We start from the raw sequence: 576,716 nt of genomic DNA on the forward strand, positions 1-576,716 counted from the left end.
TGCAAGCTTCACAAAGCTTAATAATCTAATACATTCCCTCTTCCTAAAGCCAAACAGTTATTTTTTGTGACTGTGTAGAAAATAGGTGCCTACAACCTGCTGGGCTCTGCCATCCATTGCATCATCCTATTGCAATTAATGACTGTCACGAAGAACCTTCTATTAATTTCTCACTTGAATTCCAGCATCAAGACAAAATCATAAGTGAGCGAAAACTTTTCTTAAGCTGTTATCAGCAGGCGAAAACTTATTTATATAAATCCTCTATGTCTCTTGTAACAGTCTTTATTTAAAAATCTGTTTTGTCTGATATAAAAGCCATTCGTTCACTCCAGCTTTCTTTTGATTTCCATTTGCTTGGAATACCTTTTATCATCTCCTCACTTTCAGTCTGTATGTGTCCCTAGATCTGAAGCAGGTCTCTTATAGATAGCATGTCCATGGGTCTCGCTTTTGTTTCTATTCATCCAGTCTGTATCTTTTGGTTGGAGCATTTAATCCATTGACATTTAGGATAATTATTGATATGTCTGTTCGTATTGGCACATTTTGTTAATTGTTTTGGATTTGTTTTTGTAGGTGTTTTTTCTCTCCCTCATCTTTTGTTCTCTTGTGATTTGGATCCTGTTTTCTTTTGTCTGTCATAGATATTTGTTTTTTTGCTACCATGAGGTTTTGACATGGCAGTCTATATATAAACAAGATTGTTTTAAATTGCTGACCTTTTCATTTCAAATGCATTTCCAATATCCTGCATTTGTGCTCTCCTCGTCTCACAATTGCTAGTTTTGGTATCATATTTGTGTGCAGATCATTTCCTGCCCCTGCTGTATGCTTGCATTTTTCTGGTGAACTTTTTCATTCATAATTTTCTTGTTTCTAGTCCTGGCCTTTTCTTTTGCAGCTAGAGAATTTCCTTTACTATTTATTGTAAAGCTGGTCTAGTGGTGCTGAATTCTCTTGGCTTTTGTTTGTCTATAAAAGTTTTGATTTTTCCATCGAATCTGAATGAGAGCCTTGCTGGGTAGAGCATCCTTGGTTGTAGGTTATTCCCTTTCATCACTTTAAATATATTGTGCCACTCCCTTCTGGCCTGCAGAGTTTCTGCTGAGAAATCAGCTAATACATAATGGAGGTTGCCTTGTATATTATTTGTTGCACTTTCTTTGTTGCTTTTAATATTTTTTTCTTCCTCTTTAATTTTTGTCAACGTGATTACTATGTGCCTTGGCACGTTCCTCCTTGAGTTTATCCTGCCTGGGACTCTCTGTGCTTCCTGGACTTGGGTGACTGTTTCCTTTCCTGTGTTAGGGAAGTTTTCAGCTGTTGTCTCCTCACATATTTTCTCAGGTCCATTCTCTCCTCTCCTTCTGGGACCCCTCCATCTGGCTACTTAACGTGTTAAAACCAACTTTGATACATCTCCCTACCTCGGGGCCTCCTGCAGTCTTTCCCAGCTCTCCATTCTCTAAATGATGCCTCAGGGTGACCTTGGAATCACCTTCAACCTTTCTCCATCTCATGTTTCAGTTCCATCTTCAAATATATCAAGACCCCATCTCACCTCACCACCTCTGATACCCTCCTGGTCCAATAACTATCATCTCTATTGCAGTAGTCTCATCCCTGTCCCCTGCTCCTACCATTTCCCACCTGTATTTTAACCTCAAGGGTAACTCAGATGGTGTAACTCCAACTCCCCAGTAGTGACACTCCAGTCCGGAGTGTCAGCCTGATCGGAGAACAGGCTGATCCTTACTCTGGCTGTCAAGGCCCCGCACTGTCAGGCTGTGTGACCTCCCTGTCTCACCTCCTACTCCCCATCTACACTGTCACTCTCTTCCAGCCACACCAACCTCCCTTCTGCACGCTCCCACCCCAGTGCTTTTGCATGTGCCGTTCCCTCTGCTGGAACACCCTTCCATGGGGTCTCCAGATGGCTTAGTTCTTTGTCTCCTTCAGGTTGTTGCTTTCAAGCTCTCCATGATCACCCTCATTGAAAAATTTCTGCCTGCCCAACACTCCCAGGTAGCGCTTAGTGGTAAAGAATCCACCTGCCAATGCAGAAGACATAAGAGATGTGGGTTTGATCCCTGGGCCAGGAAGATCCCCTGGAGGAGGACATGGCAACCCACTCCAGTATTCTTGCCTGGAGAATCCCATGGACAGATGAGCCTGGCGGGTTACAGTCCGTGAGGTCACAGAGTTGGACACAACTGAAGTGACTTAGTACGCAACACTCCCCAAACCCTTTCCCCTGTTGTGATATTTTCACGTCTCTTATCTCCACATGCTGTACTACTTTTCTTATTTGTTTATTGTCTGTCTGCCCCAATTAGAACGTCAGCTGGACAAGGGCAGAGAGGTTTGTTCTCTCACTGCTGTTTCCCCAGCACCTGGAAGAGTGCCTAGCACATCATAAGCATTCAGTTGATACCAGTTGAATGAGTGAATGAATCTAAAAGATGGGTGACTGAGATAGGCTTCATTTATGAGAAAAATAAAAGAAGTATGATCTACTATGCAGCAAAATGTTATGGAGAAGTTCACACCAACACACAGAAAAAAAACATTAGGCTCCATTGACACTAGAGCACTATAGTGATTTTCTCTGAATGAGGGGCTGCAAATAAGTCTCTTTCTCTCTTTCCTGCTGTTGTTTTTAATAATCTACAATTATTGTTTGTGTAATGAAGTAAAAATAGAAGAATAGTTTTTTGAAAAGTGGTGCTTGCTATAAATTATAAGATGCTCAGAGGCAAGGATTGTGTGCAGGCATATGGGCATTTCTGTGTTCTTCAAATAGAGACTTTCTGTAGGCTGAGATGCTCTACCTCTGGCAGGATGGCTAGTTCTCTAATGATCAGGTGCTCTTTATACACAACAACTGCTGCCCCAGAGTGTTTGGACTAGTGCGTCAGGCAGGCTGACGTTACCAAGAAAGGAAGATGCACGATGACTCCGACAACCAGTGGCTGCCTTGCTTGGGTCCCTGGCTAGCGTGGCCCCATGAGTAACCAATCATAAGTTTCACTGGGCTCTGGGGTTGACAAAGCATTTTCACACTCTTCATGTTACTTGATCTTTTTTTTTTTTTGAATTAATTATTTTAGCTGCACTGGGTCTTTGTTGCTCTGTGTGAGCTTTCTCCATTTGCGGCATGCGTGCTCAGTCACTTCAGTCGTGTCCGACTCTTTGCTTCCACATGGACTGTGGCCCGCCAGGCTCCTGTGTCCATGGGATTCTCCAGGCAAGAATACTGGGGTGGGTTGCCATGCCCTCCTCCAGGGGATCGTCCTGACCCAGGAATCGAACTCAGGTCTCCAGCATCTCTTGCATCAGAGGTGGATTCTTTACCGCTGAGCCACCAGGGAAGCAGGGGCTAGTCTCTAGTTGTGGTGTGCACGCTTCTCACTGTGGTGGCTTCTCTTGCGGAGAAGGGGCATAGGTTCAATAGTTACAGATTATAGGCTCTAGGGTGCACGGGCTTCAGTAGTGATGCACAAACTTAGCTGCCTTGCGGCATGTGGAATCTTCTTGGACCAGGGATAGAACCCTTGTCCCCTGCATTGCAAGGCAGATTCTTAACCACTGGACCATGAGGGAAGTCCATTACTTGATCTTTGTAACAGCTTTGTATGTTATCTGTCATTTCCTTCCCCCAGGCAGCTTAGAGAGTTTAAGCATTTGTCCAAGATCTCATAGGTGGCTTCTCCCACAAACAGCCTGGAAGTTACAGACAGGAGTTGGTTGGCAGACTTTTCTAAAAGGCGTAGCGCTGGGGATGAGCTGATTACAGCCAAACCCTGGATGTGCTTAGAGGAAGCGGAAGTGGAGAAGTACAGTAGGATCCGTTTTGGAAAGGAGATACAATGACTCTGTTGTCCTAGCAGCATGGGTGTGTTTCTTGGGTGTGGGGACTACCTTTGTCTGGAAAAAAAAGACCTTAATACATGCTTGGGGTAAACTGTGAGGTCTTGATATTGAAACCACTCTCCTGTGCAAAAAAAAAAAAAAACAACCCAAAATGTGGGAGGCATTTTTTAACCACTAGGAGAGTGTGGGAGAGTATAAAGGAGAGAGGAAGAAGCAGCAGGGGAAAAGGCAAGCTGGAGAGAGGCGGGAGGGAGCGGGGAAGTGTCCATGTCCGGGGCCAGAGGCTGCATGAAGATCAGAGATGCTCTTCTGTTGGATTTTGAAGTTGTGCTGCTGCGATAGAAATCTGTTCTCCCCTTCTAGCCCTTCACTCCTGTAATAGTTGACAAATTCTGCTCAGCTCACAGATATTCTGTGTGAGAGAGAACCTTGATATCCTTGATGAGAGTTGCGGCATGACAGAGTAATGGCCTCACACATAGGAGCAAAAGGCAGGGCAGGGCAAGGCAGGGCATGGGCAGACAGAAGGAGCCACGAGCACGCCAGCCCCTGAGGATGTGCAGAGCTCATGGGGGAGGCCCTCGGTTTCTGAAGGTCATGAATCTGATGACTCAAGCCGGCTTTACCCAGATCTCCACCACGTGGGGAGAGGTAGCTAATAATCATAGTTACATCCAAAAAGAAAATACTAGGGTTGACATTTAGTAAAAATTTATTTTCCCCTCTAATTAAGTTCCTTTGCTTGAGTCAAAAAGCAAGAATTAACACGTGCAAAGAACAGCAGACTTTTTCCCCACCCCATTTCCTGCCTTTCTTGGGAATAAGGCTTAATGGACAGTTTTCTTTAATAGACAGTGTCACGTCATTGGTCATACAGAAGGTCTGTTTGCCAGGGCAGATTTTAAGATTCCAAAGAACCTGAAGAATGCAGCATAATAGCGTTCGGGTTTATCCATCAGTCCCCTGTGAGTTTGTTCAACATGGGTCAGTTTCCCTTTTTGTTCCCACAGATTGGTAACTGCTGGCACTGGACATAAGCTGGGATTTTCTATTGTAAACCTTTTGCTCCGCCTAGGGCTGGGCTCAGGCGCAAGGTTACGCATAGCTCTGACCATATCAGAAGCAACACAAGGGCCATCCTTTTAGATGAAGCATTCCCATGAGGCAAGCTCAGAGACATTCTCCCCTATCCTTTCTCATTTCACCCTGTCCTCATCATCATTCGTCTCCAAGGAGTCTGCAAGAAGGGTCTGTGCCCAGGTCAGTCAGGATATGTTTTCCAAGAGGTACCCTGGGACCACAGTGGGGACACGCAGTCACAGTCGTCATCTGACGGCACCCTACAATGACCGTGATAAGAAGCCACTGTCTCCAAGTCTCGTTCCCCATCTTGTAGGGCAGGAGCCTGAGGCATCTCAGCGTAGGGCTGCTTTGGAGAGGAAGACACCAGGCAAGCTGACCTGCCACCTTGGCCAGTGACACCTGCTTTGCTTCCACCATAATCAGTGCATCAGAAGAGCAGCCTCAGGCAGGTGCCCAGAATTGGGGGGGGAATTTCCCTCAAAGAGGAGCGCCCTCTGACCAGCCAATACCATATCTCCCTCCACTCATCTTCAAAGCTGCCTTTCTCAGCACAAATCCATGAGCTGGCCGGTGAGTTTGACCATCTGTCACTAGGGATTTTGATTCCCTTCCATCAGTCCCCCAAAGCCTTATTCAGTGATTTCAATCTTAAAAGGCATTTGAATGTCCATCCATGCATTAATTCATTGGGCACTGAATTGCCTGATATTATGAGGCACATTGTGAAGCTGGTGGGCTGGACAGAGGAGAAGGCTGTGCTGCCCACCAGAGGCTTTGGGGCTGCTAGAGGGCAGAGGACATTGAAGAAGCCCAAGTGAGGAGACAGGAGGCGCTCTGACGGTTGTAGCCGAGTGTCTATGTGTCTGAGGACAGGATGTCCTCTACTCCATGTGCCCCTCCTCCCTCTGTCCCTTTCCATTTCTCTCTGTCCCCATCTCCCTTCTTATTTCCTTTTCCCTTCCCCTCTGTCACCCAGGGACAACCTGTCCCCTTGCTCCAATCTTCCCTCCATTCACATGCAAAATTTTGTCCCTCCTCCAATTCTCTTTTCTTACCCCACCCCTATCTTTCCCACACATGAGCCAGTCTCTCCAAACCAATGGAAATTCTCCCCAATCAGGGGCAAGGAGGAAGCACATCCATCCCCCAAAACACAAGGAACAGAACCAGCGTGGAGAATCGGAATCGTGTTAGACATCTCCCAGGGGAGAGAAAAAAGGCCACAGATGATAACAAAAATGTTGCTCGCTGCCATGACAACCACAGCCATTCAGCCACAGTACCAAGGGTGTGGAGGCAACAAAATCAATTGCATGTTTATTTCCCCAGCACAACCAGACTCTCTAAAGCAGGAGGAAGCCAAGAAGGAGATGCCTTCGGTCCTCTGCCCATCACCTGCCAGAGAACCAGGATGCTCGGTGGCAGTTGGCTTACCTTTTCCCAAACAGCCATCTGTTGTCACATCACTGTCAGCTGAGCCTGACTCTTCACTTGTGTCAGCCAGCTTCCAGAGTGTGCCGTGTGCCCAGGTGAGGAGGCTCAACCCAGGCTGGCGTGAGTGGCCCCCATCTTGGGCCACAGGCAGAACCATGGCCAGCATCGAAGGGTGGCTGCAGGACCCAGAGGCTCAGTGCAAACAAGATTATGTCTGTGGACTGGAAGGTGGGAGGTGGAGCCCCACCTAACAAAACAGGAAGCAGCATCGTTATGAAGAATAAAACCTAACAGTGAGAAACAGAGTAATCAATAGGGGCCCTATCCCTGGCCTCAGCCCACATCACACAGATGAAGATTTAAAGGGCCAGTTAAGAAAAGGCCGTGAGGGGATCACTTAGCGTTTCTGTCCCAGTGAAAGTGTTAGTCGCTCAGTTGTGTCTGACTTGTCGCGACCCTATGGACTGTAGCCCCCCAGGCTCCTCTGCCCATGGGATCCTCCAGGCAAGAACACCGGAGTGGGTTGCCATTCCCTTCTCCAGGGGATCTTCCTGACCCAGGGATGGAACCTGGGTCTCCCGCATTGTGGGCAGATTCTTTACTGTCTGAGCCACCAGGGAAGCCCCTTTCTGTCCCAAGTCTTTAATAAATATGGACACGAACGTCCTTAAGCTGTATGGTGAGCTGGGCCGGCCACAGAGTCAAAGGCAGACTGCTTCTCCGGGGTGGTGACTGCCCTTTCCAGAGAAGATGCCACCTGCTCTGAGGGCATTGGCAGGTGCCAGCAGCACCCAAGGGCCCTGGGCGTCTGATCTCCAGTTGCTTCTGCACTGTTAGGAGGACAGAGGAGGCTGAAGCTACCTGGGCACTCTCCCCATACTCTATTCCTCTCCATCACCCTAGGGATCATGTGGCTTTCAAGAGTCTCTGCACTGAAATAATATTGCCAAGTGCCAGGCATCTCAAATTGTGTGAGATATTAACAAAAGTATAACAATATTGCCTGCCGTCAGGAAACTCCTTTAAGAGAATCCATGTGTGCTGGACATTTGGGAAGGTGGAACGAGGTGGTGGAGATGGGTCGCACTGCCGCTGCCCACCCTATTAAATATGTCATGGGTTCAGAGCCACATGGGCGTTTGTGAATCCCGTTCCTCTACTGGCTAAATGGAGCTCGATTTGTGTGTGGATCAAAAGAAAGTTACTTACCCCTACTGGATATCTCCTTCTAATTCACCAGCATTGTTCAGTAGGGAAAGGTGAAACGAAGGCTGAATTCATTCACAGACAGGAGCTTCAGAGCCCAAACATCAAGGAGATAGCTTGAAACTTCAAAAAACAGCTCTGACCTAAGTGTTCCAACATTTTATATTTTCAAAAATCATGGGAAAAGGATGAACTATCCAAAAAGAACAAATTTCACTTTAATTTTTGTTTAAATGCCTCAAAGCCAAAAAAAAAAAAAAAAAAAATCCAGAGTCTGTCTCTTTTCCCACTGCTGTCAGCTAGGCTGGGAGCCCCTTGTATTCTCATCTTTTCCCACCTTGTGGTGAAGGTCTACCTTCCAAACAGGTGAGGGCTGAGACTAACCAATATGACAGCTGCTCAGTGCTTCAGCAAAAGAGAAGTTGAACGTTTATATCCAAACATCTTAAATTTACCACACCACCACATGGTCCAAAAACAAACAAAACAAAAATTGGCTTTAAAACAAATGCCATTAGAAAACAGTTTCTTTAAAATTTATACATATACCTACCATATGTTCTATCCCTAGGTACTTATCCAAGAAAAAAGAAAACACATGTCCATATAAAGACTCTTACATAAATGTTCATAACAGCTTTATGTGTGATAGCCGCAATCGAAACAATCCAAATGCCCATCAATAATGAATAAATGAACGTGGTATAAATGAATAGCCAAACAGACTGTGGTATATCCATACATTGGAATATTACTTGGCAACGAACAAGGAGAAACTAGTGATACAAACAAGATGCATGAGTCAAAATAATTATGCTGACTGAATGAAGCCAGACAAAAAGGGATTTATACAAAACTTTGGAAAATGAAAACTAATCTTTTGTAAGTAAAAGCAGATCAGTGGTTGCCTGGGAGGAAAGGTCCAGGGAACCAGAAGGACAGATCATAAAACAGGTGATGGATTTGTTTGTTGTCTTCAATGTGGTGATGGTTTCATGTGCAAAACTTGCCCATTTTACACTTCCAGATCAGATCAGATAAGTCGTTCAGTCGTGTCCGACTCTTTGCGACCCCATGAATCGCAGCACGCCAGGCCTCCCTGTCCATCATCAACTCCCGGAGTTCACCCAGACTCACGTCCATCGAGTCAGTGATGCCATCCAGCCATCTCATCCTCTGTCGTCCCCTTCTCCTCCTGCCCCCAATCCCTCCCAGCATCAGGGTCTTTCCAATGAGTCAACTCTGCAATTTACTGTACCAATTATGCTTCAGTAAAGCCATTTAAAAAGTTAAAGAAAACATATGCCGTATCAGTCACAGGGATTAGATATATACCCTTGCCTTAAGTAACTAGAAAACCAGAAAAAGTATATGAAACAACCACGTACAACACTGGACGACAGTCAAGGCAAGACCATGAAGGGAAGCTAGCAAGGTGCCTCCTGCGATGGCTCCAGCTCATTGTCGAGAGAGAACTCAAATGAAGCTGATGAGCTTGTGGACTTGACAGAGTTCACAGTTGCTGGAGACCAAGGACATTAACATTTTCAGGGCAGAGTGCCAGAGAGAAGGGAGTTCTACACACAGAGAAAAACTCCATTGCCTGGTTAGAAACCTCAAGTCTTTGATCTCTGATCATTGACTGCCTGTGAAAAAATTCCTTGAGGCAAGAAAAAGAACCATCTAAAAGGAGCAGATGGGTCAATTTCTGGAGTTTTTACAGGGCTGCAAATCGTTGGCATTCTCCCCAGCCCAAGTGCAGACCCTCTATCAGATGGGTTGTGTCCTCAGAAGGGTATTCCCTAATCACAGTGCTAAATTAGTCCTCGACTAAATGTTGTTCTGGACAAAGTTGAAACGCAAGCCCTGAAAAGATTAAACTGTTTCCAAGTAACTGTGAGCCAGAGCAAAGTCCAATACTCTCTCCAGGAATCAAGCAAAATCTGATACCTAATAGTGTAAAATGTCCATTACCTAGCATCCAATAGAAAATCACCAGGCGTGCCAAACAGCAGGAAAATATGACTTGTAACTGGGAGGGAAAAAATAGAAATATGCCCAGAAATGGCAGAGATGATGAAACTGGCAGGCAAAGATGTTAAAATCACTATGATAAATCTTATAAATATATTCTAGGATGTTAAAGGAAACCATGAACTCAATTATGAGAGAAATAGAAGATACAAAAGAAAACTCAAGTGGAACATCTGGAGGTGGAAAACACAATAGCTGAAAAACAAATTGTGAACAAAAATCATCGTCTCATTGTTAGTGGAACTCACTTTGAGCCTGTCAAGTGATCATTGAATCATCTCTTCCTTGGAGACGCTTCCTTGGCTGGGACAAACTTAGTATTCTGTGTTCTCACAGCGCTTCAGCCTCTTCTTCCAAGTACTTGCCGTGGTTGTAGTATTTCCGCTATCCATGAGACTACGCGTTGCATGTCTATAAGGTCCATGAGAGCAGGAGCGTGTTTTTGCTTACCTCTATGCCAGTGCCTCAAGAAAAGCACTCAATAAATATATTTTGAATGAATGAATGAAGGAGCTGCTGTCATCAGCTTTGCAGTGGATTCATCCAGCAGCTCTTATCTAAAAGCATCACCTCTGACTGTTCATCAGCATAGTGACCCTGATTGACCACGAGCTACGATTCTCACGTGTCTCCGAGAAACGTGCTGCCTGCAGGCAGTTTAGTATGAACAGATGATTCACTGAGTGACCTCAAGTGAGTTGCTTCATGTCTCTGACCTTTGGCTTCCTCAGCTATTGAATGAGGTTGTTGAAACAGATGGTCTCTGAGAACCCCCAGCTCTGATGTTCCAGCATGCAGTTATGATCCAGTCTCCAAAAACGCTCCTCCTCCCTGCAGGGTCCTCAACCTCCTTGTCCCTATGCCCTTGAATGTGCTCTCTCTGCCTTGAATCATGGCTTCTGTGTAACCACCATGCAGAGAATAGTGTGTGATTTCTGAAGCCAAGTCATAAAGGGCATTGTGGCCTCTGCTTTGGCCTCTTGGATCTCCAGCCACCACGTCAGAAGAACACTCAATCAGCCCTTGGGGAGAGGTCCTCATGGCGAGGGGCTAAGGTCTTCTGCCAACAGCCAGGTGAACAAAGCATCCTGGGACCAGACCCTCCAGCTCCAATCAGACGTTCACTTGACTGCAGCCCAGGCCACATCTGACCTTCACTTAATGGGAGATCAGAGCTGTAGCCACCCAGCCAGACTACTCTTGAATTCCTGACCCACAGGACCTGTTAGTCAGTTCAGTTCAGTCGCTCAGTCATGTCCAGCTCTTTGCGACCCCATGGACTGCAGCATGCCAGGCTTCCCTGCCCATCACCAACTCCCGGAGCTTACTCAAACTCATGTCCATTGTTGGTGAGAGGTACTAATTGTTGATGCTGGGTGTTTATTTTGAGGGGATAAATATTTGCCATTTATTTATCTGACTGAAGACTTATCTTGGATATGTAATTCGTGGCCATAAAATGATAAAGATACCAACAATCCACCAGGGAAAATGGGCAAAAGATTTGACCAAGAACTTCCCAAAAAAAAGATAACCACCCTGCAGCAGCAAATGGCAACCCACTCCAGTATTCTTGCCTGGACTACAGTCCATGGAGTCACAGTCGGACACAACTTAGGGACTAAACAACAGCAACACGGACTTGTCAGTTTCTGTTATGTAAGTACTGTAAGAAGCTAAATAATTAAAAGCACTATTTGTGATTAATAAAAAAGATAACCAAATGGGAATAAGTATATGAAATGGTGCCCCAACGTCACCACCCGGGAGAAAAAGGCAAGGCAAAACCACAGTGGCTAAAATCAAACCCCTGACAAAGTGTGCTGTTTTAAACCACTAAGTGTTGGGGTGATTTATCATGTGGCAGTAGGGAGCTAGTATACTGGTAGTGGAAGCTGTCTCTCCTTCACTCTTTCATTACTCCTGCTGTGGAGAAAAATGCTAACTCAGTCTCCAAAACAGACATCTTTCCCAATTTGGAGACCAAGTTGGGGGCTCGGAATCTTGATCAAAAATCTCCAGGAATACACAAGCCCCTCTTTCCTTCGTTGCCCCCAGCAGGTCTGACGCCACCCCGTCTCTACTGCATTCTCCCCACTCTTCTCCTTCTTTTTTTCACCAGCAATTTTTCACTCTGTTTCAACTGTTTCACTCCCATTCTGCTTCTGATTTTCTAGGTGACCTTGGGATACAGGTCCTGCTCTCCTGAATGACTTTTCCAACTTCCATAATCCTTTGAATATCCTCAGAGTCCCTGTGGGCACACGGCAGGTGTTGAACAAGTATTATGTACTGCCTTGGTCTAGGTCCTCTGGAAAGCTGACCCTGAGCAAGGATTAAGGTTCTAATGATCTGGCGAGAAGGTCTAAGTCTAGGGGGATGGAGGTGAGGGAACAAAGAAACGGGACAAAAAGCAGTGCAATGCCATGTCACACGTTACTGTGGTGGTTTTGCTTCCCTGTGAGTTCCCCTGAGCTTCTAGGGGACACTGGGTTTACTCATCCCAGAGCTTGTCCAGAAAGGCTGCAAGAAGGAATCATGCTCCAGGGTCATTTATGGGAGAGTGGAAGGTGGAGGAATGTATCTGCCCTGCTTCTGCTTCTACCGCCCAGGTTAACATTCACCCCCAAGGGGAGTTAGCACCCTAGCATTCTCCAGCTCCTGATGACTGCCCAGGAAGCCAGACTCCATGCCTTGTGGTGAGGAATTTAATCTGGGTATCCAGGGGCAAGTGGGACATCAGGTGAGAGAGGGAACAGTCACCGAGGAACCTGTGAGGATGGTGTCGCATACAGTTACCTTCTTGGCCCCGTTTCTGGTTCCTTAGATACGAGCTTGTCGGCACAGCTGTGGGAAGGCCTGGCTTCTTGTTCTGACTGCATCGGTTCCTCCAGTGTGTGATGTGGGTGGAGATAGAGTGAGGCTGCGTGTTAATGGGAGCTGACCCTTGCAGGCTTCAAGACAGATGGACACACTCAAATCCTGCTGCTCTAAAATGCAGGACTTTGTGCAGCCAGCTGGAGGGAAGATCTTGTCCCTCAGCTGAGTGGGGTCTCTAAAACAGTAACACCCACTGGTTTAGAAAATGCAGTTTAATGGAGCAGAACTGGAGTTTTTAAGCAGTCACTGGGCTGTTTTAGACAAAATTCAAAGGCCCTAAGGCACTTTTTTTTGCTAGAAAGACAGGTGTTTCCTCCCAAGAGTTCTTCAGACTTCTTAGAAGCAACCCCAGGAAATGGGTTGCGAGCAGGAGGTGGCGGCCTCCAGGATCCCTCAGAATCCCAGTGTGCTAAGCGGGCAGTCCAGCTCATTAACAGATGAGGATGGATGGTTGGGTGGGTGATGGATGAATGGATGGATGGGTGGGTGGGGGGCGGGTAGATGAACTGATGAGGTTACTGTTCAGTTTTGTACAAACCCAAGAGGTGTTGTCCAGGCATCTAACACCCTTAAATGCCCATTTCCTAGAGGCAATCAAGGAAGTCATAGCTGTGGGTTTTTACCTTCTGAGTCTCTCCAACACGCATTTTTCCTGTCCCTGACACAGCCACCCTCTCCGAGCCCCCAGCCTTCTGGCTTGTTATCAGCTCCATGCTGTCTCTTTGCATTAGAGTGACAAGAAGCAGCACAGAGCCGCCGACAGGAGTCTGGAGCTGTAATTTGCACTGACATTCACTGGTGTTATCCACTTAGTGCCTGGTAAGCCAAATAGGAGATTTGTCTGATTTTGATCCCAGGAAGAGAAATGACAGCCCTGCCCCGCTCCTGCCTCTCAAAGCCCAGTGCCGGGCCAGTCCTCAGCCTGAGTCCTGGCTGACAACACCCACGTTCATGATGTGGTATCGTTTTCCTTTCCTCCGGCTGCAACTGCCTTTCAGACCTGACATCTGGCAAAAACCCTGGATGGGGAGCTGTGGCTGGGGGGTGGGAGAGGGCTATGCCATCCTCTCAGCTGCTGACAGTACTGACTACAGGTGGCCGCGGGGCCTCAGAGGACCCTCTGGGGGATCTCATTGCCTCCGGGAAGTCAGGCCCCAGCTGAAAACACCCCAACAGCCCTTCTTCTGCCTCCCCCTCCACCCTTAAACTCTCCTGGCTGTAAGAGAAAAGAGGCTGAATGAGACGTTTGTGAGAAGAGCACCAAGGAGTCAACCTGTGGTGCAGCCCTTTACATAATTTACAAAATGAAGATGTGGGGCCCCTCGTCCAAAAAAGCAGGAAAAGTGTCGTTGGAGGTCCTAAAACACAAAGCCTTTTACCTTACTTTGGTGGTCTCTCTCTGATCTGTCATCGTGATTTTATTTGTGATGTAATGCTGTCCCAAGTATACATACATGCATATTGTTTATTAATATTAGCATGATCTTTACCGTTCCATCTTTAGATTACACCGAGACGGTTCTAAATGCACACAGAACTTTTAACTCCGATGCGGCACCACCAAGGTGACGTAGTTAGTATTTCATAAATGCACATGCATCTCTAGTTCATCTCTTCCAGAACAATGGAAACGCTGCATCAGACTCTTATTTTCTTATTTCACTTTTCCATACACAGACGTTTTACCAATGCTCTCTGCCCTCATCTTGCTGAAGGGAAAAGAAACTAGTTGCCCTTTCTCTCTCTGTCCTCATTTTCAGTGTCAACAGTCAATACAGGGAAGTAGCATGAGAATGTGGCTGAGTTCCTCGGCCTTTCTTAGGACACAGTCATCTTCGTTTTGCATTTAAGGCAAGTTGAAGTGCTTACAGCGGTGAGGTGCGGTCCAAAGCCTCTGTGTGCTTGAACTCACTGGATCCTCTTGACAACCCCACATGACAGGTGAGGTACCTATACTTTTCAGAAAAGAACTGGAGGCACTGGGAGGTTAAATGACTTGCCCAGGGCCTCAGAACCTGCACTGGCAGAGCTGGGATGCTGGCCTAAGCAGTCTGACCCTGGAGTCCTATCCTGCCCACTAGGCTCACCTGCTTCTCAGGACAAATCATGAGAAGACCTGGGGGAGTTGTACCCCTCTCCTTCCCCCTGTGTGTTTATTTGGGTCTAAATATCAGGACTGGGGTGGGCAGAGCATCTGTCTATTCCAGTGGGAATCTGTAACATCACTTCCTTCAAAAGTTACCTTTGCTTGAGCCCAGATCAAGGGGCTTAGCTGACATTTTAAAGATGATAAGGCGGGTGAAGTTCAGCCTTAGAGTCTGCTGGGGCCAAATGAGTTGGGGGAGGGCAGCTGGGGTTCTGAAGAAGCCCCTCCCTCTCAGCTGTTGTTGGGCTTGGGGGTGGGAGAGTTTGCACGGGAATCAGGCGGTGAAGCCCCAGCTTGGTTTTCCTTGTCCCTTAATGAAAGGTACGCATGTGCACACATGCATGTGCACACACGTACACGACCCAGCTCTGCCTCCAGGGCATGTTCTTAGACACCACGTCTCCTTTTCCCCAGTGTGACTCAGAAGTGGTTCCCACCCGCCGCCTGGAAAGGCGTTGCCTGCAGGTTCACTGGGTCAAAGGAAAAGCTGGGCTGCAGACGTCAGGGGGAGCACAGATGCCTGGGAGGAAGGAAGTGACAACTCCCTGTGGGGCTTGTGTCAGTAGGGGAGGGCGGGGAGGGTGGGGAGAGTAGGGGTTCGTGGAGCAGAATGAAAGGTCAGGGATCTCACACAGGAGGGATGAGCAGGATCCGATGGGCACTTGACCCCAGGTCCCTGGAAGCTGGAGGGAGCCCTGTGACGCCCAGTGGTTTTACAGCGGCCCCAAACGGTTCATCAGCACCCAGCCATCTAATCCTGTTCAGTCATCTTTATGACATCGTTATAGCAAAGCTAGTTACCTTTGCCCCAAGTAGCGTGTGCCCTCAGGTTAGCCATCCAAACAGGGTCATGTCAGATGAGACCTGAGCCTCCCCGCTGTTAGCATGCAGGTTATGGGACAGAAAGCCCCAGTCCCTCCTACCATGAAGACATCTGTATCTGGTGCATTGATACAGTTTGAGAGTCCTGCAGACACAAACGTCAACGTCCCATCGTTTAGGAACTAAAGACAAAAGGTGCAGCCATCCCTCAGGATCCGTGGGCAGTTGGTTCCAGGGCCCCCTGGGACATCACACTCTGTGGATGCTCAGGTTCCTTCTATACAGTGACATGGAACGAAGGTCCTCCGCACCTGAGGCTTTTGCAGCCCCTCAATCCGGGGCGGTGGAACCTGCTGTCCAGAGGACGAATGGTACAGCGTAACTGGGTACCGACTCCTGCAGATTGGAGCCTGGACTCGGAGAAAGGACATCAGTGCAGGGAAGCTCTGGCTTAAAGTGATGTTTTCACGATTCTCACAGCAGTTTCCACTGTGGGTTTTTTTCCCCAGAAGGCATTCTCTGCTTTTCTCCATCTGCTGTGGTCCGATGCCTTGAGGGGAATCTTCCTGACCAGCGACAGAGCAGGGCAGAGAGAGCTCTCTTTCCTCTCCTGTGTCCTTTCTCAAGTTCTAACACTCTATTCCTCTCTGGACGTATTGTTTGGAGACCATCAGGCCCATTATCTGATGCCTGACGCAAATGTCAGACAACGTTGTTAATGTCACAGGACTGGCAAAAGATGAGGAGGAGGAGGAGGGCCCCGCAGATGGACGGGTTTTACGTTTCCTCCCCACGCAGGCCATTTTTAACAGCCCAGAGCACAGAGCAGCCGCTCTGTCGGTGTCTCAAACAAGAATTCCCCCAAGGGCTATTGTAGGGTCCTTACTCACTTCTCAGGAAATTTGTTTTTTCTTGATTCTTTCACCCTCCTCAAAAAATGCTTATAGACTCAGAACTGAGGGACAATAATTGTTGCTCCCTTTCAACAGAAAGGTCAAGGTCCTTTGTTACAAAGCCCAGACAGGTTTTATGGCCCAGATAAGGCTGATCTCCTCTGAAGAGCAGTGGAAAGTTAATTTACCCCCCCACCCCCTGCCAGCTGTCATGTTTGGCCAGTTTGAGTGAGAAAAGGGGGCTCGTGGGTTTGAGCCTATGAAAACACACAATAATGGGCTCTCACTTTTCTTTTTATAGACAGACAAAAGAGACCCCAAAATGTCAGTGCTGGACCTTAAAGAGAAGTTCTGTTAAAAAAAAAAAAAAGCTATTTTCTCCTTTTGTTATTATCTTCTGTCAACTGTTTCTTCATAGTTATCAGTTATTATTGTCTCCAGCAGATTCTGACACTATGATGATACAGTTATGTTTATAAAAGATAGGGGAGGGACTTCCCTAGTGGTTTGGTGGTTAAGAATCCACCTCCCAATGCAGGGGATGTGGCTTTGATGCCTGGTCAGGGAGCTGGGATCCCACAGGCTGTGGAGCAACTAAGCCTGTGTGCCACAGCTAGCGAGCCTGGATGCTGCGACTACTGAAGCCTGCACATATTCTGGAGCCTGTGCTCCACAGTGAGGACCCAGAGCAGCGCCTCGACCCCCCCAGCCCAACAAAAATGGGGGACCTGCTCTCACTGGCTTGCAGATTTCCAGGTTTCTTCTGGCTTTAACACAGGAGAGCTGAGTGTGGAATGCCCGGCAGTTGGAGGTGGAGCCCTGGCTGGCTGAACCCCACCCCTGAATTCATCCCCACCAGCCACCAATGAGGACGAAAGCATCACTTGGCCGTATGGCCACCATGGACCGTCCCTTTCAGGTTGTTGTGGGTCGTCATGGAAACAAAGATGTCTTAATGTTAAGAATAATTTGCTCCTTAATGGAAACAGTCTCTCTCTAAAGGAAGGTTAACTTGGGAGCCATCAGAGCCATCCCCGGCCGCTGGCCCCGCCACGCCCCTGTCCTACTTTGGTCTGCTTGCCTGGAGATCTTAATTTTGATGATGTATGAGGTGTCAGCCAGAAGGTCTTGTGCTCCACTGCGAAGCACTATAAAAAGGCAGATGTATGACTGTGTCATCCACAAATACCCTAGAAAGTTAAGTGTTAAATCAATGTTAATAATAAATGTTTCCCTCTGAAGTAGGTTACGGCAGCATCGCCGGAGCTGTTTAAAATGTAACAAACCAACAAACTCTCAGGGAGCTGAAGGATGCCTACCCCTGCCATGGTCCCTGCCATGCAGCCAGGAAAGTTGTTAAATGCCAGCCCATCTGGTCTGCTTGGAACCCTTGGATGGAAAGAGGACTCACCCCTCCAAACATCTGAACTTGATCTCTACAAACGAGAAGTCTTGGGACCAGAAAGCCCCCAGGGTATGCAGAAATGACTCTCTCAATGTCTTTTTGAGGAAACAGGGCCCTGACCCATCACACTGACTCAGCCTGCCCACCCCCACCATTTTGCTCGTGGGCTCTCTTGATGTAAATGGAAGATGAAAAACACTCTCTTTTTGAGGTCCTCCTGGAGGAGGGCATGGCAACCCACTCCAGTATTCTCGCCTGGAGAATCCCCAAGGACAGAGGAGCCTGGCAGGCTGCAGTCCATAGGGTCGCAAAGAGTTGGACATGACTGAAGCGACTTAGCACACACACACGCTCTAGGTCCTGCCTGACCGCCCATCTTGCACTGATCATTTAGCAAGCACTGGTCTTGACTTCCTCCTCCTGCAGGGGTTTGCCTGAAGAGAGCCCCCAGGTGGGGAGCCTATAAGAAGAACCGCATGCTTATGTGAGCACTTGGAAGCTCACTTGGCCAGGTCCCATAGTTGTGCTGTCTTTGCTCAAGAAAATTCCAAGCTGAAATTCTATATTCCAGCCCCTGTGGAGGTAAAGTCCTAACCTGGTCCTCATCTTCTCTTGCTCCTCATCCATTAGTAAGATCGGTGGTTGTCATGGCTCTTGCTGTTTTCTCCTAGAAGGTTCTTCCTGGTCCAAGGAAAAAAGTCAGCACCATTGACAAGATGAGAGCCAAAATGCTCCAGTGGCAAGCTGGGTTCCCCGGAAGCAGACCCCGAGGGGAGATTCTAGTGAAAGTGGAGAAACAAGCCTGGGAAGGGGAGGAGGACAGACAAGGGCATGAATGTCAGGCCACATCCCTGGAAGGGTAATGCTGGCACAGCCCCTCAAGGGCACTGTAGGTGACACCCAAGTGTCCCCATCAGGGATGAGGGAATTGGAGAGTTTATAGCCCTCTGTCATCGGTCAAAGGGCTGCAGGGGCAGGACATGCAGGGAACAAGGCCAAGGCTGTTCCCGTTGCCCGGGGTCCATCCTCTGACACAGATGCAGGTGCTGCTGGGAGCAGAAGCCCCAGGAGAGACCTTGTGCGCAGACATGCTAAACAGGGACTTCCCGGGTGGTCCAGTGGCTAGGACTCTGCGCTCCCAATGCATGGTGTCCAGTTCGATCCCTGGTCAAGGAAGGAGATCCCACATGCCACAACAAAGACAGAAGATCCTGTGGGCCACAGCTAAGACCTGGCTCAGCCAAATAAAATAAATAAATAAATATTTTTCAAAAGAAATCAGGTTGTTTAAAGGGGGGAAAAGTTACATTAAAAAAAGAAAGAAAGAAATGCTAAACCATCTGAGATGTTGACATAGGACCGACAGCTGCTGCCACATGCCCTACACACAGAAAAATAAAGCAAATAAAGGAACTCAAGGTTTACCTCTAGGTTCACGGACTTGTTCGTCACTCATCCAGACGCTCAGCAAGCATTTATTGAGCACCTGCTATGTTTGTCATTGTGCCAATGGCAGGGGACTTTTGAAAAAGAAGGTAGCACCAATTTTGTGCTTGAAGGGCTAGGAGTATAACCGTGTGGGTTGGGGAGTATGTAGCTAACGTCCACCACCCAGCTCAGGTTCAGATCCCACTAGTCCTAACTTCTGTTCTGGTCTGTTCCACCTGGAAGCGGCTCTCTGTCGAATGATGTAATCCAGGGGCTTCAGGGCTGTGCTGCTTAATGTGAACACAGCACCTGGCCATCCCTGGATGAAAAGCACAACAGGAGTGTGAGGTATTATTAGTGTTAAAAGTGGCATTTAGCAACACTAAAATAAATAAGCTGACACCAGAGTTTCGCTCTGCATTTAGGGAAATGTTCTGGGTCTCTAAGTCCCTTTATCTAAGAATCAAAGGCTCCCACTAGTTATAAAACATGCCTGCCCTGGTTTGTTTTAGGACCTGAGCATTTTCCTGGCATCCTCACACTGGTAAGTGCCCTGCTGATTCCAAGCAGCGTGGCTGCATGGGCAGCATTTCAGCTACAGCTCAGGCGGGGTGACTTGAGGTCATGTCCATCTATTGCCCATGACCCACCAGTCATGGTCAGGAGGGAGGGACAAGGGAGGAGCAAGTGGAGACTAAGAGCAAAACCTTTTTCATTTGTAGGGTGAAAGAGGAAAAGTGAGAGCCATCGCGTCCCTCCATTCCTAGGACCCAAGACTCAGCGATCAACACAGACCCTGCCAGGTAAAATATAGAGCACACGGATAAATGATGAATACTTAAAACTGCCTTTCATGTGAGATCTTAGTTCCCCACCCATGCTCCTTATGGTGGAAGCTCGAAGTCTTAACCACTGGACCACCAGGGAAGTCCCTGATGAATACTGTTTAAAGTATAAGAATGTCCTGAATATCTCCTGGGATACATTTATATTAAAATATTGTTTGTTACTTACGTAAGACGCAGATGAAACTGGGCATCCTGTATTTTCCTTCTCCAGTGTTCGCCAGAAGGAATTTACTCCTTTAATTCCTTATCCAGGTGAGAAATGGAAGACCAGAGATGTCTGGAGTCCGCTTCAGGCCTGCGGGAGGTTCAGATCTCTCCAGCTGAGCCGTTTATCTAAAGTCATCTCAAATTGATTTTTAAGATCCTCCCTCAACTGTCCCTAGGGCTGGGAATGTGGACTCAAAATTGTTCTTTAACTCAGACCTTCCGTTACCTAATGCCAAGCAGAAAGGCCCACCTGGAGAGCATAACAGACAAATGCATTTGTGAGCAGGAAATCTGAAGCAGAGAAATGACCAGGAGAAGGAAATGGCAACCCCACTCCAGTAGTTTCGCTTGGAAAATCCCATGGGCAGAGGAGCCTGGCGGGCTACAGTCCACAAGGTCACAAAGAGTCGGACACGACTTAGTGACTGAACAACAAGGACCTCTTAGCAGGGCTTCCAATTCCAGAATTCATGTGGAATTCCTTAGATATTTAAAGTCTGTGATAGGGTTACCTTAAGCTTATGAAGAAATTAAAACAATGCTTTTTTTTTTTTTGACTACAAGAATGAAAAGCTCATCTAAAATTAAATGCCACATGCGGGGACCTCCCTGGCAGTGTGGTGGTTAAGACTCCATGCTTCCAGTACAGGCGATGCAGGTCCCATCCCTGGTAAGATCCTGCATGCCATGTGGCCTGGCCAAAAATAAACACATTAAAAATGGTTTCCTCAGGGTGTATGCCCAGTAGTGGGATTGTTGGGTCATATGGTAGTTTTATTCCTAGTTTGTTGAGGCACCTCCATACTGTTCTCCACAGTGACTGTATCACTTTATATTCCCACCAACAGTGCAAGAGAGTTCCCTTTTCTCCACGCCCTCTCCAGCATTTATTGTTTGTAGATTTTTTGATGAGGGCCACTCCTACCGGTGTGAAGTGATACCTCATTGTAGTTTTGATTTGCATCTCTCTAATAACGAGCAGTGTTGAGCATCTTTTCACGTGCTTATTAGCCATCTGTGTGTCTTCTTTGGAGATTGTCTATTTAGGTCTTCTGCCCACTTTTTCATTGGGTTGTTTTTCTGGTATTGAGCTGCATGAACTGCTTGTATATTCTGGAGACTAACCCTTTGTCAGTTGTTTTCATTAGCTAGTATTTTCTCCCAATCTAAGGGTTGTCTTTGCATCTTGTTTATAGTTTCCTTCACTGTGCAAAAGCTTTTAAGTTAGGTCCCAGTTGTTTATTTTTGTTTCTATTTCCATTATTCTAGGAGGTGGGTCCTAGAGGATCTTTCTGGGGAAAGAGTGTTGAAGAGTGTCCTGCCTGTTTTCCTCTAAGTGCTTTATAGTTTTTGGTCTTACCTTTGGGTCTTTAATCCATTTTGAGTTTATTTTTGTGTATGAAAAAAAAAAAGCCACATTCAGCTTTAAAGCCGTGGAGAAGCTTCACCATCCCCAAGCCTCGCGTTTGTCAGCACCTTCTTGCTGGCACAGCCCTTTCCCAGTCGTTACCTCATCTGAGCCTTGACGCCCTCATGAGGGCAGACAGCACAGCTGTTATCCCACCCTTTGGCAGGTCAGGACAATCCAGCCGGAAGGGCCTGTCCAGAGCAATGGGGATGGTGACAGAAACCTCACCTATAGCCTCAGTTCTTCCCACCTGAACCAGCTGTTAGGCAGTGGGCCTGGAGCCAGATTCTGGCTTTGAGAGCGCAGGTCTGGAATGCCAGTCCTTGCCTTCCACAGTCTACCTGGTGGAGACCAAAGATTCATCCCTTGCATTCTTATTGAACAAGAATGATGTGCTGGGATGTACCTGGTGACACAGCTGGGAAAGGTAGACAAGGTTTGGGTCTCCCTCCAGGGGGCTTCCCTTCTGGAGGTGGCATCAGATGGCAACAAGTGCTCGAGGCCAAAGGACCAAGTGGGAGGCAGGGCTGCTTTAGGGACGGTGAACAGGAAGCTCATTCTGGAAAGGGGGTGACTGACCAGCCCACCTTCTGTCCCCCGTGGGCCCCCAGCTTTGCAGACAGAGCAACCGCTGAGCTCCAGGATGGGAATGAGCTTGCCGTCCAAGGGCCAGCAGGTCAGAGTGTACCAACAAGGTGGAGAGAAGGGAGACGCAGTCCAAGCACCCGGCAGGCTCAGTCTGTGGTCAGGAGCTTGGATTTTATTTGAATGATGACAGGGAAGCTGCTGGAAAGCCAGTCTTAGCCCAGGTTCTCACCTTCTCCTGTAAAGGTCATCAGACAGAGAGGACAGGGGCTGAGGCAGAGTGGAGAGTACACAGAGACTCACAGGTGACAGCCAGGGGTCCCCTTCTGGAAGAGGGTGTGTGAGGCGCCTGGCTGCTGCTGTCTGCTGTCCAAAGGTTGGCTCCTGAAGTCTGGGGTTTTCCCACGATGTATGTTTCCTTTTCCTGAAGCTCACGTGCTTCTCCAGAAAGCCAGGAGGGGGCCTGATGAGGTCTCAGGTCCTGTAGCAGTCATTTTTAGGTCCTGATGACCTTTTAACACAGGCCAGGATTGTCCCGTGTGCCTATGCAGAAGGCCAAGAAAAGACAGATCAAACTCTCCTGGGAATGAACAGACCCGAGCCGTGGCCCAGGGACTGACTTGGTAGAAAGTCAGTCGGGCACCTTGACCAGGGGCTGGATGAAAACATTTTGACCAGTGGTTCTCAGAGTGTGGCCTGCACATCAGCATCAAGTGGGAACTTGTTAGAAACGCTAAAGCAGAGACTCAGCTTTCTATATTTGAACATGTACTCTAGATGATTCTCATACTCAGTAAAGCTTGAAAACCACTCTGTTAGAAGAAAGCTGGGCAGATGGTTTAAAAAAAACCTTGCTTTGGCTGAGACTTGGTTCAAATTAGAGCAAAAACAGAAAACTTCATGGTAGGGGGATGTGGGATGTAGTCTGTGCCCCAAACTCAACCAAACACAGAGACTAATACCCGAGTTATAACTTCTCAACCCAACAAAACCACGTCATGAAACTTTACTAATAAAGAGTAATCTCGGGCTACTTCTCCCAACCAGGTTCCAAGGCCCAAGTTTATTCTTGGTGCACTCTGGAGACTCCTGGACCCTGCATGCATTCCTTCATTCATTCCCACAGTCTTAGCTGCTGAAGATACAAAGATAAAAACAAAACAAAACAAAACACAAAAACCCTTCCTCCACCCTCAGTCTGTTTCAAGGAGAGGCGTATGATTTGTGAATGAAAAATTATGGGGCAGGGTAATCAGTATTGCTACTACCAGGGCGCTCTGGGTCGAAGTGGGACTCCCCACCTAGGGCAGGGAGGAGGAGGTCTCAGCCAGGCCCAGAGGAACAGAAACACTGGGGTGGGGCAGGGGTTAATCCAGTTCAGCCAGTCTAGTGTCTGAGTCATATCATGACGCAGTTGGATGGGAAAGCTGGAGTTCACAGTCGTAACTGCCCCCTGAGAACAGAATTATCTGCAGAGCCCAGATACACCCTGTGACCACAAGTGTGTGCTGGAGGGGGCAGGGTGTTGACTGGAGGAACCACAGCACCACTGGCAGCTCCAGCCCCCAAATTACTGACCAGCGGCTACATTCCCAGCTCTTTTTTCTGATGAGTGTTCCTGTGAGCATTGGCCTGTCCCCAAACCTGGCAACCTGTTCTCAATCCTATCTCCCCAATGGACACCTGCACACCTCACTTCTATCCCAGCATTTTGTCCCTTTGGAAGTACTTTCAATTGACTGTACTGATCTAGAAAGGACCAGGAATAAACCCCTATCCACGTAATCAACGGCTTCAATCTTTAGCATGGTCTTAGCAGTCCTACTCAGATGCACATGTGGTGGTTCCCCTTTTGGTTATTTGTTCATTCAAAACTATTGTGCCAGGCTCTGATCCAGAGGGCTCCTGTTACTGTTAATGATTATGGGGTAACTTTTTAAAGATTTTCTTTGATGTGGACCATTTTTAAAGTCCTTATTGAATTTATTACAATATTGCTTCTGCTTTATGTTTTGAATTTTTGGCCAAGAGGCATGTGTGACCTTAGCTCCCTGACCAGGGATCAAACCCACACTGCCTGTGTTGGAAGGTGAGGTCTTAACCACTGGACAGCCATGGAAATTCCTGCTGTAACTTAGTCTCACTAGCAATGAAAAATGTGATGATGAACTACTATTTCTCATCAATCAAATTAATACTTTGTTTTAAAGAAAACGCTTGGTACTAGTGAGGAGGCTGTGCGAAGGGGCACCTCCAACATTATCATTAGTAATGGCTATCACCTGGTGTAGTCAGATCACCAGGGAAGTCCCCAGGCTGTCTTTCAGATCCAGGTCTGTTCTATAAGCCTGTCCCATTTGGGACATCCTATCTGAAAAGCAGCTTGACAATATGTATCAAAAACTATTTAGATGTTAAAACCTATTAAACCAGAAGTTCATCTGGAAGTTTATTCTAAGGAGATTATCAGGAATGTAGACAGAGATTTATACCAGCTACCATTCATTAAGCACATACCATGCATTCACCAATAAAGATTTCACCAAATTTTTGTAGTACCAACAAAGATTTCACCAAAACATTGTTTTCCACGGCAAAAAAAAAAAAAAAACAATTAGAAACAGGCTACATTTACAATAATAGAGAATGTTTAAACAAATGAGAATAAGTCATAGAACATAAACTGTTCATTAAAAACTCTTTAAAGAATTTTAAATGCCATAGGAAATAGTCTTATATATGCAGTATGCTTCTAACTTACAAAAATATATAGTTAATATAAATTCATTTAAAATAACAAATAAAATACTACTGGATAGAATGGAAACTTTTTTTTTTTTTTTGGCTGAGCTGTGTGGCCTGTGGACTCATAGCTCCTCAACCAGAGATCGAACCCGTGCCCCCTGCACTGGAAGCACAGAGTCCTAACCACTGTACTGCTAAGAATTCTCCAAACTTTAATTTTCTTAACGCTTTCAGCGTTTCTGTATTGTTTCCCTACCATTGGCGTGTATCCCTTTAATAACGAAAAGGTGAGAAAGCAGACATGCGCGGGTACAAAGGCGCGTGCGCGTGTGCGTGTGCGCACACTCACGTGACTTCCATTCCCGGGTGAGGAGTACCGTATAATGTTCCTTCTTAAGACGGCTGCCTCCCAGTCCGGTCCTGGTGAGTCACCCAACTCGTCTGGGTTTTTAATTTTCTCTTTGCAAAATGACTGTGATAATCCCGGCCTCTCCACCAAACAAGATAGTTGTATGTTGCTACTGCCTCCTGCCTGTAAAACCCCAGGTGAATGCTAATTATTGTTATTACTAACACACCAATGCATTTTGGGAGAGGTGAGTTCCAGGGACGGTGGCATCTCCACACACACACACAAAAAAAAGACTCAACTAAGCTAGGAATGGTCTCCTGGGACATGAAGCCTTCATTTCACAAAACATCTCTCCTTGCTGGAAACCTTCCTCCTGTGTATCCCTATGCGGGTACTATTGCTGGTGCCAGGGAGCGTTTGTTTGTCATACATGTCAGCTGGGGTTTGGCTGATCTTGACTGGGATCAGCTGAGTTGGGTTAAGGTTGCCTTTTTTTTTAATTTTTAAAATGATTTATTTGGCTGTGCTAGGTGTTGTGGCCTGTAGGATTTTTCTTTTTTAAAGTTGTAGCTTGCGGGATCTTCAGCTGCAGCATACGAATTCTTAGTTGTGGCATGTGGGATGTAGTTGGACCACCAGGGAAGTCCCCAGGCTGTCTTTCAGATCCAGGTCTGTTCTATGAGCCTGTCATCTTCCAGGGACCAGCAACCTAGCTGGGGCATGTTCTTTTCCTGGTGATGGGAGAGGCGTTAGAGGACACGCCCAGTCACACAAGCACATTTCAAACCACTGTATGGTCACCTCTGCTCCTTCACCCTGGCCAAGCCTAAAATCATGGGGCAGGGAAGCTCCCTCCCCCACCCCCTGGAGAATATGGGGCATCTGCAGAGTTACAGGGCAAAGAGTGTGGATGCCGCACAGGGTGAGGAGTTGAGACTAATTCAACCTAGCACAAGGAGGGTGGGGAAGGTAAAACGAACCACGAAGCTGTCAGCTCTGTTCAGACTGAAGGCAAGGAGGGAAAGAGATGGGAAGTCCTGGCTGTGACCTGTTGGAGGCAGCCCGGAAATGCCTACCCTGCGTCCCTTGTTGATACAGCCAGCTTTCATTGGGAGTTTGCCTTGGAACATGGTGAAGCTCTGAGCTGGGACAAGATGTAGGTGACAATGAAGGCAGGACTCTGGTCCCTCTATTATTTTCCTAAAAACTTTTCTTTCCACACCTGCAACCCATCGCTGGGTTTTAAATGTACTTCCATTTGCAGCTTTCCCGTCTTGTGTTGCTGTGGTTTTAAAAGGTGGCATGTACCTAAAGAAATTTTTTTTATTGAAGTATAGTTGATTTACAATATTGTGTTAATTACTGCTATACAGAAAAGTGACTCAATTATACATATATACACATTGTTTTTCATATTCTTTTCTGTTAATGGTTTATCACAGGATATTGAATATAGTTTGCTATATACAGTAAGCTTGCTGCTTACTGTAAGACTTGTTGTTTATCCATTCTATGTATTATCATTTGCATCTGCTAACACCACACTCCAAGGCCATCCCTCTTCCCACCTTGGTAACCACTGTTCTACTCTTTATGTCCATGATTCTGTCTGTTTCATCGGATCAGATCAGATCAGATCAGTCACTCAGTCGTGTCCGACTCTTTGTGACCCCATGAATCGCAGCATGCCAGGCCTCCCTGTCCATCACCAACTCCCGGAGTTCACTCAGACTCATGTCCATCGAGTCAGTGATGCCATCCATCCATCTCATCCTCTGTTGTCCCCTTCTCCTCCTGCCCCCAATCCCTCCCAGCATCAGAGTCTTTTCCAATGAATCAACTCTTCGCGTGAGGTAGCCAAAGTACTGGAGTTTCAGCTTTAGCATCATTCCTTCCAAAGAAATCCCAGGGCTGATCTCCTTCAGAATGGACTGGTTGGATCTCCTTGCAGTCCAAGGGACTCTCAAGAGTCTTCTCCAACACCACAGTTCAAAAGCATCAATTCTTCGGCACTCATCCTTCTTCACAGTCCAACTCTCACATGCATACATGACCACAGGAAAAACCATAGCCTTGACTAGACGAACCTTTGTTGGCAAAGTAATGTCTCTGCTTTTGAATATGCTATCTAGGTTGGTCATAACTTTCCTTCCAAGGAGTAAGCGTCTTAATTTCATGGCTGCAGTCACCATCTGTAGTGATTTTGGAGCCCAGAAAAATAAAGTCTGACACTGTTTCCACTGTTTCCCCATCTATTTCCCATGAAGTGATGGGACCGGATGCCATGATCTTTGTTTTCTGAATGTTGAGCTTTAAGCCAACTTTTTCACTCTCCACTTTCACTTTCATCAAGAGGCTTTTTAGTTCCTCTTCACTTTCTGCCATAAGGGTGGTGTCATCTGCATATCTGAGGTTATTGATATTTCTCCCGGCAATCTTGATTCCAGCTTGTTTCTTCCAGTCCAGCGTTTCTCATGATGTACTCTGCATATAAGTTAAATAAACAGGGTGACAATATACAGCCTTGACGTACTCCTTTTCCTATTTGGAACCAGTCTGTTGTTCCATGTCCAGTTCTAACTGTTGCTTCTGGACCTGCATACAAATTTCTCAAGAGGCAGATCAGGTGGTCTGGTATTCCCATATCTTTCAGAATTTTCCACAGTTTATTGTGATCCACACAGTCAAAGGCTTTGGCATAGTCAATAAAGCAGAAATAGATGTTTCTCTGAAACTGTCTTGCTTTTTCGATGATCCAGCAGATGTTGGCAGTTTGATCTCTTGTTCCTCTGCCTTTTCTAAAACCAACTTGAACATCAGGAAGTTCACGATTCACATATTGCTAAAGCCTGGCTTGGAGAATTTTAAGCATTACTTTACTAGCATGTGAGATGAGTGCAACTGTGTGGTAGTTTGAGCATTCTTTGGCATTGCCTTTCTTTGGGATTGGAATGAAAACTGACCTTTTCCAGTCCTGTGGCCACTGCTGAGTTTTCCAAATTTGCAGACATATTGAGTGCAGCACTTTCACAGCATCATCTTTCAGGATTTGGAATAGCTCAACTGGAATTCTATCACCTTCTCTAGCTTTGTTCGTAGTGATGCTTTCTAAGGCCCACTTGACTTCACATTCCAGGATGTCTGGCTCTAGGTCAGTGATCACACCATCAGGATTATCTGGGTCATGAAAATCTTTTTTGTACAGTTCTTCTGTGTATTCTTGCCATCTCTTCTTAATATCTTTTGCTTCTGTTAGGTCCATACCATTTCTGTCCTTTATCGAGCTCATCTTTGCATGAAATGTTCCTTTGGTATCTCTGATTTTCTTGAAGAGATCTCTAGTCTTTCCCATTCTGTTGTTTTCCTCTATTTCTTTGCATTGATCACTGAAGAAGGCTTTCTTATCTCTTCTTGCTATTCTTTGGAACTCTGCATTCAGATGTTTTTATCTTTCCTTTTCTCCTTTGCTTTTTGCTTCTGTTCTTTTCACAGCTATTTGTAAGGCCTCCCCAGACAGCCATTTTGCTTTTTTGCATTTCTTTTCCATGGGGATGGTCTTGATCCCTGTCTCCTGTACAGTGTCATGAACCTCATTCCATAGCTCATCAGGCACTCTATCTATCAGATCTAGGCCCTTAAATCTATTTCCCACTTCCACTGTATAATCATAAGGGATTTGATTTAGGTCATACCTGAATGGTCTAGTGGTTTTCCCTACTTTCTTCAATTTAAGTCTGAATTTGGCAATAAGGAGTTCATGGTCTGAGCCACACTCAGCTCCTGGTCTTGTTTTTGCTGACTGTATAGTGCTTCTCCATCTTTGGCTGCAAAGAATATAATCAATCTGATTTCAGTGTTGACTATCTGGTGATGTCCACGTATAGAGTTTTCTCTTGTGTTGTTGGAAGAGGGTGTTTGTTATGACCAGTGCATAGATAGGTTCATTTGCGTCGATTTTAGATTTTACACATGAGTAATATCATGTGGTGTGTGTCTTTCTGACTTAACTTTGCCTAGTATGATAATCTCTAGTTGCGTTCATGTTGCTGCAAATGGCATTATTCCATTCCTTTTTATGGTTGAGTAATATTCCACTGTATGTACGTACCACATCTTCTTTATCCGTTCGTGTGCCAGTGGACATTTAGGTCGCTTCCTTGTCTTGGCTATTGTGTAGCGTGAACATACGGGGGCATGTATCTTTTTGAATTATAGTTTCGTCTGGACATATGCCCAGGAGTGGGATTGCTGGATCATATGGTCATGCTATTTTTAGTTTTATGAGAAGGTGGCATGTATTTTTATCATCTCAGGACTGTATCTCAAGCACTTCCCTCATGTGTAAACATGTTTCTGATCAGAATTCTCCCTGGCAAAATCAAATGGCTGTGTTCCCAGTCTGGACTGTCAGGATCCATCTGATGGTGTGGTCTATCATTTAGGAAGGAGGGCCACCTGCCAAGACAACACCTGAGGAAGGTGGGGAGTGGCAGAGCTTCTACATATGTGCCCGAGCTGAGGAGGGGCCTCAGAAGAGACAGCGGGAGTGGAGAGGTTAGAGAGAGAGCCAAGCCTTGGCAGCTGGGAGGCAGCTGGCCCCGCTTGGGGTGTGGGGGTGGCTCTGGGCTCATGGGAATCTTGAGGAAGTAGTTGGCTGAAAGGAAGCAAATAGAACCCTCCAGAGTCCTACAGGACCAAGTCCCCAATTGCTCCCTTTGTGCTTCTCTGTGCCAGGATCTGAGTCTTAACACGGATGAGCAGGGCCTGGCTGGAGGGACCACATGCACGCTGTGACCCTGGAAGATGGAAACTAGCATAGACCAAGGCCCTTACCCCAGCGAGGGAGTCTCGGGGAAGCGATTCTCTTTACTTGGAACCAGATGATTCGGCAAACTACCAAACAGAGTCCTACTTTTCCTTCTGAATAGAAACAGATACATAAGAGAAAAAGTACCTAGTGTGGATTTCTGCCAAACGGGGCACAGGTCCCCTTTAGGTTGGCACCTGCCTGGCAGGAGCTCACTGGAACTGTTAAAAGTTGAGGCTTGGGCCCAAGTCTAATGATGACAGAACCCGTCAGACACATCCCCAGACACCTGATGAGCACTGCTCAAAACCATCAAGGTCGTTGAAAACAAGGACTGTCGGAGAGACTGACTGCCACAGCCAAGAGGAGGCTAAGGAGACCTGAGGACTGCAGGAACCTGGGTGGGGTCCTGCACCAGAACAAGACCTTAGGAAAAAGTTCAGGAAATCCAGATAAACTGTGGACTTCCTTTGAGAATAACGATCAGTTCTGGTTCATTAATTGTAACAAGTAGACCATCTGAATGTAAGATGTCTGTAACAGGAGAAACTGGATAAGGAATGTTTTGGAACCCTCTGTGCTCTCTTAATTTTTCTGTAAATCTTAAACTGTATGTTAAAAAAAAAGCTATTAAAAAATAAGTGGAGAGGTTGAAAGCAGACGTGGAAGCCAGCCTGCCGGGATCCAGTCCCAGCTCCTACTCGCCTTGGGCAAGTCACTAGACCCTTTCTGCCGCACCTCCTTTTCCTCCTCAGGAAATGGGACTCCTCCCAGGACCCCGGATTGTCCTGGGGACTGAATGAGTTAAAACTTGTCAAACTCTGGAAGAATGTGCCTGGCGCTGAACAAGTGCCACACGTGCTTATTTAGTACGTAAATAAAACTATAGGTGTGGGTTTACCTCAAATGTCCTGTAAAACAGAAGTGTACGGTAGCTTGAGTTTTAATTTTCTTTAAAAAAAAAAAAAAAAAAGCATGCTCAGGGCTCAGTTTGGGCTCCTCTGTCCCAGAAATTCCGTGATCCTGCCCCCTCCCTCTGGCTTGGCCTGAATTTGGTTCTTCCTGTTCTTTGTCCCAAGGGATTCCCATTCTCTGCCAGGTTCAGACAGGATGACTCAGCCTGGAAACCTCCCTTCAAAAGGCACAGGAGCACAGGCAGATCCCCTGCCCGCTTGCCTGTCCTGGCTCTTCTTCCTTGGGAGGGTGCTCTGGCATCTAGGTTCCAGCGCTGGCCCCGAGGCACCTCTAGCCTCACCCTCTTCCCCCAGACACACAGCCACAAGCCCTCTAGCCGACTTTCCTGCCTACGCTGATGCCCTTCCAGCTCAGAGAGCTAAAGAGAAGACATCCCCGCCCAACAGGATGCTTGGGAAATGCGTGTGTTCCTTACGGCTCAGGAAGAGGTCTTTCTCTAAAGAACAATCCTGAACTTTGTCCAAAGCATCGCGAGCTTGCTGCGAGTCATCTTCCTGTGAGCATCTGGAAAAAAGCCTTGTGTCCAAGCAGAATTGGAAGCACACATCTACTGTTTCCTTTAGTCAAGACCTTGAATTCCTGGAGCTGTTTCCTGCCCCCGCTGATGGCCACGGTCCCTCTCTGGGGCTGCCAGGTACAACCAAAGTTAAGCTCTGCAGTGTGGCAAAAAACAAAAACCTGAAGCTTTGGAATGAGGCTGAAATCTCCCAGTTGCTTTCCCTGGTGGGTTCCCCTACTTTTTTTTTTCCTAAAGAGGCTTATTTCTTGTTCAGAGACACTGGTGAAGGGGGTCATTGACATGCCCCTCTGTTTACAGGTGAGGAAGCCAAGTCCTTCTGGAGACCAAAAAGATGTCAGACACATTTCCCGTTTAGAGAAGGGGTTGCAATTCCTCATCCACGATCTAGCTGGAGTTAACTTGTTTTCTTTGGTTTTCTTTGCCAGCACTTGGCAGTGACCTACATAGACCACATGCCTAATAATAACTTGAGCTTTATTAGCACCCAGCATTCAAGGGCCTCTGGGAATTTGGCAAAAGGCAGTATTTAGTAAATCATCTGCTTGTTGCAAACAGACTTTGCACTTCTGGAGCAGCCTTTGAAGAGGAGAGGCTGCTGGCTGGGAGTTATCAGTACAGCGGTCGCTTGTCTGACTGTTTTCCTCTTCATCTTTTTATTGGGAAATCTCCAAGACCATGGCTCACTTGTAAAGGGTTGATATTTGAGACAGGTAACCACTAGTCTGTCTCAGGTATCAACCTATCAGAATGGCTTTTGGCCAAGAGTACCCACCCAAAATTCTACCTCCCACTCCTGCCTCTGATTGGCCAGGCATTGCCCCTGAAGCTGCAGGTTTAGGGGAAGGTCCAGGGAGTTCCAGGGAAGGGTTCTAGGTGGTGAGACAGTGACTGTTCCAAGTGACAGGAAAATAATTCAGTGTTTAACCAGCTGACTGTCAACCCTATATGCTCACATATTCTCAGTTCCTAGGAGTACAGATCCATGCCATGTGGCTTAATATAGACTTGTTCCTAAGTGTACATGATGGCAGATGAAGGAGTAGAAGTGTTTGGATTCAAGAGCCTTGAGGGATTCGTCTGACTGTGTCTTAGCTCCTCTTTGGTCCACTGGAGTGATGGCCAGGTGTAAGAAGAAGAGTGGGTGCAGGTCATAAGTGATAACACAAGATAATCAAAGCGAGGGAAGGCCAAGAGTGTCCCTAAGTCCAAAGGATGGTGTAAAATTAGACATGAGAGACAGCGCAGGACAGGACAGATGCTGGAAAGATCCTAGGACCAGAGGGTCGGGAGGATCAGAGTGTCCTGAAGCAAGAGGGTCTAAAACACTTGCCTCAAAGGTATCATCACTTGCTGCCAGGGAAGCTTAGCCATGGTTAAAAATGTCAGGAGGGTGGAGCTACTCAATTCTCAGCAGTTCTTAGAACTGCCTTGTTGAAAAGATTTTCGCCAAGTGTTTCCCCTGCAACACACCCAGCAAGCTGTTTCTAGACAAGTTGTCCCAGGTGCCAAAGCTGGTACTTAAGAAGGACCATTGTTTGAAGGGCTGCTTCCCACTGGCAAAAAGTGTAATTGGATGGGGGAGGGGGTCATTTCCATCACAGAGTCCAAATTCCCTAGGACTTTGGCCATCTCAGAGCAGGATAGCTTTATAAATTTGTACCAATACCATAATTCTAACACAGCCATTTTCAAAGTAGTCTTAAAGCCACTGGAGTTGCAAGAAGTCTCCTGATGGATGCAGATTGCTTTCCAAACATGAGCCCTTTCTTCTACTCTTCTCAGTCAATGCCACACAATCCTCCAATCATCATTTAGGGAGAACTAATCCCTTCTTACCGGTAACTTATTAAGTGAGTCATTAAGGATGACTGAATTTGTGAACCAAAATTTGCATGTGCCCAGAATACTTTTATTCAGCATTCTACCCCAAATCCTGTCATGCATGCAATATGTGGCAACTTGCAAAGCTCCTGCCCGGCCTGCAGAACTGTGGACAACCAAATGGCCACACTTAGGAGGAAGCAGTTTGTTTTCTCTCCTATCTCTTTGCTGCTACTGTGTTTCTGTGTGGTTGGTTTTTAGATGGCCTGATCTTTATGATGTTTAGGATTCTGTATTCACCACCTCAGTATCTTGGCCCTGTAATTTTCTGGTTAACTAGATTGGAAGATACATTGTGGCTCAGATGTTTACATAATGCTATAGCCTCCCCCAAAAGCAAGCTGCTTGTACATTGACACTTTGTTATCTTAAACACTGTTATTATATATATATATATATATATATATAGTGAAAGAAAATGAAGTTGCTCAGTCATGTAGGACTCTTTGTGACCCCATGGACTGTAGCCTACCAGGCTCCTCGGTCCATGGGATTTTTCAGGTAAGAATACTGGAGTGGGTTGCCATTTCCTTCTCCAGGGGATCTTCCCGACCCAGGGATCGGACCCGGGTCTCCCACATTGTAGGCAGACGCTTTACCATCTGAGCTACCAGGGAAGCTATTGCTGTTCTCAAGGAAGATCTTTCAAATGTAATTTTATTTTTTAAATAGGTTATAGGTTCCTACCATTCAAAAGTCAAAATAATATCCAAAAGTATACTGGAGAAGTTCTGCTCTCTCTGCTACAGGCTGCTTGGATCCTCCACCCCGGAAGTCACCACTTCACTTGCTCCTTGCATTATCTTTCTAGTGTTTCTTTGGGCAAATAGACAGTTTTCATATTTCCCTTTGAAGGGAAGGTTTTAAATACTTCACTAGGGCACAAAGCTCCCTTGACCCCACACGAGGAGGTAAAGTTAGATGCGGTAGATAAATTCAGAAGTGACTCTAGAAGACAGAGATTGCCTCTGAAGCCCATCTTCCTAGGGCCATGAGCAGCACTGTTATCTTTTTACACACCTTGTTCTTGGAAAATGATGGGATAGAATTTTCTCGAGTCCCTGGTGCTGTTTTCCCATCTGCATCCCCCGTTTGAACAACCCCACAAAAGTCTCTGACAGAGGTGCACATTGTGTTCTCTTCCCCACCTCCGCCTCCCTCAAACACACCTGTCTAGGGCCCCATCTCCACAGTGCCTGTGGGGATAGGCAGATGGATTTTACCGTATATACGGAATGTCAGGAAGAAGTGACCAGCTCCTTCCAGTCAGGGTTTCTTCGGGCTGGAAGCAGTCCTTCAATACGAGTCTAATGGGAAAAGCTGACACTGGAGGATGTCCCAGATGTACATATTCAGCTTATTGATGGAGTGTTTACCGTGTGCCAGGCCCTGTGGCAGGTGCCAGCTTGAAGGGTGAGCAGGACACGGTGCCTGCCCTCATGGGCCTCAGGAGGAGGGTTACAGTACATTGTGGGAAGAGCTGTGAGAATGCAGAGCGCAGAGAAGGCATCGCGGGGGGAGGCCTCACGAAAGCTGAGATAAGGGGGGCAAGTAGACTCAGCCAGGCAGTGAGTGGGGGTCCGAGGCAGCATCGTGTGCAGAGAGTTCCTTTCTCCTTTCCCACAGCGTCCTTTTCTAGTGGGACCTCATGGAGATAATTCTAGCAGCGAAAGGAGTGACTTGAGTGGAGATGTAGGGGCCAGAGGAGCTGGAGGTGCTCCGGTGTGGATAGAGGCAGGGAACCCTTCCCGTCGGAACATGTGGACACAGCCCTGGTGGTGCTCCGCGCAAGGGCAGGCGGGGGGCGGTGCTACCAGGAAAGAGGAAATCCAAAGCCTTCCTGCCTGGGGATGCCCAAGTTTATTCCAGGCTTTGTACCTGGCTGTGGAAGCCTCAGGAAATATGGTGGCAGTGGGAGCATCAAGGGAAAGGTCTTGAAATACCAGTGAGTCAGAATGTGAGGCAGTCCAGTTCCCAACAGCAAGTAGATGGCCCATTCAAAACAGGGTAACCTGGGGAGGAATTATTTACAAAGGTGTGGGCGGCTGCACCCCGGAGGCCAAAAGAAGGAAGGAGATTAGGGATGGTTACCACTCTGGCAGGACCGAGTGTCTTGCTAGTCTCCTGGGTCTTGAAAGGAGCAGTGACCTTGGGCAGAGGTGAGCCTGCAGGGAGGGGACCAGGGGAAGAAGTTCCCCCCAATAACACTGTCCTTCCCTCTGCCAGGCCCCTCAGGTAGTGGGACCCTGCCCTAGGAGAGCATGCGGGGTCTGTAGATGAGGCTCCAGGCAGAGAGGCCCCTGGGAACAGGAAGGGGGCAACAGGAAGCAGGAAGGGAACCCACCAAGCCTGCGTTCAATGTGGCTGGCAGTGGCAGGAGACTAGACAAGATGGCTTTTCTTTATGCTTTTCTCCATTTCCTAACGGTCTCAAAATGAACATACATGACTCTGGATTGGAGAAACTGTGGTTTTTAATTTTAAAAGGCGAAACCACAAACCACATCAATAGTAATAACAGCAGCAAGGAATGTGTCCCCAAGGAGACCCCCACCCCTCAACTCCGGGCAGTACCAGTGCTTTTGTTAATGAGAACGGGAGAGGGACGCCTTGCCAACACTTCTGGCCCACTCCGCACCCTTTCCCATGGGACGCTGACCACAGACAGAGCACACACAGTCATCACTCCCAACCAGAGAGTCCCTGGGTCCTGAAGAAGGTGGTGCCAAGCCCTCTTGTTACTCTGAAGCAAACTTCGTATGTGTGCATGGTGGGGGGTGGGGGGTGGTGAGGCAGGGGCTGGGGTGGTCATAGGGGAAGATGCTCTGATTTCCAAGGATATGGATTCAGGTCCTGTCCCAGCTGCTTCACCATGGGGGAGCCTTGAGCATTTACACGCTCTGAGTCTTGTATCCAAGTGACCGATGAGGGTGATGATGATCCTTTCCTCTAAGAGTCATTGTGAGGGTTCATGACCTTGTAAAGTTAGAATCTCTACAAATATTCCTTTTACATGAAGGAGAGCAGTGCACAGAGGTCATCACCACCTCACAAGGCGAGAACAAATACATCCTCAGCCTCTAGGAGGCCCGAGGCCTGTGGCACAGCTCATGCGTGGACAGAAAGAACACGGCCTGTGGTGAATTGAAGAGAAACACACCCAGTGCCAGAGCCTGCTGGGAGCGCTTTCTCTAGTTCCAATCAGACAGCCCTCCTCCCTCTAGTCTTTTCCTGTTTCTCTGCCTCCTCCACCCCTCAGCTCCCTGGGATCCCTGTGCCTAGGTTGGGGGGGCTAGGAGCCTCTCATGGGGGTCTCTTCCTGCCTGCAGGGTGGATGTAGACCCTCAGGTTTAGGACTTTCAGAGGCTTTAGAGGACAGCACCTATGACAGCCGCCTTTCTCTTGCCACCTTGCCACCTCTGGCATGTAATTTCAGCATATGATTGTTCCCAAAGGCCCCTACCCCACAAGGGATGGACAAGACAGGTAAGGCCAGTAAAAACCCCGTCTCACCAGGAGAGAAAAATCTCTGCAGAAGAGGGCATGAAAAGAAGGCAAAATGAGGAAATGGGAGATTTGTGGTCAAGACTGAGTGTGGTCACACTGTTTCACATTGTTCTTGTTCAGTCTCTCAGTCGTGTCTGACTCTTTGGGACTCCATGGAGTGCAGCACCCCAGGCTTCTCGTCCTTCACCATCTCCTGAGGTTTACTCATGTCCGTTGAGTCTGTGATGCTATTCAACCATCTCATCTTCTGTCCTCCCCTTCTCCTCCTGCCTTCCATTTTCCCTAGCAACAGGGTTTTCTCTGATGAGTCGGCTCTTTGCATCAGGTGGCCAAAATGTTGGAGCTTCAGCTTCAGCATCAGTCCTTCCAAGGAATATTCAGGACTGATTTCCTTTAGGATGGACTGGTTTGATCACCTTGCAGTCCAAGAGACTCTCAAGAGTCTTCCTCCAACACCAAAGTTCAAAAGCATCAATTCTATGCTCAGCTTTCTTTATGGTCCAACTCTCATATCCATATATGACTACTGGAAAAACCATAGCTTTGACAAGAGGGACTTTTGTTGGCAAAGTAATGTCTCTGCTTTTTAATATGCTCTCTAGGTTTGTCATAACTTTTTTTCCAAAGAGCAAGCATTTTTTAATTTCATGGCTGCAGTCACCATCTGCAGTGATTTTGGAGCCCCCCAAAATAAAGTCTGTCACTGTTTCCAGTGTTTCCCCATCTATTTGCCATGAAGTGATGGGACTGGATGCCATGATCTTTGTTTTCTGAATGTTGAGTTTTAAGCCAGCTTTTTCACTCTCCTCTTTCACTTTCAAGAGGCTCTTTAATTCTTCTTTGCTTTCTGCCATAAGGGTGGTGTCATCTGCGTATCTGAGATTATTGATATTTATCCCGGCAATCTTGATTCCAGCTTGTGCTTCATCCAGCCCAGCATTTCTCATGATGTACTCTGCATAGAAGTTAAATAAGCAGGGTGACAATATACAGCCTTGATGTACTCCTTTTCCAATTTGGAACCAGCCCGTTGTTCCATATCTGGTTCTAACTGTTGCTTCTTGATCTGTATACTGGTTTCTGAGGAGGCAAGTAAAGTGGTCTGGCATTCCCATCTCTTTAAGAATTTTCCACAGTTTGTTGTGATCCACACAGTCAAAGGCTTTAGGGTAGTCAGTGAAGCAGAAGTAGATGTTTTTCTGGAACTCTCTTGCTTTTTCTGTGATCCATTGGATGTTGGCAATTTGATCTCTGGTTCCTCTTCTTTTTCTAAATCCAGCTTCAACATCCAGAAGTTCTGGGTTCACATACTATTGAAGCCTAGCTTGGGGAATTTTGAGTATTACTTTGCTAGCATGTGAAATGAATGCGGTTGTGCTGTAGTTTGAACATTCTTTGCCATTGCCTTTCTTTGGGATTGAAATGAAAACTGACCTTTTCCATCCTGTGGCCACTGCTGAGTTTTCTAAATTTGCTGGCATATTGAGTGCAGCACTTTAACAGCATCATCTATTAGGATTTGAAAGAGCTCAACTGGAATTCCATCACCTCCACTAGCTTTGTTTGTAGTGGTGCTTTCAAAGGCCCACTTGACCTCGTACTCCAAGATGCTGGCTCTAGGTGAGTGATCACAGCATCGTGGTTACAGGGGTCATTAAGATCTTTTTTGTATTATTCTTCTGTGTATTCTTGCCACCTCTTCTTAATATCTTCTGCTTCTGTTAGGTCCATACCTTTATTGTGCCCATTTTTGCATGAAATATTCCCTTGGTAGCTTTCCTTTTCTTGAAGAGATCTCTAGTCTTTCCCATTCTATTGTTTTCCGCTATTTCTTTGCATTGGTCATTCAGGAAGGCTTTCTTATCTCTCTTTGCTGTTCTTCGGAACTCTGCATTCAAATGGGTGTATCTTTCCTTTTCTCCTTTGCCTTTCGCTTCTCTTCTCTTTTTAGCTATTTGTAAGACTCTTCCATCGTCATTCCCAACCCCTTTGACGTTTGGCACCATGGGTGTGAGGCACTTGCACCCAGACCTGGAAGGGTTTAGGGCTGGAGAGAAATGCAGTGATGACCCCCTCCCCAGCTCTGCCACCTCTGACCGTGACCCAGAGGACAGAGGGAGCACCCAAGCCACACCTCGACCTCCTGGTGCTTAAAAGCACTGACCTCGTCTTCCTCTCCACTTGAAACCATGAGATCTGACCTACAACTAGTGGGTTGACCTTTGTCCTCAGTATTGGGGAAGGACAGGTGGGCACAGGGAGTCCAGAAAGAGACAAAGGGTTATCAAGGCAGAGCACTTGTTTATCCTGCAACATGTGGAGAGGGGGTTGCTGTGGTGGCTAAAAGTGCAGAGTCTGGAATTGGAATGAGATGCTCTCTGCTTGTTAAGGTGATCCACTTACTTGACTGCCTGAGCCTCCGATCTATCACAAGTGGGATGACCCGATCAGATGTGCTCCTTAAGAAGTGCGTGTGTGCAGGCTAAGCCGCTTCAGTCGTGTCCGACTCTCTGCAACTCCAAGGACTGTAACCCGCCAGGCTCCTCTGTCCATGGTGTTCTCCAGGCAAGAATACTGGAGTGGGTTGCCAGGCCCTCAAGGAGTTGCCATATCAAATAATACGGCATCAACTTGGACACATTTTTGCCTTAAAAAAAAAAAGGAATTGATCCTGAAATTATTCTAGCCCCTGGATGTCTTACTGGTTTACAGGGAATAAAGGGGACTGAAAAACAAATTAAGGGGCACTACAAAGCAGCAAGCGTCCCAGTCCAAAATGTGGGACATCCTGCAAGATAAATGATCCGGTTATCTTCAACAAACCAAATGCAAGGAGATGAAACTTTTAAAAGGAGCGGCAACTGTTACAGAACAGAAGGGACCATCAAAAGAACGGCGTGAGAATTGTTAAATCCCAATTTGAAAAAAAACAGACACCCTAAAAAGACATCTTTAAGAGAACTAACCTGATGTGAAGGAATGACTGTTCATTTTGTGGAGAGTGGCCTGGCAGGTATATTTCTAAAATGTGCTCACCTCCTGCAGGCACACACTGCAGGATTTATGGAGATGTGAAAGGGCGGCTGGGATTCCGAGGGCCGATGGTTTGGAGTAGCCGGGTTAAAATTGTTGGAGCTGAGTGATGAGTGTCTGAGTTTTCATTTTACTCTTCTGTCTGTGTTGTATATTTTTGAAAATTTTCATCAAAAAACATTTAAAAAATGTTTGTCAGGTCTGAGTTGTGGCATGTGGGATCTTGTTCTTCCACCAGGGATTGAACCCAGGCCCCCTGCTTCGGGAGGGCGGAGTCTTGGGCACTGGACCACCAGGGAAGTCCCTCATCACAAAGCATTTTGATAGAGGCACAGATGTGTGACTACCGCGGCGTTAGGTTGGACCAGACACCTTTGACGGGGCCTTGTCATCCATTGGGCTTACCTGTGCTTATTCCTGGAAGGGTGTGGGTTGTAGCGGGTTGGGGGTTCTATCCAGCTTTGACTTGCTTCACTTCCAGACTGAGCCATGTGTCTTTCTGACCTGTGGCCTGAGATCCCAGCCAGAGCCCACTCAGGACACCCCACATTGGACCATGAGAAGCCCGAAAGTGTAGGGGAGTCAGTACCCCATAGGCAGTAAGGCTGGTTGCCTTGTTTCAAAGGTACATAAACTGTGGTTGAGCGAAGTGAAGGGAGCCCTTCGTGACAGGGGGTGGGGGGCAGAGATAGATGAGCAATTCTGTCCTGAGGCCTTCCATGGTACCCAGTGGAGGGGTCTGCCCACAGGAGGCCCTCGATAAGGATTTTTATTCGTGAGTAAATAAATGCCAGCGTCAGAAGAGTAGAGACCATAACATCACACCGTGAATAATAGAGTTTCTGAAAATAGATTTGTTTGGCTTTATATGACTGATTTTAATGTTTTAAAGTTGAAGTATAGTTGATTTACAATATGGTGTTAGTTTCAGGTATATAGCAGAGTAATCCAGTTTTATATGTATATGTGTATGAATATATATGTATATATGCATTCTTTTTCAGCTTCTTTTCCATTATAGGTTGTTACAAGACATTGTCTATAATTCCCTGTACTATACAATAGGTCCTTATTTGTCTGTTTTATATACAGTAGTGTTACCTGTTAATCCCATACCCCTAATTTATCCCCTCCCCTTTCCCCTTTGGTAACCATAAGTGTGTTTTCTGTATAGCTATGTTATTTTCTGTGACTGATTTTAAAATCCCCAAATGCCATTTGAGAAAATAAGTAACTGTGAAGGAAGACAGTCCTTCACCCCACAGCACTACACTTCTGCAAAAGTGGTCAGACACCAAGCTTACTGTCCCTTAGCTCTGCCTTCAACATAGTGAACCCCGGTGTCTGTGCACAGAGATGCTTGTGGGGTCAAGTGCGTGTGCTCCTTGTTTTTCAGATAAAAATAGCTCATGAGCTTGGAAGAACAATCTGCTTTAATTCTGGGAATTTGAAAAAAACACATGTAACCAAGAATAGATTCTCAGTTTTGAAGAAAATTGGCATTTCCCCCCAACCACAAATATTTTAAATATTAACATAAGTGAGATAACATGCAGAAGCCACGCCTCAGGTCCCTGTCCTGTGATCTTGGGAATCCTTTTTCTCTCTTCTCCCTCTTTCCACTGTCTCCTGGGACTTCCCGGGAGCCATGATTGAATCTGTAGGGTTGCCAAGTTTTAAAAAATAAGCTACTTGGTTGTCAGATTAAGCTATACAAAAGGTATCTGTATCGTGTGTGTTTGTGTGTGTGTAAAAAATACTTTTTTATAAGAAGCCTGGCAAGAAGAAAGCTAGTTGAGAGATGAAGGTTCCTGTTGCGTGGGTAACCTGTTTAGCCAGGACCAGATGGTTTGGAGGGCGGGTAATGAGATCCGAAGTCCTCTATCTAGGTCAGCGTTGAGTCCAGCCCCGCTCACAAACCACAGAGATTTGTGTGGCCAGATGTGTGTTCAGGCACTGATGGAAAAGAGAGGATGTTTTGAGACAGACACATCTGAATGTGGGTCGGATTTGGCTCCTTTGGGGGCAGGCTTTAGTCCAGAGTTCTCACATGGAGCTGTCATGGAAGGAGAGCTTTCTATACAGGATGGATATGCATCTGTGGTATTTTCCCAAAAGATCGCACTATGTCACTGACTTCCCACGACTTTAAAGAACAACATAGTGTCTAGTGTAAACTAGAACACAGGGGCTCCTTTGAGTGTAAATTATTCAAGCTTTTCTACAGATAAATTTGACCATGTACATCAAAAAACTCTAATAGTTTGTAAAGCATTTGCCCAGCATTTCACTTCTAGGAATTTATTCTAAGGAAATCATCAAGGTCAAGTCCTAAGATCTTGATAATAATAATAGTAACAGTGATTATTTTTCCCCCAAAATAGAGCAGTGACCTAATCTTACTGCCCAACAATAGGGGATTTTTAGAAAACTGGTGCAATGGAATGTTTTCAGCTACTAAGAACACTGTTGTAGATATATATTTACTGATATGGAAAGGTGTCTTTGGCATATTGCTAAGAGGTAAATATATGGTTATAAAATAGTCTAACCCAACATTTGCTTTTCAAAAGCTTTTTCCACACATACGCATGTACACACAAACATACATGTATAGGTGCTTGGAAAAATATGTAAGAAGTTAGTTATCTCTGGGTAAGAGAGTAACAGGCAACTTTTCTTTCCTTCTTTTTAAGTTCCTCTCTTTTATAAATTGATTTATGATAAACAAGTGTTTGCTTTTATGTCTTTTATTGAAAAGGATTTTAAAACAGAAATTAAGAGCTTTTCAGAAGGATTCTGTGTAGGAGTGAGAAGGACAGTATGTAGTGGAGGGCTGTGATCCGGGGAGGAAGCGGTCCACCGAGGGAACGGGTAACCAGACTGTCCTCTTCATGGGAGACGTGCTTCTGGGAGAGTCAGCCTCAAGCTTGCATGGAATGACCTTGCATGAAGTTGAGAAGTCTCTGTGATCCTCAGCAATGCGTGGACTCCTGAGTACTTTAGAACACCCAGGCTGCATACACGGGCCAGTTTGTAGACAGAACAAAACCCAGGCCACCATCCCTTTCTGAAAAGTTATTCTTCTTGGCTCATCCCTCATCTTCAGTGATTTAAACGTTAAATTTCCCAGTCCCTTAAGAGAGTTCTCTGAAAACATGAGAGGAACCCAAATAACCATCAGAAGAAGACAGAAGCAGCCAAAGGTGGTTTCTTTCCTTTTTTTTTTTAAATTTTTAATTTTTTTTGGCTGTGTAGCATTTGGGGTCTTAGTTCCCCAACCAGGGATCCAGCCCCTGCCTCCTGCAGTGGGAGCACAGAGGCCTAACCATCCTTTTAGTTTTGGGGTGTTCCTTCCTTATCACAGAATCTTGGCTGTAGGGGGTCCCAACTCCGGGTTGACGGTCCTTTTCCCCTCTGGCCCTCTGGGGTCTGCAGTCAGTGCCCTCCCACCCTTCCCCCACATGTGTGTCCTCAACAAAAGCAAGTGCAGCTGTAAACTGGGGGTGAGTGAGTCAGCCTCAGAGTGCTAACATCAGCTTGAAAAGCAAGCAACCTGGAAGCCCATCCTAGAGTTTCCAGCCTCCAGGATAAGAGCAGGGCTGGGGTGATGTGCCCCGTTTGCCGCGTGGTGGGCTCCTGGAGTCCTGCATGGCAGGGCTGGGAGTTAGAAGACATAAATGTTTGGAGGTGACCATGCCTGGAGCTGAGAGACCCAGAGAGACCCACACAACCATTCCCAGACCCTCTGCCTCCCCTGTTGGTGCTATGGACAAAGGGCTGATTCTGAAAGATTTAGAGACCGATGGCATAGTTTATGGAGCTGCTTTGGATAAATGATGCAAACTCTTGGAATCCTGCCTTTGTTTGTAAAGTGGAAATAACACAAACCCAGGGAGTTGTATTGATTAAATTGACTGACCAGAGGGCCTAGAAGAGTCTCATGTAGAAGGTTTGCGGTCCTTGTGCTAAGAAAGCAGTCCTGAGTTCTACTTTCAGAGGTAATTTCCTGGGGGCAGTGACTGCTCATCATTGACCCCAATGTCAGCCCTCCCTTTCCTGCCTGGATTGAAGATCCATTTCCCGGCTTCTCTTGTAGCAAGGCGTGGTCATGAGAATGTGTTCTGACCGGTGGGATATATACATGGAGGGATTACATGCAGTTCATGTTACTAGAAGGAGGGGACCTCTTCTACGCCTTCAACTATCTCCTGGCTAGAATCGAGACCTGATTAAGGCTGATGCTTAGTTAAATGTTCACATTGACCCATGAGCTGAGGATGGCAGTAAGGCAGAAGGAGCATGGGTCCCTGACAACCTCACAGAACCATCACACCAGCCCCAGACTCCCTGCTTCTGAATTTGTTTACAAGGAGGAAAGGAAACTTCTGAGCTATTTAAGCCACTATTGTTTTGTGTTTTCACTCATTTGCAGACTGGCCTAATTCTAACTTAAATATCACTCCTGCGTTTTTAAGATTGTTGGGTGGTTATTTTTTTCTTTTCTTGTCTCACCTGTGAAAACGTTGCTTAGCAGCCTGCCACCCTGACAACAGCCATTCGCATTTGTGACATGTCCTCACAGATGCCTCCCAGCTCTCAGAGCGTCTTCAGCCACACTGTCCCGCACCAACCTGATCTGCTCCCTGTTGTCTGTGGCAAGTCACTGCCCATCCTCAAGAGTTTCCCAGCTGATTTAAGGACCAGGGCTCTCCTGTGGGCGCCCACCATAAGGAGACCCCAGAGTCACCCAATCTCTTTGTATGGCAAAGGAAATTATGTTTATAAGAGAGGAAGTGAATGCATATCCGGGGAGTGGGTGGAGGCTATAGTGTTTGAAAAGCTTTAAACTGCAACATTTCAGAGACATTTTTAAAGATCCAGAGAGATCTGCTTGTGAACTTTTAGGAATGATTTTTTTTTTTTTTTGAAACAAGATTTATTTTAGTCTCCCATTTCCTGTTTCTCTCTCATTTTTTGTTAAGGGACCCTGATATGATGAAAGAAGCTTGTTCTGAACTAATTTTCTAAAGATTTTTATCTCTGACAGTGTTTTGTACAAAAAAAAAGTTGTTGACTATGAAATTTCTTTGACGTGGCTTATTTCCTTGCAGGAAAGAATTGCATAGGCTTTTTGCTTTTTTTTTTGGTCATTGCTGGTTTGTTGAGTTTGTGTGTGTGTGGTAAAATATACATAACATTTACCATCTTAACCATATCGAAGTGTACAGTGTACTGGCATTGAGTATATTCATGCTGTTGTACAGTCAGCGCCACCATCCATCTTCCAAATCTTTTCATTTTCCAAAACTGAAACTCTGTACCCATGAAATAATAGCTTCCCACGACTCCTCCCTCCCCTCAACTCCTGTTCGACTTTTCTGTTCCCGTAGATTTGACTACTTTAGGATCCTCAACTAAACGGAATCATATGGTATTTGTCCTTTTGTGTCTGGCTTATTTCACTTGGCATAATGTCTTCAGGGTTCATCCATGATGCAGCATGTGTCAGAATTTCATTCCTTTTTAAGGCTGAATAATACTTTATGTATGTACCACGTTATCCATGCATCTGCCGTCAACAGTTGGGTTGCTTCCAGCTTTTGGTTCGCAGTGCTGCTGTGAACACGGGTGTGCGGATATCTGTTCGAGACTGTGTTTTCAGTTCTTTTGGTTACATACCCAGGAGTGGAAATGATGAGTCTTATGGTAATTCTATGTTTAGGCTTTTTTGAGGAGCCTTTTCTCCAGTCAGGGGTTGCTTCAGAGTTAAAGTCGGAAGGAGTAGTTTTTTTCCTGTAGTGGATAAAACAGTGATTCTAAACTGGACTATGCATCAGAATTATCTGGGAACTCTTAAATACAAAGTCACAAGTTCCCCACCCTCCAGGACTATTAAGGGAGGTTATGTAAGGGAAGGGCCTGAAATCTTGAATTTAAAAGGTTTTCCATGACTCTCATCTGTGGAGCGGCCTTAGGGGCCAGTAGTAGCAGTGGTGTTAGTAGCTCAGTTGTGTCTGACTCTCTGCGATCCCATGGACTGTAGCCCGCCAGGCTTCTCTGTTCATGGGCTTCTCCAGGCCAGAATACAGGAGTGGGTTGTCATTCCCTTCTCCAGAGGATCTTCCCAACCCAGGGATCAAACCCAGGTCTCCCACATTGCAGACAGATTCTTTACCGTCTGAGCTACAGGGATGTCTTGGGGACAGTAAGACAGGAGAAAGGTTCAGCTGCTCAGATACCATCCGCTACACACCCTCAAAGGGAGCTGAGCTTTGTGAAGACACCAGGGCCCTCTCTGCCTACATCTCCATGTGTGGTAGGAGTTTCTTGTTCGAAAGTGAAGGGGTCAGGAGAGCCATTCATGTGGCCGCCCAAGGAACCAGACTCCCAGCTCTCGTGGCTGGGTATTGCCAGCTGCTTACGGGCCTGATTGTCCTTGTTAATCTCGGGCAGGGGGAGGGTGTGTGTGCAGAGGAGCTTCCTCAGAGACTGTTTTCATGCGCATTTCCGGAGACAGGATCTGATCAGCCTATTTTTCACTATCCAGTGTCACAGGCTCCTATTTGACAGTGCCTGGAGTCAAGCCTCCTCATAGGTGGCTGGGCTTCCTTCCGCCCAGCCTGCCTGGAGCCTTTAATAGGGATTCCTGGTTCAGTGGTGTGGCCAGGGTGGCAGGGTCACTTGGCACATAGCCTGGCAACTCTGCGCAGGAGGGAACATCTGTTTGGCCTCTCTCCCAGCAGCCTGTGCTTACAGGAAGGCTCCTAAAGGTCTGTGGATCCTCCCAGGACAGGCATCAGAATATATATATTTTTTTTAATTAGGATTTTCTTTTTAGTTTTGTTGTTTGAAATAAAGTCATTCATAGGGAGCTTAGAAAGTTTAGAAACTATAGGAAGATGACATGAAGGAGGAAAGAAAAATCCACTCCTGATCACTCCCCAGAGTCTACCATTTTTAGTGAATTTCCTTCTTGTCTTTTTTTTTCCTTACATGGTTTCTTTATTTGCTCACTTTCCCCATGTTGTTATAAACTCATAAACACATTTTACTGGGTGCATGGATCTACCATGGTTTACTTAATTCCTTCCCTCCTGTTTCATATTTTTTGTTGTTTTTCAATTTTTTCTTTGTATTGACAATAGTACTCCAACAAACATCTTTAGACATATAGCCTCTTGCAGATAGTTTCCTTGGGGCAGAGGTCCAAGAAGTGGGATTAAGTTAAAATCATAGATGCATTAAGGCCTTTGTTATGTATCACATTTGTGAAAGGATTGCTACCACATTGCACAACCATTAGCAGAGTTCAAAAATGGGTCCCATGAGCTAGGCTCTGGCCTGGTGGTTTACACCTATGGGTGATTGGGCGCCCAAGGACATCTGTCAGTGTCTGGGGGCATGTTCAGCGCTCACAGTGGGACAGACACTCCTGGTGTCTGTTGGGTAAAGGCCAGGGGTGTGGCTCAGTACCCTAAAACGTACGTTACGGCCACACACAGCGAAGAATCAGCTCTTCCTCAATGTCACGGGCACCGAGGTTGAGGAACTCTACTGTAACTGTCAACTGGATCACAGCCCTTTTCAGACAGAAAAATACAGACTCTTCTCAGTCCAGGTTCAGGCGCAGCTGTCAGCTGCTGTGGCTCCTGTCAGTGTTGGGTGATGTTGATGTTGAAACTGATGTGACACGATGTGTGTCACACATCAGTGTGAAACTGATGTGTCATTTTCAAGGACTTGGCAACCTGCTCCAGAATCAGATTTCACCTTGACGTGCCGAGGGTACCACTTGAAGTACCCCTTCCTCCAGGGCCCTGAGAATCCTTACTGGGCACTTGCCAGTGGTTCAGTCCAGACCACTGCCACCCATCGGAGATGTTCTAATACAATTATACTTCAAGAGGGGGCTGTATACTCTGTTTTTGCTAAGTATTTTGGGATTCTCTGCAAATTTACTTACATGTCAGTTCAGTTCAGTTCAGTTGCTCAGTCATGTCTGACTCTTTGTGACACCCTGGACTGCAGCATGCCAGGCTTCCCTGTCCATCACCACATCCTGGAGCTTGCTCAAACTCACGTCCATTGAGTCAGTGATGCTATCCAACCATCTCATCCTCTGTTGTTCCTTCTCCTCCTTCCTTCAGTCTTTCCCAGCATCAGGGTCTTTTCCAGTAGGTCAGTTCTTTGCATCAGATGGCCAAGGTGTTGGAGCTTCAGCTTCAGCATCAGTCCTTCCAATGAATATTCAGGACTGATTTCCTTTAGGATGGACTGCTTTGGTCTCCTTGCAGTCCAAGGGACTCTCAAGAGTGTTCTCCAACACCATAGTTCAAAAGCATCAATTCTTCTATGCTCAGCTTTCTTTATGGTCCAACTCTCACATTCATACATGACTACTGGAAAAACCATAGCTTTGACTAGACAGACCTTTGTTAGTCAAGTAATGTCTCTGCTTTTTAATTTGCTGTCTAGGTTGATCATAACTTTTCTTCCAAGGAGTAAGTGTCTTTTAATTTCGTGGCTGCAGTCACTATCTGCAGTGATTTTGGAGCCCAGAAAAATAAAGTCTCTCACTGCTTCTATTGTTTGCCCATTTGTTTGCCATGAAGTGATGGGACCAGATGCCATAATCTTTGTTCTTTGAATGTTGAGTTTTAAGCCAGCTTTTTCACTCCCTTCTTTCACCTTCATCAAGAGGCTCTTTAGTTCCTCTTCGCTTTCTGCCATCAGGGTGGTGTCATCTGCATATCTGAGGTTATTGATATTTCTTCCAGCAGTCTTGATTCCAGCTTGTGCTTCATCCAGCCCAGCATTTTGCATGATGTACTCTGCATAGAAGTTAAATAAGCAGGGTGATAATACACGTCGACTTACATGTCACCTCATTCCAAATCCACAGTAGGCTCTGTGCAATATGCCAAAACCCTCAGACTCTGAGGACAGAATCTCAAAGTCACCTGTGTAGCGTGTGGTAGGGCCAGCTAGCTCTTCCCAGTATCTGTCCTCCCTTTCCTCCGCTGGTAATAGAATCCCCAACTTTCAGTCGGTCAGTGGCTTCTCAGAATCGATACCTTATTTTCTAGACTTTCACAGCCACCCACTGGCTTATGACTGGAAATGCTGAATGTGACTTCTGGTGGTACCGTTTCACAGAGGCAGTGTGCCCCTCTTCACTGACAGAAGAAATGTGGATGTGCTGGTTTGACCTAGAGTAGCCACCTTAGACCAGGAGGTGGAAGTCGAGTTTGGAGGATGGCAGAGCAATAATACAGAAGGAGTCTGGGTCTTTGATGATTGCGGTGGTACTCTTAACCACCAGGCTTCACTTCTCAGAGAGTAACCTTATGTTTAATTTAAACCACTGTTTGGTGTCTGGTACAGCTGAGGGGTCTGTTAGTCCTCATTGACATAATTGATGTGAGCCTGTCTCATTTCAAAGATATAAATGGAAGCCTGAATGGATTACATCAGGCTCAGTTCATGGTGAATTTAGCTGTCTGGGAGTTTGCTAAATAAGATTTTTAAAATATGTGAATTATTTAAGAGAAATGGTATGTTTGGGGATACCTTATGAGGTTGATAACACAAAAAAAGACTAAAGAATTGGGAGGAAAGCAAAGGTTTTAGCATAAGAGATGAGAGTCAGAGCATACTCAGGAAAGGGAAAAAACAAAATATCCTTTATTTTTCAGGGTTAGATCCTCTGAAGCTGGGAGTAGCTACTCTAACGACACCCTTGGTGAGATAGTGATCCCGTTTTCGCAGTTAGCATGTCTGAATGCAAAGACTGTTTATAGAGCAGCGTAATTAGTAGATACTTCATGGAAGTGATTGCTGCCGGTTCAATTATTCTTTAATAGATTGGCTAGATCAAGGCGCTGCTTGGTAAGGAGAATCAATCTTTCTTTTCTCCTTATCATGGTAAGTGAGCGTTCATCATTTATTATGCGTATCCCCTTGGTTTCATTTCACTCACAAAGGAAATGTATGTCTTTTCTTAAAATATACAGATTTCTTTCCCCTGGGGTCTAGCAAGTAAAGGAAAAGATAATCTGCATCCCATTGAGTTAGAAGAAAGCTGTGTCTGCACATCACCTAAGCAACCAGTTACTCAGGGCAATTCCGCCAAAACACCCATCGATTCTGTGAAAAATCCATCAGCCTGGTTGCAAGGCATCCCACAGCCTTCTGTTTGCCCTTCCTGGGTTGAGTAACTGAATTTCTCATTTTCTGCTGCCTGTATTGGCTTCCTAAAGACCCTGCTGCAGATAAAGCTTTGATTTCATGGAGGAAGTCATCTATCTTTAAAACTCCCATATTTAAAATTCACTAGGACCTCACTCACCATTATCAGAACATTCTCTGCAATGAAGTTCAATTGCCCAGTTCAGCATAGAGGGTCAGATGACACCCAGTCCCTTGGACGAGAAGAAACAATTTAAAAGATGATCGTTACTTGGCTTTTTCCATTTTCTTCTTCCCAGTGCCCAGAAGATAGTTTTTCTTGGCTCTGGGACTAAATGGAGTGGACACCTGGTCCAGATTTACTTGGATCTTTCTTCTCTAGGCAACTGATTCATGCTGGAAAATATGCATATACCACATAGGCTCATACCAAAGACAAGCGAAAGCTTCCATTTATGCTGTCTCTTTGATTTAATTTCTGCCTTCTGAAGGTGAAGTCAGCCCAGGCAAGCCTCATCCGCTGCTTCAACGGCACAGAAAAGAGGTTGGCCTGGCTGACTGCATGATTACCACAGCGTAACAGAACCTTGGCAGCAGCCTTTCAAGCAGGGAGCTGTGTTTCTGAAGACTGTTTGCATCACAAAAGAGACATTCTGAGATGTACCAAGATTCAACATACAAAATGCATGGGTGACCAGCCCTGCGGACACCCTCTTTTCTGTGCCAAGTTACTCTTCTAATCTGCGTGTGACTGGCCTACTTTCATTCAGCCTCCTCCTTTCACACCCCTTGGTCTAGCCGGTTACATAAGCTGCCACGCCTGGATTCTATCTGTTGTTTTCAACTGTCACTTCAACCTATGGTGTGCTGGAGTTGGCTCCCGATGGCTCATGAAAGTGTGCATTGCTCTTCCCATGTCATGTTCAGTAACATGACATTGGTAGCTTGAAATCAGGCATGGAAAGGTAATTGTATGTAGAAACCAGCAAATCCAACAAATAGGGCTCCCCACTGCCCCCAGGAACCAGCTGTTAAACATTCTCTACCATCCAACTGGATTTAGTCCTTTTAAGTCCTTTAAAATAAGGATCGATTTTATTTTGACAAATGTTTAGTTCTATCCTCAGTCCTAGAATAACAGAAAAAGAGTATCAATCCTGGACAAAATGGTTATATGTACCCTATGTATGTCCGATTAGAACTGGACATGGAACAATAGATTGGTTCCAAATCGGGAAAGGAGTATGTCAAGGCTGTATGTGGTCACCCTGCTTATTTAACTTACATGCAGAGTACATTATGAGAAATACTGGACTAGTTGAAGCACAAGCTGGAATCAAGATTTTTGGGAGAAATATCAATAACCTCAGATATGCAAATGACACCACCCTTATGGCAGAAAGCAAAGAAGAACTAAAGAGCCTCTTGATGAAAGTGAAAGAGGAGAGTGAAAAAGTTGTCTTAAAACTCAGCATTCAGAAAACTAAGATCATGGCTAAGGGACTAAGATCATGGTCCCATCACTTCATGGCAAATAGATGGGGAAACAGTGACAGACTTTATTTTCTTGGGCTCCAAAATCACTGCAAATGGTGACTGCAGCCATGAAATTAAAAGATGCTTGCTCCTTGGAAGAAAAGTTATGACCAACCTGCTGCTGCTGCTGCTAAGTCACTTCAGTCGTGTCCGACTCTGTGCGACCCCATAGACGGCAGCCCATCAGACTCCCATGTCCCTGGGACTCTCCAGGCAAGAACACTGGAGTGGGTTGCCATTTCCTTCTCCATATGACCAACCTAGACAGCAAATTAAAAAGCAGAGACATTACTTTGCCAACGAAGGTCTGTCTAGTCAAGGCTATGGTTTTTCCAGTAAGTCATGTATGGATGTAAGAGTTGGACCATAAAGTTGAGCGCTGAAGACAATGTTTTTGAACTGTAGTGTTGAAGAAGACTCCTGAGAGTCCCTTGGACTGCAAGGAGATCCAGCCAGTCAATCCTAAAGGAAATCAGTCCTGAATATTCATTGGAAGGACTGATGCTGACGCTGAAACTCCAATACTTCGGCCTCCTGATGAGAAGTACTAACTCATTGGAAAAGACTCTGATGCTGGGAAAGGTGAAGGTGGGAGAAGAAGGGAGTGACAGAGGATGAGATGGTTGGATGGCATCACTGACTCAATGGACATGAGTTTGAGTCAACTCTGGGAGTTGGTGATGGACGGAGGCCTGGTGTGCTGCAGTCCATGGGGTCGCAAAGAGTCGGACATGATTGAGCGACTGAACTGAACTGATGTATGCCTGCAGAGTTTTCTTCAGAACAAGCTCCTCCAAATTGGTCCCCCTCCCTTCCTTCATGACTCTGATCTACCTCTAAGCCAGCCTCAGCAAGGCTGGACTACCTGGAACTTCCCTGACCATTCTCCTCTGTCAGAACTTTTTCTAAAAAAAAAAAAAATTATTGGAGTGTAGTTGATTTACAATGTTGTATTAGTTTCAGGGGTACAGCACAGTGAGTCAGTTATACATATATGTATATTCACTCTCTTTTAGGTTAATTTCCCATGTAGGTCATGGGAAATACCCCATGAGTATTAAGTGGAGTTCCCTGTGCTACACAGTAGGTCCTTGTTGGCTGTCTTGTCTTATATATAGTAGTGTGTGTATGTTTATCCCAAGCTCCTGATTTATTCCTTCTTCCTAGTATTTCCCCTTTGGTAACTGTAAGTTTATTTTTGAGATCTGTAGTAAGTTTATTTTTGATATCTCTTAAGTCTGTAAGTTCATTTGTATCATTTTAAAAAATTAGGTTCCACCTGTAAGTGATGTCCTATGATGTTTGTCTTTGTCTGACTTAGTTCACTTAGTATGATCATCTCTAGGTCCGTCCATGATGCCACAGATGGCATTATTTCATTCTTTTTATGGCTGAGTAATATTCCATCATATATATATATGTACCACATCTTTATTCATCTGTTGATGGACTAGGTTGCTTCCATGTCTTGGCTGTTATAAATAGTTAAAACTCTTAACTTTAAAAAAAATCCACATTTCTATATTCACAGATAAAAACAACTATGGACTTTTATAGTACTATAGTACTTAGTTATTAAAAAAAAATCCACATGTAAATGGATTCATGCAGTTCATACCATGTTGTTCAAGGTCAACTAAGGTATAAACCTTAAAAATATATACAAGATCTCTATATGAGGAAACCTACAAAATTCTGATGAAAGAAATCAAAGAACTAAACAAATGGAGAGAGATTACATATCCATGGATATGAAGACTCAGTGTTGCCAAGATGTCAGTTTTTCCCACCTTGGTCTGTACATTCACAGCAATCCCAATCAAAATTTCATTCGGCTAGTTATTTTGTGGATATCAACAAACTAATTCTAAAATTCATACAGAGAGGCAAAAGATCCAGAATAACTAACACAATATTGAAGAACAGCAAAATCAGAGGACTGTCAATACCTGACTCTAAGCCTTACCGTAAAGCTACAGTAGTCAAGATAGTGTAGTATTCACAGAAGAATAGACAAATAGACCAATAGAGTAAAGAGCCCGGAAATAGACCCCCATAAATACAGTCAAGTGATCTTTGACCAAGGAGTAAAGGTAATAGAATGGAGGAATGATAGTCCTTTTAACAAACAGAACTGGAGCAACTGGACATCCACATGCAAAAAAATAAACCTAGACACAGAGCTTACACCCTTCACAAAAATTAACTTAAAATGGTTCACAGTCCTAAATATAAAAGGCAAAACTATAAAGCTCTTAGAAAATAACATAGAAAATCTAAAATGACTGAGGGTATGGCAGTGGCTTTTTAGATAAAGCACCAAAGACATGATCTAGGAAATAAATAATTAATAAGCTGGATTTCATTAAAATTGCAACACTATGCTCTGCAAAAGACAGTGTCAAGAGAATGAGAACAAACCATGGGATAGGAGACGATAATCTGCCAAAAATGTGTCTGATGAAGGACCTCTATCCAAAAGAAACAATTCTTAAGCTCAGCAATAAGAAAGCAAACATTTAAAAAATGATTTTCAAAATAAGCAAATGACCTGAATGAACATTGCATCAAAGAAGATGGCAAGTAAGCATATGAAAAGATGCTCAGCATCATATGTCATTCAGTTCAGTTCAATCGCTCAGTCGTGTCTGACTCTTTGCGACCCCATGAATCGCAGCATGCCAGGCCTCCCTGTCCATCACCAACTCCCAGAGTTCACTCAAACTCATGTCCATCAAGTCGGTGATGCCATCCAGCCATCTCATCCTCTATTGTCCCCTTCTCCTCCTATCCCCAATCCCTCCCAGCATCAGAGTCTTTTCCAATGAATCAGCTCTTTGCATGAGGTGGCCAAAGTACTGGAGTTTCAGCTTTAGCATCATTCCTTCCAAAGAACACCCAGGACTTATCTCCTTTAGGATGGACTGGTTGGATCTCCTTGCAGTCCAAGGGACTCTCAAGAGTCTTCTCCAACACCACAGTTCAAAAGCATCAATTCTTCGGCGCTCAGCTTTCTTCACAGTCCAACTCTCACATCCATACATGACCACAGGAAAAACCATAGCCTTGACTAGACGGACCTTTGTTGGCAAAGTAATGTCTCTGCTTTTGAATATGCTATCTAGGTTGGTCATAACTTTCCTTCCAAGGAGTAAGTCATTATGTCATTAGGTAATTGCAAATTAAACCAACAGTGAGATACCACTGCATACTATTAGAATGGTCCAAACTCAGAACACTGACAATACCAAATGTTGTCAAGGATGTGGAGCCACAGGAACTCTCCAGTTATTGTGGAGTTGCAAAGTGATAACAGCCACTTTGGATGATAGCTCAGCGGTTTCTTTCCAAACTAAACATATTCTTAGCGTACAATCCAGCAGTCATGCTCAGCAGTCGTTTACTCAAGTCGGTTGAAAACTCGTGTCCACACAGAAACCTGCACATGCATGTTTATAGTAGCTTTATTCATGATTGCCCAAATTTGGAAGTAACCAAATGGCTGCTAGGAAAATGAGTAAATAAACTGGCACGTCCAAATAATGGAATATGATTCAAAGCTAAGAAGAATGAGCTATCAAGCCATGAAAAGACAGAGAAGAAGCTTAAATGCTTATCACTAAATGATTGAAGTCCATCTAAAAAGATCGTATACCCATACGATTGCAACTATATGACATTCTGGAAGAGGTAAAACTATGGAGACAGTAAAAAGGTCAGTGGTTTCCAAGAGTTAGCGGGTTAGATGAAGAGGTTCCCCGGTAGATCTGATGGTAAAGAATCTGCCTGCAATGCAGGAGACCGGGTTCAAGCCCTGGGTTGGGAAGATCCCCGGTAGAAAGGAATGGCAACCCACTCCAGTATTCTTACCTAGAGAATTCCATGGAGAGACCATGGGGTTGCAAAGGGTTGGACACGACTGAATGACGTATGTACATGAAGGGGTGCAGCACAGAGGATTTTTAGGGCAGTGGGACGATACTATCATGATGGGTACATGCCATTATACATTTGTCAAAACCTGTAGGATGTACAACACCAAGAGCAAACTCCAGTGTAAACTATGGACTTGAGGTGATGATGGGGTGTCACTGTAGGTTCATCGCCTGTCACACAGGTACTACCCTAGTGGGGGACGTTGGTCATGAGGCCATGCGTGTGTGGGGGCAGGCGGTCTATGGGAAATCTTTGTATCTTCCTCTCAATTTTTCTGTGAATCTCAAGCTGCTCTACAAAATAGTCTTTAAAAAAAATTGGATTATGGTTATATAGGAAATTGTTTCTGTAGTTTAAAGAAGTATTTAGAGATGAAATGTCATAACGTCTGTAATTTTTCTTTAAAAATACTTCAGAAGAAAATGAAACAAATGTGGGAAAATGTTAACAACTGTTAAAGCTGAAGGATGGCTATGTGGAGGCTATGATTTTCTGCTCCTATTATATGTTTGAAAATTTTCATCACAGTCATTTCAAAAGCACTTCTAGTCATGGAATCTATAAATTTGGTCAATCTCAAGTAGAACCACTCATCAGTCCCCTGAAATCTGGGCCTGTATGACTCAGGGTTGTCAACCAGTCAGATTGTTTCAATCACAGTAAAAGCCTGCAACAGAGCATACTGTAGAGTTGGCCCTGGGTTGAAAAAGATTCCCTGGAGGGGGAAATGGCAACCCACTCCAGTATTCTTGCCTGGAGAATCCCCATGGACAAAGGAGCCTGGTGGGCTACAGTCCGTGTCCATGGGGTTGCAGAGAGTCGGACGTGGCTGAGAGACTGAGCCCTGAGTGTCTGTGTTCCCACGGGCTTAGCTCAGGCTCTTGCGTCTGCAGTGGGCAGGATGAGGAGTGACTGACCAGCAGGCTTTTCCCAGTTCAGCTGGAGGGAGTTCAGTGCAGTACACATTTCATTATCTTTGTTGCTTTTTGTGATTGTACAGACTGACTGAAAATAGCTGTTTTTCACTAACCCTCCTAAGTATTACCCCGCTCATGTGATCAGAATAATATTTAAAAATGCACAAAAATATATTTTCTTGTAGTGACACCTCTTTGATGTAACAGGGAATCCTTTGCTTTTAGAGATCTTTCCTTTCATTCTATCCGGTTATATGGAGATCTTCTTTGTTCTTTCAGGAGGTTCTTAACCTAGCGTCTTTTTTTCCGGCTTCAGGAATCTCCACAGAACATGCCCGTGGGCTCCTTGCCCTCTCAACCCTCCCTGCCCAACCTTGTTCTGTACTTGCCCCTCAGACTATGAGACTCCAGCAACCCTGGATTGCACCGGGTGTTTCTCGCCCTTGGTGTGGGACCTCAAAGGAACCGAAATCCCAACTCTTACCCTCATCCCCTTGGCCAGATCTCTTGATTCTGGGCTTCCAAGTTCCCTCCTGCTGAGGCTTGAGGACTTGAAGAGAACCAAAAAGCTGAGACAGGACAGTCTGTGGTCTTGGACAGCCCATGGAGTCTTGGTTTCATCTCATAATGAGAGTAATAAAAGCCATTTTTTATCTGCCTTGCAGGGCTGTTATGAGGATCAAAAGAAGGAAAGTCTACCCAAGTCTAAGCTTTGTGTTAAAGCCCAGTACAGATGTTTCCTGTTACCTATTTCTATATAATTTGGTTTTTAATGTTACATAGTATCTTTAGTGACTCTCCCCATAGCCAATGTTGTTACTAATATCTGTTTACTCATCTGGAAGTTTAATGCAGTATTTTTTACCTGGAAAAGTTGTGAATAAGGAAAAAGGGGGTCAGTGTCTTCAGCAACAGCCTGTGAAATGCCCTGTAAAGAGAATGCCTGGGCCTACCCAGGTGTGCATCTCTAAAACAGGTTCCTGCTCTGGTCACTGGCTACAGATCTGGCTCCTGTTCATTTGGGAACCGCTGACGTTGAATTTTCACCAGCTTTGATTTTCCATCAACCTTCATTTCTTCCTTCCTCCCTCCCTGGCTTCCCAAGCTTCCGTGCTGTTCAGACCTTCGGCACACAGGACTGCTGGCATGCCTTTTGTACAGCAAGTTGTTGTGTTCTACTTTTAGAAGGAAACAGAATCAAATGTTACTTTTTTTAATACATTTTTTTAAAATTTATTTTTCATATTCTTTCCCATGGTGGTTTATCCCAGGATATTGAATAGTCCTGTGCTATACAGGACTTTGTTGTTTATCCATTCTGGGTATAATTGCATCTGCTAACCCCAGATCTCCATCCATCCCTCCCTTCCCCTCACTCTCCCTCGACAACCACAAGTCTGCTCTCTGTGTCTGTGACTTTCTGTTTCATAGAGAGGTTCATTTGCGTCATATTTTAGTTTCCACATGTAAGTGATATCATATGGCATTTGTCCTTCTCTTTGATTTGTTTCACTTAACGTGATAGTCTCTCGGTCCATCCAGTTGCTGCAAATGGCATTCTTTCATTCTTTATGATGGCCAAGTAGTATTCCATTGTATCACATTGTACCACATCTTTATCCCTTCATCTGCTGGGTGGGCATTTAGCTCGTTTCCATATCGTGGCTGTTGTAAATAGTTCTGCTGTGAGCATAGGAGTTCACGTTTCTCTTTTTAAATATTTATGTATTTGGCTGTGCTGGATCTTAGTTTCGGCGTGTGGGATCTTTAGTTGCAGCATGCAAATTCTTAGTTGTGGCATGGGGGATCTAGTTCCTTGATCAGGGGTTGAATCCAGGGCCCCTGGATTGGGAGCATGGAGTCTTAGCCACTGGACCACCAGCGAAGTCCTTGTATCTTATTTATTTATGGTTTTCTTTGGATATGTGCCCAGGAATGATATTGCTGGATCATATAGCAACGCTATTTTTAGTCTTTTGAGGAACCTCTGTACTGTTTTCCGTAGTGGTTGCACCAGTTTACATTTCTACCAGCGATTGTAAGAGGGTTCTCATTTTTCCACACACTCCAGCATTCGTTATTTGTATAGTCCTGTTTTAGAGTTGAGCAGAGTGAGGTCTGGAGAGTTTGAAGGGGTTCCCCCAAGGTCCTACCATTGGTAAATGACAGAATTCTTTCTCAGCCCACATGTATCCACATCTTATGCAGTTTCTGTACATCCAGCAGGTTCTTAACCCAGCACCTTTTTTTTTTTTTGTGCTTAATTAAAAAAAATGTCTTTTTCAAAGTTTATTTTCAATTGGAGGAAAACTGCTTTACAATGTTGTGTTGGTTTCTGCCATACAACATCACAAATCAGCCATAATTATGCATATATCACCTCTCTCATGAGCCCCCTCACCTCCCCAGTCCCACCCCTCTAGGTCCTCACAGAGCGCTGGGCTGGGCTCCCTGTGTTATATAGTGACTTCTTACAAGTTATCTATTTTACACATGGTAGTATACACATGTTGATGCTACTTTCTTCATTCATCCCACTCTCTCCTTCCCCACATTGTCCACTGTGTTTCTCTATATCTGAGTCTCCATTCCTCCCTACAAAGAAGTTATCAATACATACCAGTTTTCTAATTCCATTCTGATCTGATCTGATGTGTTAATATATGAAAATTTGTTTTTCTCTTTCTCACCTACTTCACTCTGTGTAACAGGCTCTAGGTTCATCCACCTCACTAGAACAGACTCAAACTTGTTCTTTTTATGGCTGAGTAATATTCCATTGTGTGTATGTATGACATCTTTCTTCATTCATCTGCTGATGGATATCTAGGTTGCTTCTGTGTCCTGGCTATGGTAAATAGTGCTTCTGTGAACATTGTCTTTTTCAGTTATGGCTTTCTCAGGATATATGCCCAGTAGTGATATTGCTGGGCTATATGGTAGTTTTATTCCTAGTTTTTTTCCTCCATACTGTTCTCCATAGTGGCTGTTATTAATTTGCATTCTCACCATCAGTGCAAGAGGGTTCCCTTTTCTCCACACCCTCTCCAGCATTTATTGTTTGTAGATTTTTTGATAATGGCCTTCCTGACTGGTGTGATATAATCACTGGTGTGATTGTTATAGTTTTGATTTGCATTTCTCGAACAAGTAGTGACGCTAAGCATCTTTTCACGTGTTTATTGGCCATCTGAACTTAGCGTCTTTTGTCTGACTTCAGGAGATCACCTACAAAAACTTACATGTGTGTACATTTTTCTAGATAGAGAGTCCACATTTTCCAAGGGGTCTTCAAGAGATGCAAGACTTAAAAATAAATAACACGCTGCCCATTTTGCCTGGCATAGAGCCAGTGTTCAACATTTGTGTGCTGGATTGAACTGAGGCCAAGTAGGGGGTGGGGAGGCGGGTCTCAGAGGGATACCACTCTGTTTATCCTGAAGAGCACCCTGTGGGGAATGACCCCCCTGTTGTAACAGCTGCGGTCTTGGCTATGGTGACTCAGAGAACACACATAGAGGTTGGGGAGGAGGCCAGGAAAATTTCATGATGACTAGATAGCCTGTGAACATTTCATACCATGAACGGTATGAAAAGGCAAAACGATATGACACTGAAAGATGAACTCGCCAGGTCAGTAGGTGTCCAATATGCTACTAGAGAAGAGTAGAGAAATAGCTCAGGAAAGAATGAAGAGGCTGAGCCAAAGCAAAAACAACACCCAGTTGTAGATATGACTGATGATGGAAGTAAAGTCCGATGCTGTAAAGAACAATATTGCATAGGAACCTGGAATGTTAGGTCCATGAATCAAGGTAAATTGGAAGTGGTCAAACAGGATATGGCAAGAGTGAACATCAACATTTTAGGAATTAGTGAACTAAAATGGACTGGAATGGGTGAATTTAATTTAGATGACCATTATATCTACTGTTGTGGGCAAGAATCCCTTAGAAGAAATGGAGTAGTCAAGTCAACAAAAAAGTTTGAAATGCAGTAGTATTTGGGTAAAATCTCAAAAATGACAGAATGATTTCTGTTTGTTTCCAAGGCAAACCTTTCAGTATCAGTAATCCAAGTCTGTGCCCCAGCCACTAATGCTGAAGAAGCTGAAGTTGAATGGTTCTATGAAGACCTACAAGGCCTTCTAGAACTAACACCAAAAAAAGATGTCCTTTTCATCATAGGGGACTGGGATGCAAAAGTAGCAAGTCAAAAGATACCTAGAGTAACAGGCAAGTTTGGCCTTGGAGTGCAAAATGAAGCAGGGCAAAGGCCAACAGAGTTTTACCAAGAGAACACTCTGGTCAGAGCAAGCACTCTCTTCCAACAACACAAGACAACTCTACACGTGGACATCACCAGATCGTCAATACCAAAACCAGGTTGATTGCATTCTTTGCAGGCGAAGATGGAGAAGCTCTCTATAATCAGAAGAAACAAGACCAGGAGTTGACTGTGGCTCAGATCATGAACTCCTTATTGCCAAATTCAGACTTACTGAAGAAAATAGGGAAAACCACCAGACCATTCAGGTATGACTAAGTCAAATTCCTTAAGATTATACAGTGGAAATGACAAATAGATTAAAGGGATTAGATCCGATAGATAGAGTGTCTGAAGAACTATGGACAGAAGTCCGTAACATTGTACAGGAGGTTGTGATCAAAACCATCCCCAAGTAAAAGAAATGCCAAAAGGCAAAATGGTTGTCCAAGGAGGCCTTTCAAATAGCTGAGAAAAGAAGAGAAGCAAAAGGCAAAGGAGAAAAGGAAAGATACATCCATCTGAATGCAGAGTTCCAAAGAATAGCAAGGAGAGATAAGAAAGCCTTCCTCAGTGATCAATGCAAAGAAATAGAGGAAAACAGTAGACTGGGAAAAACTAGAGATCTCTTCAATAAAATTAGAGATACCAGGGGAGCATTTCATGCAAAGATGGGCACAATAAAAGACAGAAATGGTATGGACCTAACAGAAGCAGAAGATATTAAGAAGAGGTGGCAAGAATACACAGAAGAACTATACAAAAAAGATCTTTAAGACCCAGATAACCATGATGGTGTGATCACTCACCTAGAGCCAGCATCTTGGAGTATGAGGTCAAGTGGGCCTTTGGAAGCATCACTGCAAACAAACCTAGTGGAGGTGATGGAATTCTAGCTGAGCTATTTCAAATCCTAAAAGATGATGCTGTGAAGTTGCTGCACTCAATTAACCAGCAATTTCAGAAAACTCAGCAGTGGCCACAGGATGGAAAAGGTCAGTTTTCATTCCAATCCCAAAGAAGAGCAGTGCTAAAGATGATTCAAATTACTCCACAATTGCACTCATCTCACACACTAGCAAATTCTAATGCTAAATTCTCCAAGCCAGGCTTCAACAGTACATTAACTGAGAACTTTCATATGTTCAAGATGGATTTATAAAAGGCAGAGGAAGCAGAGATCAAATTGCCAACATCCACTGGATCATAGAAAAAGCAAGAGAGTTCCAGAAAAACATCTACTTCTGCTTCATTGACTATGCCAAAGCCTTTGAATGTGTAGATCACTACAAACTGTGGAAAATTCTTAAAAGAGATAGCAACACCAGACCACCTTACCTGCCTCCTGAGAAATCTGTGTACAGGTCAAGAAGCAACAATTAGAACCAGACATGGAACAACAGACTGGTTCCAAATTGGGAAAGGAGTATGTCAAGGCTGTATATTGTCACCTTGCTTATTTAACTTTTATGCAGAGTACATCATGTGAAATGCCAGGCTGGCTGAAGCACAAGCTGGAATCAAGATTTCTGGGAGAAATATCAATAATCTCAGATATGCAGATGACACCACCCTTATGGCAGAAAGCAAAGAAGAACTAAAGAGACTCTTGAAAGTGAAAGAGGAGAGTGAAAAAGCTGGCTTAAAACTCAGCATTCAAAAAACTAATACCATAGCATCTGGTCCCATCACTTTATGGCAAATAGATGGGGAAACAGTGACAGACTTTATTTTTTTGGGCTCCAAAATCACTGCAGATGGTAACTGCGGCCTTGAAATTGAAAGACGCTTACTCCTTGGAAGAAAAGTTATGACCAACCTAGACAGCATATTAAAAAGCAGAGACATTGCTTTGCCAACAAAAGTCCGTCTAGTCAAAGCTTTGGTTTTTCCAGTAGTCATGTATGGATGTGAGAGTTGGACCATAAAGAAAGCTGAGCATAAAAGAATTGATGCTTTTGAACTGTGTTGGAGAAGACTCTTGAGAGTCCCTTGTACTGCAAGGAGATCAAACCAGTCAATTCTAAAGGAAATCAGTCCTGAATATTCATTGGAAGGACTGATGTTGAAGCTGAAACTCCAATACTGTGGCCACCTGATGCGAAGAACTGACTCCTTAGAAAAGACCCAGATGCTAGGAAAAATTGAAGGCAGGAGGAGAAGGGGATGACAGAGGATGGGGTGGCTGGATGGGATCACCAACTTGATGGACATGAGTTTGAGCAAGCTCTGGGATTTGGTGATGGACAGGGAAGCCTGGCGTGCTTCAGTCCATGGGGTTGTAAAGAGTCAGACACGACTCAGCAACTGAAATGAACTGAACTGAACTGAGATAGCCTGTAACCCAGGACCAACTCAGCTCACCTGAAGAAGGCTGATCCGTGATGAAGTCTATGGAGAGAGAAGTGTTGAAAGAGAAATGTCCTTCCCCTCTCCTAGACTTGTAGTGTGGTGGCCAGCTGAGGGGTTCCCGCATTTTCTCTGGGTGAACGGACCCTCTAGGACTTTCCTAGAAGCAAAGAAATGAAACCTTCTTGAGGAGACTGCCTTCGTCAGCCAGCCCAAGGCTCATTACAGAGTGAGACAAAGTGGAGAGTTGAGCTTCCCAACCTTAAGCAGAGAAGAAAAATGAATAGGAGGCTCTGGCAAAGGAACTGCAACACATGTGGAGATCAAGGAGCATCACTGTCCAGCCAGTTGTCATCCTGGCAACTGGACCAGCCTCCAGCTCTCTCATTTGGCATCTTAAAGAACTAGACATGGATCACGGTTTGGCATCCATTCAGAGACATGAAGTAAAATCAGGACATTTTTATTTTAACAACGGAATATTACAGAACACATGCTATTAGAATGCATAAAATCTGACTAACATGGGCAGTAGAAACAAGCATGAACGCCCCCCCGCTGCCCCCGCCCAAGTCAGGCCTCCATTATGGGATGTTTTTGGTCTTTTGTGTTTCACAGGATGTGTTTAGAGGAGAGATTTCCGTGGCCACTGAAACACAAGAGAAACTCGGTGCCCAAAAAAAGAATGAGGGGAAATAAGAGCCTGCGTGTGTGTCCCATGGTAAACAATGAGGCCGGAAGCATCCATCTGGAATGCAGTCAAAAAACACAACTGCCTGCTGAAATGCTGGGGGACCAGCGCTCTGAAAACGGATCAAGCCCTTACCCAGACTTTGCTGGAGAGCATGTAAAAGAGTCGGGGTGCGGGAGTGCGTTGAATGAGGAGAAGTTGGGAGCAAGAATCCTTAGCAGCCAAAGTGTGTGTGTGTGTGTGCATCAGGCAGAGACAGAGCGGGGAGAGAAGCTCAAGTCCCGTTGTTGGAAATGCCTCTGAGTTTAAAATTCCACCCACAACCCATCTCGGTTCCTTTCAGTGGAGGCCTGGCTCTAGATTCGGGTTATGGCAGCTTCTTGAAGGGACCCTGAATATAAAAGCATGAGAAGAAATACAGGATATGTTTCAAGAGCTTTTAATGCTTCTTAACCAGGTTACGGTGAAGAGGAGAGGTTCATGCAGCAAGCTGGTGTTATTTTAATTCACCTAGTGGAAGATTATTGAAGCATTTATCATACAATTAGGGTCAAGAATGAATCTGGCATCATTTAAGGCGAATGCCCCAAACACAAAGCTGATTCAGTTGGCGTGATTCCTGGTCTTGAGAACAGCAAGTCTGGCAGCGATTAACCAGGCAAGAGGAAACAGCAGAGAGCCCACTGTGTGGCCATCCGAGGCACAGGCCAGGACAAGGAATTGTGGGAAGCCAGCAATGAGCAGCATGACCGGCCCACTGGAACCCAGTACACTGTTGCGGGTAATGGCTGGTGCCTGGAACGTCTCAGGAAGTTTTATGAAGGTTAATGTGACTCTGTGATGGAGAGTAAGTGGTGCCTGTTCTGTAAACACGAGGTATGCCGGGAGCTGGGCCTCCTAGAGGAGGCTCACCCAGTGTCCTGGGGTGAGTTGACTCTAGATTCTAATGCTGCAGAATGAAAAAAGAGAGAAAAAAGCAAAGGAAAGAAAAGAAGTACACTGACAATATTGTTAACACAGATGATGAACAGAAATGAGATTTGAAAGAAAACCTTGATGCTTCTTACAGATGCTTCCATTCAGAACCAAAAATCTGTTCAGAGCCTTAAAGCTGTCAAGCTGTGGCAAGAAAGGGTGGCCATGAAGCCCCCTAGCCCCCAAACATCAGGGCATTCTTCGACCGCGAGCCTCCAGTGAGCCTATCTCCCATTGTGTGGGAGTCTGGGGTTCGAGCATGGTAACATCTTGGCCTGCTGGTGGCTGCTGTGAAGCCTGAGCCAAAAGATACATATGTAGGCATGGCATTCTTTTATTTATTTATTTTTTTAAATGTCTATTTGTTTGGCTGCTCTGGGACTTAGTTGCAGCTCTCAGGATCTTGATCTTTGTTTCATCACGCAGGATCTTGAGTTGTGGCTTGTGAACTCCTAGTTGCAGCATGTGGGGTCTAGTTCCCTAACCAGGGATAGAACTCAGGCCCCCTGCATTGGGAGCATGGAGTCTTAGCCACTGGACCACCAGGGAAGTGCCCACATGTGGCATCCTTGTGATTGCTTTGCTTCCCCCTTAGGCTCCTCCCTGTAGATGCCTTGGGGTTACGACTGGCAGGCTTGTCTCCAGGCACATACCAAGGGGAGTGTGAGGAAGCAAAGTACCAAAATCTGTTCTGGACAGCAGAGCACAAAGTGGGTGGATGGAAAAATGGAAACCTCACAGGCAAGAGGCGACATAACGTAAGAGGGACCCAAATAACGCTGGTTTAAACAAGAGGGAATTACTTCTCTCTCCTGTAACAAGCTGGCCATAAGCTGGAGGAAAGACCCATAAGCTGGAAAGGCCCAGTTTCTTTCCATCTTGTTCTGTATTCTCCCTAGGGTGCTGGTCTCATCTAAATGGCCCCAAATGCCTCATTATCTCCATGTGCACATTCCAGCAGCAAAGAAGAAGGGGAGGGTACTCCTCTACCCAGCAAGGGATCGTTCTGGATGCTCTGCACATCTCATTGGTCAGGAGGAAGTCATGTGACCACACCTAGCTGCAGGGGAGACTGGGAAATTTTTTTCTTCCCTGGGTAGCCGTGCACCCAGCTAAGCACTGTATTTCTATGGCAGCAGGAGAGAGGCAGTCTGTAGGAGTTGGATGTGATCGTTCAGTCTTAGAAGCCTCCCAACTCCACCCTCCTTCTCAGGTCACTCTTCTATTCCTCTCTCTGACCCCTCACACCTCCTCTCTCTGTCCCACACAGCACTTCCAGACTTTGTCACAGCTTCTTTCCCCAGATTCCATGGCCCCACTCAGAATTCTCTGCTTGTTCTCCTCTTTTCACAGTCTCTTCTGCCATCAGATCAGAGAAACTTTAACACAAGGAAAGGAAAACTGCATTTTGGCTGTATCTCCTTGTATTATGTTGATCACGTTCCACCATCATCTCCCTAATATAATGGGGGCTTCCTGTAAATAAGAAGTGCCTCTAACAAGTATGGTGCTATAGGCGCTCAAAAACACTAAGAAATTATCTCAAACACACTATCAAGATTCACTCTGTTCTGGAGGGTGGTGACCTGCATGTATACACTTGTAGGAGGATAGATATGCCAATGGACAATGATTGGATCATGACAGCAGGACTTTGACCCCTGTTAGAAGCCCCAGATTGGAGAAGGCAGTGGCCACCCATTCCAGTACTCTTGCCTGGAAAATCCCATGGACGGAGGAGCCTGGTGGGCTATAGTCCATGGGGTTGCTAAGAGTCGGACACGACTGAGCGACTTCACTTTCACTTTTCACTTTCATGCATTGGAGAAGGAAATGGCAACCCACTCCAGTGTTCTTGCCTGGAGAATCCCAGGGATGGCGGAGCCTGGTGGGCTGCCATCAATGGGGTCCCACAGAGTTGGACATGACTGAAGTGACTTAGCAGCAGCAGCAGCAGCAGCCCCAGGTACCAGCCCACAACCTCCAAAGCAAATGGCCCAGAACACAGTAGGACTTGGTCAATATATGCTTGCTTCCATATTTTTTGCCATTCCCCCTTCCCATTGCCCCGACACTTGCTTCCAATTCATTCCCAGCCAGGGAAAGCCAAATATTGTATATGCTTCCCTGGGACTTCCCTGGGGGTCCAGTGGTTAAGACTCAGTGCTTCTAATGCAGAAGGCGTGGGTTTGATCCCTGGTTAAGGGAGCCAAGATCTTATGTGCTGTGCAGCACAGCCAAAAAGTAACTAATAATAATAATTTTTTTAAAATAAATACTTTAAAAATACATACTCTCCTAACCAATAATGTAGGATGATCCACTTCTAGTTTCTCACGTCCAGCACCCCCGTGCTAGTACACTCTAATCAGAGCATACCCGAAGCCTTCCCTTTTCTCACTATGAAGGTTTTCTCATTATAAATGCAAATTAAACCCAGACAATTAGAGAAAGAAGAACTCCTCCCTGCCCCCCCCCCCACCATAAACCAATTTTGTGGGGAGGAAGAATTTCATTCAGTGTAGTTCTAGGAACAGAATGGAACTTCCCCCACTCAGCATTTTGGCTGAGTTTCTGACTTAAGTTTTAAGGCACTAAATATTCAAAGAAATCAAATATTAAAAATTAAACAGGTTTATATTTAGGATTAGAGTTGAGGTACTGCTCAAAGTCGAAGGATCCACAGTGCTATTTGTGACAGTAAGACCAGGCTGCCCTTTCAGGTTCCGAAGTTGAATTTCAAACGTAAAGACTAAGCCCTTCAGTTTATACTCTGGTAGGAGTGAAGTCTGGCAGATTATAACATGTGTCAGAGACCTGATACCAAGCAGGGCATCCCTGGGGCTCCAAGCACCAAAAGTTCACAGGCATCACCAGGGTCATAAAGAGATAAAGGATTCAGGGGAAGATGGCTCCTCACAGGCAGTGGGCACCAGAGTCATTTCAATGAAGTTAATCAGTTGCAAAGTAGAAGACAGGGCACTAAATATGAATGCCGGGAACACACTAAGTGTACACAAGTCCTGGGTGCAGCATGGGCTGCTCACCTGCCAGGCAGAACATTACCTGCCAGGCGTCAGTGAGCCCTTCCAGGCTTCCTTAATTCATCCATGGCAGCTCTGGGTCTGTAAACTCTTCCTGTTTACAGCCTCAGCCTTATTGTGGCACCAAATGTGGTATCAGTGTCACCCCAGCCATCCCCTCCTGATGGACAGATCTTGGTCAGCTCCCCACACCTCCCTGACTCTGGACACCGTTAGACTCTTATCATAGAGGCCCTTTCCCTTCCTCTCCATCAGCCACAAATGCTCACATTTCCTTTCCCATTTCTCTCAATCCTCTACTAGTCAGGCATTTGTGTGGCTCAGCTGGACTCTCACCCTAGTCCCTGCAGGCGGCTCTGTGCCCTGGCCTTCTCCTCTCCTGTTTTTTTTTTTTTTAATTTATTTATTTGGCTGCACCAGTTCTCAGTTGCAGCATGTGGGATCTTCAGTCTTCGCGACAGCATGTGACATGGAGTTCCCTGACCAGGGATGGAACCCGGGCCCCCTGCAATGGGAGCTCCGAGTCTTAGCCACTGGGCCACCAGGGAAGTCCCCTGAATAAATTATTAGATAATAAATACCTAGATAATCACCAGCCAGTTCAACAGATAGGTCACAATGCTGACTCCCCTCCTAGGAAGAATAACTGCTGGTACTAAATCTGAGTCTCACAGTTCAGTTTGCCTTTTTAAAACTTTATGAAACGCAGTCCTGCAGTAGATCATCCCCAGCAACCTGGCCCTCTCATCGTTGGGTGCACAAGATTCTACCAGATGGCCTGTTGCCACAATTTAGGCTTACACATCTTTCCTCCTGACTCCTCCCACCTAGAATATCTGTCCCCCACTGATCCAACCATCCTCTGTATCCACTCACCAAATTATCATCCTTTCTTAGAATTTAATACAAAAGCCCCTTCCTCCTCCAAGAAATGCCCCTCCATAACCCCATAAACAGCTGTCGTTCCTGCCTGAAACTCCTCCGACAGTTTGACCTCCTCTTCCAGCTCTTGCACCTACATTGCCTCACACCATGGTTTCTCGTGCTGCTGTTTCAACCTGCTGTAGAGTATGGCCCCCAAAACCAAATAGCTGGATCATTTTACTTTTGGGGTGACCCCATAGAATGCTTAGCATTCAGCCAGAAACGTGGTAGGTGTCCAGTGAATCCAATCACCGGATGGATCTACTAACCATACTCTGCATGCATGAAACAGAAGTATCATGGACTCATCGTTGGGCCGCAGCCTGGCAGTGCCTGGAAGCTGTCCTTATCGTGTGATTGTTTTGCCTGGTGCTGTAGATAAACGAGCTTCAGGAACTCAGCGTGAGACTGCGGTTTGTTCTGGGAGCTGCTTTGAGGACTAGATCCACCCTTAAACTGTTTCCACTGTGTCTGCCTCTAGAGAAGTGACGTGAGAATATCATCTGGCTCTTTGAGCTTCCTTTTTATTTGGATTCGGAGTAAACAGTAGTTTCCGTTCTGGCTCTCCAGGATTAAACAAGTTGGTATATTCCTTCAGTTTGAAGGAAAACAGCAACATCTCTGACATTGCATTTGAGACATGGAAATGGGAGATGATCTTGGTGCAGCTTTGATGATCCATGGCAGAGAAAGGAGTGGGTGGGAAGCTTTAGAAAATCTATCTGTTTGCTCTGAAAATGGGTGTGAAGTGGACCCAGGGGAGACGTAGAAGCTGAACAGGCGCCCAAACCCCCATTTGGTCCCATGACAGTGGCCGTGAGGACCGGGTCTCTCTCCTGAGGCTGGAGCAAAACCCTCCAGGGGCCCTGTTGCCTAGTAGGGATGCTCTGCTTGGGTCTTGGGTATTATTATTTGCCCTCCATGGAGTCTGGAAGCCGGAAAAACACCTTTAAGCTAGTGGGAGGAGAAGGAACAACTTAACTCCCTCAAAAAGCCGCGCAATTGGCAGCAACATGGATGAACCTAGAGATGATCATACTAAGTGAAGCGACTCAGAGACAAATACAAATACCACAAAGAGAAATATCACGTGACACAGTCTAAAACAGTAATGCAAATGAACGGATTTACAAAACAGAAATAGACTCACAGACAGACAAACTAATGGTTGCCAAAGGGAACAGGAGGAGGGAGGCATCAGTTAGGAGTTTGGGATTAAAATATACACACTACTGTATATAAAATGATCAACACGGACCTACCATATAGCACAGGAAACGATACTCAATATCTGGTTTGTCTTTAAAATATTTCTTTGGCTGTTCCGGGCCTTAGTTGTGGCTGCAGGATTTTTAGCTGTGACCTGGGAACCCTTAGTTTCAGCCTGTGGGATCTTGGTTCCCTGAGCAGGGATCGAACCCCATCCCCCTGCATTGGAGGTGCACAGTCTTAGCCACTGGACCACCAGGGAAGTCCCTGTACTCAATATCTTATAATAACCTATAATGGAAAAGAATCTAAAATACATACGTATTTAATGGAATCACTGCTGTACACCTGAAACTAACACAACATTGGAAAACAGCTATTTCAATAAAAAAATTTAAAAGCCAAGAGAAAGAAACAAACAAAAAACCCAGTTATTATAACCAAACTACTAACAGCAGTTACTGGTGGGAGATAGGCTTATGGTGGGGAATGGAAGAGGGTGAGTTTCTGTATTGCATCTTTCTGAATTGCTTCAGTTACTTTATAGCAATGAAAATATTTGAAAAAGGAAACCCAGGAACACTGTGCAGGTATAACATTTGTTGCCTAGCAAGCATGAGGACACCCCCAGGCTCTCCCTCAGTCCTGTTCAGTGTCATATGCCCATCACAGGCAAGCACCCACCGCCTTCACCCCACCAATGGCCTGCCCCCTTGCTGCATGTTCCCACCCACCCCTACCCTCTTTGCAAGAAACCCTTGGCTTGCCAGGCCTGAGAGACAGTGCTCTTCTCCTACCGAAACCCACCCACAGCATATTCTACTTCATCAGCTGAGGGACCAGCCTCAGTGAACTGTCCCATTTGATAGATGACTTCACGAAAAAGTATTAGGTTGGTGCAAACATAATTTCAGTTTCAGACTGTGAATTTTAAATCATTATAACTAGGCTCACACACACCTTTATTAATCAAAATAGGAACTATTACAATTTTTGCCAATGAGAAATAAGTTTATTCCTGTAATGTAAAAATCTGTGCTTTGGGATTCGATGAACTTTTGGAAAGCATTTTCTGCATCCTACAGGTTAGGGAAGCTTTTTTCCTGCGGAAAGGTGTTGAGATGTTTGAAGAAGTGGTAGTTGGTTGGCAAGAGGTCAGGTGAATATAGTGGATGAAGCAAAACTTTGTAGCCCAGTTGTTTGAACTTTTGAAGTGTTGGTGTGTACACGCAGCCAGCCATGGTCATGGAGAAGAATTGGGCCCTTTCTGTTGACCAATGCCGGCTGCAGGCATTGCAGTTTTTGGTATATCTGATTAATTTTTTGAGCATACGTCTCAAATATAATGGTTTCACTGGGGTTCAGAATGCTGTAGTGGATCAGACTGGCAGCGGACCACCAAACAGTGACCTTGACCTTTTTTTGGTGCAACTTTGGCTTTGGGAAGTGCTTTGGAGTGTCATCTTGGTCCAGCCACTGAGCTGGCAGTTGCCAGTTGTTGTATACAATCCACTTTTCATCAGACTTCATAATCCCATCAAGAAATGTTTCATTGTTGCGCAGAATAAGAGAAGATGATACTTCAGAACATGATTTTTTTGATTTGTGGTCAGCTCACAAGTACCCACTTATTGAACTTTTTCACCTTTCCAGTTTGCTTCAAATTCCAAATGATGGTAAAACGGTCAATATTGAGTCATTTGGCGACTTCTCACGTTATAAGAGGATCAGCTTCGATGATGCTCTCAGTTGGTTGTCAATTTCAGATGGCCGGCCACTGCGCTCCTCATCTTCAAGGCTCTCATCTCCTTTGCAAAACTTCTTGAACCACCACTGCACTGTATGTTCATCAGCAGTTCCTGGGCCAAATGTGTTGTTGATGTTGCGAGTTCTTTCTGCTGCTTTACAACCCATTTTGACCTAAAATAAGAAGGTTGTTCAAATTTGCTTTTTGTCTAACATCAGTTCCACAGTCTAAAATAAATACAAAATAAACAGCAGGTTTATCAGGGCTTCCCTGATAGCTCAGTTGGTAAAGAATCTGCCTGCAATACAGGAGACCCTGGTTCAATTCCTGGATGGGGAAGATCCACTGGAGAAGGAGTAGGCTATCCACTCCAGTATTCTGGCCTGGAGAATTCCATGGACTGTATAGTCCGTGGGGTGGCAAAGAGTCAGACACGACTGAGTGTCTTTCACACACACATAACATAACCACATTTATTTAGAATGTATTCTGATATCAAACAGCAAAGTTTGATATCAGCTTTTGCACCAGCCTAATAGTAATGACTGGGCTAATCCCCACATTTCTTGTACCATGGGACAGGTTTTAAGGGTTAATGCCTGCTCCACCATTTTTTCTAATGGTCCCACTTCTCAGAATATGTTCCAAACAGAGTGGAGTAGATACTGCTGGTTCCTCACCCAGGTCCCTCCACAATGCCAGAGCCCTGTCCTCACACCTGGAAGAGTTTCTGACCTCTGACCTCTTCCCCAGAGCTGACTTGCTGGATAAGTAATGCACCCTTCTCCACCCAGGACAGCCCTGCAGCCTGTGACTAACTGGAGATCCTATGCCTCGACGGGGATCAGGGGTTGGACTCTGATGCAGCGCATGCTCCAGAGCGCCCCGTGGGATCAGGCGGACCCAAGTCTGGCAGAGACCTTGTCTTTGCTCAGCCTCTTCCCTGCCCCATCCTGTGCCCCTTGCTCCTGTTCTCAGGTCTGCCGTCTGGGAATCATGGTCACCAGAATCCCACCTCAGGCTCTGCTTTGGGGAAACCTGATCTGAGACACAGGGAAAAGTTTTGTGCATGGAAAAGATTTATTACAGAGTCATAAACATGATAGAGAAAAGCAGATGCTAATTAGAGAGATGGTCTTAAGCAGGTGGCAATGGTTTGGAGGCTGTTTCTTTTCACCAGGAGCTGTTTTATTCTCTTATTCATTATTCATTATCATGTGTTTGCATCACCGTGATTAAACTATTTTAAATTTAAAACAAAAAAATAAACATCCATCCCCACCTCCAAAGGAAGCTATGGTCCTGCATTTGACGATCATCTGGATCTCATTTTGGAAGGTTGGGTCAGAAAATTCAAAAGTGTGGTTAGTCCTAGAATGAAATCCATATGCCAGGTGAATTTCTTTCTGTAGGTAGATAAAATTTTGTGTCATTTTCTACTGCGATTTGACTGTTTTATAAAATAAATCCCAAATCAGAATAGAGTGAAAAAAAAAGGGATCCAACTGTTTGTTACTAAACTATGGGACACTGAGTGATTGCAGAACCAACCAATGAGGATGGCACCCTACGTGCTTTTTTAAATTAACTGACAGGGAAGGAGAATTTGAGAAATAGGAGTCAGCCAAGCAGAAAGGCACTGGCCCTATGGGGACAGATCTAAAAGGAAGGCAGCTCCTGCCTGTGGATGGAGTGAAGCGTTGTTTGGGAGGAAGGCAAGGTCCTCACTGTGCAGTGGGCGGGGATGGGGAGGTTGGGGACCCAGGCGCTGCTGTATGACCAAGTTGGCCTTCCTGCACTATGGAGTAGGGATGCCGGCCGATGGAGACCTGGAGAAAGGGGTGTGGGCCACAGGAACCGGCTCAGGAAGCCATCCAGGCAGTAGCTCTTTGGTGCCTACTCCATGCATCAGTCAAGCATGTTTGATGACCCGCAACAGAAACAGATTTTGTCTCACAGCAGCAAAGGTGAATTTACAGAAAGGAGCGAGAGCCACAGAATCATAAGAAGATTATAGAATTAATCTTGGAAATTGGAAGGAGAAAAGGGCAGCTCAAGCTGGAGGGGCTAAGAAGAAAGGAACTATAGGAAGGATCGCAGAGCAGAAGGATGTGGTCAGTGCTGTTAGGATAAAAAAAAAACAAACCTCTAGCACATCTTCCATCTGGTGTGTTCCCGAAGAAGGCATGGCAGTGGCCAAGCACGGGTCACACATCTGTGCCTGGCCAGGTGGGAGTGAGCAGAGGAGGGATGAGCCCCTATCATCTGTGGGAGGTGGGGCTCCACTGGAGTTACTCTTCTTTTTTTATGTATTTATTTTTATTTATTTGACTGCACTGGGTCTTAGTTGCGGCATGCAGAATCTAGTTCTCCTACCAGGATGGAAACCCGGCTCCCTGCATTGCAGGGCCGTCCGATGTGGAGTCTTAGCCACTGAGCCACCAGGGGAGTCCCGGAGTTTTACTCTTCTGACAAGGCCACATACTGTGGTGGATTGGCCACATACTGTGGTGGATTTCCCACAAGGAAACTTGTGCTCCTCAGAGAAGAAGGTGAGATCTAAGCTGCTATGTGAAGGGTCAGTCCAAGTCAGCCCAGGGAGTGGGCAGTGGAGAAATGCCGTGGTAAGGGAACACTGCCCAAGGCTGGGTGCTATACAGCCCGGAGCAGTTTTGGAAATGCTGAGAACTGTAGCTCCCTACATTCTGTGGTTCCTTATTCTTAAAGGGGTAATTCAGTTGAGGTGCAGCCTCAGGGTAATAATGCCGTGGAATAGGGGAAATCACCATGTTCCTGGGCTGGATGCAGAGGGTGAGGAAGGGTGCTCTGTGCTAACAGCTCTGGGCAGTGAAGGATGTCTTCCTTCAGCAAGTAGGAAGGATCGTAGACCTAGAAGCAGGATGCGAGCCAGAAAGATGCTGCTATGATCCAGGAGAGGCAAGACTGGGACTAAAGACATGGGAAAATGCATAGGCAAGAAAGGCTTTGCCATGAAGCCAAAGGCATCCCCAAGGGCAGTCTCTGCACATACGCTACGTGGTGAACCATCTGGGTCGCTCGTTGACATTTTTGCCCCAATTGAGACACCCAGAGTTGGTGAGGTCACTTGTATGGAGTGGATTTTAAGGACAGAAGGAGCTAGGTTTAAGACATCCCACTCTACCACTTTCTTGCTGTGTGGTCCTGCAGGCCTCCCTTCATTGCTCCAGGTTTCACTAAGGCAGATTTCTTCTCCTGTCTGTGCTGGACATCCATCTGTGGCTTGAATACTCAGCATACGTTCCCCTTGGTTTAGTAAGACCTCTGATCTTTGTTTGAGGATCTGTCCTATCTTCATTCTCCAGGAGTGGAGCCCGTTCTCAGTTCCCCACCTGACAATAATGATTGGTTAAAGGACAGGCACACATCCTAAGCCAGTCGAATCAGAGTGAATCTTGGGAACTTTTGTAGAAGCCACTGGAAGAGTGTTAACTCTTTTCCACTGAATGAAACTCTGAAGTTAGTCATTCTTAGCCACAACACAGAGCTCAAGAATGGAGCCGCAAACGGATGGCAGAGCTGCGAGACCAATAGAAAACAAAACATAATGACCTTCTTTTAGCACCTGGATCAAGCTTGACCTAAAGCCAGAGATACTCTTGGATTTTTATTACATGTAAATTGCTAGTCATGTTGCTTGTTTCACCCCACAGGAAAACAGAAACAGATAAGATCTGCAGGTGTTCTCAGATCACTACCTTGACTCTAGGGCTGGAGTTTGGTTGGTGATGTCTTTCAGGTGGATGTGGTCCTCTGTAGCAGTTGCCCCCTGGGCATGTTCAGCCTGTCTCAGACACACCCATGCTGGCCCACCATAAGGAAACAGGCAGGTCTAGTTGGGCTGCAGGGGGAGCTGCGTGGGAGGGTGCTGGGCCCATAGGCGTGCGTTGCCATCTCCACACCAGCATCCCCCCATGCTGTGACTGCTTCTCAGAGAGGCGTTTCCCCCCAGGACGCACTGTGGACACTTGCGGAGCCACCTGGGAGGGAATGGGAGGGGCCAGGGTGGGAGTCTCATTGCCAAGGCGTCCAGGTAGGGGGTGTAGCTAGATTTCCTTGTGTGGGTTAGTAATAAAGGCTGTGGACTTGAGGTGGGCTTGGGGTGCTTGTGCCCACCCCTCCCCAAAGGAGCTCATGGCCCCCACAGGATCACCATCATCATGGCAGTTATAGCTCTAAGCACCTGGCACTTCATTTGGTGGTGGCAGGTTCTTTAGGACTTTGGTTCACCGCAAGTTCTCAGTAGCGCCCAGCTCACAGGCACTGGGGGCTGGGCAGAATACGAGTAGGTATGTGAGCTTGGCCAATCGGCTTAATTTCCGTGCCTTGATTTCCCAATCCGCCAGGTACGGATAATAACAGCACTGGCTTTGTGAGTTGTGATGATTAAATGAATTAATACCTCTGGGGCTTTAGGCAGGACCTGGCTTGTAGTGTGGGCTTGTGGGTCATGTGGGAGAAGCATTTTTAATGAGCCTGTTTTTGAACGGACTGGCAAGGCCAGGCCCTGGACCAGGTCTTCTGATTCCAGATCTGCCTGTGACTCAGCCAGGAACATAAGAGTGATATTCACACACTCGAGTGACGTTCAAGCGGGTGCATCCACGCCCTCAGAACATAGAAGCCTCCAGCCGAGTCTTGGTCAGGTGCCCTGTCTGAGTCAGTGGTACATGGTGGGCGCATGGTCATTAATTACCCTCACAGCAAGGCTGTGTCCGCATTCACATACCCACCTTGGCAGCTGCAAACAGCCAGGGACACCGAACAGAGCTCCCTGTGTGTGTCTATCAGGTTCATAGACTTCTACCTTCTTAACGTACCAGCTTCTGGCTGCTTTGATGTGAAAGGGATTTGGTTAACAGCTGACCTGGCTTTCATGGTAACAAAACTGTGGAGTCTCCCCCATCTGGTTGGTGTGAGTGAGTGAGGGTCTTGGGCATGCAACTCCTAGATTGAGGGTCCTTGAGTCTTGTGGATACACCCTAGGTTTACGTAACAGCCCTGCGACCTACTGGACACTAAATGAGATCCATTTGCGCTGGGTCCGCTGCCCCAGTTGGCTAGTTGAGGGACTCTTGCCTCTGAAGTTGGGGTGGGAGGGCTGAGGTAAAACATTAGTCACCCTGAATATCTCAGCTCTGGATAAGAACGCGTTCCGGGCAGAAGGGCCACTTCCTCTGGTGTGAAGGCAGCCTTGTGACTAGACTGTTGTGATGGTCTTCTAACTGATCTCACACATTCTGTTATGCTCCCATTTTTTCTTTTTTGGTCAGCTCCCTGCCTGGCATGCGACATCTTAGTTCCCCAAGCAGGAATCGAACCGTTGCCTCCTGCAGTGGCAGCTTGGAGTCCTCACCCCTGGCCTGCCAGGCAAGTCTCACGTTGTGCTCCCTTCTGAGCCATCCCCAGGTGGCCACAGGGAGGGCTCCGTGAAATACGACAGTGGCACTGACTTGCTTAAAATTCCCGTGTGCTTCCCACGGCCCGGGGCAGCACTGTTCAACAGAACGTTCTGTGACGGTGGCTGTGTTTTTTGTCTGCACTGTCCAGTGTGGTAACCCCTAACCACACTTGGCGATTGAGCACTTGAAATGTGGGGAGTGTAATAAATTCTTAATTGCATTTTATTTCAACCAACTGAAACTGAAATTGCCACACATGGTTAGTGGCTACATATTAGACGGCGTCAGCCTGGAGAATGAAATCCAAAGCCTCAGGCGTGTCCCAGCGCTGTCTGAACAGCCTTCATTTTTGCGCCAAAATTCATTCAAAGTGGGGATTCCAGCAATAGTGAATGACTTACAGCTCCCTAAACCTTGTGCCCACTTCACACCTCCTAGCCTTGGCATCTGCTGTTCTCCCTGCCTGGAATGTTCTCATCTCCTGCCCAAACATGCCTTTAAACTGCCTGCCAGTTGCACAACCCTCCTTCAAGATATCGCTCCCATGTGACTCCTACCATCAAGCTTTATCAGCCACCCCTGCCTTCCCCACGCAGAACTAAGCACCCCTTCCTTTATGCATCTGGCAAAGACATGCTCTGAGGCCCTTCCAGCACGTACACTGCTGTCTTTCCTGATCGTGAGTAGACAGTCCTGTTCACCTCCGGGTGCAGAGTTTGGCTCAGATCAAGCAGTCATTAGATGGTGGCTGAGGAAATAAAATTATTGTAGTAGACATAGGTCACAGTTCAGGCCATCTTGCGTCCAACTTTCTGTTCTAATTTACCCCAGTCACTTCTGGGGACTTCTCTTGAGAGTTGGAAATCAAAGCAGAAGATTGTTTTTTCAATTGAAATATGGATGATTTACAATATTGCGTTAGTTTCAGGTATACAGCAAAGTGATTCGGTTAGTTATATATATATATATATATATAACGTTTTTCAGATTATTTTCCATTATAGATTATTATAAGATATTGAACATTGTTCTCTGTATTATACAGTGAATCCTTGTTGCTTGTCTATTTCCTAGTAGTGGTATGGATCTGTTAATCCCAAACTCCTAATTTATCGCCTTCTCACTGCCTTTCCCCTTTGGTAACCATAAATTTGTTTTCTATGTCTGTGAGTCTACTTTGTTTTGTAAATGGGTTCATTTGAATTATTTTTTAGATTCCACATGTAAGAAGTGATATCATATATTTGACTTTCTCTGACTTATTTTATTTAGTATGATCATCTCTAGGTCGGTCCCTGTTGCTGCGAGTGGCAAAATTTTGTTCTTTTTATGGCTAATATTCCATTGTGTATACGAACCACATCTTCTTTACCCATTCATCTGTCTTTGGACACAGATTGCTTCCATAACTTGGCTATCGTACATAGTGCGACAATGAACATTGAGGTATATGTGTCTCTTTGAATTAGGGTTTTTGTCTTTTCTGAATATAGGCCCAGGAGTGGATTGTTGTGTCATACGGAAAGTCTAGTTTTTCAAGAAACCTCCACATTGTTTTCCATAGCGGCTGCACCAATTTACATTTCAAAGGAGAATATCTTTTCACTGCCCAGGTCAGTCTTTCTAGAGACTAAGGAGAGCATGAGAAATACAGTGAGGCCAGGGCAGGTAGAGGTCACACTCATTATAGCAGCAGCACACGGGTCACATCCTTTCTGTTGTCCAGCCTGCCGGAGCTCCAAGATTGATTCTCCAGCCTCCTGCCAAACGTGTGAGCCCCTGATGGCCTCCCGAAAGTTTGCTGGGAGAATTGGCTGGCTCTTGGTCACTGGCTACCAAGAGACCCTCAGAAAAGGTCTCATGTAAAGAGACCCTTTACATGACTGCTGCAGTCATGTAAAGAAGCTTCCAGGTCTGCAGAGCCCTGCAGGAAGAGAGGGCGTGTCCTTCTGTGATAGACTCAATGGGTGACTGGACTGAGCTGTCAAAATGCACGTAGCCGAGGCTGGAGCCAGAGCAGATCACCCCACCCCAGTGCAGCTGAGGAGGACCTGCCCAGCAGTAGACGGAGTGTAATTGACCGTGCTAGGAGCTTGGCTCATGCCAGTGGGGCAGAGCACTGTCCACGCCAACCAGAGGGACTGGGATGTCTGGGCAGTGATAGGCTGGGTCACCTCATGGAGGGAGGGAGAAGAGACTCCAAGTGATGCTGAACAGTTCTGTTGATGGGGATTGGGAAAGTGAGGGCCACCAGGGATTTTTGGAGTGTTACTGGCAAGCCTTGTTAGTGGGAATTCTTTTCTCTTTAAGTAAATATCCCTTCAGTTACACTGTGAACTGAGAATTTCACTCATCCATTCCATAAAGTTTATGAAGGACCTCTTCCTCTCCACAGCGGACCATGCGAGCACCTTTTCCTACCTCAGGGCCTTTGCTCAGGCTGTGTCTTCTGCCTGGATTTGTCTTTCTGCCTTCTCCGAACAGCTGCCCATCATTCATACCTATTTTAAATGTTACTTCCCTGTGGAAATCCTCCATGATGCCAGTTGATGACACCACTGATCAGATTGACCATTGTGTAGTTATTGGTGGGGCCATTTGAAGAACAGCCTTTCTTCTCGCTCAGCGGCAGACTCCTGGAGGGAAGAAGGCCATGTCCTGTTCACAGATGCGGCCTGAGCACTGCATGGTGCTGTGTCCAGCATGCAAGGAATATTTGTTGAATGAGAAGGGAGGTGAAGAGGAAGGAAGGAGGAGAGGGAGGAAAGGAAGAAAGGCCCTCTGGGTGCCCACAATATGATATGTGTCCCTCATTTGTGCCCTTAAAAAGGAAATAATAAGTAGCCTCTCCAGACCATGCACTTGGGGCCGAGCAGGGTAAAGACTGTGTCTTCCATATAACCTCATACCTCATCCGTTGTAGGGTGAACTCCCCAGGGTTCTGGACAAAAACAGCTCAGACTCCCTGCTGCTGTGTCCAAACGCTCATGTCCCCTCAGAATTCCAATGTTGAACTCATAATGCCCCATGTGATGATATTTGCAGGTGGCACCTTAGTGAGGTGATTAGGCAATGAGGGTGGAGCCCTCTTGAGAGGGATCAGTGCCCTTAATCAGAGAGGATCAGGGAGCTCTCTAGCCCCTTCCTCTGTGTGATGATACAGTGACAAGTCTGCCACCCGGAAGACAGCCCTCACCTGACCTCGCTGGCACCCTGATCTTGCTTATGGAGAGATGTCAAAATAGCCGCAGCCCCGTGATCCATCACACCTTCACGTTTAGTCTGTTTGTGTCAAGGATGATTTCACACACAGTCTGGAACTGAACACTTATGTGTTGGCATCAGAACTGCTGCGCCAGAGGTGTTAAAGCTCACTTCCTAGTGCAAGTGCAGCTAACATTGGCCATACCTTCTAAGCATTCTTCATGAGTTCACTCATTTGATCCTCACATCATCCACCCATTATTCCAGAATACCAGTGCCAACCTGAGGCCTGGACCGTACTTGGATGGCAAGAAGGCAGCCCATCCAAGACCCAGAGTCAGTGCGTGTTGCCTCCCCTTTTGGCTGTTCAGGGGTGAGCAAGGGACACGCAGACAGGATCTGAAGTCACTTAACCAGACTGTGGTGGTGGTAGTTGAGTTGCTGAGTTGTGTCTGCGACATCCTACTGTATAGCACAGGGCTCTGTATTCAATATCTTATAATAAGTGTATGGCACAGGGAACTATACTCAGTATCTTATAACTGAAAAGAATCTGCATCACTTTGCTGTACACTGGAAAATAACAACGTTGTATATCAACTACTATTAAAAAAAAGAAGAAAGAAAAAGGAAAAAGCACAGAAACTTTTTGGTTTTGGCCTCATGGGTGAGAATGATGTGCCCAGGCCTCAGCATTTCAGCCTGCATCCTGCAAAACTTCTCTGATACAACTCAGAGACATTGACCTCAGCGCCTTCTCTGAGTGGAGCTCTCCCATGGTCCTCTAGGGTTATTATAATATATATTGAATTTTAAAACAGTCCCAATCTTCAGCCCTTCAGGAACGAAACTGCAGTCTCCCCCACCCCCCCCACCCCCGTCTTTTGACACTTTTTACAGAGAGAAAATGTGTGACTTTTCTTGATGAGCAGATAGCCAAAGGTGTTTAGGAAAGGTCTGTCATTTTTTTTCTGGTGGCAAGACACCCTCAACTAAATTCATTAGCAGCTCTTCTGTTTGGGGTTTTAAAATATTCTCTGACCTATATAAATTTCTTGTTATGTCCTCTACTAATACAAGAACATTAAGTGGTGTTTGCTATGGCTTTCAGAGCAAAGAAGAAGCAAAGTGTAATCAAAAAAGGACTTGGAGGCTATTTCACTGTCAAAGACATCAAAGTCCACACTCTACCCATGCTTCTACTCCTAAGAAAGTTTGTTTTGTTTTTTGTCTGTGGCGGGTTTTAATTGTGCCATGAGGATCTAGTTCCCCAAGCAGGGATTGAACCTGTCCCCCCTGCACTGGGAGTGTGGAGTCTTTACCACTGGCCCGCCAGGAAAGTCCTGAGAAAGGTTTTTCATGTTTATAATTTTGTGAATAATAGATACTGCTTTTTAGACACGAGTCAGGTTTTTAGTTCTACACGTGTATGTTGCTTAATGGTGTTCCTGTATTTTCCAAACTTCTAGAAACTGTTAGAGGAACACCAGGACAGGTGTATGTCTGTGTCTTATGAGCAGCTAAATGTAACGAGTCATATAGATAAACACTGAGCTGATGACCACCAGCTCCCAGAAATCAGTTCCCTTCTCAGTTTTCTTTTCCCAAATACATGTGACGCAGTATCCCCATTGGTTCATTTATGTGGCAGATATTTACTGAACTCTTTTTCTGAGCTGGATACCAGTGCAAGATTCCAGAGCTGCAGTGGTGAACAAAATACATGACTTGCCCTCATGGAGTTGAAATACTGCTGGATGTGAGAGCACTGCAGAAGCAGAAAGCAATATACATCTCTACCTACGGACACGTTCTTTCTTCCTCTGTCTCTAAAAGCAGTGCTCTTGCAGACTGTACTGTGTATTGGCATTTACCCTCTGACACCTTGGCAGCAAAGGAACAGTAACCTCCTTGAAGGCAAGACGCGGAGTATAGTTTCCACGCTCACAGTGCTTAGGATGATAGGGTTGTTGGCTCTGAGCCCCACACGTGGTCGTAGGCCCAGGAGTCCCCGGTTTCTTTCCTTTTCTAAACAGCCTTTCAGCTGGAGCAGGTTATTGTGGGCACTGAATATTCAATGACAGTGATCATGAGATTGATTTTTCCTACCAGAACTAACAGTGAGTGAATCTGTTGAAAGATTCCTTTGTAAAAATAAGTTATTTGAGTATTCAGTCCTGAGCGTGTAGACATTTGGGCATAGGACAGTCCATGTTCAGTAAACCTCAGTTGGTTTAGTGTAGTGAGTTTTTCTACCTGGTTTATGACCACCATTGGTCCTGAAATCTGAAATAGGCCCTTTCGGTTGATTTCATGTGAAGTTAGATATTATTCACCGAATGGTAAACGAAACAAGGCTGTTTTCACTTTGTGTGCATCTGGGTACTTTCTGGTCTTTTTTGGGCTCTGAGTTCATATCAGTGCTCCATTACCTTGAGTGACTGAGAGATTACCATTTAGGAAGTATGGGGAGTGTCATGAATAACCCATATTGCGGATTATCGCAGATTGAGATCTACTAAGTAACCAGGTCCAGGCACAGGGACGGGCCGTGAGTACTGATCAGGGCTCAAGCGTTAGTCATCTTCCTGGTGAGTCAGGTCCCCGTGTGCTGTAAGGGGGAGCGGAAGCAGCGGAAAGAAGGGCTCAGCTTTGCCAGCGGTTTTTTCCCTTTTACCACTATCCCACACCTCCATGTCGTCTCTATGCAAAGAGGGCAGAACAAACGACTGGAAGACGAGGAAGAGTGAAGCCTCCACTGGTCACTTCAGAGGTGGTGGCTCGAGAGAAAGAGAAGCGAAAGAGGAACGTGGTGGGTACCTGCAAAACCCATCCACTTCTGTCCAGTTTTTCCATCACTTTGTGAGAGCTAGGTAATTCCTTCCTTTTCAGCATTAAGTTTCAGTTAAACCTTGAGGACAGAAGGTGTTTCTTGAACGCCTTAACAACTCAAATGTTTTAAAATCTCAATAGCTGAACATTGGACTTTTGAAAGCCTTTCGTTGGATTCTGCGTATATTCATGATGCAAGTGTTTGTGGAGGGCTTACCATGCGCAAGGTGCTGGGGAAACAAAGGTGAACAAGAGTCTCTACCTTGGCAGAGCTTGTTAGCTACAGTGACGGTGAGCAGAAACTATAAAAGTGTGTTGGCAGAACCATGGCAGGTGAGCTGTGACTTGCTGTGGGAACACAAAGAAGGCCACCCACATGTACACACTGCTGCATTCAAAACGGATGACCAGCCAGGACCTATTGTATAGTGCATGGAACTCTACTCAGTGTTACCTGCCAGCCTGGGTGGGGGGCAGTTTGGGGGAAGAATGGATACACGCATATGTATGGCTGATTCCCTTCTCTGTTCACCTGAAACTACCATAGCATTGTTAATCAGCTATACCCCAGTACAAAATAAAAAGTTTACAATTTGAAAAGAAATCCCAGGTAGCTACAAAAAAATAAAGTCAATAAATATATATATATCAATATATAAAATATATTTATATTAATATCAGATCAGATCAGTTGCTCAGTCATGTCCGACTCTTTGCGACCCCATGAATCACAGCACGCCAGGCCTCCCTGTCCATCACCAACTCCCGGAGTTCACTCAGACTCACGTCCATCGAGTCAGTGATGCCATCCATCCATCTCATCCTCTGTCTTCCCCTTCTCCTCCTGCCCCCAATCCCTCCCATCATCAGGGTCTTTTCCAATGAGTCAGCTCTTCGCATGAGGTGGCCAAAGTACTGGAGTTTCAGCTTTAGCATCATTCCTTCCAAAGAAATCCCAGGGCTGATCTCCTTCAGAATGGACTGGTTGGATCTCCTTGCAGTCCAAGGGACTCTCAAGAGTCTTCTCCAACACCACAGTTCAAAAGCATCAATTCTTCGGCACTCAGCCTTCTTCACAGTCCAACTCTCACATCCATTCATGACCACAGGAAAAACCATAGCCTTGACTAGACGAACCTTTGTTGGCAAAGTAGTGTCTCTGCTTTTGAATATGCTATCTAGGTTGGTCATAACTTTCCTTCCAAGGAGTAAGCGTCTTTTAATTTCATGGCTGCAGTCACCATCTACAGTGATTTTGGAGCCCAGAAAAATAAAGTCTGACACTGTTTCCACTGTTTCCCCATCTATTTCCCATGAAGTGGTGGGACCAGATGCCATGATCTTAGTTTTCTGAATGTTGAGCTTTCAGCCAACTTTTTCACTCTCCACTTTCACTTTCATCAAGAGGCTTTTGAGTTCCTCTTCACTTTCTGCCATAAGGGTGGTGTCATCTGCATATCTGAGGTTATTGATATTTCTCCTGGCAATCTTGATTCCAGCTTGTATTTCTTCCAGTCCAGCGTTTCTCATGATGTACTCTGCATATAAGTTAAATAAACAGGGTGACAATATATAGCCTTGACGAACTCCTTTTCCTATTTGGAACCAGTCTGATGTTCCATGTCCAGTTCTAACTGTTGCTTCCTGACCTGCATACAAATTTCTCAAGAGGCAGATCAGGTGGTCTGGTATTCCCATCTCTTTCAGAATTTTCCACAGTTTTATTGTGATCCACACAGTCAAAGGCTTTGGCATAGTCAATAAAGCAGAAATAGATGTTTTTCTGGAACTCTCTTGCTTTTTCTAAGATCAGTGGATGTTGGCAATTTGATCTCTGGTTCCTCTGCTTTTTCTAAAACCAGCTTGAACATCAGGAAGTTCATGGTTGACATATTGCTGAAGTCTGGCTTGGAGAATTTTGAGCATTACTTTACTAGCATGTGAGATGAGTGCAATTGTGTGGTAGTTTGAGCATTCTTTGGCATTGCCTTTCTTTGGGATTGGAATGCAAACTGACCTTTTCCAGTCCTGTGGCCACTGCTGAGTTTTCCAAATTTGCTGGCATATTGAGTGCAGCACTTTCACAGCATCATCTTTCAGGATTTGGAATAATATATTAATATATTAATGTGTATTTATAATATATTATAAATATTAGTGTATTATATAAATTATAGGTTTATATTATAAATTATAATGTTAATATTTAATACATTAATATATTGTAAGTGTTAATAATATTAATATATTATATATATATAAAAAACTCTGCCCAATCTAGTTAGGGGTTAGGGGTGGGGTCAGAGGTTGTGACATTGAAGTAAGCAACAAGGCTGAGAAACAGATGTCTGGGTGGCTTTCCATCACTGTGGTTTGTACTCTGGGGAGTATCAGAGAAACAAAAGGACTTTCCTGAAGATGGGCCAGGTGGACTCCCTGAGTGTGAACCTCTTGCCGAAGACTTAGCTCAGAGTGGTGAGCAAGGCTCAGAGAAAACTGGTCATTTCCAGTTAGGAGTGGATTGCCATGTGTGCCACAGTATATCCCCATGACGCTGGGGCCCAAACTCAAGAAACAAAGAGTTCCTAGCTCTGAAAGCATGAGTGCTGAGGATTTCATGAATGGCGGTGGTGGTGGTGGTGGTGATGAGAAACAGCACCTTGTTGTCTGTTATAAAATTACTTATAATCCTTTCTGCCTACAACAGATTTGGGTAATGTCTTCTGGAAAGATACAGAAGTGTCACAGCAGAGCACATGATGAATTTGTGGTGAGAATTGGGGTTTGGGGAACATTGGAAATGGCTCATTGGACGGGTAGAGGGAGGCTCCGCTCATAATGAGGAAGACTTCTAGAATCAACCCTGACATTCAGAAGTAGCCTTGGGTTAGGAGTGAGAAGGTGTAAGTTCTCAGGAACAGTTCTGATTCTGAAATGTAGTCCTAGCCTAGAAACTTCAACCCTTGGTACGTCAGACTCCACAGGTATAAAACACAGCAGATTGGATTGTGTTCATACAGTCCCCAAATATTTATTGAGCACCTACTCGCACGCATGCACTATGTGTTAATATCAGCCTAGTATATAGAGAGTAATGGGAATTGATTCTTGGTCCTTGACTGAGAGTGGGAGGGAGAGAGGACGGCTCACAGACTGATGGAAAAGAATGAAGGAGTTATTAGACATCAGTGACAAAAGCTAAGTTGGGAACACATGCGGAGAGAGGGGAAACAGCCTTGGGAAACCACAGGTGGATGAGAACACAGGTGTTGGGTAGGACTGCTGCTGCTGCTGCTAAGTCGCTTTAGTCGTGTCCGACTCTGTGTGACCCCATAGACGGCAGCCCACCAGGCTTTCCCATCCCTGGGATCCTCCAGGCAAGAACACTGGAGTGGGTTGCCATTTCCTTCTCCAATGCATGAAAGTGAAAAGTGAAAGTGAAGTCGTTCAGTCATGTCTGACTCTTAGCGACCCCATGGACTGCAGCCTACCAGGCTCCTCTGTCCATGGATTTTCCAGGCAAGAGTACTGGAGTGGGGTGCCACTGCCTTCTCCGTGGGTAGGACTTGCATCTCTTAAGTACCCTCAGAAACACTGTGCTTTCAAGTACAGACACATGACATTGCTTTATATTCCATTTTGGGATGGTAGCATTTGTTTTAGCTTGTATGAAAATAACATCATGAAGGAAAGAACGAGAATTCAGGGACTTTGACAGGATTTTCTTTTTTTAAATTGCTTTCTCATTTCTGTTGCTATTGGCATCTAGAATTCAGGAAAATCCAATTAAAGTAATCAGTTCAAAAAAACACTTTATACAAAATGTTCAACCATATCTAAGTGGAGGAGAAATTACAATGCATCCCTTTGGGGAATCACCTGATTCTGTTTCTTCTCTACTCTCCGCTCAGCTCCACCACACACAATATTTGTTTGGCTGTTGCTGGAATATTTTTAAAGCAAACTCCAGGCATTATTACATTTCATCCATAAATATTTCAGTAGGTATTCTATCAGAGAATAACTTTTTTAAAATATATAACCACAATGCCATTATCATGGGAAGTAATACTCATAATGTACCATATTTTCCTAAGTAACTCGTATTTTTACAGTTGTTTCACTCAGCTGTAAAAATCCCCATTTTCTTCTAGGGCCATTCCCTTGAGGAGGGGGAGAAATGAGTCATTTGTCTACTGGAATAGCCTACATTCTGGACTTGGTCAGTGGTTTCCTCCTGGTGTCATTTAACTTGTGCTTCTGTTTCCTATAAACTGGATTAGAGTTGGTATTTTTGTTGTTGTTTTTTCTAGAAAACTTCACAGAAGATGCTATGTACTTTCTGGTGTATTACATCACAAGCCTGATTGTCCCATTTTTGGAGATGTGAAAATTGATGAATTTGGGCTCAGGTATTATCAGCATGGTCCATCCAAAATTCCCTGTCACCCTTTGATCTGATCTTACTCATTCGTTCACTCATTCATTCGGCTGCTCCAGGTCTTAGTTGCAGCATGTGGCATCTTTTGGTTGTGGCATGAGCTGTGGCATGTGGGAAAGAGTTCCCTGACCAGGGATCAAACCCAGGCCCCCTGCACTGGGAGCGAAAAGTCTTAGCCACCAGGGGAAGTCCCTACTTAAGTTATTGATGGTTGTTGCCTAGATTCTTTATTTCAACACGTATTCCAAAGCAGTGGTTTTCTAATTCTGACCTTCTTTCTGTCTCTGTCAGCTGGAATTCTTCTCCTTGTCATCTCTTCAGGCCTCCCAGATGGTGCTAGTGGTGAAGATCCTGCCTGCCAGTGCAGGAGACCTAAGAGACATGGGTTTGATCCCTGGGACAGGAAGATCCCCTAGAGGAGGAAATGGCAACCCACTCCAGTGTTCTTGCCTGGGAAATACCATGGACAGAGGAGCCTGGCAGGCTATAGTCCATAGGGTTGCAAAGAGTCAGACATGACTGAGTATCTGAGCAGCAACTGAGCAACAGCACGTCTTTGGTTTCTCTGAAATTCAGTTCAAACAAGGAAGGCAGGATACATGCTTGGTTATTTCCCTTTCTTCATTTTTAATGTATTTTAATCCACTGTAATCACTGTTTTTTGCTGCTCATATTATCCCCTCCTTGGCCAGCCCTTTCCAGTTGGCTTCTATGTGTTTTGACTTGACCCTAGTGGGAATGGATACCTATTTGCTTTGAGAGCAAGCATCCAAAGCTACTTTCCCCCGTAGTAACTTGGGACATCTTCTCTGGCCTATTTATGACAAGTAATGATTTATAAGAGTTGTGTCAGTTAGAAATGCTTTCCCTGCTATAAGTAAGCATAAAGAACACAGTTTTCAATTTTTTTCACAGTACAAAAAGTCTGGAGCAGGCAGCTGTTAGCATTTGTTCAGCAGCTCATGAGGTCCAGAGCCAGCGTCGCTGATTCTCTTGGCCTCCCCTTCATGGTTGCAAGATGGCAGCTCCTGTTCCGGGCATCACGCCCACTGTCAGGACAGGAAGAAAGGGGAAGGCCAGAGCCAGCTGCAGCTGTCCTTTTGTATCAGAAAAGCAATAGCTTTCCCCATACCACCCCCACCTCCAGCTGAATTCCACCCAGGTCTTACTGGCCAGACTGGATCATATGGCCATCTCTTGCGAGGGCAAGGGAGGCTGGGAAGTGAGCGAGTCACTTTGCTGGTCTCTGCAGTCAAGCCTGTCAAGGGACTGGGGTTTGGAAGTGAATCTAGGGCTTCTATTTCTGGAAGAATGGTTTTAAGTCCTGAAGCAACTTTCCCTATTCTGCTTTTACTTTTTTTATTTTTATATGAAATCTAACTCTCCTTGATTTGGAAGTGGGGTGGGACAGCTAAAAAGAATTGTGAGCTGGAAATGAGGAAAGCTTTATCTGCAAGACCACCTTAAGGAAATAAGTGTTAGCCGTTTTGACATCCATGATGGTTCAGCTTGGCTCCGTTCAATTACCAGATGCCAACTCCAGGGCTGGGGTCCCTGCTGCCAAGTATTGTGTCTGCTCCCATGTGTGAGGAGACAGATCAGTTTCACCTTCATAAAGAGATACTGCATTTGAACTGTAGTGATTCCATATGATGCCCAGGATATTTTGTGGCCATAGTTTCACCAGAAGCCACCCAACCTTCACACTCTTTTGGCAAAAGAGACATCACTTTGCCAACAAAGGTCCATATAGTCAAAGGTATGGTTTTTCCAATAGTTACGTACGGATGTGAGAGTTGGACCATAAAGAAGGCTGAGCGCTGAAGAACTGATACTTTCAAATTGTTGTGCTGGAGAAGACTCTTGAGAGTTCCTTGGACAGGAAGATCAAACCAGTCAATCCTAAAGGAAATCAACCCTGACTATTCACTGGAAGGGCTGATGCTGAAGCTCTGATTCTTTGCCACCTGATGTGAAGAGCACTCATTGGAAAGGAGCCTGATGCTGGGAAAGATTGAGGGCAAAGGAGAAGCGGGCAGCAGAAGATGAGATGTTGAAGAGCATCACTGACTCAATGGAGATGAATTTGAGAAAACTCGAGGAAGTAGTGGAGGACGGAGGACCCTGGCATGCTGCAGTCCGTGGGGTCACAAAGAGTCGGACACCACTTAGCAATTGAACAACAAAGTGCTAACCTTCAGCTAGCACTCTGTGGTGAGGTGGGGACACTGAGCTTACTCTCACTGACTGATACAGATCTGGTTCCTGGAGCCTCGGAGTCCTGCTGCCTTGGTCATCCTGCCTCCTCTCTGAGCAGCTCACCTGCCCTGCCGAAGGCCTCCTTACACTGGAGAGTGGGGCCTGAAGACCCTTCTCTGGCCAACACTATTGCCGTCCATTCTGTGTCCAGACATTTAGTGGTCACGTGGGTCTGATTTTTTAAATATTTTTCATTTCTCCCCAGTAAAGACTACTTGGTATACTCACTGGTCATTTTCCCTGACTGTTCATTGTTGAAGGGCAGATGAGTAATTAATGAGAACCAACTCAAGGAGGAGCGGTGGATTAATTCCCTCACCGATAGTCTTGGTTTCCTCAAGGCTAATTAATAAGTCTCTTGTTAGATTTCATTATTTATTTCGGCCATGCCACATGGCTTGTGGGAACTTAGTTCCCTGACCAGGGATGGATCCTGGGCCTTTGGCAGGAAAGGTGTGGAGTCTTAACCACTGGGCCACCCAGGAATTCCTTGTCTGAATCTATTTAGATGAAGCTGAAAAGGAGGAAACACTATGTTTCAAGAGTGGATATTCTTTGGGAAAACACTGACAGGGAAGGGGCACAAGAGGGCTTCAGAGGTGCTGGTCTTGTTCTTTTCTATGATCTGGGTGTTGAAACTGCTGGTCACTTAACCAGTATTCCTCCTTTTCTCTTACTGGAGCCCTGACATCCTTGTTGGGGCTGTGGTGACATGGGACAAGATGAAAACATTTCCTGACCTGCTTTGGAACTAGGACTGTTTATATGATATACTTTTGGCAAATGCAGTATAAGTGAAGGTTGATGGGATTTCCAGGAAATCTCTTTCAGGTGGACAGGCTCTGTGGGTCCACGAGTTTGACCCCTCCAGAGTGCACTGAGGTTATGGCACCCTCGGCCTTATGTCCATTCAGTGGTGCCAGATATCCATTCATGTGCTCTTCTGTCAGATTCCCCTGCATGTTGCCTGTTTTGGGGTTTGATTCACTCCTTCAACAGATAATTACTGAACACATACTACAGGCTGGGCATGTGCTGATCAGGGTGGCTACTGATTCAGATGTCCCAGGGCCAGGCATGCAGTTGGAGATGTAGGCCTAGGGTGAAGGGTGAGGGCTGACAGACTGGAGGACCCAGACCCGGGCCAGCAAGGAGTATGGGGAGAGTCACTGCTCTGCTCTTGCCGATTGTTTGACATGTGAGAAATTCAAATCTCAAATTGCAGTCTTCCCATTTTGTCAAGAGAAACCAGAAATCTTCATTTATTTTGATTTTTTTTTTCAAAATTAACTCTGCCATGAGGCAGGTCTTCTATAGCAGAGGAAAACTGGATGAAGTTGGTGTATTAGTTTTCTATTGCTGCTGCTGCCGCTGCTGCTAAGTTGCTTCAGTCGTGTCCAACTCTGTGCGACCCCATAGATGGCAGCCCACCAGGCCCTGCCGTCCCTGGGATTCTCCAGGCAAGAACACTGGAGTGGGTTGCCATTTCCTTCTCCAGTGCATGAAAGGGAAAAGTGAAAGTGAAGTCACTCAGCCGTGTCCGACTCTTAGCGACCCCGTGGACTGCAGTTTTCTATTGGTATGAAACAGATTACCAGAAACTTCGCAGCTTAGAACTCAAGACTTGTGTCAGTCAGAAGTCCAGGTAGACTCGACTGGGTTCTTGCCTTAGTGTCTCACAGGCTTAAATGAAGGTGTCAGCTGGACACGGCTCTTATCTACAGGCTCTGGGAATGTATTTACTTCCAAGTTCACTGAGGCCAAATGTACAACGTGAGCGTAAACACAGAAATCAAATCCAGTAACAAAAAATGACCCAGTGAGATTTATCTTGGGAACTTGTTCAGTCGCTCAGTTGTGTCTGACTCTTTGCGATCCCGTGGACTGCAGCACACCAGGCTTCCCTGACCATTACCATCTGTCAGAGCCTGCTCAAATTCATGTTCATTGAGTCGGTGATGCCATCCCACCATCTCATCTTCTATTGTCCGCTTCTCCTCCTGCCTTCAATCTTTCCCAGCATCAGGGTCTTCTCTAATGAGTCAGCTCTTTACATCAGGTGGCCAAAGTATTGGAGTTTCAGCTGCAGCAGAAGTCCTTCCAATGAATATTCAGGACTGATTTCCTTTAGGATTGACTGGTTTGAACTTCTTGCAGTCCAAGGGACTCTCAAAAATCTTCTGAAACATCACAGTTCAAAAGCATCAATTCTTTGACGCTCAGCTTTCTTTATGATCCAACTCTCACATCCATACATGACCACTGGAAAAACCATAACTATGACTAGATGGACCTTTGCCAGCAAAGTAATGTCTCTGCTTTTTAATATGCTGTCTAGGTTGGTCATAGCTTTTCTTCCAAGGAGCAAACGTCTTTTAACCAGGTAGAGTTAGCATCTGGAAAATTAAGGCAATATGTCATATTAATATAATAAAGGGAAGAACATACTTGGTCATGTTAATATATGTAGAAAAAGCAGTTGTCAGAATTCAACACTTATTCATGATAAAACTCTCAAACTCCAAATATAAGGGAATTTCTTCAGGCAGGTAAAAAAGAGTCTAAGAAAAAACCTACAGCAAACATCAGACTTACTAGTGATAAATCTAAAGGTGTCTTCCATAGGTTTAAGAAGAAAGCAAGGATGTCCATTCTCAATACTTCTGTTTAATAGCATACTGGATGTTCTAGCCCAGATAAGGAAAATAGAGGAAATGTATTCAGGTTGAAGATGAAGAAATATTACATAAAACTGTGTTTGTTTGCATATGATTTGATCCTGTATCTGGAAAATCCTAGTGAATCTTAAAAACCAATTAAAACTAATAAATGAGAATGTCAGAGGATACAAAAACCAGTATTTCTACATACTGATAATGGACAATCTAAGAATGAAATGAAGAAGAACAATGCCATTTACAATATAGCACACTTAAAGGAATAAAATACTTAACAGAAATATAACAAAAAATGTATGAGAGTTAAAGATTGTAAAACACAGCTCACTAAACTTTAAAAGATCTAAATGGGATATATACCATTTTCATGAATTGAAAGAGTCACTACTGTTAAAATGGCAGCTCTCCCCAAACTGAATTATATATACAATTCAGATCAAAGTCCAAAACCAGTTTTTTGGTGGTCTAAATTGACAAGTTGACCATAAGATTTATATGGAAATGCCATACACCAGAATAGCAAAACAATTTTGAAAATGAACAACACAGTTGGGGTACTGTTTCAGTCATTTTCAAAACTTATTATAAAATAATAGTTGTCAAGACTATGTTACAATGGTGTAATGATAGATGTATATCAGTGGAAATCAATAGAAAGTCTAGAAAATCCTTATGTTTGTGGTAAATTGATTTTGAACAAAAGTGCCGAGGGAATTCAACTAGGAAAAGATACTCTTTTTAACAAATGGTTTGGGGACAATTGGCTATCCATATGCAAAAGATAAATAAATTAGAAAATTTATATCATGTGTAAAAACTAATTCAAAATCAATTACAGATTAAATGTTAAATTGAAAACTATAAAACCTGAAAAAAAACCCATAGGAAAAAATCTTTGTGACTTTGATTCAGGCAAAATTTTCTTAGATATGATACCAAAAACACAATTCATAAAAGAAAAATTTTCTAAATTGTAATTCATTGAAATAAAAAATCTTGGCACTTCCAAAGATATCATTTAAAAGAAGAAAATACACACCGCAGCCTGGGAGAAAATATTTGCAAATCATATATCTTATTAAGGACCTGTATCTGAAATAGATAAAAAATTCTTATAACTCAATAAGGCAAGTGACCCAGTTAAAAATTGGCAACAGTTTTGAATAGATACTTCAACAAAGAAGATATTTGTGTGGCTAAAAATAATATTAAAAGATGATCAACATCACTAGTCATTAGGGAAATGCAAATCAATATCACAGGAGATACCACTATACATTTATTAGAATAAAGATCATCTGAAAGTCTAATGATGCCAAGTGTTGGTACAGATGAGGAGAAATAAGAACCCTCATACATTGCTGCTGGGAATGTAAAATGTGGAACAGTCACTTCAGAAAACAATTTGTTAGTTCCTTATAATGTTAAACGTAACTCCAGTACTCTTGCCTGGAAAATCCCATGGATGGAGGAGCCTGGTGGGCTGAGCGACTTCACTTTCACTTTTCACTTTCATGCATTGGAGAAGGAAATGGCAACCCACTCTAGTGTTCTTGCTTGGAGAATCCCAAGGATGGGGGAGCCTGGTGGGCTGCTGTCTATGGGGTCGCACAGAGTCGGACACGACTGAAGCCACTTAGCAGCAGCAGCAGCAGAAAAATGACAGCATATCCCCATTAAGAGCTTAGGTAAATATTCACAACAACATTATCCATAATAGCAAAAATCTGAAAATAAGTGAAATGTTCATCACCTGGTAAATGGATAAAGAAGGTCTAGTGTATATAATTGGAGAAGGCAATGGCACCCCACTCCAGTACTCTTGCCTGGAGAATCCCATGGATGGAGGAGCCTGGTAGGCTGCAGTCCATGGAGTCACAAAGAGTCGGACATGACTGAGCAACTTCGCTTTCACTTTTCATTTTCATGCATTGGAGAAGGAAATGGCAACCCACTCCAGTGTTCTTGCCTGGAGAATCCCAGGGACAGCGGAGCCTGATGGGCTGCCGTCTATGGGATTGCACAGAGTTGGACACGCCTGAAGTGACTTAGCAGCAGCAGCAGCAGTGTATATAATAGAATACTATTCAGCAGCAAAAAAAAGAACTGTTTATATAGCTGCATCATAGATAAACATGCTCAGTGAAAGAAGCCAGACACAAAAGACTGAGATTTCATTTAAGTGACTTTGTAGAAAGGGCTTCCTTGGTGGCTCAGAGGTTAAAGCGTCTGCCTACAATGCGGGAGACCTCAGTTTGATCCCTGGGTCAGGAAGATCCCCCAGAGAAGGAAATGACAACCCACTCCAGTATTCTTGCCTGGAGAATCCCATGGATGGAGGAGCCTGGTGGGCTACACAGTCCATGGGGTCGCAAAGAGTCGGACACCACTGAGATGGAAAACAAATCATTGGTGGCCAAGAGATGGAAATTGTATTGTGACTGACTGTTCATGGACAGAGGGAAACTTTTGGGGAGTGATGGAAATATTGGGGTGAGAGAGTCTATTCCTAGGTAGGTTGATAAGAAGTCCAGGGTCCCCAAGGAGGAGAAAGGGGTCTGGAGCCCTAGAGAAAGAGAAAGGGGTCTGGGGCATCAAGGGGAAAAGGACGAACATTTTTTTTTTTTTCTACATTGCTTTGTCTTAGTCAATATAACAGTGTATCTTGCTTGAAGACATGTTTCTCCTTAACAAGAACCTTCTGACTAATCTTGTTATCTTGAGGTACACTGCGGGAGTGCGTCTGGTAAGACCTTTCTATTGTTAGGTGTATGTTGTGGGAGTGGGTCTGGTAAAAGTATATAGGGCCTCGCTAAGACTAGTGAGTGGGGGCACTCTGTCCCCCTTCTGATGTCTATGTCAGAAGCTTTCTTTGTCCCCTTTTATACTTTAATAAAACTCTGCTACATAAAAGCTCTTGAGTGATCAAGTCTGGTCCCTGGTCCGGAAGCTACATCTTCTTCGGAGATCACAAATCTGACATCGTTCACCATAAGCTATCAGGGGCAGATCAGGTGACAGTTTCATAACTTTTTAAATTTACTAAAAACCACTGAATTACCTGGAGGAGGAAATGGCAACCCACTCCGGTATTCTTGCCTGGAGAACACCATGGACAAAGGAGCGTGCTGGGCTATCATCTATGGGATTGCAAAGACTTGGATACTACTGAGAAACTGTCATGCTCAAAATTCTCCAAGTCAGGTTTCAATAGTATGTGAACCGTGAACTTCCAGGTGTTTGTTCAAGCTGGATTTAGAAAAGGCAGAGGAACCAGAGATCAAATATCCAACATCCATTGGATCATCGAAAAAGCAAGAGAATTCCAGAAAAAACATCTACTTCTGCTTTATTGAGTATTCCAGAGCCTTTGACTGTGTGGATCACAGCAAACTGTGGAAAATTCTTCAAGAGATGGGAATACCAGACCACCTGACCTGCCTCCTGAGAAATCTGTATGCAGATCAAGAAGCAACAGTTAGAACTGGACATGGAACAACAGACTGGTTCCAAATCGGGAAAGGAGTACGTCAAGGCTGTATATTGTCACCCTGCTTATTTAACTTCTATGCAGAGTACATCATGAGAAATGCTGGGCTGGCTGAAGCACAAGCTGGAATCAAGATTTCTGGGAGAAATATCAATAATCTCAGATATGCAGGTGACACCATCCTTATGGCAGAAAGCAAAGAATAACTAATGAGCCTTTTGATGAAAATGAAAGAGGAGAATGAAAAAGTTGGCTTAAACCTTAACATTCAGAAAATGAAGATCATGGCATCCGGTCCCATCACTTCATGGCAAATAGATGGGGAAATAATGGAAACAGTGACATTTTATTTCCTTGGGCTCCAAAATCACTGCAGATGGTAATTGCAGCCATGAAGTTTAAAGATGCTTGCTCCTTGGAAGAAAAGTTATGACGAACCTAGACAGCATATTAAAAAGCAGAAACTTTACTTTGCCAACAAAGATCTGTCTAGTCAAAGCTTTGGTTTTTCCAGTAGTCATGTATGGATGTGAGAGTTGGACCATAAAGTTGAGCACTGAAGAACTGATGCTTTTGAACTGTGGTGTTGGAAAAGACTCCTGAGAGTCCCTTGTACTGGCAGGAGATCCAACCAGTCCATCCTAAAGGAAATCAGTCCTGAATATTCATTGGAAGGACTGATGCTGAAGCTGAAACTCCAATACTTTGGCCATGTGATGTGAAGAACTGTCTCATTGGAAAAGACCCTGATGCTGGGAAAGATTGAGGGCAGGAGGAGAAGGGGATGACAGAGGATGAGGTGGTTGGATGGCATCACCGACCAATAGACATGAGATCGAGGAGGCTCCAGGAGTTGGCGATGGACAGGGAAGCCTGGTGTGCTGCAGTCCATGGGGTCACAAAGAGCTGGACACAACTGAGCAACTGAACTGAACTGAGCAACTGAGCATGCACACACACACACACACACATTGAATAACCATGTATTAATGGTGAGGTTTATGGTATGCAGATCATACTTCAGTAAAACTATTTAAAAAATTAAATCTTCCAATTTTAAAATGTTTTTGGGAATTCCTTGGTGGTCCAGTAATTAAGACTCTGCGGTTTCACTGCTAATGCTGCTACTGCTGCTAAGTCACTTCAGTCGTGTCCGACTCTGTGCCACCCCATAGACGGCAGCCCACCAGGCTACCCCATCCCTGGGATTCTCCAGCAAGAACACTGGAGTGGGTTGCCATTTCCTTCTCCAGTGCATGAAAGTGAAAAGTGAAAGGGAAGTCGCTCGGTTGTGTCTGACTCTTAGCGACCCCATGGACTGCAGCCTACCAGGTGCCTCCGTCCATGGGATTTTCCAGGCAAGAGTACTGAAGTGGGGTGCCATTGCCTTCTCCGTCACTGCTAATGGCCTGGGTTCAATTCCTGGTTGGGGAACTAATATTCCACAAGCCACAAGATACAGCCCCCCACACAAAAAAACCAAAAACAATGTTCTGAAAAAAAAAAATGCCCGAAGTTTAAGCACTTGGGCTGCCTACTTGCTACATTATTGCTAAGCTGCATGAATAGAAATTTGAATAAAATGAAATCCTTGTCCTCCAGGAGTTTAAGAGCCAAAGGGAGAAAATGGAACAGTTAACAGTTATGAAACCTATAATAAATATTTATGTGCAAGGAGGTATGGGTTCAGAGAAGGCCTGGCTCTGACTGGGCAGGATTGGGGGTGCCACAGATGAGCCTGGACACTTGAGGTTTTGAAGGTAAGTAGGAAGATTCAGGAAATTGCCAGGTATAGGGAGTGGAGAAAAGGGGTGGCTGACATTTCCAGGTAGAGGGAACAGAATGGGCAAAGGCTTGGAGGTATGAGAAAGAAATTCCCTTTTGAAAACTGGGAAGGTTGCAGATACAGTTTACTTGGAGATAAAGAGCAGGAAAGGAAGGCAGGGGCCAGATCATGAAGTGTTTGGCAGGCAGTGTTAAAAGTCTTTGGACAAAAGATTAAGCATTAAGAATTTATTCGTTGGAGGAATATGGGCATCCTTCCTGTGGCCTGAATTAAACTGTATCTTGGCAACATCATATTGCACTAATTAAAAAAAAATCCACTAATATACTACTTACCATGTGCCAGCACTATTTTAATACTTCCCTGGTGGCTCAGACAGTAAAAGAATCTGCCTGCAATGCAGGAGACCTGGGTTTGATCCCTGGGTTGGGAAGATCCTCCAGTATTCTTGCCTGGAGAATTCCACGGAGAGAGGAGCCTGGCGGGCTACAGTCCATGGTATCTCAAAGAGTTGGACATGACTGGACAACTAACATAAACCCCCTTAATCCCATCTATAGTGGTTCTCAGACTCTCACCTGTGTCAGATTCACTTGGAAGTCTTCTTAAAACAGAGAAACCACCAAGTTTCTAATTTAGGAGGTCTGGAGTAGAGCTGGAGAATTTGCATTTCAGTCTAGTTACCAGGAGAAGCTGCTGCTGCTGGTCCAGGAGGCACACTTGGAGAACAGCTGCCTTACACATACCTTATAAGAAAGGTATCATTATCATCACCATCTTTCCCATTTTACAGAGGAAACAGATGGAAAGTTAAGCGGTCTGCCCACAAGGGCATATAACTCTTAGTGGTGGGGCAGGTGGTCAATGCTAGGCAGTGTCTGCCGTGTTTCCCGGTTCACAGGTTGCAAAGAAGCAGAATTAAGGGCTGGCATTTTCTGTCCTTCCTTGCAACTGTCAAGAATATATTACACACGCACACACACACACACACACGCATGCACACATATGCACAGGCCTTAACAAACATCTGAGCTAAAAGAATTAGGGATGCTAACGGATGCCAAGTGGGTAGTGAGGGAAACTCTTTGAGAAACTCTTCAGGCCATTCCAGTGAAGTATTATTTTGGTCCTACTGGAATGAAGCCAGGATTCAGACATGCCCAAGTATCAATGTACAAAATGACTAATTAAATACGCAAAAGGAAATCATAAAATTAAATGTCACAACTCAAAACTGAACCATACGTGAATCCTCAGTCTCTGTTTTCAATATATTTGAAATGCTTTTATATTATGAAAATTAACAATATCTAGAGATGATATAACCTTGTTATACATGCTGCTTTGGGGGGTAGTCCCAAGATGAAATTGGCAGTTCTTTTCATGAATCGGCTTGCTTTTCACATCTTAACCTAATTTGTAGCATCTCCCTGGTTGCCTTCCAATAAACAGCAACTTCCCTAAATCAGTGGCATTATGTTATTTCGGAGATCTGAATCACAGAGAGTGTAATCCAAGCCCGCGTGCTCCATCTTGTCATTTGTGTGGAGTGCTGTGTATCTAATTAAAGCTTCTTACAGGTCCATAAAAAGACCTAACATTAAAAAAGCAGTCTGGGTTAGAGAAAGCCCCAGGGCAGACTGAAGAAGGGGGTTCTCGTTAACAATGAACACATTTGCTTAAATTCAAAGTTAAGTACTCATATATTAATTTATACTTGAATATTTAAAAATATTGCCTAAGAATAATCAGATCATGTTTCCACATTGATGGTGTGGCACTGAAAATGGGTCATGTTCTTGCCAGCAGCACTCCAGCTTCCCAAGAAACACTGGAGATGAATAAATGATTCACCACGTGGCCAGGACTGCAGCCCTTTCTCTGGAAGAGAATTCAAGCCCACTTTATTTAAACCAAGGTATTATTTTGTTCCTTTTTTATTTATTGTTTTTCTATTCTTGTGTCTCATTTTCTGTATAGAATTTATTCAAAACCTGAGTTACATATTTTCCAAGGGCTTATCTATTAAGACATTGTTTTGTGACGACTGTTCTATTTCAGGGGCTACAGACCTGGTGGTGGAGGTCTTCAACCACTGGAATTCCCTTGGGAGACCATTAGAATGGTATTTTTTTACCCTTTACTTGGCTATGGGGTTCCCTGAATAGTGATACCTCCCTAAGGAGAAAAGTGCAAGGCCTCGCCACTGTTTTCCAGCAACAAAGGAATGAATTCCATAAGCTCCTGCTGAACATACTGCTAGAGTTAGAATGTGTGTCAAAGTGAGATGATTCTTTGAAGGTCTTTGTAAGCCAGTAAGCCAGTGTTATCCCAGAGTTGGGGCCTCGACTCAGGCCTGAGGGGCAGAGGCCCATAGCCCAAGGCTTTCCCAGCCAGTGACATCACCCCATGCCACAGTGTTAGGGTAACTTGGAGTCCTCCTTTAACCCCCGTCCCCCACTTGGATGGAATCACCAACTCAATGGACATGAGTTTAAGCAAACTCCAGGAGATAGTGAAGGACAGGGAAGCCTGGTGTGTGGCAATCCATGGGGTCACAAAGGATCGGACACAACTTAGCGACTGAACAACAGCATGCACCTTAACTACTTGAGCCAGTATCCCGTTTTTCTCAATCCTGAATCCCCTCAGGGTGCACCACTGGGTGGGGGTTCGGGGTGGCAAGAAAAAAAAAAAAAAAAAGCCTTTATTAGATACTTTTTATATAGCAAGACTGTTCTAATTATTTTATTTTTGCTTTTTTTAAAAAAATTGGGAGTATAATTGCTTTACAGTGTTTTCTGCTAAAAAGCAAAGTGAATCAGCTATATTTATACATATATTCCCTCTTTTTGGATTTCCTTCACGTTTATGTCATCACAGAGCAGAGTCCATTCCCCTCTGTGCAACCCCATGGACTGTAGCCCTCTGTCCATGGGATTCTCCAGGCAAGGGTACTGGAGCGGGTGGCCATTCCCTTCTCCCTTCCTGACCCAGGGATCGAACCTGCGTCTCTTCCTGGACTGCGTCTCCTGCATTGGCAGGCGGGTTCTTTAGCACTAGTGCCACCTGGGAAGCCCCGCTTAACTTCCGTTATTACCCTGAGTGTTTGTACCTCCCAACAATCCACTCTTGCTTTCCAGTCATCTTCAGACATGCAAAGTAGATGCCCAGGAGACAGTCTGAAAAAACTGGCTTCTGACGTTTGCAGGTCAGCAAAGACAATTGCTCAAGCCATCTAGATTTCTTTTTTCCCTCCAGTCGATCTAATCACATTTGGAACATCTAAGTAGCGCACCCCCTCCCCCGCCCTCCACGCAGTAGTTTGTGCCCTTTTTTGCCTGGGGTCCTCTCTTGGGGGAGGGGTGCAGGGCTGGGAGAATCCGAAATGGAAAAGCAGGTTGGAGGATCTGACATCTGGCGTGTCACTTATTTCCAGAAAGCAAGGGAAGCTGATCTCCATGGCGCGCCAGGCTTCCAAGGATGGGAGATGGGAGCGCCTGCCCCTCTCTCTCACCCTCCCAAACTCTCCACTCTGGCCATCGCTAAGCTCCATTTGGGAGCCTCCTGCCTAGTGACCATGGCGCTGAACCATCCGGGGCATAGTTAATGCCTGACATGTTCTGAGTCCCTGACTTCACATGTCTTAATACTTCTCACGACCTTTCGCCTTTTCACGCTTTTCCTGTGGAGGCAGCCTGGCCTGGCAAGGGTCTCCTGCTGACCTTTAAAGCCAGCGTTGTGTTCAGATGCTGGGCTTTTCTCTTTTTTAAAAATAGCACAAAATCAACACAATTCCTTCTAATTGGGTTCCCAGAGAGAAGAAACTGTAGAGAAAAAAAATATGTACTTATATTCGTGAACGTGTATTTTTTTCCCGCTGTTTGTTTAAACCTGGGCCGGGGATGGGGGTGAACCTTTAGAAGGGTGAAGTGCCTGGTGCCGTCAGACCCCCGCCCCAAGACGCAGAGTCCCGTGAGGACCCGGTCCCTTCCCTCCGATTTCCGCCACGGCTCGGCTACTTTTCTGGGCCATTGTCCCGTGTCCCTAGTGCTTCCTCTTTCATCAGCTTGCTCTTGCTTGGGCGCCTCGCCCGCTTCCTACCGCCAGCCGCAGCCCAGACTCGCTGGGGTCGAGGCGCTGCCAGGTTGCCCTGCAGCAGCTCGCGCGCCGAAGCCCGCAGGTGCGCCCCGCCCCGCCCTCGCCGCGGCCCCGCCCCGGCGCCTGCGTCACAGTGACGCGCGTCCCGCGCAGGCGCATCTCGGTCCCCCACCCCCTCCCTGCGGCCGGCTGCCCGCTTGGTATTATGATTAGTGCTGGGTGCGGGGATTCGGCGGCCGGGAGGGAGTTGTCCGCGCCGCGGCCGCTGCGGACGGAAGCCCGCCTGCTTGCTGAGGTAGGCGCGAGCACGCAGTGCACCCGGGAGCGGCGGCCGTGGGCGGGGGACGGGCTGGCCTCCGCCGCCGAGTGACCCCAGCGGTTGCCGGGCTGGGCGCCGGGGCCGGGGCGCCCGCCGCAGGCGGAAAGTAAGTTGCGCGCTCCGCGCTCCCCGCGTCGCGGGCCGGGGAGGACGCGGGCCCCGGGCTGCGGCGGCCCGGACTCCGCGCGGCGGCGGTGCGGCCTGATGGCCTGGAGGCAGGCAGCGGGCAGCGGCGGGGCCCGCGCGGGAGCGGGCATTGCGGCGGCCGGCCACGGGCTCCCCGAGGCCCTGCCCTTGCGGCCGCGGCGGGATTGCGGCACCTCGGGAGGTGCCCGCATCCCCGTGCCCCGCCCCGGAGCTGGCCGAGTGCGGCGCCCGCGGATCCCCGCGCCCAGGTTCTCTCGTACGGTGTTTTCTTCACTAAAGGTGTTTTCCTTTTTCAAAGGAATCTGGAGATCTGGCGCAGCAAGGGGATTTCTTGCTAAAACTGCAGCCGTACAATAGAATGGGGATATTGTTGTCTGTAGAGAAAGGGCATCGGGGTAAGGAAGGAGGAGCAGTGCCGTTCCCGAGGGACAGCTAGAATTTTTCAGATTGGAAAACCTCCGTTCTTTTCCATAGTCATCGCCTGTTGATTCCTTTCTGGACCGTTTTACAAAACCCTTCCTTCCGTTTGCTTGGACTTGGGATCCAGGAAAGTGACAGCCTTTTATCCTGAGTAGGGTTTCTGGAGCTGTGCTGTTCTTAACACTTGGGTCAGGTAAAATTCGGTAGCTGTATAGTGAGTTCGGTTCAAGTCCAGTATTTGGAGGGGTGAGGGGGGATTTAGCAGTAGGGTTCTTCAGCTTCTGGACGTCTAAGGGTATAGGATTTTTCACACTATCTAGTTACTTTCCCCCGTTCCATTTAATTGAGTACATTTTCACAATCTTAGGAGCAGGTGGTAAAGCTGACTTAATGCGTTTCACGTTTTATGGTGAAAGGTGAAGCGTGGCTAGCAGGTAATAGAACTGCAAATGTTCCGCGTCTTGATCAGATTCCACCTGATTCCTATCAAACACCAGCTGCCTCAGTTTGGGTTCCTTGTATGGGGTTGAGGCGCTAGTCCCAAATCAGTCTAATTTATCAGAATGTGTATCAGTGTACTTTAAAGCCTGAGGTTGTCAAGGCTTATGTAATCAGTTTGTTAATTTATAATCTTGTTACATTGCTCTCCAGATTTATAAAATCATTCCCTTAAGGAAATCTGTCCTCAACGTCTGCTTAAATATTTTTCTTGGAATTGGATTCCTGAAGAGGAATGTACTGTACTAGTGGTGATTAAAGCAAACTAATTAGACAAGTTTCTTTAAAAAAAAAAAAAAATCACGTTCTTTTATTCGACCAATTGTCTCTAGTAGGAAAACAGATGACATTCCCATTCTACAGAACTAAAAATGAGAGAAATGACATTCCCAAGGTCACTTATTGAGTCAAGTCACTTACTGAAGCAGTATGGTAATTGAAAGTCAGGTGCATTGAGTTAACTTTTCTGATTTCTCCATCTTTAAGGTTTTCCTGGCAGGGAACTTTGCCACCTTTCTATTTTTTTTTTAATTTGCAGTTTTGTTTTTTTTTTTAAATCGTTTTCTTTAGTATAGAAAAGTTACTTTCACTGTATTTTTTTTTTTCCTCTGCTCTTCTGAGTAAGTTTTTCTGTATTATTGCAGTAAGATCCGTTGTAGAAAACATACAAGGACTGAGAAGTTACATAATTTTTATTTTTCTAGAACAGAAGTATACATTGGGCTGTTAAGGTTCAAATGTAATCCCATAATCCTAAAATTAGGGCTTTTGAATGTCCGTATTAGAATCGAAGGGCTTTCAGATATTTCTACTGGTTGCAGGAAATATTGTGTGTCTAAACTTTACTATGGGTGTTTCATACAGAAAGTGAAACTAAATAGAAGGAAAAAAAAACTATTTGGGGAGCTATTGAGCAGCCCAGGTTCTAAGCATTGGTATAAATAAGGCTTGGTTGCTTCTCTGAAGCAGGTTTTCTGAGCTTAAGAATTCATTACACTGCCCAGGAAAAAGGTACACTTTCCACATGGTCAGAATTTTAGGAATTAAAAACATAGATGAGGAACTCTAAAGAATTGATTTTACTGCATGCCAGCTGTTGGCTTAACCACCAAAATTTAGAGTTTATAGCCAAGATGCTGTTATAAGAAAACTAATTATTCAGAATATAGATACTTCCCTCTGTGTGTGTGTGTGTGTGTGTGTGTGTATGCAAGACTATTCTTAGAGCAATTTAGGTGGAAGAATCGAGTGGTTTGTAGCAGTTTTGAAGGTAAACTAAACTTCTGATCATTTATTCATGGAGCCTTTGTCTACTTTGGGGGCCCTGGGTTAGAGGGTGGCAACAGAAAAGTGAATAAAAATGAGATCCTGTCTTTCAGGCTCTTGTGAATTACATTTACATGGAGGTAAACAAAGACAGTAGGGTCAAATGCTGTGATGAGGCAGAGGCAAAACCCCTGGGCAGGGAGTCACCCCTGGGCAATTGGACTGGGGAATGCCTCACAGAGAAGGCGATGGTTGAACCAGTCTTGGACAGGTAGAGTTCCTAGGCAGAGCAAAGGGGAAAGGGCTCCAAGGGTTTAGGGAGGTTGAAAAGACAAGGTCAGATGGTGGAGGAAGGATTTAGATCCAAGTGGGTGAAAGGAAGCCTAGGGGGTAGAGACAGTGCAGCTGTTTTTGTTTTTTTTTAAGGCTGTAGAAAGGAAGGGGGCAAAGAAGGGCAGTAGGTTTGGGTTTGAAGGGGAGGATATGTTTGGGTATTTTGTTTTAGTTTGGGAAGGGCCAGTATAAAACCTCTCATTTAATGACCTCATGAGTGAGCGCTGAAAATGTGTTGTCTGGTCCGGATAATCTGGAGCTGCATTATTCTCACTGCAGACCATTTCCTCATCTTGTTCTCCTGTATATCTGCTTTGGGTTGAGGCCTTCCATCCCGTGGGAAACCATTTCTTGCTGGTGGAAGGGGAGGAACCTGACTAAAGAGGATTCCTGCTCTACCTTCCCTGAATGTTTATTTCTCTGCTGTTACTTCCAGAGCCTTCTGAGATTCTCCTTTGGCACTTCCAGCGTTTGGCCTCCGCTCAGGTAGGCTCTTTCCTGACCACGCAGGCCTCTCTCCCTCTCCTTACTGGTTGTATCCTCTTACCCACACTGCTGCCCCATGACTACAGCAGTTGCTTCAGAGTTGGAGGGCGCTGGCTGCCCATGTACCATGTTGCTTTCTGTTCTGGAGTGTCTCCAGGCTCAAAGCAAGATTAGTGGGAAGGGTGTCTGTCTGGATGTCCAAACACGCAACCCCTTAACTACACGTGGGCCTGAAATGTGATGGAAGTTACGAAATCACAGAAATGTAGGTTACAGGACATGTAACTGGTCAAACATAGCATAACTGGCCTCAGTTTCTCAGTTGTTGTCACGCGGTTACCTGTCTCAAACCTAGAAGACTGTCAGCTCCTTGGAGGCAGAGATGCCTCCTCTTTGATTGCTGTATCCCCAGACCAGTGTTAGGCCTCATACGTAGTCAGTATGCCCAAGAAATGTCCTGGTGAAGAAATGTGAAAAACCTGAACTGTAGTTTGCTGCCCATTAATGGATACCATACCCATTGTATCCAAATGGGTTGGATAGAAATTGCTTCCCATTCATAGAATCCCAGAGCTAGAGGCAGATCTTCCACTCTAGAATAGAAAGCGGTAGATGCTCAGGGAATGTTTGTTGCCGTCCTGTATTCCCGGTGTGAGTCAATGCCCCACCTGCTAGCACTCTCCACTAGAGTCATTCCAGATTCCCGTCTTTGCTTTGCCCCCTGTGCATTGAGTTTCTGGATTCTGCCTCCTAAGCGCGTCTCCGCCATTCCATCCTCCTCACCACTGCCCAGATTCAGGCTGCCCTCACTTTTAAGTCTTTAATCATTTTTCTGGAGGCATTTTTCACTAGTCTCCTCACCTGTGTTCAGGCTCTAGTCTTGCCCTTCCAATCTGATCTTCACTTTGCTACCAGAGTGGTTTGTTCAGCTGTCATCTCTGATTGCCATTCCCGTGCTCAGGATTCTTCTTTGGCTTCTTAGTGCCAGCTTTCATTTGTTCACTTAATAAAGTGTATCTATATATTTCAGGCAGATGCTATACTCGGCGGGCCCAGGGATGCAGAGCTGAATAAAGCAGACGTGTCTTACACAGGCTGAATTTATCGTGTAGTCTAGTGGGGGTTACAGATTATTAATCACATAATCACAGAAATAATTCTGTAACCACAACTGTGACACAGGCCATGATGGAAGAGGGCATAGTGCTGTGAGAGGGCACAGGAGCTGGTGTGCAGGAGTATAGCAGGGCAGGGAGAGGCAGTGGTCTGGATGGTGGCCTGTGTGCTGGCCCTGAAGCATGGCTGGCCAGGTGTGAGCAGCATCCGCTCATATGCATGGGACACAAGGACCTTCGGGAGTCCGGTCCTTCCCTGCCTCTCTCTCCCCTTGTCTCATACCCTGTGCTCTGCGTGTTACTGTCCCAGTCACACTAAGGCCACTTTTCCACCTCAGCCAATTTCAGTTCTTATCTTAAACAAAATAATTTCTTTGAGATGCCTCCTGTGAGCTCCCAAAGGCAGATTTAGGGGAAAGAACCCCTCTTCCAGCCTTCCTGTCCCTGTGAGAGGTGTAAGCAGTGCAGGGCAGTGGCCTTCCTGTTGTATCCAGTACAGGCCTCAGTACAGGCTACAGTACAGGGGTGGTGTTCTGGGCCAGAGAAGGGTGAGGATAAGGGTGTCGGAGTAAGATGGGGAACTAAGTATACAACTCCTCTCAGATGTCAAACTCTCTGAAAGGGAAGCCAGTTGTGAAAAGCTGGGGGGGCGGAAATCTGGGGTGATTATAATCCCACTGACACATTGCTGATGTGTATTATCGCCTTTTGCCTTCATAATTGTCCCAGGTGGTGCTTATCTTTGTGTTATAGACAAAGACATGCCTGTTGACAGAAGCGGAGTATCTCCTTGGGCTCCAGATCCTATGGTACTCGTTTATGCTATGATGCTGCTCCTCATATTTGCTGAGTAAATGAATTTTGATAATTTTTAATGTGCACCTCTGTGGTTTAGACAACGAGAAAATTTGGCTCTGTGTCACTTTGAAATGTGACGCTTAGGTTGCTGTCCCAGCTCTTCTCTGATGTTCCCTCCCCTTCTATGTACAGACTTATCTCTTAGGTCATTATATTATTTTCATATTGCATAGGTAGGGAAATGTTTAAATAGTATATCTAAGTGGGTTTAATATTTAGACACATTGGTTCTTTTGTATTAAGGAGAGTACACTTTAGGTAATGTAGGTTTCACTCAGTATAATGTATGTAGGTAAAGTTCATTTTAGGTCTAGGACACTATACTAACAAATATTCATTGGATAAATTATGAAGCTTAGAGTGTGCCATATTTATGGGTCTCTTAAATAGTCCAAAATTATGAAGCTTAGAGTGTGCCATATTTATGGGTCTCTTAAATAGTCCAAATATTGCACAATAATTTTTTTTAATAGTGGACGAAAGTTAAGCGATTGAATTTAAGAGTTCTGCTTTGTGTTCTATCTCATTTTCTGCAGGTTAAACAATTCTCTTTATTGGTATAAAGTATTACGAGTACTACTGAAGACATGTAGAATGACAATACTCAATCTAGTGTTTCAAGGCATGATCTGATCCTTTGTTCTCCTCTTTTATGAGTATTTGCTAATCCTCTTGTGAAGGAAAATGCTTTGTTAGAAACAAATGGAGAGAATGTAATTTGCAAAGTACATTAAAATTGCAGTTTGGGTAAGGATAAATTTTTTAAAGCAGAAGATAGAGCCTTCTTAAATTGTACTTAAATGATTTGCTTGGTGTTGACTGTTCTGTGCCATCGGGGAGAAATCTTGCCATAACAAAATAGTATACAAACTGTAAAGATGGAAGTTTTTCCCAAGGTGCCATTGCATTTTTAGATGACCAGTAATTCTCAGTCTGTCTTTTGAATGGTTATTTGCCTGTTGTTTCCTTTCTCAAAGTGTAGTTTCTAAACATTTCAAAAAGTTTTTAGTGGAACTGTTTGTTAATAATGTTTATTAGGTGAGTCCTTGGTGTCGCTCTTGTTAGTTGATGGCTGGATCAGGTAACTCGGCATGGCGCGTCAGAATTGGAGGAAAAGCAGAATTGTCAGAATAGATTTATTTTAGTGCTGCTGTTTTCCTGGGAATTAGAAAGGCCCGGATCAAAGTGGGGAGGCATTGTATTATTGCAGGAAAAAATACAGGGCTCAGGAGTCAGCTCAGGCAGCCCTTACCTGGACGTAGGACTGTGGCATAGAAGACTTGATCCTGTTTGGCCTTCCTTTCTGTTCCATAGATGGGGTGTGATACTTCCATCACATTCCTGATGGTAAGGAATAAACTACAGAACAGATGTAAAGAATTCAGTGCATACATAGATTCCCAGTAGTTAAATTGTTTATTCTTTTTTTTTAATTGTTTACTTTTTGAAACCTGCATTAAAACAAAAGTAAACTTCTCAGATGGGCAGTTGTGGCAGTGAAAGATATTGTTAAAACTTGAAATGAGACAATGAAAAGAAATGTCAACTGTGGTTTTGCTATAAGACTCATTTCTATATAAACCTGTAAACCTGTTTAGTTATAAGTTAGTAGGTTTTTAGGAAAGTAGTATGGGTAATGAGAGAATCCAGTAAGTCAAAACAAAAATCGATATTTTATGGAATCTTAAGGTGAACAGTGAACTTTTATAATTGGTCTAAATTTTCTAATGACCTTATTCTTCTGTTGCTTTCATGTTAAAAACCTAGAATTTTCCTTCCTTTTGAGGCCTCACATCAGCTCTGTGATGTGAAGCTCCTTCTGTGCATTTTTAATTCTTTGATGACACTTGAATTAATCTAAAGTACAGTTGGAAGGGACTGTGGTGAATTTAGTCTAGCAAGTTTTCCATTGATGTTGAGAGACTGAGAGTTCATCACAGTTCCCTAAATGGTGAAGCGCTAGGTAGCTTTCAGGATCAGCCTTCCTAACCCTGTTATATTTATAATCTCACTTCTGCCCGCTGGCCTGACTTCACCCACCCCACCACGTGTACTCTGCTGTCCATTTCTCCTGTTTCCAGAAAGGGTGTCCCACTGCTCCTTGTGAGGGCTAAGGCCTGATCTTTGGGCTGCCCCATCCTTGGGTGTCCTGCCTTTAGTATCCTTTGCTCTTCCTTTGACATAACTTGCCCAAGTTTTCTAAGTCACTAAGTCATGTCCAACTCTTTGCAACCCCATGGACTGCAGCACGCCAGGCTTCCCTGGCCATCACTGCCTCCCTCAGTTTGCTCAGACTCATGTCTATTGAGATAGTGATGCCATCCAACCATCTCGTATAATTATCTTTTTATGTGTAGATAACTTATTTGTAAGATTCTCAAGGATTAGGGGACTGTATTGTCCCCCGCAATTTATCCCCGACAATTAGGGCTGAAATATTTGCTAATAAAAAATTAGACTCAGTGTTCCTTCCTTAGCCTGAAGGAATTGCATACTTTGTCCCTCAAAGGAGGCAGAATATTTCATTGAGTATGTCTGTTTATTAAGATTATATAAATATATATATTTCAGGGAAGTTGGTTTATTTCATTGGTGTCAGTTGAAAAGTAAATTGAATGAATAATTATGTACAGAAATTCAAAATTTTAGTAACCTCTGCCTTTCCTAGGTTATAAAGGCAGCACATATTCACTGCTAAAAATTTGAAAAGAACAGAAAAGTATAAAGAGAAAAAAAAGCTGTAATTTTAACATTTTTTTAAAAGTATATATGCAGACAGATTATATGTTTTAAAAAAATCTGGGATCCCGTGCCATGAAATTGAGTGTGTGAATTTTACTTAACATTTTATTGTGACAATTTCCCATGAGATTGAATAGATTCAAAATATACCAGCAGAGTGTTGTGTTAGGTGTACCATTTTCTTACTGTAGACCTTTTGGTTATTTCTGATCTTTTTTTTTTTTTTTCAAATATAAATGTCCCTGAACGTTGTGACTAGGTATTTGTCTGTTTCTTTAAGACATAAATCTATTAGTAAGATTATTAAATCAAGGATATTAATTATTTTAAGGCTTTTAATACAGGTATTGCCAAATTGCTTTTCAGAAAAGTAATCTGTGGTGCCAGCAGTATGAGAAAATTCCCAAATGCTTCTGCCTTTTAAGTCAAAATCAGTGAAATATTAGGTGCCGATATTTTTGTTCATGGATTAGTTTTTTTTTTTCTTTTCTGACATTCTTTTTTGAGCACTTTTTCATGACCGTCTTTGTCACATCAGCAGCAGGGGGTATAAAAAAGATGATATGGAGTTAAAATGAATTTTGAAAGTATTAATAAAAGCTCTGGAAGAGAGATTTAGATTAAATTTTTTAAATGCTCCATAGATTCCACCTTACATTCTGTTTTCCTGGCAAAGGAGCAATTGTGGGTTAGCTTTATTTATTTTGGAATAATTTCTGGATGCTAACTTGTGCTTAAATCATTATTTATTATGTGGGCACTTTATACCAGAGCTGTCACCATACTAATTTTTAAAGACTCATTTACCCTCAGGTAGAAATGGTGACATGCCTAGCATTTTTCATCACTTTAACGAGAGGCAGTTCTGTTGAAGAATTTGAACTTATTAGCTGTGCTGCTGGTCAAGGTTTTGTGGCTTGGATGTTAACCCCTTTCTCTCTACAAACGCTAAGTGCTACTTTCCATCAGTTAATAGATTGTCTGACTCCTCCTTTCATTCAAATCCCTGGAATATAGCTTGCTCTATTTAGGGAAAATAAAGATTTCTTAAACCAGCACTTTAAGGGATAGATCTGCGTTGGCAACCCAGTCGCTGACTTGAGAGACTAGAGCAGACTTTTCAGCCTGGCGTTCCTGGTTACCTCCAGTGGCCCTGAGTCCATTAAAATTGACTGCCAGGAAGAAAACTTTGAGGACATACTTTAGTAAACAGTTACTTTACCTTCCCTTGGCAAATGCTTTATTAGACATTTGGAGGTACGTTTTTGCCAATTGGGCCATTTCTCATAATAAATGATTGAAAGCTTCTAATTTGCAGTTTCTGTCTTGATTCCATCCAGTGGCTACAGGCTGATTGTGATACCCACATAGTAATAGTCACCCAGTCCAGTGAAGAACTCTAGATTCTTCCATAACTTGGGACCTGTTGACTTGTTTGTGATGGTTGCTTCTTCTTTTTTCTTTTTTTGGCCATGCTGTGAGACATGTGGGTTCTTAGTTCCCAGAGCAGAGATTGAACCCAGGCCCCCTGCATCGGAAGTGCCAGATCCTAACCGCTGGATGACCCTGGTTGCTTCATCCTTGCCTTATAGCCTATGTTAATTATGCCCAGGAAGAGTACCAGTCCAAAATTGCGGAGTACTGTCTACTTTGGATGAAAAGAACAGCAGCGGTGACTGCCACTGGGATTGCGTTTCTGTTTGACTTGGAGGTGACTGATATTCCTGGAGGACTGAGTCTACTGCCTCCTTTTCGACCTATACTGTTTCTGTTCTAGGTATCTTTGAAATGTTAGCAGTGAGATCAGGGCAGCAATTTTCGTGAAACGTGCGTTAGTTCCTCTACTTGAGTTGACTTTTCTCTAAACGTAGGTTTAGTCTGACATTTCTCATGAGTAAGAGTTACAGTTTTCATATTTTTGCTGTTTGTGAAAGATACCAGATAATTTCCATGTATAAGAAGCTTAAATACAGTTTTAGCATGGTTGTATAAAAACTCATCTCTTAGATGTCTATATTGGAGGGCGAGCACTGGCACAGATCATTTTTTGAGGCATGTAAATTGTTTGGAAGGTTTTTCTGTGTTTGAATACTAGTGGTCTGGTTTAACAGGGGAAATTTATAATATCCCAAAGTGTAGAGAGGCTATGGAGTACCCTAATTTTTGCATATGGCCTTTTTTGTGTGACCTGCTTTCTCATGCGATGGCTTGCTTGGTAATGATGACCCACACGGAACCACCTTTGTTGAGCGTGCTGTGTGAGTTGGAGACACACTCCAGTGGTAAAGATGTCAGTGAAAAGCTAGAAGTGAGTTTTGACAAGAATAACAGGGTGCATTCCAAATTGACAGTAGGTTTAACAGAGGCTGGTTGTACAACTGTTTTCAGCAGCTTGCAAAATGTGTGTAGGGCCACCCACACTTCCTTCCTCTTCTCCAGCCACACCCGCACACTTCAGTTGCTTCTGCTCTCTTCAGTAAACTGGGAGAGCATCAGTGTATTCTTGCAACACATACCAGTACTTGTTTCTCAAACACGAATTTCCATGTTATAAACACCCTCGACTGGATGGTCTGTTTCATTTAGGTCCAGCCGCGTCATATCCATGTATGAGCAAATGCTATCATAAGTGAGAAGACCACTTTAGAATGGCCTGATTTAGGGCTCTTGCTGTTTTAAAAGATGTCATAATAGTTAATGTAGTCATTAAAAATGGTGATTTAGAAGAACAGAGTGCATGGAAAAAGTTCATCCTGTAGTAGAGGAAAAAGTAGTCCTGTGACCTCATATACAATAAGCTTTGTATAGAAGCCCAGGTGTAAAGAATGTAAACTTAAGCCTGAAGAGAGGCTATCCTTGATGTTATAGATGTTTTTTGTTTGTTTTTCATCTATGGTGCTTTTCTGTATTTTCCAGATTTTCTAAAGTGAACTTGTTTTGTGGAAATACTTAGAAAATGGTTGCAACTTCCCCTCATCCCCAGTGTGTATATGTGTGTGTGTGAGTGTTACCCCATTTTGTGTCTGGCATGTATTATACATAGAAAATAATTTGGAAGGCTGTGTCCAAAATGTTAACAGAGATTATCACAGAGGATAGAATAATGGATGATTTTTAAAAAAAATGTCCCCCCCTTTTTTTGGCCAGTATATATGTTCTGATTGTATTGTTTCTTGCACTGCATAGATGTTTCTTTCATAATTGAAACAAAAATACTGAAAGGAAAGTAATTGGTCAGTTGAAAAAAGAAGAATATAAAGAAGAATATAAAGAAGATATAAAGTTATGTATAGAATGATCACACCTAGGGTTTGGGGGAGGACGGATACATGTATGAGTATGGCTGAGTCCCTTCACTGGTCACCTGAAACTGTCATAATATTGTTAATTGTCTGTATTCCCAATACAGAAGAAGAAGTTTAAAGAAAAAAGCAAATAGTTAGATTTTGTGGGGTGCTTTATTGAAAAATCATCAGACTTTGATACCCAACTAGAGATTAATTTCTTTACCAATCTATAGTATCCATTTGCAGTTTAACACACTTTAGGAAACCAAGCAGTCCACGACTCTGTGCGACCCCACGGACTGCAGCCTGCCAGGCTCCTCTGTTCATGGGATTCTCCAGGCAAGAATACTGGAGTGAGTGGGTTACCATTTCCTTCTCCGGGGGATCTTCCCAACCCAGGGATGGAACCTGGGTCTCCTGCACTGCAGGCAGATTCTTTACCTTCTGAGTCATAGGGAATTTTGTGAAAATAGAAGAGAGACGATAGCTCAGTAAATTCAGTCTCTTGAGGTAGAGGGGAAGACTGAAGGAATTTCTACCTGGGTGGAGGAGATTACTATCATCATGACCGTGGTAGTGGTGGTAGCTAGTATTTACTGACTGCTCCCTCTGTGCCAGGCTTTATTTTAAACACTACCTTTATTAACTGATTTAATTCACCGCGACCTATGCCATGCTCCTGCTACTGATGTTTTCTAATGAGGAGACTGACCATACAGAGACGTCAGGTTTTTCTCAGGTCCAAGTGGCTAGTGGCTGGTAAGCTGGCATTCAGATCCAGTCATTAGCCTTAACAGAACCAGTCCTCAACCAAGCTGGACCATCACACTGCCTTGCCAGACTGTGGATGAAACTGTTGGAGAGAGAAGCAGGTGTGGGTAATGGGAGGAGCTATTGTATCTTACTTGGAGCTGAAGGAGCAGGTTGGCATCCCAGAGTTCACCTTTCTCTAGATGTGGGCCTGTGCCGTTGACTTTGCTTGGCCCTGTCTGTGTGAGCAACTGTCTGCATTGCTCTTCATCCCCTCATTCCCAGCAGTAAACTTGTTTTCACAGCCATCTTTCCTTCTTCCTCCTTTCATCTTTCCTACTTCCCCCAACCTCTTCACGTGCTCTTTTCCCAGAGCTCATACGAGCTTGAGCTTAATGATTACCTGGACTCATCTGTAGTATGTTGTATAAAGTGCCTTGGCCTAGTTTGAATGTTTAGAACTAGAAATTGTTAATACGATGTTCCAGTGTTGAGGAAAGGCCTGCAAGGCTGCCTTAGTTCCCTCCCTGTGTCCCGAGCTTAGGTATCAGTGATCCCCTCACATGCTCTTTGTTCCTGGAGTTTCTGTTTTACTGTCAGGTGGAAAGCCTCTAGTGTGGAGCTGTTGTGTGTGTCCCCCAGCGCTACTGTTGACTTTTGCTGGCCTTCTGGAGGACGGAGGGCTGGAGAGGTTGCCCTCCTCGGCTATTGGAGTGGGTATTTCATGAGCCAGAGAGGCTCCTGCAGGCATGTTGGGCTTTGAAGCCTGGCTGAGCAGCTTGGAGTCGCAGGCTGCTGCTTGTGGGGCAGGCGGAGCCTCCTGGTGCCTACCTTGCAGGTTCCTGGTGAGGATTCATCGCGTTGCGGATTCGTGCTCATTTCCCAGGAGGCATTTCAAAAACAGTGACTTTACTCTTCATTATTATAATTCCCTCCTCCTTCAAGTGGAATAATCCTTTTACTCTGTCTGCCTGAACCAATCTCCGTGTATCTGTTCACTGTGAAATCAGTTCAGTTCAGTAGCTCAGTTGTGTCTGATTCTTTGCGATCCCATGGACTGCAGCACGCCAGGTCTCCCTGTATTGACCAGCTGTCAGAGTTTATTCAGACTCATGTCCATTGAGTCGGTGATGCCATCCAACCACCTCATCCTCTGTTGTCCCCTCTCCTCCCACCTTCAGTCTTTCCCAGCATCAGGGTCTTTTCACTGTGAAATACCTGTTGCCTAAAGATTCCTTGAACGGGCTGTAGTTGACAGAGGGGAGAAAAATAATGGAAGACTGGGTCACTGAAGACAAATTCTCCATTTTTATTTGTCTCTCAAGTTAAAACAAATAGAACTAAACTAGTATCTTTCTGTTTTCTTTTAGGAAAAAGAAGCGACTAACAAAACACAGTGATAACAAGGATTACTCCACATGCAATTTGCAGGGTATGTCTTGGAGTTGGTACACAGTCGCCTTTACTTTACATAAGCCACATCTTAACATTCTACATTGGTGTTCAGAATGATTTTCAGGCATTGCAAGATCCTCAGATATCAAAAATGATTTAATTATTTCCTGTGTTAAGTTGCTCAGTTGTGTCTGACTCTTTGGGACCACATGGACTGTAGCCCGCCAGGCTCCACTGTCCATGGGGATTCTCCAGGCAAGAATACTGGAGTTGGTTGCCATTTGCTCCTCCAGGGGATCTTCCCGACCCAGGGATTGAACCTGGGTCTCCTGTGTTGCAGATAGTTTCTTTACCGTCTGAGCCACCGGGGAAGCCTAATGGTTTCCTATACTAACTCAAAATACACTTGATAATATGATTAAACTATTTTAAAAAGTGTTGAATAACAAGGATATTTTTCCTTTCACATTTCAGTTATTTGTAACTTCCTGTTTTTTTGGTTTATAATTGTAGTTTGATAGACACTGAAAGTTACTCAGTCGTGTCCGACTCTGTGTGACCCCATGGATAGTCCATGGAATTCTCCAGGCCAGAATACTAGAGTGGGTAGCCTTTCCCTTCTCCAGGGGATCTTCCTAACCCTGCAGGAGACCTGGGTTCGATCCCTGGGTTGGGAAGATCCCTTGGAGAAGGGATAGGCTATGCACTCCAGTATTCTGGCCTAGAGAATTCCACGGACTGTATAGTTCCTGGGGTCGCAAAGAGTCTGACATGACTGAGCCACTTTCATTTCACTTCACTTTCAGACAATGAAAAAGGGATATGTGTATCCAGAAAAGTACCCAAAAAGTGAATTCTTTGATAGTGAAAGCAATTAGTCATTTTACTATCGGTAGCTTGTCATTAAGAAGATACCCTATGAGATTTTTCCCCATGAACTTACTAGTAGATTAAAAATTATTTCACTGTGCCCTTTTGCTAACCCACTTTTGGAAAGAGAAATGACAATGTGAATGGTGATTATCTGTGGGTGTCTGAGACCCTAAAAAAAAATCCTGCCCATATCTGTATATTCCTTTGTAATACATAAATCTTTAAAAAATAATTAAAATGTAAACCAACTGAAATGTGTTTATAAAGCCTTGATTTCTGTGCCACTTTCCAGGAATATATCTAAAGTGATAAATGAAAAAGTAAATATTATATAACTTGGGGGCAGCCTGAAGAAGTTTTTTTTGAAAGCTAAAGTTGCATATGTAAGCTTGTGCAATGGAAACATAAACTCAGGTAGAATTTTAAGAGTTATTACTGCCCTTATAATTAATCAAAGCTAAAGATTTAAATATAGTTTTCTGCCCCCTGGAGTTAGCTTAGAATTTTTGTTTTTGAAAATTAAATATGCTTAAATTAACTTTATTTTGGGGAACTACTATCCAAATAAAGAAAGATCTTTCCTCTTGGATTTTCCTGTTATCAATAAAATGAGCAGCTCAGATGACAAGGATAATACACAGTACAGAAGAAATTTGCTTTTTCTCTAAAGAGAAAGCCACATAAGCCGTATCTTAACAGTGCAGGTTTCTCATTTTTAAAAGTCTCAATAGAAATAGGATTTTGTTTCTGAAATTAATTTGCAGAAACAGTGTAGAACAGTGGTTAAAAGCACAGACTTTGGTGACTCTCAGCTCTTTAACACACTGGCCTTAGAGCCTAGGCCAAGTTACTCACTGGTTTTCTGCCTCAAAATGAGACTAATAATCCTATCTCTGGGGGCAGTTTTCAATTAAACAAAGCACTCAGAATTACTCTGAGGGTAATTTACAATTACAGAGAAGTTTGAGGTGGCCCCAGATATGTGATTCAGATCATTTTAGCCTGCATGGGAGAATGACTGTGAGAATATTTTTTTAACTTTCATGATATTATTACCCTAAATATAATATTGTTTAGAATGGTCATATGTTTATAAGAGGTCTGTGCTTTGAAATAAGAATTCAATTTGAACCTTCAGCACTTACCTGAAACACAATGCTTTCTTGGCTATAAAATGGGAATAATACTGACCTCTTAGGGTTGTTCAGATCCAATGACACAATCTAATCTGATTCAGTTTTTGCAGACATATGTAGTGGGTTTTCAGTAAATGTTAACTGTTAGCTTTTCTTCTGTTGTTTTAAGCAAAAATGAGATTTAAAGGCATTTAATGCTAGTGCTTAAAAAAAAAACAACTTTTATGTACATACAATTTAGATTTTTGGGATATTATCACCTAAGTAGGGTAACTGCTCTAAGTACTGTTAATAAAAAGTTACTGAAAATGTGAAACTGCATATGGGAGCATCAGAAAAGGCTTCACTGCATGGATTAATGTGCACTAATAGGAAAGATCTAGTCTTAGGAGACGGCTGTATTTTTCATGGGATTTGGTTATTCTATTTAATTTTGGTAAAAAAAAAAATAATAGTGTGAGTTTAGTCTCTGAGATTTAAAATGATGTCTTAATTTGTATAATAAACATTTAAAAATTTTTCTAAGTCAGGGTCATTTATAAGAACCTATTTCTGTATTTTAAGGTTTATACTATAAAGGTTAAGAATTTTAAACTCGCATATAAAATGAGGTTTTTAAAGCCAAATAATCTTTAACATGCACATAGTTTAAATGCATGCTTGTGTGTTCTTGAAATGTATGCACATCGTGGTAGGTTTTGTTTGGGAGTTGGAAAACCATAATAGAAACAAGCATAACGGATAAGCACAAAGAATAAGTACCCATCAGTTAGCAAATATTGAAACACCTAATGTGTACCAGATACTGTTCTAGGTACTAGTGAGGCAAGAGCAAACAATTTACTTGTAAATATTTTGAAAAAAGTTGCATTTCAAAATTTGAAACAATTTGATTACTTGTTCTATATAAAACACTGTTCTTGGCGTTAGCAGAGGGTAGAAATAAAACATGGAACCATAGAGTCCTCAAGAACCTTGAGGTCTCAGGATGAAGATGGTGTGTACTGTAGCCTATAAGATTAAGACTACCTGGGGTGGAGGTGTCTCAGGTGCTTTGGAGATACAGGGGAGGGAGGTAGATGAAAATACCCCAGAAAACCAAACTATACTCTTCTGGGAGAGTCAGAAGTCTTTACTGAAGGGATTTTATATTAAATAGTGCTGATTTTGGAATAGCAGGAAGAAGTTGTTGGTTTCTGTCCAAGTGTATATTTGTTGTGTTTTCCCTTTCTAGTCAGTCCCAGACTTCTTTTTTAAGATGCTAATTGAAATTACTTTTGGAAAATATTCTTCTTTAAGTGCTTTTTTAAAGCATATCAAACTTGCCAGTTTTCTTATGACATCACTGAAAAATTGTTTAAACTGATTAACTTTGTAACAGTTTGCAAAATAAAACGGCATTTAAATGATCAAGCTTTATAATGTAAACCCTAAATCTGTAAATAGGTAATTATAAATGCTCCTGACTGATTTTATGTCAAAATATATTTATTTCAAATTGAAGCTATAAAAGGATAAGTCACAGAAAACTTAATTTTATTTCTCTTACTTTGTAGATGTCCATGACGATATTGAAAATGAATTCCTTATTTTCACCAGATATATGAGAAGATCCATTTTAAACAGTCTAAATATTTTTTCTCACGTCGGACCACCATGGCAGGATTCAAGCGAGGGTATGATGGGAAGATTGCTGGATTATATGATCTGGATAAAACCTTGGGTCGAGGTCATTTTGCAGTGGTTAAACTTGCCAGGCATGTCTTTACAGGTGAAAAAGTGGCAGTAAAAGTTATTGACAAGACAAAATTGGACACACTAGCCACTGGTCATCTTTTCCAAGAGGTGAGATGCATGAAGCTCGTGCAGCACCCCAACATCGTGCGCCTTTACGAAGTGATCGACACCCAGACCAAACTTTATCTTATCCTGGAACTCGGGGATGGAGGAGACATGTTCGATTACATAATGAAGCATGAGGAGGGACTCAATGAAGACTTGGCCAAGAAGTACTTTGCTCAGATAGTTCACGCCATATCTTATTGCCATAAACTCCATGTGGTTCACAGAGACTTAAAACCTGAGAATGTGGTCTTCTTTGAAAAGCAAGGTCTTGTAAAGCTGACAGACTTTGGTTTCAGCAACAAATTTCAACCAGGGAAGAAGCTCACTACGAGCTGTGGCTCTCTCGCATATTCTGCCCCAGAAATTCTGCTTGGTGACGAGTACGATGCACCCGCAGTAGGTAGGTACCTTTCAGTATTTGCTGTCTTGAATTCTACTGGCTGAAGTGTAGTTGGTCAAATCAGTTGTTGTTTATGTGAAAATAATTTCTAAGAGAATTTCTGTTAAATGGATCTTAGTAAACAGATTGGGTTTCATGACTTCTGTGTTTCACTAAAGCTGTCTGAGTTTATTTTACCTTATAGCTAGCTAATGTCTAAAGTATATTTGTTAGCACAAAAGAAAAAGAGTGAGTTACCTTTTAATGTAACCTCTCATCAGCCTGTTTTGTTTTCTTTTTAGGGTCTAGGTGCTTTTCCTATCTTTTTAGATATTTCTAGTTATTTCCTTCCTGTGAATACATTTAAACAGTCATGAGACCCGTATTAGAAAGGTACTGGGAATATGACAGTGTATAGCGTGAAGAATTCTGACATTGGGATCATTTATTGTGACCTTGAGCAGTGAACTTGACCTCTCTGCTTCATTCATCATCCAAAGAATAGATCAGATATGGGTATTGAGTGTTATCTTGTTTACTTTTCACAGTGACCCCTGTGGTGGTTACTGTCTATCTTCCTGTATAGGATAGAAAGTTGATAACAGAGTGCCTGCTGTGTGGTGAATTCCAAAAGAGTGGCAGCTCTTGGCATTCCACCCGCCTGCTCCCTTCACTCCAACACTTCCTCACGCTCTTACTCGTCATGAGTTACTCCGTTGTGACAGAGTGTTTATTGCTTTTCAGCTTGTGTCAATTTTGTCCCCTTGGAATCAGATTTGTTGTGAAGGTCATTTAGGAATTTATTTTCAGTTTTTAAGGATTTGTTAATCTGAAGGTGTGGTCAGCTTTTAAAATTTTAGGTTTAATTTTAGAAAAATAATCCTAATATTACATGCATATGATATCAAACTTCATAGATAATGAGCCTTTCATTTGCATTCTGGTTATTTAAAATGCAGGTTATAGAAGATTAAAGGTACACATTGAAGAGTGCTGATCTTACGCTGAATACCCTGTGCACCAAGGCACTGTTTTTCATGTTAGACTATGTGTTCTGGAAAAGAAAGGGTTAATAAGTGGTTTCTACCCACTACAGATAACCAGGCTTCACTGAAGGCTTTCATTAGAATATTTGAGGCAGACAGTTTTTGATTAGTGGAGACTAATATGCAGATGAGGAAACATCAATGTGTCAACGTGAAAAGGATATTCAGCCTCACTAATAATCAGGGAAAGGCAAATTAAAACTATAGTAAGACACTGTTTCTTACTTTTCGTATTGAGCAAAGCTAAAGGCAGACAAAACCAAATGTGGGTAAGACTATAGAACATGAAGAACTCTTGTACTTCGTAGATGACAGTTTGTCGGTAACTAGTAGAGTTAAGTAGACATCCTGAGACCCAGTGGTTCTGCTTCCTGTGTATGCACCGTAGAGAAGCTCTCATATATGCTGGAGATTTTCAAAGAGTGTTTTTAGCAGTATTGACTGTTCATCAGCAGGAGAATAAATTGTTCATTATTCATATGGTGAAACTACAGCTTAGTGAAAATTAATGAATTATGTCAGCATGGCTGGAGTTTCACAAACTTGTTTAAGTGAGAAAATGAGTAAAGAGTACATACAGTATTAGAACATTTATACAAAAGTTTAAAACATACAAAGCAGTATGAAACATTGTTTAGGGCTGCAGTACATGCAGTGAAGTATGATGAACGTGAGAGATCAAGGTAGTTAACTTCTGAGGTGCAGGCCTGTCTACAGGATTTCAACTGTATTGGTGATGCTTATTTCTGAAGTTGGGCAGTGAATGCGCAGGTGTTCATTGTAATGTTCTTTTTTCCCTCCTCTTAAACATTGCATCATAGAACTTTAAATAAGCTTTTAAAAACGAAAAGAAAATTGTCTGAAAGGATAATCACCAGTCTGATAAATGGTTAACTTATGTTGGTAAAGTGGAATTGGGTAGAGTTCATTTTCATTATCTGTATTTATTTCCATACATTTTGTGTAATTGTGTGATTGAAATTACCATAGAATTGCTTTGGAAAACAAATGGAAAGTTGCATTTCTGTTAATGTAGTATTAGTTTATTATGCCAAAATCAATCACTGATTTTTCACAGATACTTAGCAAAATTAGTTGAGGATAAAGATTAGAATCTGTCACGTAATTATCAGATATTGTTAAGTAAAACAACTTTGGTTCAATTTTATAAGTTTTTTAAGAGTACACTGATCCTCAACATAGAAAATTAGTTCAGAAATTGTATTTTATTATATTCAAAGATTCAAATTTGATTTTATTTAACTGCACTTTTCTTTCTGTATCATTACTTTTTCTTTCACTTTTTATTCTTTCTAGGACCTTTGAGTTTCCCTTCTGATTTCCTTTTTAGTGTCTTGAAAGTTTTTTTCCTTTATTGTCCTGATTGCTAATGAATAAGTCTGACTGTGTGTTGTCTTCTCCCACAGTGTCTGGTAACATCTCAGGAATTTCACTCTGCAGTCATTGTTCATCGCTAAACTTTACTGCTTTGTTTCTTGTTGAGATTTTTTTGTTTTTTAAAAATTCAAAATGGATACATTTATTTTTCTTTTTAGCTATTTGGTTTTAACTTCTAATATTAGTATGTTACAGTCAAATATGCCTGATTGGTTTCTGCTTTGGAGAATATTTTTAGATTTTCCGTGTGGTTTAGTACATGGTAATTTTTGGTTACACTTCCCTGTGTGATAGAAATATTTGTATTTTTGGTACATATAAAGTTTTTATACATAATTGAGATTGTTAATTATGTATTTTGTTCCTTTGTGCCATGTTTTTATTCTTACCTGTTATTTTTTGAGAGGATTATGCTAGTCCCTTACTCAAGTCTGTCAGTTTTGTATTTAATCAGTTTTTGCTTGTACCTGTTATTTTCATGCTGTGTTAGGTACATAAAAGTCTGTATAATTTATTTTACATGATATGAAACTGTGCTTATTTGCTTATTGCTTTAAATCCCATTTGTCATTTTGTTTCAGGTTTATCTTAAACAGTATATGGCTTTATTAGGTGTGCATAATCCGTAAGACTTTTAATAGGTGAATTTAGTGCATTCACATTTGTTTTTACTGGACTATTTGGACTTATTTGTGCTGTTCTGTATTTTTCACTTGCCTTTTTATTTCATTATGCCTTTTGCCGTACTTCGTTGGCCCTATTCAAGTTTTCTTTGCTCTTCCTTTAGTGGTTTGCAAGACGTGCAGTCTGTTTCTCTGTATTCGTGTCTACTCTTAATGTCTAGAGTTAATATTTGTTTCATTCCCTCTACCATGCAAAAAACTATAGTTTGCTTTCACTTTCCTTTATTTGCTTTTATTTTATAAAAAAATTTTACTTTTGAACTTAATTTTACTAATTTTTTGGTTTACCACTGATTTGCCTCCCTTCTGTCTTAGATTACTTTTGTTTTGTTTTTAATTCTTTAGAGAAGATTTGTGAAAAGTTTCCCAAGTCTTTGTCTGAAAGTATCATTGCATTTGAATGGTACTTTGGCTGGGTATAGAAGTACATATTGAGAATCGTTTTCTTTCCAACTTTAAAGATACTTTCCAGTCATCTTTTGCTTCAGATGCTATGGGGGCAAAGTCTCACGTGAGATTAATTTTATTTTCATTGTTGGGCTGTACTTTTCGTGTAATCTGTGGTGCATAGTTTCACTTCTAGAAATGCCGTTTTCAGTGGTTTTTCTTGGGTGTTCTGTTTGATGCACTTGGTTCATGTCTCATGCTGCGCTCACGTTTGCTTGGTGCTTGGGGATTGTTAGTTGTGTGCTTAACTTTTTAATTTCTTTTTGGAGATTCTCTTAAACGTGTCATTACTCAGTCGTGTCCGACTCTTTGTGACCCCATGGACTATAGCCTACGAGGCTCCTCCGTCCATGGGATTTTCCAGACAAGAGTACTGGAGAGGTTGCCGTTTCCTTCTCCAGGGGATCTTCCCGACCCAGGGATCAAACCCAGGTCTCCTGCATTGCAGGCAGATGCTTTACCCTCTGTGCCAAAGGGCAAATACACATACCAATGAGATTCTCTAGTAGTCTGCAAATGCAGTGTCTGAGTAACCTCCAGTTGATGTGGGGGAGGAGCAGAGGGTGGCCTGGTATCTGGTCTTAGTATTTGACAGACTGTCAGACCACCTCTGCCCCTGTGCCCACAGTCACCACCCTGACCTGGAACAAATACCTGCTTGTTCATGCTCAGTGAGTTGCAGAGTGAGAGAACTGGGTTCATTCTTTTTTAAAATTTTTTTGGTGGATTCATTCTTGTAGTGATTGTCTTCAGTGCAAGTCTTTCCTATTTTCAGACTGTCTTCTGGAAAGGGCCGACACAGATGCTTCTATCAGCTGGTTCCTCTTTTAGTCTGATCCTGTGTGCCATCTACCTTTGCTGTCATATCTAGAGATTTGTGGGGAGAAAGAGAGCTGGATCATACTCAGTGAGCTGTTGATTCCGGTGCCTCTGTTGACTTTCAGGAATGTGAACTAAGTTGACTTCACCGAGTTAGAAGGGAAAAGGAAAAAAATGGGATTATTCAGGCAAGAATACTGGAGTGGGTTGACATTTCCTCCTCCAGGGGATCTTCCCGACCCACGGATTGAATCTGCTTCTCCTGCATTGGCAGGGGGGTTCTTTACCACTGAGCCACCAGGAGAAGACTTTACTCTGCTTTAAAAAGCAAAACTATACTATAGGTTTCTTCAAATATAGAAACTCTAAAATGAAAAAAACTGTTTCTCAGATCATGCACAGAACTTTTCAGTTGTAAAACCCTGACATTGTTTATATCTTTCTACTTCACTACATTTTTTAAGTTTAGTTTCAAGTTGAAATGAACTAGATTTGATACCGAAAACTTTATCATCTCACTTGAGATTCAGAGGCTTCCAGGGAAGTTAGTTTTGGAATTGAAAACCTCTATATTAGGTGCTTCCTAGTTTATAGACAAACAGTTTCAAGGATGAAATATTAGATCTCTTCATTAGTTTACTATTTGCTAAATTAATATGCAGGAGAAGTCATTGAAAGCTAAATTACGTAAGACGTGGGACCGTATTAGTACGGTGCACAGGTTTGGACTTAGAAGTCAGTGCAGATGAGCTTTGGGGATGTAAACAGAAGGTCTGTATACACTGTCCACAATTTGCAGTATTCAATAGAGATTATTCATGTGTGCAGTTACAAGAAGGTATGCAGAAAACTAGAGTTCTTTTTATAAATCTGTGTTTTGTCCCACATTAAAATCTTACTCTCAGTAAACTAGGAATAGAGGGGAACATTCTCAACCTCATAAAAAACATCTTCAAAAATCTACAGCTAACGTACTTAATGATGAATGACTGAATGCTTTCATCTTTATGCTTTCCAAGTTTAGAAACAAGACAAGGATGTTCACTCACCACACTTATGGGGCATAGTACTAAAAGGCACACAGAGTGGAAAGGAAGAAATAAAACCACCTCAATCTGCAGAGGACATGATTTTCTGCATTGAAAATCTCGAGATGTGTATTTACAGAAAAATTCCTAGGAATGATAAGTGAATTCAGCAGGATCACATGATACAAGATCAACACACAAAAACCAGTTACATTTCTCTATATTAACAAACATCTGGAGCCTGAAATTAAAAATGGTATATTTACAGTCCTGTGAAAGAAAATGTATGTATCTAAGAAAACACATATAACAAAATAATTCATGCTGAAAAATGCAAAATGCTAATGAAGGAAATTTAAAAAGTCTTAAATGAATGGAGAGACGAATCATATTCATGGATTGGAAAACCAGGTAGTACAGATGTCACTCTTGCTAATTGATCCATGGGTTTAATCCAGTTCCTGCCAAAAGCCCTGCAGAGTTTTTCAGGACATAGACAGCATTATTCTAAAACTTGGGTGGAAAGGCCATGGACCCAAAATAGCTAAAACAATATGAGAAAGAAGAGCTGGAGAGGAGTCGCTATTATACCACTCTGGAAAATAGTTTGGCGGTTTCTTATAAAACTAAATATATACTTCCCATACAGCTCTGCAGTTGCACTCCTGGGAGTTTATTTTCACATGAAAATCTGTATGTGGTTGTTCGTAGGAACTTTATTTGTAATAGCCCCAAACTGGAAACAGGTCACATGTCCTTCAGTGGGTGAAGTTGTGGTGCATCCTTGCCCTGAAATGCTATGCAGCAATAAAAAGGAACAAACGATTCATTTAACAGCCTGAATGGATCTTAAGAAAATTATGCTGAGTGAAAAAATGCCAATCTCAAAAACTCACATACCGCACAATTCCCATTTATATAACTCTTGAACTAAAATTAAAGAGATGGAGAACAGACTGGCAGTTGCCACAGGCTAGAGATGATAGTGAGTGATGTAGTTACACAGGGATAGCATGAAGGAGCCTTGGGTGGTGGAGCACTTCTGTAGCTGGTGTCATTCAATGAGTCTATACCTGGGATGAAGCTGCATGGACGCTGCACACGCTGAGTGCATGTAAAGCAGGGAAACCCGAATAAGCTCTGTGGAGTAAACCAGTCAGCTTCCTAGTTGTGGTGGTGTGCTATAGTTACGTAAGCTGTTGCCACGGAGAAAATTGGGTGAAGAGTACATGGGACCTCTCTGTGCTTTTTTTGTGTGTGTGGCGGGGGGAGCAACTCTTGTGAATCTATAATTATTTCAAAATAAAAAGTTAAAAAATACTTACTATTCTTTGCCTAAGGTGAAAGTGAAGTTGCTCAGTCGTGTCCAACTCTTTGCAACCCCATGGACTGTAGCCTACCAGGCTCCTCCATCCCTGGGATTTTCTAGGCAAGAGTACTGGAGTGGGGTGCCATTGCCTTCTCTAGGGGATCTTCCCAACCCAGGGATCGAACCCAGGTCTCCTGCATTGTAGGCAGATGGTTTACCACCTGAGCCATCAGGGAAGGTAAGTATTTCAATGTAGATGTTCCTGAGCTGTTGTGTAGGGGTTGTTTTTACTTTATTTTTTAACAATAATGCCTCATTATGGTCTGAGAGTGAAGGTCGCCATGGCAGAAACACACTGCATTTTTTCATTGCTAACAAATTATTTTTATATTGTATTTTAAAAAATAAAACGAATTGTAAAACCAGATAATCAGCCAAAAATTATCCTGTATCCACTGAGGCCAGAGCATTGAACCTTCACCGTGTTGAAAATATGTACTTGCATTTATTTTGGAGAAGTGGTTCTTAGGTCTTTCTGACTCAGTAATGCCTTAACATCCGAGGAAGTCTATGGACACATCTTAGAATTGTGTTCTTTTTAATTATTCTTTTCTTTGTCCTGACTTACTGCATGTGAAGAACATCTCAAAATCCAGTGTGAATTTAAAAATGACTGTCTGATCTCCCTGAAAAGAATTACCTTGTGTTGTCAAAAAGTAGATCAGTAAAACATAAATTCAGACATTCTTGACTGTTAATTTATATGCTAATTATATTTTGTATAATATTTGGGAAATCTTGGTGTATTTAAGCCCAGAGCTATAGTTAAGCTGGAGGCCACATATAATGTGCTTACAGCAGTCATTCCTCAGTCTCTTCTAGTCCTGTGAGAAAGTATCTCTACACGCTCTTAACCATGGAAGAGTCTGTCAGAGGGCTTAGGAAATGGGAGCCACCAAAAGACCTGTGATTCTAGCATTATATGTATAAAACATTTAAATATTCTCTGACATTTTTTAAAGGATTCCTCCTTCCTATACAGATAGTGCAACCTAACCTAAACTTTGTGACGGAACTTTGAAGTAATCCAAAAAGGTGTGCACAGATGAGAGGTTTCTCCCATAGGTTTCCATCAGTCTGCCATTATAGCGTATACCGTGAATGCCTTGCTTTTATTTCATACTTGTTACAGAAAAGCCGTTATGTACTCTCTGAACGCCCTTGCCAGGCTGCACCAAATCTGTACAGTTTCAGTTTTCTCAGTTGTCACTCATTAGAGACAGATGTCTTGTAATGTTTCAGTATTTTCCGACTTGAACCTTTTCTTCCCGGTCAGAATCTGGCTAAATTTTATATTATTTATTCTTATCCTGTTTGTCATTTGGACATAGGGTCTCGATGAGTGTAGGTTGGAAGACCTTAGGCATACGTCAGAGTTTTAGGCCCCAAACTCCGGAATTTGGGATTACCTATTTTTAAGGGGTGATTTATGCCTCTTCTGTGTGTAGCTAAGGAAGTTTGGTCCTTTTTAAAGTAGCACCTTGTTTTACTCTAAAAAGGAGTCATAGAACCTACTTGTGTAAGTGTGCCCACCATGAGCTGCACTGGACCCTGGGGCTCAGGCCTAGTCACACGGGTAGCATCTGTTTGCTGAGAAGTGAAAATACACATCCGTAGAAATGTGGCACACGGCTTCCACAACCCAACTGTGAAACACAGGGTCACATGCTCTGAAAGGTACCTTTTTCAAAGTATAGTGCCATCACTTGTCATATAAAACCAAAAGAAAAAATGAAAATCCTTCCCTAAACTTTCTGAAGTTTCACATGCCTAGGAGAAATGAAAATTATTTCAGAAATCACAATTAAAAATTGATCTGGCATGAGCCCTTTGTAAGTAAAAGCACTTGATTTGGTATTAGTTCTGTCTTCACAGTGTGTTGGCTTTAAATGTGAATGTTGTTTAATTTGAGAAGGAGGTAGCAATGCCTTGAGTAAAATCTTTTGGGTTTTATAAATAAACTGTTATTTGAATTTAATGTCTATAAGGAAGATTCTTGAGCAGAAAGTGTCAGGTGTGGTATAGTCTTATAGGTACCCTGTAGATGGGGTTTTTTAGGCTAACTCAACTGTTGATTTCTTAATGAAAGGTTTGAGAAACATGATAAAAATGATTTGCGTGTTTTTGATGTTTTCCTTATTGCCTTTTTAGCCATGGTGTATATTGTTCTTACTGTGTAATAAGGTCAGATCAAATGAAACAGATGACTGTTTTGAAAAGTATAACTTACTGTCGAGTGGTATGGTGAGATTTAAACTGGTGGTTCTTAACTCGTCACTCACCAGTTTCACTGGGGGAGATTTAAAAAAGAAAAAAACAAAACAACAAACCTTACCTGGGCAACCCTGCTAGAGATTCTGATTCTGATAGTCCTTGAGTGAGGCCCCCCCACCAGAAGCTTTCATGAGATTCCGATAAGCATCCAGCCTTGCCTACCACTGATTGGAATCCATAGAATCAAATGTTTTCAGCCACTAGTGAAAAAATAGATTCCCAGTATTCTAATGTTCTTTTAGAGAATCAGTAAGAAAAAATTATTTTTAACCTTTAGGTTCAAATGTGGATTCATTTTGATGTTGATAATGGAGCTTAGTTTCTCCCCTCCACCTCCCACCCCCCATTTTTAGGCACACTGTGCTCATTCAGTGAAAACCAAATTTCAGGTCCCTTTGAAAAGTTTTCTGATGCTTCTCCGCTTCCTGGAGCTTGAAGCTAAACACTCATTAGGGTCCCCTTGTCCTGAGGAACCCAGAGACTGTCCTGCCTGCTTCCCTTCCACAGCGGTCAGAAAGGTGCTTCACTGCATCGCTCAGAATCCATTTCTTCGTCCAGAAGACGTGCAGTACCTTTGCGATTTTCTCAGGGCTCTGCCGACTGTTAACTAGACAGGGGTTTTGTTTTGTTTTAGGTGAATCTGAGTGCACCTCTTACTCCCTGTAAAATCCGTAGAAAGACAAAGGTGTGCAGAGCTGGTAATTGCAGGCCCTGTTCGAATAAAAGCCAGAAGTTTGCTCACCTACACTTGGTGTGTGTCTGTTGTCTGAGGAGGGCAGATTCGGGGCAGATTCGGGCTGGGGTGCGTCTCGCTCTCTGAGGAAGCGGGTGAGAGAATGCATTCCAGCAGCAGCTCTCCTTTTCCCTGTGCTGCTGCCCTTCTCAGACCCTGACAGTTCCGGGAGAGGCGGCCTCTGGGGCTGGGGCGAGGGCCCAAGAGCCGGGGTTGTCCGCAGCTCTAGGGAGAGCTGTAGGGAGGGGGCTTTCTTGGGTCTGCAGCCTGAGGCCGCTGTCTCGGGCACCCAGTGCCCAGGAGGAACACAGTGCTTCTCAGTGCCTTTGAGAACAGGACTCTGTTACATCACTCTTCTCCTTGGAACATCTTAAAAGGCTTGCCATTTCACTCAGTCAAAACTGGCATCCTCACAGTGGCTGGCCTGGCCTTCGAGGTTGGTTCCCCCGTTTCTTTCCTGACTTTCCTTCGCAGTTTTTCCTGTCATTGCTCAGCCGCTGGGCCTGCCGGTCACCCTCCTCCTGCTCCAGCCCTGCCCTCAGGCCTCATCTTCCTACCGCTTCCGCTCACTTACCCACTTCCCCTTCCGCTCACTTACCCGTCCCTCTGTGTTCTGGGGGTCGGAGTAGTTCCTGCCTTAGGGTTGTTGTAGGGATTAGGTGAATGGAGACCCTGGGGAGTCAGCCTTCAGCCATCAGCTCTAAGTGTCTGCACAGCCACCTCTGGAAGAGAAACAGGACACCTTGCATTTCTGCGGCGCTGCAGTGGCCTCCTTTTCCTACCTGGGGTGCTCTCTCCTCCTCTGGGCATGTGTCCTGGCGGAATTTCTGAAATGTTGGCTGCCTGGCGAAACTGGGAGGAAGGGCATGAGTGCATGTGCTTTCTCGCTCGTGTTTGTAGCTGTGAGTAACTTTCCGAATGTTAGGTTTGTGTTGAGGGCGTAGATTGGCTTCTGAGGAAGGGTGGGTGGGTGGGTGTGTGTGTGTGTGGGGGGGGGGTGTGTGTGTGTTAAGGTTAGGTTTTTTTTTAAAAAAAACACTGAAGGTCCTGGTATTTACTTGATAACTGCTTAGTTTCTTGCAACTTCAGAAGAGTTGTTCAAAATATACAAAACAGTAACTATTTTAATACAGAAATACATATGAAAGGAGAAGGCAATGGCAACCCACTCCAGTACTCTTGCCTGGAAAATCCCATAGATGAAGGAGCCTGGTGGGCTGCAGTCCATGGGGTCGCTTCACTCTCACTTTTCAGTTTCCTGCATTGGAGAAGGAAATGGCAACCCACTCCAGTGTTCTTGCCTGGAGAATCCCAGGGATGGGGGAGCCTCGTGGGCTGCCGTCTATGGGGTCGCACAGAGTCGGACACAACTGAAGTGATTTAGCAGCAGCAGCAGCACATATGAAAACTGAAGCCACTTGTCTTCACCACTTATCTTCACTTCAGGTGTGACACAGGAACCTTTGGGGTGTTGGAAATGTCAGATTTGGTTGTTTTTTATGCCATTTATTTGTGGAGAGAAATATACACCTGTTAAAGACTAGTTTGCAGAACAAAGAATCAGAATAATGTCAGTGATGCAGGAAGTTTGGAATCCTTTCAGTCAGAATGCACATTGTTGGACAGACTCGGAGCTCCAGATGCCTCCACAGAGTGACTGTCGTGTGTTTAAGAACTGTGAAGGATGTGTATCTGCTTCCATCAGGGCTCTGGGCTTCATCCCTCTCCTGTGTGTCTCCTGAGGTGGGCCTGGTGGGACTCGTCAGCAACAGGCCCCCACTTTCTGGGGAAACCCTGCCCAACGGGTCCTGGAGCTGTCGTTACTCCCAGAGTGGTTGGGACATGCTTTCACAGTCACCTTAACACACAGCTGGCTTCTTCCAAGGGCTGTGACTTCTTTCAGTCCGATCCTCATGGTAGCGTTGACTTTGGTAGAGAAAGGTGGTTCAGTCGTGGGACAGGGCATCTGGAGCTAGGCCAGGTCATCAGTAGAGACTCCTGTGGAGCTGATGCTTTGATACAGCCATGATGCCAAGTCGTGTCCTTCACCGATTTTCATTTCTTAGTCCCATCATTCTGAGTAACCCATTTTCTATATAATCTGCTCTGTCTCTGGAAGACATTGGTGTGTCTTAAGTATTTTTATTGATTTATTAGCCTGACGGTGATTTAGTTAAAATTATACCCAGTATAAGGCACTGCCTAATTTAATATTTTAGAACTGTTTATGTATTTGGCTGCATCATGTCTTATTGCGGCATATGGGATCTTAGTTCCCCAACCAGGGATCACACCTGCCCCTGCCGCATTGGAAAGCAGATTCTCAGCCTCTGGGCCACCAGGGAAGTCCCCTGATTCAGAATTATTTTAAACCGTGAACCTAAGGAAAAACTGGGGGTCCCCAGCATTCGTGGCAACATCTGATGAGTAGGAAAATAAGACTGTGAAGTTAGATCCTCCTCACAAATGCACCCCAGTCCCCCTGGTGCTTGGGGTGCAGCCGGGCACAGAGTAGGCACTCTGGTTTGTTGGATAAAAACAAAGGCTTTTAAATGGCTTAAAAAAAAAAGTGATGAGATGCAGAGGACATGCATCCTGTTGGCCTTTTCCCTTCGGAATTGGGTGGCATGATGCCAAGCATAATCGCTCCAGATGGCGAGCTTGTCCCGCGTGCTCAGTAGTGAGGTCGTGGAGAGAGGGAACTTGCGTCTGTTTCCATCTTGTCTGTCTATGTTCCATCCTCATCTCCTGGTAAACATGACGAGCTCTTCCTGTTTGTTGAATAAACATTGCAGAGATAAGGAATGAAAATTTACCGTCTTCTAAACTTCTTTACAAAGTTTAGTTGTGGTTGCCCTCCCTGACTCCTCCTGATCTCTTTGGTCACATCATACCTCCTTTTTCTCACCTTCTGTTTGGTTATTTAATGAGTCCTAGACTCACCACGAGTCTGATGAGAGCTGTGGGGCTTCTTTGGGAGAAATGCGGAGGTGCAGTTTCTGAGGTGTTTTATGAATCATCATGAAGCCCTTTTTAAAATCTGACCTTGGAGCCGCATAAAAAGCGGGCCCACAACTTTTTGAGAGAAAGGATGAGCACAAGCACGACTGCAGTAAACCTCGGGGCATAAAACACAGGTGCAGAGTCGGGGCCTTGTTTTTTGTGCGTAACTCTTAAGAGTTCTCATTTTCCTTATAGAGTTTTCAGTTTCCTAGCTATGACTTGGGAAGATGGTAATGGAAAATTGGAGGTAAAGTTTTAAAAGGGCTACTTCCAAAAGGAATGTCATGTCATTTGAGGGAGCACTGTTCTGTTTTTAAAAGCTAAAATAGATTTAATTTGTTGGTTATTGGGTATGTTTGATATGATTTTTTTTTAAAGATTTTTTTGATGTGGACCATTTTCAAAGTATTTATTGGATTTGTTACAATAGTGCTTCTGTTTTATGATTTGGTTTTTTGGCCCTGAGTCATGTGGGATCTTAGCTCGCTGGCAGGGATTAAACCTGCACCCCCTGCATTGGAAGGCGAACTCTTAACCACTGGACTGCCAGGGAAGTCCCATGATTTTTAGAATAAGTAAAAAAAAACCCCAAATACTCATTTTTGTGTTGTAACAGTTTTTGTGTATTAACTCTTCACCAACATTTGGAGGTTCTTGTTACAGTGTAAGAGAACGTGGATCGGGAGCTCCAGTAGATGCAGGGAAGCCCCTCAGATGGTGTGACCCTCTGTTCCAGGGTGTGGAGCCCAGTTTTGTACTCATTTCTAGAAGGCAGAAACTGATTTAACAAATCCTTAATAGGCTAATGTACACACATACCAGTAGATTGATAGATCAGACATTAAATATCAGTTCACTGTAAGCTTACATTCTCGCATCAGAGTAGTTTTATTTTCTTAACCTTACCTGTTTTTCAGAGTTTTAAAAAGGATGTTATACCTAAGGTACTCTTATAGTGTATTAAAAGTTGATTGGGCTTAACCTTTTCAGGAACTTTTGTGATCCATTGAAACTTTGGAGGTCATAGGATTCTTGTTTGAGTCGCTGCCTCAGCTCTAGAAGGAGCTCTTTCCAATCTGGAATTTTAGTTCACCTATTCCTCTTATTTCCAAGGCTTCAAAAGCATGATTCTGCAAGTTACCATTTTGTTTCTAGTTGTTAGAGCAGGGCCATCCGTCTGCTGTAGCCCATTCTGCTCTGCCTGGAAGCAGAAGATTCCCGGAGGTTTTAGATTAGTCCGAATTTTTTCTTCAATCATGAGAGTTTGTGGGTGGGGCACAGTGCCATCTGTCCCGAGGACAGTTGTATTATCAAGTTGTCAGTAAACAGCTTGATGAATTCTTGGATTTGCCATCTAGCTTCAGTAGTGAAATCATCAGTCAGCAGAGGCAAGAATAGAAAAGAGCTTGTGTTCTGTGACTTCCTAACCTTTGGCTCTTTGAGCTGCTCTCTGGAGTAAAGGGAGCAGCTTTTCATATGGTGAGGAGGCTTTCTCAAGTTGTTCTTGTGTTGTTTTAGGTAGGATAAGTGAACTTCAGAATCCTTAGCCATCTGTGTTTTGTACCAGTTAGGGAACTACTTACTGATCACTTTCTTTAGATGAATTCTTGAGTTGTCCCAAACACAAGCGAGCACCAGAAAGCAAGCAGATAAAGGCTGGTGGGATGTTGACATGGGCTGTCCTCGGCCATGTGTAAAGCTCATGTATTTTGTTTACAGTTGTCATTTTCAGAGTCTCACTCATATCCTTATTTATTAGTCAATTTTACATAACATTCTAGGCAAGATCAATAAATTTGTTTTTCTAACCTTCAGCTCATAGGTAACACAGGGACTTCCTAGAGGCCAGCACACTGATAGCAACAAGAGTTGAGGGAAGAATCATGAAATTGTAATCAACAACTCTTAATTTTGTCCCTTTGTTTGTTGTCTAGAGTCCAGGCTTTTATCTGGGCTTGTGGGTACTTTGGAGGTAGAGTGAGATACGTGGAAGCATTCTAGAATGGGAATCCTAGATGGAGGGTAAGGTGGAGCCATCTTTTATAAGCCAGATGTTTATTATTTTCTCTGTAAATGAATGAACAGAGATGAACTGTGGCAAGACCCAGGACACACAGGGCAGCAGAGCCTTGTCTCCGGGAAATTCATGACCAACCTATAAGGTCTTGTGCATTTCACCACCCAGCACAGCGCCGGGCGTGTACTGAACACACACATCGGTTTCTGCTGGCGGCCCTGTAGAGTAAGGACTGATGCTGCTGATTAAGTGATGCAGAAAAAAAGAAGAGGCACTACTGATTTAAAATTCTTCCATTATCAGAAGGCATCATAGGAAGAATTATTTAGTAAGTCGTACGGGAGTAATTAAATATTTCGAGAAGAAGGGATGATAGATCCCTACCTGTGTCATATGTCACAGTAAATTCCAGGTGAATTCAGGATTTGTATATGAAGAATTAAGCTCCCCTAGAGTTGAATATTCATAAGATCTTGGCATTTCTAAACAGGAATCATAAGAAATTGGTGATAGATTTGATTACTTTATGGGTATGGTGCATATATGTTTAAAATAAAGTTATAATGGGAACAAACAGGGGAAATAATTTGTAATATAGATAACTATTCTTACTATAGAATGACCTCTTAAGAAATCATTGAGAAAACTCTCAAGACAAATGCAAAGATTTGCTTTACAAGTCATAAGAATAGCCAATGAAGAAGGAAAAGGTTAACCTTTAAGTAATTAGAATATTCGGTACTTAGTGTAAAGGGACAGCAATGAAGACTATGTGGGGGACTCCCCTGGTGTCCAGTGGTTAAGACTGTACCTTCCAGTGAAGGGGGATGTGGGTTTGATCCCTGGTCAAGGAGCGAAGAGCCCACATGCCTCACGGCCAAAATCCCAAAACAGAAACAGTATTGTAACAAATTTAATAAAGACTTAAAGACGATATGGTATAAAAAAAAGGATTATGTGAGTCAGTGGAATTGAATAAAGAATCTGTAAATGAACACACACGTATTGTTTGATAGTTTCTGATAAAACGAACGTACAGCCCAGCAAGCCCACTCCTAGGTGCTTACCCAAGGCAAATGAAAATTTAAGTCTGCACCAGTGCCTGTACACACGTGTTTTTAGTGACTCTATTCATAACTATCTCAAGCTTAAATAAGCTGTGGAACACCTGTGCAAAGGGATACCACTCAGCAGGAAGAAATGATGGATTATTGGCACGCGCAGCAACATGGACAGATCTCAGATGCATCGGTGAAGGAAGCCAGACTGCAGACAGCACACACTGCATGAGTCCATTTATAGGCAGGACTTTTGGGACAGAACACAGACCTGCTGTTGCCAGGGGCTGGGCGGGGAGGAGGAGTTGTCTGCAGGGTGGCACGGGGAACTCTCGAGAGTGCTGCTCTGGATCTCTGTGTGTCTGCTGTGATGGTGGCTCCGTGACCGCGTATGGTAGAGCTTGCAGAGGTGCACACTAACAGTGGTGAACTCTAGTTGTGTCAGTTTTACGTTGGAGAAATTGGGGGGAAATAACCGGGACAGGGCAAATTAAAACAAATCTGTTACATCTTTAGCCTATCTATTAATAATAGGCTAATATGAAAGATTGTGGTATTGGGAAGTGGAGGCTTGCCTCAGGCTGCCAATAAAATCTTACTGTCATTAAACACATATCTCAAAATCTGAAGAAAGTAAATGTTAACTTTTAAAAACAGGAAATATGTGGTTATATTTGGGAGAGCTTCTTAGGTAAAGTTTTAACGTGAAGGAATCTAACAGTTATAATTCTGTGTAGGACCAACCAGATTGTACGTTTATTGTAATCCCTAGAAAGATATATTGATTTTTTTTTAATGTAGGAAAGTATCCTGTGTATGTTTTTAAACAACGTGGCTCCTGGTGGTTTTGTCACTGAGTTGTGTCCGACTCTCTGCGACCCCATGGACTGTAACCCACCAGGGTCCTCTGTCATGGGATTTCCCAGGCAAGAATACTGGAGCGGGTTGCCATTCCCTTCTCCAGGGGATTTTTCTGACCCAGGGATTGAACCCGCGTCTTCTGCACTGCAGGCAGATTCTTTACCGGCCAGGCCACCAGGGAATTAATTCCATGCATTTTAAAACCACATGGCTAGTTTAGGCTTTATGCATAGAGAACTAACTAAAACGCACATTTCAAGAACTCATATTTTGAATTTTTGAACCTTTTTTTATATAGAGCAAGTACGCTATGTTAAAGTTTATTTCTCTTTATCCTCAAATGAGGATGTTAAAATCTCTTGACATGTTTAACATTTTAGGGAGTCTAGAGAAATGCTGTGTTCCGTTAAAGGACATGCCTCATTTGACTTTGTGCCTCTGCACCCAAAAAGCTGACTTTGCTGCATTTTCAAAGAGAATTACAAAAGTCAGCATATGCAGGTGATTTTTATTAACTGGTATTTTAATGGCTTATATATTTGTCTCATGTTAGAACACCTCAGTCTTACACAAAAGGCTCAGTGTTTTTAAAATCAGTTTAAGAAAACATGAAAATGTTCCACTAGCTATTAAACTAAAGCATCAAGTTAGTGGAGACTTCACATTTATTCTTTCGTCTGCATAACTGGTATTGTTTGAGATGACATTTTTAGGTTTGGTACTGAACTTGGGACACTTTTTACTTTCTAGATCAGAGTCAAATTGTGACATCACTTCGCGTTTGTCATAATCCTGTAAAATCACTTCTTAAAATGAAATCAGAGTCCCCGAAGTATCCGTGATGTGGCAGTGATCCCCATACCCTCTCCTTGAAGAGCACCCATGTTGACATTTGGAGAAGGATGTCCTCTTAGGCATGTTGCCATCCTCTTGAGCTTTGTTAGTAGACGCAGAAAATATTTATCATATGAACCTTTTAAACGTTGTGGCTAGTATTGAAATTGGACAAAAGTTAGAGATTTTTCTCATAAACTTATAAAAGGAAGTTTTTAGGTTTCACAGGCTTTTTGTTCTGAGATCTGATTTTGGAAAGGTATGAGTTTGTAACTGATTGTTGCTTCTCCAAAGTATATAGAAACCAGTGCTTCGAGGGAGGAGATTTCTAGGACCCTGGAGTATCCACACTGACTCCGGGAGTGTCCGTAAGCTGGATGACGGGGGGTCTGGCTTCAGGTCACCTTCCCCTTGAGAACTCTCAGGTTTGTCCGGAAGCAGGGAAATGGAGCCGGAGGGTGACCCAGCCTGCAGCACTGCTCTGACCCCTCCCAGGCTTCACGAGACCCCAACCCGCTTCCTAGACACCGGAGCACCAAGATACCACCAGGAAGACAGTTACCCAGAGCGTCTCTGGACCACAGCTTCGCCCTGGTTCTTTTCATCACATTCTGTAAGACTCTCAGGGGTGTTTGTGAAACTTCAGTGAGTTTAATATTTGAGTTTTCCTAATCCTTGAAGGAAATTATTTGTGCTGAAAATTAAAAGCAATGTAATTCCCATTATTGCTATTCATGCAGTGGGGAGGTTGGTCTATGAAGCCCTTAAGGGAGCCCTGCAGAACCGAATGTCCCCGCACCACAGGTTCACTGTGAGCCGGTGGCTCAGTGAATAGGGAATGCGTCCTAGACGTTTTTCAAATTACCTTCTACATTCCTATAAAGAGGTTTCTGCTTGTTCATTTAAAATATGTACGCAGCAGAATAGTCTGTTAAACATAGCTAATTTAGATTTACTTTTTAAAACAAGTAATAAATGAATGGTCTTCTAAGGTAATTCAGATAATACAGAAGTATATTTAAGAAAAAGTGTAAAATCCCTTTTGCTTTCTCCTGCCGGTTCCACTGGGGCCTCCCAGTTTGCTCAGTAGTAAAGAATCCTCCTGCCGATGCAGGAGATGCTGGAGATGTGGGTCTGCTGGATTGGGAAGAGCCTTTGGAGGAAGAGATGGTAACCCACTCCAGTGTTCTTGCTGGGAAATCCCGTGGACAGAGGAGCCTGGAGGGCTACACTCTTGGGGTTTGCAGTGAGTCAGACACGACTGGGAGACTGAGCCACACACTAGCCCCACTGCTGTGTCTAGAGGCAACCATTCATGATCCTTGCAGACTCTTCAGTGATACATGTAGCACTGTTTGCCCAGACATCCTCTCAGAAAGTACCAGATAGGTAGTGGTGTCTGCATTTTGAAGAAGAGAAAACGAAGATGTAAGGAAGCTGGGTCACTTGGCTAAGAATACATAACTAATTCGACGGCCAGGGTAGAATTTGGACCTGGATCTCTGATGCTGTAGCCCAGGCATGCTCTTTTCCTTGGGCTACCCTGAAAGGAATCACACAACTATTATGTTCTGGCCTGGCTTATCTTTCCTTCCTCATCTGTGAAGTCACTTCCCAACTGGTATCAAAATGAGACTTGTAAAGTGACTTAGGAAAGAATGCTGAGTTGGAAGAGTATCTGCTGCTTGTCTGGTTTGGATCTGGATGAACGTGTGTAGTCGTATAGCATGTGTTTCAAAACCTTTGGCTCCTTGAACTTTTCCCTGTTTTCTCTTGACTTGAAAAAACAAGTTTGCATAAGGCCTTAAACAGCTGACACTGCATCTTGTCCTCACTGGCGCCCCACCTCCTGGCCCCACTCTCTCAGAGCCTTCCTTAGTCTCCTTGCCCTCTCGCTAGCCACTGACTGCCCCTGTACCTCAAACTTCTGCTTCGGCTGCCTTCTGGGGGCCCAACCAAACAGTGTTTGTAGAAGTCCTGCTGTGTCTTTAGTTTCTCGTTGACTCCATTCAGCAGACTTCATTGAGCAGACACCGCTTGGGTGCAGGAGACGAACTCTACACTAAGGAACGTAAGCAGTGGAAGAAGGCAGCCTGGGTAGTTACAGCTCACTGTGGTGGTGCTGACACCGTCAGGCGGCCCGTGTTGCTGGGTTGGAGGGCAGTGAGTGTCAGCGGTAGGAGCCTTTGCTTCTAAGTACATGCTGGAACTGGCAGTATCTGCCTCACGTGGAGGTCTTCCCTGGTGGCTCACACGGTTAAGAAACCACCTGCAATGCAGGAAACCTGCATTCAGTTCCTGGGTTGGGAAGATTTCCTGGAGAAGGGAACGGCTCCCCACTTGAGTATGCTTGCCTGGAGAATTCCATGGACAGAGGAGCCTGGCGGGCCACAATCCATGGAGTTGCAAAGAGTCGGACAGGACTGGGCGACTCACACGGAAGTCAGAGGACCCACAGAGTGTAGGGTCTAGGATGTCTCCAGAGTTTTGATTGGGTAGACGGAGCTGCTGTTGTCCAGGTTAGAATACAAGTGAGCACGAATAGGTTTGGGTGAAAGGTGATAAGCTTGGTTTGGGCAGCATTGCTTTTTGAAGTCCCCAGGGGACGTTTAGGTGGATTCAGGTCTGGGAAAGAAGTTTTTTCAAGTAGATGTGAGATGATAAGATTTATTCTCACTCTTTCAAGAAAAGAAATGATTCTTTGTTAAATTACGAAATTTGGCAGGACTTCCCTAGTGGTCCTGTGGCTGAGACTCTGCACTCCCAGTGCAGGGGCCTGGGTTCGAATCTCAGTCGAGGAGCTAGATCCCACGTGTCACGACTAAGACCTGCTGCAGCCGAGTAACTATCTAAAAATCGTACTAAAACTTGGCTTCCAACTGGAGTGTTGATAAAATCAGGAGTAGCGGAGCTATCATAAAGCATAGACGTATCCACGTTCTGCTTTCCTCTCCTGCCTCACTCCTCAAGGTGTTAGTTCAAATTACCCGACAGTTTTCTACTTTTAGAATGGCCTTTAGTTATGTCCCTTAGATCCAGCCACTGATCTTGTTCAGAACAAGAAAAAATCCTTAAAAAGTAGAGCTCTAGGTGATTTTGAATGCAGATGAGTAGCTCTTACTGTGTAGATAGGAATTCACATCAGTGGACTATAGGGATTAGGCTTCTGCATCTCATTCAAGAACAGAGGCCCTCGATTGTGTTACAGAACTCCTGGGAGCTGCACACTTGTGTAACAGTACTTGCTGTTCTGAGAAAGCATTCCCTTTAACATCACTACTGGGTCATGTGTCAGTTCCTAGTGACCGTAGTGGGAACTGCAAAGTGATTGCCTAAGTCCTGCCGGTGGTAAGTGGTGCTATGAAAGGTGCGGGTCCCTCCCTCACCTGTAGCGGTTTTAGAACATTCTATTCTTGTCGCTTGTTTCGTGAGTCATGACTCATGGCTACTGATAAAAGAAAGCCAGAGGGAAAACATAGAGGGTTCTACCTAAAGCCTGCCTTCTGGTCGTCCCATTTTTGTTACTGTCTAATCCCTGTCCGTTTTTCTGCTGTCTAGATGATTCACTTCAAAAATGATTTTTCAGAAACCTTTCAGTAGTTGTGACATCTTCGCTTCTGCACCCTTTGGCGGGTACTTTTCTCAGTGTAGCCATACTTTGATTGTTTTGTGTTCATTTTGTTCTTTGGTTAGCCTGCCTGAGCGAACTTGGTAACACAGACTCCACTTCCAGCCCTAGAAACAGCGTGATTCCGTTGTATTAGGATGGACTGACCTACTGAGTGCTGGCAGATGAGACTTGAGTGCTCATTTTTGTCATCTTGTTTCCAGCTACCTTGGGAGCCAGTAAGGGCCCCAGTAGTCTCCCCCCTTTATACTGTCTTTAAAGTTTTTTTGTCTATGTGTTTCTCTGCACTGGGTCTTGGTTGCACCCCGCGAGATCTGTGACCTTCACTGTGACACGCGAACTCTCAGCTGGCGGCGTGTGGTCCACTTCCTTGACCTAGGGATCAAACCCAAGCCCCTGCTGTTGGGAGTGCAGAGTCTTAGCCACTGGACCACCAGGGAAGTCCCTCCATACTTTATACTAAAAAGACTTCGTTATCTTTCCATCCCTTCGCCTTCCATGAGCTGAAAGGTTTTTTTTTTTTTTTAAACCACAGGAACTGTATTTGTGAAGTGATACTTTCTTTTTCTATTATTAACCAAGGGTCTATAGTTGGGTATGAAATAAAAACATGTTTCGGATAGTAGTATCAAAATTAAGTTTGATTTTTGAGAGAATTGTTATTTGTGTCCCTGTGGACCTTTAATATGAATAGACAGTTCTGTTAACCTTTTTTCTTTTTTAATGAAAATAAAGTCTGTGTTCTATACTCTCTTACTTTCCCCACTTATCTCACTCCCTCAGTTGCAGACTTGGTGAATTCCTTTTGGTCCTGGGATCTCAAGCTGTGACTGTGATCTATACCTTGGGAGTTTGTAGTTATATTAGCAATTTTTTTTTTTAACGGAAAAGGTAATTTAAAATACCCACTAAAATGAATTTTTATTAAGCCAAGTACCATTTCCCTCCTCCATTTTGGGTTTAACAATCATTCTTGATTCCGTTTTAAATCCTCTTTCACCAGATGTCTACTCCTGGGGCCCTAACCCCTGAGTTATCACCCTTTTTTTAAACCTGAGTTGCTAAAAGACCGTCCCTGTCCTCGGCCCCTCCCACCTCTGGTAGTTGCTCTTTCGCGTGTGGGCTTCGTGCCTTCTTAAACTTGAATCTGCCTTCTTTTTCTGTTACCTGCTGTCTGTTTCTCAGTGAATTAGGAGCCCTGGAAGAGTAAGGGTGTCTCATTGATTTCTGGCCTCACTGTGACCTGACAGCCGGCACAGGTGAACCAGAATGGGGTGGCGGCAGCCTCTTTGGGAATGCTGTCTGTGTGCTGGGTCGGTCCTGAATACTTAGCGTGGATTCGATTCTAATCTTTTTAATGCCCACCACAGCTTTAAGAGGAAGTAACGATTCCCATTTTAAAGATGGGTGACACATTTTTCAGTAACTTGGTTTAAGTCCTCCTTTCATTTAGTGACTGTTTTTCTCTCTTTGCTTTGGCTATTAGGATGGAAAAGTTAATGATTCAGAGACAAAAAGGAAGAAGAAGAGAAATAAAGATTCAGGGGAAAAAAAGTAAATGGAATAAGTGGTCCCTTGAATGATGTCTCCATAAGAAGTCATTTGCCCTTTCCAAAACTTGACCCCCTCAGTCACTCTGCTGTTCTCCTCCAGCTTCAATGCTTCAGACGTCATGGAGCTTTGTAAACTACTTGCCCTAGAATTGTATTGCTGAGTTTCTCAAGTTGTAAGCATTTCCATGTTCAGCAATTATTTGAGCCTGAACTAGAAACAGAACAGTGTATATATTTACATTATTTTTCTCCTTTGCTCTTCTAGACATGCCTCGCTTCATAACAAGCTGAGTGTGTTAGCTTGCTTGGGCAAATGATCCTGAAGAGAACATTTCCAAATAGTTATTGCTGTTGAGGTTACTATTTAACAGAAAAATAAGGTTTTTTAAGCAAATTAAAATTTGGGGGTAATTATTAGTTGATATTTATATTATTTCTTATATTTTTAAATCCTTGGTTCTGTATAATTGTACTGTCAGATGTCATCTCCAGTTTAGCATAGAGAGAAAGTAAAAAGCCAAACTAGTTTAACCAGAGTATGAGCTGACCAGAGAAATAGTACAGCCAAACTTACTTTATAAAAATGTTTGTTCTTTTTTTTTAACAATTTATGTGGAAAAATATGAATTTGTTATATCTCATTTACATATGTGTTAATGGTTAGGTTTGGTTACGGTAGTAGCATTAAACATTGTCAGTATTTTAAAGACAGAAGAAAGTTTTTAACTATCCTGATATTTATGTTTATGCATTTTATTGGAGTGTAAATTTCTGCCGTTCAGCGAAGCGGATCATCTTGTGTACACACATGTCCCCTCCCTCGTGAGCCCCCTCCCACCCGCCTCCCACCCAGCCCTCCAGGTGTCGCAGGGCGCAGGCTGAGCTCTCTGTGCTTTGCGCAGGCCCCCGCCGCTGGCTGTTTGACGCATGGCAGTGGTCTCCTGTCCCCGTCTCCCAGTCTCCCGCCCTCCTCTTCCCCCTGTGTCCGCATGCCATTCTCTGGGTCTGGGATTCTGTTGCTGCCCTGGAACTAGGTTCATCAGTGCTGTTTTTCTAGATTACACAGACGTGTTAATACGCGATGTGTGGTTTTCTCTTTTTAACTTACTTCATTCTGTACGACAGGCTCTGGGTCCATCCACATCTGTAAACATGACCCAGTTTTGTTCCTTTTTATGGTTGAGTAGTATTCCATTGCACATATGTACCACATTTTCTTTATCCATTCATTTGTCGATGGACATCTGGGTTGTTTCCATGTCTTGCTGTAGTAAATGGTGCTGCAGTTATGGTTTTATGCCCAGAAGTGGGATTGCTTGGTCATATGGGAGTTTTATTTTTAGTTTTTTGTGAAACGTCCATACTGTTCTCCAGAGCCCTTGTATCAATTAGTGCAAGACTGTTGGCATACCCTCTCCAGCATTGTTTGTAGATTTAAAAAAATACTTCTGTGTCTGCATCGCTGTGGGAGGGCTTTCTCGAGTTAGAGGAAGCAGGAATTTACTCTGCTGCGGTGCCGGGCTGCTTGTGGTGGCTTCTCTCGTTGCAGAGCACGGGCTCAGTAGCTGTGCTGCACAAGTGTAGTCGCTCTGTGGCATATGGGATCCTCCCGGACCAGGGATCGCATCTGTGCCCCTGCATTTGCAGGCAGATTCTTGATCACTGGACCACCAGGGAGTCCCTGTGTGTAGTTTTGGATGGTGGCCATTCTGACTAGTGTGAGGTGATACTTCACTGTAGTTTTTATTGCATTTCTATAATAATTAGTGATGTTGGGCATTGTTTTATGTTCCTCTTGGCCATCTGTGTGTCGTCTTTGGAGGAAAGTCTGTTTACCACTTCTGCCCATTTTTGATTGGGTTGTTTATTGTTTTCAAAAATTTTGTTTTTTTGCTATTGAGCTGCATGAACTGTTTGTATATTTTGGAGATAAATTGTCTGTTGCTTCATTTGCAAATATTTTCTCCAATTCTGAGGGTTGTCTTTTCATCTAGTTTATGGTTTGCTTTGCTGTGCCGAAGAGTTTAATTAGGTCCCATTTGTTAATTTTTGTTTTTATTTTCATTATTCTAGGTGGTGGGTCAAAGAGGATCTTGCTGTGATTTATATCAGAAACTATTCTGCCTATATTTTCCTCTAAGAGTTTTATAGTGTCTGGTTTTCCATTTATGTCTTTTACCCGCTTTGAGTTTGTTTTTGTGTATAGTGTTTGGGAGTGTTCTGATTGCATTTTCTTTACATGTGGCTGTCCAGTTTTCCCAGCACTGCTTACTGAAGAGACTGTCTTTTCTCCATTGTGTGTTTTTGCCTCCTTTGTCTTAGGTTAATTGACCATAGGTTTATTTCTGGGCTTTCTGTCCTGTACCACTGATCTATATTTCTGTTTTTCTGTCAATACCATACTGTCTTGATTACTATAGCTTTTATAGTACAGTCTGAAGTTGGGGAGCCTGATTCCTCTAGCTCTTTTTTCTTTCTCAAGATTCCTTTGGCTATTTGGGGTCATTTGTGTTTCCATATAAATTGTAGAATTTTTTATTTTAATTCTTTGCAAAGGTGCCATTGGTAATTTGATAGGGATTGCATGGAATCTGTAAATTATTTTGGGTAGTATAGTCATTTTCACAATATTGATTCTTTGAGTCCAAGAACATGGTATATATCTCCATCTGTTTGTGTCATCTTTGATTTCTTTCATGAGTCTTTTATAGTTTTTTGAGTATAGGTCTTTTGCCTCCTTAGGTAGGTTTATTCTTAGGTATTTTATTCTTTTTGTTGTGGTGGTAAATGGGATTGTCTCCTTAACTTCTCTTTCTGATCTTTCATTGTTAGTGTCTAGGAGTGCAAGAGATTTCTGTGCGTTAATTTTGTATCCTGCAACTTCACCAGATTCGCCGATTAGCTCTAGTAGTTTTCTGGCATTATCTTTAGAATTTTCTGTGTGTAGTGTCATTTCATCTGCAGTGACAGTTTTACCTTTTCTTATTTGGATTCCTTTTATTGCTTTTTCTTTTCTGATAGCTGTGGCTAGGACTTCAAAGCTGTGTTGAGTAATAGTGGTGAGAGTGGAGATCCTTGTCTTGTTCCTGATTTTAGAGGAAATACTTTCAGTTTTTCACCACTGAGAATATTTACTCTGGATTTGTTGTCTATGGCCTTTATTATGTTGAGGTAGATTCCCTCTCTGCCTTTTTTCTGGAGAGGTTTTTTTTTTTTTTTAAATCATAAATGGGTATTGAATTTTGTCAAAAGTTTTTTCTGCATCTATTGAGATCATCTCATTTTTATTGTTTAATCTGTTAATATGGTGTATCACATTGATTGATTTGCGTATATTGAAGAATCTTTGCATCCCTGAGACAAATCCCACTTCATTGTGCTGTATGACTCTTTCATTGTATCATTAGATTTTTTTGAGGATTTTTTTGTCCATGTTCATCAAGAATATTGGTCTGTAGTTTTCTTTCTTTGTGATATCTGTGTCTGTTTTGATATTATGGGATGGTGGCTTTGTAGAATGAGTTTGGAAGTATTACTCCCTCTGCAGTTTTTGCGAAGAGTTTGAGAAAGATGGGTGTTAGCTCTTCTCTAAATGTTTGATAGAATTCACCTGTGAAACCATTTGGTCCTGGACTTTTGTATGTTGGAAGTTTTGGTAATAGTTTCAAATTCATTGCTTGTGATTGATCTGTTTATGCTTTCTAGTTCTTCCCAGTTCAGTATTGGAAAGTTGTACCTTTCTGAGAATTTGTCCATTTCTTTAAGGTTGTCCATTTTATTGGCATATAGTTGCTTGTAGTAGTCTCATGACTGTATTTCTGCCATGTCAGTTCTGATTTCTCCTTGTTCATTTCTAATTTTATTGATTTGAGTCCCCCCCCTTTTTTTTTTGATGATTCTGGCTAAAGGTTTATCCGTTTTATTTATGATCTCGAAGAACCAACTTTTAGTTTTACTGATATTTGCTATTGTTTTCTTTATTTCTGTTTCATTTTTTCTACTCTGATCTTTATGATTTCTTTCCTTTAGTAACTTTGGGTTTTGTTTTTCTTTCTCTAGTTGCTTTAGGTGTAAGATTAGATTGTTTATTTGAGGTTTTTCTTGTTTCTTGAATTGCTGTAAACTTCCTCTTAGAACTGCTTTTGCTGTGTCACACAGGTTTTGGTTCATCATTTGGGTCATGTTTTCATTGTCATTTACTTGTATTTTTAATTTTTTTTATTCCTTCAGTGATCTCTTGGTTATTCAGCAGTGCACTGCTTAGCCTTCATATGTTTGTATTTTTTACAGTTTTTTTTTTTTTTCCTGTGATGATTTCTAATCTCATAGCATTGTGGTAAAAAAAAAAAAATGCTTGATACGATTTCAGTTGTCTTAAATTTTTCAAGGCTTGATTTGTGATTCAAGGTGTGATCTGTTCTGGAGGATGTTCTGTGTGCACTTGAGCAGGAAGTGTATTCTGCCCTTTCAAGTGGAATGTCCTATAAATACCAATTAAATCTGTCTGGTCTGTCTTGTCATTTAAGGTTGTGTTTCCTTATTTTCTGTCTGGATTATCTGTCCATTGGTGTAAGTGGGGTGTTGAAATCCCCCTCCACTATTATTGTAAAGTCTATTTTATCTAAGGTTATTATGACTCCAGCTTTGTTTTGATTCCCATTTGCATGAAACGTCTTTTTCCATCCCCTCATTTTCAGTTTGTATATGTCTCTGGTTCTGAAGTAAGTCTCTTGTAGATGTACATATATATGATATTGTTTTGTATCCATTCAGCCAGTCTGTGTTTTTTGATTGGAGCATTTAATCCATTTACAGTCAAGGTAATTATCAGTATGTATGTGCCTGTTACCGTTTTAAAAATAGTTTTGGTCTGTTTTTATGGGTTTTTTCCTTCTCTTATCTTTCTGCCTAGAGCAGTTCCTTTAGCATTTGTTGTAAAGCTGGTTTGTGGTGCTAAAGTCTCTTAGCTTTTGCTTGTCTGTGAAGCTTTTGATTTCTCTCTGCCACTCTCTGGCCTGCATAATTTCTGCTGAAAATCAGCTGATAACCTTATGGGGATTTCCTTGTATGTCATTTGTTGCTTTTCCTTTGCTGTTTAATACTTTTTCTTTGAATTTAATTGTTGTTAGTTTGACTATTGGACATCTTGGTGTGTGTCTCCTTGGGTTTATCCTGCATGGCAGAAGTCGCTAACCCTGGTGCTGGTCTGCGGCCTCGTAGTGACCCAGATGCGCATGCAGAGCTTCCCCTGCGGCTCCATTGCTCACGTGACTGCCTGGACCACCTCCTCCCCCACAGTCCATGGAAAAGTCCACCTAAGCTTACCTGCAGTGAAGCTGGGCCTGGTGCCAGGAAGGGCTGGAGGCCCCTGCTATGTGGGACTCTGTGCTTCCTGAGCTTGGGTGCTGTCTCTTTGCTCATGTTAGGGAAGTTTGTATCTGTGACCTCTTCAGATATTTTCTCAGACTCTTTCTCTTACTTGGGGGCCCCTGCCATTTGAATGGTGGTTCGTTTAGTGTTGTCCCAGAGGTCTCTGAGACTGTCTTCAAGTCTTGTCTTTTTTATAAATTCTGCTCCTCAGCAGTTATTTCGACATTCTGTCTTCCAGCTCACTTGTTTGTTCTTCTGCCTCAGTTATTCTGCTGTTGATTTCTTTTGATGTGTTTTTCATTTTAGTTATTGTGTTGTTTATCACTGTTTATTTATTCTGTTGTTATTGTAGGTCCATGTTACACATTTCTTATATTTTCTCCATCTGTGTCTCCATTCTGTTTCTGAAATTTTGGATCATCTTTGCTGTCATTTCTGTTAATTCTTTTTCAGGTAGCTTGCCTGTTTCCTCTTCCTTTATTTGGTCTTGTAGGTGTTTACCTTGTTCTCTCATCAGTGACCTGTGTTTTTGTCATCTCACTCTTTTGATGGGTGGAGCTGTGTTCCTGTCTTGGTGTTGTTTGGGTTGAGGCATTCAGCGCTGGAGTTTGCAGGCGGTTGGGTAGAGCCACGTTTGGCTGTGGAGGCAGGGTCTTGCTGAGGCTGGGGCCTAGGCTCAGGGCCCCTGTGCAGGGGAATAGGTCCTTGTGGGGGAGGTGCAGGGGGCGGAGCTTAGGTTCTGTGTAGCTGGAAGGGAGGAGCTTGGCCTGGGACCCCAGCAGGCTTGCCAAGACCCAAGCAGGTGTGGAAAGTGCTGGCTGGCTCCCCTCTAATTCCCCTACCCCCTGAAGGTCTCCCCCATCCTTGCTGATCATCTTACAGTGAGTGGGCGCCCTGAACGTGGGAAGCCCGCCCCTGCCCCCGCTGCCCCTTAGGGGCTCCCGCCCATCTCACCTCTACTTTCCCTCCCCCTCTCCCTGCCTCCCCTTATCCCCCAGGATGCACAAGACTGGAGAGGGCCTCGGAGGACCCAGCAGGCCCCCTGGGGCCTGAGTGGGCAGCAGAAGCACTGGCCCCATTTCCTTCTGGTCCTTCAGCCCCCTGAGATCCCCCCTTTTTCCTGATATCCTCACCATGAGTGAACCCCTTCAAGCCTGGGAACCTCTCCCCTGCCTCAGCCGTCCCTCAGGCTTGCTGGTCCCACCGTTTCTGTTTCCCTCCCCTCCCAACCCCCTGAATTCCACCTGGTCATGAAGGGGGTTCCTCCTGTCCACTTAGGTGTCCAGGTTCCTGCATCAGTGCCTTGTAGTGCCCTGGTTGTGAGGAGACACAAACTCTGCATCCTCCTACCTGCCGTCTTGACTCCGCCTCAGTGCTTATGCATTTTTATTGTAAGCAGTTTAAAATCGCCTCCTCCTTGGGGAGGAGACAGCCAAGTATACATTATAAACAAAAATGTGAATTTCCATCCTTGTGTAATGAAGATCAGTGGAAGGCTTACTTTACAGTTACTTTCTAGATTATGACCATTGTGTGCCGTGAAGGACACGTGCATTGAAGGGAGAATCATTGTAATCGCCACTTGTCCACAGTGGCCTGAAGGTTGGAGCAGAGACCAGAAAAGCAGGTTCACGTTGTGCAAATCTGGTTTCAGGTAAACATCAGCTGTATGATTTTCTTTAAAAATCGTAATAAGGTATTCCTAGAGCTGAGGTTAGAAATTCTTCTCACTGAATATTTTAGAAACAGGTGCAAGTAGCCACCATTTCTGATCGTTGACTTTGAGTGAAGATGGCCCTTTGGGTTCCAGAATCAAGATAAAGGAATGCGGTTCAGTGAGTGGAGTGGAATCCTAAGCTGCCTGGTGTCCTGGGGCAGTAAAATAATTCATGCATCCAGCGGATAATGCCAGGTGACCTCCTGGCGACACTGCAGAGCCAGAGGTTTGAACTGAGGGGTCCTCAGGTCCCTTTCATTCTCATTTTTATAAACGTTTTAATTTTAGTAGATTCCCCCATCTCCTTCAATAATTTCTACTGGGAAAATTAATAAAATTTATTGTACATATAGAAAAATCACAGCGTGTGTAACTTTTGGGTTTCTGCATTTATTGCCCTTTTTGTTTAGTTTGGACCAAGGAAAAGATTTTATTAACAAGTTTTAATTCCCATGGAACCTACATAATTTTGAGTGTTTAACCTTAAGTAAAAGCAGCAGTTGAGTGTTAACAGATGCGGTGACCAAGGCCATGTGCCCTGCCACTTGCTCTCTCCTAAGCTTTTCGTGGTCTAGAAAGCTTCTTGAATTGATGCTGTGTTACTTGGACGTTGATATTATCATGTCTACACTTTTAGTTTTTGGATGAAATGAATGACTTATGGTGTCCTTCCTAAATGGAGTCATTCTTTTTCCATCTCAGTGATGGCTTCATTTTTTATTTAGTGGCAAGAAGTAGCGGGTTATTTGTTATTATAGGAGTTAGTGTAATGCGGGGGTTTTGAAAGTCCTCAGATTATCAGCTGGTCCAGCTTTAAAACTAGTACAGGCGCCTGTGCAGGAGATTAGCCAGATGATTACTCAGCCTTTCCTGAAATACTTAGAGTGGTAAGAAACTTACTGACTTTTCCAGTGTTCTCATGGCAGCATCTGTATTGAAGTCAGGTGAGCCCTCCCGGTTGCTTATACCTTCAATCCCAGTTCTTTCCTCTGAAGTCATACATAACCAGTCTTTCTCCTCATTGACATCCCAGCCCAGGAAAATTTTTCTCCTCATGAGCTTTAATTTTCTTGTCTGTCACATGATTTGGTTACCTAACCAGGATTGAGGTTTAAGAACAACCCAGACAATTGTGACCTTAGGCAAAACCCTTTTCATGTTTCAGAGTATTAGTATCTTAGTTTTATCTCTGGTGTATAATGTAATGGGAAAAATGGCAGTGTGTGTCCATAGATTTGGGAACCCTGATAGGTACTTTAAGTTTCTATTCTTCATTGAACATTTATTGACTGTTCGCTATGTGCCTGACACTTGGATCTTAAGTGAATATAAAAACAGAGTAAGACAGATACCTTCTCTGCCTGATTGGGGCGTAACTTCTCTTCCCTAGATCTTTTTACTTTGAGTTATAAATGGTTTTTTAAAACTTCTGTTTTCTTTGAATTTTTTGATAGTCATTGGAGTAAAGTTGATTGACCATGTTGTGCTAGTGATTTAGTTATACATATCAACTCTTTTCAGATTCCTTTCCTATATAGGTTATTACAGAGTACTGAATAGAATTCCTTGTGCTGTATAGTAGATCCTTAGTGATTATCTATCGTGTGTGTGTGTGTGTGTGTGTGTGTGTGTGTGTGTGTATTTTTGTGTGTATATGTTAAACCCAGCCTCCTATTTTTCCCTCCCCTCCATCTTTCCCCTTTGGTAACCTTAAGTTTGTTTTCTGAAACTGTGAATCTCTCTCTGTTTTGTAAGTTCACTTGTATTATTTTTTGGATTCCACATAAAAGTGATATTGCACGATGCTTATCTTTGTCTGACTTATTTACTGTGATGATGTCCAGGTCTGTTCAAGTCACTGCAAGTGGCATTCTTGTTTGTTTATGACTAAGTAACAGTCCGTTGTAATATATATGCACCACATCTTCTTCATTAATCTAGCGGTGGGTATTTAGGTTGTTTCTGTCTCTTGGCTATTGTAAATAGTTTGCAAAAAAAACATGGGATTGCATGTATCTTTTAAAAGTACGGTTTTCTCCAGATTTATGCCCAGGATTGCTGGAACATTCGGTATTTCTGTTGTTAGTTTTTCAAAGAACCTCAGTACTATTCTCCATAACGACTATTATCAATTTACATTCCCACCAACAATGTAGAAAGGTTACCTTTTCTTCACACCCTCTCCAGCATTTATTGTTTGTAGACTTTCTGATGATGGCCATTCTGACTGATGTGAGGTGATACTTTAATTAGTTTTGATTTACATTTTTCTAATAATTAGTGATGTTGAGCATCTTTTCATGTGTTTTGGACATCTGTATGTCTTCTTGGGAGAAATCTATTTAGATCTTCTGTCCATTTTTTATTGTTTTTTTTTTAATATATTGAATTGCATGAGCTGTTTGTATATTTTGGAAGTTAATCTCTTGTTGGTCAGATCATTTGCAAATGTTTTCTCCCATTCTGTGGATTGTCTTTTTTTTTTTTTTTTTAATGATTTCCTTTAAGTTTAATTAGATCCCCCCCGCCTGTTTTTCATTACTCTAGGAGGTGGATCCAAAAAGATTTTCCTGCAATTTATGCCAAAGAGTGTTCTCATATTTCCTTCTAAGACTTTTATAGTATTCAGCCTTACATTTAGATCTTTTATCCATTTTGAGTATATTTTTGTGTATGGTGTTAGAGAGTGTTCTGATGTCATTCTTTAGGCGTAGCTGTCCAGTTTTCCCAGCACCGATAACTGGAGAGACTGTCTTTCCCCCATTGTGTGTTCTTGCCTTCTTTGCCATGCATTCATTGACCATAGGTACATGGATTTATTTCTGGACTTTCAGTCCTGCTGATCTATAAGCCTGTCTTTGTGCCAGATACCATATGGTTTTGATTATTGTGTCTTTATAGTATTGTCTGAAGTGAGAAAGCTTGATCCTGCCAGCTCTGTTTTTCTTTCTCATGACTGCTTTGGTTTTTTGGGATCTTTTGTGTTTCCACATACATTTTAAGATTTTTTGTTCTAGATCTGAAAAAATGGTATAGGTAATTCAGTAAGGATTGCATTCAGTCATTGGATAGTATAGTCATTTTGATAATATTGTTCTTCCAATCCAAGAACATGGCATATCTTTCCATCTGTGTCATCTTTGATTTCTTTCATCATTGTTTTATAGTTTTCAGATTATAGATCTTCTGTTTCCTTATGTAGGTTTATTCTTAGGTGTTACTCTTTTTGATGCAATGATAAGTGAGATTGTTGCCTTAATTTCTCTTTCTGATCTTGTGTTGTTAGTGTATAGAAATGCAGGAGGTTTCTGTGTATTAGTTTTGTATCCTGCAACTTTACTGAATTCATTGATGAGCTCTAGTAGTATTCTCGGGCATATTTAGGATTCTCTGTGTGTGATACCATCTCAGCTACAAGCAGGGACAGTTTTACTTTGTTTCCAACTTGTATCCCCTTTTTCTTCTCTGATTCTTATGGCTGGGTCTTCCAAAACTGTTGAATAAAAGTGGCAAGAGTAGACATCCTTGTCTTGGTCTTGATCTTAGAGGAAATGCTTTCAGCTTTTCACTGTTGAGAATGATGTTATCTGTGTGTTTGTCATAAATGGCCTTTATTATGTTGAGGTAGGTTCCCTCTGTGCCCACTTTCTGGAGAGTTTTTATCATAAATGAGTGTTGGATTTTGTCAGGAGCTTTCCCTTGCATCTATTGAGATGATCATCTGGTTTTCTTCAGTTTGTTAGTGTGGTATATTACACAGATTGATTTGTGAATATTGAAAAATCTTTGCATCCCTGGGATAAATCCTACTTGATCATTGTTGAATTCAGTTTGCTAGTATTTTGTTGAGAATTTCTGGATCTGTGTTTATCAGTGATACTGGCCGTGATTTTCTTTCCTGTGATATCTTTTCCTGGTTTTGGTATCAAGGTGATCTGGCCTCTTAGAATGAGTTTGGGAGTTTTCCTTTCTCAGGAATATTTTGAAATATTTTCTGAAGGACAGATGTTAACTCTTCTCTAAATGCTTTCTGTAATTCACCTGTGAAGCCATCTGTTCCTGGACCTGTGTTTGGGAGCTTTTGGTTTTTTTAATCACGGTTTCAGTTTCATTATTTGTTATTGGTCTGTACATATTTTCTGTTTCTTCCTGGCTCAGTCTTGGAAGATGGTGCCTTTCTAAGGCTTTGTCCAGTTCTTTTAGGTTATGCCTTTTATTGGCAGACACCTGCTTACAGTAGTCTCTTGTGATCCTTTGTATTTTATGGTGTCTGTTATAACTTTTCCTTTTTCATTTCTAATTTTATTGATTTGAGCCTTTTTCATTTTTTCCTTTTCTGGTTAAAGGTCCATCAATTTTCTTTATCTTTTCAAAGAACCAGGCTTTAGTTTTATTGATCTTTGCAATTATTTTCTTCATCCCTGTTTCATTTATTTCTGACCTGATCTTTATGATTTCTTTCCTTCTACTTTTTTGGTTTGTTTTCTGAAGTAAGATTGTCTTGCTTTGAACTTCCTTCTTGAAACTGCTATTGCTGCTTCATGTCGGTTCTGGATCGTCGTTTTCATTTTCACTTGTTTCTAGGTTTTTTGCCTGTTCAAAATAAAATAAACTTGTAGTCTACTTTTATTCCTCTGAATGTTTTTAGTTTTCTTATTGATTTAGTATTTAACAGTATGTCTTTGATTTGCAGATATATGGAGTCTGGGAGTGATCCTTTTCATGCTGGTGTGTGGGCAGCCACCCTTCCAAGAGGCCAATGACAGTGAAACGTTGACCATGATCATGGACTGCAAGTACACAGTGCCATCCCACGTGTCCAAAGAGTGTAAGGAGTAAGTGAAAATAATGAAAGTACATGTGCATCTTCGTTCATTTTAACTTTTGAACCCTTTTAACTTTCTACTCTTGGTAAGGGTGTTCTGGGAGTTAACCCCAGAATATGATTTGAAATTTAACGTTGGAGAACATAATGTGTTAGTCTGTGTTTCAAATAAGCTAGTTTTCAAGAAACGCATTATATGCCTCCTCGGCCTCCAGGACTGGTGGGTTACTTTCACTTGAAGAATTGCAGTAAGAACTACTTTCTGTTTTTGCTCCTGGAATTATTTAAAGCTCCAGAGAAGAGTTAGGGGATTTGCTTTCCTGAAATAGACTATCAACACAGCATTTTTGGGTTTACAGAGCGTGCCTCATTTTATTCATGTACTCTTCCCTGCGGTTGACTAAGAGCTCTGTTTGGTTCGTGTGACTATAGGAAGAGTACATGCAAGCTGATTATTTGGGATTTAAAGTACTATATATAGCACTGTGATGTATATAGTGATAAATTCATAATGAAATGAAAGAACTGTTGGAAGTTCAGTATTTCGTTACTTTAAAGTTTTTAGTTTCTCCCATCATTATTTTTATATGAAGGAAAGTCTGATAGTTTGAGGAATCTTCTCTGCAAGTGGATCCCTATCTTAGGCCATGGTTAAGAACTTAGGAATTCAAACTCTCGAGATTCAAATACTAGTTTCTCCGTTTACTACTGATGTGAGAATGGTGGAACCTGCCTTACAGGGTTATTGTGGAAATGAAATGAATTAATATATATAAAGCTGTAGCTGAGTCTTAGCACATAAGTAGCACTCAGGATGAGTGTTGGTGGTGAGTACCACCGTCGCCATCCTTATGCCCTGACTGCCACTGTTCTCTGTCCCAGGAAGCAGGCTGCTGTCTGTGGCTGTATGTTGTGTGTGTGTGTTAGATGTTTGTCTTTCAGGAGTGTCTTCATAGCCCCTTCTGAGAAAAAACAGAGTAAGATATTTTTATGATGACATATATCATTCAGAAGAACGGATAAAATGTATATGTGATAAAGTGAGCACCTTTGTACCCAGTAGCCAGCTCAAGAAAAGAAACAGTTCTAATATTTTAGAAGCCTCTTCTTGGCATCTCCTTCTCAGAGGGATTATCTTTAAATAATCATAGGACCAGTTTCTCCTTTTTCCTGTGTCAGTTTTGCTAAGTTTTGTTTTTTAAGGAACTTACCATTTTATCTAAATTATCACATTTCTTGGCCTCAAGTATTCATAACATTCTCTACTTATATTTTTAAAGCCCATAGACTAGTGGGTTTGCTGTCCTTTTTTCATTCTAGTATTGACTTTTTTGCCTTCTTCTATTTTTGCTTTCTCTGTTTTTGTCTTGATCAGGCCTGCCTGATGTTTGTTCATTTTAATGTTGCTAAGAGCTGTCTTTTGTTTTTCTTGATTTACTGTTGTATTTTTTTGCTTGTTTGTTTTATGCTACTGATATTCTTTTGTCTGTGTTATTTCCTGCTACCTACTTAATGGGCTAGTTCTTTTTTCCATTTTCTTACGTTGACTATTCCATAAATTTTTCTTTTCTAATGTAGTAGTTCAGCACCGTTTTACCTGCATCCCGCTAGTTTTGATTTATAGTCCTTTTGTTATTCAGTTCTGATTGTTGTCTAGTTTCCATGTGTTTATCTAACCCATTACTTTTAGAAGGATATTTTAAATTTCCAAACGTGTAAGAGTTTTACTAATCAGCTTTTTGTTATTCATTTCTAACTTAATTGCATTGTGATCCAAGGCTAGAGTCTATATGGTACTAGTTTTTATTAAATTGGTAAGGCTTGCTTTTAGATTAGCATGGAGTCAGTTTTTGTAAATAATCCTTTTATTCTGGAAAAGAGTGTACACTTTCTAATTGTTGGGGTCAGACTTCTTTATAAATCCTTAAGACTAAGCTTGTTAATTATACTGTTCAGAATTATTTAAATCCTTTCCTAGTTATTTCACTGCTTAATCTACCACTTGGTGAGATATTCTTCCACTGTGTAAAAAGGTATCATAAGCAAATAAAAATATTTATTACCCCCATTAATACAACACACTCAGCTTATTATTTTGTACTTGGAAGTCTGTCAGTTTTTGCTTTTGGTGTTTTGGGGGGAATAGTATTACATCCAGACAAGTTGAAAACTGTTGGGTCTTCCTGGTGAGTTGAACCTTTGCATCACTGTCTCTCTAACAATGCTTTGGGCCTTACAGTCTGTGTCATCTAGTTGTAGCTGATCACACCAGTCTTCTTTTGGTTAGCAGTCATGTGCTATATAGTTTTCCGTTCTTTAAATCTTTTATTGTCTGGTTTTTAGGTACATATTTTGTTTCAGCAACTAGGAGCTAGAATTTTGATTGATACCATCTAACCATGTGAGCATTTTGTCTTTTAATTGGAGAGTCATTCGATTTATTATTGTACTCACTGATAGATGGAGATGTATTTGAAGTCTGCATTCTTAATTTGCCATCCTGTCTTTAAGTTCTCGCAGTGGAACTTTGTTTCCATTGCATTTTTTTTTTTTGATTGGGAGGTCAGGTTTCTTGTAAGTTATAGTCCCCACACAAAGAATTTGTATTCGCTTTCCTCCTGGTTACCCAGGGGCATTTCCACCCTGAAACCTCTTAAAAGTAACCTTTTCACTGTGTGTACCACACAGATTTAGTGTCATTAATTTGGACCACAAACCTGTGTGAGGACCAGCTTGTACCTAGAAGTTCGTAGAAGAAACTCCCCTGTCCCCCTCCACAGCAGTGTTGAGGCAGGCAGGTTTCCATCTTGACGTCTTAGCAGGAGACGTGTTTCTCACCTCTCATTCCTCCTCACGCTGAAGCTGGGTCCCAGCTCTTTGCTATGTTCTGGTTGTACTTCTCACCTTCGGGAGGCTCTGCACAATCATTATATTCTGCGTATATTCTGCTTTGAGTTACTCAGTGCAGAAGCAGGAAAAATCTGAACAAGGCCAGCTTTGTCATTTGCTCCCAAGAGTCTTACTTTTACTCTATTTTTACTTGCTGAGTAGTTCGTCCATCTCTCCGTCCTTCTATCTTTTCTTCCCTTCCTTCATCCTTCCTTCCTTCTTGCCAACACAATGCCCTTAAACAGAATATATGTCTAAAGGTAGATGACACTTCGGTCGCTTTGATCAGGATGGTCATTCATTCTTCTGGAAACAAGTTAGCTCAGCGCCCTGCTCTGTGTTGCTGGCTGTTGTATCGGGTTCTGGCGCCACTGCCCAGTTAACTCAGGGGCAGATGTTGATGTCTCGTGTTAATCCTAGATGATAGGAAACTGCATTTGTGTGTTTGGCTTCATTCTATCTGGTGGTTACGATTTTTTATTCTGTGAATCTGATGGCACCAAATTTGCTTCATTCCCATCAGCCCCACCATCAGCACTGGCGAACCTAATGAAATTGATGGTATAAGTTTAGGAAACAGTTTTGAAAAATACAGTAGCTCACCATTACTCATCCCTGCCAGGACTTTGCTTTAACAATGGACTTACCTTCCTTTCCAGCCTGATCACACGAATGCTGCAGAGAGATCCCAAGAGGAGGGCCTCTTTAGAAGAGATTGAAAACCATCCTTGGCTTCAAGGAGTGGACCCTTCCCCAGCCACGAAGTATAACATCCCGCTCGTGTCGTATAAAAACCTGTCAGAAGAGGAGCACAACAGCATCATCCAGCGCATGGTGCTCGGGGACATAGCGGACCGCGACGCCATCGTCGAGTATGTCGGCGCTCGCCAGCACAGGGCCGAGGGGCTAGGGTTCTTGGGCTGGGCCCTTTATTTTATAAAATAAGATTGTCTTAAAGTTTTGTTAATTTATTTATTTTTGGCTGTGCTGGGGCTTCGTTGCTGCGTGGGCTTTTCTCTGGTTGCAGAAAGCAGGGGCTGCTCTCTCGTTGAGGTGCATGGGCTTCTCAGATGGTGGCTTCTCTTGTTGAGAGCGCAGGCTCCAGGACTCTTGGGCCCAGGCTCAGGAGCTGTGGTGCATGCCTTGCTCCGAGGCATGTGGGGCCTCTGGATCAGGGAAGGAACCCGGGTCTCATGCATCAGCAGGCAGATTCTTTACCTCTGAGCCGCCAGGGAAGTCCTGGGCTCGCTCTCACTGTGTCCGGGCCTGTGGCGTGGTGTAACGGCTGGAGTTCCCAGTGGGCAGGGCTTACGTCACTTATCTCTGGAGCTCCCGGCCCCGGGCCTGGCTCATGGTTTTGTTGTCTTTTGCTTTTATTTTTTGTGCTAGTGAACGAGCAAACCGTCGCTAGTGGTGTCAGTGGGTCCTGTGGCTGCTCTCCCTTCTCACAGAGGTGAATTGGAGCAGACTGTTTTGTGTCCTGGTAGCTGCGCTGTCCATTGCTGGGTCCTTCTAACTCCTGGGTCTCCCTCTGGTCCCCACAGGGAAGCAGGGGCAGCACCCCAAGTTCTTGAAATCAGGAGTTGGCCTGTCTGTCGTCGCACATTTTCATAAGTAAGGGTGTAGGGGCCCACAGCCAAGCCCGTCTGTGTGCACGTTACCAGAGTCATCGTGAGAAGGACCATACGACGTAACGAGACTTAGAAGATTTTACTGTCTGGCTTTTTAGAGCCTTTGCTATAGTAACCTGGAGCCCATGAGATGCACACATTAGTTATATTTTTTAAAAACCAAAGCCAGTTTTTTATAAACTATGAAGTTTGAAATCAAGGATAATATAAAGATACAGTTGCTTTAACAATGATTCATTTCTCTAAGAGGTCCTGTCTAAAAATATGAAGTGTTTTGCCAAGTCAAAAGTAATTTAATTCGTTGGGTGAAACAGTTGAGGATGATGGAACAAGGATATACTCTGGGGGGCTGCCCTCAAGGGGGCCACTCTGGCCTGGCTGAGTGCTCCGACCCAGGTGTCTGACTGCCGGGAAGAGGCGGATGCAGGCTGGATGTACCACTGCAGCGGGCGGGCTGTCAGGCTCAGCTCCCGGGTCTGGTCCATGAGAAGGGTGGTGTCTTTATAAAGGACGTGCATCTTTAGGGTATACTGGAAAGAAGAATTTATAAGAATAAACTCAGGCTCATGGTTTTGGTTTAAGTACAAATATCTGCAGGTTTCTGAGTGTGTTTTGAGTTTTCACAGATTGACCCGCAGCTACTGAAATGACCTAAACAAATGGAGAAGAGCAGGACACTTGCTCTTTTTGCCAAGGATACTCACTGTAGGAATGTGTAGAGAATGACTTTTCACTTTTGAGTGGATAAAAGGCTGTTTGCATCTCCTTGAATTGGCTTGAGTCTTAAATAAATACATGCAGTGGAGTCCTGTAGAACTGTTTAATTTAGGTAAATTCAATTATAAATCCAAAAGGAGGGACAATTTGAAGCCTCAGGTCTTCCCAGCTGTTCTCAGGCTAGTCTTGCCTGCTGCCCACATTATGAGCAGCTCCTCATTGTAGGATGCTTGCTGAATTCAAAGACACATTTGTCCATCCCCTTAAGACAAGCCCACAGCTTTATCTGGTGCTCAGTTGAGGAAACCCTCCGAGAAGCCATTCTGGTCCCAGATTTCCCCTCGATGTCTGGCTTCAGCATCTCTCCGCGTGGCCCTGGCTGCCCTCCTGAGCTGCGGCCCCACCGTCTGTTTTATGAGGAGCAGCCCCTGTATTGCCTTCCCGAGTGCTCCTTGTGTAAGTTCACTAATACACAGGGGCCTGAACAGCAGCATCGTGTGTTTCCGGGCCTTGTGGATCCTCGGTCGTACACCCCTCCAGTGTCTATCCACGGCGGGCGGGGGGCGGGGGCGCTGGCTGCCCAGTGGGCATGTGCCCAGCAGTGCCAGCCACATTGAGGACTCAGCACTACTTTTGAGGTGGACGTACCAATTTTATTTTATTCATAAATTTTATTCAAAGAAGGGGCTAATAACATGCTTTCAATAGATTAGTCATGCGTTAGGGTCTGAAAATGCCAGGAAATACCTAGTGTAAAAGGAAGAGCTTTTTCTAATTTTCTCATTGATACTCGTGTTTGAGTGCACATTCATATAACTCAGTTCATAATTCTGTTGGAAGCAAGTAAGCCACTTTAGTAAACTTGACGGACATTAAATTTTTAGATAATGTATACATTCTTAGAAAGTTCATTATCTTTTCTTAAGCATCTAAAACTGACACCAGCTCAGTTGCCATCAGCATTTTGGGTTTTTCCTACTAACCGAGCATTTTTATGCAGTTGTTTCTTAGAGTTTTAAGAATGATCTACTACCAGCTTTAGTTTTTTTTTCGCCTTTTGTGGGGTTCCCCCCCACCCCTATAATTTTAAAGAATTCCAGGTCCTTGGATTTCATTTGGTTTTACTTAAAAAGCAAAAACTCAGTTGTGTTGTGCAAAATCAGACCTGCTAATGCGGCTTCTGCTCTCTCTCCCTTCCTTCCTCAGGGCCCTGGAAACCAACAGGTACAACCACATCACAGCCACTTACTTCTTGCTTGCTGAAAGGATCCTGAGGGAAAAGCAAGAGAAAGAAATACAAACCAGATCTGCAAGCCCTAGCAACATCAAGGCCCAGTTTAGGTGAGAAAAAAATCTTCACTGATTTTAGTAAGTTACCGTTTTGAAATAGCCACCTTTTCCTCAATGTTTCCTAAGTCTGGGGCGAGAGGATGAAGCAGTGACAGCCTCGCTGAGAGGCCCCGTGTGGGCTCCCCACGGGAGGGAGGGGCCGGGGTCCTTAATCACCGGGGCCGCCCTCCTCTCCTGGGCTCCGCGGGGACATGGGCTGTAGCTGCTGGCCTGGCTGCGAAGACATCTGTGCAGAAGCGGCTTCAAGCTAGGGGGTGTCTGTCGCTATTTCTGTTCAACTCTTCCAGATCTGACATGTAGAGATGTGTCATTTTCTTTTAAGTTTTATTACGGGAACAAGGCTGGGTTTTCCCTCAGTATCTGGAATAATTTTAGAAAGCCTACGGGGCCTCTCTGTGGCATGATGTTATCTCAGGATCGCAGGAATATGACAGATCAGCTAGTTGATTTATTAGCTACTTCACCTTGGGAGTTCACCTAACCTCTGACTTGGCTTCCTCATCTGTGAAATGGGTGGAATAATGCTCTTTGCTCCTTGGGGGTGTCATTGGGATAAACGAATTACTATCTGTGCGAGGTGGTCTGAACCGGCCTGTGTGTTCGCTGTCGCCGTTGTGGGCGTCCCCGCCGTGTCATCTTCGGCAGAGCAGGGGCCGCGCGCGTCTCCGCTGTGTTTCCCTTCCCTTCCTTCCCCAACTTTTTCCTGCTCCTCCTCTCCCGCTACCTGCCTACTCTTCTTTTTCTTCTACCATATTAGCTTTCCATTTAATATCAAAACTTGGGAAGGGTTACAAAAGGGTTACTTTTGTCACCATTATGAAAATTTATTTAGAATTTATCTTTGTTCAGATAAAATAATGAAATTATAGTGGAATTAATAGTGATTCAGAAACAGAAGGATGCTCTTGATTCTTAGTAATTCTCTACTTGTACATCTAACTATATATGAACATATGTGTATGAATATGTAATAATAAATTACTGTTTTAAAGAAGAGTACCATTGGATTTTAAATTACTTGCAGTCAGCTTGCCACGGGTAGGTTGTTGCTTGGGGTGGCGTGACAGAGAAGAGACAAGAAAACATTCCTGGGTGACCAAAGACTAAATATTTGAAGTTTAGTTTAACTGGAAGATGAATTTGGTAGCTTCATTTATATCCTGGATGTTTTCTTGCATAACGAAAACCAGGCACTCTGTCTGGTGTCAGCTTGGGAAAGGACTGGGCCCCAGGGAAGGTGGGAACCTTGCACGTGGGACAAACCAGGAGGAGGTCAGTGAGTGGTTAGGGTCAGCCCAGCCCTGACCCGAGCCCTCCTGTGTGAAGAGCAGCATCACCGCGGGCCTGGGCTGGAGCCACTCCAGTGTTTGGGAGAAGGGAACATTTGCAATTGAACTGTTTTATTTTCAGTGGGACAGAACTCAATCTAAAATTGATCAGACAGGTAAATGAATTAAAGTGGCTTTACTTTATTATAGAAATTACACAGCCAACAGTAGCTATAAAGAAGTATCAGCGCCTTCCATGCAGTCTCCTTTTACCCAGCTGGGGATTAGGGAGTGGAGGTGCTGTGGGGCCTGTCCTCCTCCTGGGCCCTGGCCTGCTGGCATGTGGTAGATGTCTGCTGACTTGCCTTGTCTTCATTGTCAAAACCCCGGACCCTAACTCAGTTCCATTGCTGGGTGCGCCTCAGGCTCAGGGTGACCTGTGCAGAAACGTGGCCTGAGACAGGAGGCTGGTGTTAAGCGGCTGAGTTAGCTGTGGGTCCCTGGGTCCAGCCAGGGAAGGCCTGCCTGGAGAGGGTCCATTCTTTGTGTCCTGCCAGCGTAGGCTGGAAACACGTGCCCTCTGCCTGTACGAGAGCCTTGAGAGGTCCTCCAGGAGCCGACCCTGTCCGTGGGAACTGTGCCGTCGGTGCAGCTCGTTGACGATTCTTGGTAGCAAGCTTTCTTGTCTCTCATTAAGAGAAGCTGTGATTTTCTCACAGTGTCGTGCTTATTTAGTCTAGCACAGCATTGGACCCGGATATGTTCTTCGTAGATGTGAGCTATTTAACCATCTGATAACTCATGTAAATAAGAACCATTGGTTCAGAGTGATGGTGGAGTGGCCGGTACAGCTGCAAGGCTTTGCCTCTTGTTTCCGGGTGGGTTCTGTTGTGGGGGGAGGAGAGAATCCCCTCCAGTCTTTGCCCCGCCCCCCTCGAGAGGCCTGGCTGTGGCTCTGGGGGGTCTGACGTGCCTCCCACCACAGGGCCACCCCAGTGTTTGCTAGGGTGACATTTTGAGTGGTTGCTCTTTGAGGAATATATCCTGAAAGGAATGTTGGGTGCCATTTCTCAGGGCCCAAGGCTCACCTGGAGTTGGCACAGTTGTGTCGTGAGGACAGAGGACTTGTCCAGAGACGCTGCTTGACCTCAAAAACATTGAACACTCAGCTTCTGTAAACTACCAAGCAGTGAGCAGCAAACAGGCCCACTCCATCCTTGAGAGGAGGAAGCTCTGAGCTGGGGAAAAGAGGTCTGCAGTAAACGCCTATGGGTTCTTGTAAAGCTACAGCTTGGATGGGTTTTACGTCTGGGATAGCAGTTGGTGGGAAGCTCAGTGTCGGTCTAGCTGTGGCTGTTGCAGTGTCTCTGGTGTCTCTTCTCCTGGGCAGAGGGCCCTTGAGAGTTGCAGATGTTTATTCAAGAGAGGCTAGAGACCTCACTTTCAAAAGTTGTCCTTGGGCTACCAAGCAGTGTTCTTACTACTTGGGTGATTCTGGATTGGGAGTAAAATCAAAGTTCAAATAACAGTAGATTTTGCTGTGCAGAACTCCTGTGTGGTCATTAAAAATATATATATAGAGAGAGAAAGAGAAGGAGCTTATGGGGTGCATAATTTAATTGCTGAAGAGATTTATATGTGCCAGTATTCACTGACTTTGCTCATCAGTAGTTTAAATCCATTAAACTATTTTTATTTTTTTACACACCAACTTTTTACACCACCCTGTAAAATCTGGAGGACTAGAAATTGCAGGTGAATTTTTTAGCAATAATATATACCTACAAAGATTGTGATCTAAGACCAGAAGGAGCAGAACCTGTGTTCAGGTTTGACTCTGGCGATAACTCCCTTGCACTTTTAAAAAGGCTTTTCTTGTGGTGTAAAACACTTATGTAGAAGAGATGTTTGCCCCCTTCTGACAGCTGTGATGAAGTTCTCATTTGGTCACGAAGCCGGAACCTCAGCCCCATGTGAGCACATACTCTAGTGTCCTCGCAGTGCCTTCAGGATGTCGAGAGGGTTTGCAGGGCTGCTGCTGCTTTTTGTTGCTTTCGTTTTCTTCATGTCTGTGGCTTTCCTCCCAGTGTTTTATATATAAGGTACTTGAGTCAAGTCTACGTATTATTTCATAGCTTTTCCTTTTTTTTTCAATATAGGCAGTCCTGGCCAACCAAAATTGATGTGCCCCAGGACCTTGAGGATGACCTCACGGCCACTCCTTTGTCCCACGCGACTGTCCCTCAGTCTCCTGCTCGGGCCACCGACAGTGTCCTCAACGGGCACAGGAGCAAAGGCCTGTGTGACTCGGCCAAGAAGGAGGACCTCCCCGAGCTGGCGGGGCCCGCGCTGTCCTCGGGGCCACAGGCCGGCCTGAAGCCTGCGGCCAGTGGGCGGAAGTGCCTGTTCCGGGTGGAGGAGGATGAGGAGGAGGACGAGGAGGACAAGAAGCCCATGTCCCTCTCGACCCAGGTGGTGCTGCGCCGCAAGCCGTCCGTGACCAACCGGCTGACATCCCGCAAGAGCGCGCCGGTGCTCAACCAGATCTTCGAGGAGGGGGAGTCGGATGACGAGTTCGACATGGACGAGAACCTGCCGCCCAAGCTGAGCCGCCTCAAGATGAACATCGCCTCCCCGGGCACGGTGCACAAGCGCTACCACCGCCGGAAAAGTCAGGGCCGCGGCTCCAGCTGCAGCAGCTCGGAGACCAGCGACGACGACTCGGAGAGCCGCCGGCGGCTGGACAAGGACAGCGGCTTCACGTACTCCTGGCACCGCCGGGACAGCAGCGAGGGGCCCCCGGGCAGCGAGGGCGACGGTGGTGGCCAGAGCAAGCCGAGCCGCGGCGGCGGGGGCGCGGACAAGGCCAGCCCCAGCGAGCACAGCGCCGGCGGCGGCGGCCCCACGGGGGGCTCGGGCGGCGCCCCGGGCGGCACGTCGGGCAGCGCGCGCCGCTGTGCCGGGCCCGGCTCGTCCACATCCACGCAGCTGGCCGCGCGCGGCGCCGGGGAACTGGTGGAGAGCCTCAAACTCATGGGCCTCTGCCTCGGCTCGCAGCTGCATGGCAGCGCCAAGTACATTCTTGACCCGCAGAGCGGCCTGTCCTTCTCCAGCGTGAAGGTCCAGGAGAAGTCCGCCTGGAAGATGTGCATTGGCTCCGCCGGCGGTGCGGCGTCCGCCCCGGCAGGGGGCGGCATGAAGTTCTTCTCTGACCACGTGGTGGACACCACCGCGGAGTTGGACCGGATAAAGAGCAGGAACCTGAAAAACAACGTGCTCCAGCTACCTCTGTGCGAAAAGACCATCTCTGTGAACATCCAGCGGAACCCCAAGGAGGGGCTGCTGTGCGCCTCCAGCCAGGCCAGCTGCTGCCACGTCATCTGAGCTCGGCGTGCCTCCTGCTCAGAGCGGCCAAGACCGGCTCACTCCACTGGTCCCCTTTCGGTTTTACTCTCTTAAAGCCGCAGTTATTTATTACTTTCTCGTTGTTCGCCTGACGACGTGACAAATGCATGGTCTTTGTGCATGCTGCTAGACACTACTTTTCTTTTCCAGCTGAAAAGTCTCGTGTCATTTTTACATTTATAATTTTAATGTGGATGATCAGGATTAAATTAAAATATATATTTGGAACCTAATATCCATGGAGCACTTAGAAATTTGATGTTCTGCACTTAACTTAGAGAAAATGCTTTTCCTTGTGAAAAATCTAAATTTCCGCCCCGACCTTCAGTGACATGGGAACTCCGTGCTCTGAGGCATACTCTGGTGTCTGAGACAGAACCAAAGCAATAACCTTGTGATGCCGATAGGCCTGGAGCCCGCAGGCGTGGGGTGCCCAGCCTCCAGGGCCTGTGCGGAGCAGAGTGCAGCAAGCGTCTGCACCGACAACCGTAAAACCATGATTTCAGCATAACCCACACCTGTTTGTCTTAAGCTATAGTGTGAAAACAGTTTGGGCTCTTAAAATTTAACTGAAAAAGATGTTCTTGTTTTGTACTAGGTGAGAAAGTACATAGATTCATTAGGCAGCTTCCTCCGCAGTGGTCAGTCGCAAGCAGACAGTCTCATTTTGTAATGTGGTAACGTGAACTGAAGATGTCTCAACTTGACTTCTAGAGTGTGTGTCTGTCTAACAGAACAAAAGGATGCTTGGTGTAAATTCCCTTGAGGAGGGCGTACCCCAGGCTTCCTGGACAACCATGTAGGTAGAAGAAACGCTAGGGCCTAAATAACGTGGAAGCAAAGGTGTTGGCAAAGTCAAAACCCCATTAAAAAAAAAAATTTGGCATTTGATTTTTAGGACTTTGATAATTAGGTTGTCTGTTGGTAACTTCCATTCTTTTATGTCCTTTAGCTCAACTACCTATGGGAATTGGCTGATTAAAAAGATTAAAACTGTTGAATACACAAACAGCCAACAAAAATGCACAAAGCCTGCTTTGTTTTTTCTTTTTGTTTTTTGCTGGAAGTGTTTTTTACCTTACCTTCCTGCCAGAACAATAATCAAAGAACTCTTGCTTTAAAACTACTCCTGTACAAGACTACTCTTGACCAGATAATCATCTTTCGTGGCTTTTATCTTGTAGGACACAGTATCATTTTGGGAAGGGGCGAGATGCTACTTTTTCTTGCTGTGCCCAGAGGGTCTTAAAAGCAGCGCTTAGTGACATTGGTTATAGGACGTGGCCAGTCCCTCTGGCTTTCGCACGCTCCCCAGTGTCCCGTCCTGTCTGAGTGACGGTTGTCTGGTCTGTAGAGTGGGCGGAGCAGCGAAGGACAGCATTCCACTGGTCACGGTTTCTCCAAGTGTACACCGACTCTGCTACTTTAGGATTCATGTATTTTACTCGGAACTCTGAATTTCACAGTATGCTTACTAACCTAAGTAAAGATGATACTCAAAATACCTATTTTACTTTCTAGACCTAGACTAGATAACGTTTTAAGCTACAGCTCTAGTTCATTGTGATGTTTATAATTGAAAGCTATGAGAATAGATGTGTGGGTGAAGCCATAGAACATATTTGCTTGAAATTTATTGAGCAGGGATCTTATAAAGGGCCAGAAATAAGATGTGTGGTTCACATAGATAGTGAGCGTAACATCTGTATTAAACGTCAGAGAGAAGTTTATAAAGGGCATTGGCAATAAACTCTTTGTTGCAGCTGTTTTCCAAGTAATGTAAATACTTTTTCCTGTGATTATGTATAGCCTTGGAATGGCACCTTTTAACTAACCCGTATGTGTTTGGTTTTCAATCGTTTTTTATATTCAAATGTATATATGGTGCTCACTTTTAGGATCAGCAGTGTTGACCATTATGCTGCATAGCTGTATCATAGCCTTACTAGTCGTGTGTGGTTGGTTGGCCCTCTGGGTAGACAGATGTTAGTCTGCGTGGCGTCTTACCCCTTGTTCATCAGTGAATGACTGTGCATGTGTTGTATGTCATAGTATGTCGTCACATAAAAGGGAGGGAGCAAATAACCATTATGTTAAGATAATATTGGACCAAATGACTTACTTGCTCTAAACAGTTTCTTGTACCCCTTAACCTGTCTTCAGAAGTTGCAGAGTTACAGTAGTGTGTAAATTAAATATTGTGGAAAAACAATTAGTCTTGTATTTTCTGTATGTGTGTGTATATATATATATACATTATATATATATATATAAAATTATGTACTTCTGGCAATTCTATCTGTATTTAAAGTTGTGACAATCTTGACACTGATTTTAAGAATAGCCGTGAGACTGAATCAAATTAAAGATGTCCCTTCCAAGTTAGAATCGATGTGTGTTAAGAGGGTACAGAATTATCAGCTGATTTTGGCTGGTTGCTTCCACTGCTGGTTGATTTTCCTCATTGTATAAACATTGACAGGTATGTGACAAATGGGAAAAAACAAAGTCCAAATAATAAAGTGGCATATTGGTGTTCAGCAATATAAACTGTCCCATGTTCTGTTTCTTCTCATGAGCGCAGCTGTGTGTAGCCCTGGCCTGGGTTAGACCGACGCTCTACATGCTGTGTGCGCGCCTGCTTCGCCAGATGTGACTGGAAAAATGCGATCGCGACTGTTCTCACTTTAAACTCGTGACCACAAGTCTCAGGTGGGTGTCAGGACTGTCCCTTAGTTAAACTGTATTTCCCCAGTTACCTGCTTTCTTCACTCGACCAGTCACTATGCTCCCGATAAGTAAACCAGAGCAGCTGTAAGCGCCCCGAGCCCCCGTCTCTGTCTGCCGCCTTGCTGTGTATTCGCGCCTTGCCATGTATTCGCGCGCCCTGTTGTCCACTTGTCCGGCCCTTCTTCCGGTGGGGTGATTCCGAGGCAGCCCTGCCTCTTGCCCGCGCAGATGCACAGGCGTCAGGGCGCAAGACCCGAGTATGTCGCCATTCTTTTTTTCGCCTTGCACCATCAACCTTCGCTTTTCCACTGGATCGTTCCTAACAGCAAACAAACACGATTTTATCCCCCTTTCGTGTTTCTGCTCTCCCTCTAGCTGTTGTCCCTTTTCTCCTTCCATTCTCCTCTCTGAACCCTTCCAGCCAGGCAGGACTGCTGTCCCTGTACCAAAACTGCTTTGCTCAAGGTCAGCAGTGACCTCCTCCCTGTGCTAAACCCAACAGTCAATTTTTAGAAACAGCTTTGAGATGTAATCCACATACCACATAATCCACCTATTGACATTGTACAGTTCAGTAGATTTTAGTAAATTAGAAGAGTTGGGCAACCATAAACCCAAAAAGAAACCTTGTACCCTTGAGCACATTCTCCCTTTATCCTCAACTTCCAGCCCAGCCTCAGCCAGACAAACCCTGATCCAGTGGTGAGTTCCAGTCCCATGTTAGCGTTTAATGAGCACTCGTCCTTGCAAACTCTGCATTGCTCAGGACCCGACTTCTTGCTGCTCTTCAGTCCGCTAGCTCCACAGTCTCCCAACTGCTAAACTCGGAGTACCGCAGGATTCAATTCTGGATCTTTTCTATATCTACACAGAGTCTCTTGATGATCCCATTCAGCTTTGTGCTGACAGAAAACCCGAAATACATTTAGCCCACATCTCTTGACAGGAACGCCAGATTCCAACTACCCATGTGATTTCTCTCCTTAGATGCATCTGATAAGCACCTCAATTTGTACAACTTCCGAACGCCTTCCTAATCCCCCTCAAATCTTTACCCTTTCCTAATGCTTTCCATCTCGTAAAACACAACTTTGAACCTTCATTTGTTCTGCACAAGTCAAATATCTTGGTGTCAACACTCACTGTCTGATCCCAGCATCTAATCCATGAGCACATCTTATTTATCATCCAAATGTTGACACCTCCCTGCCACCACTTCTAACGTTCTGCTCCGTGACACCATCAGTACTCGCCTCTAAAGAGTTTCGCCAGTTTTGCCCTTGTCTCTCTCCTCCATTCAGCACTGTGAGTGATCCTTCTAAAAGCTAAATCGTGGCATGTTTTAAAAGGTGTTTAATTTACAAATATTTGAGGATTTTCCACATAAAGTTCCTAATTTCTAGTTTAATTGTTTTAGTCAGAAGTTGTCCTTTGTGTAACTTAAATTTTTTACATTTACTTAAATTTGTTTTATGGCCCCGCTCCTGGCCTGTCTTGGTGAACGCTGACGTGAGTGCTTGAGGAGTCCTGCTGTTGATACAGTGTTCTGTGTGTTCTGTCAGTAATTAAGTCGGTTGACAATGGTATTCATGTCTTCCACATCCTTACTGATTTTCTGCCCCATATAAATTACCAAGACAGGAGTGTGGACGTCCAACTGCAGTGGTGGCTTTGCCCGTTTCTCCTTTTAATTCTACCAGTTTCAAGTTAAAATTTTGAAGCTCTGTTGTTAGATTGAAGATTGTTGTCGTCTTGATGAATTGATCCCTTTCATCATTAGAAAGTGTTCTTCTTTATTCCTAGTGAATAATTCTTTATCCTGGAGTCTGCTTTGTGTGATGATAGAGCCGTTCTCTCTCTTTTTTTAACCTAGGGTTAATAACCCTATCTGTATCTTTATATTTAAAATGAGAATTTTGGGGTTTTTTTGGCAGTCTTTTTATAAAAAGCATGTAGTTGGGTCTTGCTTTTTTGGTCCAGTCTGCAAGTCTTTGCCTTTGATTTAAAGTAGAGGTCCCCAAACCCTGGGCCACAGATGGGTACCAGTCTGTGGTCCTTTAGGAAAAAGGCCACACAGCAGGTGTGTGGTGAGCAAGCAAGTGCATTTGCTATTTATAGCCTGCCGCTCCCCATCGCTCACGCTACCTCCTGAGCTCTGCCTTTTGTCAGATCAGTGGTGACCTTAGATTCTCGTAGAAGTGTGAGCCCTACTATGAACTGCACACTCACAGGATCTAGGCTGCCTGCTCCTTACGAGAATCATCATCAAACCATCCCCCCTCAGCCTCCTCGCCAGTCTTTGGAAAAACTGTCTTCCACGAAACTGGTCCCTGGTGCCAGAAGGCTGGGGACCACTGATTTATTCAGACCAGTTAGCTTTAGTGTAATAGTTAGGTGAGTGTAAATCTATCTTCTAATTGTTTTCTACTTGTCTCATCTGTTCTGTTTTTCTCTTATTTACTGTCTTCTTTTGGTTTAACTAGCACTTTTTATTGGCTAATTGGCTATATGCCTCTCTTAGTTTTTTTAGTGGTTGCTGTAGGAGTAGGGGTGTGTGTGTATTTTTTTTTTAAGGTAGACTGAGTTTATACAAATGTAATCTACCTTAAAATAATGCTCCTTATAGAACATAACGTTACAGCTCTACACTTCCATTTTTTTCCTCTTCTTTTGTTGTCATTTTATTTTTATATTTACACAGATGAGTTTGTTTTAGGCAGTTTTCTTTTTAAGAGATGAAACGGGGAATGTCTTATTGCCAAAATCTTTGTTGTTTCCATCACTCTTCATTTTCTTGTAAAAATCTGCATTTTGGTATCTTCCTTCTGCCTGTAGAACTTTAAATTTTTAATATTACAGGTCTGCTGATCGCTTTTGTCTGAAAACGTATTTTTACTTCACTTGTGAAGGATGTTTTCATTGGATATAGAATTCTAGCTTTTTCACTGCAGCGCTAATCACTGTGAATTTCACTTTGTTGAGTGCTGGATTTTGTACTCAAGTAAAAGGTGCTGGGTTTCATTTTGGCATGGGGTTATTTGGAGCTGTTCTAGTTTGGGTCTTGCATTTCAAGTGTTAGGACAGATCCAGAGGGGTCTTTTAGGACTGACTTGCCCACGACGGAGGCAGTGCCCTTCTGAGCAGTCCACCGAAGTTCTTTCCACCCTGACTGGGGAGCGTGAGCTTGTCCCAGCTTCGTGTAAGTTCTCAGTGTTGGTCAGCCTCCAGCTTCAGGTAATTTTCTACCTGAAAACATGTATTGATTGGCACTCAGTCATAGGCCACAGATTCTGGTGCTCGCTCACTCCTTGTGCAGCAGGAGACGCCAGACTTCAGGCCCCTTCTGCCCTCCAGCAGGGATTGGGTCCCTCAGAGCTGTGGGCCTGGCGAGGGATAGTTGAGAAGGGGATGGTAGGATCTGGTCTTTCTGGAGCTAATAGAAGCCAGGCGCATAGTGACCGCTGGGGAGTCACTTGTACTCCGGCCCTCTCTCTCCCAGCAGTGCTAAAGGTTGGCAAGTAAGAAGAGGAACAAACCAGAATCTTGGTCTTTGTGAGTTCATGATGCCCTTGGGGAAGAAACAGGGCTTTCAGTTAGCACCAGACGCCCATCTGAGATGGTGACATCTCAGGGCCCTGTTGTGAGGTGCTGTGAGAGTTCCAGGAATGGGGGGGTCAGGGAGGGGGTGCGGGAGGCAGAGGGGAGGAGGGCGGGGAGTGCAGAAGAGGAGCTGGGCAGGATTCGCGTCCAGGGTTCCTGTGTGAGCCACGGGGGAGAGAAGAACCACCCATTGTTCTCCTTGACTGCTTTATCCCTTCACAGGGACTCCAGAATTTGTGGATTGGGGGGCCTGGAAGAATCGGAGGACCTGGGGGCACGGCTAGAAAGAGTGTTGCTGGGTGGGAACACCGGCGTTCGGGCGGGAAGAAGGTGGAGTCAGCGCCCCACTCACTCCGGGAGCCCTGCTTATCAGAAGGGCCCTGTCTCGGTTTAATGCTCTGTTCTTAAATTATCTTGAGAGTCTTGACACTTTTTAAGAGGGCCTGTGCGTTCATTTTGCCCTGGGCCCTGCAAGTTACGTACCACGCCGAGGGGTTCGGTCTGTATTCTGCAGGTATGAAGGAGGGGGTCTCAGGCGCGAGGATGGGAGGCTTTGGCGAGAGCAGAGTCCCACAGAGAGCAGCCGAGGCTAGAGACAGAAGCCCGGGAGCCGCCTCCTGTGTGGGGCTGAGGAAGCCTGAGGACGCCAGGAGTGGAGGCCACAGAGCAGGGAGCAGCAGGTGAGCGCCGAGGCCATGGCCGGCAATGGGGTGAGCAGGCTGGACGGCAGCACTGCCCGAGGCGGAGCAGAGCCAGTGGGGGTGGGAGGGGCCGGGGTGGAACAGCGAGCGTGTGGGCGTTACTCTGAGCGCCCCCGGAGAGGGAGGGGAAGGCCGGCCGTGGGGGCACGGGGTCTGCCCGGGGGCACGGGGTCTGCCCGTGGGCACGGCGCTGATCTCACCCCAGAGCCTGCCCCTGGGGCGCCTCCTGCTCAGGGACAGATGAGACGGTGGTTGACCTCTGACTTTCCAGAAGGCTGGGCCAAGCCCTGTTAAACCTCTGGGCTACGGGGTCCACTGTGAACCGCACTAGAGCTCCTACATAGCAGATTTCTGTGCATCTCATCACCTAATTCCTGAATTGTCCCAAATTCGGTGACACATGTGGTCCTGAGGGAAGCACGTTACCCTCGTGAAGAGAAGGATCTAGATGCGGGGCGGGGAGACCTGGTCTCGCAACACGTCCTGGGGGTTCCAGCGGCTGAGGCTTCCCTGGGCCCCGCCATCTGGGAGCAGATGGCTGAGGAGCGGGTCTGGGCCTGGGAAGCTTGTGGTGTTGAGAAAGCAGTGCCATGTTTTGGAGTTGTGTTCTGGGGTTGGAGGGACAGCAGCCACTGTCATTGGCTCCTCAGCTTCCCTTTAGGGTGGAAGCCCTTGTTTTCCATGTTTATAGCCAGACAGCTATGTAAAGGGCGGCGTGGAACTGTCTGCACCGTGATTTTCCTGGTACTGAGCGAATGACCGTCTTCACACCCTGGGCTGGCCATGCAGGCCTCTGCCTGTGCTGGGGGCGGGGCTGTCGTGCTCCCCCCGGAGCGTCCGCAGACCTGGACCTGGCTGGCTGTGCCTTCCCTGTGTCCTCCCACAGGAGGTGATGGGTAGTGGCAGGAGCCGTGTTTCCCTGTCCCCGAGGGAGTTCACCAGCACCCAGGAAAGTCTGGAGAGGAGGCCACGTGTGGTCCACGTGATCTGTGCTGCAGCTCAAGGAAAAACACCACTGTCCCTCTTCTGGTCAGTTGATGGCTAAGGCTCACAGACCCCTGAGCAGGGAGCCCAGCACCCCCTCCCTCCCGCAGGATGCGGCTCCGCCTGACCCGCCCAGATAGCCAGGGGCTTCCAAGGGGTTGTGGGCAGTGTGGGTCATCCAGTGACGGAAAGTGAACGGCAAGTCTCTGATCCGAGAATCCCAGGCCAAACTGCCAAAACCCCGTACCTCAGGCCTGGGTGGTGGCACCAAGCGTCGCTCTGATCAGGAGCAGGTTCTCTTGGGGGGTCTGCAGCTATACGCTGGGGCCAAGCTGCTGATGCCAGCCTTGGCTGGGGCTCCTCCTCACTTGCTAGGCCTCCTGACTTGACTCTTAGAAAGCTGGGATGAGCAGGGTGCCCACCCTCCCCCAGTGCCTACTCCTGCACGTTGGAGTAGGCAACGGGCAGCTCACCGTTGCTGTCCTTGTGGGGCTGTGAGTTAAACCGGGTTAGGAGGCATCTGGAGCCCAGGGTTCCTGTTCTCGTTGCTCGTTTCCTGCTGGAAGTGGGGCTGGAGCTCAGGGTCAGGACTGAGGAGAGAGCTGAGCTGGGCTGTGCACAGTCCTGGCCATGCTGCTGAGAGTTCGGGGAGGTCACTGAGGTCCCTGTGCCCCAACTTCATCTATAAACACAGACGGGAGGAGGAAACCGGAGCTCGGGGGGCACACCGAGGACGGCAGGGGCTCCAGACTGCCAGCTTCACGGTAGGGCTCGGCGTGCCTAACCGTTTGCTTCTGGTTTCGTGCCTAAAATCAGAGGATAAAAATTTGTTCTCAGATCTTTGTTCTGTTTTGGAGCTGCTGATGGGGAGTGAGTGTGGCCACCAGTGGGGAGGGACTGGGCCACTGCCTGCCTCCCACCCCATCCAGGCCTGACCATGGAGAGCATGGGGGCGCCCATAGCGGGGGTGTTGGCCCAGCCCCCGCCCAGGGGCCCCAGCGGATGTCAGTGGCACAGAACTGAGTGTGCTGCTGCTGGCGTGAGAGGGGACAGCTGGGCTGAGCAGTGAGTCCGGCCAGGGCCCACTGGCAGTGTGTAGATTTGGTGAGTCTGGATCTCATGTCTGAGGGGAGGCGGAGGGGGGAGGGTGGTAGTTGAGAGAGGCTGCGGTGGGCTCTGCCTGGTCTCCCAGGGGCCTCTGTGCGGCTGCGCATGCCTCGTTTGGCTCGGACCCTCCCAGCAGGGCGTGGACGGCGTCACCTCCATGTCCGGGCTCCTCCCCGGGGACCTGCCCATGCAGAGCCGTCTGGTGACCTGGCTCGGGTCCGGAGACCCCAGGTCACCACCGCGTGGACAAGGCCTCGCATGCCCTCTGAGAATCGAGGGGGCTGTGCACACGGGAGGCTCTGGTTCCTGTCCGCCTGCTCCCTGCTTGGTCCGGACACACTGTTGTGTCTCCTCCTGGCACCGTTTCTTTCTACACCTTTTCTTCCGTGGGCTCAGGCTCCACCTCTGGGGGTCTTCTCTGTTTCAGGCGGGCGATGCCTCAGCTCCTGTCAGCCCTGTGGGAAGAGGCGGGCTAGGAGAAGCGGGAGGAGGCTCTCACCAATGGGTGTCGGGGAGAACCGGTGGGGGAAGGGGGACAACCTGTGGGTCACCACGGGGCCGGAAGCAGCAGAGCCGGGTGGGAGCATGAGGACCCCGGGGCTAGCGGGGCGGGGGCTGGATCTGAGCCTGGGGGGGAGAGGATGGGAGGAGACAGTGACCTCAGGGGCTGAGGGTCCAGCCGCTTCATGCACGTGAGCCCAGTGTGCTGCGGGACAGCGTCACCGGGTCCGTCTCGGGTCAGTTACGGTGACAAGACCATAACTCGTGAGGGACACCGTGGTTTGTTCCAGCCCTGCTCCTGGGCACCTGCCAGGAGCCAGACGCCGCCCTGTCTGGGCACAGGCCACACAGATGAGTTCCGGGGGCCTGGCGGGCCCATGCGGATCCGCTTCCTGCCAGCCCCTGTGGACACCACCGAGCGGCTCCCACATCCGTCCTTTCGCAGCCCAGGAACGGGCCCCAGTGGAGGTAGGTCCGCTTCCCGGGTCCCCTGCTGCCCGAGCAGGACTGCCTTAGTGCTGGCTGAGTGATGGGGCTCTTCCAGGTCAGGCTGAGGACGGGCAGGGCGGGCTTCTGGGAAGGACAGTCATGCGCGCAGGGAGCCTGGGTCCGCGCTGATGCAGGGCGGGCGGGGGGGCCGCCAGGAGCAGCTGGGAGCTTGTGGGTGGGAGATGAGCCCATGGGGTCCACGCCCGGAACCCACTGCCGCACCCCCCCACCTCCCGCCAACTGTGCTCGTGTGACTGTCCCCAAAGCATACTCTGGGGGAGACCGAGTCGGGTCCAAGGACCCACCTGAACTTCCTCCTTTACCAGGAAACATGGGTGCCCTGGCTGGGACTGGAGCCCATCGGAGTGGAAGCTACCAGTCCCTGGTGTTCTGAGCCAGGAGCATGTTCTAAAAGAAGTATCCACCAGGGAGTACTTGTGCTGTGGAGGGGGCTGAGACCAGGGTGGGCAGGGCAAGGCTGACCATAGGTGTCCACACTGGTAGAAGGTGGGCTGGCAGAACCCTTAGAACAACCACACGTGGCAGACAGGAGAGTCAGGCTTCCGTGTGAAGTGGGTCTGCTGCGGCCAACCCGCCTTGATGAGAAGGAGGGGATCAAGGGGCCGGGCCCAGAATGAGGGAGACTGGTTGAGACCGCCCACCCTCCCCGTCTTCCCCTGACCGGCTGCAGCGCCCGCAGCTTCCCACAGGAAGGTCCCGCTGGCCATGACTCCCGGCTCTGCGGGCCCCGTGGGGCAGGGCTGGCTGGGCCCTGGGGTGGTTTGAGCAGCCGTTGGTGGGAAAGGAGACCAGGCCGGGTGTCCCAGGAGGGCTGGGGGCTGCTGCGCCTGTGAGCGCCGCAGCCCCTTGGGCATGGACAGGGGACCCCTGCCCCCAAGCAGGTGTGTCCCAAGCACCCAGGGGCTTCCGCAGGCTCTAGGAGGGGCCCGGCCTCCAGGTAGGCCCGGCCCTTGGCTCCCCTCAGGGCCCCCCATTCCATGACTGGGCCCATAGCAGAGGGGCCGCTCTGTGTACACACAGGGAAGGAGACATCAGATGTGCACGTGGCCTTTAATAGCTCGGTGGGCGCTGTTTCCGTCGATGAAGGGTTTGTGAACTTATTGCAGGACAGAGCCAGGAGTGTGGAAACCACCCGTCACTCATCAGGGGCGTGGCTGATGCCACCCCCATCGGCCAACCGTCACCGTGAGGGTGGCATGGGGAGCTGGTGGTTGGTCCATATGAGAGGCTCCGGAGCGAGGTCAGGCGGCTGGAGTTGGTGTGGAGCTCGGGCAGGAGCCTGGAAGCGGGTCGGCCCACCCTCAGGGCGCCTTCTCCTTCCCGCCTTCCCTGCATTCCTCTTTCAGGTTCTCGGCGGTGAGCTTCATTTGCTGTTGAGAGAACACGGGATGCGCTGAGCCACACGAGCCTGGGTGGAGGCACCTCAGGGGTGCCCCCCCGACACACACACTGTGGGAGATGCCTAGCGTGGCTCATTGAGGTCCGGGGACACGCACTTGGAACCAAGGAGCCGGGGTCACTGATGCGGCCCAAGGCTGCCCATGAGTCTGGAGCCTGTTTCTGACCCAGAGGAGTGGGAAGCGGTAGGTTTGGATGGAATGTGCTGTGTGCGCCCAGCTCGGTGGGGGTTTACAGAAGCTGAAGTGAGAAGCAGCTGGCACCTCTTCCTCCCTGGACCTCCAGGAGAAGGCGGGGAACCACAGGGCTGGGGACTGCAGCCTGATGTGGGGCCAAGTCCTTGCTCTGCCCCTGCACACCGAGTGACCTCGGAAGTGTGGCCGCTGAGCCTTATGTCACACCCTTTCCGTGGGTGAGAGGTGCATACCCTGCAGGCTGATGCTGGGGTTACCGCCCCTGAAGTCCCTGGCCCAGAGCAGAGGCCCCAGAAGAGCGGACATCTCACCAGCCCTCTGCCCCAACAGCCACATCCAGGAGCATCAGGGACATCCTGTGAAGGCTCAGAGGAAGGGGCCTGCACCCAGGACCACGGCCTGTGAGGAGGGAGCGCTCCGGCTCCAGTCCTGGGGCCCGGCCCGGACACCGCTGCCATGGGCATTGGGAAACGTGAGTACAGCTCTGCACTGTTGACTGAATCAATTACACCTTTGGAATTTGACTTCACGCGCGCACACACACACACACAGATTTTTGATAACAGCTATTTACTTATGGAGAAAACAACTCTGAGCACAAACATGGCTGGGGCCGGGTTCCTGGCTGGTCTCCTGGGAGCCCTGAGTGCCACACAGCTGGACAGGACACACACTCCCTCCGCTTTTGGGGAGGAGACCCCTCTGCAGACTGTGAGTCTGTGCCTCCTGCTCCACTCTGAAGGCTGCTCTAGATCTCCAGGAACTCAGGAGGCCCCCTTCACTCCAGACAGTCCTCATCTCTCTCGCCCTGGGTTTAGGGGACCTTTTCAAACGTCTTCTCATGAGAGAGGAAAAGGAGTTGGGGACAGAATTTGACGAGTAGCCATCAGAAATTAAACTGATGAGGATAAAATGTTCCCTGGTTTCTCACAGAATCATACAGCCAGGAGTCCTCCTCCATATGGGAAGGGAAATCATAATGAGGTTTTTTTTTTTTTTTTAGGTCTTTATTGAGTTTGTTACAATATTGCTTCTGTTTCTATGTTGTGGTTTTTTGGCCAAAAGGCATGTGACCTTAGCTCCCTGACCAGGGATTGAACCTGCATGCCCTGCACTGGAAAGCGAAGTCTTAACCACTGGACCACCAGGGAAATATCCACAATGGGTTTTGATCAAATGAATTTTGATTGAAAGGCACCTCTGAGGTTCAGACAGCCTCGAGGTGCAGACAGCCTCCCGATCTGTTTGTGTGGCTGTGGATAGGCCCTCTCCCCTGAACGACCCTGCTCCAAGTGCCCTAATTCTGGAGCTGACTCTCTTTTCAGGTCCAAAGCCTGGGAGGAGACTCTGAACCCACCGGCTGGATGACTCCCACCTGCAGTGCCGGCCCCACTGAGGGCAGCTCCTAAGGGCAGGGGTCTGCACTGGACTGCGTGGCTGGAATCAAAGGTAGGGACTCTCCATCCCCTCGGCCTCTGGGTTGGGCCAACCCTCCCCTGATCCCCACTTCCCACCCCAGGTCCCGTAGGCCTCCATCTGTCTCGTGGAGCTTTGTGATCCCCAAAGGCCACATCGACCACAGTGGGTGAGGAGCTGGGGCTCAACAAGGTCTCCCCCTTGTCTTCCACACCCCCAGCTGGCTATGCTGAGCAGAGAGCAGGACCAGACCCTAAGACCCTAAAGAAAAACCTAAGAGGGAACAAACTGCCACAGCCCGCCTGCCTGAGGTGAAGAGTTAAACCGCATGTGAGGTCAGTGAGCGACGCACCAACCTTTCCGGCACAATCGGGGCAGGTCTCCACGGCTGCTGCCTGAGAGATGGGGTTGGAGGCCATCTGGCCTTGAGACGGCTCCCCTGGGTCACCCAGTTGCTTTCCACTGCTCACAGGTCTGCATCCCCTCACAGTGTGCGGTCATGGAACTCGTAATGAAACTGCCCACATCCTCCTCGCCTTCCAGCGAAATGGGGGGCTTTAGCAGAACTAACTCGAGAAGCATAAAATTTCTGAAGGAACCTTGATGATGATTTGGTACTCTGGTCCCTGGACCTTGTTAAACGGAGACTCTTGGTCCCTCCCTGAGATGTTAAGATGTCATCATGCTGGTATGTAGAGGGAGCCAGAACTCTCTTGAACTTTTACCAGGCCCTCCAAGTCCCTCCATGGACAAACTGAGGCCTGGCAGTCTGATTTGTGGTCTGCCTTCTTTTACCAGAAAGCAAACTGGGTCACTGGGCAGGTCCAGACCACAGTCTGTGCTGAGGGTGCTGGGGTGGACCCCAGGCTGCCTCCCGCAGCTCAGCTCTTTGGTGAGGGCGCTTCAGCTGCACTGCTGAAGAGGGTGGAGTGGGAAGGAGCAACCTCATTCCCTTAAAAAAACAAAGTAGCTGGCTTCTTTGGGGACTTTAGAATCAAAACCTTTAAAAATGTAAGCACGATAATAATGCTGACTTCTTTCCCATTAAGAAGCATCAGAATGAAGAGCAAACAAAATTTTCCTTAACTCATGAGTCATTAAAACACTCATGTTCCAAATTATTCTTTAAAAAGCACAGACTTATTTTTGGTATCATTATTAACAATGATTATATAGGCAGACCTTTTACTGTGCTTCCCAGTATTTTTTTTTTTTTAATAAACTAAAGGTTTGTGGGCAGTCCTGTGTTGAATGAACAATTCTATTGGTGGCATTTTGAACAGCATTATTTTTAAGGTTATGTACAATGTTTGTTAAAACATAATGCAATTACACACTTAATAGACTATACTACAGTATAAACATAACTTTTATATACAGGAGAAAAAGAAAAATTCACATCTTGCTTTACTGTAGTGGTCTGGAACCAAACCCACAGTATCTCAGAGGTCTGCCTCTTAACAGGAACCAACTCGCTAAGTGTGTTGGCCAAATGTGCAGCTTAACCTGAGACAAGGTAAGCGACAGGATCCCTCTTCCCTGCAGAGAAGTAGAGAAGTGCTGTCTGAAACCTGCACCGCTCCGCACGTCCATAGACATGGCCTTCCCCTCCCAGACTCGTGGCCTCGCTGAGCCCGCAGTCACTCTCGGGACCCTTCTCTTCACCTGACTCAGGAGGTCAGCTGACGACACCCTACCCAGTTTCCAGTTTGCTGGCAGCTGCTGTTACCCCTTCCCCCAGAAGGACCCTGCGCGTTCCTCTCCCCCGTATGCTGCAGGCTGTCTCAGGGCAGAGCGCCACCCTTACTTCCCCTCCATTCTGATTTAATGGAAGGCTCCCCTGGGTGATTTTCTCGTGTAGCTGGGGTGGAGAAGCACTACCCGGAAGGAAGCCACTTTGGCAGTTAAGGTGGGCGGGGGGGTGACGCGGGCAGAAGGGGACCAGGGCCTCCGTTGCCCACAGCTCTGCCCGTGCTTGCTGTTCAGCCCGGTGACCACGCGCCTGTCTTCTCTGCCCGCGTCACTAGCTTGAGATCATGTAGTTAAGAGTCAGGGCAGACTAAGCAAGGGTCTGCCATTCCTTGAAAAGAGGAAAGTAGAGAGCAGGCCTTCTGACTTGCACCTCGTTTTCACAAAGGTGAGCTTTGTCTGAGAGACCTAGAGGGAAGTCCCTCCAGCGAGCAGCAACTCCCCGCGCCCCCCGCCAGCTCTCTCTCAGTCTTCCCTGCTCAGCCCCAAACTCGGAGGTCATCACAGATGGTTCCCTGCCCCTCCCCGTCAGGTCCTGTGGCCTCCGCCTGCCAAGCACACCACCTCCTCCCACCTTAGGACTGTTGCCCCTCCTGCCCTGAAACTACCTCCTAGAATCCCCCACCCGTCTCCAAAGGCAGCCCGAGTCGTGTTTAGAACAGGGGACCAGAAACATGTCACTCGAGGGCTTCCCGAAGACTCAGGGCTAAGGCTCAAGTCCCCCTTCTCTCTCTCACCCTGCAGCCTTGGCTGTGCTCCCCAAGCACCAGTTCCTTTGCCGTCTGCCTCATCTGCCCTGCTGCTGAGCTTTGCCCCTCAGCCTGGCTCCTCCCGGAACACTCAGCCCAGAGGATGCGTCTCCATCATGTCTCTCTCCTGGACTCTACTCGGGCTGTCGGGCTCTCTGCGGAATGTCCAGCTCTCCTCTCCTGACCCCATCCCGGGGCCTCCAGCAGCTGCACCCCCGGTTGGTGCTCCGTAACTACCTGTGGGGGGCCCCCAGCACATTTCCAGCAGCAGCCCGAGAGAGGACAGCTAAGCCGCTGCGAGAACAGCACAGGTGAGTGAGACACACCCACCTTCCTTAAGTTAGCATCATTTTCTGAACCCAGCCACATGTCTGGGACCAGTGAGCACACACCGTAATACGAGCTGCACTTCAAGTGCCAGGGCTTCTGAGTCTAGATGGTGACCTGGCCTGGTAACAGTGCAGACCTGGGTCCAGCCCCTCAGGCCTTCAGGGCTGGCTCTGGTGAAGGGAAGGGGGTCTGCAGGTAGAGCTGGGGGAGGAGGAGGATGGAAAGACGCCCGATATCAGCTGGGTCCCTGCTGGAAACCAAGAAGGTCCAAACCCAGCTCCCCCACCCCGTGAGGTGTGGTGGCCACAAGTTCAGTAACTGCATGAGCCGACCCTGGGGAACATAAGTGTCAGTTTGACTTAAAAAAGAAAACTAATGTCTACTTATATCTTTTGGAAGGAGGCGACTGAAGTGGTGAAGTAGAAGAACGCAGAGTCCACTCCACCCACAAATACATCAAAACTACACTTAAAACTGGAACAATTTTCACAGAACACCAGCCGAGAGCAGCTGGGTATCTCAAATACCCAGCACTGAAAGAAAGACCCCCACGTAATCTGCTAAGACTAGAGGAAAAAAACAGGGCAGGGAGAATCCAGGTGGGGCCTGTGCCCCAAGGGAGGGAGCTGCGACAGAGGACAGGTTTCCGCACCTGGGGAACCTCCTGTGCCAGGACAGAGGGGAGGCTGCAGGGGCCTGGACTTTGCCCACGAGGACAGTGCACTGGCCACCAGCAGAGAGAGGAGCCGAAACTGACAGCAGCCACATTCTCATGCTTCCCAGCCCGAGACATGCGCCTGCTGTTAACATATGTGCCTGGTACTGAAACTCGGGCTTTGGCGGAAGGAGGAGACTTGGTTTGGTGGTGTGGTCCAGGGCAGACCCTGGAAGCCTCGTTCTCAGGGTGCTCACAGTGTGGCAGGGTCTCACACCGTGTGAGTATGCGCATGCCCAAGGCAGGTGGAGCTGATGCAAGACCTCTTGCAGTGGAGACAGGTCAGTTTTGTGGCTGTGCATCCTGGGTGGCGGGCAGCGTCTCAGAGTTGCCTGTTCCAGCAGGAGTGCTCCAGTCCCACCTCCCTCTCACTGCAGCTTAGATCCGGGTCTGGGGGCTTCTACTCGCAACAACTGGGCAGCAACCCCTACCCCAAACAGGGCCGTGACTGGCACCGAGCAAAGAGGTGGCTGTGATCATCACAGCACCAAGCACACCCCACCCTCAAGGGGACAGTGGCCAGCACAGCCTGAGCCAAAGACATGGCTGGTGTCCACAACAAATACAGTCCTTGAACCAGAAATACTAGAGTGACATAGTTCTACAGAGGGGTGTTCCCACATAAAAGTCTTTCAGGACCATAGTACATCACAGTTTCTCCTAAGTTTATAGAGAAAAAGAAATACATATAAAATGAAAAAGTAGAGGAACTACTCCTAAGAGGATCCCCTGAAAGAGCAAACAGACCCTTCCAGTCTAGCAGGCCCCAAGTTCCAGAGGAGGCATAAAAACGCTGAAGTAATTAAGAAGGCTATCAATAGAAATGCAGATCCCTGTAACAAGGAACTGGAAACCATAAGGAAGAGCCAGTCAAAATCAGACAACTCAATTACCAAGGTTAAAAACCAGCAAACTAAGCAATTCAGAAGAACCAATAAGTGACCTGTAACAGACATCACCCAATCAGAACAGCAGACAGAAAGAAGAAAAAAATGAAAGAAACATATTAGGTATATAAGATAATACTAAACCATGCCAGCCTATGCATTACAGGAATTTCAGGAGGGGGAGAAAGGGAAAAGTGGATCAAAAATGTATATGAAGAAATTACGGCTCAAAAGTTCCCAAACCTGAAGAAGGAAAAAGGTATCCAGGTGAAAGAAATAATGTCCCAAACAGGATGAATCCACACCAAGACGTGTCATAATTAAAATGCCAAAAGTTAAACAGGATTCTAAAGGCAGCAAGAGAAAAAGTCAGTTACAAGGGAACCCCCCTAAGGCTACCAGCTGATTTCTCTGCAGAAGCGCTGAATGTGTCTTACCGCTCTCTGGCCTACAAAGTCCTAAAGGGGAAAAATCTGCAACCTAGGACAATATTCAGAAAGATTATCATTTAGAATAGGAGGAGATGGGAAGAATTTCTCAGATAAGCAAAAACTGAAAGAATACAGCAATATTAAGCCTATCCTAAAGGAAATACTGAAAGGCATTCTCTAAACAGAGAAAAGGAAGAACCTATAGGAAAGGGAAAGCCACATTAGGAAAGGCAGAGACATAGAAGGATTGAAGATCGATTAAATAAGCCAGCACATCATCATTTTCACACACAAAAAATCAACCATAAGATGTAATTTTGTGATTTTTTGTGATTCATCAGAATCACAAAATGTGGAGGAGAGGAGTAGGAAAATGTACATCTTTTAGAATGTATAGCAAAGAGTGCACGACTATCAGTCTAAACCAAGCAGATATAATAATTAAAATAATAATAAACTTGAAATAATTAATAAATTTGAAAACCACGGTAACCACAAATCAAAAACATACAGTAGACTCACAAGTATCATTAAAAACTCAAGCGTAATACAAAAGAAAATTATCAAGCCACAAAAAGAAGAAAAGAACAAAGAAGAAATTTAAAATGTCAGTAAATACAGACCCATCAATAAACAGTCTTACATGTCAGTGGGCTAAATGCTTTGATCAAAAGACACAGAGTGACGGACTGAATAATAAAACAAGAACCCACCACATGCTGCCTGCAGGAGACCCACTTTAGAACGAAAGACACAGAGATTAAAAGTGAGGGTGTCTTCTTCGGAGAAATGTCTATTTTGGCCCATTTTTTTCATTGGGTTGTTTGGTTTTTTTGATACTGAGTTGCATGAGCTGTTTGTATATTTTGGATATTAATCCTTGTTGGTTGCTTCATTTGCAAATATTTCTCCAAAGAAGACAGACATGGCCAATAAACACATGAAAAGATGCTCAGCATTACTAATTGTTAGAGAAATGCAAATCAAAACTACAGTGAAGTATCACCTCACACCAGTCAGAATGGCCATCATAAAAAAAAAAATCTACAAACAAGAAGTGCTGGAGAGGATATGGAGAAAAGGAAACCCTCCTTCACCGTTTGTACCAATTTACATTCCTACTACCACTACGTAGAACAGTATGGAAGTTCCTCAAACTAAAAGTAGAACTACCAATTGACCCAGAAGTCCTGCCCCCCGGGCATATACCTGGAAAAACCATAATTCAAAAAGATACACCCCAATGTTCATTACAGCACATCTTAAAATAGCCAGGACATGGAAGCAACCTAAATGTCCATCTACAGGGGTGGATAAAGATGTGGGACATATACACAACAGAATAGTAGTCAGCCTTAAAAGGAACAAAACAGTGCCATTTGCAGAGATGTAGATACGCCTAGAGACTGTCACACAGAATGAAGTAAGTCAGAAATAGATTCCATATTATACAACTTTTTTCTATGTGGAATCCAGAAAAACTGTACAGATGAACCTATCTGCAAAGCAGAAACAGACAGATGCAGAGAACAAACTTACAGATTCTAAGGGGATGGAGTGGCATGAACTGTGAGACTGGCGTTGACTTAAACACACTACTGTGTATAAAGGAGATAACTAATGAGAACCTGCTGCATACCACAGGAAACTATATTCAATAATGTCCTGTGATGAACCATAGTGGAAAAGAACACGAAAAAGAATATATATACACACATAACAATCACTCTGCTGTACACCAGGAACATTGTAAATTAACTATACTTCAATAACATACAAAACAAAACATGGTTACCGAAGGGTAAGGCGGGTGAGATGGATAAATTCAGAGTATGGGATTAATAGATACACATCACTATATATAAAAAAGATGACAAGAATTACTGTATGGGACAGGGAACTACATTCAATATCTTGCAATAACCTATAATGGAAAAGAATCTGTAGCTGTACACTTGAAACTAACACAATATTCTAAATCAACTGTAGTGTAATAAAATTTTTAAAAAGTCATATTTTGAGCCTGTGTTCTCTGCATATTTGAATTTCAGAGCAAAATTCCCAGGACCTGAAGCCATTTCAAATGAAAACCTCACAGATAACATCCAGTTGAGAGTGAGGGGCCCACAGAGGCCCGAGGCCTGGTTCTCAGCCGCCCTGGGTGTGTGCTGCGCTGACGCTGCTGGAGCCAGGAACCCGAGCCGCACGTGTTACCAGCCACAGCCCATCAGAGCTGTTCATCATCCTAGACCTGCCAGGGCTACGGGCCTCAGGGTTCCGCAGGCGGCGGCAAGGCACGGGTTGCTAAGATGGCAAAGCGCAACCAGGGAGAGTCTGCCTCACCTCCCTGGGTTTGGGAAACGTTAGGAAAAATGAAAGGCGCTCATCAGAGCTGCTCTCTGCCGGTGTCCTTTCCCACTCCACCAATATTTTCTTCAAGTCAAGTGATCCTTACCGCTTACCCAAAATCCGTATGAAATCACGAAGTGAGAGTCTTAACAGACACCTCCGTGGGTGCCCTGGGCCTCCGCGTAGGGCAAACACACTCTGTATAGACTGTCTCCCGCAGGCAGTGAGCTCAGGCAGAGTCCAAGTCCTCGTGCATCACACATGCTCCTCTGTGCCAGCTTCACGGGCGTCTCGGCTACTGACCTCCCCGCTCCTCCCCATTTCCTCCATTTCTCACTGTGCTTCTGTGTCAAAACCTCTTTTTTCCTCCTGCTTTGCTGACATAACTTTTAATGTCTGTTACATTCTGTCACCTACTTGTAACTTAATTAACAGTGACCAACACTGGCCACTTGATGCGAACAGCCGACTTAGTGGAAAAGACCCTGAAAATGGGAAAAGATTGAGGGCAAAAGGAAGAGCGCAGCAGAGGATGAGATGGTTGGATGGCATCACTGACTCAATGGACGTGAGTCTGAGCGAACTCCGGGAGACAGTGAAGGGCAGGGAGGCCTGGTGTGCTGCAGTCCATGGGGTGGCAGAGTCAGACTGAGTGACTGAACAACAAACAACACTTAGGTTACACAGCAGGTGCTGATGTTTTCTCCAAGTTAAGTGATCCTTAACACATCCAAAAATCCACACAAAATCACTAAGTGAGAAATCTTAACAGACACCTCCGTGGGCACCTGGGCCCCAGCGTAGGGTGAACACTCTGTATAGACTGTTTTCCGCGGGCAGTGGGGCTCAGGCTTACTTACATTACATACAACGTGCATATACTATGTGTTCCTCGTAACTGCCCTCTGAGAGGCACACCGTTATCAACATTTTAAACATGAGACACAGGGAAGTTAAAATCCTGCCCGAGCTTGCACAGTTCAGAGGGGGTCTGCACCCAGTCCTTCTGGCTCCAGAGCCCGTGCTGCTAGCCTGAGCTGCCCGGCTCCTGCTTGATAGCATGCCAGCTCTGGGCTGCTTTTGGTCCACTTATAACATCACCCCACTATCCACTGGGTTCGCCCAAGCTGTGAGATTCGGATTCCAACGAATCACACTTCCATCCTGTGAAAGTTTGCCTGTATTTTGGAAATGCTAGATGAGGCTGAAGTTTTGTCCTGTCCCATCTGGCTCAGATTTTTTCTGCTTTGGCTAAATCTCTCTAAACCAAGGGAGTCCAGTTCTAGAACACACCTTGGTTACCCTACCCTGACCTTTAAGCACAAATTGAATCAAGATTTTAAAAGTTGCTTAAAATTCTGGGAAGTTTGAGAGTTAATAAAAAGCACAGAAATCCATTTGAGTATGTTTCAAAGAAAGGCTTCTAAGGTGAGGCGAAGTCCCTCAGTCGTGTCCGACTCTTTGCGACCCCATGGACTGTAGCCTACCAGGCTCCTCCCTCCATGGGATTCTCTAGGCAAAGGTACTGGAGTGGGTTGCCATTTCCTTCTCAAGGGGATCTTCCCGATCCAGGGATCGAACCCGGGTCTCCTGCATTCCAGGCAGATGCTTTAACCTCTGAGTCTCCAGGGTCAGAGGTTAAAGGCTTCTAAAGGGCACAAGAACAAGAAAGTGTGGAAAATGTGGGGAAGTTAGTTGGCAAAGCACAAGCACTTGAGTTGCTAAAACTTGGAAAAGAAAACTAGTGATGGGCAAACTGCTTGAGGGAGCACCTCCAACGGAGGGAGCATCCCCAACGGAGGGAAACATAAAGAACGGGCAAACCTAAAACCGGCAACCAAGTGCCACTTACTCAGCACCTGCCGCGGGCAGTCAAACTGTTCAGGAATCATCCGGGCACAGGAAAGGTTAAGATAAACCATGTCTCCTTTGTTGGATAATGAGAAAAGCGATAACAGATGCTTAAAAGGCCGCCGAGTCGAATGGATGTAATGTGGACATGCCCAGACATGAGAGTGGAGAATAAGAGCTCTGGGCTCTGGCGGGACTCGGGGACATGCACCAAGGGGACAGCAGAGCGATGGCGCGAGGCCAGCTTAGGTGGACCATGCCTTAGCCCTGGCCACTCGGGCCCAGGGCAGTGGGCCCCACCGTGTGGGGTAAGGTCAGAACGCAGATGGTGTCTATAAGAGAGGAAGGTATCAAAACAAAAAGAACCGGTGTCTGTAAGATCAAAAACAAGCCATGACTAATCATGAGGAAATAATATACATAAAAACCATGATGAATACTTCTGGAACATCGCATCATGTAATGTGCATCGTGGCCGTATCAGAGGCAAGAGTGACGTCACAGGGATGGCCCAAAATGCCAGGACACAGAAGACAAAGGCGACGCCAATTCTGCGGAAGAAGGGGAAAAGAGCATTTTGTGTTTTGCCAAGTAATGACGTAAAACTAGTACAGTGACTCCCAAATCAGAGGACTAATGAGCAAGTTTCTTGTAAAAAATGGAGTTCCTTTTTTAAAGGCAGCACTCACTGTAGTAACTAGATCCCTGGGTGTGATGTTATCCTGCAAACTGAAGTGCAGGAGGAAATCATTCAGGCCCTGCTACAACACGATCCTGGGCTGTTTATCAGAAGAGAGAGGTCACCAGTCTGATCTGTTACCACCAGCCCACAACACCAACACTTCCACAATGCTGCCAGGACACTAACCCAGTTGTCCGGGCCATCCAGGTGACCCAGAGCATCTGGTCTGCAGGAGGCACTTCCTGGTCAAGACGTGCACAGGAAGTAGCTGCCTCTTGATCTGGATGCAGGCCTGGGAGGAAGGGTGTGCCCTTCCTATCTGGAAGCCTGGAGGCAGGCGATGGACAGGGGGCTCTCCTCCTGCAGCACGAGTTTGTTGAGGTCAGGAACCCCCTGTGGAGTTCACAGGTCACTCAGGTTCCTGGGGACATGAAACCCAAGGAGTCTGGAACCAGCCAAGGCAGTGGCATGATCTCTCAGTCCTCATCTTTAATGGGCAGTAACACCCCCAGGCTCAGAGTTCAGGCTGGGGGGCAAGGCATGGATGGGGGAGGACACAGGGGTAACAGCACCCGCCCACAAGGGGCCGCTCCAAAGAAGCCTCCCTGTCCCTCTCATGAGATGCGACTTGGGGATGGGTCTTCACTGTGGCATGAAGGGAAGACCCAGAGTTCAGAAAACGAAAGGCTGAAGTAAACAGTCCACTAAATGACATGTAGGAGACCTGCCACTGCTCACACCAAGGCTTCAACCAAGAATTTTAAAAAATTTAAGCATTTTTCCTAAATATCAAGGGGGAACAGCGCTCCATCTAAGGAAACACAACTGGTCGCCACCAGGAGAGAGTGAGTGGCTGCCTCTGCGCCCGCGGCAGCCGCGCCCCTTTTTGGCCCCATCCCCACTGCAGACGCTCCTCCCCCGTCACAGGCATGACTTCAGGCCACAAGGCGTCAGAGCACCAGTCACCCATGGCAACGTCCCTGGCACTGCTGGGTTTTCTCCCATCTACACGGGTGTGGCCCTTTGATCAACACAACATATATATCCTCCATTCCTGTCATCGTAATATCTAAAAGTTAACATGATGACTAAACGAAGGCCGTGATCACCATGTTGACTCTGATTTTATTGGCTCCACCCCCAGGGTTCGGAATGGCCAGCTGGGTGCCTGTGACGCGTGGTGCTGCCGGCACTGACGCCCCTTCTGAAGCGCCTGGGTCAAGGTGGGGCCAGAAATGGCGGATGCTTGATCTCTTTCCACAAGAAAAACACCCCCTATTGAGCAGACACGTAAGCCTTTGTTCTCTTGACTTCCTTTTCCCCAAAACGGCTAATTCCCACCTCTAAGCCTCGTGAACAAGGACGAGGCCCCGTGTTGCCTCTACCTCTTCATTTCACTTGAATTCCCCGTCACCTGCATCCCTTGGGGGGCAGGGGATGGCAGAAGGTACTAGAACTGACGGCACTGGCCCAGCCCGGCCCCCACCGCTCTGTCCCCTAGAGCTGCAGTGACACACTGCCGTGACATTGTCCTGAGAACCCACAGCACCCAACCGCAGGGGACACGTCTGTGGCTTCCCACTTCCTCTTTCGTACTGATGCCCAGAACTGACCTTTCTTAGAGGAACCAGCTTAACAGTGTGTGTACACGGCAGAAACACCTGCCTTGGGACACAGCGCAGCTTTGCTCATGAAGAAATGACTTCTGCACAGACCTGTACTCCAGGTGTTTGAGAGCAAAGAGAACCCAAGACCCCAGTGTGATCAGAGCATCCAGTCCATGTGGTCAGTGCTCTCTTTAGTGCGACCTTTGGAAAAAAAGAGATCACGGTCCTCTCTGAGGTTAATCTGTCAGCCAGCACAAGCCTGCTTATGCCTCGGACTTTGGTTCTGACAAAAGTTATAACCAAAAATCTCGTGGTCTGGAGTAGATCAGAACTCAGTCTCCTCACTTTGTCATTTAGAAACATGAGTTGCTACATACATGTTGAATTAAACATGTCTTCACCTATTCAGTTCTTCCTCTACCATTGTCACTGTTTTCTTGTGTGAAGCCAAGAGCAGAGAGCATAAGAGAGAAGCTATTTGCTAACAGGGACTCCCCTGGTGGGAGTCATAAAATACAGATGATTTCTGCCTGTTACCCTGAACGACCTGCAAGTCATTTTGTTAAGACAGGATCAGTGTTTTAGGAGCGCTCGGCCAGGTTTGGGTGGAGTGATATCTGTTGTCTCCAGCAAAGCCCACGGCTGATTCGCAGGTAAGTTATGCGGCTCTAGAAGAGGCAGTCAAACCAGTGTTTCCGTAAGCTGTTTGGACATTCAGAACAAATCAGCTTGCACCAAACAGTCATGCAGTTGTTCAGGTTGTGGGCATATATGTTTCTTACCCTTTGAACCAAGCATTCCAGGTAAGTACGTGGCAAGCCACGCAGATAAATGCTCTTATTCATATAGGCTTAATTAGATGGGCACGAAATGACTGGAAGGGAAGAGGATAACATCCATAATGACTAATAAGCTTGGGGTCAAGGCCTCAGCATTCCTGTTTTCAGAAAGGAACTGGTATCAGTAGGAAGGCTTCCCCTGGTGGGCTAGAAAGTTAGTGACGCCCTGGGTACACACATGGCCACGTGTGCTGAGCTGGGAGGAAGTGATGGCGACCACAAGAGGAAAGCACGTGCTGAAAGGAAATGGAACAAAACCAACAGCAGGTGAGTCGGGGCCCAGAGGCCTCAACCCAAGGAGACTATAGCTCTTCTCAAACATGCTGCATACTCAAGCTCACCCCACGGCGCCGGAGCCCCGCCCTCCAGGGACTGCTCCTCACCCTCCGGGAAGCCGAGTCCCACTGACCCACCGACGCTCTCCAACCCGGCTTGGCATGCTCCGTGCTGGGAAGAACTTGCAGCTCCCGGAAGAGGGTAGGAGACCCCTGGGCTTCCGACCAGGCTGACACATTGGACTGGCCCTTGAACCCGCCTCTTGGGTCTTCTCTCCGGGTCCTCTAGTCCCCTCCTTCTCCCCCGCCCTCAACACCAAGGACAGGGCAGCAGGCCGTGCTCGGCTCTCACCTCCCCGACTAGTACCTGGCTGCTGGTGGCCAGTCTCCAGGTCCCACTGCGTTACAGGAGCTTGTGAGTTCCTGCTGCTCTTCAAAGACACACAAGTGTTGCCCCTTCCACAAAGCCCCCTGGCTGCCAATGGAAGGTGCTGGCCCGCACCCTGTGCTCCTGCTTCGCCGTGCCTGGGCGCAGAGGCAGCCCCAGACGGCAGGCTCCCAGGCAGGGTCCCCTGCAAGGGGGGTGATCAAGATGTGTCCCTATCTGTGGCTGAGCCCGAGGGGCAGATGGAGCAGACGCACAATTCTGTGCTGAGACCAATGGTGCCTGCCCTTCATGGTGACCACAAACGCCTCCCGGGGCACACTTTTCTTCCCGAGGCTTCAGCATCAGAATCCCTGTGCCTTCAAAGGGCCATTTCTACAGCTCAGGGAGAGCTGAAGCTCTGGCGAGGGGATGAACAGCTTGTGGATGACCTCCTTTAGCACAGAAGCAGAAGCCCACTTACAACCACAGAGATTTGATAGCAGCTTTGGAGCAAAGTGTGGTGGGTTCTCAGGGTGAGACCCAAACCTTGATGGTCAGTCATCATCAGTCTGTACCTGATGATCTTTCATAAAATGAGTTCTCACTTGCAGTGTTCATCTAGAAGGTTTGGGAATTTCTTTTTACAAACTCTAAAATTTGCTATTATTTCAAACTGACAGAAAAAATTGCAAGCAGACTAAAGAGATCTTAAATAAAACACCCTTACTCGGATTTACCAACTAGTTCCGCTTTGCACTCTATCATTTATATTACCTTTTTCTTAACCATTTGAGAGTAAGTTGTAGACAACACACTCCTTGCCCCTAGGCACATCCATACATATTTCCTAAAAACAAAGCCTTTTTCTTACATAGTACAGGAGAATGTTCCCTGATGATTTTGAAGGGTGAGGTGATGGTTATTTCCTATTTTATCAAACTTCCCAGATGTTATCAAGTTGACAGAACTCAGAAAGTGTAAAAACAGCTGGGAGTCCCTAAAGCATCACCGTAGGATGATGAGACAGCAGCTGGCTCTTCTGAGGAAAAGCAGGCAGTGATGCCCGCATACTTCCCTCACGTTCATGGCAGATGCGATTTTGATGAGCTGGGGTACAACAGGACCATGTCAACAGGTGTTCCACTGAGCCGGGATCGACGGTCGGCAGGCCCCTGGTGCAAACCCCTACCTCGGAGTGTTGGCTGGAGCCAAGACTCGCCTATAGACCACCAAGCACAGCACGGTGAGGGGACGTCATTCCAGAGATGAGACTGCAGAGAGGCTGCGCTTCCGTCCTGGGGGCCCCTCTCTCACTCACTGGCTCTGATGGGAGCCGGCGGCCGGGTACGCGCAGCCCCGTGGAGGGGCCCACACATGAGGGATGATGTCCCGGCCCTGAGGCCGGGAGCCTGGGAGGGGACCCCCGCTCCAGTCAGCCGTGAGACACCTGCAGGCCTGGCTGACTCCTTGATTACAGCCTCGAGAGGCACCCTGGTGAGCCTGTGCAGACACACGGACACTGTGAGGGGGCCAGCGTCTGTTTTGGGGTCACTTGCTATCCAGCAATAGATACAGGGGATGGTCATGATGGAATATCACCAAATCTCATCTGAAGTAAAAATATGCTTGACTTCATGAAGCTCCGGTCGGTGGTGTAATCAAGGGTTCAGGGGTCCTGGCCACAGAGGAGGGAGGCGGTCACTTCACTTTCTCCTCTTCTGATTACTCAACCTCTCTCTCAAATGAATCCTTTTGAATAACTTTTAAGTTTATTTTTAAAATACAAAAATAGATAAAAACCTGCTGTATAACACAGGAAACTCTACTCAATACTCAGTAATGACCCATATGGGAAAAGAATCTAAAAAATAGAGTGGATATATGTATAACTGACTCACTTTGCTGTACACCTGAAACCAAGACAACACTGTTGAACACTACACTCCAATAAAATTAAAACAAAACAAAACAAAAAAAATATAGAGTAAAAGGGCCAGAAGAAGAGGTAGGATGATTTGCTTATTTTGGTAACAGTTATAGATGCATAAGTGTTAGTATTGGTTTGTTTTTTTCTCTGTATCTTGCTAAGTAATAAAAAAAAAATGTTGGTCTGGTTAATCATAAAAAAATACATGTGCATAGTTTAAAATACTCAGCATTAAAGAAAAAATACTGTGAAAAAAATTCACCCCATCTTGTGCCCCAGTCCCTCACCTTAGAGGCAATTTCTTATTAATTGCCAATTTCATGATCATTCTTTCAAAAGATCCCCACCCCCCAAAAAAAAAAATATGTCAGCATATGTTACTTTTGAAATATCTATCTTCTTGTTTTTAATACAAAGTGCAGCATAAAATACCCTATTTTGCATTTTGCAAAATAAATCTTGGGATGGCCTGGTAACAGGAGTTGCAGAAAGTTCTTATTCTTTTGACTATCTGCAAGAACTCTAGTGTATGGACGGGACAATTCACTTAACCAGTCTCCCCAAACCAGGATATTTAGGTTACAGCTGTGTGGGTGTCCTTATGAACATATGCACATAGTGTCAGTCGTGTCCAACTCTGCGGCCTCGTGGACTGTAGACCTGCAGGCTCCTCTGTCCATGGGATTCTCCAGGCAAGAATACTGGAGTGGGTTGCCATGCCCTTCTGCAATATGCATATATCTGGGACATAAATCCCTAGAAGTCTTCTCAGGTTACTAAACACCCTAGTTTCTCTCATTAAACAAAGCTCTCCCCTTCACCTCATATCCAAATGCTGACATTGTAGTTAGTGTCCCCCTTTTCTGCCACACTTGGTCACGTGTCTATCCTGATTGTTTTCTCACCTCTCACTTCCCAACCACTCCAAGTAGCTCCCAGTTCCGTGAAGCCACTGCAGCAGTCCCACTGAGGCCCCCCTTGGGTGCCACACCACTCAATCCCAGGGGCGTGCCCTGATCTTCCTCTAGTGTTTTCACGGCCGCATTTGACATGGTGCAACTGCCTTCTTCCAACACTTCTGCCCTTGACTCTGTGACATGACAGCTCAGCCGGTCTCCTGGCCTCCCACCTCTCTATCTGGTGGTCTTCTGGCCTGCCTTCAAGAGCTGGCATTCTCAAAACTCAATTCTTGGCCCTCTCTTCATTCTAGATCAGCACCATCCAACAGAACTCTCACTGATAATAGCAATGCTTTATTAAGCACTCAATGTGGTCAGTGCAACTGAGGACCTGAGTTTTTTTATCTGATTTAATATGAACCAATGTAAATGTCAGTAGCCACTAGTTATGAAATTAAAAGCAGCCATGAAATTAAAAGATGTTTGCTCCTTGGAAGAAAAGCTATGACAAACCTAGACAGCATATTAAAAAGGAGAGACATTACTTTGCTGACAAAGATCCATCTAGTCAAAGCTATGGTTTTCCCAGTAGTCATATATGGATGTTGAGAACTGGACCACAAAGAAGGCTAAGCCCTGAAGAATTGATTTTGAACTGTGGTGTTGGAGAAGACTCTTGAGAGTCCCTTGGACTGCAAGGTGATCAAACCAGTCAATTCTAAAGGAAATCAACCCTGAATACTCATTGGAAGAACTGATGTTGAAGCTGAGGCTCCAATACTTTGGCCACCTGATGCAAAGAGCCGACTGGTTGGAAAAGACCCTGATGCTGGGAAAGATCGAGGGCAGGAGGAGAAGGGGATGACAGAGGATGAGACGGTTGGAGGGCATCACTGACTCAATGGACATGAGCTTGAGCAAGCTCTGGGAGTTGGTAAAGGACAGGGAAGTCTGGCATGCTGCAGTCCATGAGGCTGCAGAGTCCAACATGCCTGAGCAACTGTACAAGCCACTGGTGGCTAAAGGCTACCATGGACAGCGCAGTTTGACATGCTCTCCCTACGAGAGATCACGTACACCATGGCCTCAGCTACTGGCTCCGGGCAGAGCACACACACACAGCTCTATTTCCAGCCTGGATTTTCCCCTAAACTCACGTAACACACATAACCAAAGTCCACTTGACAGCTTCCTTTGGATGGTACTAAACTGACAGATTAAACTCAAGATCCTCTTCTGAAACTAGGTTAGCTTCCCAATTAGGGAAATGCATGGATAAAGGACTCCATTGACTGCATCCCCTAATCATTCCTCAGCTTAGTCTATCTCTCCACATCTTGACTCCCTTCCCATGAACCCACCATGGAAACTGGTGGGACATGCTCTTTACTGGACCACTGGTATCCTCTCTGGCTCCACCTCCCAGTCTGCCCTCTATGATGTCACATAATGTAACTAAGAAGATGCTCAGGCCCCTTCAGGGGCTTCCTGCGCTTTGGGGATAAGTGGGCAGTCCAGTGTGCAAGGTTCAATGCTACCAACCACTGGCCAGCTCTTGGTCGCCCTCCGCCCTTCCCTGCAGCCACCCTGGGCTTCTGTCTTCTGCAGTTACCTTGAGGGGAAGATACCATTGCTTTCTGATCCTTTTCATTGTTTTAAACACAACCTTCTCTAACTCTGGAAGCCAAACAAAACTCGTCTGTTAGTCACACCATGAAGATTCCCAAAGAGCCGGCTCCTGAGTCCATGTCCTTTCCATACCAAGGCACAACCGGAAGGGACTGTGCTGGTTGGCCCTTCACCTGCCCTCCTGCCAGGTGGGCAGCAAAGTCTGCTGAGACATGCCCAGTCAGAAGGAGGGCACCCCTCTTAAAGCAGACCCTTCCTCCCCTTCCCAGGGCTAGCTCATGTTGATAATTAGAAAGGTCTTCTTTATACTTCCCACATCTGCCCCATCACCCCTTCCAGCCTGACCCCAGGTCCCCCGTTGGAGTCATAACAGAAATGACAAGAGTGAGAGCGGCTACCATTACCATGCGCCTGCACCGCCAGCCTTGCAACCTCTCCACGAGCTGGTACTATCACTGCCGCTAGCTGCGAACACAAGAACCTAAAATGCAGAGCGACCAGTAATCGTTCCCCAGTATCAGAGCATTCTGATTGCTCCTGAACTCTTCCATGTCTTTCCTGCAGTGCCTGTAATTTAATGACACTCTGGTCCTTGCCACGCCAAGTGTGGCCCAAGGAGCAGCAGCAGCAGCTTCACCTGGGAGCCCATCCGGACACAGAATCTGGGGCTCATTCCCAGACCAGCTGGATCAGAATCTGCATTTTAACAAGATTTAGAGCTTGAGAGACACTAGTCTTGGTGTGCCCAGGACACATTGGAACGTACACTTACTAATTCACTAGACCAATGACCAAGCACAAACACCTACTATTTGTGCCTGGCACTATACAGGCACCAGGATCCTCTCAGCCCTTCACAGCTGAGCTTGTGTCCAGCAGAGAGATGGGAGGCTAAGGCATGGAGTAGGTGTTAGGCAGGAGTGTGGTGGGGGAAACAAGGTGTCACTGGGCCCGGGGGCCATGCGTCAGGGAGGAGCTTGCACCTGATCGAGGGGACCACGGGTCAGGGAGCACTGAAGGAGCCTGCACCTGATCCAGTGTTAAATGAAGGAAGGAACTGGCTGGGCTGTCACTGAGATGGGCTTTCTGAGCAATGGGAGGGTGACACCAAAGAATGAAGATGGCAGAGAAATCCAGGGAAAGAGAGTGGGCAGGAGACAGGGATGGGCCCAGGAGGCCTTGAGGTCGCACCCCCTTGTCCTGGAAATTATTCTCTTCCTGCAGCCTCTGGTTATGTAATCTTCTCTGGCCGCCTCACCTCTAGCTTATTTGAACTTGCAGCTAAGGAGACAGGCCTGCTTTTCCACATGTACTTGATCTGGTCAGATTTTTTTTCTGCCTGTACTTCTGTGATTGATTTTTTTTTAAAGCAAGACCTTCAGTTGATCCTGATTAAATTTTAACTTGTCCTTTTTGACCATCGTCACTGAAGCCTGCTATGATCTTTTTGAGCGCCTTCATCCAGCACATCCCCCCAACTTGTCCCCCATCTTTCCTTTTCATCTTCGTTTCTTACAGTTCCCTTTGGCTATGCATTTTCCTGATACTCAGAGCTTCTGGCAGACTTTCTATCAGAGGAAATTACAGGCCAATTTCCCTGATGAACACAAATATACTCAATAAAACACTAGCAAACTGAACTCAACAATACATTAAAAGGATCATATATTGTGATCAAGTGGGATTTATCCTAGGGATTCAACATATACAAGTCAATCAATGTGATACAACATATTAATAAACTGATAATAAAAACCATATGGTCATCTCTATAGATACAGAAAAAGCTTTTAACAAAATGCAACACCCATTTATGATAAAAACTCTACAGAAAGTAGGCATAGAGGGGACCTATCTCAACATAAAAAGGTCATTTATGACAAATCCACAGTTAATGTCATTCTCAATGGTAAAAAGCTGAAAGCCTTTCCTCTAAGATCAGAAACAAGACAAAAATGTCTATTCTTGCCACTTTTATTCAACATAGTTTTGGAAGACCTAGCCATGGCAATCAAAGAAGAAAAAAAAAGAGGAATCCAAATTGGAAAACAAGTAAAACTGTTAGCATCTGCAGATGACATGGTACTAAATATAGAGAACTCCAAAGATGCCGCCAGAAAACTACTGGAGCATCAGTGAATTCAGTAAAGTTGCAGGATACAAAATTAATACACAAATCTTGCATTTCTATACACTAACAACACAAGCTCAGAAAGAGAAATTAAGGAAACAATCCCATTTACCATCACATCAAAAATAACAAAATACCTAGGAATAAACCTACCTAAGGAGGCAAAAGACCCATAGTCTGAAAACTGTAAGACACTGATGAAAAAAAATCACAGATGATACAAACAGATGGAGAGATATACCACATTTCTAGACTGGAATAATCAGTATTCTCAAAATGACTATTTTACCCAAAGCAATCTACAGATTCAGTGCAATCCCTGTCAAATTGCCAATGGCATTTTTCACAGAACTAGAACAAAAAATGGTACAATTTGTATGGAAAAAACAACAACAACAAACCCTCAGTAGCCAAAACAATCTTGAGAAAGAAAAATGAAGCTGGAGGAATCAGGCTCCCTGACTTCAGACTACACTACAAAGACTACAATCACTAAAACAGCATGATACTGGAACAAAAACAGAAATATGTATCACTGAAACAGGACAGAAAGCTCAGAAATAAATACACGAACCTATGATCAATTGATTTATGACAAAGAAGGCAAGAATACACAATGGAGAAAAGGCAATCTGTTCAACAAGGGGCGCTCGAAAAACTGGACAACTACATGTAAAAGAATGAAATTAGAACATTCTCAAACACCATTCACAGAAATAAACTCAAAATGGATTAAAGACCTAAATATAAGGCCACATTCTATAAAATTCTTATAGTAGAATATCATCGGAACACTCTTTGACATAAATAGCAGCAATATATTTTTGGATCCATCTTCTAGAGTAATATAAATGAAAACAAAAATAAACAAATGGAACCTAATTAAACTTAAATTTTTGCACAGCAAAGAAAATCATGAACAAAATGACAACCCACAGAATGGAAGAAAATATTTGTAAATGATGTGACCAAGGGATTAATCTCCAAAATATACAAACAGCTCATGAAGCTCAATATCAAAAATACAAACAACCCGATCAAAAAATGGGCCAAAGGTATAAATACACATTTTCCTAAAAAAGACATATGGATGTCCAAAAAGCACATGAAGAGATGCTCAGCATCACTAATCATTAGAGAAATGAAAATCAGACTATAATGAGTTATCACTTCACACCAGTCAGACTGGTAATCATCAAAAAGTCTACAAACAATAAATGCTGGAGAGGGTGTAGAGAAGAGGGAACCATCCTACACTGCTGGTGGGAATGTAAACTAGTAACAGCCACTATGGAAACAGTATAGAGGTTCCTTAAAAAATGACTAAAAACAGAGCTACCATATGATCTGGCAGTCCCACTCCTGGGCCTATCTCTAGAGAAATATGTAAATGGAAAAAATACATGCACCCCAGTTCTCACTGCAGCACTATTTACAATAACCAGTACATGGACGCAATCTAGATGCTCAATGACCGAGAAGTGGATAAAGAAGATATGGAACACACACACACACACGATGGAATATCACTCAGCCATAAGAAAGAATGAAGTAATGCCATTTGCAGCAACTGAGATGGATCCAAAAGATTATCATGCAAAGTGAGGTAAGTCAGACAAAGACAAATATCATATGATATCACTCATATGTGAAATCTAAAAAAAGGATACAAATGAACTTATTTACAAAACAGGTAAGTCTGTGAAGATTAGTAAACATAAATAAGTCTGTTATTTATCTCACAGACTTATTTATCTAACAGACTCACAGGACACATGTACACCAGTGGCTGATTCATGTCAGTGTATGGCAAAACCCACAATATTGTAAAGTAATTAGCCTTCAATTTAAAAAAAAAAAAGACCCACAAACTTCAAAAACAAACTTAAGGGAGTTCCCTGGTGGCCCAGTGGTTAAGAATCCGCCTGCCAAAAAAAAAAAAAAAAAAAAGAATCCGCCTGCCAATGCAGGGGACATGGGTTTGATCCCTGGTCCAGAACTAAGAACCCACATACCTCAGGGCAACTAAGCCTGTGCACCGGAACTGCTGAGCCCATGCACTCCAAATACTGTAGCCTGCATTCCCTGGAGTCCACACTCTGCAACAAGAGAAGATCACAACGAGAAGCCTGCACACTAGAGAGCAGCCCCTGCTCGCTGCAATAGAGGAAAGCCTGCGTGCAGCAATGAAGACCAGTGCAGCCAAAAATAAACAAATTTATGGTTACCAAAGGGGAAACGTGGGAGAGGGTGATAAATTAGGAGTTTGAGATAAACAAGCACACTATGTTACATAATCAACAAGGTCCTACTGTATAGCACAGGGAACTCTATTCACTATTCCGTAAAAACCTGTATGGGAAAAGAATCTGAAAAAGAATGGATATAGGTATAATTGATGCACTCTGCTGAAAGCCTGAAACTAACATAGCTTTATAAATCAACTCTAAAATAAAATAAACCTTTAATCTATTAGAACAAGGTGCCTTCCCTTCTACTGCTGCTCAGCATTGTCCCTTCCCAGCCAGTCTCGACTTCTTCCTTCCTACCAGAGCCTGTCTTTCCCTTTAGAACCTGAAGATGCCAGGTGCTTCCAGTCTCCCCATTGGTCAGGGCATGAACCAGTAACTGAATTCTGGCCAGTGGGGCTTAAGGATGAGTCTGCTGGAGGACTTTGGGTAACGTTTTCTTTCTTAATATAAAGAGGCTCTGAAGAGCAGCACTGTTTTCTCCCTTGCCTTTGGATGTGGGTGTGAAGCCTTGATGCCTGGAGCTGTGGCAGCCGCCCTGCAACCATGAGGAAAGTCAACGCCCTGAGGGTGGCTGGACTGGAAGACGGAAAAGGCTTCCCTAGTTCCTTAATGATGTCACGGGCTATTCCTAAAACCCTGGGCCAGACCCACTTAGGGATCTACTGTTGTATTACACTTTGAATCCATTTAATAACATTTATTATTTATAAATAATATTTATTCTTTATATGGGAACAAACCAGAAATATCCCAGGTTATGAAAGTTCCAAAATCTCATCATTCTTACATTCTCCTGTAAATTACTGGGCATTTTCTCAACTAAATGTGTCATCTCTACTGTTTATAATTCTACCTTGTCTGGAGGCTCTGTCTGGGCACGTTTTTCTCACTTAAATTATAATATAAAGTTCTCTTAACTGCACCAGTCAATTTTCTGACAAGTTCATTCTTCTGGTGTATGTAGAGGTACTGTCGAGGTTCTTAGTTATACTATATTTTATATATTTCATACTGTGATATTTAAAGGTTTGTTCAGAAATCCAAATCACATTCTTTGACATTCCAGGCAGCTATTATTTCCCTTTCTCTTTGGTTACAAGCTCTTGACCTCTCTCTGCACAGGGAAGCAGTTCTAGGCCCCTCTCTGCACACAGGGCTCCAACACAGTCCAGAAGCACCTTGAGGCCCTTCCTGTGAGCTGACCCCTGTGGCCCATCTCAGTCTGCCCCACAACACAGCCCACCTCGGGCATCCCCAAGTCCCCCTCAGCCCAGCGAGTGTGCCCTGGCTCTGGTCTCTGCTCCCTCGTCCATTTTCAGATCTCTTTCTTCCTCGTCTGCTCTCATCGGTAAAGCAACCTGGCCATCGCCTCAGTCCTCTCTCCACCGCACTATTATGCTCTGCACACAAGCCAGTGCCAAGCTGGCAGAGACAGGACCCTCCCGCTCTAGGTAAGGTGTGGACGCACAGGTATGACAACTGTTTTTTCGATCACACTTCATTTTCACAAGAATCAGGAGGAGTTTAGGGTGACGGGCAGGGTGAGAGGTGTTGGCAGATTTGCTTCTGCATCTTGGAAACACATGCCAAAGAGACTACATCCTTCCCACTTGGCAGTGTGGGCCTTATGCTCATGTCCTCTGGTCCCACTTGGGCCAGTGGCCTGTGTGGTCAGTACCAGGCGTCCTCTGACCAGGCTGACGCTTCTTCTTGTTCCCAGGCCCAGCGTGCCGTTGCCTCTCAAGCCAGCCAGAATCTCCCGCCATGGGAACAGCATCTGCTGTAAATACTCTACCAGTAGCTCTGCATTTTTCCTTTTCCCTCGTGTCAAATTCTTCCACCCTCACCTCTTGACTCTAAGCCTCCTCGGGATACTTGTTTTCCTGGCTTCCTTCTTGAATTTTTCCATCCTGCACAGGAATTTGTTTAATCCCTTCTGAAATGTTAGAGCCTCGACCTTCTCTTCTAACAAGGAGATCAGTGAGAATTTATAGGAAACAAATCACCTTACACTTGCATGCACTTTCCACATGTGATGGGACTTGTTCTCAGGCTGGCCAGGAGACCCAGAAGCATCCCTGTCACACCTGAGTGAAGAGGGGCTCGCTGCGGGCCACTGGTGCTGGTGTGGGGGCACGTGGCCTCCCCTTCTCTAAGTCTCACCAGGCTTCCCGCCTCACAGGTGGGATAACTGTGCTGAGGTTACACGTCTGCAGCTAACAAGCTTAGCAGGCTATAACGCAGGGCTGCCTGGCACCAAACCACTACTTTCCCAGTCCCCTCCGTTTCCACATTTTCTGTAACTCAAGGGAAGTATACATTTCTCTGTGACTTTTCCTAAAAACAGCTGTTTTGATTTCAGGAAACTGCGGTTTTTCTAGACTTGTCTGCAACTCTATTTCTGCTCCTACCCTAGGGAGCAGGGCACGGGCTGTGTAGCTCAACTCTGATGTAGCACATTTCCAGCTCTGAGTAACCATCAATGTTCCAGAGCGCCCCCCAACACCGGATCATTTTCCAGACGATTCTCCTGCTTGTTTCTTTTAGCTTTCTCACTGCACAAACGACAGATTTGGAAAAGCATGTTTTCAAGTTTGATGACGTGCTATTTATCCATTCGTCCTTTTATGGCTCATGCTTTAGGAGGGTAAGAAATCTTAATGCCTAATGCAAGAGACTCTTGAGAGTCCCCTGGACTACAAGGACATCAAACCAGTCAATCCTATAGGAAACTGAATATTCACTGGAAGAACTGATGCTGAAGCTGATGCTCCAATACTTTGGCCACCTGATGCGAAGAGCCAACTCACTGGAAAAGACCCTGATGCTGGTAAAGACTCAGGGCAGGAGGAGACGGGACGACAGAGGACGAGATGACTGGATGGTATTACTGATTCAACGGACATGAGTCTGAGCAAACTTTGGCACATGGTGAGGGACAGGGAAGCCTGGCATGCTGCAGTCCATTGGGGTCACAAAGAGTCAACATGACTGAGCAATACAACAACAAATGCAAGGTCACAAAGATTTTGTCCTATTTTCTCTCCCAGATTTATAGTTCTGGGTTTTACCTTTAGGTCTGTGGGCCATGGTGATGTGAAGTATGGGTCTGTGTTCATTTTGTTGCGTATGGAAGCCCAATTGCTCCAGCACCATTTGTTAAAAAGACTACACCTTCTCTCTTGCCCTGTCTTTGCATCTTTGTCAAACACCAGTAGTACAGCCTGGTGTCTGTCTCATACTATTGCTGCTGCTAAGTCACTTCAGTCGTGTCCGACTCTGTGCGACCCCATACATGGCAGCCCACCAGGCTCCCCCATCCCTGGGATTCTCCAGGCAAGAACACTGGAGTGGGTTGCCATTTCCTTCTCCAACGTATGAAAGTGAAAAATGAAAGAAGTTGGTCAGTCGTGTCCAACTCTTAGCAACCCCATGGACTGCAGCCTACCAGGCTCCTCCGTCCATGGGATTTTCCAGGCAAGAGTACTGGAATGGGGTGCCATTGCCTTCTCCGTCTCATACTATTGGTTTTCCTCAAATTTCTTTTGCTCCTTAGTGGTTCCTTTGCATTTCTGAAAGAAGGCACCGGGCGATCTTTGGTGGAAGGAGGACTCGGTGACAAGACGGGGAGCCTCCTAGGTTTCCTTTCCTGGCCCCATGCCTCCACTTCGTCCTCCCCTCTGGATGGGGGAGGGGCGTGGGCTCCGTGGAAGCCGACTGCATCACCCCCAGCCTCCTTCTCTTTGGGGTGTGCGTGCAGGCAGCAGGAAGGGACCTGTAGCCGCAGGGAGTGCAGGCTTAGCATCTTCCAGCCCCAGGTACAGGGCCTTTCCTGCGGCCCCTCCCTGTGGGTCATGGAAGTCCAGAATGACTTGGAGATCCCTCACAGTTCCAAAGCTCCTGGCCTGCCTCACCCGCTTCCCAACTTTTCTCCCTCTGGGGAAGAGGAGCTCCCGTAATGACGCTGGCCTGCTCCCCAACCCCCTTCCCCATGGTGCCGCCCCCAGCTCCCAGCAGTCGGCTGCAGCATCTCTGCTCCACTTCTCTGTCAGCCTTTCCTAGTCTGCTTTCTGTTCTACAGAAATCTCTCCCATCTCCTGAGGTTAGCTAAGGGTGCTCTTTCTTATTTTCCCATGTTCCTAATGCATTATGCTTTTATTTTCTTTTGTTTGAAATGGTCTTTGGAGGAGGCAGAAGGACAGGGGCTATTTTGAGCTCGGAAGTCCTACTGGATGGTCACAAGGGTCGGGGACACATGAACTCACTGTCCCACAGAGCGTCCGGCAAGTCATGCCCAGAGACGGAGGGCGGGCTGGACAGGTCACAGGCTGACTGGACGCACCGTGTGTACAAAGCGGGCTGGCCGGGAAGTCTGGGAGAGTCCAGAGCTTGTGTGGTCTCGCTCTCCACCTGGGAAACACTGCATCTTCTAAACAAAGGCTCCTCTCACCCTCCAGCTCTGTGGGAGGGAGCCAGAGAGCAGGGCGTGGGAGGGATGCTGGAAACCGCAAGTCACGTGTGACTGACTGGCCTGAACCAAGCCCATGGTCTGTCATATCAACAACTTTGTTTCTTTCCCTTAATCATCTTTCACGAGTCTGCCTCTGTTTTCTGGAAGAAAAGTACACATGTATGTATTTGTAACATCAACCCAGTACTCAGTCCTACTAGGCTTTTAAAAATGACATTGAGAGATTCTCTGTTGTCCTTAAAAGCACCAATACTCTTGGTCCCACAGACTGTTTTTTTAAGTTTCTGTAGCATTTTGTTCTGTGGTAAGGCCAGCTAGCCACACCGCTTATCAAGGAACTACAGGGTCAAGTAGCAGGGACCAGCATCGTCAAACGTGCAATTTCCATCATGTTCATGATCCAAAGAAGGACACAGTTGAGTCTAAAATTTTTCAGGTTCCCATACAGATTGAAGTTCTCTCATTAAATCACTGTGTAAAAAATACATTAAATTTTTAAAAAGGGGGAAAAAAGTAAACAGAAAAACACACCACAGATATCTTTCAAGACTCACTTCGTTTGTTAATGGGTTCCTGCTTCTGCCGCTGGTTCTCTTGTTAACTTTGATCTGTGTGTTTACACACATTTTTAATTCATTCAATGATTTCACACACCAGCAGTTTCAATTTGTTTCAGGCAAAACTGGACTGTTAAAAAAGATCCAGGCTATTTTCAGGTTGGAAAAATAATAAATTGAAATTGAGATGATTCTACAGGATTGACTTTTTTTGTTCTAATTACAGAATGGAGTCCTTTCCATAAAAGTAAAAATGTTCAGTTCTCGTATAATACATATAACGTGCTCAGTCACGTCTGACTCTTTGCGACTCCATGGGTGGTAGTCCGCCAGGCTCTGATGTCCACTGGATTTCCCAGGCAAGAATACTGGAGTGAGTGCCATTTTCTCCTCCAGAGATCTTCTCAACCCAGGGATCGAACTTGTATCTCCTGCAGCTCCTGCACTGGCAGCTGGGTTTTTACCACTGGGTCATCTGGGAAGCCCACAGTACATATAACAAACAAGATCAGTTCAAATATCCTCCTATATGTCCTAATCTTTCCCTCGCATTTTTCTTCTGGTTTGTTTGCTTTTTGGCTACACCACACAGCATGTGGGATCTTAGTTCCCCAACCAGGGATAGAACCCAAGCTTCCTGCGGTGGAAGAGTGGAATCTTAACCACTGAACAACCAGGGAAGTCCCGCCCACGCATTCTTAGCAGCATCCAAAAGTCATCACGTGTGTGGAGGCACGTTTAACCAAGGCTCACTCAGTGGTAAGTGACAGGCGTGGGCACTGCTATTTCGTCTTCATCTGCACTGGTTCTGAGAAGTGGAATAACCACCCCACCCTCCTGATGAGGAAGTTCATCTCTGACAGAGAGGCTGCTATGCCTAGAGTCAGAGCAGCGCTGGGGGCGTGGCGCTCCCCCGCAACACCCTACCCCCAGCTTTTCCCTCAGCTCAGTGGCCAAAGAACTCAGTAACCACAGACCGGAGGGGCCCTGGTGTGCCTGCTCCTTGGCTGCTGCTGCTGCTGAGTCACTTCAGTCGTGTCCGACTCTGTGTGACCCCATAGACGGCAGCCAACCAGGCTCCCCCGTCCCTGGGATTCTCCAGGCAAGAACACTGGAGTGGGTTGCCATTTCCTTCTCCAATGCATGAAAGGGAAAAGTGAAAGTGAAGTCGCTCAGTCACGTCTGACTCTTAGCAACCCCATGGACTGCAGCCCACCAGGCTCCTCCGTCCATGGGAGTCTCCAGGCAAGAGTACTGGAGTGGGGTGCCGTTGCCTCCTCTGGCTCCTTGGCTAGTTTTCCTCAAATTAAGAACACAAACGGAGCAACTTAATTCTCACAAACATGTGAAATATTACTCTTCCTATTAAAAATTATAAAATATTTCACAAAGACATTGCATGGGAAAGAATTCCGTACAATCTCCGCCCCTCCTCACCCAACTTCTTTAAGAAGTGAGCATTGTTTACCCAACCCCTCCTGTCCTGGCAGCCCCTTGGAGCTCATCCTTCACCCTCCACCCACAGCGGGGTCCACTCCCCTGGATCTGGTGTTTATATTCCCACATGGTGGTTCTCCCCAGATGTACTGTGCCTAAGCAATATATAGAATTACTCTGTATGTTTCAAAGCTTTACGTCAGCAGTAGATTGGCCCACATGGGGCTCCACGGTGAACGGTTACTAATGTGCCAATTACTGCACCCCCTGGAGAGTGGTCTCCCCTCCCAACAGCCCATTCTGTGTGTAGCAGAGATGTCTTCACCTGCTGGATGCTGGGGGAGTCCTGGTCCTTGCTGTCACCTCCACCCCACAGCTGTCCTGCATCCTGGCCCCATCAGCACAACGCTTGGCTGCCAGCACCCAGGACCTCTTGGCCAGCCCAAGGGTGAGTGCTGAGGTGGGACAAGTGACTAGAGTTCCTATCTTATCCTCAAGCCAATTAAAAAACACACCTCGATGTCCTCACTGAGGATGATCAGACAGCTTACATATCAATTGGAAGGAATGAAGATATGAGCTACAACAAATCAGCAGATCACCAAGGCCTCATCCACTGTCGGCCAAGGGTGTCAGCTCTGCTCCAGGCAAATGAGAAGGGCATGTTTTCAGGAACCATCCTGCTGTGGCTGACACTTGTTTTGTCTTAAGGCAAATGGCCCCTTTCCACACCAACAAGGATTAACCATGCCTCCTCTGTCCTCCCCAGAGGGAGGGCCTGGGAAGCCTCTAATCCATCCTGCTCAGTGTTCAAGTCCTTGGTTGACATATTCCTGCCTCCACTGGCCACTGAGCCCCAGACACTGGACCCTGCAAACAGTGAGTGCTCAGCAGAGGCGTTGGCGGGGGGGAGGAGTCCCCTGCCAGAGTAGAGTCCCAGCTCTCAGTGGTGCACTGGGCACCCAGAGCACTGCACTGCACTCACAGCAGCACCACAGACACTTCAAATTTTCCAGGAAAACAATAACACCCAGCATCAGCTGTCAGAGAGGAGCCAAGGACGTCAGTCTTTCTCCCCAGGTTAGACATAACATGGCAGAGTAGAAGCACTTGAGCTCATCTCCTCTCACGAAAACACCAAAAATCACAACTACCTGCTGAACAACCATTGACAAAAAAAGACTGGAGCCTATCAAAAAGATATTCTACATCCAAAGACAAAGAAGAAGCCCCAACGAGATGGGAGCAGACACCAGAAGCATGAGGAACTACGATTCTGCAACCTGCAGAACAGAGGCCACAAACACAAGAAGCTAGACAAAACGAGATGGCAGAGGAAATGTTCCAGATGAAGGAACAAGATAAACCCCCAAAGAACAGCTAAGTGAAGTGGAGACAGGCAATCTACCCGGTAAAAGAAGGCTTAGGTTCTTCATTGCCAACTCTGCAGAAGTAACTGCCAGCTTGTGAGAGGCCGATGGAGAGGGCTACCTACACAGGAAGGAGCTGTGGGTGGCCTCCAGGAGCCAAGAGCAGCCCCCAGCAGACAGCCAGCAAGAAGACAGGGACCCCACAGTCTTACTGCCACAAGAGATAAATTCCGTGCATCTCAGGAAATTGAAACCAGACCTCTCTCAACTTAAGCCTCTGATGAGTCCAAAGGCCCGGCCTGCATCTTGATTGCAAGATGGTAAGACCCTAAGCAAGGGACCCAGAGAAACTGTGAGATGATAAAAGTATGTTGTTTTAAGCATCTAAGTTTGTGCTCATGGTTACAGGGCAATAGAAAACACAGTATTCAAGCTATAAGCTATTTATGCTACATTCTTGGTGCACTGAATACATGAATAGTTAAGCAGAAATTATCTCCAAAATTTTTATGGTCTTAAATAAAAGCAAACTGAGAAAATGTCTCAAACACGGGCCATAATTTTCATCTGTAAATTGACCTAATATCCTTTCAATCTTAGGCAAAGTCATAAAATTCCTGTGTGTTGCCTGTATGTAGCTCTTCTGGAAAACTCTTCCTAGTTTTGCAGGATTTTGGCAGCTCTATACTTTTCAGAAATGCTACCCTTTGGTCACATCTAAACACTATAGTTTCTTGATGAAAGTGAAGGAGCAGAATGAAAAAGTTGGCTTAAAGCTCAACATTCAGAAAACTAAGATCATGGCATCACTTCATGGGAAATAGATGGGGAAACAGTGGAAACAGTGTCAGACTTTATTTTGGGGGGCTCCAAAATCACTGCAGATGGTGACTGCAGCCATGAAATTAAAAGACACTTACTCCTTGGAAGGAAAGTTATGACCAACCTAGATAGCATATTTAAAAACAGAGACATTACTTTGCCAACAAAGGTCCGTCTAGTCAAGGCCATGGTTTCTCCAGTAGTCATGTATGGGTGTGAGAGCTGGACTGCAAAGAAAGCTGAGCGCCGAAGAATTGATGCTTTTGAACTGTGGTGTTGGAGAAGACTCTTGAGAGTCCCTTGGACTGCAAGGAGATCCGACCAGTCCATCCTAAAGGAGATCAGTCCTGGGTGTTCACTGGAACGATGGATGCTGAAGAGGAAACTCCAATACTTTGGCCACCTCATGTGAAGAGTTGACTCACTGGAAAAGACCCTAATGCTGGGAAGGATTGGGGGCAGGAGAAGGGGACGACAGAGGATGAGATGGCTGGATGGCATCACTGACCCGATGGACATGGGTTTGGATAGACTCTGGGAGTTGGTGATGGACAGGGAGGCCTGGCGTGCTGCGATTCATGGGGTTGCAAAGAGTCGGACATGACTGAGCAACGGAACTGAACTGAAACACTATAGTTCCAAGCGATCCAATCTAGAGAAATCTTGGGATAAACAGGATGCTATATCTTTTTTTTTTTTTTTTAATTTGGCCATGCTGCGAGGCATGTGGTATCTGAGTTTCCTGACCAGGAATCAAACCCTTGGTCTCTGCATTGGAAGCATGGAGTCCCAACCACTGGATTTCCAGGGAAGTCCCGGGATGCTGCATCTTAATTAGAGGAAGGACTCATGAATTCCTGAAGCAGTTTACAGGGAGGAGGCAGATACGATGTGAGACTGATCACCTTGACCCAGGAAGTCCCAATGACCTTCTGTAAATTCAGTGTTAGGACTTTATCAAGATTCAAAACTTTGTGTTAACTTATGAGAAATTGGAAAACTTCTTAAACCTTTTTTAAACTGTAGGTTTTCCCCAAAGAACCTAAAATGTATCCTTGTGTGTGTGTGAGTCACTCAGTTGTGTCTGACTCTTTGTGACCCCATGGACTGTAGCCTGCAGCTCCTATATTCACAGAATTTTCCAGGCAAGAATACTGGAGTGGGTAGCCATGTCCTTCTCCAGAAAATGTATACTTATTATTGCCTAACCATTGATAGATGTATCTGATATTGCTATATTTTCATCAGCTACGTTGTCAAACGTTAATTACCTAGTTCTGGCCTGAAGAGAAAAACAGTTTTCCTCTAATTTATTTCAAGTGGCACTGTAGGTAAGGCAAAATAATGTTAACTGTTCTTGAAAGTGTACTGTGGAGAAGGAGAAAGAAAAGAAAGAAATCAGGACAATGGAGAGGGCCCTGTCAGCATATGAGGAAGCTGATCACACACAGCTCCTAGGATAAACACACATCAGTCACAGCTGGAGCAGGAGTGAGCCCACCTGCCATGGCAACGGACTCAGTGCCGCCCTCAGGCCCCTTTGAAACAGGCCTCCAGATGGAGACGGGCCTGGGTGCAGGACGACATAAGACTCCTGCTCCCGAGGGGCCGCGCCCGCCCCCTGGAGCTGGAGTGGCGCTTGCTGAGGGGGACCCGGCATGACTCAGAAACAAGAAGGAAACACCAGGGCCACACAGTCCGCAAATGTGTCCACTCACCACTCGACTCGTTTCCAAGTCGGATATTTACTTAAAACTATCATGACCACATTTTCGGAGGCCAGTCTTTAAATCCTGCAACACTGAGATCTGGGAGGTTTAAAAAAAAAAAAAAAGGAGCCATCATCACCTGTTTATTGCAAAATCTGAAACAAAAGTCATATTGTTATGCTCATAATGTAACCAGTACTTGCAGAATTGTGTCTTGCACACATAACCGGCTGACAGGAACATCAAGTATTAACGACACTGGAGGGCTTACATCTTGAATTGTGTGACAACCAACTCCTGGCAGCCAAAACATGCAGAATGCACTCTAAACACACGTGTGCTGGACATCTCTCCCAAAAGCAAACTGCTGCTTCATATCCCTTGTTACCCACAAAGCAAGAAAGATGAAGTGAACACTAAATCCCGGGTACTGTTCGCTCTCCATCAACGGGCTCACGAGCAGCTTTGGACAACGGTGCAGCTGGCCACAGGACTACTGTTTGAACACCCAAGGGGAAGCCCGGTGGCTCACCCTACCGCACAGTGTGCAGGCCAAATCTCTGTAAGAGCTGATGCCCCGTAACAACAGGGACACCTGAGTGATCGCGTGGCCCAGTTATGGGTTTAGTGATGGGAACAAAGAAGCCAAGGCTGGGAGACTCACCCAAGCTTCCACCATGGCTTCTCCACTCAGAGCTCAGACTGGAATTCAGGCTTCAGCATCATAAACCCCTAGGAGGCTGCTGGTTAAGGTCCCTTGACCCAGGGGTTCCCAACCCCTGGGTCACACAGCAGGAAGTAAGCGGTGGGTGAGTGAGAGACACTTCATCTCTATTTACAGCCACTCCCCGTCATTCTCATTACCACCTGGGCTTCCAACGATTCTGCATTATGGCAAGTTCTAGAATTATTTCACTATATATCTGATGTAATAATAGAAATAAAGCGCACAATAAAAGTAATATGCTTGAATCATCTGGAAACAATCCCTCTCCCGTTCCCTAGTCTGTGGAAAACCTGCCTTCCATGAAACCAGTTCCTGGTTCCAGAAAAAGTTGGGGACCATGGCCCTAACCCAAGGAATGTGTCAAACTGACTGCAGGGGTTCTAATCCCAACTAAAATGTTTCTCTCCCCACTCCATCCTTCTCTGCTCCCAGAAACAGGGCCTGTCCCTCAGGATCCTTCACAAAGATGGTACTACCTTCTCTGGGTAAACAGTCATACAAACAGGGGGTCGCCAGGTCAAGGGGGAAGATGTCACTCTAGAAGGCACGTCCACAACAAGTTGGGTCCTGAGCACACACAGAGGAGCCACACTCTAGCTGCGGCCCATCCAGGACACAGGGGTGTACAGCAGAGAGCACAGGGGGCAGGACCCGTGCCTGCAAGTGACAGCCTCCCTGGGGCCATGCCCACAAGCCTTCAAAGAGAAGAGCTGCCAGGAAGACAAGGGGACACGGGAGCCAGCGGAAGGAAGAGGACGTGCAAAGGGAGAAGGCCAGGGGTGTCCTGGGACCAGAGTGCCGTTCTGTGCGGCCGGGCAGAGGGTTTGAGTGGGGAAGTGAGGCGGAAACACGGGACAGTGAGGGGCCAGGTGCCTCCTGAGGAAGGCGGAGGTGCTGAAGGACTCTGAGCAGGAGCATGATGCAGCGTTATGCTTACATCTGGGAGAGCAGCTGTGGCCACAGAGCGGGAGCTGGACCGAGAGGAGAGAGGGAGGCAGAGTCCAGGAAGAGGGCAGGTGACACCTTCCCCCAGGGTGAGAGGGGAGCCTGGCGACACACTCTACATCACAGTCCTGCTAAAAAGAAAGTGTCCCTAAAAAAAAAACGGTGGCAAAGTCCACGTACCCTTTAAAGTCACAAGTCAGGGATGTGAGTTCCTAACGCTAGCAAAGGGAACCTCGAGACGACACTGCTTGTTACCGTCATGAGCAGTTCTTGGTCAGAGAGACTTCCCCAGTGATGTAAAAGAAGAATCTTAGTTCTTCTAAAAACTGATTTACAAGCATAGTTAATTTATTAAGTACACCTTAGAGGTCTGGGTTATATTATTATAGTCCTTAGAAATGATAATTTCTGTACTTTTTAAGACACCAAATGAAAATAAAGACATAAGGAAAACCAGCAGTATATACTGTGATTTTTAAAATGGGTTTGACTTTCAACCCAAGTGCTTCCTCCTTTGAGGAATTCAAAGGCATAATTTAAGGGTCTGGCAAGTGAAGAATTTTTACCAGCACTTAAGAGATATAACGGATATATACCATGTCCCAATCTGCTCCTCTCACACTGCCCCATGTTTAAGGCACCTCAAAGGTGCACAGTGTGTCTGCTGAGTGAGTGAGTCAAACTGCAGAGCTCCTCACCCTCACCCAGTGAACAGACCCACGCGGGCACCTGGCCCTGGGGACAGGACTGGCTCACCCTCTTGCTGGCTCTTCGCTTATACTTGATCACAGGGTAAGAGTTCTGTACTCCAGGTATTTCCTGATTGGTTACAATACTTGTCCAACATCAACCTCTTCTTGCTTTCAAGTTACCTTAACTATGAAGTATTCAGCACTATCTGATGACGCCGATTTAAACACACACATCACCACCACCAGTGCCCAGATAGCCAGCATCCATGGGAGAGGACCAGACGTGGAACAGCTGGGGCTGAGGCCACCAGCAAAAAGAGGAAGCACCGCTCTTACTTCCTCTGTAGCTGAGCATCTGTATCTTTCAGAATCCTGTTTCCTCAGATACAAAACATAGTTCATGTTACTTTTAACTAACTGCTCCCAAGAAAGAGAAGGAATTTTACCACTTGATTTTAATATACAATAGAAGAACAGTTAATAACAAACAAGAAATCCATTCAAGAGCATATGCATACAACATTACTAAACTGTGAGTCAGATCAAAAAACTAACCCATACAATTTGTATCTCTTACTCAGGGTGAATGTCGTGTTAACAAAAAGCACTATCAAAGCTAAGTGTCTTTAAGTGGGGGTTGACTTTTTACAACTTTTTACATTACATACGAATATTATTCTTTGTCAGCATTATTACTCCTGAGGATCCATCCTTTGAGAAGAAGATTCAAAGGAGGAAGAGAATGATTTGTGTCCTTCACTTGTGTTAGATGAGAAGCTGGGATACCACCACACTATTTGCTTTGGAAAATGAACAATAAGATATATTCTACTCTGTGAGATGATCTAACCTTTTCCTGCCTCACAAAATCTTCTATATTTAACATATGCTGAGAAAAAGGTAAAAACAAAGGGAATGAGAATGTTGTACAAGTTGTGTTTTTCAAGGGTATTTACTACAAAGTTATGTCAAGAAGATTTTCCCTCCAAGTAATTTTAAATACATTGTATTACTGTCGTTTTAAAATATATTTTAAAATATTAATATCTTCTTGCTGGCCCCATATCTGATTCTGCTGGGTGATACTACTTGAATTCCATTACCTAGATGGTAATGAAACATTCTATGGCTGCAATATCCTGAGTCCTTCTGAATTTAAATTCTCTTAAAAAAAAAATAGACATTCCAAGCCAGCAGCATAGTAAACTATTTTTGATGTGCTCTTAAAAACCATAAGGAAGCACGATGTACCTTTTGTAAGACTAATGATGCAGGAACGTCTCCAAGCCCACTGCACCCTATTAGCCTCACCCATCTTAACAGGCAGAGACATGTGCGCCAGCCCTCTGCACTGAGCTGCATTAGGACTTCTACTCTGAGTACAACGGTGCTATACTTGCAAAAAAGATGTTTTCTGTGACCGTTTCCAGGTGGAGAATATGACCGCAAGCGGTCTGAAGGATCACTTTCCTCTGATGACTCTTGATAAATGATCGTGGTTCTGGGGATGTGACAGATAGAAGCTAACACCTTCCTCACTGGTTCACTTATAAAAAGACATTCCATGACGAGGTTCTGGTGTGTGCACTGAAAACTAATGATTACCTCAACCGTCACATCTACGGCCTTGGCAATAAGTGATGCGATTTGCTATTACACGTGAATGTAGTTACCCTGGAAGAGAGCTGGTGCTGGGTAACTGGACAGGCACCGATGCCATCTGACTGACACATTAATCCAGGATGTACTGGGTGCTACACTAGGGACCAGAGGGCAACCCAGCCGACTCTGGTGCCACACTTCATACCACCTTGGTGTCTTGTAATTTTCCCATGAGAGAAACTTGCCTCCCCATTCACATTCCTTCAAAAGCAGATCATACTGATTTTGGCCACTGTCTTCCAGCTGAAGACTCATGACTTTGTGTGTCTGAAAGCAAACACTGATGTCTCTGATGAAGGAAGATTAAATGAGATTTAATCCTTGGGAAGCCCAGGGGGCTGGCAGAGGAGTGGGGCTCAGTTTTGAAAAGACATTCTATTTTTCTTTGGTTCTTTGTTCCCTAATCAAATCGATGGAAACACACTTGAGGTAACTCACAGAGCAGGCTGGGGGGAGTCTCCATGAGGCTCCCGTTCGTCCTGACTCTCCATGGAGTGATGCCATCGTCAGGGTGCCCAGAACAGTGGATAGTGTATGCCTGGGCTGCAAACAAGCAGGAGGCTTCACGCCTAGTGGAGGCCCATTGAAAGATGGCTCCATCTGTACTGCAGCGCCGCAACAAGAACATCCTGGAGTCGAGCCACTGCTTCTCAGAAAACTTAGTTTCAAGGGGATTAACTATGGGCTAACCAACAATTTCTTCCCAAGATTTGGGAAGTGGCAGACTTCTTCCCAAGACTGCCACTGTGTTAAGATGTAATTAACTCTCAGGAACTTCGATGTTTTCTCTCTACCGTGAAACTGTTTGATGTGAGTGCCCTGTGTCTGTCTACAGCACAGGCCCAGGTACTAGAGGGGTGATGTGTATAAGTATTTTATTAAATTTTTTAATATCTTTTTTTTTTTTTTTTAAGGCCGCACTGCGCAGCTTGTGGGATCTTAGTTCCCCAACTCTGGATTGAACCTGCACTCTCAGAAGTGAAAGTGCCAAGTCCTGACAACTGGACTACCCGGGAATTCTCAAGTCCAAATAACAGACACGTCTGAACCGTCACAAGCTCATGACTTAAATTTAAGATTCCTGAAGCCAGGGATGGAAAAACAACCAGGTCACACAAGGACACATGAATGAAAACCAAACCCACTCTGCCCTCTGAGTTGGTGATACTAACTCAGTGATGCTAACTACTTATACTAGATAGTGATACTAACTAGTTACCACTCATCCACCCTCTAACCAAGAACACAGGGCTCGAGTGGGAATCTGAAGAAGGCTGAAGAATGGTGAGTAAAAATGTGGCAAATCGGAAATGCCAGAGCAGAGAGTTGTAAGAGAACGTGGAAAGGCGGTCATGAGAGCTGTCAGCCCAGAGCCCTGGTGGCACCATCGTCCCAGTGTGACCGCTGACAGTGGCTGACAACAGTCAATGGCTGAGGCACCAGCCCACTTAGCAGCCAGACCTATGGAGCGCCCGGTTCCCACTCTGGATGGCTCTTGGCCCTTCTCAATCAAATGCTCATCTTTACAGGGAGGCGCTCTAGTACCACTTCTCAGTCAGAGAGAGAGTACTCCTTTTTCATCAAATGAAAGAAACCATACACGAGGCAAACAATGGCCTTTATTCCCTGCCTTGTTTGAACAATGAAAATGATGTGCACTATGATCTCAAACAAAATCTTGGCTATGATAGAGCCATAAAAACAGCCTGTACTTGGGATTACAACAGTCCAGATATGTCTGGAGGCCGCAGCTGTGGGAGACCTCAAACGCTCCACTTTTTGTTTCCTGTTCAGTCCTACTTTCCACGTTTCTGTGCCTATGTCTGACTATAAAAGAGGCCACAGGAGAGGATGAACATAGAGTTTTCTCCACCCTAGAATGTGTGAACCTTTCTGGTTCCAGTTCAGTTAAAGACACGTTCCTTGTTTGCATCTAGTGGGGCAACCCTTACAAGTGAAAAATTATACAATCATCCACGGAGGCAGAGCATTTTCTTCAGAGAACAGGCAATTAAGTGGGCTGCAGGGCTGCGTCCCTGACAGCAGGGTCTGAATCAGACCCATTCTCACCTCACCTGCTCTTACCAGGAAAGCAGCCTGTGTGTCCCCTGGGACACCCGCAGGGATCAGTGGCACTGGGAGGGCTTCACCAAGCCTGCCTGGCCAGCGTGGGCCACTTGCAGCTGAAAAGGCAGGGCTCTGAAGCCCCCAACCACACAACAATCCCCTCCACCACAACCATTCAGAGAAGCCAGGCCTTATGACGGACGTAATCCTCAACAGCTTCCCCAGCAGGAAGGCTGGCTGGCAGCACAGACCTCTGGGCCTGAGCTCATCCCTGGAAAGGGTGTGAGACTAAGTCCTAGAAGGCTGAAAGACAGAAACAGCAGAACAAAAGGGATGCACGAGCCCCTGCAAAGATAAATGGAAGGAAAAGCAGGATAATTTACTAAAAGGAAATGAAGCCAAAAAAAGAGGTTCCAACTAGTAACCCAAAGACAAAGAATGAAGGTTAAGGGAAGGCTTTTGGACATCAACGAATTCAGAGTGGCTACTCTGCCCTTTTCCTTTCTTGGAAAACTGAAAAAGAAAGAAGAGATAAAGATGAGGAGTGGGAGGAGGGGGTAAAAGAAAGGAGAACAGCGGCTGACTGGCACGCAAAGATTCTATAGAATTTTATACCTGGAGCTCAGCTCTATCATGGTGAATTAATATCATTATTCTTATGAGAAACTCTAGGCTCTAATTCATTTCTACCACTCAGTGAATTCTGCCACTGAATGAGCAAAGACTTTCAAGCATGAGCCCAAGAAGAACCATCCATTGAGAGCCCCACTGTGATTTCTGAAGGAAGGGGTGCCATCCGGTGACCTGCCACCACTCTTCACTTCCAGAATCCACTTGAAATCCAAATTAATTTTTGTTGATTAGAATTTCAAGAGGGCTTGTTAGGGGTTAAAATACAGCTGGACAGCAACAATTTTTAAGGAATCCCAGGGCTTGGAGGGATCCAAGACTGCTCATTGCCAGAAAGCAGGGCAATTTTCAAAGTAAGTAGTTATTTCTCTTCGGCAGGATCTCCATGGATGAACTATTAAAAAGGAGGATTTTATTTCCTAGTGGCCAAAAGTTTCTTGTGGCACTCCACTGAGAAGTCTGTTATTTACCCTGAGAAAACCATAAGTAAAAATGATACATACCTTCCAATGTTCACTGCAACACTCTGTACAATACCCAAGACACGGAAACAACTCAGATGTCCATTAACATGGATATGGAATGGATAAAGGATAAAGGAATGGATAAAGAAGATGTGGTACATATATATAATGGAATATTACTCAGCCATAAAAAGGAACAAAATTGGATCATTTTTAGAGATATATATGGACCCCAGAGTCTGTCATATAGAGTGAAGTAAATCAGAAAGAGAAAAGCAAGCATCATATATTAACACATATAGGTAGAATCTAGAAAAATGGTACAGAAGAACCTATTTGCAGGGCAGGAATAGAGACGCAGATGTAGAGAATGGATATGTGGACACAGAGCAGGAAGGGGAAGGTGGGATGAATTGGGAAACTGGGATGTATAACCACTACCATGTGTAAAACAGACAGCTAGTGGGAACCTGCTGCAAAGCACAGGGACCTCAGCCTGGTGACAGCCTAGAGGACTGGGGTGGGAGGGAGGTTCGAGAGGGAGGGGATATATGCATACATATAGCTGATTCACTTTACTACACAGCAGAAACTAACACAACATTGTGAAGCAACTGTATTCCAATTAAAAAAAAGTCTGTTCTTTATACCCATTTGTTCTATGGTAGAAAATGGTAGAAAAGCCATAGATTTAGAGGCTCTGATTTGTGCCTCCATCTACTTGCTCACCCCATGTGTTTGTTCCTGACATTATGCCCATTTTACAGAGGATGAAACTGAGGCCCAGAGAGGTTTCGGAACTTGTCCAGTTACTCAGTAATGGTAAAGCTGGAATTCCCAAGACACCTATACCTGATGCCAAAAGCCATTTGCAAACCACCCACCCAGTTCCTGGCACACTGTACATCCTCAGAGGATCTACACACTTCCTTTAAGGTCAGTATTTTGGTAGAGACTGTGAGAATTACAATTCCTTAGTACACTGTTCTGACTGTAATTGTTTAATCACAGATCATTTTCACAATGATTTGTGCATGCTATCCTGCATACAGTTTAAATAAACCAGATTCAAGTTTTTGCAAATGGTTTTCTACAACATACCTTAAAAAATGGTGAATCCATTAGTCCAAGAAGTTTAAAAAAAAACAATCTGGATTTTTCTGTTTCTACTCAAAGCAGTATTTATCACATGTGAAAGTAGAGGAGGTTGGAGTTGTGTTTTCCAGACATTTGGCAGCTCATTTTTCTCTCGTGCCTATGACTAAAACCAGACTTGCAAATTTAAAATACGATTATCATTTTTTTCCCAAAACAATTTAAACAAAAGAAGCTGCAAATCTACCCACAAAAACACTGCTTTAAGCAACTTGAATGAAGAACTGGAGAGAAACTTAAGATTCAAAATAACAAATAAAATAACAATATAAGATTCCAAACAAATGAGATTTTTTCCCCAAATTTGCCTTAGGGTGGGGGGAGAATGAAGGATATAAAGCTACAGCCCTGAAAACAAAGTTACCTGGCCAGTAGTAAGTGCCTTGTAGACTTTATCTAAAAGGACTGCCACCAATAGGAAGGAAAGAAATGAAAACTCAAAAATGTTTGATGGAAAAATTCATTTCCTCCTAACCACATGCTAAGGATAGGAACACACAACATTATTTAGACAGATCTCTGAAAGAAGAAAGGAGAGAAATGATGTCCTGGTGAACTGAGTTTTGGCATTCAGAGGTATTTTTTCACATTTGGCATTTTGCTCTCTGCTTTCCCACTACCTTCTTCGCCTGTTCTCAAAGTTGTATCTCATTTGTAAATGTCATCACCAAGGACATTTGGTTAAGTGTACAGAAAGCATGAGCTGTTCAAAATCTAACACTAAAGCTTATTTCATGATTGTCCTGGGGAACTACAGAAGCAGAATAATCCAGACCTGTTCTCTGAATCAAACACAAGAACCCTTTTGGGGATCAGTGTAATCAATCAAAAGATAGGTTATTTCAAATATCTATTTCATGCACCTAACAATTAACACATTATCATTTATACTGCCAGTTAAAACCCTGTCAAGGTGATTTCCAATTTCGAAGGTGTTTTAAAGGGAATGTAAACACACTGACTGAGAGCCCATGTACCAAGTGCTGTGTGAGGTATTTCACATAGTCATTTCATTTGAAGTCAAATTCTACCTGCTTCTCCTCAAGCCCGGGAGAGGTGGTACAGGGAGGAAGAAAGAACACTGGACCAGAGGCTAGATTCTGGACCCTGCTGAACACTGGAGTGGGTAACCACTCCCGTCTCCAGCGGATCTTCCAGACCCAGGGATTGAACCCAGGTCTCCTGCATTGTAGTTGATTTCATTACTGTCTGAGTCACCAGGGAAGGCCATTTAAACTCTGAGTCTCCAAATTTCTCATCTATAAAATGCTAGAGTGAAACCTGCCAGACCTACCCTCCCAGGCTGTGTAAGAATTCATTAAGGTATTGGATTTGCTAGTATCCTCCTGAGAGCCAAGATCAGTAAGAATGTAAACTATTATTATACCCCAGGTCATGTCAAGGCTGGACTCTGTAGATCTTTGAACAGGGCTCCATCTCTCGGTAATGACTGTTTTTTACAGTCTACAGTGTAAAGAGGGGCTTCCCAGGTGGTTCAGAGGTAGAGAGTACGCCTGCCAAAGCAGGGGTTTGTTTCCAAAGTGGGTTCGTTCCCTCGTCCAGGAAGATCCTCTAGAGAAGGAAATGGCAACCCACTCCAGTTCTCACGCCTGGAAAAACTCCATGGACAGAGGAGACAGAGGAGCCTGGTGGGCTACAGTCCACGGGGTCGCAAAGGGTTGGACACAACTTAGTGACTGAACAGCAACAACAGTGTAGAGGAATAAAGTGGAAAAGCCTCAAAGATGGTTCAACGGCAGCAATGGCATCAAAGTTCAAAGAACTATCTTGGATATTAAGTTGAAAGTATTAATGTGGCAATGAATCGATGGAAAAATACAGGCAAACAGCCAAGGCTTTGCTAGAAGAGGGGGCCAAGAGAACACAGGGTTCAGAGCCAGAGACATGGGTGAGCAGCACAAGCACCAGGATTTATTGATGCTCTGATTTTAGATAATTCTCTAATAGTTTCTTTTTCTGTTTTTTTGGGATTCCTTTTAACCTTTTATTACACAGAAGTAGAGATAATAATATAATGAACCTCCATGGTGCTACCCACCACCTAGCTTCAATAGTTATCAACTCACAGCCAAGCTTCGTTCATCTGTCAGCCAGCCTCCTTTCCTGGATTAGTTACCTATTTAGTTATCTACTATTGTGTGACAAAATACTTCAAAACTTAGTGGCTTAAACATTAAGTATTTATTCTCAGGAATTTGGAAGCAGCTGGGTGGCTCTGGCTCAGGGACTCTCAGGAAGCTTCAGTCAGAACACAGGCAGTGACTGCAGTCTTCTGAAGGCTTGACAGGCTACAGGAGGGGTGATAAGCTGCAGTCCTCAGGCCAAACCTGGCCTACTGCCTGTTCTTGTAAATAAAGTTTTATTGGAACACAGTCTCTTCCTTTCATTCCCATACTGGGCATGGCAGCTTTTGCTCTGTAATAGCAGGACTGAGTAGGTTCAAGAGAGAGTCTATGGCCCACACACCTAAAGTATTTACTATATTTTTACAGAAAAAGTCTGCCAACCCCTGGATTAGACTATGTGCTTCCAAGATGGTTTGTTCACGTGGCTATTGGTGGTCAATCACATTCCTAGTCATGTGGGCCTCTCCACTGGTGGCCTGAGTGTTGGTCTGCAACTTCAGGAATCCCCCAGGTGACTGGCCCCCTTACACGGCGGGCAAAGAGAGACCAAAGAAAGGGGAAGAGCACTCCAGACTGCTAGGGGGAAATTTTAATAAACAAAAGAAATTACAGACAACGCTTGTCTTGGATGGCTGCAAGATCTCTGCATCCACCCATCAAAACCTTAAAAATTAATATAAAGGCTTTCACTGTGTTCAGTCACAGGCACAAGACATGACTCCCTCAAGGCTGCGTCCTTGAAACCGCTCCCAGTGTGGGAATGGTGGGCAGAACGTACACTCCAAGGACGGGGGAGGGCTGAGGAGCCTCGACTGCCTACATCCACCTCTGGGGCCAACCAGCAGTTGTGTCCTCTGGATGACCTGCCTAATGTAGAGTGTTCTCACAGCATGGCAGCTAACTTCCCAAAAGCAAATGATCCACGACGAGGGAGAAGAGGGCAGAAGCCACAATGTCTGTCTTATGACCTAGCCCCAGAAGAGACATACCAACACTTCTGCAGTACTCTACTGATTACACAGACCAAACAGAGTAGAGGGTTGGTGGGGACTCCCAGGGTATGGACGCCAGGAGGCAGGGGTCACTGGAGACCACTTTGGAAGGTAACAACCATAGCTAATGACCCTTTCCTTAGACTGTACAGTCTGCCTTTGGGACAGGGTCTTTTCTACAGGCTTTTCAATTCTACCATTTGACAATCATATGAGTTATGGGACTTTGTGATGCTCCACATTTTTGTGCTTTGACCATACCATGTCCTCGATATTTGTTGCTGAATTTTAATATCTGTACTTTAATTTTGATTCATTATGAATTCAGTAGAATTAACTACTTATATTCTTAGAGCTGTTATCAACATGAAATGGTTACCTTCCTTTAGTTAAATATTTCAGGAAGTCCTTAAATCTGAATATTTCCTGTTTTCTGCATTCTATTCTTAGGAGAAAGAAGCAAATCACTATATATCCTACTCTTACGGATTTACTTTAAAGGCTCAATTTCCAAGGCTCTCAATCACTGTATTTCCAGCCCAATCTCAGGTTTACATTCACTATATGATACGATATTCAATCATATCCCTGAGGTTCTGTAGCATTGGAAATCCATGCAAAATAATATTATTTATTATATTTAAAAAGAGGTTTTCCATTTTAACAGTTTACTAGTAATTAAAAATGGAAGTAATTTTTAAAAGAGCCTATGGCTTCCTGACACAGTAAGAACTCAACGATGGTTTCCTAAATCCCAAATCTAACACACAGAGGACAACCTCAAAGCCAAAGGACTACAATTTAATAACAGAAAAAGGCACAAAGGGATGAGGCTGTGGCCCATCACCTAATTACTGACTCATTCATTCAACAGATATGAATTCTGTATCTGAAGCAATCCTGTCTCTAAGATGCTTCTAGTCTGGTAGCCACAGAAATATATCTTTGATATTAATAAAGCCAATAATACAGTCTTTTAATATCTTAGAACAACAAAGCTACAGTAATAAAGACAGTATGGTACTGGCACAAAAAACAGAAATATACATTAATGGAACAGGATAGAAGGCCCGGAGATAAACCCACACACCTGTGGTCACCTAATCTATGACAAGAGAGGCAAGAGCATATAGTGGAGAAAAGACAGTCTCTTCCACGTGTGGTGCTGGGAAAACTGGATAGCTACATGTAAAAGGATGAAATTAGAACACTCTCTAACATCATAAACAGAAATAAACTCAAAATGGATTAAAGACCTAAATGTAAGTCTGGACACTAAAAACTCTTAGAGGAATACATAAACAGAACACTCTTTGACATAAATAGTGGCAAGATCTTCTCTGATCCACTTCCTAGGATAATAAAACATAAAAACAAAAACAAACAAATGGGACCTAATGAGACTTAAAAGCTTTTGCACAGCAAAGGAAACCATAAACAAGAAGAAAGACAACCCACAGAATGGGAGAAAATATTTGCAAATGAAGCAATGGACAAAGGATTAATCTCTAAAATATACAAACAGCTCATGCAGCTTGGTATCAAAAAAACAAACCAATCAAAAAATGGGTAGAAGACCTAAACAGATATTTCTCCAAAGAAGACATACAGATGGCCAAAAGGCACATGAAAACATGCTTAACATCACTAATTATTAGAGAAATGCAAATCAAAATGATAAGATATCACCTCACTCCAGTCAGAATGCTGCTGCTACTGCTGCTAAGTCGCTTCAGTTGTGTCCGACTCTGTGCAACCCCACAGACAGCAGCCCACTAGGCTCCTCTGTCCCTGGGATTCTCCAGGCAAGAACACTGGAGTGGGTTGCCATTTCCTTCTCCAATGCGTGAAAGTGAACAGTGAAAGGGAAGTCGCCCAGTCGTGCCCGACTCTTAGTGACCCCATGGACTGCAGCCTACCAGGCTCCTCTGTCCATGGGATTTTCCAGGCAAGAGTACTGGATTGGGGTGCCATTGCCTTCTCTGCCAGTCAGAACAACCATCATCAAAAAGAACTATAAACAATAAATACTGCAGAGGGTGTGGAGAAAAGAGAACCCTCTTACACTGTTGGTGGGAATGTAATTGATACAGTCACTATGGAGAACAGTATGGAGGTTCCTTCAAAAACTAAAACTAGAACTACCATATGACCCAGCAATCCCAGTCCTGGGCCATACCTGGAGGAAATCATAATTCAAAAAGACACATGCACCCCAATGTATACTGCAGCTCTGTTTACAATAGCCAGGACATGGAAGCAACCTAAATGCCCATCAACAGAGGAATGGGTAAAGAAGATGTGGCACATATACATACAATGGAGTATTTCTCAGCCTTAAGAAGGAATAAAATTGTACCATTTGCAGGGATGTGGATGGACCTAGAAATGAAGTAAGTCAGAAAGAGAAAAACAAATATTGTGTATTCAGGCATTTATGTGGAATCTAGAAAAATGGTACGAATTAACCTATCTGCAAAGCAGAAATAAGACAGAGATGTAGAGAACCAAGGTATGGACACCAAGAGGGGGGAAGCCAGGTGAGATGAACTGGGAGACTGGGATTGACATACATATGCTACTATGTATAAGAAAGATAACTAATGAGAACAGTGGAGAAGGAAATGGCAGCCCACTCCAGTGTTCTTGCCTGGAGAATCCCAGGGACAGAGGACCCTGGTGGGCTGCCGTCTACAGGGTTGCACAGAGTTGGACATAACTGAAGCGACTTAGCAGCAGCAGCAATGAGAACCTATTGTATAGCACATGGAACTCAGTGCTCCTGGTGACCTACATGGGAAGGAAATCCAAGGAAGAGGGGATACATGTATACATATAACTGATTCACTTTGCTGTATAGCTGAAAATAACAGAACACTGTAAAGCAATTATACTCCAATAGATTAAAAAAAAATACATCTTAGAACATTTGGTTTTTTTTTAAAAATAAATAGATGTATTTCTAACAGCCCACGCATTTATGTGGAGAAGGAAGACCTGCTCTCACACATGTGGGCCCTCAAGGCAGTATAATCACTAATCTAGTATAGAAGCTGAGACTGGAACTCTAAGAACTTTTAATACCTCACCAGAAAACATCTTTCTTTTCTTTTTAAACATGCAGTTCCAAGCATTCTGAAATTTCTAGAATAGTTTATTATAGGGTGAATTTTTTCCTTTACAAACACAGACGTATTTTAATGACATACGGTCCAAAGCACAGGGCATCAGTCCCAGAGCACAGTGAACCTGCGGCCCTTCTCTGCCGAGGACAGCTCTGCTTCCAGGCCATTTCTGCCCTCACTGCGGCTCATCAACTCATACGGTGACTAGGAAGATGCTACATTTTATTCTGTTCCATGGCTTATTCAGTAATTTCCAGAAGAAAAAATAAATCTGGTCCTGATTTAGCCATGTCTTTTACATCTGGGGGAATAATCAAATGTACAAATATTAAATTTTTCCCAGAGGACTAGGAAATGAGAGTAAGTAGCAATTTATATACATTGTTTACTACGGAGACAGAAATGATCAGAGGCTTTCTTGGGCTTTCATGAAGCATCTTATTCTAGTGTCTGGACGCCTTCATGCACTTTAAAACGTTTTTTCTTTAGTCAGAGCAAAAACTGCAGAGGGGAAAAAAAAAACCCTAACCAACAGTGGTAGGGACAGGATTATTCCAGAGTCAAGCAAAAACTACTTTAGAATTCTATTTGGCTTGATTCAGGGTTATTTTATGGTCTCTTTGGGAGCTACCCTTTTTACTGATATCAACCATAGTCGGTCCTTTCAGAAAAAGTAGGATTTGGGCTTCATCAAGGCTAGGCATGGAGTCCTTCTAAAGTGCTCTCATGTAATTCCTCAGAATGTATTCCCTTCCCCAGTGATCCCAGAAAGGCATATGACCTAACTGTTTCCATTTTTGCCCGAGCACCTATTTTAAGATTCCTCTTTTTTTGTCCAAGGACATCATTTGTCATTTACCTAATGTATTAGCTTCTGAACTATGTATGAGTCAACAAACTCAGTTTGATTAAGTGGAGATTTAGTCAGAGCTGGCTGAGGGGACTTGGGTATGAAAGGCGTCACCTGGCCAAGGGCAGAGGGGTAGAGGGGTAAATACACAGAAGTGGGCGCCAGGCCCCTCTGTCACATGCCAGAGGGGGGCTCTCCGGGGAGGGAAGGTCTGAGCAGCTGGCGGTGCCTGGGGTCCCTGGGTGGTCAGGGTTACCAGCAGTGTGACTCTGTGAGACCCAAAAGTAAGAGGAGACCTGCTTTGGGGTCTCAGTAAGAGGTACATGAACCAGTGTTTGCTAGTGCACTACTTTGAAGACAGTTATCATTTATGAATTGGAGAGAAATGTACCATGTGAAAAATCAAGTGCAAATGGCTAACGGAGCCCACCTCCGAGCACTGCTATCAGGAGTCGTAGCCCACGTGGAAGGCTTAGAAGAATGCCTGGCTCAGCCGTCCTCCCACTGCTTGCTGTCTGCTACTACCCTTGGTCGTCGCCACTGCCCGGCTGTGCTCTTATCATGAAAACAGGCGGGGCTGCTGCAAAGGTGGAATTGACACGCCATTCCCTCTGGTTTCATGGCACCGTTTCACCAACCGTCTCACTCCTGGTTTGCCCAGTGAGTCAGGGCACCCAAGCCTGAGGTGGTCCTCCTCCGTCACCAAACTCATCTCCCTGCCACTGCCCTGCTTCACATGGGTGTGTCACACTGTGTCACTGCTGCCTCACTCTGCCCGTGTGTGCGAGGGCCATCTGTGGAGACTCCAAAACAGGGGGTCAACCCACTTGCCCCGAAGCTGCACGAGGCTGTGAGACAAACTCCTGACATGGGAGAGAGGGAGAAGCCAGCTCAGAGGGTCTGCTGGAACTGTGGACTTCAGTTTACCTTTAGGTCGCTTGGGCTCATGAAGCTGGGGCCGACTCGGCGCCCAGGGAAATGGACCATCCCCTCCCCAACGATGGAGGCTTCGGCACCAACTGCCTCCATAACCGGCTCCTCAGCAGTCAGTTCTTTATCTGGATTCAATATTTCCTTCTGAACGACATGTTGGCAGACCAACATGTGATTACATACTCAATTGTCAAATACTTTAACATCCTCATTCCTCATTGTGAAACTCCTAACTTTCCATTAAGAATGCAGATCTTGCTACCACACCTTGAGAGCACAAATAGGCAGGGAAAGGAAAGTTCAGAAGCTCCTGGGAAACGTCAGAAATGGCTTAAAAGCACGTAACCCTAGAAAACAAAAATGTTACTTCATGCAGGCTGGCCCAGACGGCCAGCTGGTCAAGGTCTCACATCTGGTTAGAACCCTGGAGGGCCATAATTCACATCGTGGCATCTTCTTCAAGTCCTTATTTGTTCTTTCAACTGATTTCTGAGGCTGTTCTTTCTTAGAGGCTCCACTGGACCAGCTCCCGGGCTTTCCGTGGGCGCTCGGCTCCTGAGAGGGCGGTCTGCCCAGAAGGATGACTGTACTGAGGATGTTGTGTCCTTGTGCTCCAGGCCAGCCAGGAAGCAAATGGTACCTGGATAAGACTCCTTTCTATTTTTAACTGGATCTTAAAAATTACTGAGAGTTGAATACATCAATTTGAAAAGAAATAAAAGGGCATCACTAGGCTGATATTTACTGTCTAGAATTCTCTGTAAAGGTCTCACCGACTGAAGTCTAATCATTTCAAGATGCCCTTTGCAAAGCAAACAATTTTATTTTCCCCAGTTTGCCTCTCACCTTCAAGTATAGCTCATTTGCTTATGTATTTAGAAATGCCACAGTTTCCTATCTGATGCTGAGAAAAGAACTGCTCTGGGTATCCTTCTTCTCCATGCACACTCCCCCACTCCCCGTGGCCCCTGCCCCATGAGCTGGAGGAACAGCCATGTCCATAGAGCACAGTGGGTCCCCCGGTAGGTCCACACCTCCCGCGCTGGAATCACTTGGGTGTTCGCTAAAACATGCACATTTCTGGCCCATGAGTCCAGCCTTTTATTTTATTAAACAAAAATCTGAGGTGTGAATATGCTACCTGACTTATTCCTGGGGCAGAAACTGACTCAGAATTTGCTCCTTCTCAGCATTCACCTGACGGTACTTGGGATCCAGATTTGCTGGGGGCTGGGGTTGAGGAGAAGGTTCCTGGAGCAAAAGGAAGGGTCTTTTAAATGTAGGTAATCTGGGTCCATCTTAGACTTAGGGGAACAGAATCTTCATGGTGTGGTGCCTAAAAATATGGTTTTTTTTTTTTTTTGGCTGCACCACACAGCTTTCGGGATCTTAGTTATCCTACCAGGGGCTGAACCCCAGGCAGTGAAAGCTTGGAGTCCTAAGCACTGGACCACCAGGGAATTCCTAACACATGCGTTTTTGAAAGTTTTACTTTCAAGATGTACAGCCCAATGTAAGAACTTTCCAGGGCTTCCCTGGTGGCTTAGTGGTAAAGAATCCACCTGCCAATGCAGGAGACACAGGATTGATCCCTGATCCATGTAGACCCCCCCCCTTCTACAGAGCAATGAAGCCCACATGCCACAACTATTGAGCCTGTGCTCCAGAATCTGAGAGCTGCAGCTGCTGAGCCCACGCGGCAACTACTGAAGCCCACGCACCCTAGCGTCCGAGCTCCACAACAAGAGAAGCCACTGGAATGAGAAGTCCGCACACTACAATTACAGAGCAGCAGGCCCCGCTCTCAGCAACTGGAGAAAAGTCCGTGCAGCAAGAAAGACCTAGCACAGCCAAAAATAAAATAAACAAAATTACACACAAAAAAGAACTGTCCAATGACTTAAATTTCTCAATCGCGTTTGTCCATAACATGGAAATGGAATTGAAAAGTAGCAATTCAAATATAAATTAAACACAATATAATAATTATTCATGAATGATCTTTCCTATTGACAAGTCTGTTGTCAATTTCTGGTCACTTGACAGTGAAAGAGTCTGGCGACAGGCTCGGCACTAATGAGATTTATTCTTAAAAATGTTTTCCATAACTCCACTTCTGATCAGGGCCCAACTAACCAGAAGATGTGGCAGAAGCCCTCCTCTCTGCCTTTAGTCCACGGGAACAGCCCAGTGAGGTGAAGCTCCACTTGTTTACAAAACACACAGGTAAACATCAGAGTGAAAAAGAAAAAGAAAAACTCTATATCCTAGAAATGACACTAGTTGGGCAAGTAAACTAAAGACATGCCACTGAATTAGAGTTTTTGAAAAGCACAAAATGGGTGACCTTCCACACCTATGACCTTCCAGAACCTCCGCACAGTGAGACTAAGGAGGAAACATGATGAAAATCTTTGTCTCCAACTGGCAGCAGCGTGAGCTTGGTGACCCAGGCAGCGGTGTCAAGCACACAGCAAAGCCCTGGGCCAGAAGGAGACAAGAGAGCAAGAGAGGACCTTCTGCCCAGGTTGTACTCTGGATGGATTTTAGTCTCAGATTATAATTTTAATGAAAACCAGCAGGGGTGGGAGGTGGGGGGAAGGATGCTTTTCCTGGGTTTGCAGTCCAGGCCCTAGGAAACCACAAGTACTCAACATGACTCCCTCCCTACTTGGATCCAAGACACTGGAGCTGCATCTGCACAGATTATGTCACCTTCAGGGCAAGGAGAACACCCTCTATGGAGGCAGTTGATACACATACTGAGTCAACAGGCTTCCCAGGTGGCTCAGTGGTAAAGAATCCATCCTGCCAACGTAGGAGACGCAGGAGATGGGGGTTCAATCCCTGGGTCAGAAAGATCCCAAAGGACAGAGGAGCCTGGGGCTACAACCCATGGGACTGCAAAGAGTTGGACACAACTGAGCACATGTGCGCACACACACACAGAGTCAACACCTCCTGGGTACCTCTGTTCCACCAGAGACTTAACAGTAAAATCAACACCAAAATCACGTTTTCCTAGGGATGTTAATCAGAGAATCATGTCTGTGTCCTCCGGAGAAAAGACCTCAGAGAGGCTTAAAATCACTTAGAGGTTTTCGTCTTTTAAAAAAACAGACAGACTTTAGGTTAATGTTTCACTTCTCAATGAAGATGAGCGTAAACCAAACTCATCTTTGACTCTGGACTTTGCTTCACTGTCAGCTAGGGAGTATCTGAAGATGAATCCAGGAGCCGAGAGGACTGGGGACATTACTTAGTCACATCCATAGTAAACACTATTATCCATCAATCCCTCCAAAGCAAATATGACAAATCTGAAGTAGGGCTTTCAGGTAAATATGTTCAGTAACATGAGACGTGCTAGTCATCTCCAGCACTGAGAAAGACCCTTTGCTTTTTAGAACAAATTCATGGCAGGGTGAAATCCTAAGTGAGAGGAGAAGAAAGCTTAACTAACATGAAATAAGACCTCCTTGACCTGGAGGAAAGGTGTGTACACAGCCAGCCTGCCCCAGTCTATGAAACTTCACTAGAAATGGAATCAGTGGAGAAACCTGATTTACCAAAACTCTTCCATAGACAATGCTGTTCAATTAAAACAATTTCTGCTTACATCACCCCTAAAAGTTTTGAATGCCAAATGCCCTCCCATACAATTTTAAGCTGACATCTAACATTTCATCATAAATTAAAATAGCTGCAAAATGTATTTTCTAGCATACTGTGAATATTGACATTTTAAAAGTAAATTCTAAGGTCACTCTTTTAAAGATATCCAAGAAATGCTTAACATTATAGTGATGTGATATCCACCACCATCCATTCAAGAGACACAAATATACTCCTAATGATAAGTAAAAATTTTGTTTTTCCTTTTCTCCTTTCTTGAAGTACTATTTTCTTTCTACTTCTTCCAAAGAATCTTACCCTGATCAAATATTTTTTTGCTTGAAAGTCTTTATCAATCACTTTTTAATACTTTGCTGTAATAATTTTATGCACAAAATGGAAACTTAAGAAGACTTTAAAATTTCCTATGAACAGAAGTCTCAAGATAAATATTTAAATTTTCTTCTGGTCTGACTGATCATTACAATTATTATTAGCCAACCCTCAGCATGAGAGAAAATAATAGCAAATTAAACAACTGACCAAGGATTAATCTCCAAAATATATAAGAAGCTCATTTGGCTCAATACCAGAAAAACAAACAACCCAATCAAAAAGTGGGCAGAAGGCTGAAACAAACATTTCTCCAAAGAAGACATACAGATGGCTAATAGACACATGAAAAGGTGTTCAACATTGCTCGTTATTAGAGAAATGCAAGTCAAAACTACAATGAAGTATTATTACCTCACACAGGTCAGAATGGCCATCATTGAAAAATCTACAAACAACAAATTCTGGAAAGGGTGTGGAGAAAAGGAAACCCTCTTGCACTGCTGGTGGGAATGCAAAATGATACAGCCACTATGGAAGACGGTATGGAGATTCCTTAAAAACTAGGAATGAAACTACCACACAACTCAACAATCCCACTGCTGGGCATATACCCCGAGAAAACCACAGCTGAAAAGGACACGTGTACCCCAGTGTTCACAGCGGCCCTACTCACAATAGCTAGGGATGGAAGCAACCTGGACACCCATCGACAAGTGAATGGATAAAGAAGTTGAGGTACATACACACAATGGAGTCTCACTTAGCCATCAAAGAGAATGAAATAATGCCACTCGCAGCAACATGGACTGACCTGGAGATTATCATTCTGAGTGAAGTAAGTGAGACAAAGACAAACATCATGTGGTATCACTTATATGTGTAATCTAAAAAAAAAAAAAACGACACAAGTGAACTTATTTGTAAAAATGAGAAACAGACTCATAACCATAGAAAACAAACTTACGGTTCCCAAAGGGGAAAGGCATGGGGGAGGGGTAAATAGGGAGTTTGGGGCTGAAATACATTCATTACTATATCTGAAATACGTAACCAACAAGGACTATACTGCGTAGCACAGGGAAGTGTGCTCACTATTCTGTAAGAACTTAAAGAATTTGAGAAAGAACAGATGCATGTGTGTGTATAACTGAATCACTTTGCTGTGCGCCTGAAACGAATGCAATTGTTTGTCAACTATATCCAAATACAAATGAAAGAAAATAAACTGGAATCTTCTATACTTACTTAAACTGGTTAACTTCAAGGCTGCAGGAAGTGCTGAGCAGCAATTCTCCGATTTATGTCTCCTGGCATTTGCTAAAGAAATACATTCTTATTCTCAGGACAGTTGCCCTTACCTGCTGCTTGAGTGCCTCCAAAGATTCAAATTCCAATCTGGCCAGTTTCATCTGGATATGCCGTGGCTTATCAGGTATGGCAAATGCAAGGATGAACTTCAAAGCCAGGAGCATGTGCTGAAAAGAAGAACAAGCACACGTTGCCGGGACACCCTGGACCATGTGGGCAAGGAGGCAAGTTAGCGCCTAAACACTGCGATCCTGCTCATTAATCGTGGGTCACTTCCAACTACTGGCCTGTGATGAGCCACAGATCAACCAGGCCCGTAATTTCTATTCATTTCACCCTACTGTGGCCACTCAATCATTACTGACTTACTTTGCTTTCTTCTTTTAAAACCAGTTATTCCCTTACAATGATACCATATGCTAGGCTCAATGAAAAATGAAGTTTGTTCTAAAAAGTCTAACACAAAATGCATTCTTCTACTTGTGTCTTAATTCCCAGTATATTTAGGGTGCCACATGTGCACTCACATGTTTCTCTCTGTGTAACCACACCCTCCGCTGTGCTGTGCTTCAGGCTGAGTTACATGAAACATGCATGTGCCTTAAACAGCAGGGGCCTTGAGTCCTCTGCTGCCCCAGCAGTGTCTGCTGCAGTGTCTTTCATGAAATGACAATCAATAAGTATTGATGAGCTGACTGACTAATGTACTACTTTATGCTGCAGGCTCCATATATTGTGAGGCAGAATACAGACAGGTAGAGTATGTCCTCTCTCTTTATAACACGGGAAACTTAGAACCTGGCTATTTTATTTCTCTTCTCTACCAACGCCATATAGAGGTTCTCTAAAATAATCATATGAGGTTTGTGATTATGCTTCTTTCTCTGCAGAAATAAGCCAGCAGGGACCGCTTCCTCTGCTAAGTCTGCTGCTCAGACGTGCAGCCTCGACTCAGTGTTTCTCTAATGCTGCCATCATCTTGTGACCCAGGGCCAACACCCACAGAAACCTGAATGGTTGTAAGAATAAAGTTGCCTCTTTGATGATGGCATGTATTAGTAAATATCAAAGGCTGTAAAATAAAAATTCAAGGTAGGTATTAGGCATGAAGAAAACCACTGAAGGAGAGGGAACAGCCTCTAAGACATGTGGCACTGAATAATTAGCAGAAAAGACAGTTTAAAAAAAATAAGTGATTTCTTTATTGTGATATTTTCAAATGAGGGATGAAGGATAAATAACATGTGGATATCTCCTGGGAGAAGCATGAAATAATGGAGGAAATCAGCATCACGCCAGAACAAGCAATAATTCAACACAAAGACTTGAAAACCGGCAGAAGCCCAGGGCAGGCCGGGGACTGCCTGGCATTAATAGGAGGTCTGGAATGGACTAGGGAAGGGTAGTCTTCTCTGAAATGTGACTGTCATGATCAAAGAAGGCATTGGAAGATACTGACTAGGTGTCTGGAATGTGAAAACAAGGAAATAAAACAGATGACATCATGTGTTGCAATTCTGAACCAAGTGAATTAACAGGAACCTGGATATAATCTACAAATAAGAAATGAATAATTCATAAAGAGCTATACTGTATCATTATTTCATCCCACTGGACTACTGAGATATAATTTTATATAAGACTTAACCTCTTTAGCAGAAGAATTAAGGCAGGAAATCGCCTTTATTTTTTATAAATGGCGTGGTGTGCCCTCAGGTTGCCAGAGCCCCACCATGATCCAGGCATGGGCCCTGTTCCATTTCTCCTAACAAGTCTGTCCCCATTTTCTCTTCTTTGGAGTCTCAGTAGTAATTACTGAGAAAGAAGACCCTGCCGAGGTTTTCCCTTGCACACAGGGGACTTATGAGATGTGTCAACTCTTCTTTGGGAACCAGGACCAGCTACTGGGAGACCGGGAAAGGCTGCCACAGACCTTGGTCCTCATGGTTTTCATATGCTGCTGCTGCTGCTGCTAAGTTGCTTCAGTTGTGTCCAGCCCCGTGCGATCCCATAGACGGCAGCCCACCAGGCTCCCCCGTCCCTGGGATTCTCCAGGCAAGAACACTGGAGTGGGTTGCCATTTCCTTCTCCAATGCATGAAAGTGAAAAGTGAAAGTGAAGTCACTCAGTCATGTCCGACTCTTAGCGACCCCATGGACTGCAGCCTACCAGGCTCCTCTGCCCATGGGACTTTCCAGGCAAGAGTACTAGAGTTGGCTGCCATTGCCTTCTCCGGGTTTCCATATGAAATGTCCATAAAACTCTCTTGAATTGAAAAGAACTTGATATTGATTAGACAATACTAGTTAAAACAGGAGGTCATTTTAACATGGTTAACACACTTACATAGCAACAACCTTTGGGGTTCTCTATAGTGAACCACTCAAAGGAGAAAGGGAAAGATATACCCATCTGAATGCAGAGTTCCAAAGAATAGCAAGGAGAGAGAAGACAGCTTTCTTAAATGAACAATGCAAGGAGAGATAAGCCCTCCTAAGTGAAAAATGCAGAGAAACAGAGGGAAACAATAGAATGGGAAAGACTAAAGATCTCGTCAGGAAAATTAGAGATACCAAGGGAACATTTCATATAAAGATGTGCACAATAAAGTACAGAAATGGTATGGACCTAGCAGAAGCAGAAGAGATGAAGAAGAGGTGGCAAGAATACACAGAAGATCTGTACAAAAAAGGTCTTAATGACTCGGATAAACATGATGGTGTGGTCACTCACCTAGAGCCAGACGTTCTGGAGCATGAAGTCAAGTGGGCCTTAGAAAGTATTACTACAAACAAAGCTAGTGGAGATGATGGAATTTCAGTTGAGCTATTTCAAATCCTAAAAGATGATGCTGTGAAAGTGCTGCACTCAATGTGTCAGCAAATTTGGAAAACTCAGCAGTGGCCACAGGACTGGAAAAGGTCAGTTTTCATTACAAGCCCAAAGAAGGGACATGCCAAAGAATGTTCAAACTACTGCACAATTGCACTCCTTTCACATGCTAGCAAGATAATGTTCAAAATCCTTCAAACTACGCTTCAACATGTCCTATCTTTTTGTCTTTTCATACTGTAAAGCTATGACCAACCTAGACAGCATATTGAAAAGCAGAGACATTACTTGGCCAACAAAGGTCCATCTAGTCAAGGCTATGGTTCTTCCAGTGGTCATGTATGGATGTGAGAGTTGGACTGTGAAGAAAGCTGAGCACCGAAGAATTGATGCTTTTGAACTGTGGTGTTGGAGAAGACTCTTGAGAGCCTCTTGGACTGAAAGGAGATCCAACCAGTCCATCCTAAGGGAAATAAGTCCTGAATATTCATTGGAAGGACCTATGTTGAACCAATACTTTGGCCACCTGATGTGAAGAATTGACTCATTGGAAAAGACCCTGATGCTGGAAAAGATTGAAGGCAGAGGAGAAGGGGATGACAGAGGAGATGGCTGGATGGCATCACCAACTCAATGGACATGAGTCTGAGTAAGCTCTGGGAGTTGGTGATGGACAGGGAGGCCTGGAGTGCTGCAGTACATGAGGTCACAAAGAGTCGGAATGAACTGAACTGAGGCTTCAACAGTACATGAACTGAGAACTTCCAGATGTACAAGCTGGATTTTGAAAAGGCAGAGGAATTAGAGATCAGTAAACTGCCCATGTCTGTTGGATCATAGAAAAATCAAGAAAATTTCAGAAAAATATCTACTTCTGCTTCACTGACTAAGCTAAAGCTTTGACTGTATGAATCACAACAAACTGTAGACAGTTCTGAAAGAGATGAGAATACCAGACCACCTTACCTGCCTCCTGAGAAACCTGTATGCAGGTCAAGACGCAACAGTTAGGACCGGACATGGCACAAAGGACCGGTTCCAAATTGGGAAATGAGTATGTCAAGGCTGTATATTATTTAACTGATACGCAGAATTCATGATGTGAAATGCCAGGCTGGATGAATCATAAGCAGGAATCAAGATTGCTGGGAGAAATATCAATAACCTCAGATATGCAGATAACACCACCTTGATGGCAGAAAGCAAAGAGGAACCAAAGAGCCTTGATGAAAGTGAAAGAGGACAGTGAAAGAGGTGGCTTAAAACTCAACTCAAAAAATTAAGATCATGGCATCTGGTCCCTTCACTTCATGTCATAGAGATAGGGTAAAAATGGAAACAGTAAGACTTTATTTTTTTGGACCCCAAAAATCACTGTGAACTGTGATTGCAGCCATGAAATTAAGAGATGCTTGCTCCTTGAAAAAAGCTATGATGAACCTAGACAGCATATTAAAACCAGAGACATCGCTTTGCTGACAAAGGTCCATATAATCAAAGCTATGGTTTTTCCAGAAGTCATGTATGGATGTGAGAGTAGGGCAGTAAAGAAGGCTGAACACCAAAGATTTGCTGCTTTTGAACTGTGGTGCTGGAGAAAGCTCTTCAGAGTCCCTTGGACTGCAAGGAGATCAAACCAGTCAATCCTAAAGGAATTCAACCCTGAATATTCATTGGAAGGGCAGATGCTGAAGCTCCAGTACTTTGGCCACCTGATGTGAAGAGCCGACTCACTGGAAAAGACTCTGATGCTGGGAAAGACTGAAGGCAGGAGCAGAGGGCAGCAGAGGATGACATGGTTGGATGGCATCACAGACTCAGTGGCCATGAGTTTGAGCAAGCTCCGGGAGTTGGTGATGGACAGGGAAGCCTGGCATGCTGCAGTCCATGGGGTCGCAAAGAGTTGGACACGACTGAGCAGCTGAACAGCAACTCTACAGTGTACTTTCCTAAAAATACCCTATTAGAAAAAATGCTTTTAAAAGCCCATATGCAGAGAAATCATTTTCTTTAGAATTATATTTTCAGCATAGGTTCCCAGTAGACCTACTTATTTCAAGCTTTTAACTTCCCACTGAACAGCTCCAGGGTCACGCTCTTGAAGAGCCTCCACAAGCCACACAGCCAAGCATTCTTCACTGGCCCCTGGCACCACCGAAAGCCAACAAGGAGGCAGCCCTGGGTGTATCCCCTCTGTTCACGACTAAGTGTCCTTAACACTGCAGCAAAAGAGATGTTCTGGCTCCCAGTCTAGGTGGGGAGATGAGTAAAGACAGGCCACCACGTTGCCATGTGGGAGTATTACTGCTGGGTCTACACTGGGACCAGGGGCACTTAGACCAGCAGGAATCCCGACTTTCACTAGGTCAGAGAGGATTCCCTGAAGGAAGTGAGTTTGAGCAGAGACCTGACCGATGAGAAGGAATTATCTCAGCAAGGAGAAGGGGGCTGAAGTGTTTCCAGAGAGAGGACACACACATAAAGGGCCGGGGCTGCTGAGGAGAGAGGGGTTGTAGAGGCAACCGGAAGCCAAGTGACATGGGAGCTGCATAACCTGGCAGAGGAGTGAGGCGGAGCTGAAGGCATGAATGCAGATGACTCCATCAGACTTCTCCGGCTGTGGTGCGGGGAGTGAACAAGTGTGCAAGTGCAGGCAAGTCAGCAGGGACACTGGAGTGTGCGGGAGAGCAGTGGGGCTGCAGCTCCAGGAATCACTGGGGGGCTCGTCAGCAGAAGTCAAGGGGACTCGTGCATTCAAATGATAAGCCCAGGATGAGGGGCAGTTGAAGGGGAGGAGGGGTCTGCACGGGCTATAGATTTTTAGCTATCTGGGGGAGTGTCTAAATGCAGATAGACATCAGCACGTGGTGTGATAGACGGGTCTCAAGTTCGTGGGAGGGCTGGAGGCAGAGATCTGGGATCACTGATGTGTGGGCAAGGGGCCGATGAGGCCACGGGAATGGACGAGTTGCCCAAGGCTGTGCGGTGAAGGAGAACAGATGAGATGCAGCGAGACGATGGCGGAGGATGGAAGCGGGGAACCGAAACATGAATGACAGGCAAAGGGGAGGGGTCAGCAAGAAGCCTGAGAGCAGCAGGCGGGGGCAGGCAGAAACCAGGCGGCTCCGGAAAGACGCACGCAAAGCGGAGAGAAAGAAGCCAGTCAAGGCGGGTGTTGGAAGGTCAAGTTTACACGAAGCCTGAGGAAGAAAGTTTGGGGGTACCCAGCAGCAGCCTCCGGTGGCCCTGGTGGGAGTGGTCACAGAGGCAGGACTCAGAGGGCTGAGAAGAGCCTGGCGGGTGAGGCTGGAGGAGGGAGGGACCAGCGACAGGCTTCAGAGAGTCTGCCTGTCAAGGAGGGCTGAGGGCCCAGGGCCCACATGGAGGGAGGCCTGGGCTGGCCGGGGGTTTGCTCTTTAAAGATGTAAGTCCTCAACATGAGAGAGGCTTTGGGGCAGAGGGGAGCACGGTCAAAGCTGAAGATCCTGGAAGGAGTCCCAGGGAACAGAGCCAGGATGAGTGCCAGGTGAAGGCTAGCCATAAACAGGGAGTCTGCACGGTCCCTGGCGAGGAGCGATGGGTGACCATGAGTGTCAACAGTACTGAAGGGAATACGTTTGAGACCACAGAAATTTAAAAGGCATTTATTGCTTAGGATATGCAACTTAATACTTAAAACCAGGATGGACAGGTGAGAATCACATGTAGGGTCCTCACTTTTCTTTCACAGAACTAATTGCAAATCATCAGTAAATATCCTTTCCTCAAAACAGGTAATCACAGTCCTCAGCCGGGGGCGGGGGGCGGGGGGGGGGGGGGGGGGGGGAGGGTTTCAAAGAAAAAAATAAAAATGCCAACTCTTTTAGCTAGACTGGAAAAAATATCAACATGTCCATAATGAAAGTTTGTTTGGATGGTGGCACTTTGGGCGATCTCTTTAGTCTTTAACAGATATGCATTATTTTTGTGCAGGAAAAATATTTACGTGGAAAAGAACACAGGGATTCTACTCCTCATGTAACAGATGAACTACACGGGCCCCACCTGGCTCCTAACCCACCTGGTCACCACTGCCCACGTGCCCAGTAAATAGACCCAAACCACACAACCTGTAGCTCAGAGAGTCTGGCTTTTAATCTCGAGCCCAGGAAGCTGGAGACAGCAATCACTGTGCATTCGTACAGTGTGCAAATACAGAGTGCACTGCTGCAGGGCCAGATTGCTTTGATGGTGGCCTTCTTTCACTTTATCTCTCAAAATCTTCTGAACATCGATTATTCCCCCATTTGGCTACAGTTTCAGAAGTTCCACCTATTACAGATTTATTTAGATTAATGCATATCATCTTTAAAAAGTGAAAATACTCTGGGAGGGTTAAGAAGCACCACCATTCACAAATTATTAATTTAATTGGCTGGAGTTAGCAGACATTCTGGGGCTTCCCTGGTGGCTCAGCTGGTAAAGAATCTGCCTGCAAAGTGGGAGACCTGGGTTTGATCCCTGGGTTGGGGAGATCCCCTGGAGAAGGGCATGGCAATCCACTCTAGTATTCTTGCCTTTAAAATCCCCACAGACAGAGGAGACTGGCGAACTACTGTCGGTGGGGTTTCAAAGAGTACAACCAAGTACAACCAAGTGCGACTAAGCACAGCACAGCAAACGTTCTCTCTCACTGTATACGCCCCCCCACCCACCACACCATGAGTGCTAGGAAGTGGGATGCGGAAGGCACCACCACAGGAGCTTCCACACACGGAACCAGCTTCAAGGAAGAGGGGTAGAGAGAAGCAGAGACGGTTATGTGGCAGCCTGGATGGGAGGGGAGTTTGGGGGAGAATGGATACATGTACATGTAGAGCTGAGTCCCTTTGCTGTCCACCTGGAACTATCACAACACTGTTAATCGGTTATATTTCAATATAAAATAAAAAGTTAAAAAAATTCATTGTGGGGAAGAGAGAAAAGCAAATCATTTCTTATTGGAAACAAATAGAAAAAAAGAAAGAAGCAGAGAGCAACCCACATTGTCTGAATGATCAGCAAAGGACAAATTAGACCTCACTTTCTTCTTATTGAGTTCTTATACCAGGATCCAGAATTCAAGATGAGCATCATGATAGATTAAGTAAGCTTTTGTAGTCTAGCCTAGAAACCTAAATAACATTTATAGCACTGTGTTTCAAAAGATCAATTTTTAAAATCTCGTTTATATTTTTCCCACAGAAAATGTGTTCAAGGCTGGGAACTATTTTATGCTAACTGAACAGAGGAAAAAAATTGTAAAAAGCATTTTAGCTATTTTTACTTGTTTTCATAAATAAAAGAAAGCCTAAGATAAAATATAAATCTGCTCAGATTTGAAGAAAAACACCCTCGAAATGAATAGCTGGGCTGGATTTTCATAGCCTGTCTGTGAAAAGAGAAGACATTTTGTGGGCCATGATTGTGATTCTTTGCCAACTATCTTCCTTTAAAATGAAACTCACAAACTTTATTCTAAACAAAGTAAAGGAGAAAAGAAAAAGTGAGGGTAGGGTGGGGCAATGGGTAGAATGCTGAAACTAACCAATACAAAGGAGTTAGCGGCCCGTAACAACATGCTTCAAATAGTGATTATAGCGTGTCTTAGCTGGGAAACAGAAAAGGAACAGGCAGGACCAGAGAAAGTTGGTACTCAGAAGCTACGCGCTATCTGGCGCCAGCGGTAAAGTTCTGCCATCGCCACGTTGCTCACCTGTGGTCACTGCAGGGCTGTCAGACTCTTGGGAGTCTAGTAGCCAGATGCACAGTGAGCAAGTGGAACCATTTTTATAAAAACTAGAAAATTCATAATATGATCGACAGTAGCAGCTGTGTTTGTAGCAGTGTGCCCCAAACCCTGTGTCTGCTGACATGGAAAATGCAAATAGAGATAAATTCTTGGAATTCTGTAAAGCTAATTTGATTTCTACAGAGGTAGGTCTGCCAGGTTACCTCTTTTCATTCAAAGCCCACTGAACAAAAGAAAGTCCTTCAAAAAAGCATCCTCTCCTCATCATCAGATAAATTAAATGCCAAGTGCCAATTAATAAATGATTAATGAAACTGAGACAGAAAAAATTATTGAATCAAGCACTTAAGGGAAAAAAACTCAGTGATTTTCATTTTAAAATGGTAGATCAAGCACGCACACATCTTATCCTACCTCCCCAGGGTCTCCTGAAATGACAAAACATATAATCTAAAAAGAACAAGACTGGAAAGCAAGACAATTTGCCAGAACTTCTGGATATAGGGCTTATGGAGTGGAAAGTGCTGCTCAAGTCTCCTGAGACAAAGGCAGGTCCTCCCAAAGGAGACTCAGAAGAAAACCAATGTGGGATTCAGCCTCACAAAAGGAAAGGATTGGGGCAGGGAGTTAGCACCAAAGTGAATGCATTAAAGAATTGCCTTCAGAAAACCTGGGGCCATAGGAGGTCCTTTCTCATGCCACCTTGTGAGACTGGTTCAAGGTGGCAGAGTAGAAAGATGTGTGCTCATCTTCTCCTGCGAGAGCACCAAAATCATGCCACCCTGTAACAGAGAAACCGCAAGTTCTACTGTTGAACTAAAGCCAAAGACTTGCCCTTTAAAGAAAACATGTCGTCTTCTGGGAGAGCTCCTTGGGTGGGGTTGCCAGGCCCAAGAAAGTTGAGACCAAGGTCATACCAGACTCCTACTAAAGACTTAGCACAAGTGGGAGAAAATATCTACTCTCGGCTTCTTCTTCAAGAGTAGAGAAATGAAACATACATTCAATGTTCCATCCTATCAAAGGAATTCCCTAGGAACTGGTTACTGTCTCAATAGACTCAGAGCACTGGAGAGGATCCTTCATACTTTGCGTGCCTGGGGCGGGCGGGGGCAATGAGAACAAGAGAGAGATTGTTGAAAATACCAGAGAAACTGCAATACTAAAGTTAGACACCAGAGGGAGCAAGAGATTACAAACCCTTTTTTCAAAAGATAACAAGCAGACTTCTCTAACTGGGAAACTATATGAACAAATCTAGCAAAGACACCATCTCCAGAAAAGGTTTGAGACATTCCCAGAATCTCTAGCTGGGCTGACTAATGGAGGTCTCTGCCTGTACAAAGCTAGTCTGTAAATATTGGGAGAGGTGGCTGTTTTTTCAAGTGCCCAAATCTCAGCAAAATTTAACAACAACACAAACAGGGAAATATGACACAATAAAGAAAAATAATAAATCTCAAAAAAGACCCAAAATAAACAGAAATCTATAAATTATATGGCAAAGAATGCAAAACAATCATCTTAAAGAAGCTTAATGAATTACAAGAGAACACAGATAAAAAACTAATCACAATCAGGAAAATGATGAATAAACAAAGTGAAAATATCAACAAAGAGATAAAACTATTAAAAAAAAATAGAGAACTAAACCAATTCTGGAGCTGAAGAATGCAATAACTAAATTGAGAAATTCACTAGATGGGTTCAACATCAAACTTGCTCAAGGAGAAGAAAATAACCATGAACCCTAAGACAGGTTACCTGAAATTACTGAGTCAGAAGAGCAAAAAAAAAGAAGATAGATGAAGAAAGCTTAAGATTCGCAGTGGAGGGACTTGCCAGGTGGTCCAGTGGTTGAGAATCCACCTTCCAGTGCAGGGGATGCAAGTTCTTTCTCTGGTTGGGAAACTAAGATCCCTTATGCCGTGGTGCAACTAAGCCCACATACCACAGCTGACGAGCCCAAGCAGCACAAGCAGAAAGAAGCACCTGTGCTGTGATGAAAGCCTGCACACGGCAACGAAATCCCATGCGCCTCATCCAGGATCTGACGCAGCCAAAAATAAAACAAGTAAGTATTTATAAAAAAGTGATACGTAATGTACATCAGCCAGGTTTCATAGTCTCCAAGCTTCAACAGTGTGAACCAAGAACTTCCAGATGTACAAGCTGGATTTTGAAGAGGCAGAGGAACCAGAGATCAAATTTCCAACATCCGTTGGATCACAGAAAAAGCACAAAAATTCCAGAAAAACATCTACTTCTGCTTCATTGACTACACAAAAGCCTTTGACTGTGTGGATTACAACAAACTGAACAATTCTTTTTTTTTTTTGAACAATTCTTAGAGAGATGGGAATAAGAGACCACCTTACCTGCCTCCTGAGAAGTCTGTATGCAGGTCAAGAAGCAACAGTTAGAACTGGACATGGAACAAAAGACTGGTTCAAAATTGGGAAAGGAGTTATGTCAATGCTGTATATTGTCACCTTACTTATTTAACTTACATGCAGAGTACATCACGCAAAATGCCAGGCTGGATGAAGCACAAGCTGGTATCAAGATTGCAAGAAGTATGGATAACCTCAGATATGCAGATGACAGCACCCTTATGGCAGTGAAGGGTGAAAGCAAAGAGGAACTAAAGAGCCTCTTGATGAAAGTGAAAGAGGAGAGTGAAAAAACTGGCTTAAAACTCAATATTCAGAAAACTAAGATCATGGCATCTGGTCCCATCACTTCATGGCAAATAGATGAGGAAACAATGGAAACAGGGAAAGACTTTATTTTCTTGGGCTCCAAAATCACTGCAGATGGTAACTGCAGTCACAAAATTAAAAGATGCTTGCTCCTTGGAAAAGAAGTTATGACAAACATAGACAGCATATTAAAAAGCAGAGACATTACTTTGTCAATAAAGGGCCGTCTAGTCAAAGCTATGGTTTTTCCAGTAGTCATGTATGGATGTGGAGTTGGACCATAAAGAAGGTTGAATGCCAAAGAAACGATGCTTTCAAACTGTGGTGCTGGAGAAGACTCTTGAGAGTCCCTTGGACAGCAAGGAGATCAAACCAGTCAATCCTAAAGGAAATCAATTCTGAATATTCATTAGAAAGACTGATGCTGAAGCTCCAATATTTTGGCTACCTGATGCAAAGAGCCAACTCACTGGAAAAGACCCTGATGCTAGGAAAGACTGAAGGCAGAAGGAGAAGGGGACAATAGAGGATGAGGTGGTTGAATGGCATCACTGACTCAATGGACATGAGTTTGAGCAAGTTCTGGGAGATGGTGAAGGATGGGGAAGTCTGGCATGCTGCAGTCCATGGGGTCGCAAAGAGTGGGACACAACTGAGCGACTGAACAACAATGTACATCAGCAAGAAGACCAATATGTGCATTGTAGGAATCTCAGAAAGAGAAGAGCGAGAAAGAAGCAGAGAGCTTATCTGATGAAATAATGGTCAAAAACTCTCCAAATCTGAGGAATAAAATGGACATCCAAATTCAAGAAATTTAAAAGACTTCAACTAGGATGAACCCAAAGAATCTGATACTGAGATACACTGTAATAAAACTGTCAATGGACAAAGAGAGAATCTTAAAAGTAGCAAGACACGTGTCATGTTCAAGGAAGATCCCATAAGATTATCAGAGGAGTTCTTAGCAGAGAAAAATTCAGGCCAAAAGGGACTAAAATGACATATTTAAAGGGCTGAAAGTAAAAACCTGCCAACCAAGAATACTATATCCTGCAAAACTATCTTTCAAAAATGATAGAGAAAAAGACCTTTCCAGATAAACAAAAGCTAAGGGAATTCATCACCAACATCTTCCTTACAGGCAATGCTCAACAGAGTCCATCAAGTTAAAATGAAAGAGTGCTAGACAGCAACACAATAGTATATAAAAATATAAAAGTTTCTTGTGAAGGTAAAACATTGACAAAAACAGTATACAGTAGTGGTGTATCACTTTTGACTCTGGTGTAGAATTTAAAGGATAAATTCATTAAAATAACTATAACTATAAAATTGTGTAATGAGGGGAAACATAAAAGAGTAGAGATTTTGTACATGACTGAAGTTCTTTTTTAATCATTTTTAGAATAGACTATTATAAGATTTTTTATGTATTCTCCATGTTAACCACAAAGAAATACCTATAGAAAACAGATAAAAGAAAAATGAGAAAGAAATCAAACCAAGACGCTACCAAAAAAATCAGCAAAACATAAAGGAGTACATCAAGAGAGGAAAAGGACAAAATAACTGTAACCATACAGAAAACAATGAATACAATTGCAATAATAATTTTGTCACTACAAGTAATTACTTTAAAGGTAAGCAGACATTCCCCGATCAAAAGACATAGAGAAGCTGAGTGGATTAAAAAAGATTCAACTACACGATGGCTCTAATTGTCTCACTTTAGATATGAGAACACATGATGAAAGTGAAAGGACAGAGAAAGATACTCCATGCAAATGGTAACAAGCATAACAAACAAAGACAAACAAAAATAGGTGGCCATACTTACAAAACAGATTTTAAAGACTGAGACAGACAAAGAAGGGCATTATACAATGATAAAGGATCAATTCACCAGACACAATAATTATATATTGTTAACATCATAGTACCCACATACATGATGCAAAAATTGACAAAACTGAAAGAAAAAGTAGGCAGTAACATAATAATAATAGGAGATTTAAATACTCTGCTCTCAATAATGGATAGAGTAACAAGACATTAGAGCAATAAGAAAATAAGAGGACTTGAAAAAACCTGTAGACCAACTGGACCTAACATGGGCAGAACACTCTGCTCAGCAAGAGCAGAACACATATTCTTCTAAAGCACACATGGAATATTCTCTAGGATAGATCACCCGTTAGGCCACAAAACACATCTTAACAAATTTAAGAAAAATGAAATTCTATCAATTATCTTTTTAGACAACAGTGGAATGAGTCTAGAAATCAACAGCAAAAGGAAAGCTGAAAAGTGAAGAAATGTTAAGTGAAAATTAAACAGCATACTCTTCAACAACCAACAATGGGCCAAAGAAGAAATCACAAGAGAAATTAGAAAAAGTTTTGAGATAAATGAAAATACAATATGCCAACACTTAAATGGGATTCTGCAAAAGCAGAACTAATAGGGAAATTTATAGTCTTAAATGCCTTTATTAAAAGAGGAAATATCTCAAATCAACAACCCACTTTATGGCTCAAGGAACTAGAAAAAGAAGACCAAACAAAATCCAAAGTTATCAGAAGGAAGGAAATGATAAAGATTACAACAGAAACAAATGAATTAGAAAATAGAAGGCAATAGAAAAAAAAAATCAATGAAACTAAGAGTTGGTTTTTTGAAAAGACCAACAAATCAACAAACTTTTAGTCTGACTAACAAAGAATAAAAGCTCAAATAACAAAAATAAGAAATGAAAGAGGAGACACTACAACTGATGCCAGAAATAAAAAGGATTATAAGAAACTACTACAAAGAATTAGATGCCAAAAAATCTAGGGGAAAAAAATGGATCAACTCCTAAAAGCATAAAACCAACAAAGACTGAATCACGAAGAAATTTTAAAAGCCTGAACAAATATAGAACTAGTAAAAAGACTTAATCAGTGATTTAAAAAACTTCCAGCAAAGAAAAGCCCAGAACCAGATGGCTTTAAGAATTCTACCAAATACATAAAGAGAAATTAACACCAATCCTTCTCAAATTGTCCCCCAAAAAACTCAAGATAAACGAACACTTTCAAATTCATTCTCTGAAGTCAGAATTACTTTAATACCCAAACCAGACAAACATACTGCAAGGAAACTGTAGACTAATATTCCTGATAAATATTGATGCCAAAATCCTCAACAAAATGCTAGCAAAGTGAATTTAGCAGCACACTGAAAGGATTATACACCTTTATTTTTAGCCAAGTAGTTTTTATTTCTGGAATATAAGGATAGCACAACATATGAAAAGAAATCAATGTAATGTAACACATCAACAGAACGAAGGGGGAAATGATCATTTCAACTGAAAGAAAAAATCATTTGACAAAATTCAACTTTTTCATGATATATCATATTGACTGTATTCAGTCAATAAAAAGAAAATAAGGAAAGTACCTAAACACAGTAAGGGCCAGCTCTGAAAATCCTATAGCTAACATCACTCAATGGCGGAAAGCTGAAAGCATTTCCTCAAAGATCATTGACAGGGCAAGGATGACCTCTCCCACCCCTGTTCAACATATCACTGGAAATCCTCACCAAAGCAATTAGGCAGCTGCTATAGAACACAGTATGGAAGTAAAAAACAGAATTAGAATATGATCCAGGAATCCCACTTCCAGGTACATATTCCAGAAGAAAAGAAAACAGGGTGTTGAAGAGATATTTACATATCCGCGTTCAATGCAGCACTAATCACTGCAATAACCAAGAGACAGAAGCAACCTAAATATCCATGGGCAGATGAATGGATAAAGAAAATGTGGTGCCTATATATGGGGGATTATTACTCAGTCATTTAAAAAGAAGGCAGAGAGTTTCAGTTTAGCAAGCTAAAAAAGCTCTACAGAGATCTATTTTACAAAACATGCATACTGTTAACATCACTGTCCTGCACACTTAAAAATGGTTAAGATGTTCATTGCAGCACTGTTTATAATTGCCAGGACATGGAAGCAAACTAGATGTCCATCAGCAGATGAAAGGATAAGAAAGCTATGGTACATATATACAATGGAGTATTACTCAGCCATTAAAAAGAATACATTTGAATCAGTTCTAATGAGGAAACTGGAGCCTATTATACAGAGTGAAGTAAGCCAGAAAGAAAAACACCAATACAGTATGCTGCTGCTGCTAAGTCGCTTCAGTTGTGTCCGACTCTGTGAGACCCCATAGACGGCAGCCCACCAGGCTCCCCCGTCCCTGGGATTCTCCAGGCAAGAACACTGGAGTGGGGTGCCATTGCCTTCTCCAATGCATGAAAGTGGAAAGTGAAAGTGAAGTCGCTCAGTCGTGTCCGACTCTTAGCGACCCCATGGACTGCAGCCTACCAGGCTCCTCTGTCCATGGGATTTTCCAGACAAGAGTACTGGAGTGGGGTGCCATTGCCTTCTCCCCCAATACAGTATACTAACGCATATATATGGAATTTAGAAAGATGGTAATGACAACCCTGTATGCGAGACAGCAAAAGAGACACAGATGTATAGAACAGTCTTTTGGACTCTGTGGGAGAGGGAGGGCGGGGGATGATTTGGGAGAATGGCATTAAAACATGTATAATATCATATAAGAAACGAATCGCCAGTCCAGGTTTGATGCAGAATACAGGAAGCTTGGAGCTGGTGCGCTGGGATGACCCAGAGGGATGGTATAAGGAGGGAGGTGGGAGGGGGGTTCAGGATGGGGAACACCCGTGGCAGATGCATGTTGATGTATGGCAAAACCAATACAATATTGTAAAGTAAAAAATAAATAAATAATAGAACTAAAAAAAAAAAAAGAAGAAGAAGTAATTTGCCAGAAATGAGCTATTAAGAAGAGAAAAAAAAATGGTTAAGATGCCAAATTGTATGTTAGGTGCTTTATGCACAGTTAAAAGACTCAAAGGCCAAAAATCCCAATGGTTCCCTGCTCCCCCTGCTAAAAAGCCAAACTAGGAGCAGTGCTGATGTCCAGGGTGGCAGACACTCAAGTTCTTCAGACCGAGTGAGGCCAGTCAAATCCTCGGGTGGCCAGTCTGTTCCCTGCCCCTGAACCTTCCGGGACTCTCCTCATGTAGAATCCCCTACCAGGAGAGCCCTTCTGGGGAACAGGCCTGCACACCCACGCCAGCAGAGAGAAGCCACGGCAGCTCCTGTCTCACCATCCCAGCCACCAGAGGTCTAGAAGGCTGAGGACCACCAATGCAAGATGAACAAACAGAGTTAACCCTTGAGGACAAAAGCAGACAGTTGTGGAGCACTTAGGAACTCGAAGTTTACTGTCCACAAGTGCTGTATGAAAAACAAAAATTATTCAAGGAGTTACTTTAGGAAAACGAAAATGGAATGAATCTAAGAGGACAACATGGAAAACGACAAACAGCAGCACCTGACCATGACTTACAAGAGGCTAAAAGAAAACAGGAGATGACCCTTTGGAGTTGAATGCTTAGGAGGTTCTTTTTTTAGAAGCAAATTATTAATCCTAGGGTTATATTTCCTTCTCTTCAGGTTCAATAACATGATTGGTTAAACAGTATATAATATTCATAACATTATAAATTTTCATTCTGTTTTTATAATCAACAGGGAGACAAATCATAGCCAATTATATTTATAATCTAGAGTATAAAAATAATAAAGGAGCCAGCAAAAATTGGGAGAGAAGAGGGCAGTGGAAGCCAAAGAAAGATTACCTAAGTTAATAGCCTCATGTTCAAGGAGAGGACACAGTATTGCCTAAAGTTGACATATTAAGAGACACATCTTTTAATGAAATTTTTAAAGCTGTAACACAATCTCTATAATAATTTATAAAATAATACTATAATAAAAATTTAGAGGATAAAGTGGGAGATGAGATAAGTGGGCTAAATAATTCTTTTATAGCAACCAATATTGTCTAAGTTGACAGATCAGAAAAGGAAGTATATTACTGAAAGTTATATTGATGAATACAGGGGAACCCAAACCAGAAACTGTTAGCAGTGACTGCTTCTGGGTAGAGGGAACAGGAATGGTGCAGGAGCTATTCACAACAGTCAAGACACATAAGCAAGCTAAGTGTCCACTGACATATGAACGGATGAAGATGTAGTACATACATATAATGGAATATTACTCAGCCACAAAAAAGAACGAAACAACGCCCCTGGCAGCAACATGGACGGACCTAGAGACTGTCATACTTAGGGAAGTAGGTCAGAGAAAGACAACACAGGATACTGCTTATACGTGGAATCCAAAAAAAGGTTACAAATGAACTTATATACAAAACAGAAATAAAGTTACAGAGGTAGAAAATAAATTCATGGTTACCAGGGGGTAAGAGGTGGGGAGGGATACACTGGAAGATTAGGATTGACACATACATACTATTAATATGTAAAAAATGGCTGAATAATGAGGGCCTACTGCATAGCACAGGGAAGTCTACTCAATACTTTATGGCCTATATGGGAAAAGAATCTAAAAAAGAGTGGATATATGTTTACGTGTAGCTGGTTTACTTTGCTGTACACCTGAAACTAAGACAACACTGTATATCAACTATACCCCCGCCCCCCGATGATGATTTCTTTCGGGGTCTTCAGGCCCTAACCCTGGTGAGTTGCTGCCGGAAGCTGAGAGGCGCAGTGCTTAGGACCCCAGCCCACTGCTTTCCCGACCAGAGTCTCTGCCAGGCTCACGGAGACGTGCGCACAGGGCAGGGCTGGGAGCTGCCGCCGTCACAGACGGCCCGGCCTCTGCTCAGCCCACACGATCAGTCAGGCGAGGGGGCAGGGTGTAAAAGGCTAATGGAAAGCTGATCTCAGGGAAGTGGACAGGGTAAAAAGCAACAGGAAAATGTTGGGAGAACCAGTTAAAACAAAGAGCCTTCAGAATGGGAGAAAATAATAGCAAATGAAGCAACTGACAAACAACTAATCTCAAAAATATACAAGCAACTCCTACAGCTCAACTCCAGAAAAATAAATGACCCAATCAAAAAATGGGCCAAAGAACTAAATAGACATTTCTCCAAAGAAGACATACAGATGGCTAACAAACACATGAAAAGATGCTCAACATCACTCATTATCAGAGAAATGCAAATCAAAACCACTATGAGGTACCATTTCACGCCAGTCAGAATGGCTGTGATCCAAAAGTCTACAAGCAATAAATGCTGGAGAGGGTGTGGAGAAAAGGGAACCCTCTTACACTGTTGGTGGGAATGCAAACTAGTACAGCCACTATGGAGAACAGTGTGGAGATTCCTTAAAAAACTGGAAATAGAACTGCCTTATGATCCAGCAATCCCACTGCTGGGCATACACGCTGAGGAAACCAGAAGGGAAAGAGACACGTGTACCCCAATGTTCATCGCAGCACTGTTTATAATAGCCAGGACATGGAAGCAACCTAGATGCCCATCAGCAGATGAATGGATAAGAAAGCGGTGGTACATATACACAATGGAGTATTACTCAGCCATTAAAAAGAATACATTTGAATCAGTTCTAATGAGGTGGATGAAACTGGAGCCTATTATACAGAGTGAAGTAAGCCAGAAAGAAAAATACCAATACAGTATACTAACGCATATATATGGAATTTAGAAAGATGGTAACAATAACCCTGTGTACGAGACAGTAAAAGAGACACTGATGTATAGCACAGTCTTATGGACTCTGTGGGAGAGGGAGAGGGTGGGAAGATTTGCAAGAATGGCATTGAAACATGTATAATATCATGTATGAAACGAGTTCCCAGTCCAGGTTCCATGCACGATACTGGATGCTTGGGGCTAGTGCATTGGGATGACCCAGAGGGATGGTATGGGGAGGGAGGAGGGAGGAGGGTTCAGGATGGGGAATACATGTATACCTCTGGCGGATTCATTTTGATATTTGGCAAAACTAATACAATTTGTAAAGTTTAAAAATAAAATTAAATTTAAAAAAATAAAACAAAGAGATAAAAGTAGTTGATTACTATAAAAACATGAAAAGTTTTTTATCTCCTCTCCCTCTGTCTCATCCCTTAACACGTTATTGACCAGAGATGTATGAATACCACAGGCATTGGTTTCCACAAAAATCTCCTGGTCAATCACATGTTAATAAAACAGTGGTTTGAAAAAAAATGCCAATTAAACTAAAAGCATAAAAGGAAATAATTTTAAGGGTTACAAATAATTTAAGCTGAACACCTCATCATCTTTTCCCTTTAAAAATATAATCTCCATTGTAGGGGCCTGCGAACAGAAGAGGCTCCTCGTGGGTGAAGGACACAGACTGCTGAGACTGTCCTTTGTTGCTGGGGGGAAGAAGCTGGCTTTCCAGGCTTTGGCAATCCCTGTGTCACCAAAGAACACATCTACCCAGCGTGAAAGCTCGTTGCCCTTGAAGTGATTAATTGATAGGCTCTCTGAGTTTCTCTCAGCTCTAAAGTCTGTGCGTTTCCAATATACAGCTTATAAAGCTTATTCTCTTCCCAATCAGAGGTACACTTCATGCACAAAGCTGGTTCTAGGCCAGATTTGGTGATTCTGAAAGGAAGCGGAATCTGTAGGAGGGTTATGTTTTATTTGGAGTTTGCTTTGTTTTTTCAACAATTATTTCGATCACTTGACAAGTAAAAAAAATTCAAGCAACAGTTAATAACTGTGTGCCAGCAAATGCTAACCAAGGCCTGTGAAGCAAAGTGATACCCTGAGACTGTGGTTTCATTTCACTATATACTTACTTCATCTACATTAAGTGGACCATCAAGTGAGAAATTAAGTCGCGCTGGAGACACACACAGTGTGTGTCTCTAGACATGAGACACAGGGGCCAGCCTCGGTGTGCTCGACCACAGGGTGGTGGCTCTGCCACAGTGCAAGAAGTGGAATCAGCCTCCTGGAGTCACCTGCCTGATGCCTGGCTGGTCACTGAGAGCTGACCCAGCAGCCCTGACTGCTCACCTGGCGCCCCCAGGCAAGGAGGGCAGGCTCAGGAGATCAGGTGGTGCGAAGTCTGGCAGGAAGCTGTAGTCTGGAGCCAATTGGGCTATCCTTCCTTCCTGGCCTCCCCAAACACTGCTTATACTCAGATACACACAGGTACAGTGCACCCTGGAGGAATCTCGAAACTGGGTGGAGGCGGGGGAGTCTCCAAGCCCCAATGGCAGGGGGGATTTCAAGCCACAGGTACAAGGGGGAAAAGCAGTTCTTCCCCTTCACTGAGGGGGTGGCAGGATGTGTTCACAGCTACAGCACAGATGTGACATGAGCCTGTGACCCCTGAGATGGGTCTTCATTCACAGACTTTGTCTTCTTTCATCTAAGTCCTTTGTTGTCTTCCTAGTTTCTACCGCCCCCGCTCTAACTCATATGCTGTGGCCTTGGGAACAATTTGTTCAGTACAGAACAAAAAAGAATTAATAACTAGTCATATTTAATCACACTTCCTTGAGTCCCAATGTAAAGTGAAGGTACATCTTCACTACATACAAGGGAAGATAGCATTTCTTTAACTCTGTTGGGCAAAAGCTCTCTCCCTTCTCGTCAGGTCCACCTGCCTGCTTTGAACTGGTCTAAATTTGACAAGGCCCTGTGTGAACTTGACCTCCGCAACATGCCCCCTCCAGGGGGTGGAGCTTCTATGTACTCTCGGCCAGGGTCTCTGGAAGGTTCATGCCTCTTCCTTCTTCCCTAAAGCATCACTTTCCTTTACTCCTACCACACTCTGGTCATTATGAAGCTCAATCAGGCATGTACAGGAGTAAACAGAAGCTACAGCTTTCATGTAAGGATCCCCTGGTGGACAGTGATGCCTGTTGCCATATCAGGTATGCAAAGACTTTAGAGTTCAAACAATCTGCAAGTTTTTAAAGTTACTTCAAGGGCCAGAAACTGACCTTCAGTGACTATGTGTCACAGCTGAGAGCAAAATTCTAGATATTTCTTTGTACAAGGCACTTCTCCCCGTGGGACCCTCCTGGTGGTGCTCTGTGAATGCACAGTGGCCACGGCAGAGCACATGCTTGGGGACCGGGCAGACCTACACGCAGACACCTCCCGCAGGCTACTGTGCACGTCAGAGCTCTGTGGGAGCCTTGCTCTTCTCAAGCAACAGAGCACCCTCACACCCGATGTGTGCTGAGTAGTTGACATATAGAAATGCTAATTCTTGGGGACTTCCCTGGTGGTCCAAAGTTGGGAAAGGAGTATGACAAGGGTGTATACTGTCACTTTGTTTATTTAATTTCTATGCAGAGTACACCGTGCAAATGCCAGGCTGGATGAATCATAAGCTGCAATCAAGCTACCCGGGAGAAATATCAATAACCTCAGATATGCAGATGATACCACTCTAATGGCAAAAAGTGAAGAAGAACTAAAGAGCGTCTTGATAGGAGTGAAAGAGGAGAGTGAATGGCATGCACTATCACTTACCAGCAAATAGAAGGGTAAAAAGTGACAGATTTTTCTTGGGCTCCAAAATCACTGTGAGTGGTGACTACAGTCATGAAATTAAAAGATGCTTGCTCCCTGGAAGGAAAGCTATGACAAACCTAGACAGTGTATTAAAAAGCAGAGACATCACTTTGCTGACAAGGGTCTGTCTAGTCAAAGCTATAGTTTTTCCAGTAGTCATGTACAGATGTCCAAATTGGACCATAAGGCTGAGCACCGAAGAATTGATGCTTTTGAACTGTGATGCTGGAGAAGACTTTTGAGAGTCCCTTGGACTTCACGGAGATCAAACCAGCCAATCCTAAAGGAAATCAACCCTGAATATTCATCGGAAGGACTGATGCTGAAGCTAAAGCTCCAATACTTTGGCCACCTGACACAAAGAGCCAACTCAATGGAAAAGACCCAGGGCAGGAGGAGAAGGGATGACAGAGGATGAGATGGTTGGATGGCATCACCAACTCAATGGACATGAGTTTGAGCAAGCTCCAGGAGGCAGTGGAGGACAGAGGAGCCTGGCGTGCTGCAGTCCACGGGATCGCAACAAGTTGGACATAGTGACTGAACACTGGTAGTCCAGTGATGAAGACTCTGTGCTGCTTGGACGTCCTTGGTGGTACAGTGAATAAAAATCTGTGTGCTTCCTCTAGAGGGGGTACTGGTTTGATCCTTGTTCAGGAAACTAAGATCTCACATGCTGTGGGGGGCAGTCATAAATGAATGAATGAATAAATAAATAGGTGGCTGGGTGGTAAAGAATTCACCTGCCAATGCAGAACACTTGAGTTCAGTCCCTGGGTTGGGAAGATCCCACGTGCCGCAGAACAGCTGAGGCCATGGACCACAAGTACTAAGCCTGTGCTCTAAAGCCCAGGAGCTGCAACTACTGAAGCCCACCCACTCTAGAGCCTGTGTTCAAGAGAAGCCACAAAAATGAGAAGCTCTCCCATTGCAACTAGAGAGTAGCCCCCACTCACCACAACTAGAGAAAAGCCAGCACAGCAGTGAAGACCCAGCACACCCATAAATAATATAATTATTAATAAATAAATAAAACAGAGCTCAGTTTTGGCCGTTTAAAAAAAAAGAAATGCTAATTCTTTCACTGAGGTATAATTGATATATAACATTAGTTTCAGGTGGACAACAAATGATTCGGTATTTGTATACACTGCAAAATGATCACCACAGTAAGTCTAGTTACCATCATCACCATACATAATAATGAAATGTTTTTCTTATGCTGAGAACTTGTAAGATTTACTCTCTTGTGCAATACAGTATTATTAACTATTGCCACTACCCTGTACATTACATCCCCATGACTGACTTCTTTCACACCTGGAATTTCTTGCCTTTTGACCCCCTCAACCTCCCTCTTTGGCAACTACCAGTCTCTACAGTTCTCTACATCTGTGAGCTTGGTTTTTGTTTGTTAGTTAGAGTCCACATACAAGTGAAACCACACAGTATTTCTCTTTCTTTGAACCCTTGTCTCCTGCACTGGCAGGTGGATTCTTTATCACTGAGCCACCAGGGAAGCCCTGTTCTTGCCTCTTTGTCATAAATTTATTAAACACACATGCATGGATTTATTTCGAGGCTCTCTGTTCCACTGATATGTTTGTTTTTAATGCCAATACGATACTGTTTGATTACCACAGCCTTGTAATATAGTGTAAAACCAGGGGCTATGTAATGGCTCTAGCTTTGTTCTTCCTTCTCAAGATCGCTTTGGCTACAGTCTGTGAGATAATAGAAAGAACATATTTAGTCTCTGCCCCTGATTCCTGGCACAGAGCTACTAAAACCCTTGTAACTGCCTATATTTTAAGAAAACTAGGAACATCTCTTTTTCAAATATTGACCTTTGACCTGTTTCTGACACAGAGCTCCTAAAGCCTTTGTAATTTCCAGGGTGGTAGGAGTGTCTTTTGTTCTATTGAGATAATTCTGGATACGCTGCTAGATGCTTCCTAGGTGAAGATTGGTCACCAGAAGGACCAGGCTAATATTATAAGATTGGAATTTTCAGTCCCACCTCCCACGCTCTTGAGAAGAGAGAAGGGCTGAAATGGAGTTAATGATCTATCATGCCGACGTGATGAAGCCTTCCTATAAGGTACAGGGTTTGGAGAGCTTCCAGGTTGGTGAACATACAGAGAGACTGGGAGGGCAGGGTACCCGGGGAAGGCATGGAAGCTCCACTCCCCTTTCCACATACCCTGTACTGTGCATCTCTTCCGCCTGGGTGTTCATCTGTATTCTTTACTACAGCCTTTCATAAGAAACCAGTAAATGTATGGAGACTTTTCCTGAGTTCTGTGAGTCACTCTAGCAATCAATCAAACTTGTGGAGTGGCTGGTGGGAACCTCCAATTTATAGCAAATAATTCAAAGGTACAGGTACGAAACTGGACTTGAAGCCGGCACCTGAAGTTTGAATGTCCAACCTGTAGCTTATTGGTCAGAAACACAGCTGATATCCTGGGCTTTTGATTAGTGTCTCGTTGTTGCTGTTGTTCAGTAGCTCAGTCGTGTCTGACTCTGTGCAACCCCATGGACTGCAGCCCACCAGGCTCCTCTGTCCATGGAATTCTCCAGGCAAGAACACTGGAGCGGGTTGCCATTTCCCTCTCCAGACTAGTGTCTGAAGTGTGCCTTAATGGGAAGTTTTGATGGAATGAGCTGTAACTAGTCTTCAGTGGTTCCATACAAATTTTAACATTTTGTTCTATTTCTGTGAAAATGTCATTGATATTCTGATCGGGGTTGCACTGAATCTGTAAATTGCTTTGGGTAGTATTGAGACAGGCTGGTACCTGGGACCCTTTGCCAAAATGCTCCAATGCTTATTATACCTGGACAAACATTTCAAGTAACGAAATACAAAGAAACTATAAGGGACTAAAAACAACTGGATACATGTGCAGTTGGGGCAAATTATGGACAAAAAGATACACAAAGGCCAAAAAACCCAACTGCCACTTCTGAAGAGCCCTGAGCAAAAATAAGGTGTTAAAGGCAAAAAGAGGGTACTGCACAAGCCCCTTGCACACAGCACCACCAACGGGGTCGGCAAAACACCTAACCTCCCCAGCCCAACCCCTGGACACATCCTTACCCTCACCCCATATAAGGAAACACTTGCCCTACCTCCAGGGAGCAAGGGAGGGAGCAAGGGAACCTGTTGTTTTTACTCCCTCCTGCAGCTACAGGAGCCCCAATAAAGTGTCCTGTGAATTTCCTGTCTGGCCTCTAGTCAATTTCTATTGATTGAGGAAGGCCAAGAACCCTGGTAGGGATCAGAATGGACGTTTTAACAATATAAATTCTTCCAATCCAAAAGCATGAAATAGCTTTCCATTTATATTTTCTTCAGTTTCTTTCATCACTGTTTTATAATGTTTCATTCAGTTCAGTCGCTCAGTCCTGTCCAACTCTTTGCAACCCCATGGACTGCAACACGCCAGTCTTCCCTGTCCATCACCAACTCCAGGAGCCTACTCAAACTCATGTCCATTGCATCGGTGATGCCATCCAACCATCTCATCCTCTGTCATCCCCTTCTCCTCCCGCCTTCAATCTTTCCCAGCATCAGAGTCTTTTCCAGTCAGTTCTTCGCACCAGGCAGCCAAACTATTGGGAGTTTCAGCTTCAGCATCAGTCCTTCCAATGAATATTCAGGACTGATTTCCTTTAGGATTGACTGGTTGGATCTCCTTGCACTCCAAGGGACTCTCAAGAGTCTTCTCCAACACCACAGTTCAAAAGCATCAGTTCTTCGGTGCTCAGCTTTCTTTACTGCCAACTCTTACATCCATACATGACCTCTGGAAAAACAGTTATAGTGTTTAGTGTATAGGTATTTCACCTCTTTGGTTATAGTTATTCTTTTTGATGCACTTGTATATGGAATTGTTTTCTTAATTTCTCTGATAGTTCATTGTTAGTATATACAAATGTATTTTTGTATATTTACTTTGTACAGAGCAACTATACTGAATTCATTTATTAGTTCTAATAGTTTTTTTTTTATAGAGTCAAGGTTTCTATATATAAAATCATGTCATCTGCAAATAATGACAGTTTTATTTCCTCCTCTCCAATTTGGATTCCTTTTCTTTCTTTTTCTTGCTTAACTGCTCTGGCTAGGTCTTCCAATACTAAATTGAATAAAAGTGGTGATAGTTGGTTGTCTTTCTTGATTTGTTCCTGTCACCATTCAATATGACATTGGTTGTAGGCTAGTCATATATGACCTTTACTGTGTTGAGATGTGTTTCTTCTATATACACTTTGTTGAGAGTTTCTACACATATGTTGAGAATTCATCCACTCATCCATTCATCCACAAATAGATGCTGAATTTTGTCCAATGCTTTTTCTGCATCTATTGAGATGATCACACGGTTTTATCTTTCATTTTGTTAATGCGTTGAGTGATTTGAACCAACCATGCATACTGCAATACATCCCACTTAAGCAGGGTGCATGCTCCTTTTAATGTATCGTTGAATTTGGTTTGCTACAAGGATTTCTGCATCTCTGTTCACTGAGGATATTGGCCTGTAATTTTCTTTTCTTATGGTGTCCTTGTTTAATTTTGGTATCAGGGTAAAGCTGGTCTTGTAAACCAAGTCTGAACCATTCCCTCCTCTTTACTTTTTAGGAAGAGGTTGAGGATTGGCATTAAATCTTCTTTGATTATTTGGTAGAATTCACCAGGGAAGCCATCTGGTCCTATACTTTTGTTTTTTGGGAAGGTATTTGATTACTGATTAGTATTCTAGTAACTGGCCTCCTCAGATTTTCTATTTCCTCATGATTCTGTCTTGGAAGGTTGTGTTTTTCTAGGCATTTATCCACTTCTTTGAGGTTGTCTGATTTGTTGGGAGTGCTGGGGCTGGAATTTTTGGTGAAACTGTAGCCCTTCCTACCAACCTCAATGTAATCCTTTTCTTATCTGATAATGAAGGGGCTATTCAGCTAATTTTCAGAGGGAACTGTTTCATATGTAGCTATAGATTTGGTGTGTCCATGATAAGAGGTGAGTTCAGGATTTTCAGAGTTGATATTCTTGAACCACACTCTAGAAATGTTAATTCCTAAAGTGAGTATTTTACTATTTTGTCGAATTGGACTCTCTGACCATCTTCAACTCAGTTTGGGACTGTAGACTTCAGTGGTAGCAATTTAACTAGCTATTTTTTTGAAGACATAAACTACTGCAAAGAATGTTAGTGTCCTACAATGCAGCCTCCTAAAAATCAGACAATATCTATATATAAATGAAAAGAGAAAGTAACTCCACTTAATTTTGCTCTTTTATAAGTCTTCATTCCAATTCAATTAATACTGCTTATATGGGTAGCTCAAATGGTAAAGAATCTGCCTGCAATGTGGGAGGCCCAGGTTCAATCCCTGGATTGGGAAGATCCCCTGGAGAAGGGCATGGCAACCCACTCCAGTATTCTCTTTCCTGGAGAATTCCATGGACAGAGAAGCCTGGCAGCTACAGTCCAAGGGGTCGCAAGGAGCTGGACACGACTGAGCAACCAACATATACATACACAGGCATACACAAATGTTCTACGGAAGGCCACAATGTCACTGTCTGCAATTTTCACTCTGAACAAATGTTTCTAAGCAAAATAAACTTCTAAATCGAGAATCTGTACCAGGATATACTGGGCTTCACATTTCAGGCACCAAACTGTGCCAGTGGCATCAGATAATTAACTGGGTGATGCATGACAGAAAGATCCTAGCCTGCTTCTCAGAATCTGCAGACAAGAGAAGCCTGAAAGACTGGGCAGGAATGGTGGTGGTGGGGGGGCAGATTTCTGCCTACCCCACTGTGGATCTTTCACTTATGGTATCACTGAACAAATAATTGGCTTGCTTAATTATTAAAACATTCTACTTTATATGTTTCCCTGAAGCAAAATGTTATCATATTTACTACTGAACATATGCTTTAATTTACTATTTCTGTCACTGACAAATTTTATAAAACCAAATAAAAATTCCTCAAAAAAGATGTAACAAGCATTTCTGGTTTCAGTCCTAACAACATGTAAAGAGCTTGGAAGATGTCACTCCTGTCAATACAACAAGAAAAAGCTGGACAGATTTAAAATTAATGACTTTCTTGACCTGAGAAGTGAGGACAAACCACCACCGTAAAAACCTGGAGAGACAAGTGCATCTAGAGAACTCTATCAACCAAGATCCAGCTAGAACAGAAGCTGCAGGAGCCGTAAACAAGCAGGAACACTCAGCTGGTAATCTGGATGAACTGCTAGTGGTGGAGTGGGACTAGCGTGAGCCAGAAAGCCCTAAGGCTTGTTGTCTTGTTGCAGGGGGCACACTTTCACAGGCTTTCACTCGAGGAACTCAACCAGGTTCCCATAGCAAGGGTACAAGCAGGATCCCCTCATGGGTCTTGCAGGAGCAGAGGAGTAGGCGTGAGGAAATACTGTTCAGAACCTTTTCCATAATAATGGCTTACTCTCCAGGGGTAAGGACTTAGCTGGGGAAAATTCTGAAACTTGATTTCAACTGGAATAGGGAAATTCCTCCCTGCTCCAGCCCCCTCCAGCCTTCCTGCCTCATTGAGGGAGAAATAAAAACAAAAACATAACATAGTCAACAGAGGTCAGGGGTTTCAAGGAAATAGACTTGGAACTCTGCAGGCAGGGAAGGGGAAGGAAGTGGATGGAAAAGCTATACTTGTCCTGAAAGAGTGCCCCCCTAAAAGACAGATTTAATCAGAAGATTACAGACTGCGTCCCCACCCCAACACACCAACAGGGTTCCAGCATAACCTCAGTTAATTATAGTTACATGGGCTGCAAGACACAGACTCTCCGAGGAGAAAAACAGGGAAGCCCAAGGTAGAGGGGAAACCAACACAAGGCTATTAGAGAAACGTAGAGCCTGTGGCACCTACAGCCATAGTAAACAAGGAATACAGCCCAACCTAGCCAGACTAACATACACTCTTAGACTAAAGGCCTACTGACCGCCTCTGATGCCTGACTAAAGCGTGTCTGGCTTTCAACACCAAATTACAAGGCATGCCAAAAGGAAAGGAAAGCACTCTGAAGAAACCATCAGAACCAGATATAACAGATTTTGGAATTATCAGGCAGGGAACTTAAAATAACTATGATTAATATGTTAGGGGCTCTAATGGTAAAAGTAGGCAAAATGCAAGGACAGGTGGATAATGAAAGCTAAGAAATGGAAAATCTAAGGAATAAACTGAAATGCTAAAAATCAAAAACACTAACAGAAATGAAGAATGCCTTCGATATGCTCATAGGTAGACAGGAGACAGCTGAGGAAAACCCAGCAATCTTGAAGATAGGTCAAAAGAAACTTTCCATGCTGAAATGCTAAGAGAAAAAGAATGGGGTGGAAAAGGAAAATAGTCATTCCCTGGGGGACAATATTAAAAGGTATATCATGTTTATAACTGTGACATCAGAAGGAGAATAAGGAGGGAATGGAGAAGAAGAAATAGTTGAAGAAATAATGGCTGAGAACTTTCCAAAATGAATGACAGACTCTAAATCAAAGGTCTGAGAAGCTCATAAAACACGAAGCTGGTAAATACTACAATATCTACACCTAGTCACATCATATACAAACTGCAGAAGACTGCAAACAAAGAGAAAATCTTAAGGAAAAAAAAAAGCTTTCCTTTAAAGGAACAAGAATAAAATAGCACACACTTCTCATCAGAAACAATGAAAGCAAGATGAGAAAAAAAGCTAAATATTCAAAGTGTGGAAAGAGGGAATCCCTGGTGGTCCAGCGGTTAGGAATTCATGCTCTTACTGCCCAGAGTCCAGGTTCAAGCCCTGTTGGGGGAATTAAGGTCCTACAAGCTGTGTGGCCAAAAAATAAAGTGTGGAAAGAAATCCCCACTAAGCTAGAGTTTACATCCAGTGAAACTATCTTTCAAAAGTGAAGGAGAAGTAAAAACTTTCCACTATTTCAGAAGTTACTACTCCAGAAGTCTGAGAGAAAGAGAGCGAGATGGAATATGAATGACAGCAAACTGCCACCAGACCTGCAGCAAATGTTAAAGGAAGTGCTTCTGGCAGAAGGAAAACAACCGTGGTCAGAAACACGGATCTACAGAAAGAGTGTACATATTTTACCTTCATGTACAGAAGGAGTACGTGAAGGTAAAATATGACATTTTATTTTTCTAATTCTTAATTCATCTCAAGATAACTGCTTGTTTAAAGCAGTAACTGTTATTGGATGATTATAGAACATGGATAAGTTAAACGAATGACAACTATGTTTTAAGGGACAAGAGGGATGAATTGGGAAGACGTTATAGGGTATATATGTACTACACCACATAGGAGGTGGTATCGTACTATTTGAAGGTGGACTTAGATGAGTTTAAACTCTATGGCAATCACTACAATGTTTTCTTTAAAAAAGAAGTACAGTTAACAGGCTAAGAGAGGAGATAAAATGGATCACATAAAATGCTTAAGTATTAAAACCACAAAACACAGAAAAAATAACACCTGTAGCAAAGAGAAAACTGAACAACATGGTAGATATTAATCCAACTACATCAATAATCATTTAAAAAATGCATGATCTAAATATACACGTTAATGGACAGAGGATATCAGAGAGGATACAAAGTAAGGCTTAACTATATGCTATCTGCAAAAAACCCATCTTACATACAGGGACTCAAGAAAGGTTAAAAATAAAGGAACGTATGCCGTTCCTAATGTCTAATACCATTCTCCAATTTTTTAAAAAAACCTTGAGTCTCTTGGTGAACTGGTTGATTCTAAGACTGGGCAAGAGATACATAAAACGAGACCGGAACATCTTATAGTGGCAGAAAATAAACACACAAACACTACGGGTGCATATGGGACTCGGGAGCCAACCAAGAGAGCCCCCAGTGGCCAAAGCTGGAACAATGTGAGCAACAAAATAAAGTAGTAGTGTACGATAACCCAAAATACAAAAGAAAAATCCACGCGCCTGGGTTTCCCAGGTGGCACAGTGGTAAAGAATCCACCTGCCAGTGTAGGTGATGCTGGCTTAATCCCTGGGCTGGGAAGATCCCCTGGAGGAGGTCATGGCAACCCACTTTAGTATTCTTGCCTGGAGAATCTCATGGACAGAGGAGCCTGGTAGGCTACAAAGTCCAGGTGGGTCGCAAAGAGTCAGACATGACTGAGCACAGACACACACATGCATCCATGAGCCTCTGCTAATACATACAAATGACCAAATAACTAAATGGGGAGAAGAGACAGATCTCCCTTGTGGAGAATTCCAAATAATTCATATAGATAGCCCTCAAGATCACTACACATTAGGGCTCAAGACTGTGACTTCATGAAGCAAGGAATGCTTCCCACCTTCCATTTCCCAGGGCTCATTAGGATATAGCATCCATGCCTACTCCTTGTAGAACTTACCAGCAATATCCTATTGTTTGATAGATGTTGCCTTAACAGAACATTTTATATCTTTGCCAGAGCAAGGAAAATAGAAAAGCAATTGCATAAAGGCAGTGGATGTAGAAGAAAGAGGAGTGGGAAAAAAATAAAGTCTGCTTTAAAAGAGAAATAACTTCATAGGACTGAACAGGGAGTTGGTGTGGAAGAAAAGGGCTAGAACTTTTTATAGTTACCCATTTAAAAAACAGACCAAAGATAAAATTTTACATTTTCCAATGACACACTTTCTTAGAGGAAATATTAGCTTGCTACTTTTCTCTTCTTATATCAACTAGATTTGTTTAATGAACGTTATTGTTAGAAAAGTTAAAAAAAAATTTGAACTTACTTTTTTGGCAAAGTCAAATGTTCACTGGGAATATTAAAGTCCCCTCACAGTTAAAAAATAACAGCTTTCCCAAGAGAGGAATTTTCATATGCAAATAATAAAGGAAATGGCAACCCACTCCAGTATTCTTGCCTGGAGAATCCCAGGGACAGAGGAGCCTGATGGGCTTCCGTCTATGGGGTCGCACAGAGTCAGACACGACTGATGTGACTTAGCAGCAACAGCAGCAAGTTTGATAATAGCAAAAAGCAATTTTTCCTGGCTATTCTGAGTTTACCATAAATCTGAACACTTTAACTTTTTTTTGTCTTTTGAAATACCTATATGAAGGTAATACAGTTCTATGATTGGGGGGTGGGGAGATGTATATAGTGAAAAATTTCCTTCTTGCTCTCGCCGCTGTCTGCCAAGGGTCATGTTGTGCTCAGGGGCCACTGATGCAAGTGCCAACTACAGAAGGTCACTCACCACCCTGTTCTACAAGAATGAGTTCATTTGCCACTGCAGTTACTGACCTTCAACACACCCTGAAAAGAATGGCACAGAACAGACCTTCAGATAGGTATTTTCAGGAGGAATTTTTTATGAACTTGGGTTCTTGCATTTTCCCACACTAAGACAAGCATTAAAACCATGAACTAAAATACATGTTCCCTGTGACTAGCAGCAACCTTGTTAACAAGATGTGTGCTTGATTACACATACCATAGCCAAGATCGCCTATATGCTTAAGACAGGCTGGGACCTGTGACCTGAGACCCTTTGCTGCAGTATTTGCACCTGAACAAATGTTTCCAAGCAACAAAATACAAAGAATCTAAAAATAACTGCATGAATGTACAGCTGGGGCAACTTATGGACAATAAGGTACAAGAAGACCAAAAAAACCCAAATGCCCCTTATGAAGAAACTGGAGCAGAAACAGGATGTTGGGAGCAAAAGCAGGGTACTGCCCATTCCTCCTGCACTCAATACCACCAAAGGGGTGGGCAAACCCCTCTGGCCCAACTCCTAGGCATAACCCTACCCTTACCCCACACAAGGAATGGGATCTCCTCCCAGCCTCAGGGAGTAAGCATGTGCTTTTGCTGTCCCCCTCTACTGCAGTATGAGTCCCAATAAGGCCCTGCGTGAAATGCTTGTCTGGCTTCTAGTCAGTTTCTATTGACTGGAGAAGGCCAAGAACTCTGGTTGGTATCATGCTGACCCCCTCCCCTACTTCTTCAGAACAGTTTCTCCGGGCTATCCCAGAGCCTATCCCTGGGCCATAGTCCTCAGTAAGACACTGGATAATCTCAGCTCACAGCTCTTATGTTGTTAGTTGCTTTTTTCCCCCAAGTCAACACAAGTAAATAGGACTATATTATTGTTATTCTTCATCTTAACAAAAAAGGAGTATACAGCAATAGTGTTCTGCATTTTTATTTTTATACATATTATTGGAGCTCTTTTCATATTCCTACATAGAAAGCATCCCTAATTTACTGAACCAGTGATGGACATTTATGTTATTTTCAGTATTTTGTTATTATTAGGGATACTGCAATGAATATCCCCAGATGTTTATCATTTTGTACAATGCAAGTATACTTGTGGGATAAATTCCCAAATGTAGAATAGTTTTCCAAAGGATACATGTTATTGTAGTTTAAGTAGATTGTTCCAAACTGCTCCCTGTGTGGTGTTGAGCCAGTGTGCACTTCCAGCAGCTGAGTACGAGGGTGCCTGCTCCTCTGCAGCAGGCTGACTCGGGATAATATCCCTCTTGAGGATTTCCAAGAGGAAATCTCTTGTCACCTGATAGGTGACAACCTATGTTTCAGTTTAGTTTCACTTTGCATTCCTTACTCAGTAGTGTTGAGTATCTATTTATATGCTTAACAGTCATTTGCATTTTATTTGTGAACTTTCTGTTCAAATTGAAAAGCATCTGAAAAGACAGGGGTTGAAGAAAAAGGAAAAAGGAAGGAGAGGAAGAACAAAGTACACTAAGTTTTGTACAAGCACAAAGAACTTGACTTCTGTCTTAAATTTAATGTAATTGATATTAGAACATGTTAAATTATAATGATTTTTTTTACTATCTTTATTAAGAGATTTTATTTTTTGAGCAATTTTAGCTTTGCAAAGTAATTGCACAGAAAGTACAGAAAGTTTCTATGTCCCCTTTACTCCCCCCAAAGGTTTTATTTATTTATTATTAACATCTTATGTTACTGTGCTACATTTGTTACAACTGAAGAACCAATATTGATACATTATTATTAACTAAGGTCCACAGTTCACATTTGGGTTCACTGTATGGGTTTTAACAAACCGCATAATGTCAGATCAGATCAGATCAGTTGCTCAGTCGTGTCCGACTCTTTGCGACCCCATGAATCGCAGCACGCCAGGCCTCCCTGTCCATCACCAACTCCCAGAGTTCACTCAGAGTCACGTCCATCGAGTCAGTGATGCCATCCAGCCATCTCATCCTCTGTCGTCCCCTTCTCCTCTTGCCCCCAATCCCTCCCAGCAATACCCACTATTAATAGTTTTACCACCATAAACACCTGTCAGCCACCTCCTCATCCCACCCTCTTCCCTCCCTAACAAACTCCTGGCAGCCACTGACCTTTCTCCTGTCCTTCTCGTTTTGCCTTTTGGAGAATGTCATCTAGGACTCACAGAGCATGCAGTCTTTCCAGATTGGATTCTTTCACTTAGTAATACATATTTAAGGTTCCTTTCTATCTTTTCATGCTTGATAGCTTATTTCTTCTTAAGGGTGAAAGCACTCCATTGGATACATGTGCCATAGTTTATCCAGCCATTCACTGAAGGGTATCTTGGTTGCTTCAAAATTTTGGCAATTATGAATACAGCTGACATAAACATTCACATGGAAGTTTTGTGTAGACATAAATTGGGTAAATATCCAGGAGGGCAATTGCTGGAATGTATGGTAAACCTATATTTAGTTTTGTAAGAAACTGCTAAACTGTTCTCCAAGAGGCTATACCATTTGGCATTTCCCACTAGCCATGAATAAACTGTTGAGTTTATTTATGGGTTGTTATGTTAATTTATGGGTTGTTATGTTGAGTTTTAGGAATTCTTTGTATATTTTGTATACAACTCCTTCAGGAGATATGTCTACTGAAAATATTTTCTCCTAGTCTGTGGCCTGCTGTCTTGTCACTCATTACCTTTTGAAGAGAAGTTTTGTAATTAAAAAAATTTCCATCTTATTTCTTTCATGCTTTTGGAACTGTATAAAAATTTACTGCTAAACACTAGGTCATCTAGATTTTCCATATTATCTTCTATAAGTTTTACAGTTTTTTGTTTCACATTTAGGTTTCTGATCCATTTGGGGTTAGTTTTTGTGAATGATGTAAGGTCTGTTAAATATATATACATTTGCGTGTAATTATGTTCAGTTGTTTTAGCACCCTTGCATCCTGAGTTGAAAAGACTATCCTTTCTCCATTAAATTGCCTTTGCTCCTTTATCAAAGATCAGTTAACTGTTTATTTGAGTCTATTCTGTTCAACTGATATGTTTATCTCTTCTTTCACCAATACCACACCACCTTGATTTCTATAGCTTTATGGTAAGTCTTGAAATCAAGAAGTGTCAGTCTTCCGACTTTGTTCTTTCTTTTTCAGTACCGTGTTGACTATTCTGGGTGTTGTGCCATTCCACAAAAATCTTTAGGATCAGTTTGTCAAGACACAGAAAATAACTTGATGGGATTCTGATTGGGACTGCATAGAATATATAGATTAAGTTGGGGAAAAATTGACATGTTAACAATATTGAGTCTCTTCATCCATGAACATGGACTATCCAGATTTTTACTTTATTTCATCAGAGTTTTACACTTTTCCTTATTAAGACCTTGCACGTATTTTGCTAAATTTATACTTAATTCAACTTTTATTTTGGTACTAAGGTAAGTGGTGATGTGTTTTTTATTTCAAATTCTAATTTTTACTGCTAGTATATAGAAAGCAATTGACTTGATCTACTAATTTTTACCATTGTTTTTAGAGTCAAGTAGAAAAAAGTTGTCCATATGTTGGTGAATGCAAAATAAAAATACAGAAAATCTGATCTCTGAGTCTGTGAAAAATAACATATTTGGCTCTCTACCCATACCAGAATCACACATCTTAGAGAGTTCCCGTAATAATAAGGAAATTTTATTTAATAACTTTTCCATTTGTGATACATTTTTAAAACTCAAGCAGCAAACTTGAAATAAGATTCCTGAACAAAATACTCAAGCCACATGAACTAAAGTCATATTAAGGGCACCCTGTGCATTAGAAAATGTTGATGAGAAGAACATGCATGTAGTCTCGTGATGCAATAGAGCAGTAGGTTATAAAAACACTTCTATTAAACTGTGCTACAGTTCTGAAAAACTGCATCATGGTCATAAATTCTTTAAGCTTCTAATCCATTCACAGATGAACTTCCATGAGTGGATTAGATATCTGACAAGTCCAGGTACAGTCTTTTTTATTACTTTTACTTAGGCTTTATAATATACAGTATTAATAGTAGATATATTATTCCAGGGAACTAAAATTACAAAATCATAAAGGGTTTTTGAACTCTTAGCTGTTCAGCCAGAGTGAGTGAATGGAAGTAGCTTTCAGTTGTTGTTGGTTTTCTACTTCCAACTGTATAAGGCAGTTTGGCCATCTGGTAAACTCTCAAGATTTGGTACTAAATTATTTTTCTATTTAAAGATCCACCCTCAAAGGCTAAAAAGTCAAATGTACAGCAATTTTAAAACAAGCTTACCTTATCTCTAAACAGGTTCTCCTTAAAAAAAAAAAAAAAAAGAGAGCTCTGATACATGATATATCATCATCCCATTTGAAGTGTACAATTCAGTGGCTTTTAGTATATTCAAAGAAGTGTGATTGTCGCAACAAGCACCACAATCAAAACCTGTCCTCACACTCCAGTGACTTCCCCGGTGGTTCAGTGGCTAAGAATCCACGCTTCCAATGCAAGGGGCCCCCATTCAACCCCTGGTCACAGAACTAGATCCCATGCGCTGCAACTAAAGATCCTGTGTGCCACAACTAAGACCTGGTACAGACAAATAGGTATTTTTTAAAAATGTTACTTCCTTACACCTCCAGAAACATCCATTCCCTTTAGCCATCATTGCTTCATGATCGTCATCTCCTGGGACCCTAGGTAATCATTAGTCTACTTTCTGCATCTATAGATTTGTCTGTTCTGGACATTTTATATAAATGGAACCATACAATAGATGGTCCTTTGTGACTGGCTTTTCATTTAGCATGATGTTTTCAAGTTTCAACCATATTGTACAGCATGTATTAGTAGTTCATTTCTTTTTTCCGTCTAATAGTACTCAATTAGAGTGTGTGGACTAACCACATCTTACTTATCCATTTGTTAGTGGATGGACATTAGGGTTGTTTCCATTTGGGGTCTGTTATAAAAAATACTACCATGAACACTGATGTACAAATGTTTCTATGGACACATATTTTTGTTTCTACTGGGCACACACATAGGAGTGGAACTGCCACACTAAAGAAAGGTGGCAGAGGAAAAGCAGGTGATATAGGGCCCTGGAAGCCAAATGAAAAAAGTGTTTCCAGGAGAGGGGAGTCAAGTCAAAGTAGAAATGAATGGTTAAAAAAAAGATCATGAAAGAGGTGACTGTGTGTTAGCAGTAGCGACCTTGAGAGTGGCATCTGGTGGAATGATGGTTCAAGAGAAAATGAAGAAGAATAGCTGGAGGCAGTGATCATGGCCAACTTTTTTTTTTTTTTAAAGGAGTTTGTTTAAAGAAAAATGGGGCAAAAATTGGAAGGAGATGTGAGGTTGAGGTGGGAGAAACACCCGTATGTTAGGGTTCCGATGGGAATGATCCCATAGGAGAGGGAATGAGATGATGCAGGCGAGAGTGGGGGACTGCTGGGCCACCTGCTGGAGGGACGACAGAATGGGACCTGCTCACAAGTGGGGAGGTGTCCTTCGTGGGGTACAGACATGGTTCTCCTGTAGTTACGGAGAGGTGGGTAAACATGGGCCAGGTGCAAGTAGCACAGGGGATGGCAGTTTTCATCTGATACCTCTGCTTTCTCAGCAAGGTGAGAAGTGAGGTCATCAGCCAAGCGCGAGGGAGGGGATGGAGGTAATGGAGGACCGAGAGAGGAGAAGGCATGGGGTTGTCATCTCAGTGAGCAGGAAAGACAACAGGCCACGAAAACACACGGCCTGCCAGGCAGTGCTGAGGGCCACTGAGGTCAGCAACTGGGGTTTAAACTGAGGCCGGTCACATGGCTGTATGGCAGGAAAGGGGTCAAGGGTATGACTGGAGGTGAGGGGCTGAGGTCAGGGGAGAGGTTAAAGAAGGTGGCTGCTATGGCAGTGAAGGAGGATAGGAACATTTATTAGAGAGAGCAGTCAATAGCCAGACCCTCGAGGGCTCAAGGAGTTGGAGGGAGTGACCTGGGGAGGCAGGATGCACACAGTTGGCGGGATGCCAGGGCCATCTCCCTGGGTATGTTCCCTCCACTGACCCCTCTGAGGACCAGCTGAATTAGCTCACTGCTCAGACTGGCTGGTTTGTCTTTCCCTCTTTTACCATCTGAGGGCAACTCCTAGAACTACACGGGCACAGCCTGCTTGATCTTCTCAGAGTCTCCGAGTAAGCTGAGTGTGCAAAATCTCCAACCATGACAACACGATTCACCACGTGCTGGTTCCGAATGCTTTTTTTCATTTTTGGTACCAGACTCTGTCTCTAGGTCTTAGGGCACAAAGATAAAAAAGACATATATAAACCAAGTTATAAAATCCTGTAGAGCGGTGTGCTCCAGTACTGTCATTCCAGAGCAAGGGCCAGCTGCAACAGGAACAAAGAATTGTGTTCACTCTAATTTCTGTTGCATGGAAATGAAGAAAAGCAAAGAGAATTTTTAACATTAAAAAAAAAAAGCTTAAATACCTGCTACATGATGAAATACTTAATTTCTTTAAATAGAACTCAATGTACTACTTTGCTCACTCCTCAGATAACTCAGCTTGGTTCCCTCCCCGGGAACTGAGCACCCACCAAGCAGTGACATAGTCACCAACACCTGCGAAGCCATTAGGAGGAAAGGAAAAGGCTGCTGGGAAAACAGACTCTTCAGATTCCTAACAGGAATTTCAACTGCACATCTGAATATCGTCTTTTATACAAAATGTGTATATCTTAAAGCTCCAAAAGTTCAATATTACACCGGTGGCACTAATTTTTACCTTTGGGATGCTAAACATCTGCTAAACCTGGGCACTGTCTCCACCTGTGCTTCAGTGTAAGCTCGTGTTCAGATCCGCGAGGGAGCACACAGCAGGCTGCACAGGCTCATGTAGCAGTGGCTTTAGAAGCATGGAGCTGAGGCAGGTGTCCATCACTAGGAGCATGGATATGTAAATTCTGGTACATTCAAACCATGGAAATACATGCAGAAGACAATGAACCAGATTTATATGTGCTTTCCAGGTGGCACAGTGGTAAAGAATCTGCCTGCCAATGCAGGAGACCTAAGAGACGTGGGTTCGATCTCTGGGTTGGGAAGATCCCCTGGAGAAGGAAATGGCAACCCACTCCAGTATTCTTCCCTGGAAAATTCCATGGACAGAGGAGCCTGGTGGGCTACAGCCCATGGGGTGGCAGAGAGTCAGACACAACTGAGCACACAGATTTATATATGGCCACATAGATGGGTATCATAAACATAACACTGAGCAAAAAAGAATCAGGTAGACATTGGGAGCCCAAATCCATGCACATAAATTAAAAAACAAAAACAGGCAACACAATTAACAAAAATGAGTAATAAAAATAAGAAATATACCAGCATGGGTGCCTATGCTGGGGAAGGGCCACAGAAGCGGAAATTAAAATAAAATACAAACAAAGATGCCTGTGCCATGAATCAAAGAGTAGGAACAACCTGATTTTATGTGTCTGAGGTGGTGGTGGTCATAGGGAAGGGGAACAGCAGTTAGTAAGTATGGATTTTGTGTACTTGCAGATTTCCAGTATGTCTAGTCCTTGTAAACCATGCTCCGGAGACATCTACAATGTGCCGTGACCTGCACCCAACAGTCTATCACAATTCTATCACCATCCCATGTTTTGCTACAATCGTCATCTCGATGTAAGGATGGTATTTAATAGGAACTAGAAAGCTAAATTAGCTCATGCTCAGTCTAATGCAGAGTAAAGCTTTGAAATAAATTCAGAAAGAATGGTAAATGAAAAGACTCCTATAGAATTGAACTTGACACCATGATGAGTAACTTAGCACATGAAATACCACACAGCAGACTCTGTAAACCACATGTATCCAAGCTCATCCTGACAGCTAGAGCTGACTGCAAAAATGTGTGTGTTTCACTTTAGAATAAATACATGCTTCCTACAGGCTTCTGGTTTCTAACACATTTTCTGTTCTCTATCTCTAAACTAAAAATTATATCCTAAAATAAAACCAGCTACAAGGAGGAGACCAGCACAGGTGGAAATCAAATGAACTCCTGTGTCGTGAGAAATTGCCATTCACGAGGCTCTGGCTCCAGGGAGATGATACAATACAAAGCCTGGGGCCGGAACAGCTCCCGGTCTGATCAACCAAGACTCATGGCCCCCATTCCTACTCCAGGGGGAGGTTCTGTGTGATCCTGGAACAATTGCTCAGGTTTCTTTGCCTCCCTTACCCTGAGTGACACTGAGCTCCTGGCAACAAAGACAGCCGATGAATAAGCGCTGGAAGAAGGGTCAGGAGCTCTTGTTTCGTTCCCAGCTTATTACCTATAAAAGGGGTGATTACAACCAATCCCCACTGGGCTACATACGACCTCTGTTACTTGGAAAATAAAAATATGAAAACCCTGGAGACCTGTTATAAACGCTGATCCTGGAGTCCTTGTCAAGAGACCCCTTACAATGGAGACTATTGTTCAACAAGATCCATACAGCGGACAAATCTCCTTAAGGGGCTAAGACAGACAACTTTAGAAAAAAATGTTCTAAGGAGAAGTTGAATTTAAGTTGAAATTATTTAATTTGCCCCACAAAATTCCTTCACATTCTCCTTTTGCTAACTGTAACAATAAAATATCCTGAAAATATTTCTACATAGACAACATTTCTACATGAATTCTCTCATGAAAATTATGAACCCCATTAACAACAAATGAAGTAGACAGGAAACACTAAGTATTAAATCTCCCATCAGTCTTAAACCAGTTTCTTGCATTCCATGAGCTTCTCAGTCCTTGCAAGGCTGAGAAAAGTCCCTGAGCATCTGAGTTGCACGGAACACGGCAGGACCTAAGGACATTCGAGTACAGTGGCAGCACCGTTCAGTGCAAGGCAGGCGAACTCCACCTAAAGGCATATGGTGGCTCCAAGGGCGAGGGCGGGCTGACCCTGTCACCGTTCACCTTCCCTGACCCACTCCTGCCATGGTGTCACTTCATCTTTTGTTCTATTCTCTTGGAAGCTATCCCTTCAGGAGGCAGTGTGGGTATGCACTTGGATCCCAGTTCCATCCTGTATTCGTCCTGGTAAGGGGAGGGTAACAAACCCGAGCACCACCCGTTCGGTGGGTAACAGATGAGGTGGTGTTACTAGGGAGAGGCCATGTTTACACAGACGAGTCATCCGTGAGGAGGGTGAGGCTTGGTGACTGAATGTGGCTCCAGAGGGCCCATGGGAATACCCATGTGGGCGCCGCTGTGGAAGAATGACCTGTGGGAGAAGCTCGGAGCAGGGAGTGGCGAGTGAGGGTGAAGAGAAGGGGTTGTCAGAACCACTGAGAAGGGTTGTCAGAACCGCTAGGTCCCATCTGGGACCCTCCTGAGGACGATGCTTCTCAGCTGGCCCCAGAGGCTGGCGAGAGCGTCCCATCAGTGCCTGTCAGGAACTTCTACTCAGTCTTCCAATCTCTGTGAGTGAAAACCTGCCTTCTTTGCCTTGGAAAAGCTCTTCCCTGGATGGTGGGCGCTGAGGGGGCAGGGGGCACTCAACCAGGACAGAAGGGACAGGGCTCCAGGCCAGTGGACTGGTTCTAATTTGGGCATTGCCATGGTTTGCTCCGTGAGCACACTCCATGTGGGTGAGGAGAGTGCCCACTCCATACCTCGAAACTAGTAGGAATTCTAAATACAAATAAATGTAATTTAATGTTTTTAGTTGTTACTACATCTCTGTAGCTGAGGGATGCAAGTATATTGTCCATTCCCATTTGTCCATAACCTTGGAGAAAAGATGAAAACCACTGAGAATCTTCACATCCATAGCTGCTAGGCAGGTAAAGAGCAAGAAAGTTATATGGTCTCTCTGTGAAAATCTGGAGCATGTGGGTGCTGCCCTCCCCCACCACCAGCAATGCCCACCTTCTGCAGAATGACTCCCCCAACATCCCCAGAGCACGACATGAAGCCGGGACCCCCGTCACAGCACTGTCATGACACACAGAGAATCTGCAGCCAGCCAGGGAGGGTGTGTTCAAACAACTAGCCACAGCTGAAAATAACATAGAAACATTCACACGGGGCCTGCTGCTGCTAATCTGGTCAAGGGCTTTGACATGTAGCAATTCATTTAGTGCTGACAACCATCCTAATGAAGTAGGTACTCTTATTTTCTCTGTTTCAAAAACCAAGGCACAGAGAAGTTAAACAAATTTCCCAGGATCACAGAGCCAAGGAAACGGCAGCATTTGATTAGAAATCAGGCACGCCATAGACTACAGTGTAGAGCAGTTAAAAAGGGAATGAAGTACATTGATTTAAGATGGGAGGCTGAAGATTCCTATTTCTCTCTGATATCAAAAGACTATCAAAAGAACAAAGAAATTAAAAAGGCATGACATAATAATGAAGAAAATGGGAAGGAGATCGTTAAGAACATGGGATATTTCTACAAACTTCTGGAAATCCAAAAACAGATGAAAGAGTATAAGGTGAGGAAACTGAGTGGAGGGAACTGGGCCCAGAGCCCCAACAGAGGGAGCTTCAGCTGTGAAGGAAGCTGACCAGTTAGAAACTGGGAAAGTCTCCAGACCTGCACACTACCTCAGGACAGTGGGCACGGTGACAGGGGGGCTCCTCCCCTCCCCACAGCCCTGTGTGCAAATGTTTTACAGCTAAGTAACAACCCTTATGCACGTGCACATGTGCAAGACACGGGCCACACACACACACACAAAGACATTTTTACTAAACCCAGGAAGGGAACTCTCTTGGGGTGAGGAGACTAAGGAGCTGAGCAACATGGTCTGTATTCTGGTTGTGGGGAATGGGCAGCACATTTCACCCGTCAGAGTCGTCTATCATAGAGCTAAGCCTCTGCTAGCAAGAAAATGTCACTTTTATGACGATATCCTGAGCCAGCCGTGCTAGAAACAGATAGCCAAGAATCACCAGACGCTTGAGAAAAGCCATCATGAAAACAGAGAAAAAGACAGACACACTGCCATGCACACATACCCCAGGGTGAAAGGAAGAAAATGAACCTCAGAGGAAACATAATTCAGGTAACTCAGATAATTCAAGGAACAGAAGATATGCTTGTTTGTTTTTTTAAAAAAGATGATAGCCTCAGAGAGAACAAAGAAAATTTTGCAATCGTACAGACAGTGTAGACTCTCATGAGAAAGGAAAAGCTAGAAAACCAGAAAGAATTCATAGAAATTACCAAATGTTTGTCAAAATGAAAACTTCAACAGGAGAGTGAGGGAATCTAGTCTAAGAAATTTACAAAATAGAATTAAAAGAGGCTAGAAAAAAACAAGGCTCCCAGTGACTCAGCCATCAAGAATCCACCTGTAATACAGGAGATACAGGAGACGTGGGTTTGATCCCTGGGTCAGTAAGATCCCCGGAGGAGGGCATGGTAACTCACTCCAGTATTCTCGCCTGGGGAATCCCACAGACAGAGGAGCCTGGAGGGCTACAGTCCATAAGGTTGCAGAGTCGAACATGACTGAAGTGACTGAGCACACACAGCACAGAAAAAGAACCAATTAAACCAAATTAAACAGATTGAAGAAAATACTAACAGAAAATAAACAAGTAAAATAGAAAACAAAAATATAGAAAAATCAGTAAAACCAAAAGTTAGTTCTTTGAAAGATATATGAAATTGATAAACCTCTAGCTAAACAGATTAAGAACACAATGGAGTATTACTCAGCCATTAAAAAGAATACATTTGAATCAGTTCTAATGAGGTGGATGAAACTGGAGTCTATTATACAAATGGGGGAGCCTTTTGGGCCACAGAGTGGCAAAAAAGAGTCAGACACAACTTAGCAACTGAGCATGCACAAATACGACCTATCTCAGAAAAAAAGGGGAGAGGCTTCCCTGGGGGTCCAGTGGTTAAGAATTTACCTTGCAATGCAGGAGATACCACTTCAGCCCCTGGTCCAGGAAGATTCCATACGCTGCAGGGCGACTAAGCTTGTGTGCCACAATTACTGAGTCCATGTGCCACAACTACTGAAGCCCAGACACCTAGAGCCTGTGTTCCACAAGAGAAGCCACTGAAAGGAGAAGCCTGAGCGCTCGAACTAGAGAGCAGCTCCAACTCGCTGCAACTAAGAAAAACCTCTGCAGCAGGGAAGACCCAACATACATAAAGATGAAAAATTAAAGACAACCTCTTAAAAAACACTCAGCAATTTCACTATGAGGAATTCACCCAAGAAAAATGAAGACATATATACATGAAAAAGCATGTACAAGAGTGTTCACTGCAGCTTCATTCATAATAGTAAAAATATAGAAATGACCAAAATGTTCATCAACTGGCCAATGGATAAGAAAATGTGGTATATTCATACCATGGAATACTATTAAGCAATAAAAAGAAATATATATACACAGTGACATGGATGAATCTCAAAAGCATTATGTTGAATTTAAAAAGTCAGACACAAAGAATACTCATATTGTTCCATTTATATGAATACAAAAGACAATTCAATTTATAGTGATAGAAAGCATTTCAATGATAGTCTTTGACTGGGAGTAAGAGGGACTAGGGCTTTCCTGGCAGCTCAGCTGGTAAAGAATCTGCTTGCAATGCAGGAGACCCTGGTTCAGTTCATGGGTTGGGAAGATCCCCTGGAGAAGGGTAGGCGACCCACTCCAGCATTCATGGGCTTCCCTGGTGGCTCAGACAGTAAAGAGTCTGCCTGCAATGTGGGAGACCTGGGTTCAATCCCTGGGGTGGGAGGATCCTGTGAAAGAGGGCATGGCAACCCACTCCAGTATCCTTGCCTGCGGAATACCATGGGCAGAGGAGCCTGGAAGGCTACAGTCCACGGGGTCACAAACAGTAGGACATGACTGAGCAACTAAGCACAGCACAGGAAGGACTAATTGCAGAAGGAAAGGAGGGAACTTTCAGGAGTTATGGAAATAGTCTCAGTCTCTTTGTGGTGGTTCTTACATGGGTGTATACAAATGAGAATTGTGAACATTTAAAATGGGTGCATTTTGTGGTATGCAAATCATACCTCAATGAAACTGATTTAAAACCATACACAAAATGACGCAGAGAATCCTTGACTCGTCCAATTTTATCTGCAATATTAATTGTGTCAGGTTGAGATCTGCACAAACTGAACTGTACAGATACAGAGGAATTCAGAGTTTTCTGTCAATATGCAACTACGGAACTAGGTGGGAGAACACTGATGCTCCATTTAGCTTTCGTCGTAGTGATGGAGCTTCTTAGGATTAAGCATAGGTCTTCTTTTGAGTTGCCTGAGGAAGCGTAATGCAAGTATTCTGGGTCATATTTTAAGTTCTAATTATAAATCCTTTCACTCTACAAGACATTTATTTCAAGCAAAATTACTTTCCTGCCTTAGCTATGAGGTCGTAACTTTTAGCAGTGCCTTCTCATGAACATTATGCAAATATCACTGTTTAAAAGATTAGCTCTGGGCACTATGCTGGATGGGTGGGTAATTCTAAAGGATTCCACACTGGTCTATTCCACTCGTTAGTTTCATAGTTTCCACAAATATTTCAGTCACCACTGTATCCCTAGTGTGCAGCATAGCACAGGCACACGGGCCCCTGGGAAATGCTGAAAAGATGAATGAAGGAACTCTTTCTAACCTAGAGATATTCTTGCAACAGGAAATGCCCTGGAGGAATGACAGGTTCTTGTGCAGGAGCTAAACAGAATGACGGAGCCCAGGAGATGGCAGAGACCAGAGAAAGACCGGCCCCATAGCACCCAGCATGTCTGTACATGGTTCAACATGGAACCAGGACTGCAGAAAAGAGAGACCTTATGGATTTTCCAGCCCTAGCGCAAACTGTGAATATTAATCAAGCTCTACAAAGCTCCAAGAGCACCTGTGTGCAATCTCAGGCAGTCAGCCTGTAGTGGTTGGTATGGAAATCTCTAAAATCTCTAGGTAGGTTTTCAATTCTCGATCAAATGGCTTTTCATGTTTTCACCCTCCTGACAATTTTTCAGGTTGATACTGACTTCATCTATTGATTCATCAAATCAATCTGACTTGATGGCCAGAGAGGGATCTGTTACTACCCTCTTTTATAATATTCCAGGTCCGATGTTAAGATCATCGTTTCATTACTTGTACTGTTAGAGGAGTGAAAACTTGAAATGTTTCTGCAAGTGCCAAGAACCGTAACCTTTATACTTAGAAATGAAACCACTCGAAGTAAGAGACGCATGATGGTCATAGTCAGAGGCCTCTTCTCCAGGACCTCTTCAAGGAAACGCAAGGCAGTGGGTCTTCAACTATTCCTTAAATCTTTTAATGACTAAAAGTACTTAAATATTCTTGTAAGCATTCACATATGTCTGTGTATATATTTAAGTCCTTAGACATATTTTTTACATCATCTAGCTTTCCCTAATTAGACTGCAAGTTCCATGAGGCAAGGGGCTTAATCTGCTTGTGTGATGGTGAGTGCCATCTGGAAATATTGCTGGACCCACTGTGGGTAATCAGGCAGTGTAAGGTCTAGCAAATGTTGCTTAGTCACTAAGTCATGTCCAATTCTTTTTTTTTTTATTTTTTTATTTTTAAACTTTACAATATTGTATTAGTTTTGCCAAATCTCGAAATGAATCCGCCACAGGTATACCTGTGTTCCCCATCCTGAACCCTCCTCCCTCTGGGTTGTCCCAGTGCACCAGCCCCAAGCATCCAGTATCGTGCATCGAACCTGGATTGGCGACTCGTTTCATACATGATATTATACATGTTTCAATGCCATTCTCCCAAATCTCCCCACCCTCTCCCTCTCCCACAGAGTCCATAAGACTGATCTATACATCAGTGTCTCTTTTGCTGTCTCGTACACAGGGTTATTGTTACCATCTTTCTAAATTCCATATATATGTGTTAGTATACTGTATTGGTGTTTTTCTTTCTGGCTTACTTCACTCTGTATAATAGGTTCCGGTTTCATCCATCTCATTAGAACTGATTCAAATGTATTCTTTTTAATGGCTGAGTAATACTCCATTGTGTATATGTACCACAGCTTTCTTATCCATTCATCTGCTGATGGGCATCTAGGTTGCTTCCATGTCCTGGCTATTATAAACAGTGCTGTGATGAACATTGGGGTACACGTGTCTCTTTCCCATGGGCTGTAGTCCACCAGGCTTCTCTGCCCATGGGATTTCCTAGGCAAAAATACTGGAGTGGGTTGCCATTTCCTTCTCCAGAGGATCGTTCCAACCCAGGGATCAAACTTGCATCTCCTACACTGGCAGGTGGACTCTTTACTATGGAGCTATAGGGAAGCCCAATAGCAAATGTAGATACTGCTTAACTTAAAAGAAGGATCAGCAATTACAACTGTATTTTTAAAATTACATTGTAGTTTGTAGCCACTTTATTTACAACTGCCCCAAACTGGAAGAAACCAAGAGTCCTTCGGTAGATGACCGGATAAACAGATTAGGAGGGACAGCTATACAATGCAGTATTATTCAGTGATGAGAAGAAATGAGCTGTCAGTTCATGAAATAACAGGGAGGGGATGTCCCTGGTGGTCCAGTGGCTGGGATTCTCCACTCCCAGTGCAGGGCACAAGGGTTTAAATCCCTGGTTGGGGCACTAGATTCCTCATGCCCCAACTAAAAAGAGCCTGCATGCCACAAATAAGACCGGGCACAGTCAAATACATAAATATTTTTTAAAGAAAAGATAAGGAAGAACCTTAGATGCATATTACTAAGTGAAAAAATTCAATCTGATAAAGCTACATATTATATGAATCCAATTCTGTGACATTCAAGAAAGGACAAAAGTATAGAGACAGTATAAAGATGAGTGGTGGCAGGGAGGAAGGGCATGATAAAGAACTGTAGTGCAGGAGATTTCTGAAAATGTTGGAACTATTTTCTATAATACTATAATGGTGGCATCATGCATTTGTCAAAACCCATAGAATATACAACACAGAGTGAACCCTAATGTAAACTGCGGACCTTAGTTAATAATATTGTATCAATATTAGTTCATCAACAGTAACAAATGTACTAAACTAATGAAAGATGTTAATAATAGTGGAAACTGCTTTGAGTTAACTCTGTACTTTCAATATAATTTTTCTTCAAACAAAAACTGATCTAAAAATTAAAGTCTGTTAATTTAAAAATACACTAGAAATCAAGATTTCAGTTTTTAATATTACATCTTTCAACAGATATATTCTGATTGCAAAATTATTTTCCATTAAAATATTTTTAGAAGGATGTTATAATGATTTCCTCTCTTACATAATACTGCTGTAAGGGCCCAGAAAAAATACTCAAAAAACACTTTTCCCAAGTTGGAAACCTATTTAAACATTCAATTAAACATCAAATATTCAATCCCATGAATATGGGGATGGGGAAACAATAGAAACAGTGAGAAACTTTATTTTGGGGGGCTCCAAAATCTCTGCAGGTGGTGCCTGCAGCCATGAAATTAAGACGCTTGCTCCTTGGCAGAAAAGCTATGACCAACCTAGACAGCACATTAAAGACCAGAGATGTTACTTTGACAACAGAGGTCCATCTAGTCAAAGCTATGGTTTTTCCAGTAGTCATGTACGGATGTGAGAGTTGGATTATAAATAAAGCTGAGCACCAAAGAATTGATGCTTTTGAACTGTGGTGTTGGAGAAGACTCTTGAGAGTCCCTTGGAGTACAAGGAGATCCAACCAGTCAATTCTAAAGGAAGTGAAAGTGAAGTGAAGTCGCTCAGTCGTGTCCGACTCTTTGTGACCCTGTGGACTGAAGCACTCCAGGCTCCTCCATCCATGGGATTCTCCAGGCAAGAATACTGGAGTGGGTTGCCATTTCCTTCTCCAGGGGATCTTCCTGACCCAGGGATCGAACCCAGGTCTCCTGCATTACAGGCAGACACTTTCACCTCTGAGCCATCATCCAACCAGTCAATCCTGAAGTAAATCAGCCCTAAATATTCATTGGAAGGACTGATGCTGAAGCTGAAGCTCCAATACTTTGGCTACCTGATTCGAAGAACTGAATCACTGGAAAAGACCCTGATGCTGGGAAAGATGGATGAGGATGAGGTGGTTAGATGGCATCACCGACTCAATAGACATGAGACTGAGCAAGTTCCAGGAGTTGGTGATGGACCGGGAAGCCTGGCATGCTGCAATCCATGGGGTCTCAAAGAGTCAGACATGACTGAGTGACTGAACTGAACTGATTCAATCTCAGGTTTAACTAACAGAAAAAGTGTATCCAATTTAAAAAGAAATACTAACGGGAAAAAATCAAGTATAAATAATCAGTTATTTTTCTCCTTACTCACATATTTTGAGAAAACTAAGTTCCAAAATTTCAAAATTCTATGCTGAGGAAATGGAATATTCCTTGCAAGTCTAGATTTTCTACTTTGGTCTGAAACCTCCTAATGCCTGTCTCCTACAGAGGATGGGTATTCAGGGTATTTGGATGAACATCAAGGATGTCACAATTCTGCACTGTAACCAGTCTGAATGATATACTCCATTGATATCCCCACACTTTGATAAAATCCCCCAAAGTAAAGGCCTGTGATTAACTAATATGGCTCTAATTATTAAGAACACACTTACAACAATGGCTTCAGGAAAAAACACAACTCCAATTGACCCCACTTTGAATCCATGTCCTCAGGAGGGGTCTTAGGGCCTGGCATTTGCTCTTTTTCCCTGGTCCATTCAATCTCCCACTCTCCTATCCAACTCCACATATCTCCAAGTCCAAATCCAACATCTAATACCTCTCTCCACTTCCTTGCTTTTGGCACTGACCTTGCAATTTCATGGAGAGAAGAGAAGCTTTCAGAAGAGAATACGTGTGAGTTCCCACCATCACTCAACCCCACTAGCTGCCTGGACCCTCCACTGCTCTCTCTGGATTGAGGTCCAACCTGTCCACCTGCATTTGATCCCATTTGTCCCTCTCACACAGTCAAAGGCATCAGTCTAGCTCTTCTCACCCTTGAAGAAGCTGCTACAATGTTGTGAGTGACAGCATCAAGGTGTGACTTTGAATCTGCTCCAATTCATTTTTTAAAACCCCTCACATATACATCATTCATGAAATATTCTTACAAAATTGTTTAAACTTAATTAAATGAATCCTCCAGCTCTAATTTCCAATATAATATAGGAACAGAGGAACTAGTTTTTAAAAAAGAAAAAAGGAAGAAAGGAAACAAGGAAGAAAGAGAGTGAGGGAGGGCAGAAGAGAAAAAATGACAGATCTACACTGTGAAACAGCCTATAGGAAACTGACCTAGATGCTTCGTAAGTCAACATGACAGTCACTTCATCAAAGAAAATATGTGATCACAAACAAACACCTAAAAACATGAGTCAATAGAGAAACACAAGGGCAGATAACACAACACACCTATTAGCTGCTGCTGCTGCTGCTGCTAAGTTGCTTCAGTCGCGTCCGACTCTGTGCGACCCCATAGACGGCAGCCCACCAGGCTCCCCCGTTCCTGGGATTCTCCAGGCAAGAACACTGGAGTGGGTTGCCATTTCCTTCTCCAATGCATGAGAGTGAAAAGTGAAAGTGAAGTCGCTCAGTTGTGTCCGACTCTTAGCAACCCCATGGACTGTAGCCCACCAGGCTCCTCCATCCATGGGATTTTCCAGGCAAGAGTACTGGAGTGGGGTGCCATTGCCTTCTCTGACACACTTATTAGAGCGGAAAGCAAACAAAAAACAAAACCTGTCAATACCAAGTGCTGACAAGGATGTGGAGCAACTGGAAATCACACATTGCTGATGAGAATGCAAAACGTTACAGTCATTGTGAGAGACAACTGGTGGTTCCTTACAATTTCAAATATTCCCTTAACATATCGCACAGCAATCCCACTCCTAGGTATTTTATTCAAGTGAAATGAAAACCTATATTCATACAAAATACTCTGGGCAAATGGTTATAGTAGCTCTACCCAAAATTGCAAAGACTGAAAACAATGAAAATATTCCTTTTCTACAGAAGAACAAACTGTGGTGCATCCATACAATGAAATGCTACTCAGTAACACAAAGGAACTATTAATAAGTGCAATAACATGGATAGATTTCAAATGTTCTATGCTAAGAGAAAGAAAACAGACCCAAAAAGCTATATGCTATATGATTCCGTGTGTATGATATTCTGGAAAAGGCAAAACTGTAGTGAAGAACAGGTCAGTGACTGCCAGGGGTTAAGGAGGGGAGAGGTTTGAGTACAGAGAAAATCTGAGCTCTCTTTTTTCTAATCTCTTCATTTCTCTTAATGGAAGTCTGTCAACACATTGGCTCATGAGAGAAAGCCAGTGGGCTCAAAAAATCCACCAGACTTAATTATCCAGAAATAAGACTGTTTCTCCAAGTCAATAAATGGAGGACTCCAAGCAGGAGGGGAAACATTTCTCCAGAAATGAGGGTTTTCTTATTGGCAGTTGAAAGCTCCTTGGTTGGCAATGAGCTAAAACAATCTCTCTTTGATTACCATTTTAACTTATTAACATTTTAAGCTGGCTAAACCAAAGCTTTCACTAAGAGGCACCTTCACTAACTTTGATGTTTCACAGTATATTTATATGTTAAAAACTGTTCTTTGTATAATTCAGAGAAACTAAACAGAACAAAGACTGGTTAAAGGGAATGAATGTATATATAAACAAATATCAACTACAGTAAGAGAAATCATCATTTAAAAATACTATCTTTTAGAGTTATTTTAGAAGGAATGTATACATTTGGCTTTTATGCTTACAGAAATGTGCATTTATGGTCATGATAGATTTAAGTGGCCATGTAATGAAATGCTGTTATCATGCAATAAAACAGATGATCCCTAAGATCCTTCTAAGAAACCTATCTAGTCAAGTGTAACACAAGAAAGTGTTAGTTGTTCAATCATGTCCAACTCTTTGCAACCTCCTGGGCGTAGCCTGCCAGGGTCCTCTGTCCATTGAATTCTCTAGGCAAGAATACTGCAGTGGGTTGCCATTTCCTTCTCCAGGGGAATCTTTCTGACCTAAGGATCGAACCCAGGTCTCCTGCATTGCAGGCAGATTCTTTACCATCTGAGCCACCAGGGAAGGGAAGTTTAAACCTCTGTTTTCTCTCCAATTTCATTATCACCAGTTATTTTGCAAAATGTTTTCGTCCTTTGGATTTTAGATTAATTAAATATATAATAATGATTTTTAAAAATGTAAAGACACAGAAAATTCAAAGGGAAAGAAATTACCCAGATCTTAAAAGCCAAAGAAAAAACAGTGCTGTTAACATTTGGATTACAACCGTTCAGGCCTTTTCCTATAGAAATGCATACATGTAAACATACACATTTGTAAGGTTTTCACTTAGCATTATATCAAGGTTGTCTTCCCAGTGATAAGGCTTTATATACAGTTTTATTTTCGTAGTGGCAAGGTATACTATTATAAGGAGAGGCTAACATTTAATATCAGACAAACAGCAGCTTTTCAGTCTTCAACCTTACATTCAACATTGTGAAAAACTTGTGAGTCTCCACTGTTACAGTTTCTTCCTTTGGTGTCATTCTTATAGTAAAAGGTTTCCCCATTCAAAGATCAACTAAATATTCACTTGTAATTCTTTCTAGTACTTTAATGATTTTCATTTTTATATTTATATCTTTAATTTTTTGAATCTATATCTAATGCTTAATTCAAAGAGGGGATTTAACTTTAATCACCCCCCACAAATAGCCAGCCAGTTGTCCTAACACCATTCAATAATCAATTTATCTCTTTGGACAGGAAATACCTATCATAACATACATCAAATATATGTATATCTACACTTTTGCTGGGCTTCCCTGATAGCTCAGTTGGTAAAGAATCCATCTGCAATGCAGAAGACCTGAGTTCAATCCCTTGGTTGGGAAAATCCCCTGGAGAAGCGTAAGGCTACCCACTCCAGTACTCTGGCCTAGAAAATTCCATGGACCGTATGTCCATGGGGTCGCAGAGAGTTGGACACAACTGAGTGACTTTTACTTCCACAGTTTTTACAGCTTTCTATTCTGTGCTATTTATCTGTCTGTCTATTCTGGTGCCAATACCACGGTTTTCAGTGGCTGCAGCTTTATAACACATGATAAGGCAATCCCCTTCCCCTGCATTATTTTTTCCAAAACTCTTCATAGTCATTATCTCAGCATTTATTTGACCTGACTCACTAGACAGCATATTAAAAAGCAGAGACATTACTTGCCAACAAAGGTCTGTCTAGTCAAGGCTATGGTTTTTCCAGTAGTCATGTACGGATGTTGAGAGTTGCACTATAAAGAAAGCTGAGCGCCGAAGAATTGATGCTTTTGAATTGTGGTGTTGGAGAAGACTCTTGAGAGTCCCTTGGACTGCAAGGAGATCCAACCAGTCCATTCTAAAGGAGATCAGTCCTGGGTGTTCCTTGGAAGGACTGATGCTGAAGCTGAAACTCCAATACTTTGGCCACCTGATGCGAACAGTTGACTCATTGGAAAAGACTCTGATGCTGGGAGGGATTGGGGGCAGGAGGAGAAGGGGATGACAGAGGGTGAGATAGTTGGATGGAATCACCGACTTAATGGACATGAGTTTGGGTAAGCTCCAGGAGTTGGTGATAGACAGGGAAGCCTGGCGTGCTGTGGTCCATGGGGTCGCAAAGAGTCAGACACGACTAAGTGACTGAACTGAACAGACTTCAGAATCAGATGTTTTGATATGCTGTTTATTCACTATTATTTTATGTTAACTAGTCTTCTCTGGTGTTAGATTTGAGTGATGTATTTTCTTTTTGGCTATTTATTTTTTCCATATAACTGTCATGTACTTAATCACATTTAACTAAGAACCAAAAGGAAACAGAAGCAACTCAATAAAAATAACTGTCGGGAGACCTGATGGCTGTCCCTAAATTTTTGTTTTACCACAGCAGTATCCTGTGCCAAGTCTCGAATGTTATTGAATCCTAGGGTAGACAGCCCCTGCTTCTCCCAGGCCAGCTGTTGTCTCTTCGGTTAGCAGGGTTTGCAGTGATTTGCTGGAATTTGTGGAATTTAATCCTCATGACATTGCACCAATCTTCTCAGGAGAGGGAAGTCACAGATTGATTCCGGGCGGTTTTCCTGAAGTTAATCTGTCCTTCTTTCCCTCCCATGTTACATCAGGTGAAAACTCTGTGCTTATAGGATGCAGTGGGCACCAATTCCCTGCCAGCTCCCTGTTTCTGTACCAGTGGAGTTACCCCCCCTTTCTTTTTCTTTGTAAGCTTCTCCCCTTACCTCACCATCTTATCAGGAAATCCTGAGTTAGATCACTTTGTGGAAATCTGTATAATCAAACTGTACCACTAATAAACATGAAAATAATTAGAGAACCTAAGATTAATTGTTAAAGGGCCTTTTGCAGAGAATAGTCAAGGGTTAAGAAAAAACAAACAAACAAAAAAAAACTAATACTGGGATTTCAGAGGCTTTTGAAACAAACTGATCAATTTTTATTTCTATTCTTCAAAACCTCACTGAAATGACAGCCCGCAGTGTCCAGACCCCAGCAAAGCTCAGGAGGCAGGGCTCTGGGATCTCTGTAGGGCCAGCTGAAGTTCTGCAGGAGGACAGAGCCTCCTCCGAGTCCCTCTCTCCCAACCCTGAGAGCCAGGCCTCCAGCCCAGTGGATGACCACAGACTGTCTCTCCAGCAACCCCAACAGTGAAGACGCCCCTACACTGCAAGAGAGGGCCAGAGACGGAGACAAGGCAGGGGACAGAAGAAAAGTTCAGAGACCACACTGCCTTCAGGAAACAAAGTACAGAATACTAGTTTTAAAAGGGAGTGGGAAGGGGTATTCCCTGGCAGTCAAGTGGTGAAAGCCTCGCCTTTCAGTGTAGGAAGTGAGGGTTCAATCCCCACTTGGGGAACTAAAATTCCACGTCTTGTGGCCAAAACACCAAAACATAAAACAGAATCAAATTTGTCACAAAAATTTGTAACAAATTCAATTAAGACTTTAAAAATGGTCCACGTCAAAAATCTCTAAAAAAAAAAAAATTGAGGGCGAGTGAACAAAGAAGAGCTCTTGGACGCTGAACATCTCATAGCAGAAATAAATTCAATAGAAGAATTAGAGAATGTTGCTGAAGACATCTTTGCAAACAGACAAAAGCAATGCAAAACACACCAAAAAAGGAGACAGGAATTGAGGGTGGGGGAAAAAACGCATAACAAATGATAAGCCCAGATGATGCAAAAGAGGCCCAGACATAAAGAAGTGAGATGATGGGGAAGAAATGATTTTCAAAGAGATAAATCAAGACATTTCACAGAACTGAAGAACAAGACTGCAAATGTCAAATTCAACTGATGGTAAAGAAAACAAAAACACCAACCCACAGAGGCATATTACTATGAATTTCTAACCGCCAGGGCCAAGAGACGACTGTGGAAGCTTCTAGAGAGGATGAACAGGTCACATACAAAAGACTAGGGGTAAGACTGGCATCAGCCTGTCAACAGCGATGCTGGAGGCAACCAAGCAACGTCTTCCAAATTTGGAAGGAAAACGGGCATGAAGCTGTTTTCTGACATACAAGACTCCAAAATTTCTTGAATGCTCTTGCCAGCACAGGAAGGGGACTAATAAAAGGTATGGGATGAAGAAGAGTAAATTCTTAAGATATTGCAAGTGAGGGTGAGAACTGGGAAGCATATTCAAGGAGTAGCCTGACCAGAAGGAACAGGATGACATGGATTACAGGAACACCCTCTACAAAGAAAAGAACACTGACTGGTCACTTATCAGCTCAATTACGTTTAAGAAAACCTGATCATGACACGCTACATGATCATCTATAAATAATACCTGCACAGTAACATAATCATTTAAAGATTAATTTAAGCAAAAGCCGTGATATAAAACTACACAAGGAGGATGGAGCAGCAAAAGTACATGGTGGGTATAAAAGCATTCATATTACATAGCAGGAAATCAGTAACACTGAAAAACATTTGGAAATGTACAGGTAACACGCAGGAGAAGAAAGGGCTAAAATGTTGAGTCACTGACTCTAGGATATTAGAAAGGGGCAGTGACCTCTTATTTTGTTACCACTTTCAAAAGAGTATTCAGTTTTTAAGATTATGAGTATGTGTTACTTGCAAAAGTTAAGTATGATTAGAAAAGGAAATGGACTGTGTGGTCAATTATAAGCAGAAATATGTGTAAAATCTAGCTTCTAAAGTACAATTAGTACTAAGGTTGACCCTTAATTTGTGCCTTTAGAGAACCATGGGAACTCTGGGCTGCAAGCATGTGATCAGTTATCTGATTCATGCCACCTACCCCCAAGAGTGAAGCCCACCAGTTCATAAGAATCTGCTCCAGAAACTGCTCTCAGGACAGCCATGCCCTCTGGAGTGGGTATCTCAGTGGACGACACACTCAGGTGAACGTGCTCACAACAAGCCCTGGCCCCCGAGTCTCTCCCTTTTCTGAGTTCCTACTTCTGACTGCTCTCTGCCTCCTGAGGGGCTCTCTCCACTTTCCAAAATGTGCAACCTAAGCGGCCAAGAACAACAGTTCCAGACTTAACCCCCCTCACCAGGAGGGCAGCCAGACCGACACAGGCATCCCTGGCCGGTGATTCCAAACCCTCCAGGGAAGGCTGCACAGTGGAGGCTGGGCTGCACGCTCACAAGCTCACCACTGGGCAGGGAATGGGGTAGGGTGTGGCAGGGCAGCTCCCACCAGGAACCCTGGCTGCACCCACTGCAGTCAGGGAGCAGGGAGACCAGCTTCCAGAAGATACGGGTAATGGGGAGGCAATCCAATAAATAAGACATCGATGTTAGAGCAAGAGACTGTTTATTGAATTTATGCCTTACGAGATTCAATTTGGGGCCATGTTCAAGAATTATTTAATTATATCTCCTCTTAGGAACAAATGATCGCATGCTCTAAGCTTCCTGTGCTCTGGGCACTGATGAGTGATCAGCACCAAATGCTACAAAGCAGAAATCCAACAAGACGATCATTCTTCAGGGAAAAAAAAAATCCATTCTCTTCTTTGTCAAGGTTTGTCCATTTGTACTGGAAAGTGGCTCAACACAGAGAAAAGAAGGTCTGCTTCCTGCTCTTGGCCTTTTCTCAGTGAGTTTAGTAACCAGATATTTTTAAAGTGTTTGGAGGAAATCTTGCAATTTTTCCTTCACGTGACAGGTTTTGTTCTTTTCATTCACATTTCATCAAAGGGACCATACTTCTGCCACCACTGCTGCTAAGTCGCTTCAGTCGTGTCTGACACTGTGCGACCCCATAGACGGCAGCACCAGGCTCCCCTGTCCCTGGGATTCTCCAGGCAAGAACACTGATTTCCTTCTCCAATGCAGGAAAGTGAAAAATGAAAGTGAAGTCGCTCAGTCGTGTCCGACTCTTAGCGACCCCATGGACTGCAGCCCACCGTTAGTCCCTGCAGATGCACCCCGGGGTGACACTCAACACATGGCCTGGTTCCCAACCAAGCTGAAGACACAGATGACTAAAGTGAATGACCCTAGCACCTCGTCTGGCTCTAAGGACTCATAAGCCAGGACTGTGTATGGAGGGGCACAGTATGAGGACCCTGAAGACCAGCGGCAGGAGGAGGCAGCGGGTGATCACAGTGACGCTAGAGACCACACAGGCTGGCAGGATGGACTCTTTGACCATTTCCATTTCAGGTGTTCAGAGCATTCTGTGATTCAGTTAATGAATAGTACTGGTACATGCTGGAGAAAATTATTTTCCCTTTTTTTGTGCGCTAAAGAAGCATTTTGCTACTAAAAAGGGGGAGTCTATTTCCAGGCGACTAAATAAGAGGGCACACACAAAAAAATCTTCTTCTGCGAGCATAAGAAAAGTACAGTGACATCCACAAAATTAATGAGGTAATGTTTTGTTCACTTTGTTAATATTGCTAATGGTGCCAGAAAATAAAAGTGTTACTTGGTGTTACTTGGCCTGGCTCATTAGTATACAGTGCGTAACATCTTTAAAATTGATATTACATAACAAAATTAAAAACCTGTTTTTATATTCTCTCAAGGTCATTAGTGGTCTTAATTAAAAAAAAAAGACGGTCTCACAATAAATAAACAACTACTTAAACATTTACAAATAAAAATCTCCTTTTGTTGAAGAGCTCTTCTATTATAACTAATCATAATCCCATTAAGTACCTTCTGGATCAATACGGAGCTTTTAAGGTTTTGGAAGGCCTTGAATACTATTTTTCTGATCTTCACAGAAATTATATTAAGCAGACACACAGATGAGGAGAAGACAACTTGAAGCTCAGAGAAGGCCTGCTTAATGTCACCCAGTTTTCAGGGAGTTGGGGCTAGAACCAGGCTTTTGACAACCAGTCCTGTTCTCCTTTTTCTTACTAAATCTACTGACATTTCCAACAGCAAAAGCCTTAGCTGGTATATGTACAGCTCTTCCCTCCATTTGTTCCTTCCAGTTGCAATATGCATTCAGCCTGAAAATAATTGCAACTCTAAAACTTTTCCTATAAACACCAGCAAAATAAAAAGCAAAACATCAAAAGAACCCATATCCTGGCAGTTTGGAAGACAGAGGGAATAAGAATCTGCCTGAGGGACGGGACGGGGAGGGAGGTGGGAGAGGGGGTTCAAGATGGGGGACACATGTACACCCATGGCTGATTCATGTCAATATATGGCAAAACCCACTATAATATTGTAAAGTAATTAGCATCCAATTAAAATCAATAAAAAAAAAAAAAAGAATCTGCCTGCCAAAGCAAGGGACACAGGTTCGATCCCTGGCTGGAAGATTCCACATGCCATGCAGCATGTAAGCCACAACCACTGGACCCATGCCCTAGAGTCATCAAGCTGCAACTATTGAAGCCCACGAACCTAGAGGCTTTGCTTTGCAACAAGAGAAGCTACTGCAGTGAGAAACCCCAGCACCACAATGAGTAGCCCCCATTCGCTGCAACTAGAGAAAGCCCACACAAAAGCAACAAAGACTCAGCACCGTCATAATATAATAAATAAAAATAAAATCATAAAGGTAAAGATTAAAAGCTTTGTAACCCTTATTAACATTGGGCAGTAGATACTATCAGAGAAAAGACACTTGCTATATACTCAAACCAGTCTAAACCATGGAGAAGGATGAAATGCTACCCCAGTTCATTCAAAGAAACTAGAACCTATGTAATACCAAAACCTGATCTTTAAAAAAGACCAAATTCACTTATACATATAGATGTAAAACTTCTAAATCTATATAGGATTGATAAATAGAATCCAGCAGTGAATTAACTGAATAATATAAAATGATCAAGCAGGTTTAATTTCAAGGATGCAGAAATGCTCACCATTAGGAAAGCTGTCAATATAACTTATTACATTTTTTAAAGTAAAAAAATACAAACCATATGAATAAAACATTTTTATTGAGCTAAAAAATCATTTGGTAAAATTCAAGTAATTCTGAACTAAACAAGCAAGCAAACAGCTACCTAAAACAGAAGGTGAAAAGATACATAAATAAGATCAAGACCATTACTACAAACCTATAACAACTTATTAAATGGTGAAACACTTAGGCTATTACCATTTAAGTCAAGACTAAGACAGAGATATTTACTATTCAGTATCGTTTTGGAGGCCCTAGCTAATGCAATAAAAGACGATGCAAAATAAATAGTGTAAGTGTTAGCAGAGAAGAGAAAATATCATCTGTATTTGTAGCTTTGAGTAAAAACCTAAGAAATAACTGCTGCTAAGTCACTTCAGTCGTGTCCAACTCTGTGACCCCACAGACGGCAGCCCACCAGGCTCCCCCGTCCCTCGGATTCTCCAGGCAAGAACACTGGAGTGGGTTGCCATTTCCTTCTCCAGTGCATGAAAGTGAAAAGTGAAAGTGAAGTCGCTCAGTTGTGTCTGACCCTTAGCGACCCCATGGACTGCAGCCTTCCAGGCTCCTCCATCCATGGGATTTTCCAGGCAGGAGTACTGGAGTGGGGTGCCATTGCCTTCTCCGAAGAAACAACTAACAACCAATCATTATTAAGAAGAGAGCCTAGTAGTTGTTGGATACAAATACATACATACATACATATATATATATATATATATATATATATATATATATGCAGAGTACATCATGAGAAACGTTGCCGGGAGAAATATCAATAACCTCAGATATGCAGCTGACACCACCTTTATGGCAGAAAGTGAAGAGGAGCTAAAGAGCCTCTTTATGAAAGTGAAAGAGGAGAGTGAAAAGGCTGGCTTAAAGCTCAACATTCAGAAAACAAAGATCATGGCATCCGGTCCCATCACTTCACGGGAAATACATAGGGAAACAGTGTCAGACTTTATTTTTGGGGGCTCCAAAATCACTGCAGATGGTGACTGCAGCCATGAAATTAAAAGACGCTCACTCCTTGGAAGGAAAGTTATGACCAACCTAGATAGCATACTCAAAAGCAGAGACATTACTTTGCCAACAAAGGTCTGTCTAGTCAAGGCTATGGTTTTTCCTGTGGTCATGTATGGATGTGAGAGTTGGACTGTGAAGAAAGCTGAGTGCCAAAGAATTGATGCTTTTGAACTGTGGTGTTGGAGAAGACTCTTGAGAGTCCCTTGGACTGCAAGGAGATCCAACCAGTCTATTCTAAAGGAGATCAGTCGTGGGTGTTCTTTGGAAGGACTGATGCTAAAGCTGAAACTCCAATACTTGGGCCACCTCATGCGAAGAGTTGACTCATTGGAAAAGACTCTGATGCTGGGAGGGATTGGGGGCAGGAGGAGAAGGGGACGACAGAGGATGAGATGGCTGGATGGCATCACCGGCTCGATGGACATGAGTTTGAGTAAACTCCGGGAGCTGGTTATGGACAGGGAGGCCTGGTGTGCTGTGATTCATGGGGTTGCAAAGAGTCGGACACGACTGAGCAACTGAATTGAACTGAATATATATTTCTCTTTATACTAGTAAGGTATTCATCATCACTCATTTCCCCTCAAGGCCTCATTTTCCCGTTAAGAGTCTTTAATAGCTTTCTGGCTGAAACCATGACAAGGTATGGTTGCCAAATCACTCTACCGGCAGTAAGATTCAATTTGCCCGTGTACTGACAGTGGTAACTATTTCATGGCTGCCACCTGATGACAGACACTGTAACAGGCAGTCAATTTCAGAGGTGTTAAAATGTGGGGAAAATGTGCCCTTAGAATCAATCAAACGAGGTGGGGTAATCTGTCGAGCATTTATTCTAAGCTATAACTTTATAGACAAACGCAAAAAGTTATAAAGTTATATACAGTTTGTAAAGCTTTATATAGTTATAACTATATATAATTTATAAAGCTTATAGTTTATATAGTTATAAAGCTATAACTTTACTCACCATACCCACTCTTGAATGTAACTAATCTGAAGATGAGATTTGTCTTTTAAATCCCAGACAGACATGGGCACACACACACATGTACACAGGTACACACACTCCCCCCCTATAGATAAGTTCCCAGATCTGTATGACTTTCTTCTAGGTCAACCTAGAATGGGGACCAAAGACACAAAAGCCGAAGCATGCAGAAAAGGTTTATGGAGGGTGGGGGGCTGATATGACAAACTGAATCACCTCGTATTTTTCAGCAAAGAACTTTGTCATACACTGGGGTAAGGAAGTACAAAATGTTATAAATTTCAGACATATTTTTTAAAAGGTGAACAGAGTCTTACTACGATAAGGCCATGCCTGTGAGATGGGCTCAATGAACTGTGGCTTTGGTAGAAAAACTAAAAGCATTCCCAGCCCTGGGTCCTGGGTCAGCCTCACCGAGTCTGCAATCCCAGCTGCTGAATGGGTTACAGCAGAGATAGCAATTCTGTTCCCTTCGGGTAGGTGAGGAACCCGAGATGAAGAAGCAGATAGAATAACTTTAGGTAAGTCTTATCATAAAGGTGCAACAACGTTTTTTAAAATCACTGGGCTATTTTATGCTTCCTTCTTTCCACACATTTAAAATGCTTAACAGAATTTCATCTACTACTTTTGTGGGTTAGATATACTTGATGTGAGCTGCCTGATGCTCACAAGATTCTCCTTGTTAGACTGCAAGGATGCTTTATCAAGCTTTTGACAGGTTTGAGTTGGATACACGAAGTCTACAAGTAAAGTTTGTGTGTGTTGTTAGCTGCTCAGCTGCGTTCGACTCTTGCAACCCATGGACTGCAGCCCTCCAGGCTCCTCTGTCCATAGGGTTCTCCAGGCAAAGTTTGAATGTTAACTAATTTTGTACTGGGGATAATAGTTTAGGGAATCCTAATGTGTTTGTTTACAAGTTTATTGGGTATTAATCAAAATATAAATAAAAGTGATGATCTCATGTAAAATTTACTAGGTTTACAAATAAAATAAGCTTAATAAGTTGAGTGTTAAGAAACACTTAAAAAAATATTCACAGTTTTACTAACTTGAATGTTAAAACACAAGTATTTTGAGCAGTTCTTTTCATGCCCTCAGACAATGAAACACAAACAAAACTCCACTGATAGAAAGACAGAAAATTGAAAGGATTGAAGAGGTGAAGGGGTCTGAGAAATCTTGAGGACAGAGCTCTTGAGAGGTGAGAGGGGAGGAGAGGTTGAAAGAAGCCATGACACAACACTAAGACTAAGATTCCTACCCTGATGAGAGAGACAGTTGGATTATTCACCTTCCGATTGGCCAGAGCCCAGCATGATACCTACACGTGACTGCTACATCTGCCTGGGGGTTGGTGGAAGGAAAGAGGTGGAAGCTGACAGTGAGTATTATGGGGAAGATAGGGGAGGAGAGCCGGAGACCCCTTCCCAAAGGGCCAGCACAAGGTCCTTGCTCAAATTACTTCCCCCACTTCACACTCGGTGACATGGAGCATAAGGAGGACAAGAACACCGATGTAGACAGCAGTTCTGATCTGGTGATTTCTCCTTTCCATCTTAAAAGCAAACCAAAGATCATTAAAATTACGCATGTGTAAACCCCTGATTGGAGGTATCCTTTTCTACAGCCAATAAAATCAAACTGTTATCTGCTGGAGGATTCAGAAATCAGAACAATACGGGCTCCCTCTAGTGGTGTAAAAACCCTTAAATACCCTCAGATACTTAAAAGGATGTTCCCACTTTATTTTAGTCATTTTTATATTTTTGTATCGCCTAGTCCTTCTCCTCTTGGAAAAATCCAAATTCAACAAACAATTCACTGCAAATAGTCAGCCCAGCAGATGAGGAGAGGAAAGTAGGCTCAGAGGCCAAATGTGGCAGGTCCCAAGTCACAAAGCAAGTTTATTTGCTCCCTTCAGGATCAATCAGAAGCTTAAGCAGCCATGAATGAAGAGGTGGGGACAGGCAGAGCTAACCCATGTGACGTAGGGGGACTGGACAAAGAGACCGGTATTAGGGTATTAGGCAAACAGAAGGGAGCTGTACCATGACATAAAAAATTAATTTTCTCATAAGGCTATGAAATCATCTCTTAAGAAATCAAAAGGATTCGTTCCTAACAGGCTCTGGGCCAATCTACAGGCTGCTCTAACAGTTAAGTCAGCTTGATTTTCTTCAGTGCTGTCATGTACAGAAAGCTCTCATCACTGCCCAGTCATGCATCTTATCAAAGACTGTACTCCACTGAGGCGGTTTTATGGCAGAGGTAGAAGGATTTTTTTTTTCTTCTTTTTTAGCAAAACTGAGCATGGCTGCCATTTGCATTGAAGCTTTGAGTCTTGTTACATAATGATGCAGCAAAGTGCTGGGGAGCTACAGGTGCAAAAGAAATCAACACAAAGAGAGGAACTGAGGAAAAAGCATGAAACACCTCCACTAAGAATGTAAATAACAATTATGAAACAGATGGGCAATGTAATTGGTACCTAACAGATTACAGCTCTGGCTGTGATGGTATCTATTTTCTGCCACTGCTGTGGGAGATAGTCTTTCTTTTTGAAAAATTAGGTTATTTCACCTAGTTGAGAGGAGAAAGTCTTTTTAGAAAAGTATTCTTGAATCAGTTTCTCAAAAAATTACCAACTAGTCCAAAGCCTCTTTCAAAGATGATGGTAAAAATCTGAGTGAGGTTCTTCTGAATTCTCTAAGTACAATGATAGTTTCTCTGATTTTAGTAAAACTAAGGAAGAAAACATGAAAACAAAAGCAGCTTTCTGGCACAGTATGAGACAGTGTCGGCATAAGTAAGATCCTGTGACTGGTAACTGGGTTTCTGAATAATGTATAAAGTTTATACTAAAAAGTGCCATTTATAGTTGAAAATAAATACAATTAAATTCCATTATGTCTGGTAATTTCTATAAAATGCCGAACACTGGATGCCTGGTCAGAATAAAATTCTCTCCTGTGTGACTTTTCCTATGGGAAAATCAGAATGAAATTAGAACTGCTTTAATTACCGGGGTACTTCTCTGGCAGGGCTTGAGGACTACCTACAGGCTGGTTCCCCTTGATATTATCTCACTCGTGGACTGACTGAGGTGTATGCGTTTTCTCGAGATGTCATCATCACTGAGGGTTTACTCGTGTACAGTGACACCCCAAATTATGCCACATCAAAGCCCTTTACTTGTGGTGTGCTGCAAAACCTCAGCCAGCCCTCTTAGTCACTAGGAGTGAGCTAAGACATTTCCTTCACATTCTCTTTTCAGTCAGTCACCTGTCAAGTCGTAGAACCCAAACACTGTCACTTTGTGACAGACACTCCAGAGGAGCAAGTGACACACACACACAGTCAAGACACCGAAACTGTCACGTCAGCGGGGTTTGCTTCTATCTGGTAATTATTTTGCAGTTTTCACATCTCGTTTTTTTTTTTTTTTTTCATGTTTAAGAAAATAATATGGTCCCTCGGGGCAGAGGTTATATCTTTTTTATTCGTCTCAAAGGGCCAGGATATCATGAGTATGTGTAACAGGAATAAAAGATACTTATAGAACAAATGAATTTTCTGTTTCAGTTTGTAGCAGAGACAGATGTACCTTGTTTCTCAGAAGAGCAAAAAAAGGTAAAGAAGTGCTCATGTAAATAACTGAAGGAAAAACCCTTCCCTCCAAACATTTTTGTGATGAATATTAATAAAATATATTTAGGAGACAGTGTTCCTGCAAAACTGCAATTTAAGATGAGCACACTTTGGACTTCCCTGGTGGCCCAGTGGTTGGGAATCCTCCTGCCAATGAAGGGGTCACAGGTTTGATCCCTGGTCTGGGAAGATTCCACATGCCACAGAGCAGCTAAGCCCACGTGCCATAACTACTGAGTTTGTGCTCTGGAGCCCATGCTCTGCAACAAGAGAAGCCAGTGCAATGAGAAGCCTGCACACCACAGCTAGACAGTAGCCCCTGCTCGCTGCAACTAGACAACGCCTGCACGCAGCAATGAAGACCCAGTGCAGCCAAAAATAAATGAAATGAGCACACTTTAATACACTTCACCATATGCTTGTTAATCCTCAACTTTTCAAAAAGAGAAAATGCTATTACAGTATTATCTAGATCTTATTCGCCAAGACTCATTTATAATGCTGTTCTCATCTCAGAGATGACAATTCCATTTTCTAAGCTCTCAGGTCACATCTGGTCCTTGATGTCTCACTTTTTTTCTCCCACCTGCAGCCTGATATCAAATCCTTTTGGCTCTGCCTTGAAAATATATCCAGGACCTGCCCACTTCTGCCACCTCCACATTTACTATCCTGGCTGAGGGTCATAGGTCACTGCCTGCCATGGGCTCCTAACTGGTCCCTCTGCCTTTACCCTTATCCCATTACTGTCACCACAGCAGCCAGAGTGACCCCATTAACACATGGCCCCAACCACTCATCCCCTGCTAAGAACCTCTGGAAGCTCTCATGTCACCCGAAGTTAAGCCAGTCTTTCCCTTGACCTGAAAAGCCCTATATGACCGGTCTTCCCACCCTCTCCACTCTATTTCTAGACTCATCTCCTTCCACACTTTCCCTCGCTCACTACAATCCAGCCACATGTGCTTCTTTGCTTATCTTGAACAGAGCGGGCTGAGGCCTGCCCCCGGGTCCTGCCTCCATGTCATCCTCTCTGGGCAGCCTTCTCAGACCGAACTCCTAAAACTGGATCATCGCTCCCATCACGATACTGCTCACCTCCCTTCCTCACTCAACCTCTCCCCTTAGCACTTATCACCTACGTATACTGTGTATTTTATTTACTTATTCATTATCTATATTCCCCCCTAATATATACTCCATGAGGGCAGAAATTTTTCTTTTTCTTTTGTGTGTTTTATGCTGTATCATCTCTGCCAAGAAAATGTCTGGCACTGAGTAGGTGGTAAGAAATCCTTACTGAATTAACTGAATGAGTTACAATTTCTATTAACTCGAAGACTCTAGAGGTCACTTCAGTTTCATATGAAGACACGTTACATCAGTGCTTTTTTTGCTAATAGATTTGATGTTGTTACTTTTTCACCCAAGAGTTGATGAACAGTTTCTCTCTGCATCCCCAGTAACAGGAAAAATCACTAGATACCTTCTTCCTCTTACCAGAGTTCACAGAAGGTGGGGAAAAGACAACAGAATTTTTCTGAAGCCTTGTTTGAAGCAGGGTGGGTGGTAGAGTCCTCTCAGCTCTGCTTCACAGGAGGGAGGGACAGAGGCTTGGCGAGGCTCAGCGCCCCACCACCACAGTGCAGGGTCACAGGGCACCTGGGCACCCTCCTCGCCCAGAACGCTTTTCCTCACCCAGCACTGCACACAGACAATACATGTGGGAAGGACCCCACCAAGAGCCTGCCACTGCCAGCCCCTCCCTGCAAGCTCAGCCCTGCCTGGAGGTCCTCACAGTTGAGACTGAGCCCTTCACAGAGGGCCTAGGACAGGAAACACTGCAAAGCTCTGGCAGTAGCTGGACTGTGGCAGAGTCACTGGTGGCTCAGCGGCCAGAGAAACTCAGGCTGATCTCTAGGTCCCAATGGATGGGGATGGCCTTCTCCAGAGTGGAGAGGGTGAACGTGTTAAACTTAGGGATCTCCGCTATGGGCTCCAGGGAGCCGCTGTTACTACTGACTGTGATAAAAACGGAACGTCACCAGCACATGAGTGTGGTTTTGAGAAGAAAGCGAAGATTCTACAGTTAGGATGTGAATACTAAAGCAAATAAACCACCACCAACAAATGCTTACAAATAACGTGGTCACACGAGAAAGAAACATCCTAGGTGGCTGTGAAGGGTAGGAGGAAAACGGAAAGGTACTTATTTTAGAACAGTGGAAATAAATTAGAGTTGGAATAATTTACAGTATTTTCACAACCAAGAGAAAGCTGCTGATGTTTAAGATAAAACAAAAGTGGGAGAAAAGAAGGGAATAAAAAATAAAATAAAATAAAACAGAAAAATGTTCGAATCCTACTAAAGGTACACCTTCATATTTTTCAATTTTTCATTTCATTTTTCAGAAACAACCAAACACTAAAAAGCCATGAATGGGACCTCATCAAAATGGAAAACTATTTTCCCATGAAAGCTTATCTGAAGCTACAGATGGGGAGAAAATATTTGCAAACTACACGTTCAATGAAGGACTACCTTCTAAGGACACACAACAGACATTTAAAACTCAATTGCGCAAAAAGAAATTCACTGCCTTATGATCCAGCAATCCCACTGCTGGGCATACACACTGAGGAAACCAGAAGGGAAAGAGACACGTGTACCCCAATGTTCATCGCAGCACTGTTTATAATAGCCAGGACATGGAAGCAACCTAGATGCCCATCAGCAGATGAATGGATAAGAAAGCTGTGGTACATATACACAATGGAGTATTACTCAGCCATTAAAAAGAATACATTTGAATCAGTTCTAATGAGATGGATGAAACTGGAACCTATTATACAGAGTGAAGTAAGCCAGAAAGAAAAACACCAATACAGTATACTAATGCATATATATGGAATTTAGAAAGATGGTAACAATAACCCTGTGTACGAGACAGCAAAAGAGACACTGATGTATAAATCAGTCTTTTGGACTCTGTGGGAGAGGGAGAGGGTGGGGAGATTTGGGAGAATGGCATTGAAACATGTATAATATCATGTATGAAACGAGTCGCCAGTCCAGGATCGATGCACGATACTGGATGCTTGGGGCTAGTGCACTGGGATGACCCAGAGGGAGGGTATGGGGAGGGAGGAGGGAGGAGGGTTCAGGATGGGAAACACAGGTATACCTGTGGCGGATTCATTTCGATATTTGCAAAACTAATACAATATTGTAAAGTTTAAAAATAAAATAAAATTAAAAAAAAAAAAGAAAAGAAATTCAGTTAGAAAATGGGCAAAGGTCATGAACAGATAGTCCACTTTAGAGGATACAGAGACGGTGAATAAGTACCCCCAAAGATTTTCAACATCATTAGCCATCAGAAAAATGTAAATTAAAACCCAAATGAGGTATCAATATAAACCTATGAGTGTGACTAAAATAAAAACCTGTGATAACACCACTCTGACAAGGATGTGGAGAAACTGGAGCACTCATACATTGCCGGAAGGGATGTAAAAGTCCATAGACACTCAAACAAGCTGGCAGTTTCCGATACAACTAAACATGCAGTGATCATACAGCCCAGCCATGTTACCCTTGGACATCTATCCAGAGACATGAAACATGTTCACACAAAATCTGCACCGACATGCCACGGCAGCTTGATTGGTAGCAGCTACAAACCCGAATCAGTGCAGCTGTCCTTCAGTGGGTAAACGGCCACACAAGTTGTGGTGCATCCCCACCATGGAACTGATACTCAAAAATAAAAAGGAAAAGCTACTAATTCACATAAGCACTTGGATCACTCTCCAGGGAACTGTGCTGAGTGAAAAAAAGCCAATTTCAAAAGGGTCTGCACTGTATGATTTATTTTACCTAACATTTTTTTAAAGACGAAATTCTGGACATGGAGAACAGATTGGTGGTTTTTCAGGGTTACGAGATGAGCGTGGAGGGAAGGATGGTGCGGTTACACAAGGACAAGATGCTTATGGTGACAGAACTGCTCTGTAACTAGACTATGATGGTTTATACACAAACCTCCCCAGGTAAGAAAACTGTACAGAAATGAACACACACACTCACACACACACACACACACACCTGCAAGTAAAACTGGTGAAATCTGAACACGATCAGAGGGTTGTCTCAATGTCAATATCCTAACCTGTGACATGACTGTAGTTCTACAAAATGTTGCCATTGGAGTAAAGTGAGAGAAAGGTTCACAGGGTCTCTTCATATTATTTCTTACAACTGCATGTGAACCTACCATTATTTTGGTAGAAATTTCAATGAGAAAAATCATGAAGTCATTACTTCATCATGGTCTGATTAGGCACCTTCTAAGTGCCTTGGCCCTAAATAAATTTGTCACTATGTGCAAGAGAGCAAGCTTGTAGAGTTGGAAAATGTATTTGATTCAATTGACAGTTAATTAAACTCACTAGATTTACATTTAAAACTCGCCAATTATTCTAAGTCAGCTAGAAACTGCATTCTTCATGCTATACACACCTCCAGCTAGACAGGAAAAAAAAAAGGTTACCTTTTTACAAAGTAGGATACAATCGTATTTAGTTTCAGTGCAATCATACTGTTTTCAAGATGACAAAAATTAACTACGTACTGTTTATTTCATTTCATAGTTAATTAAAATCATTAATAAGCAAGAATAGTAGCGTTTGATTGTGACCAATTAGGGAATTTCTATAAGCAATATTCAAAATTTCATGATCACTTTAATGATTTTATTTTTTTAAAGACTACAGCTTTAAGTGATACAAAGACAGTTAATGCAAAAGAGTTAATGGCAATAAAATAATGGAGTGTAACATGCACAAAATAAAAAGTATTATTATATTTCCAACATAATTTACTTATACACTACGGTTCTTTAACTTTTTTTTTAACTGCTGCTCTTGTAACACAAATTAGATTTCTTAAATCCACAAAATATAGCCTACATATTAATCTACTGATCTGAGAGTATCTGCTAAATCTCATAAAAATGTTTTAACAAGGTCCTAGCTCTAGACTGACATTCCCAATTCTATTTAGTCTGAGAGTGGAGTCTGCATAAACTCTTCCATATTGAATCAATGTCTAACATCTCATTCCTGTCTCTGCCTGAAAATAATCTTTTAGAACATAACCCTAAGTATCTCTCTTCACCTGCAAACCATGACTACAGACACACAGAGTCAAGATTTTGCTCGTGTCTCTCAGCATCACCGGTCTTCCTATGTGGGCTGCCATCTTAGCTCCAACTTTTAGTTTTTGGATGTGCAGTCTGAACCAGCTCTAAAACCCCAGAGGATCAGAGAAGCTCACATCTGTGGTCTGACAAGAACAAGACCTGCAGGTTTCTCTGGAGAGAGAAAATGCCTTCCTGAATTCAGAAACCTCTCCCAAAGTGTGCCTGCAGGGGTCAGGGCACCAGCTCCCCGAGGCCCTGGGGCCCTGCCTGCCTCTGGGGTGTGTTTCTGGGCAGCACGGGACAGTGAGGTTCTTGGGGCAAGGGCTGAATTGTAAAGACGCTCAGTCTTATAACATAAACCCAGGGGTCACAAGCTCCTTCTGTGCTTCCTTAGAGAAGCTACACTATGCCAAGTCGCTTCAGTCGTGCCGACTCTCTGCGACCCCATAGACGGCAGCCCACCAGGTTCCCCCGTCCCTGGGATTCTCCAGGCAAGAACACTGGAGTGGGTTGCCATTTCCTTCTCCAGTGCATGAAAGTGAAAAGTGAAAGTGAAGTCGCTCAGTCGTGTCCGACTCTTAGCGACCCATGGACTGCAGCCTACCAGGTTCCTCCGTCCATGGGATTTTCCAAGCAAGAGTAGTGGAGTGGGGTGCCATTGCCTTATCCGCCTTAGAGAAGGGTCCTGGCTATAAGCTGGGGTGGGTGTGGGGAGAAGGGTGAGCACCCCCAAGGGGAGGACAACCTCACTGTTAGAAGTGGCTGCAGCCCAAGGCAGCTCACTCACGTCAGTGCGTGATTCTACCAAACTCACTGCTGGCTTCATGCCTCTGGGCTCTGCTCTGTCACCCAATTAACTAGCCAGACTCCTTCTGAGAAAGGGGTCCACCCTCTCTCAGCCCTTCCTGAGTCAGGGTGAGAGTCCTGGGAGAGCACGGCACCAAATGTCTGCAGGCTGAGTACAAAAGGGGAGAGCCTGGCACAGAAACAGACCACTCCTGAGGTGGGCAGCCAGTGCCCCGCTAAGTGTTCAGGAGACAACGTACCACCACACATGAGAACGTGAGGAAACCACCTGAGGACCAGGAAAGCAACACGCGACCAGGCTGGAGGGAACGGTGCCTGCTGCTTGCACAGGACTGGGAACACTGTCTGTTCCCCACCAGGCAGAAAACCTAACAGGTCTTCAGACAGCGTATTCAAGAGAGTCCTGATTCAGTACCGGGAAATAATTAAGGAAAGAAGTTAGAAGCAGACATGGAGCAATGGATTGGTTCCAAATTGAGAAAGGAGTACGTCAAGGCTGTATATTGCCACTCTGCTTATTTAACTTATATGCAGAGTACAGCATGAGAAATGCTGGGCTGGATGAAGCACAAGCTGGAATCAAGATTGCCAGGAAAAATATCAATAACCTCAGATATGCAGATGACACCACCCTTATGGCAGAAAGTGAAGAGGAACTCAAAAGCCTCTTGATGAAAGTGAAAGAGGAGAGTGAAAAAGTTGGCTTAAAACTCAACATTCAGAAAACTAAAATCATGGCATCCAGTCCCATCACTTCATGGCAAACAGATGGGGAAACAATGGAAACAGTGACAGACTTTATTCGAGGGGGGGGCCTCTAAAATCACTGCAGATAGTGACTGCAGCCATGAAATCAAAAGATGTTTGCTCCTTGGAAGAAAAGCTATGACCAACCTTGACAGCATATTAAAAAGGAGACACATTACTTTGCCAACGAAGGTGCATCTAGTCAAAGCTTTGGTTTTTACAGTAGTCATGTATAGATTTGAGAGTTGGACTATAAAGAAAGCTGAGTGCTGAAGAATTGATGCTTTTGAACTGTGGTGTTGGAGAAGACTCTTGAGGGTCCCTTGGACTGCAGGGTGATCCAACCAGTCCATCCTAAAGGAAATCAGTCCTGAATATTCATTGGAAGGACTGATGCTGAAGCTGAAACTCCAATACTTTGGCCACCTGATATGAAGAACCTACTCACTGGAAAAGACCTTAATGCTGGGAAAGACTGAAGGTGGGAGAAGGGGACTACAGAGGATGAGATGGTTGGATGGCATCACTGACACAATGGACATGAGTGTGAGTAAGCTCCTGGAGTTCATGATGGACAGGGAAGCCTGGCGTGCTGAAGTTCATGGGGTCACAAAGAGTTGGACACGACTGAACGACTGAACTGAAACAGGATAAAAGGATTTTTTTTTTTTAAAGGATACCATGTAGTTAAAAGAAAGCAGGAGTTACTATATTAGAATCAGACAAGCCAGATTTCAAAACAAAGAACACTAGGGTAAAGAGATCATAGCATAAAAATAAAGGAGCCAGTTCATGAAGAGGACAAAAGAACTATGTGCCTAATAACTGAGCTTTAGATAAAAATAAAAAACAGGGAATAGTGATCGAATCATGAGGAGACACAGACACACAATTTCAATAGGAATTTCAAAACTGTTCTCAATAACTGACAGAAGAGGTAGGTAGAAAATTGGCATGGATATACACTTCACACCGTCAGCCAACTCACCCACTTGACGTTTAACAGACTATTCCCCCTAACAACAGCAGAATACGTATTCCTTTCAGGTACACGAGGAACATTTACCAAGAGAGACCATACTACGGGACACTGAAGTCTCAATAAATTTAAAAAATTCAAATCAGACAACGTGTATCCTCTGACTACAACGAACAAGAAATCAGTAGCAAAAGATCTGTGAAGAACCCCACGAACATCTGGAAATGAAATAACACAGTTCTAAATAATTTATGGATCAAAGAAGACGTCAAAAGGAAAATCAGAAAAGGTTTTGAGCCAATTAAAAATGAAAACAGCATCTGCCAGAGTTTGTGGGATGCCTCTAAAGCACCTGAGAAAACAGCTTCCATCTGAAGAAACCAGAAAGACAAGAACAAACTAAACCCAAGGTAAACAACACACAATAAAGACCAGAGCAGAAATCAAAGAAACAGAAGAGTAAAACACAGAAAATCAACGAAAAGGAAAGTTTTATTGATCTTTAAGAATATCAATAAAACTGATACCTTTCTAGCCAGACTGAGGAGGAAGAAGAGAAGATGCAAATCATCAGTCTCAGGGATAAGAAAGGCACCTCTTGGTGATGGGGAAGGAGAAAGCATGCCTCTGAAACTGGAAGCCTGTCCTGGAATCAGGGCAACACTGCATTAGACCATGACTGGCTACACAAGCACACGAGTCATTGACCCCAAGTGGGGAGGCCAGGGGGACCTGTGGGAAAGATCAGGTCTGAACTGAACCTTGAAGGACAAGGGGTCCTATGACAAGCAGATGCTGGATGGGAGAAAAATCCAGAAGAAAGGAAATCCCAGGCAAACAGAGGGATTTGGTGTGCATTCAGAGGCAGCATGGTGTGGTGTGGTTGGTGTGGTATGTATGCTGAAAGGCTGGAGTGATGGTACTGTGGGGAGGAAGGACCACAGCTCAGAGGCAGATTACAAAGGACCTTAAACTCCTTAGTAACGAGGCTAAACTTTATTTTTTAAGAAAGGGAAACAGGCAAAAACTTTTCAGCTTCTAAGTGATGGAGTGAGAACTCTGCTTTTCAAAGGTGAGATTGGAAAAGAAGAGCCTGAAGTCAAGGACTGCACTAGGGGCTCTCTGATGACCCCAGCAAGGCATGGCCACAGTGGCCCGCTGTGAGGCGGCCATCACCTCAGCAAGGAGACCAATGGAGGCAACTTCTGGAGGCAGAATCAGCAGGCGGGGAGACAAAAGAGATCTCCAAAGGGAAACTGGAAAAGGTTCCCTGGTTTCAAAGTGAGTTACCATGAAGGTAACGATCGTATTTGTTGAGATCTAAAATCATGAGAGACAAGGAAGCACGAGGGTGGGGGCCCAGGGAGGTGGCTGTGCTCTCTCCTGAAGGGCTGAGATGGGGATGAGGGTAGAAGGGACCTGGGGAGACGGCCAGAGGCCAGTGCCAGCAAATGGGGGCACAGATTTATGAGTCAGCTGCTCAGACAAAGACAGCTATGCTACAAGAGCAGTGACCATGCTCTAATGACATCAAGCCCAGGCTTCTGCAGGAATTAACTACCCAATCCATCTTTTCCAGTTTTTAATCTAATCTCTTCTAAAGACCTGACATTTCACACAAAATGATTTTACTGCATGTCAAGATACAGCTCATAAATATTCCAACATTTTTAAGCTAAAGCGAGTACACTTAAATTGGGGTTTGGTTAACTAGCCCCTACTTAGGTCTCCTGCAGAGCTTCTCCAACATCCGTGAAGGACCAACTTAGTAAATTCACAGTCCATAATGGTCCTATCTACAGTCCTATGTGTTCAGACTGAAGTGTGTCCCACCCAAATTCATATGTTGAAACCCACCTCAAAGGGACTGTATTTGGAGATAGACAGGGTTTACAAGGAGGTAACCAAAGTTAAATGCAGTCACAAGGGTGGGGCCTGATAAACAGAGCTAGCCTCTTGACACAGAAGGGGGCAGTGGGGCGGGGATACTCTCCCCTCTCCATTCTCTCAATGTACTCGAAGAAGAGGCCATGTGAGCACATGGTGAGATGACAGTCACGTGCAAGCTGAAAGGAAATGGCCTCAGAATAAAATTCTACCTTGCTGATGCCTTGAGCTTGGCCTTCCCAGCCTTGAGAACTGTGGGAAATCAATTTCTGTTGTTTAAGCCACGCAGCCTGCAGCACTGAGCTACACAGCCAGAGCAGACTAATCCACACTGCCTACCTTGCACAACACACAGCTCATGGCACGAGCTGAACACTACTCTAATTGACCCGTGCCTCTGTCAACAAGATGAGCTGCAGGGAACTGCAGTGTCAAACTGCCTTGTGTGTGTGCTTAGTCGCTCAGTCATGTCTGACTCTTTGCAACCCTATGGACTGTATAGCCTGCTAGGCTCCTCTATCCATGGGGATTCTCCAGGCAAGAATACTGGAGTGGGTTGCCATGCCCTTCTCTAGGGGATCTTCCCAACCCAGGGATCAAACACAGGTCTCCTGCATTGCAGGCGGATTCTTTATCGTCTGAGCCTTCAAAGTGCCTTAGAAGCTTCTAATGCTTCCCTTCAGTTTCTGTGCTTATCTCACTGTGGAGCAGAAATGAACATTTTGTGGACTCACATCAGTGCTGCAGACCAGTCTGCAGACTGTGCTACAACCAACACTGACTTGGAGTCTTTCTATGATTTTTTATTTTTCATGCAACATTTAGCTTAAACATAGAACTAGGAAAAAAAGGCATAAATTTTAAACACATTTAGAAACCAGATGTATACCTGAGGTGGGGGGACTAACAGAGCAGCTCAGGATTCTATTGTATCATATGCAGGCAAGATCCCTCAAGACACTGCAGAGTGCAGCTTCCTAAAAATGAACAGCACTGAGCCTTGTTTATGATGTCCCTGGAATCCTGTTTCTCTTTAGCTCATCCATCAGTCTCTGTAATCATATCTACAGAGCACATTACAATTTGATTACAAACTCACAGCTGGAGTATTACTTCTTCTTCAATTGAAAATACATATATCAAACCCACAAAACAGACGTTGTCAAGAGACTCCAACTCAGACAGATGAGCAAATTAACTCCCATGATCCTGATGATGAGGTGAGGGCCCCCTGGTTCCAATGCAGAGATGTCTAACTTTCTGATGGCCATTCCAGAGGATCTTCAGTGAAGTCTAATTTATATATTTGGTTTTCATTCCAAACCATTATTGGTTTGTTTTTCCTATAAAGTGCTGTTTGCTTATCTGAATTTCAAAGCCTCAGACAGCTTTCATACCTCAAATGAGAACCATGTTCATCCTTTCTGTTCACACGGAAACAGGCCGGAGATCAAGAGAGATAATCGTGGTCTCAAGCTTGCATCATGCCTTCACAAACACACAGGTGCATGAGATCACAGAATACATATTTTTGGACTTCTGCAAAAAGCTTTGCTAGCTGAACTTGACTCTTTTTTTATATCCAAGAAAAAGAGAATTGAGTGCTACTTTTCTCACTTCTTTTCAGTTCTTACGACTGTAGTAGGACTTGGTGAGGCAGGCCCAATTGGAAGAGAAATTCAAAATGGTAAAGATCCCAACAAATAACCAACGGCAATCTCCTCCTAACAGAGAGGGATACCTGTTCACCTAAATCATCTCCTCATCCTCTGGACACAGAGTTCCTAGCCTCCCAGTGGCCACGCTGTTTCCTAATGGCCGTGGGCAATTTTCACAGCCAGCAGAATGTGAAGAAGTAAAAGCGTGATCCTTCCAAGCCTGGTCCATAAAATCCTCTCTCTTACCATCCTGCAGTTCCCTCCTCCCAGCTCTTACATTTAGGCCATTGGTCCACTTTGAGTTGGTTGTTGTATATGGTGTTAAGTGGGAGACATTCTTTTGTATGTGGATATCCAGCTGACTCAGCACTATTCTTTGACAAGACTGTTCTTTCCCCAATTGACTAATCCTAGCAATCTTGTCAAAAAACAACTGACTATAAATGTGTGGGCTGATTTCTTGACTCTCAATTCTATTTTATATGTATGTATATTATATATGTATATATAGTAGACTATATACGTATATACATCTATATGTATTTTCTCATGACACAGACTTGATTACTTGATTTTAAAGAAAGCTTTGAAATTGTGCTAAGTGTGAGTTCTCCTGCTTTTTTGTTCTTTTTCAAGATTGCTTTGGGTCCCTTGCATTTTCATATGGATTTTAGGATTAATTTCTGCAAATAAATTATCTGAAATATTAATATGGATCATGTTGAATCTATAGATCAACTGGGGAACAGTGCCATCTTCATACTATTAAGTCTTCCATTTTACTCTTCTTTATACTATTGTAAATGGAATTGTGTTCTTAATTCATTTTTGGTTTGTTCATTGCAACTGTATAGGAATACAATTGCACTGCTTTCATATTCTGTAAACTTGTTGAATTAATAAATATAGTAGTTCTAATAGTTTTTTAAGTAGATTCCTTAGGAATTTCTATTTACTAGATCCTGTCATCTGCAGACAGACAGTCTTTACCATTAAGTATGATGTTAGCTGTAGGTTTTACACAGCAGCCCTTTTCAGCTTGCAAAAAGGGATAATTTTTAAAATGCTGCAGTCAAGGCTTTACTAATACTCACAGGGGACTCATGTTTGAGAGCTTAGTCTGGCCAAAAAATGATATACGGGAGAGAACTCATATGCTTATTTCTAGGAAAAATGCAAGTATGAAAATGGATTAGCTGATCAAGATGCCCTTGATACAACTGAGATGCTCCACAACAACCATGAAAAGACACTGAACATCACTAGTCATCAGGGAAATGAAATTCCAAACCACAATGAGACACCACGTCACACCCACTAGGATGGTGGTAGTTAAAAAGAAACAAACAAACAAAAAGGCCATAAAACAAACAGAAAATAAGTGTTGGTGAGGATACAGAGAAACTGGAATCCTCATGCACTGCTGGTAGGAATGTAAAATAGTACAGGTGCTGTGGGAAACAGTTTGGTAGTTCCTCAAAAAATTACACAGAGAATTGCCATATGATCTGCAATTCCACTCCTAAATACTCAAGAGGAACTGAAAGCAGGGACTCAAATACTTCCTTGCTGATGTTCATTGCAGCATTATTTACAATTATGCTAAATAAGCCAGAGGAAAAGGGACAAATAATTATACCAATTCACTTATATGAAATACCTAGAACTGGCAACTTCATAGCAAATAAAGGTGAGGTTAGGGGGGACTGCGTGACCAGGGACTGGGGGGTTACTGCTTACTGGATAGTATTTCTGTTTGGGGTGATTAAAAAAGTTTTGGAAACTTAAAGTGGTGATGGTTGCAGAACACTGTGAATGTAATTAATGTCACTAAGTTGTATACTTAAAATGGTAAATTTTGTGATATATATTTCACCACAAAATATATACACAAAACATATACTTTAAAACTAGGTCCACACATGAAAAGATGCTCAACATCACTCATTATCAGAGAAATGCAAATCAAAACCACAATGAGGTACCATCTCACGCCAGTCAGAATGGCTGTGATCCAAAAGTCTACAAGCAATAAATGCTGGAGAGGGTGTGGAGAAAAGGGAACCCTCTAACATTGTTGGTGGGAATACAAACTAGTACAGCCAAAAACTGGAAATAGAACTGCCTTATGACCCAGCAATCCCACTGCTGGGCATACACACAGAGGAAACCAGAATTGAAAGAGACACGTGTACCCCAATGTTCATCGCAGCACTGTGTATAATAACCAGGACATGGAAGCAACCTAGATGTCCATCAGCAGATGAATGGATAAGAAAGCTGTGGTACATAAACACAATGGAGTATTACTCAGCCATTAAAAAGAATACATTTGAATCAGTTCTAATGAGGTGGATGAAACTGGAGCCTATTATACAGAGTGAAGTAAGCCAGAAAGAAAAACACCAATACAGTATACTAACACATATATATGGAATTTAGAAAGATGGTAACGATAACCCTGTATGCGAGACAGCAAAAGAGACACAGATGTATAGAACAGTCTTTTGGACTCTGGGAGAGGGAGAGGGTGGGATGATTTAGGAGAATGGCATTGAAACATGTATAATATCATATATGAAATGAATCGCCAGTCCAGGTTCGATGCAGGATACAGGATGCTTGGGGCTGGTGCACTGAGATGACCCAGAGGGATGGTACGGGGAGGGAGGTGGGAGGGGGGTTCAGGATGGGGAACATGTGTATACCAGTGGCGGATTCATGTTGATGTATGGCAAAACCAATACAATATTGTAAAGCAATTAACCTCCAATTTAAATAAATTTATATTAAAAAAATAAAAATAAAACTAGGTCCACAGTTATCAGTACACACACACCTGAACCACTTTCAGTACCAATGTTTTTGTTGTTCTTATCTAGGCAAAGCCCTGTGACCTTAACTATGCCACTGCATACAGAGCACAAGCTCCTTTTGTTCAGTATTGCGAGCACTCACTCATGTGCAAGCCAAGAGCTTTCTATGATTCATATGCAACAGGGATGTGTCACACCAGTGACAGGATGATGCCATTCTGCTCTCTCTCCTTACAGGTACTGATGCTGGAAATCTACCTCCATCAAGCAGGGTTCTTATTTGCAAGCCACAAACACCAATTTTGTTTTACTTGGGCAAAGAAAAGATTTGTTAAAAGGCTATTGTGCAGCTCACATACCCTCCAAAAGATCTAAAACACCAGGCATGGCCATCACACAGCAGGAACAATGTTCACGATCACGCATACAGCTTCTCCAGCAAAGGAGCCAGGGCTGCAGCTGCTGGGCACAGACCTAACACCCTTGACAAGAGCCACCACTGCAGTCTCCCTCTCCACAGTGGATTCTGCATGGTCCCTGCCTCAGGGGGTCACTGGCTTCCAGTTCAAAGTCTGGAGTGGCAAGGTTATAACCGACTGAATATAGATCATGGGCTGTGCCCATGCGCTGGAGGAAAAGAGGCCAGGAAGGGAGCACCTGGCACTGTCCACTTCAAGATTGCAAGGGGTCCTCAGCCTCATGAAGTCGGTCGTTCTTTGGACACAGGAGGGAGCCTTAGAAATGAATAATTAAAGAAAATGATATGCTCACTGCACTATGTCTTCAGGCCAACCAATGTGCAAAAGTAACAATTTAGGCTAAATCTGCCTGAAGTGGGTTCTCAGTGGAGGAAGAAGCACTAAAAGTCTCAGGCAAGCAAGAGCTCAGTCCTTTGGAAGAGCCAGGAGGAGCTGAATATGATTAGGGTGTGCAGAGGAGAGCAAGGGGGCAGGGCTGCAAGCTTCTCCATCCTGGGCCTGCAAAACTCAATCTGAACTTGAATCCTAAAGACAGTGGACAGCCAGAGAAGGCTTTCAAGGAGAGAATGAGATCAGATTTGTGTTTCAGAACAAGCATTTGGCAACAGAATGGACTGGAGAGCCCCAAGCCAGGATGCCAGTTAAGAACTTGCTGTAACTCAGGCAAGAAATGGCGAGGACCTGCTCTAAGGCTACGCACAAGGCGATGAGTGGAGGGGATTTTAGTCCAGATGAAATGACTGCTGGACTGACGGGGAGTGAGGGAGAGTCAACTCCACCTTCCAGCTGACAGCAGGTGGATGTGCCAGACAATGCAGTTTTGGAAGCCCACTGGGTGACATTCCACTGGAGGCAGTCTGGGTGTAGAGATGCCCAGGTGGGTGGTCAACAGGGGGTGCTGCAGCGGAAGAAGACTGCTCACCAGGGCCACAGGGAATGCCCAGGGAGTGAGGAGGGACAGGAGAGGAGGAATGGCTGAGTCGTCCAGAGGAGGGGAAGTCCTGGGAGAAGGTAGAAAAGGAACAGCTCAAGAGGTGGGAAGAAAACGTGGAGACCAATCTCTCAGGGCAAAGAATGAATTTCTAGGATGAACTGAGTCATTTATCTCCAATGAGTGCTGTGCTGTGTTTACCACGTTCAGTCATCCTCCTAGGCTATTGTTTAAACAGTTCTCCACACGGGTAACGATGACACTTCAAGTTTCTATAATGGTTGTATGCGTGCGTTTCTAATTAAGAATACATTTTCTACCTAGTTCTGAAGACTTGGGTTCTTGGGGGGAGAAAAAAAAATCCCAAGCAAATTTGAGGAAAGTAGTTCGGTCAAGTTTCTAAGTCAGTGCTCCAACTTCCTTAACCCCACCCTCTTCTGCGTATGTTCTGAGACGTGACTTCAAAGTGGTCATACCAGCAGCTATAGTCCACTGCTTACCACGTTCTAGCCTGGCTGCCGTTCTTCTGGAGTCCAAGAGACCAGGAAGGTCTCCCTAACGTACATCTTTTCTTCTCCAAGAGCCCTGTGTACAGCCCACATGCATCAGTTGGGCCAGGGAAGCAAGCATCAGGGAAAAGGGAACACGGATTCCCCATGCGGGCAATTCACAGACATGGGTTTCTAGCTCATCAAACTGTCCACTGGCCTCCTCCTGCCTGTCACACAAATACTCGAGATTCTGCAGAACCCAAAAACAAATTTAGGATCTTCTGCCAAAACACAGTCCCCTTTTAGCATTGCTTGTCTCAGTGAGTGGTTCTCCAACCAGTATCCAAGCTGGACACCTCTCTGAGTGAGGGGTTCACTCAGAGAACCCCTCTACCCTAACACACTCCACATTCAACACGTCACTGAGGCCTTTGAATACTGCTTCCCACATGTGCCACTCCAGAAGAGCTGCTGCCCACTACGGTCCAGCCTACCTGGAGCCCTGCCTGGCACCCTGCAGTCAGTTTCACTCTTGACCCCCTGAAACCTCTTCCATCTGAGCATGGGTGAGAACCACCCTCTATTCTGCACCTCAGCCATTCTTCATTTATCTCTATGAGCATTTGGCACTTTGTATCCACACTACCTAAGGCTCCAAGAGGCCAAGGACCAAGTCTGACTCTGCTCAGGGGCTGGCACCAGGTGTGTAGGCCCCCAAATCTGCTACGTGAACAGATGTCCCCTCAAGGGACGTGGTCAACACACCCCAGTCAGAGGTCAATGAACCTACCCTCTCTGACACCACAAAGAGCTTTAACCACATTTGCTGAGGAGGAAGTAATGGAAAGAGAGTAGAAGTATTAAGTAAGAAAAAATGTTTTGCTTTCTCTCCACTTTCCAAGTTCTTAAAATAAACCTGTAAATGGCAGAGAAAGGGAGCTGATGCATTTAGGAAGGGCAGGGACCAGGTTTTCAAATTTGCTCCTCTCTTTTCTTCTTCTGTTTGCAATATCAGAATGCCAGCAGTTCATGAGGAATTTAATGGAAACGGTCACTCCAAACCTTGGGTTGTCTGGAAACCACTCCTTTCAAACCCAAGTATCTGCTGCCACTACAATGTGCCAACATCATCTCTGCGCTTTGGATTTATTTAGTTTGTTTGTTTTGCAATGGAGTTATCACTTCTATCTTCAAATGACAACATTCAATATACTCTAGCATAGTCACATAATATACTTAGAAAGCATTATGTTAAAAAAAAATCACTGAAATCAGCACATTTTAGGGAAGTAAAACCAATTGAATGATGAAAACGATGAAGCTTTAAAAAGACTGCCAACTTATCTCTTCAGTTAGGGATATGACTAACATACAGAGTGTAACATTATCTTTCCCATTTTAGACTCACTTTTGGAATTAGCAACCCACTAATTGTCTTGTTCCATCACCAAATCGTTAAATATCTTTATATTTTATTAATCTCTCTAATAAACCACCACTCTGACAATTTCTTTCCTGGATTTAGAGATGTAATGTTGATGATTATTTGTATAAAGCTAGAAACGCGTTCAATGCACGATACTGGATGCTTGGGCTAGTGCACTGGGACGACCCAGAGGGATGGTATGGGGAGGGAGGAGGGAGGAGGGTTCAGGATGGGGAGCACATGTATACCTGTGATGGATTCATTTTGATATTTGGCAAAACTAATACAATTATGAAAAGTTTAAAAATAAAATAAAATTTTAAAAAAATTAAAAAAAAAAAAAAAGCTAGAAACGGCATGTCTAGGGGGCACTGCGGCTCACTGCCAGCCACATGGGAGCGTCATGGTGCAAACCAGCACAGTGATTCCAGAGGATTAATTAACAGGTCGGAGGGAAAAACTGCTAAAAAGAGCCATCGCTGGCAAATGACTTCAACAGACTGAGATAATTGGAAAAGTATACTGAGAGAACATGGCATGCGATGCAATTTACACAAAATGTTAAAAGAGACAAAAATAAATGGCAGCAGACATCAGGGAAGGTGTTGCTGTTGGGTGGTGGTGAGTAGAAAGGGCAAGAAGAGGCTTCTGGGAAAATGCTCAATGTCTTAGGAGTATGTTCACTTCCGGAAACTCATGTAGCTTGCTACTCATAACAAGTATATGTATGTTACATTTTAATAAAAAGTTCCCCAGAATATTCTGAATATTGACTTAAAATATCCTACAAATATTACAGAAGGTGGCATCTACATTCTTATTTCAACCCCACTTTCAGCAGAGGATCTTTAAATTCTCTTAGGGTCTAAAATAATTTCTAACTTGTTTTTATTTTACTTCAACAAGAGTGGAAAAACAGTGTATGTTTATAAAATACATACAGATAATGGATATAACACACACACAGATCATGCTACTTTTTAATGGCTTGGGGAAAAGTTACACAGGATTTAATTCACAAATTTAAGACTGATAAGTGTGGTGAATTTCTGAGAAATTTTTTCACATTTTGTTCAATGACTATATATTTATAAAAATTAAAATTTAAAATGCCCCTTATCCAATTAAACTATTACAATAAGTCCAGCATGCTCCTTATAGATGATATATTAGATATAACCTATTAAAGATAGATATATTAACAGGAATATATTTTGTAGTAATAAGGTACAAATTAGAATAAGTATAATGATAATCGAAATAATATAAAATATTCTGTAAACTAAACATAAAATGAAGTAATCTTTAGTTCATAAATGAATTATCATATATTATGTGTCCAAAAATACCAAACTAAATTTGATTTTTTTAAAAGATGTAAAGTATTATTAGAGAATGCTGGTTTCTCACAAACCAGCATAATGCAGCCACCTAAGTCCAAATCTGTCCATACATTCTCAAAATAATAATAATAATAAATCAGATGAATGAGGAGAGAACAAATGAAACCATCCATTATTCATGCCTGCAATATAACTAGGAGATAGGGGATGCTGTGAACTTCATGATACTTGAAAATAGGGAAAAATCCATATCTAGTAAGGTGTGAAGAGCTCACACCTGTGTGGGAAGGCAAGTCAAGGACTCCAAAAAAAATGTTGAGAGAAATAGAGTTGGAATGGTGCTGGAATAAGATCATCCCCAGAAAAAAAAAAAATTCTACTGTGAGTGAGGAACCACTGAGAACAGGTTTGATCAATGGTTTCCAGGAGAATCACAGGGATGGGGCTTCAAAGTGAACAGAACCAGAAATGTAGTCTTAGGAAGGCACTATTTCTTGGAGAAAGATTACATGGAAGGATCTGGCACCCAGGGAAAATGGTGATTATGGGAAAGAAGAAAGTAAAAATTACAGTCCTTCAGAAACACTTCAGAGCAATGCTTGCACTTCTCACCACAAAGAAGGTACTCATTTTAAAAACAGCATTTTACCAAGAAAAGGAAGCACTCTTCAACCAAGGAACTGAGTACACACTCAAACCTCTTATCCTGGCCAACCAGAACTACTGCTGCTAGCCCAGGGAAATTAATCATTTTCGAAATGAACAAACAGCAGATAATATCTGTATAAAATTACTATAAGAATAAAACAAACAGTGAGTCGTGGTATGTCAGTTTTTCATTTTGTTTCCCTCACAAAATAAAAAAGAAACAAGAGCCAATCAACTAATACAATATTGTAAAGTTTAAAAATAAAATAAAATTAATTAAAAAAAAAAGATGGTGAAATACAGTCAGCCCTCTGTATCCATAGATTATATTTGAAATATGAAATTCCATAAAGTTTCAAAATGCAAATCTTGAATTTGCCAGCAAAAAAAAAACAGCCAATCAACAAACAAAACGTGAACTAGATGAAAATTATAACTTAAATATTTGAATCTAAATAAAATAGTCTTAAACAATTATAAATGTGAAAGAAAACCTCTAAGTAAGAAAATTTGAAACTCAGAATAGAAATATCAAACAAATGAACAAACAGAAAGATACAAAATGAGAGTGACACCCAGTAAACAATTAGCAAAAAAGACAAATGCATCTTAGAAATGGTGATTAAAGTAAAAAAGGGCCCAGGGAGAATGGATAGAAAGGAAAATAGAATAAGGAGCACTGAAGAAAGGCTTAAAAAGCCTATGGGACAAAAATAAAATAGATGTCAGAATGAAAGAAAGTGACCGATATAAAAGACAGGCAAAGAAGATTTCACATAAATGTAACTGGAAAAATAATAGAACACAATATTGAAAATTATTAAAAAAGAAGACAGAAATAAGAGACATGAAATGGCACTGAAACGACCACCATTGTCTGTAATCTGGACTAATCACCTCTGAGAAATATACCTATAAAGTGATTAGATTTTAAAGATAAACTTAAAAAATAATACTAAACTCCTGGGCCTCAAAGCAAAATGACTAGGTCACACACAAAAGGAAAAAAAAATCAGACTGGCATCAGTATTTGATAGCAATAAATCAAAATAATAATGCAGTAGCATTTTCAAGAAACTTTCAGAAATAGTAACCAAAAGATGTTGAATCCAGCCAAGTTGTCCTTCAAATATAAATGCTATAGCAGAATAGTCTTACACATTCAAAAAATTAAACACTCTTCTCAGAATCTTTGGCTACTCAAAGTAGGGTTCATGGCCCACAGCACTGGCATTACCTGGGACTTCGTAAAGAATAAGAATCTAGGCCCCACCTGAGAGGTCCAAATGACTAGTATGCCCAGTATTGTTTCAGAAGCATCATACTAGAGAACAAGGGTCAGAAAAAGAGGTGAATCAGGAAACTCTGCCAAGATAGCTGATGGCAAGCACTGATGGGATTTAACTGCTTAACCATGGACTAAAATAATATATATGTAATTGCTGAATATTCTGACAAAGTAGGAACAATATAACTGAAATAATGCTAGTATAAAGAAGAATACACTAACAGTCAAACAGATAATACATAATCAAAGGATGTTACTTAAAATCAACAAACCAAACAGTAGAAATCTAAGTAAAGGCAAAGAGAATTAAGGACGTTATAGGAGGTAAAACTATAAAGCTGTAAGAGAAATCTTTCTAAATACCTCCCATGAAAAATGAAAGTAAGGAAACAGATGATATAGAGAAAGAAACACAGTAAATATAACATAACATAATACCATATATATGTAAGTAAAATAACATGACCATGTTGAGACCAAACATACCATGCATCTCAATTAATGCAAATAGACTGAATTAAAAGCAAAGCAATAGACCAATTAAAAGCAAAATATTTCAAACTTCCTTGCAAACGAAAACCCAATTCGAGGCTGTATATAAGAGACATACCTAAATCAATGTAATTCAGGAAGGCTAAAAATGAAATAGACTAGATAAACTGGAAATCTTAAGAAAATAGGGTATACAATTTGAATATCAGACAAAGTAGAATTTAGGTCAAAAATTACTATAAGTTACAAAGAAATATTTCTATGATAGTAAAGGTCACAATTCAAAATGAAAACACAGCAGTTATAAATCTCAGTGTACCAAATAGCACGGGACTACATTCATAAACCAGAAACTATAGCAGACGCTTTGTAACAGGAACATACTACTTAAGAGAACACTTTGACAACACTCTTGAACCAAGAAAAGTGGACAAAGGGTAAGTAATAGTATAGGAGATCTAAATAATATGTTCAACAGAGTGGAGTTTTTGGAAAAATAGACAAGATATTGATAATTTTACATACATACTAAGAGAGACTATATCTTTTTCTCAAGCACACATGGAACATTCAAAAATCATGGTGGTAGGTTAGGTCATAGAAAAAGTCTCAAACTCAAGTAGCACGGAGGTTTCTAAAAGATAAAATCTGAATATTCTTTTAATTAAAACCTAAATGTGCAATACTACTAATAAACTCTAGGCAAAAAGATTTTTTAATCTTTTAATATTTTAAAAATAATAAATTTTCAGTCACAAATATGGGTGCTCTGTTTACTTCAGCCACATGCTGTTTAACTAATATTCAACTATTTTGAAGACAAAATGATAGATTCTCAAGAATCAACAAACATTTTTAAAGCAAGTGCCACTTTACTTTGGAAAATATTTTTAACATTTTTTTAAAATTATAAATCCTATCTTAATCTTTGCTCAAAGAATACACCAAGGTCTACTTTATTGTAATCTTAGATCTGTAAATTATTCCATATTTTCCAAACTGCTTTATGAGGATGAAGGTAAAATAAGGGTCTGTCCATGACTCATAAAAAATCTCTATCTTCAGATGTCTGTGGCAGAGTTTTTTCTTGCATAAATATTTTAAAATAAAAATGTTAACATTTTATATTTCTGCTTTGTAATTGCTATAAAAATATACACTATATAGGTCTCAAAAATAAAAATGTGTGATCTCACAATACTATTTTTTATTGTAGTTAATTAAAAAATATTAATGAGAGAGCCTACAGCACTATCACAAGTCCAGTGATGTTCTGCTCAATAAACAGAAATCCTCATTACTGAGAGTCACCACAGATATGTCTCTAGCTAGAAACCCACTGATTCATTTGGCAGCCCCCTAGGTGACATCAACTGTATCTTGCCAACCAGAAAAGTAGAATCACCAACAGCTATAGGATGAAAGTCTCAAATACTCCCAAAGATACTGACAATGCAAAGGTCTAAGAGTCCTAGGGATGAGGACTCAGTCTTTCTAAATAAACAGGCAATAAATGGCAACTGATGCTTTAATGACTGCAAATGCTTTTTCCTTAACTTAAACTTTGCATATAAATTTTCAAAATTTGTATTATGTTTAAAATAGCTCAAAATTTTTCCTAAGGATTTAGGGGGAAAATTTGAGCAGCCATCATCACTGATATGCTATTCTCACTCAGTTTGGAACTGATTTTCTACTAAATGTGAAAATACAGGCTGGTGTTTCTATGGAGAGAAGGGTAGGTAGAACTGAGAAATAGTCTAACTAGGTCCTTGGAAATCCCAATGTTTATAATAGTCATGCAACAGTTCATAGAGTATAAATCTGATTCCTTAATTAATGACATCCACAGTTATATCTCTACTTGCAAGAATACATAAAATTCTTTAAACAAAGGTATTTTGTTTTTAAATTTTACTTTTATGCCATATAATAAAATTGACTTTTTTAGCATACAGTTTCATGAATTTTAACACGTGCATAGATTTATGTAAACCACCACCATAATCAGGGTACAGATCAGCTCCATCACCCTCAGAAATCCCTCAAGCTTTATCTTCATAGTCACACAAGGCAAAATTAATTTAATTCACATTATTTTAATGTTTTCTTCCCCACAAAAGAATAAAACAAAACAATCTCTCTGAAACATCTGGGAATCCCTGACCCAAAAAACACAGTGATAAGGAAAGGTTTACATGTGTTCAGGTCTTTTTTCAGTCCTCATGAAAAGAATTCACAAAATGTATATGCCCTGCTCTAGAGGCACTGCTCTCTGATTAGGAACTTAGTGGTCCTTGTTCCACAACAGACAGACGTTCTCTGTTCTATCTTCGTGGCCTGTGGCTAAAACAGAGCCCCATCAAGAAGGGGTTTATTACACCTCTGCTTGCTCCCAGCCCCAACACTCAGCTCAATACCTCAGGGAAACAGGTGAAGAACAGTTGAATAAGGAAAAGGCCTGAAATAGGGGGATGCCAGCAGAAAAGGGGTGGCTATACATTCCAGAGGATACAAATAAGAAATGAAGGGTAGAAGAAAGCTGAGAAATAGTAGGGGTGAGGAAGAAAGAGGAACACAGTAGAAAATGAGACTAAAAAGGGGGTTGAAAACTCAGAAGGTTAAGGCAAGTTCATTCAAAGAACTGGATCACTGAGGTTCTAAGTCACCCCACTCTCAAACGCTCTCTCCTGAGGAAAAATTATTTGAGGTAGGATTTCTAGGTCAAAGAGTATACCTATCTCACATTTGTTTAAAAGTCATGAAGCTTATTTACAGAAAGAAAAACCCTCAAAAACTCCCTAATCTAGTGCATTTTTGTTGAAATATACTGATTCTTTCCTCATAGTTGCACAATGATCTATTTGAAATTCATTCTTATTTTTAAAATGATAAAAAATGCACAAACCACATAGATGCTCCTTTGCTTTGGCCCCAATCCAATCCTGGCACTATCCTTGGCAAAAACCAGGTCAAAATATTTGTTATTAATAATCAGTTTTTGCTGTTTCTCAACTGTAGGTGAAACTGATCTGAACCTGAAATAACAAGCACGTCAGTCATGGGCCTTCAGCCTGTCATGTCCTCGTGAGGCAAGGATTTCTACTATCCTGAAAAGGTCAACACTGCTTTGTAAAATACCACTCAAATCATGAATTCTAAAGTTCAATAACATTGGCTGTCCTCTTACATATGCACTCCTTTATACAAAAAAAATTTTTAAATACCAATAGCATTCTTAGTTGTACTAAACAACTAGGTGTAAAACAAACTCATTAACTTCTGCTCATGAATCCTTATTCTTACATACGTATTTGTTTATCTGAATATTAAATATTCCTCGAAGCCTATATAGAAACCTACCACACTGGCTGCCCCCATGAAAGAGAATTTGTGGATTGGGAGAAAGAGGTAGGATTTTTTTTCACTGTGCTTTTTACCTTACACGTTCTGAATCTTACATATGCATTTCTATTCAAAGAATAAACACCAACAATTTTAAATAAAGATCATTACTTCTGTAAGAAAATGGCTTTGTAGTTTCCACACTGCCAGCTAACAGAAGTGAAATCATAACAATAGATACTGTCAGGTATCAAGCCACATGGAAGATGAGCCCAGCTGCTACCGTCCAAACAAAAGATGCATATGAGAGACAACGCCTTCTCCAAAAAACTGATTAGAAGTTATACAAATATGGAGAAGGAAATGGCAACCCACTCCAGTATTTTTGCATGGGAAATACTATGGACAGAGGAGCCTGGAGGGCTACAGTCCACAGGGTTAAAAACTAAACAACTTAGCAACTAAACAACAATCTAATAATATTAAGTAGAAATGTTTTATTTCCTTATAAATCAAAATATAATAGATAATTTGACTCATTAATAAGAATTCAAAAAAAATTTTTTTAAGTTATACAAAAAGAGCATAGAAGGAATGCTTGGAGCTGGTTCTTTCTCTCAAAAGTAGCAATGCCCAACTGAATACCTTCTGCTGTTTTCAAAATTCTGTTCACTTGTGTGTGTGTGTGTGTGTGTGTGCGCACACACGCGTGCACGCACACAACAGGACAACGCAGCTGAGGTCATAAACAGCACAGTCTCTAAAGAGTATAATCCCCTAACCCAGACAACCCTCCAGACGATTCCAACATGCAGAGCCAAATGACGGAAGTGACCCCTTTGCAGGACAATCCTCCACCCCTCCCCATCGTCCCAGGATCCACCCGGAAACGGACATCAAAAGAGCAGGACTCTGGAACACCAGAGCTCCAGAGTCAAGAATGGGAGCAACAAAATGGGCACTGTTCCTCCTCAGAAGCACGAACATTATCCGAATCCAATAACTCTTAGAAAGGAAAGAATGAAGTATTCAACTGCCGTGCTGCAAAACCAAAACAGATCAGGGCACTGTTTCTAGTCCACAAGGAGAGAAGGACTTGCTCCAGAAGGCAAATCAACTGTCAGTAGCACACTTTGAGCTCGACTGACAGTTTTTCCATAGCTAGACACTTTCAAGGAAGGAAGCAGCCTGCTGACTTACATTTTGGTATGAGCTCCTATCCATCTTTCTGCAAACTACTAACCCACAGTTCTCAGACCAGCCCAGTGTGAGTACCACATGGAGTATTATCACTGTAAACCACGATGAGTACAAAGGACAGGAAGTCTTAGTGATACATGGACCACAACAACAGAGAGAAAAAGCCTGAAAATCCAATACCATTTGTTTCAGCTAATGTGTGAATTAATAACTATGGTATCAGTTGACAAAGGCTTGACAAAGTTCCTTCCCAAAGACTTTAGATTAGAAACCTTTTCTTTCTCCCCAAAGAATAAACAAACAGGGCTTGGCACCGTAGTCATAAAAAGTCACTGAACCTTATTTTAAAGCGCAAAAACTACAAGATAAGCACTCAATAAATATCTGTTACCTAACTGATCAATCAGCTTTCAACTGGACCATAGTCACATACTATTTAGTCTTTTATATTTTAAAAACTGTTCTACAGGCTAAATCTCTTGGCTCAGAATATTTTATAGGCTATTTAAAAAGTCCTCAGAAAAACTAAACTCAGGAGTAAATTTAATATTCTTTTTTTTTTTCAGAGACAGCACAATAGCTCAGTTTTCTGCAGTTAACATATTCTGAGTTGTTTAAAACATTTTTAGTTTGAAATTACTTATTTAAAAACTACCAAATGCTAACTTGATGGTTTTCAGTGACTCAACTAACATTGATCTTGATCCCTCACTGAACCCTTCCCACTGTGCCGCTTCCTATTTGTCCTAGAATCCTGCTGATTCTAGAAGCACATGAAGGGTACCTTATGCCTCTTAAAGGCTTAACAGCAGTGCATATCACTTTCCACACAATTATTTGCATTTCTGTACATGACCTCCATGCAGAAAAGAGAGTCTGAATACAATAAAATGTATTTATTTTTTGTTATTATTCTTTGTGTTTTTGGCATGACCAGTGAATTCTCCAAAGTCTGAGAATTGTGGCTCACCTCCTTCATTTCCTCTCACAAGCAAAACAATACTCAAGGTGAACAGCTCCTTTTGTGTTGAAACAAAGTCATGAGGGCTCAAAAAGGAAAAGCCAAAGAGGCCTACTTTTCTCATTCCTTTTATTATTATTGCACTGTCTCTAAAAATTCAGCTATAAAATGTCACTTGGAGTTTGAAGAGAGCCACTTGATAAAATCAAGTGATAGGTAAAATTTTAGATTAACTGGTATTAGGTTGTTTCATTCTTAATTTTGGAAAAAAAGTATTTCTTTCATCTTGTAGAGGACTGGGTTAAGTAAACAAATTCTGAGCCACAGACAAAAGGTTTCCCAAAGCATGTTTTTCAATATTTTCATACATTTTAAATTTTATCTTTTTAATATATGTAGAGTAAAAATCACTCATTTGGGGGGACAGCTCTTTAAGTTTTAACAAATGCACTGAGCTGTGAGACCATTATCATAATCAGGATAAAGAACAATTCCATCACTCCAAAAAATGCCCCTTGTGCTATATACCTCTGTAGTCAAATATACACCTTACTTCTAATCCCTGACAATCACTTTCAGTAAATTTTCATGTTCGAATTGAGACAGGGTGCAAATCTATGCGACAACTTTAACCACACAGGGAAGACAATGCAATGAGCTCTCCCCACAGTCCTGCTCCTCTGTCCTTCCTGAGCCCTCAGTGGAAGAATAGCACTGACCCAAATGAAAGCTGCTCTTTTTCCCTGTGGTTCCTTTTCTACAACTGACTGTGAAAGACTATTAATAAATTTTATTCTTTCTGCTCCAATCCCATCACCTTTCTGATGTGAAATACTCGAGTTCCTTGTGCACCAATGACCATATCATAGACTTAATTATTAGCACAGGTGGTAACCAATTAGTTTTCCTCTGAAGTAGAAAGGATAAGGCGAGTGCTACAGCCTTCATGCCCATGTGGAAATGGTTCTCGCCGGGGCCCACTGACACCAGCACAGGGATAATCATCTGTCTCTGTTCCGCAGCTCACCCTCCACCCCGTGCTCAAGCTGCCAGAGAAACTTGATCTTTAGGCTGAGAACTGTTGTATCTTATTTTAAAGAAATACATACACACGTGTGTGTGCATGCATCCATATGTATATATGAATATGTATATGCAAAACACAGCATTTACATTTTTTCAATTGGCATAGAAGAGTTTTTAACTAAAATTTGTAAGGTAAAAAGACATTTTCTTACAAAGTCATCAACATTCAAAATCTTTCTTTCCCTTCCTTTCATGGTTCTTAACCATCTTTGTAAATAGTCCATTTTTAGTAACATTTATAACATAATGGGATTGGGAACACATTTTATTAACTAGGAAGAAATTACAGCAGTAATATTAACGTCTTACATTTATAAGCACCTTGGAGTCTATAAAAACACTCTCACTGAGTGTCTAATTTAATCAGTCTTTACCACATGGCCCCTTGGGGGAGATACAAAAGACACTAAAGCCCCTCTGAACCTTTTAGGCTAAAGACCAAACGGAGGAAGGGAGGAGGAAAACAGAAGTAACAGCAATATAAAACAACACTGCAACATATCAAAATAACTACAAAAATCAGGAACTGGTAAAATTGGTATCATTTCACCAAATCCAATTAATGTATCAATTTCTATGACACTAAAAAAAATAATATTCAAGCCTGGTTCAATCTTTAATACAGAATTCCAGTGCAAAGAAACAGTGAAGCGTTTCTCGAAGTGAGATTTGACCTAGATGACTAACATTTTGGGTTTGAGTACTGCTTACATGGGAAAACTTTTCTAAAGAAAAGGGATGATTAAGTAGGGTTTGGATGCTGAGAAGAGCTCCCCTGGTGGCTTAGTGGTAGAGAATACGCCTGCAGTGCAGGAGACGTGGATTTGATTCCTGGGTGGGAAGGTCCCCTGGAGGAGGAAATGGGAACCCACTCCAGTATTCCTACTTGGGAAATCCCATGGACAGAGGAGCCTGGCAAGCTACAGTCCATGGGGTCTCAAAAGAGTTGGACACAGGTTAGCAGCTAACCAACAACAACAGATGCTGAGAAACATGAATGTCAAGGCACTGTTTTCATTGAGGGGAAAAGCAAGAAGATAAGCATCAAAAATGACGACTTAAGTGCTCTGTTAAGTGCTCTGCCTGTGAGTCGAGATCTCATTTCAGAGCAGGAGCGTGGTTTCTCTTCTATGTATCAATACTTTCAGTGTAGACCAGAAACAGCAGGTTAAATGGAAGTCAAACAGTAACTTATATGAAAGCACAGGCAGAAAGCTTGAAGATCGGGTCCTTAAGAACAACTGTTCCGACACCTTTCTGTTCCTGACAGAAGAAATAAACTACCAGGATGCAAGCATAAAGCACTGGGACCTAACCAACAGGACCACAGGAACCAAAAACACAAGGTGGATTGGAAGATAATGGAAAGAGGATGTGGCAGACTCCAGCTCCTCTTTGGACCTTTGCGGAAAGAGCAGAGAAACCTGGAGGCTGCAGAGACAGAGGAGGGTGTGGGTATGGTCCAGGCCGGAGGACAACCAAAGCTGTCTACATCCACAAGGCCAGGCTTCTGAGGCATGAACCCACTTCACCCCCTTCATACTTCCATGAAGCAGCTACCCCCTCATAAGGAAAGGAGCAGAGACACGGTACGTTCAATTCTCAACCTATTCATTTTCATGTATCATTGGGAATGGCCAGGTAGAGTTGACATTAACGAGGGGAAATGACTATTGTGGTTCTGCCTCTGAGCATATGAAAAAGGACCAATTTGTAATGAAATGTACATGCAATGTGAAGTCTTCCTAATGAGCTCTGAGCCCTCCATCCAATTCTCCACCCATTACCCCTCATCATCCCAGTCATGCTCTTCACTCTAAGCAAACGCACATGGTCTGTGACGGCACCATTCCCCTATCACTCCTGCCTCAGGAGCTGCCCCAGTGGCCCACTCTTCCTTCATAGCGGTCCCCTGCCATACAAGGCCTCCCCAGATGAACTCCCCTTGGATTGGCTCTTCCCAACATCCCATCTGATACTATAAAGAGTGGAGATTTCTTACACTCTTAAAATCTACTTTCAATTTTCTGAAGCACAACTTGCTGGCCATCTTAGGGGGAAAAAATAAAGCCCAAATGCTTTCTTATCTCCCCATTCTCCAAAGAATAAAATAGAAAAGCAGAGAAAGGAGGTGGATTTGACTCTGAATTGGCTTATGTATCTGAAAGGGAAGTCTGCTGTCGTGTAAGGAGGTGGTTGGCAGATAAAGCCACGAGGAAGCCAATGAACTGAGCAGGTCTGTGGCTGGGGGTGGGGAGCACAGGCTGGGATGTAATAGGAGATACCTGAGGGAACAGGTAATTGACAGGAGGCTCTGAAAGCACTTAGAGGGGACCAGAGTGACAGTTCTCAAAGATGAATAACCCAAGTCATTTTCTTTATCTGTGGATATATTAAGTATTTGCATTTGAATATACAGGGCATTTTCCAATTTCACTTTAAAGAAAATAATGTAGCTAGACTTTGAAATTATGACTTAACAGAGTACAGAAACTGTTGAGTTTTCTAATTCTTAATCCTTGCAAAATTCTTTTTCTGAAAACAGCTCCATTCTGAGTAAAAACTGATCTCTTTCAGAGGTGTGAGACCTGCCTTTTCCTAAACTTGCCAGGTAAGAAACAGGTTAGGTTACCAGTGTTAATATCTTAAAAGAATGCAAAGCAATTTACAAACATCAACTGAACATCAACAAAGTCATATTTAAACGAATTATGTACTAACATTCAATTTGGAAGGCACTGGGTCCTTCAACAAAACAAATATTTCCCATTAACTGACAAACTTAAAGGTCAGGCCACTAATCCCATATTCTCCAAGGACAGAAGCTCTTTTAGGCTGTTCACCTAGGTCAAAATTCCTCAGCTAATACAAATAGTCAAAATATGGATCTATTAAAAATGCCAACCGTTAATGTTAGATTTTAGCAAAAATTTAAATGTACATTTATTTGCAAATCTTTTAATGTGGAGCCAAGGCCTTTTCTTTGAGGAGGATCCAGTGATGGAGTTTGTTATGGTCTTCTAGGCATAAATAACACCCATGAGACAATGACAAAGATTCCCAGGTTTGTTTTCTTTCAAGAAGAGTAAAAATTTTAAGACACTCGTAAAGCAGTATGAAAACAGAATCTGGAAGCTGCCTACATTTTTATGATTTTCCCTAATCTTTTATAATTGACTCATCTTTATCCAATCTGATAGTCATTTGTCTTCATGGAGTCTTTCCAAAGGTTTTCATGAAAATGATGGCTCTCTCTATTTTAGCACACACATTTCATCAGTTTTCATTCCATTTAATTAATTTATGCCAATCACAGTTGCGAGAATACCACACATAAACAGAGTTGGGAACTAAATGCCTCTTGGTGAGTACTTCACTCAGTGAGTGGACATCCTTCCCACGGACCCCCACCAGCAGGCTGGGAGAGTCTATGCCAGTGGGAGGACTGTCAGGAGGGGATGGGAAGAGATGGTTCACAAGGGGGAAGTTAGGAAAGTGGCCTTCTACTTACTGCACTGTGATTTAGCTCTTGGAGGATTCTATCTGAGCAATTCTAAAGCCAGGACTATATCTTGGTATGTGAGTGTGTGTTAGTCACTTAGTCGTGTCCGACTCTTTGCGATCCCAGGGACTGCAGCCCGCCAGGCTCCTCTCTCCATGGAATTCTCCAGGCAAGAATACTGGAGTGGGTAGCCACTCCCTTCACCAGGAGATCTTCCTGACCTAGGGATCGAACCCAGGTCTCCCACATTGCAGGCAGATTCTTTACCATTTGAGCCACCTTGATAATGCCTGCCATATTATAAGCACACAATAATTAATATATCCAATAAAAGAATTTACTTTGACTATCTTTAATTATTCCCACACTGTTAAGAGAACACAGACCAATGTTTCATTTTGATAATACTGAAGAGGGGGACAGTGCAGTAAAAGACCAGAAAATTACCAAGATTATATGAAGCAAAAGGAAGAAGGAAAACCCCCAGTTCAATAATTTCATCCCAAAGGATTCTAACCCAAAGGTCAAAAACCTTTACCTTCCCAGGAGCCCAACACATGCTCTGACACTGGGAAGTGGAGATCAGATGAAGAGTTGGTTGCGGGTTCCTTCCTAGGCAAGTTTTTAAACTGAAATCGAAAAATTTAATCATACCTTTCATCCAGGTGAAGAGATTGTTATGGGAACAGTTATTTTCCTCTGAGACAACAATAACAACAAATATGAATGCTTAATCTTGCCAAGCACTGTGGTAAGCACACCAAGTGCATTTACTCATTTGTCAGCATAACAATTGTACTGAATTGTTCAAATTCATTCAAAGACACGTAACTTGTCAAACTGGAGTCAGGATTTGAATCCAGAGCCTATGTTCTTAACCACTGTACCATAAAGAAAAGTCAGTTCACCTTTTCTTATAAATAACATAATTTTAATATTTTGCCCAGGGATTTTGTTCGTGTATTTCCCAAATGTACAGCAAAATCTTTCATTAAAAAGTTGATGTTAGGGACTCCCCTGGTGGCCCATGGATAAGAATCTGCCTTGCAATGCAGAGGACACGCATTTGAGCTCTGGTTGAAGAACTAAGATCCCACATGTCACAGAGCAACTAAGCCCATGCACCCCCACTACTGAGCTAGGGTGCTTCAACTAGGAAGTCTGAGGGCTGCAAAGAAAGATGCTGCATGACAGAATGAGGATCCTGCATGCAGCAATTAAGACCTGATAAAGATAACAAAAGTTTTATTCTGCTAATGCAGAGATGGTTAGAACTGCAGTTCATATCCCCTGAGCCTTTACCAGGTGCCCAGCTCTGTGTTTGGCATTTCACATGCACAATATCTTGCCTTGTAAAGGTGATAACAAGACCTGCGTTATGTTCAGCACCTGCTCCATGCCAGACGCTTCTGATCAGGGATACACACATTTCATTTCTTATTCTACTCCTCAGAGCATTCCTGGGGAGGATGCTGCACTGGCCTCAGGCAGTCAAGGAGATGAGCTTATGAGACAAGGTGACTGGCCCAGGGCAACAATGCATTAAAAGGCAGTGCAGAAATAGAATCTCCATAGTGGGAAATACCTCTGTGTATCAGTAGATACAGATGTAAATCAGTCAAGAGACAGAGAGAGCAAGCACACATATGGCAAAATGTTCCAAATTAGTAACCCCTAACAAAGGGATACATAGGAATTAACTGTACTACGTTTGCAACTTTTCTTTAAGTCTGAAACTAATTATTTTTTTAAACAGGAAAATGAAGCCTTGAGTCAGGGCATAAAAGAATCCTAAAGGTTTGGTTCCCTCTCGGGAGACACCTTTAGTCATTACAGAGAGATGAGAATCAGCTCTGTTTCCTTTGTTGTTGTTTAGTCACTAAGTGGTGCCCCATGGACTGCAGCGCACCAGGCTGCCCTGTCCTTCACTATCTCCCGGAGTTTGCGCAAACTCATGTCCACTAAGTCAGTCATGCTATCCAACCATTTCATCCTCTGTCACTCCCTTCTCCTCCTGCCTGCACTAGAAAAAAAAAATTTACCTAACTTACATTCTTTAAAAAAAAAAAAAGAAGAAGAAGAAGAAACTGCAATAAAGTGATCTTTTAAAACTATCAATTAAACATGCACAGTGCAGACTGGCTTGCTGGTCACCAGAACCTAATCATCAGAAATGCAGTGTAATTTCTAGCATGAAACTATCACAACATTGTTAACTGGCTATACTCCAATATAAAGAAAAAGTTTTTTTAAAAAAGAAATGCAGTGTAATTTGTAGGTGAAAAGTTAATTCATTTTCACCCTAGAAAAAGAACAGCATTTAGTAGGTGAATTGTTAGCATTCAATATGTTTGAAGCATCTTGCCAAGTTTAGAATTAAAAGAAAACTGTGAGCGCATTTAACACTAAAATAAAAGATTATCAAACATTTGACATTTAAAGGAATTTAGGCCATTTCTATCTTTTAGGAATTGGAGATCTTTGTATAATTCTGCATTTAAAACAATTAAAATTCTGCATATTAAAACTTTCAATAAAAAGTGAGCTAAATTTGTCTCAGAAGTGAGAATGATGATGATGATTTAAGAGAGACTATTTAGGTACTAATTTAATCCTGTGGGATGAACTTGATGAAGTTCCCAGCATTTGACTATTTTAACCTAGAAATGGTATTTTTATATGATTCCATGATATAGTTTCATATATTAGTAGGCTATTCTCTTAGTCTGTAATAAATTTCTGTAACTATTATACAAATAAAAGTGTCATGATTTTTTAAAACACTAGATGGCAGTAAATACACAAAAGTTGTAACACGATACAGCTACCAACATAAAATGAAGATTATTTTTGTTTTTTATTCAATTTTACATTGCACACTCAATCAAGTTAAAAAAAAAAAAAAAGAAAGAAACATAGGATTTTTTAATCCAAGACATCCCTGGTAGTCCAGAGGCTAAGATTCTGCATGCCCAATGCAGGCGGCCTGTGTTTGATCATTTGTCAGGGACTAGATCCCACATGCCTCGCAACTAAGATCTAGTACAGCCAAATAAATAAATTATTTTTTAAAATTCTGAAGAGTCAAAAACCTAAATAAAAATTAAAGTTTCCTGGCTTTGAAAATGTGAACCAGAAAAGATGCTGAAATGACCAATTAATCCACAATTTAAATATGAGAACACTAACTCTCAACATCAGCTATATTAAATTGTTGCATTTTCTACATCTTCTTTGTTTTGTTAACAGATTATCATCACATAAATGTATTTAAATGTTACTTAATTTGGAGGAAAAAAACCTTTAAAATGTCTTAAATTTCTTTTTCCATGAGTATGTTAAAAATTATATAAGAATCCACTTTACATATACCTATGACTTATTTATTATAGCCTTTTCAAATTAGTGAAATTTCCACTTTTTCATGGGCCATGAATGTATATATAAAAGTACACCATGTTGTTTATTTAATATACTACTAACAAAATATCTTTTTAAATATTTAATTCAATAGTAACATTTTACCTAAACTATAGGAAAAATAGGAAATAAAATATGATTTCAATCTGGAAAACATACTTGCGATCAAAGAGAGAAATCTTAGAAATATTAATTTGATCCATTAATTCTGTTGATGGACTTTTCATAATATTCTGAATTTAGAATGTCAGTACGATTTTTTTTTTTAAATGTATATGGTAAGAAACCAAAAACTTACATTTTCTAATTTATTTGTAAACTTTCCACTTTTGGGATTCATTACAAGACCAGATGGCATTCAGCTCAGGTCTCAGCAACACTGAAATAAAATTAGCTAACGTACTCAATTTTTTTTGGTTACTTCTAACACTTTTGCTGAGCTTGATTTTGTTCTGACACACAAAATTCTCTATTATTTGAAATTTCATGTTCTGGCCACACATGGATCCCATGCAGCTTGTGGGCTCTTAGATCCCCAACCAGGAACTGAACCTGCACCCTCATCAGTGAAACATGGAGTCCTAACCACGCCAGGGAATTCCCTAAAATTCTCAACTTTTCCTTTTTTGGGTAGACTCCCTAGTGAGTGAAAATTTATATCTTTATGATTTTGATATGTGTTTTCCTACTGACTAATGATGTTGAATATTTTTATACACATTCATATAATCTCTGTATATAATCTTTTGAGAAATATTCAAGTAATTAGCTCATTTTAAATTGGTTTATTTGTCTTTTAATAGCTGAGTTATGAGAGTTCTGGATATAAGTGCTTTATCAGATATGTTTTGCAAAATTTTTCTCCCATTCTGTAAGTTTTCTTTCACTTTCTTTATTCTGTCCTTTGAAGCACAACAGGTTTTAATATGATGAAATCTTATTTATCTGTTTTTTGTCATTTATGAATTTGGTGTCACATCTGAGAAACTTGTCTAATTTAAGAATACAAAAATTCACTTCTAAATTTTCTTCAAAGAGCTACAACTTTGCTTTTACAGTTAAGCCTATAATTAATTTTATAGTTTAAATACAGTGATTATCCTATTTGATGTTTTTGAGGTTCCTGGGTATGCAAATTATTTTTTTTTAATAAAGTTTGGAAAGTTTTTGACTATTAAAAAAAAAATTAAAAAAAAAAAATGAAAAACCCACTAAAGAAAAAAAAAAAAAGAAACCAAAGTTAGGTCCACTCAATTATATGAAAGTAAATAAAATAAAAACAAATAAACCTTCAAATACAATACTGTGGCAGAAGAAGAGGACTTATTTCAATACCAATCTGTGCCAATATAACACAGCTTTTGAGCAATAGTTTTAAAACATCAGAAACTAAGTACCTATAGTTACTAAAAGCATTTTAAAGCAAATGCACACCCAAACAGCCAAAACAATCTTGAAAAAGAAGAACAAAGTTGAGCAGTTTCATATTTTCTGACTTCACAACTTAACTACAAAGTTATAGTGATCAAAGCAGTGTGGGGTACTGGCATAAAGAGAGCTATTACTTGTCTCCAAACTCATCAAATTGTACACATTAAATATGTACAGCTTTTTGTATGTCAATCATACCACAATAAACTGGCTTAAAGAAAAAAGACAGATATACAGACCAATGGCATAAAGAGCAAAGAAATAAACCCCCACATATATGGTCAAATGTTTTTTGACAAGGGTGCCAAGACCATTCACTGGGGGAAAAGACAGTCTTTTCAACAAATGATTGTGGAAAAACTAGATATTCAAATGCAAAAGAATGAATCTGGACCCTTTTCATATACAAATTTAGTTATATAAAAATTAAATCAAAGATCTAGACTTAGTATCTAAAACTATTAAACTCCTAGAAGACAACATAGAGCAAAAGCATCATGACATTAGAGTTGGTAATGAATTCCTAGATATGACACCAAAAGCAAAAGCAAAAAAAAAAAGAAAAAAAATAGATAAGTTGGACTTCTGTGTATCAAAGGATAGTATCAATCAAGTGAAAAGGCAACCCACAGCATGGGACAAGTATTTGCAAATCATATATCCAATAGGAGACTGACATCTAGAATATATAAAGGATTCCAATAACAACTGAAAAACCAACAACACAATTAAAAAATGGGCACAGGATTTGAATAGACATTTCCCTGAAAAAGATACACAAATGGCCAAGAAGCACATGAAAAGATGCTCAACTACCTCACACCATTAGGATGACTTATCCAAAAAAACAGAAAATATCAGTGTTGTCAAGGATATGAAGAAACTAGAACCCTGTGCATTGCTAGTGGGAATATAAATGATGCAGCTGCTACGACAAATGGCGTAGCAGAGGTTATGACAAGAGGTTCCTCAAAAAATTAAACCTAGAATTACCACGTAATCCAGCAGCAACTCTCTGGCTATATACATAGAAGTGAAAGCACAGAACTCAAACAGATATCTGAACGCCCATGTTTGTAGCAGCATTATTCACAACAGACAAAAGGTGGACGAGCAGTGTGTCTGTCCATTGATGGGTCAAGAGATAAATAAAATGTGATATATAGGCATATATGAATAGCATTTTCAATCTTAAAAAGAAATTCATAACATAAATGAGCCTTGAAGACATTATGCTAAGATGAATAAGTCAGAGGATAAATATTGTATGATTCCACCTACATCAGGTTTCTAGAGGTTACTACAGTCTAGAGGCAGGTAGAATGTGGAGTTGGTATTTAATGGGTACAGCACTTCAGCTGGGGAAGGTGAAAAAATTCTGGAGATGGACGGTGCTGATGATTGCTTAACAATATCAAGGTACTTCATGCCACTGAACTATACACTTAAAAATGGTTAAGAAGGTAAATTTCACATAATGTGTTTATTAATACAACTAAAAAATTATAAGAGGTTAAAATGGTAAATTTATGTTATTTATGCTTTACTACAATAAAAGAAAAAGAAACAAAGAAAGTGAAAGAGCAGTACACATTTATCTATTACAACCTCCTCATACCTCCTGGCCCTTTGACTTATTCCGGGTGATTGCCACATTAGTAATGATCTCCATATTAGTAAATATTCATAACATTACAATTATATCCTCATCAAAACAAGCACACACCAAAAACAATCATTCTTCTCTTACAGGACGTTAGCCTTGGCAACCAAAGGAAATACTTCTTATTCAGAGATGTAAACGTAGAAGAAACAAAACAGCCTAAAACACTGCTGGCATTTTGGCCTATGTGGATTAATTTTAAACACCTTTCTTCTATGTCGTGACTGACTCTAAATGAGCCCATGGCTGTGCTTTTGTCTCCTATGCTTCCGGTCAACAGGAACACCTAACTGACATCCTCAGAGTAGATTAACATAGGGTCAGAATTCTGAGTCAGATGTCTCCACCAGCATGGAGGAAGGTGTTTTTCTAACTGCTCTGGGAAATCAGAATGAAGTCACATCCAGGACTTTTCAAAACAGGCTACAGAGGCCCCAAGAGCTTACCAAAGGAAAAAGATATAGCCAGGAAAGGGTCTGCTGTCTTTGAATGAAATTCATGGGTTTCTGCTCCACAGACCATTTACTTGGCATGTCCTTCTCCTGCCCAGCTGCATCTCTGGTAAACGTACTAAACTAAAGATACCTGTGGGTGTGTACAGTGTGGTTTTAGATATCCATTTCTTCTTGACTACATGAAGCAGCAGAATTCTTCACAACACTGTAAATCAACTATACTTCAACGAAAAAAGACAAAACAGAAGGAGCAAAATCCCTGAAGACAAAAATAAAAAGATGGCTTTGTCTTCTCTTAGCACCAGATTCAGTGAAATATACATAGAGTAGAGTTAGCCGCTCAGTCGTGTCCAACTCTTTGTGATCCTGTGGACTGTAGCCCACCAGGTTCCTTTGTCCATGGGATTTTCCAAGCAAGAATACTGGGGTGGGTTGCCATCTCCTCCTCCAGGGGATCTTCCCAATCAAACCCAGGTCTCTTACGTCTCCTGCATTGGTAGGCAGGTTCTTTACCACTAGTGCCACCTGGGGAGCCACACTCAATACTGAGTGTAATTTATTTAACTAAGGAGTGAAAAGGATGAGCACTGGGCATCCTTTTGTGTTGTACAGGCAGGACTCAGAAAATGTTATACACTAACAAATATAGATATATAAGTAATACTGAAAATAAATTTATCCAAAAATATCCATCTTCCCTTTTCAAATAAACACTGAAATTCCCAGCTTCCTTTTTAAAACTCCGTTAATTCAACAGTCATCTAAACACTGAACTGCATCCCTATAGTGTTTTAGTCACTACTCTAGGGAGTAGCCTATTTTCTGAGATAGAAAAGCAGACATCATTCGGTTCTCATGAAGCCAGTGGTGCACAGGAGGGTTGAGATGAGGTCCTGAAGGTGAAACCCCATGATGGGATTAGTGACCTTAAAAAAAAAAAAAAAAAAAGACACCAGCAAGTAAGAAGGCAGCTCTCAACAAGCCAAGAAGGCCCTTACAAGCACAAAATCTGCCAGCACCTTGATTTTGGACTTCCAGACTTCAGAACTGTGAGAAATACATGTCTTATTTAGGCCAGCCAGTCTACAGAATTTTGTTAGAGCAGCCTGAGTGAATACAAGTCATTGTAAAAAAAAAAAAAAGTTTCAACAATCAAGTACAAATCCTCTTGGAACAAATGGAAAAACAGAAAATCTCAGCAAAACAAACAAAACCCAGATGTTATAATTACAACACAGAACTAAATGGAACTTTTAGAACTGAAAAATGTAATCCCAGAAACTTTTAAAAACTCAGTAGATGGGGTCAACAGTATAGTGGAAATGACAGAGGAAAGAATCAATGAACTTGAGGAATATGAATAGAATTCACCCAACCTGAACAGCAGAGAGAAAACAGAGAAGATGAACAGAACCTTAGCGATCTGTAGGAAAAAAAAAAAAAAATTCAGATTATCAGAATCCCAAATGGAGAAAAGAAAGAAGAAAGAGTATCTGAAGAAATAAGGCCTGAAATTTCCCCAAATTTGGTGAAAGAATAAGCCTAAAGATCTAAGAAGTGAAGTAAACCCCAAACAAATAAATCAATCCACACCAAGACCCATTTAACTCAATTTGGGGAAACTAAAGAAAAAAACTTCAAAAGCAACCAGAGGAAAAGTGCAACAGTACCTACCATCGATCTGAATAAAAACAGATTCCTCACCTAAACCTTGGAGAAGGAAGTGCCAGAATATTTTTCAAGTGCTGAAAGAAAAGAATTGTAATCCACGAATTCCATACCTTATGAAACTATCCTTCAGGAATCAAAGAGGGGGACAGTGATCAGATAAAGAAAAGCTAAGAGAATTTGTTGCTAGCATTGGTTAAAGGAAGTTCTTCAAACAGAAAGGTTACAACACAGTTTTCCAGGCCTGCCACGACAAAGTATCAGGAACCAGGTGGTTTAAACAACAGAAATGTATTGTCTCACAGTCTGGAGACTTGGAGTCTGAAGTCATGGCTTCAGGGGCCCTGCTCCCTCTGAAACCTGGATGGGTGACTCCTCCCTTGGTGCTGCCTGGGTTCTGGCGGTTAACGGCAGTCCTCGGGGTTCCGTGGCCTGGAGCTAAAGCGCTTCCATCTCTGTCTCCTTCGTCACAGGGCACTCTCCCCTGGGTTTCTGTGTCTCTTCTCTTCTTGTCAGGACAATGGTCGTACTGGATAAGGGTCTCCTCTACTCCAGTATGACCTCACTGGAACTACTTAGAGCTGTAACAACTCCATTTCCAAATCAGGTCACATTCTGAGGTGCTGGGGGTCAGGAATTCAACAGACTTTTGGGGGAGACACAATTTACTAATAACAAGTTACCAAAGAAAAGTTTACAGACTATAGGTTGCCATTCATATAACATAGCATTCTCAAAATGAGAAAATTATAGAGATGGAGAAGAGATTCATGACCACTGATGCTCACAGAGGTGAGCTGAGGGACCAGAATACCAGTGTGACTATAAGGGGGCAGGAGGAGGGGGACCTTTGTGATGATGGAAATGCACATATCTTGACTGTAGGGGTTTAATGAATCAATACATGTGATAAAATGACAACCACACACACACTATACCAGTGTCAAGGTCTCCGTTTTGAAATCATGTTACAGTTATGTAAGTTGTAACCACTGGGGCGAACTAGGTGAAGGGTGCCTAGGACCTCTGTACTATCTTTCCAACTTCCTTTGAATTATAATTATTTCAAAATAAAAGGCTTAAAAATGTAACAAAGTAAAAATTAAAGTCACAATTAAAGAATATGTTTTCTATAGAAAACTTAAGGTTTTTCCTCACAAGAGTTTTTAATCAAGGCTTTTATTTCTGTTGTACTCTAAAGAGCCAATTTAGATAATGACAGTAAAATAGTTGCTTGAATACTACAGGAAGATACTAAAATGCTAAGAGGAGGCATAAGGGTTAGAACCTCAGGACAACAAAGTTCCTGCTAAAACTGATTAAGAGATCAGTTCCTGATATCTGATTAAGAGATCACTGATACAAAAGAAAACACTGGCGTAATGAAGGGGAATATATAGGAAGACTGCGCCAGCCAGGAGTCTAGAAAAAGTGACAGCAAAATCAAGAAGTGGGAAGTGTTGAAATCATCCATCACTGCTTAGAAGCTGATGATGGGACACCGAGACCCGGCTCAGACAGAGCTCTGCTCTGTTTGAAGGAAGGAATGATTTTTAGGTTTTCTGAATCTCTTAAGCCTACTACACTCCTCTTTCTCTGCCACTAAATTCACTAAGAAACCATCTAATAACCAGTTCCACTTCTACTTGAACACGGACTGTTATAAGCATTGGAAAAGTCTCCTTATGGCAAATAAACTACCTGGTATTCTGGTCAGTTCCTTGAGCCTCATGATTTTTAAATGAAAGCCAGCCCTAAAGCTGAAAGCCACTAATGAGCTCCGGATGTGCTGACAAAGACAGCCTCCAAGATCTGCAGAGTTAAGGGCCGTGTCTTAAATCAAGAAGATGCACTGTGAGCCTGGTCGGTTGGCCATCCCGTCTGAGGGACCTCTGTCTTGTTCTTTCACTGCCACAGGTGGTAAGTCACCTTGCAAATAGCTCTCCAAAATCCTGTTCAGCCAACAAAATTCAAAACAGGCTTACTTTTATCTGCAAAACATTCTCTTTCTCTTCCTGCTGCTGCTGCTAAGTCGCCTCAGTCGTGTCTGACTCTGAAACCCCAGAGATAGCAGCCCACCAGGCTCCCCCGTCCCTGGGATTCTCCAAGCAAGAACACTGGAGTGGGTTGCCATTTCCTTCTCCAATGGATGCAAGTGAAAAGTGAAAGTGAAGTCGCTCAGTCGTTTCTCTTCCTACTTGCTGCTATCTAAAATCCTTCTCCAAAACACATACCCTATACACAACTTCTATCATGAACACAGATTCCTGCCGAACAAGCTAAAAGAGCAAACAGAACAAAGCAGAATCTCTTTCTTCTACTACCAGAAATGTACAAGTTCATTTCATTTCTTAGGGTTAGCCCTAAGTCCTGAATCACCGCTCTGTGACCCTACTAAGTTCTGCTTTGACAAACTTTTACTACTATTCTATTTTTTTTAATATCTAAAAATGAAAGATCACAGTATCCTTGACAACTATAATCACAAGAAGAAAATTCCTGCACATTCTTCCGTTTGTTATTGATTAGAGCTTCATTTTCAAGATGTACAGTAATCTGTATTCAGAAATATGATAAACAAGTTAAATGTCAAAGAAATACACAGACAGCCAACTTATACTTTGTATGTGATATTATGGGTCTTCCTATTCTTTACATCTTGGAGTTGTAGAGCGTTTTACGATGAATCCCATACCTGCTGCAAATGAGACTTTAAACAAGTCATGATCAAAAAGCATTTCTTAGGATTTATTTGCTTAAGAAAGTAGAAGTTACAGATTCCCTAAAACTGACTAAAAAAAAATATTAAGTCCACAGAATTCTACTTCAAATAGGATTTATCTCCTCAGCACTAGACACACCAGCACAATGGCTGGAAAAGTAACAGTCCTGTTTGTACCATGGTGACTGTTTTGTACGTAGGCAACAACCAAGAACGCACAGCCTGGATCCTCGTGTGTTCCATTACCTGAACTGCTTTGCCTTCTAACCAGTTAATGCAAGTCACTGAACTGCCCCATCACTGACAGGCAGGGACATCACTGCTTTAGAAGAACACGGGCATCTGACATACAGACTATTTAAAATAGACTTAAATGTTCACTTACCTCCACGGCTACTACGATCAAAACGAGGTCTGTTTTTGACTCTGGGAAGAGTGCATTCACTTGTGGTGACATTCCGATCAGAGCACAGTTGGTGACCACAGATATAACACTCATTGTTTCAAAAGCCAACTGAAAGAAAAAAAAAAGTGTGAAATGAAAAATCACAATTGCATGTGTGCTCAGTCATGTCTGACTCTTTGAGACCCCATGGACTGTAGCACGCCAGGTTCCTCTGCGTATGGAAATTTTCCTGGCAAGAATACTGAAGAGGGTTGCCATTTCCTTCTCCAGGGGATCTTCCTGGCCCAGGGATCAAACCCATGCCTCTTGCATTGGCAGGCAGACTCTTTACCACAGCGCCACCTGGGAAGCCCAAAAACCACAATGACTGTGTCCATATTTCATCCTCCTTTTTCATGTTATTTAAAGTCAAAGAAAAAGTCTTTCCTTAGTTCTAAACATTCCAAGAATATGTAAAACTTTTTCTCTATAATGCCATGATTTTATTTAGGTCAAAAAAGCCATACTGATAGAAGGTATTTCAGATACTTTAGGCTTGAATATCCCAAACAATATGTTCTATCTTTCCAACTGGAGGTGGGCAGGGACCTGAATTTGGAACACATCCAAGAAAAATACACTATTAAAGTTAGTTGACTCTATGCATATCTAAAGGGAAACGAAAGTAGTGCAATCAGAGGGAATGTTTTATATTCAAAAATAAAGATGACTTTAAATAGAATTCATTTTGTGAAACTGTCCTACTTAACAGACCACACATCACATCTGGTTCAGCCATACCCAAGGCACCAGTTACAATGATTCCTTTCTAGTGGCATTTACCAAATCACCTGTAGAACTTTAGAAAAACACAGATACCAGGCCCCACTGAGACCTACCAAGACCTCTGTGATGCAGGGTCCCAGGACCAGTGCACATTACTGAGTGTGGACTGGGGAAACGTTGTGACCATTGTTCTTTCTTTTTTGTGTGCACAGCACTTGGTGATCACTACTTAAGAACTTACTAATCCTAAGAAATGCAATTACCACTAGAAATATAGAAGCAAAACATGATTGAAGCTCAACTTAATAAAATCTTGTCCCATGAAGATTATCTAATCTCAACTTAATGAAATCTTGTCCCATGAAGATTACCTACCTTGTATTTTAAATACCTATCTTGTATTTTAAAAAATCCTTTGTGTAATCTTATTATTTTTGACAGTTTTCTTTATAACAAATCTATGCAGGACTTTACCTTCTCCTAAAATTGCTTTAAATTTCTATTTATTTAATTATAAATTCAATCAAAAATCAAATGTTACCAGTGTACAGGGAAGAGTCTCCTTGTCCCCTTTCTTCCCCTTGTCAGTTTCTGTTCTTTCCACAAGATAACCACTATTATTAATTTCTTATATAACTTTCCACACACTTTGTCTGCAAACAAATATAAGCAAACTTGCACAAATACTTTCTTATTCTCCTCTCAGCATAATACACATTGTCAAGTCCCTTGCTTTGGTCACTTAAGATGCTGTGGAAGTTATTTTGTGTCAGGACACAGAGATCATCATTCTTAAGTCACAACTTAAGCCTTGAGTCACTACTGCTTAAGTATTTTATCACATGAATGCACCAAGGTTTATTTAATCATTTCCTTATTGGTTATTATTACAAACAATGCTACAATTAGAAACCCTGCAAACACATCCTTTAAGAAGTGTGGAAGTAGAATAAATTCCTGAAAGTGGAATAGTTGAGTCAAAGGTGCCACTGTATTCGTTATTCTGATAGTACCAAGCTGAACTTCCCAGGGTTGATCAGTTCGCCTTCCCATTGGCAGCACAGGACAGTGTCTGACTTCCTGCATTTCTAATACACTTCTATCTAAACTTTTTGATTTTTAAATATCACTTATCATGAGTTATAATTTACATATAATAAATTGCACTCATTTATGATATACACTTTATTACTCACCTGGGAAACCACTATCACAAAAGGATATTTCCATTTTCCCCCAAAGATTCCTCACAATGCTTTGCAATCCACCCCTCTCTTCATACCTGGCACCAAGCAAACTTTGATCTATTTTTTTGTCACTATATATTAGTTTTTCCAGAATTTTATATAGTTAGATTCACACAGTATATATGCTTTTATGTCTCCTTCTTTCACTCAACATGACTTTGAGGTTGATCCATATTATATGTTATCAGTAATTTATTCTTCTTTTTATTGCTGAGTAGGACTGAGCGACTTCACTTTCACTTTTCACTTTCATGCACTGGAGAAGGAAATGACAACCCACTCCAGTATTCTTGCCTGGAGAATCCCAGGGATGGGGGAGCCTGGTGGGCTGCCGTCTATGGGGTCGCACAGAGTCGGACACGACTGAGGCGACTTAGCAGCAGCAGCAGCGCTCCATTGTATGAATATATCATGATTTTTTTACCCACTTACCTAGTGGGTTGTTTGGTAAACTGGGTTGTTTCCAGTCTTGGACTATTCTGAATAAAGTTACTATGGATACTCCTGTACAGTCTTTGCAGGGATATGTTCTTTCCCCTGGATTTCTAAGAACAGAGGTGCTGGGGTATGGTAGGTATATGTTGAACTATTTTTTTTTTTTTTTTACAAATTGCAATTTCGTTTTTCAAAGTAACCATTTACATTTTTATTGGTAATGTATGAGAGTTCCAGGTACTACACATTATTGCCAACACTTGGCACCATTAGTCTTCATTTTAAAACAGGTATATAGTGCAATCTCACTGTGTTTTTCTTGTGTATTTTCCCGGTAGCTAATTCTAAATCTTTCCTTGAGTTCATTGATTATTTGTATATATTCTTTGGTGAAGCATTTCTTCAAATCTTGTCCATGTCTTTATTTAACTGTCTTATTACTGAGTTGCAAGAGTCCTTCACGTAATCTGAACACAAGTTCTCTGGCAGATGTATGTGTTGTGAATATTTTCTCTCCTTGTCTGTCTTGCCTTTTTTTCCCTCTTAACTTTTGAAGAGCAAACTCCCTTATCCCCTCATTTGGAGATTTAATTACCTCAATACTATCAGTAGACAGTTGATGATTTTCTCCATTTAACAGATTTTACCTATCACATACTGAATTTCTGGACTTTCTATTTTGTTCCATTGATCTGTCTGAATAATGCACCAGGGCCACTCTACTTTAACAAGTGAGTTTATGTAACACATTTTAATATGTAGGAAGGTGTGTCCCTGACCTTCCTTAGAGTTTTCCTGCTATTCTACTTCATTTCTTTTGCCCTATGAACTTGACAGTAAGTTATCTAATTAAAAGAAGAACTTCCATGGGGATAGTGCTACATTTATCAGCTAATTTTTAGGTTAACTTATTTGTAAATTAGAGGAGAACTGATACATTTAGGATATTGAGTCCTCCTATATTAGACACTGCTGTGTAACAAATCATCCCAAACTCTGTAACTTAAAAACAACAACCATTTCTTTAGTTCATTATTCTGCAGGTGGACAACTTTTGGTCTAGCTGACCTTGACTGGGCTTCCTCATGTACGTGTGGTCAGTGGGTGGGTAAATTGGAGACATAATTGGCCTGAGGAGACTAGTTAGAATTTCTAGAACAATATTCAATAAGAGTAGGGACAGTGGACATTCTTGCATTGTTCCTAATCTTAGAAAGCATTCAATCTTTCACTAACAAGTATGGTTGTTAGCTTTAAGCTTTTTGAAATAGATGTTCCTTATCAAGTTGAAGCAATATCCTTCTATTCCTATGTTTCTGAGAGTTTAAAAAATGAATGAGTGTTGGATGTTGCCAAATGCTTTATATATACTGACTGATATAATCATGAGATTTTTTTTCTTCTTTGGAATATAACTATGGTAGACTACACTGGTTGATTTTGAATATTGAACCAGAGCTTGCATCCCTGGACAAAATTCCACTTGTCATGGTATATAATTCTCCTCATATACTGCTAACTCTTATTAGTTAAGCTATTATTAAGCTGTTCTTAAAGAGATGGGAATACTAGACTACCTTACCTGCCTCCTGAGAAATCTGTATGCAGGTCAAGAAGCAACAGTTAGAACTGAACATGGAACAACAGACTGGTTCCAAACTGGGAAAGGAGCACATCAAGGCTGCATTTGTCACCCTGCTCATTTAACTTATATGCAGAGTACATCATGAGAAATGCTGGGCTGGATGACGCACAAGCTGGAATAAAGACTGCTGGGAGAAATATCAATAACCTCAGATACACAGATGACACCACCCTTATGGTACAAAGCGAAGAACTAAAGAGCCTCTTGATGAAAGTGAAAGAAGCGAGTGAGAAACTTAATTCAGAAAATTAAGATCAAGGCATCCAGTCCCATCACTTCATGCCAAATAGACAGGGAAACAATGGAAATAGTGAGAAACTTTATTTATTTTTTTTTTGGCTCCAAAATCACTGCATATAGTGACTGCAGCCATGAAATTAAAAATGCTTCTCCTTGGAAGAAAAGTTATGATCAATCTAGACAGCATATTAAAAAGCAGAGACATTACTTTGCCAACAAAGGTTCCTCTAGTCAAAGCTATGGTTTTTTCAGTAGTCATGTATGGATGTGAGAGTCGGACTATAAAGAAAGCTGAGCGCAGAAGAATTGATGCTTTTGAACTGTGGTGTTGGAGAAGACTCTTGAGAGTCCCTTGGACTGCAAGGAGATCCAACCAGTCTATCCTAAAGGAAATCAGTCTTGAATATTCATTGGAAGGACTGATGCTGAAGCTGAAACTCAAATACTTTGGCCACCTGATGTGAAGAACTGACTCACTAGAAAACATCCTGATGCTGGGAAAGATTGAAGGTGGGAGGAGAAGGGGACAACAGAGGATGAGATGGTTGGATGGCATCACTGACACAATGGACATGAGTTTGAATAGGCTCCTGGAGTTGGTGATGGACAGGGAAGCCTGGCGTGCTGCACTCCATGGGGTTGCAAAGAGTTGGACGTGACTGAGTGACTAAACGAAACTGAAAGCTGTTCTGTATGTTTATTCACAACAGATATTAGTCTGTTATCTTCTTTTATACTAGTCCTGATTTACTACCATACTGATACTAAATTCATAGAATGAATTAGAAAATATTCCTTCCTCCTCTGTTTTCTGGGACAAATTATGTAAAATTGATGTTAATTTCCCTTTAAATGTTAGAATTTACCAGTAAAACCATTTGGGCCAGGATATTTCTTTTTCGGGAATTTTTAATAGCATATTCAATTTCCTTGTGATTCTGAGGATACTCAAACTACCTATTTCACATTGAGTGAGTTGCGGTAGTGTACTTTTGGAGAAACTGCTCTATTTCATTCAAGATGATATGTAGCCAGAAGATACAAAGAACTGACTGAAAATGAATACACAGCATGTCAAACTTTTGGGGATATGAGTAAAGCAGTGCTAACAAAGAAATCTGTAGAACTAAAGGCATGTACCAGAAAAGAGGGAAAATCTCAAATCAATAGTCTGAGCTTCTGCTCAAGAAACTAGAAACAAAGAACAAAATAAACACAAAAGAATCAGAAAGAAGGAAACAATAAAGGTAAGAGTACAAATCAATGAAATTGAAAGCAGTAAAATAACAGAGAAGATCAATGAAACAAAGAGTTGCTCCTTGGAAAAGATCAATACAATTGTCACACCTCTAACAAGACTAATAAGAAAGAAGAGACAGTTCTCACACTTCACACATTCTCTTTCATCCATGATTATTTATAAATGTGTTGTTTAGTTTTTAAGTGTTTGGTGATTTCCCTATCATCTTTCTGCTACTGATTTTCAATTTGGTTCCATCATGGCCAGAGAGCACACTGTGTATAAGTTCAATTCTTAAAATTTTTTAAGGTTGTTTTATTCCCCAGGAGATGGTACATATTGTTGCAAGTTCCCCAGGAGATGGTACATATTGTTGCAAGTTCTATAAACACTTGAAAAGAAAGTATATTCTACTACTGTTGAGTAGAAAGTTCCATAACATGGATTAGATTCTCTTACTGGATAGTATTTTTCCAAAACTCTCCATAGAGCTTTTATTTAAAATCACAATGCTTCATTTTTTAATTAAAAAAAAATAATAATTTTTTTTCAAATAATTACCTGCCATACACCAATACTGGCTGAGGGTTCTGAGAATGGACGTTTTAAGACTCTGCACATTTTTAAGGCATCTGAATTAACTTCAGTGAGATTATTTAGCACAGCGAAGGCAGCTGCCAGTGGGTAAACACAGGAGAAAAGGCTCACATAACCAAACTGCAGGAATAACTCCAAGTAATCATCAAAGGTGCCCTGAAAATATAAAGAAGAAGAAAACAGGCATTGTTTTAATATCACTTAATAAGAGCAGTCTTTAGCAGTCTTTTGAAAGCAGTCTTTCAAGGCAGGAACCTCTAACAACAATAATAATAAAAATCTCAAGAGTTTCTCCCAATTCCTTCTTCTCAACAACAGAATTTAAATTCAAAGACCATTTTATCTTCAAGTCCCTGAAATAAAGAATAAAAAATGATTTTGCTGCTCATATCACATCAAATCACTGAAATATTACATTTTTTTCCTAAGGTAAATTACAGCAAATCTAAAGCAATTTGCTCCTGACCAAGTAAAAAGAAATGATCCCGTATCACTATTAGAAATCTTACATGATGGTCCCTTCACATCATGGGTACCACGAATCTCTGCCCCTGAAATTCCATTAATAACTTGACGGTGGTGACGCCAGCAAAAAATGGCAAAGTAAGAACATCCAGAAGTTTTCCTCTCCATAAAAGCAAACAGAAACTAACTATAAAATGTGTCAAAATTCACCGTTAGTATTCTGGAAATTAAACAAAGGCTTGTATCAATTATGGAAACATTTAGTCAAGAATAACAGCTCAATTTTGAGTCTCACCTTCTGCTCCCCAGTTCTGTAGCAGCTTCAAAAAATAAGAATAGCATGCATTCCCATACCAGAGGGAGGAGAATGTGGCTGCAGATCTTTGAAAGTCTAATCCGAAAGGAAAGCATTATCTGGCCTGCCTCTAGAAGACTTGACTCAAAAGAATTCTCCCTATTTAACCACATTGAGTCTTCGGGTGCTAAAGGTCCTCCCCCACAGATGTTAATTGAATTTTTTAACATCAGACTTGACCTGCATACACATTTCTCAGGAGGCAGGTCACGTGGTCTGGTATTCCCATCTCTTGAAGAATTTTCCACAGTTTGTTGTGATCCACACAGTCAAAGGTTTTGGCATAGTCAATAAAGCAGAAATAGATGTTTTTCTGGAACACTCTTGCTTTTTCAATGATCAAGCAGATGTTGGCAATTTGATCTGTGGTTCCTCTGCTTTTTCTAAAAATGAGCTTGAACATCTGGAAGTTCATGGTTCACATATTGTTGAAGCCTGACTTGAAGAATTTTGAGCATTACTTTACTAGCGTGTGAGATGAGTGCAATTGTGCTGTAATTTGAGTATTCTTTGGCATTGCCTTTCTTTGGGATTGAAATGAAAACTGACCTTTTCCAGTCCTGTGGCCACTGCTGAGTTTTCCAAATTTGCTAACATATTGAATGCAGCACTTTCACAGCATCATCTTTTAGGATTTGAAATAGCTCAACCAGAATTCCATCACCTCCACTAGCTTTGTTCATAGTGATGCTTCCTAAGGCCCACTTGACTTCACATTCCAGGATGTCTAGCTCTAGGTGAGTGATCACACCATCGTGATTATCTGGGTCATGAAGATCTTTTTTGTATACTTCTTCTGTGTATTCTTGCCACTGCTTCTTAATATCTTCTGCTTCTGTTAGGTCCCTACCATTTCTGTCCTTTACTGAGCCCATCTTCAACGAAATGCTCCCTTGGTATCTCTAATTTTCTTGAAGAAATTTCTAGTCTTTCCCATTCTACTGTTTTCCTCTATTTCTTTGCATTGATCGCTGAGGAAGGCTTTCTTATCTCTCCTTGCTATTCTTTGGAACTCTGCATTCAAATGGGTATATTTTTCCTTTTCTCCTTTGTTTTTTGCTTCTCTTCTTTTCACAGCAATTTGTAAGGCCTCCCCAGACAGCCATCTTGCTTTTTTGCATTTCTTTTTCTTGGAGATGGTCTTGATCCCTGTCTCCTGTACAATGTCACGAACCTCAGTCCATAGCTCATCAGGCACTCTATCTATCAGATCTAGTCCCTTACATCTATTTCTCACTTCCACTGTATAATCATAAGGGATTTGATTTAGGTCATACCTGAATAGTCTAGTGGTTTTCCCCACTTTCTTCAATTTAAGTCTGAATTTGGCAATAAGCAGTTCATGATCTGAGCCACAGTCAGCTCCTGGTCTTATCTTTGCTGACTGTATAGAGCTTCTCCATCTTTGGCTACAAAGAATATAATCAATCTGATTTTGGTATTGACCACCTGATGATGTCCATGTGTAGAGTCTTCTCTTGTGTTGTTGGAAGAGGGTGTTTGCTACGACCCATGCAGTCTCTTGTCAAAACTCTACGAGGCTTTGCCCTGCTTCATTCTGTACTCCAAGGCCAAATTTGTCTGATACTCCAGTTTCTTGACTTCCTACTTTTGCATTCCAGTCCCCTATCATAAAAAGGACATCTTTTTTGGGTGTTAGTTCTAAAAGGTCTTGTGGGTCTACATAGAACCATTCAACTTCAGCTTCTTCAGCATTACCAGTCAGGGCACAGACTTGGATTACTGTGATATTGAATGGTTTGCCTTGGAAACGAACAGAGACCATTCTGTCATTTTTGAGACTGCATCCAAGTTCTGCATTTTGGACTCTTGTTGACTATGATGGCTACTCCATTTCTTCTAAGGGATTCTTGCGAGAGGCAAGTGATCTTTAATAACTGGAAAAAGGCACCTGCATTGAAGTGGGAGGCCTGGACACTGGTGACTCTGACCTATCACCTGAGCAACATCACCACTCCTCCACAGGACCCAGAGGCCTGCTGCTCACACAGTTACCCCAGTGGGGCCAAGCAGCGCTCTACATGGTGCAGTGACGGGGTGAGGGAGCCATCCACGCCAGCTTCCAGCCTTCTCACTCTCATGATCATTCAGTGCACATGCAAAAATGACAGCTTAAGAAAAACACTCACTGCAGTATTTTAAAGCAACATGAAACAATCATTATAAATTCATAATTTTAAGTATTATTACTGTATTTCACAATCAGTCTTTCACCAAGATACAGACGCCAGATTCAACAGATGAGAGCTTTAGTAGAAGTCAGATTCTACTTCTAGTCAGTCTCTTTATTTTTTATTTTACTAAAATATGAAATACCCAAACAAAATTACTGGGGAATTACAGAGTACTGGGGATAGCAGGAAGTGCTTCTTCCAGATGTTCTGGATATTTGGATGAAAAATGAACCCAGGGATTTTGAGTGAGTTTCACTGACTGTCTGCAAGCCTTGCCAAAGAGTAATGCCAACTGCCTATGTTTTGGGAGCTGGCAGGTTGACACTCAGCTGGGGATTCAGTGGTGAACAGTTTCTAAACAACTCTTTGGTTGCATTTGGCACTAGAAAGAATTTCCTTATGTTCTGTTGCAGCATTGAGATGTGGTTTTTAAATACACCCAGCAATATAGCATCGATTTATTTCTCTGAAGAGTGAAGAAATCAAGGGTTGGGAAAGAGTGAAAATCTTAGCAATCAAGCCATTGTTACCACAATTCATTCTTAAGAAATCCTGAGAGCCTATGCTTGGCTTTCAAAATTGCGTTGTTTTAGCTCGTAAAATACAAGGTTGAGGCTCTGCAGAGATGTGTCGATGACAGTTTCTCTCTGATGCTCCACAGGGCAGCCTCCAGAAAAGCCTCTGGCCTTTCTAGCATCCAGAACCCAGGGAGCCCCTTCCTCACAGAACAGCACACCCCACATTCTGCATTTCCATCTCACAACAGGATTTGCAGTGGTAGTATTTACATGGTAACACTATCAGTACTTTGACACTTCTGAGTACTTTTGGTTCAGTCAATTCAGCAGACCAGGGACACTATCTTTCATCAAGAAGCAAAGAAAAAAAAAGCAAATTTAACAAAGTAAACAACCACATGTTAAAAAAATACACTAACCAAGATACACGCTACTCTATCAGCTGCAAGTTAGCAAAAGAACAACTTACTAAGATGATTCTGAGGACCTATTCACACACTTTAAGAACAAAGCAACTATTTATAATGCTATGGTATATCCGTGACATAGTAATTTTACATATCTAATTTATTACATGTATGAAAACCAAGTTTCAGGTTCCAGGGGATCCATCCCACCAGCCCCTCACACTGCCCCTGGAGAAACATCACATCTCAGAGTTTCCCACCCAGAGTAAGTGAGAAGGAAAGAAAGTACAGGATGAAGGCAACAGCCAGCACACAGCAGGCCTGAGCCACTCTTTTCCTGAAGCTGTCCTTTATTCAACATTGAACTGAGTGCCTGCTGAATGCCAGGCTCTCTGTTAGCAACAGAGTTTCCACAATAAACAACATGGAAACCCCATCCCAGTGACTGAGAAAGGAAAATTGCTAGCAAATGGCACAAACCCTTAAGAATATTAGCATATTCAACATCACAATGTGGAATACTGAGCAAGTGAAGTTAATCACTTAAATGCAAACGTGGTGGTCCATTAAGAAATGTACGAAAATACTAATTGAAGGAGGTAAGATACAGAGCAAAAAAAAATTTTTTTTGATAAAATTCAACATCATGATAAAACTTCTTTTCAAATAGGAAAGAGAAAAAACTTCTTAAACTGATAAAGTTACTGCCACAAACATAGAACGTACATAATACTCAATGGTCAGGGGAAAAAAAATCAGGAACAAGATAAAGATTCCTGTTATAACTATTTGTGTTCAAATTGTATTGAACATATTAGTGAGTCAAATAATAAAAAGTTGAAGGACTGAAGGAAAAAAGAAAATAGCCATTAGTGAAGCGGGGAGGGTTAAGAGTTTGGAATCAGCAGACACAAACCGTAATATTATATATAGGATGGAGAAACAACAAGGTCCAAGTAAATGTGCACAGGGAATTGTATTCAATATCCTGTAACAAGCCATGTTAGATAAACATGTATATATATATGTATTCCTTTTCATATATATATACTTGCCCCCTGAAAAACCTGTATGCAGGTCAAGAAGCAACCATTTGGAATGGATATGGGACAACACTTCTTCAAAATTGGGAAAGGAGTATACTGTCCGTCTGCTTATTTAATTTCAATGCAGGGTACATCACACAGAATGCCAGGCTGGATGAAGCACAGATTGCTGGGAGAAATATCAGCAACCTCAGATATACAGATGATACCACTCTAATGGCAGTATGTGAAAATAACTAAAGAGCCTCTTGATGAAGGTGAAAGAGGGGAGTGAAAAAGCTGAATTAAAACTCAACATTCAAAAAAATAAGATCATGGCATCCGGTCCTGCCACAGCAGTTGCCACGTCATGGCAAATAGATGGGGAAACAATAAAAACTGTGATAGACTATTTTCTTGGGCTCCAAAATCACTGCAGACAGTGACTGCAGCCATGAAATTAAAAGACGCTTGCTTCTTGGAAGAAAAACTATGACAAATCTAGGCAGCATATTAAAAAGCAGCAACATCAGTTTGCCAACAAGGTCCATATAGTCAAAGCTATGATTTTTCCAATAGTCATGTATGGATGTGAGAGTTGGACCATAAAGAAGGCTGAGCACCAAAGAACTGATGTTTTCAAACTGTGGTACTGCAGCTGATTCTTGAGAGTCCTTTTGACAGCAAGGAGGTCAAACCAGTTAATTCTAAAGGAAATCAACCCGGAATATTCACTGGAAGGACTGATGCTAAAGCTGAAACTTCAATACTTCGGCCACCTGATGTGAAGAGCTGACTGGTTGGAAAAGACTTTGATGCTGGGAAAGACTGAGGGCAGGAGGAGAAGGGGACGAAAGAGGACAAAATGGTTGGATGGCATCACCGAATCAACAAACATGCGTTTGAGCAAACTCTGGCAGATAAAGAAGGACAGGGAAGCCTGGTGTGCTGCAGTTTACGGAGTCGCAAAGAGTCAGACACAACTTAGCAACTAAACAATGACAACAAAATAATTGAATTACTTTGATGTACAGCAGAGATTAACACTGTAAATCAACCACACTTAATAAAATTACAATTGAAAAAGAAAATATCAGGGGACATATGTATACCTATGACTGATTCATGTTGCTATTGGGCAGAAACCAACACAATACTGTAAAGCAACTGTTCTTCAGTTAAAAATTAATAAATTTAAAATTAAAAAAGAAAATGTCCATTTTTCATTTGTAGCTGAAATAACTGTCTACATACAAAAATCCAATAAAATTTTAAAAAGTTGGAAATAATAGAATTCTGCAAAAATTCTGGATAAAAAATATAAAAACCAATGAGCATTCAGATATGCCAGCAACAAGCAATTAGAAAGTATTTTTAAAGAGCTACCATTTATAGGGAACAGAGTAGTCTCAGTATCTATCACAGATGACCTATTCAACACAAAGCCAAAAAGAACCTAAGCAAAAAAGAGCCTTTGCAAACTGTCTGTCACCTGGTCTGTATGTGATCTACCAAGGCAGGCCTTCACGTGGAGCAACGGCCCCACCACCCTGCCCCATCGAAGCCTACTGATGGGGTATAATGGAGGCCCACCTCCAGAACTGCTGAACCTGAATCTCAGGGGGAAGCAACGGGACAAACTGGATTCACAAAAATTCATGCTCTGAAAAACAAAAAGGTGCGGGGATTACTCTAGATCTGTAGTTTCCAAACCTTCAGGTCCCTGAAGCCCTAAACTCTTTCAAATCACTGATGATATCAAAGACTTTTTGTTCCTAAAAGTTATTATACCTAGCATTATTTACTGTGTTAGAAATTAAAAAGCAAAACTGAAAAAATATTTCTCATTTACTCACTCCAAAAGTAAAAAGCATATTAACATAAATAAAATATTGTTTTAAAAAATAATTACATTTTCCAAAATAAAAAAATGTTGAGTGTGGAGGATGGTACTCACTTACATCTTTGACACACATTTTTGATGCCTAGCTTGTGAGAAGGCATATCGTTTGCTGTGTGTCAATACAGTATTCTGGTTGGAATACTCACCATGGAATCTCAGCCTCACACAGCTATGTGTTTGGATATGAGCCGCTCCCAGGAGCGGGAGAGCAGTGCACAGTGAGATCTGAAGGGCTACACAGCCCTGGCCCTGTTACTGGAAGAACTGGGTCAGGAGACCCCAGTGGATGACCTCTGGTGGAGACATTATGGAGAATTTCTTTTTCTTTATACTCTGTCTCATACTTTCCAAGCTTTCTATAGTGAGTAAGCAAGTATTACTCTTTGGAATAATGTTTTAATCTCAATCAAACTCCTTTTTCCCAAAGCTTGGCAACACTGTTTTAGATTCATAATGTAGCACTCAGGATGATTTTATAGAAAATATAATTCTAAGCTCACTGGCTTCAGTAAGGAAACAATGTACCTGGGGGTAAGGATGAGTGCATAGCAAGCAACGATCTAGAATAAATGCATCCCCAAAGCACAACCCCATTTCCAAATAAATGGAGAGAGTTAAAACAGTAATAACTCGTGTTGATCTTGTGAAAAGAGTGAAGAAGGAACTTATAGGAGATGAGGAGGGAAGAACGGTCAGATAACGCAGGACCCTGCAAGCAAGTTAAGTTACTAAGGAGAGAGACATTTAAGCCCAGCGTTCACTCAGACCCATCGCCTGTTGAGGGAAATTAGTACACTGCTTCCTTTACTTCACATCAGAGAGCCCATGCTGAATAACAGAAAGACTCTGAATAGAAAAATCTTGAATCTTATTTCTTATTTAGGCACCAAGTGATTAACAACACAGAGCTTTACCTATTACTAACATGAGAAAAGTGGCCTTCCATCGTTAGCGATGGGCTTATAGTTTTTGAGTACAAAGTGTCCAGAGCACACAATGGCTCCACGGCCGTCTCGCCTCTCCCCTGCCGTCTCTGAAACAGCCCCGCCACCCTCAGCAGAGCAGTCTCACAATTCATGGGACTCATCCTTTGGATGTTAGGCATACATTTCAGGCTCAAGGCAGCAGCGTTTTGACACACTGTTCTTTTTAACTGTGAAGTACTTCATGGTAAGGAAACTGGCTGGAAAGCAGTCATACCTGAGATGATGAATATGTACATATTTGTCGTACACACTCTGCACATGACTATTATTATTCACTTTCAATGTTTAATTCGGCAGTATCCAAACTTACCAAGTAAGTTCCCATTTCCTTTTCCAGAACGACCTGTTCATATAATGTAGCATCGATGTCTGCCTTTAAAGCTTCCACCTTCTTCTTCACCTGAACATGGTGCTTCTTTTGGAGCCAATAAGGAAGCAGAGATTCTACAATTTGGTTAAGGATCTGGGAGGTAATCAGGAGAGTGGCCAAGCTCTAAAGAGGAGCACATAAATGATATTTGGCAATGTGACTTAACAAAACCAAAGCATGTGTACAATTATGCAGTTAAAAAAAAAAAAAGGAATCTAACAAATAATGTATTATTATGTTATAAAAACAAGTATCAGAAAAGCTAGGTATAAAAAAAATAAAGAGCTAAGTGTTAGAATGATGTTTCTAATTTACTGGTTCTTCACAAGACAGACAAAAATATAAAAAGATTATAATACAATAATACAAATAAGATTATAATAGAAAACTGGTTATAAGTTGGGAGGACAACAAATTAAATTGAAATTCTGTTTTTTACAATCTCATGTGAGTCTAAATGATGTCACCAACTTTGAAAGTTTAGTCAGAACTTACTACAAAATTAATATATGCTTCCTCACTGTAGAAAAACTTAAAAAACAGAAAAAAAGTCAGACTTAACTGCACAACCATGTCAGAACCACTGCTAACATCTTACTTAAGTATTTCTTCCTAATGATATGTAAAAATAAAAGTAGAAACATCTGTATGTATACAGCTTTGTAGATGTCTTTTCTCACTATCCTGTGAGCACTTTCCCATGTCATGAATAATTCCTTTTTACTAGCCCATGCACTGTGGTTGAATGTAAGCACTATTTCCAACTCCCGTTGTCATAAGTGCTGCTCCTCACCTACGTGCACGAATCTTCATCCCACCTTTGATGATTTACTAGGAATGGAATAAGGTTCTTAGGAAAGGTACTCAAGTGGTTTCCAGAGGTATTGTGTCAATTTCCACTCTTCCCAGGTAGGCATCAGGGTTTCCAACACAAACCACCTTTGCTGATATTAAAATTCTTTGTTTCAAAGAGTTCTTCCCTGTCCCTCATCCCCTGTTAAATAAAGGAGACTCTCAAAAGCATAAGAAATGAGGGGTCGTATCTCACTAATACACTAATGGTGGGACTGGAGAGGTATGTATGTCTAACCTATTGATTTCAAATGTATTATTTTCAAAAATAATTTGTAAAAGTAACATTATATCTAGTTTAGTTACTAGGAACACAGTATTTTACTTTTATGTCAGCTTTTAGAACTGTAACTACAAAATCTTTTTAACTTTCTGTTATACAAATTTTTTAATTTCTTGAAAAATGATCCCAAGCTCTCATATAAAGATTAAGAAGCCTAAACTTTGAGACACTAACAATCGCAGTATATCAAAACCAGAAAAGAATAGCCCTTACTGGTAGGTGGCTCAAGTATTAAAAAAAAAAGAGAGAGAGAATTTAGACAGCAATAATTTATACTTCATTTATTATTCACTATGATTATGAGATCCAGAAATGGTAACACAACCAAATATATGTCAGACTTTCATAAATATCTCAGAAATGAGACAACACTGCATAGCATCTGCTGGTCTGCAAAGTTTAACAACATACCAGTTTAAAAATGAAATGTGTAAGACCATTATACCAATCAGCCCTACCCCAAGCACACCAAAGTTCAACTGATGAATTCATTTTTTGCTATTAAAATTGCTTTTACAAGCTTTGGTATCAACTATATATTTGATTTTAGTGCCCTAAATGATTAATTTTGCACTTTGGTTAGCTTCAACTAATTTCTTTCCAGTTGAGCACAATACCTAGTGCAATTGCTAATGTTTTTTTTTTTTTTTTTTTAGAACTGGGCTTAGAAATACACAAAATTTAATAATTTTGTCAAGATAATAATGGGAAGACCATTACATTACTATACTATACGAAAGCACCTTGCAAATAAAAAAAATCTATACCTTCTGTTTTTCACACTCACCTGACGCAAAAGCTTCATATCCCTCAGGACAAAGGCAATGTAGAAAAGTGAGGCAAAGCAATTCAGAAAGTTGAACTGCCAAAAAAAAAAAAAAGAGAGAGAGCAATATTTAATATTTTGTCACTGAACTTTACTACAATTTGTGGAGCCCTATACCAAGGCCACAGGTGCAGTGCCCCATACCAAGGTCATCTCTGGAATTGAGACAGCCCCATAGCAACCATTGCCATGAGCCCTCCTGATCTAAACTGGCCAGCTCCCTGACCCCTTATTAGGTAAAAATACCCACCTTAACCAACCACCTAATGCCACCCTTCTAGCAGGAATTTTCTTTGTCTTGAGGCTATAAAAACTGGCTACCAACCCAGGAAAATCATCTGCTCTCCCTTAAGCCGACCCACTGTTCCCACTCTAATAAACTCTATTCCCCTTTCATTCTGCCTCTTGTTTGGAAATTCTTCTCCAACCCACATGCAGACCACGACACAATTGTAAATATCACATTTAAAGACGTCATGAGGGACTTCTGGTCCCAACAAGATGGCAAAGACTTGTTTCTCCTACGCCGCCGCGCCCCCTCCCCCACGTCAGGAAGCACACCTACGAACTCCAGAAATATCACGAGAGGTAACCAAAGCGGAACTCAGAAAGGTGCTGAGAGGACTGCACAGCACCAGCACATCTTACGTCCCTACTACTTTCTTATCAAAGACAGAGTTCAGTATCTCCCACCCCCAACCTGGTAATCTGGGCATCCCCAGGAGGCACAGTCCCTGCCCACCCTGCTTACAATAGGAGTCCTACAACAGGCAAGCTCAGCATCACTAACAGCGAGCTGCCAGGGCATGTGCTCTCTTTCCTCTCTGCCCTGCTAGGCCTGCCACTCCCCGCCCCACAGAGAAGATGCCTGGATGGAGGGGTCAGCACCCATTAAAAAGGGACCCAACCCAACAAGCAGCCCAGCCCTGGAAGCCTCTCTGTGCCCAGGAATCTGAGACTCCCCACTCTCCCAGAGACACACCTAGGAAGCTGGGTAGCAAGAGCAAGAGAGATGAGCCACAGCAACCAGCCGGGTAGCATCTTTGTCACCATGGGCCTGAGACTGCCCTGCCCAGACATGTGGTTCAGGGGTCAGGGGTGTAGAAGTGGGGGTAGGGATCCCACCATAACAACTACCATTTCTTTTTTTTTTTTGGTGGTGCCATGCAGGCATGTGGGATCTTGGTTCCCTGAACAGGGATGGAATCCATGCCCCATGCATTGTAAGCGTGGAGTCTTAACCACGGGACCACCAGGGAAGTCCCCCAACATGTGCCATTTCTTCCTTTAGTTCACCTGCTCAAGAACCTGCAACTACCTGTGGGACACAGGAGATTCCTTCCTGTGCCCCAGCCCCACGCTGGCTCCTTCTAGCTTTACAACACTGCTTTCTGAGACAGAAGACTGCTGTTGCGCACACTGTGCGCCAGTTGCTAGAGAGAGTGAGCAGTGACATAATGTGGGGCAGGGGTAGGGATGGGGGTGTTAAGTTATGGTAGAAGTAGAATAGCAAAAGCTCGGAAGGCTGAAAAACACCCTCCCCACAAGATTAAAAAGAAGGGAGAGTCGGGACTTTTCTGAAGGTCCAGTGGTTAAGACGCCACGCTGCCAATGCAAGGGGCCTACGTTTGATCCCTGGTCAGGAAACAGGAAACCAAGATTCCACATGTAAAGTGCATGGACCAAACAAAAAAAAAAAAAATTTTTTTTTTTTTTTTTTTAATTAAAAAGGAAGGGAGAGACCTAACATACACAGGAGAGGATTAGCAGACTCTCAGCAATGAGTCTTTTTACAAGACAGTCACCTGACACTGTATCTGGCACCAGCAGAGAATAATCCAGTCTTAAAAATGGCTAAATTCTTTAAGACAAATGGAGTGTTTTACCTCTAAGGGCAAGAGCTCTGTTTTGTGATCTTTTTCAAAGAATCTTTTAATGCATCACACATTCCCCTGCTCACTTTCTCACACAGACAACACAGAACGTAACATCCTTGCTGACTCAGCACCAACATTTTGAATATAAATTATTTTACAGGGCTAGAATGAGGCCCTCAGAGCCTTTTTAGATACAGATGGCTGCTTGCCCCTTTTCCAATGTCCAAATTGCTAAAGCTGTTGAAGTCTCATTACTTATTTATGAGAGGTTTTCTATTTCCTTCCCTACTCTTGCTTCTATAAATGTTGCTACTTGCAGAAACCTAATCACCTTCCTAATGATGGCTTCTGATCCTTTAAGGATGGAAAAACCAGAGAAATAAGCTTCTCAGAATGACTTCTGGAACTGGAACAAAGGCTCTTTCTAAGCGACGGCCTGGACTCCGCTCCGGGGAGTAAAGTACAGGGACTGTGTTAAATCAATTCCAGTGCAGAACTGCAGAGTTCAGAGGACTCTCTATGCACCTTTCTGGATTCTCAGCTATGTTACAGATGGCTGAGGTAATCTCCTTTTACACAAGGTGCTTTCAAGCCACCTCTTTGTTATTTCCAATAATGGTGGGAAGAGGCATAATTGTGAGCTTTTACATAAGCAGCAAGCAGGTTACACAGTACTTACCCTCCATCCCTTCCCTTCTGCCCTTCAAAACATGCTAGAAACCTCTTGGACTTTGGAAATTCCTTAGACAAAATTTTTAAAAATAATAATTTAGCACCTCATCACTAAACAATAGGTGGGTAACTGGAACGATTGGTGAATAATGAAACATTCAAACCTGAGTCACCGAAAGGAAAACATGTCTACAGTGTTTCAAACAACTGGAAATTGGCTATAATACTAATTTTTATATTCAAAGTCTTATATCATGACACATTTGTAATAAGACTGCTGAGTGTATATGTAAATACACTTGTTAATCAATCCTTGCCTTCTTGGACAAAGTATATTAACTACTCTTACCTGATATTTTAAATTACAATCAAGTCTTCATATTTATAGTCCTAAATATTAAACAGTATACACTTGTTTCATAATTACAATGGATCTGTATATAAAAGTTCTACTTACCACTAACACTTTCAGAATTAGGTGATTCTGGTAGGCAGATTCCAATCTGTGATTCTCTACAATATTAAAAAGGAGAAGTAATGTCAGATAAGAAAGCGGAACGGGAGTCGTCGTTAGGTGAGGTGAAGCCTGTGCTGAGGGCAGCCACGCCCAGCCACAGAGCCTCAGTCAGTAACCGCGCTAGACAGTCCATCACGGCTACTGCTTCCCACCAAGAACATCAAACAACAAAGAAACTAAAGACACATTTTTCAAGGTACTGAAATAGCACTGTGGTCTGAAATTATTTTTTAAAATATTAATGCAACAAAGAAATGATCCCACAGACAGCCACCAGAAAAAGACTGTGTGAGCAGTAATAGTAAAATTGAGAGCAACCTCTGAAGAGCAGTAGGGCAAGAAATCAAATTTACAAGGATTAATTTAAAAGGAAACTCAAGTTTCCACCCTCACTCAGCAAAGGAGACACTGTGCAGGTCTCAAGTTGGTATTATTGTTTAGTTGCATCCGACTCTTTGTGACCCCATGGACTGTAGCCTGCTAGGCTCCTCTGTCCAAGGGATTCTCCAGGCAAGAATGCTGGAGTGGGTTGCCATTCCCTTCTCCTTGGACTCTTCCAGACCCAGGGCACGAGCCTGCATCTCCAGCATTGGCAGGCGGATTCTCTACTGCTGAGACACCACAGCAGGGCAGAAGGACAAAAAAGGCAGATCCTGAACAGAAGTATCACCTTGCACAGAGAGGTAATGTTAGGCTGACCTGGATTTGAACCTAAACTCAGTCAGTCAGTCACTGTGTGACCTTGGGCAAGTTACTTAACCTCCTGACACTCAGCCTCCTTGCCTACAAAACAGGCCTGACACTACCCTTCTTCCAGGGTTACTGTCAGGATTAGAAATACTACAAAAACCACAGCTCAGCTCAAGGAAAGCACTCGGCAAATAGTAGCTAGCAACTATGCTCCAATAAAAATTTTTTAAAAAATCTTATGAGAACAAAAACAAATAAATGATGTGTGTTAGTCACTCAGTCGTGTCCGACTCTTTGCGACCCCATAGACTGTAGACTGCCAGGCTCCTCTGTCTGTGGGATTTCCCAGGCAAGAATATTGGAGTGGGTTGCCGTTTCCTTCTCCAGGGGACCTTCCTGACCCAGGGATCAAACCCAGGTCTCCAGCATTGCAGGAAGATTCTTTGAAGGCAGATTCTTTACCGTCTGAGCCACCAGAGAAGTCCCAAACAAATGGTATCTGTTGTTATGTAACTAATATAAAGAATTTAAAATATCTGTATGGTCCAGAAGTTCAGGCCTAGACTTCTTCCTAGGGGTTAATATACTAATAGCATATTTATTTGTCTGACCAAATAAATTAATTAAAGAGAAAACTGCCTATCAAGACCCTTTTTAAACTATAACCAAGTTCATCTTTTACCACAGAGACAGACAAGAACAGCCTCCTTCACTGAGTTCGATGGCAGGCCTCTGCCCCACACAATTACACGAGTGGTTTTCAGATCCTAGACACAGAGTATGGTGATGTCTCAGTCAGTCTTATCCCTAGCAGAAAACACAACAGAGTATGAGAAGCACAGGTTGGATAAGCCTGGCTCTGCCATTTGCTGTCTGAACCTTGATAACGCTCAGTATCTTTCTCCATAAAAATTGTGAAATAACTTCTATTTCATGGTGCCCTGAGGAGGGGAAAATGAGGAACTATGGATAAAGTGCTTAGCAGGGCACCTAGAACATAGTAACTACCAATACTTCGGAGCTGTGAGAATCGTGACCTGGAGATCATGGGAGTTCCCAGAGCCCATGAACTTCTCCTGATGTCTCCACAACGAGCCCAGAGCAACATCTATCTGCTTTGCCAGGTAGCGGTTCTAAGAATCCTGTGATCGAAGCAATGTTTCTTATAGGCAGGTAAGACATAAATACAAAGCGTCAAGTCTTACCCCATGAGGTTAAAAACTCAGCGGCGTATCGATAGAGGCGGTTCATGATCTCGATCACGATGGCATAGATGATGCTGGGCACATACAACAAGATGCTGGTCCACTCGGACCCACTGTCCTCGTGCAGACCCAAGGCCCAGGCCTCCATGTCGAAGTAAATCATCATGACAAACAGGGAAAAATAGAGACAGAGGCACACGAAGGGCAGGGAGACCAGGTAAATGCGCAGCTGTCTCTTGTAGCTGAGGTAGAGCGGCTCCTCCCGGCCAGTGACTGGGTTGATACCCAGGACTCCGTGATACCCTGGCCGGGGCTCCTCGAACTTCCTCTTCATGACCAGGGTACCCCACCGGTAGGTCATGCTGGCACAGCCTCGCTTCCACACTTCCAAGATCACCGTGGACCAGATCAGGTTGAACGAGGCAAAGATCACATACTTGTCATAGTCTTCCCATGCAAACAAGTAGTAAGGTAACCCAATGATGGCCATGGGGATTAAGGCAAACGTGAAATACTCCAGAAATCCAAAGTAAAGAGCAATGGTTTCTCCAAAGTAGCCACGAATTCTGTCTACAATCAGAGGGGGAAAAAAGAGACCTTTAGCACAGGCTGCTGAAGACTTTTTTTAAAAAATCATTTCAAGTAAGCTTATTCACTTAAGTGGGGATCATTTAACAACCTATTTCCAAATCAGTGTGTAATAGTAAATTCATCCTCCATCAAGTACAGAAGTCCCACTTGTCTGCAGAGCAAGCCTGACACTTCCCTGGGCTTCGGGCTCAAGCCATAGCTCCTGGGGCTGCTTCTCTTTACCGCCTCACTGATGGATGCCTTCTTCACAAGGAAAAACTCACCTTGGGCTTATCCCACATCTCCAAGGTTCCTAGTTTAAATTCAGCCATGGCCAATGAACCATCGTTTTTTTGTTTGTTTTTTTTTTACTGGCCTCACCTCTTGGAATGCACAACTTCCCCAACCAGGGATGGAACCCATGGCCTCTGCAGTGGATGCACAGAGTCTCAACCACTCGACCACCAGGAAGTCTCACAGCCAATGAACCATCTTAATTTGGGGGTTTACTTTATGGTCCCCATTTTTCTCTCACTTTAATACTTTAGCATAATAGGGGTTATTTTCAAAGAAGACTCTTCCCATCCATAGTATCCTGCTCCCCTGCTACCCAAAGCTATATATTTTCATCATTGTGTCATGGCAAATTTTTCAATACCCTGAAGAAAAATTATTCAAAAGCACAAACAATATTCTACATGTTAACTTCTGGAACAGCCATGGAACACATTGATCTAAACTTTCATACACCCACTGGGCAGAAGAAGGCCAAGCAACCTCACTGTTAATTGTCTGTGAACTCGACACAAGCTAACGCAAAAGAGGTCACACACACTGTGTCCTTTGTCAGCCACATCTACATGGGCGAGTTCTTAGACTGCAAAACTGCCCTGCATTGGGACCAGGGTGGGATGCAGGCGGTAAGGGAGGTGTAATACTCAGAATTAGTATTTCTTGGTTAATTACATGCAGTTTAAAAAAAAAGAAAAACACAGTGTTTTAAGATAAAGCATCAGATCAGTCTATAAGGATGGTTCAGACTAAACAAAGATACTATTTTCCTCTATCTTTAATTCTTCTATTAACTCAGGAGCATGTTAAAATTAAAAAAAAAAAAAAAAAGAGGGTATGACAAACTAACCTCAAATGAGAATCAGGTTAAAAGATACCCAAGCAATTAAAAAAAAAAAGAAAAAGACACTCATGGGCCTCGGCTCCTAATTAAACCATCTCTCTCTTTTGATCTCAGGACAAGTTCAAGATCTTCCTGAGCCCCAGCTCTCCCAGAGGCCTCAAGATCACTACTACACCCGTGCTCAGCCTTCACCATCAACTCACTTTTCCCCGCTCACTTTCTAAGATATAGCTACTGGAGACTGTCACTTACAAGACCTAGAAGTAATATTTAAATTTCCAGCCACCTAAAGGCTCCAAAATCACTGCACATGGTGACTGCAGCCATGAAATTAAAAGATGCTTACTCCTTGGAAGGAAAGTTATGACCAACCTAGATAGCATATTCAAAAGCAGAGACATTACTTTGCCAACAAAGGTTTGTCTAGTCAAGACTACGGTTTTTCCTGTGGTCATGTATGGATGTGAGAGTTGGACTGTGAAGAAGGCTGAGCGCCGAAGAATTGATGCTTTTGAACTGTGGTGTTGGAGAAGACTCTTGAGAGTCCCTTGGACTGCAAGGAGATCCAACCAGTCCATTCTGAAGGAGATCAGCCCTGGGATTTCTTTGGAAGGAATGATGCTAAAGCTGAAACTCCAGTACTTTGGCCACCTCATGTGAAGAGTTGAGTCACTGGAAAAGACTCTGATGCTGGGAGGGATTGGAGGCAAGAGGAGAAGGGGATGACAGAGGATGAGATGGCTGGATGGCATCACTGACTCGATGGACGTGAGTCTGAGTGAATTCCGGGAGTTGGTGACGGACAGGGAGGCCTGGCATACTGTGATTCATGGGGTCGCAGAGAGTCAGACATGACTGAGCAACTGAACTGAAGTGAACTGAAAGGCTAAACAAAGTGAAAAAATGTCATATAAGTGAAACATAAAATGATTTTTTTTTTTGAAGTCTCAATTACTTTATTTTTTTTTCTTTCTTTTTTTTTTTTAAAAGAAAATCCATCCTGAACCCTCCTCCCTCCTCCCTCCCCATACCATCCCTCTGGGTCGTCCCAGTGCACCAGTCCCAAGCATCCAGCATCGTGCATTGAACCTGGACTGGCATCTCGTTTCATACATGACATTTCACATGTTTCAATGCCATTCTCCCAAATTTTGCCACCCTCTCCCTCTCCCACAGAGTCCATAAGCCTGTTCTATACATCAGTGTCTCTTTTGCTGTCTCGTATACAGGGTTATCGTTACCATCTTTCTAAATTCTTTTACATCACCTAGAACTATCAACATTTTTCCTTTCAAAGAATTCAAGTAAAACTCAAAATGCAATTTCAAAATTGGACCCTAAAATGGTTTTTTGCTCATTATGACAATATTATAATGACCGTTTTCAGAAATGGAAACTGGAAAGAAAATTTTAGAGGAATTCCTTTAAACAAAGTCAATAAGGCAATGTTCTTTAAAGAAAAACAGACAGTAATACTTATGGTGAAAGCTACCAACCTAAATATAATCTTTATGCTTAAAAAACATCACTAAACCAAAAAACTTGAACATCCATACTGACATAAGTTTACACAGAATAATGTTCAACATCCACTGAATAAATTAATGGTTATTCTTCTAAGTGTCTTCACAGAAAGTGGACAGATCCAGTAATGCACACCAAGATCCTTATGAATTATCTCAAAAGATGCTTAGGCCTGCTAGTCTGCTGCTAAGAATGAGCAGAGCTTGGCCTACTCCAAATAATTAGTTCTAAAGAAACAGCAATTTTCAAATATGAAATATTCATGGTCAAAATGGATTCTTACAAACTATGTTCTACAACAAATCAGACACATGCTCAGGATGGCCACTCTGGATTGTCCGTGTCACTGGTGACATTTAATAAAAGCCTGCAATTCACTTCATCTAAAATGATATTAAGAATAAAATAAATAGATCATGCAACCCACCTTATCCTCCTCACCATTTTTTTTTTTTGCCCACACACAGCTGGTGAGTCCTGCCCATCACAGCATTAAACATCCACCCAAGAAGGACATTACCACTGCTGTGTCCTCCTCTAAGAGAGGCAGCACTGACACGTACCTATGGGCTGAAACTTCAAGGTAAATCGAGTATACCAGGTGTCCTCAAGCTTCTTCAGGGCCTCATTGTCATGCAGTGGGAACACCTGAACCACAATGCCAGACGTGAGCAGCCTCCTCACTGCGGAAGGAAATTATGAGATGGGTTTGAGATTTCTCGTGACCACTTTCATTAAAGGCTACCCAGACTCTCCAAGAAAAGAGCTACATAAAGACCAGTACTGTCCTGCCTGCTCCCAAGGGGTATTCTTCTGTTCTTCAGGATGTCAACATCTTTACTATTTCCTTTGTATATGAAAGCAATACAAGTTGATGTAAAATTTTCAATCTTACAGAAATGCACAGATTAGAACTGGAGAGGCCCTGGTTATTCTCTCCCTCCCACAAAAAAAAATAACCACTGTAAATAGCAATTAAGTGTCTAAGCTGACTTCAAAATAAACATCCATAAATATTTATTTTAGATACAAAAGGAACCATTCGCTACACATCATTCTGTAATCTCATGGAGTGGTAGTAAACGATGAATATTTCTCAATGCCAATGTAAACAGAACATGAATATCCTTTTACACGGTGTCATAATATTCCCTTACATGAAGTGCTAAAATTGAACTAACCTTCTATTGAAAAATATTTATTTCCTTTTTTGGCTATTATAAATAATGTTAAAATTCTTGTAGATATAACTTACCCCACGTGCCTATGATTTCCTTGTTATATATACTTAGGAGTGCTAGGTCCAAGAGCAGAGCATATGTGTATCAAACTTAGACACATATTACAAAACAGCCTCTAGAAAAATTTTACTCATCTGTCTTCCCACTACAGTGAAAATAAGATGATGCTCAATTCATGCTCACTGATATAGAGTATTTTCAAAACCATTTTTGTCTTTTCTAATCTGCTAACAAAGGCTTACGTTCACAGCCAGCAAATACCAAAAAAAAAAAAAGACTTCCTGTTTTCAGCAATCATTTGGTATGATCATAACACTTGTGCACATATCTAGGCGATGAGACAGGCTGGGACCTGGGACCCTTCACAGAAGTGTTTGCACCTGGACAAAAGTCTCTTGCAGCAACAGAATATAAGGGACTAAAACCTACCTTACACAGGCCAGGTGCAAATTATGAACAGTGAGATTCAAAAAGGCCACAAATTGCCACTTCTGAGGTGCTGAGAGCAGAAGCAGGGTACCGCCCTGATCCCTGTACACAGCACCAATGCAGGGGTGGACAGAGCAGGTAAAGCCGCCCTCCATCCTGACCCACCAATCCGCGCCCACCCTCATACCTGACCCCGTCCCCTGCCCCGCACCCCCAGGAGCGAGCAAGCGCATCGGTTACTGCTTTCCCATGTGCTGCAGCATGAGTCCCGAGAAAGCCCTGCCTGAATTTCACCTGGCCTCTTATCAATTTCTGTTGAATAAAGAGGCCGAGAACCAAGGTCAGTTACAGAAAGACAAACACATTTAACTGAAGACAATATCCCCCAGTGATAATAAATGAACACGGGGTAATCTTTCACCCATAATTATTTAGAGTGACTCTGGGTGGGCGGGTCTTCGGGTCTTTCCGAGGAAATGTGTTCTGTTCACGGAGAACTCAGATGCACTGCCTGGTGCCCCATCTGGGGAGATGGGGTACTTTTCACACGAGTTCCCAGCAGTTTCTTCCTAAAGACTACGGCTGCTTATAAAATGGAACTCATCAGGAAAGAAAAGCCTGCTGTTTACATCCGTGGATAAGCTCTGAGTTCTTTAAGGTACATCAGCTCATCTCTACTGAGGGCTGCCTTCTTTATCTCCAATCTCCCTTGTTCCCACAGACAAGTGATGAGCATATCAGGCAAGAGGCCCGCAAGGAGGACAGCAAGTAAGTATCTGCAGCATGGAAGAGAAACACGATTTAAGTTTTCCATGTAGATATACTACATGTAACAGAGACGGCATCTCAGGACAGAGGTCCTTTTTTTTTTTTTTTTTTTTTAATTTTTATTTATTTTTTTTATTTTTAAACTTTACATAATTGTATTAGTTTTGCCAAATATCAAAATGAATCCATCACAGGCATACATGTGCTCCCCATCCTGAACCCTCCTCCCTCCTCCCTCCCCATACCATCCCTCTGGGTCGTCCCAGTGCACTAGCCCCAAGCATCCAGTATCGTGCATTGAACCTGGACTGGCATCTCGTTTCATACATGATATTTTACATGTTTCAATGCCATTTTCCCAAATCTTCCCACCCTCTCCCTCTCCCACAGAGTCCATAAGACTGTTCCATACATCAGCGTCACTTTTGCTGTCTCATACACAGGGTTATTGTTACCATCTTTCTAAATTCCATATATATGTGTTAGTATACTGTATTGGTGTTTTTCCTTCTGGCTTACTTCACTCTGTATAATAGGCTCCAGTTTCATCCACCTCATTAGAACTGATTCAAATGTATTCTTTTTAATGGCTGAGTAATACTCCATTGTGTATATGTACCACAGCTTTCTTATCCATTCATCTGCTGATGGACATCTAGGTTGCTTCCATGTCCTGGCTATTATAAACAGTGCTGTGATGAACATTGGGGTACACGTGTCTCTTTCCCTTCTGGTTTCCTCAGTGTGTATGCCCAGCAGTGGGATTGCTGGATCATAAGGCAGTTCTATTTCCAGTTTTTTAAGGAATCTCCACACTGTTCTCCATAGTGGCTGTACTAGTTTGCATTCCCACCAACAGTGTAAGAGGGTTCCCTTTCCTCCACACCCTCTCCAACATTTATTTGTAGACTTTTGGATCGCAGCCATTCTGACTGGTGTGAAATGGTACCTCATAGTGGTCTTGATTTGCATTTCTCTGATAATGAGTGATGTTGAGCATCTTTTCATGTGTTTGTTAGCCATCTGTATGTCTTCTTTGGAGAAATGTCTATTTAGTTCTTTGGCCCATTTTTTGATTGGGTCATTTATTTTTCTGGAGTTGAGCTGTAGGAGTTGCTTGTATATTTTTGAGATTAGTTGTTTGTCAGTTGCTTCATTTGCTATTATTTTCTCCCATTCTGAAGGCTGTCTTTTCACCTTGCTGATAGTTTCCTTTGATGTGCAGAAGCTTTTAAGGTTAATTAGGTCCCATTTGTTTATTTTTGCTTTTATTTCCGATATTCTGGGAGGTGGGTCATAGAGGATCCTGCTGTGATGTATGTCAGAGAGTGTTTTGCCTATGTTCTCCTCTAGGAGTTTAGGACAGAGGTCCTATTACAAACCCTTCAGTATAATTTTAAAGAAAACGTAACCTCTTAGAAATGGGAGGGGGAAGGATAATAAAGAGGAGATATTTGATACTACCAAATTCTAGGAAAAATTTCATAATTCTAGGAAAAATTATCAATATGATCATGAAGGATAATGTCTTTGGTTAAATTTGTTTGTCTCAGATACGTGTAGAAGTATTAAAATCATACTGGTTAAACGACTGCTGGAAGCAGGAAATGTTTTTCTGGTTTTGATACTTGCTGTTGGTGAACATAGGCCTTTGTTATCAAGTTAGAAACGATAAAACTGATTTTGAAGATATAAGAAAAAGTATGGATCTCAAAAAAAAAAAAAAGGATTTTTAATAGCTAGTGCTCCTTACAACTATATCTCATGCATAAGTTACACAGAGGGGAAAAGTCTTAAAAAGCTAGGGGTGTGATAAAAAGCCTCATTCTCCATGACTGAAAAAGGTATATACTCAAAATATCAACAGCTAGAGGAAAAAGGTATATGGTTTAAGTTATATCAGCTCTGGTGCTATCAAATCCATTTTTTAAACATTTTTATTCTAAAGCATTTCAGTGAATTGTTTTCTTCAGCTAACAGGAGTGAAAGTCAATCACTCACATCAGTTCTCATTCTTAGCTCTTACTGAGGGATGCACAACTGTATCTTATTCTTCTATCACTATCCTTTTCAACTACCACATCAAGTTTAACTTTGAACTGACTTATGGCATCTAAATTACTATTTTACTATTTCTAAGCTCTTTTTAAAGGAATTGTTCCATTCTGCTATAGAAGACATTCAAGGCCTGCATAAAAAGCTGGTTGTAAACCTCTAAAAATAGGGTTGCAAACTAAGGGACTAAGAGAGACTTTAAAGCTTCAAGTCCTAAATTACTGGGCTTCTCTTTACCACCAGTGCCAAAAGCATGGTTCTGGTTTCAGCTTCTAAAAATAGAAGAGGTGTTTTTTTTTTTTTTTTCCTTCAGTCAGTCCTTGGACTTTTCTCTTGTCAGCTAAAAATGTAATTAACATGAGCCTTACCGTCAAAGGAAAATATAATGCTGTCTGTGCCTGTTTAAAGAAAGGAACAATTTAGGACTTCCCGGGAGGTCCAGCGGCTGACTCTGTGTTTCCAATGCAGGGGGCCCAGGTTCGATCCCTGCTCTCTCTGGTCGGGAAACTAGATCCCACATGCTGCAGCTAAGAGTTCGAATACTGCAACAAAGATCCCACGTGCCGAAATCAAGACCCGGTGCAGCCAAACAAATAAAAATAAATATTAAGAAATAAAGAAAGGAACAATTTAAACCCAGATTCCTTTAAGAATGCTGAATGGTCCACTGTCAAGCACTAGGACTATTACTATTACAGCCGTTACTAACCACAATCTAATTAAGGGAGACTGTAACTTGGCTTATACTAGGACCCTCTAAATAAAATAACGCAATGACAATACTAACACAGCCTTCGGTTAATGTGACATAAAAGTAAACACAGAAGTCCCTCTCACAATTCTTACAGTGTCTCTTTGCGATGGGGAGGAACAGGTGATGGTGCCTGCAATCCAGCAGAGGGGTGATGAACACACAGCACCCACAGGGAGACGAGGCTGCACGGGGAACACAGGGCCCCTGCCGCCCCTGCCACTGGCCCCCGTCCCAGGCCCTGCCTGCATCTAGGGCTCAGATGTGAACAGACCCCTCCTGTCTCAAAGAGGAACAAACTGCTTCTCAGGGACACCTGTGTTTTCAAAATGCATTTTTATATTCTGGTATTGTTTTAGTCCCTGCTTAACATAATAACTGCAAATATGTATGTGGCAAAACACAGTGTGTGTAGAGACATACAGATATAGATACACAGATATATGGTATGATACCCAGCAATACATACACACACACATCAGTGGTTTGTCTTATATGCATGCCTGCTACAGGGTATTTACTTGACATTCTCTCTATTATTCTCATAAGGCAATAATTTTAGAAGACAGAATATATCTGACCACTCTAATTTATCCATCTGTATACATAAGATATTCAGAGATGGTTGCTGCTAAGTCGCTTCAGTCGTGTCCGACTCTGTGCGACCCCAGAGATGGCAGCCCACCAGGCTGCCCCGTCCCTGGGATTCTCCAGGCAAGAACTCTGGAGTGGGTTGCCATTTCCTTTTCCAACGCATGAAAGTGAAAAGTGAAAGTGAAGTCGTTCAGTCACATTCGACTCTAAGCGACCCCATGGACTGCAGCCCACCAGGCTCCTGCGTCCATGGGATTTTCCAGGCAAGAGTACTGGAGTGGGGTGCCATTGCCCTCTCCGTCAGAGGTAGTTATTGTCCTAAAAAAGAATAACACAAGAGATTGCCACACCCCATCCATCAAAACATGACAATCATCTGATAGACATTTTGAGACAGAGCTTTTACCTAAACTAAATAATATCCCTTAGGATAAAGTTAATACATAAGAAAGTCTCCACTCTCTCAATGCCTCTTTATAAAGAAAATTTTTCGCTAGGTTACCTGCATGACTGTTAATTACTAGGAATCAACAGGCAAAGGCAGTCAGAGAGCCTGAGATCTCAGCTCACACAGACAACTAGAAAAGGGATGCCCCCAGATGGCCGCTGACGACTAAGACACACGTATAACCAGAAACAGAATGTGGCCCTCCTGGTGACAAGTGGTGGCAGAAAGACATCCCTGTCCTGTTCTTCTTCATGAGGTCAAATTAAAAACAACAAAGGAAATAAGAACCATAAAGGGAAACCCTACTTTTGATGATAGTAAAACAAATGAGCAAACAAACAAAAAAAACTATAAAGTGAAAACAGAAACTGAAAAGTGGCCTTAAAAATCAGCCCAGCGTTCTAAGCTAAGAGCAAGCTGGGTCCAAGCAGGCAGGGGGCAGGGTTCTCCTGCACACTGAGGGGTGGGGAACTCCTGTCCCCATACCCAGAATGCAGGCTAAGGGGGTGCTCCTTGCCTGGGACCACAGCCAGACCAGAGACACAAGGCTGGAGGAGGGAAAGGGCACGTCTGCCATCTTGGGAAAAGCGCTGCCTACTGGGGCGGAGGGATGGACACAGGCAGCACAGCAGCTGTGGTCTTGGTTGGCCACAGACAGACGGAAAGGTCAAACCCAGCAACACTCCTCTTAAGAACAGGGCTCCAGGGATTTAACCCTCCCTGGTGGTCCAGTGGTTAAGAGTCCACCTTCTAAGGCAGGGGATGAGGGTTCCATCCCTGGTCTGGGAACGAAGATCCCACATGCCACAGAGCAGCTAAACCCATACACGACAACTACTGAGGCCAAGCACTGTAACAAAAACATCCTGCACGATGCAACTAAGACCCAACACAGTCAAATCAATGAAGAAATAAAGAAAAGGGCTCCACGGAGGCTCTAAGATCGCTCAAGGAGAACACACTGTCAGGCAGAATCCCAGTTCCTGACCACCGCAGTTCCTGACTGGAGGCCCCCCAACATCGCCTCTTCCCAATATACACACTTCCTTCCCAGAAGAGCTGGTCTGGAAAAAATAGGGGTTCATTAAAAAAATAAGCAAATGCCACAAAGAAACTGACATCAAACTATGCAAGAATACTATCAGAGAAAAGAGGAAAGTCATTTTTTCAAAAGGCAGAGAAGAAACACAGCAAAAACATTACAGCATAGAGCAAAGAAAAATTATGGAATTCTTCAAGGAGTTAATGAAATTAAAGCAAGCCACATCTCTGAAATTAAAATCAAGGAAAACCTATGAGAGCTGAAAGGGGGAGCCTGGAAAAGCAAAATATCAGAAAAATAAAACTATTACAGATACAAAGAAAGTCACAGTAAAAGCTACTGAAGAAGTAAAGACTCAAAGAACAAAGCTGGAAAATGGTAGACATGCCTAAAAAATTACATAAAAAACTTTAAAATATTTCAGAGAATATACAGACATATATATATATATATATATATAAGTATATACATTACATCGGAGAAGGCAATGGCACCCCACTCCAGTACTCTTGCCTAGAAAATCCCATGGATGCAGGAGCCTGGTGGGCTACAGTCCATGGGTTTGCACAGAGTCGGACACGACTGAGCGACTTCACTTTCACTTTTCACTTTCATGAACTGGAGAAGGAAATGGCAACCCACTCCAGTGTTCTTGCCTGGAGAATCCCAGGGACCGGGGAGCCTGGGGGGCTGCCGTCTCTGGGGTCGCACAGAGTCGGACACGACTGAAGCAACTTAGCAGCAGCAGCAGCATACATTACATACATATATATATACACACACACACATACACAAATGGCATCCTTAAAGACAAGAACAGAAAATAAAACCAAATAACTCCTCAAAGGTAACTGAAGAAAATGTTTTTGAAATCATGCTAATCTTTAATCTGCACAGTAAAGACGATATGTCCAACAAAAAACTGCTACAAGATAATTAACATCAAGACATACACAGATAACTGGAAATACAGACAAAGAGGAATGATAAGCACCTACATTGAAGTTTCTAGACACCTCCCAAAAGTCATACAGGTCAAAACAGAGAGCAAGCAAAAGCATCTATGCCACATGACTAACTCAGAGACAGAGGAAAGTACATAATGCAGTTTACAGGGAAGCCAGGCAGTAGCGAATGAATACACTCTTGGTTCCCGAGTGTACACGGGACATTTTCCAAGACAGACCATATGTTAGGCCTCAACAGATTTAAAAAGATATGGATTATAAAAAGTATCCTCTGACCACAGCGGGATGAAGTTGGAAATCAATAACAGAAGGAAAACTGAGGAATTCACAAATGTGTGTAAAGTAAACATCACATTCTGAAACAGCCAGTGGGTCAAGGAAGAAACTACAGGGGAAATTAGGAAATACCTAGAAATGAATGAAAACCAAACATCATATACCAAAACATATGGGACACAGAGAAAGCAAGTCTAACAGGGCAGTTAGTAGCAATAAATGCGTATATTTAAAAACAAGAACGATCTCAAATAACAACTTAACTTTACTATTAAGGAATTAGAAGAAGAAGAGTAATTTAAACCCAAAACTAGCAGAAGGAAGAAAAAAAAAAAAGACTGGAACAGAGATAAATCAAACAGGATAGAAAGATAACAGAGAAAATTACAAAAACCAAAAGTTGGTTCTTTGAAAAGATCAACAAAACTGACAAATCTTTAGCTAGATGAACTGAGAAAAACAGACCACATAAAACTACTAAAATCAGAGATGAAAATGGGTGCGTTACTATTGATTCTAAAGAAATCAGAAAGATTGTAGAGTATACTATGAATACTTGTATACCGACAAACTGGCTAGCCTAGAGGAAATGGACAAATTCCTAGAAACACAAAACATAGCAAAACTCAATCAGCAAGGAAGAGAAAATGTGAACAGATTTATAATTATAAAGCAGTAACTAAAAAAAAATCTCATGACAAAGAAAAAACCAGAACTTGATACCTTTACTGGTGAATTTTACCACTATTTAAAGGAAAACTAATACCAATCCTTCTCCAATTTTCCCCAAAAATTTAAGAGGAAGGACCACTACTAACTCACTCTATGAGGCCAGAATTACCCTGACACAAAGTCAGACAAAAGCACTACAAGAAGAGAAAACTATAGACCAATATCCCTTATGAACAATGATGCAAAAATCCTCAGCAAAATACTAGCAAAGTCAACTCGGCAACATGTTAAAAGGATTATATACCATGACAAGTGGGATTTATTCTGAGAATTCAAGGATAGTTCAATATATTAAAATCAGTCTATGTAATACATCACATTAACAGAATGAAGGGGAGAAAAAAAACAACCCACATCATGTTGAATGGTGAAAGAATAAAAGTTTTTCTCTAAAATCAGAAATAAGACAAAGATGACCACTTTCATCACTTTTATTCAACATGTTATTGGAAGTTTTAGCCTGAGCAAATAGGCAAGTAAAGGAAATAAAAGACATCAACACGGAAAAGTTAGAAGTTAAATTGTCTCTGTTCACAGATGATATCATCTTATATGTAGAAAACCCTAAAATTTCCACAAAAATACTATCAAAGCCAATAAATGAAGTCAGTAAAGTAGCAGGACACAAAGTCAGCACCTAAAAATCAGTTTCATCTCTATACACTAACAATGAACTATCTGAAAAGATAATTATGAAAACAATTCTATTTTCAATAACATCATGTAGAATAAAATACTTAGGAATTAACAAAGGAGGTGAAGGGCTTTCCTAGTGGCTCAGATGGTAAAAAATCTGTCTCCAGTGTGGGAGACCCAGGTTGAATCCCTGGGTTGGGAAGATTCCCTGGAGAAGAAAATGGCAACCCACTCCAGTATTCTTGCCTGGAGAATCCCATGGATGGAGGAGCCTGGAAGGCTCCAGTCCATGGCATCGCAAAGTCAGACACGACTGAGCTACTGACACACAACACACAACAAGGAGATGAAAGATTATACAAATAAAAACTATAAAACAATGCTATAAGAAATAAAACATATATAGAGACATACCCCATATCCATGGGAGTTTATCTTATTAAAATGTCAGTACTATCCAAAGTAATCTACAGATTCAATGCAATTCCTACCAAAATCCCAATGATGTCTTCTGCAAAATTAGAAACACCCATCCTAAAACACATATCAAATTTCAGGGAAACTCAAACAGCCAGAACAATTTTAAAAAACAAAAGCAAAACTTCCTTATTTCAAAACTTACCACAAAGCCATAATAATCAAAACAGTGTCATACTAGCATACAGACAGACTATACAAGCCAAAGGAATAGAAGAGAGAGCTCAGAAATGAACCCTCACGTATGTGGTCAAATGATTTTTACAGGAGTACCAGGGCGACTGAATGAGTGAAGAATAGTTTTTGACAAATGGGTGGTAGGAAAACTGCATATCCACATGCCAAAGACTTAAGTTGCTTAACACCATACACAAAAATTAACTCAAAATGGATTAAAAACCTAAACATAAAATCCAAAACTATAAAGTTCCTAACATAAAACACAGAGAATAAGCTTTAGGACGGTGTCTTTGGCGAGAATTTCTTAGATATGAACCAAAGGTACAGGAAAATGTTAAAATTTTGTGCATCAAAACAGAGTATCACCAAAGTAAAAACTGGCAGCCCACAGAATGGGAGAAAACATCTGGGGAAAAACATTTGCATAGCATATATCTCATAAGGGATTAATATCCAGAATACATAGAGAATGCCTAAAACTCAACAATCACAACAAAAACTTGATTCAAAAATAGGCAAAGGACATACACAGACATTTCTCCAAAGACATTTACTCAGTATCAACAGTCACTAGGTAAGTGCAAGTCAAAAACTGCAATGAGATAGCACCTCATACCTGTTAGGATGGCTACTATCAAAGTATCAGAACATAATAACTGTGGGCAAGGAAGTGGAGAAACTGCAATGCTGTACACTGCTGGCGGGAATCTGAAATGGTACAGTCCCTGTGGAAAACAGGATGCAAGTACTTCAGAAAAATTAAAAATAGAATTACCATATGATCCAGGAAGTCCATTTCTTGTTATATACCAAAAAGAATTGAAAGCAGGATCTCAAAGAAATATGTGCATACCCATGGTCATTACATCATTACTCACAATAACCAAAAAGCAGAGGCAACCCAAGCAGCCACTGATGAAGGAATGAATAAACAATATGCGGTACCTACATACAATGGAACACTGGGTAGTCTTAAGTAGAAGGGAATTCTGACATCTGCTACAACAAAGATAAACCTGGAGGACATTACACCAAGTGAAGTATGCCAGTCACAAAAAGAGAAACACTGTGTGATTGCACTTATTTGAGATACATAGAACAGTCAAAACCACCAAGACAGAAGTAAAATGGCGGTTGCCAGGTCTTAGAGCAAGACAAGGTGGGAGAGTGATTATTTAACGGATACAGAGTGTCAGTTTCACAAGATGGAAAGAACTGTGGAGATGGACGGTGTTGATGGCTGTAAAACATTATGAATGTATTTAATACCAGTGAACTGTACATTTAAGTTTTGGAAATGGTAAATTTTATGTTATATGTACTTCACATTAAAAAAAGAGAGAGAAACTTAAGAGATAATAACAACAACAACAACAAAAAGAGTGATCTATGATTGGATCTTGGTTTAAACAAACTATCTGGTGACAAGTGAGAAAGTCTGAATATGGACTGACTCGGGCACCCGTCCTCCTGGATGACACTGACTGTTACAAGGAAAGGAGACTGGGGACACAGAAACTGGTATGTTTAAAGAATTTCTTAGGCAGCAAAAATGTTCTGGGCCTTGCTATTATCTGGGTTTCAGGAAAATCTGGAATTACATGTCATCAATACTTTCGGTCTACAAACTGATATTTTCATTCAAACGGAATTATACAAAATCAGAAAGTTACAAACTGCTAGTTTGCATTCAGGTATGATGTCCCACTGTGACTCTTAAGTCTTTCTATGTTTGTATCTGTTCATACCCAGTGAGATGAGAGGAGATGGAAAGAAGGCTCCAGGAAAAGACCATGTGTCTAGTTTTTATTCCTCTACAGATTTTCATTACACTATAATGTCTGGGCATACGGTAAACTTGGCTAATTTTAACTGAATAATATGCAAATGCATTCACACTGAATTTTAAGCTTACTGAATGCTGTGAACCTTGATAAAGAAGAAGTTGAGAACCATAAAGAACAAATAAGTTGATCTAAAGCTACAACATCATGAAGGTCTAAAGGCAAAATATATAATGGTGAAAAAATAAATTATTGTAAAGTTGTGTAAGTTTTTCAGTAAGGGTGGAAAAAGTCATTATAATTTGTTATTTACTAAGCAAAATATAATTGCATTATGGAGGAGCCTGGTAGGCTATAGTCCATGGGGTCGCTAAGAGTCGGACACGACTGAGCGACTTCCCTTTCACTTTTCACTTTCATGCATTGGAGAAGGAAATGGCAACCCACTCCAGTGTTCTTGCCTGGAGAATCCCAAGGATGGGGGAGCCCGGTGGGCTTCCGTCTCGGGGTCGCACAGAGTTGGACACAACTGAAGCCACTTAGCAGCAGCAGCAGCAGAATGTATATTCATGAAATTAGTTGATACAATGACTCACATAATGATTTTCCTGGGTACAATTTTGCCTGGGGGTAACCAGGGATCATTTTTTCATCTCTGGCTCGAAGATTTTCAAGTTCATGTTTGATAATGAATTGACGTTCTGCCATGCTGAGGAAATCATCATTATCATCTAAAACAAAACAAAAATTCATAGTTATTTTCTCAGTATTAGCCAAAATAAAATCTAAAATATTCAAACACCCTGGGATTATGAAATAATGGTATAGACAATAAGTAATTACCATAAAGAGTAATCCAAGTAATAAAAATTACATAGAAAAGGATATAAGAATAAAAATATTCTAAATGCCTTCACATAATACAGTTCTTCAATCATTACACTAATGATTATATGGTTCAAACAACCAAATGGTAGACACTTGCTTGCCCTCATTTAACTGAAATGAACAGAAAGTAATATATTCTTTAATTTTAACAATATTTTTATTTAGGAATGGATCTGAAGTTTGCCTACAAGGCAAATTCTCTTCCAAACTCTCAAGCCCAGGCCAATTTCCTTGTGGAATCCAACATCCCTCACATACATGAAGAAGAAAGCCTGATAAGAAAATAGTGTCATTTTTTGACAGGTGAATCCCCTCAAATGTGGTGAATTTCACCTCAATCATTTATTTACCAATATACAAAAATCCAGAGTGACTGAGTCTGAAGAAGTCCAATTGTATCTTCTAACTCTGAAAGACCCTGGAAGGGACCAGTTCTGAAAGCAACCTCCCACTCTGCTTTCACAGCCATCCTGGATTTCACAGTTCTTTCCAGAAATCACTCTCTTCTGAAACCCCCTTTGAGGCCAGAACAGAAGCAGGATAGGGAATTACAGGATATGAAATACTACTGTGCTTCTTACTTATATCAATCTAATGAACATATAAATAAGTGACATATGTCAGTTTTATGTTCATCTATTTCAGAGGTTACAAAGTAAATCTGCAACCCCAAACCTGATCCCACCTGGTTTGATAAATAAAATTTTATTGGTACATAGCCTCATTCATTTGCTTCTTATGGCTGTAGGCTGCTTCTGCTGGACAAAGGTTGTGCTGAATAACTATGACAGATCATAGTGTCCACACAGCCTAAAATATTTACTATCAGGCCCTTTACTGAAAAATTTTGCTGACCCCTGATCTATTCATCAAAGACTTCCTTTTGATAAATTGATTCTGATAGAAACAACCTTGGAACTTACCATCAAAATCTCTGAAGCTGTGTCGGGTTCCATACGTGAAGGCTCTCATGGTGTTATCACTGCACTCTTTTACCAATCCCACTGCTTCTGCCCCCAGCAACAATCGAATCTTGGAGGCACCGACAAGATATAAGTTCTGATTTTCTAGTGTTTCTTTTTCATATTTATTTAACAACGGTCTAAACGACAGCTGAGCACCTTCGGAAACAAAAGATGAGCAGAATCTTAGAAACTGATAAACATAAAAGTTTCAAATATGAAAGCCTTTTAAGTAAGTATTCTGTCTCTAGTTTGGCAGAAGGCAAATAAATTATATTAATGATTTAAATCCATCTCCCAAATAAATAATAAATAAAAGTTAAGTTGGGGAAGGCAGTTCTTTATAGCTTTTTGAAATAAACGTCAAAACTGGAAACTGTAATAAGTGGCTTGTCAGTTACTCAAATTAGAAGTAGATATTAGACAAGAATAAAATATTTGTTAGCTCTAAATATAAAATTGTACTAAGTAAAAACATGAAGCAAAAGGATATAATATAAAAAATACAAAAATTTAAGAAAATTAATTTGAAATAAAATATCCCAATAAAAATGCAATAAATGTAACACAATTATAGAAGATTACAGATTGTGTGAATGTTAAATACTGAATAATAAAGAGTGAAATAATTTTTCAATGATTTTTCCCATAAATATTAATACATTCAATTAGGTTTAAAGCAGATATTGTTACTTGATACTGTATATGTAATTATTTCACTTAAAAGATTGTAGAAAAAGGAATTTTTCCTAATTTTTAATTTCTACCTACGTCAGACTTTTTAAGGTATGTTTATATCTTTACTATTTATCCTGTATGAAGTGTTGACAGGAGTTATAAAAATACCAATCAGATGGAACAGGATAATGAGCAGAATTTATATTTTACTTACCCAGGGGGTTAGTAAGGTTAACTTGCTATGGCATTATTATTTAGGTACTTTACAACAGAGGCATTTAAGGCTTTAATTAAAAAACAAATAAAAGATCTGTTCAATTTAAAGAAAACACAAATGGCTCTTAAACAGAAAATCCTTAATGTCATCCATATTAAGATAAATGCAAAACAACACCAATATGTTATTTTTCACTTCTCACACTACAAAAATCAAGTCAGACTGAAAAAATAGATGGTGGGGGTGTTAGCCATGAAAGTGCTCCACTCCACCCAGATCTCCCCTCCAAAGAATTTGCTGTGAGAAGCAGAGCTGACCGACAGCCATCTGCTTTTCCCCCTTTGGCTGCTGCACCCCCACACCTAGGCCATGGGCTGAACCCCACAGGACAGTGGAATGAAGCCATTGTGCAATGCTGAGCCTGGCTAATATGTTCTCAGAACCATGCTATAGTCTGAGGCTTTTCCTATCCAAGTCTCCTTCCTTCCCTCTCTCCTTTCACAAGCTTCAGACACGCACCAAAGTCAGAAGGCTATCATTGTCTAAGCCTGCTCCTTCCTACTTTATCTTTCTACAGATGATCCTCTCTACAAACCTCCTGTGCATTAAATCCCACTTGGCATCTCTTGCTTGAAAGACCCAAACGACACAGCATGTAGGGAAGGTACTCTTAGACATGGCTAGGGGAACAAAAACTGCTATAACCTTCATGGAGAACCATGAAGAGAACCATGAATGTTGTTCTGACAAAGAGCACTCTCTCATTGCAATCCCCGACCCGTGAAGCAATGATTTGTTCATGTGATTCCTTTAGGGTTTGTTTTCATGTCACCAGACAACATGCTTTTAGAGCTATTTTTCTTTTTTAACTTTGGAAAATGAGGATTAAACTCTCTTTCCAACCCACCTCCCTCATTTCTACCCACCATTCTCACAGTATCATTATATCATCCTTTTCATTCCATCAACAGTACTTTCATTATGGCTACATACATTATAGTTGAGCCTTACAATGTGTTATGATTTTCCTTTCCTACAACTTACCATTTTCCCAAAAGTTGGTATCTAGCTTGTTTCATAATGTGCTTAATATACTTATTGATAATTCAATCCCCCAAGCTAACTGATTAAGTCTTCCCTCAATACACTGTCATGAGAAAGAGTCTGACAACAACATCTTTTCAGAGATCTTATCTTTATCCTCACACGTTGTTGGCAGCTGAGTGAGTTCAGAATTCTAGACTGAAACCATTTTCCTTCAGAAATGAAGATATTCCTTCACTGCCTTCTAGCTTCCAGTGTTTCTGACCTAGCTTCTTTTTTTGGAAGTCCGTAGTGTCTTCCTGTCCCCAGGATTCTGAAACATTCCAATCATATACACCAGTTTCAGCCAGTCTGGGCATTGCATGGGCCGATTCAATCTGAAAAAGTGTACACCAGTCCTGAGTTTTTCTTTGACGATTTCTTCCTCTCCTTTTTCTCTGTTTCCTTTCTAGAACTCCTTTTATTCAGAGGTATATACCTCCTGGACACTTTTAGGGGGTGTTTTCTGTAGTTTTATGAAGTATCTGATGAAGGACTGATGCTAAGGCTGAAGCTCCAATACTCTGGCCACCTGATGTGAAGAGACGATTCACAGGAAAAGACCTTGATGCTGGGAAAGATTGAGGGCAAGAGAAGGGGACGACAGAGGATGAGATGGTTGGATGGCATCACTGACTCGATGGACATGAGTTTGAGCAGACTCAGGGAGATGGTGAAGGACAGGGAAGCGGGGCATGCTGCAGTTCACGGGGTCGCTGAGACACAACTGGGCGAATGAACAATGACAACAAAGCGTCTGCTCCACCTCTTTCCCAGGTCCAGCCCCCTTTTTGCCAGAGCTGAGGGTTAAACTTTGGCTTCTTCCATGAAGTCATCCCTTACCACCCTGAAAAGCATCACTTCCTCCTTCCCTTGACTTTCATAGCAAGTACACATAGGAGACTCATTTTTAAGTATCATGCGCTATTTTGTAACAGCTTTTTCATTAGCTTTTTGCCTATTCCTTTGACTTCCTGGATCTAGCATTCAGTCTCCTTACCCTGACAGTAATATCTTTGCTGGCAGAGACATGTTTCTGTTCCTCTTAGCATCACAACCAACACACAAAGAATACTCAAAGACATTCATACATTTGACAAATATTTATTAAGTACCTACTATGCACCAGGTACTGTACACAGGCGCAGAGTTTACAGCTGTGAACAAAATCACTCAGGGTGTTTATGGTCTAAGAGAGACTTACAACCTAACGTTGACTTAAGACCTCCTTTCAAGTCCTAGGTATAGAACAAAGAGCAAAGAAATGACCGTGAATTTTAAAAATAGATCAACCAGAAAACTGTGAAACACGTTTGTAAATGCAGTTTTATTCAAGTGGGCATGACTGAATCGGAGTAATATTTATTTTGCTCACCTCCATCTTTCTTTTTAGTGATGATTCGGTTTTTCAGCCATTCTTTGGTTTCTTCCTTGACATCCTGAGCAAGTTCTATGACGACCAAAGGTGTGAAAGAACTCTCATGAGTATCCAGAGCAGATAAGGTCACTTTCATCTTTGACAAACGTGCTGAAAATAAGAAGTAAACATGGGTTCTCACGGAAAAAAAAAAATATAGACTATATCTGTATTTTCTCTTAATGAAAATTAACCACAATTCACCACAAGTCTGGCTTCTTAGACAAAAGGAATTTTCCCATGATCCAGATGGGTTACATGCCAGGCTCACCCAATGGTTCACAGCACCTGTGGGGGCCAGGCCCTGTACAAAAACAAGGGAACAACACCCTTGTCTGTAAGCAGATCAGAATATGGTGGAGGGGACATTCAGGTAAGTGATGGCATAACAGTGTAAAAGGTACTCTCACAAGAGAACTAAGGAAGTATTTACAGACGGTGTGACGGACCTGAACAGGACTTAGAAAGTTGAACGAGAGTTTGCCAGGTGGACAATGGATGGCATTCCAGGTAGAGGAAATAGAGTGCCCCCTACAAAATAATGATGAAAAATAGCCAAGAGACTCAGAGAAATAGAAGTGATTAGTTACGGCTGGAGCATGAACTCTGTTTTAGGGGAAGGAGGATGGGAATGGACCGGTACCTAATGATGGCTCCTGACTATTACAAAGCAACTGCGCCTTGTCAACATACAACAGAAGTCACCAATTCATTATGAGCAGGGAGCTGACACACTCCAGTTTCATGTTGCAGTATGCAGTCTATGTCCCCAGCACCAGCTGCCCCTCCCAGTGTCCTTAACTTTCTCAGAGGTATCATCTTTATCTCTGTTACCAAGCCTGAAAATTGTCACAGTCAATCTGGAGACCCACTGATGGTATCAGTCACTAAGGCCTAACGACCTCCCTTTAAAGTGTTTCTCATGTCTATCTCTCTAACTCAGTGATTCTCATCAGGGGCACTTTTCAGACTTTGGACTCCTTTATTCTAACTTTGTACTTAATGGAAGTTTTAATGACTCCAAAGCACAAGTGCAAATCAATTATTGGGTACAATCACAGAAGGTGTGACCAACAACACAGGGCATCTTTCCTTTCTTTGGGGGAACTCACGGTCTTGCAGCAAGCTGATCAAACAGACCAAGACTGGCCTGGACTCATAAGCTTTTGTTTTTCACTAACAGAGCATAAGTTTTGTTTGGGGCAACACAGGTATTATAAATTAATGCTGGATGTAAATTATACTACAAATACACCAGGAATGCTATTTCCAGGTATCAGCCAAATGAGAGTCAGCAGGCTAGGCTGCCAAGTCAAAATAGGACTGAGTTCTCACCTTCAAATAGCTAATCATGTGGTAAGGAATTATATAGAATGACAAAAGAGTTAGCAATTAGAGCTATGGGAACTCAGAATACCTCATACACAAAAGTAAATGGTCCAGCAAAGAGGGAAGCATGTTCTACGCAGGGAACAACACGTGTAAAGTCAATGAAGCGAGGGTAAAGTCCTGACCAGAGCAGGGTGATAACCTGTTTGTGAGCTGCAACCATATGGGAAAGTCTGCTGCCATTTACATCTGACTCAACAGTCAGTAAGAAGTCACTGGAGGTTTTTGAGCAGACGACTATGTGCCAGGGTGATATAAATCCCAACTGGTACATTTAGGGGGCTTTTGTCCTGGTATGCTTTCAATTCCTTTGAACCTCTTAAATTCCTCATAACAAAAAGTTTGGGAAAAGGTTAATCTACCAATAGACTATAGAAGCTTACCATCATCATCTGTTACATGGAAATATCAAATACAACAAACATTAATCATGGGGTGACTATGGGCCAGGTCACGATGGAGTCTAAAGGTACAAAAGTAAATAAGGTCGACATCTTACTTTTGAGAAGCGAGGATACATCAAATCATTCTAACACACAGACTCGGTGCTGGGTTGACCAAAAAGTTCATTCGGGTTTTTCTATTGCAGCTTATGGAAAACGTGAAAGACTTATTGGCCAATAACCGGAGGGACAGGGGCAAACTGAGGAGGCAAAATGACTTTCTGGGAAGGGAGCCTGAGAACTAGAAAGCCTTCAACTTGGAGAAGATACACAGATGACTCCATGGTTTCTAACCAGGGACATGGGAAGAATGGCTGTGTATGAGCAAACAGCAAAGATGGAAGGAATGGTGAGGATAATGTGACAGTAAAGGAAGGGCTCAACAGGACATATGTGCACAGGCATCAAAGGTCAAAGCTTGGCTGCCTTTATGCACTGCCTAATGTAAGTGAAAGAAATGGCAACCCACTCCAGTATTCTTGCCTGGAGAATCCCATGGACAGACTGGCCTGGTAGGCTACAGCCCATGGGGTCACAAGAGTAGGACACAGTGACTAAAGCACCACCAAAGTGAGTGAGAATTATTCACAATCAACAGGTCATAAAACAATCTTTCTGAGAAACTAGAGGCAGGTTTCAGTTCTCAAGAAGCATATGAGCTCTATCTAGAAATTCACAATGAATACTTGTTCCTTTCAGTCTCCAAGCATGACCTTAACCTTAAAAAGATGTCCCATATGTTACAGACAAAATGTCACAATCTCTGATATACAAAGAATTCTTACAAATCAACAACAGGAAAATACAAGAAAAACTGAAATGACAAGTCACAAAGAAGAAATAAAGAGGACAACACACTTGAAAAGATGTTCAAAGTTACTAAGAAAAGAATGCAAAGTAACAATGAGATGTTTTCCCTTTTCAGATTTGTTGAAAGGTGGACAGAACCCAGATGGTCTGGCACAAGAGCAGAAAAGTTGGCATTTTCACATATTGCTGTCAGATGTTAATTCCACCTTCCCATAAAGAACAGTAGCAATCTGAAAAATGGTATTCAATACACCATTCAAGAGAACATTGCCAGTTCTAGGAATTTATGTTGTTCTCCAGTTGTTCAGTCATGTCCGACTCAGATCACTCCAGGCTTCCCTGTCCTTCACTATGTCCGGGAGTTTGCTCAATTTCATGCCCACTGAGTCAATGATGCCATCCAACCATCTCTTCCCCCATGGCCCCCTTCTCCTTTTGCCTTCAATTTTTCCCAGCATCAGGGTCTTTTCCAAAGAGTTGGCTCCTTCACATCAGGTGGCCAAAGTATTGGAGCTTCAGCATCAGTCCTCCTAATGAATATTCAGGAATTTATACCAAAACTATAATAAAAAATGTACACAAAAGAAGTTCATTACAAGTCTTTTTTCTATCTTTCCTATAATTGTCAAACAGGAGAGCGGCTAAATAAAGTCTATTATACAACAGAATCATTAATACCAGGATACAGATCCAACTCCATTAACATGAGAATGTTTTATAACACACTATAAGGTAAAAATGCAGAGTGTGACCCCATTTATGAATATATATAATCCACCATAATTGTAAAATGACAACACTAGCTACTGCATTCAAAGCACTGGGCTATGTTTTTCTTTTTCTTTTTTCTTTTTTGGCTGTGCTGCTCTGCATGCAGGAACCTAAAGCTTCCTGACCAGGAATGAACCCATGGCCCCTACAGTAGAAGCTCAAAGTCCTAAACACTGGATCACCAGGGAATTCCCCAAGACTATACATTTTTTGGCTCAGTCAGTAAAGAATCTGCCTGCAATGTGGGAGACCTGGGTTCGACCTCTGGGTTGGGAGGATCCCCTGAAGGAGGACATGGCAACCCACTCTGGTATTCTTGCCTGAAGAATTCCCATGGACAGAGGAGCCTGGTGAGCTACTGACCATGGGTCACATAGAGTCGGCCACGACTGAGCGACTAAGCACACAAGAGTCTCACACCAACCTCGTGAAGAAGGAATTTCAATGTTTTCACTTTACAGATGAGAAAACTGAGGTGATAGAAGTAAAACAGTCCACATCACAGTTGCAAAGAGGGGAACTGGGCTTCAAAACCAGACAGCCTGATGCCAGAGCTCACAGCCTTAACCACAAGTGTGTATATATACCTACTCATCACATATGACAGACTTGTGTATTATACACACTTGTGTTAGTCACAGGTGGGTATGTGCACTTAATAAAAATTCCATCAATGATTAGGCAGATATATTTTTCCTTGGCCATTTCCAGGTAGTAGGATCCATGATAATTTTTATTTTCTTTACATTTTTCTTCCTAATTTGAATTTTAGTGAGCACGTATTTCTTATGATTAGAAACAAATACCTTCTATGTTTATAAAACAGAAGACTCAACTTTTCAATAACAGGTGGAAAATATACACTGCAGTAATGACCAAAACATACTTCTAAAATGACATATGCAATATAATATTTTGCTTTACTCCTAAAATTAAAAACATATTAACTTTGAACATAAGAAGTTGCCAAGCTTCAAAAGATTCTTTTGTTTAGTTTTGGGTAAAAGCATATAACGGAGAAGGCAATGGCACCCCATTCCAGTACTCTTGCCTGGAAAATCCCATGGATGGAGGAGCCTGGAAGGCTGCAGTCCATGGGGTCGCTGAGGGTCGGACACGACTGAGTGACTTCACTTTCAGTTTTCACTTTCATGCATTGGCGAAGGAAATGGCAACCCACTCCAGTGTTCTTGCCTGGAGAATCCCAGGGATGGGGGAGCCTGGTGGGCTGCTGTCTATGGGGCTGCATAGAGTTGGACACGACTGAAATTACTCAGCAGCAGCAAAAGCATATAAACTGAAAGAACTTGTTACCTATTCAGGAGACTGGCAAAACCACTGCAGAAGCTGGACTAGGATAGAATTTTTAGAGCAAAAGGAGCCTTAGGGATCAATTGGTTCCAAGACCACACACTATTTCATGTTAATAAAACCTGAAGTTACACATGCCAAGAGGCGCAACTCCACGTCCAAGGAGCAGTGGCTGCGCAGGCACAGGACGGCCAAGATGAGCTACTCCGTGTTCAAGGTCAGGAGGGGTGGCTGTGAGGAGATACCCCTTGTCCAAGGTAAGGAGCAGTGGCTGCGCTTTGCTGGAGCAGCCCTGAAGAGATACCCCACGTCCAAGTTAAGAGAAACCCAAGTAAGACAGGTATTGCGAGAGACATTAGAGAGCAGACACACAAACCATACTCACAGAAAACTAGTCAATCTAATCACATGGACCACAGCCTTGTCTAGCTCAATGAAACTAAGCCATGCACAGTATGAAAGGGCAAAATGATAGGATACTGAGAGGAACTCCCCAGGTCAGTAGAGGCGCAATATGGAGATCAGTGGAGAAATAACTCCAGAAAGAATGAAGGGATGGAGCCAAAGCAAAAACAATACCCAGCTGTGGATGTGACTGGTGATGGAAGCAAGGTCCGATGCTGTAAAGAGCAATATTGCATAGGAACCTGGAATGTCAGGTCCATGAATCAAGGCAAATTGGAAGTGGTCAAACAGGAGACGGCAAGAGTGAACATCGACATTCTAGGAATCAGCGAACTGAAATGGACTGGAATGGGTGAATTTAACTCAGATGACCATTATATCTACTACTGTGGGCAGGAATCCCTTAGAAGAAATGGAGTAGCCATCACGGTCAACAAAAGAGTCCAAAATGCAGTGCTTGGATGCAATCTCAAAAACGACAGAATGATCTCTGTTCGTTTCCAAGGCAAACCATTCAATATCACAGTAATCCAAGTCTATGCCCCAACCAGTAAAACTGAAGAAGCTGAAGTTGAATGGTTCTATGAAGACCTACAAGATCTTTTAGAACTAACACCCCAAAAAGATGTCCTTTTCTTTACAGAGGACTGGAATGCAAAAGTAGGAAGTCAAGAAACATCTGGAGTAACAGGCAAATTCGGCCTTGGGATATAGAATGAAACAGGGCAAAGGCTAATAGAGTTTTGCCAAGAGAACGCACTGGTCATAGCAAACGCCCTCTTCCAACAACCCAAGAGAAGACTCTACACATGGACATCACCAGATGGTCAACACCGAAATCAGACTGATTATATTCTTTGCAGCCAAAGATGGAGAAGCTCTATACAGTCAGCAAAAACAAGACTGGGAGCTGACTGTAGCTCAGATCATGAGCTGCTTATTGCCAAATTTAGACTCAAATTGAAGAAAGTAGGGAAAACCACTAGACCATTCAGGTATGACCTAAATTAAATTCCTTATGATTATACAGTGGAAGTGAGAAATAGATTTAAGGGACTAGATCTGATAGACAGAGTGCCTGATGAACTATGCAATGAGGTTCGTGACATTGTACAGGAGACAGGGATCAAGACCATCCCCATGGAAAAGAATGCAAAAAAGCAAGATGGCTGTCTGGGGAGGCCTTACAAATAGCTGTGAAAAGAAGAGAAGCAAAAAGCAAAGGAGAAAAGCAAAGATATAAGCATCTGAATGCAGAGTTCCAAAGAATAGCAAGAAGAGATAAGAAAGCCTTCCTCAGTGATCAATGCAAAGAAATAGAGGAAAACAACAGAATGGGAAAGACTAGCGATCTCTTCAAGAAAATCAGAGATACCAAGGGAACATTTCATGCAAAGATGGGCTCAATAAAGGACAGAAATGGTTTGGACCTAACAGAAGCAGAAAATATTAAGAAGAGGTGGCAAGAATACACAGAAGAATTGTACAAAAAAGATCTTCACAACCAAGATAATCATGATGGTGTGATCACTCACCTAGAGCCAGACATCCTGGAATGTGAAGTCAAGTGGGCCTTAGAAAGCATCACTATGAACAAAGCTAGTGGAGGTGATGGAATTCCAGTTGAGCTATTTCAAATCCTGTAAGATGATGCTGTGAAAGTGCTGCACTCAATATGCCAGCACATTTGGAAAACTCAGCAGTGGCCATAGGACTGAAAAGGTCAGTTTTCATTCCAATCCCAAAGAAAGGCAATGCCAAAGAATGTTCAAACTACCGCACAATTGCACTCATCTCACATGCTAGTAAAGTAATGCTCAAAATTCTCCAAGCCAGGCTTCAGCAATATGTGAACCGTGAACTTCCAGATGTTCAAGCTGGTTTTAGAAAAGGCAGAGGAACCACAGATCAAATTGCCAATATCTGCTGGATCATCGAAAAAGCAAGAGAGTTCCAGAAAAACATCTATTTCTGCTTTATTGACTATGCCAAAGCCTTTGACTGTGTGGATCACAATAAACTGTGGAAAATTCTGAAAGAGATGGGAATACCAGACCACCTGACCTGCCTCTTGAGAAACCTATATGCAGGTCAGGAAGCAACAGTTAGAACTGGACATGGAACAACAGACTGGTTCCAAACTGGGAAAGGAGTACGTGAAGGCTGTATATTGTCACCCTGCTTATTTAACTTATATGCAGAGTACATCATGAGAAACACTGGGCTGGAAGAAGCACAAGCTGGAATCAAGATTGCAGGGAGAAGTATCAATAACCTCAGATATGCAGATGACACCACCCTTATGGCAGAAAGTGAAGAGGAACTGAAAAGCCTCTTGATGAAAGTGAAAGAGGAGAGTGAAGAAGTTGGCTTAAAGCTCAACATTCAGAAAACGAAGATCATGGCATCCGGTCCCACCACTTCATGGGAAATAGATGGGGAAACAGTGGAAACAGTGTCAGACTTTATATTTTGGGGCTCCAAAATCACTGCAGATGGTGATCACAGCCATGAAATTAAAAGACGCTTACTCCTTGGAAGGAAGTTATGACCCACCTAGATAGCATATTGAAAAGCAGAGACATTACTTTGCCAACAAAGGTCTGTCTAGTCAAGGCTATGGTTTTTCCAGTGGTCGTGTATGGATGTGAAAGTTGGACTGTGAAGAAAGCTGAGCACCGAAGAATTGATGCTTTTGAACTGTGGTGTTGGAGAAGACTCTTGAGAGTCCCTTGGACTGCAAGGAGATCCAACCAGTCCATTCTGAAGGGGATCAGCCCTGGGTGATCTTTGGAAGGAATGATGCTAAAGCTGAAACTCCAGTACTTTGGCCACCTCATGTGAAGACTTGACTCATTGGAAAAGACTCTGATGCTGGGAGGGATTGGAGGCAGGAGGAGAAGGGGACGACAGAGGATGAGATGGCTGGATGGCATCACCGACTCGATGGACGTGAGATGGTGATGGACAGGGAGGCCTTGCGTGCTTCAATTCATGGGGTCGCAAAGAGTCGGACACGACTGAGTGACTGAACTGAACTGACTGAAGTTATACAACCATTGTAGCAGAAAGAGGACTGAAATCCAGCACTCTTTCAATGATACCATGCCGTATGCAAAGAACCTTTTTTCCCCCTTTTTATGAACTTAGCCAATAATATTGGTTTATAGTCTCACCACGGCAGTGGCCGTACCACAGCTGTGTAGCCAGCCGCGCGCTTTCGATCATTAAGAGACTCACAGACTAACATAAATGCCAGTGCTGCTTAGGCTCTGCTCTGAGCAGTTCAGTGGAGCTTGGTAAGTTTTGACCCCTCCAAGGCTCCGGTACACAAGATGCTCTTGGAGCATCTTTCAACACTGCTTGTTTTCAGGTGCTTCACACATGTGCCACCCACTGGGCCACAGCGTACCTATGGGCTGGGTGACCTAAGAGACAGGAACCTCTCTTAAATGACCATGGTCCTGTCCCTGAAGCCCTGTGCCCTCCTTCCCGGGCCCTCTACTCAGGGAATTTCCATCACTGCACAGTATCATGCCTGTGGATGCTCTCTCCTCAGGCAGTCCTGCCCCTCTCTGGGCTCTGCATGCAACATCACTCTTGTGGTTCACTGACCAGTGCAATCCAGGCCTGCTCCAAACCCACCTCTCCACATGGGCAGGCCCAACAGAGGGGATATCAAGTGTAAGGTGGTAAAAATAAGAAACCTCACGGTGGCCAGGGCTAAGCCGAGTTCTGCAATCCACTTTCACCAGAGGGTCTTAATTGGAGCTGGCTTCACTGTTACAATGCACACTAGACTAGTGTGTGTGTGTGTTGTTAGTCACTCAGTTGTGTCTAACTCTTTGAGACCCCACAAACTGTAGCCTGCCAGGCTTCTCTGTCGATGGAATTCTTCAGGCAAGCGTACTGGAGTGGATTGCCATTTCCTCCTCCAGAGGATCTTCCCGACCCAGGGACTGAACCCTGGTTGCCTGCATCGCAGGCAGATTCTTTACCACTTGAGTAGTACGTGGAACCAGAAAACCAGGTGGGGGGACATGGTGGGTTTAAGTGTGGGCATGGCAGAGGGCCTCACAGTTCCTGTTGGGGCCAATCTGAAAACAGGCAATGACTGAACACATAGATTTCCTGGGCACAAGAGAGTAGAATGATTTCTGCTACCATAGCCAGTGTCCCCTTTTATCCAGAAAGTTGGCCAGGCCAGCACCCAGGAATAACTACACGACACAGAGCAGCTAGGTTCCATATACTCTCGGCACAGGGTCAGTAGACAGCCATCCCAAACTCTTTCTCCTTTATCATGTATTGAATTGCACACAGGCTAAAGGAGACCTACAAAGGAACTGGCTCCTGGTTGCTTTTATGTTAGCTACTGGAATCACTTGCCTATTATAAGAGCGACATCCTGACCACATGGTGGCCGAAACGCACGTGCGCAAAGAAACTCACCGTGATTCAACCAAGAGGGTGGGGGGTGTTCACATATTTTATCAAGGATCAAAAAAAAAAAAGAATAACAACCCCTTACTTCTCTTCTTGAGTTTGGGTAAAGAAGAAAAGTCAATGGAATTATCATTAATTCAAAGAATAATAATAAGTAAATGGACAAGGCTGTCTTTAGGAATCACCTTACGTCAGACTCAAGGAGAAGCTCTGATCAAAATGACAAAATTACTTTCAGTCATAAAGTAGAGCAGGATCATGTCCGTGAAAGAAAACTGAAGGGCTACACTGATCAAGCTGGAAGATGAGAGAGATTTCCTAGGAGAAAAGTTGCAATTTTAAAGGCCGGTGGTAGAAGGAAAAGGGACAGGACCCCTCCTAGGGCTCCTGAGGTCTAAGACAACTTAGAGACAGCCTCTAAAACCTCGGCAGGTAGTTAATTATGAGAGCAATTGTGAGACAGTCCCCCTTGAGACCTAGGGCAGCTGCCCCTCAGAGTCACCTAAGATGTGGGCAGATCTGAGAATGGAACTTGAGCACTGCACACCTCCACCCCTCACTAGAGTTCCACACGGACACCCCCAACACAGGGAAGATGCTGAGGCCCATTCCCTGAGGTACATACCTGGGAACCTCCCGGCCTCAGGACTCCACAGAAAGGTGTGGGAGAGTTGAGACATGATGCCATAAAGACGACCTGGTCACAGCTGCCCACACCTGATTACATGCTGCACTCAATAGTCTGTCTACATTTAGCACCCCAGACACTGTCAAGATTTCTGCTTCTTTGGGCTGGAATAATGTCTGAGAACCTAGAGCAACACTGAAACTCCTCCCCAAGCACAAGACCTGGCACACAGATGAACCGCTCCTAAGTGATAAAAGAATGAATTCACCTGATGAACACACCACCATTTACGAAGATGTTTAGGGAGAATTTTCAATGATCCAGGAAAATGCTAAAAATACAAAAGGAAAAAACCAAAACACAAAGTAAAACAATATGACCCTAATTATGTAATATGTACATTTAGTTATTTAGAATTCCCTGGTAGCTCAGGCGGTAAAGAATCTGCCTGCAGTGCAGGAGACCCGGGTTCAGTTCCTGGGTTGGGAGGATACCCTGGAGAAGGAAATGGCAACCCACTCAAGTATTCTTGCCTGGAAAATCCAAAAGGCAGAGGAGCCTGGCGGGCTACGGTCCATGGGGTCACAAGAGTCAGACATTACTTAGTGTCGAAACCACCAAACGTTTAGTTATGCAAAAAAAACAAAAATAAAGAAGAATTGCATCAAAATATCAGAGTTGGTGAAATAACATGGAGTTTTAATGTTCATCCCTTATACTTTTCTCTATCTTCTGAGTTTCCTTACAATGAAGAAAAGTTTCACTTAGCTTGTTGATTTGTTTTTTTAAGTGCACACGCTTTCCAATTTACCAGGACTTTTCTTTCCCTTTCCAGTATTTTAGGGTCTTTTCAATTTCATTCTTCATCTGCAGTTCTACAATTTAGCAATATGTGGTCATAACAGATACGATCTACTTTCCACAGTTAATTTACAATTGTCTGTCACACTCACAGAATGGGCTGTTAGAAAACATCTAGTTCCTTCATGTAACTTTAAATGGAAAGTAATCACAAAAGAAAGATTTAAATTTTTTTTAAAACCCCACAGGATTCGATTTTTAAACATTAAAACTCTATACACGATTTAAAATATTTTAAATATTTGTGATGTTTTTCAGTCCGAATAAACAACCTCAACTCTGAACTCTGTAAGGGTGGGACCTCCATACACGGTCTGGGTTGCTGGAATAGGGTTTTACAGAGGACAGCGCCCACCAACGCTGGCGCGGCCAGGGCTCCAGGTAAATTAGGAGAAGCACCTGGTCCAGTCACAGCTCTCAGGTGTCCCAGGCACTACCCTTGATTTGCATCTATTATTTAAGCTGCACGATGTGTCCCTGTTGAAAGCCTGGAAACTCGATCACCCCAATGTGAGAAACAGCAGAACTCACAAGCTGGCTGGGGTCACACGCTTTCCGACTGTCCAAGGAAGCGTGAATCACCGGCCCCCGTGAGCTGGTCCTTCCCCAAAACGCCCTTCACTGGGCTTCGCCGACTTCTTCACCCCGAATCACCTCATTCCCCATAGGTCTGGAACACCTCAAGCCCCCGCATCCTGCCTCCACAAGCCACCGGAGTTCAACCTCACCAGATTTCTTCTATGAACCCTCCACCTCAGACCAACCCTGGCCCTCTGCAGCGTCCAAGCCTGCGAATGCCACTCCCACCTGCACTCCTCCCCGCTCCGACCCCCGACTCGAAAAATACCCAACCTCGGCGTCCCTCCCGGTCCCATTTCCCCACTCCCGGATTGCCAGCCCCGGAAGGTACACCGGGAAGGAAGGGTGGCGGCCAGGAGTCCCTGGAAGCGTCGCGCCGCCACCCGGCAGCCCACACTCAACGACCCGCAGAGACCTGGGCTCTGGCCTCCGAGTGTCAGGGGTCGCCGGCCCCCTACCCCACTCACCCGCCGCCTCAGCGCTCCACGTCTTCGGGGGCGGGCCCGAGAGCCGGCGAGTCCCGGAGGCCTGGCGAGCAACTCTCGGGGCTAGAGGCGGGCTGGGGCCTGCGGGGCGGGCGCCGCTGAGCGCTGCGGGTGGCGGGCGTGGCGGGGCTGAGACGCAATCTCGCGCAGGCGGGGCGGGGCCGCGGTGGGGGTAGGCGGGGCTTGGTGCTGGGGCCTTGCGGTGAGTCACCCCCGGCGGAGAGACGTGGCTGCCCCAGAGAAACGCTAGACGAGCCAAACCCCGCTGTCACCTGCATTGAGAGCTGAGGCTGCTAAGGAAAAGGGTTGCCTTTAGGGCTGTCACTCTGCGTGGCGGCGGGACCACGGTAGGAGAGGCGGGGCCTCGCAGGGCTGTCCAGCAGGACGGGGGCAGGACCAAAATGGAGAGGCGGGGCCTCCTAGGACTGGGCTGTCACTCCAAGAGTCCAATGGCGACCCCTAAAGAAATATGCCCCTTTCACATTTTCCTCTTTTCCTGTCTCTTACTGGGGCTTCCCTGGTGGCTCAGTGGTAAAGAATTCTCCTGTCAATGCAGGAGACGCAGGAGATGCAGGATCGAGCCACCGATTGGGAAGATCCCCTGGCGAAGGAAATAGCAACCTTCTCCAGTATTCTTATCTGTAAAATTCCATGGACAAGAGCAGCCTCGCAGGCTGTGTGGTCCAGGAGGTTGCCAGGAGTCGGACACGACTGAGTGAGCACAGAAGGTCCACAGTCCAACTTTCTTGTCACTTTCAAATATAAGAATGTCTCATTTTAGTTGTAATTCACTTTCAGGTAATGAAAAGTCCAAATACAGTATATTATTAAAACTTCATATCCAATACAGCCAAATATCTTATAGATTATAGCCTCCTAGCCCCGCCTTCCCCTACCTCGGAGAAAATCTCTTACTCTCCCTTTTTTCTCCACCCTAGCTAGGTTAGTCTCCCTGCTCTATTCACCAGACACCCTCTACCACCTTTGCCACCTCCCACCTCGGGATCTGTGCCCTGGGGTTTTGTTCCCTCTGCTTTCAAAGCTCTTTGTTAATTAAGGAGATGATTTATTTCCTTCCTTCCTTCCCTCACAGGAACCTGGAATCAAATCCCATCTTCTCACCGAGGCCCTTTCTAACTATTCTTTAATACCTGCTCTCCAGTCCATCCCACCATCTTACCTTCAGTTCAGTTCAGTAGCTCAGTCGTGTCCGACTCTTTGCGACCCCATGAATCGCAGCACGCCAGGCCTCCCTGTCCATCACCAACTCCTGGAGTTCACTCAAACTCACGTCCATCGAGTCGGTGATGCCATCCAGCCATCTCATCCTCTGTCGTCCCCTTCTCCTCCTGCCTCCAATCCCTCCCAGCATCAGAGTCTTTTCCAATGAGTCAAGTCTTCACATGAGGTGGCCAAAGTACTGGAGTTTCAGCTTTAGCATCATTCCTTCCAAAGAACACCCAGGACTGATCTCCTTTAGAATGGACTAGTTGGATCTCCTTGCAGTCCAAGGGACTCTCAAGAGTCTTCTCCAACACCACAGTTCAAAAGCATCAATTCTTCTGCGCTCAGCTTTCTTCACAGTCCAACTCTCACATCCATACATGTCTACTGGAAAAACCATAGCCTTGACTAGACGAACCTTTGTTGGCAAAGTAATGTCTCTGCTTTTCAGTATGCTATCTAGGTTGGTCATAACTTTCCTTCTGAGGAGTAAGCGTCTTTTAATTTGATGGCTGCAGTCACCATCTGCAGTGATTTTGGAGCCCCCCAAAATACAGTCTGACACTGTTTCCACTGTTTCCCCATCTATTTCCCGTGAAGTGATGGGACCAGATGCCATGATCTTCGTTTTCTGAATGTTGAGCTTTAAGCCAATTTCTTCACTCTCCTCTTTCAAGAGTCTCTTTAGTTCTTCTTTGCCTTCTGCCATAAGGGTGGTGTCATCTGCATATCTGAGGTTATTGATATTTCTCCCGGCAATCTTGATTCCAGCTTGTGCTTCTTCCAGCCCAGCGTTTCTCATGATGTACTCTGCATATAAGTTAAATAAACAGGGTGACAATATACAGCCTTGACTACTCCTTTTCCTATTTGGAACCAGTCTGTTGTCCCATGTCCAGTTCTAACTGTTGCTTCCTGACCTGCATATAGGTTTCTCAAGAGGCAGGTCAGGTGGTCTGGTATTCCCATCTCTTTCAGAATTTTCCACAGTTTATTGTGATCCACACGGTCAAAGGCTTTGGCATAGTCAATAAAGCAGAAATAGATGTTTTTCTGGAACTCTCTTGTTTTTTCGATGATCCAGCGGATATTGGCAATTTGATCTCTGGTTCCTCTTACCTTAACATACTTCTTTTTTCCTTAGTGCTCATCACCTTCTAACGCTTTATATTATTTTTTGTCAATCTTTCACTAGGATGTAAGCTTTACAGGGGCAGAGATTTTTCAGTTTTATCCATGATACATCCCCAGTTAAGGATCCCAGTAATGCAATAACTCTTAAAAGGAATGAGAGAAACAGTGAATGGGCGCTTTCTCCTGCAGTTCGCTGGAGACAGATGCCTGAAGTCCTACAATGCCGGAGAAGCTGGGTCTGCTTTTCTGTCCCCTGACCCTGCTTTGTGTTTTCCAGGTTCAAGACAGGAAAGAGGGAGACCAGGGATAGAGCACAGAAGCCTAATTACTTGGAAGGGACTGTGTGTTGATCTTTCTAGACTCCTAATGCTCTGTCATAGCAGCTTACAACTTATTGATCAGTTCTCCTGTGGCCATCACGGTAGGTGGCCAGAAGTTCTTTTCTCTTCTGAAAATCAGGACAAATTGTTTAGAGGTTCTATAGGTTTAGACATTGATTACTCAATAGACTTTTTTTTTTCAGCTGCACAATTCCTATTTTCTCATTCCTTGCATTTATGGCCATCTCTCCCTATAACATCTTCTGATATTTATATGCTGGAAGGACTGGAAAAATAAAAATTGAATGGAAATATTAAAAATGCCTTTCACAAAGAGGGTCTCCTTTCATCTCTACAATTAACACATCAAAACTGTAAATATGACAAATTGTTGGAAAACACAAATGGTAGACTTCAGTTAATGATATGGACTCCTGTATCAGTTAGCTGTGGCTGTGTAACATTATTAGGGATTTCCTTCTCTACCACTCTCCTTTGGGACATTTCTTTCATAATCTCTAGCACCCAGAACATCCTTTTTCCAGTTCTGCTGGCCAGAAAGATAAGAGCTCCTCTGGAGTTTGCTGTCCTTTATATCTGTTGTGCTGCTCTGTGCAGCTGGGGCAGCCCTCAGGGCAATGTTGAGGAGAGAGAGAAAAACTGACAGAGATCCTCCCCCTACTTCATACAAGTGTCCCTCTTCCCATCTCCTCTGACCAGAGGGATAGGTTTTCTATCAGGGTCTAATTATCCATGTCACTGTACTATAGTAATGAAGTACTGTGACTATGAAAGCTCCAGGACAGAGAAGGGAGAAAAAAAAAACAATCATGAATTTTCACCCCTTTCTCCACCTCGTAGCATCCTTTTCATATTTTGTCCAGAGGTTTAAGAGGTAATCAGTGGCAGACATAGGCTGCAATGGAGTTACTCCATTTCGGCCAGAACCAGAACTTATCAATTTAATTAATGAAAAAAAAGTATTAATTTATATTTCTCTTATTATGAATGATGAGACATATGCATTTCATTTGCTACAAATTATTTATGTATTTTGTCTACTTTTCTACTGGATATAGAAATACTTCATATAATCATAAAAATAATTCCTTTCTTAGAAATGAATGTCAAAACTTGTTCTCAGTTTGACATGCCTTTTGAGTTCTCTTATGCTATTTTACTTGCTTTGTTTTTTCCCCTTTGATTGTTTTGGTTTTATTGGCCATGCAGACTTTTCCCATTTCTAATTGGTCAATTTTTACCAAACTTTTGTTTTACTACTTACTACATTTAGTTACATTATACTTAGACCTACACCTCTCTTGTATTACTCTGAAAATCCTTCTATGGTTTCTTCTTCTTCTTTTTGGAAGAACTTTTTATTACTTTTATGTACAGAAAACTCAATAATGTGCACTTGACCAAGTTTGGTGGCTAGTTCTTTGACTTTGCCTTCTCCGGCTTGGCAATATGAGCTACTGATTTTGAACCCTGGACACTGCCTCCCCAGTGATGGTATATCTCACCAATCTGTCGTTGTAATTGATCCTGATGACTTCCACCAGTTTAGCCAGTGTGCCCTTGTCTTCTGAGTTGACTTGCGTGAAGGCCACAGTGTGTACAGGTCTTCCCATGGACCAGACGCTCCAGCCTGGCCTTCTCCTTGATTATGAAATAGGGAACCCCACCTTACAACACAGGGCAGGCAGGAAGACCACGTGTATTTTGAGCAAAAACAGTAACTTAAAAGCTAATGTAGAGAACCTACTGTTTAGCAAAGAGAACTGTACTCAAGGATCTGTGGTGACCTAAATGGGAAAAAAATCTAAAAAAGAGTGATATATGTATAATGGATTCACTTTACTGTACAGCAGAAATTAACACAATGGTGTAAAGCAACTATATTCCAATAATTTTTTTTTTAAAGCTAACATGGTAGCAATTGCTCAGGGTTAAAAAGCTCATGTATTTCTACTTGAAGGTTTAATTGAGAAATTCACATGATTGCAACATGGTTTCTTCCTAATGTTTCATCATCTCATTTTTTTTCCTTTAAAAACTGGACCCATCAGGAATTTATTTTTGATCCAAGTTACGTAGTATAGATCCGACTTTACTTGATATCTTGATAGCTATGCATCTGCCCTACCTCATTTACTAACTAATCCATCTTTCCCTGATAGATTTTAAATGTCACTGTTACCATATATTAAATTTACTTCTGTATTTTTTGACTTTCACGATACATCATTTTGTTTCTTTAAACTCTCCAATATAACCCACCCCGTCTTGAATCCCTCATTCCCATCATGACTGTCTAGGAGAGCAGCCACTGAAGGCTCCCCTTTAGTAAACTTGTTCATTCCAGGCAACGATGCTGCTGCTGCTGCTGCTGCTAAGTCACTTCAGTCATGTCCGACTCTGTGCAACCCCATAGACAGCAGTCCACCAGGCTCCTCTGTCCCTGGGATTCTCCAGGCAAGAATACTGGAGTGGACTGCCATTTCCTTCTCCATCAGGCAACCACAGGGGATTATTTATGAAACTTTTTCCACTGCATGCCCTAGATTTGCTATAACCCATTTCCCCTGGTAGCTCAGCTGGTAAAGAATCCACCTGCAATGCAGGAGACCCTGGTTCGATTCCTGGGTTGGGAAGATCCCCTGGAGAAGGGATAGGCTACCCACTCCAGTATTCTTGGACTTTCCTGGTGGCTCAGATGGTCAAGAATATGCCTGCAATGTGGAAGACCTGGGTTCAATCCCTGGCTTGGGAAGATTCCCTGGAGAAGGGAATAACTACCCACTCCAGTATTCTGGCCTGGAGAATTCCATGGACAGGGGAGCCTGGTGGGTTACAGTCCACGGGATCAAAAAGAGTCAGACATGACTGAATGACTTTCACTTTCACTTTTTGGGCTTCTCTGGTAGCTCAGTTGGTAAAGAATCTACCTGCAATACAGGAGACCCTGGTTGGACTCCTGAATTGGGAAGATCTCTTGGAGAAGGGATAGACTACCCACTCTAGTATTCTTAGGCTTCCCTGGTGGCTCAGTCAGTAACGAATCCACTTGTAATGTGGGACACCTGAGTTTGATCCCTGAGTTGGGAAGATTCCCCTGGAGGAAGGCATGGCAACCCACTCCAGTATTCTCTGGAGAATCCACGTGGACAGAGGAGCCTTGTGGGCTACAGTCCATGGGCTTGCAAAGAATAGGACATGACTGAGTGACTGAGCCCAGCACAGCATATTTTCCCCTAGTGGCAAGTTCACCATTATCTTCAAACCTAGTCAGGTCAAACCCAATCCCAGATTCCCATCTTGACGGGTCTCATTTCTGCAACCACTTCCAATATCAAATATGTCAGACAAATTTCAATACAGAATACAGAAATCACCCTGTGTATTTTACACAGGAAGAGATTGAATAAAGAGAATTAAGTCCTTACCAAATCATTGGGAGGCCTGGAGAAGCACTTCTAGGCTAGATATCTTGGAGTGAATAACACTGCCAAACTGGCCCACCATGGGAGCTGCTACTTCTGAGGCTACTGGAGCCATGCTAGGGCTGGAGCCACAGCCTCTGCCTGAGGGTAGAAGAGGGGCATCTTATCCTGTGATCCCGGATCCCAGAGTTGGATCAAAAAGCTGCCACAGCCACTGCTGCCTCTTGACACCTGGGAAGCTTGAGAATAAAGAAGGAACTAGCTGCAACGAAACCACATCCTTCTCCTCCTGTGGCAGGGCCAGGAGCCACAGGAGGACGGTTTCCTAACTTCCACCTTCCTGATCTCAAGTGAATACATCTAATTAGGGAACCCGATGCTATTTTTAGGCTTCCAATCCCTTAGCTAGCACTTCTTCATAAAAATCTTTCCCATTTCTTATGAAGTTTATTCCCAGGTAATTTACCTTTCTCATCACTAGTATAAATAAGATCTTTTCCTCCATTATAGCTTCTATTCGGTTGTTGCCTGTTACATGAACATTATGCATATTAATTTTATGCTCTGAATAAAATCTTTTACAGTTTATAAGTGGTTTATTCCATGACAATCTCCCATTTTAGTCACAACATACGAAAATTATACTTTTCCTTCTTTCCTTCTTGTCTGATTTCTGACATTAATACGCTCACTCTTCCCTACAGCATGGGATTCCCAGATGGCTCAGTGGTAAAGAATCCAACTGCTAACTCAGGAGATGCAGGTTTGATCCCTGGGTCAGGAAGATCCCCTGGGGGAGGAAATGTCAACCTACCCCAATATTCTTACCTGGAGAATCCCATGGACAGAGGAGCTGGGCAGACTACAGTCCACAGGGTCGCAAAGCATTGGACATGACTAAGGAACTGAGCATATCCCTAGAGTACAACTAACCCCTGCACTCCTGTTAAGACTTGGTTTAAGATGGCATTCTCTCAATAAGTCCTACTCTGATCTCTCTGTTGAAAAGTGTAACCTACTCTCTAATCCTTTGAAACTCTATCTTGCTGTTTTCATTCCTGCTCTCCATGGTCCTTACTGAGTTTTCTTTTTTTTTTTTATGTTTTATTTATTTTTATTTTTTTTAATTTTATTTTTAAACTTTACAATATTAGTTTTGCCAAATATCGAAATGAATCCGCCACAGGTATACCTGTATTCCCCATCCTGAACCCTCCTCCCTCCTCCCTCCCCATACCCTCCTCTGGGTCATCCCAGTGCACCAGCCCCAAGCATCCAGTATCATGCATCGAACCTGGACTGGCGACTCGTTTCATACATGATATTATACATGTTTCAATGCCATTCTCCCAAATCTCCCCCCCTCTCCCTCTCCCACAGAGTCCATAAGACTGATCTATACATCAGTGTCTCTTTTGCTGTCTTGTACACAGGGTTATTGTTACCATCTTTCTAAATTCCATATATATGCATTAGTATACTGTATTGGTGTTTTTCTTTCTGGCTTACTTCACTCTGTATAATAGGCTCCAGTTTCATCCACCTCATTAGAACTGATTCAAATGTATTCTTTTTAATGGCTGAGTAATACTCCATTGTGCATATGTACCACAGCTTTCTTATCCATTCATCTGCTGATGGACATCTAGGTTGCTTCCATGTCCTGGCTATTATAAACAGTGCTGCGATGAACATTGGGGTACACGTGTCTCTTTCCCTTCTGGTTTCCTCAGTATGTATGCCCAGCAGTGGGATTGCTGGATCATAAGGCAGTTCTATTTCCAGTTTTTTAAGGAATCTCCACACTGTTCTCCATAGTGGCTGTACTAGTTTGCATTCCCACCAACAGTGTAAGAGGGTTCCCTTTTCTCCACACCCTCTCCAGCATTTATTGCTTGTAGACTTTTGGATCACAGCCATTCTGACTGGCGTGAAATGGTACCTCATAGTGGTTTTGATTTGCATTTCTCTGATAATGAGTGATGTTGAGCATCTTTTCATGTGTTTGTTAGCCATCTGTATGTCTTCTTTGGAGAAATGTCTATTTAGTTCTTTGGCCCATTTTTTGATTGGGTCATTTATTTTTCTGGAGTTGAGCTGTAGGAGTTGCTTGTATATTTTTGAGATTAGTTGTTTGTCAGTTGCTTCATTTGCTATTATTTTCTCCCATTCTGAAGGCTGCCTTTTCACCTTGCTAATAGTTTCCTTTGTTGTGCAGAAGCTTTTAAGTTTAATTAGGTCCCATTTGTTTATTTTTGCTTTTATTTCCAGTATTCTGGGAGGTGGGTCATAGAGGATCCTGCTGTGATGTATGTCAGAGAGTGTTTTGCCTATGTTCTCCTCTAGGAGTTTTATAGTTTCTGGTCTTACGTTGAGATCTTTAATCCATTTTGAGTTTATTTTTGTGTATGGTGTTAGAAAGTGTTCTAGTTTCATTCTTTTACAAGTGGTTGACCAGTTTTCCCAGCACCACTTGTTAAAGAGATTGTCTTTAATCCATTGTATATTCTTGCCTCCTTTGTCAAAGATAAGGTGTCCATACGTGCGTGGGTTTATCTCTGGGCTTTCTATTTTGTTCCATTGATCAATATTTCTGTCTTTGTGCCAGTACCATACTGTCTTGATAACTGTGGCTTTCTTTAGTGTCTGTTCTTTCACGGACTGCTTCCAGTTTTCCTTCAATTCTTTGATGATTTTTTCTCTCCCCCTTCACTTCTTTCTGAAGTGCTACCAGCTCATGTTTTATCTTCTGTCTCACCTTCTCTCACATGAGCTGCTTGCAGGCTTTGGATGTTGGTAGGGTTCACGTTCCTGGCTGGAAGGAGTTTTTCTCATGGCTTGGCATTAAGCAAGTGAATTTAGCCTTTATTTCTTCTCAGTGAAAAAATAGGCAGGTGGAAGGCTGCTCGTAGCACAGTCCTCCTCTCTCTGAGCTCGCTGGCAGGCTTTCTCCTGAAAATACATGTTATTTCTGCCTGCGCCTTCCCTGAGCTTTGCCCTCTTTGCTCTGCCTTCATTCTCTGCATGCTGCTCTTCGAGCTGAGGTTTGGCTTTGTTCACCGTCTACTCTGAGCCCTCTGCCTTGGAGGATCCACCAGCCCCACCTGAGATCTTCTCCCATGACATGGGTGTGCTGACTCCACTCCTGCCCGTGTCCTTACGGAGCCTCACTGCCCTGGGGATCACTGCCATCAGTCTTGTATGGTTTGGAGCCTCAGATGTCTCCTTGTTTTGTCAAAGATGAGTGTTTTAGTCAATTCTGGCTACCATGTGCGTGCATGCTCAGTTGTGTCCGATTCTTTATGACCCCATGGACTGTAGCCCATCAGGCTCCTCTGTCCACGGGATTTCCCAGGCAAGAATACTGGAGTGGGTTGCCATTTCTTCTTCCAGGGGATCTTCCCAACCCAGGGATCAAACCCGAATCTCCTACATCTCCCTCTGGCTACTATAACAACAGCAAAAAAAACATAGATGAGCAACTTAAAGAAAAAACAATTTTGAGGTTTTCCATGCTGCTGCTGCTGCTGCTAAGTCGCTTCAGTCGTGTCCAACTCTGTGTGACCCCATAGACGGCAGCCCACCAGGCTCCCCCATCCCTGGGATTCTCCAGGCAAGAACAGTGGAGTGGGTTGCCATTTCCTTCTCCAATGCATGAAAGTGAAGTTGCTCAGTCGTGTCTGACTCTTAGGGACCCCATGGACTGCAGCCTACCAGGCTCCTCCATCCATGGGATTTTCCAGGTAAGTGTACTGGAGTGGGGTGCCATTGCCTTCTCCGGAGGTTTTCCATATTGACATCTAAAAATAAAAAGCAGAAATTTACTTTCATGTATTAAAAGACCCATCTCATCCTCCTAGAAAGAAATATGTAAACTGTTTCCTTCCTCCCTGTAAGTGTTGAATACAAGCACCTATTTGCTAGAGTAGATGAAATATTTTATATATAATAAATATATATATATATAAATATATATATATATATATTTTTAGTATCTTGGGGAAAGTAATTGTTTTATTTCTACCATGTTTTTACTGGAAACATATAACAGAGAAATGACCATTTGACATCTGCCAAATAACCAAGGACACACTATGGCTCCCAGTGTTATTTCAATTTATTGTCTTAGCAGGGAGCAGGCTAAATGGCTCATGGCTCTTTTCTGTGTCTTCTGTGTATCTAACACATTCCTGAAATAAAGCCATTGAAATAACAGAAGTCCTCTGTTAAATTGTTCAGCTGAGGAGAACTGCTCATCCTAAATATTTGGATTTTGATTAAGATGAGTATCTTCAAGAATCAAAACCTCTATCATTAGTGTCAAGAACTATAAAGGGTATGACATCTTACCGTACTTGTGAGCTAGTCAGTTAACCCATCAGTTTCACAGATGCCAACAGAGGACAAGAGACCCCTGGGTCAGAGACAAAGGACTTTATTACTCATTGCACAGTGGTCAGTCTGAGCTCCATGCTTCTGTCAGCTCACTTTGTCCCCATGGGAAGAATTTGTGGAGCAGTCCAGATAGATTCAACACACACACACAGCCATGGCTAAGAAACTCTGGGTTTAGGTAACTTCTAATGGGGCAGTAATAAGCCTGCTCAACCTTGACCTTTGAGGCAGATATTATCTTTATTATTCTAGACAGAAAACAAACCTGCCCTCTGCTCCATAGGGAGAAACCAGCTCCATTTCAAGGCTGTTTGCTATACAATCCATCCTTCAAAACAGTTTGGAACCAACATGTCAGTGCCTTTACTCATAAGACCTGTGTGGAACTTTCTCCCAACAATTAGGAGTAGCCTTGCCATCAGCTCAACTCAGGAGCTTTTCCAACAGAAGTGTATTCTGCAGCCTGGAAAGGCAGCCAAACCTCAGAGTCACAGACACTCTGAGGACAAAGTTTACTGGATATCTTCTTTCTGTGTTTTTCAATCTTAAACTACACAACACAGGTACTTAGTACAAAAGTAAAAACTAGAAGTGAGTGGGCAGTAAAATGCAGGTCTCTCTCCCTATGCCCCAGTGAGTCAGCTTCTCCCCCCAGTGGAAATCAGGTGATTTTGAGTTTCCTGGAAATTTCCCTTCCTCCTGCCCTTCCTTCTTTCCTTTTGTCTTTCTAACTTTCTTTCTGTCTCTCTCCCCTTTCTCTTCCTTTTCCTCTTTCTTTCCCTTTCTGTCTTCCTTTCTTCCTTCCTCTCCTTCATTCTTTCCACAAACACACACACAACACAAAAACACATACAAAAAACACAAAAACGCACAAGGTTGGATGTGTGTGTATACTCAAGTTTTCCCTCTACCTGGAATTCTTGTTTATTCCTCTACACAACCCAACCCACCAGAAACAATTAAAATTAAGACAAATGAAAAATCTATAACCCAAACACTCCAGTTCCATACAGTGACTTTCAAAATTCCTGCGTTCCCTAATTCCTGCATTCCACACTGACTTACTGAGCTCACACATGTAGGGCAGTTAGGATCTAACCACACAGTTCTAAGATAAGAATGCAGCTGCGCTTTGAACAATGCTGGGATTAGAGGCACTGACCACTGGCAGTCAAAAAATCTGTAAACAGCTTTACAGGCCCTCTACTGTAGTAGGTTCCACTCTGCAGACTCAACCAACCAGATCATGTAGTACTGTAGTACATATTTATTGGGAAATAAATCACATGAAGCGGACCTGTGAAGCTTATACCTATGTTGTTCAAGGCTCAACTGAAGACTTCTCTGGTGGCTCAGGCAGTAAAAGAATGTGCCTGCATTGTAGAAGACCTGAGTATGATCCCTGGGTTGGGAAGATCCCCTGGAGAAGGGAATGGCAACCTACTCCAGTATTCTTGCCTGGAGAATCCCGTGGACAGAGGAACCTGGCAGGTTACAGTCCATGGGATCACAAAGTCAGACACAGCTGAGTGACTAGCACTTTCCCTTTCAACTGTAGTTAGAGCAGGAAACATAAATGTACTATAGGAGATCAGAAGCTGGAGGGACTGCTGGGAGGATCAATGGCAGATGTGACATCCAAGGTAGCTTTGAGGAAAGGAACAGGGATGCATGTGAGCTGGGTGGCAGCTGGCGAGTGGAGGAGTAGACAGGCATTAGGGAAGAAGGAAGATGTGAGCAAAGGTACAGGGAGGCAGGAAAGTGAAGCACACACTGGAGAAACAAGGAGCAGTGCATGGAACTGGGCAGAAGGCTGGTGAGGAAAGAGGAGTCATTCATGGTGAGGCCTCAAATGTGATGCTGCTGCCAATTTTGTTCTTCCTGGGCATGATGAGTGCAGCAAAAATGACTGCTTTGGTCCCATCACAAGACGAGTTTCCTGAAGCCACGTGGAACAACTCATGCGTCATTCAGGACATCTTACTGCTGGCATCTACTTCTGTCATGGAAAGCAAAGCTTTCTGAGCCTAACTTGAGCCCCCGAGCCCCGGAGCCCCCACTGTTGCTCCTTACTCACGTCAAAAGTTGGTGCTCTGAACCCTGGAAAGCCCTACACATCTTCTCGTCTTCGTTCATATATCCTGGACATAATTTAAAATCATTCAGGGACTTCCCTGGTGGTCCAGTGACTATGACTTTGCAGTCCCAATGTAGGAGGCCCGAGTTTGATCCCTGGTCAGGGAACTAGATCCCATATGCCACGGTAAAGACCCAGTGCAGCCTAATACATAAATACTTTTTTAAAAAAGAAACTTCTATTGTTTATAAAATAAAATCCTTCCATCTGACATCTTCCAGGATATCCTACAGATATTACTCTGCTATTTAAGTGTTGTCCAGTACACCTAAGTCCATAGACGAAAATGAATTACGACTTTATTATAAAGTCACATGGTTCATTAACCTATAGAAATAGAAATGAGGAATCAAATAGATGAAATAGAAAAAGGGAATGTGTTAGAGGCCTGTGACTTACTGTGACTCATAGTTTGGGTTTCTTTTGTTCCCATAATTCGGAAGTTCTGACAGGTTCTCAGCCCAGTGAGTGAGAGGTAAATATTCTCATATGGCGAATCCTTAACAAAAAAGCAAAAAACATACACCCCAATCAGTGTTGTCTTAGTGTGGGTTTCCTCAGGAGAAGACCCTGAGACAAGGATTCGCAGCAAGCAGTTCATTTGGGAGGACAGCCAGGGGGCACTGGTGGGGGAGTGAAGGAGGGAAGTGGGGAGTGGAGGGTCTGGCAGGCCATGTGTGGGTGGAGGGGACTGAACCCACCCTGGGCAACTCTGGGAGCCAGTGGAGAACACACTACAGTTTCCTGCCTGATAGGTGAGGCAGTTGGCTGAGAGCTGTTGGCTGGAAGAGGTTTGTGTGCGGGCATGCATGCGTGCCAAGTCACTTCAGTTGGGTCTGACTCTTTGCAACCCTATGGACTATATAGCCTGCAAGACTCCTCTGTCCATGGGATTCTCCAGGCAAGTTACCATGCCCTCCTCCACGGGATCTTCCTGACCAAGGGATCGAACTGGCATCTCATACGTTTGTTCTCTGGTAATTTTGGCTGCAATTCCTGTTGGGAGCACCACAGGCACCCTCAAGCTACCAGATACAGTGCTGGCCACTAAACAGTCAGGAGGGGATACAGGTGGGTTATGCCTGTATCTGCTACAGGGGTCATTACAGGGCCAAGGGAGTCCTTTGATGCATGTTCTACATTCACAAATGCTTCCAGATTTAAGTGAAAACATCATCTCCACAGGCACAGAAGCAGTTATAGAGACATACACACAGGATTGAAGGAAGGTGTCTATCAAGCAAATTTCACTTTGTTTCCCTTCAACAGACATGGTAGTAATGGTTACATATGATGAATTTAATATTTGTCATTATCCTGTAATTAGTATAACTATATTGTCTTGCACTTTTGTGTTAAAAGATGTACTTCATTAAATGTGGATGTCTAAAATATTTAATTAACAATTTAAGTATTTTATATCCTTGTTTGACTTTTTTATTCAATATATTTGGAACCTTGAAAATTTAACCGGAGCCTCCGTCTCCATTGGAAAGGTCTCCATTAGAAACAAGAGAATCATGGAGAAGTTAGGAGTCTTTAGGGCCCTCTCTCTATAAGTCATCTGAAAATAGTGATAGTTCTTCTCCTTCCTTTCTGATTTGGATAACTTTTATTTCTTTTTCTTGCTTAATTACTGGCTTAGGACATCTTTTCATACAGTTTTTAGCTTGTAATCATGTAACTTTTATATATTCAAAAGACTTTTTTAAAAAGACAAAAATAAATCCCCCAAGTAGAAAACAGTTTGGGACAAATGAGCCTAACTTTATTTGAAATGTGGCAACATAGCTACACAGAGAACAGAATTATTTCAGTACTCTGATAATCTACTCCTTGTGGGAGCTGATCTAAGGATAAAGGAAGATAATGAAATCTCAGACTTTACTCCAAAATGTATTATTAATATAGTGTTATAATTCTAATCTAGGAGAAAACAAATATATCATTGGAATTAGGACAAAACAAAAATTACAAATCAAGATTTTCAGTATAACAGATGCAAAAACAAATATTTAGTCACAGAAGTTAAAACACTGTAAAGTTAAAATGTCTATATGAACCCATCCTTTAAGAGTATGTATGTCTTTCCTAGATCTGTACACTGGACAGTCACCCCAAGATGAATCACTTTACAACACACCGCTTGAAGAACTGATGTTTGAACATCATCAGTCATTAGACACATTTACATTCAATGGGTTTAAATTTCACAGTTCTCACTAGTGGTTGCATGTTTTCTGGATTGGGAAGAAATGGTTAGAAAGTACACTCCCAGTTCATACTGTGGAAAGAGTACTGAAGCTGCTCCTCTCAACCAAATCCAGTCTGATGACACTTTCAGATGAGCATAAAGCATAGTAAAGAGAAGGCATCTGGATTAATGTTGGCTGAAGAAGAATTAAAACTATTGGCGGCAAAGCATCGCCCCGTCCAGTAGAGAACTTGCCATCTCTGACTAGCACCAGTTCATCCCCTCTCCCCACATCACCACGCCAGTTAGCAAGCACCCTTGACTTCCAGGCCCCTGCAAACCAAGAAGACTCTGCAAGGTTTGCTTCTAACATTCCTGTTTTTCTCATCATATAGCAGAAGGGGAGATTTATACACTCCCAATAAAATGATGACTTCTTTTACTTGCAATATTCTACTAAAAAAAAACTCTTTTAAAATACACATTTCCATTGCCACATTACAGTGATAACTAATATTCATAATACTGACCTTGAGGGTCCATCAGACTCTGAGGAAACTAATGAATAATTAAGAAATGGAGACAGTTTTTCAATAGGATTTCATGCTTAGTGCTTTTTGTATTCTAACAGCTTTAATAGATGGTCACGGTTGAGTGTCTAATTCCCCAGTCATGTGAGTAAGTTCAGTTCAGTTCAGTCGCTCAGTCGTGTCCAACTCTTTGTGACCCCATGAACCGCAGCACGCCAGGCCTCCCTGTCCATCACCAACTCCCGGAGTTCACTCAGATTCACGTCCATCGAGTCAGTGATGCCATCCAGCCATCTCATCCTCTGTCGTCCCCTTCTCCTCCTGCCCCCAATCCCTCCCAGCATCAGAGTCTTTTCCAATGAGTCAACTCTTTGCATGAGGTGGCCAAAGTACTGGAGTTTCAGCTTTAGCATCATTCTTTCCAAAGAAATCCCAGGGCTGATCTCCTTCAGAATGGACTGGTTGGGTCTCCTTGCAGTCCAAGGGACTCTCAAGAGTCTTCTCCAACACCACACTTCAAAAGCATCAATTCTTCGGCGCTCAGCCTTCTTCACGGTCCAACTCTCACATCCATACATGACCACAGGAAAAACCATAGCCTTGACTAGACGAACCTTTGTTGGCAAAGTAATGTCTCTGCTTTTCAATATGCTATCTAGGTTGGTCATAACTTTCCTTCTGAGGAGTAAGCGTCTTTTAATTTGATGGCTGCAGTCACCATCTGCAGTGATTTTGGAGCCCCCAAAAATAAAGTCTGACACTGTTTCCACTGTTTCCCCATCTATTTCCCATGAAGTGGTGGGACCGGATGCCATGATCTTCATTTTCTGAATGTTGAGCTTTAAGCCAACTTTTTCACTGTCCACTTTCACTTTCATCAAGAGGCTTTTGAGTTCCTCTTCACTTTCTGCCATAAGGGTGGTGTCATCTGCATATCTGAGGTTATTGATATTTCTCCCAGCAATCTTGATTCCAGCTTGTGCTTCTTCCAGCCCAGCGTTTCTCATGATGTACTCTGCATATAAGTTAAATAAGCAGGGTGACAATATACAGCCTTGATGTACTCCTTTTCCTATTTGGAACCAGTCTGTTGTTCCATGTCCAGTTCTAACTGTTGCTTCCTGACCCGCATACAGATTTCTCAAGAGGCAGGTCAGGTAGTCTGGTATTCCCATCTCTTTCAGAATTTTCCACAGTTTATTGTGATCTACACAGTCAAAGGCTTTGACATAGTCAATAAAGCAGAAATAGATGTTTTTCTGGAACTCTCTTGCTTTTTCCATGATCCAGTGGATGTTGGCAAGAGGCTTTATTGTGTTTCAGTGGCCCTGCCATGCTAAGTTTTTATGGTGGTATTAAACTAAAAACTGAGGTGTGTTACAAATCCTTAGCCAACTCAAGCACAGCCATGCAGGCTGCCCCATGAGCTGCAGCCAGAGGGAGTTGCGGATAGCTGGAACCACTCAGAATTTATCCTTTTCCTTCTGGATTAAAAAATAATAATAATTCTGGGAGTTAAGTATTACTATAAATGAAATCATATGCCAAGATATTGTTCTTATTGAGGAACCATTTGTTACCCTTAGCCATACTAACATGTTTAAAGAATTTAACAGAGGATTGATAAAATCTGTTAGAACTAATAAATAAATTTGGTAAAGTCACAGAATACTACATCAATATACAGAAATCTGTGGCCTTTATACTAATAACAAGCTATCAAAAAAAGAAATTTAGAAATCAATTCCATTTACAATTGCATCAAAAAGAATAAAATACTAATTTTATGTATAGTAGTATGTATCTTGGAGAAGGCAATGGCACCCCACTCCAGTACTCTTGCCTGGAAAATCCCATGGATGGAGGAGCCTGGTAGGCTGCAGTCCATGGGGTCGCTAAGAGTCAGATATGACTGAGCGACTTCACTTTCACTTTTCACTTTCATGCACTGGAGAAAGAAATGGCAACCCACTCCAGTATTCTTGCCTGGAGAATCCCAGGGACGGGGGAGCCTGGTGGGCTGCCATCTATGGGGTCACACAGAGTCGGACACAACTGAAGTGACTTAGCAGCAGCAGTATGTATCTGTTAATCCCAAACTCCTTATTTATCCCTCCTCCTCTCTCCCCTTGAATAATCAGAAGTTTGTTTTCTATGTCTGTGACTCTGTTTTGTAAATAAGTTCTTTTGCATCATTTTTCAGATTCTACCTATAAGTGACATCATATACTTATCTTTCTCTGACCTACTTCACTTAGTATGATCATCTCTAAGTCTGTCCTGTTGCTGCAATTGTTATTATTTCATCTTTTTATAACAAATATTACATAAACACATCTTTATCCATTCATCTGTTGGTGGGCACTTGGGTCGTTTCCACGTCTTGGCTACCATAAACAGTGCTGCTATGAACATTGGGGTGCATGTATCTTTTCTCTTTTTCTTATGGAAGTAGAGTTGATTTACAATATTGTATTACTTTCAAGTGTACAGCAAAATGATTCATTTTTTAGATTCAGATTCGTTCCCTTTACGGCTTATTATTAAGAATACTTTCCTGAGCTATACAGCATGTATCTTTTTGGGTTAGAGTTTTCATCTTTTCCAGATATACACGGTTTCTCCATTTTTAAGAGCTCTTTGTGTACTTGCCCTCATTTGTGAAATAACTTGCAAATATTCTCTCCCAGTTTGTCACTGGCCTTTTTATTTTGTTGATGGTGTTTCATCCTGTTTGTTTTTAGGTAGTAAAATTTATTAACGTCTTCCTCCTTTATGTTATTCCTCCTTTTGAGAGGCTTTCCTTACTTCCAAGTTATAAAGTAATTCACTTGTTTGGCTTCATGTTCTACATTTGGGTCTCTGATCCATTTGGAGTTTATTTCAAATAGTGTGAAGTTTAGACTCATTTTCATTCTTTTCCAGATGGCTTTTTCTCTGTCCCAACACCATTTATTAAAAAGCCCATATTTTCCTCAGACAGGAATAACTTGATTAATTTTAGACATTAACTTAAGATAAAGGAGCACACAGAGACTAAGGAACAAACATCAGTGAGAAATGAGATCCACAAATAGACACTCTCACTCTAGGGGGAACTGAACCTCTCCTCCACTATTTGGAACAACGCTCACAATGGTAGACAAGTGCTGTCCTCCGCTGGCCACCCCAGAAGCCTGCTCTATCCCGCCCAGTGTCTGCCTCAGTCCTGCCGACACCACTGCAAAGGCCCTCCTAAACCCTTTCACTTACACCTCTCTGCCTGAGCACGCGGTCTGTGCCTGCCAGAGCCTGACACACCAAACAGCATCACGAATACACACCAACCTATCAGCAGAAAGGGAGGCAGTAATGGTTCCATTCCATCACCGCCAAATTAGAAAGTTTACAGAGTGAAGCTGAAAAACACTCAATTAGATCTCACTTCATTTAAAAGTTCAGTGAGGTGGGATTTGCCTGGTGGTCCAGAGGATAAGACTCTGTGCTCCCAGTGTTCAATGCCTATTTTGGGAACTAGATCCACATGTCACTAAGAGTTTGCATGCTGCAACCAAGACCCAGTGCAGGCAAATAAATAAATTTAAAAATACATATTTTTTTTAAAAAGAAAGAAATTCAGTGTCATATTATTTATCTTGATCATCTTCCTTATTTACTATACAAAGCTCTGGTCTAATTTGTGATGGGTTTCATAAATCAAGTCCACCTTCAAAGGCTTAAGGTCAATTTCCTAGGACACTAAAGATAGTATTCTCTGCCTTTGAAGAAGATTCCACTAAAAGCATTCCTAAAATGCTTTGTGCTGGAATTTTCTCTGGGGTGATTGCTTTCAAGTCAGATCGGAAAGGCAATGGCACCCCACTCCAGTACTCTTGCCTGGAAAATCCCATGGACGGAGGAGCCTGGTAGGCTGCAGTCCATGGGGTCGCTAAGAGTCGGACACGACTGAGCGTCTTCACTTTCCCTTTTCACTTTCATGCATTGGAGAAGGAAATGGCAACCCACTCCAGTGTTCTTGCCTGGAGAATTCCAGGGACGGGGGAGCCTGGTGGGCTGCCGTCTATGGGGTCGCACAGAGTCGGACACGACTGAAGCGACTTAGCAGCAGCAGCAGGGGGAAGTATAGGCTCTGGCACATGCGTGTGTGCTCAGTCGCTCAGTCATGTCTGATTCTTTGTGACCCCATGGACTAGCCCACCAGTCTCCTCTTCATGGAATTTTCCAGGCAAGAAAACTGGAGCGGGTTGCCATTTCCTACTCTGGGGGATCTTCCCGACCCAGGGATGGAACTGAAGTCTTTTGCATCTCCTGCACTGGCAAGCAGATTCGTTATCACTGCACCACCTGAAAAGCGCACAGGCTCTGGTGTGTTTGCTTAAAGAACAAAATCCCTTGACTTACAGTCAAACCCCAAATGCTGCTTCCTGAGTTCATTTCTTTACCCTGATATTTCTGTTCTTAGCTTTTAAAAGGCTCCAGCAAAGGTTTTTAAACAACTCTACCGGTTACAAGTTGCTTAGTTGACCACTAGCAAAACTTCCACAGGAGGTTTATTATTCTACTACTGAGTCATGTTCAAAGTTATGACTTAACCTTTGGTTCAGTGAATAGTAACCTTGGGAATAAATCTTAACTGTCTTACTACTATATAAAGTAAAAACAAAAGCTACCAGGATTTCTATTTCCTATGCTTATAAAAGGGACATTTCCCAGTCCCCTATTTTGAGCAGGGATGACAGGGAAGGGGGGAGAACAGAGACTGCACCCCCGTCTGGTACCTGTCCTGCTCCTCTATACTCTTGTCTTACAGCAGGTGTCACTCTGATTCTGAATTTGTCTGTGAGTTAAACGAGTAACATATCAATGAAACAGGAGGGAAGTGAGCAGGGCACAACCTTTAAAAGAATGACATAGCCCAAGGACATGACATAAACTGATTAGAACCAAGTGGGTCCAAGATGGCAGCCGAGTCCACTTCCACTAGACCTTGAGCCTCAGTATACACTCACTGTAACATATCGGCAAGCTAAGTGACACACCCACAGGCACCATGACAGTTCCAACACTGACCATGAAGGTCAAAAGGTGGGCAGTGGCCCAATTCCTAGAAATTTCCATCCTCTTCCCCAAAATAGATGGAATACTCTTCTCATTCATTAGCCAACCCATCCCTATAAAAACTGACAATCCCATACCCTTGGGCCACTGTCACCTTCTGAGATGGCCCAAACTCTGCAGAGTGTGTTTCTTCCACTTAGGCCTCTTTCCTATCACTTTGTCTCTCACTGAATTATTTCTGTGATGAGATGTCAAGAACCTGAGCTTCAATAAGTCCTGAGACCAGGTGTGTGATGTCAGTTAAAAGACTATTGGTTCAAGACCCAGTTGGGGTTTGGCTGGGTTTGAGTCCTAGTCCATGGATTCAAGTCCCAATCTGAGTTACACAGTTTCAGCAACGTTATGGTGAAAGGGACTTCAGAAGTCATCTAATCCAGCCTCCGTATTTTACAGGGAGGAAATTGTAGCCCTAAAAGAATGATATTCAGAAAGCCATAGTCATGCTGAGTCAGAGGTCTCTGTGTTCTTTACATGGACCATTAGGAGTGTTTAGTTCCAGCTCAGTTCCAAAATGACAACTTGGTATTGGTTACGTGAAATCCTCCCTTTCAAATACTGCAGTCATCCCTGTCATGAAGGTAAACACTAATTTGTTGCAAAAGGTGAGAAAGAGGGAAAGCGCCCTCTCTTCCCAAAGGAGAAAATTCTTTCCCACCTTCCAACCATTGATGTCTGGAATTCAGTCATTAGAGCATCATTCCTTCACCTATTGAGCCCAGTCCAGGAGACTGGATTACTTAGTATTCAAAGTACTCAAATCTGTCTAATTCCAAATTACTTTCCAGTCATATTCCCTTGGGCTCTAGAAGGAGACAGACTGCAGGGTTTTGGATTTTTTATGCAATCACTGTGCTACAGTGTGACACATGCACACACTTGACTCTTTTGGATCTCATCTTCTTCATTTGTACATAGGGATAATACTAGCTCAGAACTCAGAGATTTATATAGAGATTAAGCAAGCTTACTACATAAACAGTGGTAACTGTTTAACCTTAAAGCTGCCTGAGGTGATTTACAGCTAACAAGAGGCTGACCAAAAAACTTAAAAAAAAAAAAAAAACCCACAAAAACTGGGAGTGCGATATTCACTGGGGGTTTTGTGAAGCTCAGACATATTCCTGGGAATCTAGATGCCACATGCACACACAGGGCAGTGTGCATCTTTCATCTCTGCCTGAGCTTGAAGTTCTATGCAAGTAGGAAATAAAGACTAAGACCAACACATAAATTGCCTGCCCCAGCACACACATAAAACCTCTAAGGAAAGGCTGGGAGACTTACTGGATACAAGAGTATAAGGAAACCACTGTCCAGTTATTAGCTCACCACCAAACTAATTAAGCAGTACTTTGGCAGCCACACAAGGCAAAGAATATAGACTTTAAGAATTGGATCAGGAAAATCATGAAGCCAACCAACAGCAGCAGCAGCAATAACAAAAGTGAACAGTGAGAACCATAGCAAACCCTGGGGAGGGAGGAAAAAATAATCTGATTTCCAGAGTTACCATGTTATATGAAATGTTGTTTTCAACAAAATTTATGTTATCCAAAAGTAAAAAATCCCAAGCAAAAGACCCAGTAAAGTATGATCCATACACAGAAGAAAGGACAAAAGAAAAAAAAAAGCAGTCCAGAGAATCTGTGCCTGAGGAAGCACAGCTGTTGGACTTGCTGGACAAAGAGTTTAAAACCAACTATTATTATATGAGAAACCTGTATGTGGGTCAAGAAGCAACAGTCAGAGCCAGATGTGGAACAATGGTCTGGTTCCAGATTGGGAAAGGAATATATTGTCAGCCTGCTTATTTAAATTCTATGCAGAGTACATCACACAGAATGCCAGGCTGTATGAATCACAAGCTGGAATCAAGATTGCCAGGAGAAATATCAACAACCTCAGATATGCAGATGATACCACTCTAATGGCAGAAAGTGAAGAGGAATTTTTTTAAAGTCTTTTGATGAGGGTGAAAGAGGAGAGTGAAAAAGCTGGCTTGAAATTCAACATTCAAAAAACTAAGATTATGGCATACAGTTCCATTATTTCGTGGCAAACAGAAGGAGAAAAAATGGAAGCAGTGACAGATTTTTCTTTTCTTGGGCTCCAAAATCACTGTGGACAGTGACTGTAGCTACGAAATTAAAAGACACTTGCTCCTTGGAAGAAAAGCTATGACAAACCTAGACAGCTCATGAAAAAGCACAGACATCGCTTTGCTAACAAAGGTCCGTCTAGTCAAAGCTATGGTTTTTCCAGTAGTCATGAATGGATGTGACAGTTGGACCGTAAAGAAGGCTGAGCACCAAAAAATTGATGCTTTTGAACTGTGGTGCTGGAGAAGACTCTTGAGAGTGCCTTGGACACCAAGGGGATCAAACAAGTCAATTCAAAAGGAATTCAACCCTGAATATTCATTGGAAGGACTGATGCTGAAGCTGAAGCTCCAATACTTTGGCCATCTGATGTGAAGAGTTGGTTCATTGGAAAAGACTATGATGCTGGGAAAGACTGAAGGAAAAAGGAGGGGGGTGGCAGAGGATGAGATGGTTAGACAGCACCACCAACTGAATGAACATGAATTTGAGCAAATTCTCGGAGATAGTGGAGGACAGGGAAGCCTGGTGTGCTGTAGTCCATGGGGTTGCAAACAGTCAGATACAACTTAGAGACTCAACAACAACAAATTATTATTAAAACATTCAGAGAAGTTAAGGAAGCTGTGTCTAAAGAATTAAATGTGAAGAAGATGTCAACCAAGTAGAAAATTCATAAAGAAACAGAAATTATTAAAAAATAATCAAATTTTTGGAGTTGAAAAGTGTAATAACTGAAATAGAAAAAAAAAAAATCACTACATGGACTCAATATTTGAATTGGCCAAGAAGAATCAGCCAATTGAGATTATCTAGTTTGAGGACCAGAATGAAAAAAATGAGCAAAAATAAACAGAGTATCAGAGACCTGCAGGGAAATATCAATCATAGCAAAATATACATAATTGAAGCCCTAGAGGAGAGAACAGAGAAAAAAGAGAGGAAAAAAAGATAGTATTTTTTTAAAAATATGGTCCAAAATGTCACAAATTATTTGAAAACATTAATTTGCATATCAAAGCAACACAACCAGTTTCAATTACAGCAAACTCAAAGAGGTTCACAACTAGACACCTCAGAGTTAAACTATGAAAAGCCAAAGAGAAAACCCTGAAGTAGCAAGAGAAAAGCAACTCATGTGCAAAAGACCCTCAAAAAGATTAGCAGTTGACAACTCATCAAAAAGCATGGAAGCCAAAAGACAGGGTGATGATTGATATACTTGAAATACTGAAAAAAAGACTGCTAACTAAGTTTACATTCAGCAAAACTATCCTATAATAATGAAGGAGAAATTAAGACTTTCTCAGGTACACAAAAGCTGAGAGAGTTAATCACTAGCAGACCTACCTTATACGGATACTAACAGGAGTCCTCAGGCTGAAATGAAAGGATACTAGACAGGAACTTGGATTCCCAGGAAACAATAAAGAGCACCAGTAAAGGTAAATAAATACATATGTAAACATAAAAGACAGTATAAATGTACCTTTCTTCTATCTGATTTAAAAGATAACTGCTGAAGCAATCATTATAAGACTGGGCTGATGTGCTTATATTTATATTAAAAAGCAGAGACATTACTTTGCCAACAAAGGTCCATCTAGTCAAGGCTATGGTTTTTCCAGTGGTCATGTATGGATGTGAGAGTTGGACTGTGAAGAATTGATGCTTTTGAACTGTGGTGTTGGAGAAGACTCTTGAGAGTCCCTTGGACTGCAAGGAGATCCAACCAGTCCATCCTAAAGGAGATCAGTCCTGAGTGTTCGCTGGAAGGACTGATGCTGAAGCTGAAACTCCAATACTTTGGCCACCTCATGCGAAGAGTTGACTCATTGGAAAAGACCTGATGCTGGGGAGGGACTGGGGGTAGGAGGAGAAGGGGACGACAGAGGATGAGATGGCTGGATGGCATCACTGAGTTGATGGACATGAGTTTGAGTGAACTCCAGGAGACAGTGATGGACAGGGTGGCCTGGCGTGCTGTGATTCATGGGGTTGCAAAGAGTCGGACATGACTGAGCGACTGAACTGAACTGAACTGATGTGTTTATAATGTATAAAGATGTAATTTATCTGACAATAATAGACAATGGAGGGAACAGAGAATGGAGCCATGCTAAAGTTTTGTTCAGCATTTAGTTGGAGTTATGTTGTAATTTTGTATACTATTAAAATTAAATTGGTATTAATCCAAACTAGGTAGTTTTAAGTTACAACGTTAATTTTAATTCCCAGGCAATCTATGGGAAAAGTGGCACCAAAATACAGTAAAAGAAATAAGGGAATTAAAATAATACATTATAAAATGTTTATTTAATACAAAAGAAGACAGTAATGAAGTAACAGGGGAACAAAAAAGACATCAGATATACAGAAGAAAAAAAATTAGTGACAGATGCAATTTCTACCGTATCAATGGAATGCATTGGAATACATTTTGGAATTGTATGAAACACAAAGGGAATACACATCCCACTCAAAAGGCACAAACTGGCATACAAACAGGATTCAACTAAATTGAAAGACATAAATAGGTGGAAAGTAAAAAGATGGAATGGAGAAGGCAATGGCACCCCACTCCAGTACTCTTGCCTGGAAAATCCCATGGACAGAGGAGCCTGGTGGGCTGCAGTCCATGGGGTCGCAAAGAGTTGGACACGACTGAGTGACTTCACTTTCACTTTTCACTTTCATGCATTGGAGAAGGAAATGGCAACCCACTCCAGTGTTCTTGCCTGGAGAATCCCAGGGATGGGGGAGCCTGGTGGGCTGCCGTCTATGGGGTTGCACAGAGTCGGACACAACTGAAGTGACTTAGCAGCAAAAAGATGGAAAGACACATAGCAGGTCAACAATACCAAAAGGAGAGCTGAAATGGCTATACTAATATCAGAAAAAATAGGTTTTAAGTCCCAAATCATTACTAGTGCAAAAGAAGGACATTTTACAATGATAAAGGATTCAGTTCTTCTGGAAGACATACCACATACAAACATGTATGGAGCTAATAAGAGAGCCACCACACACAAAATTGAAGGGGGAAAATTCAGCAGTTCAGAGACTTCAATATCCCACTTTCAATAATAAATAGAAAAACCAGAGAGAAGATTAACAAGGGAACAGAAAACTTAAATAGCTCTATAAATCAATGAGACCTAACAGAAACTATAGAATACTCCACCCAGCAACAGCAGAATACACATTATTCTCAAGTACACATTTAACATTCTCCAAGATTTACTCTATGCCAGGTCATAAAACAAGCCTCAGTACATTTAAAATAACTTAAAACATACAAAGAGTGTTCTCTGACAACAATGTAATAAAAATAGAAGTCAACAATAAAGAAGAAAATCTGGTAAAGTCTCAAATATGTGGAAATTAAGCAACACACTCCTAAATAACTATAGGTAAAAGAAAAAAAATCATAAGGAAAATTAGAAAATAACATGAATGAAAATGAAACATGAAATAGTAAAACATATAGAATAAAGCCAATGTTTTGACTGAAATTTACAGTTGTAAATGTCTGTATTGAAGAAGTAACAGTTTATATCAGCAACCTAATTTTCCACCTTAAGAAATTTTTAAAAAATAAGAGCGAACCAAACAAAAATCAAATGGAAGGAAAAAATAAATACTGGAGTGGAAATAAATAAAATAGATAATAGAAAAACGATGGAGAATATCAAAGAAACAAAAAATTGGCTCTCTGGAAAGATCAATTAAACTGACAAACCATTACCTGGCCTATATAAGAAAAAGAGAGAAAATGCAAAGTACTAATACCAAGAATGAAAGAGGGATAAGCACTATTAGCCTTTCAGAAATAAAAAAGAATATTGAAATACTAAGAGCAATTATATGACAACAAATTAGAAAGCCTAGATGAAATGTACAAATTACTAGAAAGACAAAAACTAACTCAAGAAGACATTAAACACCTGTATCAATAAGAAGTAAAGAGACTGATTTAGTCAAAAAATGGGCCAAAGAACTAAATAGACATTTCTCCAAAGAAGACATACAGATGGCTAACAAACACATGAAAAGATGCTCAACATCACTCATTATCAGAGAAATGCAAATCAAAACCACTATGAGGTACCATTTCACACCAGTCAGAATGGCTGTGATCCAAAAGTCTACAAATAATAAATGCTGGAGAGGGTGTGGAGAAAAGGGAACCCTCTTACACTGTTGGTGGGAATGCAAACTAGTACAGCCACTATGGAGAACAGTGTGGAGATTCCTTAAAAAACTGGAAATAGAACTGCCTTATGATCCAGCAATCCCACTGCTGGGCATACACACTGAGGAAACCAGAAGGGAAAGAGACACGTGTACCCCAATGTTCATCGCAGCACTGTTTATAATAGCCAGGACATGGAAGCAACCTAGATGCCCATCAGCAGATGAATGGATAAGAAAGCTGTGGTACATACACACAATGGAGTATTACTCAGCCATTAAAAAGAATACATTTGAATCAGTCCTAATGAGGTGGATGAAACTGGAGCCTATTATACAGAGTGAAGTAAGCCAGAAGGAAAAACACCAATACAGTATACTAATGCATATATATGGAATTTAGAAAGATGGTAACAATAACCCTGTGTACGAGACAGCAAAAGAGACAGTGATGTATAGAACAGTCTTACGGACTCTGTGGGAGAGGGAGAGGGTGGGAAGATTTGAGAGAATGGCATTGAAACATGTAAAATATCATGTATGAAACGAGATGCCAGTCCAGGTTCGATGCATGATACTGGATGCTTGGGGCTAGTGCACTGGGACGACCCAGAGGGATGGTATGGGGAGGGAGGAGGGAGGAGGGTTCAGGATGGGGAACACATGTATACCTGTGGTGGATTCATTTTGATATTTGGCAAAACTAATACAATTATGTAAAGTTTAAAAATTAAATAAAATTAAAAAAAAAATTCCCATGTCCAGATAGCTTCACTGATGAATTCTGCATAACCTTGAAAGAAGTCTTGGTACCAATCCTTTACAAATTCCTTCAAAACTATGAGGAACAATTCTTAACTAAATATATAAGACCAATAATTACCATGATACCAGAACCAGACAAAGACGTCACAAAAGAAGCTAGACCTACTTCCCTTATGAATGTGTTGCTGTTGCTATTCAGTTGGCTCAGTCGTGTCCAGTTCTTTGCGACCCCATGGACTACAGCACGCCAGGCTTCCCTGTCCTTCACCATCTCCCAGGGACTGCTCAAACTCATGTCCATTGAGTCGGTGATGCCATCCAACTATCTCATCTTCTGTTGTTCCCTTCTGCCTTCAATCTTTCCTAGCATAAAAATCCCTTACAAATAAGCCAAATGCAGCAACATATTAAAGGGAATATATACTACAAGGAAGTACAATTTATCTCAGGATTATAAAGGTGGTTTAACCTGTAAAATATACATACCTACTTAAAAGTATATATACATATACACATAATATTAATAGATTAAAGGAAAAATCCACTATTTCAATGGATGCAGAAAAAGCATTTGGCAAAAGCAAACATCCTTTACGAACAAAAACACTTCCCAAATTAGAAACACAAAAGGATTTCCTTGACGTTATAAAGGACATCTGAGAAACACTCACAGCTAGTATGACACTGGTGGTGAAACACTGGATGATTTCACTCTTAGATCAGGACTGAGACAAGAAAGTCTACTCTTGCCACTTCTACTCAATACCATATGAGAATCTCTAACCAGGGGCAATTAGGCAAGAGAAGAAATAAAAGACATCAACTTTGAAACAGGAAGAATTAAAACTATCTCTATTCACAGATGACATGACCTTATATATTGAACATCTTAAAGAATTCACAGTAAAACTATCAGAATTAATATAAGACTTTTACTAGTTAGGAGGGAACAAGGTCACAGGATATAAGATCGATATACAGAAATCAATTGTATATCTATTTGCTATCAATGAACAATCTGAAAAGGAAATTAAAAACACATCTTTGTATACAGCTTAATAAAAAAAATAAAATACTTAGGCATTAATTTAACAAAAGAAGTTCAATACATGGATACTAAAAATCACAAAATATCATTGAGAAAAATGAAAGAAGCCCTAACTAAATGGAAATACATCTCATTTCACATTTTATTCCTTGAAGTGATCATAGATATGAACAATGTCTGTCAAAATTCCAGCTGCCTTTTTCCACAGCATTTGACAACTGATCTTAAAATTCATATGGAAATGCAATGAACCCTGAAGAGTCAAAACTATCTTGCAAAAGAACATATTTTATTTACACATCTACATTTCAAATTTACTAAAAAGCTACAGTAATCAAGACATCATGATACTGACATAAAGATAGACAAAGCAATGGAATAGGATTAAGTCTAAGGCTATACCCCTACATTTATGGTCAATTAATTTTTGGCAAAGGAGCTAATGGGGAAAAATAGTTTTTTCAACAAATGATGTAAGGACCACTGGATATCTACATGCAAAAGAATGAAGTTGGACCCCTACTTCATACCATATTTAAAAATTAACTAAAAATGTATCAAAGACATGAATGGAAGGGTAAAATCATAAAACACTTAGAAGGAAACATTGGATTAAAATGTCATGATCTTGGGTTAGGTAATGGGTTTCTTAAATATGACACCAAAAGTACAAGCAATCAAAGAAAAAAACAGATGTTCATAACTTTTTTGGGATAAATGATACCATCATTAAAACTCTCACTCAGAATGGGAGAAAGTATTTGCAAGAAATTTATCTGATAAGAGACCCACATCCAGAATTTATGAACTCTTGCAACTCACAATATAAAGAAGACAAATAATTTAAAAATAGACCAAAAAGAAAAAAAGACAAAGACAAAAAAAGAAGTAAAAACAGACAAATGACCTCCTGGGTGGCCCAGTAGTTACGAGTCCACCTGCCACTGCAGGGGACACAGGTTTGATCCCCGCTCTGAGAAGATTCCACATGTCTGGGCAACTAAGCCTGTGCACCACAACTGCTGAGCCTGCGCGTCCAGAGCCCATGCTTCACCACAAGAGAAACCACAGTAAAGAGACGCCTGTGCGTCTCAACTAGAAAGTAGCCCACGCTTGCGGCAACTAGAGAAAGCCTGAGTGCAGCGATGAAGACCTAGCACAACCAGTAAAAAATAGACAAAGGATTTGAACAGTGATTTCTTCACAAGAGATATAGAAAGAGCTAACAAGCACAAGAAAGAGGCTGAAAAAGTAGCACTTGTTGTCGTTCAGTCACTAAGTTTTCTGACTCTTTGCGACCCCGTGGACTGCAGCATGCCAGGCTTTCCCATCCTTCATTATCTCCCGGAGTCTGCTCAAATTCATGTCCATTGAGTCAGTGATGCTATCTAACTATCTCACCCTCTGTTGCCCTCTTCTCCTTTTGCCTTCAATCTTTCCCAGCATCAGGGTCTTTTCCAATGAGTTGGTGCTTTGGATCAGGTGGAAAGGCTAATCAATACCATGATGAGATACTATTTCACATTCAGTAGGGTGGCTTTAATCAAAAAGGACGACAAGGGACTTCCCTGGTGGTCCAGTGGTTAAGACTTCATGCTTCCACTGGAGGGGGCATCAGTTCAATCCCCAGTTGGGGAATTAGGATCTGGTATGCTGCGATGCTGTGCCATGAGGCTTTAAAAAAAAAAAGGACAATAAGAGGATGTGGAGAAAATGGAATCCTCATATATTGCTGGTGGGAATGTAAAATGCTGTGCCTGCTTTGGAAAATGTTTTTGCTATTCTTCAAAATGTTCAATATGAAGTTACTAGATGATCCATAAAACCTACTCCTTGGTATATACCCAAGAGAATTGAAACTGATTGTCCACACAAAAATGGGTACATAAATGTTCATAGCAGCATTATTCATAATAACCAAAAATCATAAACAAATCATATGTCCATCAACGGACAAATGGGTAAATAATATGTGGTATTTAGAACGAACACCCAAAAAAGATGTCCTTTTCATTATAGGGGATTGGAATGCAAAAGTAGGAAGTCAAGAAATACCTGGAGTAACAGGCAAATTTGGCCTTGGAATACGGAATGAAGCAGGGCAAAGACTAATAGAGTTTTGCCAAGAAAATGCACTGGTCATAACAAACACCCTCTTCCAACAACACAAGAGAAGACTCTATACATGGACATCACCAGATGGTCAACATCGATTGATTATATTCTTTGCAGCCAAAGATGGAGAAGCTCTATACAGTCAGCAAAAACAAGACCAGGAGCTGACTGTGGCTCAGACCGTGAACTCCTTATTGCCAAATTCAGACTTAAATTGAAGAAAGTAGGGAAAACCACTAGACCATTTAGGTATGACCTAAATCAAATCCCTTATGATTATACAGTAGAAGTGAGAAATAGATTTAAGGGCCTAGATCTGATAGATAGAGTGCCTGATGAACTATGGAATGAGGTTTGTGACACTGTACAGGAGACAGGGATCAAGACCATTCCCATAGAAAAGAAATGCAAAAAAGCAAAATGGCTGTCTGGGGAGGCCTTACAAATAGCTGTGAAAAGAAGAGAAGCGAAAAGCAAAGGAGAAAAGGAAAGATACAAGCATTTGAATGCAGAGTTCCAAAGAATAGCAAGAAGAGATAAGAAAGCCTTCTTCAGCGATCAATGCAAAGAAATAGAGGAAAACAACAGAATGGGAAAGACTAGGGATCTCTTCAAGAAAATCAGAGATACCAAAGGAATATTTCATGCAAAGATGAGCTTGATCAAGGACAGAAATGGTATGGACCTAACAGAAGCAGAAGATATTAAGAAGAGATGGCAAGAATACACAGAAGAACTGTACAAAAAAGATCTTCATGACCCAGATAATCACGATGATGTGATCACTGACCTAGAGCCAGACATCCTGGAATGTGAAGTCAAGTGGGCCTTAGAAAGCATCACTACAAACAAAGCTAGTGGAGGTGATGGAATTCCAGTTGAGCTATTCCAAATTCTGAAAGATGATGCTGCGAAAGTGCTGCACTCAATATGCCAGCAAATTTGGAAAACTCAGCAGTGGCCACAGGACTGGAAAAGGTCAGTTTTCATTCCAATCCCAAAGAAAGGCAATGCCAAAGAATGCTCAAACTACCGCACAATTGCACTCATCTCACACGCTAGTAAAGTAATGCTCAAAATCCTCCAAGCCAGGCTTCAGCAATGTGTGAACCGTGAACTTCCTGATGTTCAAGTTGGTTTTAGAAAAGGCAGAGGAACCACAGATCAAAATGCCAACATCCACTGGATCATGGAAAAAGCAAGAGAGTTCCAGAAAAACATCTATTCTGCTTTATTGACTATGCCAAAGCCTTTGACTGTGTGGATCACAATAAACTGTGAAAATTCTGAAAGAGATGGGAATACCAGACCACCTGATCTGCCTCTTGAGAAATCTGTATGCAGGTCAGGAAGCAGCAGTTAGAACTGGACATGGAACAACAGACTGGTTCCAAGTAGGAAAAGGAGTTCGTCAAGGCTGTATATTGTCACCCTGTTTATTTAACTTATATGCAGAGTACATCATGAGAAACACTGGACTGGAAGAAATACAAACTGGAATCAAGATTGCCAGGAGAAATATCAATAACCTCAGATATGCAGATGACACCACCCTTATGGCAGAAAGTGAAGAGGAACTAAAAAGCCTCTTGATGAAAGTGAAAGAAGAGAGTGAAAAAGTTGGCTTAAAGCTCAACATTCAGAAAACGAAGATCATGGCATCCGGTCCCACCACTTCATGGGAAATAGATGGGGAAACAATGGAAACAGTGTCAGACTTTATTTTTATGGGCTCCAAAATCACTGCAGATGGTGACTGCAGCCATGAAATTAAAAGACGCTTACTCCTTGGAAGGAAAGTTACGACCAACCTAGATAGCATATTGAAAAGCAGAGACATTACTTTGCCAACAAAGGTTCGTCTAGTCAAGGCTATGGTTTTTCCTGTGGTCATGTATGGATGTGAGAGTTGGACGGTGAAGAAGGCTGAGCGCCGAAGAATTGATGCTTTTGAAGTGTGGTGTTGGAGAAGACTCTTGAGAGTCCCTTGGACTGCAAGGAGATCTAACCAGTCTATTCTGAAGGAGATCAGCCCTGGGATTTCTTTGGAAGGAATGATGCTAAAGCTGAAACTCCAGTACTTTGGCCACCTCATGCGAAGAGTTGACTCATTGGAAAAGAGTCTGATGCTGGGAGGGATTGGGGGCAGGAGGAGAAGGGGACGACAGAGGATGAGATGGCTGGATGGCATTACCGACTCGATGGACGTGAGTCTGAGTGAACTCCGGGAGTTGGTGATGGACAGGGTGGCCTGGCGTGCTGTGATTCATGGGGTTGCAAAGAGTCGGACATGACTGAGCGACTGTCTGATCTGATCGCTGATGTTCATATAACGGAATATCATTTGGCCATAAAAAGGAACTAAGTGTTGTTATATGATAACAAAGACAAATGCTAAATTAAAGAAGTCAGTTATAAAAGGCCAAATATTGTATGATAACATTTGTATGAAATATCCAGAACAGGCACATCTGTAGAGGCAGAAAATAAATTAGTGGTTGCCTAAGGCTGGTGGGAGAAAGAGATGCTAATGTTTCCTTCTGAACATGAAAATGCTCAGATGAAAATGTCCTGAAGTTAAACACCAGTGATATGCTTATAACACTGTAAATATACCTAAGAGCATTGAACCAGACACTTTGAAAGAGTGAACTTTATGGCATGTATATTATATATCAATAGATCTGTTAGAAAAAAAAGAAGACTGCATACCCTATGTTAAAGTATCCAGTGCTATGTCTGTCTATAAGACTAGTCCCTCATCCTCTCCACTTGGAGTGTCACGACTCCTGTTAGCAGCGTCCACACACATAACCTGACAAGGTCCTTCTCACTCATGTATCCTCCTGTGACTGACACACACATCTCCACAAGAGGACACAGAATTTAACAAGAGCAGTGGAGTTGAGCAGTGAGAATGGAGAAATCACCAAGTACAACAGAATCTGGGTGGGAGGCAGAGGTGTTTATAACGTTCTGCACCCAGGTAAGAGGGCATGATGGGGCAAGATTGAAATACAAGTAGTGTAAAGGAAACTGCTTGAACATTGAGGAGAACCACCGATGTACAGAGCAAAACCATCAAGGATATCACCTGGTGTCCTTTTGGGGTGGTTAGAAAAAGAAGCAACAGGAAATCAGACTTAAAAGAATAACAGGGCCTCCTCTGGTGGCCCAGTGGTTAAGACTCTGTGATTCCATTGCATGGGGCATGGGTTCATCCCTGACTGAGAAACTAAGATTCCATGTGGCACATGGCATGGTCAAAAAGTAAAAATTAAAAAAAACAAAACAACAACAACCAACTGCAGTAACTTGAACTCTGGGGGGATATATCATAAAGAATTTCAGGAAAAATGCAATCAGAAATTCTTTTGCAGAAAAAAAAAGAACTTCAATAAAAAGCAAGACTGTCATCAAATAATTTCTGGGTAAGGATTAGAGGGAGGGTTTAGGGAAAGTACACATGCAAGAATTAAAGTAGTGGATCATGATTTTCTAGGTTTTAGGTTTACTTGAGTATTTTTCATAGCCCTAAATAATTATCTTAAGCCAACTGTGTTCTGACTTTGTGTTAATTCAGCATCTTTTATTTCCTGTCTGATAAGTTGTGTGCATTAGGTTGTATATATTAACATTAATGTAAGAAATGAGTAATTTACTATCTCTGAAAGAAGTCAACAGCCTCCAAATTACTTGTGGAAGTTGTATTTACAATAACAAATACCTGTGTTAATTTCCTTTCACAAGAAACACAATAGCATTCTCCTTCAGGAGCATCTTCTGATAAAGTGAATAATAAGCGCTCATCATTTATTCCTTGTCTCTCTGATGTGAAAGCAAGTCTGTGTTCCTTTCAATTAATATTCTGCTTCTCATATAAAAGCTGTTTGGCAGTAAATGTGATATTTTTGAAGAACAGTAAAATTAGGTGAAATAATGGATGCGAAATTTGGACAAAGTTTAGGATAAAAAGACTATTCATAATGTTTTTCAAATGACTATATTCAGTTCTATCCAACTCAACCTACAGATACTAAATATCAACGATGTGTCCCAAACTGTCCTCAGTTTCACAGAAATCATTATCTTGCTGAGAAGAAAACTTATGCAGGATGATATAAAAAACAACACAAAACAAAAACAAGCTTATGCCGTAAAGACATGCTGTAAAGCTTTACAAAATTCCTCCTTTAGGACTTCCCTGATGGCTCAGTGGTAAAGAAATCACCTGCTAATGCAGAAGACATGGGTTTGATCCCTGATCCGGGAAGATCCCACATGCCGCAGGGCAACTAAGCCCATGAGCCACAACTACTGAGCCCACACCCCAGACCCTGGGAGCAGAAACGACCGAGCCTGCACACCCTAGAGCCTGTGCTCCACAAGAAAAGCCACCGCAACAAGCCCGCGCACTGCAACTAGAGAGCAGCCGCCGCTCTGCAACAAGAGAAGCCTGTGCAGCAACGAAGACCAGTACAGACAAAGATAAATAAATAAAATTATGAAAAAGAAATACATTCAGAAAAGGTCCTCCCTTTAGAACAGCCATTGTGTTCAGTTGTGCAGTGCATGTTCTATACCAGTCTTTGAGGGGCACCATTCACATGGTAGATATTGTAGATTTGTAATTTATTACATTTTTTTTGAAGAGGAAAGCAAAAAGTGTCTTGAGAAAGGATGGGGCTTTTCTTCTAAACTAGCACACAGATGCTACAAGAGCTAGAGGCAGCCTTAGCAAAGTCATTCAGTGCAGGCAAGATGATGGATTTCTTTATATATATATATACTGTGAAAGTGAAAGTCACTCAGTCAACTAGTCAACTCCATGGACTGTACAGTCCATGGAATTCTCCAGGCCACAATACTGGAGTGGGTAGCCTATTCCATCTCCAGTGGATCTTCCCGACCCAGGAACCGAACCAGGGTCTCCTACATTACAGGCAGATTCTTTACCAACTGAGCTATGAGGGAACCCTCTATACATATCTATATATATCTGAGAATTACCCCCATGAGAATTGGAGCAACTTGTTTGTGGATGATTACATTATTCAAATCATTATGAGTAAAGGTGGGAAATGTGCTCATTGTAAGCAAAATAGAGAGCAGACTGCTATCTGAAACATTCATTAACTCTTACGTTTCCCAACTTGAGGATGTTTAATGATACATTGATAAAGACTTTCTAGCATGCACTTTCAGTGTTATTTACTGAGTTTTGGTTTTGTTTTCAGAACAGTTTTAATCTATTAATAATAACTGCAAAGAAGCAAGATCATGCATAGATGACCAAAATACCACTGTAACATAATTTAAGTCATTTACATGTTAAAGAACATGTTCATTTAAAATAGTACTTTCTATCATAGCTTTGGGATTTTTATTTCAAATTCTGATTGTATGCTCTTTAAAGTGCAAACATCAGCTGAGGAATCAAACCTGTATTTTGAGTGCTAAGGACAATACAAAAAGAAGTATTTAATGTCTCTTTGTTTTCTTTCTCTCAAGAGAAAAAGAAGTCTTCCATTTGAATACAGGCTAAATTGTAGTGACAGTTAAAAAATTAAGAAAAGATTGGGAATTGCAGTTAAAAGAATGAAACGTATCATCTTGGGTTTGGAGGACTGAATTGTTAATTTGGCAATCTCTTTTTCTGTAAGTTGTTAAAATGGTTAAAAATGAATATGAGAGACCAAAATTCTATCTTGTGTTGGAATGCAACCAGGATTCTATATATTTTGTCTAGAGATAATTGCTCTCTTCTTTCATTTTCAACCAAAAAAGAGATAACGTTATGCTGACAAGACACTCATGAGGAGAAAAGAAAAAAAAACAGTGCGTATATTTATAGACGTCTTTATCATAGATATCAATCTTATCCTTTATCATCAAGCAAGTTTTTAGTGTTTAAATTTTTTTGAAAATTATTTATTTATTTTTTGACCGTGCTGGGTCTGTGGCTCAGCTGGGAAAGAATCTGCCTGCAATGCGGGAGACCTGGGTTCAATCCCTGGGTTGGGAAGATCCCCTGGAGAAGGGAAAGGCTACCCACTCCAGTATTCTGGCCTGGAGAATTCCATGGACTGTATAGTCCACAGGGTCGCAAAGAGTCAGACATGACTGAGCGACTTTCACTTCCCTTCCCTTCACACTGGGTCTTGGATGCTGTGTGTGGGCTTTCTCTAGCTGTGGTGAGCAGGGGCTACTCTCTAACTGTGGTGTGCGGGCTTCTCATTGCAGCGGCTTCTCTCGCTGTGGAGCACAGGCTCTAGAGCGCAAGCAGGCTTCAGTGGTTGCAGTTCACGGGCTTCGTTGCCCCATGGCATGTGGAATCTTCCCACACGGGGGATCGAACTATGTCTCCTTCACTGGTAGGCAGACTCTTACCCACTGGACCACCAGGGAAGTCCTTTAAATGAAATTCTATGGCCTAAATCTTGAGATCGTTCCTAATCTTCTAGTAGGTTGGGAGACTTATGGGTAAGAGCCTGAAATTTTGAGCAGATTCTGCTAGTATTTTTTACATAATATTTATATGACCAGATCAAGTTGATTTCCAAGTTTCCAATTAGGGTGAAAAATAATCCATCTGTTCCAATTCTCAGAAGTGAAACTGGGCAAAAGCAGTGGTTCACCATTCTTATAATTAAATGACCCAAGTGTATAACTGATTTACAAATGTAACTGACAGCTGAGGTCTCAGTTGTTCTAATTGACTAGTTACACCATTACTTGGATGGGCCGATTGGCAATAGCAACAGAGTACTCTGACTGGTGACAGTTGCTTTATGGCTCTGGAGTGTATCCTTGGCTGGTATCCCAGTGGTTATTGCTTCCCACTAAGAAGGCCAACAAAACTAGTCTTGTCAGGTTCAGAGATAAAGCCACCATTGCTAGCACCTTTCAATTGCCCTTTAATAGAGGCAGATCTGTTACCACCGCTGGAAACAGAACTCCAAAAGACTGCCTTAGCAGTGGAGGCTGGGAAGGGGGTGGGATAGCCTTTTATCTTCCTCATGGGATAGCCACCACTCTGCTAGGACATATATGACACAAGGAGACAGAGAAAAGTCCTTTTTATTCTGGACGGAGGAGCCTGGCGGACTACAGTCCATGGGGTCACAGGGAGAAAGATATGACTGAGTGACTGACACTTTTACCATCTCTCTGTATACTTGTTGGTAAGCGGTGGAACTTCTCTATTCCTTGATTTCCCTTTTGTATGATGGAAATTATATGAGCTGTGACGAGTGATGGAGGGGACTTCCCTGGTGGTCTAGTGGTTAAGAATCCATCTTTCAATGCAGGGGACATGGGTTTGATCCCTGGTTGGGGAACCAAGATCCCACATGTCTCGGAGGAACTAAGCCTATGCGCTGTAACTGCTGAGCCTGCAGGCTGCGACTAGAGAATCCATGAACTGCAAGACCCCTCATGACTCAGTGAAGAGCCCGCATGCCACAACTAAGACCCAATGCAGCCAAATAAACAAATAAATTTACCAAAATGAAAGAATGATGGAAAGATTAATTAGCTTAACCAGGCAGCATTTTTAATTCCTTGCAAGTGTTACTTAAAACTGGCTCTAACTCAGTCAACTAAAAGGGTTTATTTGGTCCGCATAGTACACAGACTACAATAGAGTTCTAAGTATTTTTGGGATTTATAAATGAAGTAGAAGACAAATTTCTATTCTCAAGGAATTGTCATAGTTCAGGTGAGATAGGACCAACCCCAGTGAACAATGGTAAGCAAACTAATGAAAATACAACTAACTGCAGCCACTAGCTAGGACTCTGATGTTCCTCCAACGGCTCCATGACCAGATTCAGAGGTGATGAACAGGAAGGTCTGCTAGACTCAAGGAAGGAAAACTAGGTTTATAAAATGGATTCACTCTTGAGAGTTTAATTATTTTGGGAAACCCTTTAGCATAATCTCATGCTGCTGTGTAATTTTGTCTGAAAGGCTTGATTACAGTGAACAAACAAATTTTGATTACACTGAGAAAACAAATTTTGATCACAAAAAAATGCCAGATTCAATCTCATATAGACATGTGTCATCACTAAAATGATCCATTTTATTTACATACAACCTCCTCTCAAGAAAATAAAGCATAAATGTACATAAATGATAGTTTAAATGTACAGTTTGGGGAGACTGACTCATTAATAATGCTATTAACAAATACTAACGTAGCAGACAGGGACTTCCCTGGATGTCCAGTGGCTAATACTCCCAATGCAGGGGGCCCAGGTTTGATCCCTGGTCAGGGAACTAGATTTCACATGCTGCAACTGAGTTTGCATGCTGTAACTAAAAAAAAACAAAAACAAAAAAACCCATATGATGCAACTAAGACCCAGCACAGCCAAATAAATAACTAATAAAGTAGCAAATGGCAATATATGCATTGCATGTGGTACTGAACTTGGAAGATTAATAACAGCCCATTTTCCTCATCTGCAGCTGAAGAAATTATATTAAATTAGAGACGACACAAAAAAACAGCAGAAAGTAGCTAAGCAACACTTTCAAACTTCAAAGGAGAAAAGCCCCAAATTTAGCTTTTAAACGTATTATTCATCAGCACAGCTAAAAAAAAAGTCTTCCCAAACTGATTTGCAGCATCTTTTAAAATAAAAGCCCAGAGCAGGTTGTAACTTGGTGAAATTCTTATTCAACGTGTTGTGAAGCTGCAAGCCACCTCTACTGCTGTGTGCCTTTCTGGATTATCCACTCCATTAATCTCTATCAGAGTGTCCCATTTTCTCCTAGAAAATTTGCTTAATAATCTGGAATGTGCTTATGTAGTTGTGTTCACTTTGGGATCATCATTGCAATCTGCTGTGTAATTCAACTTAAAAGAAAACAAGCCTTATTTGAGACACTTTCATAAATCATTACCATCCTTGATTTATCTAATAACCAGGTCTCTGTCTTTTCAAGGCTTAAATGTGCTAAGCTATGCCTGTGTACCTTTACAGAAAATTGTTAATACCCTTGTCATCCACTGCTTTGAAAATTTCTAGTTGACTTGTGCTCTTTCTCTCTTCCATGTGAAACCTTAATTTTCTGGCTTGCCATCTGCTTTGTAATTCTCCTCCACTAAGATAGTGTAGACAGTGAGAAGCTCTTAAAAAAAAAAAAAAGAGCCCTGATATGAAGTGATTGCCAATTTCTGGGGTGTAAATACTCTCAATTTCAAAGTCTCACAAGGTTTAACATCCATCTCACAAAATTCTTGAATATTTTAATAGTAGACACTCATGAACCAACAAGAATCAGCTCCAGCAACAACAGTGAGCAGTAAGATCATTGCTAGTTTTGCACTGACTCGAACAGCATTTTCATGAACTTCGAGCTCACTCACATCACCACAAAGTTCCTCCAGCTGTGGGCATACACAATCATAACATGTTTCAGTGTGGAATCAATGATGGGTGAAAATTGCTCCCTCTGTGCATCCCTGCAGAGTGAAAGCTAAATAAGCCAATTTCCTGAATTACTTAGAACCAAGTATTTATTGCATCACAAACAGATATTTCCCACTTGTCAGAAAATGTAATAGAGCCAAGACACCAATTGCTGTTTGTTTTCTGCCACAAGTGCAGACTAAACAGAATGGATATTCAATAAACTGTGTTAAACTGAAGGATGCATTTTCAAAATGGTAAGGGCGGTAAATGAACAGGCAACATAAATGTCAGAGGGAATTATGGGTATGAACACCTTCTTTCTGCTACTATATAAACCAGCCCCTGTTACAAATGTTCAGTGGCATAATGACTACATAGATGAGTTTTGCTCTTGGAAGTTCAAACACAGAAAGGCAACTGACATTTTCAATGTCAACAATTTGGAGGGCAACATTTTTCCTGATTTATGAGAATGCCTATTATTTCAGCATGAATTGACCAGAAAAAAACCCAGCCAGAATAAAAGGTAAAAGATGTGAAACAGGGTGAGAAAAATCCTTTTAAAAAACACTGATTCTACTGAAAAGGAAAATCTAGGACTCCTCTATTGTAATTAAATGAAGAGGAAGGTGGAGAAAAGGGATACGATGAAAATTCTCTCCCCGAATCATTCTGACTTCAAATCTTCTGGGGCCAAGAGACATGACTATAAACTGAGTGCTAGCCCCTCTGGCTTCTTCTTTCCTCTGTTTCCTGCTCCAGCTGCAATGGCATTTGAGATTGAAATTAGACCATCACCTCTATCACTTCCTTCTCTATCCAACTTTGGGTTTCCTAAGAAGTCATGCAATTATCAGACCTTAGAAGAGGAGCTGGTACAAGCATGGGATTATTTCAACGGTTGCACCTATCTGACTCTGGATCACATGTTTTTGGGGAGAACTGGCCTTGCTGTATGTCTGGATATTCATCCACACATCTGTCTTTCTGGTGTTGGAGACCACTACAAGCCATGGTGACAGAGGAGTGGACAGCGCTGTACAACTCTCACTGTGTCTCGCTTGTGATCTTTCTCTTTATGTGTGCCTGGGCTACTCTTACTCCTCACACCTATCCTTTCCCTACTGCTCAGCTCACTTCCTCTTTGGCACCGGTGTGTTGTGAGAATAGACTTTCTGATTCCAATTTTCCTGTTGTGATGGATTCCTGTAACAGTGGTGTGAACACCATCAAGTTATAAACTTTTTGCCATTCTCAGGACCTAAGCCAAATGCCGTGCTTATCAGTAAATCAGAATGAAAACGAGTGTCACAGTTTGGAATCTGCAGGAAGCAGTCTCTGAGACAGAGTTTAATGTTCAGGGTGTGCCCTCAAGATCACACTGGTGGGAAGGGAGGGAGAAAGTGGGATCGGGTGGAGGGAGAAGTTTGAGCTGTGACACAAGCTCGATAGCCGCAGCCACAGGGAGTTCTGGAGCAGAAATGACTTAGCAGAATTGTTCCACTTTGGGTGCAAATGGTTGGTCCTTTAATATCTCTACCTCCAGTCTTCATTAGCTGTGAGTCTTCCTGAGAAGGACATGCCTTTGATGAGGCGGCCCGCTGTAGCTGATGCGCTCCCTGAAAGGACAGTAAGCTGGGAGCTATTCCACTGAAACTCTCACCGCAGCTGGGGTAGTAAGTCCCTCCGCAAAGAGGGGTTTGAGCACCACATCTCCATGGGCACCGCTACAAATCTCTTAACCCTGAAAAATACCTATCACCATTTACACAGCAGATAGTCTTTATAAAGAGCATGACAGGCTACCTAGTATAAGTAGGTAGTATTAGCAAGTAGGTCACTTATATGTGGAATCTAAAGTGAACCTATTTACAAATCAGAAACACACTCCCAAAGAAAACAAATTTATGGTTACTAACGGGAAGGGGTGCATAAGGGACAAATTAGGAGCTGGGAGCAACAAAAAGAAACTACTATATATAAAAAATAGATAACCAACAAGGTCTAGCTGTAGAGCACAGGGAACTATATTCAATATCCTGTAATAAACGATATGGAAAAGAATATGAAAAAGAATATATATTCTGTTCCCCAGAAACTAACACAACATTGTAACTATACTTCAATTTAAAAAAGAAAAAAATAGTTAAAGGAAAAAAAGAGACTACCAAGTAATACATTAAAAATCATTGGTTAAAAAAAACAAAAAACCATTGGTGATTTCAACAAGTGGTGCTGGGACAACTGGATATCCATAGGAAACAAACGCAAAAACCGTTACCCAAATGTCTCACTTTATACAAATATTAACTCAAAATGGATCATGGACTTAAATGAAACATGACGAAACCATATGACTTTTAGAAAAACACAAAGGAGAAAATTTTAACGATCATAGATTAGGCAAATAATACTTAAACAACACCAAAAGAATAAGCCATAAAACAAATCAATACATTGGATTTCATTAAATTAAAAAAATGTTTTCTCTGCAAAAGCCCATGTGAAAAGGATAAGAAGGCAAGCTGCCTGTAGGAGAAAATTTTTGCAAACCACGTATCTGACAAAGGATTAACAGCTAGAGAATATTAAAAATTCTCAAAAGTCAAGTTAAAATGGGCAAAAGATACAAATGAATAGACATTTCATTGAAAAGAATATACATATGTGTATAAATAAGCATGTGAAAAGATGCTCAAAATCACTAGTTATCAGGGAAATGCAAATGAAAACCACAACGGGACATCATTACTGGTCTACTGGATAGCTAAAACCAAAAAAAAACAGAACACCAAATATTGGTGAGGATGTGGAGAAAGTAAATCAATTACATTTTGTTGTTGGGAAAAGAAAATGGTACATCTAATCTGGAAAACAGTTAGCAGTTTCTTTTAAAAAAAAAGAAATATGCAACTATCATGTGACCAGCAATTACACTCCTGGGCATTTATTCCAGAAAAATGAAAACTTAGGTTTCTGCAAACATCTGCACACAAATGTCTATGGCAGCTTTATTTGTATAAGAATATCAAAAAAAGAAAAAGAGAGAGAGAGAGAAAACAACCCAGATGTCTTTCAACACATGGCTGATTAAACTGTGGTGCATCCAACCATGGAAAACTACTCAGCTATAAAAGGAGTGAACTATTATGTTCATTCAATGACAATTAAGAATTATCATAAGAATTATCCAGGGAGTTATTCTGAGAGAAAAAAAAGTCAACCTCAAAAGGTTGCACATGGTATGATTCCATTTATATAGTTGAGGGTGGGTGGGTCTGGCCTTTCTCATGTGCACATGTGTGTGTTTGTGTGTGTGTAGTCACTTCAGTCGTGTCCAACTCTTTGCAACCCTATGGACTGTATAGCCCGCCAGGCTCCTCTGTCCATGGGATTCTTCAGGCAAGAATACTGGAGTGGGTTGCCATGCCCTCCAACAGGGGATCTTTCTGACTCAGGGATCAAACCCGTGTCTCTTACGTCTCCTGCATTGGCAGGCATATTCTTTGTTGTTGTTCAGTCGCTAAGTCAGAAAATAAAAATCTGTCTTTGCGACCCCAAGGACTGCAATACACCAGGCTTCCCTGTCCTTCACTATCTCCCAGAGTTTGCTCAAACTCATGTCCATTGAGTTGATGATGCTATCCAACCATCTCATCCTCTGTTGCCCACTTCTCCTGCCCTCAATCTTTCCCAGAATCAGGGTCTTTTCCAGTGAGTTGGCTCTTCGCATCAGATAGCCAAAGTACTGGAGCTTCAGCATCAGTCCTTCCAATGAATATTCAGGATTGATCTGCATTAGGATCAGCTGGTCTGATCTCCTTGCAGTCCAAGGGACTTTCGAAAGTCTTCTCCAGCACCACAATTCAAAAGCATCAATTTTTCAGGGCTCAGCCTTCTTTATGGTCCAATGCTCACATCTGTACACGACTACTGGAAAAACCATAACTTTGACTATATGGACTTTTGCTGACAGTGTGATATTTCTGCTTTTAAATATGCTGTCTAGGTTTGTCATAGCCTTTCCTTCCAAGGAGCAAATGTCTTTTAATTTCATGGCTGCAGTTACCATCCACAGTGATTTTGGAACCCAAGAAAATAAAAATCTGTCATTACTTCCACTTTTCCTCCATCTTTTTGCCATGAAGTGATGGGACCGGATGCCATAAGCTTAGTTTTTTGAATGTTGAGTTTTAAGCCAGCTTTTTTCACTTTCTCCTTTCACTCTCACCAAGAGGCTTTTTAGTTTCTTTTTGCTTTCTGCTTTAGAATGGGATCATCTGCATATCTGGAGTTGGTGATATTTCTCCTGGCAATCTTGATTCCAGCTTGTGACTCATTTGAAATGCCTGGCATTTCACATGATGTATTTTGCATATAAGTTAAATAAACAGGGTGACATTATACAGCCTTGACATACTCCCTTCCCAATTTTGAACCAGTCAGTTGTTCCATGTCTGGTTCTACCTGTTGCTTCTTGACCTGCACACAGGTTTCTCGGGAGACAGGTAAGGTGGTCTGGTATTCCCATCTCTTTGTAGTGATCCACAGTCAAGGGCTTTAGCGTAGTCAGTGAAGCAGATGTTTTCCTGGAATTCCCTTGTTTTCTTTATGATCCAATGAACGTTGTCAATTTCACCTCCGGTTCCTCTGACTTTTCTAAACCCAGCTTGTACTGCTCAGTTCATGTACTGCTAAAGCCTATTTGAAGGATATTGAGCATAACCTTGCCAGTATGCAAAATGAGTGTAATTGTGCAGCAGTTTGAACCTTCTTTAGCACTGCCTTTCTTAAAGACTGGAATGAAAACTGATCTTTTCCCAATCCTGTAGCCACTGCTGAGTTTTATAAATTTGCTGACATACTGAGCACAGTACTTTAACAGCATCATCATCTTTTAGGATTTGAAATGGCTCAGCTGGAATTCTATAACCTCCACTAGCTTTGTCTGTAGTAATGCTTCCTAAGGCCCACTTGACACCACACTCCAGGATGTCAGGCTCCAGGTTAGTGACCACACCATTGTGGTTAATCCAGGTTATTAAGACTTTTTTATATAGTTCTTCTGTGTATTCCTGACCTTTTCTTAATCTCTTCTGCTTCTGTTAGGTCCCTCCCATTTCTGTCCTTTATTGTGCCCATCCTTTTAGGAAATGTTCCCTCAATAGCTTCCATTTTCTTGAAGGGATTTCTAGTCTTTCCCATTCTATTGTTTTCCTCTATTTTCCTTTGCATTGTTCACTTAAGAAAGCCTTCTCATCCTTCCTTGCTATTTTTTGGAACTCTGCATTCAGTTAGGTATATCTTTCCCTTTCTACCTTGCCTTTCACTTCTCTTCTTTTCTCAGCTACTTGTACAGCCTCCTCAGATAACCACTTTGCTGTCTTCCTTTTTTTTTTCCCCCTTTGGGATGGTTTTGGTCACCACCTCCTGTGCAACATTACAAACCTCTATTTATAGTTCTTCAGGTACTCTATCTACCAGATCTGAAAGTGTGGAAGTGAAAGTTGCTCAGTCATGTCCAACTCTTTGTGACCCCCAGGAGCCTGTGTGGCTCCTCCTCCTGTCCATGGAATTCTCCAGGCCAGAATACTTGGGTGGGTAACCATTCCCTTCTCCAGGGGATCTTCCCAACTCAGGGATTGAACCCAGGTCTCCCGCATTGCAGACAGATTCTTTACCATCTGAACCACCAGGGAAGCCCCAGATACTGGAGTGGGTAGCCTATCCCTTCTCTAGCAGATCTTCCCAACCCAGGAATCAAACTGGGGTCTCCTGCATTGCAGGCAGATTCTTTACCAGCTCAGCTACCAGGGAAGCCCCTGAGCTACCAGGGAAGCCAGATCTAATCCCTTAAATCTATCCATCATTTTCACTGTATAATCATAGGGATTTTATTTAGGTCATCTCTGAATGGCCAAGTACTTTTCCCTACTTTCAATATGAGTCAGAATTTTGCAATAAGGAGCTCATGATCTGAACTACCGTCAGCTCCAGGTCTTGTTTTTGCTGACTCTATAGAGCTTATCCATCTTCAGTAGCAAAGAACATAATCAACATGATTTTGGTATTGACCATCTGGTGAGGTCCATGTGTACAGTTGTCTCTAGTGTTATTGGAAGAGTGTGTTTGCTATGACCAGTATGTTCTCTTGACAAATCTCTGGTAACCTCTGCACACTTTATTTTGTATCTAAGGCCAAACTTGCCTGTTACTCCAGGTATCTCCTGACTTCCTACTTTTGCATTCCAATCTGCTAAGATGAAAAGGACATCTTTTTTTTGGTGTCAGTTCTAGAAGGTCTTGTAAGTTGTCATAGAACTGGTCAACTTCAGCTTCTTCAGCATTAGTGGCACAGACTTGGATTACTGTGATGTTGAATGATTTGCCTTGGAAGCAAACCAAGGTCATTCTGTTGTTTTTGAGATTGCACCTAAGTATTGCATTTCAGATTCTTGTTGACTGTGAGGGCTACTCCATTTCTTCTAAGGGATTTTTGCCCACAGCAGTGGACGTAATGGTCATCTGAATTAAATTTGCATATCCCCATCCATTTTAGTTCACTGATTCCTAAAATGTCGATGTTCACTCTTGCCATCTCCAGCTTAACCACATCCAATTTACCTCAATTCATGGACCTAACATTCCAGGTTCCTATGCCATATTTTTCCTACAGCATCAGACTTTACTTTCACCACCACACATATCCACAACTGAGCATCATTTCCGCTTTGGCCCAGACTCCTCATTCTTTCTGGAGCTATTAGTAATTGCCCATTGCTATTCCCCAGTAGCATACTGGAAACTTCTGACCTGAGTGGGGGCGGCGCTCATGTTCTGGTGTCGTATCTTTTTGCCTTTCCATACTGTTCATGGGGTTCTCATGGCAAGAAAACTGGAATGGTTTGCCATTCCCTCCTCCAGTGGACCACGTTTCATCAGAACTCTTCACTGTGACTTGTCCATCTTCGGTGGCCCTGTGTGGCATGGCTTATAGCCTCATTGAGTTACGGAAGCTCTTTCACCACGACAAGGCTATGATCCATGAAGTGCTCTCCCAACATAATATCTGCTTAGTCAAAGTAACTGGTGAGAAGGTCACCAGAAAGAAGTGGATTTGGAAATAGGGCAACAGGTTGGCCTGGAACACTGTGGGATGAGCTGTTAGATCACCATCAAAGTACAGGGAGGTAATGATGGAGAAGTTCTGGCCCAAGCAGTGACTGAGGTTGGTATAGGAAGGACTGCCCAGCTATAAATTGCATCAACAGATTTTGTGCCTCCCAAGAAGACACAGTCCGGGAACTCCGGGGTGGTGTGGAATTAAAAATGGAGCAGCAGGATTCCTCCACTACAAGCAGCACCCAGAGGCCGGGTAGATGGCTAATTCCAGCTTGGATGTGTTGCCATGGTCACAGACTGCTCCACCACCAGCAGGAGAAAGGTGATGCTACCCCCAGAGTGGGGGAAGATCACAAAATCCCACAGCTCTGTATCAGTTGTATAACTGATACACTGCTGTATCAGTTGCTGAATAGATTTAAGTATTGGATCAATGGTGATTTAATTTTTTTTTTACTGTGCAGCAGCCATAGGCATCTATGAGAGCAGGCTTCAAGTCCATAAAGTCTTGTGGGTGCGTACTTGCCAGTTCAACTTTCTGAAGGTGCTGTAGGACTTGCTTTCATATTCTTAGGTTTGATACTGGACTCAGTACCACAGGACTGGGACTGTACTTCATGCAATAGAGTCCTCAATAACCAGTCTGGCCCTTACAGAAAGAGATGCCCTCAGTATAGATATGGTCTGATAGATGGAGATGTTAGAGAGTCAATTTCTGCAAACACACTGCAAGTCTCTAGCAATACGCTGAATTCCTGGGACAAGGCTTTTATATGTTCTTCTCTTCCCTAATGTAGTTATCAATTGGATCAGATATAATAAAAATACTTATCAGTTATTGATATGCCCCAAAAGATAGTAAGTTGCCATTTCCCCCCTCAATTACAGAGGACACCATCCCTATCCTCAAGGAGCTTCCAGTGTAGTTGGAAGAATATTCAATAATGTCCATTAAAAAGTCACAACAATTAGACAAGGCTGAGAATCTGAATACCAGATGAGTGCCAGAAACTCTCTGGGCTGGGCGGCTTAGAGGAGAGAGAAAGAGGCTACAGAGAGAGAGTAGAATCAGGGAAGGAGAGCGAGGAACTGCATCTAAAATAAAGGGTAATATATTACAGTGTGTGTGCAATGCATGCTAAGTTGCTTCAGTCAGGTCCAGCTCTTTGTCACCCTATGGACTGTAGCCCGCCAGGCTCCCCTGTCCATGGGATTCTCCACGCAAGAATAGTGGGGTGGGTTGGCATCTCCTCCACCAGAGGATCCTCCTGACACAGGGATCAAACCTGTGTATCCTGGGTCTCCTGCATTGGCAGGTAGGTTCTTTACCACTACGGCCACCTGGGAAGCCCAAAATATTAGAGTAGGTTCCATGAAGCGGGAGCTTTATTTCAATCCATTGTTTCTTAGTGCCTAGAAGAGAGTGGTGGGATGGCATCATGGACTCAATGGACATGAGTCTGAGCAAACTCCCAGAGATGGGTAAGGACAGGGAAGCCTGGAGTGCTGCAGTCCATGGGGTCGCAAAGGCTGAGACACCACTGAGTGACTGAACAAAACAACAAAGAACAGGGTGGGCACATAGTGGGCAAATGGTAAATAGGAAAGAATGAGCGGTAGGCAGTGATAGCAATACAAACGCAGGCAGTATCTGATGGCTAAAAGACTTGAAAGCAGGTCAAGAAATTTTGATTTTTACATTCGTGATGTCCCCTCAAGAACTCTTAAGTATCTAAACGCTGACTCTTCTCACCCCTCCCTTGTGTACAGAGAGCGGGGATGGACGGGGGCTGCTGGTACTGGTCACTCCTGTAACTCCAGGGTCTGGAGTAGTGCCCCGCATTATCAATGAATAGCGACTGACTAAAAGGTCAGTCGCCCTCTCCCTCTGGCCACCCACCTGCGGGCAAGGGCCGGCCACAGGCCACTCAGCTCCTCCACCAAACCATTTCCATTCGAGAATGCAACATTTACTGAATGCTAGCCGGGCTCTTTCTGGGCAAGTCGCGCCTCAGTCCCCAAGGTACTGCTAGGTACTAGTCCAGTGCCCAGCACTTGACATTCAAAATCAGCGGATGATGCATTAATACAGTCATTATTGAAGCTGGTTACCACCTAACGCTGCCGGACGAGTCTCACCGGTTTCCTGCAGGTGTACGGTCCCGCCTACCGCTCAGAGCAGAGCGCGTCAGACAAGATGACGCCGGCGTGGCTGGTGGGTGGGGCGGCATGGCCCGGCACGCGCACGCGCGCTACCGCGCCGTCCTGTCCTGCGAGTGGGCGGGCGACGCATGCGCGGGCGGCAGCCTTAAGGCGGCCGCGGCCCCAAGCATCCCAGTCGGCCTGTCAGCCGGCTAGGAGGTACTGTCTGACAGTGGCGCGGCAGCCATGGCGGCAGAGGAGGATGGGGTGAACTCGGCGGACGCGAGCGAGAGGTCAGTGCAGCGGGGGCTGCGTCTGGCTCGGGCGCGCGGGCAGTGCTAAGGACTCTAACCTGCCCGGTCGTTCGGTTGTCCCTCCCCGGCGCGAATCCGCGCGGCGCGGGGAAGAGAAGCCTCTGGCCCCGCTCTGCCCTCAGCGGGCGCCCTTCGGGTCTGAATGTGACCCCGGCTGCGCCAGGAGGCCGCTTGACCCCCACGCCGACGGGTACCGCGGGGTCGTGTGAGCGGCTCCGCCGGGCGGCCGCGGGAGTGGCTGGGCACCCAGCCCTGCTGAGGTCAGTTTTGCGGCAGAGACGGCTGCGGACCCCAGCCCTGCGCCAGCTGTACCCACGGGCGCTGAGCGGCGTCGCTGCACTTGACTCGAATCACGGGAAACGGCCGAGTCACTCTGTCCGCTTCTGAGCGCGGCTTCCGACCTCAGTTAAGCGCTGCGCTCGGCGCAGCCGGGAGCGAGGGTGAAGTGCAGTCCGGCTGGGTGTCTCCGGAGCCTGAGGAAGGGGCGGCGCTTCCTCGGAGCAGTGGTGGACCGAGAGTCCAGGTTCACCCCAGAAGCCGCGGGTCGGAAGGGGCTGTCGGGGGGAGGCGGAACGCAGAGTAGGGGAAAGGGGCTGGGGGAGTGAGTCTAAGGCTTTAGTTTTCAGAAAATGTGTAATTTACCCGATAGTTTACAGAAAGAGAGTTAACACGATATGGATAGCAAGTTCACTCAATGATCTTTCAAACAGAGATCTTCCTTTGCTTGCAAGTGTTGTGGTTTTACTGGAGAAATGTGTGTGTTTGCTCTTCAGAAGACACATGTGTAGAAACCTTTATGAAAGTGGGAGAAAGATGTCTAGTGGGAAGCTTTTCTAAAGAAATTTTATTCATTGAAGTACAAGTGATTTGCTATATTGTGTTCAGGTGTACATTAAAGTGATTCAGTGCAGGAAAAAAAACATATATATATATATATATATATTCTTTTCAGATTCTTTTCCATTATAGGTTAGTACAAGGTATTGAAAATAGCTCCCTGTGCCGTACAGTAGGTTCTTGTTTATCTGTTTTATTTATAGTGGTGTGTATCTGTTAATCCTAAGCTCCTAATTTATCCCTCCTCCCTTTCCCTTTCGGTATTCATAAATTTGTATTCTATATTTGAGTCTGTTTCTGTTTGTAAATAAGTTCATTTTTATCATTTTTTTAAAAATTTCACATGTAAGGGATATCCTGTGATACCTGTCTTTGATTTTGTTCCGTTAGTATGGTGATCTCTAGGTCCGTCCATGTTGCTGCAAATGACGATTTTTCATTCTTTTTTTAAGGTCAGTGTTCCCTTGTGTGTATGTGTGTATATACGTACACCACATTTTCTTTATTCATTCATCTGTTGATGGACATTTAGGTTACTTTCCTGTCTTCCAGGACTTATAAATAGTGCTACTGTGAATATTGAGGTGCATATATCTTTTGAAATTAGAGTTTTCATCTTTTCTAAATATATCCCCAGGAGTGGGATTGCTGGATCATATGTTCTTTTTAAGGAACCTCCATGCAGTTTTCCATAGTGGCTGCACCAGTTTACATTCCCATCAACAGTTAGAAGGGTTCTAATGAGAAACTTTTTGATATACAAATATATTGTTTATCTTATTGTTTTCTATCTATAGTTTCATGCACTTGGCAGTAGATGAAGAGCAGTTAATTAGTGGAAAAATTACATTGCTATGAACATTATTGTATTATTTCTCAAGGCCAATCATTCAGATTGGAAAGTAAATAAACTTATATGCTAATCCCCCTATGTGTTTAATATTTTGACAACAGTTCTACTTCAGATGCTGGGAGAAATTTGCGTTATGAAACATAACCTAAATGACAGAGGATAATATAAAGTCCCATGATAGATGGGGTGTTTGGAAAGATGACAGAAGGGAAAAGTTGTGAAATACTAGAAACTAGGTTCTTCCCTTGACTTTTGTTTATGAGTCACTCACTTCACTTCACAAATCCGTTGTTTTGGTTTTTGATGAACTTACTTGTTGAGGAAAGGTGCCTAATGTCATGTGATCACAAGTAGGAACCTGTTAGCTTATCACCATCTAGTTCGTCACATTTTTGGCTCTGAGACTACTTTTATGGGGTCTCTTTGGCCTCCATGTTGTTGGGAGGCTTGCGAGTCCAGGGCACAACCAGGAAAGGAATTTGCGGTTTTGGTTGACAGCAGGAGGTCCCTGTAGATAGACTGTAAACTATCCTTAGCAGCTGACCAGTCATAGGCCCTTGCTGGAGGCAGACCTCTTTGGTGCTCTTGATGATACACTTGAGCAGTATCCAGTATATAAGCTGGTGTGGCCTTGTGAACTCTACTAATCAAGTACCTGCTTATGCTGGGTGTTCCATAATGTATTCATATTAAACCTTAAGGTTGAACCTATGTGCTAGGTATTACTGTACCCATTTTTCAGGTGCGACTGCAGCTGGCACTCCACCAGTGAGTAGTGGGAGTAGATTGGAACTCCCTGGGTATCGGGATTTAGTCTAAGGAGCTTTCCCACATCTCTGCTTGCTTCTCACTGGGATTGGGCTTACTAGGATGTTTAGTTCTTATTTCCTTTGCTTCACTGATACTTTGTTATTTAGTCCTTCATTGATACAGAGCTCACTTTAATTTTTTTTTTAATTGGTTAATCAGCAGTCGAACTGTCCCAAGAGCAAAATGGATTGTGAAAAAATTGAAGTCTTTGAATCAAGTTCCTTATTCTTAAGACATTTCAGGTTTAGATGGGGCAATGATATTAACAAAGGAAACAATTATAAAACGGTCATTTGAAGGCTTTTTGTTCTTCACTTGCTAAATCATGTCCAACTCTTTGCAATCCTTTTAACTGTAGCCCCCCAGGTTCCTCTGTCCATGGAGTTTCCCAGGCAAGAATACTGGAGTGAGTTGCCATTTCCTTCTCCAGGGGGTCTTCCGGACTCAGGGATCAAACCCACATATCCTGGTTTGCAGACGGATTCTTTACCACTGAGCCATGCTGAGAAGCCACAAAGGCTTTTTGGAACATTTGATTCTTATCCTTTCCTTCCTAGTGTAGACGGGCATGCCTTGGAGCCATTTGGTTTTCAACATCTAATTCTTTTCAGTTGCAGTACAGTTGAGAAAGCAATATGTAACAAGAGTTAGATAGACGTCTGTTAATTACTGCAAGGTTTGTCCCAGAGAATGTTTACGTATCAGTTGGGTTTAGAGGAAAGCTGTCATGGAATTGCCTGGTTGCAGAGTAGACCATAGACTAGCCAATTTGCAGTGGTGGTCTAGAGTTATTGCTAAAATTTCAGGAATTTTGCCAACAGTTGGCAACTTGAAATCAGTCATGGTGGTTGTGCTTACATCATGGAAATCATCAAATAGTATCAATAAGGGATTTTTCCCCCTTCCTCTCCAGTTGGGTTTACCCTTCTGGATTTTCATTAGAGTTTGATTGTGGTTTTTTGCCTTGGAGATAAGATAGAGAAATCCACTCTCCTATCTTTTAAAAGACTTCTCAGATCAGTGACCCCTCTCTGTTGCCATCTCCCCTTTCCAAATCCTTACCTCTTGACTTCTTAAAAATCACAGAACTCCTCAGTGTCACATTCCAGTGGACTTCTATTTTTCTTAATACTTACCTTTCTTGGGTCCTTTTTAGTGTTTGACACTAAAGATAGCTACTCCCTTTGGAGACTTTTATCAGACATTCTAATTCTTATGACATTTTGCTTCTTGTCTTACCTGAGACCAGTAGTTAATTTTGTTTTTTACCCCCATTCACTCTGAGATTCTGTCTCCGTCTGTGTTTTCATTGTGTTGTTTACTCACAACTGCTTGAGCTATCCTGTCTGTAGGGAGGGCTCAGAACTCCTTAGGATGAAGCCTTCTTCAGTACTCTAGTAATGTTTCTAATTGCATATCAAAATTGCATATCAAATTGTGTATCTAATTGCGTATCAAATTGTGTTTGCAACTGGTTTCTCAAATGTAACAAGTCCCAACCAGGAGCTCATTTGCACCTCCTTCCCTTGAACTAAACCATACAAAAAGCTCAGTGTGTCTCCTTGACTTCCTGTTTTTGTTAGGGTACTTAGGTATTACCCAGATAATCACAATGGTGTGATCACTCACCTAGAGCCAGACATCCTGGAATGTGAAGTCAAGTCGGCCTTAGGAAGCATCACTACGAACAAAGCTAGTGGAGGTGATGGAATTCCAGTTGAGCTATTTCAAATCCTAAAAGATGATGCTGTGAAAGTGCTGCATTCAATATGCCAGCATATTTGGAAAACTCAGCAGTGGCCACAGGACTGGAAAAGGTCACTTTTCATTCCAATCCCAAAGAAAGGCAATGCCAAAGAATGCTCAAACTACTGCACAATTGCACTCATCTCACACGCTAGTAAAGTAATGCTCAAAATTCTCCAAGCCAGGCTTCAGCAATACGTGAACTGTGAAATTCCAGATGTTCAAGCTGGATTTAGAAAAGGCAGAGGAACCAGAGATCAAATTGCCAACATCCTCTGGATCATCGAAAAAGCAAGAGAGTTCCAGAAAAACATCCATTTCTGCTTTATTGATTATGCCAAAGCCTTTGACTGTGTGAATCACAACAAACTGTGGAAAATTCTTCAAGAGATAGAAATACCAGACTATCTGACCTGCCTCTTGAGAAATCTGTATATAGGTCAGGAAGCAACAGGTAGAACTGGACATGGAACAACAGACTGGTTCCAAGTAGGAAAAGGAGTACGTAAAGTTTGTATATTGTCACGTTGCTTATTTAACTTACATGCAGAGTACGTCATGCGAAATGTCAGGCTGGATGAAGCAGAAGCTGGAATCAAGATTGCCGGGAGAAATATCAATATATTCAGATAGGCAGATGACCCCACCCTTATGGCAGAAAGTGAAGAACTAAAGAGCCTCTTGATGAAAGTGAAAGAGGAGACTGAAAAAGTTGGCTTAAAGCTCAACATTCAGAAAACTAAGATCATGGCACCTGGTACCATCACTTCATGGCAAATAGATGGCGAAACAGTGGAAAGAGTGGCTGACTTTATTTTTGGGGGCTCCAAAATCACTACAGATGGTGACTGCAGCCATGAAATTAAAAGACACTTGCTCCTTGGAAGGAAAGTTATGACCAACCTAGACAGCATATTAAAAAGCAGAGACATGACTTGCCAACACAGGTCCATCTAGTCAAAGCTATGGCTTTTCCAGTAGTCACGTATGGATGTGAGAGTTGGACTATAAAGAAAGCTGAGCACCGAAGAATTGATGCTTTTGAACTGTGGTGTTGGAGAAGACTCTTGAGAGTCCCATGGACTGCAAGGAGATCCAACCAGTCCATCCTAAAGGAGATCAGTCTTGAGTGTTCAATGGAAGTACTGATGTTGAAGCTAAAACTCCAATACTTTGGCCACCTGATGCGAAGAGCTGACTGATTTGAAAAGACCCTGATGCTGGGAAAGATTGAAGGCAGGAGGAAAAGGGGATGACAGAGGATAAGATGGTTGGATGGCATCACCAACTCAATGGACATGAGTTTGTGTAAACTCCAGGAGTTGCTGATTGACAAGGAGGCTTTGTGTGCTTCGGTCCATGGGGTCACAAAGAGTTGGACATGACTGAGCAACTGAAGTGAACTGAACTTAGGTATTTAGATTCTTCTGGTCCTCCAGATTAAGAGATGTGGTACTGTCTTTTCACTCTCCCTCCCCCACCTCCATTGATCCAAACACAGAATTTATTACCATGTCCAGTAGCCTCTAAGTCCAGCCACCTTTCCAGCCCCATTGTCACCTGGGGGCCACTTGGTTCAGACTTTCATTACTCCCTTTTCTAAATTATTGCAGGTTTTAGGTACATGTTCTGTGCCTATGCTTTCCACATAACTTAGGTTTTTTAGTTACTTTTACACCCCCAAGAGGCGCAGTCTTATATGTAGCACAGCCACCCACAGTAGAGGGCTTCCCAGGTTGCTCAGTGGTAAAGAATCTGCTGCCAGTGCAGAAGATGCAGGAAATGTGGGTTCGATTCCTGGATCGGGAAGATCCCCTGGAGAAGGAAATGGCAACTCACTCCAGTATTCTTGCCTGGAAAATTCCTTGGACAGAGGAGCCTGGAGGGCTACAGTCCATGGGGTGGCAAAGAGTCAGACACTGTGAGCACTCATGCAGTCAGTCGCACACACAGTGTGGTCTTATTATAGGTCCTCAGCCTGACTTCCAAGCTCTTTGCAGGCAGTGAAGCTGCTAACTTTGGAGTCTTATTTCCTTCCTGTGCTCTGGGCTCAAGCCAAGCTGTGTCTTTCATTGTTTCCTACACATGTTCCTTGCTTACCTCCCATTTTCCCATGACTTGGTTCAGGTTGATTTCTCTGACCCCAAACAGATGGTGATCTCCCTTCTAAGATCCATGGGTGTTTTCCTACACTTTCTTTATGGCGCCTCCATCATGTCCTGTAGTACCGTTTTTCTGCACTTGTTTTGTCAGATCATTGAAGACAAAGCTTTTGTGTTACTCAAATGTCTGGTTGAGTCCAAAGGGGCTTTATAAATAGAAAATTTCAATAAAATTTTAAGAATTAAACATTTCAACTGTTTTAAATTTATGTTGACACAAACATTATGATAAAAAAAGTCCTAGTACTTGATTACTCATTTTGCAGTTGATTTAAATTTTTTCATTCCGAAATATCAAAGTACATCAATAGATACTGTTATAAGAAATTCAAAGTTTAAATTTGACTAGGATGAGTTTGGGCAGTTAGAATCATAAACGTAAATTATCTCAGAGAATTGTGAATATGGTTCTTCTCCTCGACCTTGGATGAACCAACAGGGAACCATGCTTCACTGTTTTGCCTGTTCTCCAAAGTGCCAGTTACAGACCAGCAAATGCAGATGTCATTCCTGTGACAGAGAACCTAACAGAAGATTTTAAAGTCCCATGGGTGGTACACTTAGTATAAACAACACTGACTAATACCTTTCAGAATCAAATGTGCCTCTGAATGAGTCCTTAAAGCCTGTATTATTATAATAGACATTCAGAAACATTTTATAGTTAGATTTTTGGTCTAATTGCATAGTTCTGTAATTTCTCACTCTTGATTGTGAATCATGAAATAATTGTCTAGAAAAGTGTTTTGTTTTGTTTTTTTCTTAAAGTTTATTCAGTTTGAGACTAGGATCTTTAGTTTTTCATTTTCTTTATATAGTGGATAAACTCATTTCGAAACTAACAACAAAATGTAACTTGGTTTTATTAAGCAATGTAAAATCTAAAAGCTCCACGTGTAGCTTCTTAGTTATGTATGTTGGATGATGATGCTATGTCTGGTTCCCCAGAATGGCTTTCCTACTGTGTGCAAAAAGGTATGAAGCAATTGGGGGAAAAGATTTCCAGCACATGGAAAAAGTTATAGGTTAGGAAAATAACCTTAAAAATTGTACAAAAATATTTTTAAATAGAAAAAAAATGAAGAAAAAAATAGTTACAGGTTAAAAAGTTAAAAGAATGCTAATAATGTGTTGAAATATTAATATATTCAAGAGCCTATGTTGTCATTGATCTAATGGTTATGATAATTTGCTTCCCTAGTATCATTTATTTAAAATAAAGTGCCATGTTAATCATTTAAATTATGACTTGTGTGAGACATACTCCTTTTTTTTTTCTTCTTCTTCTTCTTTTCCTGGGCAGGATTTAAGAAGTCATTTCCCAGGAGAAAAAGGTCTTTATTTGCCCAAGGGTTATCATTTTCAGTCTGGAAGTTTTCAGTCATTCACTGGTTAAGGAATTATTTCAGAGGAATACATATATTCATAACTCTAATCAGTTTGGATATTTATAATAAAAATGAAAACCTCATAGTTTCTCTAAGTGAGGTAGATAGAACACTTGCTTAGAGTAGCTTATAGAGAGCAGTAATAAACATAGTTTTCTTTCTTGATGGTACCAGTCAGTATAGGCCATTTTAAACAAACCTGTAATATAATGAAATTCTCTTTACTTGTAACCTAATTAGAAATGTTATTTAAGTAGCCAAAACTATGTGGAAACTGACCAGACTTCTGTATATTTTCTTCAGAATACTTTGAAACCTTTTTCACTGTTTCACAATATTTACGGTTTGTGCAATTCATATTTAGTAATACTATGGATACTCAAATGCCTTAGAGAAGAAAACAGGAATTACTAGGAAACTTAAATGTTGATAGCCTAGGATACAAGTACAATGTTAATGCTATTTTTAAAAAAAGAGAGAGAGAGAAAGAGTACATAGAAAATTCAGGGGAAAAGTTTCAGTTTTTTTTTTAGAACTCGGGATACTTAAAATCAGATTCTTGAGTTAACAAACTGTTCATATGCTAAGCACATCTTATTTGGCTTTCCTTAGAGTTGCCACCTTTGGTATAGTGTTTTAAAGCTTTTCTTACTCAGAAGTCTGCTCACTAAAAGTATTGTTTACATGTTACAGGTTGCAAAGCAAGTTTATTTAGTATTTTGTTTAGATGCTTTAGGGCTTGAGTCATCAGCCTTCCTAATGAGGTTGGCTCTCAATAGATAAGTCAGTGTATGATAAAATCTTCCTGATGCCACAGATAGATAGAGTCCCTATTGTGAATGTCTTATCTTTATACTACAGCTGACACTTTTCATCTCTTCTGAAATCAGGGCCTCAGCAACGTATGATGGTGTTAACTGTTTATCTGCTTATTAGAGACGTTAATTTTTGCTTTTCTATGTATTTCCCAAGGTTCTGAGGAGGCAGCCCTGTATCTTGTTCACTGTATCATGGCCATGGTAAATTGAATTGTTCTTTTGGATTTTGTGCCCTCAGAAGTATGGCTGGACATCTGACAAACTTCAGACTGTGTGCTTAGTTTCAATCTCAGTCTTGCACAGAGTAAGCCGAGAAATGCAAAAAGAACTCTGAATGGCATAGGAGATTTTGTGGAAGAGGCAAAGGGTTTCTTTGAAGATGAGGTCAATTTACCCTAAAGAGAGGAAGTGAGGTTGGATGGGTGTTTTAGAGAGTTGAATCATAGAGGTTGCCAGCTAAGGTGTGGGAACTCATGAGCAAAAGCTTATAAACTGAAGGGAGGAAAAGGTAGACCCTTGCTGTCACTCTTTAAAAATGTGCTTTTGAGCCTATTATGCGCTAACACTCAATCCTGTAGAATAACTCTAAGAAAAAAATTAAGGCACTTTATATAAAACATTGTCATCTAGTTAAGGCAAAAACTGATTAGACAGAAACACGAGGGCCAAGGAGGAGAGGTATCTTTACAATTCCATTAACAGTGGAGATAAACTTTTACTGTATTTTGTTAAATATATATTTTTCAGTTTAAGTACACTTTAGAAAAACTCCACTTAAAAAAAATTATCTACTTTGTTGAAAAAGCTGCTGTAAAAAACCTGGAGAGTTATTATTGGCCCCTCTTGTGGTTGAAGAGCCCTTGTTTTTAATGTAATGCAATAAAAAGCCTTGCAAACATAAAAACATTATTTTGCCCCTTCTGTTTGAGTTAAGGCAATCACTGGGAGGCAAAATGCATAGACAAGACAATCGTACCCCTTAAAAATTGGTTTTGTGGTGATTGATGAATAGGTGAAGGTAGGCATGATTCCTATATTAACGGCTGCCATGTCACATTTTAAACTCTAGTGCCTTGTGCATAGTAGGCATTCAGAAACTGAAATTTTTTATATATAATTTGAATACTGAAACAAAGATTGCATTTGTGTTTCCTCTGCCCCAATGTGTCTATGTTGTGAGGGGGAACAATAGTAGATTATACTTCATTTTACTTGTATTTGTTGTTTTTGTTGTAGAGAGAAAGAAAAGTCACTCAGTCATGTCTGACTCTTTGAGACCCCATGGATACCAGGCTCCTCTGTCCATGCGATTTTCTAGGCAAGAGTACTGGAGTGGGTTGCCATTTCCTTCTCCAGGGAACTTCCCGACCCAGGGATCGAACCCAGGTCTCCCACGTTGTAGACAGATGCTTTACCGTCTGAGCCACCACTGGCCTCTGATTCTCTTTGGCCAAGAACTGTGCTGTTATTGAGGGGTATTTGCTGGAAAAAATTAATGAAATTGAGTTGTGAGTAACTTCCTATTGGTACTAATTCATGTACTTGTGGCTAGACATAGGTGTTGATGACCATCTTGTCAAGAACTTTTTTTTTTAATTTTAAGCTCTGAAGAGCATGAGATTCTTTTAGTTGCCTGTTAAGCTGCAACTAAAAAACAATAGTTCTAGTTGCAGCTTAGCAGGCAGTTGAATAAATTGAAAATTTCATTGCTGAAGACTTGAGTTGTTTTTCCTTTATAATTTATCAGTAGTTTACATATTTGCAAATAATCTGATAGTAGTAATGCTTTCTGTTATCTTGATACCTTGATAATAAGTTATAGGTAGCATTTGTCAGAGATGCCTAGAGGTCTTGCTGCTCCTAAACTAAGTCACTTCAGTCGTGTCCAACTCTGTACGACCCCATAGACAGCAGCCCACCAGGCTCCTCCATCCATGGGATTTTCCAGGCAAGAGCACTGGAGTGGGGTGCCATTGCCTTCTCCGGCTTAGAGGTCTTACCTCCTGTTAATTCAGAAGCTTTGAAACTGGTTGCAGAGAATGTTAGGTTGGAGCCTCATTTTAATATAGGCTGTTATGGATATTCTGTTCTATCCTTTTTTATTACTGAGGCATAATTGACATATATCTTTGTATTTGTTTCAGGGGTATAACATAATGATTTGGTATTTTTATATATTGTGAAATGATCATCACAGTCCTAGTCTAGTTAACCATGCAAAGTTATAGAATTTTTTTCTTGTGATGACAGCTTTTTTAGATTTGCTCTCTTAGTAGCTTTCAAATATACAGTACAGTATCAGTAACTATGGTTGCCATGCTATACATTGCATCCCCATGACTTATTTTATAGCTTATTTTATGGCTTACTTATTTTATAGCTTATTTATACTTTACTCCCTTCACCCATTTTTCCCACTCTCCTCCTCTGTCAACCGCCAGTTTACCTCTGAGCTTTATTGTTGTTATAGTTGTTTTGAAAGATTCCACATGTAAGTGAAATCATATGAATTTGTCTTTCTCTGTCTGACTTAATTCACTTAGCATGATACCCCTAGGTTCACCCATGTGGTACAGATGTTAATATTTCACTCTTTATGGCTGAATAATATTCCATTATGCATATGTTTTGTGTAACGTACACTCTTTCTCTATCAGTTTGTTGATGAACACTTAGGTTTTTTTCCATATCTTGGCCATTGTATTATAGACAATGCTTCAGTGAACACTGGGGTGCATATATCTTTTCAAGTTACTTTTTTTTGTCTTCAGATAAATACCCAGAAGTGGAACTGCTGGATTCTAGGGTAGTTTTATTTTTTGAGGAAACTTCATACTGTTTTCCACCAACAGTGTGCAAGGGTTCCTTTTTCTCCATATTATCTCTAACATTTTTTCTTTCTTACCTTTTTGATACCAGCCATTCTAACAATTGTGAGAGGATATCTCATTATGGTTTTGATTTACATTTTTCCAATGTTAGTGATCTGAGCATCTTTTCATCTGTCTGTTTGCCATCTGTATGTTGTCTTTGGCAAAACGTGTATTCAGATCCTCTGCCCATTTTTTAACTGGACTTTTTTTTTTCACTGTTGAGTTGCATGAGTTCTTTATGTATTTTGGATATTACCTCTTATCAAATTTATGATTTTCAGATATTTTCTCCCATTTTGTAGGTTGCCTTTTCGTTTTGTTGAGGGTTTCCTTTGCTGCGCAGAAGCTTTTTAGTTTGATGTAGTTGCACTTGTTTATTTTTGCTTTCGTTGTGTTCTTTAAAAACTGATACCTGAGTGTTTGGCTTCCAATCAGCCTAAATCTAGGTGCTGACTGAGATCCTCCCCTTTGGGACCCTGTGTTGGCATACCCTCAACTACTGGGAACTAGTAAAAATAAAATTAGCTTCTTGGACAATCACAAAGGGTTGAAAGACAGCCAGGAGCTAGGGCAGGGCTGAACACTAAGATTCATCTCTTGCAACCAACTCTTTACCCTTTCGGAGAAGTGATTGTTTTTCATCTAATGCATAGAAACCAACACAGAGAATCAAGCAAAGTGAAGAAACAAAGGAATATGTTTCAAACGAAAAAACATGATAAAACCTCAGAGGGGGAAAAAACCCTACAGAAATAGAGATAAGTGCTATAGGACCACAGTCATAAGCCTCCCTACTGTCCCCGGATCTGGAGGTGTCCTCTGGGCAGCAGTCAAACAAATCAGGGCTCCAGAGGATTGGACGAGCTCCCTTCTGGAGGATGCTGGTGAGCTATAGCATGGCAGAGGGTGAGTGTAAAAAGGCATCCCCCAGCCTGTGCTCCGTGAACGCACCTCTGTAGTTGCTCATGTGTGCCACACCAGAAACCTGCTTCTGAGGCCAAAACTCCTGGACAAATAAACAGGCCTCTTCTGAGAGAGAGGTGGGGTGCGTTTTGTCTGTGTTGGTGTCCTGGGGGTGATAGTCTTCAAGAACTGTCTCTGTGATTGTTACAGCCCCACGGCACCCAGGAACACAAGCCCCTCTGACTGCCAGAGCCAGGGGAAAGAAGGGGTGTCCTCTGGATAGCAGACCTAAAAACTGGGTCACCAAACAGAAGATGGCAGGGAGCAGGAAGATGATGTCCACCAGTCTCCATCCCTGGGGAGCATCCCAGCAGGCCCCTGCCCCTTCTGCCGTCGCTTTAAGACTAGGAATTGAGTCTCTCACATGAAGCCGGGGTGCTTTCAGGGGGCTGCTTCTGGGCTGGGCCCTGGTGCCTGTGAGGCTACACACAAGCCCTTTGAGAACCATTCTTTGGTATCCACACCCCACGTGTGTCATGGCCTTGAGCCTTAAAACCAGACGTTTTGGGGCTCATCTTTCAGGTGCCAGTCTTCAAAGCCAGGGAGCCCTATGTGAGTTATGAGCTGTTTGCTCCTCAGGGAGAAGCTCTGGGTTTTGCGTTACCTCCTTATTGTGGGTAGCTGCACTATATAGTCAGAGAAGGCAATGGCACCCATTCCAGTACTCTTGCCTGGAAAATCCCATGGACGGAGGAGCCTGGTGGGCTGCAGTCCATGGGGTCACTAAGAGTCGGATACGACTGAACAACTTCACTTTCACTTTTCACTTTCATGCACTGGAGAAGGAAATGGCAACCCACTCCAGTGTTCTTGCCTGGAGAATCCCAGGGACGGTGGAGCCTGATGGGCTGCTGTCTATGGGGTCACACAGAGTCGGACACGACTGAAGTGACTTAGCAGCAGCAGCAGCAGCATTTATGGTGAGATTGTCTCAGCCTTTCCCACCTGCTTCGAAGTGGTTTCTCTCTGGTTTCCCCCTTTTATGGAGGGCTTGCTCAGCCAGCTTTTAGGTTGTTGTCAGAGGAGACTGTTCCATCTATAGCTGTGGATTCAGTGTATGCGTGGGGGAGATGAGAGTGGGATCTTCCATTTAGAACTGGAACCCCAGCATTCCTCTTTTCACATATTGTCTCCACAGTATAACCCACCTGCCGTGAAAACCTGACCAAGTAAGTACATTGGCTTATGTTGTTCAGTCGCTCAGTCATGTCTGACTCTTTTGTGGCCCCATGGACTGTAGCCCGCTAGACTCCTCTGTCCATGGGATTTCCCAGGGGAGGATACTGGAATGGGTTACCATTTCCTGCTCCAGGGGATCTTCCTGAAGCAGGGATCGAACCTGAGTCTCTTGCATCTCCTTGATTGGCAGGTGGGTTCTTTACGCCCTGAGCTACCTGGGAAGCTCACACCTGCTTAGAGTCCTGTCCTGTAATCCTCTGTGTGTATGTGTGTTCATATGCACACATACATACATAGTTATGAAACTTACTATGAAGTCTTTATATCTAAAGACAAGAAGAAATTTGACTAGCAGATAAAAAGGAAAAATTTATGTATATGAAGAAATAAGTGTGAAGCACCAGGCTTCTGATCACCTTCCTAAATTGTTTATTCTGTTGATTACCCTTTTCTTGACTGACCTTTTTGCACTGACATTTGTTTGTTTTTTGTTTTGTTTTGGGAGGTTCAGGCCTGTAACTTGCCCACGTCCTATCTTCTAATGAGAACCTGTGGTACTGGAGGTGCTCTCTGCCTATAGAAACGATCCTCATTTGCCTTCCTTCATCTGCTTCTTTTATTTCTTATGACCAAGGCCTTCATTTCACACACACAGTTATGAAGCACTCACATGGCCATCAGCCGGTTAGTGTTTTTGGCACTGGCATTATAAGAATGATGTTAAACGTGGGTTTAGCATTCATTACGCTCACAGTGCAATAGGGCAGATAAATAACGTAAACAAGTAACCAGAGCAATAATACTAACTGTATATGTGACAAGGGTCAGAGGAGTGACTAATGACGCTTGGCATCAGGATCAGGGACAGTAAGTATCTCAGAAAAGACAAGGTGTTCTGGACAGAGGCAGAGCCACAGAGGCATAAAATATTATGAAATTTGGGGAGTTATGAGGTACTGAAAAAGTACAGTGTGAAAAGACAAGATGGGGAGAGGTTAATCTATGGATGGAATGTGAAGCATTTTCTGCGCGGCTCTAAGGAATATGACTTTGTTCTATAGGTAATGACAACTCCTCAGACGTTTTAAGGAATGTGGTCGCCTGAGAAAAAAGAGTTTTGAAGTCACTCAGTTCAAGTCACACCTCTATGTCATTTACTTACAGATGGCATCACCGACTCAGTGGACATGGGTTTGGGTGGACTCCGGGAGTTGGTGATGGACAGGGAGTCCTGGCGTGCTGCGGTTCATGGGATAGCAAAGAGTCGGACACGACTGTGCAACTGAACTGAACTGAACTGAATTTGCTAGTGGTATACTCTTGGGCTTTTTGCTTGACATTTCTGAACCTCAGTGTTCACATCTGTGAAATGGGTATAGCCTGAACTGAGAGTATCTTGGATTGGGAGTGACTTAATCATTCAGCAAACTTTATTTATTGAGCACCTGTTATACATAATGCCTAGAGAAATTTTATAGGGAAGGGAAATGCAGTAGGATGAGCCTACAAACCCTAGAAAAATGGGGTAGATGCTGTATCACCCTATTCAGAACTTAGCATGTTTTTCTATTCAATGTTATTCTTTTCTTTTTTAAAGATTTGTTGTTGTTGTTGTGAACCATTATGAAAGTCTTTATTGAATTTGTCACATTATTGCTTCTGTTTTATGTTGTCATTTTTTGGCCACAAGGCATGTGGGGTCTGAGCTCCCCAACCAGGGATTGAACCCACACCCCTGGCATTAGAAGGTGAAGTCTTAACCACTGGACCATTACCAAAGTCCCTCACAGCTATTCTTACTCCTGTATTCTCTATTGTTATTGGTGGCATCTCAGACAGAAACCTAGGAATCCTCTAGTATCCCTTCTTTGTAACCAATTATCAAATTCAGACTGTTTACCTTTTTTTTTTTTTTTTTTGGTGTAAAATTTTATTATGATGAAATACACTTAAGTTTTTATGTATTCATTTGCTGAATTTTGACTTACATGCATACATCCATGTAACCCAATTGTATATTAAGATGGAGAGCTTCACAGTCATCCACTTCTAATTCATTGCAAGCAGTACACTTAAGGTGAAGCAAAAAACTTCATATCATGAATGTGTATTAATATGCTAGGTATTGGGATAGAAACTGAGCATTCAGTGAGTCCTTACCTTCAGAGATCTTTCAGTTAGGTGAGGATACTGATGAATAAATGTGAGCTTGAGGACACAACTTGAGAATTAAGAAAATAGAGCTTGATTACAGGAGTCCATCCTGCCACCTTGATCTAACCCTTTTTTGGGTATGTGGGAGAAATGGAATCTAATCTGAGGTTGATAAGAGTCTAATGAATCATGGGAAGAAGGGGAGAGGTGTATTCCAAGGATATTCAGGTCCAGGAAGCAAGAGGACAGGGAATGTTATATGTCTAGAGGACAGAGAATAAGAAATGCCAAAACTGCCATTAAAGCTTCAAGTGAAAGGCTGAAGCAGGGCTGCAGTTCCCAGTGCAGGTCATCTAGAAGCAGCCTTACCTTTGAGACAAGCAGTTTATGTAAAATGACGATTCTCTGTCAATTCTTATCTTTGCGCTCCCTCTGAACCTCATATAAAACTCTTATTTTATGCCTCATCAATGTTAGTGAATCATAGCTATTGTTGTCAGTATAATATCAACTACTGTTTATTGAGTGTATTTACTCTATCTTGGAACATACTTCCTGCTTCAGAAGACATGTGGCAGTGGGAAGGCATGTAGTAGGGGCACAGGTAACTGGAGTACTGCTGCTCGGGTGAGGAATACCAGCAGCCACGGGAACCGTGAGAGACTAGGAAAGAGTTTTTCCCTTAGAGCCTACATTGGGAGGGTGGCCTTGCCAGCAGCTAGGTTTCAGCCCAGTGACACTGAATTCAGACTTTGGGTCTCCAGAGCTGTGACAGAATGAATTTCTGTGGCTTAAGCATGTGGTAATTTGTTAGAGCAGCCATTGAAAACAGTGCCCTTGTCACCTCGCCACATGCATGGCATACTTCATTATGTACATGTGCTCATGCCTTTCTTACACGGGGACTGCCTGAACCACCACTGCAGCTTTCGAAATATCCTCTGGTTTCGGTTCAAGATGGTGGAGTAGAAAGAAGGCTGTGTGCTCATCTCCTCCTGCGAGAGCACCAAAATTGCAACTAGCTGTTGAACAGCCATCAACAGGAGGATGCTGGAACCCACCAAAAGAAAGATACCCCACATCCAAAGACAAAGAAGAAGTCACAGCAAGATGATAGGAGGGGGGCGATCACAATAAAATGAAAATCCCAAACCCACCAGGTGGGTGATCCACAGACTAGAGAATAATAATGCCAATGAAGTTCTCACACTGTTGTGAAGGTTCTGAACCCTACATGAGGCTTCCCAGCCTGGGGATCTGACAAAGGGAATCTGGCCTTGAGGGCCAGCGGGATTCAATTATAGCCTTTCCAGAGGACTGAGGGAAAACAGACTCCAGTCTTTGAGGGCACAAACAAAATTTTGAACACACGAAGACCCAGAGGAGAGCAGCAGTAACCCCACCGGAGACTGAACCAAAACTAGTGTTGGAGGGCCTCCTCTGGAGGTGTGGGTTGGAGGGGCTCACTTCAGGAATGGGGGCACTGGAAGGGCCCCCTTGGCGTAAAGCCTCTTGGAGTTCACCATTAATCCTACCATAGAGTCTGTAGACCCCAGGGCTGGGTTGCCCCAGGCCAAACAACTACCAGGGAGGGAGTGCAACCCTACTTATCAGCAGATAATTGGGTTAAAGCTTTACTGAGCAAGGCCCTGCTTGCCAGAGTAAGACCCAATTTTTCCCATGCCAGTCCCACCCATCAGGAAGCTTACACAAGCCTCTTAGCCTCACCCATCAGAGGACAGACAGAAGCACAGTTTTGCAGCGGCTGAAACAAAAACTGTATTACAGAAAGTTAACCACGATGAAAAAGCAGAAAGTTATGTCCCAGATGAAGGGACAAGATAAAACCCCAGAAAAACAACTAAATGAAGTGGAGATAGGTAACCTTCCAGAAAAAGAATTCAGAATAATGATAGTGAAGAAGATCCAGGATCTTGGGAAAAGAATGGAGGCAAAGATTGAGAAGATACGAGAAATGTTTACCAAGGACTTAGAAGAATTAAAGAACAAGCAAACAGAGATGAAGAATACACTGCTACTGCTAAGTCGCTTCAGTCGTGTCCAACTCTATACGACCCCATAGACGGCAGCCCACCAGGCTCCCCCATCCCTGGGATTCTCAAGGCAAGAACACTGGAGTGGGTTGCCATTTCCTTCTCCAATGCATGAAAGTGAAGAGTGAAAGTGAAGTCGCTCAGTCGTGTCCGACTCTTAGCAACCCCATGCACTGCAGCCTACCAGGCTCCTGCATCTAGAAGGAACCAATAGCAGAATAACTGAGGCAGAAGAATGGATAAATGAACTTGAGGACAGAATGGTGGAAATCACTGCCACAGAAGAGAATATAGAAAATAGAATGAAAAGAAATGAAGACAGCCTAAGAGACCCTCTGGGACTACATTAAACACACCTGCATTCACACTGTAAGGGTCCCAGAAGGAGAAGAGAGAGAGAGAGGACCTGAGAAAATATTTGAAGAGATAATAGCTGGAAACTTCCCAAACATGGCAAAGCAAATAGTCAACCAAGTTCTGGCAGCACAGAGAGTCCCAGGAAGGATAAATCCAAGGAGGAACACACTGAGACACATAGTGATCAAACTGACAAAATTTAAAGACAGAGATAAAATATTAAAACTGAAAAGGAAAAAAATGACAAATAACATACATGGGAATCCCCATCAGGCTGTCAGCTGATTTCTCAGCAGAAACTCTACAAGCCAGAAGGAAATGGCATGATAGATTTAAAGTGATGAAAGGGAAGAACCTACAACCAAGGATACTCTACCAAGCAAGACTCCTTCAGATTTGATGGAGAAATCAAAATCTTTTCAGACAAGCAAAAGTTAAGAGAATTCAGCAGCACCAAACCAGCGTTACGACAGATGCTAAAGGAACTTCTCTAGGCAGGAAACAGTAGAAGGAAAAGACTTACAAGAAATAGACCCAAAACAATTAAGAAAATGGTAATAGGATCATGCTGCTGCTGCTGCTAAGTCGCTTCAGTCGTGTCCGACTCTGTGCTACCCCATAGACTGAAGGCCACCAGGCTCCCCCGTCCCTGGGATCCTCCAGGCAAGAACACTGGAGTGGGTTGCCATTTCCTTCTCCAATGCATGGAAGTGAAAAGTGCAAGTGAAGTCGCTCAGTCGTGTCCGACTCTAGCGACCCCATGGACTGCAGCCTACCAGGCTCCTCCGTCCATGGGATTTTCCAGGCAAAAGTACTGGAGTAGGGTGCCATCGCCTTCTCCAAATAGGATCATGCATATCGATAATTACCTTAAATGTAAATGGATTAAATGCACCAACCAAAAGGCTGGGTGGATGCAAACATGTGCATGTATGCCCTTCCACTTACCACACCACTCTGCTCGACCCTCCCTCAATTGTATGTAATTATTTTATATTGTTAATCATGTTCCAATTATGGCTTGCAGTCGTAATTATCTTTTATTTTTTGTCTATTTTATTGTGAAAACTGATAAATATCTTTTACTATTGTGATTATATAACTATGATCACAGTATTACTCACTTAATACTATGTATCATGATTGATCAACAGGAAAATAATAGAACTCTGTATCACCAAAACTAGGATCCAGTAGAAGAACCTGTCATCACTTTTTAAAATCCAGATGCATATCAGAATTATCTTGAAATTTTTTGAAAAGTGCAAATGGTCAGGTATTGCTTTTTTTCTCCACAGCTCCAGATATGTTTCTAATGAGCAGTCATGTTTAAAAATAACTGGACTATATGATGATCTTTTATCTAGTTTGTTTCATTTTTTCTGTTTCATATTCAGTGCTCCCATTTCATTTAGTTTATGTTCTCCAGTTTCTCCATCTCTTCTTTTTTGGGGGGATGTTCTTTCTTGAGCCTTTATCAAGTGTAGTAGAAAAGCTTTTGTATACATATATATATATATATGTATGATATATGTATTTGATAAACATGAATTTTTGCCTAATTGGAAAAATTATGACATTTTGATTCTATTTGTTTGACTTAGTATGAATAGAATGCTAGATTTCTAATTAAAAAATAGATATGCAACAAGCAACAAAGGTTTACTGTATAACATAGGGAACTGTAGTCAATATCTTGTAATAACCTATGATGGAAAATAAATTCAAAAATAAAATGTGTGTATTTGTATACCTTGTATACCTGATTACCTTGCTGTGCACCTGAAGCATTGTAAGTCCACTATACCTCAATAAAATATATTTTTTTAAAAAAAAGAAAGAAACACCCTATTTTTGAAGATCCAGTCCAAAAACAACATCCTGATCCCTTTAGGGAGAATAAATCACTGTTAGCTCTGTTTGGTAACTGATACGCCTGAAGTGAATAGAATAGTTCCGTAAAGATAGTGTGTGCTTAATAAGTAACTGTAGAGTGAGCTCATTCTATCATGTATTAGAATTGTTGGGTCTCCTGTTTCTTACATTAGATTTTTTTTGCTTTTTTTATTTTTAAAATTGAGATATAATTAACATGTTACATTGTTAAGTTCAAGATATACAGTGTGTTGATTTATCCATTTATATATTGCAGCATGATTCCCACCATAGCTTGGCTATCACCTCTACCACATCACACAATTCTCTTTTTTGTGTGTGGTAAGAACATTTAAGATCTAGTCTCTTAGTTACGAAGTCTACAGTACAGTATTGTTGACTATAATCACTATGCCATGCATTCAATCTCCAGGACTTATTCATCTTCTAGTTGTAAGTTCTTACCCTCACCTGGTTTAATTTTTCCTTATTCCTCACCTTCTTGTCTCCATCCCTGTTGCCCGAGCCTTCATTCTGGCTGTCGAGTCTCTTCTGGAATCTGCTTCGTCTTCTCGAATTCATTTCCTCTCATGAGAAAGGTCACACTTTAAGCGATACTGGTAGGTGCTGAGCTCTTGGGGACTGTCAGGTGACCGCTGATGCCCCGCGTCGTGCCAGGATGTGCCTACGTTCTGCTGCTGAGTCAGGATCTGAAGGCTTCTCCTCTGTTTGCTTTGCTACAAGCCTCACTGTGCCTTTCCTCACCTCTTGCCCAAGGCCTGCTTGCTTGTTCTCTCTCTAGCTATCTTCTCCAGATGCCTGGGACATTCTCATCATTTGCTGTTTGCTGGAATCCAAAGCTTTTAATAGTTAACTGGGTCATGCTATGGTAGATTGAACATGGGCCCGACCTCTGCGTTTGTTTTAGGAATGTGTTCTACTCTTAACCATAAGATTTGAAGCCTTTTTTTTTTTTTTAATCTCATTCTTTAATAAGGTTTCTCTTCTCTCTGCCCTCATAGAAAGTGTGTTTTATATTTGCTGTGAATCTGCCATTGAAATGATCGAACTCATGGTCTTTGACTTTCTGTACTTCCACCCTGATGAGAAACTGTCTTGCAGTGGGGTGGGGGGATGCCTTTTTTCTCTTTTCTTGTTCTGTCCATTTTTAGTCTACTTGACTGTGTGGAGTGTGACTATCCGTGAAGGTAAGATGGACTTTGAGATCTACATGGAGGTTCTCAGGTTGAAGGTCTCCGTATCTCAGTTCTCTATCACAGTGCTATGTACCTATTTGGTGAATTTGTCACCTGCAGACAGCTTCCTCATCACACAGTGAACTTTCTATTCTGCTTTTCTTCTCCCTGGGCAACAGTTGGGAGTTGAGAATAGCATGAACTCACCTCTTTGTATTTTGTTTTGATGCTCTAGGTCAGGATGGCTAACTGGTTGGCTTCCCACATGGTGCCCTACATCAACCTCACACCTTAAAGAAGCTGAAGAGAAAATTTTAAAATGTAAGGTTTTCTTCTTATAAGTGAACTGAGCCACTTACTAAAATAGGTCCAATATACTGCATTGTCTTGAAACTGAAGATAAGATTCTGTGGTGTGTTAGTTGTTGGCAAAAGAACTTTTTTTTTCCTTTTTCATGTCATCAGTAAGTGTGTAAGTGTGGAAAGAAGGCAAGGGTTCTCAAACCTTTTGTCTTGAGGTCCTTTTATACTCTTTAATTAAGAAGTACCCCGAGGGTCTTTGTTTAGTGGTTATAGCTATCAATAGTTACTGTATTAAAAATTAAAACTGTATAAATTAAACTATGATAACTTATCAATTTACTTTAAAACCCTAGCAATAAATGCAGTTTAAATAACGTTTTCTAAAAATAGCTACTTTCTGAACAAATGTATCAAGACAAGTAACATTGTTTATAAGTTTACAGATCTGTTTAATGTCTGGCTTAAGGTAAGGCCCCTGGATGCCATATGTGCTTCTGCATTTAGACTGTTGGTCATCACTTACCATGTGTTCTCTGGAAGGCTCCACTGTATACCCATCAGAGAATGAGAGTGGAAAAGACAGGTAAAGTCTGAGACTGTTTTGAAAATAGTTTTGACCTGGGAAAGCCTCCCAAAAGGGTCCTCAACTCACCAGAGGTCCCCAGACTGTGCTTTGGGAGCAGCCTGCAGGTGCTGCAGCGCAAGCAGCCTTGTCTATTGGAATAGATAGTGGAGTATAGCCATGTAACCTGGTCTAGGCCCAGGGCTGCAGCCGGGGCTTACAGGATCTTGGGCAAGTCCCTTTTCTCAGTCTTCTAGTTTTTGCCTATAAGAGGAAGTGCTGTGTTGATCCTTAGAATTCTTTCTGGTTCTAGGATTGTAGGATTCTTTATGTTGACATTCATAGTAGTATGGAAACTTTTTTGTTTTTGTTGTTTTTTGTGAGTGCTGAAGTTTACCCAAATGTGTACTCTCAGAATATTCCTAGGTATCTGTGGATATACTTTCAAGTAATGTTGTTTACTGGGCAGTTTTGTTTAGAGGAGGAGGTTAAGTGGTATACATCTGTGATTATTGTATATGTTTGTGCAGATACTTACACCTATTTTTTATCTTCTCTGCCACAAATGAATTTCGTTGTAAATTTGAATGATTCAGGAATAAGTGACTGTAACTGGATATATCCCTGGAAGGGGACATTTAGCCTTTTTACATGTATTTTTAACATGAAACTCCATTAGGTAATCTTGTTCTCTCCAAAGCTGGGAAGGTTGTCATTGTGGTTTACTAAATGAAAAAATTCTTGTCAGGAGATTAAAAAAAAAAAAAAAGGTCAGGAGCACTAGGCAATCATTTCATGTATCTGATGAACATAATGATTTCCTCCTGCTAGGTTCTAGGGCTGCAGATAGGAGAATTGGCCCCTGCTCCAATGTCAGACACAGGAGCACCAACTAATACAGTGAGATGAGCTCTCATAGAGGTCACAGGTAGTTTTTATAGGAATACTCACACAATGTCTGTGTTCAGAATGCCAGTGTGGTTGGGCTTGGCACTAAAACCAGCTCACCTCCCTCTCCAGACTGCTGTCATTTCCCCTCACTCAGGTAACGTGGACTTTGTTAATATTCTCAACAAATGCTGGGTTTCCCTTTTGGCCACCATGTGGGGACGAAACCAGAAATGATTTCTCAGGTTAAAGGAAAGAGACTTGCGGTTCTCCACTATTTGTCCACTGTAGACATATATGCACAAATCCTTAAGGGATATATCTAAAGTGTAGCTGTTCAGTTGATAATGTGAGGTAAAAGGATTTCAAATTAGTTCCATCTTCAGTCAGTTTGGGGGGAAATTTAAAGTATTTAGTCCTGTAGCACTGAGGATAAGAAAGATGTTTTATCTACACAACTGTGATTATTTATTTTCTCTGGAGTATTTACTTTTGTGGATCTGAACTCAGACTACCTAGCACTCCCATTGAAGAGTTCCTGCCATGCCCTGTGATCTTTTTCTACTAAACCTTGTGGTGACTTCAGATTTCAACACATGTTCAATACGCATACTGTTAATCCTTCCCTAAATTCATGATGACGTTTTAGGAAAAAGTATTTCTTTTGAGTCTGACTTCAATCTTTAATGCTTAATCTTCAAGTGTTCTACACATACAAGGTACTATTACTTTGTTATTGTCGGTGAAGCCACAGACCTTAAAATAATGGATTCAGTGACCACTGTGTCCCTGTCTAGCACCCTCCACTGATGGATGTGGAAGGAAGTCCAAAGAGCTAATATGACTTGCCAGGAAACCTAGGACACAGGTACTTGAGACTTGTCTGAGATAGCTCTTCCTACGAAAGTGTGAGATATGGTCATTAAGAATTACTTGGTTCAATAAAATGTGTACATTTTTTTTTTAAGGGCTGACATAATAAAGGCTAAAATCATGTAAATGCATACTAGGTGATTCCTAGATGATTAATTTCCCGTTGCTCTGAGACTACTCCCCTTCTCAGAAGTCGTGAGGCTAAACAATTTCTCTTTCTATGTTTCTGTTAGGTGTCCCCTGCACATACAAAAAAGAACCTGTTCGTATATCTAATGGAAATAAAATATGGACGCTGAAGCTCTCTCATATTTCAAATAAGACTCCGCTTGTCCTCCTCCATGGTTTTGGAGGAGGTCTTGGACTCTGGGCACTGAATTTTGGCGATCTTTGCACCAATAGACCTGTCTATGCTTTTGACCTGCTGGGCTTTGGACGAAGTAGTCGACCCAGATTTGACAGTGACGCAGAAGAAGTGGAGAATCAGTTTGTGGAATCCATTGAAGAGTGGCGATGTGCCCTTGGACTGGACAAAATGATCTTGCTTGGACACAACCTAGGTGGGTTCCTGGCTGCTGGTTACTCACTGAAGTACCCATCCAGGTGAGTAGGGGTGTCAGAAGAGAGGCACCCAGGCATCCGTTTCCAGTTCCCCTCTTTGGTGGTGGTTGGTGTCTGATCCTTTGAAAATAGACATTCTCTTAAAGGACCCTGTAGGTCGAACAGCCACAGCTGATGGCCAGTTTAGTAGCAGAAATAATATTGTCAGGTTTTCCTGTTATATCTGCTACGTAGGAGGCTTGTGAAAGGACTTTGTATTTATTAGAACATACACAATTTAAGCCACAAGTAAAAACTGTTGTGCTGTTATTATTTACAGTTATTATCATCATTAGACCTATGGATCCAGCAGGCTTTTCCTAGTCTTTTCTAGGTTTCAGGAAGCAGCAGTAAGAAACCAGAGAAATTAGAACACATAGGCTCTCGTGCTGTCTTAAGGCTTAGAGGAAATCACTTAACTCTAAATTTTAGTTTCCTCATCTCTAAGCTACAGAAAATATACCCACATTATGTCTTGTAGCATTTTTATTCTACTGTGCCCTAACCTTTATTGCTATAGAATTTTTTTTTCAGAGTCATTCAATTAATGATTGTTTACTTCAGAATCTTTGTAGCATCTCCTCCTTCCTTTACCGTATTTTCTTATGCTGTTTCCTGTTATTTATGTTGCTAATCTGAGAGGGATTGGGGGCAGGAGGAGAAGGGGACAACAGAGGATGAGATGGCTGGATGGCATGACTGACTCGATGGACGTGAGTCTGAGTGAACTCCGGGAGTTGGTGATGGACAGGGAGGCCTGGCGTGCTGTGATTCATGGGGTCGCAAAGAGTCGGACACGACTGAGAGACTGAACTGAACTGAATCTGAGAGGAGGTCACATTGGAGTGCCCAGAAAATTGAAGCGAAGCTCATTTTTGTTTTGTTCATCTTTTTGGAAAGAAAACAAAAAATTGTCAACATTTTTGTGTTGCCAGTGTGTTTTTCCACTGGAGGAATGGACTAATCCGGAATTGTGACCGACTTTGAGGCTGACGTCTGTGAATGGGATGATGGTCATTTTCAGAGTGTGTGGGGGCGCCTGTCAGGCCGTCCCATTGCATAACTGCAGGTGCTGTTGACACAGCGCAGTCCTCTCTGCTGGAGGGTAAAACAGTTTTGCTAACTGGTAGGTCTGTGTTCTCAAAAGAAATCCAGATTCCTTCTTCTACTTGGCTTTTTGGGATTACTGTCTTTTATCAAGTCCTACTCTCAGTGATAAACAACTGCCTGTATGGGGAAGAGTGACTACTCTTCTGGTGTAAGGCAACATGGTTATCTGTGGAGGCTGGGCTTCCTCTGTTTCTGGTCAGGTATTTATTTTGCTTTTATTGGAGTGTCATTACTTTACAGTGTTGTGTTAGTTTCTGCTGTACAACACTGTGAATCAGCTCTCTGTATGCATATATCTCCTCCCTCTGAGTCTCCCTTCCCCCGCATCCCGCTTCCCAGCCCTCTGGTCATCACAGAGCCCTGAGCAGAGCACCTGGTGCTGCACAGCGGCGCCCCACTCGCTGTCTGTTTCACATGTGGCAGCGTGTGTATATCAGTGCTGCTCTCTCAGTTCATCCTACCCTCTCCTTTCCCTCTGTGTCCACAAGTCCATTCTTCTTGTCTGTCTTGTGGTATTTATTCCCTGGAGGTAGGACGTGGCACTCAGTGGGCCAGGCTCTGGTCATGAAACCATATGTCACAGGTTCCTGACCCTTCATGGCTATCTGCCATTTAGGTCACTTGGTGAGATTTTCATTTGCAGTTGGGAAATGCTCTGAAGAAATAAGATGCTTCAGTGATTTAGAAGGGAATAACCACTTGAAAACCATCTATAAAAGAGAATAAGGGAGCAGAACAAGTATGTAAAATAAAGCCAGTGATCCCTGCGTTGAACTGACTACGTTTTAGAAAATGATTCTTGAATGTTTGTGCCTCATAAATGTGAACTACTGTATGAGGACCAAGAACCACTAAGTATTAGCAATGGATGAATGAGAGAATGCTTGAAATAATTAGCAGGTTTAAATTGGCTGATTGCTGCTAAATATTGAGTGAGACTCTACAGAATATGTTGGATATGAAGGCCTATATTTTTTACTGTGTAAAAATTGCATCTTGAAACACAAGTGGATTTCACAATAACAAGGTTCTTTGGGTTTTCAGAGATCCCAAGTCATGAGTGAAGGCAGTGTGTTTTTTCTGATTACTGTTAATGGTCCCTACTGGTGCCAATTGCTTACCTTACAGAAATTTTTCCTCCTCCATTCTGATGGAGCAGATTAGTTCAGATTTACATAGAAGATCTGATGTTATGGCTAACTGAACAATTCAGCAGATTCACAGATCCAGACGTAGTTAAACACAAGAGATGGCCACCTACATTTGTTCATAATTATAGCAGGCTCACAGTCAGTGAGGTTTAGCAAAGTTGCACTCATACTAAACATATGGGTGGTCGTCAGGGTCACCGTCTGTGTGATCTGAGAGGTTTTACCTGAGCCAGAAAAGCTGCTGGGTGGCATATATGTATTTCCTCTGGTGCAGTAGAGTAGTCTGTTTTGTATTGTAAGGAACTACCTACTCTAAATGTCACTTATCCAACTTTAACTTGATCCAAGCACCTTTTTAAAAACTTTTGTTTAATTATTTTGAGAGAGAGGTACAGAGATTCCATATGTAATCCCTGTTCTTACATGTGCATGGCCTCCCCTACAAGGACCATTTTTATTATGCTGTCATGAGTTTAAAATAAATTTTTGCATTTCACAAAGACTTTGGTGGGAGGGTGAGAGGAAGGGGAAAATGGTCTAATAGAGACCAAATGAAATTCAGTTAATTTCCTTCACTCATTGTGCATCTTGTCTTTCTTTTTTTTTTTTGAGTGAACTTTGAGAATACCACTTTCTGCTTTGCCGCCTCAGGTATGACAGATATAGTTTTCATCGTTTTTCTCCTAAGAGAACCACACACAGCTCTTTAACTTCTGTTGTTTCTATGCGTGGAGAAAAAAACCACAAAGACAACATTTTTTTTACTTACTGGGACTTAAGTCCCAATCTGTATATATTAATCCTGTCTTTTATGGGCAGCCCCGTTCTTTCATTCTTGGTTTATTTTTATAGGATGGTTTGGGGAAAAGAGCAAAAATTCCTAGATTAAAATACTTGTTTTGGAAGGATTCCAATAATAGAGAACAAGTAAAAACTGATTTTTTCCAGTTTTTGGTACATTAGGTCAACCTGTGTGCTTGATCTCTATGAGCAGCAGAGTGCCTCTGTCCATAAAAGTTGTTCTACCTTGTGGCAGTGACCCCATATATTTCCCAGATTCTTGATACTGATTATCAAGAATCAGTAATCAAAGATTCAGCAATTGTGATACTTCATGTAAAAGTACCTGGCTAAATCCTCCATTGAAATACCAGTGTTGAATGAAACACTCTAACATTATAATCCAGCAGGTTGTGTGTGTTTAAATAATGTTGAGTGACTTTGTGTGCCTGTAAGGCTTACAGTGCATTGGGGGAAGAGACAGAAATAACCACATGAGTAGCATGGCAGCTGTGAGATCTCTTAATGAATACCTGGCTCTGGCTCAGGGTCCATTGTGGTCCTCTAAAGTACAACTGCAGCTGACGTGGAGGTCTCAAAGGAAAGTAGCAGGAGAGCATTCTAGGCAGTAGGGACAGAAATCGCAAAGGCCCTGTGCTAGGGGGACCCCTGGGCCATTCTGGAAGAGCAGTGCGGTGGATGGGCAGAGAAGTTACAAACTGACTAATAGATTATTCCATATGGAGGCACAAACCCCATGTTCCTTCCCCAAAATGACCTTAGTTCATCTCAGTCCTCGTACCATGATGTGTAATAATTAGACAGGTTGCCTGTGATTTTACCTGTAGATTGGTGTGCTGTATGACAAGCAGGAAGCACTGTGTGAGGTGTCCTGGGCTGCCATGCTACACTACAGAATCTTCATCAAGCAGCGTCCGAGCACCGTAAGGTGGCAACAGAGGGAGAGTAGAGTAAACCAGCAAAAGTAGCCAAAGATACCATCTCCTTTCTTATATCTCTCTGTTCCTTTTTAATTTTCTTTTACTTCTGGCTCCTGCCACTCAGGATCCCATGGGCTTCTCCAGTGGCTCAGTGGTAAAGAATTCACCTGCCAAGTAGCAGAGATCCAGGAGACAGTTTGATCCCTGGGTCAGGAAGATCCCCTGGAGGAGGAACCAGCAACCTGCTCCATTCTTGCCTGGAAAATCCCATGGATAGAGGAGCGTGGCAGGCTACAGTCCACAGGGTTGCAAAAAGTTGGACATGACTTAGCAACTAAACAACAACAACTCAGGATCCTGTACAAAGACAGTCTGTTTTTTATAGGTATTTGTTATAAACTAAGGAAAAGGACACTATGAAAACTTTTATTAACTTAGAAAGTGTTTAGCAAAGAGATCATTCCAAGTCACAACAGAATAGGTTACATCTGGTCTTTTTCACTCAAAGGTTTTCAGATCATCTTGCTTTTGATCTTGCCTGGCTGTCTCCTGACCATGTGGAGCTGGGCTGAGCATTTCTTATTGGTTCCTCTTGAGATGAAAGACTGAGTGTTCTATTTGACCCAGTTAGAGGCATTTAAGTTCATTGTTCTGTGCTCCATCCTTCCCTCAGTAGCTTGTAACTAATGGGAAATACCTGGGGTAACTGCATCTTGAGAATGTCTCCTTTGTGTACTGACTTCTTTCTTGTCCTTTTCCTTGTTTCCTAGTACGTCCTGTAAACTCCTTTGTACATTTTGGTTCTGGATCTGGCTGTTTTGTTGTATTATTACTGGCTGGTGGCTGACTTATGTCACATGAATGTCTGGTTAGTATAGCGTTGTTGGCATATAGGCTCAGCTGTCCCATAAGCATGTTGGAGCAGGTGTTACCTACGTCTTAGGCCTGGAGGCTGTAATCTGGTCATCATCTTCAGACTCAAGACCTACTGTAATGACTAAGCTGGAGAAGAATGCTTCTTTATGTTTTGAAACTGATGAACTGTTCTCTTGTTCCTGCTTTGCTGGTTCTTTGTTTTTCTTGCAGTTTGCATTAGTCTCTGAATCTCGATATAGATGTCTGATAAGCTGACTCATATGCTGTCTGGCTAGAACCATTCTTTAAGCCTAGATGTGAACTGACAATCCCATCAAGCTGTCTTCTCTGGGATATTAGAAGGTGGGTTCTGGATTACTATATGAGTTTGGATCCCAGGAAGAGCAATGGTAAAGAAACTACTTGCCAGTGCAGGAGACACAGGAGACGCAGGTTCAGTCCCTGCATCGGGGAGCTTCCCTGGAGACGGAAATGGCAACCCACTCCAGTATTCTTGCCTGGAGAATCCCATGGACAGAAGAGCTGGCCGGGCTATAGTTCATGGGGTTGCAAAGAGTCGGATGCGACCAAGTGACTGAGCACTCACACACACATACATTAAAAGTAAATAATTCCTGTCAAATGAGTCACACAGTACATCTCAGCTTTCTTCTCATGTCATGAGATGAAAGATGGGGCTGAGTATTCTCCAAGAGTCCATGGAGCTCTATGCTCTGGGTCTGTTCTCCGAAGCTTTCTGTCTGAGAAAATGCTGTCATAGCAAAGTACTCATTACTAACTAATCTGTGCTGACACAAATACTAAAACTTTTTATTATTTATTTATCTATTCTGGCTTTTCTGGATCTTGGCCGCTATGCACGCTTTTCTGTAGTTGCAGCGAGCGGGAGGTACTCTGGTTGCCGTGCGTGGGCTCTTCATTTCAGTGGCTTCTCTTCTTGTGGAGCACAGGCTCTAGGCACATGGGCTCAGTAGTTGCGGCGCACGGGCTTGGTTGCTCCGTGGCACGTGATATCTTCCCAGACCAGGGATTGAACCCATGTCCCTCTCATTGACAGGTGAATTGTTGAGCACTGGACCACTGGGGAAATCCAAAAATAATAAAACTTTTTGCATTGGGAATAATAGCTATCTGTTCCCATATTCTGGTTTCTTTACGTTTCTATTTCAGTTGGACTTAGGAAAGGGACTTCAGAATCAGTGTCCGTTCATCCTTGGGAGATCTTTGCTGACATCCGTTGGCTGTTTTGGCTACAGTTGATGTGTGGTACTGTGATGCAATCATGAGGACGTGGTCCTGGGTTTCTCTCATCGGAAAGACGCTTCATTAGATGGAAAAATTAAAACTCTTGATGCCGTGAAGCAATTTGATATGAGTTCGAACTGAAGGGGTTCTGTCTCTTTAATCACTAAAGAAGAAAATTAGGAAAGAATTATGAACAGAATCTCATGCCAGGATGTCATTATGTTATGGGTAGGGTACATGCATTCCTGTTCATCAAACTGAAATCCCAAACTAGGGGGTGTATTTTTGGCCCATAGTATTATTTTTATGTTTGTGAAAAGTTCATTCAAAGTCCTTTTGAATCCACCCAAAGTCCTAATGCTTGTTAAACTTGTAGAATGATTTGGCTCATAGGAAATAACTATTTTTGGTGCCTGAAGTTATTTTATGAGTGTAGTATTAATCTCCAGTCATTTCTGCAGTGTCAACATTGAGGTATATGGAACCGTATCATTTGCCAGAGTGTAGCTTAAACAACAAATACTGTCTTTTCTGATTCTCAAGAATAGTTACAGTTATCATATACCCTCTCACACATCCATTATTATCTGTATTTAGATAGATTAAATATGAAGCCCTCCTTCTACCAGACACCTCTCAAATTCTACCGAATCTCATCAGTTCACATATAATAAGAGCGAGAGGTAGCCTGTTCAGTCCTCAGTTTTCTCTTCAATGCCAGGTGTTTGAAGGAGGTTCATTCTACCTTTTTATAAATCATGTAAGTTCTTTCTAGTCCTAGGGTGAATTTGCCAAATGATCTTTAGTCTGTTCTTTCCCGTACAGGGTTAGTCATCTCATTTTAGTGGAGCCTTGGGGTTTTTCTGAACGACCAGACCTTGCTGATCAAGAGAGACCAATTCCAGTTTGGATCAGAGCCTTGGGAGCAGCGTTGACTCCCTTTAACCCTTTAGCTGGCCTCAGGATTGCAGGGCCGTTTGGTGAGTGCTTTTATACCTGTATCCTGTGTGTGTGTTTGTGCCCAGTCACTCAGTTGTGTCCCGCTTTGTGACCCCACAGGCTGTAGCCCACCGTGCTCCTCTGTCCATGGGATTCTCCAGGCAAGAATACTGGAATGGGTTGCCATTTCTTTCTCCAGGGGATCTTCCTGACCCAGGGATCAAACTGCATCTCTTGCATCTCCTGCATTGGCAGGCAGATTCTTTACCACTGTGCCACCTGGAATGCCACATATCTGTATCCCTGGAGAGCACAATGTTTATAGAGAACAACAGAGGTGTATTTGCTGAACTACCATTGTTAGTTAAAATCTTGAAAACAAAAACAAACCTTACTTTTTCTCCTCCTCCTCTAAAAAATACCAGTCAATGCCTAAAGATGACTGAAACCAGGCTCCTCTCCTCAAAGAGGAATCTTTTTATGGTAAACATTACAGATAATTAGCAGGCAGTTCAGTTCAGTCGCTTAGTTGTGTCCAACTCTTTGCGACCCCATGAATCACAGCACGCCAGGCCTCCCTGTCCATCACCAACTCCCAGAGTTCACACAAACTCATATGCATTGAGTCAGTGATACCATCCAGCCATCTCCTCCTCTGTCATCCCCTTCTCCTCCTGCCCCCAATCCCTCCCAGCATCAGAGTCTTTTCCAATGAGTCAAGTCTTCACATGAGGTGGCCGAAGTATTGGAGTTTCAGCTTTAGCATCATTCCTTCCAAACAATACCCAGGACTGATCTCCTTTAGAATGGACTGGTTGGATCTCCTTGCAGTCCAAGGGACTCTCAAGAGTCTTCTCCAACACCACAGTTCAAAAGCATCAATTCTTCGGCGCTCAGCCTTCTTCACAGTCCAACTCTCACATCCATATATGACCACTGGAAAAACCATAGCCTTGACTATACGGACCTTTGTTGGCAAAGTGATGTCTTTGCTTTTGAATATGCTATGTAGGTTGGTCATAACTTTCCTTCCAGGGAGTAAGCATCTTAAGCTAAGGATAAGGTTAGGCGACCTTGAACATTCTGAAAAAAGCCAAGGCAGGGATGTCACAGGTAGTGTATTTACTAGCCTGGGGCATGGGAGGAAGTGATCTGTTGGGGAGTGTTTAACCAGCTAATGATATCCAGCTGACAGGTCACAAAGCCAGACCTAATCGATGACCTGGGATAATAACCATCACTTAGATTCCTTTCTTGCCCTATAATGTTAGTGTTAAGAAGATAAAGTCGTTCTTTCCTACAAAGATTTGGGGGAAGTCTCTGATTTAAGTTCATTTCACTCTCGACTCCTCTGTCTCAGCCTCACTCACCTCGTTGTCATGGATGGTGACAGTCTGCACCTCTGCCTTTCCCTCTTACGGCTTGTGTCAATGAAAAGGACTTTAGGCTGGAAGTAACAGAAGACCTCAGCAGCCTAAAGCAGAAGGCCTTTTATTGTTTTCTTAACAAGCAGTCTGGAGGCAGGTGGTTTTAGCATTTTTTTCTCGAAGTTGGCTCCTTGGTGAAGGGTCTGGGTCTGCGTATGTGATTCTCTTGACCTTTTACCTCACAGTTCAGCAGTTGCTATTACAGACAGCGTCAGCTCGTCAAGCAGCACTATGAACAAGAAGGGAAAGCATAAGGCTCTATGTCAGGGAACAAGGTCTCCCCTAGGAGCCCCAGTAGGCTTCCCCGTGTGTCTCTGCCCACCCCTGATGTTCTTCCATCAACCAAGAAGACTCTTCTGTGACTGATCAGTCAGCCTTCATTTATTTCCAGGGGTTCGAGTGAGGGGCCTGCTTTCCTGGGCACGTTGTTGCCTAACTGACACACAGAAGTCAGGTTCGCTTAGCAGGAAAAGAAGATTGGCCTGGTGGGTGGGTGAGGGTGTGGCAGCAACTTCTGTGTAGGTGGCTGCAGACTCTGCCACCCTCTCTGCCCAGGCCCAGCCCCTCCTTGTCCCAGTGCCATCCCTTTGGGGTGTGGAGAGCAGCAGGATGCAGGAATGAGAAGAGGGCATAGAGAATGATTTGGTGACCATGCCACATGCCCTCAGTACTGATGTAGATAACCTCTCTTCACCAGTCCAGTTCAGTTCAGTTGCTCAGTCGTGTCCAACTCTTTGTGACCCCATGGACTGCAGAAGCCAGGTCATCACCAACTCCTGGAGCCTACTCAAACTCATGTCCACTGTGTCGGTGATGCCATCCAACCATCTCATCCTCGGTCATCCCCTTCTCCTCCCGCCCTCAATCTTTCCTAGCATCAGGGTCTTTTCTAGTGACCCGGTTCTTCACATCAGGTGGCCAAAGTACTGGAGTTTCAGCTTCAGCATCAGTCCTTCCAATGAACACTCAGGACTGATTTCCTTTAGGATGGACTGGTTGGATCTCTTTGCAGTCCAAAGACTCTCAAGAGTCTTCTCCAACACGACAGTTCAAAAGCATCAATTCTTTGGTGCTCAGCTTTCTTTATAGTCCAACTGTCACATCCATACATGACTACTGGAAAAACAATAGCTTTGACTATACGGACCTTTGTTGGCAAAGTAATGTCTCTGCTTCTTAATATGATGTCTAGGTTAGTCATACCTTTTCTTCCAAGGAGCAAGCGTCTTTTGATTTCATGGCTGCAGTCACCATCTGCAGTGATTTTGGAGCCCCCAAAAATAAAGTCTGTCACTGTTTCCATTGTTTCCCAATCTGTTTGCCATGAAGTGATGGGACCAGATGCCATGATCTTAGTCTTCTGAATGTTGAGTTTTAAGCCAACTTTTTCATTCTCCTCTTTCACTTTCATCAAGAGGCTCTTTAGTTCTTCTTCGCTTTCTACTATGAGGGTGGTGTCATCTGCATATCTGAGGTTGATAATATTTCTCTCGGCAGTCTTGATTCCAGCTTGTGCTTCTTTCAGCCTGGCATTTCACATGATGTACTCTGCATATGAGTTAAACAAGCAGGGTGACAATATACAACCTTTATGTACTCCTTTCCCGATTTGGAACCAGTCGTTGTTCCATGTCCAGTTCTAACTGTTGCTTCTTGACCTACATACAGATTTCTCAAGAGGCAGGTCAGATGGTCTGGTATTCCCATCTCTTGAAGAATTTTCCATAGTTTATTGTGATCCACACAGTCAAAGGCTTTGGCGTACTCAATAAAGCAGAAGTAAATGTTTTTCTGGAACTCTCTTGCTTTTTGATGATCCAGCAGATGTTGGCAATTTGATCTCTGGTTCCTCTGCCTTTTCTAAATCCAGCTTGAACATCTGGAAATTCACAGTTCACATAATGTTGAAGCGCCAGCACCCCTCATCCCAGTAGGGCTCAGCAGCTTAGGTGTCAGGTCCTCCTTTGATAAGCTGCTTAAGAGCTTTAGAGGTCTGAAATGTAAATGGATTTTGCTTGATCATAGCTCTACATGTAGCAGTAATGGGGCAAGTAAAGGATGAGAGGAAATCAGGAGATAGTGACGGGGGCGGGAGAAGGCCGAGGAGGGACCTTTCATGCCCTCTGCCTCCCGTTGGTGCTCACACAGGGTGAGAGGGCGGTATAGAATGTCTCCTGCATCATGAGAATCCTTGGTGGAGCTGTGTGGTTCCTTCAGAGAATCAGGGAGGCAGGTGAAGGAAGGAAGACCTTGCTACAGTAACGGGAAGTCGTAGCAGAGAGGGAAACCAGCCAGTCCTTGGGCCCTAGAAGGAAAACAGTGACTTGAGAAAAGGTTCCTACTCTTCTTCCTCTTTCCTCTGGGGCCCTGCTCCTGCCTCTCACCTCAGGGGTGGGGCCGTGGGAGCCACTGTGGATGACTGTAGTGGGCAATACTGCTAGTGTGCCAAGCAGAAAGTCTGAATGCATTTTCCCCAGAAATATTTATATCCCAGTTTACTTCATTTGACTTCCCTTGTGGCTCAGATGGTAAAGAATCTGCCTGAAATGCAAGAGGCCCGGGTTCAATCCCTGGGTCAGGAAGACCTCCTGGAAAAGGAAATGGCAACCCACTCCAGTATTCTTGCCTGGAGAACTCCATGGACAGAGGAGCCTGGAGGGCTACAGTCCATGAGATCACAAAGAATCAGACACAACTGAGTGACTTTCACTTCACTTTACTTCATTTAGATGCTGCTGCTGCTGCTGCTAAGTCGCTTCAGTCGTGTCCAACTCTGTGCGACCCCATAGAAAGCAGCCCACTAGGCTCCTATGTCCCTGGGATTCTCCAGGCAAGAATACTGGAGTGGGTTGCCATTTCCTTCTCCAGTGCATGAAAGTGAAAAGTGAAAGTGAAGTCACTCAGTCGTGCCGAACTCTTAGCAACCCCATGGACTGGAGCCTACTAGGCTTCTCCGTCCATGGGATTTTCCAGGCAAGAGTACTGGAGTGGGGTACCATTTAGATGCTAATGTGTTGTAAATGTGGAGAAGATACAAATTATTAAGTTAATTTTATGGTATGCCTTGTTGTATTCACCTGCCTTGTTTAATATAATTTATTTTCCTACAAAAACAAGTCTTAGGCAACTGTTTTTGACCTCCTGAAGCATATCTGTAAGTCAGTATATGACAGTGTTTCATTCGTATTGTAATCTTTCCTTAGGGAACTTGAGAGCAATTTCTAGGATCTGTGCTTTTTTGAACCTAAAGTGCGTATTTGAACATATGCCTAATGTAGCATTTAATATTTATTATAGAAGCAAACACTGAAATCTTCTCTTGTTTAGTATCGTTTAGTGACTCAATCGTGTCTGACTCTTTGCAACTCCATGAACTGTAGCCAGCCAGGCTTCTCTGTCCTTGGGGTTTCCCAGGCAAAAATACTGGAGTGGGTTGCCATTTCCTTCTCCAGGGGACCTTCCTGACCCAGGGACTGAATCTGCATCTCTTGCACTGGCAGGCGGATTCTTTACCACTGAGCCACCAGGGAAGCCCCGAAATCTTCTCTACTATTATATAAATTAATTACAACTTAAAATGTTTGTTTTCTATTATATAGGTTTAAGTCTAGTACAGCGTTTAAGGCCTGATTTCAAACGGAAGTATTCTTCAATGTTTGACGATGATACAGTGACGGAATACATCTACCACTGTAATGTCCAGACTCCAAGGTAAGGGTCTCGATTCTAAATCTACTGTGTTTGTGTTTTAGACTTTTCTTTTTTGAAAATGTGTGAACAGTCCAGGAGATATTTATCAGTATGTAAATGACTCAATTTAAAAGGACAAGTAGTTCTTAATTTGCTCATCTATTCATGGAGAACCTGTGATGTAAAACACTGTACTGGATTCTGATGAGAGATTAAAAAGTCAGATGTACTTTCTTCCCTTAAGGGGCCCATGGACAAGTTGAGGGAAGTCTTGGTCTCTGGCGTCTTATTAAGGTGACCAGAGTTGAGAGATCATAAAGAATTTCAAATAAAACAGTGTTCTCAAACTGAGTATGAATGTTGTACAAAAAAGGAGCTCTGGTGTAAACAAAAGTAAATGGTCTTCTATACCATAGATCTTCTTAGAACCATTTATTATTCCAAAGGGTTTTACATCTCCCAGGCGTGTGGCAGAGACAAGGCAGCCTTTTCAAGTTCATTTGCTGATGGCACCCTTCTGTACACAGCACCTCTTCAGTACTGTGCATCAGCCTGAGATACACTGAGAGCGGAGAGGGGATGGGGAGTCTATATTAATTTTGACAGTGATTAGGAGAGAGAGCATAGTAGCTAGAGGAAGCAAGAGAGCCAAGCAAAGGTATAGCTTATTTAAAAGGAAAAAAAAAAAAAAGACTTCTAGATGTCAAATACAAGGTGCCAGTGGAGAGAATGGAGCTTGAAAGTCTTGAGGAGCTGGGAGGAGCCCCGAAACCAGAGCCTAGAGTCGGTATGGAGAGGATCAAGAACGGAGTGTGATGGTGAGAGCTCTGATTTCCATTCTTCTTTCTGTACCAGAATTGTTGAAGTAGTTTATCAGAAATGTGGTGTCTGAACCCTGTCTCTGAGACTGATTCAGTGGTTCTGGGCTGCATCTTTACCAGACGCTTCTGATGATTCCAGTAGAGGTGGGCCATAGACTATACTTAAAAATATAAAAATGGTTTCTCATCCTTTCTAATCCAGACTTGGGTGAAAGGCTGAGAGGTGAGATGCAGAAATAGCTCCTTCCCTTTTTTTTTCTTTGCCTCTCTCACTCATCTCAGGGCTTCTCTGATGGCTTAGATGGTAAAGAATCTGATGCCAATGCAGGAAATCTGGGTTCAGTCCCTGGGTCAGGAAGGTCCCCTGGAGAAAGAAATGAGAACCCACTCCAGTATTCTTGCCTGGGAAATCCCATGGACAGAGGAGCCTGGTAGGCTACCTTCCATGGGGTTGCAAAGAGTCAGACATGACTGAGCAACTAACACCACTTCTCTCAAAGAATATGTACACCTACTTTATTAAAAAGATTGAGGCCATGAGAGCACTGGAGGTATAGCTGTAGCTTCCATCTTTTTGATAAAGTAAGTTATAGGTTGTCTGCCAAAGGGGAGGGAGGCTGCAGAGGTTTGGAGTCTGCAAGTGATTGATGTTTTGTGACTCACCAGGCACTTGACTTGGGTGGATTCAGTCTGAACACTTCACTGACTTGTCCCAGCAATCGTTAGTGGCCTGTTCCAGGGAACTCATCTGTCTTCCTGTGTGGTTTCAGTGTTTTGTTCTTCACCTACTCACATTTCACAATCACGTGTGCCCATGTAGGCCTAGTTTGTGGCCTATCCTGTGGTGGAACTTGAATTCACAAATGGCCATTCACAAGTATGCCTAGTACCACAAAGAGACCAGAGAAGTGACCGCAGAGTGGATTTGTCTGAGGAGTTTGCCAGACGTTCTGTATTCTTTTATGTGACGCTCAGTCAGGTGTGGCCCACACGAGAGGACATAGGAGACGCTCAGGAGAACAAAGTTTAGTATACTCACAGGTCCTGGAGCGAGGTCACTGAGGAAGGCTCACAGAAGATGCAGCAGGTTCTGATCAGGTGGCAGAAGACAGGCGTGAGGGGAACTCCAGGAGGGAACCTTTACTGGGTTCTGCGGGAGATGCAGGCAGTGCAGGGTGGGCAGCGTAGGATGGACTGCTTAAGTTATTTCAGTGGGCTCTAAGATATCCAGGTGGTTTCTAGTTGTTTGGCACCTGGCCCTGGGATGACTAAGGCAGAGGAACATCACCTCCTGGGATGTTCAGGCCAGACAGAAGAGGCACAGCTCCATGTTAGTTAGTTTGCATATGAAGGGGTGGTCCCAGCTGAGTCCTTTGGTATCTCTAAAAATACGTTAACCCCAAGAGGCAGTCTCTTCCCAGCCAGAACAGTTTTTAGGGGGACTTCCCTAGTAGTCCATTGGCTATGACTGCATGCTCCCAAGCTCAGGTTCGATCCCCGGTCAGGAAGCTAGATCCCACTTGCCACAACTAAAGATACCAAATGCTGCAGCAAAGATTGAAGATCCCACATACTGCAACGAAGACCCAGTGCATCCAAATAAATAAATATATATTTGTTTTTTTAAAAAAGGTTTTCAAAGGTGTCAAACATCATAATATGCAGAAATTTAAAATATGTAACAATTCACAAAGAATACTTAATCTGAATTTGTTCTTATCTTGGTGTTGATGTTGCCATTGAAGGTAAAAAGCTGGTGTCATGAACCTGTGGAGAAGCTGCCTTGTGAATAAGTTAGAGTGGGGAAAAAAAAAGTATATTTCTACTCTCCCCAAAGGAAATTTGATAATTAGGGACTTAGGGTTACATGTTTTGATTTGGAGGAGGATCATTTTTTGTAAGAGATTTTTTTTTAGAGGTTAAAACATCCTTCTTTATCTAACAAAAAAGTATATCTTCTGTGAGGATGGTTCCTTACACTTCCTAGTAAATTATTTTCTGTGCAAGTTGCAGTCTTTCTTAAATGGGGGAGAATCTGAATATGAGCGTGTTTTAATAGAGGTGAGAGTGTGATGTGCACTTATCCCCCAGAATCATGCATGTGATTTTTCTCTCTTTAAGTGGTGAGACTGCGTTCAAAAACATGACTATCCCTTATGGATGGGCAAAAAGGCCAATGCTCCAGCGAATTGGCAAAATGCACCCTGACATTCCAGTTTCCGTGATCTTCGGCGCCCGATCCTGCATGGATGGCAATTCTGGCACCAGCATCCAGTCACTACGACCACAGTCATATGTGAAGACGATAGTAAGTGTGTGATGTAGTTTTGGTTCTCAGTTGCACATGAAGTCTGTTCTATTACCTTTGCTTTCATTGAGCCCTCTGGTCATCCCTGTGCCTTCACATCTTGGTCAGAGACCTGTAGTCATGTGTGATGGGGGCAGGGTTTGATCCAAACAAATCTTCGTGTCCAGACAGCAAATCACCATTCTTGGGGCCTTGTCAGTCCTGGAGCCACAGCATCTCTAAGGTGGGAGAGACCAAAGGAGGGACAGACGGGTCCAGTACCATCTCTCCCACCTCCCAAGGCAGCACATTCTCACCTTGGCTAGTGTTTCTGTCCGCCCTACTGTTAAAGATCAACCTAGAATGTTATTTTTGCATCTTAAAACTTTAGTAAGATTCACTGGATTTTCTCTTTATTCTCAGATCCTTTATTTAATCAAATATATACTAGTCACTGAGGATTAGTATTGCTTTTTCTTTCCTGTTTTATTCATGTATAGCCGTTGTCAGTTTCATTGCTCAGTGTCTTTAAGTGTGTAAAAGCATTCTTAAATGCTTTTACTCGCTGACCACCTGACGGCTTTTGGTTTCCTAGGCCATTCTCGGAGCAGGCCATTATGTGTATGCAGATCAGCCGGAAGACTTCAACCAGAAAGTGAAGGAGATCTGTGACACTGTGGACTGAGCACACTGCAGATGATGTGGGAAAGCCACACGCCGACACGCTCCTCAGCAGTAATTTACCGTCTGGGATGCAGAGTAAGGAATCTGACGCGAGAACCAGGCAGTCTTCCTGACTGTACTTTGCACATGTTTTCTTTATGAAGCTGCTCACACATTTAAACCAGTTAGTGCCTTCTAGAGGAATGACTTTCCTTTGTCCTACACAAAATCAAAATATATGAGTCTTCAAATCCAGTAACTGTAATAAAAGGTTATTTGTCCCTCTGCCATACTGAAAAACTGTAATTTTTCAACTGAAATTTTTATTTCTATCTAACTTTGCTAGGTCTGGTACTTTTTATATTGCCATCTATATTGCCAATTTTAACAAGTGGTTTTCTGAGTTTATTATTTTATATACTCCAAAGGTGCACTTTATTTTCCTTGCTTATATATACTGTGTCCAATAACTGATAGAGTTACTCAAAATTCAGTGTTTTTATGTAAAAATTTGTTATTTTCTTAGAATATGTCACTTTGTTTTTGAAATGAAGTATTGAGACAGGGTTTTGGTTAGGAAGATGGAAACTGATTTCTAGTATTGATTTCTCTGAGTATTTCATGTGCTGAAAAACCTTAACTAAAAGTCTCTGCTTTTCTCTCCCATTAATACTGTTATTCTTTTCTGTGAGCCAGGATGCAGCAGAAGGAACAGATTCCCTCACTGAGGGGACATTAAGACTATTACCTTCCAGTAAGCCAATCATATATTTTCATCTAACTCTTACAGACAGGTGCTAAAACTGGATTATATTTTTACCACTAAAATATAAAAATTGGTGGTGCCATTATGTCTCATGGCACCAGAAGTCAGCTAATATTGGTTGTTGTTGTTTTTTTTTTTGGAAGAGTTTTGTGTTGATTAAATAACTTACATACTTGAAGTTATATGACAAACGTTCTGTAAGGTGATTGAACTATGCAACAGTAACTACCATCAACCGTAGCACTTTCTTGCTGTGTTACTACAAGGGATGCTTCTCTGAAACTGTGAAGAAGCTCCACGTGGTACCTGGCTACTACTGAGAAGACCCTCTGCAAAAGAAAATGGCAGAGGGTGGTCACCAGCAAGGCACCTTTGCCTTTTGTTTTGCTTCACGTTGCCGGTCTAGGAAAAAGATGGTTGTGTAAATAAAAATGGTGAACTAGAGCAAACAATGACTTCATGGTTTTGATTGTTGCATTTGAAAAATGATCAATTAGTAAAGTTTTAGCTGTTAGGAAATGAAGTTGATGAACTGTGAGGAAGACCAGTTATTCTGTTTTCAACATTATCTTCCCATACCAAAAAAAAAAAAAAACAGCAAATTTTACTGAAGCACAACAGATAGCTTCCCAGTGAGCAGTTTGTGTCTCTGTTTTGGGATGGACTAGGTTAGGACAGAAGGTAACAGGAGAGCTAACCCTAGCCTGGAGAATAAAAGTAGCGTTTACTTTTTAGATTCAGAACTATTAATGGTGCAAATAATGTGGGTTATTTTGGTATTTTTATTTGACATACTCTCCAGTCTCTGTTCATTTTCCTTTGCTGGGCGAATGGCAGTTTTCAGTTGTCCAAGAAGGTTTCTGCACAGGAAATGTGGTCCTAACCCTTAGAGGGAAGTTACCAGGTTCACTTAAATGGGGCTTCTGGCCACTGATGTTCCAAGTGATTTAGGGAAAAGATGTACCCAAATGTCAAGTGGAACTTATCTTCCTACTGACTGATTTTGCTTTCTTTGAAAATTATTGTCATAATTCTTTTTTTAAAGGCGAATTTTACCTTGGGCTATTGTGTATGTCATTTTGTGACGATTGAGCTAGCACAAAAGTTCACAATCCTTGAGTTCCTGAAAATACAGTGGGTCCTAAATGTTTTCTTTTCTTAAAAGAATCTATTTCAGCATTTGACTTTGCTACATCATGCACAAGGTACCTTATTTTATAGAAAAAAATGTGACTGTGATAGTAGCAGTAGGACCAGTGTGTGTTTTCTTGTCTTTGGTATGGTCCTGTTGGTTTATACTAGTTATCATAGGACCATGGATGCAGTGAGTGTTGAGGGACACTTGTCTACATTCTTCCCTTGTGGGCCTTTCCTTGTGGCTCAGCTGGTAAAGAATCCGCCTGCGATGTCAGAAACCTGGGTTCGATCCCTGGGTTGGGAAGATGCCCTGGAGAAGGGAACGGATGCCCACTCTAGTATTCTGGCTTTCAAAGAGTCAGACACAACTGAGCGACTTTCACTTCACTAGTGTCTGCATTCTAAGGGAAGGCTGTTCCACCCCTGGCTTTACCTGTATCCATGTGTCCACTAGTATGATTTCTGTTTTCTTCTAAAACTAGTTTTAAAACAAACAAACTCTAGTTTATCTGGAGTTGGTTTTAGAATATTATCTAGAAGTACTTTTGAAATTTCTCCATTCATATACATCATATATTTATATTTAAAGGGCATACTAGATTCCAATTAAACAAGTCTTTTCCTACATAAAGGTATTGTAAAGAATAAACAGTAATAGCCAGAACTCAAAAAAAGAACAGTACAGAAGGAGGGATAACTCTACTAGATATATATCACACTGTAAACAATGGAGGAAAAGTCCAGGAATTTAGTGTATGATAAAGGAATCATCTTATTGGCGGAGAAAAAGACTTCAAAAAGTGATGTTGAGACAAATGTCATTAACCATATGGAAGATAATAAAATTGAATCCATTTCTCATACTGTACAGAAGGATAAAATCCAAATGGATTAGAGACCCACTTGTAAAAATGAAACCTTCTAAATAACTGGAAGAAAACATACCTGAATTCTTTTGTGACCTGAAAGTGGGGAAAACATTCCTGTGACTGAAAATCCAGGAACAATAAAAGGAGGAATTTATATGTTTAACGAAAAGAGTTTTGGATGGCCAAAAAAAGCAAAGTTAAAAGTAAATAATAAAGTGGCAAAAAATATTTTCAGCATTTATCACAAAGGGCTGATATAACCCTAATACATAAAGAATTTCTAAACTTTGAAAAGAACCAGAAAGAATTGGCAAAAAGATAGGGACAGTTCACAGAAAATAAAATGCAAATAGCTCTTAAACATATGAAGATAAACATAAAAAGAGAAATGCAAATTAAAACCACCAAGATAACCTTTCTTCCCTGTTGAATCGCAAAAAGTGCAAGTTATACAGTGAGACAGTGAGGAAACAGGCACTCCAAACAGTACCGATTCCTGTGGGTGGAATTTGTTAAAAATTCTCAAATTAAATATAAGTTTATCCCTCAACCTTAGTCTCACTTCTAAGTATCTGTCTGAGGTGTACTGGTAAAAATATGAGTCGGTGTACGAGTAAAAATCTTTATGACAGTGCTATTTATTACAGCTAAAGAGTGGAAGCCAGCCAAATGTCCATCTAGAGGGGATTGATGGAATAAACATGGCGGATTCATACAGTGGAATACTGCACAGCTGTTTTTTAAAAAAATGAGGGAGCATCTTTAGGAGGAAGAGGGAGAAAGCTTCAGAACCACCCACCCTTCCCACCGCCCCCAATGGAGACTCATCTCAGTTGGTCTCTAGTCTTATTTTTAAGGATTCTGCTGTTGAATGCCTGAAAAGGGTGGTGAGATGGCCTTCAGGTTGTACCGACTTTGCTAGCACTGCTAACCAACTGTTGCAGGCTCTGAAAATACAGTCTTGAACTTCTGCCCCTTCCCTCCCCCACAAAATGCTGTCCTGGAGTCATCTTCAGAGACAAGGAAGTGAAAATGAAGAGCAGGAGATTGTGTTACCTGATTGTGTAAGAAAGGAGGAAACAAATGAAAAAATAAACATGTATTTGCTTCAATTTTTTTTTTTTTAAAAGGCAATGGTAGGATTAGTTACACTAGTAACTAAGAAATCAGTTCTCTTGGCGGGGTGTGGGGGGCGGGGTGTGGGGGTAAGGGGTAGGGAGCTGGCAAGAGGTGGCACCTAGATCTGTATCTTGTTTTATACTTTTTACTTTGGAATCCAGTCAGTGTTTTCTGTCATTTAAAAAATCAACTCTTAAAATGAAAACTTAGGAAATTTCCTGGCGGTCCAGTGGTTAGGACCTGGTACTTTCACTGCTGTGGACCCGGGTTTGATCCCTGGTCACAGAACGAAGACCCGAAAGCCTCATGGGGACAAAAAAAAAAAAAAACAGCTAAAACTTAACTAGCTATGAAGTTGGTTGTGTAAACACACATAGAAGAATTAGTTCAAGCAGTTACAAAGCCCAGCATTTTGTTTGCACTTTTCTAATGGAATATATCCTATAAACTGAAGAACTACAGAACTGCATTTAGTATTTTTATTTTCAGCAATGATATTGGTATTGTCATTCTAAAACTGTGTATTTACATGTGATAAAGCAAATATTATGTCAAAGGAATTAAGAGCCAAGGTTTTTGTACAAGAGAGGAAGAGATACAAGAATAAAATCAAGTAAAAACCCCGTAATTGCATTTTTCACTGAAAATACCAGCAAAATATAGTTATCTATTTTTATCTTCCTAAGAAATGCATATTGCATAGCTTTACCCATTGAAAAGGCCTGGTAGCGATCAGAATCCAGGAGCAAGGCGTACCCTAGCACCCAAACTGTCCCATTAAAAGGGGCAGGGAAGATTCAAAATGAGGTTGGACAATCTTGTGTCTGAAAGCAAGGAAGCAGTAAGAGTAAGGTGATGTCAAAAGGACCCAGGAGCCAGCTATAAGGAGCTTCCATTGGCCAAAGATGGAACAATTTGAGCATCAAAAAAAAAAAAAAACAGTTGATGTGAATCTATAAAAATCTCTGAGATCATAATAATCCATCAGTCATCTCTGGAGACTGCTAGTGCACCAACTTAGTATTTTCAAAATTGTTGACTGGAAAAATGAAGTATTTATCCTGACTTCGTTGTGTATCAGGTTAACTTGATGAGAGAAAGTTTTTCACTGAAGGATCATAACGAAATGCCAGAGATTTGACAGGATTAGGAAATCACCCTTTTGTTACCTGTAGTGAAGTAATGGACCTATGCTGCTGAAAGTATTTGGTAAAAAATTTATGGGGAATGCCAATAAAGATGGCTCAGGTTGATAACATCTGAACCCAGTGATCAACATTCAGTGTTACTAAAAAAGGAACAGCCTGAAGTTGCATGCCTCTGACCTATTGTAATAGCAAGAACCCAACACCAGGCATGATGAATTGTTGTCCAAAACAAAGTTGACTGCAATCTGAGCAAGCCTTTTACATCTGAGGATCAATTTGTGAAAGCACAGGATACTGAGGACCATGTTAACAGGCTTAATCCAGAATATGGAAATAATCCATTTTCTTCAGTACATTGAAAGCATAAAACAAAGATGGTTGTGGTAGGACTTAAAAGTTTGGGGAAACTTAAAGGACTTGTTTGGATCCTGATTTGCACAGAACCAACTTAAGACATTTTGGGAATCAAAGAAAAATTTAGGACAATTGGATATCAGATGATATTTCATGGGGTGAAATAGGTGTAGTGACTATGTGCTGTTGTATTTTTTTAAGCTATTATTTGTTAGAGGTATATATTAAGTATTTGTGGTTAAATTTATAACTGGGATTTACCTGAAAATATTCCAGAAAGAAAAAGGCAAGGAGCCGGAAGTAGAGAAAATAAGCAGAATGTTATGTTGAAGCTGAGTGACAGATACATAAGGGCTTATGTATTTAAGAGTTTATTATTCTGTTTCCTTTACTTTTATGCATAGTTGACAATTTCCATAATAGAAATTTACAGAACAAAAGAGAATGGAAGAATGGAGGAGATTGGAAGTTGCCAGTATAGACAAATTTGTTGTGTTTTTTTTTTTCTTTAATTTTATTTTATTTTTAAACTTTACAATATTGTGTTAGTTTTGCCAAATACTGAAATGAATCCGCCACAGGTATACCTGTATTCCCCATCCTGAACCCTCCTCCCTCCTCCCTCCCCATACCCTCCCTCTGGGTCGTCCCAGTGCACCAGCCTCAAGCATCCAGTATCGTGCATTGAACCTGGACTGGCGACTCATTTCATACATGATATTATACATGTTTCAGTGCCATTCTCCCAAATCTCCCCACCCTCTCCCTCTCCCACAGAGTCCATAAGACTGATCTATACATCAGTGTCTCTTTTGCTGTCTCGTACACAGGGTTATTGTTACCATCTTTCTAAATTCCATATATATGCATTAGTATACTGTATTGGTGTTTTTCCTTCTGGCTTACTTCACTCTGTATAATAGGTTCCAGTTTCATCCACCTCATTAGAATTGATTCAAATGTATTCTTTTTAATGGCTGAGTAATACTCCATTGTGTATATGTACCACAGCTTTCTTATCCATTCATCTGCTGATGGACATCTAGGTTGCTTCCATGTCCTGGCTATTATAAACAGTGCTGCGATGAACATTGGGGTACACGTGTCTCTTTCCCTTCTGGTTTCCTCAGTGTGTATGCCCAGCAGTGGGATTGCTGGATCATAAGGCAGTTCTATTTCCAGTTTTTTAAGGAATCTCCACACTGTTCTCCATAGTGGCTGTACTAGTTTGCATTCCCACCAACAGTGTAAGAGGGTTCCCTTTTCTCCACACCCTCTCCAGCATTTATTGCTTGTAGACTTTTGGATCGCAGCCATTCTGACTGGCGTGAAATGGTACCTCATAGTGGTTTTGATTTGCATTTGTCTGATAATGAGTGATGTTGAGCATCTTTTCATGTGTTTGTTAGCCATCTGTATGTCTTCTTTGGAGAAATGTCTATTTAGTTCTTTGGCCCATTTTTTGATTGGGTCATTTATTTTTCTGGAGTTGAGCTGTAGGAGTTGCTTGTATATTTTTGAGATTAGTTGTTTGTCAGTTGCTTCATTTGCTATTATTTTCTCCCATTCTGAAGGCTGCCTTTTCACCTTGCTAATAGTTTCCTTTGTTGTGCAGAAGCTTTTAAGTTTAATTAGGTCCCATTTGTTTATTTTTGCTTTTATTTCCAATATTCTGGGAGTAAAGAAAGAGCAGAAAAAAGTGAGTAATATCCGGAGGAGGAAACCTTATGATTAACTCTACAGAGGAGGGATATGATGATGCAGAAAAGGATGGTTAGGGTGATGTATTAGCAAAGCTCAGGGCAGCTAGGGACTCTCACATACTATTGGGGAGACTGTAATCACCCCTTTGAAAAATAACTTACAATATTGGGTTGGCCAAAAAGTTCATTTGGTTTTTTTCTGTAGGCTGTCATAGAAAACCCTCAACAAATTTTTTGGCCAATCAAATATACCGTGAAATGATACACGCCCCATACCACTTGATGCAGCAGTTTTGCTTCCAGTGTCTAGTCCCACAAACACACTGACACCAGTGTGCAGAGACAGCTATCAGCTGTTCATTGCCACTTTGTAGTGTGAAAAATCTGGAACCCAATATATGACTGATTTAGTTCCACACTGGAGTATTTATATAGTGTTAAAAATGAGGTAGATCTCAGTACATACATGTATCAAAACTTACCCATGATCTATAATTTGTAATAACTTACTCATGTTCTATAAGTTGGAATAAATGAAATATATGAGGTAGGTCTATCTATAAAGTGACAATATGAAAAATTTCCAAAATATCTTTAATGAAAAAACCCAAAGGAAAACCCTCCAAAATTCAGAATAGCATTTCATATATATATATACACATACGCATATGCGTGCATGCTAAGTGGCTTCAACCGTGTCCAACTCTTTGTGATCATATGGACTATAGTCTGCCAGGTTCCTCTATCCATGGAATTTTCCAGGCAAGAATACTGGAATGGGTTTCCATGCCCTTCTCCAGGGGATCTTCCCAATCCAGGGATTGAACCCATGTCTCCTGTGTCTCCTGCATTGGTAGGGTTCTTTACCACTATCTCCACCTGGGAAGCCCCAGTGTATGTATACACTCATAAATATATATATACAGAATATACTTACCATGTACTCATATATATATATATATATATATATATATATATATATATATATATACTTTTTGATGAGTTTGTTAATAATAGCTTTGAAGAGGACAATTCCTTGTCATACATGTTTTTGTAAGTTTTGAGTCCTTGTGCCTTCCTTATGTTTTGATAAAAAGCTTGTAAAATATAGAAAGACATCTTGTTTACATACGAAGCAGGTAGGAAAATAACTGAAGGGGCCTGCTGGCTCAGTATTCTGTGTGGATGTGAGACCCAGAGTGTAGGGAGAGGGCCAGGTGTTCAGAGTGTGAGAAGCTGTAAGTCTCAGTCATTTAACTGTTGAAAACTGGACTATGAAGTTGTAACAGGCCTCTGTTGGCCTTTAGGTATTAATAGAAACATAGCCCCAACGTGAAGCTGCCCTCTTTGCTGTTTTTTGCATAAACATGTTGAAAGGGGGACTTGAATTAGAATATCTGTCTCCCCGTTTATGAAACTCTCCCTCTATTTCTGTCTCTTCCCCATCTCACATGCACCCCATATTTTTCCTGTTCCTCTAAAAACTCTCTAGGAAAAAACGTTTAACATTATACTTAGAACTGGTTAGAATGTCTTTTTTGGCTAGAGTCTGGCTTTTAGGATTACTTGATGAGCCCCAGATTTAAAATTGAAAAACACCCCAAAATAAATTCATTTATTTATTTATTTTGGCTGCTCTGGTTCTTAGTTATGGCAATCAGGATCTTCAGTCTTCAGCTGTGGTGTGTGTGACCCAGTTCCCTGTGACAAGGGATTGAACTTGAGCCCCTTGCATGGGGAGCACAGAGTTTTAGCCACAGAACCATCAGGGAAATCCCTGAAAAACATTCTTATCAAAGTAGTTTACTAAATAAATGGGTAAAGAATTTTATTCCACCAACTATTTTAATCCTTAAAATAAATTTCTATAAACTCACTTAAGGCATAGAGTTTTCATGAAGTGCTGGTTAATTGTTTGAAAATCTAAATTAACCCAGGCCTTCTTCCTTATTGAACAGTGCATCTGTTTTGAGAGAAGTGTTGCTTAGCTGACAGATGTGAGGGCTGAGAGTTCTAAATCAGGTTTGTTGCATTGTATGACTTGGGACACTTGTGGAGACGGGTATGAAAAGCTGAATGACTGGCCCAAGTCCTCCTTGGTAAAATTAGATGTATTAGTCACAATGACCAGGACAAGGGGATAGGTGCATTACAAACATTACTGCTGTGTTTGTTGTGTTCCTGATGAGCTATAGCCTAGTTTTTAACCTGTGAATGTTTTTATAGCTGGAAGTTACAGCAGTGGAAGCAATTAAATATTGTGACCAAGACGCCAGACACGAATGACTGGTATTTCACCTTCGGACATGACTGAAGCGACTTAGCAGCAGCAGCAGCAGTGCCAACCAGCTTGCTATATCTCTGCTGACTTATGGAAACCCCAACACATCTTTAACTTACATCTATTCAAGTCTTGAACATGCTGCTTTCCATGGGGTGGGTGGAATCCAAAGAGGAAAAGCTGGTGGAGGCGGGAGGCCTTGTGCTGACCTGTGGGAGACTACTGAGGGGCAGCTGTCCTGTCCCTGTGTGATGGGACAGACCATAAAAGTTTTCAGTGATGATCTGAAGGAGGGAAGCATCTCCTCTGTGTCTCCACATGACTTCACAGCTTCATGTGCCCAGCACCAAAAATGTGGGTAGCTGACACATTTCTCTTGGCAGACAGACATTGCATCTTCAGGTGCAGTCTTTTCAGCAAACATCTGAGCATGAGGTGCGGACTGCGTCAGCTCTAGAAACAGCGAGGCTGAAGCTCTATGCTTGAATCATTGAGGATGCTTGTTAGAAGCACGGAGTTGAGGCCCTCTGCCCAGGAGATTCTGATGCTGTTGATTTGTGGGCCTAGGAATCTACATGTTAACACCCCACCTCCACCCCCAATACGTCTGACATAGGAGGGTTGATTTTTTTTTTGTTTGGTTTATTGTTTAATTTGATTGGATTCAAACCACTACCAACACTTCTCTCCTGGTGACAGCTGAAATCTCAATTCAGTTGTTACATCCTTAGCTATAATCTGGACCTGTCAACCAGCTGGAAGTTTGGACAGAGATTATATACAGACTTTAAAGGCTCCCTTCTTTGGCTCTCCCCTTTATAGAATTCCCCATCATTTTGCAGTGACCATGTTTGCCAACAAAGGTTCATATAGTCAAAGCTATGGTTTTCCCAGTAGTCATGTACAGATGTGAGAGTTGGACCATAAAGAAGGCTGAGCACTGAAGAATTGATGCTTTCAAACTGTGGTGTTAGAGAAGACTCTTGAAAGTCCCTTGACTGCAAGAGAATCAAACCAGTCAATCCTAAAGGAAATCAACTGTGAATATTCATTGCAAGGACTGCTACTGAAGCTAAAGCTCCAATACTTTGGCCACCTGATGGGAAGAGCCAATTCATTAGAAAGGACCCTGATGCTGGGAAAGATTGAAGGCAGGAGGAGAAGGGTACGACAGAGGATAAGTTGGTTGGATGGCATCACTGACTCAATGGACGTGAGTTTGAGCAAACTCCAGGAATTGGTGAGGGACAGGGAAGCCTGGCGTGCTGCAGTCCATGGGGTCACAAAGAGTTGGACACGACCTAGTGACTGAGCAACAGCAATGCTTGCCCTATACTGTGCTGTCTGGCTCTTGAAGCCAGAAAGACTGCTGGTTGTCTACCAGAGTCCTGGGTTGTGGCCGAGTTCCTCAAGCTAAGAGTTGTGAATATGCTGTTCTCTCCATTCCAAGTATCAAGTCCCTTCCTGACTCTGCTTGCCTGTGTTTCTTCTCTGGTGCCTTCAGGAAGCTGTTTCTTGGTCTTGTTCAGTTTATAGTGGTTACAGATGGGTGGATTGGTCTCCAGTCAGATCTTCCCCAGCTGTCCTAGAAGCAGAGCTCTTGAATCAGACTTTGAGATCATTGTTGTCTAGCATTCCTTTTGTACAGGCTTGGGACCTGGCTAGGGAGAGGCTTCCATCACTGCAAGACACACTTGCATCTTGTTTCCATACTTAGTCTATGGAGAGTTCTCTGTACTGCAGAAAGGTCAACAAGAATTAGCCAGTGCAGGAAAAGTCGTGTGGGATTTGCACTGCTTTTAGAGAATCTGACCCCAAACCTAGCTGAGATGAAAACCAAACATAGTTTGCAGTCAGTACCCTATCTGGAAACTGTCATTTCTATGTCATCTCCCTAAAGCAGCTTCCTTTTAAACCTTTCTATATTTAGCTTTTGTGGGCCTCACACACCTTGCTTAGCATGCCCACCAGTGGCTCCAGAGCTTGCCGTGTTGTGTTGGCCCATTATTTCCAAGGCCTTGGCCCTCCCTAGAATTACATTTCTCATTCTTACGGTTGGAGCCATGCTGACTGCTTGTCATCTAATAGCCATAGGGCTATACATTTCTACCAAGCCAGAAAAAGCGAAATGCTTATATTCTTGAGAGATGCCAAATTGTCAGAAATCAGGAAGGTTTTAACAACTTCAGATTAAGTACCCCAGTATTCTGCATTGCTCAAAACCCCATGGCACCACCTGTAGAATAAGATTAGTGACATCTTTTTAGTCTGATAGCACAAGTCTTGAGGGGTGAATGCTTTTAAACTTCTGCATGGCTGATGAACACGATTCACAACTCCCTAAACCTAACCCATAACAGCCCTAGGAAGTGATGCTCTTGATACATTCCCTCCACAGCTCCACTCCCTAATGCTGATAAAGAAGGAATCTGAAAATAATAAGCTGGCTCTACTAAGGGGTTTGTTTACTATTATAATGGAATTTTTAAATTAATATAACATGGAATTCTATGACTCACAGTCCTGTGATCTGTGAATTGGAGCTGACATCCAGCTCACTCTTCATCTTTGGCCTGTGGGGACAGGAGCCAGCCATTAGTGCAGGTGTCACACACATAGCTATTGAGCAACCACCACTGTCAGAGGTATGAGACCCAAGAAAGAGGAATGAGGCCTGGGGGCTCAAAATGGATATCACCACGACTTGCACGTAAAGCCCTGGTGTCCGAAGATAAACCCATCCTCAGCATGCAAGCAACTGGCATTCTTACCACACTTCCAACCTGCTGTTTATAATCTGATGTGTGGCTCAGAATTCCTTGTAAAAGCCAGGGTTTTCTGGTTCCTAATCTGTTTGCTGGAAGAGAGACTGAGAAGCAAGGAGCAGCAAAGAATAGGTTCATTTTAAAATATAAGTTTTTTATCTTTTTATTGCAACTCAAACCATCATGGCCTTGGACAGAGCTCCCAAGAGATCCTCTCTTAGGGAAAAGCAGTAGGTCCCCTCCCTGTAAACGAGCAGTTAAAAGAATGTTCAACGGCGGTGACCCTGTGATGAGCTTGGCAGAGAATATACAATTGGGAATCTGGTGGGTTTGAGGAATGGAAAGATGGTCATCAAAAATACCTTATCTCATCCTCACTATCTGTTCTGGTACCTCGTAAAATTTTGGATTTCCCCCTATGGACAACAGGTGGATGTGGAAGTATATATGGAGAATATGGAGGATGGAACCAGGTACATTTGAAAGGTGCCTCCAAAAACCATCCCCATTTTACCAAGGAGTAAAATGAAGCTCCGAGAAGTTAAGTGACTTGCCCAAGATCGTAAAGCTAAAGAGTGGTCAGCCAGGACATTGGTAGCAAAATAGTCTCATTCCCTTTAGAGGTTTTGTTTTGTTTTGTTTTAATTTGGACTTCCTTCTGCATATTGTTGCCACTCATTACAAATAATGTGTGGATTTGTCCTGCCGTGTGTTTGAGTGAGCAGGATCTTTACAGAAAAGTACAGACACCACAAAGGTAATTCGGTCATCTAGCCAAGTTTTGATCTAAATCTCATGAAACTTCCCTCTCCCATGAGCCAGAAGTACAGAGATGTTTTCAGAATGATTACAAGTTTCTCTGTGTTGGAAGGTGTGCCAAAAAATGTTGTAAGAGTTCAGGCCAAATTCAACGCTAACAGAGACTCCAGTCAGGAAATTGAGCAAGGTGTACACTCTCACCTACTGGGTCATAAGCTCTTTGGGAGTCTGTTTTGCTCATCATTATTGTTGTGTACTTTTGTTAACTATAAAGATAAACATGTTGCATTGTTCCAAAGGGAGAGAGACTGCATCTGGCCTAGGGGGTCGGGAAAGCTAAAGCAGGAGGTGGCATAAGAAGAAGGTATGCAAAATAAAATTAAGTGAAAAAAAAAAAAAAGTTGCTGCTAAGAAGCTGGTGTTTAAATAGTATTCATCCTTCATGAGAACTAACATTTATGGAACACTAATGTGCTAGGAGCTTTGGGACATTTAACTTGTTACAGTAGACATGCCTGGTGCCCTACACACATGGCTTTTGCAGGGTCAGCTTCTACTGGCTTTGGCTATCAACTGGTTCACCTTGACCTTTCTCCTGAGGACCACTGTTGGCTGATGGGAAAACCCTTGCCTGGAGATGTAATCTAGAAGTCAAAATTAAGGAAATCTGACAAAGAGAAAAATAGGAAAAAAACAAGTGATGAGGGCTATGAGTATTGGATTTCCCAGGTCTGTCTTCCATCTAAGCTTCCTTGGTGGCTCAGTTGGTAAAGTTGCCTGCAATGTGGGAGACCCAGGTTCGATCCCTGAGTGGGGAAGATCCCCTGAAGAAGGAAATGGCAACCCACCCCAGTGTTCTTGCCTGGAGAATCCCATGGACAAAGGAGCCTGGTGGGCTGCAGTCCATGGGGTCACAAAGAGTTGGACTCGACTGAGCAACTAACACTTTCACTTTCATCTTCCATCTAATAAACATTTCAGAAAGAGGAGCTTTAAACTTTTTTTAAATAGAGAATAGAAAATAGTTGGGTGTTGTTTTTTTGTTTTTTTTTTTAATTTCTGTTTTTTAAAAAGTAAATTGGTTTGAGGTGCCCTCAGGTGGCAAGAAGCAGTAATGGGGAAAAGACACACATGGCCATCACCTAGTGAAATTTCAACCTCTTACAGGTGCCACGGATCCTTGGCTAAGTATAAAGAGAAAATCCTACACATTTCCTCAAGGAGACATAACACGTGAAGTTTCAACAAACAGACTGCTTGAAAGTCTGATTGATTGTCTTCAAAATGGGAACTGTCTACACAATTCAGAAGAAAATTGATGCTGAACCTAAAATTCTATGCCCAGTTTACTGAGAACAAAGTAAATGTGAGAACAAAATAACAGTGTTCTTGTGTAAAACTCCATACTGGACTGGATGTATAATTTGTGGGACTCAGAGCAAAATGAAAACGTGGGGCCCCTTGTTAAAAAGTACTAAGACTTTGAAGATGACAGCAGCAGACCATTAAACCAGGTGTGGGGCTCTTCTGAATGCAGAGTCCCAGGTGACTACCTGGGTTTGCAAGATCATGATGATTCCCTGGACACAGAAAAAACTTACCATCTATGAGCTCTTTCTGGAAAAATGAAAAATGAATTTTAAAAAGAGGTGAGGGGGTAATTCCCTGGTGGTCCAGTGGTTAGGACTTGGAGCATTCCCCAGGTTCTGGCCCTGGTTAGGGAACTAAGATCCTGCAAGCTGTGTGGTGTGGCCAAAACAAAATGTGAGGAAACAAACTAAAACACCAAAATACCTTCCTAGTAAAACTTATAAGGCCTCTGTGGGCCATAGTTGGCTAACCCCTGATTTAGAAGCACATGACATAGATCAGGAGGGTTCAGGGCGAGATAGATGTAAGGATTGGGGTTAGCAGGACACTCATTGCCTCATTCACCTCAGATTGTGTAAAGAGCATCCCATGAAGTTGTGCAGTGCACAGACTGCACAACTGTACACGATAGACTTGAGGGTAAGATTTTTTAAAAAGCAAACCTTCCAATCTAGACTCTCATACTCTGAGAATGTCTGAGTGATAGGGCAGCACCCTGTTCTTCAGTGGAGTGGGAGTGACAGATTTCCTCTTCCTTGGAGAGGAAAGTGGGGATAGAAGAATATACTCTATTGTCAAAAGGTAATGCACTTCTAAAAATATCAGGTTCTCAGCATCATAGGAAGTCAGACCCACCCAGTGAGCTGGTCTCATGGAATTTGGCCTCCCTGCTTTGTGGGGCCTGTCCAGCTCTGCCACACCATGGAAACAGGGGCAGCCACACAACCCTCCTGAGGCAGAATCACACATCTCAGAAAGGACCAAGAAGGTCATAGTTCTTCTCACTTTCCTGGAACTTCATCCCTGGCCTCCTGGGACAGCTGGGCACACAGTTGTACAGTAAAGCTGAGGTTACCTTTGGCCACACTTAGCAGCAGCTGCTCCAGCAGATCAAGAGCAGGACAAAGTGCAAGAGAGAGATTGAAGCAGGTGCCACTTTGAGCAAGTTTGATCAGGGCTGGATAAGAAAGATGGAAAACTCATTTGTCTGACAAGCTCTGAGCTGTTGGCAAAGACAATCACCCGGAGTTCTGCTCTGGACAGGGGAGTTTGCCCAGCAAATGCTGGGACGTGGGTGTTGTGCTCGGGAGTTGAAAGCTAAATGAGTCAAAGCTGGGGAAATGAAGTTGGAGCCAGAAAGGGAGGTGTTAGAGCAAGGGGCATCCTGGTGGGAGACAGGGCAGGCCACTGCTTTTTGAGGGTCTTGCCTTCTTGGCAGGACCATGGGTATCACCTACCAGAGACACACACAGGCCTCACTCTGGTGAAAACAGCAGCATCTCCACCAGCTGCTTTTAAAAATTCTAATCTCGGCTGCGGAGCTGGGAGTCTATTCTGTGACAACAGCCTTCACAAGACCCACCCAGAGATTCAACAGAAACTTCTCATGGTTTGACTCAAGTCCCCATGAGTGTCCTGCTTCAGAGCTGGTTATTTACTCAGGGACTGAATGGGTTGCTCAGGAAAAGTACGACTAACACCAGGAAGGAGTGATTGAAATTAGTTTTCTGAAAAAATATCTCCAGAGAGAAAAGCCCTCACACAGGTTCTGAGACTCGCACAGGTGAGCTGCTTCCTGCTGCTGCTGCTAAGTCACTTCAGTCGTGTCCGACTCTGTGCGACCCCATAGACGGCAGCCCACCAGGCTCCCCTGTCCCTGGGATTCTCCAGGCAAGAACACTGGAGTGGGTTACCATTTCCCTCTCCAATGCATGAAAGTGAAAAGTGAAAGTGAAGTCGCTCAATCGTGTCCAACTCTTCACGACCCCATGGACTGCAGCCTACCAGGCTCCTCTGTCCATGGGATTTTCCAGGCAAGAGTACTGGAGTGGGGTGCCATTGCCTTCTCTGGAGCTGCTTCCTGGAGGCAGACAAATAATGGATTGAAGGATTCCGATACTAGTAGTATAGCAGAACAACCTTGGGGTCTTGTTGGAAATTCTAAGGCCCTGCCTAGTGAATCAGGTCCTCTGGGCATGGAGGCCAAAAACCCATATTTGACAAGTTTCCTGGGTGCTTTAGACATCCAGCCTGGTTTGGGAAACGGCCTAGGGGACCTCCAGAGAGTCTTCCTGGCCTGAGATCAGAGCTGAAATGACTGCCCCAAACTTCCCACATTCCTCCACCACTCCTGCCCTTTTGCCTGCCCATGCCACCATCCAGAAGATGGAGACCAGGAGCTCCTGGTCAGGACATGGTTCCTGCTTCTAAGAGCCCCCAGTGCAGTGTTTAAATCCTGGTACCAGCTACATCCTCCTCCACAGCCTCAGACAGGAAGTTAGGGAAACCAGCCCTTGAATGGCATAAGTATGGCAAAGCAGGAAAGTAATCAAGAGTTATGCACTCAGTGTGCAAACAGCAGCCTGTTGCCCATACAGGTTGCCCTAAGGGACGTTGGAGACAGCCCTTTCAACTGGACACTTATGACTGGCGTGCTCTCCTCTGTCTACAGTCCAGACAGGGATACGTGGTGCCCTTAGAAAGCCCCAGGGCACAGCGGCCAGAGTCCACATTGGCCAAATTGTAAGTTCATCTACACCAAGCTGCAGAATGAGGAGCATGTGATTGAGGCCCTCCACTGGCCAAGTTCAAGTTCCCTGCCCGCCAGAAGATCCACCTCCCCAAGTCAGGATTTACCAAGTTTAATGGATGAATCTGGAAACACGGTGACAGAAAAGCAGCTCATCTCGGATGGCTGTGGGGTCAAATACATCCCTAATCATGGCCGCCTGGGCAGTTGGCGGGCCCTGCACTCCTGAGAGCCTTGATTCTGTCTGTTCCTCACTTGTGCCCACCAGTAAATCCTACTTGCCTATCAAAAAAAAAAAAAAAAAAGAGTTATCCTGCTGCTTTGGTGGTAGTGGTGGTGGTAGTGATGGTTTGCTTTTGTTTTTAATTGATACTGGGGAATATCCAAAGGAGCCACATTAGGCCACTATAAAGGCAGTTGGTACCAGGGATTGTTCACTTCCATTTGAACATGTTTCAGACTCCATCAGTAAAGTCACGTGTCTACAGAGAAAGAGAAAGGAAAGGGAATTAAAGCTTCTGATGGAAGAATAAGAAAATATGCTAAAATATGCTGAGTGAATATGGGGAGTAAGTATACAGAGTCAGAATAACTGCCCATAGTCTAGTGTTCAATACTGAAGACATAAATACGTAACTAGACACACAAACTAGAAATACATTATAAGTTAAAGATGAAAATTTGTGCTAATGGAAAGAGGATTCAATCTAGAAAATCATCTGGGTAGAACATTCTGTTAAAGTTGTAGGACTCTTCAGTTTTGGTGGACTCCTTCAGTGAAACCCAGAGGCTTGGAGATCTTTTGGCTTTTGGAGGAGCTTTTAAATTACAAATTCAACTTCTTTAATGGTTGAATAGTCCTTGAACCACTAGAGAAATTGAATTCAGAATGTAAAAGCTCCAGAAAAATCTCTTCTGGTTTCAGCTCTGACACATAAAGAACTTAGAAGTCGTTACTCTCATTCTTAAGAAACAGCTGAAAAAAATTGCAAGTCAAGGACTTTTCTTGGACTTATCACAGGACTGAGGTCACAGGGCAAACAGCCATTTCAAAACCTGGAGAGACAGACAAATGCAAGCCTCACAGCCGAGATCTGCTTGCCTGGGGCAGAAGCAGATGGTGAACGGGGGCAGATGGTCTTCACAGTTAGACAAAGGGTGCTGTCTCTCGCGGCCCCTGGAGAGGACCTGGCAGCTCACCCCGGTATCCTCTCCTGGGAAATCTCATGGACAGAGGAGCCTGGTGGACTACATCCATGGGGTCGCAAAGAGGCGGATACGACTGAGCAACTGAGCGCGCACACACGCGTGCTGTCTTTAGCAGGTAAAGGACTCACACCCCTGACGGGGAGACCACGCAGACCTCAGAACTCCAGACAAAGACTGTGGATAGGCAAGAGGAGACATAAAAATGCTCAAAACAACTGTTGAAAAATTTTCAAGTTCACTACCAATTTGAAAGAAAAGCAGAGTAAGCCCCTGAGATAGGTTTCCTAAATTCTTGCCGAGCTAGCTGCAGCAAAGACTCAATCTGGTGACCAGATCACACTGTTAAATCCTTTGTGGAAAGCAGTTTGGCGGCTGCTGTCAAGAACCTTAAACACTTGTGTGCCCTTTCACTGGGTACCTCCTGTTCTAGGAAATGGTCACAGAAAAGCAATTGGGGTCAAAGGCTCACACCCAAACATGTTTGTCTCGCACTCTAGTGATAGGGAAGTGCCAGAATATGCAAAATGCTAGCAAGGAATGGTTGTTTAAACAGTTCATGGTATCCATTAAAATGAATGTGGAGGACTTCCCTGACAGTCCAGTGTCTAAGACTCTAAGGCAAGGGTTTGATTCCTATTCAGGGAACTAAGATCCCGCTTGTGCTGTGTGGCCAAAAAATTTAAAAAAGAATGTGGAGGATCCACTAAAATTACACTTTTGAGTTCTTGATCATAGGATAAAATGCTTATGGTGCAGTCTTTTAAAAAATTTTTATTTTTAATTGAAGGATAATTGCCTTACAATACTGTGTTGGTTTCTCTTTCAATATGATGCAGTCTTAAGGGGAACAAAGAACACAAATTTGTGTAATTCATATATTTTCACCTGCACTTAAAAAATAGGAGTCAAAAAGAAACACAAAATTTTAGAAGGGGCTTCCCTAACAGTCCAGTGGTTAAGACTCCGCCTTCCCATACAGAGGGTGTGGGTTCAATCCCTGGTTGGAGAGCAAAGATCCCACATGTCTCATGGTCAAAAAACCAAAACATAAAGCAAGCAACGAGTTTTATTATAACAAGTTCAATAAAGATTTTTAAAAATGGTCCACATAAAAAAAATTTATTTCTGGGTAGTAGCTGGTAAGGAGATTGGAAAATACAGATAAATATTCCAAAGACTCCAATTTTAGTAATAAACAAGCTATTTTATGTGAACTTCTACAAATCTTTTTTTGTTGAGCCTAAAAACCTTTTTTGGAATAGAACAGTCAATCAACTTAATGAAAGTTAATTAACTTGAACAATGTGCTAAAATAATTAAATTGATAAGAAAACTCATTGAAATTTTAAAAAGTCCTATGACTACTTACTGTGATTAAAAAATTGTACATACAGAGAAAATTATTTTAATGATGAACGGAAAAGGAGCGAGGAAAGGACTATTAGCCTATGTTGAAAGTAGTGTGTGTGTGTGGTGGAGGGTTCGTGTGATTCCTTTATGAATTCACATCAGCCATTCTTTCTCCATTTTTCTATCCCTTTAAAAATATTTTAAACACAGAATGACAGAATAATATAACCCACTCCTAGATTCAACACATGTTAGCATTTTGCCCCATTCAGATTCTTCTGTTTCTAAGGAAATAAACATGATGGACACATTTGAATTCCCTCCTCATACCTCCACCCCCTCCAGTTTATTCTCTCCACCGCACCCCGCTCCTGCCACACTCAGTCTGTTGGTTCGCTGCTTTTCTATCACGTGAGAGAAGCAGCTATCAAAATCCTAGCTACGAACTTCACTTATTTGTTCATCTGGTACAGCAGGGGGCTCAGGACTGCCCCTGCCCTAAACCTTTCTAGGCAGACTCTGCCTGCCAGGTGCGTCCCTGCTGTGACCCTGGGACTGTGTCCCTCAAAGGGCACCCCACCGGCTCAGGGCCCCTGGATGCTCTCTCTCTAAGCCCCATGGGCTGTGTGACCTGGAAAAGCCTTCACTGCAGAGCAGCCTCTATCTCGGTACCAGAGGCATCCAGGTTGTGAGCTGTGGTCCCTTCCGGCTGGAGAGTGGGAGGCTGGACAGCATCTCTGGACCCCTCCCCCCATCACAGCCTGTTTTTCTAGCCTTCCTTTTTCATCTTACCTATGCTGACTGAGAAGTGTTTCCCCACATTTCATCTTTTGGGAACTGCAGTGGTTGAGGAGGTGGACATGGGGAGGATAGTGAGGAGCTGGGGGTGTTATTGTGTGTCTGCTGGGTGCTTTACTTACTAGCAGCTTAGGTGGCACTGATGGTAAAGAACCCTCCTGCCAGTGCAGGAGACATAAGAGGTTCTGTTTCGATCCCTGGGTAAGGAAGATCCCCGGATGAGGGCATGGCAACCTGCTCCAGTATTCTCCCTGGAGAATTTCATGGACAGAGGAGCCTGGCAGGCTATGCTCCGTAGGGTTGCAAAGAGTTGACATGATTGAAGTGACTGAGCATGTGCGCACACAAACTGACTTATTTTTGAAAGTCCCCTCAGGATGCATCATGTGGAGATGACCCTGGGAAAGGCATTCTAACCTTGGCCTGTGTGATAGAGAGCAGTGACTCCCCTGAAGATGGTCATGTCTCAGAGAAAGACAAATATATGGTATCACTTATATGCAGAATCTAAAACAAAAAGAATTATAAAAATAAATTTATTTGCAAAGCAGAATCAGACTCACAGACTTAGAGAAGGAACTTATGGTTACCAATGGGGAAGGGTGGGAAGGGATAGTTAGGGAGTTTGGGATCGACATGTACACAGTGCTATTTTAAAACGGATAACCAACAAGGACCTACTGTATAGCACAGGGGATAATCTGTAACAACCTATATGGGGAAAGAATTTGAAAAAGAATAGATACATGTATAACTGAATCACATTGTTGTACACCTGAAACTATCACAACATTGTTAATCAACTATACTCCAAAATAAAAAGTTAAAAGAATATATGTATATGAATACCTGAGTCACTTTGCAATAGCAGAAATTAACACAACATTGTAAATCAACTATACTTCAATAAAGTAAATTTTTAAAAAATCATTATTAAAAAGGCTGTGTCATCATTTATGGAATCTGCAGGTACTGTTATGAAGTTGAGGGAATTGAGTGGCAGATGGAATTAAATTGCTAATCAGCTGACCTTAACAGAGGAAGAGTCGCCTGGATGAGCCAGGTGGGCCCAGTGTCATTACTGAGGTCTTTAAATGTGGAAGAAGGAGGCAAGCAAGTCTGCATCACAGAGACGTAAGGGAGCCTCAGCTGAGCGTTGCTCACTTTGAAGGTGGAGGACGGGGCCACGAGCCAAGGAGAGCAGCAGCTCCAAGACGCTGGAAAGGCGAGGAAATGAATCCTCCCCTTAAACCTCCAGGAAGGAGCTTGGCCTTGTGGAAACCTTGATCTTGGTCCAGGGAGATTTGTTTTGGACTTCAGAACTCCAAACCTAGAAGATAGTGAATTTGCGTGTTGTGTCAAGCCACTAACTTTGTGGTCATCTACACAGCAGCAACAGGAAATGAACACACTTGGAAGTTCTAGGATGTCATCAAGGGTTAATTTGGGGAGTAGGGAGCCACTGAGGGAGGGCACTCGATCAATCGTTCTCTTAAAAGGCCTTGATCCTGGGATTTGGGGAACTGCAACACTTGGTTTTATGAAAAAGGAATCCAGAGGCTTAGAGTGAGGGATAAAGCACTTGACCTATGGAAGAACAGAGGTAAGAATTTACATCCCGCTTCTCAAAAACCACAGAAGCAGGAAGACCTGCAGTGGAGTGAAGTATTTAAAGTGTTAAGAGAAAGAACCCACTAACCTAGAATTCTGTGCTTTGTGAAACTTATTTTTCAAAAGTGAAAGAGAAATCAAGACTTTCTCAGAGAAATGAAAATGGAAGGTGTTTGTTGTCAGATCTGCCTCGCAGGAAAAAGCTAAAAGACGTTTCTTCTCTAAGAAGGAAAATAACACAGATCAGAGACTCAGATTGACATAAAGGAATAGCGTCAAAGAATAAGTAGAGATTAAAAAAAAAAGCTTAGAATTTTCTTAATCGATCTAACAGATAAATTTGCTTAGCATAATACTGACTGTATTTCCTGCTGTGTCATTGTGCTTGGGCCACACAGCTGAAGTGGTGAAGGGAATGTTCACACCCTTGTCAGCTTGGGAAGGCAAATCCCTGCTGAGAGCTTCAGCCCTACCCCCACCCGTCCCCCTCTTGGAGCTGAGCTGCCTGGAGCCTTGTTGGGGTAGAGCTTGTCCAGTTGTGGTGTGAGTTGTGAGCATCTTCACATCTGCCTCGCCTTAGGTGGGACCCCAGCACATGCGGCACCTGAGCCAGCCAGGGGCATAAAAGCCTGGCCATTTGGGCCACACGTGGACGCTGCCAGGCGTTCCTTGTTGTGGAACCCTTTGCAAGATAAAACAAGTCTTTGGACAGCAAAGACAGTCCTTGGAGAGACGGAGGCCACATCTAGGGGCTGGAGGAGGCCAGCTTTGCATTTCAGGTAATATTGCCAGGCTGCTTTTGTTTTTCAGCACAGCAAGATGCAGTCGGAGCCTTCCCATCTTTAATGATTGTCTCGGTTTTTGAAGGTGAGGCGTGGGGGCTTGCGCATGCGTCTTGATAAGGGAGCGCTCTTGGACCACGGACTCCTGCGGAGAGCTAGCAGCCTCCCACCCTGGCTCAGTCGTGCTCAGGCGCCTGCCTGGCTGTACATCTCATCTTCCTGTCCCTGCTGCCCCCAACCGCCTGCAGGCAACAGAACGAATTCTGCACTGGGCAGGGGCAGCACACTGTCACCCGATTCACAGTCTGAGAGGGAAGCTGACCTTACCCATTCAAAGGACAGGGGTAGCCATTTGTCCCCACTCATCACACCTTCCTCCGAGATCCTCCCTCCACTTGTAGGGGCAAAGGAGGCACACCAGCAGGGTAGCTGCCAGTGAGGACGAAGCGGATGGGGAAGGGCTCAGGCAGCCGTGAGTAAAGACTCAGCAAGCTACCGGGGCTAGGAAACAATAGGGATTCGGATACCAGCAAATCATTTTTGTAGGCAAGCCCCTGAACACTATGTTTATCAGAAATTCTCTCTCTAAATCTGCAGGAATTTTAGGATGTCAGTTTCATATGTAAGGAGCTTGTAAGTCACCGTTCCATCCTGCTGCTGCTGCTGCTGCCGCTAAGTCACTTCAGTTGTGTCCAACTCTGTGCGACCCCATAGACAGCAGCCCACCAGGCTCCCCCGTCCCTGGGATTTTCTAGGCAAGAACACTGGAGTGAGTCCATTCCTTCCTAACAATACACACAAAAAAACGAATAGTCTAAATCAACTCCTGGATCTGTAAGAGGGGAGGACACCGTCAAACCACTGCCCCCCAAGACTGGAGAGGCAGACCGGTGAACATAACAGGTACTTACTCACTTGAGCAGAGACTCAGGGGTGGAAGCCAGCATGGGAACCAGTGCCAGGGTAGGAAAATCTCAACACAATTGATAAATTACTGCAGCTCAGTGTGGACAACTCAGAGTTCAAAACTCAAGGGGGACCTGAAGATTCCAGGGTTGTTTCCCACAACACTGAGATTTACCTCTTGGAGCTCTATCAGATTCCCACAGTAAATACCTGAGAAAAATCTACTCAGGAGGCTGGCAGGTAGAGGGGGAAAAATCATTTTGCAATGCTTCTTCAAAAGGCTGCCCCCAGGAGAAACTAGTTAACTAGAGCCTAAACCTGCTGGGGCGTTATCAGAGCCTGAGTGATCTAGGGGAAGAGAAATACCCAGCTCCAGCCCACTCAAGCCATCCTGTCCCACCTAAGGGGAAAAGAATAAACTCTTGGGAAGTCCACAGACCAGGAGCACTAAAGGACTGAGACCTGACTACAGGACTATTAAACACCGCCCCTCTCTCCCCCTCAGCACCACATTGCTAAAGGCCTATTTATAGCAGTTCTTTTTTAATTTTTTTTCTTTAAAAAAAATGAATATAGCAATTCCTTTTACCCAGTACATCGTGTCTGGTTATGAAACAAAAGGTACAAGGCATACCGAATGACAACACAATTTGAAGAGAAAGAACAAGCAAGCATCAGACATGGCAGGGATGGAAAAGTTTAAAACAACTAGGATTGACATGGTAAGGGCTCTAATGGGTGAAGTGGACAGCATCTAAGAGCAGATGAGCAAAGGAAGCAGAGAGAGAAAGCCTAAGAAAGAACCATAAGAGAAGTGCTAGGGCTAAAAAATACTAACAGAAGTAAAGAATGCCTTTGATGGGCTTTTATTAGATTGGACGTGGCTAAAGAAAGAACTTGAGGTTATCTCAATAACCAAAAAGCAAAAGGAACAAAAACAGAACAGTATCTGAGGACTGTGACACAACTACAGAATTGTAATATGGTAATAGGAATGCCAGGGGGAGAAGAGAAAAGAACAAAAAATACTTGAAGAAATGATGGCTGGGAATTTTCCAAAATAATCTCAGACATCAAACCACAGATCCAGGAAGCTTGTAGAATTAACAAGAGTAAATCCACCCACCCTTTAAAAAAAAAAAAAAATTTATATCTAGGCATGTCATTTTTAAAGTACAAAGAGAAAGATGAAAAAAAAAGAAAAAAAACCCTGAAAGAAGCCAAAGGAGAAAAAAGAAAAGAACTTTACCTATGGAAGAACAAAGGTAAAAATTATATCCAACTTCTCAAACACCTTGCAAGCGAGAAGACAGTGAAGTATTTAAAGTGCTGAGAGAAAGAAGTCACCAACCTGGAATTCTATACCTTCTGAAGTTCTTTTTCAAAAGTAAAGGAGAAATAAAGACTTTCTCAGACAAACAAAAATTGAAGGTGTTGTCAGTAGATCTGCCTTGAAAGACAATGCTACCATTTCGCACCAGTCAGAATGGCTGCGATCCAAAAGTCTACAAGCAATAAATGCTGGAGAGGATGTGGAGAAAAGGGAACCCTCTTACACTGTTGGTGGGAATGCAAACTAGTACAGCCACTATGGAGAACAGTGTGGAGATTCCTTAAAAAACTGGAAATAGAACTGCCATACGACCCAGCAATCCCACTGCTGGGCATACACACCGAGGAAACCAGAATTGAAAGAGACACGTGTACCCCAATGTTCATCGCAGCACTGTTTATAATAGCCAGGACATGGAAGCAACCTAGATGTCCATCAGCAGATGAATGGATAAGAAAGCTATGATACATATACACAATGGAGTATTACTCAGCCATTAAAAAGAATACATTTGAATCAGTTCTAATGAGGTGGATGAAACTGGAGCCTATTATACAGAGTGAAGTAAGCCAGAAAGAAAAACACCAATACAGTATACTAACGCATATATATGGAATTTAGAAAGATGGTAACGACAATCCTGTATGCGAGACAGCAAAAGAGACACAGATGTATAGAACAGTCTTTTGGACTCTGTGGGAGAGGGAGGGGGGGATGATTTGGGAGAATGGCATTAAAACATGTATAATATCATATAAGAAACGAATCACCAGTCCAGGTTCGATGCAGGATACAGGAAGCTTGGGGCTGGTGCACTGGGATGACCCAGAGGGATGATATGGGGAGGAGGTGGGAGGGGGGTTCAGGATGGGGAACACATGTACACCTGTGGCGGATGCATGTTGATGTATGGCAAAACCAATACAATATTGTAAAGTAAAAAAAATATAATAAAATTAAAATTAAAAAAAATGCTAAAAGATATTTTTTTCTAAGAAGGAAAATAATAGAGGTCAGAAACTTGGATCAACATATAGTAAGGAGAAGCATCAAAGAAACAATAAAGGTAAAATTAAGAACTTTTATTTTCTTTTTCTTAATCTCACAGATAAATTTGCTCAAAATAAAGCAACCATGTATTTGCTGATGTAGATGATGCTATGAAAGTGCTGCACTCAATATGCCAGCAAATTTGGAAAACTCAGCAGTGGCCATAGGACTGGAAAGGGTCAGTTTTCATTCCAATCCCAAAGAAAGGCAATGCCAAAGAATGCTCAAACTACCGCACAATTGCGCTCATCTCACATGCTAGTAAATTAATGCTCAAAATTCTCCAAGCCAGGCTTCAGCAATACGTGAACCGTGAACTTCCTGATGTTCAAGCTGGTTTTCGAAAAGGCAGAGGAACCAGAGATCAAATTGCCAACGTCCACTGGAACATGGAAAAAGTAAGAGAGTTCCAGAAAAACATCTATTTCTGCTTTATTGACTATGCCAAAGCCTTTGACTGTGTGGATCACAAGAAACTGTGGGAAATTCTGAAAGAGATGGGAATACCAGACCACCTGACCTGCCTCTTAAGAAACCTGTATGCAGGTCAGGAAGCAACAGTTAGAACTGGACATGGAACAACAGACTGGTTCCAAATAGGAAAAGGAGTACGTCAAGGCTGTATATTGCCACCCTGCTTATTTAACTTATATGCAGAGTACATCATGAGAAACACTGGGCTGGAAGAAGCACAAGCTGGAATCAAGATTGCTGGGAGAAATATCAATAACCTCCGATATGCAGATGACACCACCCTTATGGCAGAAAGTGAAGAGGAACTCAAAAGCCTCTTGATGAAAGTGAAAGTGGACAGTGAAAAAGTTGGCATAAAGCTCAACATTCAGAAAACGAAGATCATGGCATCCGGTCCCACCACTTCATGGGAAATAGATGGAGAAACAGTGGAAACAGTGTCAGACTTTATTTTTTGGGGCTCCAAAATCACTGCAGATGGTGACTGCAGCCATGAAATTAAAAGACACTTACTCCTTGGAAGGAAAGTTATGACCCACCTAGATAGCATATTCAAAAGCAGAGACATTACTTTGCCAACAAAGGTCCGTCTAGTCAAGGCTATGGTTTTTCCTGTGGTCATGTATGGATGTGAGAGTTGGACCGTGAAGAAGGCTGAGCGCCGAAGAATTGATGCTTTTGAACTGTGGTGTTGCAGAAGACTCTTGAGAGTCCCTTGGACTGCAAGGAGATCCAACCAGTCCATTCTGAAGGAGATCAGCCCTGGGATTTCTTTGGAAGGAATGATGCTAAAGCTGAAACTCCAGTACTTTGGCCACCTCATGCGAAGAGTTGACTCATTGGAAAAGACTCTGATGCTGGGAGGGATTGGAGGCAGGAGGAGAAGGGGACAACAGAGGATGAGATGGCTGGATGGCATCACTGACTCGATGGACGTGAGTGTCAGTGAACTCCGGGGGTTGGTGATGGACAGGGAGGCCTGGCATGCTGTGATTCATGGGATCTCAAAGAGTCGGACACGACTGAGCGACTGAACTGAACTGAACTGAATTGTCTTATGTACATATATATGCTTTTGTATGCTTATATATCGGAGAAGGCAATGGCACCCCCACTCCAGTACTCTTGCCTGGAAAACCCCATGGACAGAGGAGCCTGGTAGGCTGCAGTCCATGTGGTCACAAAGAGTCGGACACGACTGAGCGACTTCACTTTCACTTTTCATTTTCATGCATTGGAGAAGGAAATGGCAACCCACTCCAGTGTTCTTGCCTGGAGAATCCTGGGGACAGGGGAGCCTGGTGGGCTTCCATCTATGAGGTCGCACAGAGTCGGACACGACTGAAGCGACTTAAGAGCAGCAGCAGCATGCTTATATATAAGTGCGATGAGTGACAGCAATGAAACAAGGGAGGGAGGAATAGGATGATTTTATTAGTGCAAAGAAATGCAACAGATTTCTGTATATTAATCTTATATCCTGCTACCTTGCTGAATTCATTTATTAGTTCTAATAGTTTTTATGTGGAGGTTCTGTGTCATAGAGGATCATGTCATCTGGAAATAGTTGTAACTCTTCCTTTCATCCCTTCCCTGATGGCTCAGATGGTAAAGAATCTGCCTGCAATGCAGGAGACCTGGGTTCGATCCCTGAGTTGGGAAGATCCCCTGGAGAAGGTAGGGCAACCCACTGCAGTATTCTTGCCTGGAGAATCCCAGGAACAGAGGAACCTGGCAGGCTACAGTCTGCAGGGCGCAGAGAGTCAGCCAGGACTGAGTGACTAATACATTTTCACTGCTTCAGGTAAAGAATCGCCTGCTGATGCAGGAGATGCAAGAGATGCAGGTTTAATTCCTGGGTCAGGAAGATCCCCTGGAGCAGGAAATGGCAACCCACTCCAATATTTTTCCTGGAAATTCCATGGACAGAGGAGCCTGGTGGGCTACAACCCATGGGGTCTCAAGGAGTCAGGCACGACTGAGCATGCACACCATCCATCACCACTTAAAGGGGAAAAGCCCATGTATCATTCTGAGGGATAAGTGTGTATCACACTCCCACTTCTGTCAAAACACACTCATATTCAGTTTCTCCCCCATTTAAGAAAAACCACAGTTCTGATCTGTAACCTTTGCTGATTTCCATGTTGTAAACATTCCACTCACGGCTGATGTCAAGCTACCAAGGTGACATGACTGCATGCAGGAGAATGGCACGGGCTCGCTGTTTTATAGCATTGCCACCACTCAGACACAGTAAACATAAATATCCTCAAAGCACAGAGAATAGGGAAACATGGTGGAATAATTGGGGAGTGACGATTTTGAGTATTACCTTTGTTTTTAATACCATTTAATTGTAAATTTACATCACTTAATTTTATAATGGTTGTGTTTGACAACCCGCTCACAAAATTCCTGAACATTTACCAACCAGTTCTCGTGGACCAGGGGAGAGCAGGCTGCAGCACAGTGCCACATGTGTGGCCATTTAGCAACTCAAGAGTCATTCCAAAGCCCTCATCCCAGATGCCACTAGGCTTAAGTCTGTGGGTTCAAATACAGAACCAGATGATCTGTGTGCCCCACTTTTCCCCCACCCTCAGCCTATGTTCTCTTTTGCAATATCTGGAGGTGGCAGATGAACTTCATTTCTTGGAGGGGAAGAGCATCATATAGTGGAGAGAGCACAGGCTTTGGAGTGAGAAACAGCAGGATTGTTCAGTTCTGCACTCATTGTGGTGTGACTTTGGCTGAGCTAGTTAACATTTTGAGCCCCAGTCTCTGCTCCTCTAAAATTCGGGACATAGTAATTATTTCACAAAGTTATTATGGCTTTGATAGTGGTTACTAACTATAATCCAGTCTCCTCTTTTACAGAGTTACCAAATTTTTAGCCAGACATGTACCTGTCTGGATGAAAAACTGCATCTCCCAGTGTCTACTGCACCTAGATGAATATGTTCTGATTGATGGGATAAAGGTGGAAGTGATGTGTGTGATATCCAGGCTGTACTCCTAAAGGGAAGAAGCATACCTCCCTTTCCCATGTTCTAGCTTCTTGCTGGCTGGAATGCTGATGTGATGGTGTGGGCAGAAGCAGCCATCCAGACCATGAGGGGGAGACCTTGTGTTAAGAGTGGCAGAGTACTCAGGTAGAAGGAGCCTGGTATCACCTGGCAATTGTGGGTTCACCTTACCAGCCTTGGATCACCTATTTAGCCTTTTACGAGTGACAGGAATGGCATTTAAGCCTCTATTATTTTGAGATATTCTTTAAAACCTTTTTTATTGTGGTAAAATGTAAATAACATAAAATATATCATTTTAAGTGTATGATTCAATGGCATTAAGTACATTCACAATGTTGTACACCTATTACCACTATTGATTGCCAGAACTTTTTCATCATCCCAGACAGAAGCTTGACCCCTTAAACAATAGCTCTCAATTTCCCTCTCCTTCACTCCCAAGTATTCTCTAATCTACTTTCTGCCTTTTTGAATTTGGCTATTCAAGGTGCCTCATATAAGGAAAATCATATTAAACTTGGCCTTTTCTATTTCATTTATTTCACTTTGGAATAAGGTTTTCAAGGTTCATTTGTGTTGCAGCACATATCAGAATTTTGTTCCTTTCTAAGGCTGAATAGCATTTCATTGTAGATATATATTATATTTTGTTTATCTATTCATCTGTTGATAGACGTTTGAATTGTTCCCACCTTTTAAGTATAGTGAATAACACTGGTATGAACATTAGTGTACAAATTATTTTGGGTCTCTTTGTTAAAATAGTGGAGCCAAATATGACTAATATCAGCCTGAAATTAAATAATGCAGAGAAAATATTGTCCCAGTGAGTAGATAGTCCCTACTCATTCTTTGAGAGAGAACAGGTCATGGGGTATGATGAAGCAGTTTGGGGTGAAACCAGTATGTGATAGAGCTGGCTCATGTCAGCTCACACGAGCCAATGTGAGCTTGATTTTAGAATCTTGGTGACCTGAAATCATTCATGGTGGGAGCATTTACACCACGATAACTGGTGAAATGTACAAATCAGGGCTTTTAAAAAAATATATTTATTTAGCTGCACTGTGTCTTAGTTGAGGCATGCAGGATCTTTTCAGTTGTGGCATGCAAACTCTTAGTTGCTGCATGTAGGTTTTAGTTCCTTGTCCAGGGATTGAATCAGTGCCCCCTACACAGGGAGGCGGAGTCTTAGTCACTGGATGACCAGGGAAGTCCCCACTTTTTGGTTTCAGAGAGGGCTGGTTGTTGAACACTGACTAGTTCAACACTGGTGAGACCCCACTGGGGAAAGCCCTCCCTAGCTGGAGGCCCAATCCTTTACTGCCCACAATTCCTTATGATAACCCCCTCTTAGGTGGAAATGTTAACTCCATTACTGGAGTGTGGATTGTTGTGTTTGAAGACGATGTGGACATTAATTTGTACATCTAAGTACCTATATCCATTCTGAAACTGCTTAAGGTAACAGCAGAGAGGACACTAGTTATATATGCCAGAAGTTGGCAGCTAAGAAAATGCATGATTTTTCATGCTCTCTTCTCTGTCGGGCCATACCGAGGCTTTGTGTTATGATGGCTGTTAATGAGAATGGAACCTCCATCAGCACCCAGGTCCCTGATGGATAAGCAAAGAAGCCCCAGCTGATCTGTGGTGAACAGATGCCACAGCAAGAAATAAACCTCTGTGGTTTTAAGCCACTAAGATACTGGAGGTGTTTGATCTGCATTGAGTGCGCGTGTGCTCAGTCACTTCAGTCGTGTCTGACTCTTTGCGACCCTATGGGCTGTAGCCTGCCAGGCTCCTCTGTCCATGAGATTCCCCAGGCAAGAATACGGGAGTGGGTTGCCATGCTCTCCTCCAAGGGATCTTCCCGACCCAAGGATCGAATCTGGGTCTCTGGCATAGCAGGTGGATTCTTTGCCGCTGAGCCACCGGAGTAGCCTGTTGATCTGCACTGTAATCTAGTTTATCCTGACTGACAACCTTCAGATGGTTCTGCCAGGTAGGTAACTGCATAAGGAAATACTATTGGGCTCCACGTAGGTGGCACTGAAATATCTGGGATTAGACAAGGTTGCCAAGGGAATGAGCATAAATAGAAAAGAAAAGAAGTCCAAAGACTGAGCTCTGGGGGCTCACCAGTGTGTAGATGTTAGAGGGAGGAGCAGGACCTGGGGAGGCAGGGGGAAGCCAAGAGAATGTGTGATCCTGGAAGGCAAGTGTATCGTGCAGGAGAGGGACAAATCCGTCAGGCTCAGCCCAGAGCTGTTCTGACACCAGCAAGGGCGGGGGTGCTCTGGTGACCTGTGGTGGGTGGAGTGAGAGGCTGATTGGCACCAGCTCACAGCAGACAGGTGGAAGGCAAGCAAGAGACAGGAACTGTTGCAAGAAGGAGGGTGTACTTTTAGGGCCCTAGAGTGGGCTCCTAACACGCAGAAATGAATCGTCCCGGAGACACGTGGTGACAAAGCAAAAGACTATTGGGAAGGGGTGCTCGAGCGGGGAGCAGCAGGATAAAGGAACGCAGAACTGCCCTGCCACATGGCTCTGGTCTCAGGGTTTATAGTAGTAGGGTTAGTTTTCCAGTTGTCTCTGGCCAATCATTCTGACTCAGGGTCCTTCCTGGATGCCCTTGCATCTCTCATCTAAGGTAGATTCCAGTCTGAAGACTTCTGGGAGGGGCCAAAAGAGGGCGGAGTCGACCAACCTCCCAGAACCCTTTGCACTGGAATCCATCTTGACTGAGAGATGGGCCAGGGGGCAGCACCACATTTCTTTCCAAGACCTCCTGTTATGAGACATCTCAGGCAAGTGGTTATCCTCTTGTCTGGCCAAGGTGGGAGGATTTCCGTCAACTGTACCCTGACAGAATTACACGCCACTTTTCAAGGACTGGTCTGCTTAAGGGAAGGAGAAATTGGGCAACACTTGGGAGGGAAGGGGGGCTGAGAGGGTTGTTTTTTAAAGACAGAAGAAGTAAGATGGTGTTTGTATGATGGCGAAAGGAATGGAGAGGGGAGAGTTACCGTGTGTTGAGTACTGAGAGAGGGAAGTTGGACCCAGTCAGTATGTCCCACCCTGTACCAGAGGGACGGGGACTGAGGCAGAGCGTCGAGGAGAGGTTGGGGAGGGGCCGCGGAGTTTCCCTCAATGGCCTCTGCCTCCCCCGGGCAGTAGGAAACTGGTCATAGCAGGGAAGGGACTCGAGCCCGAGGTTAGAGGGACAGTAGAAGCAGAAAGGCAGAAAGCCCTGAAACAGTCAGGCCTGAGGTGGGGGCGGGGCTGCTGCTTGGCCCAGGGAATGCATGTGCCTGCTGCCGTTCCTCCAGCCGCTCGCCCTGCGCAGGATCCTCAAAGTGAGGAACACGCTGGTGTCTCGGCTGCTCTCTCTGATGTTCAGTCACTACGTCGTGTCCGAGTCTGCGACCCCATGGACTGCAGCACTCCAAGGGGGGACTTCCCTGTCGTGGAAATAGGGTCTCAGAAGGGAAGGTATCTAGAGCAGAGAGTGAAGCTAGAACCGGAAAACATTCCTCTTATGTCCTCTGCAGTCAGATGAAAGTTGCCTGCCATCCCCTGCTCAGTCAGTCAACAAACATGCGTCTTATTTACTAAGCACCTACTAAGCTGCGGACCCTGAGCGGTTGCTGAGGATATTAAAATACGGTCTTTCCTTGTTGTTGTTCAGATGTAGTTGTGTGCGACTCTTTGTAACCCCATGGACTGCAGTACACCAGGCTTCCTTGTCCTTCACCATTTCCCGGAGCTTGCTCAAACTCATGTCCATCGAGGCAGTGATGCCGTCCAACCATCTCATCCTCTGTCATCCCCTTCTCCTCTAGCCTTTCCCAGAAATCAGGGTGTTTTCTAATGAGTCAGCTCTTCACATCAAGTGGCCAAAGTATTGAAGCTTCAGCTTCAACATCAGTCCTTCCAATGGATATTCAGAGTTGATTGCCTTTAGGATTGACTGGTCTGATCTCCTTGCAGTCCAGGGGACTCTCAAGAGTCTTATCCAGCACCACTGTTTGAAAGCATCTATTCTTCAGCGCTCAGCCTTCTTTATGGTCCAACTCTCACATTCATACACAACCACTGGAAAAACCATAGGTTTGACTATACCGTCTTTCCTACTAGACTCACGTGGCTGGAACTCATTCAGTGATGACACTCTGAAGAGGGAGCTTGTCTTTCTGCCCAAGGGGAGAGGACAGACAGCCTCAGGAATGGGCCTTAAAAACGAGCAGTCTTTTTTTTTTTTTTTTGGAAGAAGGTGGCAAAGGCTTTCCTACAGAGGGAACAGCATCTGCCAAGGCCCCAAGATGTGATGTGCTTGGCCGGCCAGCCACGCTTGCCATACAGGAGGGTCCCACAAGAACTGCCAACTCTGCTGTCCTGCTCAGACCCTCTCAGTTTCTTGAACACACCTCACCTTGTTCCCTGTGCCCTAGCTATTTGCAAGACTGATTGCTTATCCCTTAGATCTTATCTCAAAACCCTGTAGGCCTCTACCTAGAGCACCTTTGGACTGTCTGGAAGGCCTCTCTCCCACTCACCTGTGCTCCCTCCTCCTGTTTGTCTTTTCTTCATCTGTCCCCCGCCCCGCCTCTAGCCTCTATTGACGTCTAATTGGTAATTAAAATCATAAGATATTTAAAGCATATGATGTACTGATTTGATACACATCCATGTTGTGAAATAATTCCCCCAGTGAGTTAATTACCACATCCATCGCCTCACATGTTTGAGTTTTCTGTGTGTGTGGGAGAACATTTGAGCTCTACTCTTAGCAAATTTCAGTTATACTATACAGTGCTGTTAACTAGAGTCACCATGGTTTACATTAGATCCTCAAATCTTATTCATCTCATAGCTGAAAATCTGTACCTTTTTAACTTTTACCAGCCTCTCCCTATTTCCCCCACCCCCAGCCCCCAGCCCCCAGCAACCACTTTTCTATTCTTGGTTTCTTCCTTTCTTCCTTTCTTCTTTTTAGATTCAACATATAAGTGGTACCTGTAGTATTTGCCTTTCTCTTTCTAGCCTACTAGACTTAGCACACTATCTGCTAAATTCAGCATGTTGTTGCCAGTGGCAGGATTTCCTTTCTTTTAAGGCTGAGTAATTAATATTCCATTGTATGTAGGTACCACGTTTTCTTTATCTGTTCATCCACCAATGGACACTTTGTTCAGTTGTTACCTGGTGAAGTCTCTGGCCAGGCCCAGCACATCTGCTCCCATTCCCTCTTGCACTGTCCTTCACTACACTTATCCTATGCCACAAAATTGTTGTTGTTCAGTCACTGAGTTGTGTCTGACTCTTTGTGACTGCATGGGCTGTAGTATGCCATAATTCCCTGTCCTTCATTGAGTTTTCTCATACTCATGTCTGTTGAGTCCATGTTGCCATCCAACCATCTCATTCGCTGTTGTCCCTTTCTCTTCCTGCCCTCAATCTTTCCAAGCATCAGGATCTTTTCCAATGAGTTGATTGTTTGCATCAAGTGGCCAAAGTATTGGAGCTTCAGCTTCAGTATCAGTCCTTCCAATGGATGTTCAGGGTTGATTTCCTTTAGGATTGACTGTTTTGATCTCCTCTCAAGAGTCTTCGCCAGCGCCACAGTTTGAAAGCATCAGTTGTTTGGTGCTTAGTCTTCTTTATGATCCAAACTCACATCCTTATATAACTACTGGAAAAGCCATTCAGTTCAGTTCAGTCACTCAGTCATGCCCGACTCTTTGTGACCCCATGGACTGCACCACGCCAGGCCTCCCTGTCCATCACCAACTCCCAGAGTTTACTCAAACTCATGTCCATTCAGTCAGTGATGCCATCCAGCCATCTCATCCTCTGTCGTCCCCTTCTCCTCCCCGCTTCAATCTTTCCCAGCATCGGGGTCTCTTCAGATGAGTCAGTTCTTCACATCAGGTGACTAAAGTATTGGAGTTTCAGCTTCAGCATCAGTCCTTCCAGTGAATATTCAGGACTGATTTCGTTTAGGATTGACTGGTTGGATCTCCTTGCTGTCCAAGGGACTCTCAAGAGTCTTCTCCAACACTACAGTTCAAAAGCATCAGTTCTTTGGCACTCAACCTTCTTTATAGTTCAACTTGCACATCCGTACATGACTACTGGGAAAGCCATAGCTTTGACTAGACAGACCTTTGTTGGCAAATTAATGTCTCTGCTTTTTAATATGCTGTCTAGGTTGGCCATAACTTTTCTTCCAAGGAGCAAGTGTCTTTTAATTTCATGGCTCCAATCACCATCTGATTTTGGAGCCCAAGAAAATAAAGTCTGTCACTGTTTCCCCATCTATTTGCCATGAAGTGATGGGACCCAATGCCATGATCTTTGTTTTTTAAATGTTGAGTATTAAACCAACTTTTTTACTCTCCTCTTTCACTTTCATCAAGCGGCTCTTTAGTTCTTCTTCTCTTTCTGTCATAAGGGTGGTGTCATCTGCATATGTGAGGTTATTGCTCTTTCTCCCAGCAATCTTGATTCCAGCTTGTGCTTCCTCCAGCCCAGCGTTTCTCATGATGTACTCTGCATATAAGTTAAATAAGCAGGGTGACAATATACAGCCTTGACGTACTCCTTTCCGCATTTGGAACCAGTCTGTTGTTCCATGTCCAGTTCTAACTGTTGCTTCTTGACCTGCATACAGATTTCTCAGGAGGCAGGTCAGGTGATCTGGTATTGCCATCTCTTGGAGAATTTTCCATAGTTTGTTGTGATCCACACAGTCAAAGGCTTTGGCATAGTCAATAAAGCAGAATTAGATGTTTTTTCTGGAACTCTCTTGCTTTTTTGATGATCCAGCAGATGTTGGCAATTTGATCTGTGGTTCCTCTGCCTTTTCTAAATCCAGGTTGAACATCTGGAAATTCTTATACTGTTAAAGCCTGGCTTGGAGAATTTTGAGCATTACTTTGCTAGTATGTGAGATGAATGCAATTGTGTGGTAGTTTGAGCATTCTTTGGCGTTGCCTCTCTTTGGAATTGGAATGAAAACTGACCTTTTCCAGTCCTGTGGCCATTGCCGAGTTTTCCAGATTTGCTGGCATATTGAGTGCAGCACTTTCACAGCATCATCTTTCAGGATTTGAAATAGCTCAACTGGAATTCCATCACCTCCACTAGCTTTGTTCCAAGTGATGCTTTCTAAGGCCCACTTGACTTCACGTTCCAGGATGTCTGGATCTAGGTGAGTGATCACATCATTGCAATTATCTGGGTTGTGAAGATCTTTTTTGTATTGTTCTTCTGTGTGTTCTTGCCACCTCTTCTTAATATCTTCTGCTTCTATATCTTTGACTAAATGGACCTTTGTTGGCAAAGTGATGTTTCTGCTTTTTAATATGTTGTCTAGATTTGTCATAGACAGCTCCTTCTTCCAAGGAGCAAACATCTTTTAATTCCATGGTTGCAGTCACCACAAGAAGAAGGCAATGGCACCCCACTCCAGTGGTCTTGCCTGGAAAATCCCATGGACGGAGGAGCCTGGTAGGCTGCAGTCCATGCTAAGGGTCGGACACAACTGAGCGACTTCACTTTCACTGTTCACTTTCATGCATTGGAGAAGGAAATAGCAACCCACTCCAGTGTTCTTGCCTGGAGAATCCCAGGGACGGGGGAGCCTGGTGGGCTGCCGTCTATGGGGTCGCACAGAGTCGGACACGACTGAAGTGACTTAGCAGCAGTCACCACAAAGTTGTTATTTTACTCATTTTCCTGCCTCTCCTACCAGAATACAAGTACCACAAGGTCAGGTATTCTGGTCTCTCTTATTCATCATGTAGCCCCAGGGCCAAATGTCCAGCATAGGGTTTATGCTCCAGAAATCTTCTTGCTTCAGGGAATGAGGGAAGGAGACAGCATCTTGAAGAGATACACTTCAAGGTCAGGAGACTCTTCTCCCTACTCCCTCCACAGCTCCTCCTGCCCTCCTTGTTTCCTTTATAGCCCTCATCCACTCTGAGGTTCTTTATTTTTTTGCTCTTCATGTAAGGGGTTGAAGATCCATGGGGAGAGTTTTTCTGTTGTTCTTATTCATTGTGGTTTCCTCCAACATCTGGAAAATGCTCATCACAGAGTAAGAACTCAGTGTGCAGTGAAGAAACGAAAGAATGAATGGGTGTGTGTGACTGTCTTGCACACCTGGAGGTGGCAGGGGTCACACTGAGCATTGGTGTTGGTGTGTGGGTTGGAGGAGCCAGCCCTTCCTATTGTGAGAAGTTATGAGAAGTGCTTAGAAGTTTTGAGTTATGTATGAGGAAGTGTGTATAGATATGTTAACACACCAAAAAAATTCTGTAAATGGTGGTCAACATGTTTATTTTCAGTTTTATCTATCTATGTATCTGACATAAGTAGGGGTTTCATAGAGAAACTTTATAATTCCTGGCTACAGCAAAAGGCAGTACAGAGGGTCTCCAAGGAAACTTAGATACTTGTTCTACAGAGCATTAGATTTCTTAGGGTTTATGGCTGGTTCGTAACTGGCCTAAATCTCTTTCCAAAGCCTTCAGTGAGATCTATAAATTGCCTGGTTCTCCACATGGCAGGAGCCCGATGTTTGTGAGAAATCACAGCTGCTAATTGCCTCTTCCCTGGGACTCAGAGAAATGAATTGTGTGCGAGGGGGATGATTTCTCCCCACTTCACAGCGCCACCTGAACGTCCACCTCCAGGAATGGGACTGGTGGATGGGCCTGAAACCCAGATTTTTGGTCTTGCTGATATCAGATTGAGGCAGCCCTGAGGCCCCTCTCCTCTCCAGGTGGTCACCCCTGGGCACTTGGCCTTGGGAGCCCTCAGTAGAAACATGGTTCCCAAGTCCATCCGTCAGTGGGATTTTCTGGCTCTGTGAGTGTGAGCACTTGCCCCATGGTTCTATTAAAGTGCAAATATGTCTCTGCAGCTGTAGAGAAGGTTTCTGTGGACACGAGCAGCAAGGCAACATCAGGGGTGTGTCTGGTCGAAGTTCGCTTGTATCACTCGTGAGGCAGCCTCCACCCGTGAAACAGATCTGTGCTAGTACCTGCTCTTGCAGGAAGCCCTGTCCCTCTGAGAGATGCTTGCTTCTGAGGGGGCCAAGCAAAGAGGAACCTAGAGCCTGGCTTTAGTGCTGCACAGTAGAATTTCCCACAAATAAAATAAAGAATGTTCTGAGTTCTTTACTTCAGCCAGTCTCTGAGGTGCCCTTCCCTCACAGAATCCCTGCATCATCTCACTCAGGAACCACTGTGAGATACTTTCCATACAGAGTTATCTGGCTGAGCCTGAGGAGTGCAGTGGGGAGGGATGTGGGCTGGGGTTGCTGGGAGCAGAGCGCCATAAAGTGAGGGCTGTTTCTGAGATTCACGGATCCAGGATTTCTTTTTTTTTTTTTTTTTCCATTTTGAATTGTTTTAAATGTTCATTCAACAAAATATGTTCATTTTTTTTTTGAGAAGTATAGAACAAGATTATTTATTGGAGGACATTTGCTTTACAAAAAATTGTGTTAGCCTCTGCCACACATCACCACAAATCAGCCACAGGTATACACATGTCCCCTCTCTCCTGAGCCTCCCTCCCATGTCCCTCCCATCCCACCCCTCTAGGTTGTCACAGAACATTGGCTTGAGCTCCCTCTTTTACACAGCAAATTCTCACTTACTGCCTGTTTTACATATGGTCCACAAGCCTGTTCTCCATGTCTGCATCTCCACTGCTGCCCTGCAAATAGGTTCGTCCGTACTATCTTTCTAGATTCTACATGTACACGTTAATAAACAATATTTGTCTTTCTCTTTCTGACTTACTTCACTTTTTTTAATAGGCTCTAGGTTCATTCATCTCGTTAGGACTGACTGGATTGCATTCCTTTTTATAGCTGAGTAATATTCCATATAAATTGTGTGTATATATACCACAGTTTCTGTATCATTCATCTATCAGCAGACGTAGAGGTTGCTTCCATGTCCTAGCTATTGTGAAGAGTGCTGCAGTGAACACTGGGGCACACGTTCTCTTTCAGTTACGGTTTTCTCATAGTATGTGCCCAGTAGTGGGGTTGTTAGGTCATATGGTAGTTCTATTGCTAGGTTTTAAAGGAATCTCCATATAGTCCTCCATAGTGGCTGTTTACATTCCCACCAACAATGCAAGATGGTTCTGTTTTCTCCATATCCTCTCCAGCATTTATTGTTTGTAGATTTTTTAGTGATAGCCATTCTGACCTGTGTGTGGTGATACCTCATAGTGGTTTTGATTTGCATTTCTCTAATAATGAGTGATGTTGAGCATCTTTTCATGTGTTTGTTGGCCATCTGTATGTCTTCTTTGGAGAAGTGTCTATTTAGATCTTCTGCCCATTTTTTGATTGGGTTGTTTGCTTTTCTGGTATTGAGTTGTATGAGCTACTTATATATTTTGGAAATTAATCCTTTGTCAGTTGTTTCAGATCCAGCATTTCTAAGGAAGCCTGGGTGGGTGGATTTTCAAGTCCATGGTGACAGTCACCAGACACATTTCTTTTCTTTCTACATAAGGTCATATTAACAAGGATGCTATTTTGTTTTCCCTATTCTGGTATAATTTCCCCACAATGGTGAGACAGGGAAAAATCCCTCTCTCTCCACTCTGGCCTTTGCTTCAACACCACTTTGGTATAAGAAGGTGTGAACTGTAAATGCCTGGTGGGTATCATTTTCTTTCTGTCTGTGAGTGGGAGGAGCTGCAGAAGATGTTAATTCACACACATCAAAAATGCACACTTTCCTTTGGCTGCCAAAGAGAGAGCAACGGAAGCTAGCACAGAACTTCAGGCTAATCAGTTAACTCTTTGCAAGAGATTTGAAGGAAAAAAAATCTCCAGGCTAAGGAAAGCCACCACAGCTTCCAAAAACTCAAGCAACTTTTCTCCACTGTAATGATACCAGAAATACTCTCAGAGGACACACCAGTGTCTGTAGGACCCTGGGAGGGGTGTTAAAACTCCAGGTCGCCCCCAGGCAGAGGCTGTCGCAGCCAGTGTTGGTGAGAATTCTAGTTTAGATCTCCCATCAATCTGGGGGTTTGCTGTTTTGCTGTTGTCATTGTTTCTGCTGGGGTGGTACCTCGTTTGAGACGGTTTACACAGTGAATAGTTGAACCTGAATTTGAACTCAGACTCTGTCTCTTACAACCAAGGGATGTCCCAAGTCTGGTTCTTCAGAAGCAGGGGCTTTACATGCAGTGTTTAACTGGTAAATACTCCCAGGAAAACCCAGGAGAGACTGGGGAAGTGGGACCCTGCGGGGAGTGAGCTGGGAAGGGATGAAATATGCAGCATCAGATAATATCCCACAGAGGGAAGGCTCTCACTTGGCTCCATTCCCTGGGAGCTCTGGGGTCAGTGTCCATTGGGAGTAAAGGTCCTAGTCATTTATCCATTTCCCGGGGTCACAGTTTACCCCCCTCCCCGCCTCCAGCTCCCCAACATAACACACCATCATAAACCTCCTGGTATTTTGTGAGAATTTCTATAGGACTTGTGTACACAGGAGGGGGCTTGCTGGGTGATGGAGATTTTGCTCACCGCTGCCTGAAAGTTGTCCGGAGAGGTGGTTGCAACTTTGCCCTCCCAGCTGTGTAGGGTTCCACCTCCCCACATTTCTAGCTTTGCCTTTCGAGTGGGTGTGAGCAGACCTCTTGCTTGAATTTGAATTCCTCCAATCACTGCTGCCCTAGAGCTACTCTTCACATATTCATTGGCCGTTTGGTCTCCCCACCTGTGTGTTGCTTGATGACCACTTGGTTTCCTCCTGAAACTGGTGGCATTAGAGTTGTCGATTTGTAACCGAAGATATATTTGAGAGTCTGGATACGGGTCTTTGGATTTTCAACATTGCAAATACCTTCTCAGTTTGTCATGGTGTGGAAATGTTCTCTCCTGTCCTTTACCAGACATGCAACTGTTGAGTCACAAATGTTAACTGAACACGTACTGTGCGCCAGCCCGTGCGAGGTGCTTGTCCTATTTCCCTCTACTTGGAGCAGACCTCAGAGTGCAAGGCAGGTGGAAGCGGTTCATCTGGGCTGTGAAGACAACACTTGTAGGGTGTGATCTGGGGAGAGGGGAGGCCGCCGGTAAACAGTGTGTCATCCAGCAAGCTATCATGTCACGCGAGGGGGACTTCCTCCTGCGGGAGATGTCAGGGGCTTAGCATCATCCTTCTGGAGAGGCGAGGGAGCCAGGTGTTTATACACCAGTCAGTTGTTAACTGTGGAGGGGGCGGAGGGCGTGAAGTCCCCAGCACTTCAGGCTTGCTGCCGAGGCAGTCAAATGGGCTCTAGCAGCAAGGGAAAGGTCTCCCCAAAGCAGTGCGGGGGCTTGGAATCCCCTACCTCCTGCCAAGTGTGCCCTGAAATGGTGAGGGTATGTAGACAGGGCACCAAGAGGGCCTGCCACCCTGCTGTGTCATAGCATCCCTAACCCAAACATCAGACAAAACCAAAACAGAAACTTGCATAAGCAGGCATGATTGTAGACATTTTTTAAAAGATTGGGACCAAGGGTGAGGTAAGCAACGTGGAGTTAAGAGGCCGAGCAGTGATTCCAAAAGAGAATTACCTGAGGAGTTTGTAAAAGGTAGGTTCTAGGCCTGGGGTGAGGCTCAGAGATCTGCATTTTTAACAAGGGTCTGATGTAGGTATTTGTGTTCGTTATCTATTTTTGTAAAACAAATGAGCTCAGTACTTAGCTGAAAACAACAAAACATGATCTCCCTCAGTTTCTGAAGGTCGGAAATCCAGGGTGGCCTGCTGGGTGGTTCTGGCTCAGGGTCTCTTACAAATTGCTGTCAACATGTGATTCATGGTCAAGTTTGCTCATGTGTTCCTCATGGGCTATTGGTGACGGAACTGTTCAGTGTCTACACCTACATGCATGATAAGAGTGCGCAGAACTTGGGAATTGCCTGGTGGTACAATCATTAGGATTTGGTACTCTCCCTGCAGTGGCCCTGGGTTCAATCCCTGGTCTGGAAACTAAGATTCCAAAAGTCACGGGGCTCGGCCCAAAAAAGTGTGTAAGAACTCAGTACACACACACACACACACACACACACACACACACACACACTTGTACAAATAAAACTGGGGAATACTGAACTAGGTCCACATGGGTTATATCAACGCCAGTGTCTTGGTTGTGATAATGCAGTGTGGTTTTGTGAGATGTTCCCATGAGGGACCCTGGGTAAAACACACATCAGGTCTCTGTATAATTTCATACAACTGCATGTGGATATACAATGATCTCAAAAAGTTAAAACAAAACAAAATAAAACTCAGGCAAGAATATCCACAGCAGCCTCATTCATAATCACCTTCAACTTAAAACCACCTCAAAGCACATAAAACCAAAGTACAGGTAACCAGACCAAGGTAGACTGACCCAGTGGGACATACATTAAACCTGGCAAAACCCAGTCTACACTGTGAGAAGTCGGGAGAGTATGACCTTTGTGGTTGGCTGTGCTAACAGAAGGGACGCCCCAAGGGGCTTCTCAGTCCTGGAAATGGTCCCTCAGTCATCTGGGTGCTGGTTACCTGGGTGTGTCCTGTTTGGGGAGATTCATCAAATCATTCATTTATGATATGTGTGCTTCTCTATAAGGGTGCGTCAATAAAAGTTTCAGAAATATTTAACTTATGAAATCAGTCCTGAATATTCATTGGAAGGACTGATGTTGAAGCTCCAATACTTTGGCCACCTGATGCGAAGAACTGACTGGAAAAGACCCTGATGCTGGGAAAGGTTGGAGGCAGGAGGAGAAGGGGACGACAGAGGATGAGATGGTTGGATGGCATCACTGCTTTGATGGACATGAGTTTGAGTAGGCTCTGGGAGCTGGTGATGGACAAGGAGGCCTGGCGTGCTGCAGTCCATGGGGTCGCAAAGAGTCGGACACGACTGAGCGACTGAACTGAACATATGAACTTGGAGGGCATTACACTAAGTAAAATAAGTCAGACAGAGAAAAACAGATACTGTTTGGTATCAGTTACAAGTGGAATCTAAAAAATACAACAAACTAGTGAATATAATAAAAAGGAAACAAACAGGTATAGAGAACAGACTAATGAATATAATAAAAATGAAACAGACTCAGTTACAGAGAACAAGCTAGTGGTTACCTGTGAGGAGAGAAGGGGGTAGAGGATTAAGAGGCACAAACTATTATGTATAAAATAAATAAGCTACAAAATATATTGTACAACAGGGATTATAGCCAATATTTTATAATAACTGTAAATGGAGTATAACTAAAAATTGTGAGGGACTGTGCTGTAGACCTATAACATATAATATTGTATAGCAGCTATATTTCTAAAAAAACAAAAAAATAATACTAAGTTATCTTAATACCTAGTATTAATTGAGTGCTACATGCCAGGCCCTTTCCTAGCCACTTTGTGTATTTTGTCATTTCATTTTTTGAGGAAGTTTTCATTATTATCCCCATTGTACAGATGAGAAAACTGAGGTGAAGGGAAGTCGTTTTCTAGGGTCACCCAGCTGTCCTGTGAAGGACATGGAAATCCCCAATGTTCATTATTACTTTGGATTCATAGACAAGGCCAAGCCATTAGCAGCATCACTGAAAATGGTCCTGTTCACTCAGCAACACACGATTGCCCTGGTAACACTGAATGTGGCCCTTTGCCCAAAGGAGGAGGATCCCTACAAAGAACACTTGTGAAATACAAGCACTTTATCTTTCACTGAAAGCCAGGATAAGCCCAGGGAAAGGGATGAACTGTTAATTAATAAACACTATAATTAAGTAGGGAGGCCTCCATTCAAACCACCAGGATTGTAGTTGACCATGGAAGTGTGAAAATGACCATGATTAATGAACTAGCTAATAGTGTTGTCCCCTTAATGACATTCTTTCATGTTTTAGCAGGAGCACATGTGGTGATGGCAGATCTGCCAGTGGGCAAACCAATGTAGCTTTCTTTAACTGTTTCTGGTTTCTACCCTGGAGTCCCATTCAGGTGGTGAGACATTTTTAGTCAATTCAGGGCTTTTTCCCTTCCCCTTGTCCCTGAGGGAGAGTCGCAGGGTGATGGTATGTGGTGTGCAGGCCTTGGCGGTGGTAAGGGGGCCATCTGGTTCTCATTGTCACGTGTCCACCCCAGCATCCCAGGATGACAAGCTCCAGATACGACAACGCACACTGACATTCTGCCACACTGGCTGCTGCCGAGACGTCCTTGTCCCTCCTTGGCGGACAGTCCTCTCCCCTGATCTGCTGCTGTGTTCTCCTTGTCTGGGGAGGGGACAGTTAGGTTTTCTTCCTCAGGGCAGCCCACAAGCACGACTGATTGATGAGTGTGCAAAGCCCACTCCCTTGGCTTGAAGATGGTGTCATGTTCTTTTTCCTGACATCAAATACACTGTTTATCCCAACAACAGTTCTGCAGTTTACCATCAACAACTCGTTGTCCAGCAGTTCATTCAATAATGACACTAACTCCCTAGAGTCAGACTCCAGGCTTAAGGGTTCAGTTCTACAAGATTGCCCTTACTTCAGAGGCCAGCTTCAAATGGGGTGTCCGGGCCACCCACACTTCTGCCTGGCCTCCTACAAATAGAGGGGATGCCATGATCCCCTCAGGTTGACAGTGTGTTAGAATCATTCACAGGAGAGTGCTTGCTTACTATTCCTGCTTTATGTAAAGGCTACAACTCAGGAATAGCCGAATGGAAAAGATGCAAAGGGCAAGGAATGGCGGTGACGGAGAATGTAGTTCCCACGCCCTCTCTGGGCCACCACCTCTTAGGACCTCACTGTTCACCCGCCTGGAAGCTCTGCACCCCATCACTTAGGGGGGTTTGTAGAGGTACATGGAATGATTGAGTCAGTCATTGGCCATTGGTCAATCGTTGGCCATTTGAATCTAATCTCAAGCTCTTCTCTCCTCTCTGGAGGTCAGGGAGTGGGGTTAACCATTCCAACCCTCTAACGATGGCTTAATCTCTCTGGCCACCACCCCCATTCTGAAGCTCTCTAGAGTCCCCTAGTCAACAGTCATTCATTAGCATCCCAAAGATGCTCTTCACATTCCCTTGCCTCTCCAGTCCCTACAACTCTCAGATCATTTCCATTGGTTAGGATCCCTTGAGATACAAGTAAGAAAACCTAACACAAACCAGCTTAAATGATTTCTGGATTGGTCATCTAGAAGCCCAGGGGATGGGTGGGCTTTAGGGTTAACTTAGTCTGAGTCCCAACTCTGATGCCTAGAAGTTGCTTTTTGCTTCACTCTCTTCCAGATATTGGCATCATCTTCTGTTTAAGGACAGGTAAAGCCCAGGCAGCCCATCTACAGCTCACATTCAAGGGAAGAGAGTGTTACAGAACCAATTCAGGAAGCCTTTTCAGCAGAGTGAGGGAAACTTCCCCCCAGACCTTCTGGCAAACTTTGCTTGGAATCTCAGTGGCCTGAATTTGGCCATGTGCCCCTTTCTGAACCCATCAAGCCCAGCCCTGGAGCTGAGGATGGTATCTTCTTCCCTCCCTACTCTTAGGCTGTTTATAAAAGGAGAATTCATGAATAACACATCAGGGTGCTCCCCCCTTCCTGAGAAATGAGGGAGGGGGGACTTCATGCAGGGTGGACAGATGGTAATGTTCACACACAATATTACTATCCAGTGGTTGGGATGGGGACAGGGCTCAGGAGGCTTTCCTGGGAACTCCTCAGGTTCAATATCAGCAATTTTACGTTGCTCAACCTAATACAACAGTCAGATGCTCTGTGAATGGTTACACAAGTTTACATTCTAAAAGAATAGGTGGAGGGTTCTCATTTTTTGACATTTTCACCAGTACTTAGTATTACCTCCCTTTCTAATCTCATTATTACTTTAATTTTCACTCTCTTGAACTCTGGAGAGAATGCTCATTTTATCATGTATGGGCAGACAGTTCATTTCTTCCCCAGTAAATCACCTACTTATAGATTTTCCTGGTATATTTCTTACCCATTCTCTACATATCCTACACCAGGGTCAACAACCTTTTTCTGTAAAAGGCTGGATATGAAATATGTCAGATTTTATGGGCTGCACAGTCTGTCACAACCACTCAACTCTGATGATATAGCACAGAGCAGCCACAGAAAAAACAGGCATAGCTGTGTTCCAATAAAAGCTTATTTACAAAAACAGGCAACATATACTGAATATAATTCCCTGTGCTGTACAGCCGGACCTTGTTGTTTATCTATTTTGTATGTAATAGTTTGTTTTTGCTCATCCCAAAATGCTAATTTATCCCTTTCCTGTCCCCTTCCCTCTTTGGTAACCATAAGCTTGTTATCTATGTCTGTGAGTATCATATTTTAGATTCCACATACAAGTGATATCATATATTTGTCTTTCTCTGACTTACTTCACTTGGTATGATCATCTCTAGTTCCAGCTATGTTGCTGCAAGTGGCATAATTTCATTCTTTTTATGGCTGACTAGTATTCCATTCTGTATGTATACCACATCTTTATCCATTCATTTGTCGATGGACATTTAGGTTGCTTCCATGTCTTGGCTATCATAAATAGGGACGCAATGAATATTGGGATGCATGTGTCTTTTTGAATTATGCTTCTCTGGGGATGTATGCCCAGGAGTGGGATTGCCAGATCATATGGTAGTTCTATTTTTTCATTTTTTAAGGAACCTCCATACTGTCCTCCATAATGGCTATTAGCAATTTACACTCCCACCAACATTACAGGAGGGTTCCCTTTTCTCCAGGCCCTCTCCCACATTTGTTATTTGTAGAGTTTTTGATATGGCCATTCTGACCAGTATAAGGGGTACCTCATTGTAGTTTTGATTTGCATTTCTTTAAGAATTAGCAATGGTGAGCATCTTTTCATGTGCCATCTGTATGTTTGCTTTGGAGAGAAGTGTCTATTTAGAACTTCTCATTTTCTGATTGTTTATTATTAAGTTGTATCAGCTCTTTGTATATTTTGGAAGTTAAGCCCTTGTCAGTCATATCATTTGCAGATATTTTCTCTGAGTTTTTAGGTTGTCTTTTCATTTTGTTTATGGTTTCCTTTGCTGTAGAAAACCTTCTAAGTTTGGTTAGGTCCCATTTGTTTATTTTTGTGTTTATTTTTGTGTTTATTTCTGTTGCCTTGGGAGACTGACCTAAGAAAACACTGGTATGATTTATGTCAGAGAATGTTTTGCCTATGTTTTCTTCTAGGAGTTTTATGGTGTCCTGTATTAAAGTTTTTAAGCCATTTTGAATGTTTGTACTTAATTTCCTTCACCTGTTTCACCCAGCTCCCAGCCCCAATCCTTCTGTATGTGAGTCAGCTTCTGTTTTGTTTTGTTTGTTCACTTGTTTTTTTTAGATTCTGCATATGAAACATGCAGTATTTTTATTTCTCTGTCTGACATATTCACTTGGCATAATATATTCTAAGTCTTTCTGTGTTTTGTAAATGGCAAGATTTTATTTTTTATGACTCAGTAATATTCCATTGTGAGTGTGTGTGTGTGTGTATATATATCACACACACGTATATATATACATCTTCTTAATCCATTCATTTTCAATGGACATTTAGGTTGCTTCCATATCTGGGCTATTATAAATAATACTGCAATGAACATAGAAGTGCCTGTATCTTTTTTGAATTAATGTTTTCATTTTCTTTGGATAAATACCCAGAAATGGAATTCCTGGATCATAGGGTAGTTCTTTCTCAGTAGCTCAGCAGTAAAGAACCCACCTGTAATGCAGGAGATGTAGGTTTGATCCCTGGGCTGGGAAGATTCCCTGGAGGAGAAGATGGCAACCCACTCCAGTATACTTGCTGGGAAAATCCCATGGATAGAGGAGCCTGGCAGACTGTAGTCCATAGGATTGCAGAGTCACACGTGACTGAGCACGTACACACTTGGCCGTTCTTTTTAAGTATTTTTAGGAACCTCCATACTGTTTTCCATACTGGCTGCACCAATTTACATTCCTACAAACAGTGCACAAGGATTCCCTTTTTTCTGCATCCTCACCAACACTTGTTATTGTCTTTTTGAGAATAGCCATTGTAGCATGTGTGAAGAAATGTATCATTGTGGTTCTGATTTGCATTTCTGTGATTAATCCCTTCATTTTAGACAATGCAAAATCTCCAAGTTTTCACCCAGCTGTTAGCTTTGTCTAAAATGTTCTCTTTCTTTGAACAAAATCCTTAATTTTGATGTAGTCTAATGCTTCCCGTTTTCATCTGAAGGTTGTACTTTGGGGATTATGTTAAAAGACCCATCCTTGTCATCCCAACAATGCAAAGATATTCTGCTCCTTTCTTTCCCAATAACTCCTTATTTCTGCAAGCTTTCACACTGAGTGTAGCCTTGGACATGTCAGGTATTTCCTTTTGTGTATGATGTGGGATGTAGCTTTATCTTTCTCCCTGTGATGAACTACTCTCCTCACACACATAGCCAAACCATCCATCCTTTCCCCACTCACCTTTCTTGGAAAGAAGAAAGGAGAAGCTGAAAGGCTTCCTCTCCAACCAAATACTGGTCCTCAGCGCTTAGCCTGCTCACCATGTCCAGGCCTAATGGCCTCTTTCTGTTCCCCTGTTCATACTCAGGGCCTCTGGCCTCAGTAAACATTGGACAAGCTTTGCATGGACTGTTCCTTTGAAAATGTATGTAATTATCAGTCAAATCCATTTCACTTACCTTCAGGAATCAAGATCATTTTAAAACTTGCATGTCCTCTAAGTGGCTGTACCCTAAACAATAAGATGTTGCCCCGAGTTGTTTTCCTTGGAGTCACTTGTGTGTAGTTTGAACTAGTTTAGACTGGCTGGGACCATTGACCCTCTAACTGGGCATGTGCGCCTGTCCTCGATGACCCTTTGAACATGCAGAGACCTATAGCTTAGTTAAGCCTGTGCAGAAGGATGACCACACCTTTCTCCAATCACCTGTCCCCATATTCCCCACCTTCTCCAGGCTCCCTACGCCTCAGACCGCCCTGTGTCTTCATTCATTATCCCATAAATACCCCCAACCGCTTGGTTTTAGGGAGGGGGATCTGAGATGTTTTTTCCCAGCTCCTCAGTTGGCTACTTTGGGAATAAGCTATCTCTTTGCTGCAAACCTTGGCATCTCAGTGTTCTGCCTTGCTGAGAGTCTCTCAAAACGAACCTTCTTTGCCTGGGCTGCTCCCTTGTTGCACAAAGGGTCCTTCCTCATGCTTCAGACCTTATGTCAAATAACAGCTCGCAGATGTCTTACCTGAATACCAGCTCATCTGCTCTGCTGTTGAACCCGATTGGAAATTCCCACTTTCACTTGCTTACCTGTTTATTGTCTGGCTGTCCCTATCACAGTGTGGGTTCCAAGCAGGCAGAGGCCGGAACTGCATCACTTGCCAGTCACTACCTCCACTGTGCCTGACACTCAGCAGACCTGAATTAGAGTTCTCAGAAAAAAACAGAACAAATGAGCAAGCGTAATTGATTTTTCAGAGGCAATGGGTCATTAGATTGCACCAGCATTGTCCAATAAATTTTCTCACCCTCTTTGACAATGTACAGAATTAGAATTAAGGTTTGTCCTTCAGTCCCACCCTCCCATACACTTTCATCATTTAATGAAACATCTCAGGAGCTGGAGTGTATTTATCACACCTGCATTTATTCACAGTTCGATGAGAGCCCTTGTTAACTCCCTTAAAATGTCTGATTGAATTTCATGTGGAAGCGAATGCCACAGATTAAATATATGTTGTGTGAAGCAGCTTCCCATTTTATCACAGTCTGTGTGCTGCCAGAAAAGCATTCTGCATGTTAATTAAGATAGCTGGGGAATTTTTAAAAGATTTCTTTTTCTCTCTTTAACTTTCTAATGCATTCAGAGAAAGGGAACTAAGGCAACTCTTTACAAGCTGTAAAAAATCAGTGTCAAGTCGATTGGCTTGCAGGGTCCCTGTGAGGTTCAGTGACAGGCCTGGGCCCTGTCTGTGGGTGTCAGCGGCAGGCGGATCCTGAGAGCTGGCTGCAGAGGAGCTGGGGCATACTGCAAGGAGGAGGTTCTGACTTCTGGCTTCAGTAGGAACAGTGCCCTTTTGGCTAAGACGGGAATTTCACCCAGAGAACGGTTAAGCAAGAGGGATGTGGTGTAGGAAGTGATCAAATCCAAGTGAACAAGATGAATTGGGATAGTGGGAAAGTGGAAAAACCCGACCTTCCTCCCAATTAAAGTATCAGCACAGCCAGGACAGTGTGGCAAGACCGAAGGGGCGCTGCTGACACCTGCTTTGCATGCAGAGGAACAAGGGCACGTTGGTCTCCCTACTGCTGCTGCTGCTAAGTCGCTTCAGTCATGTCCGACTCTGTGCAACCCCATAGCCGGCAGCCCACCAGGCTCCCCCGTCCCTGGGATTCTCCAGGCGAGAACACTGGAGTGGGTTGCCATTTCCCTCTCCAATGCATGAAAGTGAAAAGTGAAAGTGAAGTTGCTCAGTGGCAATGGCACCCCACTCCAGTACTCTTGCCTGGAAAATCCCATGGTCTCCCTAAGGGGCCCAAATTCAGAAGGTGCATAGTGATGTGAAAACAGTAGGGGCTTGGGGGCATGGGTCAAAATCCTGGCTCAGCCCCTTGCTTGAACAAGTCACTGACCGGTCCCCAGTATCTCCATCCCTGAAATGAGCACGGGGTCACTATGGGTCTAGGAAGCTCGGGTGCTGCTGGCACCTGGCCAGCCTGCAGCAAACGGCACTCGCTGCCATTAGGCGAGAACCTGAGTTCCCTTCTTGCTGGAGGACCCAGCGCCCTGATGAGTATCCTTTCTGCTTTCACCTTTCTGCTCCTCCCATCCAGCCCTCGCTCACCATTAAAACACAGCCGGCCGTTTAATGGCAGAAAAGATGTGAGGATGACATGGGGAGTAGTTCTAACTGAATGATTCCAGTGAGCTCTGGTGAGGGGGAAAACACTCTCACAAATAGTTCCAGAATACCGCTGCTTACTTGAGAACACCTGACCCAGAGCGTAGGAGCCAGGCTTTATCAGAATAGTGTTCCAGGTGGGGTGACATTGGAAGCCACAAGCAAATGTCTGCCCAGAACCGACACAAATTTCTCCTGCCTGACACCCTGTCCTGGACCCTGTGTATTGCTGTGCCTTTTCCAGTTGTGACCAGCAGGGGGCGGCACCTCTCTCGTGTCCATGTGCACAGTCCTCTGGGTAGGGTTCCCTGCGTCCCAGCCAGATCTGACTCCCTCCCAGTCTCAGCTTCCTGCCTCCCAGTCCCTCTGAGATGGGACCCTGGCTCTTTTCTTCCTGTGTCTGGTAGATTGCAGGGAGGGGCCGTGGCTGAGAGCTGAGCTGGGATCTACCCTGCCTCTGCCCCCCAGGCTGGGGAACAGATGCCCTGGCATTCTTGGCACTGGGTTAACTGCTTGCTCTCCTTCCCAGTCCATTCCACGTAGGACAAGCCCTGGGAGAGACCCAGGAGGGTCCTGTCTCCAGCGGGGACAGAAAGGCCTAAAGGGACCCTCAGTCATGAGATAGCCCCATCAGAGATGATACAGCCCTCTGAGGGCCGTCTGAGACCAGCGCTGACACACACCCTGAAGATGTAATATGCTCTGAAGAGGTAACATGCCTCTCACCCCACAGAGCAGACACAGCCCGTGGAGCTCAGCATACCCCGCCACTTCGGGCGTCAGAACCACCTCTGTGACCCAGCATGCCCCGCAGTGTCTGCCCCACCAGCCCTGCTCCTAGGTTCTAAGATCACAGTCCAGAGAGCAGTGGACAGACAGCCCACAACAGAGGCCTGGGCCAGCTCAGCTCGGGCCCCAGCCTGAAGGTGGCTGCTACCCCTGGGTGGGGTCCCTACTCAGGAGGAAGGGGGCCTCCAAGCCCCAGCTCTCCTGCCCGCCAGAAGCTGTTGCAGTTTCAAGTCTGACAGACAGAGATAAGCGACAAGAACTGGTGAGAGGGAGAGTCATTTCTGATGCATGAATAATGAACTAATTTAATCCTGGGTTCCTCTTACGCCTCCCATTTAGTCATTTGTTCCATGTCTTAATGGCCTGAGTTCTTTATCAGGCTGTGACAGAGGGGAGCTGTGAGTCACCACACCAGGGATGTGACGGTGACCTATATACCGGGACCCAGAAAGCAGGTCCTGATAGTCGGGTGTCAGCTTCACCCTCCCTGTCCTCCTGTCTCTGCACCCAAGTGTGGGAAGGAGGCAGACTTGGTGGCCTCTGGGCACACTTGCCCATGCAGAGCTTGTCAGCTGGGTCATATGCAAGCCCTCTGATTTTTTTAGGATCAGTGTTGGGGGGAAGATGGGGATGATAGAAGTCCAGCCCCTGCCACGCAGGCCACCTTCGGCTGCTCTGTGAGTGGGATAGGGCCTGGGCGTCAGGCTGCCGCAGTCCCGCTCATGTCCCAGCTGCCTGCTGCTTTCTGTCTCTGTGACCCCGGTGCGTCGCTTCACTGCTGGGCGTCAGAAAAAATGCTCCCAACAGTGAAGGCTTTCACCTCCGCCTGGCGGCCTGCATCTGTTCTTTGAATCAGAATCTGTTACCTTCAGCCTGCTAGGTCTTTTGCTTGTATTTTTCACACAAGGATACTGAGCCTGGGGAGAGGCGAAGCCCCTTCAGGAAAAGGATGAGAGAGTGACTGGTGAAGAGGGAAGGGGAGATGAGCGCCTGAGAAGGCCGGGAATCGGGACACAGGCTCTGCTAGGTCAGTCCCTGACCTCTTCCTCCGGCCCTCAAGATGGCCTCACGCAGGATGAGCAGGCAGGGGGTGGGCAGACTGCCGTGGCCACTGAGAGGCAAGGAAGGAAATCACGGCGGTGGGGGGATCTACTTCTGTGGACAGGACATCGGAGAGGGTGGGGAGAGGAGAAGAGAGGTGTGGGCAGTGGTATTTGCATAGTTAGTACCCCTGTTGGCATTTAACCTGCAAAACAAAGACTGTTGTGTCCATTTTACAGGTAGATAAACTCAGGGCGGGAAAGTTATTAATATATGGTTGTCTAAGCAGCAGAGCTGGTACCAGTGGCCCTTGTCTTCCTCCAGTCTCTCTGCCTCCTGTCCCATGCACAAGGCCGCCTGCTCTGTGATGACGGGTGTCCTCCAGGGTGGTCTGGCGGTCACTGGTAATTGCCATGTATAGCACCCTCTTTGAGTCTCCTCCCACTCCTGGGAGAAAGGCCAGAACAAGGACCACTACACACACACACACACACACACACACACACACACACACACGGAATGTCTTATTAAAGCATAGCATACAGACAACTGTGCATATTGCAAGTGCACAAGCCCTCTGAATAGTCATAAGGGCTACAATTTTAACCTCATTTTACCCAAAGAAAACTGGAGTTTAGGGAAGTTAGGTCATATCCCCAAGTCTGCTCATGTACTGAGCAGTGAGGGCAGCATTCCAGCCTACATTTCTCTTTAAAAAAGAAAAATTTTATTGGAGTCTAGTTGCTTTACAATGTTGCGTTAGTTTCTGCTGTACAGCAAAGTGAATCAGCTATATGAATACATATATCCTCTCTTCATCACCACAGAGCATTGAATAGAGTTTCCTGTGCTGAATAGTAGGTTCTCATTAGTTACTTATTTTATACATAGTAATGTATTTAGGCTTCCCAGGGGCCTCAGACGGTAAAGAATCTGCCTGCAATGCAGGAGACCCAGGTTCGATCCAAAGATTTCCTGAAGAAGGGAATGAAAGGGAATGGCCACCCACTCCAGTATTCCTGCCTGGAGAATTCCATGGACAGAGGAGCCTAGCAGGCTACAGTCTGTAGGATTGCTGTATGTCAATCCCAGTTCATCCCATTCCCCCCTGCCCCGCTTCTACCTTTGGTGTCCATACGTTTGTTCTCTATGCGTGTGTCTCTATTTCTGCTTTGTGAATAGGTTCATCTGTACCATTTTTCTATATCCCACATATATGCATTAATATACGATATTTGTTTTTCTCTTTCTAACTTATTTCACTGTGTATGACAGGCTCCGGGTCCATCCACGTCTCTACAGATGGCATAGTTTTGTTGTCTTGGAATGGATTTTTATATTTAAAGTTTTGATTTTGATTTCTTTGGAGAGCGATGCAATTTAATGGAAAACAGCAATGCTTTTATCTTACTAACTTCATTACCACAAGTGGTTACATGAGAAGGAAATTGGATGCTGTAAGTCATGCACTCTTCTGGATTAAAACTCTTTATTTGAGGGATGAGAGTTCTGTTGAAGTGTCTTAAGGAGAATTTGTTAAAAACTTGCAGGGTAAACTTCAGGGTGAAGTCTAAAGTTTGCAAAATCAGAACGGCTCCAGGAAGGAACGTGTCCTTGAATCGTTTATTTTTGCAACATTTAATTTAGCAGCCATTATTTACATCAACACGTTGGAGTATTTTGGAGAATCAACAAAGCCTTCTTAAGAGCGGACTGATCCTCTGCTTGCAAGTCTGTTTTCTAGCTGCGAAATGGCTTTTTTAATCCTGCTTTTCAGAGGGAGGAAAACATTTCTGTTCAGTTAAGTGAAGGAAGAGGGGAGCTGTCTTCATGGTGTGCAAGGGCAGAGACCACCCGGAGGATGATCTGGCCCCTCCCCTTAGAGGAGGGGAGCAGGGAGAGGGTCTTTGGAATCTGGTGAATTCCCACTTGTCTACATTTTCATGGGACCCCTAGGTGAAAGCAGGGGTGAAGGGTGCATTAGAAAGCCCCTTCTGGTTTCACGAGAACATGATTTAGGACAACTAGAAATTATAACACTTGAGTCATCTTTTCTCTCCAAAGAGATGGCTGGGGACTTTCCCACCTGCCTTTGGAGCAGAAGCAACAAAACCCCAGTCAATTAGCCAATATCCATTGACTGAGGAGGACCGCATCTCGGTGTGGGAATGGCTGGGGAAGCACAGCCTGAACGGAGATCCATCTGGCAGGGAAGAGAAGATGAATCCAAAGACCGGGAGATCTGGACCGGCTGGGCCACACTGGGCTTTGCAGACGGGGCACGGAGGGCCGGGATGAGCAAGCGGCAGATGTCACCCCTGCTTCACAGTCCTGCCCTCAGGTCCAGCAGCCTCAGGCAGACGGACAGTGGCTGGATGAGCTGCTCTGTGCCCCAGGCAGGAGGGAGAGTGCTTTGCCAGCAAAACCTGCAAGTCATCCTGCGCAACTGCAGGGCTGCGGGGGGGGCGGGAGGAGGGGAGCATCTCATCCGTTTTTGTTTCCACATAGAACTCCCTGCAAGGTTTCAGTGCAGTCTGAACCACAGGCTGACTTTCTCCATCACACTCACAGACGCACAGACGTTCTGTTCCCACCCAGAGGGTTCACTCTCCTGCAGTCACAAGCACTTAGAGAGGATGCATTTGGTTGGGTCCATGAAGCGATGGCTGGATAGATTTCACTGTTTTAATGAAGCTAGTTGCAAACCTCTAAAAATTAGGAAATTTCACATATAAGGCCAGTCTTCCTGTTTCTCTTGGAAGCGAGAAGCTCTGGGACTCTGGGCCAAGTCCCTGCACGGTCTTGGAGAGAGTGTGTCGTCTCTAGGGACCGCGGTCCCTACTTCTCCCATTTTCCACATACCATGTATATACCTGGCTGTCCAGGGCCACAAGCTCCTGAGCACTCAGCTTGCACCTGCAGAGGTGGATGGCAAGTGGGTGGCCTTCTGCCCCCTGGACCACCTCCCCAGGGAGTGGTGCCTCCTCTGCCTCCAGCATCCCAGCCTGAGGCCATCATGGCCCTTCGCACCCTGTGTTGGAGTGATCCATTTACACCACAGGATTGCAATCATTTATGGGCATTGGTTTAAATCTCCTTCCTCTTGCGTGGGCTCAGAAGATTTGATCTCCTTTGGAGACACATACTGAGACATGATTCCCCTCTTCTGTGACCCAAAGAAGGCTGAGTGGATCCAGTGATTTATCTTGTTTTGGAGATGAAGAAACCAGGTCTCAGAACAGTCTCCCAGGGTGACACAGCTCACAGGCACACGGGATGATCCTTCAGGCAAAGCCTCCTTCTGGAGCACCATCCCCCATGGGAATGGCCCCCGCAGCTCCCACCAGCAGGGAATCAGGTGTGGAGGGGCAGGGGCAGTGACCACAGTGTGCCACAGCACAGGCACACCCGGACCCCAGAGCACCCTTCCAGAGGGATCCCGTGCAGGTGGCTGCCCCCAAAACCTGGGGACCAGCAGCTCAGTCAGCCCATGCCCTGCTCGGCCTCCACATTCAGATCTCTCAGCACTCCACGTTCACATTCAGAGCGCTGAATCGGGACTCAGCGCGAGAGGGAGTCAGTTGCACTCACCCTCGTTTCCAGCTCAAGGCCACCATCCAGGAGCCGCTCCCTCTGCAGGATGGGAAGTGGGCCAGGAAGACAGAGTAGGTAGAGGAGAGTGAAGGACTGTGAGAAAAAGCTTCTTTCTTTCTCTAACTCCCTTTCCAGTCTATTCAGGGCCATCCTGGGTGTCCCATGGCCAGAAGGCAGGCCCTGCAGCTCTGGGTGTATGTGGAGGCTCTGGGCTGACATGGATGACAGCTTTGAAAGGGTATCATGGAAGAACTCCTGAAGACTGTGATCTTTCTTTTTTTAATTTTTAAAATTTTTATTATTTTTTATTGAAATATAGTTGATGTACAATTTTATATAAGTTTCAGGTATACAATATAGTGATTCACAGTCAGTTGAGCTTATACTCCGTTTATTGTTAGTATAAAATATTTGCTAGGGTTCCTATGTTGTACAGTATATCCCTGAACCTTACTTTCTACCTAATTGTTTGTACCTCTTCATTCTTTACTGCCCCTCCCTCCTTCCCTCTCTTCACTGGTTACCATCAATTTGCTTTGAGTCAGCTTCTTTTCTGTTCTATTCATTAGTTGGTCATATTTTTTAGATTCCACATATAAGTGATATCAGACAGTATTTGTCTTCCTCTGTCTGACTTATTTCACTTAGCATAATACCCTCCGGTTCCATCCATGTTGCTGCCAATGGGAAGATTTCACTCTTTTTGTATGGTTGAGTAGTACTGATCCTTGAGACTGACCAAATTGCCCAAATGGCATCCTGTTATCTCACCTATCTTGTTATCTCACTTATTATCTCACCCTGTTATCTCACCTATCTTGCCTATCTTCTCAAAGCTTCGAGACCACAGATTCCAGACCTCTGGCTATGTGACCACCCCTTCAGAGAATTTTTCATTGCTGGGGTATGAGAAGAACTCTGTCAGAAAGGGAGAATGCTGGTTCTTCTTAAGGGCCAGTCACCCTCTCTTTTCCCTCTAATAAATTTCCCTTTTCTTGCCTGACTGCCTGGCTCGCTCTCTTTTTCTCTGCACTCTCCTTACAGCTTCTGCATCTTGGCAGTTGTAAATAATGCTGCTATGAACACTGGGGTGCACATCTCTTTTTGAAATAGTGTTTTTGTGGGTTTTATATATATATATATATATATACCTAGCACTGAAGACTGTGATCTTGAAGCACAAGTTTGCAAGCCCAAGGGGGTGGTGTATGGTGTACGTGTGTTGTGTATGGGGGTCAGATAGGTCCCCCTCGTAAGGGCTCCAAGTGACCTCACGTGTCCCCAGTGAAGGGTAGACGCTTTGGGCAGTGCTGGTTGACCAGTTATCCTGATAACAGGACACTTCATGTATTGGAAAAATAAGAAAGGATTTGTTTTGTTTTTGCTCTGCCTGTGCCCTCTTCCAGCTGCTGGGCTTCAGGTAGCCCAGAACCTCTCTGTCACATGGGGGGACTGCCTCCTGCCCTCCCTGCCCTTCCATTTCACTGTGACCTCAATATGATGGCATTCATGTTGTGAAGGTATTTTTCAAGCTGTCCAGGGCTTTGCCAAAAACGAAGTACACGGTTAAAACCCAAATCCTTCATCACAACCATCCGAAGCTCAGCTGCTGTGTGGGGAGCCGGCCTTCTCTGGGCACTGTCTGTCCAGTCCTATTTCATTTCCTCAACAATTGGCATCCGCGTTAGCCTTCTCTTTTGGGTTAATAGGAAGTGGCATACCTTCTCAGAGGATCAAGTGGGCTAGAAGACTGGGATGGGGGAGATCATGACTTTTCTATTAAAACAAATACACATGATCATGTGGAATGTAGAAGTTCATTAATTTTAATGTTAAAAAAGCAAAAAATGTCCCTGTGGAGAGATGGGAAGTCGAGGCTGCATGGCGCTGCTTCCTGAGAGGACTTGGGGACTTCAACATTGTCCTCTGCTGTTACAGATGTCTTAGTGGAAAGTGTGGGACACACTGTCAAGTGGAGGAGGCTGTGTGCTGTGCTGGGCTCTGCAAGAGCAGCAGGAGTCAAGAACATGCCTGACCTGGGGGTGCCCCACAGAGGAGCAGCATCCTTCATAGGCTATATGGGAGTGCAGACAGAGGCATCAGAGGAAAGAGAGCTCTGGTCTGGTTGGAATGATGGAGATAATCTGAGGAAGCTTCCTGGAGGAGGAGGAAGGGTGGGAGGTGAGATTTGAGGACCCCAGGAACACATGCTCAGAAGTGCAAGTCAAGCTTGGTCACTGGCAGGAGAATCAGACCTGGCCAAGGGTTTGGAGAGAGGGCACATGGCAGATGCGAACAGGACCCCTGGTGAGGAATCTGGGATGAGTACAACAGGTCTTGGAAGTCCCGGAAATTATTTGAGCAGCAAAATGACAATGTTGAAATTCACTCTAGGGTGATGAATTTCGTGTTGGAGATGGATTTCTAGTTGTTTCTTTTGCTCAGATAGTTGGCCAAACCAGGGCGGGGGTGGGAGGGTTGGGGGATAGTCCTTTTATGGTTCTCTCCTTCCAGAAGAAAAGAAATCCCTCTGAGAGAAATATTCTCTTAGTTCAAACGCAGCCAACATTTCACAAAAACCTTTATTTCTTCTTGTACTCAGATGGAACTGTGGCCCAGAGGGGCCAAGGACCTCGCCTCCCATTGCCCAGCAAATTTGAGATGACATTGAACAGCAAGAGTCACAGGTCACTGAGGTAGATGGGTCCCGGCAGGTCCTCCAGAAAGGCGGGCGCATATGCATCACACAGTATTGCCATGGAGCATGATGCTTTTCTTTATGCATGAGCTCTCCACAGGAGCCCCAGCCCACAGGCTGAGCAGGTGGGCATGGCAGCAACCTCCCTCCTCACTGCTTGTGGGGGGATTTGGCCCCTCAGATCCTCTAGACCAGTAAGACTTCACAGTAGACTTCAAGTCTTGCTGAAGAATAAGATCCACCCCGCACCTGGACACACATCTAGTCTTTCCCCCTGGAATGGAACATGTAAAATACCTCGAGGCTGTAGCTAGAAGCTGGCGGCCAAGACCCCCATGCTGGGCAGGGCCCAGGGCGACCGAACACGTCTCAGCCTCTGCCCCCACTGCAGCCTCCTTGACCCCCATCTTTTATTTGTTTGTTTGGTTGCGCTGGGTCTTAATTGTGGCATGCAGGATCTTAAGTTACAGCATGTGGGATCTCGTTCCCTGACCAGGGATTGAACCTGAGCCCCCTGCATTGGGAGTGTGGAGTCTTAGCCACTGGACCACCAGGGAAGTCCCACCCTGCCCCTCGTCTTATCCTGTTCTCTCCTTACCACTTCCTGGGCTGTCATCAAGGCTATGAATGGCAATATGATCAATACTCCAGCTCCATGTATATCTGTTAATTGACTCGTCAAATGTGTATAAAGTGCCAGCTGGATTTCCAGCACCCTCTAAATGCTTGGGTAGAGGAAGGAACATCACAGAGGCAATGCCCACTCTCCTGAGGGAACTGGGAGCAAGATGTGGAAATAACCTTAGCACGCACATGTGTGTGCACACACACCCGTCCGCCCACCACAGCAGGCTAAGATCTCTCTGCACCACAGAGGAAAAGCCCAAATACTTCAGGAGAGGATTCCAGGCCATCAGTTTCAGCTCCAAGAGGTGGGCGACAGGGGAGAGCTCTCTAAGGATGGGACCTTTGTGCTCAGACCTAGACGAAGAGACATTGGCCGTTGGCTGAGGGAAGGCAGAGGCTTTGAGGGGAGAGGGAGGATTAGGTGTGAGAGCCCCAAAATGAAATCCCAAGCTCAGGAGGCAGGAGAAACCCTGAGAGGCGGGTGTGGGTGGAGCTGGGACCAGCCGGAGCAGTATTGGGGTGTTGGGCGAGGTGTGGCAGTATCCCAGCCTGGCCTCACTGCTGTGGGCCCGGCAGATACTCAGAGCCCAAAGCCTGCCTTTCCTGACCTTGCTTAGATAAACTCCGATGTCGGCTGGGGCTGCCCTGTCTGCTCTGATCACAGCCGCCCCTGGGGCCTGGTTCAGATTCTGGGGATTTCTTCTCTGTCTTCTCTGCTCCGTCTCTGACTCTTCTGATACCTTCACTTTTATTTTTATCCATCACTGAGCACACGTCTTTCTTGGTTCTACTCCCTAAGCAACCACAGGCACAAAACAGTTGCTTCTAACAGAATCTTTATTAACGATCTGTGGATTGTAAAGAGTCTTGTCAAACATGCTCCCAGACAAGTTAGAGTCAAGGGATCAGGCGCCCTGTCCTTAACCCTTGGCTGCTCAGCAGCTACCTGGTCCCACTTGGCACCAGGCACGTGTCATCTTCGGCTCTCCTCTGCCTCCTCCCCGTCCTCCTCCTCCGGAGAGCACCAGAGTCCTCTCTCTCTCTTGCTGTCCCTTCACTCCTGACCCACAAAGGAGCTCCCCGACTACCCAGGGGTCTTTGGTTTAACCAGGAGCTTCCCTCCTTAGAAGACAGTTGTGGCTCTAGGCAGCACACCCTCTCCCCAGTCCACCACACATATCTACAGAGGAGGGACTTTGGAGGACATCCTCCCCACATCTGTCATTGTACGACCGAGGCCCAGGGCTCAGGGAGAAGGGGTGACTTGCCGAGACCCTAGCTGTGATCAGATCAGGGCCTGGAAGGCAGAATCCTCTCCACACTGTGTGAATGTGTGTGTGTGTGTGTGTGTGTGTGTGTGTATGTATGTCGGGGCGGGGGGTGGGGGTGGGGTGGTGCCAGGGCAGAGGTCCTGGGCTTGCTGTCCCCAGCTTTGGTGTGGATCCCCAAGCGAGGCGAGGTGAGGCAGCAGACTTGCTGACCTGTGCTGTTCTCCTCCCCAGCCCCTCGATCCCCGCAGCCATGCACACATGCCCAGCCCATAAATATCTTATTTTGTGTTCCTGCCAGCCCCCACTAATAGGGATAATGCTTCCTGAGGAGCAGCCCAAAGCTGCATTAGTCGCAGATGTTTGATTGATTTAAAACAAAGAGCCTGACCACCAACCTCTCTCTACGGTTTCTCTTCCTGCCACTTTGCTTGCAGGGTTATCTCTGAAATGCAATTAAGGGGCTTAAAAGTACATTTTCAGGAAGATGCAGAATTGATGAGGGGAGCTGGCCCCTGTGGGTGCCTCGGATTGTTCCAGGTCCAGGGAAGGGAGTGGGGACCCTGCCCAGAGCTGCAACCACGCCCACCAAAGTCATGGGTCTCCAGGGTAAAATCTGCAGCCAGCAGTCCAGGAGGCTTGGTGGGAGGGACTGCCTTTCCAGTGGAGCTGCTGCCCCTTCTGGGGTCCTGTGGTTTTCAGCTCTTTAGAGGAGGCCTCCAGTAGGGAGCCTAGGGCACGGGTCCACAGACTGTTCTGAGGGCTGCCAGCTACGGGACTTCTGGCGAGCATCCTATGGTGTCAGGTTTGACCAGGACCAAGCCTAGGGATCTTGGGGCTGGAGAAAATGATATTTACCAGAATGTCTTTTAGGAAATGTTGCAAGGTTGACAGGAAGTGTCCGAGATGGCGAGCATGTGGTTTGGAGAATGCCCAAGGGTGGCCCAGGTTGCAGAGAGCAGCGCTGAAGGGCATCTGCTTGGCAAGTGGTGTGTGGAGTCGGGAACAGGGGCTGACCCTTCCCCTGTCCTCCACTTCTCTGCTCCCTCCGAGACATCCCCCTGCGTTGAACACACTGTTTGAAAATGTGAGATTTAAAGGGATACTTAGCCTGCGCAGCCTGGAAACTCTCCCCATTCCTGTTTACCAGCACCAGAAAGAGAACAAGATCACCTTCTGCCACGGTCACTGGAGAAAAATTCACCCTGGGCATTTCATTCCAGCCAGACCAGGAAGAATGGGCCAGGCGTTGACAGTTGGAGGTGCAGAGAAAGGGCCTTTCTGCTAACGGTGCACAGGAAGAAGTGAGAATTTGTGGTGTAGGTATGGGAAGTAGCAAATATTTGGTTTGCTGAAGCATTGAGACAGCCGTGGTGAATTTCAGTGTTGTGCTCAGAAGTTTGGGATCTAGTTGCTTGACAGTGGTGAGCCATAGGTGGCTCTAGGGAGAGGAGAGACAGAGTTAGAAAGAGGCTTCTCAAAGACTTCACTAGTGGCTCTGATGGCAAAGAATCTGCCTGCAATGTGGGAGACCCAGGTTTGATCCCTGGCTCAGAAGATGCCCTGGAGAAGGGATGGCTATCCACTCCATTTACGCTCGCCTGGAGAACTCCATGGTCAGAGGAGCCTGGCGGGCTACAGTGCACAGCGTTGTAGAGTTGGATGCGACTCAGTGACTCACACTTTCACTTTTCTCCTAAAGACTAATCTGGTTGGGAATGGGGAGAGAAGGTAAATGCCTTTGTGATACTTATCAGCATCCCTGAGTCTCTGAGGGGGAAATTTATCCCAAACTATAGAACATACAGCTTTGATGTTCAATGGGACAAGTACCTCAGTCACCTTACCTGCTGCCAACATGTCCTCCACCGTGTCTGTCTCTCCACCCTTCTGGAAACTTCCAGACAATTCCAGCTTTCCCTGGTTACCCACTCTGCTTCTTTGAGGAGCTCATGGCACTCAGTCACACCATTCCCCTGTCGTCTGCTGAACTTTCAGACCTTCCCCTCATTCATCCAAGACTTGGGCAAGAAGGATTGCTCTCTTTCTCTGGCCTTTGTCCTAGGAGATGTCAGTTTCTGGCTCCCAGTCCTCTCAGCCTCTCAACCTCCTCAGCAACCATCTCCTTCATTCTTAGCACCCTCCCAGCTGCAGCCTGGACCTCATCCTCACTGTGACTGCATGGCTTCCAAAGCCACCAAATCAAACCCGTCTTAATCGAGGGTGTGGCACACACTGTGGCCCACTGATTGTTTTTGTGAATAAAGTTTTATTGGCACACAGCCCTCCCCATTCATGTACTTACTTTGGATGCTTTCAAGTTACCATGGAGTTCAATAGTTATAACAGAGACTGTATGGCCCACGAAGCCTGAAATACTCACTATGTGGCCCTTTACAGGAAGGACCTTGATTCCTAAAGTCTGTATCCCACATTTCTCTCCTTTCTTCCCTCCCCTCCTGATCCAGGCCAGGTTCACAATGTTGATGCCTCTTTCTGCCATTATCCCCATTCTGTGGTCCCCTCTGGGTAAGTCCAACTACCCACTTCCTCTTTCCCTGCTGCAAGCTGAGAGCTACTGCAGAGACTTCCCCCACAGGGCAGATTGATTCCATCCTACATTTTTTCTTTAATTTTCTTTATTAATTATTTGCTGTGCCATGTGGCTTGCAGGATCCTATTTCCCTGAGGTGAACTCTCCTGGTCTTGTGGAAGTGATTTTCTTTCTTTCTTTTTTAAATAGTTATTTATTTGACTGTGTGAGGTCTTAGTTGCAGCTGTGGGCTCTTTAGTTGTGGCATGTGCAATCTGGTTCCCCGACCAATGATTGAACGTGGGGCCCCTGCTTTGGGAGTGTGGAGTCAGCCACTGAACCACCAGGGAAGTCTCTAGAGGTGATTTTCTATCTGATTTCTGCTTATTCCTGGCATTTAGACTGGGAGCAGAGGCTGTGTCTGGTTTGGATCCCCACTGGGCCTCCCCCATGCCCAGCTCAGTGTTTGGCCCACTGTGGACACTAAATCAATATCCATTGTGTATCTAACCCAGTTGTAGTGGGATTGGGTCAGTTCACTGAGTACAAAAGCAGTGATTCTTGATGGGAACAGATGTCAGAATCTCCTTGAGAGGATTTCCAAAGCGAACCTTGTCAATGGTTTTATCTCCATCCTCAAGATTCCTTCTTGAGGGGAAAAGGGTGATGTGTGAATATTTTATTCCTTTCTCTCACAGGAAGATGAGTTATATGAATTTTGTGGCTATTTGGTTGGCAGTAAAGAGTCCTTGGATGATGAAGGCTCTGGCATCATACCACCCTGGGTTCAAATTTTAGCTTTGCCATTGCACAGGCCTGTTTTTTGTTTTTAATTGAAGGATAATTGCTTTACAATATTGCATTGGTTTCTGCCATACATTAACATGAATCAGTCATAAGTACATATATGTCCCCTTCCTCTTGAAGCTTCCACCCCTTCCCACCCCTCTAGATTGTTACAGAGCCCCGCTTTGAGTTCCTTGAGTCATACAGCAAATTCCCATTAGTTATATCTGTTTTACACGTTAGTGTATATGTTTCCCTGCTACTCCCTCCATTCATCCCACCCTCTACATCCTCCCCTCCCCGCTCCCATGTCCATAAGTCTGTCCTCTGTCTGTCTCTCCATTGTTTCCCTGCAAACAGGTTCATCAGTACTATCTTTCTAGAGTCTGTATATATGCATTAGTATATATTTGTTTTTCTGACTTCCTTCAGTCTGTATAATAGTCTCTAGGGTCGTGGATAGACACGACTTTTTGAGTCTCTTTGAGTCTCTGTTTTCTACTTCGTTAATTAGGGATCAGAAGATCTATTTCTTAGGGAGATCTGGGGAAATGCTGGTGTCTGACGGTGGACAGAAGCCATGTGAGACTGACTGCCCTTCCCTTCCTGACTCACAGTCAGAAAGTCACTTGTTTCAATGCCTTTTCATCCTGTTTGTTATTCCTTGAACAAGGTTGCTGAAGACCCTCCCAGGAAGCTTTATTTCGACTTCGCCCTCTTGCCTTCCTGGGTCTTGCTTTGGTTTGTCTTCCATTCTGCAGATCCTGAGAGGGAGGCGGAAAAGATGAAGTTGTTTGTCAGAGGTTTTTGCTAACCATACAATTGGGTTTTCTGCAGAGTGATTCATGGAACTGAATTTACAGCTGAAGTTGTAGATCTGTTTTTAGAAATTATTAGCAGGCATTAAACAAAAGCAGGCTTTATTAATAATTCACCAGAATAAAAAGATATGGTGTAATATCTCACAACTGTAACCTCTAATGCTGGAATAAGTATTCCATTTATTTGTGGGTTTTTTCTGTTTTTTCTTTCCTTTGACACAAGAAAGACCCAAATCCTCTGTACACTAAAAGAAAGAAAGGTCTAAGCAGGTATATTTATCAGATGAGCAGAGCATGATTCTGCCTCTAGAGTCAGAGACACAGGACACATTCTGGGTGCCTGTGCTGTGCTGTGCTTAGTCACTCAGCCGTGTCTAGCTCTTTGCACCCCCATGGACTGTAGCCCGCCAGGCTCCTCTGTCCATGCAGATTCTCCAGGCAAGATTGCTGGTGTGGATTGCCAGGCCCTCCTCAAGGGGATCTTCCCAGCCTAGGAATTGAACCCAGGTCTCCCGTACTGCAGGCGGGTTCTTTACTGTCTGACCCACCAGGGAAGCCCAGAAATAAAGTGGAATCATCTGAAGCAAAAATAGGGAATGACGGTCTATGTTAGGGGTGTAACATTCTGCTTCTCAGGCCCCTGATGTTTTTTGTTTTTCTTTTCTTTTTCCTCTGCTTTGCTTTAGCTTCAAAGGCTCATTAGTTCATGGATGTAGCAAACCCCACAGCCACACCCATATCTTTCTGTCTCCACAGGAGCACAGAGGAAAGGCCATGTTTTGAGGACCCAGAGAGAAGGTAGCTGACTGCCAGCCAGGACGGGAGGTCTCACCGGAAACCAAGCCTGGCACATCAGTCTTAGACATCTAACCTTCAGAAATATGAGAAAAAATGTCTGTTGTTTAAGCTACCCAGTCTGTAGCATCTTGTTACGGCAGTCCAAGCAGACAACAGATGTATTAATCTTCACCAGGATCCCATAGCCCTCTGACCTTAGACATGACCAGAGGTTTGATCTATGAAGCAGGAGCAGGAGCAACATCTGTGAGCCATGGTTATAGAACATTATTAATCAGGACGTCTCACACTTCTACTGGTGTCAGTGCTGTGAAGACTCAACCCTTATTTCAGTAAAACAGCTCAAGCCATCTCCAGCTTGCTGAAGTCAACCTTCATAACACAGTGGCCTTAAAGTGTGTATAGGAGGATATATACCCCAGGATAACCAGGAATCACTTGGAAATTAAAGACAGTAATGGTGTACTTGGCTTCCTTGATGATAAAATATGACTCCTGTTGTCCGAACTGTAGAGTAGTAATAAGGAAATAGGTGAAACAGAATCAAGAAATGAAAAATATATCCTAGTGTGCATGCGTGTGTGCATGCTAGGTCACCTCAATCATGTCTGACTCTTGTGACCCCATGGACTGTAGCCTGCCAGGCTCCTCTGTCCATGGGATTCTCCAGGCAAGAATACTGGAGTGGGCTGTTATGCCCTCTCCAGGGGATCTTCCCATCTCAGGAACCAAACCTGTGTCTCAGGTCTCCTGCATTGACAGCCAGGTTCTTTACCACTAGTTCCCCCTGGGAAGCCCACATCCTAGTACTTTTGTATTTTAATGTATAAAACAATAGTTATCTAGGAATTCCCTAGTAGTCCAGTGGTTAGGGCTCTGCGTTTCCACTGTAGGGGGCATGGGTTTGATCCCTGGTCAGGGAACTAAGTTTCAGCATCCCACATGCCTTGTTGTGAGGCCAAAACAAACAAAGAAAAAAGTAAAAACAACAAAATCCCACAAAAATCGGAACAGCTGGTATTTACATGAAATGAGACCATGATATTTTATTTGATAAATTAGAGTGACATCACTGATTATCCATCAGTAGGAAATAAAGTTGGATTCTTATGTTACACTTCATACAAAAATATATTCCAGATGTATTAAAGACTTCAGTGTAAAAAATAAAATTGTGAACTTTCCATTTCCCACCAAGATGGCATAACCCAGTTTCTCCCATTTCCTCTTACAACTAAAAATCACAACACATTTGTGTAGGAAGACTCTGAAAGGTGGAAAAAAGAAAGGCTACCTAAGAACCTCTGTGCTCTGATTCCACCTTCACGTGCTCTGGTGGTGTCAGAGACTGGGGCCAACAGGGAAGTAATTTTCCTTCCCACTTCCACTGTGTGGAAGCAGGAGTTCTCAACATGTTATTTCCCTTGCAGAGATAGCACTGCTGGGAGCCGGTAGGGAGCTGATCTTCCATCCCCCACCAGTAGAGGGAGGCAGTGCTCCAGTCCTCTGCCTTGGCAATATCAGGGCCGTCCCGGGTGCCTGATCCTGTAGCCCCACCCCGCAGTACAAGGCTTCACGAGGTGGTGGCAGGCTTGTCCCTCCGCCCTTCACCCTCTGCTCTGGGTGTCCGCAGGCCCAAAGGAGGGCTGGACAACCACCTGGCATTATGAAATGGAGTGAACAGAGTGGGAGGTGGGAATTGTTGGCACTCTGCCTGCCCAACCCCAACCCCACCCCCTCCCCCTCCCCCCTCCCCCTCCCCCCTCCCCCTCCCCCCTCCTCCTCCCCCTCCCCCCCTCCCCCCTCCCTCCTCCCTCCCCCCCCTCCTCCCCCCCTTCCCCCTCCCCCCCTCCGCAGGGCTCAGTGGGGAACTGAAGTTGCACATTCATTGGAGGCGAAAGAGGTGGTGCTGGTCAGTCCCCCATTTCTAACTAGGAAGCCCTCCATGGGGCCAGGAGGCAGCTGAACCTCTACTACATCTGTCTGCAATGAGGCAGTAAGAATCAGTGTTCTTTGGCTGGGGTCGTGTCCCTGGAGCCCAGAGGGGACATATACGTGCCGCACCTCCACATCAGGTCTGCCTGCTGAAAAATAAGATCAAATATGATCCAGAGCCTCATGATATAATATCCAGAATGTCTGGAACACAATAGACTCATCACATCAAGAACCAGGAAATTGACAGCCTGAATGAGAAAAGACAACATTTCGGTTCAGTCACTCAGTCGTGTCCAACTCTGCAATCCCAAGGACTGCAGCATGCCAGGCCTCCCTGTCCATCACCAACTCCTGGAGTTTACTCAAACTCATGCCCGTTAAGTTGGTGATGCCATCCAACCATCTCATCCACTGTCATCCTCTTCTCCTCCCCCCTTCAAACTTTCCATCAGGGTCTTTTCAAATGAGTCAGCTCTTTGCATCAGGTGGCCAAAGTACTGGAGTTTCAGCTTCAACATCAGTCCTTCCAATGAATATTCAGGACTGATTTCCTTTAGGATGGACTGGTTGGATCTCCTTGCAGTCCACACACAGATAAATCAGATGTTCAGATGTTGAAATTATCCGATAAAGAGGTTAAAGCAGCCATCATGAAAATATACCAACAAGTATTGAAACATTCTCGTGAAGCAAATTAAAAAATCTCAGGAAAGGAAAAAGTTATTTAAAAAAGAAGAAGAGCTAAAAGGGGATTATAGAAGTAAGGAATACTAAGTGAAATAAAATAAAAATCCTAGAGAAAAATTTAGGTGACTATATCTTTAACTGTGAGGAGTCTGTTTTATAAAAACATATTAATTTCCTTATTTTGGCTGCATTGGGTCCTAGCTGTGGCATGCGGGATCTTCACTGCTTTGTGTAGGATCTTTTATTTCGGCTTAGTTCCCCCCCAGCATGTAGGATCTAGTGCCCTGTGTCCCCTGCATTGCGAGGTGGACTACCAGGGAAATCCCAGGAGTCTCTTCTAACTAGACAGAAAGGTGAGAAACTAAACCCTTTTGGTTAAGTTTGTCTGGTGCCCACAGATATTTAAAGGTGAAAGATGGAAAGCTTTCACCCTAAGATCAGGAACAAGACAAGATGTCTGTTCTCACCACTTCTATTTGACACTATATGGAGATTCTAGACAAGGCAGTTAGGCAAGCAAAATAATTAAAAGGCATTCAGAGTGAAAGGAAGAAGTAAAGTTGTCTCTATTTGCAGATGTTATGATCTTATACGTAGAAAATCCTAGAGAATTAAAAAAAAGTACTAGAACATGAGTTCAACAAGGTTTCAAGATACAAAAACAATATATAACAATTGTGTTTCTAATGGACTGGCAATGAACAATCCAAAAACAAAATTAATAAAAATTACAGAGAAGGCAATGGCAACCCACTCCAGTACTCTTGCCTGGAAAATCCCATGGACAGAGGAGCCTGGTAGGCTAATTTACATGAGTATTAACAAGAATAAATACTTGGGAATAAATTTAACCACAGAAGTACAAGACTCGTACAGTAAAAAAACTGCAAAACACTTGCAAATAATGAAAGAAAAAATGCTATGGATGATAAGATCTCGTTATGAATCAAAAGACTTAATAAGGCTGGTAATAATGGCCTAGTGGATATGTAGACTCAGTACAGTCCTCATCAAAATTCATGGTGTTTTATTTGCAGAAATTGACAAGCTGATCTTAAAATTCACGTGGAAATACATAGGACTCAAAATAGCCAATGCAACCTTGAAAAAAAACAAAGTTCTCAGTTTCAAAACATCCTGCATTGTTGCAGTCATCCAGACCACGTAACACTGACAGAAGATAGACATGCAGATCGACAGGATCGAACTGAGAATTGAGAAATAAGCCCTTGCATTTATGGTCAATTGATTTACCACATACCTACCCTTCAGTTTTTCCTTGTGGCTCAGACTAAAGAACCTGTCTGCAATGAGAGAGACCTAGGTTCAATCCCTGGGCTGGGGAGATCCCCTGGAGAAGGGTTAGGCTACCCACTCCAGTATTCTTGCCTGGAGAATCCCATGGACAGAGGAGCTTGGCAGGCTTCAGTCCATGGAGTCACAAAGAGTCGGACACTGAGTGACTAACACTTTTGCTTTTTTTCACCCTTCAGTCTCTCTCTTCCCTCCCTCAACCAGTTCTACCCAGTGGTAAACTGAGTCCCTCTCCCTACCTGGCCTCAGTGAGGCCAAAACGTAAGGCAATTCAACCGAAAAAGGATCGTGTTTTCAACAAATGGCGCTGGGACCACTGAATATCCACATGCCAAAGAATTAATTTGAGCCTCTATCTTATCCCACTTATAAAATTTAACTTAAAATATATCATAAGGCTACATAAAAGAGCAAAACTATAAACCTTTTAGAAAAAATAGGAAATCTTCATGACCTTGGATTATGCAATGATTTCTTAGACATGACACTAAACCATGTAAATGACAAAAAAAAAAAAGGGAAATCGGACTTCATCAAAATTAAAAATTTTGTGCTTCCAAGGACACCATTAAGGAAGTGAAAAGAAGGACCTTCTTGGTGGTGCAGTGGTTCAGACTCAGCTTCCATTGCAGGGGGCGAGGATTTTATCCCCAGTCAGGGTTTCCCAGGTGGTTCATGGTAAAGAATCTGCCTGCAATGCAGGAGAACTGGGTTTGATCCCTAGGTCGGAAAGATACCCTGGAGAAGGGAATGGCTACCATTCCAGTATTTTTGCCTGGAGCTCTCCATGGAAGGAAGAGCCTTGTGGGCTACAGTCCATGGGGTTGCAAAGAGTCGGACACAACTGAGTGACTATCACTTTTTAGGGAACCAAGGACCCACACACTGAAGCACAGCCACACACACACACAGAGTGAAAAGACAAGCCTACAGAATGGGAGAGAATGTTTGCAAATCATGTACCTGATAAGAGACCTGTGTAATGAATATTAAAAAAAAAAAAAACTGCAACTCAACAATAAAAAGACAACCCAATTTAAAAATGGGCAGAGATTTTTCTCCAAAGAAGATACAGAAATGAACAAAAAGCATATGAAAAGATGTTCAACATTATTAGTCATGACAGAAATGTAAATCAAAACTTCAGTAAGATACCACTTCATGACCCCCAGGATGGCTGTAATAAAAAAGATAGTTAATAACAAGTATTGTTGAGGCTATGAAGAAATTTTTTTTTCTCATACCCTGGCAAGGTAAAATGGTGCAGCTGCTTTGAAAAATAGTTTGTCAGTTCCTCAGAGTGTTAAACACGGGGTTAACCATATGGCCTAACAATTCCACTCCTAAGTTATATACCCTAGAGAAATGAAAACTTCTACACAAGTGAGACATGAATGTTCCTACCAGTATTCTTTGCAATAGCCAAAATGTGGAAATGATTGAACTTGTATCTTTGAGCTTCCCAGGTGACTAGGGATAAAGAATCCACCTGTTAAACAGGAGACGTGGGTTGGATCCCTGGGTTGGGAAGTCTCTCTCCCTCTGCCTCTGTCCTGCTCACCATGCCTGAGGATTTCTGTTGGGTTTTGAGGTAAGAAAACTTGCTGGTTTTCCTCATGTAACCTCTCAAATCTGTCCTTCGTGTTTTGATGCCTTTTCCCCAACTTCCCATATATTAACAAATAATTTAAATAAAATTGACACCCACTGAGTTAAGTAGACCGGCTAGCCCCCAGTGGCCAATAAAACATGCATGTGGGGACTTCCTTGGTAGTCCAGTGGTTAAGACTCTGTGCTTCCACTGCAAGGGGGCTTGGGTTCAATCCTTGGTCAGGGAACTAGGATCCCACATTCTTTGTGGTCAATAAAAGCAAATACCATCATGATAAATGTTAAAAAAACAAAACACGCACGTGGCTGAATCTAGCTTGTGAGCCACCACTGAGACTTCAGGTATCCCACGCTGCTGGATGTATTAGCCTGGGATTCTCAGAAGCTCACCTTGAAATGGGGATTTCTGCACAAGGGATTTATAGGAAGTGTTCTCAGGAAATTTTGACGGGAGAGTAAGGAAGCAGGATGGAGAAGGGAAGGGGCCCAGGTAAAGGTGCTGGAACAAGCAGAGTCCTGGAAAGGGTAGCTTTGCCTTGTCCTGCAGGAGACTCTGCTTCAGAGCAGGTCTTGCCAACTGCGGGCAAAGGAGCTGTAGGCTCTCTACTCCCATACTCATGGGCCATTGGCTAAGGGCTGACTCTGGGATAAGACAAATATCCAGGGACCTCTGTTTCTCCATTGCACACAGACAGTGAGGCTCCAGAAGCCTGAGGGCAGTGTTCCAAGAAAAACTGGCAGGTGCTGGCTGTGTGAGGGTCATTGAGGAAGCCACCCAAGGAGCATCCTCTTGCTTATGAAAATACCTGGGTGTGTGATCACAGCAGTAATTTGGAAGAAACTGATATTGAAAAGAGTGAGCTCTAGGGATTGAATTTCCCTAAATCACTTATAAAAAATGTCATACAGCCGGCAATACTAGTAACTAGAAGCTGGTTCCCTCATGGCTATTCTTGGCAGCCAATACATTAAGAAGTACTTATAAGTTCATGACAATTGACCCTAATGCAAATAGACCCATGAAACTCAGAACAAATGATAGAGTCTGAAAGTCCGAACCAAAGATGTAAAGTCCATTGCAGATTGGAGGAGAGTGAGGAGAAAGACACAAACTATGAGAAATGTGCTAGACCAGTCCTTGTTATAAGAATGAGGCCTAACTCAGCTCACATTTCTACAAAAGAGTGGGAGAGAGGTGTAAGAATCTTCCTCTAATTCCCAGCTGCTGCCCCAGATTCCATGAGGGCTCAGGTGTGGATGCCCCCAGCATCCTTGGAGGAGAACATCTCCACTGTATTTCTGCATCAGGCCTTGGGAGGTCTTCTGCCATCTTGAGACCAGAGATTTTTAGATTTCCCATCAGGGAATATAATGGCTTTCTTGACAGTCCAGCTTTTATTTTCTGTTTTTTTTGTTGTTGTTGTTGTTAATCACTCTAGCCTGACTCATGTGTTCTCAAAGTCGAGTTGCCTGGACTAAATAAATATCCTCAGTCTGCCCTTGAGAATGACGTAGTAATGAACTCAGGATTTTGGAATTCAACTCCACAAATGTTTATTAAGCATCTACTATGTGCCTAGATAGCATATTGAAAAGCAGAGACATTACTTTGCCAGCAAAGGTCCGTATAGTCAAGGCTATGGTTTTTCCAGTGGTCATGTATGGATGTGAGAGTTGAACTATAAAGAAGGCTGAGTGCCAAAGAATTGATGCCTTTGAACTGTGGTGTTGGGGAAGACTCTTGAGAGTCCCTTGGACTGCAAGGAGGTCCAACCAGTCCATCCTAAAGGAGATCAATCTCGGGTGTTCATTGGAAGGACTGATGCTGAAGTTGAAACTCCAGTACTTTGGCCACCTCATGCGAAGAGTTGACTCATTGGAAAAGACTGATGCTGGGAGGGATTGGGGGCAGGAGGAGAAGGGGACAACAGAGGATGAGATGGCTGGATGGCATCACCGACTCGATGGACATGAGTTTGAGTGAACTCCGGGAGTTGGTGATGGACAGGGAGGCCTAGCGTGCTGTGATTCATGGGGTTGCAAAGAGTCGGACACGACTGAGTGACTGAACTGAACTGAACTGAACTGATGTGCCTCGCATTGCGATAGATCTTTGTCATTTTTGTTTAGTCACTAAATCATGGCCAACTCTTGCGACCTCATGGACTGCAGCCTGCCAGGCTCCTCTGTCCATGGGATTTCCAAGGCAATAATACTGGAGTGGGCCGTCATTGCCTTCTCCAGGGGATCTTCCCACCCAGGTCTCTTGCGTCTCCTGTACTGGCACAGGATTCTTAAGCAGTGAGCCACAAGGGAAGCCTATGATGGATCTCAGGGGTATAATATTAATAAGATTTGGGGAGTTCTTTGTTTTGGAATTCCAGTGGAAAAACAACCAACAACTTGATGGTGATTTAGTCACTAAGTCATGTCTGACTCTTGTGATCTCATGGTCCATAGCCCACCAGGCTCCTCTGTCAGTGGGATTCTCCAGGCAAGAATGGAGTGGGTTGCCATTTCCTTCTCCAACAATCAACAACTTAGTGGTCACTTAATTTCCCTTCCCACTCTATAGAGAAATTTTTGGACCAAGGCTGAGTTTGATGTGAGTCAAAGATTTTGTATCCATCCATGTATATATATATGTTAAAGAAAAATTGGTGAGGCAGTTGTGAGCTCAGGGCCATTTGCAAGGCTGTAAAACCAGAATGCAAGTGAAGCCCTTAGATCAGAGGGAAGGGGAGGAGGATTTTATTGAACTGAAAGAACAAGAACTAATGGGAAAACACTTGGGTGTGTGAGATCAGAAGCAATTTGAGGAATTAACTGACAGATATATATTCCAATGTTATTAGTGGTTTTCTCCAGGGGATAGGATTTTGGTTGAGTTTAATTTTCTTTTTCTTTTTTCTCTCTTTTCCTTAGTTTCTCCCTCTCTCCCTTCCTCCCTCCTTCCCTGCCATCCTTTCTGCCTTCCTTCCTCTTTCTTTTTCTTATGCTTTGTTAGTATTGGATACATTTTTTACAATGTGCCTCTCTCGACTTTTGAAATAAATGGGCTTTATCTTAAAAATCAAATCAAAACTGAGAATATAAAGTATATTGTCTTTGAGGCTAAAGGTCAGGCCAGATTGATGCCAAACATAAGCTAACTCTGCAATGTTCCCCTTTGTGGAGACCCCCACATCTCCACATCTCTCCTCTAGGCTCCCAGCACTTTGCTGTATTTAGATTGGTGGCATCAGCTCAGGGGAACCAGTATCTGCTTAAACAGATCCAATTTTAAAATGTCTATTTATTAAAAGGCTTTCCTGTGGCTCAGTGGTAAAGAATCTGCCTGCCAAGTAGGAGACTCAGGCTCTATCCCTGGGTTAGGAAGATTCCCTGGAGAAGGAAATGGCAACCCACTCCAGTATTCTTGTTTGGGAAATTCCATGGACAGAGGAGCCTGGTGGGCTACAGTCCATGGGATCTCAAAAGAGTCTGACATGACTCTTTATTAAACTATTGATTAAAATAGTTTTTAAACCCCAATCCATATTCTTACCCTTTCCCCCTCTTTTCAGTTCAGTTGCTCAGTCGTGTCCGACTCTTTGCGACCCTATGAATCGCAGCACGCCAGGCCTCCCTGTCCATCACCAACTCCCGGAGTTCACTCAGACTCATGTCCATCGAGTCAGTGATGCCATCCAGCCATCTCATCCTCTGGCGTCCCCTTCTCCTCCTGCCCCCAATCCCTCCCAGCACCAGTCTTTTCCAATGAGTCAACTCTTCGCATGAGATGGCCACAGTACTGGGTTTCAGCTTCAGCATCATTCCCTCCAAAGAAATCCCAGGACTGATTTATTTCAGAATGGACTGGTTGGATCTCCTTGCAGTCCAAGGGACTCTCAAGAGGCTTCTCCACTACCACAGTTCAAAAGCATCAATTCTTTGGCGTTCGGCTTTCTTCATAGTCCAACTCTCACATCCATACATGACCACAGGAAAAACCATAGCCTTGACTAGATGGACCTTTGTTGACAAAGTAACGTCTCTGCTTTTGAATATGCTATCTAGGTTGCTCATAACTTTCCTTCCAAGGAGTAAGCGTCTTTTAATTTCATGGCTGCAGTCACCATCTGCAGTGATTTTGGAGTCCCCAAAAATAAAGTCTGACACTGTTTCCACTGTTTCCCCATCTATTTCCCATGAAGTGTGGGACTGGATGCCATGATCTTCGTTTTCTGAATGTTGAGCTTTAAGCCAACTTTTTCACTCTCCACTTTCATTTTCATCAAGAGGCTTTTTAGTTCCTCTTCACTTTCTGCCATAAGGGTGGTGTCATCTGCATATCTGAGGTTATTGATATTTCTCCCGGCAATCTTGATTCCAGCTTGTGTTTCTTCCAGTCCAGCGTTTCTCATGATGTACTCTGCATATAAGTTAAATAAACAGAGTGACAATATACAGCCTTGACGAACTCCTTTTCCTATTTGGAACCAGTCTGTTGTTCCATGTCCAGTTCTAACTGTTGCTTCCTGACCTGCATACAGATTTCTCAAGAGGCAGGTCAGGTGGTCTGGTATTCCCATCTCTTTCAGAATTTTCCACAGTTTATTGTGATCCACACAGTCAAAGGCTTTGGCATAGTCAATAAAGCAGAAATAGATGTTTTTCTGGAACTCTCTTGCTTTTTCCATGATCCAGCGGATGTTGGCAATTTGATCTCTGGTTCCTCTGCCTTTTCTAAAACCAGCTTGAACATCAGGAAGTTCACAGTTCACATATTGCTGAAGCCTGACTTGGAGAATTTTGAGCATTACTTTAGTAGCGTGTGAGATGAGTGCAATTGTGTGGTAGTTTGAGCATTCTTTGGCATTGCCTTTCTTTGGGATTGGAATGAAAACTGACCTTTTCCAGTCCTGTGGCCACTGCTGAGTTTTCCAAATTTGCTGGCATATTGAGTGCAGCACTTTCACAGCATCATCTTTCAGGATTTGAAATAGCTCCACTGGAATTCCATCACCTCCACTAGCTTTGTTCGTAGTGATACTTTCTGAGGCCCACTTGACTTCACATTCCAGGATGTCTGGCTCTAGGTCAGTGATCATGCCATTGTGATTATCTGGGTCGTGAAGATCTTTTTTGTACAGTTCTCCTGTGTATTCTTGCCACGTATTCTTAATATCTTCTGCTTCTGTTAGGTCCATACCATTTCTGTCCTTGATCAAGCCCATCTTTGCATGAAATGTTCCCTTGGTATATCTAATTTTCTTGAAGAGTTCCCTAGTCTTTCCCATTCTGTTATTTTCCTCTATTTCTTTGCATTGATTGCTGAGGAAGGCTTTCTTATCTCTTCTTGCTATTCTTTGGAACTCGCATTCAGATGCTTATATCTTTCCTTTTCTCCTTTGCTTTTCACTTCGCTTCTTTTCACAGCTATATGTAAGGCCTCCCCAGACAGCCATTTTGCTTTTTTGCATTTCTTTTTCTTGGAGATGGTCTTGATCCCTGTCTCCTGTACAATGTCACGAACCTCATTCCATAGTTCATCAGGCACTCTATCTATCAGATCTAGGCCCTTAAATCTATTTCTCACTTCCACTGTATAATCATAAGGGATTTGATTTAGGTCATATCTGAATGGTCTAGTGGTTTTCCCTACTTTCTTCAATTTAAGTCTGAATTTGGCAATAAGGAGTTCACGGTCTGAGCCACAGTCAGCTCCTGGTCTTGTTTTTGCTGACTGTACAGAGCTTCTCCATCTTTGGCTGCAAAGAATACAGTCAGTCTGATTTCAGTGTTGACCATCTGGTGAGGTCCATGTGTAGAGTCTTCTCTTGTGTTGTTGGAAAAGGGTGTTTGCTATGACCAGTGCGTTTTCTTGGCAAAACTCTATTAGTCTTTGCCCTGCTTCATTCCGTATTCCAAGGCCAAATTTGCCTGTTACTCCAGGTGTTTCTTGACTTCCTTCTTTTGCATTCCATTCCCCCTCTTTAGAGAGTCACAAAAGATTTTTTTGTGTGTGAGAATGAAAATAATTAGGAAACCAGGAGATCACCCCAATTATTTTTTATGTTAAATAAAAACCTTTATTTAACCGTCTACTTTTTTCCATTATGATGTATCATAGGATGTCAAAAATAGTTCCCTGTGCTATATGGCAGAACCTTGTTGCTTATTTATTCTATATGTATGAGGTTACATCTACTAACCCCAGCCTCCCACTCCATCTATTCCCCAAAACTCCTCCCCCTTGGCGACCACCAGTCTGTTTTTCTACCTCCAGGAGTCTAATTCTATTTCATAGATAAATTCATTTGTGTTATATTTGAGATTCCACATAAAATGATATCATATGGTCTTTGTCTTTCTCTGTCTGACTTAGTTCATGTAGTATGATAATCTCTGATTTCATGCATGTTGCTGCAAATGACATTGTTTCATTCTTTTTAATGGCTGAGTAATATTCCATTGTATATATGTTGCTGCTGCTCAGTCACTCAGTTGTGTCTGACACCAGGATCCTCTGTTCTTGGGATTTTTCAAGCAAGAATACGCAATTGGGTTGCCATTTCCTCTGCCAGGAGATCTTCCTGACCCACGGATCAAACCCACATCTCCTCTGTCTCCTGCATTGCAGGCTGATTCTTTACCCAAGGAGCCATCAGGGAAGCCTATTCATTCATCTGTCAATAGACATTTTGGTTGCTTCCATGTCTTGACTATTGTGAATAGTGCTGCTATGAAAATGGGTGTGCATGTATCTTTTTGACTTACAGTTTGGTCAGTAGGATGTGGTTGTACAAGTTTTTAAAAGCAGGCTATGTAAATACATAATCAAAATCATGGCCCCATAATGAGCCTGGCAGTGATTCATGATTGTACCAAATGTCTTGGGGTGACCACGGAGGATATGAATATATTTTTACAAAGCTCAATCCCATCCAGCCTCTCCTTCCATTTGTTGATTTGTGGCAGGGTTTGAAGCCCTGGCACTGGCAGGGCTGTCCCCTCAATGCCACTCAGCCACCCACTCTAGCAGGGTGATATGCAAGCCAGGGAGCTGGTAGGCAAGCCAATCACTGAGTCTGTGGAAATGGGGCAGTCTCTTCTTTGAAAGAGTGCCTCTTGGCTGCACAGAGGAGAACTTGTGGGCTTCCAGGATTGGGAAGGAAGCTTTTTTTCTCTTCCTCAACCCTTCAGTCTTCCCACTTTCAGGAAATGACACCTCCACTAGAGATCCCAGAGCCTTCTCTTTTGCCCTTCCCTTCCTGCGCCATCCCATCACCAAGTCCTGCCCACACACTTCAAACTAGGGCCCCAGTCTCTCCCTGTCTTTCCTTCTCACCTTGGGCACAGCTACTGTTGTAGTTTGCCTGGATGACCAAAGTCACCCTCTAACTGGCTCCTCCACTTCTGTAGCTTCTCTCCAACCCAGTTTGCACTCTATGGACTGAAAGTTATTTTTTGAAAAACAGATCAAATTGTACCATATTGTTAATTTATTTTTAAATTTTATATTAGAGTATGTTGGGTTAGTTTCAGGTGTACAGCAAAGGGATTCAGTTATACATATATCTACTCTTTTCCCAAATTTTTTCCCATTTAGGTTACTGAGTAGAATTCCTGTGCTATGGGATTTTCCAGGCAAGAGTACTGGAGTGGGGTGCCATTGCCTTCTCCTGTCTTTGTCTAACTTTCTTCAATTAGTATGATAATCTCTAAGTCCATCCATGCTGCTGCAAATGGCACTATTTCATTACTTTTTATGGCTGAGTAGGAAAATTCCATGGACGGAGGAGCCTGGTAGGCTGCAGTCCATGGGGTCGCTACGAGTCGGATAGGACTGAGCTACTTCACTTTCACTTTCATGCATTGGAGAAGGAAATGGCAACCCGCTCCAGTGTTCTTGCCTGGAGAATCCCAGGGACGGGGGAGCCTGGTGGGGAGCCTGCCATCTATGGGGTCACACAGAGTCGGACACAACTGAAGCGACTTAGCAGCAGCAGCAGCAGTATTCCATTATGTATATGTACCACATCTTCATTATCCATACATCTATCAATGGACACTTAGGTTGCTTTTATGTCTTTACCGGGGCTAAATAGTGTTGCTATGAATATTGGTCTGCATCTTTATTTTTCTTTTTTAGTACAAAGGACTTTTAATGAAACCTCAAAGTCTTCCTCTCCATTCCATTTTCATTCCCCAGAGGCAGCTACCTTTTGTTATAACTGGGGTTACATGCAAAACTTTGAATAGTATGCATGTATCTCTGGCTTTTATTTTACTAACTTCAGATAATATGTGCATCCTATATAGACTTAACTCACTCATATTACCCCCACTTCTTTTCTTACCAGTTTTTGACAAATTATATTTTAATTCTTCTGTTGGTTACTTTTTTTTTCTTTTTTTTTAATTTTATTTTATTTTTAAACTTTACAATATTGTATTAGTTTTGCCAAATATCGAAATGAATCTGCCACAGGTATACCTGTGTTCCCCATCCTGAACCCTCCTCCCTCCTCCCTCCCCATACCCTCCCTCTGGGTCGTCCCAGTGCACCAGCCCCAAGCATCCAGTATCGTGCATCGAACCTGGACTGGCGACTTGTTTCATACATGACATTATACATGTTTCAATGCCATTCTCCCAAATCTCCCCACCCTCTCCCTCTCCCACAGAGTCCATAAGACTGATCCACATCAGTGTCTCTTTTGCTGTCTCGTACACAGGGTTATTGTTACCATCTTTCTAAATTCCATATATATGCGTTAGTATACTGTATTGGTGTTTTTCTTTCTGGCTTACTTCACTCTGTATAATAGGCTCCAGTTTCATCCACCTCATTAGAACTGATTCAAATGTATTCTTTTTAATGGCTGAGTAATACTCCATTGTGTATATGTACCACCGCTTTCTTATCCATTCATCTGCTGATGGGCATCTAGGTTGCTTCCATGTCCTGGCTATTATAAACAGTGCTGTGATAAACATTGGGGTACACGTGTCTCTTTCCCTTCTGGTTTCCTCAGTGTGTATGCCCAGCAGTGGGATTGCTGGATCATAAGGCAGTTCTATTTCCAGTTTTTTAAGGAATCTCCACACTGTTCTCCATAGTGGCTGTACTAGTTTGCATTCCCACCAACAGTGTAAGAGGGTTCCCTTTTCTCCACACCCTCTCCAGCATTTATTGCTTGTAGACTTTTGGATCACAGCCATTCTGACTGGCGTGAAATGGTACCTCATAGTGGTTTTGATTTGCATTTGTCTGATAATGAGTGATGTTGAGCATCTTTTCATGTGTTTGTTAGCCATCTGTATGTCTTCTTTGGAGAAATGTCTATTTAGTTCTTTGGCCCATTTTTTGATTGGGTCATTTATTTTTCTGGAGTTGAGCTGTAGGAGTTGCTTGTATATTTTTGAGATTAGTTGTTTGTCAGTTGCTTCATTTGCTATTATTTTCTCCCATTCTGAAGGCTGCCTTTTCACCTTGCTAATAGTTTCCTTTGTTGTGCAGAAGCTTTTAAGTTTAATTAGGTCCCATTTGTTTATTTTTGCTTTTATTTCCAATATTCTGGGAGGTGGGTCATAGAGGATCCTGCTGTGATGTACGTCGGAGAGTGTTTTGCCTATGTTCTCCTCTAGGAGTTTTATAGTTTCTGGCCTTACGTTGAGATCTTTAATCCATTTTGAGTTTATTTTTGTGTATGGTGTTAGAAAGTGTTCTAGTTTCATTCTTTTACAAGTGATTGACCAGTTTTCCCAGCACCACTTGTTAAAGAGATTGTCTTTAATCCATTGTATGTTCTTGCCTCCTTTGTCAAAGATAAGGTGTCCATATGTGCGTGGATTTATCTCTGGGCTTTCTATTTTGTTCCATTGATCAATATTTCTGTCTTTGTGCCAGTATCATACTGTCTTGATAACTGTGGCTTTGTAATAGAGCCTAAAGTCAGGTAGGTTGATTCCTCCAGTTCCATTCTTCTCTCAAGATAGCTTTGGCTATTCGAGGTTTTTTGTATTTCCATACAAATTGTGAAATTATTTGTTCTAGCTCTGTGAAGAATACCATTGGTAGCTTGATAGGGATTGCATTGAATCTATAATTTGCTTTGGGTAGTATACTCATTTTCACTATATTGATTCTTCCAATCCATGAACATGGTATATTTCTCCATCTATTAGTGTCTTCTTTGATTTCTTTCACCAGTGTTTTATAGTTTTCTATATATAGGTCTTTAGTTTCTTTAGGTAGATATATTCCTAAGTATTTTATTCTTTCTGTTGCAATGGTGAATGGAATTGTTTCCTTAATTTCTCTTTCTGTTTTCTCATTATTAGTGTTTAGGAATGCAAGGGATTTCTGTGTGTTGATTTTATATCCTGCAACTTTACTATAATCATTGATTAGTTCTAGTAATTTTCTGGTGGAGTCTTTAGGATTTTCTATGTAGAGGATCATGTCATCTGCAAATAGTGAGAGTTTTACTTCTTCTTTTCCAATTTGGATTCCTTTTATTTCTTTTTCTGCTCTGATTGCTGTGGCCAAAACTTCCAAAACTATGTTGAATAGTAATGGTGAAAGTGGGCACCCTTGTCTTGTTCCTGACTTTAGAGGAAATGCTTTCAATTTTTCACCATTGAGGATAATGTTTGCTGTGGGTTTGTCATATATAGCTTTTATTATGTTGAGGTATGTTCCTTCTATTCCTTTTATACTTTGTTTATTTAAGCCTCCAGTTCTTACTGTCAGTTTCAACATCAACTCTTAACTTTCTGATATGTTAGATAAGGGTGTTACCATCTCAACTCTTCTCCTTTTCATCCCCCTTGTCCACCTCCCAACTTTCTTTTTACTTTTTTTTAAAGGCTTGGTTGAGATATAATTTACGGTCCGTAGGGTTTACCCATTTGAAGTGTACAGCATAATGTTTAAAGTGTACAACTCAGTGGTTTTTTGTAGATTTACAGTTGTGCAACTATCACCATAACCTTAACTTTAGAACATTTTCATGACCCCTCAAAAGAAACCCCATTTCCATTAGCCATCCCTCCCTGTTTCCGCACAACCTTATGCATCAGTAACTTGCTTTCTGTCTTCATAGATTGACCTGTTCTGGATACTTCATGGACATGAAATCATACAGTATGTGGTCTTTTGTGACTAGCTGCTTCTTTCACTTTGCAAAATGTTTTGGAAGCATGCACGTTATTCCTTTTTATTGCCTAGTAATACCTCATTGTGTGGATATACCACAATGTGCTTTTCTATTTTAGTTGATACGCATTTTGGTCATTTGCACTTTTGTTCTGCTGTTGTGACATTATGACCACATTTCGCTATAAACTGTTAGATTTATTTTTCATTTTATTCTGTAACCATATTCTGTAATCATCTCATATGTCTTTAACCATACTTTATAATCGTCTTGTCTGTCTTGACTATGGTTTGATTCTAAAAATTGGAAAACAACAAATATGATTATGCTATTTTGTGCATGTTGCTTACTACAGGAGCCAAATGGTGCACTAGAGTTATATTAACTTCTCTACAAAATTGACATCACGATGTCTTTTCCCCCTGAAGCATCTCTTCTAGAGCCTTCCACATTCTCCCTCAATGTAGACTGACTGCAAGAGGTAATCTGGGGATTGATAATTCCTGGGTGGATCCCACATATTTCTCTTTTTTGTTTATTCCTTTTGTTTTAAGGACATTCATCCTCAGGTAACTTCCTCAGAAATAGTTCATGGAGGTAAATTTTTTACATCTTTGAATGTCTGAAGATATTTTTTATTTTAATTTCACATTAGTTTGGCCAAGTGTAGAATTCTTCATTCAAATCTAGAATTCAGAGAGTCTTGAAATCACTTGATTGTCTTCTGACACCTAATATTACTGATGATAGTTCCTGTGACAATTGGATTCTCGTTCCTTGTTTATCACCCTTCGGCTCTGAATCTTTTTATGATCTCTATATATGTGGTGTTCTGAACTTCATGATGATGGTCTCGAGCATGAATCTTGCTTCATTCATCATGTTAGACAGGCTCATGTCTCTCTTCAGATCTTGGCAATATTTTGTCTTTTTTAAAAAAAATAATTTCTTCTCCATCTTTTTTTTTTTTTTTGCTTCTGTTTTTTGGCAAAGGGTCATAAATGTTGAACCTTGGATGCTACTTTTCATCTCTTGTCTTTTTTTTCCCTTAACATTCAAGGAGGTTTTGCTTTTTTTTTTTAACTTTATCTGTTGTTGTTGTTTAGCTGCCAAATCATGTCCAACTCTTCTGACCCCATGGACTGCCAGGCTCCTCTGTCCATGGGATTTCCCAAGCAAGAATACTGGAGTGGGCTGCCATTTTTTTTTCCCAAGCATGTATCTTTTTGAGTTGTAATTTTCTCCAGATATATGCTCAGGGGTAGGATTGCTGGATCATATGGTAGCTCTATTTTTAGTTTTTTCAGGAACCTCCATACTGTTCTCCATAGTAGCTGTATCAGTTTATATTGCCACCAATAGTACAACAAGGTCCACTTTTCTCCAGCATTTATTGTTTGTAGACTTTTTGGTGATGGCCATTCTGACTGTTGTGAGGTAGTACACCTCATTGTAGTTTTTATTTTTAAATTTTTATTTATTTATTTTTGGCTCTGTTGGGTCTTCATTGTTATATGGGCTTTTTTCTAGTTGCCACAAGCAGTGGCCACTCTTCATTGCAGTGCATTGGCTTTTCATTGTGGTGGATTCTCTTGTTGCAGAGCATGGGCTCCGCAGGCTTCTGTAGTTGTGGTGCATGAGCTCAGTAGTTGCAGCCCACAGGCTCTAGAGCACAGGCTCAATAGCTGTGGTACACGGGTTTAGTTATCAGGGATTGAACCCATGTCTCCTGCGTTGGCAGAGAGTCTTTACCATTGAGCCACGAGGGAAGCTCCTTCATTGTAGTTTTGATTTGTATTTCTCTAATAATTAGTCATGTTAAGCATATTTTCATGTGCTTTTTGGCTATCTGTATGTCTTCTTTGGAGAAATGTCTATTTAGATCTTCTGCCAATTTTTGATTATTTTTTTTTTTATATTGAGCTTCATGAGCTGTTTGTGTATTTTGGAGCTTAATCTCTTATCAGCCATATTGTTTGCAAATATTTTCTCCCATTCTATGGGTTGACCCAAGGCAATCTGCAGATTCAGTGCAATCTCTTTGAAATTACCAGTGGCATTTTTTGCAGGTCTAGAACAAAAAAATCTTAAAATTTATACAGAAACACAAAAGATCCTAAATAGCCAAAGCAATTTTGAGAAAGAAAAACAGCTGGAGGAATCAGGCTCCCTTACTTCAGACTATACTATAAAGCTATCATAATCAAAACAGTATGGTATTGGCACAAAGACAGACTTATTTATCAATGGAACAGAATAGAAAGCCCAGAAATAAATCCACACACCTATAGTCTATCTACAACAAAGAGGCAAGAATATACAATGGAAAAGAGACAGTCTCTTAAATAAATGGTGCTGGAAAAACTGGACAGCTACACATAAAAAAAATGAAATTAGAACATTATTTAACACCATATACAAAAATAAACTCAAAATGGATTAGAGACCTAAATGTAAGACCAGATACTATAAAACTCTCAGAAGCAAGCATAGGCAGAACTCTGACATAAATTACAGCAATATCTTTTTTGACCCACCTCCTGGAGTGATGAAAATAAAAATAAACAAATGGGACCTAATTAAGCTTAAAAGCTTTTGCACAGCAAAGGATAACATCCCCTGTTTAAAAGCTACCAAAGGTGTCCTGTTGATACTCAGGACAACCTTCAGACTCCTCATTACTGCTCATTCTGCCCTCCAGTCTCCACCCCTACCCTTGGCCGAGTTTGTCCTTCCCTTCTTCCCCTCAACTCCTACCCTTGTTGTGACCCCTTGAAACAACCAGCTCAGGGACTTCACAAACACAAGGACCAGCCCTCTCCAGTAGCACCTACTAAACTCTCCTCATTCCTCGGATGTGGGGAGATTTCTTTGGCCTTGGGCCCACCCCCAACTAATTAGGGTCCCCTGCTTCTCTCTCATAAAACTTAAGCTTTCTTCCTTGAAAAATTAGGACATACGGTATTTACATGTGTAATTGAATTGATTCATTTCATATTTGCTTCCCCTTGTAGTCTATAAGCTCCAGAAGAACTAGCAGTGTCTGCTCATAATAGATGACCAGTAAATATATATTGAGGGAATAATTTAATGGGATCAAGGTGCTGTTTCCTTCTACCTGGACATGGAAAGCAGATTTTTCCCATCAAGACACCCCTAACAATTTCTTCTTCCAGTCTTATTAGCCTGAACACTTAATTTATAACTCTTTAATAATCTCCCAGACTGCTGTGGTTCCCCCCTGACAAAATCACCAATCTCCTTTTAGCTGAGAAGCCCAGCCTGGCATCTTATGTTTTAAAATATTTCTGGTCAGTGCTGAGAGTCATGGAAGATAGCCCATGATTCTGACAGGCAGCATCCTTCTCAAACTCCACCACAAAAATCTCAAACTAATGCTGGAACTGACAGATAATTCAATTTTGCTCAAAATCATGGCTCATGCTGCCTTGAAAATGTTCTGGACTTAAGAGTTTTCTTGCTCATTCCCTCCCTCCCTTTCTGTATTCCTCCATTACTTCCCTGCCTATCTTCTCCCCTTTATTCTTTTCTCTCTCTCATGCATTTAATGATTCACTCATTGTTTTGTTTTCAATCCTGAATGGAGTATTTCCTTTCCTGTCTTGAGATCAGAGCTAGAAGGCAGTAAATGTACTTAGAATGAGGATCCAAAGCCATTCCTTACAGTGGCTTTGAGTCTCCCAACATCTAAAGTGAATTTGTTCCTTGTGACCCTGTTTGGACCCTCTGCATGATTGCTGAGTTGGCTGTGTAACAACAAGTCCGTGCCCTCTGCAGAAGGCAGCGCCTGTGAATGGGGCAACAAAGACCCAAGCTGGGTGGGGGCCTTTGGCATTCACATCAAAGAGGAGGATCTGACTGATGAAATCGATGAAGTGTGAAATGCTGTTCCTCACGCCGAGGCTCCATTTAGCACCTCAGCCCAGGGTTTCAGCAGAGAGAAAATCTTCTGGAATCGATACTACTATCATTTCACAAAATTACAGTATTGTGTCCTGAAAATGAGCCATAAATCAACTGCAGGCTTCACTTGCTGGAGGAAACAGCTTTGCTGTGAGAAAGCTGGTGACGGGAGCACATTTCAGGAGCTCAGGGGGTCTGGGCCTCTCCTATGGCTATTACCCAGCTGGGGAGGCAGGTGATCTGGAGGGAGGGTCCTGAGCTCACAACATCGCTAGAGGCAGGCCATGGGTCTTGGGTGTGCTGGGAATGCAGCTCGGCTGAAATCAAACAAAATCTCAGAACCGTCAAATCCAGTCAAGCAGAGACTGCTGAGAGGAAATCGGGAGCTTCTGGCCTCTCAGGTGATCCTCAGCCCACTCATGGGCCCAAATTTCATTCTTCCTGGCATGGCTTGCCTTGGTGAGATGTCGAGCATGTAGATCTCAATTCCAGAAGCTGCCTGGGAGGCTGGTGGAAGGGAATTCTTATTGGCTGTAGAGCTCCTGACCCTCCACCAAACAGGGTCGTATTGGGGGCTTGCTTTCTTCTCTTTGGTTCCTGTTTGATACATATTCACAAAAGGCCAAAGGACTTTTGTGAATATGTATCACACTGCTATCCTGAATATGAGCACTGCTATCCTGGTTACAGGACTTCAGGAAGTCTGTGGAAACAGTGGGCATGAGGGCCAGGAGTTATCACAAGCCCCAGTCCAGATGCCTTAAGATGAACCAGGCTGACCAGCCTAGGAAGGTCCCACGTGGCGTCCACTGGGTGGGTCTTGCACCATCACTTTGCTGTCCCACAAAACTGCAACTGCAGCAGAGCACAGACTCTGCCTTTCACTTCTCATAGTCTTCCCTGGTCCTAGCAGAGTGCAAAATACCAAAATATGTAACTAGAGAGATCGAGAACTAGTCTTCTGATTGCCAAGACAAAAGGGAAAAATAAATCCAGGTCATAGAATTTTAATTATCTGGGCATTTATCTGCCACTGAATTTTAAAAGGAATTTATTTTGATGGGTAGTTATCTGAGGGACATTAGAAAGCCAAATGAAAACTCTTTCAACAGGGTTTCCATGAAAGATTAAGAAATATTTTTCATAAGCTATACCATTGACCTTCTCTGGTCCTGTTTCTTCACCTATAAGTAGGAACAGTAATAAAGACATTCTCATCATTGTATCATATAATATCATTTATTAACATATATGTTCTTGTTCTGTAATACAATTGAGATATCAGAGTATGGTTGTGAATTTTTAAAAGTTCATGTAGAAGAACACCTTTTTCAAATGGCAAAGTGCCATGTGAGCATCATATTACCTTGACACAGGATCATCATTACCACTCCCCACAGTGTGTGGTTAACAAGGAAGTTCCACTTTTGTCCAAAGCAGTGGGGTCCCCCTCAACACCCCATGCCACCCCTACACAAAGGCAGGGAAAGCTCTGTTCAAATATTCCAGAGTCTCTTGTAGGAGAGCCTGCCTTCCCCCTAAGTTAAGCTGCCACTGTTTCCACTTTCTGTGAAAGCAAAAATAATTACAAATGGTCTCTTTCTTGAGTGTTTTCCATGTGACAAGCATGTGTTATTGCATTGAATCTCCTGGTGCAATGGAGATGGTGCTATTAGCTCTCCATATTTCACAGGAGAAAACTGAGGAATGTAGAGGTTAAGTGACTGGCTCAAGGTCCCACTGAGGGGGAGATTTGAACCTGGGTTGGCTTGACTCCAGAAGCCACATTCTGTTAACTGCCAAGCTGTTCTGAGCATGCAAGAGACAGTTTCTGGCTCCTCTCCTATGATAAGAGGGCCTATCCTTTGACTAGTGGGTACTGTGATTAGGGCCTGTGAACACTTCTTAAATGATTGTCAAAGAGGTTTTCTCTATTAGTAAAGAAGTAAAATGTTCAGTGTCCGTGAGAATGGAGGGAAATGGGCTGTCGTTCCTGGGAGGAATGTAAGGTGAACGGCCTCTAGGGGCGCTGTGGAGCATAGCGCTGTACGGAGTTCCACTTGTTGGGATCCATCCTGCATAAGTGCTCACACGTGAGCACAAAGCTGCCGGCTCTTCATCACCTCCATTCTTGGGCGATGACTCCCAGGATCCCTGGTCAGGGGATCTTTGAAGAGACATGACCGGTGGCTCTGGGGACCCACCGTTAAGTCAGCCTCTGTGTGTGTCACTCTCTGACTTCATGCATCCTCTGGATCATGTCCTGCCTCTGCCTTATGAGTCAGCCTCCACCTTCTGCTGCCAGGAACTGATGAGGTGGAAACAGTCATTGAGCCTTCGTGTTGCCCTGCTGGCCCCGGGACCAGTGCTTGCCTTGTCACTCTCCATTGAACCTAGAGGTGTGATTTTGCTTCCCTCCCTCGAGATTGCAGAATGTCCTGGATGGGTCTCATGTCCCTACAATGGAAAGTACAGGCCAGGAGAGCGAGCTTAGTGCTTCTTGACAGCATCAAGGCCACACTGGCATTTCTGTGCATTTCCACCTGGAACTTGGCCACATGGGACCACTGCAGGTCCCCTGAACCCAGACAGAACTCTTTCCATCCATGACCTTGAGCATTTGGTTCCTATCGTTCCCTTCAGCCTTCCCTGACCTCTCAGGGCGGGCTTGGTCCCTGCTGTGGTCTTCGTCTGTGCCCTCCTGTGCATCTGTCAGAGCTTCCAGCACCTTACCTTCTGTCAGGTATTGCTTTGCTTGTTTTCCTCCTTTGTGATAGCATTAATCTGCCAGCACGTGGTCAGAACTGTTTGTTGACGGGATGGATGAATGATGCCATGTCTCTGTGGGCTTTGCCCTCAGCACTTGGTCTTCTCTTCTCTACCAGCTGAAACTTACTTAGGGCAAATGACAAAGATGGGAATTTGGATCCAGTTTCCTGTGGCCTCTGCTGTGGCCTCTCTGTGTCTCTTGTGTCTGCCTCCCTGCGTCACTCTCCAGCTCCCTGGGTTGGAAAATAGGTCTGAAGTCCAGTTGGAAAAGGGGCCTTGTCTTGACCAGACTGTAGGAAGTCTCTGACATTTTTCAGTCACTGTCTCACTGTCACTTCATTTGCTGCTTGTCTAGGTGACCACTTCCTCCCCCCGTGAACCAATGGATCACACAAGATAGAGAAAACTGGACGCGTTCAACCCAGAGGAAATGTGTAAGTGTCACTTATCCCCAGTCTCTCATTTCTGCCCTTCTTGCTAAAGATAGTGCTCCCAACTCTGTGTTTCTCTTCCACAGAGTTCTCCAGCCTGACACATTTCCCCCTTGCTAGTCCATAGCCTGGCCCTCCAGGAAGCCCTAGGGATGTTTGGTGGCCTACTTTTCTTTCCTCCCTTTGACTTCCCAGGCCATCCAGGAGAGTGCCAGCAGAGCAGAATCACAGAAGCCAGAATTAGGGGTCTTCCAAGCATTGCTCCCCACGCTTCCCCATGTAGCTGTAGGAAAGCCAAGGGGAAGCCTGCATAGCTTCTGGCTTGGGTTCTGTTTTGTTTTTCTTTTTTCACCTTTACTTTTTTTAGATTTATGTATTTTTAATTGAAGGATAATTGCTTTACAATATTGCATTAGTTTCTGCCATACACCAACGTGCATCAGTCACAGGTACATATATGTCCCCTCTCTCTGGAGCCTCCCTCCCATCTCCCACCCCTTTCCAACCCTCTAGGTTATCACAGAGCCCCAGTTTGAGTTCTCTGAGTCATACAGCAAATTCCCATTGGCTATCTATTTTACATATGGCAGTGTATATGCTTCCATGCTAGTCTCTTCATTTGTCCCACCCTCTCCTTCCTCCCCTCTTCCCATGTCCATAAGTCTACTCTCCATGTCTGCATTTCCATTGCTGCCCAGCAAATAGGTTAATCAGTACCATCTTTCTACATTCCATATAGATGCGTTACTATATGATGTTTGGTTTTCTTTTTCTGGCTTGCTTCACTCTGTATGATAGCCTCTAGGTTCATCCACCTCATTAAAACCGACTCAAATGCATCACCTTTACTTTATGTTTTAATTGAAGTATAGTTAATTTACAATGTTGTGCTAGTTTCTGGTG

The 576,716-nt window shown here is 43.1% G+C and overlaps 3 protein-coding genes, 1 long non-coding RNA gene and 1 other non-coding gene across 68 annotated transcripts; 3 read left to right on the forward strand and 2 right to left on the reverse strand.

Annotated features, from left to right (window-relative positions):
* Positions 1–25,302: 25,302 nt before the first annotated feature.
* SNRK (SNF related kinase) lies at positions 25,303–185,878 on the forward strand. 33 transcript variants are annotated; one of them, XM_086366237.1, is made up of 16 exons: positions 102,249–102,386; positions 105,511–105,560; positions 115,683–115,744; positions 119,273–119,392; positions 119,488–119,961; positions 154,472–154,613; positions 158,152–158,364; positions 161,047–161,181; positions 164,618–177,579; positions 177,919–178,060; positions 178,914–179,037; positions 179,225–179,339; positions 179,477–179,692; positions 180,469–180,681; positions 181,498–181,813; positions 182,232–185,878. In XM_086366237.1, exons 1-9 carry the CDS (start codon positions 102,297–102,299, stop codon positions 165,840–165,842), a joined length of 2,511 nt encoding a protein of 836 aa, XP_086222363.1. In that variant the 5' UTR covers positions 102,249–102,296; the 3' UTR covers positions 165,843–177,579; positions 177,919–178,060; positions 178,914–179,037; positions 179,225–179,339; positions 179,477–179,692; positions 180,469–180,681; positions 181,498–181,813; positions 182,232–185,878. The 33 variants fall into 33 exon arrangements, with proteins under 33 accessions (XP_086222374.1, XP_086222375.1, XP_086222379.1 ...); XM_086366244.1 differs by having other exon boundaries at positions 180,469–180,520; XM_086366239.1 differs by having other exon boundaries at positions 180,550–180,681.
* Positions 177,033–445,048, reverse strand: ANO10 (anoctamin 10). Of its 24 annotated transcripts, none has more exons than XM_086366269.1 (14): positions 444,754–445,020; positions 383,179–383,331; positions 379,787–379,984; positions 378,572–378,706; positions 366,158–366,277; positions 362,366–362,935; positions 360,411–360,466; positions 357,366–357,440; positions 355,384–355,566; positions 347,184–347,375; positions 341,030–341,158; positions 232,738–232,854; positions 200,437–200,520; positions 177,033–177,366 (listed from the first exon to the last, which is right to left on the reverse strand). In XM_086366269.1, the coding sequence occupies exons 2-14, from the start codon at positions 383,315–383,317 to the stop codon at positions 177,298–177,300; spliced, it is 2,067 nt and encodes a 688-aa protein (XP_086222395.1). In that variant the 5' UTR covers positions 383,318–383,331; positions 444,754–445,020; the 3' UTR covers positions 177,033–177,297. The 24 variants fall into 24 exon arrangements, with proteins under 24 accessions (XP_086222395.1, XP_086222408.1, XP_086222394.1 ...); XM_086366282.1 differs by lacking the exon at positions 200,437–200,520 and adding an exon at positions 232,191–232,263 and having other exon boundaries at positions 444,515–444,846; XM_086366268.1 differs by lacking the exon at positions 444,754–445,020 and adding an exon at positions 395,331–395,457.
* On the forward strand, positions 367,895–370,873 carry LOC147348115 (uncharacterized). Its single transcript, XR_015151015.1, has 2 exons — positions 367,895–368,032; positions 370,556–370,873. It is a non-coding gene; the product is annotated as an uncharacterized LOC147348115 (long non-coding RNA).
* Positions 399,968–400,036, reverse strand: LOC147348116 (small nucleolar RNA SNORD36). Its single transcript, XR_015152002.1, has one exon. It is a non-coding gene; the product is annotated as a small nucleolar RNA SNORD36 (small nucleolar RNA).
* Positions 444,889–486,705, forward strand: ABHD5 (abhydrolase domain containing 5, lysophosphatidic acid acyltransferase). Of its 9 annotated transcripts, none has more exons than XM_086366289.1 (8): positions 444,889–445,049; positions 466,571–466,656; positions 467,104–467,220; positions 469,194–469,563; positions 476,489–476,643; positions 481,629–481,740; positions 484,662–484,848; positions 485,423–486,705. In XM_086366289.1, the coding sequence occupies exons 3-8, from the start codon at positions 467,202–467,204 to the stop codon at positions 485,510–485,512; spliced, it is 933 nt and encodes a 310-aa protein (XP_086222415.1). In that variant the 5' UTR covers positions 444,889–445,049; positions 466,571–466,656; positions 467,104–467,201; the 3' UTR covers positions 485,513–486,705. The 9 variants fall into 9 exon arrangements, 8 of the variants coding, with proteins under 8 accessions (XP_086222415.1, XP_086222414.1, XP_086222421.1 ...); XM_086366291.1 differs by lacking the exon at positions 444,889–445,049 and adding an exon at positions 445,157–445,330; XM_086366290.1 differs by lacking the exon at positions 444,889–445,049 and adding an exon at positions 445,263–445,613.
* The last annotated feature ends 90,011 nt before the right edge of the window (positions 486,706–576,716 follow it).

This window comes from Bos grunniens, chromosome 22 (assembly GCF_055505025.1).
Source record: "Bos grunniens cultivar Pamir isolate PY7600 chromosome 22, Bosgru_T2T1.0, whole genome shotgun sequence".
NCBI lineage: Eukaryota > Metazoa > Chordata > Mammalia > Artiodactyla > Bovidae > Bos > Bos grunniens.

Coding starts and splice junctions, on each gene's coding strand:
- SNRK (XM_086366234.1), top strand. CDS start 102,297: ATGATTAGTGCTGGGTGCGGGGATTCGGCGGCCGGGAGGGAGTTGTCC. Junction 115,745..119,272: donor CTCCACATGCAATTTGCAGG/GTATGTCTTGGA, acceptor CTTACTTTGTAG/ATGTCCATGACGATATTGAA. Junction 119,393..119,487: donor ATGGCAGGATTCAAGCGAGG/GTATGATGGGAA, acceptor ATGTCTTTACAG/GTGAAAAAGTGGCAGTAAAA.
- ANO10 (XM_086366266.1), bottom strand. CDS start 383,317: ATGAAAGTGACCTTATCTGCTCTGGATACTCATGAGAGTTCTTTCACA. Junction 355,567..357,365: donor ATATGAAGCTTTTGCGTCAG/GTGAGTGTGAAA, acceptor GCTCCTCTTTAG/AGCTTGGCCACTCTCCTGAT. Junction 347,376..355,383: donor AGGAAATGGGAACTTACTTG/GTAAGTTTGGAT, acceptor TTATATTTTCAG/GGCACCTTTGATGATTACTT.
- ABHD5 (XM_086366288.1), top strand. CDS start 445,003: ATGGCGGCAGAGGAGGATGGGGTGAACTCGGCGGACGCGAGCGAGAG. Junction 445,050..466,570: donor TCGGCGGACGCGAGCGAGAG/GTCAGTGCAGCG, acceptor TTGATGCTCTAG/GTCAGGATGGCTAACTGGTT. Junction 484,849..485,422: donor AGTCATATGTGAAGACGATA/GTAAGTGTGTGA, acceptor TTGGTTTCCTAG/GCCATTCTCGGAGCAGGCCA.